This window comes from Artibeus jamaicensis, unplaced genomic scaffold (assembly GCF_021234435.1).
Source record: "Artibeus jamaicensis isolate MK-2021 breed Jamaican fruit bat unplaced genomic scaffold, CSHL_Jam_final contig_923, whole genome shotgun sequence".
Classification (NCBI taxonomy): Eukaryota; Metazoa; Chordata; class Mammalia; order Chiroptera; family Phyllostomidae; genus Artibeus; species Artibeus jamaicensis.
Window position 1 is genome coordinate 11,956,428 of NW_026522014.1, and position 576,716 is coordinate 12,533,143.

Sequence of the window (576,716 nt, forward strand, 5' to 3'; positions counted from 1 at the left end):
AAAGAATTTTGAAAGATACATGTATGAAAGAAGTTTTGATGTAGTGATAAGATTTATTGGGGAGAAGGGAAATAATACACCCTTGGGGATGTGGAGTGTGGGCAGGCTCTAGTAGCAACTGCCCCAAGATTCCTGACAATCCTCCATATATTTTCTTAGTTCTCAGTAACAAGCTAAAATGCAAACTATCCAACCTATTTCCTGACTTTTCCTGAGCTTGAGTTGCCAACCCTTAACCAATTCCTTTCCAGGACCTACTAGGGTTCTGTACTCTGTATCCAATCTGATTCCTATTCCTAGGCTAGATTCCACCCCTTCTTGTTGCCATTTTGGCTTTTACTGCACATGTGTACCTCCCTACTATACCATCTCGGCTTCTACTGGGCATGTGCCAAACCGAGAAATTCCCTCCCTGCATCCCCCTCCCCCGACTCTGACCACCTATAGTCTGGTACTGTGCCAGCAGTCACCCAGGGAAATTTTTTCCTGCTCTGAGGATTAAGGCCCCTCAGCAGAGGATACAGCAGTTCTCTGGAGTGTGTGAATGAGTTTGGAATGTTATTGCTTCCTACTAAATCAAGCTTAATGGACTGCAGTAACTTCCTAAGGAAGTAAACCAAATGCCTGACTCAGCTTCCCAATTTATTAGACCTAATATATGATTCAGCTCCCTAGTTTATTACACTCAGTGCCTGATTTCCCTTGCTCCCTTTCTTTATTAATAACTAGCTAACTACCTATGCTAATGGTATGATGTGATTTTCTGACCATGTTTCCTGCTCACATTTCCAAAAAGATCAATCAAATAATCAATTAATAATAAAAATTAATGGAGTATAAAAAGTTTCTTTTAAATGTCCAAGTTGATGCTATGGAGAATGCAAAGAGAAAATAATGCAATTTATACAAACATCATTTTTCAGTAAATGACTATCTCTAACAGGTGAAAAGTAGGGATCTATTCAGTACATTTTTAAAAGGTTCAAAGGAAGATGGATTTAAGCACAGGAATTGTTCCATCTAATTTTCTGGAAGAGTCACATCATACAACATTTTAATCATCCTTCTGAGAATTCATTATACAGTATTTGGACTTGGAAGTAATTTCAAATGGTTCGAATAGACTTTTGACAATTATTTCCCCTTACATAAGGCTGGATAATGGCTTTGTATGTCAGTAGATATTTTTAGTTATAAGTAACATAAATCAGCTCTGACTGAATTAAGCAGAATTTATCAGAAGATATTAAATAATGCATAGCATCATGAGAAGCACTGAAAACCTAAGATTAGAGATGATATAACAACGAATACTTCTCAAAACAGGAAAACTGTTCTAGTGAGGACATTGCCTCTACCCCAGGCAATACAAGCTGTAGATCCCACAGCTAAAAACAGCTGCTGGTTTACATGGCTGTCAATACAGTCAGCACTCCAGCTCAGGAACTCAGTTCCCATGTACTTACGCCTACCACGCTCTCAGAGAGAGTTCTGTAGCTCCGGCTTCTTTGAATAATTAGCACCAAATTTGTAGTCTGGCAGAGCATAGACAAATAGTGCAATGAAGTGAAAAGCTCAAACTCTCTGATTTTATATTAATTCTATTCTCCATTTCCTTCTATGGCATTCAGGCCAATAGCTCCTGCTATAAATATGCTAATTACTAGATGGATTCTTCTTGAGAGTTGAGCTTTTGGCAGAGATTTGCAGGATTCTCAAGACTGGACTTAGATCAGCAGGGCTCAAAGGACTGGGAACAAAAAGATTTAGAGATTTTGCACTCTCCTTAGATCCCTGTAGGTGACTAGATGTCTGTGCTCATCACACACCTGTTGTCTGTGCCACCCTCCCTGGCCCCTTGCCTTATATTCTTCCTTTTCTTGACCAAAAATAAGCTGGAATTCTGGACTCTCTTAAGATAGATTTGAGGAACCTCTAAGCATCTCCCAACCCCTGCATCTTCTCAAGCTGATGTCTTCTTGATTAATACATTTTTCCGTACTCCGAACTCTGAAGTTGTGAATATTGGCCTGATGCCTTAGGCACATGGACCTTGAAATGGTGGCAGTAGCACTGCAGGTTCTGGTATACATAGAGCAGGACAGTGAATGTGAGCTGCACCAGACTCGGCAAAGGTACAGGTTATTCACCAACACAGGCAGCCTTGTGTTCAGTCAGCTGTAAGTTCAGCTTGACTTTGTCTTTGCACTCAGTATGCCTACTGCAGGAAAGAGGAAATCATGAGCATATGCTGGCAGGTCTCAAGGACCCTAATAAGCAAATGTAACATAAGTAAGGATTCAAGAAAAAAAGGGAGAATTTATAGGCTTTTTATACACTGATGGGTATATCAGTGTTTCCTGTTTTCAAGCTACAAAGCATTGATGAGGTCTTAAGCTTAATATTTTTAGGACACCACTTGGCTAGCCAGTGCATGATGCTCAACATATTAACATTCATGCAGAGCCAAGAAGGGCACTGCAGAGGACTAGATTGAATTCAAGGACTTGTCCACAGGCTTGAGTATCATCCCCACCATGTGGTTCCTGTTTGGTGCTGCACTGGTTAATTACATAAGAGGATGATTCTTTCCCTAGGAGGCAGGCTATTTTTAAGCCTAAGTGTTTTCATAGCAAAAGGCAAGGTAGAAACAGTCCCCAACACACAGGACTGAAAATACTCAAAAGAGTGTCTGTCACTAGATGGAGCCTACCACACCTAAGTTTTGCGGTGTCGGAAAGATATGACTCGAAACAACACAAGAAAAAATGCTTTAAATATGTTCACTATGAAAGAAAGGCACCTAAAAATAAACCTGGTGATTGAAGACAACTTCATGCAAATTTCTAAACCTTGCAAGACGGTAGCTGTCTCTAACACCACTGTCACTGCAGAAGGTCTGATAGACTGTGCTCAAGAGAAGCCACAGGCCCAAAATGGCATCACTGTGTTAAAGCCCATGACGCCAAAACTAGATTTCATACCTGACCAACTTGCTGTTTCAAACGCTCCCAGAAATAGAATCTTCATCATATTCTGGTCAAGCACCAGAAAGATAATTAGTAACCTGGGTCCTCTCCATCCCCATAGAAAGAAGAGGCGATCTGCATGAAAAACCCTGGCCATTCCCACCCCTAACAAGAAAATGCCCTGCTCTAAAAAAAAATAATAATAATCCTTTTGTTTCTTTTGTAAATTGCTTCCTTACCCTACCCTTTTTCCTATAAATATCTTTCCTTTTGCATAGCCATTCAGAGTGCCCTTCTGGTTGCTAAAGGAGATGACTGCCTGGTTCAGGAATCACCAAGTAAAGTCAATTTGATCTTCAAGTTCTGTTTGAATTTCAGTTGAATCTTGTTTTTTTAACAACTGTATGCAACAACAACAATGGAAATAATTTGGTCTGGGCAAGAGAAAAAGAGATGATTTTTAAACTGTCTAATTAATCAATATACTGTTTCAACCTCCTTTAGAGACTTCTGATAGAGCCATTCAATGGGTAAAATCCATTTGCTGGTCAGTGGTGCCAGGAGGATGGTCAGAGGAACAGCAGTTGGTTCTGGAGAAGGTTCCTGTCGCTGGTCACAGAGAGATCACCTGCCGATGGCCACAGAGAGAGCCAATGTCCTCTACTAAGGCAGGTAAAGTCCCTGATTGACCCTAGGTGAAGGACTGGCAATTTTTTTCTGTAAAAAGCCAGGCAGTAAATATTTTTGGCCTTCTGGTCAGATTTTTTTTGTCACAACTAAGCAATTCTTCAACATGAAATGCCAAAGCAGTCATAAACAAGATGTAAACAAGCGAGTGTGTCTGTGGCAAATGAAATGTTATTATGAACACTGACATTCGAAGCCCATATAATTTTCATACATTACAAATTGTTGCCCTTGTTTTGACTTTTTCTGAACCACTTAAAACACTGAAGCCCATGCTTATCTCCTCAGATGCACCAAAACAGGCAGCTGTCTGGAAGGGCCCAGGGGCTGCCATCTTTTGCTGACCCTGTGTTAGGTTAAAAGGTAAGGCCAAAGTGTTAAGTTGGAAGCTCTTTTTGCCCACCAGAGATGTCTCCTTTTTTGAGGAGGTGGAATCTGTCAAAGTTGTATTTCTGGCCTTTTGTTTCATCTGTTATTCATTTTTATGGATGTACATTTACCAGATTGGTGGATCACGCTGTCACTTATATTGCTCAGTTTGACAGAACAAAGCTGTTAAAAGTCCTGAATTGCAGGTAGATTGTGGGTAATTGGTGTGTATTTTTACCACTTCACTTAGCCAGTGGGAATCCATAATCTAGGCAGGTGTGTTCATTTGCATACTTAAACTTTCCCTTGGGAGGTTTATAACAAACTTTGTTTTGCTTCTCCCTGGAAGCCCAAGTATCAGAGTCATCGACTTCATTCCCAGTTCCAGCTGGACCCTGAATAGACCTCACCCATCACTTCAACTCCTCTTACAGTGACCAGTGCATGCAACTTGGCCTGGGGCCAGTGAGCACTTGTAATACTCAATGGAAAACATTCCTGGTTAGCAGTGGGTGCAGTGACTTGACATGATTCAATCTTCTTCCACGGTTGCAGGAGGTATTTTTTTTCCTGTCTTCCACTGAATGCGAATAAGAAAGCATGCTGCCATGTAATAGATGCTGGCACTACTTTGTGAGCAGGAAGGAAGCCAGTCTGAGGACCAACCTGTCATGCCAAGGACACAGAGCCCGTAGTGAAAGGGAAATGCTTCCAGGGTTCTGATTAACACACAGGAAGAATTCACCTCACCTCTCTACCTCTTGTTCTGTGAGAAAAGACATTTCTGTTTAGTGTACGATTTCTGACACTTCTAGCTAAAATGAGCTACTGAAAAGGGAAGAGAAGAGTGATTTTACATTTGTTAATGTTTTCATTGTAAAAGTAATATATGATAAATATAGAAAAGTACAGATAAATGAAAAGAAAAAAACACTCACCATCAGAGAACTACCAAGATTAACATATTACAATGTCATCGTAGGTGTCTCACTAGGTATATGCACACACACGTAATTTCCACTAATAGACATATGACACATAATGTTTATTTTTGTTTTTTAACATTTTAAAAGTTTTAAACAGTTTCAGGTTTACAGAAAAGCTGTGCAGAGTTTTCCCAAGTACCCCATAGCTGGTTTATTAAATTGGTATTGTATATTTATCACAATTAATAAACCAATATTGGTACATTGTAATTCATTAAACTTCACATGGAATTTCTATTTCCTTACTGATTTTACTTATGTCCTTCTCTTCCAGATCTCATCTGGAATACCCTTCTTGGCAGCTGGCAAATCTCCTCAGGTTCTTCTTGGCTGTGATAATTTCTGGGACTTGCCTTCTTTTTGAAGACCTTGATGGTTTTGAAGAGCACTGGTCAGGTAAATATCTTGTAGAATGTCACTGCGTTTTATTCGACTGATCTTGTTTCTCATGGTGAGACTGGGGTCATGGGTTTTGGCAGGAAGATCACTGAGGTAAAGTGCCATCTTCTACATGTCACATTAAAGGTGAGCACAATCAGCATGACTTATCACTGATGATGTTGACCTTGTTTACCTGCTGAAGTAATGTTTGTCAGTGCAGAGTATAATGTCCCCCCTTTTCATGCTGTACCTTTGGAAGAGAGTTTCTATGCACTGCCTATATCTAAGTTATAGGGAGTTAAGTTCCACTCCTTGAGAGGAGAGGATCTACATAAATTATTTGTAATTCTTCGGCACTAGAGATTTATTTAATATTTTCCCTTTAGGGATGTGGAATGTATTTAACCACCTTTTTCTTTCAATAAGCAATTTATTATTTTTTGTATCAATAATGAAAAGATTTGTATCTTTAATTAGCTGCTTATATGTATGTATCATAAGTTGTTTTTAGCTAATTTCTTATTGATTATCATTTAAATGTTCTTTCTTTTAACTATAAATACTGAAATACATTAAGGAAAATGAGACATTCATGGGAACTGTCATCTCACAGTTCTGAGCTGAGTTTAAAGAATGTCCACAATTGTGATAGAAGGGACTCTTTCAGAGATGGAGACAAACCCTGCTGTCTAAGTAACCATCTCTATGGCAAAGCACTCGAGGCCACATTTGGAACAAATGTTGAGAGTCTGGGATAGTCTCAAATGCGCAGCTATGTATGTGTCAACAAGGCAGTGACCAGCGCATGTTTTTGGGGGGTTCCCGCACAGACCGATACCAGAGAGTTCCACTCATCACAGCAAGGCCTGGGAAACACAGAAACTCCAGATTAAATTCGACTGAAGCCAAAAAATTTCTAAAATAAATTATAGTCTTCATTGTAACCCGTAGTATATCTCAGCCTTAGGAATGAAGAAGAAAGAAGTGTTCATTGGCTACACTTCAGGCACAAAATTCCCAAGTTTTTTCCAAAGGCATCTCTCAGCTCAGGTACTTCTAGTCCCACAAAGAGTGCCAGAAGTGCCAGAGATGAAATAGTCATTTTTAGGTCTCAAAAAAGCAAGGTAGATTCATCAATTATACCAAACTTGACTGAAATAGCGAGATTTAAAGAAAATCTAATATTTGACTTAGTTGGAATGAAGTGCAACATCTGTTGACAGGTTGCAACCCCAAGACTTTCAGTGGTGGTTGAACACACCACCGATCCTCAGTGCTGGTACTGAAGGGGCAGCCTTTGAGGGCCCAGCAAGCTCAGCATTTCTCTGCCTCCACAGACTGGGGGGAAGCATGATGCTTACCCAGAATGGGGAGGGAGGAACAGACTTGTGAGGTCCTGGGGAAGAGGACGGTGCTCTCTAGCCTTCCCACCTTTGCTCTCAGACACAAACACCACTGAGTATAGTTTTATATCTGAAACATCTTCCTGTCACAACTGATAGACACAAATAACTTAGCTAAGCTGTATTAGCTAAGAGGCCAATCTCAAAGATAAGGGTTGCTAACATAATTATATTCTATTACCTCTGTTTAAACCATAAACCTTTTATAACTTCTTTTTTTATATGTATTTTTAACTGAATTTTATTTTCTTTTTAGTTTTATTGAATAAAGACTCTTGTACCACTCCAGGAAGGCAAAATGCATGTAAAAAAGTGCATTCAAAGATTAACTCTGTATATATATTTTTAAACAACAACAACAACAAAAAAAGCATGGCATATTCATTTTATAGGAAGAGAGAAACATGCCATTTATTTTTATAGAATAAATATTTCATTTCTTGGCCTTTTATATTGTTTTTTTACTTTTAAAATATTTAAAATCATGTTGATCTTTTCCACTAATATAAGCCTGGTCTATCCCCTATAACAGGGTTGAAATTCAGCTGTGTCTCTGACCAGTCTCCCTGAGTTTCAAAATAAAACAATTAATAGAGTGGGCAGAGACATGTGACTATAACATCCTACAATATATAACTGAAATACAAAATACATCAATGGAAAACTACTATGTTGTGGTACTTATGATTACAGACCCATGACCATGAAAAACTAGTATGGCTATATGATAAGCAATATAAAGAGAGTTGGGAGTTTAAGTTCATAAAATTCTTCATTTTGCCTGGCAAAGAGCCAATATCCATAAACTTGACAGTGTAGCTTAAGGAAGAATATTTTTATGGGTATTTTTCATAATATCTTCATATTTGCTCTTCCATTTTTAGTGGGCTCTTTCATTAGGAGTTAATATCTTTTGGAGTAAAGAAACATTTACTCAAAGCTGACTAATTTCTTTGGCTTTATTTCAATTTCTCTTAATTTTGTAAATTTCACATTACACACATTTTAAATTTCAAAATAACATGAAGAGTATGACCCCATTTTATCTTTCTTACTTTTACTGTGTTTATTAAGTGAGAGAAGAAAAAAATAACCTAAAATATTGAGGACAAGTGTTTCTCTCTAGTAGCCTTTGGGGTGTTCTTACTTCCTTTTTAAAAATTTTGATCTCTTAAGGTATTTCTTAAATTTCTGCAATTAATATTTCCTCCCCAAAACATAGATGCCCATGTGTATGAATAAACAGACAGGATACATGGGCACACCTTCTGTAACGTTTTGTATTTACACATCCATTGAGTGGTGTCAGGGAAGGTAAAAAGGAAATGTCACTTTTTACTCTCTGTATACTATTTGCACCTGTACAACAATCATACGTTGCTTTTGCAATTTTAAATGTGTAATTTTTAATCAAGGAAAGAGAGAAGTCAAATTTTAAGAAAAGTACTTTTTTTTACTGTATACTTGATTTTTCTATATTGGTAAGAACTCAAAATAAACTGATGGGATATTTGGTGAGGGGTGCAGCCCAGGTCCCTGCGGAGAAAATGTGCGTGTATGGACTATTCTATGAAACAAGGATCCTCCCTCAGAGCTGTGTGTTCTGCGCCTTCGTGGCTGAGAGCATCTGAGAGTTCCTGGAGACACAAAACACCAATGTAGGCAGAACACCTCCAGCTGTGCCTCATTTCAAGAGAGATTTGGGAAGTAGTTACATAATAAGAAGATATGCTTTCCTGGGCAGGCACATTTTGCCCAAGTGGCAAATAGATTCAGCAAAGCCTAGTTAAACCGTTCCCAAAATATTGTTAAAAGAATATTCACAGGTAGAATCAATTAAAGTATTTCAGAAAACTCTCTTTTCTTTGTGTTATCAATTCATAAAAATAGAAAGAAAAATCTTCAAAGAGCGTGATAGAAGACATTTGAACTTAAGTTAAATTTTACTCTTTTCTTTCTCTATTTAATGTTCAATTGTTAGTTTGAATCATGAGCACATGACCTAGAGTACAGGAGTTTTAGAGGATATATGGTTATATTTGCAATAATAACTATCAGCTTTCAAAGGTCTATGATATTGAAAAGCCATATAAATATGTTTTCAGGCCATTAAAGAATGATATCATTAAAATGGTTAATCCATGGCACGCTATTATTTTTTAATTTGTTAGGGTTTTTAATTTAATTAATCAGTTTTTATTTGATTTCATAAAACAAACATACACATATTCTCCTGTTTTCCAATAGATGTCAGTATTAAAAAAGAAAAGAGCTAGTTGTTTAATATCTCTGTCTCACCACACAAGAAAAATGATCTTTCCCCTTATTTCTGGCTTCAGGTGTTCAGGATTGCTAAGGCGGGTCTATGTGGTTCAACAAGGTACAGAAGTTTTGAAACACACAGAGTTTTTTTATTTGGGGCCAATAATTCATATTGTTAGTATACATTTGACTATTTTATAGATAATCCCTATTTATTTTATTTCTTTGTGGCTCTTTATTTTCTGTCTTTTCTATATAAGATTGAATCCCTCCTTAGTTTCCATTTGTCAATGTTAATTCACAGTGATTTTATATTCAGAAAAGGAGTTTACATATTTTCACAGGACATTTTAATCTTTGACACATAATTTAAAAAAATTAAAAAAAACTAGTCCTTCTCATCTCTTCCATTTTCACTATCATAGAACTTTAATTTACCTTGAACGAAGCATTATATTTAGGATAAGTATTGTTACCAGAGTCTTCAAGTTAATTCATCAACAACATACAGAAATTGAGGCTGGAGACAATTGAGAATTTAGTTAAAAATTGGAAGAATATTTGTTCTGAAATTTGTACTGAATCATATGTTGTCAGTATGTGATGAGTCCTAGTAGATTTTAATGTAGTATGTGCGTCACAGAGCAGATCTCTGACTGATTCGTGGATCTCCGGAGCTAAGATCACGAGGAAGCAACAATGTCCTCGTTCATGAAGAGCAGCCGTAGATGGCGTTGGGAGGAACGGATCACCAAGTGCATGCCCCATGCCATTTTCTCTCTTTGCACCACACTAATCTCAATTGACCTTCTTTTATTTTTATACTGCAGTATTCATACCTGCTTAATTTATTGAGAGAATGAAAACAATCACAGACACTTTCTTACTTACATTTCCTTTGCCTGTGGTTGAAGCATCAAAAAGAAGTTCATTATCTTGTTTCTTTCAGCTTTGCTCTTCTTCCTTTCTCTGCATGGTGATGACTAAAATGCAGATGAACTAAGACAGACCACGTGCAAGTTTCTGATCAGCACCAGACTCAGTTTTGCCCTTCAGCATGTAACCCAATCCAACTTTTCAGGATTAACACTGAATATTCGAAACCGACTGTTTTTTGATAGTGATCAGAAAAGGACTCTTTGCAGTATATGGGAGTGTGTACAACCTGTGTTGCTATTCACAATCTCCTGTAACAAGAGAGAACAGGATATGAGACCAGTTTTAGTGTTACTGAAATTCTAGGCTCTGATAGAATCTGCAGGATGCTATGCATTCATAAACAAAAATGTAGGCATATTTTGTTTGGCTTTTTGAATACGGGTCAAGAGAATATGGTCTTATCACATGTCACTCACTAACATCGTGACCAAGACATTATTTATCCTTTTGCAACTGGGTATCTCATACTTGCCTAGCAGGTTAGCTGTATTGCTAGGAGCACTTCATTTACACTAAGAGATCATGGAAAGCTAATGTTAAACTCATAGGAAAAAATCAATGATGTAAAACCATTTCTGTTGGCTCTAGATTACTTTCCTCAAGAAATCTATCTGCTCTCTCAAAAATCTTAGAGAATAAAGGGTATAAAGTCATTGCTTTTAATGAGGTGAGGTCTATGCATCTGAAACATGCCAAAGATAAACAAATTTTAAAAGTTAATATCTCTGCTAATGGAAGAAAGAAAAAGATGTTCCATGTATTTTGTTTGAACAAACCTCTTTACTCTGGCTTTATTTTCTTTTAAATTAAGTGCATTTATTTTTAAGGAAAACATTCAATTTTTTTTAATCAAAGGGCATGGAAGGGTTAAATAATAATAAAATACTAATACTAAATAATAAAAATAAACTGTGTCCTTCCAGCCCACCAATAGTTCCATTCCTTAGGAAGGACATCCTCTTCCTATTTTTTTGGTTTTGAGTCCACTGGTGTTTACCTCAATCTCTAAATTTTCTTTTATAATACTTTTGTCTTGATTTACAAAATGTAGACATTGTCTACTGATCTCTTCTTATGAAAGGAAAGTAATGAGCTTACCACTGTTGTCTGCTACACCTCTCCCTGCTCTACTTTAGATATTCTTAAAGCCCCATTTTTTATCCACTTTCCATAAGCAGAATCTCTTAACCCCTCTGAGTAAAACAGAAGATATTAGCACCTCCACCAATCTCTCATTTTTCTTTATCCTCTTCTACCTTCCTAATTGTCTTCCGCACCTCTCATTTTGTAACTCTAAGGTTAATGATAGATATATACATTCGATTCAGTAACCATAGTTCTATTGTTTGCCATTCCTAAGAAGCCATCTAAGAGTAGAATGGCTGTTTCCAGGGACTGAGGGTGGTGGAATAGAGAATTAGTGTATCATGGATACCTAGTTTCAGTTTTGGAAAATGTAAATTTCTAGGGGTGGGTGGTGGTGATGATTGCAATGTGAATTGCAAACTGTGAATTCTCTTAAAAATGAATAAAAATGGTAAACTTTAGATGTATTTCAGGACAATGAAATTCATAAAACATACTAGAAAATGTCTTTAGTTCAAATAATCTTTTAAAAAAATTATGATGGGATATATTAGCAATTGAGGAGAGTTTGGCCTTTATCTGTGTACCCTCTCCCCTTCACATTGTCTCCTTCCTGACCTTAGAGAACATAACATTTCTCATATCTAAAACCCACAGGACTGAACGAAGATCCAGGTAAGTGAATCTCAGGGTGGCCGTTCACTCTTCAGGGTGTAAGAGAACAACAGACCAGGTGTTTGAAGTTTGCAAGTATTCAACGTTTTATTACATATTTTATCACGATATTTTAATGCCTCAAACTCTAATATGTAAAATGTTAATTTCATGCATAGATGAGTCAGTTTCCTTGAGGATGAGGCTGCATTATCAATACCATTCTCACTTAAATACTTATTTGTCTAGGTTTCTGTTCTCAGCTTTCAGCTCAGTGAGAGATGAGGTAACACATTAGATACTAGATTCAAACACTGCTGGTTCTGCCAGATTCTGGCATTTAACCAGCACATGACTTTTAGCCAGTTGCTTACCTTCTCAGATGCTCAGTCTCCTCAGCTCTAAAATGGAGATAATAACTACTTAATAGTGTCCCTGTGAAGGTTCAGTCAGTTAATGCACACGGCAAGAAATTGATAATCTGTAACATTTATGAGATATTTGAGGGCCAAATTGCAGTTAGATCAGAGTGAATTAGGCCTTTTGGCATTATTTAATTGTATTAAATGAAAAACCACACAAAAAATCTCTTTAATACCATGAGGGGCTAAACAAAAATAATACAGGGATTTTAATAATTTTGTTTTTTAAACCCACAAAATTAGATAACTACCCCTTTTGCAATTATAATTTCCTATAATGCAATTGTTATTGTTAAGCACATTTTAATTAGGCTGAAAACAGCATGCTTTAATAAATTGCCTAAAAACATTGTTAAAAATAATATTTTTGATGGAAACAGTCTTTAATTTAATCACCCCACTTTTACTAATCTGAATATTTAGATAATTATCCTGTACTTAAACTGTATCTCAAATACCAGGATGTTCATTTAAATTCAAATTTCTAAAAATCTTTAAAATAAATAAAATGCCATCTCTCTTTGGAGAAAAACAAAGAGGAGAGAGAGAAAGAGTAAGAGCGAGAGAAACAGAGAGAGAGAAATAAAAAAGAGAGAAATAGGAGAAAGATTATTCAAGGGAATCATGAGAGCTACAAATGAATTGTTTTATTGTGTTAGTGCATTTTCTGTTATGTAATATTGGCACTACTTAGAAAATAAAACTCTATTCTTTTAAACTTCCTCCAGAATATAAAGGAAAAAATATTTCTATAAGACTAAAATTTATTAAAAAGTCTTACTTTTATGTTCATATTATAATATGACCTACCTCATCATCTTGTAAAATGCTTTCAAAGGTCATCAACTTATTTACTGTTATTGTTCAATGAACCATTTTGGCTGAATAATGCTTTTTTAGATAAATTTATCAGGCTCTCTCTCAGAAAAATCAATGCAAAATAAAAGTCATGAAATATTTCAGTTAGAATATCTATGCTCTTCAGTTTGCCTGCCTGTTTGTTTTGGCAGTAACCCTGTTGGGTCTCAACTTCCTCCTGGCTTTATGGTATTTCGTAGTTTTACTAAGCAGTTCTTTCATGCAAGACAGCAGGGCTTCTGCCTTGTGACTGTCAGTCTGCACCCCCAGGTGGCTGCCCTGCTTGCGTATGCCAGGTGTTGAACAGTGAGGGGTGAAAGCCAGTGACTCCTCTGAAACTTAATCTGAGCCAAGGCTATAACTTTTTTTTTTTAAGATTAGAACCCAAAAGGCTTGCTTACTAGGGTTCTGAACCAAATGTGAATAGCAAAAAACAGTCTATGAAGAATACATATCTTGTTTTTCTATGAGAATAAGGTTAATAGAATTTTAGTAATCCTGCACTTAAGAGATTTATTAAGATGGCCCAGAATTAAAATTCATTAAGCTGTTTTCAACAGTGTGTTGTATTCAGTCTTCCTATCCAATCTTTTAAGTATAGCTCTGTCCAATATGGTTTTCAAACCTCTGTATGATGGATTTTAATTGTCCTCATACATAAGCTATTTTGTGGGCAAGATGTCCACTCACACGTGCTGTATACCAAAACGAACCAACCCATTCCACTCATCTGTGAGCATTTATAAGTATATTGATATTCTTGTCACTCTCAATACCTTGGCCATAGTTGGAGAGTCTTCCTTTTTTTTGGAAAAGTCAACTCTGAGGCTGGTATTGTTTTACTAATATTCTGTTGGTAATGTGCCACTTGGTAAAATTTGCTCCATGAGTTCCAGCAAGCATTTGGCTCCCAACAACACAAAGGCCTATTGCAAGCAGTTTTGGTCAGCTTTGATTGAATGCAGATTGCAGGATTGTTTTGCTAGACCACATTATTCTTTCAAATGTTTCTTCAGTAGTCACATATTACTTTCTAATGATGATCATTTGCATTTCAGAGCCTTTTTGCCCCTGATGTTTTACAACGAATTCACTCAGAATTCATCTCTGTCTTCAATGTGCTTCTCTTTGGTTTGAGATGAGGCCTGTGGCTTCAGGGCCCTTGTACCCAGCCTCCTTAATAAACTGCAAAACATGAGTAGGAAGAACCTCCCCAAAACCATCCAGCTTAAGCTCAATAGAGGGTGGTGTGCAAAGCAGAAGGCTAGCATTTCCACGCTTGCAGAAAAACAATTTTTGAAGAGTATGCTACAAGTTCCATTTTGTCACTATTAAAAAAAATCATTTTCCCTAGGCACAGTTATGGGCTCTTGGACTTCTTATACAACATAAAAGGTAACCTGAAGGTTAGGCAACTTAGCTGGATGTTTGGGACGAGCCAGCATCCAGCTTTGCTTTTATTGTCTGCCACCTCCACCCCCACATACTTTTTTCTTACTCCACTTCTGGTGGTCCACCAAGTTTGCTGCAGATGTTTCTCCCACACAATGGAAACATTTCCTAATGTGTCTGTATGCTTCCAGGCCCTGCTCATATGGGAAAAGGAAACATTGGAGAGAAATAATGAATTTCTGGATTGGTCTTATTTCCTTTTGTGCCTTTCAAAAATACTGAAACAAAAAAGAAAATAATTTTAGACCTATTCACCTTTCCCACAACACTAGCTATAGAAAATGGCTTCTAAAGTTATTTTTTTACATTTAAAAAAATCAGTAAATAAGTCATCTTTTGCCATATTCCAGAACTCTCAATATCGCTATTCTATATTAGAAAACTATACAATTTTGCTTAAGTTATATTTTTTCAAAATAAAAGTTAGACATGGTTGCATACTTAGAAGATTAGAGTATCTGTGGATCACTCTATATAAAGGATATAAATTGCATCCAGTAATTTAAAAATAATTTTCATAGAGATACTCCTCCCTGTTTGCACAGTAGAATATGGGACCAGTATGCTGAAAATGCAGGACTCAAAGATATCAAAAGACAACCTGGTTGCATTTCATCCACTCTCCCTCCATTCTCTCTGCAATGCCAACTATTTTCTTTTGCCCTTTGATGACATCTGGGGAAGCATCCACAATTTACCTGAGTACTATTCAACAATATAATTCCTTTAGTCACCTTAGTCATGAAAAATAATATCTCCAGTTCAAAAATTAATATGCCAGTGTCTGTTACTAAAACAATTCTGAACATCAGTAAAGTTAGCATTTCTCCCTGTCCAGTGCCTCTCTCCCTCTCAATCAGGCCTGCTGCAAGTGAGAAGTGTGCAGTGTATGTGTGAGTATGTGTATGTGTTGTAGAAAAGAGCTATTGGGTGCTTTACTGTTGATTTCTCTTTATGTTGTTGCATCTTCTCTCAATCCTGAAGCCCGGAGCTTAGTTATCATTGAAGCAGAGAAAAGAGTTAGGAAAGAGCTTTCCTGTCCACCATTGATGTCATGCTGTTTTCCCTATGTCCTGGAGATGTTTAAAGCTAATTACCCACTAGGGCCTCTCAGGTAGTCGCCTGACAAGAATGGTGACTTTACAGCTACTGCTTCTGGCTCTACCTTCACACCAGTGTCTCTCAACTGACATTTGTCTCCCCTGGGGTCTTAGGTTGGTTCTCATACCCATTACATCCCTCCAGTCCTTGGGAAAATATGCCAGTGAGACCCATGGCTATGAATGTGGTTTCTTCCAAAGTGTAGCCACTTGGCCACACATGTGTGGGTTAGACAGAAGTCCACTGGAGCATGCCACAACTTTAGGGAATGACTACTAAGATCTCTATTGGTCTCTTGGAAGCTCTGCTTATCAAGTTGGAGGGAAAGTTAAAGAGGTGCATTGATTTTCCTCTTGTGGAAGAAAGGACAGTTGGGATCTTCACATGACCAAGTTCTTTCCAGAAACTCTCTTTCCCATCCTCATCTTCTAAACTCAAGAGTCTTCTTCTTCTTTTGTGTGAGGAACACAAGTCTTAGCAATAAGTTTGGACAATGCAGGTCCTTCATTATTTTCTATAATCTCACTTTCAAATTTAGGATTAGTTGGTAAATATTGTTTTGGGATTCAGCCAAAACTAACACCAAAAGAATGTTATTTTTTCCTTGGGTTACATAGATGGTTTTCAAAATCTAGGAAGTTCATTAATTCTTTTACATAACAATATTTTTGTGTACTTTCTGTATGTTGGTCATCATTTAAGAAAAGGGGAAAATAGCATTTTAAAACAACAACCAATCCTAGCTCTCATGGGCAGTAGTAGAAAAAAATAAAACAAAAAAGAAAAATAATTAAAAATAGCGTTGTTTTTACATTCACATGGTATTTTCTGTCTGTGTGTGTTTGTCCAAATTTTCACATTTTATAAGGACACTAGTCATGTTAGACTAGGGGCTCATGGTACTCCAATATAATATCGCCCTAACTAATCACATCTGTAGCAACCCTATTTCCAAATAAGGTTATATTTTTAGGCATGGTGTGTGTGTGTAGGACTTGAACATATACAATTTGGGAAGACACAATTCAACCAGCAATCAAACATCTGGAGGAAGGCATTCCAGTCAGAGGAAAGAGTGAGTACAGATTCCCCGAGGAAATTTCAAGGAAACCTGAAAGGGGAGGGATCCAAAGTGGCCAGAGAGAAATGGGTGAGGGGTGAGGGCTAAAGGAGATGAATTCAGCAAAGCAAAATGAAAAACAGGATTATGTAGGATCTCAGATGGCTTAGTGAGGGGATTGTTTTTTACTGAGTTAAATGAGTAGCCACTGGAAGATTTTATGAAGAGGAATGATATAATTTGACATATGTTAACAGATTTATTTTGATTACATACTGAAAATAAACTGAAGAGATGCAAGTTAGAGACAGTGGTACAAATTACAAAAGTATAATAGTATGAAGAAACTACAATGGCTTGAACCTAAGTGGTACAGGAAGAAGGGATGTGATAAGCAATTAAGTTATGAACATATTTTGAGGGACATTTAATGTCTATTGCTGGCGGTTCGTAGGTTGGAGTAGAATAGACAAAGAGGATCCCATGACAGTTTTTAATGTTTTAGTCTGAGCAGCTAGAAAGGCACTCAACCCAGATGTAAATGACTGGGAAAGAAGTAAATTTGAAGCAGTTTCCAACACCAAAGTATGCCTTTTTAAGAATTTTTTTAAAAATTTAAAAGATTTTATTTATTTTTAGAGAGGGAGGGAGAAAGAGAAGAAGAGAAACATCAGATTATCACACGTCCCAACTGGGGGCCTAGCCCACTACCTGGGCATGTGTCCTGACTGGGAATTGAACCTGTGACCTTTTGGTTCCCTAGCTGGCACTCAGTCCATTGAGGCAAACCGTCCAAGGCCAAAGGCTGCCTTTTAATTGTCTAATTTGAAAGATAGTGTAGCATAGTTACAGGGGAGAACAATATACATCTGGAAACAGAATGCTCAAGTTCAAATCCTGGCAGTGCCATTACTGGTTGTATGACATTGTATGAAATGCTCAATGTTTCTCGCATCCCATTTTTCCAGGTGAATCATGGGAATTCTACTAACTACTTCATACAGTCATGGTGAGGATTAAATGAGTGAGTATATGGAAAATACAAACAATACGTTCTGGCACATAGTAAGTACAATGTAAGACTTCTTTTCTATGGCTCTAATTGATGAGGCAAGGTCAATTAGAAGGATAGAAGTCTATAATTAAGGGGAAAATTATGGGTCAAAGAACACATTCGGGGATTTCGGTCTACAGGTGGTGTTAGTACTATGGGATTAAATGATGACCTCTAGAGGGCAAGTGTAGAGGATTAAGAATGTTCAAGGATTGAATTCTGACCTCCAGCACTGACTGGATTCAGGAATGGAGAGATGAAAATAAAACAATGATAGGGGCCCATGTGTTCAGAGAAAAACTAGGTGAGTGAGTTGTCTGAAAAAAGAATTTTAAAGACAGTGTGATAACAATGTCAAATGACTCTGAGAAGACAAAGTGAACATGGCCACTAGACTTGACAACATTGTGCTGACTTTGGTAAGTGCAATTTCCACAGAGCAGGGAGGGGTGGGAGAAAGCCCAACTAGGGTGTGTCCAAGGGTGAAGGAAGAAGAGAGATTAGACACAAAGCTTAGATGTGACTCTTTGAAGGAAATTTAAGGTTAAGTAATAGAGACAAATAGCAGGAAGCAAAAGAGGAATGAAGCAAAAGCTTTTTTAAAGATGAGGAAAACAACTGCAATTTTGTATGTTGGCAGGAACAATCCAAAAGTCAGAGGGAAATTGAGAATTTCTGAGGCTATTTCTGAGTAGGGTGGGGTGGATGAGAACTGGGACACAGCACAGAGGTGAGCCCTATTTAAGAGAAGGAACAGTTTATTCATAGAAACAGGTTTGGATGGTAGTGTTAGGTGAAGTTCTCTTTGATGGTTTTATTTTTTTTTTCTTTTCAATGAAAGAAGGAACTAGATTATCAGTGAAGACTATCGACATGTTGAAAGTTTGAGGAGTATGAAACAGGTATTGAGGAGTGTGGAAGAGTGAATAAAAATGGAAAGTAATATATAATTGCTGGACAGAATTAAGAGCTCCCTTGAGGTATGGAGTCATGAGTATGTGAGAGCAGTTATTTAGCCGTCTGTTTTTCTCTATACACATGCAGTCATAGAAGTGCCCACGTAGAGGAAACCTACAGTTGGATTTCATTCTTTTTGTGACCCAAGAAGACCCAACAAGCTATTATAATGATTGACCACGAAATTCAAACATCTAAAACAGTAAGTAAATACATGAGGAAGAGAAAGACAATGGAAAGGTGGTACAAATGTCTCAGAGGGGCAAATGGTGGACTCCCTAAGGTCACGGGCTGGAAACAGAGGGTGACATGGTAAGGCACTAGGATGTTTCAAGTTGGGACCACAGCAGAACTGCAGTCATTAGTAATGACAGCACCACTCATGTAGAGTGTATAACACACTCACTGGGGCAAGGCAAACAAGGAACTGAGTGCCAGGACACTAGATGATCACTTCGGTGAATACTGAATTACTAAGAATTTTGGCAAAAGGAGTATTGGAGAAAACAACAGTGAACTACCAGTGAGTCTCCAAGGAATTCCAGGAGCAGTAAGAACTGCCATGAGGAAATTGACCTTTATTATTAAAGGGATTTACAAATAATGGTTTACAAGACCTCCTGAAAGAAAAAAGATGTCAACTAATTTTGACATTTCTTTGGGATTCATATTCTGACTTGCAATGATGTATGAAAATAAGTTCTCATTTTGTAAAATTTTCAAAGCCTCTATTCTATAAGATAGCTAAAAGGAAGCCCAGCTTTGTGCTGCAGTCAGGGCTGGTTGACTTTGTCAGACAAGGAAATGTTAAGGGGCAACCTCTCTACTACCAGCAGTATCTGCTACGCTTTCCCACCTTCCACACCACTCTGGGGTCTCATGGGGATCCAGAGGATACAGCGTTGCGGTCATGTATTTCAATGATCAAAGTACTCAAATAAAGCTAACTTTTATATTTGATCTTTGCCTCTCATATATTTCAGTACAGGGAAGTAAGGATAGCAAAATCTATTTCTTAGTGCATTTTCTAAGCTGATAGGTTGCATTTCTGGGGAGAAAAAAAGCAACCACCCTATAATAGTTCCTTAAACAAATGTTGTTTACCATTCACATTTAATAATACATTTAAAACCTGAATGTTTTCCTGATACAATAAGCAATTTCCTTTTGTGTTCTGGGACTTTCCCTGCTGCTCTACACAGCTGACCACACTCACATGTATCCGATGACCTGAATTTCCTGAGTTATTTCTGTAGTCCCCATGCTCAAGGTTTCCAAAGGCTATAAATGCAGTGAACAGCTGTTTGCTTGTTTTTCATTTCAGAGGAAATATTCATTAAGGAACTACCTGAGATTTTTCACTCCAAAAGAGTGAAAAGAAGGCTGAAGACATAATATATCAACTAGTAAATCAAAATGTGGTGGACATTATAAGCACACAGAAGGTAAGGTGGATAATGCTCAATATAAAATTGATTTAACTTAACTGTAGTATAAAAAATAAGGGATGACAAAGAGATGGAAGGAATTAAATAAAATATAAAGCCTCAAAGAAAAGATAATAAGCACTAAAAAGGGAGCATGTTTAAAAAATAAAAAATTAGATTTTGTAAATTGTTGTAGGATTCTTAAATGGAGATTTTATTTTTTGCACTCTACCTTCAGAGTTTCCTATCTTCTGTCCAAGGTTGTCCCCATTGACTTGAGTCCAGTGAACCTGTTCTGAAATACAACCTCATTAATTTATTATAGATTCAAGTCCAAATTTGATCATAATTTTAAAACAAATATAGTTATGCTACTTTAAAATGTAGAAATAATTTAGATAGACTGCTCATTGGAAGGTCAGAGTTCCAAGGGACCATGGACACGACTTAGTCCAATGCTCACATTTTTTTTTATGAAGAATTGGAGACAAACCATACCCAGACTGGGTTTTGAGGCTTATGTTCTTATTAAATCAGAATTCTGATGTTTCTACCAGGAATTTCTATTTTTAAATAAAGATTCACAGATAATTCATAAAGACAGGCATGAAGACAAAATTTGCTTTTTTCCTGTTTTATGTAGTGTAAACAGTCAAGTTAGAATTTTGGATGTATTGCAGATAACACAAAAGAAAAACAAATGCAAAAAAATGAATTTAGGGTTTTTGGATAGTGTGGTATCTGGGCTAGTAGGAAATTCTGACTGAAGGGATGCTCAAGTTGTGCAATTTCAAAGAAGACATAACCCACCAGGGAAAACTGGCAATGCTTGCTTATTTGCTAATAACATCTTCTAATTGAGTCTTTGGGGAGGGAGGGATTTGATTTGTTACACTTCTGAGAAGAAAGAGTGGCAGAATGAAGTGAGATTTGAAAAAACAATTTAACAGTAGATAGAATATTTTCTGTTTTTTTTTCTGAGGTTGATTGAAAAGGGAGCCTGGCCTACTTCCATGGCTCTGCCGAGAGTCCTGACATCAGAAAGGTTTTAAGATGCTGAAAGCCAAACTTGCCTCTGTGTTTTCAATGTCTCTTTAGGAATCTGGAAGCTACGAATATGAAAAAATAGAGAAGGGGCATAAAAAAGAGAGCTCATTCTCTCCCTGATAAATCACATGACTGCCAACCATAATCTATATTATAACTGAAAGAATTTCACTCAATGGTTTGATTGCAAATTCCACTGAAAGAATAAATTATATATTACCAGTAAAATGACATTTGAGAACATCTAAAAGCAATAATTCAAGCTGGTAATGCTAAATTTTACAAAGGTTCTCTTATACTTTGGTGATTGATTGAACTTCACTTACACAATCATAGGTCCACAAATTGCTGAGTATCATGGTGAAAAGATGATTGTATTATACTTAACAAAAATAATCAGAACAAGATGAAGGGGAAGTAAACAAAACAATAAATGGAGCCCAAGTAATGGTAAATTCTAACAAATCAACTCAAGTACAGGAACAGGTTCTGTTAGACATGGGACAATTCTGTAAACATACCTAAAGCCTTAGAGAGACAGGGACTTTGGTACTCATTCACATAGTGAATTAATTCATCCTATAACAAAAGTACTTATCTTCTGAACTTTATTTTGTACCTTAAAATATCAAATTGAATAAGAAATACACTTATCTTAAGCTCCTGAACCTACATTTTTAAAGATTTGCCTTGGATATCTACCCTCATGGAATAGAGAAACATTATGGACATTGATGTTGATCATCAGAGGTTTTAAAGATTTTATTTATATACTTTTTTAGAGAGGGGAAAGGAGGGAGAAGGAGAGGGAAACATCAACGTGTTGTTGTCTCTCTCATGCCTGCCTGCTACTGAGGACCTGGCCCGCAACTGAGGCATGTGTCCTGAATGGGAATCGAACTGGTGACCCTTTGATTCATAGGGCTGTGCTCAGTCCGCTGAGCCACACCAGTCATGGCTGAATGTCAGAAGTTTTAAATTTTCTTTTGGCCATCAGTGTTGCATGATTGGCCTAGAAAGTTTTAAAATTTCTCCCAGCCTCAGAGTTCTTTTCTGTAAAATTATATTAACAACACTTAATCCCCTAAATTCTAGAGACTAAATGAAATAACGCTAATTGAGTGCTACTCAATAAACCAATGTGCCTCCTTCTCTCCATCCCTCTTTATGGTAGACTGGCAAAGCTGAGAATATTCATAACTATTTTCAGTCAGTTTGCATAGCTCCATGAGAAGTGGTGAGTAATTCATGAGTCCTAACTTCAATGCTTTTCCTCTCGAGAGAATGAGAGAGTGAAAGTGCTTCCAGTAAAGTGTAAGCATAAATTACATGGCATCATTCAAGATCAATTTGCAACATTAATAATAGTTATATGATCTGTCATCATGTATTAGTGCTTGGCAAGAGAAAACTGGCCTGGAAAATTAGCAAGGTTGAAGGTGAAGAATAAAATGCCCTGGTTAACATACACAGACCTGGGAATACAGCTATATGGGAATCACTTCCACTTTCAAAGGTCTGGAAATCTGTAGCTAGAAAATGTCTGTGTTTCTAAAAGAAAACCATTTCTCACCAGCAATGGTATCTGAGAGGGAAAAGAAAGAGTAAATCTTAGCTTGGAGAAAACTGAACTTCACCCTAAAAGTATCTTTGGCCATTTTTGAATTCTTTACTTCCATTATTAAACTCATTTTGAGACCACTCCTTCACAATCACATATACTCAAGAATATATACATGCCTTAAGGGGGTTAAATGGTGATGAAAATGTGATAAAAATTAAAATATATATGTCTCATGGGGAAACAAACTATTCTGACACACTAAAAAAGCTACTTTAAAAATCTGTGAGACCTCTCTTCTCTTTGCCATTTCTGAAAGAAGTAAGCTACAGACTGAACAGTCCTTATGATGTAGAAGTATATGTGTACTCAGAAATTTTAAGCTAGAGAAAAACAGTATTAAAATAAAAAGAGAACCAATCATACAGGAAAACACATTTGCCAATGATACCGCAGACAAGACTTTAATCTCCAAAATATACAAAGAACTCACATGACTCCACTCTAAGAAGACAAGCAACCCAATTAAAAAGGGGCAAAGGACTTGGACAGACACTTCTCCAAGGAGGACATACAGAGGATCCAGAGACACACGAAAAGGTGCTCAATATCTCTAGCTATCAGAGAGATGCAAATTAAAACCACAATGAGATACCACTTCACACCAGTCAGAATGGCCATCATAAACAAAGCAACAAACAACAGGTATTGGAGAGATTGTGGAGAAAAGGGAACCCTAGTGCACTGTTGGTGGGTTTGCAGACTGGTACAACCACTATGAAAAACAGTATGGAATTTTCTCAGAGAACTAAAAATGGACTTTCCTTTTGACCTGGCAATTCCACTGCTAGGATTATATGCTAAGAATCCTGAAACACCAATCCAAAAGTATCTATGCACCCCAATGTTCATAGCAGCACAATTTACAATAGCCAAGAGCTGGAAGCAACCTAGGTGCCCATCACTAAATGAATGGATAAAAAAAACTAGGGTACATTTACAGGATGAAATACTATGCAGCAGAAAGAAAGAAGGAGCTCCTACCCTTTGCAACAGCATAGATGGAACTGGAAAGCATTATGCTAAGTGAAATAAGCCAGGTGGTAAAAGACAAATATCATATGATCTCACCTTTAACAGGAACCTAAACAACAAAACAAGCAAACAAGCAAAATATAACCAAAAGACACTGAAATAGAGAACAGGCTGACAGTGTCCAGGGGGAGAGGGGAGGGAATTCCAGGGGAAAAGGGGAAGGGTTTACAGGAACAAGTATAAAAGACACATAGATAAACAAGTATAAAAGACACATAGGGGTGGAAATGGGAGAGGGGAGGGCTGTATGGGTGGTCTGGGATGGGAGTAAAAGACAGAAAACTGTATTTGAACAACAATTAAAATTAAAGAATAATAAATCGTTTAAAAAAGGTGTTTTAAGCTAGAAATTAAGCAATTTCCAGCCAGTAGAGTGCTCCCTGCTTTAACACGGTTCTGCACATGCCAAGTCCAGCAAAAAATGCTGGGAATGGTCAACAATAGAGTTTAATATTTGTTATGGGCTTATGTATTTGCTGTACTCTGTGTTAAATTAAGTATAACAGGATGAATGAGGCAAAGTCAAGTCCCTTCTTCTGACACTTGAGATATAATTAATATTTATTATGCAAAATTTAATCTTCCTCTGCTTTTCCAGTTTGGAAAATGAGCATGCTTCAATCCTGCCTCATGAGTCCACATACATGCCTCTAGTGTGGTTCTTTTAATGATTCATTTTGCTCTGCTCAAAGCTTAAATGACATATTTTTTAAATGAGTTTAACAACTTGATCAGTGTCTTTAACCCAATGACGAATATCAGTGAAGCTCAGTGAAGGACAATATTAATTGACTTGGTGCTTATAACTTTGACTACTTAAATTATAACTTTAAATGTAAGAAATATTAGAGAAATGGAAGAACAAAAAATCTGACCATTTTCAGTCTTCTATTCTTTGAACTCACATTGTTATCAGTTCCCTCTTCATGAAACACAGACAGAGTTTTACAATACCAATGAACAATGTACACACAACACCCAGGGCAATTTTATTTAGAGAGTTTTATTAATGTTGTGAAAATTTTATATGACACGGAATTACTGCCTGCTCTTCAATCTACCAAAACAAATTAACTAAACAAATTAGACATATGTATCACAAATTAATCTGTTGAGTAAATTAATTCTGAGAAATTCTATTTATTTTCATTTCATTGATGTCTTTTTTGTAATGTAGATCCTTAGGCTATTTGGTTTTCAAAGGTAAATATAATTCTAGGCAGACAACTCTTCTAAACCTTTTTATGATGACAAATACGCACTTAAGCACGATTTTAGCAGAACGGTTTCCTATAGCAAAGGTGTCAGAGAAGGATGTATTTTACTTCCCTATTTGTTTAATTGGTACACAGATTGTATTATCACACCCAAAAGTGGGCTATACTCAGAGGAATGAGATGTGAAATTTGGTGGAAGAAATATCAATAAACACCATCTTATTGACAGAAAGTTGCAACGACTTGAAATGACCATTGATGCAAGTGAAAAAAGAAAGTACCAAAGCAGGACTCTATTTGAACATTATGAAGACAAAATCCATGACTACAGAAGAAGCATGCAACAATGGAGACAGTGAAATTGTTAAACATTTTTCTTACCTTGGTTCACTCATCAATTCAAATTGAGACTACAGCCAACAAACCAAGAGAGACATACAAGGGCAGCAGTGGAAGAATTGGGAAAGATCATCAAGAGGAAAATGTGTCATTTAGAGATCAAGGCTGAGATTATTCACTCCCTCAAAATCCCAATTACCATGTGTAGATGCAAAAGTTGGATAGTGAAGAAGGCTGATAGAAAAAAATGATTCATTTGGAACTTGGTGTCAGACAAGAACTCTACAGATGCTCTGGACCAACAGAAAGAGGAATCAGTGGGTCCTAGAGCAAATGAAGTCTGGAACACCACTGGAGTCAGAAATGACAAAAGTGAAGTTGTTCTACTTTGGGTACATGATAAAGAGGCAGAATTCTTTGAAAAAGACAGTAGTGCTGGGGAAAACATAAGACAGAGGGAAAAGAGGAAGCCCAAATATTAGATGGGTTGACTGCTTAGAAGATGCCACAGGCCTGAGTCTTCAGGAGCTGAGCAGGGATGTGGAGGACAGGACAGTGTGGGCATCGCTCATTCACAGGGTTGCCAGGAAGTGCAGCCCACTCAACAGCATGCAACACAAACTATGTTAGCAAACGGCAAAGGAAAAGCTGTCAAATCAATGCAAATGACATATTCACCCTTTTTACTATTTTTGTTTCCTCCCTTCCTTTTCTTATTCTCATTGGCTTAGATGCAACAGTGGCTATAATATCACTGTAGTAGAAATCATTTGTTTTCAACCCTATCACAAAGGTAACTGCAACTGACTTTAAGAGAAAACAATAAATGTAGAAAGCAAGCAACAGTTAATAAATGGGCAACCTCTCAGTACATAAATGGTTCATATAATTATTATATAAAATGCTTATCTTTATGGCCAATAATTATATATCATGGGGTAGGCAACTGATTTAAAACAAGAGAACTGTGTACAAACTTAAATTATTTCCAAAGGCCAGAGGCAAGTTGTTTCATGCTTCTTACTCCCCAGAAAGCAATGCAGATGGAAAAAAAAATCTGAAGAGATAAAACACAAAGAAGACAAACAATTAAAATGGAATCAATACTTTCATTCAACTGAGTTAAAAATATGGGTGAGATAAACATAATATTTTAGACAGTTAAATAATTTGAACTGAATGTAGCAGTTGCTCACTGATGGAGTTTAGCCAACCCAGCTAAGAATGCTTTATGTGAAGACAGGAGAGGGAGTAAGTATTAAGTTTTGTCTCTGTGACTTTTTCTTTTTCTTTTTAATACTCAAAAATCTGGGTCTTTGATAGGGATGGGGCTATGCAAATTAGGTATTGAATGAAACCGACTTTCTTTTGGCACTTGGGCATACTGCATATTGTATGTATTGTATTAAATGATCTCATTGTTTGTATAATTTTAAAATTTTTGGAAAAGGAGAAATAAAAACATTATCAAAGACTAATTTCTCTCTGAGTCAATATAATCTAGCATATTATGAACTTCACCCTACATGAAGTAAATTCTAAACATTACTACTGACTTACCTTCTTAATCTTTTGATCGTATCAGGTATAAAAATATAACGGAAAAATTCTTCTTAAAATTAAAACTATAACTAAATTGTAATAAGCAGCCATAAGAGTTTATTGAGTTTACTCTTTACATTCAAGTAATACCACTCATTCCCAATAAATCACCAAAAATTAGTCAAATAAAATTCTTGATTTCTAATGATCCTAATGAAAATGACTATATAGCCATCCTTAGTAAGAATTCATGGTTGTAGAATTTTTCACTATGCATAATCAAAATGCCACAATACATATTTTCTACTTCTCTTTAGGTAAAATCCAGCACTAGTCATATTCTTTACACTGTGAGATCTTTCTATGCTTACTCTTTCTCTTACTATTACCTATGTACTAAAATTGGGCTATAAGATTACTTATATGATCACTATATCAGGTGTTGTTAGTGTGATAATGAAAAAGAACGATGCCCAAATAATGAAGTTAATAGAAGAGCTGTAGAAGGGTTTCTCTCTATTTTTTAATTGTGCAAACTTCCTCTCCAAACTATTAAAATATGACCATTTGTAGGTCATATTTTCCAGGAAGAAGACCACTATTTCTAAAAGATCATATAAGTACACAAAGGAGTACATTTGCTAATAAGATGGAGTCATTGAAAACATTCTGGAGTGTTGGACTGAAGGGAAGCCTAGGCAAGTAACTGAGGCCAGCCACCAATTTACAGAAAATACCCTGAACTGTGGCAATTTTCTATTAAAGACAGACCACGGAAAACAACACTAATAACAATGTAACCCCCATAAACATTGATGTTTAGATTTTATGATAAGTTGTTCAGTTTCGGATAAAGGTTCTAGTTCTTTCTAGAAGACCATTATTCTTTACATTTTCAGATAGGAGAGTTTTCATCAAATCCATGCATTCCTTTCAGCCTATAACATCTACAGTATGAAAAAATACCCAAAATGAAATCAACAATTATACTGAAGCAGAAGTTAAGAATAATATTAACATTTTGGAGTTACCTCAGAAATCAAATACAATATATTTGAAGTCTGGTTTTGATTTTGTTTCTTTTGACTCTAATTCCAGAGAAATGACCTCATGGGGTTTCTCATGATGGTGCCAGGTAAAATAACACCGGGATTTGGGAGTATTTATGGAAGGCCTCAGGTTGTGCAACGCATTGCATTTGTCTACAAAGATGGGTTACTGTTAACAGAGGGATAGCTGAGAAAATAAACTTCAAGGGAGACAGAAATGATAAATCTAAAACATCAGGGTAAATAATTATTTTGGATCCATAATATTCATTGAGCAGCTAATAGACCCTTGTGTTATGCAGGGTCTGGGATTCTGATAGATATTTGGCAATAGAAGTTTATATTGGTTTTGAATCTAGTGTCTAGGGTTGTATGGATTATTTCCATGAGTGAAGGTTGAGAATGATTTCAGTGAAACTTCTAAAACTGTATGTAAAATACAGTGAGTATGTCATAATTCTTCTTTTCCCCACTTATGACCCCGTAGGTAATCTATACTTTCACCTGCGAGTTCCAGAACTATTAAGAACTTCTGATCTAGCAAGGAAGTGAAAAATATTACAATTCTAGTACTTGGCTTTGTTGTTATCCACCGCTTCACAACTAACTCTTTTCCCTTTTGAAAATATAGTCACGTCCTATTTCCTTTAGGACACATTCCTCACTAAAACACAAAGATCATGTCTTTTCCAATTTTCTAAAATGCTTTCAGCTTCTTACCAAAATGAAATGCAATTTTGCACACTACAGTTTCATTTTGTTTCTCTGTGTTTTTCTAGGTCCCCACATGTTATCCCTCCAAAGAGATGGAGTTTGGGGGAAGCTGATGAAGCATAGGGGTCAGATTCAGATTCAAGTTAATGCACAGTGAGACCCTTGCTTGGGCTAGGCATTTTCACAGGTACATTTATAGGATTATGATGTTTAATTCTCATGAGAAACCATGAGGAATTGGTATCCAGTTTGCTGATGAGGCAATGGGAGCTCAGAATTTATGTGGTTTACCAAGAAATCACAAAGTACAAAATATCAGAGTGGGGATGATGTTTTTCATTTATTTAATGTCCCCCAGATAATCCAACTGTACATCCTTGGAAGTCAGTTCAATGAACATGAACATCAATAGTGAATTCATTTCCTCTTTTTTAGTCATCACCTGCATTTGCCGGGTGATTTTTGAGTCAAAAAATGCTGGGTTTCTGAGACCATTTCACAATCAATATTTTAAGCATAAAGGGAGTTTTTATATATAATGAAATCCAGATTGGCATAGGAGCATAGAAATTACATACAGTGAATATGTGATTCTCAATATATGTATAAACCTAAAATATTAACCCTGTTCCATTAGAAAATAAGTAGAAAAATATAGATTTGCTTTTATATATTTAATATATGTCTGTATATATGTGTATATGATCTAAATATATATTTCATACATAATGTACACTATAAAATTATTTAATGAGGGCTCAATATAACCACTTGATTATTGAAATAATTCCATTTAAAATTTTTCCTTATTCAATCTTTCTCTTGATTTGCATTTTAAGCTGTTATTTTAGTTCCCCATAGTTGATGATTCAATGTATCACTTGAGATTCATTCATTAACACATGTCTCAACCAACTACTTGTTAAATGAAAATAGTAGAATTACTACTTAGGCTAGTAAAAGAATATATGGCAAACCAAAGTGTCACTAGTTCGATTTCTAGTCAAGGCACATGCCTGGGTTGCAGGCCAGGTCCCCAGTAGGGGCCACATGAGAGGCAATCACACATTGATGTTTCTCTCCCTCTTTTTCTCCCTACCTTCCTCTCTGTCTAAAATAAATAAATAATATTTTAAAACAATTAAAAAAAGAATAACCATAGTAGCCATAGTAGGCTACTATGTAGGTAACTATAGTAGGTTACCATAGTATGTTTTTTGCAACATTCTTCTCTAATCTACAGATATGATGTTTCTGGATATGTACAAACTCAACAAACACTTATTTTAGCCTAAGTCTGGGCAAGTCCCATGATTTTAACACCTGGATACAAAATATGAAACAGAGGAAGTTCACTCTCGGTGTCAAGCCCTCCTTGCACTAACACATCATTAATGGCCCTCGTCTTCAGGCTATTTCCTTGACTTCCTAGGGCCCTCAACTCTGATGCCTGAACTTTGGCCTGTACAGATGCTCTCCACATTTCCTCCACCCCTTTCCAAAAAGTTCATCAATTGGCAGGTGGCTAATCTGAGCCATGGATCCATACTAAAACACCAGTGGGAACTGATGTGTTATTATTCTCCTGGTCCTTCCCATTATGTCTGTTTTAAGAGGCTTTATTAGAAATGGCCATACTTATGAGCAACTCAGGCACCCAATCTTAAAGGGAAGAGAAAGTGTAAGAAGAGGTATCTCTATGTACACGTGGGTTCTCCTCAAACTGCCACCCCCTTAAATTACAAAGCTAGTGGATTATTCTTACAGCAATGTACATTTCTATCTCTCTTGCTTTAAATCCACCAACAGTACATATTAATAAGTTACCTGATGAACAAAAAAATTAAATATTACCTTGAGAAGTGGGCAATTTTCATTAAAACTAACTAGCAATATTTCACACTTCCAATCATTTAACCATCAGATAAACTTGTGAATAAAATGAAAGTTTTAACATAGCCACAAGAGAAATAAAATCTCTGATACAGTACAAATTTATTTGGATTCCCAAACATGTATTTATTGTTATAAATATTGACATAGAAAAATACTCACTGAGATATAATATCTCTTGTAATTATATACCTATTATAGTAGTAATGTAACTATAACTAACTTGTTTGTTCAACATTTTAAATCACTAAAAATGCTGAATGAACATGTTAGAAAAGCTAAGTCATTTTGTAAATGATGGGTAAATTTATCTTGCTAAATTTTATATTGTCAAGGAAGAAATTTGAAATATTTTAAATATAAAATAGCATTTCTGTGAACATTTGACTTAATAACCTTCAAATAACTTTAAAAATATATTACCATAAACTAAATTGTGTAAATTTGTCTAAAATGAATGTCCCTTTTTGTATCACTAACAAATAATAATCAGTCTATAAATAGAAGAGTATATTTCTCTGATACTGATGAAGTTCATAAAATACTAGTTAACTGCCTATTTAACACAACTATAACAGCAACAATTTGTTTTAATGGAAATACATTAAACATACAGAAGTTTGAATAAAACTCTTTGGAGAAAAATAAAAGCAATTCTTTGTTAAACATACTTTTTAACACATCATGTTGTTTTTTTATAGGTGGCTATTATCCATTGTGAAGATAACAGATTAGCAGAGATCACACCTGGATTGGTAGAAAATATCTCTATTTCCTATTAAGGCAAGAGAACGAATAAACACAAACAGAACTAGAGCAGAAACTGGACTCAATATACTAAAGATGATTTTGATATGAAAATATTAGGAATATATTCAGTGATGATAGACTTTCCTCCCCTTGAACTTAACAAGAACACAATTTGACAAACATCAACTCAAAAGAAATTGGGGATTGTTCTTCCAGTTATTCTACATACAACTAAAATACTAAGATGCACATGCAGACAGACAAACAAAAGGCTTAAGAGAAAGACTTGCAGACCCTGCACCTATCACTGGGAAGTTTTGTGTTCTCTCTTTGTTTGTGTCTACACTCTATTCAAGAGCAAATACAATCACAACTATGTTTAATATATGTTCCTATAAAGATTTATTACTATTTATATTTTCAATCAAACATTATTATTTTATATTAGTTTTTAAATATATGTAAAAGTTCTTCACTAAGGAAATGAAACCTAAAAACAAAGTTTAAAGTTTATATCAATACTTATGGGATATTGCCTTATTTAAAATATTTTTATTTCCTTAATTGTTAAGTATCATTTAATATTAATTATTAAACAAGAAAATATATTAAACATACCACAGTCATGTTCTTTAAGAAAATAAGCCCAAAATACATTTACAACAAACTTTTTAAGTACTTCGGCTAAACTCTGAAACTTGAAAAATCAGATATTTACTATTTAACTACTCAGTGGTGGCAAAGGACCCTTATAATTTTAATGAGAAACATGTACTAAGTTACTTTAGACAACAAATATAGAAACTTCATTGCAACCATTTTTACAGTTCCCTGGAAGTGAATATCTCTTATTATGTACAATAATTTATTCACTTCTGAAAGCCTAAACTGCTCAAGAAAGTGTGTACCCTTTTTGATAATACTCCTACAGAATATCCTGTTGTTCACCCATACCACATTTGCACTATCATGATAACATCTGAAAAAAATATTAGTGAAAAGATTCAAAATCACTTAGAGGTCTCTGAAACCCACCTATATTTTAGAGGATGTACTTGAAGACAGTTGGCATGAAGTAGCTACTGTGTATACAAACCCATCTGGTGGAAATAGTATAAACCATAATTAGCATAAAGTGAAAATAGATGCTACATTTCTCAAAAACATCTGTGGAATTTTCAACTTTGAATTCAAAGTTATGAATAATGTGTCTTTATAGATATGACATTACAATGACATATCATAGATTTGTATAGATTTCCTGAGAAATTGCTAAATATTTTAATCACATGCTTTCAATATCCAGGCTTCTTCTTTCTTTTTCTTTAAAAAAAGATTTTATGTATTTATTTTTAGAGAAAAGTTAAGGGAAGGAGAGAAACATCAATGTGCTAGAGAATTGTGGATCTGTTTCCTCTCGCACACACCCCAACCAGGGAGATGGCTCATAACCCAGGCATGTGTACTGACTAGGGATCCAACTGGCAACCTTTCGGTTTGTAGGATGCTGCCCAACCCACTGACGCCCAACCCAACCCATACCAGTCAGGGAAGGCTCCTTTTATCTTGTTTTTTTCCAGATCACTATTATTAGTGTTATTATTTTAGTTAGAAGTTTGTCAAAAGGACAAGTACAAAGAAAATTCATCTGACCACAACTAAGAGAGAAAACTTAGATATAATCAAAATTGATTAGACACGATTTATATCCATCAGTTGATCAAAATATGTATCTTTTCAAAACTAAAGTTGACTTTATATTTTCCCAATCTTCCAAATTCTTAGTGCCACAGAAGGGTAAGAATGTCTTGAACTATAGGAGAGAAAACAATATGGAGACATAGACAGAAAGTTGCAATACGGTCAAATTAACAAAGGACCAAATACCACTTGTCAGAATGCATGTTATTAGTGACTGCTGACCATTTCATTGTGAAAAAAATTTAAGAAGGGCATATTTTATGGAAAGAATATTTTTATACTCATAATCTCCCTTTTGTAATTAACATGGACTTTTACATTCTTTACTTTTTATGAATATGAGAAGAAAAAATAAAGGCAACAAAAAATGTTAAGGAAAGCCTGTTTTAGTTTTTATAAAGTTGAGAATAAACAGAGTACAAAACATAAGAAGGCATTCAATGAACATTACCTAGTTTGACTCTGAGCTGAGACTCTTTTGTGTATTAAAATTAGTGATGGGCTAAAAAAGTAAAAATAACTTGACCACTCTCCCTAAAAAGTAAGGCTGCACTTTTTTTGAATTATAAGAGATTTCAGTAAATTTTAAAATTTATTAAACTTCTTCTTAAAAGCTTTCATATTAATGCAATTAAGTCTAGCTACCATTAGAAATAAAATTTTATTTAATTTACCTCTGCATGCCTAACCTGACCACAAAATTGTTTGCCTCATATTTAGTATCTTTTGAAATGAAATATTTTTAAATAAAATGTTGTTGGATTAATTATGGTCCTTAAGTGTCCTAGTAGAATTCTTTATAATGGTGAAAAACATGATATGACCTAAAATTAAAAGTACTATACCATTCTAATACCCTTTTACCTTTGATTATTAGAATTTGAAGCATTTACATTATAAAGTGTGTGCTTTGTTTCATCAAGAATTATCAAGAAGACCATTCAGTCCTAAGCTACCAAAATGCCATTTTTATGGTAAATGAGTGGCAGTCCCTGCCAAATAATCCATCACAAGAGCATGCTGAGTTCATTCATTGTATTCATGTAGCAATAGCAGGCTCCTGGCACCTCTCTAATGTACGTCAAGAGCCTAGGTCATTTCTCAAGGATAATAATTTTTAACACTTGATACACAAAGATTTATATCTGGAAAAGCACATCTTTACACACTGAGAATATCATTCAATACTGCTAATCTAGGTCTTTCAGTGTACTGTTAAAAAAATATTAGTATTTGCCTACTTTCCAGGAAACAACACAAGTCTTTAAAAAAATGAGTTCATTTTTATGGGGAAAAATGCCATGTTTACAGAAATAACAGTGATGTCTGGTTTTAAAAACAGGACAGTATATCTTGGCAAGATATGTTTTGAAAAGATCCCCTTGTATTGTTGCTCGTGTCAAAGGCATGGTTAGATGGCCCTGGCTGGTGTAGCTTAGTGGATTGAACTCAGTCCTGTGAACCAAACAACTGTGGTTTGATTTCCAGTCAGGGCACATGCCTGGGCTGCAGGCCAGTTCCCAGCAGGGGACGCACAAGAGGTAACCATACAGTGATGTTTCTCTCCCTCTCTCCTTCCCTTCCCCTCTAAAGATAAATAAATGAAATCTTTAAAAAGTGGTTAGAGTCCCAATCCACTGAGTGGGAACAACCCAGTGTAGCCTAAAGAGAAGGCCAGCAGGCTGCTTATGGCTTGCAGCTTGAGGGCTCTCTCTCAATGTTCTGCCAGAACTGGGACTGACCAAATGGTTTCTCACCTAAGTCCTGAGTCATAAACCTCCTCCTACCAGGCCAGCCATGCCAGAACAGGACCCAGGGGTATACAGTCTTCACTGATGGGAAACAACGACTGCTTCCTAAGGAAGCCACAGCTGCTTTCCTGAGAGACACCCCAGATGCCTGAATTTTCCCTTACTTTCCATTTTTGACTACCTGTTCTGGCAAAAGTTCCAACAAAGGGGGAGGCCAGACATCAGGCACCCAGCTGTTTGCAATAAGCCTTGGCAATGTAGATACTGATTATGTAAACATTACAAATTCTCAAAGAGCATATTTCCTAGCTTTTAAGCTATAAAAAATGTGTGATCTCGTACCAACACCCTCTATCTCCTCTATTCCAAATAATGATAATGACAAAGACTATGATGATGATGATGACAACGACAATAACTAATAATAATGGCTTTAATGTGAATGTAAAGATTATTAAAGGAAATGTGATATAATGCAATTCTTGGAAAGGTAAAATTTCCATATTTCAGAAGCAAGAACATATTATTTTCATTATGAAATTAGATGAAAATGTACACTTAATTTACTTCATGTCTTATTTTTCCCACAACTCAGGCAAAAAATTTTTCTTTTCATTCACATTTATTTAAAAATACTATTTTAAACTCTTATTGAATTGATTGGGTGATATTGGTTAATAAAATAAATAATATTTATTCAAGAAAGATAAAATATTCAAGAAAGTGTATTAATAAAGTATTACGAACTGTTTTATTTTTATGTTAAATATCAAATTCAGAAACAGAGATGTTGATTTACATTCTAATTAAGATTAAATTTCCCTACTTAAAAAAGGTGTGTGTGTGTGTATATATATATATATATACATATACATATATATATATATCCACATTTCACATTGTATATTTGAGAACTGAAAGATTTAAATAACTCACTTATGATAATGGGTCACAAATGCAGGTTTATTATTTTTAAGTGTTTCCTGTATTTGATATATGAGATCAAGAATCTACAAAAATATTGTAAGAACTGAATTGGAGCTTCGGGAATGTTTCTAGGTGGTTATTTAATGTCCTATATAGCAGAGTGAGTTCCTGTCATAAAAACAGAATTGTCTTTAATTTTTTACCTTAAGATTTTCATTTATTTTTACCTCAATGACTTACAAAAATGATCTTTGTTTATGCCAATTCTCTGAAATAGATCTGTTGTTTTTGCCATAATTTTCTTTCTGTTTGACAGTGGTCTGTGTTGTTTGATATCGGTCCTGAACTGAACTCTTTTGAAGAACAAATGATAATGAATTAAAGTAGCAACAAAAACATTTTTCAAATTGTTCTAGAGAAATTATTTTGATAAAGTAATTAATAAGTAAAAAAAAACTATTGATGGGAAATCTAAGTATCATTGGTAAATTAGTGAATAAATGAAGAATGATGAACCACATACATATTGAATTAATTTGGGACATTATGTGACCTAGTCGAACCAGAAGAACTTTGGGAAGGAAATAAGACTAGGTTATCCCAACTCAACTCAAGTTATCTTGCCTCAGGAGTTTACACAGAATTACAGTTTCTGCTTCTATAAAATGGGAATAATAGTTTTCCTATTTTTACAAGATTATGGTAATATTCAATTTTTTAAACTGTAAAGTATTATAAAAATATAAGATATACAGTTAAAGTTTGCTATTTTTCTTGCTAAAAAGATTCAATCACCAAAAAGTGAAAACAGAAAGTGATAGTTGAGGATTCATAAATTATAAATAGAACTTGGAACCTGAGAGATTTTAGCAATGACATTATTTCTCAGTGATGGGCATAAGTTAAAATGATGCCCTTAAAGCTCGGTATATATAGTTGTCAATGGGAACGTATAATTATCCTACAAAGTATAGTAAGATTTTTGCAGCATTATTTACAATAGCCAAGATATGGAAGCAATGCAAATGCCTATCAGTAGATGAATGGACTAAAAAGGAGCGGTACATATATTTAATAGAATATTACTCAGCCGTAAAAAGAATGAAATCTCACCTTTTTTGACAGTATGGGTGGACCTAGTGTGTATTATTTTAAATGAAATAAGCCAGCTAGGAAACAACAAATACCATAAGATTTCTACTTACATGTGGAATCTGAAGCTCAAAATAAATAAACAAAATAGGAACAAGCACACAGATACAGAATAAAAACTGATGGTGGCCAGAGAGTAGAGGAGTTTGGGGCTGGGTTAAAAGGGTGAAGGGATTATGTACAAATCAATAGTGACAGAACAGTCACGGAGATGTAAGTTACAGCATAGGGAGCACAGCCAATAATATTTTAATCCCTATATATGGTATCAGATGGATGTTGAAAATATTGGGGGAAATAGTTTGTAACACATATGCTTGTCTAACTACTATGATGTACACCTGAAACTAATACAAAATAATATTAAATATAAACTGTAATTGAAAGAGACTAGCCAAGGATAGAAGAGGGGGGTTCCCAAATCGTCCACCTTTAGACATCAAGATTCCTAATCTTCTCTTTGGACATAAGCTGGCCTCCTAGCACTCTGCAGCTTGAGATTTTAAAAAAAATTAAGAGATGCTAAGCTTATTGTTGAAACAATAACTCAGCGGGCACCACCAAAAAGGTAGCGAGAGGTAACAGCAGCAGTGATTCTTACAAATTTTTTCAGACACATGTACTGACATAAAACAAGTAATGGGCAACTTTGAGAGTTGATGGTAAATTGTGATGAGATTTAAAGACAACAGGGACTTCAGAGGAAAAATTTTTTTTCTTACTATTTGTGTTTATAGTTCAAGAAATACAACGCTGGAACAATAAAGCTGGTGGAAGAAAAGAAATATAATTTGGCCACTAATGAATGGATTGTCTAGGTTGAGATATACAATAAAACATCCAAAATTGTTTTTTATCTAGTCCATAATTCATTTTTGATATTTCTTTGATCAGAGAGAAAGGAGAGAGGGGGAGGAAGATTATTACTAGGCTCCTTAAAAACAATTATTATATTATAAAAACTCTGGGGGAAACTTGTAACCAATATGTAATGTTGAATGAGAGAAAATAGTACCTTCATACAGTATGAGTTTTCTGAAAGTGTCCTTGTAGCTGAAAATGTGTTTATAATTATGTCAGAAGGTATATTTTATGGATTTGGGGGAAATGTGTTAATAATTCTCACAGTAAGTAAGAGCAAGGGCAGCCTCCTTGGTTAGCTGCTGAAGTTAGCACGCACGACAAAAGTGGTCCAGAATTAAATTACCTTAGAAAAATCCCTTAAATAACCCCTAAAGTGTAATACACATGGTTTTGTGTATACAAAGCCTTTGCGGCAATTCTTTTAAACCTTTGAGTTTGAGAACCATTGTGCTAGACCGAAGAATGTAACCAAAGGACAATTTCTAGGTAGACGTTTGGATGTCAGATGATTAAAACCGATACTATCTTTAGGTTAAGTAGCAAAAATTGAGAAAAAAAAGAATGGATGATGAGCTCTAAATTATTTCTGTTTATCTAGGGTTTACTCTGTTTGTTTTTAATATTGAGCCTTTATTGACCTAGCACGTTAACCACATGTGTTGGCTTTTATGAAAGTCACACAGGATAGTGAGTTACCACTAAATTCCAAACTCTGAGATTAGCTTAAATACACATATGATGTCACTTCACTTTATCTTAATATACCAGAGAATATTTAGTTTGTCTTCTTTAACAGAATCAGTTTGTTTTAAAGTGATGTTTTAGCTGCCCTCAGCCTTTTGTGTCCGCTGCTATTTCCAGCTGTGTCTTTGACTGCGACAATCCTCTCCGGTGCACACAGGCAACAGTTGTATCTCAGACATTCAAATGAACCAACCTGATGTAAATTCAGTTACAGCAAATGGGACGTGTCAAGATTTTCTGTGATAAATTATGAATTTGAATGCTATCGTTTTCCACCTTATTTTATGATCCCTTATGAATATAGGCCAAATTGCATTGTGATTAACTGAATTCTTCTATGCTATTATCAGAATAAGTCACACATTCAGAAATGTTATTTTTTCTTTCTCTTTCTTTTCTTCTTTGCCATGGCATAGTGAGTTACATGTAGCTCCCGTAAGACCTGAAGACTTAGCACAACTTCAGTTGTGGACCGGATTTCTCCCACATGAGTTTGGTGGCCAGGTCAGTCAGAATGGTATTAGAACATTTAATTTTCAAAACATACACAGTGGAACAGATGTGTTTTATAGGGACTGCAAAATGAAGTTCAGAAACAAGAGGGTCTGGGTAATGTTCTGGTGCAACATGGTTAAAGATCCCTGTTTAAAATGAATTCCTGCTGATAATCATAGCTTATTTCTGTGAAAAACTAGTTTATAATACAATATTTGTGTATAGCACTACGGAGAATATCAAAGCTACCAAGATTTGAAACAGTGAAGCAGGAGCTCCAGAATGTTATGTAAATTAACCCCACAACATGGAACACATTAACTTGAGGGTTTCAGGAATTTGGAACTCAGAATGCCTAGGATGTGGGTTTAATTGAAATGCAGTATTATGACAATCAGTTTTTCTCTGGAGACAGAATTCTTTAAGGTGCATGCAAACGTATAATTGAGCATTGACATATTACATCATAGTGATACATTTTAAACAACCCATATCTGCTTCTCAATATTTATTTCAGTGAAGTAGTGCTGGATATTTAGAGATTCCTCCTTTCGAGTCCAGCCATCTGAATAAATGAACAGCACACTGAGGTGAGCCAGTCAACTCTCAGAAGGGGCCAGGATTCAAAGGCTCACACATACACAAAGCACTTCTTCTGGAAAATATGTTTCTGGGTTTTCAACATAAATCAGGGTCAACACATAATACAATCATACTCTAGCACACCGAAAAGCTGGAAAACAGTCTAACTAGGATGGCGATGCTTCCAGTAAAACCTCCAGGCCAAATAGCAATCAGAAAGAGAATTCATGGCTTTGTGATCAAACCCCGTCCCTGTTCAGGTCCATGAAGGGGTTGCCTGCTCTCATGGGGGAATTTAAATGGGAGTTAGAAAACTACACTTTCTCCAAGGCTCTGATTTTACAGGATTACTTTGTCTTTTCTTCTCTTTTTCTTTCTTTTCAGCTATAGCCACAAATGGATAAGCTCATGAATAATACTAAATTGTAGGAGCCTTGATTTTCACACCGTAATGATTAACTTCTGCTTTTATGGTAAAAGGATAAGCCAAACCTTCTGAGTGATGTTCTATGTGGAATCCTTATACATAGTAGTAATAATAAGATTAAATAATAAAATTTTAATGGTAAAAAATGTTTCAATGTAAAAAAAATTCTGTTTGGTCAGATTATATATTGGATTCAGAATATGCCAGGTAAAGTTAAGTATATTATTGTTTAGGTTCATTTTATGTAAAATAGCAAGCATTAAACTAAGAGTTAATTATTGCACAGCTGATTAGAAGTTCCAGGATCAACACATTATACATGCATATTGAGTCTGCATTATATTTGTAGATATGTTGGAACCAAAGTGACAGAGAAATAATAGAAAAGAAACTATAAAATGACACACATAAAGAAAATATAACATGCATTGTCAAAGAGCCAGGACTTCTGTAGAATGACAGATTACACAGAGGCAGAATCCTTTCTACTATGGGTACATGGAATTCTGGGTAAGTGCACCTTTTGCAAACCTAATATACACCTTATTTCAAAGGAAAGGAAGGAAACGCCAAATGCGAAGAGGAAACAAGCAGGGCAGGGATGGAATACAAAGCTAGATCTGGAGTTTTAATGATCCAGTTGAGCCATGAGAGCCAAGAAACGTAGCCTTGAATCTGTGGGAGTTGCAGTAGAAGGAAATGATAATCCTCTAAATGCTGTCCTATCCATGAGAAGGTGCTAGAAAAGCAAACACTGGCCAAAAGGGGTGGCAAGGAAGTTCGCCTTGTGCTATAGATGGAAAAAAAGAGAGTGTTCTGTGAGAAGATGAAAACACAAATTTGTTCTACAGGGAAATATGGTTCAGAGAACCAAAGATGAGAAATAACACAAAACTGAGTCTGTAACACAAAACTGCTGTGCCCCCCCCAAAAAGCAATGTTGAATACCATAGAGATGCTTTCATGTGCCAAAGCTCAGGTGTACAACAATCCCAAGTGAGGAAGAGCTCACAGTGAAAATGTAAATGCATGCACACATACATCCATGTGCACACATGTATTAAAAATGAAGAATAAAAAACATCTTGAGGAAGATTTCAATGTATGCAACACATGGAGAATTTATACCATATATATAAAAAGTAGTGGGGGAGCTAGAAGGATAGTATAAAGTAAGAATAATTTTAAAAAATATTTAGCCATAAAAATAGTAGAAGTAATGACAAGCAAATAAGGGACTAAGAAAAATGGCAGATCAATTTAAACATAAGGCAAATAAAAACACCCCAAAACAGAAATTGGTGTTACAAAGAAGAAAATAAAAGTAGGAAACTATGAGATGGAAATGGTACAGAGAGATTTACAGGAACAAAAACATGAAAGACTTAGAGACAGAAAAATTAGAATGAGCAATCTAACTTGTGTCTAATTGGAGTTCAAGAAAGAGGAAATGAAAAGAATGGTGGAGGGGGACGTTAGAAGTAGTAATGGCTGATAAGATTTCTGAAGTGAAGGGAAAAAAAGAAAACAAGTATTCCTCATTTTAAAAACCAAAATAAAGCCCAAGAAGTTTAAAAAGAAAGAAAACAAACTATGTGTTTTAGTGAAACTACAAAAAAGACTAAGGACAAGGAGATAAAGCTTAACGGAAACCAGAAACAAAAGATATATTTGAAATAAAAAAATATAAACAAAATGCAGCAGACTTTTGGTCAAAGAGTAATAAAATATCTTTAAATCTCAATACATCTTTTTAAATTTCAAGTGTCAACCTATAGCATTCTACCAGCTAACCTATCATTTAAGATTGAAGGTAAAATGAAACGATTTTCAGATAAAAAACAATCAATTGATTAATAATAAACCATTATTTTAAAAATTACAAAAATTACATTATTTAAAAAATTTAAAAATAGCCCTGGCTGGTATAGCTCAGTAGATTGAGCTCAGGCCTGCAAACCAAACAACCGCGGTTTGATTCCCAGTCAGGATACATGCCTGGGTTGCAGGCCAGGTCCCCAGCATGGGGTGTGCTGGAGGCAATCACACATCAATGTTTTACTCCCTCTCTTCTTTCCCCCCTTCCCCGTCTCTCTAAAATAAATAAATAAAATCTTTATAAAAAAATAAGATTACAGAATAATTTTATGCTTTTTGCTTCAGAAATAATAAAATTAAAGCAAGAAATAAATATGGGAGGAGATTGAAAAGAAAAATAGAAAAAAAAGATGAAAAAGGCAAGATTTATATGATCGGAAGACAAACCAGAGTATGAAAAGAAAGATAAAAAAGGTGAGCATAAATGTTGAGAAAGCAAGTAAACATTGATTTATTTACAATAAATTGAATAATGTTAGTTAATAATAGCAAATAGGAAGTTAAAAAGCTAGTTATAATTAAATCCTAGACAATAATAACATTGGAGATGTAGGGTTTAATTTAAAGCATTATTAAATCAACTAAAAACATTAAAATGTATGATTAACTACTATAAGAAATGAAACATAACTTCAAAAATAATAAAACAAAAATTAGTTTTAGAAAGAAGAACAAAGTGAAGGACATCATACTTCTTGATTTCAAACTATATGACAAAATTATATTAATCAAAACAGTAGTAAATAACATCAGACATACAGATCAATGAAAGAGAAGAGCCCAGAAATAAACCTATGTATAGATGGTCAATAAATTTACAGCAAAGGAATTGAGAATATACAATGGGGAAAGGACAGTTTCTTCAATAAATGATGTTGGGAAGGTTAAATTGTAACATGAATGAAAATAAAATAAATGAAACTGGACCTCCATCTTATACTACACACACAAAAACAACTCAAAATAGATTGTAGGCTTGAATATAAGAGCTGAAACCATAACATTTTTAGAAAAAAACATAGGGGGTAAGCTGCTTGACATTGGTCTTGCTCAGCAAGGGTTTTTTTTGTTGTTGTTTTGATTTGATGCTAAAAGTAAAGGTAACAGAAGCAAAAATAAACAAGTGGAACTACATAAACCTAAAAAGCTTCTGCACAGAAAAGGAAATCACCAAAAAAGTGAAAAGACAATCTACAGAATGGGAGAAAATATTTCCAAACCATATATCCAGTTAAGATTAATATGCAAAATATTTAAGGGACTCAGACAACTCAAAAGGGGGGAAAAACTCCACAAATAACCCACTTAAAATGAAGCAGAGAGGTTGAATAAACATTTTTTTCTAAAGAAGATATAAAAATGGTCAGCAGGTACATAAAAAGGTGTGCTACACCACTAATTACCAGGAGAATACAAATGAACTCCACAATGAAATGTCACCTTACATCTATTAGGATATCTGTGATCAAGAAAAACAAGAGATGACAAATGCTGGCAAGGATGTGTGGAAAAGGGAATCCTTGTGTACTCTTGTTAGGAAATAAATTGGTGTAGCCACTACAGAAAATACTATGAAGTATACTTAATTAGAAATGTATTAATTGAAAATAGAACTACCATTGGTTCAGCAGTCTCACTCGTAGATGTACACCCAAGGAAATAAAACCAGTATCCCTGTACTTGCATGTTCATTGCAGCATTATCCACAATAGTCCAGGTGTGGGAAGAACCTGAATATCTGCTGCCAGATGAATGGATAAAGAAAAGGAGATACATGGGATAGGCAAAGGTAGGATTAAAGTTGTTTGCATGGAAAAATATATAATGCAAGAATAAATAATAATACAAGAAAACACTGTGGTTTGCATACTCACAACTGTAAACCTACTTTTATCCACCCCTGTACATGTGTGTATGTGTGTGTGTACATAGATAAAATGGAATGTCACTCATTGTTAAAAAAAGAAGAAACCTGGTCACTTGAAACAACATGGATGAACCTGGAGGGCATTCTGCTAAGTGAACTATAGTAATATATTATGCAGCACTTTATTGCATAATTCAAATATAGTTCTTAACATTGAATTACATAATTAAAATTTGTTGAGGGTAGAACTTAACTGTTCTCACACACCAAAAAAGAAAGACAAATGAGAAGGATGATAGATGTGCTAAGTAACTCAATGAGGGAAATCCTTACATAACACGTATGTATGTGAAATCATCATGTTGTATGCTTCAGATGTTTTACAACAATAAAAATAAAGAGAAAGAACTCATGGACACAAGTCAACAGTGTGGTGATTGCAGGGCCAGGAGGTGGAGGTGGAAGAGGGTATATGGGGAGACAAATGGTAATAAAAATACAATAAAAAGTAATTATTGATAAAAATTAAATATCTTACAGTTTAATTTGTCATTTATATGGGGTTTTTTTGCTTTTTTATATTTTTAAAAAGGTTTCTAGTGCAAAATATTTTTCTAATTAAAAAAAGGCAAGGACTCAACAAAACTGTGACAGTTCATAGTTTTGGTGATCTGTCACAGTTCAGCAGGGTTTCGCTGAACTGTCAACAATTTTGCTGAACTGTCACAGTTCATCAGGGTTTCAGGACAGAAGAGGTACTTACTCTGCTGGCCCAAGTGCCAGATCTGACCAGAACTGGTGAGAGAGAAAGAGAACTAACATGACTAAGTGTGGAGTCCAAGTCAACCCCATGGCAGAGGGAGTTGGCCTGACTGTCTCGGTCCACATGTGACAGTAAAAAGAAAATTGAAAAAGCTCTCTGTGGGGCTATTAAAAACTACTGTAAAGAACGGAGCTCTCATTTGATAATTTTCTAGGAGAATACCATTACAAAGGTTTAAAATGTATGGGATAAATTGAGGAATAGGTCATTCATATCAGGAAAATCTGGCAGTATTATGTTTTGTAAGAGAAAGAATAATATAGATTTGTTAATTTATTGATCAAATTTGTATTAACTGCCTCCATTTGTAAGTTTTCTGCACATTATTCATCAACCTAATGGTAACAACTAAAACATGTATTTAGCAAATATTTATTATGTTTCAGTGATCAACCCTACTCTTGGGCCATCTCTACTCTTACGGGATTTGAATTAGCATAGATCATGTAGATCACTGCACAGAGAATTACAGTACAGGGCGCTGTGAGCAGTAGGGCACACAGTATAATCTGAGAGACCCCTTAAGTATCCGGGAAGAATAAGGTGCCTGGAACACAATACTCTCTCAATTAAGTCCTCATGAATAAATGATTGCATGATTGAATGAATCAATGTTTATCCTAAGTTATTAGGGATAAAGATAAGTTTTGCTAGTTCAAAAAAAAAAAAAGAAGAAGACATTTGGTGAATGGATACAACACAAAATGGATCCAGGGGAGTGGGGCAGGGCTGGTGAGACTACTCCCTTGAAGAATTAAGAAACATTCAGAGAGTTCTAACCTAAATAGCACTAGAAAACAGTAGAGAGAGGAAGCTTGCAAAAGATAGGACAGGCAACTGAATGAAGGGTTTTCATCATGGGATGATATGATTCGATTTGTTCTTAAACACCTGGCTGTACTGTGGAGACGAGCAAAGACCTGCTAGGACACTGTCTCAGTAAGCTGATGATGACAGTGACCAAAACTAGAGTGGTAATAACCATGGGGAAGAGAGCAAAACATGGATTTGAAGGATTCTAGGGGATTAAACCACGAGAGTGAATGAGCTCCCCATGGGATACATACATAAGAAAATATTTTTTGGCTCTCCCGATAATCCCTAACAGAGTTCCAGACAAAACAGACGACTTGTTGCATTTTTTTCTGAATGTGTCCTGGGCCTTTCCTGTTGTACAGATCTCTTCATGCTCACATCCTCTAATCTCTTCTCCTCCAATCTCATTTCTCCAAATCCCATTCATCATTCAAGGTGAGCCCCAACACTGCCGCCTGTGTGCAATATTCCATGATTGCACTCAGTCCTTCTCCAACATATAAAATCTCTATTTCCTCAAAAGCTCCAGATTTCCCCCCTTATTTCTTTTATTGCATTTATTACATATTGTCTCTTATGGTGGCTATTGTGTATGTTTAGCACCTACCCAACTGTGCTTTGAGGCCTGGAGAAATATCAGCTTCACCTTTTCCCACTAAAGTAAGGTATTTGACATGCTGTCTGTCTGCACATATCACAGTTAGTCTCTATATGCAGTATGTTACAGTGTATGTAATGATACTATACTGTATTCATTCAGAAAAATTTCATTAACTATAGGTTTACAGATTATTTTCAATAAAAACATTAACCTCATTTTTAAAGTGTTTAGATTTTAGAACTGATTATAAGACCAAGTCTATTATTGATCGATGTCAATATATAATAATAATTTATTATTACCATGTGTCGTCTTAATATCTATATCTTGAAATAAATAAAAATCATTTAATTTTAAACAAAGTATCCAAAGTGATATGTAGGTTTATAATGATGCTATTTTCTGTGATGATATTCATAAATCTTACAAAATAATGAAAACTACATAAGCATTCAATAGAGTGCAGAGAATAGAAAAATTAAAACTTAGATATTAGACTTTTTAGTAACTTGGTTTCATTTTACATTTCCCCAAGCTTAAAAGGCAAGAGAGGCAAATTGGATAAACTTGATTTTTGGAAATTTTTCTGAATCGATGTGCCTCCTTGGTACTGGGCCAATAGAAAATGTAGAAGAATCATTTGGCCTCTATTTGGCTTCTGGATATTGAGGACATGTGTGTCGGATCAGAGTTACAGGGTGATTTCCATGAATCTATTCCAACCTTTTTGGAAGTGAAACCCATCTGTCAGTTCCTTGAGCCAGAGCTCAGCTCTCATAAGTCATCTATCAAAACTTTGGAATTTGGCTGATCACGCTGACTGCTGCAGAGGTGCCTTTCATGAAATAACAACTTCACCTACATCATAATCACAGGGAGGAAAAAAAGTGACATGATTTTAAAAAATCCTCTTTGTTTTTCTCTTTGAATTCTTTATTTCCCTTGCTGAGACAAAGGGCGATAGTGGCCACCTCCCCTGAAAAAAAATCAAATACACAGTCTTGATTTCATAGCAGTCAACTCTGATATTTTTGCTCCATGCTGATGATCTGCTACCTTGCCTTTCTGCAAGCATACTGAAAGCAAGTTGTGGAATCCCTTTCAAAGAGAGAATGAACATATGGGAGCTCTTTTTCATAAAAAATGATTGTGCAACTGAATGTTAAACATGCCATCCATAAAATTAAATTTAAGCATGTCCTTTCTTCAAGGAACTCGCCCTGCCTCTGGAGAGAAATCCAGCACAAGGAACACAGTTTTACTTCTGCTATGGTACCTGTGAATTAGCATGTGATTACTAGATACATGTGATTACTAGGCAGATTCATCAATTTCCATCAATGTAAAAGTCAAAGATTCTTACTGTTTATGTAGCATTACTCTCTTTGCTCTCAAATTTTCTCAAACTTTACACAAAAGAAATATATAGACAACTTAAATAGTTATCTTATAAATTCATTATTCAGTTTTGAGAAGAAAACCTCTAATGTTTTCTGCAGTTTTCTTCTGAGATCTTTTGGTCCAAAACACTATTATTGGAGAAAAGGCCAAGAAATAAACTTCAAATTGATTCATTTTAATACTTTCATTCACTCTATTAAAACATTTTTGAAAGAAGAGTGTTAATACTGTGAACCCAATATACTTTGGAAGGTTTCTAACGACAGGGTTTTTGGTCTAGATAAACAGAATCCTGAGATGACTCAGTATTTTGTTATCAGTTTAATTAGTTTAGAAATATCTGAAATGTAGCCCCAAATTTTGGTACTAGAAACCAGAATAAACTAAGACTCAGACTGATTAACAGCCAACTTAGGCAAAAGGCCCAAAATATTTTTAAAATAAAACAGAAGGAAAGAAAATGAGAGAGAAAAAAAGAAGGAAGTCTTGAGATTTGGTGATAAAAACTCCCTTGTATACAAGCCCTCTTTCGTAACTTGTTATTTGGCCAATGGTTAGAAATGGTCGATAGTTACTAGCAATCCTACCTGGATACTTCATGTAGAGGATATAGTTGTGTTAACTTAATTATCCTATTAGTTTGTTAAATGGTACGTTTTTCCTATTACCTTATGAAAACCTCCAAATCTACAAAAGCATAAATAATAGTAAGTAGTATAAGTCCTGTACATCTTTACAGCTTTAACATATACTATGCCATATGTGCTTTCCCCCATCTATCCTCCTTTCTCTAAACATTAATGGGCATTTGAGATTGTCCCCATATTAGGGAAAACTTTGTCTCTATATATGTCGGTATTCATATCCTAAGAAGGGCTTTTCTCCTATGTAATTATAAAAATATCATCAGATGCAAAAAACTGCACATTGATAAAATAACTATATAGTATATATTCACATTTCCCCAAACATTTCAAAAACATGTGTGTGCATGGATGTAACCTGGATATACTCAAGAATCTAGCATTGAATTTGGTTAAATTTTATATATAATACAAACACCACTTTGAAATCTTTGGGCTTACATGCAGCATAATAAATAAAATCCAATAACTTTTCAAATTTTAACTAAATATTCAAAAGGCAATTTAAAGAAAATATTTAAGTCCAGTTTCTGTCAAGAACATGTAGAGTCAATTCAAAATGTCACAATAATTGATATCTCTAATTTAATCAATATTCTCCTTCAATTTAGTATTAATACTAAGGGCTACCAGAAATTCTACTATCTAATATCAAATATAAAATTAGTAGGCAAAATTTTTAATAAAATATAGTTTTAATGATGCTATTATGTAATATTAAAATACTCTGCCATATTTTCAAGTAGAAAAAAATTGCTTTATCCTTGCAAAAAGATTTTTTTAAAAGTGAGTCTCATAAAGGTTAATAATGAACATTTACTAAAGATCATACTTGATGAGGAAACCAGGATTTTTTAACTGTTTCAAAATAGAACATAAAGAAGAGGTACATTTACAAAATATTAAAATGAATGTGCAATAAGAGGCAAAATTGATTCTGTCATATGCGCAAGGGGGACTAATGGGGCAAATTTATACCTTATGTACAGATAAGAATCTTTTTACATTACTATCAGTTATCTACAATTTATAAAGTTGTAAAATAACTTCCCTAGAATAAGAATCTGACACCTGGTCTTTGCTAAAAGTCTGTACAACATGTAGTTTTTAAATGAAGCATACCTTTTAAAAAATATCCTTGATTAATACCTGCCCTCAACCAATCAGAATGTATTTTACAGTTATCTTCCACTTTCCAAAATTTTGAGCTTATGCAACTTCACATTAGTATGATCATTTTTTTCCAAAAAAGCAAATCTTTTCTATTTGGCTAGTGAAAATACAAACTTAATGTAGGCCTTTTGTAAAAGCAAAATGACCTAAGGCAATCTTTCAGGATGCAGCGGACACTGTTTTTTTTTTTGTCATTTTGGCTTACAAAAGGCCTCATAGGAACCGTTTAAACTTCAACGATGACTACATTTAACATCACATGAATGGCAATGTTATGACATTTGAAATATTGATATCTGTACAACTAATAGATGCCTGATAAAGGGTAAAATAAAGTATGAATATGCAAATATGTAAACTGTTTTCAAGAGCAGCTTTATTGGCAAATATGCTAACATGTGCTCTAAACAAATGCCATTACCCTGCCAAACTAGAACTATTACTTGAAGTGTTATTTCGATGAGTCTTTGACATATGACATGTATTCACATTAGTGTATGCCAGGCTTCTTGTGTATGGGGAATGAGAATGAGTAGAGATCGGATTAAACGGGGAAGTAGATACCTGCTTTTTCTACAGAGGTCAGGTGCACCTCCTTATTGACAGGCATCCAAAGATTTCTAGAATAAGAGCAAATTAAAACATGACTTCACAGAATCTCACTCTTCTTCAGAACTAGAGTAGTCCCCAGTTATTGGTGGGAGATATATTCCAAAACCTCCAGGTGATGCCTAAAATCACACATAGCACCAAACCAAATACAGGATGTGGCAGAAGTAGGTTACGGTTGTGAGGAGGCCAAACAGTTTACTCTTGTGTTCTTATTTATTAATCACTGTATTTTTAATATGAACAGCTGCTAACCTACTCCTGTCCCACCCTGTGTATTCTGTTCGTATCTTCTACACACAAATTTTCCATCTTAACTAAGTGTGCGCCACACACCGTGGTCATAACTTTTGATGTTTGAGTTGTGGCAGCAAAACTAGCACACATTTCTTTTTGTTTCTTCACAATTTCATGGGCTGAAGACTCATTCTCACCCTTTACCTCGGTCACTTCAGCATACAATTTATTGTCTTTCCTTATTAACTTGAGAACTTTTACCTCTCCACTTAAAGGAAGCACTTTATGGCTTCTCTTTGGCATACCAAATCACCAGCATCACTACCCTTGTGCTTTGGGGCCGTTATTCAGCAGAATAAGGGTGATTCGAACACAAGCAATGAGCTACCACAACAGTTGATCTGATAAGCAAGGCACCAGCTAGGTGACTAATGTACAGGTAGCATATATATATGCAATAAAGAGAGTGCACATGTGTATATATATATATACACATATATATAATGGATACCTAGGATAAAGATATGATATGATTTATGTATCAGATTGGATAGAACAGGATTTCATCATGCTACTCAGAAAGGTGCACAGTTTAAGACTTGTAACTTGTTTAGGGAATTTTCCATTTAATATTTTTGGACCACGGTTGACTGTGGGTAACTAAAACCATGGAAAGGAAAACTGTAGAGAAGGGGAGAACTACTGTATAGACCTCAGCCAAGTCATTGACCCCTATCTTACATGTATTACTCATCACCCCGCCCCCTGGAACTCTGTGCATTCTCCTCTATACTATGTTGGAGTAGCACTTTCTTATCCTAGCCCTAAGGTATTAGAGAGGATGGTCCATAGGAAATATGATGTCATGGTTTGGGCCACAGATAGAATCAAAGCAGTTAGTAAATTGGTCAGTATTAGTAACAGCATGTACTTATAGCCACAATTTTGTTTGTTTCATATTATACATCTGGAAACACTGTAAGGCTTTTTAACTTTTACCTTTTTTCTTATAGTAAAAATATAAAAATTGGGTGTGGAAATATTAGAAAGTAGGTATACTTTTAAAATAAAAAATGAAGATTCTAATTCAGGATCAGGGGCAAGGTTTGGGGATACACTAACAGTATTTGGTATATTCCTTCCATTTTTTTCTTTGTTTCTCTTTGTTAATTCACTACATGTGAAAATCATGCTAAATACTTTGTTTATACATTTTTATTTACCACCATGTGAACATTTTTGTATACAATTACGTGTTCTTAAAAATAAGATTCTTAAGGATTATATAGTGTTTCACTGTATACATGCTCAATTTATATCCATTTGCCTGAAACCGAGCATTCCATATTCTCCTAATAAGTTGATGCTATAAAGAACAAGGCCGTAGTAATCTCTGTACAACAGTCCTTCAGTTAAACTTTGTACTTTTTTATGACATATGTTTGTGGCTGAAACTACTGTATCAAAGACCATAAACATTTAAAATTTCTCAGTATGTTTTGCCAAAGCCCCTTGTAATCTTGTATAAAAATTTATAATCCTGTCAGTAGTATGAAAAAAGGCGCATCTCATTACACTCACACCAATCTTCGTATTATCTGTTTTTGAAATATATGCTAATCTGAGACATGAATAAAGCACACTGATGGTTTTTGCTGAGACTTTTAAATATAATTGCTTAGGTAATTCAGCTTCTATTAGAATTGTTTTATACTAGCTCTGAATAAAAACAGATTCATCCTTAAGGTCATTTCTTTTTATATGAGTACATAAATATGTCTAGGTTTATAAAATAACCAGGAAGGATAAGCACAGATAATGCTAAGTATTTTAATGTAACATGAATTACTTGGGTACTGATTAAATGGATCAATCCAAATTCTTGTATTCATTCTGTGAAGCTTTGCTTTTCCTTGAAGTTTTTTCCATAGCTTTTCTCTTACCTGGACATCTAGGCACTGAGCTGTTTAACTCATAGCAGTTTCTCAATAAACATTTATTGCATGAATGAAAGAGACAAGTCAGCCTCTATTGTGATGTGTGGTTTCTCATTGAATATTTCACATGTGTAAATGTGGCCAAACTTTGTCCTGGTTTTATTTGCCCCAGTCCTGTTCATCCTTTGCCCTAATAAAAACCAGCCTTTCACACATCAGATTTTATTGGCTAAAATCTTATCAAAACTGGGTCTGGCAGAGATCCCAAAAGCAGAATTTTGAGTTCCATGTTACTTCTTCAGAACATCTGATAATGCACACTCCGCTGTAACTATCACTGGACTAGGTCCATAGTTAAACTCGGACTGACACACCATGGAGATGGTCTGTCCTGAAAAAAGCCAGTTTGCTCTCTGACTGGAGGGACACTGTGGTTTGGCCATGTTGGACAGAGCCTTGGAACAGTCAGGTAAGCCGTGAAACGGCAATTATTTTCTGACATCAGTTCTGAGAAGGATATTCAGAGTTGATTTCTAATAGAAAATGGCAGGTATAAAATTAATAAAACAAAAATTTCTGTAGGCCACACGTTAACAAGTACTTCATGTTCCAATACAATTCTTAGCTTATTGAGCCATGCTATAGTTTTAGAATGGAAATAAGGGACCAGAATTTCTGTTTAGAAAAAAAGATATTTTTTAGAAAAAAATTGGAGAAAAAAATTTTCTCTGCATGGGACCTTGACTGTATTATTAGTGCTGGAGAAAATAGCCCTGGAGAATGTCAACTTGCTCATTGACCCAGAGCAAATCATTTTGTCACCTACCAGCACACTAAATTACTCTCAAACCTCAATTTCCACCTACTTTTAGGAGGAAAATATTGGATCCTGATTGCATCAAGTATAATTCATTATTAAAGTCTCTTTCTGAGGGGTTTCATATCTATGAAAACTAATCCAATATAAAATATCATTAAACAATCAATAAAAAGAAAAACTAAGAAACACATCCCCAGGCTAAGTATTTGCAACAAAGCATCACCTAGCAGAGGTGAGGGAAGGACCCTTAATGACAGATAGGAAACAACATTAAATTATTACCTGAGAAATTAACAGAAGAAGGCAAACAAATGCAAAAAACCCTGCCTTTATCTTTTTTTCCCTAGAACCAGCTTTTACCCATTGTATTGGATAGAACTTGTATTTCTTATGTAGTATTCCTTTCCACAGGAAATTAAAGTCTATGGTTTTCTAACAGGCAGCAGTACAAGTCTCTACTTCGGTGGGCAAGCGATAAAATAGATCTTAAAGTAGCAGGTAGCTTGAGGCACATGTGGCCCAAACCTGAGTTGAAGGCTCTCCAACTGATGACAAAGCCTGCTTCATGCAGGGCTTGGAACATCCTAAAAGATCCAGAGGGCTCAAGGAAAAGTAATTCAAATAAACCCTGCATGCTATAAAAATGGAAAAAAAAGTTTAAAAGTAGTCATAGTATGAAAAGAAAGACACATAAAAGGAGGGAAAAACAAAGACTGAAGCAAAAGGACTGGAGGAGCGTTCTGAAGGGTCAGCCACAACAGCCCAGAGGCACAACTAGGAAATAAAATATAGAACATTAAGAGCTGGGCAGAATCACATATTTGAAATGCATGTAAGACAGAAGAGTGAAAGAGCAAGTCAGCAAGAGAAAAAGAGGAAGGAAAAGAATAACAATGAAAATAAGGGAAAGATACCTAGAGATAAAAAGATCATTGAAAAAAAACTATCTGGCATTTATTCACATTTTGCCATTCCAATTACCTGCCAAAGCTGAAATTACAGAATTCCTCTGCGATTCGCCTTAATAGTCTCAGCCAGGTGCATTATCTGCAGGCATTCTCATTCAGGAGAAAAAATTAGCCAATCATGGGTCTGGATGTGAATTTAAGGGACAAGAATAAGTGAAAGCTCTCCAAATGATATTTATGCAGTGGTCCAATCAAAATTGCATAAATTACTGAATTCAATTGCCAGGAAAAGGGGTTAAATTTAATACAGCTAGACAGCTGAGCAGCTGCTTTCATGATTTAAATAAAAACAAGCTGAAACCCTTGCTGTCAGCTCAGTGATATATGACTTGTAATGGGATGTTTCCAACCTTCGCTCCCATATGGCCGCCTACACTTTAGGTAACGCTCCTTGCCTCCAGTGCAGCTTGCTTTTCAGAAAACATCTGGGTCCCATTCCTGCTCTATTAGCCACAGCGTTGCCTCCTACAAACACAAATGATTCATTGGACAACATCCCTCCGCTTCAGGATCAAATTAGGACGTTTCATTGATAATTTTATCATGTTTACAAGTAGAGATACTATAGGCAAACATGGCACGTATTCAATCTACAAAATTCCTTCACATGGTGGTCATACTAGTATAGATAATAGAGTTAAAATCAAAGGTGAATTTTAGTGGTTGGAAGTAGAAAAACAAATGAAAGGCTATCCAACAAGGTGAAGAATTTGTCTTGCTACTGCCTTACTCCTTTGTACTAGAAACTTCTCTTCATCTACACATCCCCCCATCCTTCCAAAAAACAAAGGGAAGAAAAAAAGACAAACAGTCCTCTGCAAAGTACATGCAGTGCAGAAGGAAAAAAATGAGAATTTTGCCAATTTCACAAAACTTTTACCCATTTCAGTGTCAAATAAAAAAATCACTTATTCTACTGTAGAACTGAAATATCAGAAAGGACAATGCTTATGGAAAAATTAAAAATTTAATATATAAAAATAATCATAACTCAAACCAGGTCCATTTTGGGTGTCTTACCAACCAAACTGTTGCTCATGTCTTCTACCAAGAGAGTCACTAGTGCTGTAGAATCCAAAATAGGCTAGATGCTATCCTGAAAGAGGAATTCGAAATATTTTCTTGATACTTGATACTTTAAGACTCTGCCTCCAATGATCAATTTGCAACTGCTAACAATAGTTAAATACAAACCATATTTTCACTTTGAATTCATGAAACCCAAATTCATGCTAAAACTTATGTAGCTTACATTAATTGCTCATTTTGAAACAGTGTCTACACACAAATATATTGTTTTTTTTTTAAATTTTAGAGAGAGGGAAGCGGGAGGAAAGAGAGGGAGAGAGACATCTGTGTGAGAGACAACCAAACCGATTGGTTTTCTCTCTACGCTTTCCGACTGGGGGGGCCGAACAGGCAACCCAGGTGTCTGCCCTGACCAGGAATCAAGCTCAGTAGCCTTTCAGCAGGGGCAGGCACAAAAAATTTTAACCCACCTTTTCTAAAATGATTGCTTTCCACATTAAACGTGGACAAAAAGAAGGAATAGGAGAAAGAGGAAGTGGAGGAGAAGGAGAAGTAGGAAGAGGAAGAGAAGGAGGAGAGGAGATGAAAAAGCAGCAGGAACCGAGGCAGCTTACTGGTGGCTGCCCACAGAAGCTTTGAGAACTCTGTGTCAGGAAACGAGGAAAAACATTAATATCAAAAGCAGCACCATCCTTTTTCTTGCAAGGAAATGCAAAGGTTCTCACATTTTCCCTCTTACAGTTATGTTTGCTGGTACTCTGAAAAATCGAAGTTCACAGTAAAGATAATTAAGGGGCGCAGCTCCTGCCTAAACACCGATGTGTAATTTTCCAGGCCTGACCACCAGCTGTTACAAAGGCTTTACCTGGCTTCCCGATGGGTGAAAGCTGTCCCCTCTACCCCAGTCTTGGCACACAGCTCACACATTGCCTGTGCATTGCCATCTCTGGAAGGAGCTGCTGTCTAGGACTCAGCATCCACTGTCACCCCAACCTCCCTGGGATATGCTGTCTCACATGTTGACATCTTTGGCTCAGGCAACTTCATTTCTCAGTCTCCTTCCCCGAAGCCTTGGGCAGATGTCCTTAGGTGCCTCTGCTGAGACCTCCTTATGGGGGTAAGGCAGGGAGACTTTGAACACTCCTCTCTGACTCGGTTCTCAGTACGTTTCCACTCCCAGCTCTTTCCCGCTGCTGCCTCCCCAACCCAGAGCCCATAAAACCGCCAGAGCATTTTATTGGTCAGAGAGGAGCAAACAGTTCCTCCGCATCCGTGCTGTTTCACCTGGCCCTCCACCTGTGTGGGGAAAATGGAACAGGGGGAATTGGTACTTTCTCTGGTTTGGGGCTCCTGCCTCTACCATCCTAGTATGAAAGGCTGGTCACCTTCATTTTTGGCTGGCTGTTTTAATCAGTTACTCTGACCCCTGGCGGCTCAGCCCTCTCTCTCCCAGCTCAGCTGATCCGCAATCGGTAATAATAAGCAACATTAACTTCCTTACAATTTAAAGCACCATCAGAAGAGGCTTTTAAGAACGTCACAAAATATAAAGTGTTTCCCTCTAATCACGAGTTCCTTAATGTATTAGTTTGATGTTTGCAGTAGGACAAACAGAGATTCCCGCAGGAAAAAAAATATGGTCACTGGGAAGCTCTATCAACTTCTAATACTGTTTTATCCTTTTTGTTTTACAAGCAAATCTATAAATATGACAGCTTGATGGATGCTGCCTCTATGATTCTCTCTCACTACCCAGCGATGTAAGCCAGAGTGTACTCTCTCGGTCCTCCACATTCCCCAGCTTATCTGAAGGCATAGATCAAATTGTCATTTCTCACATCAAGAATGTTCTTTGAAAGCCCATATGAAGTCAGTTTAAGATAAAAATAATGTGCTAAACGTGATGCCATTTAAGAGAGTATATATCCCTATTTTTCCAATAGCTTTGCATGATGAACAACCCTAATCAATTAATATGCATATTTCACTTTGCAATGCAAAATCTAGTGGAAGCCAGGCAGCCCTGGGTTAGAATCCTAGATTTTCTGGGCAGGACTGCCCTATCTGTGATGGGAATATTACTGGTCTTTCAGGGTTCTGTGAGGGTAAAATGAAATAATGTGATCTTCAACACCTATTTCTTCCCTTTCTTCTACACCTCCTTTCATATGTAACTGTTTGAAAAAGCTTCTTAACTTTGTGGCCCGGAAATAGCATGGTGTCATGGCCAAAGTAACACCAACCTAACAATAAAAAATTATGGAGAGGTCATTTATATATTCATTGCAGATTCTTAAAAAGTGCCAAAGAGGGGTTATGCAAAGAAGAGAAACGCTCTTAAAATCCTTTTCACCATCTTTTCCCCTGAAAGTCATGTTTGTCATAATGTACATCCGCTCTCGATCACTCTCACAAACATCTCCAAAACTATTTATTAAAAATGTCTCGTCCTCTCACCTGCTGAATGTTTTCTTCTCTTTTCCTCGAATAGTAAACCAGCCTCTTCAATGAAGATCATTCTGCTCTCTCCATTACTCATTTGCCCACTCTGAACAATGGTCCAAGAATCCAGCTGGTTATACCGACCTTCTTACCAGACATGGGGGATGGAGATGTTAAGTATCTACATGCGCTCAGGGTTTGTAGAGCTAAGTGACTAGCACAAGGTCACAGATTTCATGTGTGAAAGACTTAACATTCACTTTTTCTCTTCCTTTACTCCATCCCCCCTACTGTCCCTGCCCCTGTGGTCTCTTTTTACAAGCCAATCTGCCTTCATTATGCATCAACATGCCAGAATACATGAGGCATAAAAATTTGAGTTTTGCATCACTGTAAACTTGATGGACAAGAGGATTGGGGAAGAGCTGGGCATGATCGGTTAATGAATGTCAAAGGACTTTATGGAGAAATGACTTTTGCCTGCAGAGCTTGGAATGTCTGTGATGTGATTTGAAGAATGCGTGCCATCCAGCAGTGAAGAAAACATCTGCCAGAGAGTCGAACTGAAGCCAAAGGAAGCTTCAGCTAACAAAAATTGCCTCAGTCATAACCCAACACTTCAGTACTCTATCAAAACACAGTAATTGCACCAATGTTTAACTTTAAATGTGCGAACCACAAAAATATCCCATCTGGTTCAACCTATCACATAAGTAGGTAGTACTAGCAATAGTGACGAGGCAGAAAAGAAGGAGAAGGAAGAGGAGAGAAGAGAAATGCAAAGAGGAAACTAAAAGCATTTTAAAGAGTAAATAGAGACCATAGAATATCAAATTTTGGCATAGATATAATTTTATATCACCATTCCTGTCACAAAGTCCTTGTTCTGAAGAAGTAGCCATTTATTTTTGATTCACATCAACTCTCAAGAAAAAGGAACAAGAAATCAAAGGGAAAACTTGGAGAAAATGATCAAGCAAATCAATAGCTTCTGAATCTATAGATTTTTACATGAACATAAATATGTTACTTTTAAGTTTTAGACAACCACAAAAAATTTTATGAAAAGTATATTTTAAAATGTATGTGTAAAGAAAACTTCATCTAAAGTGCCAGCCACAGCCCAGAATTCTGGAATTGTATACCCTGGCCTGACTGGGCCCAATGAAGCGCCCTCACAGAGTCAACCCACAAGGGTATCAGGCGACAAAACACAGGCACTCCAGGAAGCTCCAGGGAAAATTTGAGTCTGGAGACCCCATTACCAAAGTGACCACAGAAAATAGAGGTTACCAGTGGCTGGGTTTGGGGGTTAGGGAGTTACAGCTTCATGGTGACAGTGTTTCCATTTCATGTGATGGAAGAATTTTGGAAGTAGAGAGTGGCGATGGTTACTTAACTTTGTGAGAGCAGTTGATGCCATAGAATCGTGCACTTGAAATGGTCAAAATGATCAAATTTAGCCTGTAAACATTTTACCACAGTTAAAAATAAAAGAAATAAAGCAGCAGCCAATACAGCAATAAGTGATGCAGAGTATAAATATCAATAGGAGACAGTGCAGCAACTTCCGGGTTGACTATAGCTATAGATTAAGCATAGTAAGAAGGCTCTGTCTCTGGGGTTGGAGGGGGTCAGGGAGGGTGGAGAGGGTTACCAGAGTCTGGGAGCCAAGGTCTGGGCAGGACTGGACATCCAGTGGAAGCTTTCCAACAGGAGGTAGAACCACAAAACGGTTGTAAGAGCTGCCGCGGGTGCTGCCCAGAGTAGTTAGAGGGGAAAACCTCTGGATTCCGCCTTCCTCCTATCACTTTCTCATTGCTGCCCGGCACTGGCCAGAACTATGTACAAGACAGAGGTTGAAGAGCCCAAGAGCATAATTAGGAGTGTTTGGTCCCCACGAATCCGGAGTGGAGCAAGAAAAAGGTAGCACATGGATATGGGAGAAACCAGCAAGTCGCCCACATACAACATTTATTGCCGAGAGTGTAGCTGGGCATGTCTCAAAGGAATCTGATGAGCAGATATTTAAAAATTTTATAATTTGACCAAATTATAAAACATATTAGAAAAGGATAGGTCAAAAAAAAATCTTCCCCTGAAACTCAACCACTAACAATCACCTCTGCAAAGAGATTAAAAGCAGTCTTTCTATTTACGTTCACTAAATAAATTATAGCTAAACTCTTCCAATGTCAGGCTCATTATTTTCTGTCTAAAGGGGGCCATCTCTTAGCACTTTATTCTGTCTGAATGTCTCTCTCTCTCTCCCAAGGTTGGTGTGTCATACTTTATATCTTCTTTGCCTGCTAGCACAGTGAAGGATGAATAAGGTCTTGACTTGAGTATCTGCTGGTGCCTGAGGTGACATGGGTGTCACCTGCAAGTAAACTGTTTTCAAAATATGCCACCCAAGTGAATAGCTTGCACAATAGCTCTCAATGAGACGCTCTCTTCTTTAAAACTCATCATGGCTTCTTTTCCTTTTACAGCACAAATTCTTAAAGTGTTCAGTCTACAGCAAGGGTCAGCAGAATTTTTCTGGAAGGGAACACATAGCAAATGTTTTGGGTTTTGCAGGCCATATGGTCCCTGTCACATCCACTCATCCACTCATCCCTGCCCTTCTAGTGCGACAGCAGCCGCAGACAATGTGTAAGTGGCCATGTTCCAATAAAACTTTATTAATGTTCATTGAAATTTGAATTTCATGTAATTTCATGTGTCACAAAATATTATTCTTCACTTGGTTTTTACCCTACTATTTAAACATATAAACACCAGGCTTAGCTTATGAGCAGTACAAAAATTAAGGTGGGTGGCAGACCCCAGGTTTCCAATGTTTACTTACTAAAATCTGGCCCCTGCCTTCCCCTTCCAGTCTTTGCCTTCACATCTGCCACTCAGCCCTGCCCTTTAGTTATGCTGAGCTACTTACTATTCTTGGAGCATGTGATGCTCTTTGCTACAGTTTTTCTCTTCCTGGAACGACCCTCTTTCTTCTATGAATTCTGCAAATCCATGCTCAAAAAGAGCTTCCTCTGACAGGCTCAGCCAGGACCTTTGAGCTGTGTTAGCCAACAATTCTCTCACAACCTCTCACTGTCTACAATGTATCTAAACATGGCTCTCACTGCATCAAAATTATCTGTACAGTTTCTTTTCCATTGACCTTCTGTGTCATGAAGACAAGACCTTGCTTTATTTTCATCCTCAGAAAGTTTGTCTGAGTATGGCAAATACGTAATGAAAATTCACTAAAATAAAACTTAAGTCATCACGTAAGTGATCACCATACAGGTTGATCTCAGTGGGGCTTCCTCACCTGTCTACTGGTAACCGAGTTCCATCCAGAGTATCATAGATGAACGGTCACTCAAACTTGTCTTTGTGCGTAGACCACTACTGCCATGGTTGGAGACTAGTGGTTCCCGTCAGAAGTAGCTATGGGCAAAAATAAGTTGTTGATTTTGGTTTTATTTTTGTTTTCCTATAGTTTTAAAAAGACCCTAAAGAAGAAAAATAGAGATTGAGATCATTATGGTCACAGGTAGCCACAGACTGTTGGTGACATGGAAATGAAATGCCCAGAAGACCCATTTGGTGACTTAATGTCAGTTTTACGTTTACACTTTTCAGATAGAAGATCAACATAATTCACTTTGGAAAGTAATTTTAAACATTACTTTCTAAAAATAAAGTGGTAAACAAGCAATATTGTGTTCCAGACTGCAAAATTTGCATGTTGCGCTTTTTTTAGGATAAACTGGGAGATAGTAAAGAAATTCTACCCCAAAGTTTGCTACCCTTTGGTGTTCCTTGGGAAAGTAAGTTCTGTGTTCAGTAACCCTACAAATATTGTTCTTGGTGACTGGGGAACATGAAAACAACCTTATCACAGCCCTCAAACATTGTGAAGGATGGTTTTAAAAAGGAAAATTAGGTACTGTTCTCTAGGACCTGAGCAAGAGAAGTAATTATAAAGAATTTAAGTTACACATTGTAAAATACTACCAGTATGTAATGATTTTAAAGGATTGGGAAGGTTTCTTAATTGAAGACAGTTATTCTAAAGATTAAAAAAATCTATAGCATGATGTAGGGGGAAGTATTTCTCAATAAATAATTAAGAAAATTTCATGTATGAAGATATGATTTTATAGAGGTTATTAAAAACGACATTCACAGATGTTTATAAATAAGAAGTTATCATTTTTTTCACAATTTTAGAGTGATCATATGTTTATTGACAAATGAGTCAATGAACAAATGAAATAGCTTCTTATAGGTAAGTATGGCAAAAAAAAAGATAAAAATTCCATCTTGAACTATCTACATCAAATGTTAGATGTGAAAATGCTCTTTTAAGATCCCTCTTTGACTTGGACATAAGAGAAATGTATAGAGGCAACAACCAGTCCCTGGATTGAAGTATGTGACCCAAAAGCTAAGAGCTTTCAGCAGGTGCAATGAAGTGAAAGATGGTCAATTAAAATGTAAATTGGGATATAAAATTTAGATACCAAGAGAGTTGGGGTTGCTGCCCTCTCGTTATCGACTGGAATTTGTCTTAATTAAAAAAAAATGAAGTCTATGTACCAGTTAGTGGCAAAAACTTGAACTAGAGCTTTTCCTATAACTCAGATTTTTATTCCATCAAAATTCTCAAAAAATTCCCAAACACTGTGATTATGTTACAACTAAACTGAAACACAGACGCAAGTGCAAACATCGCCTCAGACCTAAACAACTAAGAAACAGCCATCTGAGAAACAGAAAATATTTAAACTCCAGCATAAAAAGTGAAGAAATCTCTATAATTAAAGTAAAGCCTTTGATCTTTTGTTTTATGACCATTGGTAATCACCCTCAAATTCGCCTTGTAGCTCTTGGAACTTCCTGAAAGATTATTTTGCTATGAAGGTTTGTGTTTGCAAATATTCACACCAGACAATGGAGAGAGAACAAGGGGAAGCAACTTCCAGAAGCAGCAGCTGAGATCCAGAACATGTGGGTGCAGAAACTGTTTACCAATGTTGTACGTTCTTTCTGCCTTGGAGGGTCAGGCTTACGTCACAGTTAACAAACAAACACTGACACTAAGCGCATACAGACTCCCTTTTCCTTTTATTGCCCCTGTGTTCTCTGTTTGTGAATAGAAGAAATATGTCTCCTTGATATTTAAGATCTTTTCCATAGTTCTGTGACAATGTCTCCTTGGCATATTTGGGTTAGGTCTAGAGAAAGATGTTTTTCCTTGCATATAAAATGAGTTACATTTGAAATCTGTCTACACACAACTGCAGAATTTAAATTCTGTTTCAGTAAGTGGAATATAAGAAGGCAGGGAAATGAAAAGATATGCTTCCTTGGAACAAAGATAAAAGTTAAAGTGAACATTTTCCTTGCAAGTGTGAAAGACCACACTTTCCTTTAAAAAGTAATTATATACATATACTCAGTAAAGCAAAAGTAGGTTTTCAAGTTATTCATATGGAAAATAATACAGTAGTTAATAAGTAATGATACAATAATAAACTGTTTCACCTACACACAACTGGAAAGCCTACTTTCGCCCTGCCTTGTATACTGGCCACCAGAGCCATAGGGGCCCCTCAGCTTGATTAAACTTTAGACAAACTCATCCTTACTACATACTTTTGACCTCCCTGCTCTTAGAGCAGTTACTTTAGAAAACTTGCATTTGTCAATTCATTCTCTGCCCCTTTGAAATGTCAATCTCATCTCTTATTAATTTTACAACCTGGAAGTGTCTTTCTCAGGGAACTGGGAACCCTCCCTTCGAAACATAACCACTGAGACAGATGGGACCCTATCTCCCAGCTCCATGGGACTAACTTCACTAGGTGCAAAGGATCAAACACAGATGCCCTAACCACACTGACCAAGTCCCCACAAGTGTCCTCAGGTATGTTCCCATTAGCTCATCCCAGCATTTAAAAACCTTCCCATCTTTTTTTTCCAGTGGAGCTGGGTTCAGTTTCTCTCTGTCACTGTGCTAGTCTTCACCTGTATTGAAATGTTCCTGACATTTCTGTTGCCATTTTCTAACAAGAATCTAGAGTGCCTTCTATTCTATAATGAACAGGCACACACATACACACATACATTTTAATGCAAATTATATCTCCAAATTATTCTCTCAACAATTTTTTATTTTATTAATAAATTAATCTAAGGGTTAAAGATTTGTTTAAGATATAAGGTAAATAAGATTATGTCTCTGAAAAAATGAAGGAAAAGTCAAATGTCTTCATTTCAGAGAATTTGAGAAGTGAAATGACAAAATTTATTGAAGAAAAATAGTCCAATGTTATACTATATTACTATATATGATACCATATTACATAATACTAGGGTCATGAAAAAGTTATAAGCATAATTATTTTAATATAAAATATTTTAAATGCATACGGATCTTTAACATGTAATATTCATAATTATTATATTATTTTAAATAATTTAATGATATATGCTCCTAATTACTACATGCCAGGTACTGTTTAAAGCTGTTTGCATATGTAACTGTGCTAATCCACAGTGACTTTATAAAGTAGGTATTATTATCCTCTGTCGATAAGGATAATTGAAGCACAGACAAGTCGAATAACTTGCCCAAGATTACACAGATAGTAAGTAACCAATCTGAGGTTTAAGCTGAGGAAGCCTGGGCTACAGCTGTGCCTTTAACACCATTCAACACCAACTCCCTAAACATCAGCCGTGCAAGCTGTTTCTGCGACAAGGCTGAGATCTTCCCGAGGAAGATCACCACTGCCAGAACTACAGTGGTGCCTCTGAGGAGGGAGGAAAAGATCAGAATGCACTGAAAACTGAGAGTTTGTTTTAGCACCAGTCTTACAAAGGCGTGGCTTGATTAAGACTGGGTAAAAATCTACGTGGAACAGTCTAGGAGTGGTGGAAACAAGCTGAAGCTATTTGAGGCAAAAGATTTTCCAAATTAATGGTGTGGACTCTCTGTTGAAGGTTTCTGTAGAACATGAATCTGTCTGGACCTATATAAAATATCAAGTAATTTTCTCTGGTCAGACAGGTCTTGGCATTCATTCACAGGTGAGCATACAGCAGTCAAGTTAAGGTTAGGAAAGTCACATGGACAGTATGCAGGCAACACAGATCTCCATGGGAAAAGCGAGACTCCTATCTGTTGGCTTTGCTGTACCCTCCCCCCTAAAAAAAAAAGGGAAGGTAGCTATGATGGATCAAAGAAGGAGGCACTGGCTGGACTCTAAGAATTGTCTTCTCATCTGTCGACTCTCAGTTCTTTCAAAAAGATCACCTGAAAGGGTGTGTTGATCCAGGAAAACTCAGTTTATTAGACATACCTCAGGAGGAAGTACCACCACCAAAGAGAAACCTAAGGATTTTAACACTGTCATAGAAGAGAGAAATCAGAAGAGGATATTTAGAGGGCTTTTCAGTCATAGGATAACAGACAGAAGATGGGTGTACACTTAGAACTTTTCATGTCATTAAATGCTTATACAGTAATTAAATGATTGCTCACAATACTGTTTTGTGACTTAAACTATGGTTCTGTAATTCTTTAAAAACCATTTACTGTTGTTGGACATTAAGTTGTTTTCAACTACTTACTATTAAAAATAAAAGTGGAACAATGTCTCTTGCTATATCATTCAAAAAAAAATTCAACTAGCCAGGACTGAGTGATTTAAAGTAAGTTTGTAAAGGCAGAGAACTACTCGGAATTGAGCTGGGATTGAGAAAAGTGCCTGTGAAATATGTTTGGATGGGTGGTTACAGCTTTGGACTGGGAGTAAGACATGATGAACAAGGGTTAGTCTGGGCAAAACGTTACCTTAGGTGGTTTTATACTCCCATCACCAGACAAGATTTTGCATGGATTTTTTTTTAACGTAGGGAGAACTTGATTCAAATTCTAATTCTTCCTATAGACCAGTATTTTACATTACAAGCTTTTAGATAGTGAATCAGATATTGGAACTAATATATATATTTTAATCACAGTGCTTGCTGCAAATTATCACTTAGTGACTGGTAAACTCAAAAGTTTGAAGACTAACGGCTGGAGGAAAAACACGAAAGCCTGGAAATACTGCATTGCTAGCTGGTTGCCGTAAAGATCCAGTCCCCAGTTTGCACATTTCCAGCCCCAGAGGCCAGGACGGAAAGTTACAGTGGTCACAGAACAGCTTAGTTAGAAACAATACCGCATAAAAAGAACCAAGAGTATCTATGATTAATCAACAAAACTGAGATTGTATTAGAGAAGGAGCTAAATATTTAAGTAATTACAACCTGCCCTATTTATTGTAGGGTACCAAACTTCAGGGAAAAAGGCATGATAAAACAAATATGCACAATAGAAAATAAATATGCACAATAATAAGCAGAAACTGTATCACCTGACAATTGTACTATCTTAGCTATGTTTTAAAAATGAAATGATTCAATTTCTTGAAATACAGAAATAAGGCATATGAAATAAGTGCAGATAATGATAGCTGCTACTACATTTTACCAAATTTATTAATCTGAGCTGGAAGGAAAAAATTAAGTAATAAAACAAGCACAGTTGTTTGGAAGGATAGAAATTTGGGAGAGTATGAGAGGAACTTATATTTCTTATATTACTTTAAAAGTTCACTCTATTATATGTCATTTATAATTTATATAATCTAAAAATAGCGAGTTAGATGTAAAACATCTCTTTAGTTTTAATATGCCGAGAATGGTCACATCTCAGGGGATTGCTTTTACAAGCCTACTCACTAGATCTAAATCATCACGAAAGTAATCTTCGAATTAAATCTAAGCAACACATCTTTTTAGAGTTGGGTTGTAAATATTTATCAGTGTTTCTTTGTTCTCCTAAGCAGCTATGGCACTGTTATTCTTTCTACTACCTTGTGATTGTATATCATCTGGAGACCCAGAGTGCATCTGGTTAGAATTGATGGGCCCTGGTTACACAGAAATCCTGAGTTAGATTCCCCCCAAAAGGTAGAGCAAAAAGTTAAATCAATTCAGACCCATCTGTTTTATTCTCTGCTTGGGACTTGGAAGAATCTCTGTTTTTCTAGTGTTGGCCCAAGACCCATAGCTATGGGGAGTATAAACGGTATTTGACACGAAGTTGCGAGGAGTCTGCAGTGATCATGGCTGGAGAGTCTCACAGGGAGAAGCTACACTGATCAAAACACAGGCCAAGTAAGCTTACAACAGAATTTCAAATATTTTAAGTAGTAATATAAAAACCATTGACTTGTTTAGTCAAATGAGAGTTTAGCAGTCATCAAAACCCAGAGATCCACCAACTCCAGTAACGAGCAATCTGTATATCTGTTCCATAGCATGGAAAGTTGGAAGGTTCCAACAAGTGAAAATACCCACCATTCCCTCTACAGCACCCATCCAGTTTTGTCTCCCACTGACCTCTCCATTTATAGTTGAGTGAACTCTTGGTGTTTTCCAATTGTTCCTTCCCTGAACACTTCCTGCCTCTAGGTTTCTGATATTCTTCCCGTAAGAATGCCCTTTCCCTGCCTCACCATATTTTAGGTCATTACTCAAACAAAAACTCCTCCTTGAAACATACCTCAACTCTTCTTAGCTATAAGTAATTTTCCTCCTTTGTCCCCTCTTAAATATTATGCTCAAAATTTATAGCAAGTCTTGTGTAAGCAGCAAAAAGGTATATACATAATAATTTATGTGCGTAAAGAAGGAGGAAACAAATAATACACATATTTATGCTTGAAAAGGAATAGTGGAAAGGATACATAAGAAGCATAAGAAGTAAGAGGGAATTAACACTTTTAATGTGTATTTTCATCTAGCAACTTGATTTTTGAAAACGGGTGATTACTTGCTTAAATATATATTTAAATAAAAAGAATATTTGCATTAGGATTGTATGTTTATGAACATTCTCTGACTTATTTTGGGGGGTAATTTCTCATAGAACAGAAACTATGTATTGTTCTTCTTTTAAAAATCCCTTATCTGGTCTTGTATATGGTATGCATTAAAAACACTGCATAAACCCCTGCCCCCAGTTCACCCCATTCAGGTATATTCTGAACAAAAGCTGATAAAAAAAAAAACAACACAGAGAGAGCAAATCTTTCCATTATGTAGGTGTAATAGTTTACAACTTAATGCAGTGGTGTCAAACTCATTTTCACTGGGGGCCACAAGTAGCGTTGGGGTTGCTTTCAAAGGACTGAAATAATTTTAGGACTGTACAAATGTAGCTATCCTTAACTGTTAAGGAGTTGAAATTACATTCAGTTGTAATTGAATGTAATTGCCTTTGAAGGCAACTGCGAGGCTGATGTGGCCCCTGATGAAAATGAGTTCGACACTCCTGCATTAATGCATTGATGATGAAACCAAAGCTTTTTCCTTCTCTTAATCAAAGACAGTGAAGTATTCACTGATTCTTAGAGGAAAATATAACTCATTTTAATTAATTTACTATATTGAAAAGAATAATAATGTAGGCCACTGTTAGACTATTAAAAAGGTATTTTAGAGTCTAGAAATTTTTTTAAAAAAAGAGATAGCCTGAGGATTATAAGGACGACAATGTCAACAGCAGATGATCTGCGTATTCCAGATCACACAGAACTTCCCGCGCTCTAGTAGATCGAGTTACTGTGTATGATATGACACTTTACATTACGAATCCCACATTTCCTCTTACTTTATTTCAATAAAAGATGAGCTCCCTCCCGACTAATCTCCCACTCCACCAGAATCCCAAAGTCATCCTCACCTGTCTTTTTTTGTTTTCCTCTGATGTCTGGGACTTTAGACTATATCTCTCCTGTGTTACTTGAGGAAACACTAAATATAGTCTAAATTAGATCCTGGGCTAGACTAATTGACTAAGAGGGAGTCTGAGATTTGCAGCCTTCTAAATAAGCCCTAGATTCCTAATTAGCTCAATAGGGAACAAAATAGCATTCAGCCTTCCTTTCCTCTTCTGATCCTCCCCTGAACTTGGCAAGACAATTCGCAACCCATGAGACTCAGTAAAAATAAATCACCATCGCAGAGGTATAGTGCACCATAAATATTCAGAACCCAGCATCACAAACCTACAAATTGGAATGGTTTCATATATATGTCCTGAGTGCCCAGAGTTATGGACCATTTTCTTCACTAAAAAGGAGAAAAATGCCACAGGGATTACTCATGGCAATTTAACCAACTCTATTTTTAGTTAATTAAGAATATTATTTAACTGTTAAGTACAAGTCTAATTTTCCAATCCAGAAATAACATGAATGCTTGTGTTTTCTCCCTATGATTAGTACAGAAACCAGAGCTCAAAAGAATGATGGAGGAAGAGAAGGGAATCCCCAAAGCATGAAATAATAGGTCTGCATCTCACAGATCATCATCCCCAGACAATCAGACACTACATAAATGTTTCCATTGTTCATTTCCTTCATTGCAGATACAATGAAACTGTCCAGTATGATTAAGAGATGTCTTACCATAGAAAATAGAGGCATTTTCCTAGAATACATCATTGCAAGCATTTTTAAAAGCTGATTAAATGGCTCATCTGTTTCATCACAAACCCTCACTCACTAAAGATAAAGAAATCATGCAATAAATCAAACTGCATTTTTAGGCATTAAGTTTTATGCCAAAATGATTACATACTCCAGCAATAGCTCTCTAAGGATGCCGGTTTTACAAACTAGATTCCAGTGGTTAAAATAGATAAACATTTCAAAATTGAACATGCTGCATTTTGTACTCAGTAGAAATTTGTTTAACTAATGAGTAAATTTGCTTCTGTGGTAGTAAATGCTACCGGACGTTAATTAACATGGCCCCTCCTGCAAATTTGTGTTGTGTATGTATTGACCCGGTTCCTTATATTCTTTTGTAGATTTTTAAAAATTATCAGTTAATAATAGAGGGAGAGAAACATGAATGTGCGGTTGTCCCTCACATGCTCCCTCCTGGGATCCTGGCCTGAAACCCAGGCATGTGTCCTGACTGGGAATCAAACCAGTGACCCTTTAGTTGGCAGTCTGGTACTCAATCCACTGAACCACACCAGCCTGGGCAACTTCCTCAATTCTTTTAGCTGCCTCCCTCCACCAATAACAGACATGTCACATATATGATTTTACATATTATATATCTTATATATTTTCTGTCTTGTCTCTAGTTTTCATGGTAAAGGGATCCCCAGAGGATGGACTCTCCCCTGGGCTCTGAACCCAGTATCCAAATATTTATCACATACCTTTCTGCCTGTCACATGCCTCATTTTTCTCTTTGAACTTCTTGAGCTCATCACTCTCTGCCCCATCTTTAAACAGGCTCAAGATTATCCAAACTTCTCCTTTTTCCCCCTTTCCCCTTTTGTCCTCCCTCTAGTTGGCATTCTTGAAAGCTGAGCTTATAAAAACTATGTGAATACAAACAAGAAAGTACAAACCCCCCAAAATACTAAAAGATTGTGGATCTAAATGTTAACTGCTGTTTAATCTGATTGGTGGAACTACATGCAATTAAATTTTTTTCCAATTAAAAACATCCTAAAATAATCAAGTATTATACTTATTGGATGAGAATAACAATGAAAATATTTCCATAAGTGTTTGTATTTGATTAAACACAATAGTGATGTTAATTTGGAGCTTTGAGTTTATTAACTTGAATGACTTTTAATTGACTCTCCTCAGATAGATATTCTGGTGTTAATAAAATAAATGAAGATTGGTGTTTCATACTGCTCTCTTATTCTTCCTTTGCACATAGAATAGAATTGAAAATAAAAGGTTTGGCATGAAGGCTTGGAAAATTTTACATGCAAGACGATAGTCTTTCAGAGATGGCTGGAGAAAGAAAGCAATTCAACATGGTTGTCAAAGCTATCAGAGAAGACACAAAGTATTATATAGATGAATTACATTTTTATTCTACCAATACCAGTCACTAATATTTACTGAACAATATGTGCGAGTAGGGTGTTAAAGCCTTAACAGGAATCACCTATCTGTCCTTACAACAAAATTGTAAGGTAGATGCCATTATTACTCCTATTTTCAAGATGATGAAAGGGAGCCAAAGAGAGATCAATGAACTTATTCAAGGTCATGTGGATATGTTAGTGGATTTTGAACCAAATCTGCCCCCACAGGCTGTGTGCCTAATTACATTTGTGTTCTGCCCTCAGAGGTATCAATATCACACCTAGAGAGAAACTACTATTACCACAATTCTCATATATGTCCTAATTTTAGAAAACAGAAAAGTATATGGCATGTATAGTATTAGATAGGATACCATCTTTTATAAATTCTTTTATTGAAATGGAAAATATTTTCTTTAATATTCATTAAAATTTCAAATATTAAAGTGATGAAATACCATGAAACAATGATAGTCCCCAAATTATAACTATAGTTAGATTTTTTAACACATATAACTTGGAGTGTTCCCCCTCTCTATGTGTGTGTGTATGTATAGATAGATACAAATATACATATATATATCCCCATATATATATATCCATATATATATGGGGATATATATACACACACATATATATATATCCTCCACGCATGAATAGCCACTGTCATATATTCTAATTACCCCGATATACAGACTCATGGTTCTGTTGCAGTTTGAATATACTGTGTACCCAAATAAAGGAAATGAGTGTACAGTTACGTACCACTTAATACATTCTGAGAAATGCATGGTCAGGTGATTTCATTTTTGTGGGAACATCACAGGGTGAATTTACACACAGTAGGTGATACAGCCTACTGCTGTGGTTGTGTGTGCTATATTTTTATAAGACTGGCAGCACAGTGGGTGTGTTTACACCAGCATCACCACAAACAGGTGAGTTATCTTAGTATTAGCCCTGACAACTGGCTTTTCATTTTGTAACACAGTATTTGACTTAAGCTTTCATTGCCAGGGCTTCCATTTCACAGCGGCAGCAGAAGCAAGGCTGTAAACACATTGCCAACCACAAGACTAGACAAAGGGCCGGTGGCCACCCCTCCCTGAGGCGCCTTTGTTTCAGAGATCCTGGCTGATTTGGATAACTGACCACCTGTTTAGTTTTCTTCCCACACTTTCAATCCTCCCTCTTACGTTTTAAATTTACTGGTAAAGAGTGAATCTGCAAAGCCCTGGGCCCCCACTGTGGACCCCAATTAAAGCAGAAGCCCAGGCCTGCACACCCTTTTTCTTTCCTCTCTCTACCCACCATCTTGCTGTGAGCCCCCTGCTGTGCCTTGCAAGCTCCAGGGCCTATAAATAATAAACTCCATTTTTCTTCAGTTTCCTAATGGTTATTGCTGAAGGGTGTCTTGCAATTGTAATAAGAATCGCAAGGGTTTGTTCAGCTATTGGTTTAGAAAGGGGAGGAGTCCATGGGAAGCGTACTGGGGCCCAGGTAAGTGCCCCAGGGCATCTCTAGCCAAGAGCTTTACAATCCACAGCCCAAGACCAGCACAAAAAAGGAATGCACTGCACCATGACCTCATGAGCACTATCACTCATTGGGTGGTGGGACTTTTTCAGCTCCATGATAATCTTATGGGACCACTGTCATCTATGTAGCTCTTTTTCAGGCAGCACGGGACTATATACCAAGACGTACAAACAAAATATTTTTTCAAATAAAATGTGTTCACTTCATCACTTTATACACTCAGGTAAGACTCAATTACTTGCTATTTCATTCCATAGACATTTCCAAATAAGCCAAACCATGCTAGACCCTGATGATAAGAGACAAAAAAATCATGCTTAGTGTCAGAGGCAGAGCGATCAATGACAACTCCAAAGGTGCTCTGACAGAGAAGCTCCCATAATGGGCTCAGAATGATTGCCTATCTTAGCAGACAGTGGGGGTGAGGAGAAGGGAGATCCAAGAAAGTCTTGCAGACAAACTGGAGGGCTGCACTCTTAAAAAGAAGGAGGGAATTAGCCAAGCAGAGAAGTGAGTGAATGTTCCAAACAGAAGAAGTCAGATGCATGAATGCAGACCACACGAGTAGACAGGAAAATCATTAGCTGCTGTGGGCAAAAGAAGAGCTTAGCTGTGTCATAAAGAAGTGTCACAAAGTCCATGGTCTTGCACATTTCGTTTTCCCTTTTGCAGTTCAGTTGCTAGTCAGGAAACAATTCGTTTCTCTCTGAGGATTATATTAAAAATATCTTTTGCCATAAAAATTTGGGATAAAATGAGCTCCACACAGAAGACAAAAGGAGGCAGTTAGGGGAGGATTGCAGAGAGTACGGAGGAGAGGCAGACAGCAACCGCGCATATTGTAGAACACGTGCACCAGAACAGGGATGACTGTTTCGACATGAACGTCAACTTCTGCGAAATGGAAATAGCTGTGCCGAGAAAAATGTCCATTTCCATCTGGGCCATTGGTAAGACCACGAGGTGGCCTGCAAGACTTTAGTCCCACCCCCTAACTGTAGCCATTTGGTAGCTGCTACTGATTCAGGAGGAATGAGTACTACAAGCAATTAATGACATTCATCATGGCCACTGAATTTGAGACTGAAGACACACAGTCCATATATATTATCCTGTGGCTATTTCTGGGCCCCAGTATAAGGTGAATTTTGGGAAGTGCCAGTAAATGATGCTGAATAGGTAAGTTATCCACAAGAGTCTTTACTTGAGCATCGTGCAGTCCCATTAAAGAACTGTAACTAAGAGGACAGTATGATAATCCCATTTCTGTAATAATGCCCACCTTACTGTAGTAAAATGTCTAGTTTTACTGCCTGATTTCCTCATTGGACTCTCAGCTCTTTGATCACATGAAAATACATCTTTCTGTATCCTCTATGAAAAGCTTAATTTAGTTAATGAATATTGATAAGTTTTCTTTGTAGTATTTAGTAAAAAATCATTTAAGGACACCGCAAAACTTTCAAGACTACAAAGACTATAAGACTTTGAAGGATTATCCAGAGAAACAGGAGTTTTAAGTGTTACAGAAACCAGGAAAAGAGGAATTTTTTTCAAGGAAGAGTTAGTATTTAACTGTGTGAAAAACTTCAGACCAGTCATGTGCAGAGCTGAATAAGGACCACAGAATTCAGCATTGAAGAATTTTTGCTGACCTTAATAATAGAACATCAGTAAGGATGTATGAGTGGAATTCAAACTGCAGTGGGTTTAGGAGTGAATAAGTAGTGAATGAGGTGAGTGTTTAGCCTATTCTTATGTGAAGGTATTGCACAAAGAATAGTAGTAACTGAGGCAACACATACATTTCCAGGTAAGGTTATATGAATTAGTAAGAATCTCCTTGAGCCCTGGCTGGTGTGGCTCAGGGGATTGGGCATGGGTCTACTAACCAAAGGGCTGCTGGTTCGGTTTCCAATCAGGACATGTGCCTGGGTTGTGGGCCAGGTCCCCAGTGGGGGCACATGGGAGGCAGCCACATGGTGATGTTTCTCTCCTTCTCTTTCTCCCTCCCTTCCCACCTCTCTAAAAATAAATAAATAAAGTAAAATAAAAAGAATCTCCTTGAGATTAGACTATTTATAAAAAGATGTTAAAAAAATACTTAGTTTTTTAGAATGTATACTATTCTAATTTGTCACTATTTACCTGACAGCCTATGTCTATTGCGTTTAGTCAGGAGCACTGACCTCTTTTCCCTTAGATTGTCATACAAAAAAATGGCAACAGCCAACACAACAGTAGCCACCTGGTGTGAATGAATCAAAATTGTATCTGTTTTTTTTGTCAGGTCAGCCAAAAATAGAGTAATTTTTGGTGTGCCGCATAATTCTAGGAGTTAGTTTATACATGCCATGACATGAAAAAAGTTGACACCGTGCTCCAGCAAGACTTCTGTTAATATGAAGGCTGTGGGTATGCAGAAGAAAGAGTTATAAAGGTGTGAAGAGGCGAACAGGAAGGAGAGGGTAAGATGCAAGAGATGAGTTACATCCACTTTGCAAAACTTCTTAGAGCCACGCAAGTGGCTGAGAAAGGGGTAGGAAACTATCCCCAAACCTCCCCTGACATGTTAAATTGGGAAAGAAGTCTGACCTAATATCACAGGCTTAATGGTTTCTAAAATTTAGCTTGAGCACTGTAGACTTATGTAACATTTTCTCCTAGGAAAATATCCAAAGCAAGGTTTTAAATTCTGACTTAGGATGTATCGTGTGATACGCAGCCTTTTCACAAGTTTGCATCTGTCAGCATTTATTCCGGGCTAGGAGACAAGTGGCTGAATTCCACTCATGGACTTGTGCTCCATCATTCAGTAATTGCACTTGAGGCCTTCATCAACAGAATATAATTGTGCTGAGTCACCACATTTGTGAAATCATTATTAAGTAAAATTCAATATTTATATTATTTGGCTGACCTAGGCCCATTTAGATGATCTCTGGGGAACGATGTCTGTGAAGTCCTGTTTTAAACCATCACAATCTATTATTTTTTTTCAATGATCCAGTTGGTTGTCAAAAAGTATTTGTTGGAATGTTTCCAGTACTATAAAAATAATCCTAAGACACTTCAAGGGTTGGCTATGTTTTCTTGTTAAGGAATCAGACTCACACTGGAAAAATTAAGGTATATAATATTAACAAAAATGTATTCTGCATGTGTATAACATTCACTAGATATGAAAATTAATGACCTGTTTATTCTGTAATAGGTAGAACCACTGTCTGGTAGCATTCAAGCATTATTCAGACTGTCTGATGCTCTGATAATATATTCCAGTAAGTGGAAGGCTCAGACGGAAATGAGCTTAAAAGGAAAATGAATTACACACGCACAGGTTTACGTCACAGAATTGATTTGCAGACATAAATCTGAGGTTGAAGGAACTTCTGAGATGACCACTTGAAACCATTTCAAAAGTTTCACCTCTGAATTCTATTATAGGGTCAAAACAGACAAACCATAGTAAAATGAGGAAATGAGGAATTTATGTGTTAATTTCTTAACCAGAAAAATTGTCTCTGAACCAATGAAGTTTGTTCACACATAGATTTATGTGATCTTGATTCAGGATTGTTTTGCTGGAATCTATTAGAATATTTGACGACTTAATTAGAATATTAACTACTCAAGCCCAGCTCACAATACCTGTCTCTTTTTTCTGAAATAGCCCCTCCCTGTTCTCATCAGCCATTTCCATACCAAATGGCCCTGTTTCTTTGTTCATAGATGACAAACTCAGGGACAGACATCTGACCAAATATGAAACAATCAGGTTCTCTATGAAAAGAAGTTGTAATTTTGAACTCAATCAGAGACTGTGGTGGGGAGAGCTGCACCAATCAGGAGCTAACCAGAAAAATAAAAATATCCTGGTTAATGGAAGCAAAGGGGATTTAAGGAAGGACATCGGTTACACCCATGATGAAAGTGCTCTGAATCCAAATAAAGGAGAGGGAATGAACGTAAAAAAAGGAGCCACTACATCCTGATGGGGAAGGAACCAGGGGAGAGAGCGGTATTAACAGAGCTACTGGAGGACAAAACAATAAAAACTTCTTATTCTTGTGGAGTTAAGGTTCCAGAAGGGTAGATAGATAACAATTACAAAGCCTATCAGGGGGGCCTTTTTGGTTTCTACTAGCTGTTCTGGCTCAACAGATTGCCCAATCTACTCCGAAGGCTGTAAGACAGAAATCACAGGTGGACGCCCCCCAGGGGAAACCTTGCAGCAGACACATAGTGAAGGGAGAAGGAGATGCGGTCCCTGTGGGGTGGGTACATGAACTGCTGGCCAGCACCATTCTGCCTTAAAACAAGACTCAAAATATTCAGAGAAGCCAAAGTATTTTGTCCTCACCAGGTGTTTACAGTTAATTTACATTTTCTCCTAGTATAATAGATTATCCCAAGCAAGCCTTATTATAGCAACAATAATGCTTCATAACATAGTTGATACCATTTTTAGCTCTTTTCAGAGAAACAGAGCCAGGAGTTTAACTGAAAATCTGATACCCACAGAGTAGGGAAAGATTTTTGTTGACTTTGACACTCAAAATAATTACAATTTAAAAAATCATACAGTATATTAGACGTTGGTAAGTATTATGGAGAAGAGAAACTTGAAGAGAAAAAGGAAAGTTAGAAGTTCAAGATGGCTACATCATAAACACGGCAGTCAAGTGTGATAAACGTCCTCTAAGATGGACCCCACGATCTCTACCTTCTGGTACTCTCTTCCTTGTGATTGTCCCTCTCTTTGAATGTGGGTGGAGCCTATGAGTTTGTTATAACAGAACATACCAAAAGTGGTAGTCCATCATTTCTGTGATCATATAACATGTGATTGTAATGCCTTTTTATTTGTATCATTGAGGAGGAAAGTGGCCATGTCAAAAAGGCCTGTGTGGAAAGAAGCTGAGGGCAGACTCCAGCCAAGAAACGAAGTTTCTCTCTCCAAAAGCCCATGAAAATTTGAATGCTGCCAACAACACATGAACAAGAATATAGATCCTTCCTCAACCAAGTTCTGGGTATGACTTCCCACTCTGGCAGCCTGATTGTAGCTTTGCAGAGGATGCAGTTCAGACGTGACTAGACTCTCAACTCAAACTTCGAGAAAACAAATGTGTTAGTTTAGTTTGGTAAAGTTATGGTAATATCCTTATGCAGCAATCAATAAATAATGTATTAATGTAGTTTCTGTTAATAAGGTGCTTACATGTCATGTGGTTCTCAGAAGAAAGTACATTTTAGGCAGAGAAAACAGAGGGTGATAACATCTTGAAGTTGCAATGTTTTAGGACTAGCAAGTAGCCAGTGCAGTTGGAATTGAATGAACAAGGGAGAGAATAAAAGGAGGAAAAGAAAGAAAAAGTATGTATACATTTTATAAGCTATAGTAAGGACTTTGAGATTTTGAGTGGAATGGAGATATTAATTAGAGGGTTTGAACACAGTACCATGCTATAAATTAACATGTCAATAGCTTTGTATGGGTTGCTGTGTGGAGAATAAGCTGTAGGAAATCAAAATAGTAAAAGAAATTAGAAAAAGTAACAGGTTTTTTGTTTGGTTTTGTTTTAGTATAAACTTTACTTTTAAAAGAATTCTTTAAACCACAAATGAATGATAATCCATGAACTGAAAAGAAGTGAGGAATGTTTCCAATACATTAGTTACACGAACCATATGGACAAGAAACCGGACTGGTGGTTAAGAGGGTCAGTATATACAACACAAAAGTTCTATCGCAGGAAGATTTTTACGTAATTCAAGTATTAAGGTATGAGACGGGTAACTGTAACGAGCATATAATTGTTCAACGCTGTTCCTATGAAATGAAATTTGGGGTGAACTTATTGAGATACCAATTTCTCTATGCTCTTCTAATAACAACACAAGATTTATCAATGCATTGATATTATGCATAAGATTGATATTATGTTGACATTTGGAGCATACAAAAAATCAAATTAAATGAAGAGCAATTTTTTGGATTGTAGAATACAAAAATATCACTTTCCACTTAAGTCACAGAGGGCTTTAAAAAAACCCTCGCAATAATTATAAATACAGTTTCTTATAGCACAGAACTTCTCAAGGGACTCCAATATAACAAGAATCAGTGATTCAAAGGACATTGCCTTTTATTTATAAACACAATTTACCTGAAACACTATATGTTCAGAGAGGTAGAGTAATATGAAAGGCAATGAAAAGATGGCAGGGAGGTGGGTAGAGGTGGAGAAGGTCATAAAAAAGGGGTTTTGACAGCTACTCCATCTAAAGTGAAGTCATATGCTTTCATCCCACTTCCTAAAACTGCTTCGGACAACTGCTGTGGGCGGTGGAGGGTACTGCGCATTTAACAATGTATGCTGAGACATGAAGCTGCTGTTTAGCACCACACCCAACCCCATATCCCAAACAGATTTATTTTATGGAGTTTTTCTTTGTAGTTAACCAAAACTGCATTTTAAATGTTCTGTTTAGCATAATATGAAAACTCAGAAGAATAAACTAAAAGCACATGATTCTCTAGTCTTCATTAAATTTATAATACTCTTGACCACATTGACATAACAATGTGATTTGTGCTATCCACATAAATTCCTGGTATAAAAGTGCTGTTTTTAGGTTATAATTTAACAAAAGGTAGGATATTATCTTTATCTAATATTGAAGCACACCGCCTGAAATGAATTTTCAAAGCGGGTGTACAGTGAATGTGACCAAAGATAATTTTTCCCATTATAGCCTTTGTATATTATTATTTTATTCTTTTCTTTCCTTATTCTTTTTTTTCTCTTTTAACTTTTTAGATGATCAAATTATCTGTGTGGCACTAGCTGCTGATTCATTATCTGCATTTAAAGTGCTGATTATACAAATGTGGTTTTTTTTTTGGTATGTTAAAAATTCCTATGTCCACATGGTACATCAGTAATCTTCATTTACTTATTTTTTGTAACATTAAAGAGATCATAGCAAATACAAGATGAAAACTTTTGGAAAGTTTTGTAGTTTTCAGTAATAAGTATAACACCAAGAAATCACAGAGACTGTTTGTGAATAAAATAATGAAATGACAAATTGTCATACAGGTTGCTTCTACACACAAAAGAATGAGGTATGAAATGGGAAATTAAAGGTTAAAAAATAAATTAAAATGAAGGTTTGACATATCAGAAAAGAGAAGAAAGCCAAAAATATTTGAGGGTTATATTAATTTATTATGAGTGTGCATTCATAATAACAACTAAAAATAGCCTTTTAAAGGATTGATAATTATCCACTTTCAAATGGTACTTTTAGGAAAGTTCAAAAGATGTATTTTAACTCCTTTAATCACACATCATAACTTAGTCAAAAATGGTATAAAAATAATTTATTCATAGTGAAATAATTGGCTTACATTCTATCTTAAATTGTCTGCAATAAAACCAAAGAAATGGATAGACCTAGCCAAAAAAACACTTTAAATTTCTTTTGGAAAAGAAAAATGCATCTTGGCTTAATTCGTCATCAAGGCATTTCTATGGTATTAATTAGTATTGCATTTAATAAGGAAGATGAATAGTTTAACAATAACTAGTTCAACCCCCTTTTAAAAAGTAATTTTAAATTCCTTCAAAGGGTCAATTATTATGGAAGGGTCCTTCCTTGTGATTCTCTCATATGAAATTTCTACTAAATAAAGGCTTTTCCCTTTGAACAGTGATACATTTCTCTACTCATATGGTTTATTGCTATTTCTATTTCTATTTGTCCTCTGCTCAGTATTTGTCATTTTTAAATTCTTTCCTAGGTACTCACAGCTTAATATTTTATTTCATAAAAATATTCTAGAGAAGTCTCAGAGAGAGATGCAAACTTTTCTAATATAGGGATCTTTTTTCATGAAAGCATTTCCTCACAAACATAAATATGACAAATGAAATATTTTTATATTGTTTCATATATTTATGATAAATATGCCATAAACACACATTTATGTTATATTTGTCATAAATATATGAAATAGTCTGATACAGTCTTAAAAAATCAGGACAGTCCTTGTATCTGACTAGTGTAACGATACATATACAGATGGTATTGAAATATCTAGAGAAACAAAGAGTCTACTACAATTCATCTCAAACTAGACTAGCCAATTTTGAGAATTCCAAAAATGATGCAATCTGATGTCTAATACATTGATATAAAATGATCATAACTTTTTTTACTTTGGCTAAAGCTATCACTTAATGGAAGAAAAAAACTTAGAGAAAATGGAAAAGTTTCTTTCTTTGACCTATTGGATCAAACCATCCCATTAAAAGGTGCTTACTTAGTTTCAGAGAATTTTAGTAGGTGGGAGGTTGCTTCTCATTAAAAGAAAATCACTTGAGATTTGTTTAAAAACATATGCAGAAAGTTGGCAAATGTTTCATGTATAGCTAATCCTCATTATTTTCTTACTTGAAAAAATTATTATTTCCAAACTTATTTCTTATTTGTTTCCTGGAAAAAATATACCATACATTACTAAGTATGTATTTAGTATAAATATATAGATTTAGTATACTATACTAAATCATAGTGAGATACATTGAGTTAACCAAAATGTGTTCTGTACGTTAACCTAAAGATAGCTGGATTAATTCGGTGAAAAAAACTTAGAAAATAAGCTCAAAGTATTTTCAAACATATTATTAAAAAAGTGAATTTCTGCTTAAGTGCTAATAATCTTTAAAGGCAAAAAGACATCAGGATTATTACACTGAGATGTTCCAGTGATTATGTCACCTAAACCAACCCATATTTGCTTCCATTAAATATTTTACTAATGATCAGGATCGTTACCCATGGACAAATTGTATTACATAGTCTGTACCACAGTTCACCACTGTTTCCCCCATACCAACTATTGTCAGTGGCTCATATTGGCATATATTCTTAACAAGGAGGACATACTGCTTCTTATTTATATATTTCAATCAGTATCAGAAATTGGAAGCTAAAAATGGGTGTTTACATGCTCAGAAACAGAAAATTAACACATTTAGGAGCAGTGCTTACACAAACTGAAGGCAAAACTTAGAATGTGAAGTCAAAATTTCATCATGCCTGAGGCAACAAGTGCAAATGTAGTATAATTCCAAAATAGTAAAAATATTTCCAATCCTAAGAAATATAATAAATGTTGTGATAATTTTGAGATAATGCAAGAGGATATATACTATATATTATCAATTTGTTAAAAGTTACTGTACATGAAACTTCTGTATTACCTACCACAAAACCACAACAAAACATTTATTATAGTTATTATGGGTGTTAGACATAGATTTCATGACAATAAAGAAGGATTTTTTTCTTAGCAGAGACATTATATTATCATACCTGGAGTAATATTTTTGTCTGGCTCTCTGATTAAAAATACAAGCCCCATTAGGTTTATCTTTTTCTTTCTCTCTTTTTTTTTAAGTTGTCTATTCTGGTTAGTGTAAAGATAAGAAAACAAAATCAGTCTTATCTCATAAAGGGACAGTGTCTTATATCTATGGCTAGGATTTACATCCAGATTCTTTTAATTTTTTAATCACACTTTAAAAAAATTCTTGAATTTATTAGGGTGCTATTGGTTAATAAAATTATATAGGTTTCAAAGTGTATAGTCCTATAATATACCATATTTATTGTATTGTGTGTTCACCACCCAAAGTCAAGTTTCCTTCCACCATCATTTATCACCCTTTTCCCTCTTCTACCTCCCTCCACCCTCCTTTCCCTCTGGTAACCACCATACTGTTGTCTGTCTATGAGTCTTTTTTTAATCCCTTTACCTTTTTCACCCAGCCTCCCAACCACCCTCCCTTCTGACAGCCATCTCTGTTCCATGTATCTATGAACCTGTTTCCATTTTGTTTTTTTAGTTTATTTTCTTCCTTAGATTCCACATATAAGTGAAATCATATGGTATTTTTCTCTCTCTAACTGGCTTATTTCACTTAGCCCACTCTCCAGATCATCCCTGCTGTCACAGAAGGTAAGGTTTCCTTTTTATGGCTGAGCAGTGTTCCCTTGTGTAAATGTACCAGAGCTTTTTTATCCACTCATCAACTGATAGGCACATGGGGTGCTTCCAAATCTTGGCTGTTGCAAATAATGCTGCAAAAAACATAGGGGTGCATATATTTTTTGAATTAGTGTTTTGGGTTTCTTTGGATATATTACCAGAAGTGGAATTGCTGGGTTAAAAGGAAGTTCCATTTTTCATTTTTTGAGTTAAAACCATACTATCCATAGTGGCTGCACCAATCTGCCTTCCCACAAACATTGAAAAAGAGTTCTTTCTCCACATCCTGGCTTTCACTTGTTTGTTGATTTTATTCATGACAGCCATTCTGATAGGCATTAGATGATACCTCATTGTGGTTTTAACTTTCATTTCTCTAATGTTGAGCATCTTTTCGTATGTCTATTTGCCCTCTGCATGTCTTCCTTAGAGAATTGTCTATTCAGGTCCTTTGCCCCTTTTTTAAATTGGGTTTTTATAGGAGACTATTCTGCGTGGTGTAGTAGGCCCAGCTCCCAGTGGAAAGCAAGGTCCAATGCACAGGACCCATGCCCACGGATAGGTTCTTCAGTGGGAAATCAGGCTAGCAATGTACCTAGACTGCTATGAGACTTGCTTTTGCTAAAACGCCATCACCCTGAATTGAGACAGAAAGTGCTTTCTGTAACTTCCTAAAATGCATGCTAAAACTCCCCAGTATGGAGTGTAACCAGGTCAACCATTTTTCCCTTTGCATTTATAAATATCCTTTCTTCTGTGACATGATTAGCAGCATCGTTTCCTTTGTCTTCTGTAGTAGGTAACCACCTAAAGCGAACCTGTGCATAGTAAATAAGGACCATCATGTAATGTGCCCAGAAAAGAGATAAAGACCTGTCATGGCGGGGGGGGGGGGGGGCAAGGTTTTTTTTCCCCTTAAGAGAAAAGCCGTGCTGTCTCTTTTCCTCCACAAGACTCGGTAGTCCATGTGAATTTCTAGTGCCTCATTCACAATGTGGTGGACCCCATGAGCTGGGGTCCACATCAGATTTTCGTGGTTTTTTGGTGTTGAGTTATGTAAGTTCTTTATAAATCCTGGGTATTAACCACTTATCAAATGTATCATTGGCAAATATGTTCTCCCATTCAGTGGGTTGCTTTTCATTTGTTGAAGCTTTCCTTTGCCATGCAGAAACTTTTCAGTTTGATACAGTCCCATTTGTTTATTTCTCTTTTGTTTTTCTTGCCTGAGGAGGTATACCTGATAAAATATTCTTATGAGCAATGTCCTAGGTTTTGCCGCCTATATTTTCTTCTGGGTTTTTATGGGTTTAAGTGTAACATTTAAATCTCTGATCCATTTTGAAATTATTCTTGTGTATGGTGTAAGAAGGTGATCTAGTTTAATTTTTCTGCATGTATCTGTCCAAATTGCATAGTGACTATTAACAATGAAATATATTGTTAATACAATGAAACTAATGGTGTGATATCAATTTAACCTGGCAGCCAAGGAGTGGACTGGAATGCACATGTGTGCACAATGATGACTTCACTGTACTAGTCAGTGGGGGTGATAGATGCTGTTGAATCAGCATGTGTACTGTGTGTGTACAGAGCATTCAAAATGAGTGTGTGAGTAGAGCAATGAATCTGTATCACATTTTATGTTAAGCTCGCACATTTTTCCACAGAAACTATTTGGATGATTCAGAAGTCTGCAGCTATAGACAACTGGTGATTGGCAGATTCATCATGACAATGTGCCTGCTCATGTATCATGCCTTATGGGAAGTTTTTGGTGAAACACCAAATCATCCAGGTGACTTAGCCCCCATAGCCCAGATTTGGTGACCTGTGACTTCTGCCTTTTTCTGATACTAAAGAGACCTTTGAAAGGTAAGAGATTTAAGGTTGCCAATGAGATTCAGGAACATACAATGGGGAAGCTGATGGTGATTGTGAAAACTGTGTGAGGTCCTAAGGTGCCTACTTTGAAGGCAACTGAGGTGTCATTGTCCTGTGCACAATGTTTCTTGTATCCTGTATCTTCTTCAATAAATGTCTCTATTTTTCATATTACATGGGTGGACTACTTCTGGACAGACCTTGTATGTCAATAAAGGAAAATTAAGAAAATAATTCCACTCACCATTGCTTAAAAAAGAATAAAATACCTAGGAATAAATTTAACCAAGGATGTAAAAGACTTGTACTTTGAAAATTATGACATGGAAGAAAAAAATTGAAGAAGATACAAATAAGTGGAAGCACATACTGTTTTCATGGATCAGAGGAATTAACATCATTAAAGTGTCCATACTACCCAAAGAAATCTATAGATTCAATGCAATTCCTATCAAGATTACAATGACATATTTCACAGAACTAAAGCAAATATTTCAGACCTTTTTATGAAACCACAAATGGTCCTTCATAGCAACAATGATCCTGTGAAAGAAGAACAAAGTGGGAGGAATCACATTACCTAATATCAAACTATACTATTACTATACTATACTATACTATACTTTACTATACATACTATACAAAACCATAGTAATTAAAACAGTATGGTACTGGCATTAAAACACAAAAATAGTTCAATGGAACAGAACAGAGTGTCCAGAAATAAACCTACACCTTTATAATCAATTAATATTCAATAGAGGATGCAAGCACATACAATGAATGGGCTTAAGAGAGTTTGTTCAGTAGATACTACTTTAAATGTGAGTTATATCAATTTGATTCTAAATGCAAGGAGTACTTGGCACCAACATATGCATATCTAAGAATATTTATGTGTAGGCAGCAAACTTTTCGAAATATTCCATTGGTGTATCAAGCGTCTACATTGGCATCAGTGCATGTTTTAGGTGTCTTTTAGCACAGTTAAAATAATTTAATGTTTGTTAAATCCAGTTTTTGGAACTCTTTACCAAATGTGTTTTCAATAAAAAGTCATTTTCCCAGAATTCTTGTCTTTTTAAGTATTGGCATTTTTTAGTCCATCAACTGTTGGTACCCATAATGTATATTTTCTAGGTGTGACAGGAATCTTGAGTCTCAATTCAACTAGATAGCTTATTGTCACTTCCCAAAAAAATGATAATAATTTTGAAAATAATTTTATTTAAATTATTATTTTAATATATAGAAATCATGTCTTTAAACATAGTATCAGTCTTTAAATGATAGTCCTTTCTAAAGTTTAAATTATGTTTGCCTGATTAAGAAAACTTGAAATATAAAAATATCAGGTCAAGTTTACACAGTGGGCCAATAATGTGTTTGGGGGCTCATTTCTTCTCATGATGCATTTCTTGCCAATATCTTGTGATATAATGAATCAGTGTTATTTTTGTTTCTCTTAAGTATAAATGAACAAATGAACAGTTCTAATAATTGAACAAATGAACGAATTAATAAAGGCAGAGTTCTTTTTAACTAAATATTAAGTATTTACTCACTAAAGAATTTAGACATAAAAAAGGGAACAGGAATCCTATTTTCATCTTACATATCTAAAATTTTCTTATGTTTCATAAAGATTAGTATGCACAATTTTTTAAATTTGATTTTATTACCATATTGACATGTCTTAAAATAAATTATTAAATGTGCTATGGTAATAGATTTTGGGGATTAAATCATGCTGGAAATGAAAGAAACACTATGTATGAAGAAGAAAGAACATTTCCATCTTTATAAACAGAATTTTTTTTTACTTTTTTTAAAAAAAATTTTTGGAGACTCCATGAGTTTTGGCAAACACCACACTGGTTTTATCCAACTTCTGAAGCTGGGACTTGATCCAAAACTCTGGTAGTCAGAGATCTGCTTAGTGTGTTGTTGCTCTATTACCTGACACTTTTGGCTCAATTTGAAACATTTTTTTATTCACTCTTTATATTTTCTTTTTCTATTGTTCAATCTTAAGAGTAGTGAGAGGGCTGCTTCTTTCTTCTAATTTAGAAAGATCTCATTTTTAGCACTTTATCTTCATATACTAAGTAATTTACTTGAATTTATAATTCAAATCATTTAAAAATGTTCTGGTTCTTTGTTTTGTATTATATCAAAACAATTTTGTCATGTTTCAATGAATTGCATAAAGTAGATTGCTCAGAGTGTCAATTATATGCCGTTAAAGAACTAAGTGATAAAATAGGATTTGTGATAAAAATTTTAAATGCATAATTATCTCTATGGCTCATATTCTGAATTTCATATTTTAATAATAGTAGAAACATTTTTAAGAACAATAGTTAATCAGATATATTTATGGACAAAAGTCCAAAAATATTACTGGTAAGTACACAGTTTTACTCCAATAACTTTGGTTTAGTCATTACTTCAGTAATATATGCTTTGTGGCTTACAAAGAGTACGTAATCTCTGAAAAAGAAATTTATGAAAGCATGTGATATATAGACTTCATAGAATCTATTATATTTCTTCAAGGATATATATTGTTTCATGAGTGTACCTATGAAAAATTTGTTACTAGGTTCTGTGAACCTCCTTGAGAAATAAAGTGTGTCTAAGAAATAATTCGAAGAAAGAAAAGTTTTAAGTCCTGGATCCTGGTATTTTAACTAAAATTTTTACTCTCTCAATTTAATGCTCAGTTAAAACAGAGAAAATTATCTATGCTAAGATTTACCATAATAAAAGGTGGGTAAATAGAGATCACTTTGTTAGAAATATACAAGACTACTTTTCTTTGCCTGAATTTTTCACTTTTAAGTGGAAGTTTTTTTTTTACTTTATTTTTCAATTACAGTTGACATTCAATATTATATTTGTTTCATGTATACAGCATATTATTCAAACATTTATATAACTTACATTAAATAGCTATTATGATAACATACACCAGAGTATTATTTATTCCAGCATTTTTATAAAGTTGTTTCTCAAAGCATTGTTTTTGTGGGATATTAATAATTGTTGAGGGTGAGGTAGCACAGAAAAAGTTCCTAAAATGTATTAATTTAGGAAAGTGTTGGCTTAAACAAAATCCATGAAATGTTCTTTTGCAGGGTTGCTTAAAATCTAAGAGGAGACAATCAAATGCACTTGTTACTCTCTTCGGACAAGACTCAGTGCAAAGTCTGTCTTGTGCTTTATTTTTTTTCTGAGTGAGGTCTATCCTAATTATAAGGGGAAGAAATTGGGTTTGTATGTGATAATATGGAGGAAGGAAGCCACTAAGAAGTTTATTCAAATTATGATTTTGTATGTAGATAGGATGAATTCCCTATTGACAGGGTATATTATACATACTCATATTCCATTTTCCCAGATCATTTAAAGAGAACAAAAAATATAATTTTACTTATGTCAATATTTCCCAATTTCCATGATGATAGAAAAGAGTCATGTGATAATGATTTAACTTAATTCACGTAACCCAAAAGTAATAAACTGAAAAAAATAGAATTAGTAGAGGTGGTTAATAAATTGCCAGTAGGAATACAAGTTTGGACTAATATTAATAGTATCAAGTTATAAAATATAACAAAATCTCATTTTCCATAACAAAATATAAACTACATGGGGATAACCCTAATGAAAAAAATGTGTATGCTCTATATACTGATAATCTTAAAATAATACTAAAAAATAGTTTCTTTAAAATGTGAATAATTTAAGACATATTTTTGTGGATGAAAAAACTGATTATTTTTTTTAAAAATTTAAATGTACTTGTTTATCTTTAGAGAAAGGGGGAGGGAGGGAGAGAGGGAAAGAAATATCAGTGTGAGAAAGGAACATCACTGTGAGACAGAAACATGGATTGGTTGCCTCTCATATGTGTCCGGACTGGGGACCAAACCTGCAACACAGGAATATGCCCTGACCCAGCATCGAATCAGCAACCTGTTCCTTGCAGGATGGCACCCAACCAAATGAGCCAGACCAGTCAGAGCAAGGCTGATTATTATAAACGTGTTGAGTATTTTCTTACTTATTCAGAGTCTGGAAACTATTCCATTTAAACATCACTGGGAGTTTGAGCCTTGCTATGTTATTCTTAAGTGTATATAAAGTTTCATCCAAACCAATAAAACAACCTGACAAATAGAAACAATGGTAGAGGCCACATAAGATAAATCAATACATGATAAAGAACATATAAAAATAAAGTCATAATTTTTATCATACACTAGATAATGAGAATGAATATGAAAACAGAATTTTAACTTCCACATCATATGCCTAAGTAATAATTAAATATAATAATAATAACAGTAAATAGTGGAAGAAACCACTATAAGCTAAAATCTAACACAACTGAATAATCGTTTTAAAAGACCTCAAGAATAAAAAAGAAATTGCTGATCTTAAAACTACAGATATAATAGCAATTGCAAAAGAAAAGCTTGAACAGATAATGAAAAAAAATTTAAGTATTTTTCCAGATTTATTGAGATATAATTGATGTCTAATATTGTGTCCATTTAAGGTTATACAATGTTCTATATTTACACACTTATATATTGAAAAATGATGTACACCGTAGGATTAGCTAACACCTCAATCATGCTACATATCTAACTTTTTTTGAGGGGGTGAGAGCATTTAAGATTACTCTTTTAGCAACTTTCAAGTGTATACTGCAGTATTCTTAACTATAAACCCTATGCTATACATTAGATTCCTAGAACTTACTCACCTTAACAATGGTGGTTTGTACTCTGATCCACATTTCTCCATTTTCCCCACCCTCACCCCTGGTAAACCACCCCTTCAGCCCCTGTTTCTTTTAGATTCCTAAAGCATCTACATTGAAATATATATACATGTATATATTTATTTCTTAACTATACATATTTCTAACTGTACATGTCAAACATCAAACCAGAAAAATGTTTTCAGAGCATAACATAGATAAAGGATTTGTAACCACATTGCATACAGTCCCTATTTATGTTAAGAAAACAAATATCACTTAAATGAAAAATGGACTAAAAATGACCAAAATAAAGAAATATACTTATTGATTTAATAATTTGACAAATATTTACTAAGTACATATTATATGGTAAGCAGTGTTCTAAATCTAAAGAAAGAACAGCATCCAAATTAGGAAAAGTGTTCCCCTTATGCAGGAGGGTTGGACATTAAACACAAAATATAAATGTGACGTATTATGTTGGTAGTAGTAGCTGGGGTGAAAATTATGTAAGGAAGAACAATAGGAAGTTTGGGATTGGGGAAGAGACTATAGTTTATAGCTTCTAACTCACAAATAAATAAGTAGAAAAAAAACAAATGAGTAGAGAATGACAATGGGACCTAAAATTTAATCTGAACTTTTAATACAATAATTTTAAATTAAAATAATATACACATGTCATGAAAACACAGAAAGTGAGCATCTGCCATTCATGGAAGTGTTTAAAGTTATAATGTTTTTATGTGGGGGCGACTTCTCTCTCAAGTCCCCCCGGTGCCACAGACACGAGTGAGTGAATAATGACCGAGACATGCTGGATCTGCTTTGGGGTGGAAGGTGGGCTGTGGCCAGTTTCTCAGGGGAGACAAAGGCCAGCAGCGGCCAGTTCCTCCGAGGAGAAAAAGGCCCAAGCGCCCTCTTCCATAGCCTTTTATTGGGTTGTAATACACAGGAATACAGGGAGGCAAGGATCAAACAGTAGATAACATTACAAAGAGATCTGAGTCAGTGACTGCAAGAAGAGAGTTGCAGAAACTTTGGGAGACATACTCATTTCCTCTCAGACCCTAATCATATGAATGAAAGCCCTCTTAGCAGAGCAGATTTCACAGATTTATCAGGAAGTCTTTGTGATGCCAGATTGTTTCCCAGGACTGGCTCTAGCAAGGCAAGGAGCTGCACCCCTCCCCAACAGGTATTCAGGCTTAAGGGGATTAGAGCCAGGAAGCACTTCTCCCAGAGGACATGGGGACTCGGTTTATGTGAAAGTGGTGGTGGGGGAGCTGGGGGGGTGGGGGTGGAGAGTCCATTGTTCTTTGTTGTGCCCCCCCCCCAATCCTTCCATGAAGGCCTCCCAAGTGATCGAGTCTGGCTTAGGTTGCCCCCTGCTGTGAGGGGTCTTATCCGTCATTGACTTCCGACCAAGCTTTGGGGGCAGGGAGAGGAACTGAGGCAGCGTTTGCTACCAGAGACAGGCTTTATCTCCTGTGGCTGGCATTCCAAAGGTCATCTCTCACCCTTAGCCACAAGGGGTAGAGATACAATTCCTAAAATCAGGCAGAGTGGTCCACTACACTTTTAGAAATTAGAATAGCATATTTATCAGAATTTTTAAGAATGTTTAATGACATTTCACTTAGGAATTTCAATTCTGGAAAGTTATTTGGAAGAAATAGTCAAGAATATCTATAGTCAAGAAACAGCTCTTAAAAGCTGCAATGCTCAACACAATTTAATGCAGAGTAGTGAAAAGTTGGAAATGATTTTGGAAATGTGAATGTCCATGAATAGGACATATACATATCATTATGTACACATTTTTGTAACCTTTAAAAATTCCAGTGTCAAGTTCTAGAAACAGATGGATAATATAAATAATACAATGTTAATTGAAGAAAAATCAAAGTCTCATATTGCATATATATTTCAATTATCTTGACATATACAAACATTGATGGAGTAAAAAAGATTGCATGAAATTAAAAATATAGAAATAATCTGAATTATTATGATAGTATTTTTATCCTGAATTATAAAATTTTATAGTGATAAGACCATCAAATTTGCAACTTCAACCTCCCAACTGATAGAGAAACCACTCTGCATTATGCCTAGATAATTTAGATAATGCCTGAGGACTGTTTCCCAAAGATACACTTTTATATAACTTCACCCTCTAAAAGGCCCAGAGCTGATCAGGCTAAACTGAAAGTCCTACATCAGATAAAGTGACTTACTTCATCCTGTCTGACAGAACAGTTTTCCAACTAGAAACTTTTTAGCACCTAACAACTCTTTCCAGGAACACCTTATTCAATAGTAAAATAAACAGCTATAATATTAGGCATAGTAATAACAGCAATAAAAACACATCATGAAAGGAACATAATTGAGAGAATACTAGTGTGGGTATTTTTACAAATATTAATTCTGTAATAGTTCCCCTTCTACCTCAAACCACAGAGTGGGTATTTTTAGTTCTCTTTTCCAAGTTAGGAAATCGGAGTTCAGGAAGACTAACTTGCCACAGCAAAACAATTGAAAAATTAGCTGAGCAAGAATTTGACCCTGGATCTGTAAAAAAAACCCAACTAGTGGTTTATGTTTTCTCTTCCAACTTTCCACATTAACGTTGTCTTCCTAAAATCCCTCGGATGGAATAAACCTTTCCCTTCCTTGTTTCTCAGTTGTGCTTTTGACTTGGGTGCAGACAGAATGCACTACCTTCTATCAGAAGTATCTACTCCTCTCTTCCTCATATTTCCCGGCCATGTCTCTCTGTCTCTCTCTCATGTGCACACACGCACACAATCAGTCCACAGAGGAAGGTACTTGTTTAATAAATACTAGTGAGTATAAATGGATATGAAGACAATCCCAGTATAACCTTATCACCAGTGAGCCTTTATTAACATTTCTAATTCCAGTGTCAAAGATAACATGGGCACAAAATCCCTGGAATATAGCATCCGAGACCAACCGCACTGAAACAGTGCTGTGAAGAATGTAGAGTAGTGAAAACGGAAAATACTTTTAATACTTCTAAAGGATGCGAGTATATAAATCCTAGGTGGTGCTACATTTTACTATTGTAGTTATTGGCATTACGAAATACAGTTTTAAATGGACTTTTTTCAAGTCAAATATCTTAATAGAAATGGAGCTATAATTATACAGTGTGGTAAATTTTCAGCATCTAATGACTCATGAAAGCTTGCCAAAACATGCAGATTTTGAAGGAAAAGGTTCACCTCATTCTTGATTTACTGCAGAGTAAATTACAGACAAGTTAGTGTTGCATTTGGCCCAGAGGTTGAGAATAAGACACACAAAATGAGGAAAAGAAAAATATCTAACTAATGTATTTCTGTCCCTGGGCAACATTGATCACTGTTTTATGAGAATGTGATTTTCAAATAATTATAAAAAATATTTACTCTGTGAATATTTTATTAATCCATTGCCACATATGAGTAAAGAATTACATGCAATTAAAGAGGTAACAGGAAATTAGGCAAACAAGAGTGAATGAGTTTTTTTATAAAGAATAAATGATAGATATTGAATTAACATGAAATCCCAATAGTCAGGAAGCATCTTCTAATTCTTCAAATGTCTATTCTTAGGGGGATTAAAAGTTCAATATTGAAGGAAACATTTTTTTTAATATTTATTTATTTATCTTTAGAGGGGGAGGAGAGAGGGAGAGAAACATCAATGTATGGTTGCCTCTAGTGTGTCCCCTGCTGGGAACTGGCCTGCAGGGAACTGGCCTGGAACCCAGGCATGTGCTCAGACTGGGAATCGAACCACAGTCCTCTGGTTCGCAGGCCCGTGCTCAATCCACTGAGCTACACCAGCCAGGGCTTGAAGGAAACATTTTAGTTCATTTTTTGACATGATGTCCTTCTAAACACAATACTTTAGCTCAAGATAAGTCACTAAATATCCAACCAGATTTGTTATAGACTATTTGAGAAAATCTATAAAGGGGTCCACCAAAATTTATATCCTGTGGACTTTTGAAGAGTACCTATTTAAAGCAAAGAAGCACACAGACTAGCTATGAATAATAAGCCTTATACTGGCAGACAATAAACAAATCCCTTTTCTGTATAATTTTACTAACGCAATATAAAATGTGGAATGTATATTTTATTAGTTATGACACACATTTTTATTTTACCATCTAACCCACTAAAACTGATTCTTCTCCTTCTTAATGATTTGCCTTCATACCCTTCTAATCCTTCAACATTTCTGGTCATTTCTACCTTTTACTTATCTCATATCTTGTCCATATTTTTGTAATCATTGCTACTCAATTCTTTAAAGCTACAGTCTTTTTTCTCTCATTTTTTTGTTTATTTTTATTGTATTTTTCCATGATCATTTTCCCCTTATACTCCAGCCCTCCCACAGCCACCACACTGTTGTCCAAGCCCTTTTGCTTTTCTGCTCAATCCCTCCATCCCCACCCTCCTCAGCCCTAAGAACTGTCAGCCTGCTCTCTGACTTGTTAGTGCACTTTTTTCATTGTATTCCACATATGAGTGAAACATGGTATTTGTCTTTCTCTGACTGGCTTATTTCACTTAGCATAATAGTCTCCAGGTTCATCCGTGCTGCAGCAAAGAGAAAATTTTTTTCTTATTTTTAATGGTTGAGTAGTATTCCTTTAAGTAAATGTCCCATAGTTGTTCTATCTACTTATCTACTGATGGACACTTAGGTTGCTTCCAGGTCTTGGCAATTGTAAATAATGCTGCAGTGAACACAGGGGTGTTCTTTTGAGGTAGTGTTTCAGGTTTCTTTGGATATACTCACAGAAGTGGAATTGCTGGGTCATAAGGTAGTTCCATTTTTCATTTTTTGAGGTAACTTTTATGTTTTCCACAGTGGCTGTACCAATTTGCATTCTGATCAACAGTGCAAAAGTATTCCCTTTTCTCCATATCCTTGCTAGCACTTGTTGTTTGTTGATTTATTGATGACAGCCATTCTGACAGGCATGAGGTGATATCTCACTGTGGTTTTAATCTGCATTTCTCTGGTGATTAGCAATGTTGAGCATTTCATATGTCTATTGTATGTCATCTGTATATCCTCTTTGGAGAAGTGTCTATTCAGGTTTTTTGCCCATTTTTAATTGAATTGTTTGTTTGTTTGTTTTGGTGTTGACCTTTTATAAGGTCTTTATAAATGTTGGATATTAACACTTTATGAGATGTATAGGTGAAGATAGTCAATATAGGAGTGAATATGTTCTTCTATTCTGTGGGTTGCCTTCTTATTTTGTTGATGGTTTCCTTTGCTCTGTAAAAGCTTTCCAGTTTGCTATCATTCCACTTGTTTATTCTTTTATTTTCCTTGCCTGAGGAGATATATCAGAAAATATATTGCTATGTCCAATGTCCGAGATTTTACTGCCTATGTTTTCTCTTCCAGGATTTTTATGGTTTTGAGTCTAACATTAAAGTCTTTAATCCATTTTATTTATTTATTTCTGTATGTGGTACGAAAAGGTAGTCTACTTTAATTCTGCACATATTTGTACAATTCACATTTTATATGTTAATAATCAACTACCAGAGAAGGAAATTAAGAAAATAATCCTACTCACAATAGCTTAAAAAGGAATAAAATACCTAGGAATAAATTTAACCAAGGATGTAAAAGAACTGTACTTAGAAAATTATAAGACACTGAAGAGATTGAAGAAGATACAAATAAGTGGAAGCACACACTGTGTTCTTGAATAGGAAGAATTAACATCATTAAAATGTCCATACTACCCCCCAAAATCTATAGATTCCACACAATTACTATCAAGATACTGATGACATATTCACAGAACTAGAACAAATATTTCAAAAATTTATGTGGAAGCACAAATTGCCCTAAATAGCAACAGTGATCTTAAGAAAAAAGAACAAAGTTAGAGGAATCACACTACCTAATATCAAATTTACGATAAGGCAGTGGTATTCAAAACAGCCTGATGCTGACATAAAAACGGACACACGGATCAATGGAACAGAACAGAGAGCCCAGAAATAAACCCACACCTTTATAGTCAATATTTGACAGAGGAAGCAAGCACATACATTGGGCTAAAAATAGTTTATTCAATAAATGGTGTTAAAGCTATAGCCTCTTAATTATAATACATTCCTCCAATATACTATAGCAACATTAACAATTTTATTCTTTTGCTTAAATCACTTCATCATTATCGGGTTGAAATTCAACTGTCTTAGTACTAATCGTTCTCTACAGTTTTATTCTTGTCCACTCTTTATCACTCTTGTCTCACTCACACTGAACCATTCTCATTTCCCTTACTTCCCCAGGATATCTCACAGCTCATGTCTGCTGTTGTCGTTGTTCTTCAGGCCTTCAGACTTTGCTATTTCTACTCATCCTTCAAGCTTCAATTGCAACCTCTTCTTGGAACTGATCTCTAGTAACTTTCTCATCATCACTCCAAACTGTTAGGTTCTTCTTATGTTTCTTTTAATTTATGGTTGTTAGATCTGAAAATCAAAGCCTGTCCTTGTTACTTACAAGTTACTACATTGAGGAAGTTCACCTCACTGAGCTTCAGTTATCATATCTGCATTTATATATTTATAAAACAAAATATGTTTTATGTTATAAATATATAGCATAATATATAAATACAGAAATATATCATTATACAGTGGTATCCCAATGAAAATAAATTACACTGTCCAGAGTATATCACTTCATTGTTTTCTCTCTGCTCTGTGTTCCCTGTCCTATGATATTAATAAGTATGCTTTGCTATAATTTATTTTTTGCTTGTTATCTTCAAGTAGACTGTGAACTTCTTGAGAGAAGAAATATTGTGTTACTCAACTCTGCATTTCAGCACATATTCTTGGACCAGTAAGGGCTGATACCCATTTCTCATGTAGGCATTTGCTAAGGGCTAATGCTGTGTTCAGAGTTTTATGAATTAGAAGTATATATACAACATACCTTTTACCCTGCCTTAGCTGATAAGAACACACAAAGAACAAACCTAAATGAAGAAAGGTATGAATACCATTAAATCATACTGACAAAGGCACAGGACTTCAGAAGACAAAAGATACCTTCCTCTTGATAGAGAGAAATGGGGAAAAGTAGAGGTGAAGGTAACAAAGTAGGAAACAAGGAAGATTTTAAGGAATTTATACCATTTGAGTTGACACATGGAAAGGACATTAAAATTTAAGCACAGAGAGATCTGAGAGATATAGGTAGAAATCTCAGGGACAGAGAGAAAAATAAAAGCACACCGAGAGGATGCTAGGCATGTTTAGTTGCTAGTATACAGATCCACTAGATTAGAGCTCATAATGATGAAAGTGCCGAGTATCTTCTCCCAGGAAGTTGGGAACCTGGACTGATGTTTCCACAGCTTAAGCAGATTTGGATGTCGAATATATTTAAGCATATTCTCAGGCATAGCAGCTACATGACAGGGTCAATTTATTATAGTGGTATAGGTATTGTTAATGACTTAAAATGTTAGCCGATACAACCATTTTTCATTAATTAAGGTGAAGAAAATTAAGATTCTTCAAGAAAATAACTTGGTACAACCATTCCAAACTCCTTAAAGAGTGAAAGCACAGATATTAATCATCAAAAGAAAGAAGCCATTTTTTTTTGTTGCTGATATCATTTAAATATAAAACTCAAAGTACATTCAAATGTGAATAGCAATAGAGCATTACCTCATCTGATGAATGGAAGAAGCTATTTTTCTACCACAAACTGGCATGAGAAAGAGTAAAACTCCTGGAGGAAATTAGCAAATCTTAAAGGTGTGGATGACATTCTGTAGTATTGCTTGTCCAAAAAAAATGACACAAATTATGGCGCTGAACTCTAAAGCCAAGCAACAGCAGACACTTTCTCATGGCAAAATGCATATTTTTCCAGGGATTAATATCTAAACATGCCAACATTTAATGTAAGTTTGCAGTATATTATAAGTTACACTAAAGAGTCAGTTGAATCTCGCTCTCTCCCTCCTTTGTATTAAATATGCACACGCACACACAGACCCAGGAAATTTCCACTGCAGAACATAGGAAAAGAACTTCTTATGTTCCAAGAAACAACTATAAATTTATAAAATTTTCTCTACATTTATACTGTTTCAGTGATTGCATGTACTCGTAGGTGAAATTAAAAGTATCATTGATATTAATTTGAATGCAGAAATGAATGAATGCACAAAATAAAGGCAAATACTGTTTTTTAAATGCCAGAGCACAATAACCAAAACTATTTAATCAATTCTCTAATATGATGTAAAAGCAATTCAACAAGTGGCAATTTAATCATTAATCTTTATAGATGCATATATAAGCAAAAGTATAGAAATGATAAAGCCTGAATTAATAACTGACTTCTCTCCCCAGCATAATAGTCATAGTGCCAAGGGGCTGCAATAATTTTAGAAGTCCATGAACATATTTTAATTTTTTTCTAAACCGAGAAGAAATGAATACATGTAATAATATTTAATAAATAACATTGAATTCATTCTGAATTGTATCCATTTTTATACCAACACAATTGTAAATCTAATTTTTTAAGATCTTTATTATAGAGATGGGGGTCAAGAATGCAGGAGTAAACAAGGAACATGAAAGTCAGAATTCATTGTACAAGTTATTTCTGGAGCCGAAGGGAGAAAAGTGGTTTTAGAGAACAGTATACATAGAGAGAGTTTGTCAAGTTACTTTGTAATATTTCATTTACTTAAAAATATCAAGTGGATGGGGCACAGTGATATTTGATAAAACTCTCTTGGGTACATATGTTTGCTGTATTTATTTTATAATTCACAATGAAAATATTGATAATAGAACCCTTTGAGAGAAAGAATTAGTTGCTACTTATCATAAAGAGTAACATTTTAGAATTTAGATAAGCTGTTTGTTTGGTCTTCACAAAGATTTTCATCTCTGAAAGGAACACACTTTCCTAGGGAAAATGTTTCATCTCAAGAAAAATGTGATTTTAATTTACAAAATTGTTTTTCTAACCAAAATACTAGACAATGGACTTTTTTTTTAATCATGTTGGTTATGGATATTTTATAGGGTATTAATGTTCCCTAATAAAATTTGTATGGTGACAAAAGTATGGAGTATTTTTGCCAGATTTCTTTATTTTAAAATGTATTATTTTGTTCCAACTCCAGAACTTAATAAAACCAAACTTAGGGATGTAAAAGAGATGGAAAATTTAAAGGTATTTAAAAATTAAAATCAGTGGAAATGAGAGTTAAAAAATACATAAATCAAGCTGACTGGCATGGGCTGTCAGCTTGGTACTGCTTCCAGAGAAGACATTTATTTTCCAATGTATTGGCTGTTTTTAATAAGCAAGTCTCTGTTCACTAGACTGCAAGCTGCATGCAGAGAAGTCTTTTTGTTTTGCTTTGTTCACTGCTGTACCTCTTAGCATCTGAAGGGGTAACTGTCATGTAGCATGTTTTCAATTAATATGTGCCAAATGAGCAATCAACTAGGGCTGAGCTTCATGAAGAGGGCCAGAGTTCAGGCCATGAGATCATTATTGACAGTGACAATCACTTCTGCAGACAGCACTACTATGATGAAAGATAAAAATAGGAGTCTTTTCTGTGCACTGCCAATCAGTACAGACCCCCTACAAACTGGGCTGTATTAGATGAGAATATATGAAGGAACTCAAAGGAAACAAATTATCTGGGGCAATCAATGAAGAAACAGGAAAAACAATCCACATGGAAGAAGTGAAGAAACAGTATGTTCTTAGAACTGGCCCCCAGAAGACAGCCCACCGTGCAGATGGTGACGAGAAGCGTGCAGCCCACAGCAACAAGAAGAAGGCAACATAGACATGCAGAGAGAACATCTTAATAATGACTTGGTAATGTACTGAAAGTTCTAAGGAGCTTTTACGATTATGCACTCAAATTTTAAAAATGAATATCTGTGGCCTAAAGTTTATTCTAAACCACAGTTGATGCTTTTATTTGTTCTTTTTTTTAATTTAAAATAGATTCGACAGAAATAAAAATCAACCTTTTGTCAGCCTAGTGGAAGATAACTAGCAAGATGAATGATGTGTAAGTATGTGTGTTTGGCAGCAAATGAGGAAAAGAATGGGGAAAAAAGGAGGAGTGGTGAGCATCTGGGGTGGTTTCTTTTCTATGAAAAGGAACAAGGTCATATCCCACCCAGTGAGAAGAAGTGACCCCCTAAAAAATGTAAGTGATCTTGCCTGACCCGTGACGTGAGGATGGGGATGACCTCGTCTGTTCAACTGCAATGTGTGTTTCTTGTTAGGAGAAGTGAGAGAGTTGTGCTCTGCCACGAAGGAATGTGCGGGGTACGGAGGTGCTGAAAAGCAGAAGAAAGGAGTGGGGTCTGAGGAACTTGATGCAGGCGATGGAAAGAAATGGAATCTCATGTCGTGGGCCCTGCCTTTAAAAAATGGGTAGGTAGAAAAGGCAGATAAAGAGAAGTAAGTATGTACGTATACATACTTCTGAATAAACAAATAGATACACATGTACACAAACACACGCAGCTTTTTAATTGTTTGATTGTGGGGAGCAAATCTTTTCTCAGGTAATCTCTTCCATTTATCATTAAAATAATATTTATCTAGAAGAGAACAGGCTGGTGAGCACATCTCTCATTGCTCAAAATAGCTAACATCATTTTCTATGAACACTTGGAGTCCCAAGTCTAAAACATCAATTTATGTGAGCTCGACCTCTAGTCCTTTTACAGAAAATAATACCAAGTCAATGCTCTTATCCAATGCTTGACAGTATCCTTAGAATTTAAAAAATTCTATTAAGTAGGCTTTCTGATCGAAGCAGCTGAAACATCCCCACGTTACAATATTAATATTTTTAAAAAGCTGAAATGTTTTGGCTGACATAAACTCCTAACATTTGTATCATCTTTGAAAGTCTCTTTCATCCCTTTCTCTTTCCAGCACTTTCTATTCTCTCATCCTCCTTGAGATCTTCTCACAGAGCCTCCTCATTTAAGTAGAACACACCCAACGAACAGCTGTGGAAGAAAAGAGTTGGATGAGGCACCAAGCCAAACAAGGACAGAAATTTGGGGTATAATCTCACACCTATTAGTATAAGGAAAACTGAATAATTTTGAGTTCTCAATTATGTTATCATTAAATAGGGATGACTTAGTATTTACCACATCAGTTCTATTATGGAAAGATAAGAGAGATTTTACAATGGAAGGATATGAGTTTTTCCTGGCCTTTTCATAACAAAAAATTATTTATTCTGTTATTAGTTATGAGTCAAGGGTTCTGTTTATCTGTTTCAAAAGTCCCTGCATGAATTTTTACTGGGCCATGATTTTTTTACTAGTCCAATGGACCCAAAGAAACAAAAACTTTTATTTTTTTCAGATGCCGCCTGCATGAACTAAGATGAAACTCCTAATCAAGTAGTTTAAACAGACCTAGGAAGTGATACATCTTCTTCCATCCCCACACACACACACAAAAATACTCAGGAAAATATGAGGCACTGCTACTCTTTTACTTGCACAAAGCACCAAGATTTAATAAGAAAGTCAACTCTGGCCAATGATTTAGTTAAACCCTGGAAAGCACATTGAAGAACAATTTCCTGTTGCTTATCCTTTCCTCTGGGATTCCCTCCTGCAATCTTAAAGGAGAATGAGCCAGCTGACACCCAGTAGTTAAAAGTAAACTTAATGTGAAAAATAGGGCATTGTTTTGAAATATACAAATTCTTACCAGACGACCTTAGCTGGTGACCTGCGGTTGCACCTATCTTCGGAACTCACTCCCCCTCTAACCCCAGACTTTCTGCCCTGTGCCTTTTCCCCTTGCTTTTATCCTCTAGCAGTGTCCACAAGAGGGCAGGCAGGGGCAAGGAGAAGGCAATTCTGGTAAAAAATCTGGTAAAAAAAATATTTAATAGGACAGGAAGTCAAGAATAGTATCTACAAAGAGATTTGAAGATTATCTGCAGATTTTTAATATTCTCCCAAATCCCCATCTCTTCTTGATATGAAGCAACAAGGATCGGCACTTATTGTAAGCAATTTGAGTTAAGTATTTCTTGTGTGTTTGGGTTCATTGGTGAAACATGAATGATCAAAGTTCAACATGTTGCATCAATTTCTTTTCACTGGCAATATTGGCCATTGTGCCACTTTTTAAAACTTGTGATTCTATAGTATTTCCTTTGGATTCAGATGGCTATAGCAAGTGATTCTTAATAATAATTTCCAATAATACTATGAGGAAATTCACTACATATATATGTAATCACTTCAACATTTTATATATATATATATATATATATAATTTATGTTCTGGGTATGTATGTGATCTAGAATTTGGAGTTATGATTTGGATTTTACTTCAGATATGTTACTAATTCACTAGGGTGCCACCCTAATATATAACAATTCAGTTTTTCCACCATCTTACTGAAAATGCAGACTACAGTTCTAGAGAAGTTATACAAAAGATTCTATAAATTATGCTTCATGTCCTCTACAAAAATGTACTGAGAATATACAATGTATCATAGGTAAAATGACATTATGGGTTCATGAATGGAATGGAATACATTAATTTTTAAAGATTGTTTTTACCTTAAAACTCTGGGTTAACAAATTTTAAAGCAATTAAGAAAAATCAAGGACACTATTTTAAAGAAAACTTATAAAATAACGTTGAAATTTGTGTAAAAAGATTTTTGTGATAAGTAGAAGGAAAAACACATAATTTTTAATTAAAGAAAATGGAAAATTATTTGAAGGCTACCTAAATACATCCTCTAATGTTCTGTCTGTATTAACCCACCCCTATTATGCTACATTTCCTTTCTCATTGTATTGTAATCATATTAAAACCTTTTGCTGTATGCCGACATTGACTTCATTAAAATACAAAGATTTTGACATTTTTTGGAAGAATTTTCTTATTCCACACTAATAAATGGAAGGGTTTTGAATTTCAATGGCTAAAAGGAAGTCAGATTTTAGTTATATGAATCCAGGGTAACTTCATTCATGGATCAAAAAAGACCTCTTGAGGCTTACAAAGTCTTTATTATTTTCAAGCTACAAGAAATAGTTTGGTAGAGAGCTGGATAATGAAAAACATATTTTTTCTGTGATCAGTCCACATTGGGGTGCTTTCCAGCTGTGAGACAGTCTCTCAAACTTAAAAGTTCTCCAAAGTTCTCCTTGGCCTGGAGCCCAAATTTATTTATAACAGAATATGACGGCAAAAATAGCATTACAAGATATAGCAATTTTGTCACTTTTCTAAAAAGGTAAAATGATTTATGACACTATTAAGAATTGTTAATGCTGCACGTGATTAGATTTCAACTTGTAATGTTTAGAATTAGCACAATTTGAATTTTCACCTACTATTTTAGATTGTATACATCCTTGTGGGCTGACCAGTACGTCCCCAAACTAAGGTTATTATGCTGCGTGTGCCACATTGGAAAGGAGGAGTGGAGAGACATAATTTACATATCAGATGCATAAAATGTTATTAAAATAAGTTAGAGTCATCATAGCAAAGATAAAGTGCATAAAATAGTTCACCATTTCTAAATGCTTAAGTCAAAATCATGGGAAATAAAAGTCATAAAACATCAAATTTGAGAGAATTTCAATTATTAAAAGCCATATAAGTGTCTACGTTTAAAGGTATTCACCCATGAAACAATGATGAAGGTACTCTAAATGGAAACATATAATAATTTGCAATTTATCATCATACAATTCTCCCATCTCTCATGAGACAAATCTACCAATAAGGGTGATGTGACTGAGATACTGCACTATCTGAATGTCTAGCCTGGTTACCGAACATTGTTCTGTGAGAGATAAACACTTCATTTATGTTCCATCATGACAGGTCGGTCTGGGTCCCTACCACGTGGGAATTCTTGTTTGACATGACTTGTCTTTAGACCAAACCCATTTATTGAGGAAGCAAATTTGAATCAATAATTTTATCACATGGTAAAAAGTTAAAACAGGCATACACCTTTGCTTGTAATTCAGAATATTTAATCTAAAAGTGATAGGGGCAGTGGCTGACATAGAACTTGTTGTCTTAGATGGACAAGTCAATTTAAAATCTAGCGATATAACTCTTAATTTGCCTGTTTTAAAGCTAATGTGGATATTTCCAAATAAATCACTAACATATACTAGACTTTTTTCTTTCTTATGAAACCTGTGGGAAGGAGACATAATAATTGCCTAATCAGATAATTGCATCAAAGTGAAGAACAATAAAACATTTTTCCCAGTTGATTGCTTTTATGCAAATGGTTGCAACTACTTCTTCAAACCGATACCCAAATACAGGCCTGACCTGTTTTCTTGAATTTCACTCACTGAGATTCAGGCATTTCATAGGAACCTCAGTATAAAGATATCAACAAATAACACCAATACATCTCCCTTCAAAGCTTTGCATTTTTCCCAGGTCTAGATCTCAATGAGGGCATGAGATTACCAATCTAGAAATTTAGAAGGTTACGTAAGTCTCTCCCTTCATTCAACCCCAACCTCTGACCAATCGGTAAACAAGCCTGGTAGAGTTTCTCTCTTACATTCCTCTCTATGCAAACCCATGTGTTCCCAACTTAAATTTATCTCTACTTTCTAAATACACAGAACATCTCCAGAAGACCCCCTACCTCCACTCCTGCTTGCCTTTTTTCTCATTGCCATAAAATTCTTCCAAAAGAGTGAATCTGCTCATGTCACTTCTCTACCTAAGGAATTTTAGTTCTTTTCAAGAGTACAATGGGGGGTAAACTCTGCTTGCCCTGTCCAGATGTCCCTTATTGGTCCTATCCCTTTCACTTCACCCAAGTACTTCTGCCACTCCAAGCCATTTCTTACTCCCTGAATTAGAAAACTTGCCATAATTCAGCATGTTTTTTTCCTATTTAAAAATACAGCCTTCTCCCTCTCTTCTGCTTAACTCAGTGTTCTTTAAGCCTTTGATCAGGCATACCTTATGTGAAAAGCCCCTTCTGAAAGCCCCTTCAAGATGGACTGTTACTTCTACCACATTCCTACAGGATCCACCTCATGTCTATTCAGGTCACAGAGCTGGTCACTCTGCACAGTAAAGGTTTTCCACTTGCATGTATCAATTTCTTGTAAACTGATTAAGGACAAAGTTTATGCCTTTCAGTTCTTTTGTATCAGTGCTTTCTAAATTATAGGTTGACATGTTCAACAGGTAAAATTCCTTCAATACTTCTCTGTTAAGCAAAGCCCTCTGACACTCCTGTAGCTGTTGATAATCATATTATTATATCACATATAATGAGAATATAACAACTGTTATGCTTTGCAGTTTACAAAAGATTTCAGGTCATTTTGGAAGCGGGCTATGTTCTCTACATTTTGTGAATGAGAAATAAAGTTTTAGAATATTGAAGTAATTTATACAACGTCTTTCAGTCAGATTGTAGTAAAAATGATATTCAATTCACCTAAGTTTGATTTCACTATCATTGGCTTTTATTTGATCAAATGAGCCATTTGGCTTAAATTCACAACTTAAAAGCTCACTAGGTCTTTTTTATTAAAATATAATAGTTATTATACAGTATTATATTAATTTCAGATGTACAACCTAGTAATTTAACATTTATCTGCCTAACAAAGTGACCACCACAATAATTCTAGTAGTCATCTGACACCGTACAAGTTTACTACACTATTGAATGTATTCCCTGTGCTGGGAATACATTACATCCCCATAACTAATTGATTTTATAACTGGAAATTTGTACTTTTCATTCCGCTTCACCAAGCTTACTATGTCTTAACATTAAGCAGCTTTACCACACATTCCCTTATCCCAGGTATTAGGCTGAAATCAGTAGTTGAAACAGCCACATCAAGCAATAGTCCAACAGCAACAGTCCATCCCTTCAAGCAGATATTTACCAAAAGCTCAGTAAGAAAAGAGACAGGGTCTGGTCCTGAAAGACAAGCCCTGCTAAAAATCCTTTGGGGGAACATGTTAATTGCAACCACAGGCAAACATAATGAAGAATCATCGTTATCCTCACTTGAGCTCTTTCACAGACTGGCCAGATGAGTGGAGCCAACATTTTTTCCATAGGAGGACATCTCCAAATTTTTGAATAGGTACCAGTAAAAGATGATCAGCAGAGGGGAAATGCTTTATACTTTCTAAACATCATTCTGTAATAATGATGACCTTCAACTGTACCAAAAGAATTATAAAATAAACTTGATGGATTGGAGGAAACTAAGGCAACTCTGAAGTTCATTGCCCCTAGCCACAGTGAAATGCACCTTTTCCCATTTCTTTCCCTTGACATAAAGGCTCATCTAGCCATTGTGACTTAGGTGTTGTTTTCATTGAATTTTATTTTAAAAGACATATTTAGAATGTTACAAGAATGCCCTTATTTATTACTATATTATATATAAAACGATATGCATGTAATATGCAGTGTTCATGTATATACCCTCTCTAAAATAGAGTATTACAGAGAGAATATTATTATATTCATATCTTATAATTTTAGAAAAATATGAATAAAACAAAAGGACTAATCCCCTTGACTAAGGTCCCTCAATCAGCGATCATTATTCTATTTATTAAACATCATTCCCTACATTTAATAAACATTACTTTCCATTGGGAAGTATCCCGGCTCCACAATCAGCTGAAGGAAGGTCTAATCCTCCCAATTCCACCTCTGCAGGTTTCCTACACTACCTACGTATATATACCTCCAGCTCCATATAAATTTTATGATGAAAAAAATACACAATATGCTGTCTGGAAGGAAATCTTTGCTCATCGTGGTTTGTCATAGGATCCTGTCCCCAAGCTCCTCACGTGTCCCTGGCCAGTCCTCTCAGGATTAGCAGCTGCTATGAGCAAATACGGAGCAGTAAGGCTGAGGAACTTGGCACACTTTAAATAGATCAAGTTTGGTTTTAATTTAAAGAATAATTTGATTCAGTAATGTTATTTAAACAAACGCAAAACCTCTCACAAAAACTCACATGTAGTAAATGATCAAAGCTGTGGTTATTTAGGTTTTTATTTGCTAAAAATGTCAAGATAATATTTTTAGCAAAAATTTCCATTCCATTCTTAGCTATAACAACTTTGGAGGAAGGGAGTCAGTTACAATTTCAGCTTCTATCACTTTGCCAGAAATAAGCATATTTGGTAACCATTTGGAATATTTTTGTCTTTTAGCTTCAAATCAATCAAGATTTAAGGTGGGGAGCATCAGTCACTAATATAAAAACAAACTGGATCAGAAGAAAAGGCCCTTGCTTCCTTTACTATCATGCCATTTCACTTTTATGATGTCCTAAATAATACTGAATGTATAAATTAACCAGAAACATGGGGATAAAACTATTTTATATTTTTAATATTTAACTAAACTTTATAAAACGATGGGGAGCTCCTCCTTTTCATAAGATGGAGTGTTTTTTAATTTTTTTATTTTTCCTACTGTCACTGTCATTAACTACTACACGTCCAATAATTAATATTAACACAAATTAATTATTGTACTGTTTTAGAGGTCAGAGGTCTGAAATGGGTCTTACTGTTCCAAAATAAGGCCTGCTGGCAGAGCTGCCTTTTTCTCTGGAGGCTCTGAGGGAGAATCCATTTTCTTGCTTTTTCCAGCTTCTAGAGACTGCTCGCATTCCTTGGCTCAAGGCCCTCTTCCCTCTTCAAAGCCAGTAATAACCAGTTGAGTGCTTCGCACACCACCTCACTCTGACGCTCCTCTTTCCATCCTTCACTTATTAAAACCCTCGAGATTACTCTGGGCCCGCCCAGAAAATTCAGGATACTGTCCCCATCAGATGATTAGCAATGTCAATTCCAAACGCAATGCTAATTTCTCCTTGCCATGTAGCATAACATAGTCACAGTTTCTGGAAACTAGAACATGGACATATTTAGGTGGTCATAATTGTGCCTACCACAAAGGGTTAAATAATCCTGCTACTAAAGATGGAAACAAAAATGTTAATTTTTTAAATCCTCACCAGAGAAAGGGAGGGAGAGAGAGAGAGAGAGAGAAAGATAGATGAGAGAGAGAAACATTTATCAGTTGTCTCCTGTACCTGCCCCAACTGGGGATTGAGCCTTCAACTTAGGTTAAATACCCTGACCAGAAACTGAACCCTCACCTTTAGGTGTATGGGTCAATACTTCAACCAATTGAGTTACACAGCTAGGGCAAAGAAAAAGACTAAAAATTATATATATAAAATATTTGTTTAAAAGTGCTAAGGAGCCAACAAGAGAATTACAGAAGCAAAAAGCCAAGAAGAAATGGGAACTCAGAGAGTGTAAGAACTAATTTGGGGCTGAGGACATTTGTGCTCTATCAAATGTGACTTAATTTTTGACATTCTCACTCTGAGTGAAGGGTAATACAAATGAAAATTTAGGAATCATGCAAGGTGGAGAATCTAGCATAAACCCCTCCCTGTTGTAATCTGAAAATCTGAATGATTCTACCTATTTAACACCAGACTGCTAGAGAGAAAGTTGCTTAGGGCCTGAGTGGGGAATAAATGTCACCAAGAAGATGAAATCACAAGCCAACACTTGCTCAGGGTTGCCATGGAGTTTGCATCAGTGAGGTGGATCGGTCACTGGTCTGGTAGAACCTCCAGCTGCCTGGCCAAAACAAACACGCATTCTCACTGGTGGACGTCAACTTCATCTTAGCCCTCAATGAATGACTACGTCTAGTTTTTTCAAGGCAGTGACCAACATATAATAAAAGTAACTAGGTTCACAAGAAAATAGATCATCTTGAGTGAGAAGAAAACAGAAATAGTAGAAAGTTGAAATAAATCTGGTAAAAGGATCATATATAAATTCTAAAATAATTCCTTTAGCCATATTTAAAGAAATCAAAATAAATGTGAAAATGTTTGTGGGAAATAAGAAACAATAAAGGAATAGACTTTAAGAAAACAGCTTCTGATAGTGAAAATATAATAAACAAAACTTGTAAACTAAATGGATGGGTTTACCATCATATTAGACACATGAAGAAAGAATTTATGAGCAGTTAAGGAAATTTCATCCAAATGAAGCTCTGAGAAAAAGAAGTAGATAAAAATTTTTAAAAAGAGAGAGAGAACCTAAGCGAAGGGAAGACGGAGTGAGAAGGTCTAACAAATGTTTAATCAGAGTTTCAAGACTGAAGAGCAAGAATTGGGTAGAGGCCGTATTTAAAAAGTGAAAGGCTGAGGATTTTCCGATACTGATACAAAACACAGTTATTTCATAGCTGTAAAGAAGCCAGGTGAGTCCCAAGCATGGTAAATAAAAAGAAAGTCAAGCCTAGATATTTTACATTAAAACTACAAAACATTAAACAAAAAGAAAATGTTTCAAGTTGCCACAGCAGTGATAGAAGAAAGGCAAGTTTCCTTCCAAAGAGTACACTGTCAGCCAACACTCATGAAAGGAAGTTCTACAGAAGGGATTTCATCAGAAGAACAGCAATCTGGGAGAGAAGGTAAGAGATACAGAAATAACACAGAGGAGACAAAACTATGTGGAAATGTCCATATAAACTTTCAGTACTATGTAAAATAGCTCTGATCAGTATCTTCCAGGGCTAAAAAAAAATTGAGCTGCACAGAGAAAACCCTTCATGATTTGCCTTCTTTCATGGAAATAAATACATGTTTGTCACTGATCCTCTATAATAATGGCCTTAACAAAAATAAATGCACCCTCCTCGACTTTCCATGAACTATATTCCAGACATAGTGTTAAACAATTGAGTTACTACCCAGAGCCTGTGAGGTAACTAATATTAAACTTATTTACAGATTGAGAAACAAGACAATTTACATAGTATTCAAATAGCCTAAAACTAGTAAGCATTTGGAACCAGATTTATCTTAGTTTGTCAGAAAAAAACATGTCAAAAACCCCACATACCAACAGGCAGACTGGGTGATTTTTAGTGGCAAGTGTGCCTATGTCTTGGACAGTGAAAAGATTTAGGGTTCTGGCAAACACAAAAGTTGAGGCAATAAAGGAACTGCTTCATGAACTCAAAAACAAAGAAGAGAGAAAAGGAAAACTGAACACTGTTGTGGTAATACAATGATACAATATAAATCACAATCGGACATTTATTTTCCTAAGCAACTTAGAAAAATAAGTATAAATAAACCTGGTAAATATGTATCCTTAAAGCTTGTAAATGCTGATATTATATACCTAATGCTAAAGTGAAACAATGAGAACAACTACATTGTACTTAAGATCATAGCTGATCCTTAAAAAAAATGTAACACCATTTTTACGTAATCAGAGTTGTTTTTTACATTTTTTAAAGTTTATGGGCACATCATCTAATTCATTTTTCTAGGTTTATTCATATAATTGCATTTACAACATATCAAAAAACAGTGTACAAAAATGTATATAGTATGGGAGGTTGGGTAATGACCTCCTACAGTGGCCATGTCCTAACCCTGCCACCTGTGAGTGTATTATCTTACACGGCACAAGGGACCCCGCAGACAGATGTGAAGATCATCCTGAGTTACTGTGGTGGACACAATCTAATCACCATAGCCTTTGAGAGCAGTGAAATTTCTCTAGGTAGAGGCAGGAAAAGTTTAAAAAAGAAAAAAAAAATGGTGATGTGGCGGAACTGGGAAGTCACAGAGAGATTTAAGCATGAGAAGGATTTGTTATGTCATTGCTTGCTTTGACCTGCAGGGGTCTCAATGCAGGGATTGGAAGAGGCCTCTTGGCGATAACAGCAGACCTTCCTCGTCTGCCTGCGAGAAAATAGGAACAACAGTCCTACAACAACAAGGCTCTGGATTTCCTCAATAGCGTGAGGGAGCTTGCAGTAAACTTTTCCTCGAGCCTCCTAAAAAGAACCCAGCAGCCTGCCTCGACTGTGCCCTTGTGAAACCTGGAGCAGAGAAACCGTCTGAGCCAGCCCAGACTTTTGACATAAAGAGCTGTGAAATAATAAATCTGCATTGCTTTAAGCCACTAAATTTGTAGTATTTGTTAGGGCAACAACAAAAACTAATACATGCAACAAGTCTTTTAAAATACAGTTGAAGTAAAAATGCAGAGAAAAGCAAAATGTGGATATCTGCAGTATATTTGACTCCAAGCTATTTAGCAACCAACACGAATAGGAAAATAAGACCTAGTCACAAAATTAACAGGCATCAACATACATAAGAGAGATATAAATAAATCTCTCAAATTGCATGATTATACCTGTTACTAAGATCAGAAAAAAGTCTCCTTCATGAAGAGAGCCACATCCACAGAGTAAATAGAGTAAAAAACATCATCACACCAATTCTCACAAATTTGTAGGTCAGCTTCACAATACCTAAGCAGTTTAGCAAATGTCAAAAACACAAGACCTTTCTAATATCTGACACTTGATTATTTAGAAAAATAATTTCTAAATGATGTTCCAGAAGCATTAATTTTGAGAGGTATTATTAGAAGTGATTGTCGAGGAGAATACTAGTGCCGGGGAGGACCCCCTCTCCACGGAGGAGAGCAAAAGTCATCATACTCCTAGTGGATGGAATAGAGGTCCAGACACTCTGGCCACTGCATCTCAGTATAGGAACCTCCCAGGAAGACACAATGCAAACACCGAATGAAACAATGCTTTCACTCACAAAGAGAAGGCAGAACAAAATCATCTCCAATAGTGCCCATCAGTTGCCCCACAGCTAGTGGATCAGAGCTCTTGATCCCAGCTGCAGGGCAAATGCTTATCATGCTGGAGAAGAAGGACCCCTCCTCTTCCCTGACTCTGAATTACTGGAAGCAGAGGGTACACCTGAAGGACATTGACACAGAGGTCTAAGTAGATATCAGGCCTAACAAAGATATCAGATCTGGGGATGAAACTGCAGGCCTTTCCAACCAATGTGATTAAAAAAAAATTCATTAGTGGGATAATTAGGCCAAGGGGATCTAAATAAAGAAGACATTTGTCATTATTAATATAATTTTTAGCCAAAAAAATTAAGAAAAAACTATTTCAAAGTAGATTTCTATATAACTGAATTAATTATCCCACTTTACAGGTTTATTGATGAATGACACTTAAATTATTATTTAAAGTAATAATAATGATTTAGGTAGGTAGCATAACTCACTGTATGCCAATGGCATGCCAGTTTCCTGGGGGTAAAACCAAACTATCTTCGTATAAATAGAACTTTTAGTTTTTGCTCTTTATAACTGACAGATGGACACAGGAAAAATGAAACGCATCAAGCACATCCACATGTGGCATTGTTATTAAACTGTAAGTACTTCTAAAAAGACTTCCAGTTTATAACTCTGTTTTCCCCTGGCAATCAAGTGAATCTTCCTGGTCAGTTGGATTCTCAAAATAGTAATTTGAGCCCTGGTTGGTGTGGCTCAGTGGATTGGATACTAACCTGTGAACCAAAGGGTTGCCAGTTTGATTCCCAGCCAGAGCATGTGCCTGGGTTGCAGGCCAGGTCCCCAGCAGGGGGTGTGTGAGAAGCAACCACACATTGACGGTTCTCTCCCTGTCTTTCTCCCTCCCCCCCTCTAAAAATAAATATATAAAATTAAAAAATAATAATAATTTGACTTTCATTTTAGTAAATTATCTGTTATTGTTTAACACAAGCAGAAAATAGTCCAATACATTGGGGATCAATATTAATTTGAATCTTTGTTCCTTATATTAAGAATTTTTTATTGAAACAGTTGATATGCACTATATCTAACATATATAAGGTATGAATTTATGATCCTGAAAAGAAGTCAATTTCATAATCCCAAGACACTGTAAAAACTTATTAACCAACCGTAACTTGACCATTGACAGATGTCTAGATGAAACCAGATGCTTATATTTAGTGTTGGAACATAAAAATAAATGCAGACTAGAATAAATCATAATAGAGTAATCCAGTTTTCTGTATTCAGTCAGGAGTGGGGATAGGTAAAAAGGTTCAAATTCTACTCAAATTATTGGGTACAATATCATCTTGTAATAAGAGAACTTTGCTAAATCATTGGTCAGTCTAAAATTTCTTACCATTTTAAACACCTGTTAAGTCCTCTTATAAACTTGATTGGCGTGAACATGAACACAGTAATATTAAAGCTGCTAACAGTAAAATAAAATATCCCAGAAGACTTTCATTCATTCATTAATTTCAAACACAAAGTCAGAAGTGAATTGATACAAGTATCTGGTAAAAGTGAAGCAGTAAAAGTGAATTTGCCACCCAGTAAGACAAAGGTAGTATTTAATGGACAGCACCATTGAATAATTTCCACTAGAAGGGACTCAGAAAGGTTTTTAGTCTTTATTACACATAAATAAAAAAGATTACAAAGTCTTAGAATTTTATCTCAAGTGAAATTTATTCTAATACATGGTAATTAAGTCCAGGTTTCTACTGATAAAAGATAGAGCCTTGGATATAGTGTCTCTCAAAAATGGTGTTATTTGAAAATGTATCAGTTTAAAGATAAAAATATCCTTTGCTTGAAATCCTACTCTACATGTTCGGTCTGATATGATTGTCTGAGCTGAGTTCATAAGCCAGTATCAAAAGATGATCTTTGAGTTCACAGAAATTAAACATTATGAGATTAAGAAAAATATTGATCTAATCTATTATTCTTTCAACTTTAAAATATATTTCTCTCATTTGTATCTTGCTAGGTTAATTTTAGCATTGTTCTGGTAAGCATGTGTGGGGTATGTTCATGAAGAAATTTAATCACAATTTAACCACGGTATAATTAAAATATTTGTAAATATGTGGACTAGAATTATATTCTATTTTGTCTCAAAACACTTTTTTATTTTCTTGCCTTTATTGAACTTCTTAAAGAATTTGACAAATATGCTTTCCACCTAACTAGTACTGTGGAATCTTTAAAATCAGACTTCTTGCAGCTGTCCACATTAAAGTCACTAATGCCTTCCAAATCACCAGGTTTGATGACCATTTTCTCAGCACTCATCCTATGTGGTGATCCTTATAGTGTTAACCATGATCTCTTCGAGAAATTCTCTCTCCCTTTGACTTCCATGATACCTTTCTTCCTAGTTCTAGTATTGATTATCATCAAAATTGTTCAGCGGGTCTTTACCTTCACCCTTCTTCTCCTCTCCTGGCTCTGCCCTGCTCTAACTTCTTACTCATTTCTCTTCTTCACAAAGTCGATTGCTGATGTCTCACCATGGGATTTCCTCTCTGAGGAATGGCAATCTCCGTAACCAATTCCCCACCCCCTACTGAAACTGTTCCATAGAAAGGGAGACAAAGTAATCTAGAACTTTTTTAAAGAAAGTCCTTGAATGTTGGCATGGAATTACCACAGCAAGAAATGGGAGAAGAGGAAATCCAGAGACGTGAGTCCAATATTGAGGACTCCTTTCTTCTAACAGAATTCACCGAAGAGGAAGAGGCTAGGAAAACACCATCAATGTTACTGTCACTTCTAAAAGAGTGACCCTGGGGAATCAACACTGAACTTGGACTGGGGCCCCAGTGAAAGGCATAACAGAGCCGAGTGTGTAAAGCAAGGTAACCATGGTTTGTATGACCCAAAGCTTGGTTTTCAGTCATCTGTGTAGAAAAATCTTAGGTCTCAAGGCTGAACAAAGGTTATCTGGATTGTTAGCGCCTGTGGCAATGGTAATTAAAATCCTCTTTGTTATAAAGTAATGTTTTCCTGGGACTCAAATAATTTCTACAAATTAAAGTTTAAACTTAATACCCATCACACACAGATCACCAAAAACATAAGAAGACTCTATGAGTGAGAAGAAATAGAAATGATAGACAACAAAATAGACTGACAAGCAATCAAAGATATTGGAATGATTTGACATAGATTTAAATGTATATTTTTGTTATCTTTAAGGAGATATAGGCCAAGCTTTAGTTTGGAGGCCAAAAATGTAAAGTTACATAGAAGATGTGGAAAAGCATATCTAGATACCATAGGACTAAAAAGCCCACGAACTAAAATTAAAAACTCAGCAGCTTGCTTTGGAACAAGTTAGATATATATGAAGCAAAATCAGTGAAGTGGAATACAGACCTAAAAACAAAACAGAACAATCCAGAAAGAAACCCAGGTGGTGGGGAACTGAAGTGGAAAACAGAAGGGAGTATAAAAGGATGTAATAATAAATGTTTAAATGTGTTTAATTAGAGTTTCAGAATTAGAAGATTCAGAAGCAGTATTTGACGAGGTTAATGGTAAAAAAAAATTTCCAGATTAATGAAATACACCAAGTCATGATTTCAAGAAACCCCCCAAATCCTAAACAAAATAAATAAAAAAAATATAAAATGAGATGTATCCTAGTGAAAATGCAGAAAACCAAACACATTATCAAAGCAGCCAAAGAGAAGCCAAAACATAGTCACCTCTTTACATGAAAGTTCTCACATCGTGATTCTTTCTTACGGCTTCTCATACTAGTTCCATAATAGAGATTTTGCTTGTAAATGTTATAAATGAATTATGGTTAAGTTTATTAAAAGAAACAAAATACTTTAAATCTCCCAACTCTCCATTTTTCATTAGGAAGTTCGCATTGCATTGTCATGATTGGAAAATAATAAAAATGAGCATTAATATAAATTTACAGAGAATTTATTTCCTAAACAGTTAGATTTTCAAAGTACTTGGCGTTCTTGTTTTTCCTGTCTTTACTGAGAAATGAACTGACAGCCATTATTAAATGAGATGATGGATGTCACGGAGTTCTATATGTCCTGTTAAATGCACGGATATAAGATATAAATGAGCTTGAAAAAGCAGCCTCCACGTAAGAAAAACAAACAAACAAACAAACAAACAAACAAACCAACAAAAAATCTTTCCCTTTCTGATCAGGGAAATAGCATTAAGGATTTCTCTGTATTTTCCCAATTGTGTTTAACACAATTGTCATATATATGTTACATTGTGGTTACATAGTTAGGTTTTTTCCTCTTCACAATTAAAATGTAAATGTTGTATGACTTGTATTTTTAAATGTGAAGTTAAATGTTGTGGCAAATTGTCTTAAATTGCTCTTTAGGAAACTCTCACTCCAAATCCACTCATCCATTTAACACAAGCCCCTGTCCTAGAAAAAGGGAGGGAGAGAGAGACTCAGGCAACTCACAGAATTTTTTTGGTACAATGTTACAATTTTCTGAATTCAAAAGTTTCCAAAACCAAATGTTTGCTTATTTCATTTGGCCATAGAACCTAACTGGAATTGTGAGAAGGCTATTGTCTATTCTTCATTTAGACAATTTTAGGTAAATTTGCTACAATTTTTTTGCTAGCAAATTTGCTACAAAAATATTTATTGTTGGAATAAGGGTGCTGCCACAGACACCATAGGGGTGTTTCATAATACGTGCATCTTTCTCAAACTCTAAAATGTACCAAATTCTAAACACACCTGGCACTAAAGCTTTTTGAGTGGGATACATTCTTGTACTAAGCAATAATGAGGATCTGTTGGTGGCAAGTGTTTATAAATATACCATCACCTGCAAATAAGGACAGATTTCTCTAGAATTAACAAATTATAAAACTGCAGCTCTTGAGAGTTTTCTTTGGGGGTGGGGTTCAGAAGGCAATGGGAAAATATAAAGAAACTTCTGATCTACAATTTACATTTGTGGATAAGACAATTTCCTTAAAGTTTTGCAATTAGCAGTGCAAGATCTATGCATTTTGAAAAGACATTCATATTGTCACATTTAGAAGACAACATCTACCCAATAAAAACCAACTTTAAAATTTTAATAGAAAAAAGAAAGAAAAATGTGTCCTCAGATTTAGTTTCAATAGTTCTTTTTTTTTCTGTAACTTGAACTCAAGGAAATTTCAAAAATATGGGTAAATGGGTTATTATTCTCCATAGGCTACTAAACTGGCTATTTTCCTCTAACCTTTATACCAGACTCACTTCTCAGAGCCCAAAATCTTGGGCTATAACAGTGGAAAATTAGGGGTTTATTAAATATTTAATTCCCTGCTATTTTTCCCTAGAATTAAGAAGTTATTAAAAATGGGAATAAACTTAGCAAAATAGGTTAGACATTTTAACAAAGATTCTAATTACTAAAGGAAGCTAGTTTCTTGTGAAACAGAACTGTATAACTAGTAAGAAAAATGAGATACCAAATTACATGTCATGATCAGCCATCACTTGAAAAATCAAATACACCTCATGCACCTTGATGAAAAACTGGCAGATTGATGCCAAACCAATTGGGTTGAGAAGGGATCAATAAGGGGTGAAGGGAACAAAAGCATAAGTTAGCAAGACTGTTAAGTTCTGACTTAAAAAAATATATGTATATGTGTATAAATGGGGTATAGGTCATATATACATAACTGTGAAGATTATCTTGTATGAATAAAGATCAAATAACAGAAATTGGGCACATCTAATGTTTTAAAAATATGCTTAAAACAGTACAGTCTTTGGAATATAATAATTCTTTTCAATTTCAATTTAAAAAGAAAATAAGCAAATGTCTAAGTACAGAATGATTCTGCCATTCCTAAAAGATTAATTTATTTATTGAATAATCTCTACAAGCAGATACAGGCAATATGCCCTAGAAAAGTTTCACTGCAGGGCAAAGCTAATTCCGACTGTTGAAGTGCCTGTTTATTTACATGTATTGTTCTGTTGTGTTTTTTAATTCTTTGATATGAATGAGTTGGAAACAACATGGCAGTAAGTCCTTACCTTCCTCTCAAGGAGGGTAAGAAAATAACTTATTCTGAGAAGGGAAATACAGTATGTACAATACAGATACTAAATATGGAGGCAGTAGGAGAAACATCAAAGTCATACTGATCTTTGGAGCTTTATAGAATTTATTTGTTGTTCTCCATGGTTTGTTTAAAATCATGCATCTCTGATCGAGTGCTACAGAAAACTCCTGAAATATCCGGGCAGGCTATTAAAACATTCTCCATTTTTTAAATAATATTTGGATACAAAATAATTTGGAGATTCAGGGATCACTCAGGGCTCTTTTTCAAGGTTGGAGGTTTTTGCCAGAGCGAATGGTTACCTGGGAGAAAGGTGTGCCTTCAGACCCCGGGCTTTAGAGGGCCTTTGTAGTGGGTCGTAAGGAAATGGCTCTATGAAATTGAACTAGATACTGTTATGATTTTGTGCTTATTTTAAAGTACAGGTATTATAAAAATAGACATGATGTGTTGCCAAATATGTGCTTTTTTTGGTTTTAGGTTCATTTAACTGCACACAGATGCCAGAAAGTGAATATTTCTTGCTCCTACCTCAGACTAAAGCAACTGTAAAATTCAAGGTTGCTGCAGCTATCATTAGCAATATTTTTCAAAGTGTTGTTCTCATGAAATATCCTTGTGTTAAAATACATACATACAAAATTACTGTGTATATTACTATACATTGCTAAGACAATGGATTATAATATTAATGTAAAATAAGACAATACTTTAAGCCAATGTTTCTGTTAAAGAGAAAACCACAAGTTCAAAGCAGTGTTACCTGTGCTAAAGCCCTTGATACCAAACCTGGATTTAAACCTGACCTAACTGCTGTCGCAACCCCTCCCAGAACATAATCTTAACCAGGCAGACTGGACTTTTCTGGCCAACACCAACGAAGGACTCTCTCACTAGGTCCCCTTCCATCCCCCATAAAGAAGAGGCAATCTGCAGGATGAATACCCTGTCCATTCCCTTCCCCCAAAATAAGGTTCCTGATATAAAAGTAATCCATTTTTTTCCTAACAGCCCCCTTGCCCTGTAAGAATCTTCTATTTTGTTCAACCCCTGAAGCACCTTCCTAGTTGCTGGATGAAATGGTGCTGATTCATAAGTCCTCCCATTAAGCCAATTAGTTCTTCACATTTTCCTGGTTGAATTTCGTTTTTGACATTTCTTTTAAACAATTGGGCTTATCACCCCCCAGCAGTAACCCACCACTACCATTGTGAGCGACCATGCCAAGAGAATAGGAAGATACGACGCAGGCTGGGAGAAAATACTTGCAAAAGACATATCCAGAGGAGAAAAAATGATGGAGACACTAGAAGACCAGTGAGTGCCAGTGAGTTGGGGGAAAGGGGTGAATAAATGGGGCATGAAGGATTTCTAGGTCAGTGAAAACACTCTGTATGATACTATAATGATGGATATGTGTCATTCATCACACATTTGTTCAAACTCATAGAATGCACAACATCAAGAGTGAACTCTAATGTAAACTATGAACTTGCAATGATTTTAACATGTCATCGTGGGGTCATCAATTGTAACAAATGTATGACTGCAGTGTGGAATGTTGATAAAGGGGGAGCCTACATATGTGTGAGGGAAGATGCACATGTGACTCTGTTCTTTTCAGTTTTGCTGTGAACGTAAAACTTCTTCTAAAAGCTAAAGTCTTTAATTTAAAAAAATACTTCTTAAGAAATACATAGCAGATATATATATATATATAAAGTTGGTCTTATGCAATGATGTTGAAATGTTATATCCAAACTAAAATACATTTTAAATTGCACTGCTACTTTTATTGCAAAGGTATTAGAAGTGAATAAATCACATTCATTATGTCTAATATGTATTTCACATGTACACATGATTAAATATAGAAGTTATATATTTAGTAATTTTATAAGTAATTTAATAGGTAATTTTACTTATAATAGTTTAATAAATAAAAATCCAATGGCATTTCAGATTGAAATTACTTTAAGAAGCATATAAATGTTTTAAAAAGTAACTTACCTCAAAAAATTCACATACAAACTAATTTAATAAAGATTAAAACATTTACACACATGCACACAAAGCCACATAGTATTTTAATAACACATCAAGCCTTTCAAACATACATTTAAAAATAACTGTCAAAGTAGAAAAAATATCAATAGAAAATATTGAAAGAACTACCATGTAAAAAGTAAAATGCTTAAATTAAAAATATGTATTGCAACTTACCACCTCATGTCTTACTTTTAGCTAGCCACATTAGCTTTTTAAATCTGATTTTAACTTTTTTGTATTCTATCTGTGTTTCTCTGATTTGTTATTATAATTTCTGTTTGTAAGTTTTATTATTGTATTATAAAACATTTGAATTATAAGACAATTTATGACATCTTAGCTTGGTTGATCTACAATTTGTGTCTGTCTTCTTAAATGACAAATTAAAGAATAAAAACATATAAATTCACTGCAACAATTGCATTAGTCAAATTTTATAAAGCAAGGGAAATAAAATATTCTCACAAGTAGTAGTGCAAACTAAAACGGTGGACACAGTTTTAAACCTTGGATATCACTGTATCTTGGGAAGAATGTGGAACTTAATTCATGATGTTCTGAAGATATAAACACAAACAAATTAGGAGGGAAAAAAGGAGGGAAAATGATAAAAACCCAAAGTTACCTTGGGCCACTAGATGGAGCCCAGGCATCTATATGGCAAAATCCTCACTGTGTTAACAATTAATCATATTTGATTACTTAACACTGACAAATGAGATGTCTGATCTGAAGAGGGTGAGGGTGTGGATAGGTGTTTTTCTGGATTATAGTATCTTGGCAGACGTAAATTAATTGAAAGTAGACATTATCCTCTTCTTTAGGGTCCTCCTTCCTGAACACAGTCTTCAACACACAAAACACAGACCTCTTCAGTTTTGTGCCTGCATCTCAAATTCTATTCTGTAAAGACCTCTCTAGAACTATCAGTAACACTGTTAAGATTATTCTAGCTTTATTTAAAAATTTTTTCTCTAAATCTACTTATCATGTGAAACATTTATTTTTGTTTTTTATCATCTATGAAGCCTGTCTGGAAAAAGCCAAGCCACTGTGAATATAACAAGAACAGTTTGCATGTCACTGATGTAACCTGGCAGCCAAGGAGAGTGGACTGGAATCACATGTGTGAACAATGAGGACTTCAGTGTACTAGTCAGTGGGGATGGCAGACACCGTTAAGTGACCATGTGTACTATGTGGCCATCATATTTAAAATGACTGAGTAGAGCAATGAATCTGCATCAAATTTTGTGTTAAGCTTGAACACTCTTCCATGGAAACTATTTGGGTGACTCAGGAGGCCACACCTTGGGCAACTGGTAACTGGCAGCTTCATCACAACAATGTGCCTGCTCATGTATCACATCTTGTGTAGAATTTTTTGGCAAAATAGCAAATCACCCACGTGACTCAGCCCCTCCATAGCTCAGATTTGGTGTACTGTGACATTCAGCTTTTCTGAAAACTAAATTACCTTTGAAAAGGAAGAGATTTCAGATCATCTTTGAGATTCAGGAAAATATGACGGGGCAGCTGATGGCGATGGGGAAGACTGTGTGAGGTCCCAAGGTGCCTACTGTGAAGGGGACTGAGTTGTCATTGTCCTATGTACAGTGTTTCTTGTATTTTGTAAAATCTTCCATAAATGTCTCTATTTTACATAGTACATGGCTGGATAGCTTCTGGACAGAACTGATATATATCTTACATGTGGTTACAATAATTTCATTGAACAAACTCCATGGATATCAACTTCAAAAATATATGAGACAAATAGATGCCATCAATTTGTTGTCGGGTGTATCTTAAGGCCTCTGGGAAGTAGGGCAGTGATGGAGGAAAGGTTTCTATGTGCAAAAGGCATGGTGAGAAATGAAATCAGACTTTTGGTACATCCTGCCTTCAATAATTAAACTGGTCAGATTGCCAGGTACCTTCTTGGAAAACTATAGTCTGATGACCATGAAGGGAAAGATTTTATGAATGGCAGCAAAGTTCACGACTCTCCAGAGAACAGGATTTTGGTATTTTTAGTGTTAATATAAATCATTTCTGTTGTTTTTGATAAATCCTGGAAGTTCACAATGTAGAGTATTTATAACTTCGCTCAGGCAAAGATTGGAGTCTCATGTTTTGTCATGCAGCTGCTGTCCCTATATGAGACCCTTGGTTTAAGAGCTGGTCTAGTTAAATGCCTACAGGCTGGGTGGTATCTCAGTTTTGTTCTCAACACACTAGTTATTTATGAGCAAATGGTTTTTTTTCTTCACTTCTTTGACAACATTTTTTTAAATCTCATTTTTGCTATTTTCTGTTTTAGATTTGCAATTAGTAGGGAAAACATACCAGCTACCAGACAGAGGATGTGGACCTGGATACCAGAAGGACAAAAAGCAAGTGTGGGATTGACCAGACTGAGCCTGAGGCATCTTCCTGGTGCTTCACAGACTAGCTCACATATGAAGGTCATTTGTTCAACAACTGCAGCGTATCAGCCATTGAGCCAGGGAGGGCCAAATACCAAGGAATGCAAGCTAGGAAAAAACTCAGGAGTTTAATGAGGAAAAAAACCTGATAAACAAACAACTACAGCACAGTGATATGGGAAGTATAAATTACAATGGGAGACTACTGGAAGGTTGTCTGTCTTTGTGGTACATATGGTTTGGAAGTCAAAGAGAGAGAGGAAAGGCTCCTGTGAGAAAATAATACGCTGATTTCTTAAGCCATTACAAATTGAGGCAAATGAAGGACGATTGTGACTGAAGAACGAGAAATGGAGATTCTTCCCACAGGCTCAGGCTGGAGTGCACTATGAGAAACTTACTTCTTCAGATAGGAAAGTATCAGCAGGACTGAAAGACAAGTCTGGTGCAGGAGAAGCTAATCACAAAGGATCTTATTATAGCGTGCCTGATGCGCAGAACAGTCATGGAGGGTTTGGGGCAGGTGAAGGAAACTCATTTTTATTTCAACAGTCAACCAATATTCCTTTTAAAAGTAAAGTTTACATGCATCTTTTAAAGGTTAAGTCAAATCACATTACTCCCCTGCTCAAAATTTCCCATAGTTTCTCATGAATTTTTTAATACTTTTCAGCAAGTTTTTATAGATTCTCTTGTTTGACACATCTCTTCCTCCTCTCTCCTTCCATCAGTCCTTCCCATTGGTGATCTTCGAACTGTTCCTACATCACATCAATTGCACTTCCATGGCTGGGCTTGGAACCATCCTTCCCCTCTACTTGGATTCCTGTTCCCTAAAATCACAGTTGTTTCCCCCCCCATGACCTCCCCCAGGTGTTTGCTGAGAGTTCACAGGGAGCACTGGTGGCATCCATTGCCATCCTTCCTCCCCCACCCCCCAACTCCTCCTCCACTTCCCTTGCCTTACTGAGTTGATCCTTGTATCCAGCTTATCACTATGTAACATGCAGATTTTTTAAAATCAATTTACTTCTATAGTTTGCCTTTCTCTACTGGAATGTAAGCTCCCCTTGAGGGCTTTGCACTGGTTTGGGTGTATCCTTAAAATCTAAGACAATTTCTGGCTCCTACCTATGCCAATTAAATATTTTTTCAAAGAATTAAATCATTACTGGAGAAAATAATGTATTAAAATTTCAGAAGTCTAAGAAGAGACATTATAAGGACCTCTAATTCATACTTAATAGTGCAGAGGGAGAAAGCTGCCACCATTAAATCGGGAGTTCCCGAAAGGCACGACAAGACATTGTCTATTCTCATGCAGCCTCGGGCCAGGGAAATAATGAATGCTAGCTTATGGAAAAGTATTTGTTTAAAAATGACAATGACGGGAAAAGAGTGGAAATAATTCTGTATTTTCAGAGAGGAATAACCTAGTAACTAACAGGTATCATTTTTATATAATTAATCTTCATTAACACTAGACTTTGCTACCTATTGATATCTCTACTTGATACGTTCTGTTCGTTAGCATATTGAATCCTCTCATATAAGGGAGAGTTCTCCTGTTCCTTCTTTTAATAGAGAAGGAAGCAGAGTGATCATAAGATAGGAAATGATGTTTTGGACCGAAACCCACCTCCATGGTGTAGAAGCTATTCACCGGAGGGACATAAGGGAGGTCCATATCTCATAAACATCTTTTCCTTGTTGAGTTTGGTAGAGCTGCTCACTACCACTAATGGAGTTGCCACATCGTGCTTTAAGGTCAGAGGACTAAAAACAAAACAAGATGTATCTTGTCCTCAAGAAGCTTATGGATGATGGAGAAAATGTGACTAACTTATAAAACTATAGGGCATTTTTTGGTATAGTAGATTTAAGTATAAAAGGTTATAGAATAATCTTCTAAATATTTTTGAGGCTACAGTGTTCTAAACACCATTCTCTACTGTAATTACCAATAACATGTGGATTATTTCAATGTATTATCAAATTAATATATCCATCTGCCAATCTACTACTAGTACTAAATAATAGAATCCTAGGCTTAGAGTTTAATTGTGCCTCACTTAAACACTGGTAAAAATTAACTTTATTTTGGGGGGCAACTGTCCTAGTTTCAGAAAGGACATTTTGGAATATGGGGAATTTGAACCCTAACTGGAACTCTCACCTAGCACCTCCCTCTTTGCTAAATTTCAGTATCTAAAAAGAAACTGATGATGGTAATACAATCTGTTGGTCCAAAACATACTTTTGACAGTCATTTATGTTATAATTTCTGAATCTGAGTTAATAAGAAGTTTGAATTTTTCTCATACTAAACATGCCCTTTAGTCAAATTTTGGTGTTTGAACTCTTTGAATTCTATAGTAGTGTTTACTTCTGTTTGTGCTACACATTTTTCTGGGAGAAATACATGCCTACATACTTTATTGTCTTGTAGAGATAATATGTTTTCATCGTTAATGGCATAGTTTTTTAAAAATATTTTATTATTTATTTATCTTTAGAGGGGAAGGGGGCGAAGGAGAGAGGGAGAGAAACATCAATGTGTGGTTGCCTTTCGTGCATCCCCTGCTGGGAACTGGCCTGCAGGGAACCGGCCTGCAACCCAGGCATGTGCCCTGACTGGGAATCGAACTGCGATCGTGTGGTTCACAGGCCCACGCTCAATCCACTGAGCTACACCAGCCAGGGCAATGGCATAGATTTTAAAGTGAAATATTTTTGTGTGCAGGTCTGGGCTTGCAAGTGAAGTGACTTGAGACAATATACTTAACCTTTCTCTAAGCTTTGCCCTCTTTACCTGCCAAATAGAGGCATAGGGAACAGCTTGCAAAATGGACTCAGTGATCTTACCTTCTGACATACACACTGTTCCATAAGAGCCCTCACAGCAGATCAGGAGTGGTTCTGTCTGCTCTGTAGAATATAAGGAAGTGACAGTGGGGGACTTCTAAATTTAGGTTGTAAATGGCATTAGAGTTTTCCCTTAGGCACCTACATTGTTCATCTGGGAAAACCAGAGCCCTGTTTTAAAGACCCGTAAGCAAGCAAGTGAAGAGGCCTACATGAGGAATAACTGAGTCCACCAGGTCAAAAGGGACAGCACCATGTTGCAAGGCTTGGAAGTGGGTCCTGCAATTCCAGTGAAGCTTTTACATGGCTTCAGCTGCCGCTGGCCTATGGATGCAGTTGTGAGAGAGACACCAAGTCGGAAATGCCCAGCTAAGCCTTTCTTGAATTCCCAATTGTTATTGTTTAAGCCACTAATGCTTAGGATAATTTGTTATGTGGCCATAATAATTACAACAGGAGTAACATATCTGATTAAAATGTTTTGGGGATAAAATGAGGAAATGTATCTAAAGAGGTTAATATGGTGAGTAGTGCATGGTATGTACTTAAAAACAGGGTGGTAGGTGCTACTTAAGTAGGGTGGTGCTGGCGTGTGGGTGGCCAGGGACTAAGGTGTCTAAACCCAATGAGAAGAATAGAAAGCCCTATGTCAGGACAAGCTGTGCTGCCATATGGGCTTTCTGCAACTTGTACACAAGACTAAGTGTTCACTGAAACAAGTGATCTCTACTGCTGGGCTAGATCTCATTATCCAGCCTCATTTTAGTTAAGAATGGTGTGTGACTAACCCTGTCCATGGAATAGAGCAGAGCTTATATGTGCTGCTTCCACTGATGCCCGGAGACCTTCAATGGACCATCTTGTATTCTCCTTCTACTCATCCTTCCGGATGCAGAGAAAAGCAAGGCTGTAAGTTGGAAGGAACCCCTGATCCTAAGAGAATGTATAAGGGGCTATGCACCAAACAAGAACACTAACATTGGTCTTTTTGTGAGCAAAAACTTCTCTTTTTGTAAGCCGCTGACTGGTACTTTGGAGTTTATCCATTGCAGTAGGTAGTGTGATGTTAACAAATATAAACCTTGACTGGACACTGATAATCTTCCTTCCTATCAGGACCCCTCTTCCTTATTGGCAGGCTACTCTGTCTGATTCTGGTACATTGTAGGAACTTAACAATACATAAAAAACTGAATTGATCTCAACTGTTAAAATCCCACTGAGACTAAGATCTTTCCCATGAGGAACTTTCACTAAATCAAAATGAAGGTGATCACATCTTGAGGCATTGGATTCAAAGGGATTCACATACAGTTTCCCCTATTCTAATATATTTCCTCATTATATCTTCTTTCTGATATTGTACCTTATTTTCTCTTTTCACTTAAGCAGCCTGGCTACAGCTTCTGGTCCAACCTATTATGGTGCTCTAATTTTCCCATTTAGTAGTTGTATGACCTTGGACAAGTCTAAACATAAAATAAGACATTTTTGTCCAATAATCAATATGAAATGCGATAAACAAATCCAGGAGCCCATGAGAGTACCTGGTAATTAGTAGAGACTTAAAACTTAGCTACTATTATGCAAAATAAAAATTATTTACCAAACTGACATATTTATTAGCAGAGTAAAAATACATTTCATCTTGTGGAATACCTAATGATATTTAAAACTCTATATTTTTTATCCTGATTCTCTGATAGATATTACTGAGTAAAATCAATATCTAAAATTATTGTATAAATTATATAATGCATTCTGGGCACGTAAATGGATCAGTCCCCCTTATTTTCTTTTTTTTTTAAACCTTCAAATATCTCTGGTGTAGAAATTCCTCATAACCCTAGAAGGAAAAGCTTATAGCCCAAACATATAACCAGAAAATTAAATTCAACTCTATTTTACCATAATATTTTCTCCTAATGTGATGATACACCTGACAAAATTTAACAAGCTTGCTGATATTTATTTCAGAGCTCCACTTTGTAGCCTGAAATGGATACTTACCCCAGCAGGTGTCAAGACTCAACAACAATCCACTTTCAAAGTTAAATGCAAATTACACACTGAAATTCCATAGAGAAGACAACTCTACTCCTTCCCACACTCCCCCCACCAAGACTTCTTGTACAATATTTTCTAAATGAAATTGCACTTAACTGATACAGTAAATGAACCTGGGACAAAAAATCCCTTCTGGTTTAAAGAAACATCAAAGTCCATTTCATAAATGAGAAATAAAATGTGACTTCCTTTCAACAAAACAAACACCTTGATGCTGATTCTTTACCACATTAACAAGGAATTTAAAGTTCATATACTTCCTTTGAACTTGGTAGTAAGTTTCAGTGTGCCTAGCATGTTGATGTCAAATGTGGCCCGGACAAGTGCTAATGTATATACACTTTAGGTTATTTGATACTCTCTATAGAGATGCACTACTGAATTAAAATGGAAAAAAAAGGAGTTAATTCCATGGGTTCAAACATTCACTTGTAAAAAATATAACTACCAAAAACCATCAATATTTAAAGTGCTTGGAAAATACTGATGATGCAAATGATTTCACTCTAATCTAGACAGCATGATTAATAGTGAAAAAGATGATTGCAATAAATAGCTAGGAACATGGTTAAAATAATTACAGTTTGGTACTTATTACTCCTTTTTAGTAGCAGAATTTTCAAATAAACAGTATTTATTTCTAAAAGATCTTTCTCTAGTGCTCTTACTATATCAATGTTTACTATCAACTCAGTATGATAAATGTCCCATAAAAGTTGCTACAGACTACAAGTAAGCCCAGGTAAGTATACAGGAAGCCAGGTATCAAGGTATCAAGGACATGAATTCATTTCACCTAGAACAAAGGGGATTCCCTGGGGGCAGTAATCCTGCAAATGAAACAAAGGGAAATTTCACAAGCACCTTCCTTTCTTATTTTTCACATGTATAGAACTATTAATAAATGACTTAAAAAGTGGCCAAGGAAAAGAGGCAAAAAGGGAAGACAGACTCACAAAGCAGATTTGAAACTCTAAACATCATCTTGAAATGATAAATGGGAATGTAAAATTTCAAATCATTCTGAAGTTTCTGACCAAAAAAAACCCCACTTCTCAACAAGTGTTATTTACGTTCTTGTGATTAATTTAAGGAATTTGTATGTGCTAGCTTGTATATTTACAGTTACAATGATTTGTTTTCCAAGATTAATATCTTCAAGGCATTTTAGGAAAAAAAGTGTCACCTCATTCCGTTCTCCTTTTGTGATATCAGAGTGACTGAAAAGTAGGTGATTAGAAAATAACAATCTGCTGTAACTTCAACCTTACTCTCCCCTGGGGCAGTGGATTATTCCTACATCATAATATCTGTTAGTTAATACCAAAGGCTTCACCCAACTTCAAAGCAGAGATATTAAAGGCTCACTTTCCACTACAAGCAGGTGTATTTTTATTAGCTTTCTCCTTCAAAATTGCTATGACTTCACTTGCGGATATCCCGCCAACAGCCATTTATTGAAAGGCTTACTATAATTGCTAAGTTACATGCAACGTCTGAAGCACAAAACCAATGTCACTTACAGCTCTCCAACAATTGACTGAAACCAAGTGTTACATCATTAAAGCTGAATTACAACACACCCATGGCGTGTTTTCCATGTGTGCTATTTTAAACAATAGTAGAGCAAAACCTGGCTATAAATTCACAGATCCCCAATTTGTTCAAATTCATGAACAATAAGAGCTGTCCGAGAGTCTTTTCTGGCTCCATTTTAGTCAGAAATGTCATGCACCAAAATTAAATGTCTGTTTGGATTTTATTGGAGATGGAAATGCTAGCTTTATGTTATAAATTTAAACAACCTGCCACAAAGGGAGACTCACATTTGTATCACTTGGGAAAGCATATTCATCTCTAATTGCTTAGGGTAACACAAATAAACTAATGTAAAGTGTTCAGTTTCTTAACTGGTTTTGTGTAGAATAAATCAGATGAAGTGATGATGGCCTGGGTTTTCAGGGGGTTCAGCCTGGATTTCTTTTCTTTGATAGAGTTGGATATAGAATCTCCACATTCAGTTAATGTTAATGATTGGGAAGTGTTCTGGAAATTCATGAAACTTCAATAGGACATACATTAGTGCTGATAAAAAGAAATATTAGCAGTATGCTCACGTTACATTTTTTTTCTAATTAGGTTCTACCCATTCCATTATTTGGTGATCTAAGTGGAAATAATTCTTCTGTCATAATGGTACGCAAAGCTATCATAATTACTTTTTTAGAAAGGTCGACCACTTTTTTATTCGGCTTCAGTGACTTTTATGGTGCCTAGATTCCACCGGAAAATATTTAGTCACTCGCTTACTTGGATAGAAATCCATCACCTGGAATAGAAATCATGGTTAACGTGCCAGCATCTTTGTGCAGACAGGCCCTGAAAATATATACTAGGCAAGGCCATTGCCAAATGACTTGTGTCTGGCCAGCACTACCTTTCAAATGTTCTCTGCATACCAGTTACTGTTAAGATTTATTGCCGCATGTGTAGATAAATATACTTAAGCTTTCATATCCATAATTTAGATAATACAGTAGCAAGCTACATTCTATATATTACCTGTCTTCAGTTATGGTTTCAGTAGCCATTCATAATGTTCAGATTTCTCACCAACATCTAACAGTAGTCTTTGCTATTTTCAATAGTCACATTAAACGCAATGTAGAAATTATATGTATATATTTACATTATAAAATTATAACTAATTCATAGAGAAATTAGTTTAGCTTTTAAATACATCCAATTACGAGAAGATACATGATAATAAACAGAAGGTCTACTCCAAAATACAGAAGAGAACTGGGGCCCCGTAAAAATATACAATAATCTTAAAGCTAAATGCTAAGCCAGGCTCAATCAACCACTCTTGTACTCTCTATTATTGAAATCCTTGCATTCATGTGAAAAGTAACCTCTATGCACACAAACACACATACACATCAAAACTTTCTGTGGGTCATCGCTTCCCCCACATTCAATTTACAATTATGACAGTGAAAGAAATCCATCTCATTCACCGGGGTGGGGGGGTTGGAAACCATGCTCTCACCACAAATATATGTCTACCCAGTTCTTTCCTTTATTTAGAAAATCTCAGTGCCAACTGAATCAAAGCAACCATACTATTTTAAGGTTTATTTGTTTTCTTTAAATTTGGCGGACACTGCTCTTTCCTATAAAATCGGTTGACTCAATATGGAAAAAAATATCCACCATTAACTTTCAGCATACCCACTTGTTATTCTTCATCTTGAATCCCAAAATTAATCCTACTGATTCATGTTTAAGGATTGCTGTTGAATAAAAAATATTTTGTGGTGTTATGTGTTCTAAGTTAATGATGGAGAAATTTAATTTTCATTTTAATGTGTGCCATTGGCTATATTAATTGCATTCTTCAGATTCTAGGGTCTGGGCTGTTATATTCAAGAATTTGTAATTTGACTACTTTGTGCATTTTGATATGCACCGAGAAAGTCAAAGAGAATCCGAACTGCATGTTATTTCCAATTGAGTCATATCTAATAAGTCCTAGCTTATGGTGCCTTTACACGATTAGAAAGGCATTTATTAACTAATTTCTTATCAGGCCCTACACACATTTCAGCAAAGCAAGATGACCTAGATATTATTTATATTGAGACTGTAATTTCCCCAAACCACATAAACAAAAGCATTTTGACACCTGGTCCTTTGAAGTTCATGAACTTCAACATCTAAAAACATGTGCAGGGCTGTCAGACATTCCAGCGCCTTCCCTGGGGCAGCCAGACAAATGCAACCATGTATATCACAATGTCACATGACATCAAGTTTCCTTGAAAGGAAGTAACTGGGTCCTTTTATCAGGGTGTCACAGCAAGATGTCACTTCTCTGAATCTGTGAGGTAAGGAGCAAGAGCTTTGATGAAGAAGCCTCTGCTATCTTGGGGTTTCTGAAGTTGAGTCCAGCATACCCACACTTTTCAAATTTCCTTTCATTCAAAGCCCATAAATAGCACTAAATAATAATGCTAGAAGTACACAAGAGGAAAGTCCTTAGGCCAAAAATCACATTTCAATTACAGAGCACATTTTGTAATTACATAATCTATATTATCAATCATTGCAGGAGGGAAAAAAAGACAAAATAAGAAGGGGAGAGAGGCAATGACAGGAGTTACTGCCATGAAATAAGTGTGTGCCCTGTGGTTTAGCATCGCTGAAGGGGACATTTGACCACATTCCCCTGGCTTCCCATCTCTGCCTTGTCAGAGACCTTCCAAACTGAGCAAAGGATTTTGGAGAATGGGAATGTGGGAAGGTGGATTAAATCCACCCTTGCCTTCAAGATTTGCCAGCATCTCCCCAGGGAAGAGATCTTTATAATTCTGCCAGGGGAAATGGGAGGGTCAATCACAACACACCTGCTCGTCTAGCACAATCTTAAAACTTGCTAGCAAGACGGTACACAGAATATGGCAGCGGCAGCAGCGGGTGCTCAGGGACAAATCTCTTTAGCAGTCTTTGTCCACCTGTCTCTGAGTGCGGCGACTGGCTGAGTCCTGCCAGCTGTTTCTTACATTTACCAGATTGCTAGCCCTTTTGACCATGGACAGATAAATTAAAGCACCTGGGCTCCACCTTCCCGACTTTCAATAGCAAGAGGAAGCTGCTCTCCAGTGGATTCTTAGCTCCAGCAATTAACTGAAGAAAACGATGAAAGGCTCCAGGGCAGACACAATAGAGGATCTGGGGTTGTAATTAAGCAGTGCCTTGGGCTGGCTGGAGGGAATATGTCATTAAAAAATTATCTCTCTCCTGGAGAGTAGTGGTTGCTCAGTACTTTAGAAATACTTTCATGTATGCGAATGAATAAAGTTTTATTTTTAAACAATCTGTAGACATTTTAATATGTTGATTTAATCTTTTTTCTCTGCATAGCACTATTTTTCATTTTTTTTATTGTGGTGAAATTCACATAACATGAAATTCGTTATTTTAAAGTGCACAGTTTTGTGACTACTGTACACCGTCATTATCACTTCAAAAAAGAAAAGGTGAATTTTCACAGAATCTTACGATAGGCAAATATTTAAAAGTTACAGAAATTTATTTTTAACTGTAGATAAAATGAATATAATTTCATTTTAATCACTTAAGTTATACAAAATACTTTGCCACTGTATCTCTGTCTTCAGATTCGGTAACTGTGAAGCTCTGGCCTTCCTACATCGTCTAACTTGGAAGGTCAGCGACTGATGGAGATGTACTTTCAAAACTCTTCCACATGTGCACACCCTCCGACCTCTGCTTCCCCTGCTGCAGTCCCCACTGAAGGACCACAAGACCTTGTGCTCTGTGCATCCTAAAAATCAAACCCACTTGAAAATAAATTTATCATTGAGTGTGTAAATGAAGGAACAAATAAAGGGATGAAAGACAGTTTCAAAAACAGAGCAGATTTCACGAGCACCTACACTGACTCTTCCTTTTAAAATGTAGTTAGCAGAATGAATCATCTCTACCTGATCACATGGCCCTGAAGTATTGATGTCTGTTAGATCTTTACTTTCATGCACACCAGTGTTTGGTATGGGAGGTCGAATTCCAGCTGTTTGATAGAGGATAAAGAATCAAAGAAGGGTAATGGTACCAAGTTATCTAATGTCATGTCTCATGTATCAGTTGGTTAGAGTGCAGTTTTTGAAAAGTAATGCTACTTGGTAGTTCTCAAACAGAAATGGTTTTAATTAGAAATAATCATTATATCATTAAATAATCCTTAATTAGATTTAGATCAATTCAAATAAAGAATATGAGTGAGTGCTGAATTTGTTTCATGTTTGCATTTTTGTAGTTAGACAAAGAAAAGAAACCTATCCTATCTATTCAAACCCATCAATTCCCGAGGATCTTTCAATGGATGTCTCCCAAATTTGCAGTCCCAGTTTAGGCAGCTCCTGTTATTCCCATGGTTACATTTTCACTTTTAGATATAGACAAGCAGTTAGAGGTATAAGTGGGAAGTTCAGTGGAGAAACCAGGAAAGGCACATGAAGTTTTATCTCAATAGCACATAGAAGGCATTTATACCCATGAGACCGAGTCAGTTGCCTCCCGTTGAGGCTAGATAACATAGAGTGGAAGTAAGAAGACTGAACTCTGCCCAGACCCTGTGAGAATTGAGGTTCAGAAGAAAAGTTGGTTTCAGCAGCTGAAAAGGAGTAGCTAGTAAGGAGGGAATAAAACACATAACAGTGCAATGTTGTGGAAATGAGCAGGAACAATGAAGGAGGGAAAGGTCAAGGTTGCCACTCTGAAATTAAACTGAGGAAAATTCATAAATGTCCTCCAAATCCTTTTCTACCTAAGGAAAGCTCACTCATCTTTAAAATCCAGTGTTAATGACCTCTTTGGTAAACATCCCAATCCCCCATTACCCTCTACCTCTTACCTCTGCTGTTAATCAAACAGCAGCCTTAAGTCACCCTTATATCATTTTCTCCAAGGCTTTAAGCAGTTTCATCAGTAAATTGCTCAGAATGGAAATGTTTTGAGGAGTTCATGAGAACTGGGCTTGCTGTCCAGATCAGGCTTTTTAAAAATCGCTATTTCACTCAGGTGTCTAATTAGAAAGACATCATATGTGTTAATATTCTGAACAACAGTCATTGTTTTTATTCTTTGTGTGACAGTATAGCACAGTAGCAAAAGTACAGACAGAAAGGAAGTTTGATATCTACCCTTATAACTCACAATCATATGACCCTGGAAAAGTTAATTACCTCTCTGGGCCTCTATTTCCTCATCTGAAAAGTATAGATAATAATACGTAATAAAAGGCGCTGTGAGGAGTAAATGAAAATGGGTTGTATTCTAAGAACACCCTTGAAATTGATGAACTTTTTATTATACAATATAACAATATATTTTTCTTATAATACATCCAATAGAAAATTGCCTTTCCGTCAATGAGATTTTGAACCCCCTATTTGTTCATTTATTCTTATTTCATCTTAAATTAAGGTTTAAATACCACATTATAATAACTATGTACTACATTTATCAAATATTTAACTTATTTACTATCCTAACACCAGCATCCCTTTAAGTTTTATGAAATGGAAAGCAGATAGCTGCACATAAAGATTGCTTTAGAATTTTTGAATGAAAGAGGCCAGGAAAAGAATCTCTAGGAGGTCCAGGTTTACTTTTTGGCATTTATGCTATCTTAGACTTTCAGGATATATTACCATCAAGGAAAATATATAATTCAAAAGGCCAAGTTACAAAATGAACACAAAGAGTTCTGAGTCATTACACAGTTCCTTACCAACCTCCTTGCTTCACTTCACTGCTGGTTTTTTAAAATCTATATACAGTTGAAAATGACATGAGCTGCATAGTTTCCACTTTCACTTTGCTGTCATATTATTCACTAAATCTTGGCAAAATTTGTGCTGATGTTAGTGCATACCTTTCAAAAATGACTCTGAGTCATAAAAGGGGAGGAGAGAGATTCATTTATTACTTAGTACTAGAATAGTGAACAAACTTTATCCTTCAGGTAACATGGCTTAAATAGAGTTTAAAAGTTGACATTTGTCCTCACTCATGTACACATAAAAACAAGATTTTGAGAATAATATTTTTTTCTTTAATCACCCATAAAATTCACCAGAAGATATTGGTTATCTGTATCTTCTTACAGACTTAGGAGTTTACGAAAAGAAACAACTTGCCAGTTAACTTGGGTGGTACAAAAAAAGATACAATTCCAAGCTTAGAAATTAATCAAGATTAGGAAATAATATATATTATTGTTCACTAATATATAAGGCACCTATAACAGTACATGACACATAGAAGAAACTAAATATTTATAAAATAAATTAATACATATATAGTAATTATATATATGTGTGTGTACACACACACACACACACACACACACAATTACAATTACTGATGCCTTAATTTCCTTAAAGACTTTGGGCTTTTCTCCACAAAGCTAATGAGACATTTACTAGCAAACTTATGAGCATAATTATTTTGCAACAGGTGCAGTGGTCTCAGGTCTAGAATTAATGTGCTTAGTAAAAATACCATAACTTGACATTGGGAATATGAAATCCTATTTTCTTTGCTTTTGAGAGAAGATTTTGGCATTAGCAATACAGCAGGGCTCCCTGAATGGCATAATAATTTTTCTTTGGTTAAATCTCTAAACTTAAAGCATCTCTCAACATTTTACCCAAATTAAGAACAAAATCCTACTCAGTTATATCTATTAGTTTATCTCTCTGGTAAGATTGTCATTCTCTTGAGATGTGAAAAAAGGATAAACTATCCTAAATCTCTCTGAGTCTTCTGATTTCATGCTTCTATTCTTAGAGCAATTATCTTCATTCAAGATGCTGTCACATCTTACCAGGATTACTAAAATAAATCCCTAATGTGTTTTGTCTTTCTTATGTTCCCCACTGATTTCTTCCTTACAAAACCATTTCAGTGATTTTACTAAACTGAGAATCTAATCAAATAGTTCCTATGCTTGAAACCTCTTCAATGACCACTGTTGGTAATGCCCTGAGGACAAATCCTAAACTTCTTGTGTGTACTCTCTCTATAACTTTTTCTGCCCTTGCTCCTGTTCCTTCGTCTAATACCATTGCTTGTGTTCTTGCACTCTCATATAACCCTACAGCCATAAAGAACTATTGCCAATTTTCTAACATGGCAGGAATTTTCTCACCTGCCCGCATTGGCCCAAGATGTTTGGTCTACTTGAAACGGACTTTCTCACAGTCCTTCAGCTGGTAAACTTCCATTCATGCTTAAGACACACATCACCAACCTGGGAAGTCCTATCACTTACCACAGCTAAATTATTTATGTTTTTTGTCTACTTTCTCTCAGAGTGTGCTTAACTTTAACATAGCAGCTATCAAGCTCTGCTGGAATAATGTGTTTGTTGGCTCACCTGCTCCCAGGTCTTAAAGACTGGGATAATATCTCATTTGCCATTTCCCCCCAGTATCGTTATTTTCAGAATCTAGAAACTAGCAATGGCTAAATATTCATGGTGTAGTAAAAATTACCCTAAGTATTTTACATATAATATTTCATTTAATTCTTGCAACAATTATATTATTATCCCCAGGAAGCTTACACTCTGGCCAGTATTCACAGAGCTGGTAAATATCAAAGTAGGGGTCTGACTGGCAATGTGTATGAGTCCAGAGTCCTTGTTCCTATCCACTATTAATGATGCCACGACAAAGTTGGTACTCTTAAATATTTATTGAGCATGCAAGTGATTGACAGGCCTATTAAATCCAAGTAAGGTGAATGAAACATCAATGTTTTAGTAATAAAATGTTAATTCTTGTTAAAAGTGCTAGTATAATTATTGTTCAATAGAGTTGAACATTTTCTTATAACCAAAGAAATGGTCATTTAAATATATTTTGTTTTAATAGAAAGAAAAATATTGAATCTCAGTAAATGCAGTAAAAAAAAAGGTGTGTTAAATTCAGGTGAATTTCAAAACCCATTGATAGAATTCTTTGTCATACTAAACTATACATTTCAAACTAGAAACAGGCATCTCAAACTGCATATTCTATATATTAGCTTTCAATCAGCAATGTAAACAATGTAATATAAGCATTACATGGACTCTACATTAAGATAAACCAAACCACTTTTGCCAAGACAGATGTAATCACTCAAATTCCATTGGGAAAGAGGTAACAGCATTATTTGGTCTAGGTCTCTGGACTTTAGTTAGTAAATAACTTGGGCTTTGTATATTCATTTCTTCATAACACCTATTTCCAACATTTAAACATTACAAAGTGTTTCAAGGGTTCTGGGCTTAGGATTCAATGGTAAAACATGACATTTGTTAATCTTCCTTCATCAGGCAGTTTTTATTTGACAGTTATAGGGATAATTTACTTTAAGTACTCTTTCTTGCATAGCTCCTAAATAAGAGGAGTACTGCATTGTAACCCTTCCTTTTATTTCAAGCCTCCCCACTTACTTAAAAACAGAAGACATTTAAAAAGTTATACTTGAAAAACATCCAACAATTAGATATTAGACAAGTTGCTAATTTTTAACTTATTTAAGGGTTAAAATCTTAAAAATTACTTGACCATGTGCAACAGAGGGCCTCGGAAAGATAGTTTAGAGTTGACTATAAGCAAAAAAAAAACAAAGTTGTTTGAACTAAACTGCACCTTATTGTTTTTTTAAAAAATTAGACCCACTTGTGTAAGTTCAAGGTGCATTTTCAAGTAACTGTTTTCTGTATCTAAATTTACATGGTTTTACGTGTTATATGTATTTCTTTTACAGTCATGCAGAAAAAAAATATTCTTTAAGTGCCAATATGGGTTCTTTTTAAAAACAGGCAGTAGAGTAGGACATTCGTGTGGATCAATCTTGAAAAGATTCTGTGAAAATTTCCTTCCTCATTTGCCCTCCTGCCATGCAATTTTTCTCTCCAGAGCACTCCACTGTTACTGTGTGTGTCTTTGTGTGTGTATTTCCTGAAAATTTTTATGTGCATACATCCACACAAATTTTATGTGCACACAACCATTTTATGTGCACACAGAGATGCTTTAAGTTTAGAGATTTAACGAAAGAAAAATCATCATGCCATTCAGAGCATGATGTATACAAATACTGAGAGGCCTAGATCCAGGTCCTGGTCCTTCACTAACCATGAAACTCTGGACCAGTCACTCCATCTCTTAGACGTGGGGCATATCTATAAAGTGCCAAAAAGGATGATTAGGTTTCTCCCAATTTTAAAATAGCTCAAATGAAGAAAGCTGAGAGCAGCACTTTACCCTTCTATTTATTTTCTTGAAGTTTAGGCATTCTTCTTTAAGCCATAATAGGAAATCTAGTATTTTATTCTATTAAAATATTTTTTAAATATTTTATTTATTGATTTCTAGAGATAGGGGGAGGGAGGGAGAAAGAGAGGGAGAGAACCATTGATGTGTAAGAGAAACATCATTGGTTGCCTCTTGCACACCCCTAATCAGGGACCTGGCCCTCAAACCAGGTAAGTGCCCTGAATGGAAATCAAACCAGTGACCCTTCTGTTTGCAGGCGGTACTCAACTCACTAAGCCACACCAGCCAGGGCTAGTATTTTATTCCATGGCACAAAGTTATAGGGACTCACATGCCAGCTACCTATTTGCCTCTCCCGTTTGATGCCCATGGCTTGAGAAAATTAAACCCTGCCCAGAGGACCATTCATGGACTCAAACTGCTCCTTGGCTCCAACTCATTGATGTCTTGAAGGAATGTAGGTTTAAGGTGGCCACAGTTTTTAATTATTCAAGAAAAACCATACATCCAGATTTGTAAAGTCTCCTCATTTAAAAATGTGTGTAACTTATCAAATTTTAAATGAAAAACAAATAGTTTAGTGCAAGTCAAACCAAGTACAACCAGAGGTTGGATTCCACTTATGACCCCTGTGTTTGTTCTCAGACCCTGCTCACTGGCTGGCAGGCACCTAAGTAAAACAAAGTCTGTAATCCCCCCACCTGAATACAAAAGGAAGACTGTTACTGGGATATTAGGCCTATTCTTATGTCAAAAGTAACCCCTTATAACCTCTTTTGCATTTACTCTTACAAAATAAATTTCACTCACAGTTCTCACTCTGAAAGACATTTTCCTGAGGTTAACTATTACTTTTTTGTGACATTTTTAGTCCAGAATACCTTTGGCATTCAAAATAATGCTTTATAATAATGTTTTATAATATAATTATTGGGATTATAGCATATATTCTATTATATAATTATATAAACATGTTTTATAAATGTATTTTTGCAGAAGTGGGAGTAAATACAGGGTGGGGCAAAAGTATTTTTACATGGTTCATATGGAAAATAATACAATAATTAATAAGTAATAATACAAGAAGAAACTCTGTGCTCCACATACTCATAACCGTAAACCAATTTTTGCCTCACCTTATAAAATCCCTTGTGATTTGTATATAATCCAAGGAGAATAGCATTTCAAAGTTAAATTTTTCTCCAAAGGCCCAATGACCCAACTCCATCCTGACTAGGATGGATACCTGAACTCATTCATCTACATTCTATCTCTTAGAGAATCTCCCATCAACATATCTATATACTGCTAATGTCAAGTGCATGCTTAGAATGATGCTGGCCAGAAATAAGTAAAAGCACATTGAATGATAAATGAAATTACCATTGTCAAAATAAAACAGTTAAGGATGGCCTGACAGAAGGGTGAATGAAAAGAATAACATGAATTTTAAATTTTTAAGTAAAATTAAATGTCTTGAAACATACTGTATTTTTTAAACTGGTATTTTCTAATATGTATTATTCTACTACAGTTTTAGCTAAATTCCTTTCTGTTTGCTTCTTTGCAACACTAGTGTATTTCTAGAGCCAGAGAACCTACTTTTTTTAGGGCCATTTTTCTGGAGTGAAATTTGAGTAAAATATTTCCCTCCCTTTTACTTGAAGATTTTCTTCTGAAATAATGGAATAAGCCTGAGCGAAAAGTACCACTGCAAGTTGAAATAAGTCCACCATTTTACTTCTGTTAGGGATGAATTTAAAGTAAATGGAAATCTTACATAAAATTATCCATAGCCTTCAGCAATCTCCTGAAGAGTGTTTAGCAAACTGAGAAAAATAATTTTTGTGATTTCCACACATCGTCATTAACAAAAATGTAAGATCAAACCTTAAAATTTCTCTAAATTGTCTGCTTAATACATTTTGATTTAACACTTTCACATGTTTATTGGAGACATCTACTGTGTCTCATGTTGAGACTTCTTTTTGCGAATGATACCCCAGTGACTTAAAATTAACACTTCAGGAGAACTAAGTGGAAGAAATACATACCTCTGGCTGCCTTTACACTGGACACATTGACAATAATTTAATCTTGCTGAATGTTGATAACATTCTCTGGACAGAAAGCTATCATCAGTTTTTGGCACATCAATTCTCAGACAACCTTCTTAAGGACTTGCTGTCACTTACATCAAAGATACTGGCTTTAGAATTCTAATATCTGATATTCTCCCAATCACAAATTTGTTCCAGGCTCCACTCCAATGACCTGACTCCATTTCCACTGGTCTGGAATTGCTCTAAGCTCTATCCTTACCAGTAACAAAACTTGTCTGGAAGATGGATTTATAGCGAGCAAACTGTTGTGTTTTTTTTAAATCTACTTCAATGATTCATTCGTTTGGAGTGACTTGCAGTTTGAAAAGAGCAGGGTGGTGATTATATGGAGATTCAGTCAAATTTTCCCAAAGCACAATTAGTGTCATAATTATCCTAGTTCTGTCTTTTATATTCTCATATACCATGTACTGAAAAATCTCGCAGATTCAACTCTTCAGTACTCAAAGATTCCTCAGAATCTCATTCTTCTTAGCAAATTAATTATATGAACATAAGCCAATAGCAACTATTTAATCTGTTTTTTCTTAAAATCACACAGCCAGTATGAAATCTTAAACAATGAAGTAACTTTAGAAATCCACTTCATTCCCTTGACTTTACAGATGGTGAAACTGAGAACTAAGTGACTTTCCTCACATTGTTAATTCAGAACAGCATATGTCTGGAATATGAGTCCAATTTTTCCTCCATCTCATCACAAGTAATTTAAATACTCGTATAAAACCAGGCCCAGCCAGTGTCTGACCCTGCCATAAACAAACAAAATTTAAGAGCGGTAATACCTCCATGTGCTATACACTAGATCAAAACCCATGGAAATAACCGAATTTTGGTAGGAGTAATGTAAGTGACAGCATAAACTGTGGAAAACCCTATTAGGTTTTAATCTGTATCAGTCAGTTCCCCTGGATCCTTCGTGTAAGCATGCAGAGAAGATGAGGCCACTTAAACGGCAAATTTAGGAGCAGCGAGTGAGGGTGTCAGGCAGTGATTTTCCACCCGCTAGATGTTCTTTCTGAGATTACATGACCAAATGGTTATTAGTGAGCTTGCAGTCTCACCTGAGACCTAAGAGGACACCTAATATTTGAGAGTCAGAGAGGGTAGATCTCTGCTTCTGCCCTGGAGAGAATGTTTCAACTGTCAATCAGTTTAATACTAAACAGCCAGTTTTGCTCTTCCATCTGAACATTTGCTTAGGAAAAGCTGTCACACAGGATGTTTCATCTCAGAGAAGAGGAATGAACAAATTAGCCAGCTTTTCCTTTCTGTAACAATTTGATCACAGTGAAGTGAGTGATTTCCAGCGTGTTGTTAAAGGTTGCCTGTAGCTTGTTTTTTTGTTTGACTCAGTAAAAGGAAGCTTGGTTCACCAGTGATGTGCAGAGCATATGGAGGACCCTGAGAAGGAAAAATGAGGTATGGTTCTTGAAAGATGGTAATTAAAGAAGTTGTTCAGCCTAGTGACTTTTCACTCTTGTTGGTAGTGTGCAGTTTTACCCAGGAAATTATTAGGTAAAATATGCCTTTTTAATCTTTATCACATTGTGACATGCATGAGAATATTAAGCGTTCTAAGTCACTGAATTGTTTAGCCTACTTAAAATTATCCCAAGAATATAATAAATTTGTACTATATTTTAGGTAAATACAGTTATTTACTCATGCAGTTTATTCCCTAATAAACTTCACTCTGGAAACCAGGCTGATTAGTGGGCAAATGTCTGCATGTGTACAAAGAATGCTCATAAAAATGCAAATTTAAACTTCTTCGTCACCTTTCAATATGGAGATACTACCAAACACAAATTACCCCTCTACCATTATAAAAGTAAAAATGGCAATACTTTAAGGGAAAATAATAAGTGTTTAAAAATTCATTTGATTATAGAGGTAAGAGGTAGTTCTGAAAACTAAAATTCTATAATAGTGATTCTCTAGGGAAAAATTGTTTGGTAGCATTTCTCGAAGGCATCAGTGAAAATTTTAGTGATAAAAATATATGCCCGAAGCTGTCTCTGAATTTTAGCCAGCAGGAGAAATGGAAGCCGACTTCCAAGAAGCATCTCATATATTCAAGGAAAGGAAACACCATGTGCTTGAAAGTGCTAAGTGATAATTTGGATACCTGGGTTGTTACTATGCATTTCAGTTTGGCTTTAGGAAAATCATGTCATTTTCATGCTGCAATAGCTAATGTATTTTAATTGAACACATAAACATAAAAAATTTACAGTGTCATATTAAATAAGCATTAATAAAAGGTTACCAAATAGCTATGTTTAAAAGAAAAATTATTGTAAGTTTTTATTTAACATTATATATATATATATATATATATATATATATATAGCTAGAGAGTAGGCCAATAGATTGCACAGTATTCACGTTATTTCCAGAGGACAGGTTCTGATTTCCATTAACCTTGGCTATCTTTACTTGTCAAGCAATTAATATCACAGAAGAAATAACAGATGCTCTTTCAACATTAACCTTCGGAAAGGAGACCCTCTATTTCAAGTGTTTATAACAATTTGACACAATCTATTAAAGCAATGGAAAGATACCCCCAAACAAGAGATCTCTAATTTGCTCTTTGTGAATAAAATAAATACATAATCTAAATGTAACCTCACTTTCAAAGGCATATAAGATAGTCTCTTGAGTTGTCTTGCCTATTTTTAAAATTTTTACGATGGTAAATAAACCCTGGAAAATTCCTTCGTGGATTTTACCACCTGAAACTGCAGCTGTTGGCTGCCGCTATCAAAGCCTCACAACTCCAAACTCACGTGCAAACCTCATCAAGGGCAGACATTTCTAATTGATTCCAGAAGTATTTCTTTTGCTGAGATCAGGGGGCAGAGAAAGAATAATGAGCAGCTTTTTAGAGGGAATTGGGGGTTAGGGTGTTGAGGAAAGGGGGAGGGGGCTTTTAAAATCTCGGGCTTGGCCAGAAATGCATAGCAATTTTACGGTCAATTGGTGGGAGCATCTGGAACCAGGCATTTTGGCCTCGCAGTTGATGGCAGTGAAACCAGCTTACAGGCAACACCAAGCCCATAATGAGTCTCTGTCATGTACTAGTGGAAACCACGTTGAAGTTTTGCCAAATAGCCCTGCACCTTTTTCTCAGGGTCAGGATTCCCCTTAGAGCCTTGGCCTAATCTATGAAATCCTGTCCACCCACGGATCTTAACCTATTTTAGCGATTCTTTAAGGCAATGCAAAAAGAAAAAAGAAAAGTTAGAACCTGTATGTGTTTAATTCCTTGCGTGCTGACAAGGCTTTATATCACAAAGCTGTGTTTGCTTTCCTTCGGGGGATATATTTCAAACGCAGCAGGCCATCTTGTTAGTGCAAGTAGAGTGTCCGATGCTCAGGTCATAAATCACAGCACAGCGCGTGGCACACTCAGGCAAGAGGAGAGGCCCTTTGTTATTTCAAATGTAGGGCAGGTGATTACAAAAATGGGCAGGGTCTCTCTCGCCCTTTTTTTTTAATGCCAAGCAGAAAACCTAGGTGATGTGGAAATAATTTCTTATGAGTAAAGGATGTTTACCTCAAGTGGCTGCTTATATTTCACCAGGCTGCCACTGGTCTATTGTACCCACAAATAAGTCAGGTGAAAGGACAGCAGAGAAAAATGTGGAGGGACATGAGTCCACAGGACAGAAACTGGGTCAGTGCTCAGAAATGGGCCATGCAAAAAACTAGACTTCTAACATTCCTGAGCTTCTATTTTTACCCAAACAATGTAATTAATAGAGATGATATCTATTTTTGAATGCACTCAAAATTCCAAAGTTTGCGATGGTGAACGAAATTCAACATGTTTGCTCTTCTGGTTAATCTACTCTTGGCAAGGACTCACTTCCTGTTTTCCACCAAGAAAAGTCAAACCAGCAAAAAGGCCAGACAAAGTAAATGAAATAAAAACTAAACTGAAAGAAATGCATTGAAAATACCTTTTTTCTGAAAAGCTCAATTATTAATGTAAAATTCTCCTTAAGACACCTATGTTTTGATGATTTCAGTGTAAGTGATCAGAAATATATAAAATGCATGTTCCTCACAACACACATAATATTAAAATGGGGAGGGGACGCACTTGATGGTGGATAACTCTCTGAACCTAAAGTATTTTGCAAAGTAAGTGGACTTGATGGATGTCTGTGTGAGGACTTTTCAAATAAGGGCCTAAGGGAGATGGGATGGGTAGGCAAGAATATAGGATATGTTTATACTTCTTAATGTTAAACCATCTTAATAAAAAAGTGTGCCATATAGAAAACTATCATGAATGAATATTTTCTAGTATGCAGATTCATACTAGAAAAATCACACACAAGGGCCAATTTTCTGAGTTTCAGAAAATTTAGTGCGATAACTTACAATCTACTGTGTAAAAACCAATGTCTTTCTTCTTTCAAAAAATGACAGTAAAAAAGCAACTCTATATTTTAATATAGCTTTACTTTGTTTACTAAGTATTTTGTTGCTGGTAGAAAGTAATTATTTTTAGAAGAATAACAGGAAATGGGCAGTATTTTTTTAAAAGGGGGCCTCATGTAAATCACCCCAAGTAGCTTTTTTCACTCCCTACTTAATCTACTTAATTACACATAGGAAGTCTGTGCACAGGACTTGGAACAGAGTGAAGATTTATTAATTATATGTGATGATAAGCCTTGAAAAAATTATATCTTTAGATTCTAACAATGCAAGGGTGGTAAGAGAGGCTAAAAGAGTAGAAATGTCTTAAAGAAAATTTTCAGTGATACTTACTTGAGTTAGAAATAAAGGAAGAAGTGTAACAAAGCTCTATTATATGAACACATAAAAATTCTCAAAAGGAATTTGCTAAAAACTTCAATTTTGTGTATGTCATGCTATTGCAAGAATTTTTCATTTTTGGCTGAAAATAAAAATCTCATCTGCCCTATAAACTTTCTTTTATAGGCCGCATGTCAGTTACTTTCAAATTTCTTAATTTATAGCATACAAGAAGGTTTACAATCTGGGACTATGATCTTGGGGGGAGTGACTTATATTCATCTATTTGATACATGGCTAATGCACAGATAAATGACTACTATCTGAATTTTCCAATAGCAGATTCATATGTACTCAAAAATATAGCGTCATGGGTATAGAATAATTTCAATACATTTTAGCAGTTTTGATATGCTAATAAAGTAGATGCTGAACTAATTTTAAACTTGAGTACACTCCCTACGAAAGGATAGGGAAACCTGACTTATGAATTTAAAATTCAAATTGTCTATAAACATCGCTAGAAAAGTGTAAGTGACAAAGTATTGATATCATCACATATAGACTTTCTAAATGCAGCAAAATAACCAAATAGAAAAATGGGTAAATGAGATTAAAAAAAGTGATGACCTACTTTAGTAGTAAACAGGAAAATGGTCATTAAAAATAGAATGAGGTATCACTTACTCCCAGACGAACAAAGTTAAGAAACCTGACAGCTCTGACTTTGGTGAGGAAATTTATACTCTGATAGTAGGTTTTACAACTTGTAACACAACCTGGTATTCTTTTAAGGTCAACATTTCCTACAACCCAGCAATTCCACACTGAGCGGCATGACCTAGGAATACTCCATATAGGCACGTGCGCCAGAAGATTTGGGCATGGATTTTCATAGCAGCACTGTGAATGTAAAAGCTAGAAACAAACTCTAAAGGATGGATGTTGTGATATAGTCATACAATGAAATATTTTACTGTCAGGAAAATGAATAGACTACAATTACGTGCAAAAAAGGATATATTTTAGAAACAAAACATTCAATACATTAAAAGAAGTTGCAAGAAACTATAGCATGACACCATTTTACTTGCACTAAAATTAAAAAAAAATGAATCCAACATTGCTTAGTGAAAAATGTATGTACCTATGAAAAAACTTGACTTTGCTTAGAAAAAAGCCTGGATATGATAAGCATACAGTACAAAAGAATGGTTCTATCTATAGAAGTATGGAACGGATGAGAATCACATGGGTAGCAAGCAGATCACACAGTGAAAATAATACTTGACTGGTATTGTAATATTATGGTATTTTTAAAAATATTTTATTTGTTTATTTTTAAAGAGGGAAGGGAGGGAGAATGAGGGAGAGAAACATCCATGCGCGGTTGCCTCTCGTGTGCCCCCTACCAGGGACCTGGCCTGCAACCCAGGCATGTGCCCTAGACTGGGAATCAAACTGGCAGCAATTGAGGCTGGCACTTCATCCATTGAGCCACATCAGCCAGGGCATAATATTATAGTTTTAATATGGTGGTTTTCATTGCATTATGTTTTAAAGATACTTTATGTAATTGCTTATACAACAAGTACTACATAATGAAATATAATTATGAGTTGGTAAGAGGAAAAGCATTACTTAAAACTAATATAACTACTACTTATAAAAAATTGTGCAATTGATAAATATATTTGAAGTATGAATAATATTGAACTAGATTAGTCAAAATTACTGTATACTATAAATATTCAGATGTCAGTATATATGTGTTTTATTTTCCCCCTGAATCCATAAATATGTTTATGGCAGATTAGCATATATTTCCTTAAGAAGTTGGGTCCACTCTCTTCCTTACATTAATTAATTATGTAGCCAGAAGTACAGTTTAAATCAGGGGTGTCAAACTCAGTTTCACTGGGGGCCATATAAGCCTCGTGGTTGCCTTCAAAGAGCCAAATGTAATTTTAGGACTGTATAAATGTAACTACTCCTTAATTGTTTGTGAGTCGAAATTATATTCAGCCCTTTGAAGGGGCAGGGGTCTCGGGCCACTCTAGTTTCTGTCTGCCACCAACCACGAGGCTGGTGAAAATGAGTTTGACATCCCTGGTTTAAATGAATGGTCCAAGATAGCTTCAGACAAATGTGTATACACTGTGTATTATATATGACATCTGTCCAGAAGGTATCCAACCATGTAATATCAAAAATAGAGACATTTATTAAAGAAGATACAAGGTATAACTACCATGTACATAGGACAATGACGACTTGGTCCCCTTTAAAGTAGGCACCTTGGGACCTCACACGGTTCTCCCAATCACCATCAGCTGCATTGTCATATTTTCCTGAATCTCATCAAAGGCCTGAAATCTCTTCCCTTTCAAAGGTGATTTTAGTTTTGGGGAAAGCCAGAAGTCCCAGGGCACCAAATCTGGGCTGTAGAGGGGCTGAGTCACCTGAGTGATTTGATGTTTCACCATCCGGCACAGCTGACCCCTGAGCTGCCTGGAGCTCTGTGAGCAAGCCCAGGTGAGAGCAGCCATAAAATCCTCACGGAATTGTGAAAGACAATGAATAATTATTTTTAGCCATTAAGGTTTGTGTTGGTTTGTTATCTGAACACAGATAACTTAATCCCCAAAGAAGGCTAAATTTTACCAAAAAAGAAAGAAGAAAGAATTTATGAAAATATGAAGCTACATGAAAGACAAATACCATATGATCTCACCTTTAACAGGAACCTAGGCAACAAAACAAACAAGCAAAATGTAACCAAAGACACTGAAACAGAGAACAGGCTGACGGTAACCAGAGAGGAGAGGGGAGGGAATTTAAGGGAATTTCAGGGGAAAAGGGGTAGGGTTCACAGGAACGATTATAGGGGGAGTGAAAATGGGAGGGAGGTGGGGAGGGATGGGAGTGAAAGACAGAAAACTGTACTTGAACACAAATAAAAAATTAAAAAAAACCCACAAGGCTACAAAGAACAGCTAAATCTTCCCTTGCTTTCCAACATGTGTATTTTGGCCAACTATTTAAATAACAAGGGACATGTGAACATGCATGCATTGTTATTTAAAAGTTAATACATATATAGTTTAACATTCTTTGTATGGGGAACAGGTGATGTCAGTGCTCCTTTGATAGAAACTAAACAAAGAAATGTGTCCAAGAGCCTGTGCCATATCCTATTGGCTGGAAACAAATTACAGGTCTCATCCACAGTCTAGGGGTAAGAATTTTCCAGGGCAATTAACAGACCGATAGTTATAAACAGCAGGGGCAGGGGTCTCGGGCCACTCTAGTTTCTGTTTGCCACTGTTGGAGAGGGAACAGACTATAATTCAGTCAAATATTTATATACATATATATGTTTATATCCATGTATATGTTTATTTGGTAACAATAAGTACTATGATAAAAATATCCTAAATGTGAAGGAGGCAAAATTAGAAAATATCAATAACATCAATGAAAGCAGTACCAAGGGAAGGCTGGTGACATTTCAGTTACTACCTGATGTGAGAGCAAAAACCACATGGATTACTGGGAAAAAGCAGTCACAGGCAAAATGAAGTGCAAAGGTACTGACGCGGGTGTACTAAACACGTTCCCAGCAAAGTGCATGTCTGAAATTGACTAGGCAAGAGGAAGATAGTAGAAAATGTGTTCAGAGCAGTAATGGGGGTTAAAACAGGATTATCCTTGATGAGACTGTCTTAATTAGGTAAAAAACCCTTACAAGAGGGACTGAGACCTCCCAGAAGCCCTCCTGGCTGGCTTAATGAACGAAAGGGCCCTGTTGAGGAAGCAGGGTGGGGACCTGCAGGCAGCCTCTAGGGCCCAAAACAAGCTGGGGCCAAAAGTCCTATAGCTGCAGGGAAGTGAATTCTGTCCACAACCTGAGTGAGCTAGGAAGTGGCTTTTTCCAGAGTTGAGCCTCCAGATGAGAACGTAATCTGGCCAATACCTTAAATGCAGCCTTTTGAGAATGAAACAGAGCATCAGCCAAAAACGTGTCTGACCTTGCTCTGTTTTTGCTGGAGCAGGCATTCAGTAAGTGTTGAACAAACATGCCTCCCCCACTCTCCCCCTACCCCCCGCAAAAAGCAAGGCAAGTTGGCTCTAACTTCAGTGAGTCCTTATTTATCTGATCTTAGGACCCACATTTTGGGCTATTGTTATTAGTTCATCTCATCACTTAACCAGTCTGTGGTCCACCCTGCTTCTGGACTTTTCACTGTATTGTCCATTCTGTAAAGTGCTCTCCGCCCTCTGCTCCGCCCGTCCAAGTTTCTCCCACAGAACAACTCTGCCGACCTTCCAGACAGAGAAGAGCCCCAGGGCTGAAGCTGCCATTATATACAACATTGGTTTACAAAAGAAAGGGGACTAATGGTTTCAGTGATGTTGATGCTGATGACAGCTCCAAAGCAAAATGAGGAGAACATCGTGTCCTTGTAGTTTTATGACTCCCAGTCCATCAGTCCTGATTCACATTGAGTGGAGTTAATGAGGTCATTGATTAAGTTCTTATACTCCTTGTGCAGGGCAAAGGACAATTTTATGAAAATTATTATAAGTGGCAGTGATTTACATAAAGTTCCAAGAAATAAAAATGTGAAGGAAATACAAATTTGAAGTTCACAATTAAGAAATAAAAATTGGAAACTGGTTGTAACTTAAAAAATGTTGAACATTAAAAAGAAGTGGAAGAAAAGGCAGCTTCACAGGTTTAAATGCTAACACTTGCTCACTCACTGTTGACCACAGGGTTTTTAACTGCTGGTCAGAGAAGACTTGTTCATTTTTAACCATGGAAATCCAATGGTTAATAATAATTTCAATAGTATTAATAGCAGTTATAATTGTACTATAAATGATGAGAGCAATTAAAATGGATCAAGTATTTCTTATGTTCTACCATGCTTTTTAAATTTTTTCCAAAGACCATGTGAAGTAGATACTATTCTTATACCATTTTAAGGGAAAGTGTTGGTGGTGAATCACAGGCAACGTCTGGTCTTGAATAATTGGCCATGGGCTGGAACATGAACAATAGCATGTTCCAGAAAGGGTCGGTGAGCAGCCTGAAAGGTTTTTGCCCCACTGTCTTTCATTCCTTGAATTGTAAACCAAAGATAATTCAGAGGTAAGCTACTCAAACCACTAGTCTTTTAGGAATATTTTGTGATTAAGTTGATATGAAGTTTTTATTGTAGCTCTTCATATTTTTAAGATGCTTTGCTGCATTGTATTTGTATTTTCCATCTGAAAGTCTTGGGGTAGAGGAGTGTTGCCCTCATAATATGGGACAAATGTTGCTGGATGATTAAGAGCGATGCCATCAGACTGCCTGAGTTTGTGTTCTGACTCATTCACTTATTAGTTATGTTAATCCAAACAAGCTATGGAACCTGGCTGGAACTCAAGTTTCTCATTATAAAAATAATAGTAATAGTAACCACAGCATGAGTTACATTGGTATGAGGATTAAATGGGATGATAAAAGTAAGGCATTGAGAGCATAGTAAAAGCTCAATGTGTATTAGCTCTCATTAAACCTATTTTACAAATAAACGACTAGAGTCCCATGTCATAGAATGAGTGTCCAACGAAGAATTCATAATATTGACTTTTAATTCAACATTTTTTTCTCCTCCATACCCCCCACTCACCATACTTGACTTCTGGACCCCTAAGCAAGTCACAGAATTAGTCCAAGGGATCTTTAAGTAATAATAATGAAAGCTACCAGTTATTGAGTCCTGTGTGCTAAGCACCATGCTAAAACTTTTAAATAGATTATTATGAAAATCTATTAGATAGCCATTATTACCTCATCTGTTTACAGATGAGGAAGGCAAAGCTAAAACTATTTAAGGGATCAGTGAACTGTCCCAGGATACACAGTAGGTTCCTAAGTCAAAAATCAAATTTAGGCATTATGGTTTTAAAGCTCAAGATTTACCTATTCACTTTCACCTATATAATTTACTGACTATAAGTAAGTAGACAGTATTTCCCCACTAGATATTATCATATTCAAAAGTCAGACTCACCAGACTGCCTTCCACTATCCCATCATCAAAGAATTCCAAATATAGTATGTTTCTATAAGCACACATTACTACATTTTTATACTAATAATAACTTAAAGAAACACATTCTCCATCTGCTTTTAGAGCATTTAGGTAAACTCCCACAATAAACCCCAAAATAAATTCATTAAGTGAAATTGTTTTGTGATACATTTAGAACGGCTTCCCTACTTTAGAGTGTGAAAATGCTGTTCTTTTATTTTGATTGTTTTTTTGGGGTCATGTATATATATTTCTGAATTTCTTTAAGTGTATATAACATTAGTGATGAAACTGAAAGTTTTTTTTAAACAGATGTTTAAGATCTCAAACAATAAATATATACCCAAATGTTCAGTGTAGTTCGTAAAATATAATAATCATCATATAAGATCAAATTATAAGATATATAATTTTTCAGCTTTAGAAAAGTCCAAATGACACTGACAATTTTATTTCTATAGAATTACCACTTATATAATTATAATTATAATTACCCAGAATTATGGGTAAATGACAAAATACCTTACAATTTTCACTTTAATCCTTAAAAGAAAAATCCCAAAGGGCAAACTCTCTTCCAAGAACTTCTTGTAAATCATGTCTACTATTTGTTGAGAACCAGCCATGGACCTGATTTTTTTATGAACATCATGCAATGTAACTTGTCCAACAACTGTATGAAGTTCGTCATAACGATTCCATTTGGAAACAGAGGTTCCACACTATTAACTAGCTCGAGTTGACACAATTAAATTTTGGTAAGTAAGTGAACAGGTAAAAGTTTCCCACAAGGACTAGTCACAAAATAGACAAAAACATTGGTGAGTGAATGAATGAAATATGCTATAGATATGTAATCTTGCTGTAGGCACCTAAAGCAAATGTCTTACCTCAAAAACAAATGACAGTGAAGGAATGAGAGGCTTCAGGTGACCAAACCTACACAGCATCAGGAACACCAAGCAACGGGAAGTTTCCATAGCAGCTGCCTTAGGTCTGAAATCAGTGTCAATAACATGCATTAGCTTTACATCTGTTTTTATGTGTTAACGTGTGATCATTAATACAGTAACACACATTTCCTTTAATTTTTCAAGAAATACATAGCTTTTTAATATATTTGAGGAACATGTCCCTCTGAAGCTGTTTGAAAATAGGTATCAGACTAAAAAAACAAACAAACCAACAAAAGAAATAAAATGCATCTTTTAAAGAAAACCTGTTCTTTATAAATGAATTGCTTAGTTAGAGCATGATGAAGTGAGGGTGAAGCATGCTCTCAACTAAAATAAAATAATAGCCTAATTTGGGGATTTAAAGTAAGTGATACTTCCCTCACTCAATGCCTTTACCTTTATACTTCATTCACTTAAAAAAGTGACTTATTAGGAGAACTGGTATAGTCAAGTACTCTAAAATCATGAGCAGTCAAATTCTGAAACACCGAGAATACAAAATCTGTGTAGTTGTGCCTAATTCGATAGGGAACATAAATATAGACCTTTGTTAATTATTTTTCTATGAATATTTTCTCTCTATATATAAGCTCTAAAATATATGAAATGTATGTTTTTTAGAATGTCAAGGGTACCAGGACCAACAACCACTCGCTGCCCAGTACCAAAAAATTATGCTTCCAAAATACCTTGATGTCGATTCCACACATAGAGCAATCCAGCTGCCCGACATGTGCCACTCACAACAGAAGCCCTTTTTTCTTTGAAATGTATCTTTATATATTTGAAACTGAGTTGAATGTCACACACAGTTAAGCATTTATTGATTGCCTTGTAATGATGGTAATAAAGAGCTACTTCATCAGCTTAAAATAACTTCATATGATAGTCATCTAACACTTGGAAAATGAAATCTTTGTAAAACACAAGTGAATTTTATAATAAAAATATCCTTGTATTAATGTCATTATAAGTATTTATTTTAGAAGCTAGACATATAAAAAGAAGTGAAGAAAATCTGAAGTAGTATATTTTTAATGTAAAACTTTCTTCAACTGTTTATGATGACTCATTATTTCTGTAAAATTGGATATAATAACATTTTAGTAAAAAAGTACACATTTTTAAATGCAATAGAAACAGGGTAATAGTTTATAATTTGTTTGCATTCAAGTAACTTGATTAATTTTTATGAAAAAAATTAAGAAAGCTTTCCTCTTGTAAAATAATAGTATATTTTATTATAATAAATTAGTTTTAAAATGATATCTAGGTAATTTTCAATTTAAAAAATGAAATAAGATTACCATTTTAAAAGAGTTTTTGTTAATTTTCTCACATGTTTTACCTTTTAAATCTTCATATTATGAAATGAAACATACATATGGAGAGGTACACAAAACAAAAATATACAACTTGGTGATTTTCAACAAATAAGCAACCATGAAACTACCTCCCAATATCAACACCCAAAAAATACCTCTTACCTCCTCAGTATTCTCACCCCACTGTCTCAGCAAAGATCAGTTCCCCAACCTTAATGGTAATCACACCCTGTCTTGCTCTTTTTTTAAAAAAAAAAATTTAACTACTTTAGCATGAATTTCTAAAAATTAATCTGTAGTTTTATCTTTTTCTTACTTTTTATAAATGGGATGATACCGCATGCGCTATTTTGTACCTAGCATCTGTCCTCCATGTTGTTGGTGAGATGGATCTGTGACGCTGCATGTAGCAGGGGTTCACACTTTCCCTCCGGTGTAGTATTATGCTACGTGGATGCACAGTGTACATGCGTCCCGTCCATTCACCTCGTGAAGAACATTTGGCCTTGGCCATCTTCATTTACTATAAATGATATTGTCTACACATTTCCTTACATGCCTATAGGTGTAGTTTAGTATATAGCTAGGATCAAAATACCGGGTTACTGGGTTAACATATGCCAGATATATGTTAAATTTATGGTAGAAAAATTATCAGGTTTTCAAATTAACTATCACAATATAAATGCCTTTCTTCAGTGTGTGAGCATTCTAACAGTATTATCAATCTTTTCAATTTTAGTCTTTGGGATATAAGTTCTCTGCTACTTCTAACATTTACCAACAGTCTCCTTACTTGGTTTTATTTTTTACTGTCTCAATGAGAGTGAATTTTTGAAAAACCAACTTTCTTAATATTATTACAGTTTAATTTCATTCATTTTATCTTTATAATTAGGAATTGCTGTATACCATTAAAATATTTTTACACACTCCAAGGTTGTCCACATGCAATACTAGGCTATCTGCTGGAACCTATATTGGTTTTCCTCTCACTTTTCAATCTATAAGTCCTTGACCCCAGAACCCATTTTTATGGTGAGAAATATTTGTCAAGTTTATTTTTCTTACTCTTGTGTAGAAATCCAAATTTTCCAAGACCATTTATTGAAAAGCCAGCCTTTTCCCATAGCTCTGCAGAGATGCTTTCATCACAAATGAAGTTGAAATATAAGCATAAACCCTTTTCTAGGTTTTGTCTTCTAATTTTTGCACTGATAAAACATTTATAATTACCGTAGCTTTATAATAAATTTTGGTAGCAAGTGATGAGACTCCTGCCATTTTTTAAAGACTGTGTTGGCTATTGTGGAATTACCTACATATATTTTAGGAAGAGCTTGTCAAATTCTAGGGAGGAAACTTTCAAAATTTGAATTCAGATTGCTTGAACATATAAGTCAATTTGCTAAGTATTATAATCTTTACAATATTAAGCATTCTAATTTATGGATATAGTTATCTCTTCATTTACTTCTTTATATATTTCTCACAATATTTCTAAAGTCTTATGGTGTTTTAAAAGGGATTTTGCACTTACTTTGTTAGGATTGTGTTTCCTTGGTATCAGATATATTTGATGCTATTACTTATACAATGGTGCCACATAACAGCATTTCAGTCAACGTGTAGGATGGTGGTTCCATAAAATTATAATGGAGTTGGAAATCTCTTATTGCATAGTGAGCCCTAGCCCTTGTAAGGTTGCAGTGCAGCGCGGTGCTGTTCTATGCTGGTATCAGTCTATCAATAGAAAGTTGTGGGCTAGAAATGCCTGAGGGTGCCCACTGTCCCTGGGGAGCTTCCGACAGACATCTACCTTTTTGAAATCAATATTGCATCTGAATGAACTCTGGAGATTCTTACTTTGTACAACACCCTTCAGCAATAATCATTAGGAACCCTTGACTTACAAATAGGTACCAGAGTGTACAGGCGCAGGAGGAGGTCTTGCGTGGGCAGCAAGAGAAAGGAATAGATGCAGAGTCACAGAGACACTAAGGGAGGGAAGGGGGAAGAGGGGGGATGGGGAGGAAGGAAAAGGGGGAGATAGAGACAGACAGACATGGGCCTAGGATTCTTTCTACTTTTTATTGGGGTCCAGGGTGGGGGCCCAGGGTTTCATGGGCTCACTTTTTTTGGGTGAATTTAAAGTGTGGTAACAGAAAAAAACAAGTAGCCAAATGGTCGATTATTCAAATCAACCAGCATCTCTGAAACAAAGGAGCCTCCGTGAGGGGTGGCTCCTTGGCTCTATATCTAGCAGGCTACAGGGGTCAAGGTGATTATTCCAGATAGCCTTGAAGTGGATGCCTCAACAATAACAGCTGAACTCGAGCTGAACTTTCTCCAGACAAAAGGAAAAATCAACTATCAAGGCTTACACTATACTTAATTAGTCACGTTTGTGGTCAGCTGGTGTAAACAAACCTACTATGCTTCCAGTCTTATAAAAGTATAACACGTACAACTACAGTAACAGAATAAACCATCTAGGTTGGTGCAAGTCCACTCCATGATGTTCCCACAAAGACAAAATCGCTGATGGTACCTTTCTCAGAATGTATCTCACTACCAGTTCCTGAATGAGGCCCAAGGCAGTTTAGACTTTTAAATAACTATATACAATAAGAATAATTGGACATTATTGTGGTAAAATTGATCACTTTCTTATTTGGTCTTTTATCTGTATTCATAGAGACAAAATAAATCTTCATAAGAAAATGAAACTAGGGAAATGCAAATTGAAACTAATGAGTTACAACCTCATATCTGTTAGAGTAGCTGTCATCAACAAGATAAGTGATAAATATTGGATGGGTTGTGGAGAAAAAGGAACCCTCATTCACTGCTGGTGGGAATGTAGACTGGTACAGCCACTATGGAAAACAGTATGGGTGTCCCTCATAAAATTAAGAATAGAGTGACCATTACCATATGAACCAGAAATCCCTCTCCTTATTGGGTATCTACCCAAAAACCTCAAAAATATTTATTCAAAAGATATGTGCATCCTCATGTTTATTGCAGCAGTATTTATTATGGCCTAGGATGGAAATAACAAACTGCCCTTTGGTGGAGGAATGGATAAAGAAGATGTGGTACCACGGACTACTACTCAGCCATAAGAAAAGGTGAAATCCTGCCATTTGCGCAACACAGATGAACGCTGAGAACATTTTGCTAAGTGAAATGAGTCAGGCAAAAAGACCTAAGAACCATATTATTTTACTAATATGTGCTAATAAAGCTGAAACTCATAGACATGGACAACAGTATGGTAGTTACCAGAGGGAAGAGGGATTGAGGGGATAGTAAAAGAGTAAAAAGGGCCAAATATGTGGTGACCGAAGAAGATTTGACTTTGGGTGATGGGCAGATAATGCAATATACAGATCACGTATCATAGAAATGCACACTTGAAACCTATATGATCTTATTAACCAATGCCACCTCAATAATCAAAATAAAAAATTAAAGATCATTAGTAAACCTGTGTAGTTCTTTCAATAAAACCTATAACTTGAAGAAAAAAATGCAAACTACATAATTGCTATTGGCTGATTGCTAATTCTTTGAAGTATATGCAAAAAATAGAATTGTGATTTTTAATATGTGATTCTGATTCAGCGGATGTGAGTAATTATTTCAGGTTGACTTGAGACTCATTTTTCCATTTTCTCATTTTGAGGCTTAGTATTTATGTACTTTACTTCTAGTGTAGAAAAGTATGGATATAGAGCCAAACAAAATGAATGATAAAATAAACACCATTTTTAAAGCATGGAAGGAAACAGGTTTAAAATTCTATACATTGTTTACACATGACTATGTGAAATGTGTCGGCTGCATCATTCTTTACCAAATGTTTATAGAGAATGCATATTATAAACAGTTTCATTAACTAGAAAGATTCATGTGGACCTGGATCTTGCTGAAACTCCAAAATCTTTTGCTGTTCCAGAACATCCATTAAGCTGACCTTGGAAAAGTGGTATGTATTCAATATAAGTTAAATATATGTTTACTGGACTGTTATATTTGGGTGCGTGTTTTGTTCTATCTTTTACTGTCTGTCTGTCTGACTTTCTTAATCTGTAAATGGGCTTTATAGTAATTATGATCTCAGAACATTGTTGTAAGCATTAATAATACTCCATGGTACATAATAATATATAAATGTTGGTATTAGTATCCATAATGGATAAGTATTGAGCTATAATATTTAAATATATACCTGATGCCAAAAAAGTAATTAAAAATTGTTCAATGTATTTTCTGGCCAGGTTAGTATTTAAAACAGAATTCCTTAAATAAATTCTGTGGGAGGGTAAAGGACATAAACTTTAAATATACACACATTCAGACATATTATTAACTATGCAATGGCAAAAGAAAAATACTCAAAATATGTCTTAAATTTTATTAAGTACTCAGAGTTATGGTCTAGGTTTTGCCAAATTAATCATTATATTTATAGATTTTTAAAGTAAGCTTGAAAATCTTAAGTTTCATTTAAAAGATTTAGATTTGACATTTACCCTCAATATAAAATCAGATATACTGCTACTATGTTTCATTTAAAATAAAGGTGTGAGGTTATCGTTTCAATTTTATTTTTTCAATAACAAATGTTGGGTCAGTAACTTATAAGTAATATAAGTTTTACATATATTTTAAAAACTATATTATAAAATTATATAAAGTGAAAGAATTTCACATCTTGCCTTTGATCGAGAAGCAATCCAATGGAGGTCAAAGTCAGGATAATGAAGCAAACCCTCAGAAGGAGAGTGAACTGTGACAGCGCCTGTCAAATACACAGACCAACAGTTGGTTTAGGAAAGTTACTGAAAGTGCATTCGAAGTAAAGCTGACATGAAGAACAGCCCAAATTACATTTTACATGACACTATGTTGTCACTGACGTTTTTCAAAGAGGTTGATGTTCTCAGAAAGAGGACATTTTGATTTCCCAATGTCATTTATTTATCTTATTGGACACTTGTAGAATGGAGTAGACAATTCACAATGATATTTTACTGACTGTTTTTTTCCTAAAATTTTCCTTGCAAGTCTGACTTTGACAATTCTTTGAAGTCCCTCTGCTCCCATGTACATAGAAGCCACTTAGATCCATGTGAACAAATACCACATTCCACTAGCTATTTTAACGTGGCCAATGCTTTGTGGTTTCAAACACAGAGCTGTCTTTAATACAGAAAATATTTAAAGGCGAACGTACTTATGAGTGCAAACACATATATGAATGAGCTTTCATACATATTCATGTTCGATGAAATCTATGTGCTTATATGCAGTGTCAAAGGCATTATCTTTTGAATTATAGTAACAGTAGTTTTGCCATAATTATAAAAAATTAATTGTGCATCTTGTTTACATGTCAAAAATAATAATAGCATTTCATTGGGTTTATTTACATGTCATACCATCCACTGCTGGTGTGTATTTCAGGAAAACATTGCTGACATAAGTGCTAAAATGAAATTATTCTTTAATTTAATTTTTGGGTATATTATAAGTCTTTATGATTAAGAAAATGAAGGCCATAACCATAAAAAGTTTTATTAAGCAAAGGATTCTTTTTCCTCATCTAAAGTCACCATGACAATTCTGAGGAGTTGGGTAGCTCTAACTTCCATAGGGTTCCCAAGGTAAGAGTCCCTGTCCAGATCTGTACCCTGGAGAACTTGACCTGTATTTTTCTTTAAGAAGATGGGGGGAAAATACTCACGAAGTGATGTTAACCATATAGAAGGTCTAGAATTACATGCTTGACATAGTGTCACTTAAACAAAAGATGAACTTTGCTCACAAATGTAGAGAAGAAAGCCTTTTTCTTCTTGAAAGGGGATATGACCCTCTTACCATTCTGTGGAAAAACTGGTGGTCAATGTGACTACTTTTCATATTTCCCTACCTGCTAAATTTCACAGCAGAACTATCAGCCCCATATTCTATGGCCTAAAATAATCATATGTGTCTATATGAAAGTTATTTTTATAACACTTTGTGAATTGTCAAAGATGATTTGATACTATTTTCCATAATTTTATTCTAAGGATGAAGAAAAAAGGTATAGATTTTGCTATTATAAGAAGGTGGTTGATTTTTAAGAGTTTCTCTAAAAGATGCCTGAGAAGGAGTACTAAAGTCATCATTTGGATTCAAAATGCTCGGATTCCCAAACATCCTTAAAATGAGGTCAGAATGATCTAACACTTAAACCTTTGCAACATCTGAGAAGGGAGCAGGTTGGGTTTGCAGGGACACCTGCTGTGTTGCCTCATCCCCCCCTGCCCAAGCCTGGGGGGGCATCGCCTTCCAGATGTCTTGAGCTACTGGGTTAGGTATGCTGAAACCTAATATTTGAAGACACTTCCCAGTATCACCACATAGACACAGGAACAGAACCCTAGGTGGTATCATAATGCAATTTGTAATTCTATGCGGCTCTTAAGAATCTATCTTGAAATAAGGTCTTGCTCTTTAAAAATTTTGTCAGTTAGGACTACACTAACTTTTTCTAAATTTTCAAAACACCCTAGGTGGTTATTATTGAAGCATTTGAAAAATATGATTTGAATGAAGTTTTTAGAATTCAAACAAGAAGGAAACAAAATAAATATTTCCAAGGTGAAAATATATCAGCTAAAATGTATAATGAATATATAGTTCAGAAGCATTGAATTGATATAAAATTTGTGCATTTGTACAACATTTTGTAAGAAATAAAAGTGAAAAAAAACTTTAACTGAATACTTAGAGAATACTTATGTTACAATGATATTTTAAGCTATGATTAAACTCTATTAAAAAATGAATGTGCACCCAGCATGATAAGAGAAGCAAGAGCTGCTTTATACTCTCACTTGAAAACAAAAACAAAAACAGAACACAATAATATACCTGAAATAATTTTTTTCAAGACATTGGACACAAGGCAATAGAGGTCAGTGATTCCCAGAAAATGAGATACTAATAACATGACCCCTACTATTGTGCCATCTCAATACCTTGAGAGAGTTCCTAGGCTGCAATTCAGGGGGCACCAGTAGAATTATAAGCCATATATCCTTCTGTTTTTTTCCCAAAATAAACAAAAAGGAGACATTAAAAAACAATATGAGAGAGACAAACTTCCTTTTCATGAATATTGATTTCAATAAGAAAATATGACTTCCAGGAACACTGCTTTTAGATTTGGAGTTTCCAAAGCTGAAATAAGATATCTAATTTTTACATATTTTTGAGAAATCAAAATGAGATAATAATTTAAACTGTAAGCATTTTAGGGTTGATTATATTTGTTTTATGATAACTTTTTATAATTTATTATTCATCGATTAGAGAGAGAGAGAGGAAGGGGGAGAGAGAGAGACATTGATTTGCTGTTCCACTTACATACATATTCATTGGTTGATTCTTGTATGTACCAGGGATCAAACCACAACCTTGGAATATTGGGTGATGCTCTGAGCGACTGAACTCTAACCAAGTGGGCATGCATGATACTGACCATATTTGGGAATAATACTAATAGTATTAGAGATACATTTAATTACACAATTGATATTTCATTATTTGATGTGTATGGAATTTTTAATGTTCACTTTCCTACTTTAATATTTTTCAATATAGTGGAAAAATTAAGTTTTCATTGGAACTCACAATGATCGATTTTCTGTATTCTAGCAGTCTATGCTTATTAGTAAGGTGACTTGTGCTAATATTCTTTATTGTACATTTATTACATTTACTTTGTGGCTTTAAGTTATAATTGATGCTCATTTTGGCTCACATTTCATTTTTTTCACATTACTTCAGTTACCATCTAAAAACTTGAGGAAATTAAATTAAATCCCATAGGCTACACTGGAAGAAAACAGTATACAGAGGATATTGACTTGAGACATTTCACATAGGACCTAAATTAGATTGAATTTGTTCAACTGACACTTCCTGTTATGAAAGTACAACTAAATACATTGATTTTTTTCAAAGGTCTGCTAAAATAAGTCAATATGAAACATTAGTTATAAAATTTCAGCGCCCATAATGTTTTACAGAGTACAACATCCAGGAGAACTTAAAACTATAAAACTCTGTTTCCAAATTTATATTGTATATTCTCAGATGCCTCATTAACTTGAAATATATCATCAAATAATCTGGTTAAAGCATATCTGCAGTACCTTTGTTACACATTCTATTATAAGACTCTGTTAAATATCCAGACGGCTTTGAGTGTGTCTGTCATTTAAAAGGATAGCATTGCCTTTACTATTTCACTTGGGAAACATATTTTCATTTCAAATGTGTATACATGATATCACCCCATGAAGCGGACCCTGGTAGCTAAGAAATTGATTTCCCAAGCATTACTAAACCAAGATCAACATAAAAGTCTGTGGTTCATATCACTAAACCAAACATTGTATATTTAAATGTATTCATTGCATGTTTCAGAAAGAAAAGAATGTGCCTTTTACACCTTTGTGGTGCCCATCAAATTGCTTTTTTGACTCCCAAAGTTATTTATACAAAACTCGAACACATAAAACAAGTGAGTATTCATCTACTCTGGTATATGCATAAACAGAAAGGGCTGTGGGACCACAGCATGTACCCAATTACAAGTCAGCCACAACTTTTCTATGTGATTATTGGCCACAGCAAATATGGAAAAAATATTGCTGTTGGATTTTAATGTCTTCATATGCCTTCAAACATCCCTGAGACTAGAAAGGCACTATAGACTTGTGCAAATAAGCAATCTTTTTTCCTAGTTGCACAGCATGTTTTTAGCAAAGAAAAACACATGTGGGAAACAAGCAAATGCACCTTTTCAAAATGCATTTGTGTCAGGAATGAAGCTGTCTCCAACTCTAATTTCAGTTTGAAAAGGATTTCAACAGTTGGTATTTCTCTTTGTCAATATATCGACATGAGTTTCTCATATGGTTTTGACTACAGATGAAAAATCCTGTGAAAACCATGCTATACATTACATATTTTAATATACATCATGTCTGGCTACATTTTTATCCAGGAAGCACTCACACTGACCTAGACATTTGAATCTCTTGGTGGACTTAATATTAAGGGTCTTTATTTCAAAATCAAAATATGTAAATTTCTATTTTGGTTTCTACAATTTAGTGTAATTTATTTGGGGATTTTATTTAGTACAACTAATATAAATCAACAAATCAAATTGTACTTGACATCGGTTGGTATCTCAAGCACTAGATACAGGGGTGGGCAAAAGCAGGCTAATCATAATAATAAGTAATGCAATAATTAAAATGATAAATAATAATACAAGAATAAACTGTGTCTGATGTACTCTCAACTACGTTTACCCACCTCTGTATTTGGATGCAGATGAGCCTGCTTTCCTTCTGGTTTCATTCAACTATCTAAACTCTGTGATGTGTATATATATTAATCATAATTTAGGTGAACAAATTAAGATAACAAAATAATCAGTGATGGGTTGATTATGTAATACTTAAAGAGATGATTATGAGGCCTTAAGTTAAGCAATGAACAATTCTAAACATTAGGGTAGTTTGATAGCTACATGTGCATTATTAAGAGTAATGTAGTTCATGCTGCTTTTAAGAAAGCTTTGCTCCTGAAATAAACTCTTGGGTTCAAATTTCATCCCTTCTGAAGCTAAAGGCAAAGGAACAGGCTACATTGTGGAATTGCTTTTACTAGTTGTAGCAAATGTATGAAAGAGCCAACAGCAAGTCAGTATATTTCCTACCATTACATTCTCAAGACACTCTGGTATCCTGCAGGACAGCTTATACGTTGGTATTTTGTAAGTTTTAAAGAATGCTTTTTTGAAAACATGTTCGAATCACATATTTATGAATGAGAATGATTTCTGTAGATCTAACATCTATTTTTGCCTAGTCAAATATATTTCCTTTTCTCTATTTATTGTCACCTCAATTTTTCTCCCAAACCACCCTATCTCTCCTCTCAAACAACGAGGACCGTATGGAGCTGGTCCTGCCTTCCCATTCCCAGTCTGAATGGTCTGCGATCCAGATTTGAACACATTGCTTGGTTCAGTGACATCCAGGTACACCAAGCCTTAACATCAGACTCCAGTTGAAAACTTCCACTTCTGGAGTCCTTTGTGAGGTAGTACTTAAAACCAGAGCTCCTGATAGCCAGCCTGCTACCACAAAGGCTCAAAATCGGTAGGAAAATCTGCATTTTGAGAAAAGCATAGCTGTAAGAAAGAAAGAGAAGATTCCTGCTGACACCGTTTCGCTCACTGGATGCTGCGCTGCCTGAAGAAGAGAAACGCCAGACTCTTCAGCTCTGTGAGTTAATAAATTCACTCTGGGTTGCATTTCTGTCACATTAACCAAAAACTCCTGCCTAACACACTCAGTGTCCTACTTAAGGAGACTTATTTCTTAGATAATTTCATAGGGTTATCTTAATATTATTAAAAATAAACATACAGAGCTATTTTCTGTACATATTATTTATAAATTTCTATTACTTATGGGGTTTTCATGGATAGACTGATATCTGTCAATAACAGAGACTTATTCTTTGAAAAAGAAAATTTATCTTGCCTGGGTTTACTACTCACTAATCACATTTATATTCATTTATGTTTTTCTAGGTTCTTATATCTTTTCTTAGAGTTTCTCATTGTATTATTTACATCATATATTTTGATCTCATTGTCTTTTAGCACTGAATAATGGGGACACTTTTTTGCCTCTGTCTCTTAATGCATTAATTCTCTCTTCATTTGTCTTTAAACTGCTGTTTAAGTCATTGACCTCCTCATGTCTGTTGTACTTTTGTATCCTAGAACTTTAATTTGGTTATTTCTAAATGTGCCTCATCATTTTTATGGTCTCTTGTTTCTTGACTTTTTAATAATTTTTAACTTCTTCAAACATTTAATTTATGCTTCAGTTGATTTCATTTCCAAGAACTATTGTATTTTAAGGTTTAATTATGCTGTTCTTTTGTTTCTAGAAATGCACCGTCATGTTGGCTTTTTTGTAGCATGATTCTGTGCTTTGTATCTGAGTTCATAATCACTCAGACCATCTGTGGGAATATGGTGAGACCTGGGTTTAATGGATGGCTCTTAGCATGAATTGAACATGGGTCTTCTAAACACATGAGACCTCCTCTGAGATTCCTTTAAACTGTATTCTTAGTATTAGGCTTATAAATCAATGGTTAAGTAAATCCTTGAGTCATATCTGAATGAGGGCTGGTTTGTAATTAAAAATTCTCAGGAAAGACTTTTAAAAAAATTCTACCTCCTCAAAGCCAAGTCAACTATAAGCAAGTTTCTTTTCCATTATTCTTTTTCTTCCTTACCCCATCCCATCAATTAGGTGTTTCTTTTTGGTTTCAATTGTTTCATTTGAAGTTGTTTATCTGAATTCTCACCTATGTAGGCTCTTGGCTTTGTCTGGTCACTTAAGGTCTCAACCAACGGAGACTGACCAATGTTCTGGGACAGCTGTCAGGATTAGCCCTGTTTCCTAATTGGATTATATTCCCTCAGCATTTTTAGTTTCTAACAAATACCTCAATTTTTTGCCAGCTCATCTATGCAATGCATCTAAACAAGCTTTGTGAAGCATATTTTATCCACAGTAGCAGTTGCTCTGTATACCTTAAAAAGACATACACATTTCTAAACCACCATCTTACAGTTTTGGGTTGGCCCAAAATTTTGCTTGTTTTTTTATTATTATTTTTTAAATTTATTTATCTTTAGAGGGGAAGGGAAGGAGAGAGGGAGAGAAACATCAATGTATGGTTGCCTTTCGTGCATCCCCTGCTGGGAACTAGCCTGCAGGGAACCGGCCTGCAACCCGGGTATGTGCCCTGACTGGGAATCGAACCGTGATTGTCTGGTTCGCAGGCCCGCGCACAATCCACTGAGCTATACCAGCCAGGGCTGCTTGTTTTGTTTTGGTTTTTTTTTTCGTATGATAGCTCTATTAGCATTTAGTTGTCTTTAACTTGATTCAGAATTATTTTATTAGATTGTATTGCGACAGCTGTCATATCAGTATGCACTTTTAAAAAAACGTATTAAAATTGGTGAATCTCTGTATAGCCATTTTAATATTGAAGATGGAAGAAAACATGCAACATTTCCAGCATATTATACTTTATTATTTCAAAAAGGTAAAAATGTGACTGAAATGCAAAAAAGGATCTGTGCAGTGTATAGAGAGGGTGTTGTGAATGCTCAAACATATCAAAATTGGTTTGGGGAGTTTTGTGTTGGAGGCTTCTCCCTGGACAATGTTCCATGGTTGGATAGACCAGTTGAAGTTGATGGAGATTAAATCAAGACATTAATCGAGAACAATCAGCGTTATACCACACAGGAGATAGCCGACATACTCAAAATATCCAAGTCAATAGTTATTGGTGAAATTGAAAAACCTGTCTTCTATTTTATGGAAAAAACATAGACTTTTTGGCCACCCATTAAAGAGAGCCCCCTACATTTCTTTAAAGTATAACTAATTTATTCAAAGAGAGCTACTAAGTGAGCCATCAAAATTCCTGATTTAGTGAGATTATTTTATGAGCTACTTGTTTTCTTAGTAACAAAGTCAAAATCACTGATTTTTTATTCTTATGTGATCCCCCATTCAATTTCACCTACTCCAAACTAGTTACCTCATTATAATTTATGTACCTCTTTGAACTAATATAAATCCTTTTTGGAAGAGAATAATATAAATCTAGAAGACCAAACATGTATTTAAAATATATGTTTTTATCATTTTACAATGTACTATGCATTTTTACATGCATTATGTTATTTTTATTTTCTCAAAAATATAGGCAGTATTCTTATGTGGCTAAATAAGTAAATAAATACCTCCCACATGGTAATGCCTGAATTACGATCCTGACTCTAAATCCTGGACCATAATAACTCTAGCTATTCTGAATATTCTGACTACTTAAACAAAGAAAATGAAGTCTACCCTATGTTGAAACTTTCTAAAGTCAAAGTTATCAGGGTATTTTCTAATTGAAGGTATGCTGATATTAATATAAAGTATTTTTCCCAAACAGTTAATTCTAAATTCTAAAGTACTTTTTTGTGTGTTTGTTAGGAAATTTATTTGTGGCAAATTATTTGCTATTTACCATTTAGATCAATAGTATATTATTTGGCATTCTATATCGAAACACTATGGATATAATCAATTTACATTCAGTAGTCTAGAATTCATCTATCTTTTAAAAAATATTTTATTTATTTATTTTTAGAGAGGGGAAGGGAGGGAGAAAGAGAGGGAGATAAACATCAATGTGTGGTTGGCTCTCGCACCCACTACTGAACACCTGGCCAGCAACCCAGGCATGAGTCCTAGACTGGGAATCGAACTGGCTGCCCCTTGGTTCACAGGCTGGCAGTGAATCTACTGAGTCACACCAGCCAGGGCTCATCTATCTGTTTTAATGCGAAATATTTCATCGAGCAAAATTACAAGTGCTCACACTATTTAAACTGGGCAGCACTTACAGGTTTATCTGCAAAGGTGTCTTCATAAAAAGCTAGCATCAGAGCAAACTGCAGAACGGCGTATATCCTCAGCAAATGAGATGCCGATGATGAGTGGGGAATTTCTTTCCCTGTAACCTAGGAAGACAAGAAAGAAGCCTTTTGTTTATATCACTCCCTGGCTTATTCCTCTCACTGAAATTCAAACTAACTAGCAAGAAAATAATAAAAAATGAAAGGTTTTGCTATTTTTTTCCAAAATGATTCTAACATCCATTATTTGGACAGAAAAAATATAAAAGCTATCAGATTTGTTCTTCATTTCAAAAGCATTATGATTCTGATTGGGTTGGCCATGTATAGAGCAGAGAGAGAATTGATTCAGTAATATGTACTGATAATAACATAACCAAAATGGACATAAAATATGCAATATGAAAATATAAATAGAAAATTATGCCCATGATTATATAGGGTGGGGCAAAAGTATGTTTAGCAGTTGTTTGTATGGAAGATAACACAATAATTAATAAATAAAAATACAAGAATAAACTCTGTGCTTCATGCACTCACAACTCTAACAGTACTTCTGACCCACCCTGTACGTGAAAGGACAGCAACAGGGAAAATGGAAGGTGACTTTGGGCAGTGGAGATACGTATGTCCCTGAGGGAAATGCGTTAGAAACAACTTTCTCAAACTACAGACTGTCCCAGACACACTGGGACACACACAGATTGTTCTACTTTTAGTGCATGTTTAAGCAACAATATAACTTTAAAATATTCACTTTAGGTTATTACTTGAAAAAAATATTAAATAGACCATAGTTAACTAAAATGTTTGGAACTGAAATAAGCAAAATATTTTCACCTATATCAAGTTCGGTCTTATCACATAACTGACTTTGAACATACTAAAAGTATTTGGGAGAGTTAAACATAGAAGTTTTCTTAACTGGATGAGAAAACATCCCTATTAGGTCAGGATTTTTTGGAAAATAAAAATAAACCCATATAAAACATATTCTTTTATTTTCTTGAAATATTGGTTAAATTTTATGTTCATAGTTATCTTTAAAATCAACGTCAGAGCCACCTGTAAGTCTCCCTCCATCTCTAGTGTTTTAGCATTCTGGGACTAGGCCGCATGAGTTTCTGCACTCCATAAATTCCCCCGACTGTGGGCTTGGGTGGATCTCAAACCCAGCCTCTGCAGCTCTGTCCCCTAAACCATGATCCCTGGTAAGAGGTAGTGTGTCTCTGGGTGAAGGCACCCCTCTGATTTGGCCCCTAGGTGGTGTCTACTCATTAAGTATGTCCCACAAGGCTATGTCTGCCCAAGGGAACATCTTTTTTCAGATTTGTATTAAGTCAGCGCTATAAACACGCTGGCTGTAGACCTGAAGATATGAGACTAATCTTCACCATTATCAGACCCATGAACTCTACTTACCTCTGGGATTTCTTCACTCAGCCCAAGTCGTGGTTTACCAGGACCCCATCCTGGTCCTTTAAATATGACAGAAAACTTATTGAAGAACCCAGGTGTGGCCCAGAATGTACTCCATATGTAAACTAAATGGTGGAACTAGAAGAATAAAAATACAGTTTAAAATAAAAACCTCTTAACAGAAAATTAAGTACAATAAGTCATGTATTTCATTGTACTGTTTAATGCAATTTACATATTTTAAAAAATATATAGGTCATGTACACTTTCATTAATGCTAATTTATATGTAACTGCATTACAAATTACAATTCATTCTATGAATTTATATACCTTCAAATTTAAATTGTATTCTTGTTAATATTTCTGGAGCTCCACAAAACTATAATTCTGAAATTAAAAAACAGGTAAATTGTTTAGAAACTCCACAATGTAGAAAAGTGGGTTAAGAGGCTTTGCTTCCAATGGAATTAACTAGGAGACTGTGTACTTAATATTCGTGTCTAATGGCATATATTTTATGTTTTCTTATTTATTTCTCATCCTCACCTGAGGATATATATTTTTTGATTTTAGATGGAATATAAAGGGAGGAAGGGGATGATGGAGGAAAGGGAGGGAGAGGGAGAGAAACATTGATATAAGAGAGAGACATCGATAGGTTGTCTCCTGTACATGTCCCAGTTGGGGAATGAACCCATAACTCAGGTATGTGCCCTGACGGGGAATTGAACCTGCAATCTTTTGTCATACAGGATGGCACCCTAACCAACTGAACCACTTTGCCAGGTGGCTAATGTCATGTTTTCTAAAGTCTTACTATGTGGATATTAAGTTGGTCACAGAAACATAAAATATTGCATATGTATCATATATTTGAAAAATAATCCTGTACTATATTGAGTTATAGGCAAACATGTTGTAATAAGGAAACATACTGAAAGCTATTTCTGAAAGTAGAGTTCTGAGTATTTAATAGACTATATTCTGCATAAGAAAATATAAAAGTTTGCTGACTGAGTCAAAAGTTTGCTGTGAAGCTTATAACAGTAATTCACAATCTTTAAATAACACACATTTGACAGGTACTGAAGTCACAAGTACATCCATACCTGACAAGGACCCAATAACCATACATGATAAGTACCCAACAAATATAGCTACTAAGATAATTAGCTATAAATGCCACACTTGTCATCATAATGCATCACAGGATTAAAAATAATCCTAGAGGTTGAACATCAGCTGCAGAATCTAGAGATGAGGTCTATTATAAGTGTAGTAATATACTGATATGGAAAGAAGTTTTAGCTTGATCAGAATTTGTGGAGTTGCTGGCATTTTAACAGTCTCTGAAAGAATTCAAACTGCTAGAGTTAAAAACATGGCTTTCTAAATTGCTCAAAATATTACAATAAGGAATCTTAAGCAATTAAGGAAGCTTTTAGGATTTAGTGAACCAAATTTGATGAAAAAGGAACTGTTAGATGGGAATTTACTCTGGAGTTTTGCAATAATAATAATAATAATAATAATAATAATAAGAAGAAGAAGAAGAAGAAGAATACAGCAAGTTGAGGTGTTTAGAATTCATAGCACAATATATACCTATCTGTAGCGTTATTTTGAAAACTGACTGAAATTTTATTGTTATCATACTAGATACAATCCATGAGAAATACATGGCAACATTTTAAAATCAGGAGTACTTTCTCACTTATTTGCTATCCAATGCTCTGAAATTCTCGGACCTCAAAAGAGAGCAAAGTGAATTGTTTATGCCAAATACTAAGGGGGAAAATTTCCTAAGTTGCTCTTTTATGTTTTTGAGAGAAAGGTAAGAGATTTAGCTGAATATATAGGAATATAAGTGAAAGTAAATATATGTGTTTGTAGGTTCTGGAACTCAGTTATCACAACTTGCTGATTTGACATTTCTGATGATGTGAGTGAGCATGTATTAATAGAAGACTAAACCTTAGACACAGTTGTGACAATCACTATGCAAAAAAATAAATAAAATTTATGTGAGGAGTAGATGCCTGGAGATTTGAACCTGACTCAAACTCACAAGCAGCTCATAAATATATGTGACGTCTAAATACTATCTCCAAACCCTACACATCTATTTCTGCAGGTCATGGACACTTGTCATTCTCTTATTCTGTCACAACACAAGCTGCTTTTAATATTCTCAATGTATTATTTCTAAATTGGTTTCAATTCTGTAAAGTTTATTATTAAGAAAGAACTCTGAAGTACTTCTTTAGTATTCTTCTGAGAGACAGGTTTTTAATAAACCTTGAGAGAAAGAGAGAGTGGGGGTGGTGGTGGGGAGAGAGACCAAGAGACACAGAGTCAATTGCTCTGTGGTTGAGAAAAAGAGAGAAATCATCAACTATTTCTTTTGAAGTGCGAGATAAAAATGCCCTTCACTTGAAAAAGGAAGGCAGTTGGCCATGGCCTTTTCGGTAAAGAGGCAGGAGGGAGTAAGTTTTGGGCTTCTCCTGGAACCCATCTTGGCTGAGTTTGCTCTTGACAAGCTGTGCATCATTGGGTGAATTATTTAAATCCTGGGAACCTCAGTTTCACCCACTGAAAAATAAAAAGAACCACTACCTCAAAAGGTTTTCGTAATGGTTCCGTCAAATATTTGCACTGAGCTGTTAGCAATGCTCTACACAGAGTAAAATAAATATCAATTTATTTTATTTTAACTTTCTTAAAAATTTGAAGACGTAGGTTTGAAAGCAGACCAGACAGGAACCTGTAATTTTCTCCTTCCCAAAATGCTGTAAACCCAGTCTCTGGGACAGAGCTGGCGTTGACCGGCCCCTTTCGTGTTCCAAGCATTCTTATCTTTTTCTCATTTACGAGTCCCTAACCCCAGGAGTGTTTGAGGTGGGGTGCTGCTGACAGATCGGAGCTTCACAGACATTCCTAATTTCTCTAGTGCCAACCATGGAAACCGGTGGACAACCAATACCACATGTCTCACAGCAAAGCGGTCCAGTGAACCAGCCTTTGCAGGTGAAATAGTGTGCAGACCCAACCAGCTCATAATCGCTCCTGACACGGAGGCCCAAGAAGACTGGGGCAAAGGCCTCATGCTGAATTTCTAACCAGAGTCGTGCAGACACGAAGCAAATATTTTTCTTACTGTGGGATCAGCCTTAATTATACATGTTGCTGCTGCTCTTTCTGAATGCATGAATACATTTCAGATCTATGCTGAGAAAGATTGTTTGCTAAAGAGCCGTGCTTTTTTTTCATTCTAGGCTGTAGAAATATTGAAACATTTTAATGAATTGTTTTCTAATGTATTTTGCCCAAATTGATTCAAGTCTTCCTGTAAGTGGCAGATTTATTTTCAAATTCTTTTACAGTTAAAATTCATTGCAGGGTATTGCCATTCACTACCACCTTTTAAAACTGTTTTTTCTTTTCAATGTGAGCTTTCTATAGAATATGGTCAATTCATAAAAAATAAAACTAAGTACATTACCTGCACCTTGAATGCATCAAATGTATTAATGGGATGTGTCAAACCATATACAACTTTTTTATTTTCTGCCTTGAATGTTCCTGGAAGATAAACATTCAGGATATGAACTTTTGACTTTTTCAGAATTAGGAGCTTATTAATTTTTTTTTAATTCTGGTGATTTTTACTTACCAAAAATTCTATCCCATATAATAAGTGTGCCAGCATAATTTTTATCTATGCAATAACGGTTTCTGCCTATGCAAAAGAGATTTAAAATGTTTTTTAAAAAGTTATACTTCTTGGAACAACTCTTCTTGTATTTTATTCTATCATTCATTTTTTTTTATTTAATCTGTATTGTATTTTTTTCACTCCCATTTAGTTCCCTTATAGCTCCTCCCCCAGCAATCACCACACTGTTGTCCGTGTCCATGGACAGGGACGTGGACATGTCCTTTTCCCCTTTGCTCTATCGCCTTGTATTTTAGAATACATTAAGAAAAATAAGAGTTATGTGGCAATGATTTTCCTAGGAATGTTTTTTCACTGATAGTACTAGCTATTGTTTGCTAGTAAAGTGAGTTTTTATTTTATTTTTCAATTAATTTTACTAAAAAGAGCAAAGATTTACTTAAAACTATTAAGAATTATCCCAGAGTTTTAAAATGTACCAGTAATTTTCCAGTTTTTAAAAATCTTGATAATTCTCAATTCTATTTTTAGGACTATCAACATAATTATTAAAAATTAAATGGCTCAGAAAAAATTGGCACTAATAAATAAGATCGATAATACATGTAATTCGTGTTTGTTTATATGTTTATTTTGAAATTTTAAGTGCATCTTTTCCAGGAAGAAAATTTTCTACTTAGAATGAAACATTACTACCTTTTAAAATAATAAAATCCATAAATGAAATTCAAAGTAACCTCCATTTTTTAATTTACTCATAACACACATGATATTTTTTCTGTTACAAAGTATTCAAATTATAACTTAAATAGCTGGGCATAATTTCTTTCATAATAATAAAAGTGAAATGTATTCAATGATTGTAAATAAGATAAAGAATATCAAACCACCAACCAGTACTCCAACAAACTCACTGCCTTTGTACTTCCTCATTTATTTACACACCTTCCCTATGTGGAGATGGGCATTTAAAAGTGAAGATACCAGGGAAAATCTCCCCCAGTGCAAAAGTAGAGTGGAGCTGGCTACACTGATGCACACCCCCTGGTCGTACGCAGTGTACACAGTGGCTCTCAGCTGGATGGGGTGGCACTTTGATTCTCCGGGGATATGTGGGGATCGCTGAGGGCACTGTTGGAAGTCACACTGCAAGGGGATATACTGGTATCTGGCATGTAGAGGCCAACATGCTATAATACACAGGACCATTCCCTTGTCCCCAAAGAACTGTCTGGTCTTCTTAAAATTAATATTAAAATGTTAATAGTGCTGAGGCTGATATAAAGCGATAGGTGTGGGAAGGTGCTCTGAAGCCAAACAGGAAACTCGCAACATTCCTCCTTCACTGTGGACTTGCTCTGCTCCACTCCTTGTGTTTCCTTTTATGTGGAGGGAACCCCAAGAGTATAGCATCCTTGGCTTCTCCACCCCCCTCATTAATGACTCCCCGTGGTAGGGGAATGACTGTTGAATTTGGAAGGGGAAACTGAACATGTGCAGCCCGACCTCGCCCTCTCCTCTTCCCCAGGGAGCGGGAGCTTCTGCTCTGCTTGCTGCCATGAGAAAGGGACCTGCGCCGGAGGGGAGGAAGACCTGCAGTGCTGTCTGATTTCTGAAAATGTATAGAAACAGAACAACAATATTCTCTTATCACCAGCTTCCTTTTCTTAACAGTATGTTTGTGAGATTCACTCGTGCCATTGCATGTCACAATAGTGTAGGTGTTGTCAATGGGATGTAGTTCTCCATTACATGACTAGTCTACAGTTTGTCTACTCTACTGCTTATAAACATGCAAATTAGGTCTCTTTTTCCACATGTTACCAGTGATGCTGATATGCATATTCTCATCTAGGTCTTTTGGTGCACAAATGTGAAAATTTCTATTATTTCCTACGCCAGTATCTTTAAACTTTATGCACCAGCCACTTGGAATTTTCTCTTTGTCAGGCAAATGCAGTACATGTGGAGTTTGTTCACAAAGTTTAAGCAAGGAAGTAAAGTGTTGCTTTTTACGCTTTCCTCAAATGCCCACAGTTTTCAAGACCAGGCATTCTCTGGCTCAAAACAGGAATGACCTCAGTATAAGGTCAAGGAGTGGCCTTCAAGATAGAAAGGCCACTCAGCTCTCTACCTCATTTTTTTCACTACAACTGAGGATATTTAGGCAAAAAGAAAAATCCAAAAGCCAGATATAAAAAAGTTGTTGTTGGTGGGGTTTTTTGTTTGTTTGTTTCCAGTCCTTGTTTTGGAGATGAGGCTTGTCCAGATTTAAATGAAGAAGTGATACCTATTTGCACAGTGTGTGCTGACTCTGTTGGGTAATTTTGATGAAATGATGCAAAACAAATAAATTCAGTTTTTAAATAAATGAAAGAGGAAAGAAAGAAGATTAAATTTCCTTACCATGATGAACCCTATGATGGCTGGGAGTATTAAGAATAAGTTCCAAAGGACCAAGGTTATCAATGACCTGTTAGAAAGAAAAGGAAGATTTATTTATCCACATAGTTATTATTAAATGTACATGTCATACTTAAGTATTCACATTAAAATGCCACATAGGTTAAGACATATTGCAAGTTTCAAGGTTGGCATCAGAATAAAAAAGAAAAATTTCCTATCAGCTGATATTCACAGAAAGACAAAAATAAGCTCATAACTCTACTCAGAGAGTCTGCTGTGAGGTTAAGAGCTAGAATGCCTCAGTTTAGTTCCTGGATCCTTCATTTATTACCCTGATCTTTAAAAAATAACAAACTTTTTATAACTCCATTTTGTCACCTTTAAAATGGAAGTAACAGCAGTATCTACATAATAATGTTCCAATAATTTAAAATGGTACTATTGCCAAGGCATAGTTCTCTCATTTTATTTTTCACCTTTCAATGATGTCTTTGATGATTTTTGTTAGCACAGCACGAAGAGGGAAGAGAAAATTATACTGGGTTTGGTTTCACCCAGTAGTCATCTATACAACAGCATTCACTATTGTGGCTATCATCTGTTGCATTAGGGTCCTCGTGCTAATTCAAATAAAATCCTAACTGGTCTCCTACCTATAGATACAACACCTACCAGTGTATCCTAGAGGCACACGTCAGTCAAAAGGGCCCCCCTTTTTTTACAAGCAAATACTTTTCAAAATCTGGTACATAACACTATAATGTTCTCTTGCAACATTTCTCAGCATGAACCCTCTGTTTCAGAGTCTACAAATTCTGAGGAGTAGAGGACTCAGGTAGGCGTCATAAACGAGAATAGCAGGCCATGGGTAAGAGACCTGGTTTGTTATGTAATTGATATCAGGCAATGTGAAAACCCTTTTAATCTCAATTGCATTGTTCTTTCTTACATCCACCATAACAGGTAACAGTATATTTTACTTTTCTTTACCAGCAAAATGGATTTAGTAGAGCCTACCAGTGACAAAATTAATATATTGTTATGATATTTTAAGAGGAGAAATAAGGGAAGGGTCATCAAGGACCATGTATAATGGATCCATGGGCAAAGCCAAAGCAGGGAAGTATTGAGGGTGGGAGGGGCAGGAAAGTGGTGGCGGGAAAGTGGAGACAACTGTACTTGAACAATAAAAAATAAGAAAGAAATTACTCACCTCCAGTGTTAATTTCATTTAGAGGACATATGAGTAATAAAGGGGTAATTTAAATGATCCTTAAAGGACGAAACCAGGCCACTGCCAATCATGACACTGATGTGAATTTAGCGGCAGGTCAGTGACACGGCGGGGGGGGGGGGGGCGGAAGTCAGAGGGAGAGGTATTTCAGACACTTAACAACCAATGTCGTGTGGGAGTCTTTTCTGAATTCCGATGTGAATGAGCTAAACGTAGGAGACATTTTATAGACAATGTGGGAGACTGATTATAAACAGAGTATTACATGATAAAAGCACTGTTTTATTGGGAGTTATAAGGCATGGTCATTGTATAGATAATGTAACTGTTTTATAGAGCTGTATAACTGAAGTATAGATGACATGAGATCTAGGTTTTGACTCAAAACATTTGGCAATAAAAATTAAAATAAAAAAAAGAATAGCTGATACAAATTAATCAAAACCAGAATGATTTTTGATGGAAGTGATGGAGATACATAAATTTATCCCATTATGAATTCTACTTTTCTACATGATTTGAAGATTTTGAAGATGCAATAGAAAGATATTGTTACTGTAGTAATACTAGAATAATGTAAGTGCTCAGTTCAAAATGTTAATGAATCCCTAAAGTCCCAAACCTACTTCTAGATTCCAAGTCTTTACATAGCATGGTTTAATCATTGTTTGACAGTCTCTGACATCAGAACACCCAATTTACAAGTGCTTGAAAAATATGAAGAGCCACAGCAGCTGCACCACCCTCGGCTCATGGGGCCTGTATCCTACTGAAGGGAAGTCATGGCCAAGTGGCCACAGAACAGTGCTGCATCCGACCATGGGGTGAGTGCCAGCCTCTCCTCATTAGACTCTCTGTTAACATGTCTATGGGATTCTCAGCTCCCATTATAGAACAGACAGAAACGTCTGCATGCAAAGGATGTGTAAGAGCATGTGCTTTATGTTAATTTAGGCCTTGCTTTCTTCTAAAATGAAATTCTAGTACCACTGTTTAAAGTTATTTCTATGAGAAATGCATTATGAAATGCCAACAATAGACTTTTTGATTAATTCATTGAACAGAACTCATAGACCAAGGACTAGCTATATTTTTTTAATTTCAGGAGTTCAAAATACCATGACTAGATAGTTCTTAAAGCAGATAGCATTCCTATGAAATAAGGTATTATGTCGCGAATACAGTATTAATGAGCCAGAATTGAAAAAGGAGTAGGGAAAAATAACCTTGTATTATATTGTACCACATTGCTTCTGTACTTGGTTAGAAGTAGAGAAATTGTTTTGTTAGAACAATATTGGTTGAGAAGAAGAGTGGTAATGGATGGAGAACAAGCAAGTGGGGTTTCTCAGCAGTCAGAACATTGAAATCTGATGCTTTGGCTAGGCTTTGTCTCTGGCAGAGAATTAGATGGGAAAGAAGAAAACCATTTTATCCTTGTTTGTCTCTTTGGTGCCTAACATGTGTTACAAAAACAGACAATAAAAGGGGATGGAGGAGACTACATGGCCAGCTTCTGCGGCACAGATGCATTTCTGAACTTTGGTCCTAGTCTGTGTGGGCAGCCAGATTTAAAGCCATGAAAATGGTGAGTGCATTCAGATGACTGGGACCTTGGTGGAGTACATTATTATTTTTTTTAATGTCAAGCTCTTTTCACCAAAGAAAATCTTTTACTCCTGTAAGCTAAAGCATGGTGATATCAATATTGAAAGTTCCTTTTTTGTTAAAAGTTAAAAGCCAAGTACAACACAAGCAACCACAGTTATATTTCTTGGTAGTGCCTCTGAGTACCTTGGAGTTGGGAAAGACCACCTCAGTATTGGGGGATGATTCGTCATTCAGTCAGCCCAGTCAGTTCTTTTGTGGAAAACCCTTCCGATTCAAAGTCAAAGAGAACTTATTAATAATAAGGGTGGGCATAACAACTCAATTATTGCCCACTTTTGCAAATTCAGTCATTTAGCAATTCAACCATAGGTAGCTCTGAGTCACTTCAGGAAAATACTGTGAAAATAATTGCAACTATTTTCATTTTTTGAAGTAATTAGCTTTATTTTTATATTTAAATTAATTAATTTAAATTATACAATTTTAGAACATACAGAGGACTTAAAATAATATAGTCTGATACTCTGTTATTAAAAAATTAAAATGAAGCTCAGATGCTAATTTCTACTAGTGCAAGTTCAAACAGCTTGGGAGGAACCCCTAGAGTCTTTTCAATTTTAGCTTAAAAATCTATTTTTCTATCATCTTGTGTTTAAGAGATACAGCAATTTTTCTATCAAATAAAAATAATTTAATCTCTTAAAACTGTAATGAAAATGGAAACCAAGTGTTTTTTTTAATACATTTTCATTAAAATGAACCCATGGATTTATAAAGTGCAGGGATTCCAACTTCTGTACTGCCCCTCATGGAATTGTAGGTGATTTTGGTGTCTCCTAGGTCTTCAAAGCAATGAATTTGGTAGTTTTCTCTACAGTTTTATCACCTCAGGACCATGGATGCCTAGAATGGCCATGGATGGGCTTCATAATGTCAAGAACACTTTGTCAAATCTTATGAATATGTGTCTGTGAGTTTTGTTCTTTTCTGGGAGGTATATTACCCTTGTCCTCATATAATAGTCTAAGGGATACATAGCCCCAAAGGTTGAGAGCAGAGGATTTTAGATTATTTTATTTTCTCTTCTTATATTTCTAATTTCCATATTATTAAAACTTAAGTGCTGATCTCAGATTTCAAAAACCAGTAACATTTTTTCTGCTTACTTTAAACAACTCATTGTTTTCCAAAAGATCACTTCTTAGTCTATATTTACTTGTATAATAATAGTTATAGATAAAAATAGAAGTAATTTTATAACAATAAGCTCCATGCATTTTACTGATCAATTGTATCCAGCAGGAAAGCTCTGAATCATTTGCTGACTGGTCTCAAACTCATTTCTCCCTCCACAATTTATGGTGGGGGAGGGAGGAAGAGCTAAATTTAAAATCAGAAAACAGGGGCTACGAGACTGTGTCATCTTCTCATTGACTCATTTTACTATATCAAAAGAAAACCTCAAACAAAAGTATCCTCATAATGAACTAAAGTTGAGTTCCAGTGTTCTCATTCTTCCACTTCTAATAACTTAACCTTTCCACCTGTCCTGTTGGAATTCTGCTCTTCCTTCCAGACCTACCTAAATTTTTAAAAACTCTTCTTGATTTTTCCAGTGAGAATCTCGCTCCCCTTTCTTTGGCTTCACATTGACACATAATTCATCTTTATATCATTGCCAAATTGTTCTGTGTTCTAGTTATTTGTGTTCACTTCCAGTACTACAGTATTTGCCATGTATAACATGCACCCACATTTTTGGCCCAAACTTTCAGGAAAAAATCTTTCATTTTAATTTTTAACTCAATTTTTATTTATTAATATTTAGAAGCAAAACTAATCATTGTATTCCAGGATATTGTTTTGCATACAGCTATCATTATTGCTTTCTAGAGTTATACTTTTAAGGCATAAGCATAAATTAAAAAATTGAAAGCATTTATATAGGTATGGCATTAGTACTAACCATGTGTAATGTGCACCCTTTTTTTCCCTAAAAAATGTGGGCAAAAAATGTGCATTATACATGACAAAATACAATACATTGCAAGTTCCATGAGGCAGAGATGGTGTTTCACCCTCCCTTAGTTTTCTCATAGCACATAGGGCATTGCCTTGCAAAAAGCGATTATTCAACAAGACTATATTGAGTAGATAAATGCACTTCACTGCCCTTATGCCTTTCTAGTACTGGCTCTCAAAGAGGGGTGGTTGTATTCCCAGGGGGACATTGGGCAATGTCTGGAGGTATTCTTGCTTTTCCCTGCTGGAGGAAGTTCTTCTGGAAACTAAAGAAGAGTGTATTTTAGTAGTGCTAAATATCTTACAATGCACAGGACAGCCTCCCCCTGCCCCCAAATAGAAACTCTCTGGTCCAAAATGTCAACAATGCTGTGGCTGAGAGACTGTTTCATGGGTATAAAATGTCTCACTGTGCTTCAGTCTTTGCAGTTCAGGAGAAGATGGTTGTATAATTTCTGCCTTCTACTTTGGAAATAGGACGAAGGGGTGTATTAGGAAGTAAGCTTGGCTGTCACTCACAAGGCTAAAGGCAAACATGAGTTTGGAGGGCCCTTAGAGTTCAAAGCCAAGAAAGCAAGTCTGAGCATGAACTGTGAGCTAGTGAATTGGAAAATAAGATAAATAGCTAAAATACCAAAAACTGAACATAAAAATCACAGAGACTGGATGAAAGCACGGTTGAATTCTGTTAATCATTGGCGGGTGAATTTCTTGAATTCTTTTTATATTCTTTCAGTACAGGTTTGTGTGGGCTTCCGTTTCAATGACAGGAGCCAGAGATGAAAAAGATAGTTTCCACATTACCAAGTGATTTTGAAATTTCTTCTGAAAGTTCTTTTGACCCTCTCCTCCTTGCCTTCTAGTTGCACTCAGTTGAATGACTCAGAAATGAAAAGTTTCACGAAGCTTCCATTGTATTCAGGTTATCATCCAGTAATAATTTTGCTCTGGAAATTGATAAACTAAGTACATGTGGTAAATGAAACAATTAAATGCCCACTGTGAACTGATTGCAATGAACTCTTTCCATGACACAGTTCTCTGGAGTTTTCTGACTGCCTTGTATTACCTGAAAAATGCATTTCTATAGGTCTTTCCAAATTGAAATAAAAAATCGCTTAGAGTTGAACTCTGTGTGGCATCAAAATAAATATTCTAAATTAATATCATGTAAAATTATTTCTTATAAAATTAACTTATTTCATTCTATGCATTTCTTAGTTATTTTTCTGATTTTTCTGATTAGAAAACTTTGATTAGACTTTGTAGCTCAGTTGAGAGTACAGAAACAATTAACCAATGGTCAAGTTGAAGGACAAAACTTACTTTTAACAAAAATATTTAGTTAATTCAAGACAAAGGGGTTTTCCCTGAGTTGCTTGGGAAATTGCCTCCTCCTACCTCACTATGACTGCTGAGGTTGGAGAAAAGACATTCTAAATATAATTTTTAAAAACTCTTAATTCTATTGTTTAATTTTAGAGTAATATTGGGAATGTTGCACTTATCTGCAAATGGGTACTAAAAATATTGGAATATATTATAGAGAGGAATAAGAATATTTATAACCACTTACTTTTCAGAAAGAAGGCTAGTTTCTAAGTGTAATTACAATGTTCTTTTCAAATAAGAGATGCTTACAAATATTCATGTTTCCTATCTGAAAGGGAAAAATCATAATAGGGAAAACATGTCCCCAGAAGCATGTGCTTTGCAGAATCCTCATGATAAAAATGAACGTGCCAACAATATGACAAATGCTGAGGAGTGACTGGGTTGGGGGTGAACTGAAGTGAAATCTCCGTAGTAGGAAAATGCCTGCATTCAGATGAGCATAGTTTAGAGTAACCACATTGACTGTAAAGGCTTTTCTTTACAGCGTCACACATGATTGATGTTTCAGAGTGACCCATACTACTGTGGGTCTCCATGTTTCACTGAAGTCAGTGTTTGAGAGAAATACTAAACCAGCTCCTAATACATTTTTCATCTGATATAAAAATCATTGTTATGTTATATTTAACTGAGAAATCTATGCTTGAAGTGCGGTCTGAAAACGGCGAAACGTTTCAGGTAAATTAGTGAGAAAATTCAATGATAACCCAAACTAAAATTAAATAGACTAATAGTTATACCATGATTAGCTGGGTTTTTTCCTAGTCAACATTTCTTCCTTTTTTTTTCTTTCCTTCCTCTCTCTCTCCCTTCCTTCCTTCCAATCTTCTTTCCTCTCTTCCTTCTTTTCTTCCTTCCTTCTTTCCTTCTATCCTTCTTCCCCTTTTTCTTTTCCATTCCTCCTTTTTTCCTTTCATCTCTCTAAGTATGTGTACATGCGTATTTATATGTTAAAAAATATTGGAAATTCTTTCACTTGGAAATATCTTTATAATTAACTATAGGTTCACACATATCTTTTTGCAATTACAATGGGTTATAAATATTTCTATGATCTTATAATAATATATTTTAGCATGTTAGTCCCATCTGTGTATAGAAACTTCTTACTGAACATATGGAAGTCAAAATAATTTATGTGGATTTAATCTATTCAATAGGTATTTATTGAGTGCCCATGTTAAAATCTTCTGAAAGATCACAGGGTGGAAAAATGGAAATTATAATTTAGTGACAGATAATTTAACTATTCCTTAGCTTCCAGATTTTATTATTTGAATATATATATACAAATACATTTTTCCCTCTCAAGAAAATCTATAACAATTCATTTAAACTTTTAGAAAAAGGATAAAATTTATGAATACTATGTTAACATATTAAAATTACTTCTTATAATTAAAATTACTAGAGTTAGTTGATCTCGAAACATTCATTATTTTCCTTGTTAAAATCTTAATCAGTGTGAACATTTATGGATGATTTATATTGTAGAGAATCTCATAATAGAATGGAAAAATAAAATCTTAATTACATCCCCCACTACTTCTGCTGTGTTAATTCAAGAAAACACACTCAAGTATTTAGACAGATGGCAGTGGCAGCCATATTTGCCTAAGATTTCTCTACAGGGAAGCAAGACAAAGCAGAGTTCTTAAAAGATGTGCTTCTCTGCCTACTTTCACACTTTGAAATCCTCAATAAATGCTGATTTTTTTCACAGCTAAATGTTTTCCTATCTGATTAGGCAATTTTCTACTTCAGTAAGCATGCGATATGGAAGTAGCTAAATTTCCACACTAAGAAGTGAAAAAACAATATTTTTAGTTTGGAAATAAAACAATCTGGAAGAATCAAACTACTGAGATCATAAAGAGCTTCATAGGGAGTATATTTCTGATGAATCCATACCACAGGGTTAAAGAGTTAAAGGCTTAGTTTTAAGAAGAATGAGACTAGGCTATATTTATACAATAAACAACAGTTTTAAATGACTGTTTATAATAAATTATCTTGAAGGCTGATTCTTGTCACTTAAGATTGTATTATTCCTCAAATAAGAGAATAAGAGCTGGACAAGTTAGCATTCTAAAAAAATTTTCTCAGCTTACATTTTGGGTAACACCTTGGGCTTTTCCTTGGAAAAATGAATGCACATAGCTGCTGAGTGTGTTTCTTCAAAGGGAGGTGGATTCCAAGTGACTGTTTATTTTTTAAAACACCTATTAAATTGACAAAAGGAAAATGGGAAATCTTCACAAGCATAGTCATATAAAAACTTCATTCTTGTGTGACACTACTTTATAGTTAAAAGTTTGGGCACTCAGTAAGAAAATGCACTACATTATCATTAGTGGTAGTAACATTTTGTTAAAAGAAGGTAACTGATAGATTGAGAGGTTAAATAGTTCTTGTTCAAAAATCCAATCAAGGTGGTCATATGATGCATGCTTCAAACATTCAACTCATTCTAAAACTTAGTACATTATGGTTGCCATTATGGTCAAATTCCCAATTTCAGGTGTTGCTTCTACATTCAATAATCAACAAATGTTAATGGATTACCAGTCACATACCTGGCACTGTTAAGCATTAGATACTTTCATGAGTAAAATATATAAATCTGCCTATCAAATCTTACGGTCCCATTATTTCAGATCTGATTGTCACCTATCATAAAGTTTGGTCTGTTAAAAAATATTTGTATACTAATCTTTTAAGGTCAAATATTATGGAATGAATTCTCAATCAGTAGATGAGAAGAAGCTACAAGTATCTGTTTTTCTTGTTTATTTGCCTTATGTCATTTGCATATTTTCCTTCTAAGGACTAGCTGAAGTGTATCTGAACCTTATCCCCTAAGGAATTTTTTAAATCGGTACACACTATTTTAGTCACTTTGGAATGTTATAACTAAATACAAAAAGCTGGATGGCTTAAACAACAAAAATAGAGGCTAGGAAATCCAAGATCAAGGTGCCAGCAGATTCAGTGTTTAGTGAGAACTGCCCTCTTGATGCATCTTCTCTCTCATGCCTCTTTTTATAAGGGCACTAATTTCATCATGAGGCTTCCACTCTCATAACCTGATTACTTCCCATATGCCCCATCTCCAAATATCATTACATGGGGGATAAAGGCTTAAACATGAATTTTTGCGGGACATAATTTAGTCCTCTCTAATCCAAGTCTTTGCCGTGAGTACTTTCTTTTTGTCCTCCTGTTCCCCACCTCCAATTACAATATATATTACAAAGAATATAGTTAACACAATTGATTAATTTATTAATTAAAAATGTATTTGTTGATGGTCATTCAAATTTTAGACAATGGAAAAAAGATGAATAAAATATTGTCTTTGACTTCAAGAAGTTAATGAAATCTCTACTCATGGTGCTCAAACCACAATGCATCAGTGTTAAGTCTAATTCCTTAGGGGAGTTTGTTCAAATGGAGATTCCTACCCTCACTTACCAGAAATTTAGATTCTGTGGTTCTCAGAAGGGGACTATCCTATATTTTGAGCAAGCACCCAGATAATTCTGATGTGTGTGGTGACTCACAAGAATTATACTTGCTTCTATTCCAGCTCTGACTTCATCTGATAATTTTAATTTGTAGTCTTTGGGCTTTTCTACAATAATTGTCATTTTTAAACATATTATTTTCAGGACTATACACTTAATATAAAATGACTTCATTAATCCTCATAACACACCTACAGAGAAGGTATAATGACCTTAACAGATTAGAAAGTAAGGTTAAAGAGTTTAAATAACTCTACTAAATATTCATTCAACAGATGTTTCTTGAGCTTCCATTTGTAGGCACCCTTTTAGGTTCAGGGAACACACTAGTATAAAAATTTCTAATAGAGGATAAACTTGCTTTTGGTTACAAAACATGTACCATTAGCCATTCTGTCTTACTACTCCTTTGTTCCTGAGATGTTCTGCTCTCTAAATCTGATACACAGATGCTTATCTAATTGCTTATGTGTGAAGGCCTCAAATTCTAGCCCTTTCACAACATGTCTTTGAAATGATGAACTATGAATTTTTAAACAATACATTGATGAACTCCAGGAAGCTCAATAAAAATCTTTTTCTGAAGTCCCCCACTCTTTGGAAAAGAGTTGCTAGAATCCAACAGATTTTTGAAGGAAGTTGGGATCCTCAAAATGCTACTAACAAGGGGTGACAATTCAGGTCCAAAGACTGGTCTGGCCTCTTTGTCTGGCACAGAGTAGGTGCTCATGAAATATTTTTTGAAATTGTGAACCTTAAAGACATATATGTATATAATACATGTGGGAAAACACTACAATTTCATACATGAATAAGCACTTTGGGCACATTATTTTAAAAGGTAATTGTAGAATAGAACAGAATATCATTTCTAGAGAGAACATGTATAGGATTTGGGTTAAAGACTGGTTACAAAGAGATCAAAGAGACAAGGTAACACTAAGATTTGATCTTGATGTTGACTTTAAGGGGCAATGGAAGCAAAGAAGAACAGCTGATTTGAGTCATAATGAAATACGTTTTAGACACGTTGACTCAGGGTGATGTCAAATATTCCTGTGAATGTGTTAAGTGAGACACTGGAAACATCGATCATAAATCCTTATGAAAATTTGCATTAGAGCTGTAAACTAAATATGTAATTATTTAGAGACAGTATGAAAATGATGAAGTAAATTAAAAATTTTTAATTATTTTATTGTTGTTCAATTACAGTTGTCTGCATTTACCCCCCACCACTCCCTTTAAGTAAATTACATTTTAAAGGAAGAAGAATACTGAGAGAAGAGGGAATTGGAACAAGAAGTTCAAAGAGGAGTAAAAGGAAGTAAGGAAGCAAGGAGAGCAAAAGTGCTAAGAAATGTCCCAATTTATTTTAAGAACAAATGGTGTATTAGAGTATATACTTTCTGTAATAAGAACTCAGTAGGAAGACACATGAAATTTTATTTTGGTTAAAATAAGTCTTTTTCAAAAGTATATATTTTGAAATATAACTTACTTCTTCCTCAATTTTTTTTTATAATTCCAAAAGATACATATTCATAACTGTCCAAAATTCATACTCCCTACAGGGATATAGGGCACAGATATATTTCATGTAGAAATACAAATATATACACATATAACATATTTATTAATGTCTAACACTAACAATTATCAAGAATAGATAATAATAATTAAACATTGTAATGTGTATTATTTACATTGTATATAATATGTGTACATATACACACAAGCATATATTCATATAGTAGATGAGGGACAATTTTTGCTATTAAAGAACTGTGAATAATGGGAGAACAGAGTTAAGTAACAACTACAATACAGTAATTTAAGAATTAAACTTAGTCACTATTAATTGGATTCTCCCCATATGCAGGAACTAGTGTGTTATCTCATTTATGTCCCTCGAAACAGTTCATGTTCTTAATTATTAGCTGTCAATACAGATATAGAAATAAACACAGGAACAGTGTGAAGAAAAGTGCACTTAGCTCTAACTTGGAGGTAAAAAAGACATTCCAGAGAAAGTGGTAATTGAGTTGCATGATGAAGAATGTTTGGAAAAAGAGCTTCACAGAGGGTATGTGTAAATACTGAGAATGAATAAGTGTAAGCTGTGTTTAGGGAGCAAGAAGCAGTGTGGTTTAACTGGACAAGCTAATGGGGTGAGAGTGGAAAGATAGGCAAAGCTTATATTCTAAGGGCTCTGAAATCTATTCATGGATTTCAGGTGTTCGATTTTATCTTGTAGAGAATAGAGCCATTTAAAATTCTTGTTGAAGTCTGTTCTCATGTTGGGATTGTTCTGATATTTTGATTCTAAAATGATCATCACAGTTGTTATATGTAAATATATGGGAGAAGGAAGGGTTTGTAGGAATAGAAAAGAACAGAATTCCATTGTAATGATCTATGTAATCGATGATATGACTATAAATTAAGGTAAGGCAATAGAAATAGGAAGTTGAAGAGAAATTAAAGACAGTTTAGCAGGAAACTTAAGTGTATAATGAATAATTTAAGAGCGTGGAAGCATGTGCTATTAAGAATTATGGCAGAAAAATAGGAATACATTGGGGCAGTTCTGGTCAAACTAAGACATTTCTAAAAGATATAACATCAAAGATACCACATACAGATGAGAAAAGGAGAGAGAATTGTTGACCAGGTTTGAATTATGGATCTACTGGCTGCCACAATATTAGACAAGTTTCTTAATCTCTTCACAGTTTCAATTTCCTTGCTTTGAATGGGGACCATCGGGTTGTATGATGATCAAATAACTATGTCTTATAAAATCACAGTGTAGTGACTGACACACAATCTGAGCTATAGAGATACTTGCTCTTTAAAGAGTAAACACTTCATGAAGAAGAGGAGATTTGAGTTGGACCTTGAAAAACATATAGAATAGTTATGTATAGAAAATACAAAAAGGAGAGAAACTATGATTACATATCAGGTATATGTGGGAAATGGGAAATGGTTTAGATTGACTGAATTGCATGGAACACACAGTGAAGTTTTGTGTATCAGAAGATCAATTTGGAACACAGTGCACAAAAACACAAAATGCAAAAAATTTAGACTTGTAGTCACTAAGCAATGGAATATCACCAAAGACTTTTCAGGAGGACTAGCCTGTGAGAATACATTAAGTTTGAACAGGAACAAGTACATGTTTGCAAAGGTCACACAGTAATTTGGTACAGGCAAGATGACAACTAAGTTCTGTGTGAACTGACCCCACAGCCTTGATCTTTACACTGTGCCAGATAAGTTCTTAGAAAGCCTGTTGCCATCTGCCTCAGAATACTGAGGCATAACTGAATAAACACACTGTTTGAAGAGGAAGAGTGATGAGTGAGCTTGTCTTGGCCAAAACACAAGCTCTGGAGCCAGCTGTGTTATTTTACATAAACTGTAGAATCTCAATATTATTCACTTTAAAAAGGATGGTATTTGTCACAGAATTGGTGAATATAAAAATTCCAGTTTTCTAAAATTGTCTATTAAATTTCTAGAATGATTTCCTGCTGCATGTATTTCTACATGTACCCTTAAAATAAAGCCCCATTAACTGAAGTTACTTGAATTTACATTCATTCCTTACAACCTGTAAAAGTTTAATTGGCCTTTAGTGATTCAAATTGTTTTATGGAAATTGTATATAGAATTTTTGCTTGGCATACACTGGATGCTAACACACAGTGGCTATTTTATTATAACATTAAGATCAGAAATGACCCATCTACACAAAACTTTATAATATAGTGGATAAGAGCAAGGAATATGGAGCCTGACTACTTGTTACAAAGTCCTGCTTTTATATTTACTAATCATGGGACCCAGGGTAAGTTACTTAGTATATTAAGTTAGGGTAAATAGTATTACCAATTCCATAGAATTATTGTTAAGATTTAATGAGATATTATTATTTGTTAATGCTTACGATACTTTCAGAAAAATAGTACATTCTGAAGAAGTATATACAAAAGGAAATAAATAAATACATAGACAGACGGAAATGTCATCCCAACTTTTCCTCATGACACACCAAACCAATGATAACTGTCAATAACTACGAGTTTCTGGCCTGGGATGACTGTAACTGTTTATTCTCCCAAACTTGTCTTTAGAATATGTATATGTATATGTATATGTATATGTATATGTATATGTATATGTATATGTATATGTATATATTTCAAGCTAAGCTACTCTACCTTCATCCAAAATGTTCCAGTCTTTACTCCTTTTTTGTCCCTGTCATTTATCATTTGCAATACAAGGAATGCAATAGGCATTCAGTGAATGCCTGTGGAATATAATAATTTCAATATTTAAAAAGATGTATTGAATTTGGCAGATTTCACACTTTTGTGTATTGATTACTTTTTGAATTTCAGAAAGAAAGATTATAACAAAAACCCAAACAATGTACTTCATGATCAGAATCCCATGAATCTGGATGTATTTTTTCTAAAGTAAATTTGTGTATTAATTAATCATTTAAATCTGAAATCCAAATGTATTTATTTATATCAATAGTTTATACTAAAAATATGGATTTACATTAAAATTGTTATAGAAGATACCTGAATAATTGTAGCTGATAGCTGGAAATGGTTAGCATGTGAGACAAAATAAAAAGATATCTCAATTATAGAAATAGATAATGACAATAATAGTACTGAAAATGAAACAATGCTATGCCATTGTATTATTCTGATTTTACATCTGAGGAACAGAGGCACAGGGAAGAACAGTGTCTGAGGTCATAGGGAGAATAATGAATGAAGTCAGAGTTTGAATTCAGGCCATGTAGTGACTTATGCCACAAAAGAAAAACACAATTTCTATTATGACAATAGTGTTACTTACTCTTATCATTTTATTTACAAAAAAAGCACTTGAAATGAATGATTGCATTCACAATATCCATACCTAAGTTTTCATAATTATAGCATCTAAAATATTTAAGAAAGTACTTTCAGGTATCATCTTTCTTTATGAAAAATAAATAATAATTTTATAGTGAAAGAGATTTCATGGCTAGATTAATAATGTCGATACCGTTCCCACCTGTACAGAGAACAAAATAACAGCTGTAGAAACTGGAAAAGAACTAAATGTGTTTCTCCATGGCCATTAAAATATTATGCATTTTAGTATTTATCAATGGTTTATTAGAAAGATGGAATAAAATAGATATACATACTTAAAATAAAAATAAGGTTTTTTTTCCAGGAAAGGGTCTCAAGCAGACTCCACAAGAATTTGAAGACAAAAAAACAACTGCCAGATAGCCACAAAAAGCCACAGTGTTAGACACAAAAGGGTGATAAGCAAAACACTTTAATTAGTCATATCCTTTAAAAGTCTGATATCTCTGCTCATTCTGCTATTGTTTTTGCTGCTCTAGGGCTACATTTTCCTATTCCTCTCTATATCACCTAGCTTCTAAAATTTTTTGGCTTCTATTTTCACTGAAGTTATATTACTTCACAGTTCTACTGCATATTTCTTTTGCTTTCTAATTTTGTCCATTGCATTGCTGCAGTTCTAGATTCTGATTTCTGTTGACCTTTATGTAGTACAAAAAAAATACAATTGAGACAGTTGATGGCATATACAGTGTGGCTAATGAGAAGACCTTGTTTTCTTCATAGCTTATCAATTAGGTTACTGATGGCAATGTTTGTGTTTTATGGATATAGTTGGCAAAGTTCTAGTCTTATTAGCTTGGGAATCAGAAATTGAACTTAGATCTAAGGGCTGGTAATTAAAATGGGAAAACCCTCCCCTCTCACCCCCCAATCACAGAAGGAGGAGCCACAATATCAGCATGCAAATCTCCCCCAAACCTGACTCATGAATTAAGAGTCTTGGCTGACTCTTAAATAACCCATGCGTAAAACAAAGCACTAGGGAACCTGGTGAAAAGCAGGAAGGTAAATAGCTAGAAAATTCCTGAGCAGAGATTTCAACTGCTGCCTGTTGTTGCCAAAACAGAAGTTAGAGTTCAAATTCTACCAAGTAAAAATGGCTTTGTAATAAGCCTTATTTTAGGATTAAAGACTGCGAAGGATAAAGAGTATGCCCCAAGACTAAAGACTGTAATAAAAAATCTACATGTCATAACAAAGGGTAAATCAAAGACTCTAAAAATTGGAATGGTTAGCTAATTATTTAACTGCTTCTTACAATAAAATTAAGAAATGGTGAACAGAGTATAACATAATCTAGAGCCTACAATAAACTTACCATAAATATTGGCTAATAATAATAATGTTACTAGACATATAAGGCAGAAAAATGAGATTCAAATCAAGCAAAAAATATAAACGGTCAATTGAAATAGACCTGCACATGACTCAGAGGCTACATTTAGCAGACAAGAATTTTTAATTAATTATTATTAAGGCTTAAAGAAGAATATAGTAATAATAACTGACAAATGGACAATGTCAGCAGACAAATGAAAACTATGTATAAATAAGTAAAAATTCTAGGACTTAAAGGGTAATATGTGATGCAAGAAATCTACTAGGTGGGTTTAATAGCAGCTTGGGGAAAGATTATGAAAGGGTAAATAAACTTGAATACAAATTAATAGATATTACTGATATCTATTAATCAGCCAAGGGGGGGGCAAAAAAAGATTTGGAATGGTGTCCAGAATTCAAAGTGTATAGGAATACTGGAGAGACATATAAGATGTCCTCACTCCTTCCCCCACAGGTGTGAGTTGGAGGAAGGGACACATGGAGCAGGAACATGCAGGGCTGTTTTGTACAGCCACAACCTTGCAGCTAATCCATGGCATGGTCATTTAACATATCTATAGCCTTTGGCGGGTCACTTGGATATGTTAAATGGCTGTGGCCAGGCTTGGAGCAAGGGGGATGAAGTCACTTCCCCCAAGATGTAACTGGGGGCAGGTCCCCCAAGTTACAGCACCTGAGTGGGAGCTTGGAGAAGACTGGCTCTAGGACATGGGATGATTAACTGTCCAGACTAATGATGGCAGCCCAGTAAACTTGTAATAATACAGAAATACTGGCAGGTGTAACTGATTGGGGGAGGAGGCGGAAATAGGGGTACAGAGGAAGATGGGTGCAAGGATTTAAAAGCCGGACACAGCAGCCATTAAGGAGAGAGCCACGCGGTTTCAGCAGAGTGAGAACCCCCTATTGGTGAGGTGAAAGAGGGAGCCACGTGGTTTTGGCAGGGTGCGGGCCCTTCTTTCCCAGGTGAAAGGGAAAACCACGCAGCTTTGCCAGAATGGAGATCCCTGCAGCCAGGTGAAGAAGAAAGACACATGCTTTTGGTGGAGTGTGGACCCCTGCAGCTTTGGTAGAAAAGGCCCATATGGCTTTGGGGTGCCCCCTTTGGCTGCGTGGCCTGGAAAGCAGGAGAGACTTTGACTGGAACTGGGTACAAAGATCTCTTGCCAGCAGACTGTGAGAGGGTACCACAGTACTTTGGATTAACTAGAGAGAGATCCTGCCTGCATGGTGACACAGCTAACGGTGCCAGCGGCCTCAAACACAGACGTGTGCTCTTTTCCTGATTTACGGTACCGGAGTTGGGACAGTGGGAGAAGCGGGAGCTGTGTGGGTGTAGGTGTATACACTAAAGGACTTTGATATTTTAGTGGAGGCATTAGGCCTGAATAGCATTAAATAAACATTTCATTTTCTTTTCACAAATCTCTGGCATTGAGAGATGTCTTTCCAATTGGCGGCGGACAGAAGAGCCCAGTAGATACTAGTCATCTGTCCTTGGGAGGGGCCCCTATTCTGTAGCAATTTTTGGCATCCCTAGGTGGGCCAAATATTGCCCTCCCCTTGGACCTCTTGTTCGGTAACATTACCAACTCTAAAAGTAAATATATAATAAAATTAAATTTAAAAATATTGCAGAGCATTACTAATCTGTAAGGAAATATCAAGTAGTCTAATCAACAAGTATTTGCAGCTTCAAAGGAGGGATAGAGAAAAATATAGAAATGATGTTTAAGGAAATAATGGACAATTATTTTTCCAAATTTCAATTAAAATTAATTTTTGAACTCTATCCAATAAGGAAAGAAAAAAGAAATAAATGATATAAATACAGGAAAGAAAGAAATAGAACTTTATTTATTCAAAGGCCCCAAAATTTTGCACAAAAAAACTTTTAGTGAATTTTAAAACAAATTACTTTACAAATCGTACAAACCAATCTTCCTATAAAACTTTATTGATTACTAAAGTGAGGGATTCATATAAGTGGAGACAAATGACTCAGTGGAACGAAATAGAAGTTTAAAATGAGGTTGAGTATGTTTTCTTCAAAATCACCAAGGGAATCTAATAGATAAAAGAAAGTCTGCACTATAAATGGTGCAGAAATAATTGGGTTTTTGCATAGAAATGATGAATCTTGAGCCCTGCCAAATACCATACACAACATTTATTAAGGTATATCATAGACTCTACATACAATTAAAACTCAAGGTTTCCAAAATAAATCCTTGAATAATTTCTTTGAGACTTTGTGATAGTTTTCTTAGAGAAAACACACACACACATATACACAAACTCTTCCTAAATAAAAATATGATAAATTTAACTTCAATTTTTTTCATCAAAAGTTACCAGAAACAAAATAAAAAGACACCTTACAAAATGGGAGAATGTATTTAAAAATGTACATATCTGATAAATGACTTACACCTAGAATATATAAAGAATCCCAACAAATATATTAGGCAAATAACCCAATAAAAATAGATAAGATCTTGGACAGTTCACTAAAGCAAATATGTGAGTGTCCCAATAAATTCCTAAAATGCTCCTAAACAACATTAGTTATTAGAGAACTATTATCACAAGATACCCCTTCATCTATCAGAATGAGGAAAATTATATTAGTATCTTATTCTAATACTCTCAGTCACCTCCAATATCCTTCCCAAGAAAAAAAATGCTGGGTACCCATGTGTACTTCTAGGGATATTTTATACATATATAAACATTTAGTCCATTTCCCTTTTTAACTTAAATAGTGGCATATATTAAATGCTGTCATGCACTTTTATTTATTGGGTGATCTACCTGGGTTCATACATAAAGAGATTTCTCATTTTGTTTGTAATCTCATAATGTTCCAGTTAGGGGTTTCAGTTCAGCACTATTAAAATCATTTAATTAAATTGCTCAAATATTCAATACTAAAGAATTATTTCTCTGTTGCATTTCTCTGCCCAGATCATCTGATATGTACATGAACAACACGATGGTTAATTTAGGAAAAATGAAAGGTAATACGTAATGTTACTGTAACTACTGTACTGCATAAATCATCTCACACCCAAATATCATATGCTATCTAAAAAATAATAACATTCCACATTAATTAAATTAAAAACATGTATTCAATACAAAGATTTCCTAAATGCCTTTAGTATAATCACAGAGAAGAAGTATGACTATGTGCTACAGATATTTCAAATGGATAAAAAAATAATAATAAATGCACTCATAAAAACTGAGCAACAGAAGATAGTTTCAAGTAGAATCTTTTGTAACTTTCAAAGGAGAGGGAGGGAAGAGATGCTGTTGTTTCTTTATCAAAGTAACTCAAAAGTAATAAAAATTTTATTATAAACCATTTACTCTGTTTTATGAGTTTTTTCTTTCTTTTATATATAATCTTTCGAAACCATGTTGTTAGGTTCCCCCCCTTCCTGCCCAGCCTATTATCATAACCTGGTTGGTCGAAGGGAGTGAACTTTTCTTCACTTCTAGCACATCGGTACCTCCTGAAGGCCAGTTTCCCTTCAGAGTGAGAACTGATTTTGTGGAGGTCAGCAGAAGTGAACCAGCTGTATGAATCAAACCTCCATTCAGGAATGTGCAGAGCCCTTTGGCCAGCACTGTCAAATCTATGGTTCGCATTTTATTCCTGTGAATGAATCCCCAAGTACAATGCCTGAAATTAAGCAGTGCTCAAGTGGCCTAGAGAGTCATAAAGTGGGTATTTTTTAAACTGAAGCTCATTGTTTTCCTTTTTTTTCCCATTTTTAAGTCTAATGTGTATTAACCTTTAATTGAAAAAAATCTCAATTAAACACATAAGAATTTTTTTTAAAAAATAAAGGTATGTTCTCGCTGATCCAGTTCTCTATTTCACTTGCCCCTTAGAAGCAGCCACTGCTACAAATCTCTTCCTAAATGATTCTATTTGTAAACCAATGGTAGCATGCCGTCCATAACAATAAATGTAATCGAATACACAGCAGCAAAAAAATCTTAGAAATACATTCGCACCTAATAATGTAAAGATCAAAACCTTAATTTCAAAAACTGTATTTTCTGCTTCCTGTGCAACTCATCTGTAGTAAGGACACGCTGGAGTGTACACTCAAAAGTATCCTGAACAACACAAGTGAGAGGATCTAATGCGCTGCTTTTGAGTTGGAAGTGAAGCCGCCTGGAGGTTCTGAGCTTAAATGCCTCACTGCTGGCTTTCCTCCACTCTCCCTTTCTTCCTGAGTTGGAACTCAAGCCCTGGCTAGTGATCCTCTTGGAGGTACACAGGAAAAGACAGATGTTACTTGGGAACCATTGTTCTGTATCCAAACTAATACCTGACCCGACACACGACATGACCTGGAGCAGAGCTGCTATAAAAATGTAATTCTCCTTTAACCCCTCCATCTAAATCATCAGAAAGCTTCCTTCCACTGATTTAAACAAATTTGGTCTTTGACCCCTAGAGTTAGAACTGGTCTCAACAACTCTTTCAGACAGCCGTAGTATTGACTGTTTGATGTATGTCAACTAGCATACAACCAATGCTATTTCACAACAGATCTTCAAATAGTGCCACATATGCCCAAAGTCATGGTAACAGTCTCTTTAGTCCAAGTAAGTCAGTAGCATAAAACACTGCAGATTAATGAAATAATGCTCTTTGTCGCACCAAGCTTTGGCATCTAATGTAGCTGTGATTTGCGGTATTGTTCAACCAGTTGCAACACTTGTCAATGTGCTTCCTACAGGACTTCAAAAAGCTTCCAATAAATACCACATGCTTGGAAGGGCTCTCATGTGTGTACGTAAGGGTTTTTAGGGGTCTGTGATTTTTTGTTACTTAACAACCAGATCAGTACGATAGTTCATAAACCAATCAGTTGCTTAATGGTCTTTCTGCAGACATTCAAGTCTGACAATTTGAGATACCACGGAAGACCCAAGAAATTATATTTGTTCATTTTTGTGGGGAAAAAATCCCAACAACATATTGAGCATTTTTTAAATAAAATTCAAACTCTAAAATTAAAGCAAGATTTCTAAGAAAGAATATTTTTTATAATTTTTTAGGTATTCAAGTTTTGTCAAGAAATTTTCAAGGACTTCTCACTTATGTATTCTGTAAATATCACATATACTTATATGTGTAAGCACATATTTACTAATATAAAATAATAATTGCATTACAATTATATTATAAAAATAAATTTTACTATAAATATTTATATGTAAATATATACTTACAAACATACATAAATTATGTATATAAATTTATATATTTATGTTAAAATAAATTTCAACATCTTTTGGCAAGCAATGTTTAATAAACTGTAATACAGGAAGATATTGTATTGAATAAAGTATTAAAAAGTTTTGGTACTTAATAGTTCAAAAAATGGTTTTATTTAATTGGGACCAACTGGCCTCATTGCTTCTTATAAACTCTGCAATATATATTCAGTAAAAAGGAATAAAAATGAACAGATGTTTCTCCTTAAAGAATGCAGACAAAGATTTTCTTACACAATAAATCAGCTGCTAGTGGATTTCCAGGACATTGCTTCAGGCTATTTAGATATAAAATGAAACAAAACAAAACAAAACCCAAAAGGATTTACCTCGGTGTGGATCCAAAACTGGTAGAGGAGATTGAACTGAAGATGAACGGCAAACACTGAAGGCGGTACGAAGAGTGCCAGGGGAAGGTAGAATACCTGAAAGACAGAAATTTTTTAAAAATATATTTTATTAATTATGCCATTACAGTTGTTCTATTTTCCCCCTTCATTTCCTTCCACCCTGCACCCCCCCAACCATTCCCCCCCTTTTGTTTATGTCCATGTGTCACAAGTTCTTTAGATTCCATATTTCCCATACTATTCTTGCCCTCCCCCTATCTAGTTTCTACCTACCGTCTATGCTACTTATTTTCTGTACCTTCTCCCCCCTTCTCCTCCTCCCACTCCCCTGTTGTTAACCCTCCATGTGATCTTCATTTCTATGGTTTTGCTCCTGATTTAGCTGTCCTCTTAGTTTGCTTATATCTACACACGGGATTCCTCCACATAACCCATACCATTACTAATGATTCAACATCTGAGTATACACCTAAGCAAATATATCTCCGTCTTTTGCAAATTTGCCTAATTCTTATATTTTGGAGTCATATTCGACTTTGCAACATCAATTCTCCACCTGGTGATAAAGTCGCAGACATTAGAGCCAAGTCTACTGGACTTCTATTCTGCACCTAATGCTGTCTAGTTAAAATAGCACTGATGGTGTGTTATTTCCTTCATCTTGAAAAGGATGGATGTGTTTCCAAACTTAAAGAGGTTTTCTATATACACACACAAATACTCACTTTTTTTAAGTAAAAGAAGTATAGGATCATGTGTCTTTATACCTTGACAGCTTCCAAACTCTGTATTATAACCTGGCATTCTTAGGAATAAAATGAAATTATAATAAAAGAGAGTGATTTCATATAAGGAGAGGATACAATAAATTTCCTCTTTCAAATTTGTTTTTATGTGGTTGATTGAAGGTACAATATCTCCTAATTTTTTAGTTAGCAAGGAAGGGGCTATGATACAGTGCCATACTCAAAACAAATTTTAAAGTTTAACATTTCCTAACAGATGGAAATGCCTCTGACTTAAAAATTAAAAAAAAAAAACAACAAACTTATGCTTAAACCACAGAACTGGTTGGAATCAACTAATAAGCAAAATCTGCTGTGTTCTCCCAATAATGACTTTGATCCCTGAGAGTGGTTTCATGTTTTAAAAAACAATCATATTAAGTGAAAAACTAAACAACCAAACAGAAATAAAAAATATCTGACTTCCACTTTATATTTTGTGTTTTGTAGAGTTAATGTTCCCAAAATTCTAGATGTTTAAATAATATTTGTTCTGAATATTACAATTTCATTTCTATATTATTTTAAAGTTCTTGTTCTCAATTAGGCCAAATATTATTTCGATAAAATTTAGTAATGATTACACATTAGAAATTGGATAGTTACATAAACTTCTAGGTTTTGTTTCAAACCTTAAGTTACAAAGCTCAGCTGTAATCACAAACCATATCGGTTTCATTATTTATAACTACATTATTAAGCAATGAATTAGATTAGTGAGTCAGAAAAGTATATTGGGCTCTTATTCAAGATATCTACTGTTAAGCCTTGGTTCCACTATAGAATCTCTCCATGATATTCATGAAGTTCTTAACCTTCAGTTTCTTTAAATAAATTGTGAAGGGGAAAAACATTTGAATTTGAAAACATTTGAAAAACATAGCCATCTTTTGGTTCCAAAAGATCTGTGATACTGTAGTATAATTTTTGTAATATATTAAAATAGTTCCCTTACAAAAGGCTAATAAAGATATTTTAAACACACATATATGACCTATAAGTACTTTGAGCTAAGGAGTGTTTTTAAATCTTTGAGATGTGAATAACAACATAAAATGACTTAACTTTGATGCTTAAAAATAGTTATAATTGGAGAGTTCAGAGCAGATGAATATTCATAGTTCATTATAATTCCCCAAAGTGTAGAGAAATAGTCCTTTGACATAGAAATAGCTACGGAAAGTGGGTTCTATGGTCAAATAAGTTGTGAAGCAGTGAGTTAAACAAGAGAAGTTTCTTTACTGCAGAACCTCTGAGAGCCTTTACCTATTGTAAACCACAAGCCTATTGACCCACAAAATATTCTGCCAATGAGCTTCCTATAGGTCAGACTTCAAAAAAATGAATAAAAAACTGTCTCAAATATTACCACTCATTAACATAATGATCTGACAATTAGAAAATGAACTTAGCATGAGTTCCAGAAAATCACACTTCTAGTAAGAAAATAAAGAAATAGAAGTCACATGAATCACATAAGATCTAATTTCTTGTTATTAACATACTGCTGTAAAAGCAATTTTTTGATATGATCAAGGTTCTAATTTCTAAAGTTCAAAGCAGCTTAGTAAATGTCCTCCAGTTCTGAGAATTAGCAATCATCTTCTCTACATCCAATTTTTGCATTCCCAAATCCTCTATAATTTTTAAAACCAATTTAAATGACCTTTCCATCAGAAAATCTCAAATGGTACTAATTTGACAAAAGAAATTTCTCCTTCCTCAACCTTAAAGCCTCAGTACCTGGGCCAAAGGACATTTATTCTATTTACCAAATACACCCATTTCTGCCTTGATTCCAAAACCATGTTATTCTCACTTCAAGGCCCTGTGGCCTTAAATTACACTGTCTACTCTAGGTTTATTTTATTATTTTTTGATAGAAGTCATATATAATGAGGTCATAAAGGAAAGGAATAACCCAGACCTGTGTATAAAGAGGAAATGAGAATAAGCCTAGGGGAGACCTCAGGTTAAAGCAGAGGAAAGATGAGTGAGTTTTCTTCTGTTCCTCAAGTGAAAGAGGCAACCCAGGGGTGTGTGAGGGGGCATCACAAAGCAAGAAACAATGTGTAACTTAGGGGGGAATGATTAAGTATTTCAGCATTGCTGAAGGTGTTGGAGAATGTGGCAAGAGATTGGTGTGGACCATGGCATTCATACATAGATCTCAGGGAGTCCGTGCACACCCTTGATATCACTACAAGTAAGTGTGAGCTTGCATGCATGGGGGAATGTGCAATTTTCTGAAGAAAGTCTGTAGCTTTGGTCAGAGAGCCTGTGGTGAGATAATTTAGACATCAGTCAAACTAGGGAGAAAAGCCTTTTAATGCCATTCTGAGGAGACTGGATTTATCCTAGGCCATGAGGGAGCAGTTAATGTTGTTTTTAAGCTTGTAAGAAACATAAAAATGAGTTTGAAATTTATTTTAATAGCCCAGTGAAAGATCACATACATTTAACCACAGCAGTTGCCACAGGGATGGAGAGTCAGAATACACACAAGAGAGCTAAGGATTTGGTAACTATTTAAATATAGAAGAGTAGAGGACAAAAGCCTATCAGAAGATACCCACATTTTTGGCTTGTCAGGTGATGTTCACCAAGACACTGAACAGGAGGGAGAATAGGTTGTAAAGTTCCACTTAGAAGATGTTTTGTGGAAGTCCTTGAGGAATATCCCAAGGAAACTGTTGAGTAAGCCAGTATATTGTGCAAGTATCGACCAGACTAAAAATGACACTGGATTTGCAGGTGGGGCACTGGATGGATCAGTGGGGCAGTCAGTCTGGTACCCACACCTGAGTAAGTTTAAGAATCACTCAAAGAAAATGATGGGATACAGGTAGAGATTACTTACTTCTTTCTGTCCCTGAGGACAATGAAGGAGACAGCTGGACATATTCCTTAAAATATATATTAACATGAGAGATATGAATTTATTTATGATCATTTAGAAGGAGCCATTGAGAGAAAGAGGAAGAACAAATGTCAAACGTAGCTGATCAGACAAAGTCCAAGAAAAGAACTAAGGTACAAGCAATGTCATTAACCTAAGGATTAGGCCTGCTGTAGGGATGTGAACTTTTTCGGTAAACTTAATGGTAAAGAAGCATTCACAAATCTTAATGAAGATATCCAAATAGAAATTAGAGAGACGTGTTTCTCTGTGAAGTTTAAAATGTGCCATTGGTTGACAGGAAAGGCAGTAGTGGAGGAGACTGGAATTCTGGGAAGGCTTCTCCCAGGTGGGGAGAAGGCTGACATTTCCAGTTTGGTGAGCAGCACAGACAGCTCAGCTGTGTTTGGAAGCCATACACTAGGGGGCACTGTGCTGCCCAGCTGGCGCTGGAGGACACCCATGGTGCTCAGCAGTCAGGGTGTGGGAGGGAAGTAGGTGGTGACCGGATTCACGCAGGGCTTGGGGAGTTCAAAGCAGATGTAACAGAAGGCCAGGGGCTGTGCTTTCCAGAGTCATGGAAATGAAGCCCCTTAGGATGGAAGAACAAGAAAATAAAATGATGAAGCATGAAAAACTGGGAGAAAAAGCAGGGATTGAGAAAGGGAAGCTGTTCATGAGCAAGCTGCTGAGCAAAATGGTTGAAGTTAAGTGATAATTAAGTATTTTGCCATGTATAATGCACACTTTTTTGCCCAAATTTTTTAGAAAAAAATAAGGATGCACATTATACATGGGTATGATTATATAACATAGACATAACAAAGGGTATAATAATCCTGTGTATAATGCACACAAAACAAGCATGCACATTTATATACAGCAAAATACAGTACTTTAAAAGAAATGAAAAAAATCTGAGCTTCAGGATTCATGTCTATTTTATTTTAATACAGTAGTTTAATTTTACTAATATTTGCACTTTCATGATTCTAATTTTTTAAATAATGTTACCTTTGAGACATTTCTTTTTCAGAACTGAGAAACTAAAGATTGAATAATCAAGTTCACTGCCCCACATTCTATAAGTTTGCTGGTGGCACAGAACGTGGTAGATAGAAAATACTGATCTCTAGCTGTAAAACTCAAATTGCACGTGTGGAATATGAGCTTTTGTTTCTACTTAGAAAGGACGTATTTCTAAGTATCTAGGTCCATTTTTTGTTCCCATTTTTATGAGTGTTTCTATTTCCTGTTCCCCACTCTACCTTTTCATACATCCTATATGCTAGCCGTATGCATACTATTATGTATCGAATTGTGTCTCTCCAGAAGACATATGAGGCCATAGACCCCCCCCAGTACCTCACAATGTGAACTTATTTGGAAACAGAATTATGGAGGTAATCAAGTTAAAATGGGGTCATTAGGATGGGCTTTCATCCAATGGCTGGTGTCTTTATAAAAATAGGAAATCTGCACACAAAGGCAGACATGCACACAAGAAAAAGCCATGTGACCATGAAGGCAGAGATCGGGGTGATGAATCTACAAGCCAAGGAACACCAAAAATTGCCAGCAAACCACCAAAAGCTCCAAGAGAGGCATAGATCTAATTCTTCCTAACAGCCCTCAGAAGAAGCCAACCCTACAGACACCTTAATCTCAGAATTCCAGCCTCCAGACTGAGAGGCAATCAATTTCTCTTGTCACCCAGTTTGGCACCTAGTCCTGGCAGCCCCAGAAAACTAATACACATCCAGACACTTTATTTGTCATTATTTAAATCTATCATATTTTTTCACTCTTTTGTGTTTTCACAGACATTCTCCTTCTATGTAATGCTTCATTTACAACCTCATCCATTGAAAAATGTTACTCTTCTTACAAATTGGGGTCAAGCATCATTTCTTCTGTGAGGCTTCGCTTGGTAATCAGAGCAGACACCTCTCTAAAACCTTAATAGCTTGTATTAGAAGGATGTTGACTTGCTCAAGGAAAGAAGTCACCTTTAGAACAGAAGCTCATGTCTTCTCATTATATCCCCAACCTCTGCCACTATGACTGGTTCCACCAGTCAAGATGACTCTGGGAAAAAAATGACTGAGTGTGCTTCTCAAAATAAGAACAAACACATGTAAAATAAGTTGAATATGTTTGCTAGGTGTACATTGTTTAAAAGTGACAATAAGATGTTGCTCTTTTATGTAGGGCTCTTCACTATGACTTCTCTTATTTATCTTTCATAATAAGAACTACCAATGGCTATTGGATTTCTGAAAAAAAAAATTAAAAATCAGAGAATAACTTAATTTTTACCGAATTTCTAAATTTCTTGCTAAGCTACAGAGTAATTTCATCTTTCTGAGTCATGCTAGAATTGGGGCTTTGCAACTGGTCAAGATACAAACAGGCAGAGGATTTCATTCACTTAATATGTGGACATCAGCTTCATCTTATCAGCTGTCTTTGAATGGTGGTTGAGTGAGGCAAAGGCACTCCTGGGAGTTCTGGGAAGTTTTGTTCCTTTACTTCATGGGGGCTCAAGGCATGTACTTCTGTGACATTAGAGTTATGAGACTTTTATCCCCAGTGCATTTGACGGCATTGCATCAAAGCTGTTAGTTTCTTGTGTCTTTATTTGTCCACATTTGTCTTTATATAACTCCAACTCCCGCATATTGAAAAATAACCTTTGCTTATGTAGTTTGGCAGGGAGTATGATGTAATAAAAAGATCTGGAATTTCACTAAGCATTCCTCTGTGGTCTTACGTGTAATATAAAAACAATATCATACATGTGAATCATACTTGGTATGGTTCAAAGAATTTCCATGCTCATTATTTAAGGTGATCTTCAAAATAACACTATGACAAGGCAGAACAAATATTAATTGCCCCATTTCATGTACAAAATCACTAGAATCAAAGCATTAACTATTGATTTAGAGTGGCAAAGCTAGTTAAAAACCAGGCTACAACTGTGATCCAACTCTTTTATTCTTAGTGAATTGCTATCTACTGTTTCTAAATGTAATTAATGTATTTCTAAATTATGCTAAAAATCACTGTGTGTTTACATATGCTCTAATTTATAGTATTAAAAATTTTAATAAAGGTTTTCATTACTTGATGTTATAACTATATTTCTTTCTTCTTATGGTGATTAAAAATTTACCTATTTTTAGATTATTAAGATACTATAAACATAATTTACTATGTTTATTATCATCTCAACCTAGGACACAAAACTATTTTAATGATTGAGAGATACTACAAACCTAAAAAAATTACTCATTTAAAAATTATTCATTTAAATTAATACATTTATATTTTTTCTTTTTTTCTTGCTGTTGAGTTACAGTTGTCCTGTCTCTTTCCACTTTGCTCACCACCCCCACCCCGAGTTCCCCACTCTCACAGTCAATCCCACCCCATGGCGCATGCCCATGAATCCTCTATTAGTATCCCTTTGCTTGTCCCTTCCCCTTTTTTCCCCATTATCTTCCTCCACCCTCCTCTCAGGTCACTGTCCATTTGTTCTTTACTTCCAAGTCTCTGTTCTGTTTTGCTCATTTCTTTGTTTTGTTGATTAGGTTCCACTTATAGGTGAGATTATATAAAATGTGTCTTTTACTGACTGTCTTATATCACCTAGCATAATGCTCTACAGGTCCATCCATGCTGTTGCAAATGGTAGGAGTTCCTTTTTCTTTTTGTTGCGGAGTATTCCATTGTATAAATGTACCACAATTAATGCACTTTTCATGAATTCCCTATGCTTTCAAGAGAAATACTCAGCTCATTGAATGTAGACAACTTACTATTTCACATTCAATAGCTTCATATATGATGAATATGTTAAAATATATTTGTTGTCATAGGAAAATAACTCACCAATGCTCTAATTTTGGAGGACTATTAAGTAAAAAATATTTAATTGAATGGCAGATTTAAATTATTTTATGCATTGTGCCATTATCAGTCTCATATTGGCCTTGTCTAGATAACTAACAAAATATTTCCCTTGACAAATTGATTTTTGACTACGATAAACCCTAATTACATGTATTTGTGTAAGGTATATTTATAAAATACTGACTGTATCAGGTACTTTATATATAGCAAAGCATATAACAGTGAAAAATGGACTTCTTTTAAAGTTTACAGGCTGGTATAAAAGGCATTGTACAAAATAATATGTACTATAATTGAGATACACAAGTGTTTTATGGAACAAACAAACAAACAAAAGCAACCTGGACAAAGTGAAAAAGGCATTTATAGAAAATAGGAATGATTTGAATTTTGAAGCATATATCAATCAGAAAGAAAGAGGAAATAATTTTCCAGGTAGTGATAATAGCAACTACAATGAAGTATCAAGGTACCGTGATATATGGACTAAGAATAGGTACATTACTATTCTAAGGTACATTACTATTAACACGGGTACATTACTATTAACTAAATGCCACTGAAGTCCACATCTTATTTAGATTTCCCTAGTTGGTTTATTTTTTCCTAATGTCCTTTTCCTGTTTTAGGATTTTTTCCAGGGCACCACATTCCAGTTAGTCTTTATATCTTATGGCTTCCTCTGACCTGGACACTTTCCCAGATGACCCCTCGTGTTTTACACGAACTTTACACTTTCCAGGATTACTGATTAGGTATTTTGTAGAATGTCGCTCAGTTTGGGTTTGACAGATGTGTTTTCTTTGGTTAGATTAGGGTTAGGATTTTGGTGACAAAGACCACAGAAGTGAAAGGCCTTTTTCCTTCTATGCCATCAAAGGGTGCATGTGATAGGCTATGGAGGGGACATCCTTAACACATTTTATCAAAGGTTAAATGCTACTGACACAACATTTCTAAGGATATTAACTTTGATTTGACATTGTTTGCCAAGTTTCTCCACTCTGGTCACCCTCCCACTCTACCCTACCGCACCCTCTGTCCCTTTTCCATACTCTTTCTCAGTAAAGGGCTTACTAAGTACAGCTGGCACTCAAAAGCCAGGGGTAGGGAAGCATTTAGCTCCCTTCCCAAAGGAGGGCAGTATGTACATATATTATTTTTAATTCTTTAAGAGAATTTGTGTCCCATTTATTTATTTTTTCAATCATTTATCTATATCAGTATGGACTATTTTAGAAGATATTTATTTTATACTTTGGTTTAAAACACCACCGTATGTTATATATTTTGTTGTTCAAATTGTTCCAGATTTTGGTCACTGGGAACTCTTTCAAGCTGGCTCCTGTATTCCTTTGACACATCCCATTCTTTTATTTTTCAAGCACTTCTGTAGCTGTGTTTTCAATATACAATTGCAGCATTAAGGTATTTCATTATAAAGTTGGCAGAAAACAAAATGTTAATCCCAACACTGTTATGTATTACATAATATCCATGGGTCTAGACATATTTTATTATTTGCAAAGTGGAGAGACTATCATGTTTAAGGCATTATATTAATTAAGATGTATAATAAAAGATTGAAAGACCATGCAAAACCAATAAACGTCTTGCTTAAAATGGCACGCTTAAAATTGCAGCTTTTCTTGGATGAATAATATTAAGTTGAAGCTCAAAACTGGTTTAAAAATGAAAAAAGTACAGCTAGAAGTTCTTAAAATTTGAATTCTTACCTTTCACTACGGTGAGCGGCAGGGTGCCACCCTGATTTTCATTGTGCTATCAAAGAAAAGGCTATTGAGCTTAATTTTGCTTTCGATTTCTCAAATCAATTTTACCTCCAATGACATGTCTCAAATCAATTTTACCTCCAGTGACATGACCCATTTTTTATTTCTTCTAAAATACATTGTTACCTTAGTAACCACCAAACTGTATGCCTTACGGAGCACTGTGGATGAAAAGAACCTTATAAGAGTCAAAGAAAATAAAGAGGACCAATGACTGCCCTGTGACTTGAATCTCTAGAATGACCTATCGCAGGTTATTAACCACCACAGACTCTTAACCCATCTATGCTGTCTTCACACAGATATAAACATGCTAGAAAAGAATCCAGGCAGGTTTACAAACCCGAATTCATTTCTCACATGGCGAGTTCTCTGAATCCAACTCACCTGCACCCCATCCCCGTCCCCGAAAAAATTAGTAGCTCGTGATGCATTCCCAAAGTTCATTTCCTTAATCAGCATATTTTCTCCATCCTTGGTGACATGATATGAGGTTGTAAAGGATACAGGTGTGAGCCTGCATTTCACTTAGATTTCCCCTGTAACTTTGGATGTCTTGACTTAATGGGGGGGGGGAGACACAAGTGAAACCAGGGTAAAGATAAACTAGAGGTAAGATGTCAAACTTGATCCCACCCAGCAAGGTTCAGTACTGTGGGATATAGTGGGTTACTCTAAGATGCTTTTGTAGCTTTTAGAATAGATGGTTTAAATATGTTTTCTCCAAGATTTCCTTTAGTTCTGACATCTATAATGCCCTGATAAAAATTTCCCTCTGATAATCCCCCAGATGATTCACTACCTGCACTGATTTTCCTGAATCGACTTGAAATAGAGTTACCTCCTTTCATGGAGCTTTTTCCCTCCCCATGGCCTGGTGGGACCATACCTCCTAATGCTAGACATGGAGGGGACAACGTGGTTAGCTCTGTTTACTGACTAGACTTTACATGAACATAGAAATACAACTCACAGAGGTTTGGGTTTTTCATCATGCAAAGAGAAAAGAAAGAATAAAGATTTTTGAGATTAATATTTGAATAAATCTGATACTCAGCCTATTTTGTAGAGAATAATATAATTTTGTATTAATGCTACTATTTCTTAAGAAAGAAGGGTGGGCAGCATCTCTTTTTCCATGAGGGGCCTGTACTTTCTTCCGTTCACTGGAACCCTAGACCAGCCTTGAGCTATGCATCAGTGAAATAGGGAGAATTTTCTTCTACTTTTAATTATCTGGAGTTTTCAGCACGAGCAAATGGAGATGGAAAAATATGTATACATAATCCTTCTTTTTCATCCATATCGCTTAGAGCTGTGTTATGGATTAAATTGTGTGCCTCCAAAATCCACATGTTGAAATTGCATCCCTTCATAGCCCCAAATCTTATCCACTAATTCTTCTTATTTGGAAATAGGGTCATTGTGGATCAAATTAGTTATAATGAGGTCTTAATGCAGGCCGGTGGACTCCTAATCCAGTATGACTGGTGTCCATATAAAAACAAGAGAAATCTAGACTCAGACACAGGAAGATGACAATGTGAAGATTGGAGTTATGCTCCCCAAAGCCAAGAAACTATCAGAACTCAGGAGAGAGGACCAGAATAGCTCCTTTCCTGGAAACTGCAGAGGGACAATGGCCCTGCCAATACCTTGATTTTAGACTCATGGACTTTAGAAATGTGAGACAATACATTTCCATTATAAGTAGCCCAGCTGGTGGTACTCTGTTGCAGCTGCCCTAGGAAATTAGTACAAGCTACAACACAGCTGTATGAATTGGGAGCAGGGGTGGATTTCTTTTAATATTTCTTTCAGCAAATGCATTAGTACCATCACGCTTTATAGATTTGTTTTGCTTATTCTGTTTTAGTTAGAACACATGCCAGTAAGTATACTTATATCAGTTATGAGGCATTTGGTGTCACACATGGGGCTCAATCACTTACTAGCTGCAGAATTAATCTCACTGATCTTCAATTCCCTGATATTAGCGCCACTAGATTGAGCATGAGATGGGCCTATTTGTACAGATCAGATGAGGTAACATAAGTGAAAAACAATATAGAAACAACAGAAGGGGATGTAGCATCCAGGTGAAGGTCTGAGAACCTGCAGATGGGCTAAATGTGTTTAAATTCTATTGCTTCCTTTAATAGCTTTGTGATTAACCTATGGACTCATTTCCATCACTTAAAAATGAGAGTTATATGGTATCTGTATCTTAAAACTGTCATGAATATCAAATGAGTTAATACATAAAAAGTTCTCAGAAGATTGTCCAATACATGGAAAGTACACAATAAATGGTATCTAAAAGAAGTGCCTTGCAAACTAGAAAGAGCCATACAAATGTTACATCATTATAATTTATAGTTAGGAAATTACTTATTCATAAACTTATCCATCAATAGCTTGGACTTTCTAGCTCAACATGCATTTTATCAGCAGCATTTTGGATGATTAAAAAGAGTTAAAGAAGAACCATCAGATGAAGGCTGTCAACAAGTGGGTCAGCTTCACCCAGTGAATCAGAACCATAGAACTAGGGACTATTCATGGTATTCATTGGCCTTGTCATTTCCTTGCATAAAAATATTGGAGAGTTAAACTTTTTGTTGAGCATTGTACTAATTGCTCTAATATGCAGACAAAAAAGCAAAGGGTTTAAGTAGATTGGGGGGTAGCATTCAGAAATAAGAACTATTTTTTAAACTGCTTGTTAAAATGTCTAATAAAGGCTTTGTTTGCATATATTTGAATTGAGGTACATTGCCTGTCCATCATGTCTTTTAGTTAATGGTAAATAAAAATAGATAGCCACTTCCATGGTGAAAGACCATCATTGGAAAGCACAACTTGATTCATTTTAGTACCTGTCCTTACAGAGGAGAAAGAAGGATTTTAGCAAAAACACCTCACTAATTTACTCGCAGGAAATAGAAACAACTGAGACTTTAAAAAATGAATTATATAATCATATTTATTCAGTTTCATACAACTTACCCAGGAAGTATATATTTGGAGGACAGATTGTCTCAGTGCGGTGGATAAGTTATAGTCTTCAGAACTGTGGTGTGTTTGGTGTCCAGCCCACATAATATTAACCTCTGCAAAACACATAATTTGAAATGAGCCATGAGAATGAGAACAAAGCAACTTCCATTTTCACTCATGTACACTGCTCTGTTGAGTGAGGAAGAAAATCTGGAACATCTCTGAAAAAACTAGCCAATATAATTCTAATTAAAATAAGCTGCCTTAGATCACTTTTGGAAGCAAGGAGGGTATAAATTATAAACAAATAAAAAGTTGAAGCATAGCCAACAAATATGTATAGTGTATACGATATAATTAAATGCCTCCAGAAAACTGAAATGACTTCCAAAATTTACATTTTGCTAACACATTACAGTATGACAGATCATAAAAGTTAACTGGTAATGTTGTAACAATATAGTCAATGAATGGTGATGATTTTTCAGTACGTGATAACACATTTCTAATTAAAAAAGAATACACTGATGGGACAAATTGCTGCATAAATTTTGGAATAAGATATTACATAATATTCTTCCCTGATACCATCTTAAGAAATCTCAAAGTCTATCTATTAAAATACATAGCAAAGCAGAATAACATTTGCTCCTCAGATTTAAGGTCCCTCATAATACATTATAGTTCACATATATCCCCAAGGATAGATGCTTATGGTTTCTACAATGAACAGGCTGCTGGAATGATACCCTCGGTAGATGGCATAGAAGAGAACAAGCCCACGCTTTTCATTCTGTTAGTGTTTTTCACTTCCTACCAGAATTACAGATCAAAATACCTCATTATATTATATTCAGTTTTCAAAAATTATATTCTTAGCTAAACTAAATTATACTTAGTTCTTTGCTACAAATACAGGAAATAGAATGAACCATGGGATATGATCATTGTATGACTGTCAGCGTAGATTAAAAATTAAATCTTTGAGGCTTGGATTCATGGGAACTGAATAGTGAAACTAAGAGTGAAAATTTGGGTTTATTTTTCCTTGAAGTTGCCATGCACTGACTGTTAAAATTTATGGCACATAGAAGAATAATTTGTTATTAATTTTAATAAATATTATAGGCATACATAAAATATATGCATACACATATATATGTATAATATATGCATATATTTATATGCATTTATATGCTATGTATATACGACATATACTACATAATATGTGTGCATATATTTAATATATGTATATATGTATAATAATTTAATACATATTCATATACATTTTATCTGAGTGGACTTCTAGGCCATTCATGTAGGAGATGAAACCTCTCCAGATAATCCATGTAGGGAGTGACCACACAAAATTTGCAAAAGGGTTTTGGTAAACAAGTGATAGCCCAGAGATAAAAGAAGGACTAATTTCTTGAGAAGAACATTATAAACAAGATTATGAAATAATAGTCCTATCAAAAGTCATTTTTATTTGTCTTTCAATGCCTGGCTTGTTTCACCCAGAGGGGCGAGGGGAGGGAATTTCAGGGGAAAAAGGGGAAGGATATACAGGAACAAGTATAAAGGACACATGGACAATAACTAAGGGGGTGGAAATGAGAGGGAGGTGGGGAGCACTGGGGGGTGGGCTGGGATGGGAGTAAAAGACAGAAAACTGTACTTGAACAACAATTAAATTAAAAACAAAAAACAAAAAAATAAAATAAAAATAAAATATACAATAAAATAAATAAATAAATAATTAAAAATGAAAGATATACCTAAAGAAATAAATTTTACAATAATTGACAGTTATAATAAATGAGCATTAAATATGTAAAAAAATAAATTTTATTAAAGTCACATACTTGCAAATATATTTGTAAACCATCAGTTTATATGTAATTTAGATCCCAATTGGTTAACATTTTGATCACGTATAATAATGACCCACATATAGTATTTTTACCCAAGTAATTAAGGTAATTCTTCTTATACAAATAAGAACTACTTCACCATAATTACCTCTAATTTCCCTGGCATAATCCTTGAAAGAACCTAGAACCCAAATCTCTGGTTTATTGGCTAGTTTATACAGCTACAAATAAGAGATATACAACATTCCTGTGGTGCTTGATAACTTCAGATGTTGTGTGGAAGTTCATTAAGAAGTAATAAATTTGGGGGACTTCCGCCAAGATGGAGAAGTAGGTGGAGGGTCCACCTCGCCTCTGTGCACAACCAAATCTAAGAACAACTATTTTTAACAGCAGTCACAACCAAGCCACACGGAAAATCGACAATACGGAGTCCAAAGGACAACTAGATACTCGGCTGGACCGGTACGAGGAGCCAGGCCAGCAGCGGAGCAGGTTAGCAAGAAAAAATTCCCGGGGCGGTGCGCGGTTCGCGCAGGGAACCGAGGGCGCGATTGCGAGCGAGCTGGCTGCCGGAGCGCACAAAGAAGGGGCGCGGTGGGTCGCTCAGTCGCGCGCATTTACGTGCGGAGAAGCCAGTGAGAAGGGAAGCCGGCGCAATACCGATCGGATAAACCCCATGCAGGCGGAAACGCTGGGCTAGCGGAGAGGAACGCCACTGCTCCCTCTCTGACCCCGCCCCCACACACAGCGTCACAAACCAGCGACCTGGGTCGCCCCGTCCTGGTAAACAACTAAGGCTTCGCTCCGCTCACTTAACAGCGCGAACAGACCAAAAATGGCTCTAGGACAACTTAGAGCCCCAGAACCGATAGATCTAAGCGATGAAGAAATAGCCAGTCTTTCAGATGCACAGTTCAAAGCACTGGTTATAAAGATCCTTACAGAACTGGTTGACTTTAGCCACAAATTAGAGAAACATATGGAAGCTAAATTAATTGAAATGAATGGGGATACAAAAGATTCCAATAGTAATGGAAAGAAAATTGGGACTCAAATCAAGGGAGAGAACCAGAAGGAAGAAAAAAATGGTCAAACAGAAAGGAATGAAGAAATAAGAATTCATAAAAATGAGGAGAAGATTAGGAACCTCCAGGACATCTTTAAACGTTCCAACATCCGAATTATAGGGGTACCAGAAGGGGGGAAAGGCACAACCACCAGTTGAAAAATTATTTGAACAAATAATAAAGGAGAATTTCCCCAAGATGGCAAAGGAAATAGACTTCCGAGAAATCCAGGAAGCTCAGAGAGTCCCAAAGAAGTTGGACTCAAGAAGGAACACACCAAGGCACATCATAATTACATTAGCCAAGATTAAAATGAAGGAGAGAATCTTAGAAGCAGCAAGAGCTAAGGGGACAGTCACCTACAAAGGAGTTCCCATCAGACTGTCAGCTGATTTCTCAAAAGAGACCTTACAGGCAAGAAGGGGCTGGAAAGAGGTATTCCAAGTTATGAAATCCAAAGACCTACATCCAAGATTGCTCTATCCAGCAAAACTTTCATTTAGAATGGAAGGACAGATAAAGTGCTTCTCAGATAAGACCAAATTCAAGGAGTTCATCATCACCAAACCCTTATTATATGAAATGTTAAAGGGACTTACCTAAGAAAAAGAAGATAAAAAAGACGAACAGTGAAAGGACAGCAAACTCACAGTTATTAAGAACCACACCTAAAACAAAAGCAAACTAAGAGGATAGCTAGATCAGGAGCAGAACCAGAGAAATGAAGATCTCAGGGAGGGTTAGCAATAGGGGAGTGGGAGGAGGGGAAGGGGGGAGAAGGTACAGAAAATAAGTAGCATAGATAGTAGATGGAAAATACATAGGGGGAGGGTAAGAATAGTAGGGGAAATACAGAATCTAAAGAATGTGAGACACATGTTCATGAACTAAAGGGGGAAATGGTGGGAGAGGGGTGTGCAGGGTGGAGGGGAAGGGAGGGGGGAATAGAGCAAATGTAATGGCATAATCAATAAAAAAATTATATTAAAAAAAAAAAAAGAAAATAAGTAGCATAGATGGTAGGTAGAAAATAGGGGGAGGGCAAGAATAGTATGGGAAATATAGAATCTAAAGAACTTGAGACACTTGGTCATAAACTAAAGGGGGGATGGTGTGGGAGGGGGTGTGCAGGGTGGAGGGGAATGAAGGGGGAAATAGAACAACTGTAATGGCATAATTAATAAAATAAATTTAAAAAATCCAAAAAAAAAAAAAAAAGAAGTAATAAATTTGATGAATCTCCTAAGTCTCTTAAAAGTTCTTACAGATTGAGCCCCTGAAGCAAACTAAATGCTATTTCCTCTCTAGAACACACCCATTGCTGAACATTTCAGAAACCTTGACTTATAAACTTCATTACAAATAAAATCATTGTCCATTTTGTTGGTTGCTTCAGGATTTGTTTTAAAATTTTATCATAATGCATCCATGTTATGAACTCACATGGGAAAAACCAATCAGATAAGGTTAAATTAGAGGGCGATAAGATATACTGAAACTACTTCCTTATAACCTCCACAGAAGCTCAATGGAGGAACAAAGAATCCATAAAGGTGGAGGTCAAAGACCTGTCTCTTTAGTTGTTTTAAAAGCATTTACTTCCTATCACAAACTGTGTGTAACACAAGCCTTCATTCAATGAAGTGCAGCTGTATAAACAGGGTACAGTAACTGGATCCAATTGCCTTCCCTCTGTCACTTTGCAGAATTGGGGAAAATAAGAATATGGGATTTTTTTTAACAGCCTATATTCAGCTTGCTTTAAGTAAATGAAAGTGATTATAAACTGTAACTTACAGAAAATTATTCTAATGGTTCTTTTGTAAATAAAATGAGAAAAAGTTAACAGTGCTTTTGCAAATATGTCCATCTTCCCAAATTCTTGAATTGATAAATTGTCTGTTCTAAGGAATAAAAACAAATATGAAAGTGAAAAGTAGTATTATCACAATGAACTTCTTTCTAGAGAAGAATATAATTTGCACTCAACAATTTTCTTTTCTTATAAGCAAATTATTGATTATAGAAGCATGAGGTATATTATCGTGACTGTTCAATGATACAATTAGAAAAAATATGTTGCTTGTGTCAAAATGTAGATTTGTAGAAAAATATTTTAATATATTGCCCAATCACTCAATTTGTTTGGCTAAAATTTATTGGGTTTTTTTTGTGTGTTTGTGTATATGTTATATTTTTGAGTTTAACTTTTTTCTATTTAAAAAAATTAAGTTATAACTTACATATAATGGAATCCATCCCTTTTAGTATTCAATTCTATGAGTTTTACCAAACAAGTATAGCTACGTAATCGCTGTCAGAGTTAAGATACAAAACAGATTTGATTACCCCCAAGGGCTCCCCATTCACTTTGAGTTGGTGGTGGGCTGAGTCTAACATGGCTCCCTGATTCTGATGATGAGATTCTGGACTTTGAACTGGCAGTGTACTGGGATGAAACTCTTTTGACCCTAGAAGAGGTGAATATGTTTTGAATGGAGGAAAAAATATACAGTGATCCAGATGGCTGCCTATGAGAGGCAGCCTTCAATTTTTGCCCTCAATAATTCCTGTCTACTGGCATTCATCCTCTTGTTTAATCCTATCCTTTGAGTGGGAGATAGATTTAATGACTCCCACCTGGGGAACATAATTTTGGCAAAGCCAATGGGATGGCATTCTTGGGATGAGGTTATAAAAAGACAGTGGCTTATGTGTTGGGTGCTTTTTCTCATACTTTCACAAATTCTGTCTGAGGGAAGTCAGTGACCCTGTTGTGAGCTGTCCTTTGGAGAAATGCATATGGCAGGGAACTAGGAGTGCCCCAAACGAACCAACTAGCAAGAAACTAAATTCCAAATTCCACAAGGAACTAAATCCTGCCAACAACTGCGTAAGTGACTTTGGAAGCAGATTCCCTCACAGTTGAGCCTTCAGGTAACACTGCAGTCAGCAGACTGCTTGACAGCTTAACTGAAACCTCATGAGAGATCTTGAGCCAGATGCACTCGTGTAAACTGTATGAAGATTTCTGATCCACGGAAACTTTTAGAGAAGCCACTGGTATGTTCTGACACAGTAGATCATTAATCCAGTGGTCAATCCCCCTCAACCTCATTCTCAAGTCGCTAGTGTCCTCTGGTTTGGTTTCTTTCTTTTAGTTTTGCCTTTCTGAGAATGTTATATAATGGAGTTATATAGTATTTAGACTTTGGTATCTGGTTTCTTTCACTTGGCATAATGTATTATGGATTCTTCCTTTTTTTCCCTGAGTAGTATTCCATTGGTATGCATGCACCAAAGTTTCATTTTGTTTGTTTTAATCCATTCAGCAGTTGAAGAATATTTCAGTTGTTCTCCTTTTAGGCATTTACAAATGAAACATCCATAAATGTTCTAATACTATTTTTATGTGAATTTTTTTTATTTCATTTGGGCACAATACCTAGAAGTGAGATTACTGAGCAGTATGGACGTTAACATTTAGCTAATTAAGAATTGTTTTTAAAAATGGCTGTGCTATTTTAGATAATCATCAATAGTGTAAGAGAGATAAATTTGCCTCACATCTCTGGCAGCTTTTGACATTATTTTTATTTATCTGTATGTATTCAATGGCATTCTAACAGGTGTGTAATAGTATCACATTGAAATTTAAATTGCATTGCCACTGCCATAATGAATAATGACAATAATCTCCCCATGTGCTTATTTGCCATCTGTAAATCTTCTTTGAACTGCCTATTTGAAATTTGTGCCCGCATTTTAACTGGATTACTTTTTTATTGTTGAGTTTTGAGAGTTCTTCACATATTGTGCATACAAGTCCTTTATTGGATGTGTGATTTGCACACATTTTCTCCTATGTGACTTCTTACACATTAACTGTATCTTAGGAAGAACAAAAGTTTTAATTTTGATATAGTCTAATTTATATACGTGAGAGTTTGTGAAAAAATATTTTTAGTGTATATATCAAAGAACAGGGACAATTTGGGAGAATTTTTTCAGAATGACAAGAAATTTGTGTCTAGGAACTAAGAGCATCTATATGTATTATACAACTAAAATATATCTATGTAAGTCTCTTATTTTATATCATATTAACTATGGAAGTGAAAGAAATAACTCTTCAGATTAATCTGAGACATAAACAGAAGTCTACAGGGGCTCCTTAGGCTATATGATAGCTATTTAACCTTCAATGCTGGATAAACCGGGAAGTCTTGAGGCATCTTCGGGGTGATGATATCCACTAAGAATTTTGAATATCCTCAAGTTATAAAGGAAAAAATGGTACAGGCATATTTGCATGTTAGTGATGCTTGGCACCAAGAAAGGCATGTTAAAAACACTTTATAAAACATTTAGCATATTGTGTGGTGACTGTGGAACATAAAAACTGCAGGGTCTTTTAGTTTATATTTTTAATTTTATAAATAATAAAAATGAAATTACAAAGGGAAAGGAAACAGTTTCATTAAAGGAGAGAAAGCTTTTTAATTCCCTCTCTTGGCACTAATTAATTTTATGCATTTACTGCCTTCTTGGATATTTTTTATTGCTATGTAATTGATATACAATATCCTACCATTTTAGGTATATATAGTGATTCCATATTTATATGTTACAAAATGATCTCCACAATAATTCTGTTGCCATCTGTCACCATACAAAGTTACTACAGTATTATTGACTATGTTCCCTGTCCTTCAAAATATATCTGTATGACTTATTTATTTATCATAACTGGACACTTTCTCCTTCAGAAATAGAGGTGACTGAGTCCAATTACTCCTAGATGGTACATATATGATAATTTCCAATAAGTAAGAGACATTAAGAAGCTCATCACACCCTATTAATGATGGTGCTAAACCTCTTGAATTGGAAAAACTACACTATTGCCTTTTATAAGAAACTTAACACTATAAAAAACGGGACTATTCCATTTTTTTTATTGAAAATAATTGCACCTTTGAATTTGAAGAGTCAATATGTGAATCCTTTAAAAGTTTGTTACATCTTTTACCGACAGATAAGTACGACTAATAAATGATTTTAAGAAGTTGAGTTTAGCAAAGAAAAATTAGTACCATGATCAAACTATTGAACTAAGGACTAATTGGAAAGTGTGAATATCATTGAATATGCCTTCAATTACTTTCCTATTTTCTATCATTTGAATGAATTAGCAATGTCCTCAATTTTGTCATTACAACTTCACTCACTTCCTGTAGCATCAAACAAGTGTGATGATAAAATTGAGGACATTGCTAATTCATGTAATAAGTAGAGACTGGTAATTTTTGTTGTATTTTTTAAATCTGTTCTTTGCCCACTTAATAACAAAACACGAATGACTAAATATATCTAAAAATGTTGAATCAGTGAGAACAAACTTCATAAGCTGACTGGCTCTCCATATTTTTGTTCTACACATTCTGGAGATATCCAGATGTTCAGCATCAAGGAAGCCAGCCATCTGAAGATTTAACTAAAATTATCATTAAAATATAATTTTTAATTAAAAATATTTTTTCATCTGGCTGGTGTAGCTCAGTGGATTGAGCACAGGCCTGTGAACCAAAAGATTGAGGTTCAATTCCCCATCAGACCACATGCCTGGGTTGCAGGCCAGTTCCCAGCAGGGACCAGTTCCCAGCAGGGGATGCACCAGAAGCAACCATACACTGATATTTCTCTCCTTCTCTCCTTCCCTTCCCATCTAATGATACATAAATAAAAAAAAATTTAAAAAGCTCAAAAATAAAAAGAAAAATTTTTTTCAGTTGCAGTTTACATTCAATAATATTTTGTGTTAGTTTCAGGTATACAGCATAGTGATTAGACAGTCATATACATTACAAAGTGTTCCTCCTGGTATTCTCAGTATCCACATGACACCGTACATGGTTATTATAATACTACTGAGTATATTTCCTTCACTGTACTTTACATCCCCATGACTATTTTGTAACTACCAACCTGTGCTTCTCAATCCCTTTAACTTTTTCACCCTGTCTCCCCCAGCCATCCTTGCCCCAAATTTTGACTTTGTATCTGGATGTTCAGCAACATGTAGATATTAAATCATCTCTCTGGTGGAGGTAACAAACAATAGCTCTAACACTTTCACAAATACTTTATTGTCATTCTAATCTTTCTGCTAATCACAACTTTAATGCATTTGTTTCTTCTTTATTCATATTCAAAAGAAAGCTTTTAAATTCTAGCCTGAAGAATTATAAAAAAAGAATTCTCCATTTATATATTTATATTCTTTCAAAATGTAAATGAAAACAAAATAAAAGAAGGCATAGATTTTTGATATGAAGCAAAAAATTATTAAAATTTATATTATGTTTTCCAATCAGAACATCTGGTTCTATACAATGAAAAACCAAGAAATAATGTAATGCTAATTATTGAGTTATTGGAACAAAACCTAAAATTATATTACCTACCATGATTGCTTGTATTAAAAATTAAAAAGATGATTTAAAAATTTTAGAATTCTGACATACCTATATTTATGTCAGTTTTGTTCTATTACAAATCCCATTTGGGAAAGTCTAAGAACTAAAATTATATTTAATAAGATTTCATTTAAGTTGTATAATCTTAAAAATAAAGATTTATTTAACACTGATTTGTTGAATCTCTGCTATGTACAAATTATTGTGTAGGCATTCTAATAGATAAAAGCACAAAATAGAAAAAAATTCTTAAAGAACCTACAAGCAAATAAAAGCAAAAGAAATATATAGAAAGAGTTGATTGACACAGAGAAGTTTTACATGCTTTAAAATAAAAAGAATTCTATGTGGTTGTACATATCCTGTATTACTTCATAGTCTTGTTTTACAGAATGTTTTTAACGATTATTTTAACCAGGGCTTCCATGGAAAGTGAGAAGACATTAGCTTCACTCTGCCTGAGAGTTTATGTGCCCACTTTCCTACTTGTCTATCTGTGTATTGTCTTTTCTCAAAATGTTCTAGAAATGAGATTTTACCATAGCTCAAAGCAATTCGAATGCAGGTCATTGCATGCTTGCCTTAATGGTTAGAATTGCCATGAGTTCCTCCCTATCTTTACTCAAGATGAAATGGATTAATAATAATAATTATTATTATAACAGCAATGATCATAAACATAAAAATGCTTAGCATGTACTAGAAAAAAAGTTAAACACTTTATATCTATCAACTCATATTACACACGAGTATATTAGAAATTAGATATTAATTTTTATTTTATAGTTGAGGAAATTAAGATACAATGAGATTTAGTAATAAGTTATATGAGGTAAGTAATGATTATTAGTCCTATTAATATTAATAATTGTCATGATTACTTGCACAAACTGTATTTGCTAGACCCACCGCCCCTCAGTGTGTTTATGAGGAAGTGTCATCTCAGGATGAGGTAAGGAATTGTTGTGCCTCCTCCAGACTCTCTCTGTTCCCCTCTAACTGTAAGCAACCTACAGAATATTTAGTGGAGGGATCTGAGACCGTAGGGTGTACAAAGACAGAAGGAAAGATGCAAGGATCTGGGATAGCTAAACGACAGCGTGGAGGATAGTGCTCCCACTGATGAGTATTTAACCAGGTTGAGTGAGAAACAACTCTTTGTTGTGTCAAGTCAGTGGGATTTCTTGTAGCTCAGTGCACTAACTCTACCAGATCCCCACTAGTAATTTTTGCTCTTAGTAGATATACATGTGATGCATTAGCCACCAATATCAAATCTGCCTTATTACAAATCTACTGAGACCAGTAGAAGTAACACCTGCTTGAGTGTGATTGGTAGGGTAATAATATGGGTGTAATAATTTATGTTTTAATTTGAACATTTTACCTAAATATCATATAGTATGCTTGAGTGTGATACTGTCATGTTACAGAATTATATGCTTATGATTTTGCAATAAAAGATTTTGCAGTAAAAAAGGTGCATTATTTGTGCCAGACCCGGTATATTCTCTATCACTCAATGTTCCCTACAGACTGGCTTCAATGGGAAAGCACTTCACAACATACTGAGTTAAAAATGGTACATAAGTTTTGAAAGCATCCTTCAAGTAGAGTAAAAAAAAATCTTATTATTTTCTTCTCGCAGACCTTCCTAAACGACTGCTTTGAAGAAATGACTATACGAAATCCAGAACACAGCCTATACATTTATACTTTCTTTCTTCTGCTACCTTGCATCATCCTTAACTTTATTCTAATGAAAGACTTCCCTTGCCTTCAGACAGGTGTATGTAACAGGGCTGGGAATGTCAAAGCAAGAAAACAGTCTCCTATTTTGTTACTCCAGTCCCATTCCCATGTTCCTCCGAGAGTGCTCACTGTCTTCTCAATCCTGTTCCTGTTTTGATACCCAAGTCCTTTCATCATCTCCCCACTTTGGAAAGTCCATGTCTGACTATTTGTGATTCTCCAAATGCAAATGAATATTAATTTTATTCACCAGAGATCCACCATTTTATTAGTTATGCATGACTGTATAGTTCCCCTTACTATCTAAATATATAAAGAATAGGATGGTTTAGTCAGAAACTTTCCCGGTTGTCTTGACAGATCAAAGAGTGAGAGCTTTTAGAAGACCTGAGCGGAACTGTGGGCTTTCTTGGAGAGAAGGAAAAAAGCCAGAGGACCTGTTCTGCTCTGTGACAGAGGTGGTTAAATTCAAACGTTAGGGAAAAGGTCCCTATGATAAGCAACAGGTATTAGGAATAGAAAGGGAAGCAGACAGACAGTTTTTCAGGAGTGATCATTGTAAAGAGAAAAGACAGGGGCCTATGCTAGAACTGGGGTGAGCCCCCCAACAGTCTCTGACTTCCAATCTCTCTCCACACTGTAAGCTCTTTGTTTAACCCTTTCCAGGTTTGAGCCCTTATCCAAATCCACAAAACACCTAAACAATCATATCTTGAAATAAAATGTGAACTTTCCCTCATCCTGTATCAGGCGGGTGGAATAGAAAGATAGAAGGGGTTACTCATCCCACTGCACAGAGAGATGCTTTTTGGTCTCCCAAATTGAAAGGCTAAATGCAGTTTCCTCCTGAAATATTATTGGACATGTTCAAAATAATATTTCAGCTTTATGATGAGCTACATCTTTATCAGCAGACTTTATACAGGCAAGGACAAATTTTGTTGAGAAAAAGGTGCACCTAATTTCTAAGAAACAGTTTACAACAGTGATTTCAAAATATCCCTAAAAAATATGAGGAAATTAAACATATATATGATTTGGTAATGAAAAGGGAAAGTGAAATTTTGTAATTGAAAGTGAATCTATGAAAATAAAACGAAAACGGGGTAAATTTACAATGTAACTTATATACACCTTCACATAAATGTATTGTACACCTGTGCATATATATGTGTGTATATATTTAAGGTACACAGATATGAAAATAGGTATGCAGATATATAGTATAGTACCAATGGCTTCTGCTATACACAGAAGAGTAACAAATAGTATGCTTATGTACAAAAGCAGAGAAAGATCTGCTTTGTATCTATTTAAAGCAGACTGAGCTTCATTGCATTTAATCCAGACAGTCTCTGTAACACTTCCAACCCAGGAGATAAACTGGCCACCTATTGGCTTAAGAACAAAATTAAAATTTTTGGCTTCACTGCCCACTGTATTACAAAGTTATATACACAGTTGCCTGAAAGTAATGTTTGATTTCACTATATACTGTTCCTTCTCTAAGCTCCATTATTCTCTATTTATATACCTCTACTCCTACTTATTTTGTATATTGATATTGGCCAAGACCAAATAATCTCCTAGATTTGTCTTCTTTTAGTTCAAAACACTTCCCCGGCCCTTGACCATGAGCCAGGTAATCTTGCTAGAGAAGCCTGATGTAAGTCACTGATAATGGATACAAAGAGCTCTTCACTCGATAGAAAAAAAATGTATTTAACTAAAGTATTCTTAAGTGGTTTACATACTGAAGTTTCCAAAATGTCATAGATTGATGATGAGATATTTTTGTTTAAGGAAAGTTCCCCTACTTCTCAACCAGAAATAGCTGTGTCTTTAGGAAAACTAACTCTTCTTTGCAAAATTAGCAGAATTAAGTAAAAAGCCTTGGAAATATGTTATCAGTATTATATTTAAAACGAATCACCAATTTGACAGTTTGGATGTTTCACGAAGATCGCATATCCATTTAATACAACCAAATCCCAGTGCCCTTGCATCTTGGTTGTCAGCAGCAACATTAACACCAAGACTTAGGTTTCGGTGCAGTTAGTGATTTTTACCTTACAGTACATTCAGACTCTAAGGAATGTGCATGCTTTACATAGATTAAAAGCACGAAAACTTCCAGAGTATTTAATGACATATATTTGGCATTCACCATGAATGACAAATTCACTAGCACAATCAGGGGGCAGAAATCATAGGAGAAGAGCTGTCTTTATGTCAATAGAGGCAGCTAGGATTGGCAAGCCCTCCCACGCACTCCTGTGCAGCATGCTTGCCTGCGGTGAAGCGCGATGAACTTCTGCTGTATTATGTTTGGAACAATGAGTTATATAATTTGTCTCCACAAGTCACAGAATCCAAGAACAAATAACCTCCAATGTTTGAAAGGAGAGCAACATAAGGAAGTGAACAGGGAAACAAAACAACCAGGAACTGTCCAGAAAAAAGAAAAACAGGAAAAAAAATTGCACGAAAACCATTAGTAAGAAAGTGGCTGCAATCTGTTTTCATTCTCTCCCTAATTAACCTCATGGATGTAGATTACCCCTGTCAACAACAATAAACACCTACCAGCATCTCTTTGCCAATAATGAGAGCTTTCTATTGCTCTGACCATTTTTCTTTGTGTTTTGAAACTATTACCACTTCATGGCAAATGAGTCTGGTTTTCATGTTAGAAACATTCAATATTACTGAATATCCCAATAGGAATAAGTCAGTCCATCCTTTGTGAATGGTGTCATTTTGGTGTAGAGTAGTATTGTCACTAGTCTTTGAGGAAGCAATCTGTTCTTGATAGATTTCCTTTTGTATATTTGGGGACTACTGTTCCACATTCTGTTATTACCACTTGTTGACACATCTTAGAACTGAATGTCATTTGTTATTTTAATGAGTTACTTTTCCTTTTCCCCATCCCCTTCAAGTACTCCTTAAATCTGAATGAATAAAAAAGAAAAAACCGATGACTATCAAGTCTTAGTACGACTGGAGAAATAATTCTCATGTAATATTCTTTGACCTTTGGGCATTAGGAGATGGAAGTGGTTATGCAGGAATATATTCCCTATTATTCTTATAGGAATAAGTTCATTTCCTGCTTCCTAGGTCCTCCAACCATGACTCCATTGCTACATAACCTTCAAACCCAAATGCTATTTATTTCAGCCTATGCTTCTTGTTTTCTCCCCCTGATCTTGTAATATGACTCTTGCACCTTCCATCACTTCCTTTATCCTCTCTTTAACCTGCATCAAGATGCCACTATGGTCCTGGCTGGTGTGGCTCAGTTGGTTGGAACATCATCCCATATGCTGAGAGTCTGTGTGTTCAATTCCTGGTCAGGACACATATCTAGGCTGTGGGGTTCAATCCCCAGTTGGGGTGCATATAGAAGGCAACCAGTCAGTGGTTCTTTCTCACATGATGTCTCTCTCTCTCTCTCTTTCTTTCTCTCTCTCTCTCTTAAACCCTAAAAAATGTCCTTGAGTGAGGATAATAAATAGATCAATACATACATACATACATACATACATACATACATACATACATACGATGCCACTAGGGGCTTCCATCAATCCACTGCATCACCTACTTCTTCCCCTTCCTGTCCTATACCCACTTTCCTAGACTGAGGCCTCATTGCTTCAGTAGAATCAGCAAATACTCATGGCATGACATCTATGTGTCAGGTGTACTGCTCCATAATGCTCACAATCTAGTGCAGGGGTCAGCAAACGCCTTTCATGGGCCAAATCCAGCCCATAACTTGCTTTTTACAGCCAGCAAGCTAACGGTTTTCATATTTTAAAATGATTAAAGTAAAATCAGAAGAGTAACAGTGTATGACACATGAATGTTACATGAAAAAAATATGTGTCTTCCTCTTTATTTTTCTCATGTACTCTCTGCTTGCTGGGCTTTGTGAGCACCCTCAACACTTTCATGCTACCCTGTCTTTGTGCAATCTGTCAAAATGTTCATTTTCCGAGACCCACTGCTTATGTGGTTTTCTTCAGGAAATCACATTCAGTCCTCCCCTGCCACAATTATCATGCGATGCTTATTACTCCTAGGCCTTTAACATCACAAGCTCTCTGCTACTCTGCATCCCCCCTATTTTATAAGGAGAGAGATTAATTTTTCTATCATTGTGTTTCCTGTAGCACCTACCATTATATCTTTGCATAGTAGACACTAATATAGTTTTTCTTGATTAAACTAATGCTTCTGAAGTAAAACTGGTTCATTTGAATAATTAATAACCAGGCAACCCTACTTTATTTGCAAAATACATATGTTTTCACTAGTAAAATCAATACTTTTAATTTTTTTCTGTACCCTAACAGAATCCTCCTAATTTCAGTCATATCCAAATATTTCACTCTGCAAAACATGATCCTTTGACCTTCCCTTTCCCTAATTCATTTTTATCTTAAATATCTTAAAAGAGCAGATTACTTACTTCCTTACATCCCATTCATTCTTAAATTCACTGTCAATATCACTTAATTCTTTCCAAAACTCTTGGCTTCTTATATTTTCTTTCTTTTTTTATTTGCCAAAACTAAAGCCCTCTTTTTAGTTACCATCCTATTTGAACATTCTGAAACATTTAACCACTACTGTCTGGAAACCTTTCTTTTGGCCTCACCAACATCCTTTGCTCCCAGTTCTCTTTCTTTATTCAAGTCAAACGCATATCTCTGATTTCTTTCCTTGTTCACACCCACCTTAAAGAAACCAACTTTTGTTTTCTTTGTTCCCACTCCCATTGTTCTTCATGGTATGCTAGCAACTAAAAAGACTTCAATAGCCAATTATCTAAAAGCGAATGACTCCCAAATAGTTCAGTTGATGACCCCCAAATACTGCAGTCAACAGGTCTCTGTGAACTTCTGGGTTTGAATGCCTTGTGAGAATTCTGTACTTAGTTTGCTCTGAATCTGTCTCATTGTCTTGCTGTCTGTGCCCCCATTGTCCTTTTTTTCCTGATGCAACAGCATCATCTGGGCCCCTCAGGCAAGGGCGATAACTCTCTGGACCGAACTCAAAGTAGGACTTAATAATTAGTGCTTTTCTGCATTCTTCTGATTCTCAGTAGATATTTATCAAGTACTTAACACATAATCAGGACAAATTCATTATTTCTTAATGAATGAGTTTTTTTAAATGATTTCACATTATCCTGTTTTCTAACACGCTTAAATGTACCAAACTTAAATGTTAACTTCAATAACTTCTTAAAGATTTTAAAATTCCCTAATTTAAAAAAATGGTCAAGTTGCATAGGACTATCCATGAAGTTCCTTTGCAGTGTAAGCCCCATTTGCTTGCAAAATCCACAGGAAGTCAATCAAGGTTTCCCTGTTCCCCTGCCCCTCCTATCTGCCATTCCAAGGAGTGGTTACACTTTGAATTGGACTTAGTCCATCAAATACAAAGAACTATGTATTTCATCAAAGAATACTCTTCCTAAGAGTGTCTTTTACTTAATATAACTTCTAAAATAAGTTTTTGCAAACATATCACAACATCATTATTATCAGGAACTGTTATTTTTAAGTTATTGTGCATGCAATGTTAAGGTAAAGTTCACTAAGCAAAATATGATCAAAATCTAAGGCTCACACTGACCACTTTCCAGCAAATCCAACACCCATGAGTTCACAATAACTCTCTTTAATGTCTGAGTTTTACTGTGCAATGTGAATTTGCACAACCACACATTAATTAGTAGGTAACAAACTAATACAAGTCAAAACAATTATGTTATCACATTTTCCCAATTATTTCTGTCTTTTCTTGTGGTGCACTTATTTGAAATCCTGGTGAATAACAACAAACAAAGAAACAAGCAAAAAAACCCACAAAATTAATTCTTCTGGTCTTGCAGAGTTGCATAACATGATTTCCTATAATGATGTCACGTTTGATGCTGAAGTCCATGTGAAACAGATTAACTGTGACCGAATTAGCATTCTTTTGTGAGACCAGCTAATATGCAGATTTAAAATGTGAAACACACACATGCTTCAAGATGCAAATGATTCTCAAACACCATTATTTCAACTTCATAAATATCTCTCATGAATTAGAAATTGCTTTTTATTTGTTTTCTTAAACAACCAACATGACAACCTCAGTAATTCTGGTGCATTTTCATACTTGAGAAACTTACTAGGGAAATGCTTTAGTTGCTTTGCTTAAGGGACGGGTGTTGGATAATGCTTCGTTTGTTCTTACGTTCTTGTGTTCTGGGCTGTCTTCAGGAAAGATTGATGTTTAGTGTCACTGCTAGGAAGTGCAAACCGTTCAGCCTCACTGCAATCTCTGCCCTCATCCTCTTGCTCCACAGGGTACCACATATTTTGGCAGCCAGCATTCAGATGGGAAGTGTTTTAATGGCAATAAGTGATGCCAATGAAGTCTTTCCCACAATGCTCAAAACAGTGGTTGGAGGCTAAGACACCAAATGGCATTACTAAAGGGAATAAATGAGTATGTTAGCTATTTATCTAACCAACACTAAAAGACATTCAAAATTTCCTCTCTCATTAAACTTTTCACCAAAATACCATCCTTATGATAGCCTGGGAGAATCTGGATCTGTTTAACACTGCCTTGACCCTCTTTTTCCAGACATAAGATCTTAGTGATCAATTGTGTTAATAATAGCAATCGTCAGTGTGCTTTTTAGAAGTAATTTCCACAGTATAACAGGTTCCAGCTATATTCCTCCACCCCTACAGAGTAGAGCAATGGGAGGGAACCCTTTTCAATGTAAGTAAAATGAAAGGAATGTATATAAGATGACATGAAACAGGTGTTTAAGAAGCATTGCACTCCTTAGTGGGAAAAAAGGTGCTATTGTGGAAGCAAGATGTTCAGAAGCTGTGTGGCTATGGTAAAGTCACTTAAAGTTTACAATATTCTCATCTCTATGAGTGAGTTAAGGTATTGCTGAGAACAATGTGCTATAATCACAAAGTCAAATGGGAATAGAATATGGATTTTACCCTCATAAATAAGTTACTCATTTGATTGCCTCAAGTTGCAAATGCAGTCAAAGCCACCAAATCCAGTAAAAACAACTAACCCCATGGTGAGCTGACCTCGGTCTTTTTATCTCCGTGCTTTAAGCAAATGACTTACATCTTTAACAAGGAAATAGACATTCATTAGTTTGCAAGTAAAATCATTAAGCAGAAATACTCAAATTGATGTTAGCAGCCATAGGTGGTTTCTCTAGTAAGCTTTTTAAAAATATATTTTAGTGGTGGTTGTTATTTTTAAAGGTAAGAATGATTCAAATAATCTTTCTGAAATGAGTGATGAGGATATCTAGATGATTATACATTTTGATTAATAGAGAAATACAATTCATATGAATGATCAATTTTCAAAGAATTAGACTAACATAGAATAGGTTAAAATAATCTACCCTGAGATTGCCTCAGGGACCATTTCATACTCTAAGCTATGTTGGATGACACATGTGCACACAATGTGTTTTGTGAGAAGCTCTTGGTTTCAGGGAGCCTCAGGCATTGCCTTTAACTTAATAACACTTATCTGTTGCTTGGCTTTGGGGATTATTGTTCCTCAATGAATGGAACAGAACACTGACACTGTGCTGTAGATTCAGAGCTGCTTCAAAACAAATTGTTGTTAAATACTTTGAAATAGTGTAGAATTTTCCTCCCTCCCTGCCCCACCCTCCCCTTTTCTCTCTCTTTCTCTTTCTTCCTCCCTCTCTCTCTTTCTTTCCCCTCCCTCTCTTTCTTGCACAAAAACCTCCTGGGGACCTCTTCTCCTGAATCACCTCTGACCTATTGGTGCTATGCTCTTAGAACTGATTAAAAATGGCTATTTCCACTTTCAAAAAGAGTTCATGAATACAGTTACATTCTTATCTAGAATGAGAATTTTTCTAGTAATGTGAAATGCACAAAATTTTAAATGCCTCAAATTCTAGTATAAGTTAACCCAAATCATTATATTAATAATATATAAATATGTACATAATACATATAAAATAGATTCATATCAATAATATAAAAGGAATATTATATATTAATATTAATCATACATATTCCTTAGTCTCTTTCAGCTTCAGCTTCTTCATTAGGACAATGACATTTCTGCAAATATTTGTTTAAAAGTATTTTATCAATAGAACTTCACATTCATTTGTACAAACACTCTCAATAAGCTGGATCTTATTTGGTGTGGAACAAACAAACAGTGGCTAGAAATAGCATTAGCCAGTAAAATAGAGGTTTCTTTAATAAATTAAAAATTTGAACAAGGGAAAAAGAGAAAAGGAAGGAAGGAAGGAAGGAAGGAAGGAAGGAAGGAAGGAAGGAAGGAAGGAAAGATAAAAAAGAAAAATGAAGAGAAAGAGGGAGGAAGGAGGGAGGGGTGAAGGAAAGAAAAAATTATAACTTGATGGTAACCAAGTATTATATGTTACAGGGCTATTATAATGTTATTATCTAAAAATTATTATCTTGACTTACAAATTTCACTATCAGTTAAGGATTAATATCCTGATTAATTTTGTATGTGGATCTCATAGCTGTTTTTTCCTTATCAAATACAAAAATTATGTTTGTTTGCATTTGATGTATATAATACAAACTGTATAAAATTTGTTGTATATATAATTGCTCTATTAGAATTGTCTCAGTTTTTCACTCTTTGTACTCTTCCTCCCAGCTCTACTGCTGCTTCTAGTCAATTCCCTTACTGTTGTCTGTGCTCAGGGTTATTTGTGCATGTTCTTTGACAAACCCCTTCCCTTTCTTTCCACCATCCTCCCAACCCCTGGTTCTGTTAGTCTGTTCCATGTTTCAGTGTCTCTGTCTGTTTTGCTCATTAGACTCCTTTTGTAAGTGACATCAAATAATATTTGTCTATCACTGACTAGCTTATTTTACTTAGCATAACAGTCTCCAGTTCCAACCATGCTGTCCCAAAAGGTAGGAGTTTCTTTTTTCTTTCTGCTGCATACTATTCCATTGAATACACATACCCCAGTTTTTTAATCCATTCATCTATTAATGGGCACTTAGGTTGTTTCCAAATCTTGGCTATGTAAATAATTCTGCTAAGAACATAGATAAGTTGCATAAGTTGTTTTGAACTGGTGCTTGGAATTCTTAGGGTAGATTCCCAGAAATGGAATTTCTGGGTCAAAAGGCACTTCCTCTTTTAATTTTATGAGGAAACTCCATACCGTTTTCCACAGTGGCTACAGCAGTCTGCATTCCCACCAGTAATGCACTAAGGTTTCCTTTTCTCCACATTTTTACCAGCACTTCTTCCTGGATGGTTTATTAATGATAACCATTCTGGCAAATGTGAGGTGATATCTCATTGTGGTTTGAATTTGCATCTCTTTGATGGCTAGCAATGGTAAGCATTTTTTCACATGTCTATGGGCCCTCTTGGAGAAATATCTATTCAGGTTCTTTGCCTATTTTTAACTTTTTAAAATTTTTATTTTAAGTATATTTTATTGATTATGCTATTACAGGTATCCCATTTTTCTCTCCCCTTTGGCCCCCTCCACCCTGTACCCCACCCCCACCATCATTCCCCAATCTTACTTCATGTTCATGGGTCATACATATAAGTTCTTTGGCTTCTCCATTTCCTATACTATTCTTAACTTCTCCCTGTCTATTTTGTACCTGCCAATTTTGCTTCTTATGCCCTGTATCTATTCCCCCATCCTCCTCTCTCCTCTTTCCTCTTTCCCCTCCCCACTGATGACCCTTCGCATGATCTCTATTTCTGTGATTCTGTGCCTGTTCTAGTTTTTTGCTTGGTTTGTTTTTGTTTTTGCTTTTTAGGTTCAGTTGTTGATAGCTGTGAGTTTGTTGTCATTTTACTGTTCGTAACTTTAATCTTTTTCTGAGATAAGTTTCTCTAACATTTCAGATAATAAGGGCTTGGTGATGATGAACTCCTTTAGTTTTACCTTATCCGGGAAGCACTTTATCTACCCTTCCATTCTAAATAAAGCTATATGTCTTGGATGTAGGTCTTTGCTTTTCATGACTTTGAATACTTTTTTCCAGCCCCTTCTTGCCTGCAAGGTTTCTTTTGAAAAATCAATGGACAGTCTGATGGGAACTCCTTTGTAGGTAACAGTTTCCTTTTCTCTTGCTGCTTTTAAGATTCTCTCCTTATCTTTAATTTTTGGCAATTTAAGTATGCTGTGTCTTGGTGTGTTCCTCTTTGGGTCCCGCCTGTTTGGGATTCTCTGAGCTTCCTGGACTTGTATGCCTATCTCCTTTGCCAGTTTGGGAAATTTTTCTTTTGTTATGTTTTCAAATAAGTTTTCAATTCCTTGCTCTTCCTCTTCTCCTTCTGGCACCCATATGATTCAGATGTTGGAACATTTAAAATTTCCCCAGACATTCCAAAACTTCTCCACATTTTTTGAATTCTTGTGTCTTCATTCTCTTCTAGTAGACAGTTTATTTCTTCCTTTTGTTCCAAACTGTTGATTTGAGTCCCAATTTCCTTCCCTTCACTGTTGGTTCCCTGTATATTTTTCTTTATTTCACTTTGCATAGCTTTTACTTCTTTGTTTATTTTTCATTGTACTCAATCATTTCTGTGTGCATCCTGATTACCAGTGTTTTGAACTGTGCATCTGATAGGTTGGCTATCTCCTCATCTGCTTAGTCCTTTTTCTGGAGTTTGATCTTTTTTTCATATGGGCCACATTTCTTTGTCTTGGCACACCCGCTATGTTGTAAGGGGTGGAGCCTTAGGTACTCACCAGGGAAGAGCTACTCACTTCACTACATTCTGATGCTACATGTGTGGGAAGTGTCGGAGAGGGAGCAATGCCACTTGCTCGGCTCTCACCCACTTTCAGTCACTTCTCCTGCTTCCCACAAATGCATTGCTCCCTTCCAGGTGCTGATTCCCAAGTGGGTAGGCTTGTGTATGTTCTAGGACCCAATGGGCTCCTCTAACAGATTCTTCTGTGAGACTAGCAGTTTCTCCTGTTGCCACAACCCCCACAGGTTTTTATAGCCAGAGGTTTTGAGATTTTATTTCCCCAGAACCCAGGAGTGCACAGTCTGTCTTGCTTCCCAGTTGTTCCTCTCTGTTTATTCCACATGTGAATGTGGGACCTCCAGGTCTGCCAGCCACTGCCTTGCCTGCCTGGTCTTCCAGCTATTATCTTGCTGTGCATCTGCCCCTCCCCTGCTGCCCATCTCCTCCTGCCAATCTAGATGAATGTTTCTTCTTTAGCTCCTTGGTTGTTGGACTTCCACACAGTTCAGTTTTCTGGCAGTTCTGGTTATTTTTTGTTTTTAAACTAGTTGTTCTTCTTTTGGTTGTGCAAGGAAGCAAACTATAGCTACCTATGCTTCCATCTTGCCTACAAGTCCCCTTTGCCTATTTTTAAATTGCATTGTTTGTCTTCCTGGTGTTAAGTTATATGAGTTCTTCATGTATTTTTGAGAGTTAATCTTTGTTCTATGTATCATTGGCAAATATGTTCTCCTATATAGTTTCCTTTTCATTTTGATAATGGTTTCCTTAGCAACACAAAAGCTTTTTAACTTGATGAAGTCCCATTTGGTTATTTTTTTCTTTCATTTCCCTTGGTCTAGAAGATAAACCAGCAAAATTATTGCTATATGGGATATCTGAAATTTTACTGCCTATGTTTTCTGCTAGGACTTTTATTGTACCATGACTTACATTTAAGTCTTTTATCCATTTTGAGTTTATTCTGGTGTTAAATTCACCTTCTCTTCTCCAGTTATTAAAGATTCTGGTCCTTTGTCATTTTATCTCACCTTAATGGCAGCAGTAGGGTATTCTTATTTCTTGGTGGAACTTCCTATTTGATTTCCTTGGAATATCAGTATGACACATATCATTGTCACATAGGCTTTGAACATATTTCTTTATTCTTTCACTATAATATGTCCAATCCCTGGACATTAACAAGTTTTCACATAGAGAAGGAAATTGAGAGTCTGAGAAAGTATTTTGCCCAAGGGCACAAAGCAGTTTGGTGACAAAACTGAACTAATACCACAAATAATCACCTCTTACATACATGTAACAATTTACAGTGAGCCATATGCTTTACTATACTTTATGTATTACAATCACAGTCTCAACAAATTAACAAATTAATGTGGCATATGGGAAAAACAGAAATGAAATTTTAGAGACTGAGATTATAGTTTGAAGACAGTTTGGTGACTTCCTATAAAACCAAATATATACTTACCACATGACCAAGCAATCTGGTCTTAGAGCATTTACTCAAAGAAGTCAAAAATATATCCACACAAAACCCTGCATGTGGCTATTTCCACAAGCCTTAGTCATAACTGCCAACATATGGAAGCAACCATAATGTCATTCAGTAACATTTTGTGATGTCATAAAATAGATAATGGTGAATGGATAAACTGTGTTATATCTAGACAATGGACTACTACTCAGCACTGAAAAGAAATGAACTATTGGGTTTTGAAAAGATGGGAAGAACCTTAGCTGCATATTAATAGGTGAAATAAGTCAGCCTAAAAGTCTACATAATGTACAATTCCAACTATATGACCTCCTGGAAATAGCAAAACTCTGGAGGGAGTAAAAAGATCAATGGTTGCCAGGGGTTGCAGTAGGGGGAGGGATGAATAGGTGGAGCACAGAGGAATTTTATGGCCATGAATATACTCTGCATGAAATATAATGATGGATACATGTCAAAAACTTGTACAAACCCACAGAATATACAAGATTAAGAATAAATTATAATGTAAATTACGGACTTTGGACAATTATGATATTTCAATATAGGTTCATCATTTGTGACTAATGGACTATTCTGATGGAGGATATTGATAATGGGTAAGGCTAGGCATATGTGGCAGCAAGGGAATGTGGGAAATCTTTGTATATACCTTCCCCTAACTATTTCTGCCAACCTAAGGCTGCTCTATAAATATAATTTTTTAATTTAACAAAAGAATTCTTTATTCATGTCCAGTGTTTTCCCTTTTGTTATTGTATTTTATTCTTTAGAGGATTTTCTCAATTTTATCTTCCAACCCTGGTTTCGAGTACTTAATTTCTGTTCTCCTGTATTTAATTTGTAAGATATCATTTTTGTTCTTGCACATTTCTTTCATATAGCACTGTGTTCTTGTTTCACAAATACAGTACCTTTACTTCCTTCCTGAAAGACATTACATAATAGGATTAAAAAACTATATTTTCTGCTTTTTGGATTTTTTTTGTTTCCCCCAAGTTTCTTTTGTTGTTGTTGTTGTTATTATTATTTTACTTCTGTCTTTCTCAGATGCTTTGAATATCTGTAGGTCAGGAAGAAATCTGCCCATGGTTAGCCTTGGAGGTTATAAGAATTCTGCAGAGATTCTTGAATCCAGTGGGGAAAGGTTTCCTCAGTTTTCCTCTGTTCAGTTCCATCATTTTTTCTCAGCTCCATTTGGAATCCTTAAATTCAAGACCTTCTAGTTCACTATGGTCAGATAATAAGCTTTTCTGTATCTCATTAATTAGGAAATAAAATGTGTCCAGCTGTTGTGGGGATCTGGGGAGCACTAATGCACATACAGAACTTCAACTGATCATCTAGTTTTCAATTCCAACTATGTACCATTTTCAAATGCATGTATGAGCCTCAATTTTTGAGGCTTTTATGGGTTTTCTGGTGTAGATTATGTTTGTTTTTGGCATCAAATTCCATAAGCTTGGGTTTCAGCTATTTAATTTAATTGGTATCCATTAACTTTTAGCTTTCAAAGTCTATTGAAGTGCCCTACATTTATTACTCAGTATTCTTGGTGAATATGGCTTTCTATGTCCATCTTCTAATTGTAATTTTTATGAGGTTAATCTCATTACCATAATTGTCATGAAGCTTTTCTCAAAGAAGCAGAGGTGAACACAAGTGGTCAGTCAGCCAAGTTTAAGTAGAGGCAAATATCCACATTTTTGTATAGTGTACTGATATAGTAACCTATGCAGTTATCATTTAATAATTTAGGTAATATAACATAATATTCAGTCATATTAAAAAAGTACTTCAGTGAAGTTTTGGGAGTTTAATTTCAAGACTATCAATTTTTCAAATAATTTCAAATATAGGATATAGAAAAGTAGGTTTACAGTTCTACATATGGAAAATAATAAATAATTAATAAAGAATAATATAAGAATAAACTCTGTTTTGTATCCTTACAACTGTAAACTTACTTTGCCCCCTATTGATTTGTATTGATTTGTTTTGCATGTTTCAAAATTGATGTTTTCTAAAGTCTAATAGTTATTCAGTAGTCAAATAATTTTCATAAATGTATATCTCCTCCTTAGAGATACATGATACTCATTAAGATAAAAGTTCAGAATAAAGAAAATTTAACTTTGTTTAAATTTGGCTTTTCTAAATATTTAAAAGTGTGATAATTTTCCTGCAAAATTCCTACCACTGCACAGTAGAATATTTATTATGTACAATATATCTATGAAACTCTGCTGTGGGTTTAATATTTACTCCGGTACAGTTTGCAAACATAATGTATAATCAATTTTATTGCAATTTATTATCAATTTTTTAAATGTCTCGGAAGAGAGCTATAGTCAGTTAGCTTGCCATAATAATAATATTACTTGACTTAAATTTGGTTGATAAGTTTGCTAAGGATAAGCCTGTACAATTAGTTCTTTATGATGTAAATGTCTTCTATATGATACACGACTATAGTAGTATCATTATTGTTTGAACTGCAAATATCAAGTATGATCATGATATTTTATGCAAAAACCGCAAATATGAAGAATAAATTATTCCTGTGATCTACACACTTTACCTAGGTCCATGAGACCTAGGTATAGTTCATGAGAAGTCACACCCTTGTCCTATTTCCCTCTTCAGTACAGATACACTTACATTGGAAAACTAACCCACCTGAGATGCTCAAGATTGTTATTCCAATTACATCTCATGAAGTAGAATAAATTTACATAAAACTATTCAGAACTGGGAAGCAAAAATAGAGATATTATTTAGCTCATAAGACTGTTATTCTCTCACTTGACTACAAGAAAGTGTCACTTGAATTACCAAAGTAGCTATTTTTCTGCTCTCAGCTCTTAACCAAATATTGGCACCTAAGAGCACTGTCTCTCCTTCAGTGGATCAAGCCAAATACAACTACAGCCCTGAAAAGACATCCTGTCCCTCCTTGAACAGCCAGAAGTCTCCTTTCATAGTTCCAAAGAAAAACAAGCACAAATATTTGCAAAGATTCGTGCCTTGCACCAAAAATGAGCATTAATAAAATCATTCTTAGAGGAAAGCACTGAGATATAAAAACAATATTGTAATGTCAAAGTGGGAAGCACTAATTCTAATATGCAGGAGTATTTTTAGATGGTACTGACAGTTTGCACGAAGCTTGGGAGTGGCGTGACTTGCCTTCATAGGAAAGGAATGGCCTAGCCTGGGAATTTTATTGGCAGATATCATAGCTTAAAAATTCACTTGGGATGTCTGTCTTATAAAGCAACAAGTATAATATTTTACATTTTTTCATTTTATGATAGGAATCAGTTACTATACAAGAGAAAAGTTTTCTTGCTATTCTCATTATTCATCTTATTTTTTCTAGACAGTATTAAACAGAAGTCTGCATATTATCTTGGATTTTATGGCTCTCTATGGTTTGCAAATTACTTTCACATACATCGCCTCTTTTATTTCTTGCAACAATTATCAAGGGTTTTCACATTATTTCTGTTTTATCTAAGAGAAAACTGATGATCAAAGGGGATTAATGAATGGCTTAAAACTTACACAACCACTAAATGACAGAATTGCGTGTGGCCCTAAACTTCCGCTTCCAAATCCAAAGAGGACACTTCCGCGATCACCCCTGTGACATGGTCTTCCTCCTTTTAATTAGCTTAACATAACCCTGGACTTTACCGAATGTCAGCCTACATTAGGGAGTTATTTTCCATCATGCGTCAGATGGAAGCACGCAAAATTACCTTTTTTTTTTTCAGGTCAGAAGCATGTAAATATCAGCAATATCAAATCACGCGATATAATACATACAGAACCCTTCCAAAGATATTTGATAATTTGCAGTACTACTCATATCTACATATCCTGTTTTAAAACTAGATCATAAAAAACTTTAATGTTTCTTAATATTTTAAAACATCAGTGCTAGACCTTTAAGCTGTGCCTGTATACATACAATGATTCCACCAATTTCATTGAGTTAGTTAAGCCTGTGCAAGTAAAATCATCCGATGGGTTGTTTTTGACAAAACTGTGTATTTGTTTTGGTTTTGTAATGAATAACTCAATAAAGTTGGTTTAGAAGGGTTCATTTGTGTAGAAACGGTGTAAGTGATGCAATGAGAAAAGGTGCTTGTGGGCAGGGGTTCAAGGGAGTTCTCAGATGACAGAGGCCCTTCTGCGAGGCCTCTGGATCCTGAGAGGGAGGGACGTGGTCATGTTCGGAATGCTCTCATTTCCTGCCCTCTCTCCAGGGAGGCGTAGAGATCATAAAAGGTCCTGGAATGAACTTCTCTGAATCTTAAAATAATTCTTTTCCAGCTTTTAAGGATGGGCAAAATTGAGGTTTGATCTTTCCTTAAAACAAACAACCCCCCCCCAAAAAATGTTGGTCATTTAAAGAAGAAAAATTGCATTGCCCAAACCATGAATTTAATGATTTGTGTTCGTAGATTCTACAATGGTTCTGAACAAAGTATGTTTTCAAAAAATGCATAGATTTTACTTGGTTTTTACTGAGAGAGAAAAATATGTATAAGAAGAGAAAGATACCTATATCTCAAGCTTTTTGACAAGGAAAAGTGTAATAATTATTCTTTAAGATATAGGTAGATTCCTTAAGCATACTGGATTCTATCAATAGATAGCATGTTTTATAAGCCAAAGTCAACACTGAATTTTAAGCTATATGGTGATTTGTAATTATTAACATTTTTCATTCATTATTTCATTCACTCATGATTAAATTTTTATATGTTCATAAAACTGAACAATGCTAACTGTAGTTATAGCATAGTTAAGTTCATAAAACTGAACTCTGCTAACTGTAGTTATAGCAAGTTTTCTCAGATACTTTGCAGCCCTGAGGATACAGTGTTGACCAGAAGGAAAACATGAGATTTCAAAGTGGCTATTTATCTAATTTCACACCTTTTGTTTTTATTTTTATTAAATTTTCTTGTCCAACCTTGAACCCCACCCTTTCTATTTTTTAAAAAATACATTTTAAATAAAGGATATAGAGAAGTAGCTTCATTTGTATTGCCTTTTGATCTTACAACTTCATCTTTAGCAACTCTAGATAATAAGCACAATAAGTTATACTTAAGTTCAAGCATAAGGAGCTTCAGGAAAAAACTATATGACATGGTGATCTACTTAGATATCAGAACCACAAAGGACCTGATTTACCAGAGCACTAACTTGTCTATATCTGAGGCATAGGGGTTTTCATTAACATTTATCAAATCCTCCTGCAGAGAGACCTGGGCTGCTGGTCTCTCTAGAATGAGCACGTCTTTTGGCACTTTGTTGACCAGCCCTCTGGGAGATCAGGAGGAAAGCATACTCAGTAAATGATTCAGGGTTTTAGAATTCATTTCCCTTGCCAAGAAAGGAAAACCAGAGTCTTTAGGGGACTGAGAAGCTCACATATTTACACATGTATTTACTTGAAGAAGTGTGGTACAAATTCCCAGGACTCCTAGGAAAATAAGAATACTGTTTTGTGGTTATATTTGGCAGAAGGACTTAGAGATTCAATGTCATGACAGACAAACATTACAAACACTGAAATAAATGAAATAAGGCATTTATCTTATTTATGCACCACAAATGTTTCAAATAATTCATAATAGTTTTGCAAATGACTACAGGTTCACAGACTTAAGATTGAATGTTATTATGTTGGAACCAGAAGAATCCTACTTGTAAAAGTATGTTCTAAAATAACAAGACATGAGATGTGTATGAAACTATAGGTCCATTTCATCATCTTGTATCAATGTACATTTTCTAAGTGATATAAATGCTGTGGTGCATTTTATTGCCTACATCAACCTAGAATTTCTAAGTAAAATAAGTTTTAGAAAATATCAGGAATCTAATATCATAGTGCATATTCCTAATATCCTAAATTATGCCCTATATACCATGCAAGCTCAATAAATATCAATTGACATTGTATTGCAAAATTTGGGGAAAGCGGAATTATTCTATTCTAATTTCACATTCTGAAAAAGACGAAGAATTTCAAGACTGTTAAAAATCAAACGAATGTTTTTATGTAATTGTTCCATCAAAGATACGCCATTGAGATTATTTATTAGTCTGCCTGAAAATCAATTCTACTAATGTTACAGTTTATTTCTATAGTATACAAACATTGAGAAATTCTATAAATTAAAATATCCAATTAAATGCTACAATACACAAAATAATAACAACCCAAGCACCCATCAATAGATAAGTGGATAAAAAACGGTGGTACATATACACAATGGAATACTAGATGGCTATTAAAAAGAAGTAACTTTCACCCTTTGCAATAGCATGTATGGACCTGGAGATTATTATCGAAGCAAAATAAGACAGCCAGCCAAAGACAAATACCACATGACCTCACTTATATGTGGAATTTAATGGGAGAAATAAACTGATGAACAAAATAGAACCAGAGGCATGGACACATGGAACATATTGACAGATCTTAGAAGGGAGGGAGTAGGGTACTGGAAAAGATTAGGCAAAGAACATACATGCATGTATGCATAGCCCATAGACACAGAAAACAATGTGGTGAAGGCCAGTGGAGGTGGAAGATCTGGCTCAAAGGGGATACTGGGGTTGGGAAATAGGTGACATGTGTAATAGGGTCACAATTTAATAAAACATATTTTCTATAGCAAAGTAAAAAGCCTTGACTACAGAACATAGGGAGACAAAGAGTAAAAATAAGTTATTACAAAGTGTAGTCAACCCTGTATCCTCTAAAGACATGCTCTGAAGCTCATTGAGCCAGTTTTCCTAGAGGGAGGGAGGAGTCAGCAGGCGTAAGCTGTGAGAGGACAGGCTAATTCCCTGAGAAGGTACCTTTCCCAGAGTTTTACTGTAGGATGTGAATGAAGTTAACTGGACAGGGACATCTGGGCTGTAGGAGTACTATGAATTTGATAATTAGAATAAGTTATAAAAATAAAGGACATTCCACTCTCCTTCACTGCTGAATCACTGGATAAAATTTGGTGTGTCTATTAGGGGTATAATGATTATCAGTACACAGTCAGTATTTTAAAGTACAAAAGACTATATTTTAAGTAAAGCCAATAGACTGACCTCAGAAAGAAGCATAGTACAACCTGTGAGAACACACTAGAATGTTTCCTCTAGATAGCAAATTACATAATTGCGCTTGATCCTTACTTCTCTTTTTCCCCACTGTAATCTTGTAAACTGAACCGTATTCACTTCACTATAGTTGCTTGAAAGGAAAGTCCAAAGCTTGCTCTACCACCTACCTTCTACCCCTACTCCCACTGGTAACACAAACACGCACACTAATAATAATGATAAATTGGATTGTCCTTAAGATTCTATCATTTTACTTTAGTTCTATTTACTTGCAAGAGAAGAATTAACAAGCATCTCCTAAACACAGAATAGGTTCAACACTGGAGAGCCAAAGAAAAAAATAGATAGGAATTTTTTTCTTCTTCAACAAGTTTGTCAGGGCACATTTTCAATCAACTGCTTAGTCAATACCTCTACCAAGGGCACTGCCCGATCTCATGCAAACCATGTGAGAATGAACTAGAACAGTAGCAATATTTGAGCTGATCCTTTTTATCAAGTGGAGAGGGAGGGAGAGCATGCCAGATGGGGAGAAAAATGGTCAATTAAAAAGCAAGGAAAATATTTAGAAAAATAAAAATAACTATTTTTCTCTGAAGTCTACAGAAATGTTAAAGTAATGAAAAAAATTATCATTTGAATGTTCAAGTATCCTAGGACTTCTGTGACCATTTCAAAAAACTGTGGCTGTAAAAATATGAAAAAAAAAGCCTCAAAGTTGTATTTGATCATTTTTTGGTTCTAGGTCTGGATGAAGCTCTTTGACATAAGATTGAAAATTCATCCTAGGAGTATTTCGGCAGGGCTCACTGAAGCTTAGAGGAGAATTTGATGTAGAATTGAGCCATGAGAAACATATTGATCAGTGTGTTCCAATAATGTCTTCCAATAATAGCCAAAAGGATTCCTTCACCTTCCTACTTGCTTGCTTGGAGAAGTAAGAGGTAATCCTGATCACTTAAAGGCGGTCTTCTTTATAAAATTTTCAAGCAAAAGATACATAAATGTACACACATTAAAGTTCTCGTCTGTGCACTGTTTTGGCAGAATTGGAACAGAACTGGGAAAGAGTTTACCAGAGTCTTTTCGCTCCTCCTTCCATGAAAACCTGTAACCTTACCCTGAGCTACTTGGTCTCTTGCCATAACTAAACTAGGTACTTGGCTGCTGAGGGTCTTTTAAATATTAAAATAATTCTACTGCTTAAAAATCTAGACTTTAGCTAATCCTTTTAAGCAAAATAAATCCCCCGTGTGCTGCATGTGACAAGGTACATTTGGAAATAAAAAATTTCTCATAAAAATTTTTTAAAGAGGAAAGTCATACCAGTGTTCATGAACTACTTAATTCCTCTGGTAGTTTCTTTATTATTACACTTCCCCCACGACTGTGAAAGACACTGGCCAATAAATTCTCAAAAAAGTCTGTTGATTAATCTAAGAGGAATGTCTTCTAATATAAACACATTGAGTGGAGTGGTCCTAGAAAACTCCAGGCTGAGGTTCGTTGTTTCAGGGTGTTTGGTGGTGGTATTGCCTGTAGATGTGCCATTGTACGTATTGTGCATTGGGCTGTGATAACGAGCACAGGTTTTTTTCCTTTCAAAGGAGTCATGGAGTACAAGTACAAAAGAGTAAATGCTGAGGGCAAAGACAGCAAAAGCAGTTATGGAACTCATTGATCCCTAGGACAATAACTCTTGAAGAGAAAATAATAACTCAATATTTGTAAATTAATAACATAAAATGAGGCAACTTTGTCAAGAAGTAGTGCCCTATGTTCACTGCAGTTTGCAAGCACAGACCAGAAGTCAACAACCGCTGGGCACATCACTGAATCCACATTGCTATTTTTTTCTGTCTAATTAAAGTAGCTCATGAAATATTGCCTTTTGTTGGTAAAATTTATTGTAGCAGTAATAGAACACCAGACAAGCTTAAAGTCTTCACTGTGTTTTTCCTTGAATAAATTTGACATATAACACTGTGTAAGTTTAAGGTGTACAGTGTGTTTCTTTGATATATTCATATATTGTAATATGATGGCTAATGTAGTGATACTTATCGCATCACATAATTATAGTACAATATGATTTTCCATATTATTAGACTGCCCATTAGATACCTATGACTTATATGTTACTCACTACAAGTTTGTACCTTTGAAGACCATGATTCCTATCCCCCTGCCCCAAACCCCTGGAAACCTCTATTTTACTTCAGGTTTAACTTTTTTAGATTTCTTCATATATATCATATCATATAGTACTTGTCTTTCTGTGAGACTTACTTTGCTTAGTACAACATGCTCAAGGTCCACCTATGTTGCAAATAGGAGGATATCCTACTTTCTCATGGCTGAATAATATTCTGTTGTGTGCCACACCTTTGCAATCCATTCTTTTCATGTCCCTATTTTGACAGGTCAAATAAAGTCGTTGTGGGTGAAACCTACCAGGCGTGGGCTCACTGGGTCTGGCCTGTGCCACTGCTTTTCCTGAAATGCCCTTTTCTCCTCCTCTCACCACTGCTTTACATAAACAAACAAACAAAAACTCTCGACTCTTAAATCAGAATAAGTATATAAATCTTCCCACATTAGTCAGAGGTCGGTATGCGGGATCTGGTATCACATAAGTAATATATTTTCTTTCATGATATTTTGACTCCATAAGATTAGTACTGATGGCCCCAATTTACAGAAGTATAAACTGAGCTCCAAAGAATAAAATGAACTTGCTAAGATTTCCCAGCTAATAAATGGAGCTGCTAACAACTATCTTCATGACACGTAGTTTCCATTCGATTCAGGCAGGAGGTCTTTGTGAGTTCCCATCATTCAGTGATGAGTTACACAGAATGACACAAAAAACAAGATCTGTTTGTGAAATGTAAACCTCTGATCAAGATGTACATGCTTGCAGAAAAGTCATTCAAAAAAGGGCACAGTGTTTAATCTCAAAAGTTTACTACATGGCTTAGTACTAGAGGAAAGAGCAGTAAGTCACGCTGCTAAGGCATATGTTATTATTGGAAAAAAACACATTTCTATTTGTATCAGTCTCTATTCAAGACAGAACAAAGGTATCTTTCCTCATTAATCCAAAGAAGGAGGCTCAGTAACATCAAACTTTATACGCCCCAAAGCAACCATTTATAGTACAAGAAATACTCAGCCTTATATACTTAGGAGTCAACGTATGCTACCAATATTGTGCTTTGTTTTACTTTGTTCTGTTTTTTAACTGAAGGATATGTTCTAGAGATCAACCTTGACAAGTACAATAAAAAATTAATAGCTTATTATTGGAAAAACTGCTTTGACTATTGTAAAACATTTCCTAAGTAAGTATAAGATATACTTTCAAGAACACAAATGTAACAGACATATTGGCATTCTTTCTCTCATTTATCTAACTACTCTGAGTATTCTTATTGGAACATCTTGTGTGCTTCTAATTCTTGTAAATTGTAGGCACAACAATGAATGGAGAATACCAAAATCTCAGTCCTTGTGGCTCTCACACTCTCTTAGTAAAGAGGCTATTCTGCAGTCACCATGCTCATCGCCACAGGTACAATGACGATAATGATGGCAGTGGCGGTGACAATAGCTAACAGTTATCGAGTGCCTCTCCTTTAATACTCACAGCAGTTCTCTCTTTATCCTGATGTGCTAGTGCAGAAATGGGCCATTGAGAAGTGAAGTATTGAGTAACTTGCCCAAGGACACATAAAGTGAGTAATTAGTAGGATTAGCATTCAAATCCAGACAATCTGAAACTATGCACCTGCCTTACCCTTAAGGAATTTTTCAGTCTAGCGAAGGAAACAAGAGTTAATGTAAGTAGTGTCCCAAAATAAAAATGTAATTTTAAACTATGACAAATAGCATAAAGGAAAAGAGACCTGGATTCATAAATGTGTTCAACAGGGAATACTGGCCAGAATTTCACACCCCGCCCCTTGTCGATTTGGTCAGCAGACTTTATAACAGGAGATATTTTATCTCTGCCTTTTGAGAATCACAAGGCCAAATCGCTACCATTGTCACCTCCATCGTTACACACCCAGGAGCCTGCAGGGGTGGCTGTTTGAGTCCTTACTTGACTGTAAATTATGCATGGACCTTGTCTTACTTCCAAGCTTTGCAAAATACTTCTAACCTTTTACCTTGTGGAGCTGATGTTGTTTATAGAGCAAACACCACCAGTGGGCCTTCTTGGCACCCAGGCCCGCACACCAAAGTGCAGAGGAGTTAGAGCCTAATGGAGCACTTCTGACTAATGGAAACCAAGAAGCAGCGGAATAAATTCTCATTCTTTCCTAACCCTGATGATAACCCTCCTGGTGCTTATCAGGACTCTTGGAAGATGCAGTGGGAGAAGGAACAATCAGCTTGTCCAGAAGCTGGGGCCAGCTGAGTACTGTACTCTATTGCATTTCTATCTGTCTCTTCTAATGCCTGGCTTTCATTTTTCTCATTCCCACTTCCTTCGGATTGCACTACCCAAGAAAATGTCCAGCAAAATAGAAAAAGCAAATGCTTTACTTCAGGCTTTATTTTCTTGGGAACCACCTAGGGTGAGGGTCAGGACAGGCTTCCCTAAGAAAGGGACAGTACTGACATTATCAGTGCAGAGATAGACTGGACATGGCTGTCCGGAGGGCTGGAGCTGGGGAGGAGAGAACTCCAGCTTGCATTCGCAACATGTGCAAAGTTCTGATCAGGGCAGGGCATAGTGCTTTGCAAGAAACAATAAATAAGTAGGGAAAATGATAGGAAAAAGTCATAGTTAACACTACATGCCAAGTACTGCTTTGAGCATTTTACAGCTATTTTCATAAGTCTCTGAACTAGGCACAATTAGTAGTCCCATCGATAAATGAAGAAAGGCAGAGAAAGGTTAATGGAATGGCCCACGGTTGTGTAAATGGAGAAGCGAAATAGAATAAGGTGAGAACGCGGACTTGAATACTATATTGCCTGGGTTTGGGGTCCTGCTCTGTAACTAGGAATCGTGTGGCTTTGAACTCTCTGTGATGCAATTACTTCATCTGTTAAATGGACTAATAATTATCTCTCTCCATATTGCTATAGAATTAAATAAGTTAGTATTTGTAAAGCATTTCAAGCAGTTTTGAGTACTCTAATTTTACATACTGTGTAAGTGTTTAAGAAAGGGTAAAGTCTGTTTCAAGCAAAATTCTAGATTCAGATCCCATACTTTACAAGCACTCTTCTGTCTGTCAATATGTAAACAATGATGATAATTAGTAATAACTTAGCATGGTAGGTACAATTTAAGTGTATAAGACAGTTTTGTAGCTCAGACCTATTGATTCTTAAAGAGCATTGCAACAGTATTCTCAAATATGGAGAGTACAGCTTTACAGTGCTACTAAATTTAAAAGTACATAACAAAAGGTGGAAGAATGTAAATCCTATTCCATATAATATTCTCTCAGGGGATTTCACGTGGAAAGCGCCATCCAGACAACAATGAAATGCTGTATTCTTACTTGCCCTAATAGAAGTGTTGAATTTACTATGGCTCCCCCATTCCATGTGGACATGTGGAACATATTGAGCAGCAAAATGGTACATTTAAGAAACGTAAAAGGCCTAAGAGCAAGGGGATTCTGTTGTTGGAGGAAAACCTGGCCAGACATATCAGGCTTAATTCGTGGGAAAGGGAAGCAGGAAAGGCAGCTACAATATTTGTCCTGACAATACAAATGGTTATAGTATTTTAACTTGTTTGGACCTGGTGTTTCTTAATTAAGCTTGTTTTAATTGTAGCGCTCTTCATTTTTTAAAAAAAGAAGCGAAACCATTTTAAATACATGCAAAAGTAGTAAAACTTCACAATAGTGCATGGAAATTTAATAATAGCAGGATTTCTGCAAATATTTACACCCCAACACTGTCTATAATGGCTCTTCCAGGCAAATAGAAAATCCAGAATTTTACACAGGGTATTTGCACCATATTGAATAACAGGTATCTTTAGTTTTTGGATATTATTTTCTGAGGCAGTATGGGATTTATTAAATAAATCTATATCTGAATTCAATAAATCTTATTCATAATACTATAATTTTAAGAAAAGTAAAGTGAAGATGAAGATATTTAATCTTTTTAGAAGAGTGGTTTTATATGTCCCTATTTTAGAAAAATGCCCATCGTTCACTACAGTATGACCCTGAGATGCTGGGTGGAGGATTTGCCCCATTACTGACCCCTGCAAAGCCCTCACCATGTCCCCCACACACTCACCTTCTCCTTTGACCTCAGTAGACTTAATAGTCTGTTTCTCACTTCTAAGTCCTCCTTTGCCTCTCTTAGCAAGACGTTCTAACAGATCTGCTCCCAGTGATTTCACAGAGCCGGGCTGTTTTCTGGAATACAGTAGTCTGCCATCACCCACCATGGATATAAAACCGTTTTACACCCTTGGAACCTTCCAGGACCCCAGGAGTGACACAGCATTTGTGGGTGGAAGACATGAACAGTATATATGCTACTTAATTAAGCATGTAGCATGCTCTGTGGCTATACCTTTGGCAGTTTGAGGTGTGACAGCAAAACTAGGATGCACCTTTTTTTTCCCCTCACAATTTTACAGATAAAAAAACACATTCTTACCTTAGATTTTAGAAACTTCAGAATACACCCTGGCTGGTGGAGCTCAGTGGATTGAGCGCAGGCCTGCGAACCAGACAATCGTGGTTTGATTCCCAGTCAGGGCACATGCCTGGGTTGCAGACCAGTTCCCTGCAGGCCAGTTCCTAGCAGGGGATGCACAAAAGGCAACCATACATTGATGTTTCTCTCCCTCTCTCCTTCCCTTCCCCTCTAAAGATAAATAAGTAGAATATTAAAAAAAAAAAAAAGAAACCTCAGAATACAATTTTTCTTGAGAACTTTCACTTTTCACTTATGGGACGCACTTTATGGCTTCTCTTTGGCCTATATGAATTGCTAGCATTACTATTCTTGTGTTTTGGGGCCATTAATAACTAAAAGAATTATTTGAATACAAGCTTACTATTACCATGATAGTCGATCTGATAACTAAGAGAGTTACTAAGTGATTAAGGGGTAAGTATTATACACAGTATGAAGATGCTGGACAAAGAGATGACTCACAACCCAGGTGGGAAAGAGTAGGCATCACACTACTCAGAATGGCACACAATTAAAAACTCATGAACTATTCATTACTGGAATTTTCCATTTCATATTTTTAAACCCACAGGTAATTGAAACCTCAGAAATTAAAACCACTCAGGTTGGGGGGGTAACTACTGTATATTCAATATTTATTTTTATATCAACAAAATATCATAGTAACAACTGAGAAAACTAAGGATTCTATTTGCAATGCAGGCTGATTTCTGCCTTCCTTTTCTTCTCTATTTGTGTTAATGTAAACAGGACATATTTAAGGAAAACACATTTCAAGTAGGAATGTCTGGGTTGTTTTCTTTATGTGTTACAAAATGAGGATATAATTGCATGATTGGTTTGATAAATTACCGTAATATAAAGCTGCGGTGACCTAGACAGTCTCATGCATGGTCTGAAGCTTCTCTGTGCTTCTAGAAACTAGTTTTGGCAGTAATAAGACTACAGTTGTTATGCAAGATAATATTTCCTTTTAACTTTCCTTTCTGCCTTATTTTGTAATAAAAAATTTTAAAGTTCAATTTTGATAGCTATTTTAATATCTTATGACCTTTACTGTGTCTATTGAGGATTGGTTTGAAAATCTCAGATGTGAATGCAAAGTTTTTAAAAAGCTAGGAAGATGGCCCTTCTGATTAAATACTATATTGATACACATTATTTTCACAGATGATGGCTGAAGAAAGTCAGTTAAAATTTTATCCATAATGTCTAACACAGATATTAATCATGCAAAAGCATATGTAAAAAAGCATAAGACAGTTAGTTAAAATTTTATCCATAATGTTTAACACAGACATTAACCAGGCAAAAGCATACGTAAAAACAAAGACAGCTAAAACAACTACAAACCCAGTTTTAATAAAATAAAAGAATGGATTCCTATCTGGCTAACAAAAAGCCTGAAGCCAAGGAACTCAGTGGTGTTCATTTGTCCCTGCTGAGACACTTAACTGGCTAGGTGACCTTGGTGGTTCAGCTGAGGTCCATATGCCTTGGGACAAGAGAGAGAGTCCACTTCTTTGGGAATCTCTGAACTTCCTGGATTTCCTGGAAGTCTATTTCCTTTGCCAGATTGGGGAAGTTCTCCTTTATTATTTGTTCAAATAAGTTTGCCACTCATGGCTGTTCCTCTTCCCCTTTTGGTACCCCTCTAATTCGGATGTTGGAGCATTTAAAGATGTCCTGGAGGTTCCTAAGTCTCTCCTCACTATTTTTTTAAGATTTTATTTATTTATATTTAGAGGGGAAGGGAAGGAGAGAGGGAGAGAAACATCAATGTATGGTTGCCTTTCCTGTGTCCCCTGCTGGGAACTGGCCTGCAGGGAACCAGCCTGCAACCCAGGCGTGTGCCCTGACTGGGAATCGAACCGTGATTGTCTGGTTCACAGGCCCGCACTCACTCCACTGAGCTACACCAGTCAGGGCTCTCCTCATTTTTTTGAATTCTCATTTCTTCATATTTTCCTGTTTGGTCATTTTTTCCTTTCTTCTGGTTCAGTCCCTTGATTTGAGTCCCAGTTTCCTTTTCATTACTCTTGGTTTCCTGTGCATTTACCTTCATTTCAATTAGTTTAGCCTTCATATGTTCCTCTAATTTGTGACTAAAATCAACCAGTTCTGTGAGCATCCTGATCACCAGTGTTTTGAACTGTGCATCTGAAAGTTTTGCTATTTCTTTGTCACTTAGATTTATGGGCTCTGGGACTACAAAGGAGTTCCCATCAGACTGGCAGCTGATTTCTCAAAAGAGACCTTGCACGCAAGAAGGGGCTGGAAAGAAGTATTCCAAGTCATGAAATCCAAAGACCTACACCCAAGATTGCTCTATCCAACAAAGCTATCATTTAGAATGGGAGGGCAGATAAAGGGCTTCTCAGATAAGGTTGAGTTCAAGGAGTTCATCATCACCAAGCCCTTACTATATGAAATGTTAGAGGGACTTACCTAAGAAAAAGAAGATAAAAAAGATGAACAGTGAAAGGACAGAAAACTCACAGTTGTTAACAACTACACTTAAAACAAAAGCAAACTAAGAAGACTCCTAAAACAGGAGGGAAACCACAGAAATGGAGATCACACAGAAGGTTAGCAACAGGGCAGTGGGAGGATGAGAGGTGGGGAGAAGGTACAGAGAATAAGTAGCATAGATGGTAGGGAGAAGATAGGGGGAGGGCAAGAGTAGTGTGGGAAATATAGAAGCTAAAGAACTTGTGACACATGGACATGAACTAAAGGGGGGCGAATATGGGGGAGGGGTGTGCAGGGTGAAGGGGAACGAAGGGGGAGAATGAGACAACTGTAATGGCATAATCAATAAAATATATTTAAAAAATAAAAATTTTTTTAAAAGAAAAAAAGAGAGTCAGAAAAGGTGCAGGGTGGAGGGGAATGAAGGGGGGAATAGAACAACTGTAATGGCATAATCAATAAAAAAAATTAAAGAAAAAAGAAAAAGACAGTAGAAACAAAAAGGGAAGGAGAGATGCAATACTACAGTCTTAGTAGTAAATTGACAGGATTTTATGATCAGCTGAATGTGAAAGGGAATTAGAGAGAAGAGTGAATGCTTTTTAGATGCCTGAGATAGCTTTGAGATGGCAATATTGTTAACACAGAGAACACAGGAAGAAATTCAGGATAAAATAGAATTTCATCTTAACACAAGTTAAGGAAGAAATGTTTAGTAGATATAGTTGGAAATAGGAATCTAGATCTCAGGAGAGAGGTCAGGTGAGGATATGAATGACTATCATGTCAGTCATAGTTGGAAAGGCAAGTAGTATGTATCATACTAGGGGAAACCAAATGAATGGGTCATCTTACTTGGGAATAGGTAACTTATAGATAAAAGGACCACATAACAAATATGAAATGGAAACAATTTTAGAGTCTATGGATGAATGACTGAGAAAGGATGGTCAAGGTATAAGAGAGTAAGAAGAGGTTTAATAAAATAGGAGGCAGTCCTTCATGAAAGATAGCATAGTATATAAAGAAATAAAAAAATGTTCTCCAGTTCAAGTGAAATAAGCCAGGTGGTGAAAGACAAATACCATATGATCTCACCATTAAGTGGACCCTAATCAACAAAACAAACAAGCAAGCAAAATATAACCAGAGACATTGAAATTAAGAACAATCTGACAGTAACCAGAGGGGAAGTGGGAGGGGATAATGGGGGAGAGAGGGGAAAAGGGTTTTTAGGAACAACTATAAAAGGCACATGGACAAAACCAAGGGGGTGTGGAATCAGGGAAGGGAGGTGAGGATGGCTGGGGTGGGGGGGGTTGGTGGGGGAAAAATGTGGACAACTGTACTTGAACAACAATAACATTTAAGAAAAGAGATAAAATAATGTGGTCAATAATTTAATAATGAGAAGATGACATTTGATCTTTGTAGGAAGAGTTTTGGTCATGCTGGAAGAAGAAACTAGATGAAACAGCTTTGAGGAATAAAGAGGAAACAGAGTGAAATTGATGGGAACACAATGTCAATAGTCAAAATAGTCATGTTACATTATTGTTACTTTGTTTTTAACTTTATCTTTTTAAAAATTTTATTGCATATTTTCCATTACCATGTAGTCCCCCTTTAGCCCCCTATAATCACCATACTATGGTCCATGTCAGCGAGCAATTTTCCCTTTTGGTTCCATCTCTCCAACTGTAATGTCTCTCCCTCCCCAGTAGCTGTCATCCTGCTCTTTGTCTATGAGTCTGTCTCTATTTTGCTTGTTATCTTTAAAAATTTTTAATTTCCCCTATATCATGGGTTTGTCAATTTTTAAACAGTAAGAAATAATAGAAGCACTGTTTCCAAAATTTGGCAACTTGGGATATCCATCATTAGAACCTTAATAGTTTGAATTTCACAAATTAAATCTCAATTTGAAGTGATATTTAATTGAAGATGGGAAAAGTCCAGAATATTCTCACATGACTAAAGTACCACTTCTTTTTTCAAACTCATATAATATCAAAGTTAAACTTTAAGTGATGTTACATGTTATTTTTTCAAATTATTTTAAAAAATTAAGACCAGCAAACTATAGGAACACGAACATTTACTCTTATATACTTAAAGAACTTAAAAATGAACTTTAAAGAACTTAAAAAATGTGATACAAATTTCATCATCCTTTTTCAGAATACTCATAACTACAAATATTTATTTCAAATGTACCCATTTTGTGAGGAGTAAATAGGTTACACATTTCTTTTTTTCTGTAGTATAGCATGTATATATTTTATGAAAAATCAAGTATATTCATAAACTTATATCTAAAATAACCAGGTACTTCTGGGACAACACGGTGCCTCTGAGTAAAAATTAAGTAACCATGGAGATATATTTGCTCTCTGGATTTAATGATATATAGCCACTCCAACCCATTAAGATGAATACATCTCCCTAAGTGGTTTATGTTTAACTTCAGAATAGTGTGCACATAAATCAGAATTGTGCCTAATTGTCATCATTATTATTTCTCTGTTTCCTCCATAAGTTTTTGTATTGATATTACACACTGGTATGATCTCACAACCTTGCAGCTAGAGATGAGATATCAAGTATCTTGGCCATCAGTGAACAGAGATAAAACACTGAAGTACAAGCTGTAAATTTAATAGTTTCTGGTTTCATTGTATATCTAGTTATAAGCTATGATACAATAGTAAAAAAAAGAAAAGATAATAATTATGGGTCTACATGGAACCTCTTATACTCATATTCCATCCTGGATGACCATAACGATGAAGTCATTGTCCAGGATCCTTCTTTCTGCTTTAATTATCAATGAATAATGTCATTATTGTCATGTCTTGGCCCTGCCTGGCAGAGCATAGAGCAGAATCTGGACACTTAAACATTGTTTAGTAGCTCTAACTATAAATGAGGATTACCACACAATAAAACAGCATTGTTTCAGAGACAACGTTAACTTTGTGATTAATGAGGTCACAGATGAGGAACATATGACTGTTTCCAGGTCCATTCCAGCATTTTTCTTAACTTTAACCTCAGCCAAAACTGTCAGCACTAATGACAAGATGACCAGATAATATTTCACCTGCAAGTGGGGCTCTTGACTGCGATTTAAAATTTCCAAAACTTCCACAAGGCACAGTTCTTATGGAAAACTGAGATTTTTTTTTCCTTCAAAAAGCTTAAAAACAAATGGGACAGCAAATCTCTGAGGAGGAGGAGCTGCAGATCAATTTGCGGTTTGGGAAGCTGTGGAAGTGTAGACTGATTAGCAGGGTGACTTGGCTGCCCAGAGAACAGAGCTAAAAAAAGAAATAATCTTGTACTAAGAGGAATCCTAACAACAAATGTGAGGTAATTCTGAATGATATAGCCATTCACAATGCTGAAGGCTACCATTTTTTATGAAAAGTTTATGAAAGACATATTGAATTTTTAGCAGCTTATGATAAACTTTCAAGTCTTTAAGGTTAAGGACCATGATTACTCAAGTCTCTGAACTTCACAGAGCCTTGTACTCAGTGCTGCGGGCCCCTGTCAGCCTTGCGGGGTGAAGAGAAAACATATTTATGTCAACAGTATAAACAGTGTTACGAAGTCTCCTGCTATAGTTGACTTTCTTATTAATTCTTCATGGAGAGTAATTTATAATATATCCCCCAAAATAGTTTCAAAAAGCTGAATGAAAATGTATTTCTTAATGGGATGAGTCTCCATTTAAACTCAGATGTATGTAACTAGCAAATTATTTTAACTTGTTTTCCCTCTGTGACATAAAAATATGGAACTAGTATTTCTGATCAAGATGGTGGCATAGGTAAACATGGCTCACCTCTTTGCACAATCACATCAAAATTACAACTAAAATATAGAAAAACCATCACTCAGAACCATAAGAAATCAAGTTGAATGAAAGTCTGACAACCACAGTATTAATAAAACCACATCCATACAGACTGGTAAAAGCGGTGAATACGTGGAATGGGCCAGTCTCACATTCACTTGTGGTGGATAATATTTGGCAGCGGTAACTCCAGAGTGAGGAGTCCCAGTCCTACCCCATGTCCCTACCAGCCCAGAATTCCAGTACCAGGAAGGTAAGTCCCCACAGCTTCTGGCTGCAAAACCCAGCAGGGACCAAGGGTGGGGGAAGAATATTCTGAAGCCCCAAGCAGTTCTTCTTAAAGAACCCACATACAGACTCATCTGCTCAGACTCACTCCCTCTGAGCTCTGGCACTGGGGTGGAGGATTAGAAGGCACCCATGGCATGATGGGAGAGACAGAGGTGTCTGGCATCAAGCAAGCAGAGGCTATTGTCCCTTTTCTGGGCCCTCCCCACAGAGAACCATGGAGCCAGAAAGCTCATATCATATTTGAGATTCAATCGACCTGGCTAAAACTATTCGGCCTGCTTTGGAGATCCCCAGAGACTCTACGTCACCCAACTTGTAAGCCCACTCAAACTGCTTTTCCATATGAATGGCTGGTCTTAGCTTTTGCTGCACAACTTTCTAAATCCTCTCAAACAAGCAACAGCTGGCCTCAGTGAGCCCCAGGTCCCACACTAGCAGCAGCCACCCTAGATTCACAGGTTGGCTTTGCCTGGGAATCTGCAAGACCAGCACAAGTAGTAGCCACCTCAGATTGTTTCATGTCTCAGGCAGGGTGACCCCCAGGGGGAAAACACAGGTGGGGACTGACCTTGGCCTACACCACCTGAGAAACCCCAGGGCCAACATACCCAGTGGACAGCTACAGAACATGCTGGAGCACTACCACCCTACCCCTGCATAGCTGATAATCCATGGAGGATGGAGGTTAGTGGTCAGTGGTCATTTCCAGTCCTTGTAGCTGAGTGACCTGAATAAATTCCTCCCATGATCTCTCGACACTAACCAAGGCTCAACTACAAGAGGAGGTGGACCCAGCCCACACAAAGGGTGCACCTCAGTACCCAGCTTGGGTGATGGGGAGGCTTTTCCACTGGACCCTATAGGACACCTATTATATTAGGTCACACTACCAAGACAGGGAGTCCTAGCAGCTCTGCCTAATACATAGAAACAAACATAGACAAGCTGCTAAAACAAGGAGACAAAGAAATATGGCCCAAAGGAAAGAGCAGATCAAGACTCCAAAAAAAGAGTTAAGCAAAATGGATATAAGCAACATATCGGACGCTGAGTTCAAAACACTGAACATAAAGATGGTCAAGGAACTTAGAGATGACCTCAGCAGCATAAAAAAGATCAGAAATGAAGGGTTCACTAATTGAAATAAAGAATACTTTTCAGGAAAACAACAGTAAAGTGGATGAAGCTGAGAATCAAATCAATGAGTTGGAACATAGAGAAGAAAAAAACAACCAGTCAAAATATCAAGAAGAAAAAGAATTTAAAAACAAAATGAGGATAGTATAAGCAGCCTCTTGCAACATGAGACAGAGAAGAGAAAGAGCAAGAAATTGAAAATCTATTTGAAAAAAAATGATGAAAGAAAACTTTCCTAATTTGGTGAAGGAAGTAGACAAGCAAGTCAGGAAGCACAGAAAGTTCCATACAAGATGGATGCAAAGAGGCCCAGTCCAAGACACATCATAATTAAAATGCCAAAAGTTAAGATAAAGAGCGAATTCCAAAATCAGCAAGAGAAAAGAAGTTACCTACAGGGGAGCTCCCACAGATGTCAACTGATTTCTCAAAAGAAACTTTTCAGGGTAAAAGGGATTGGCAAGAAATGTTCAAAGTCATATAAAGCAGGAATCTAAAGCCAAGACTGCTCTATCCAGCAAAGCTGTCATTTAGAATAGAAGTGCAGTTAAAGAGCTTCCCACACAAGAAAAACTAAAGGAGTTCATCATCAGAAAACTATTATTATATGAAATGTTAAAGGGACTTACTTAAGAAAAAGGTCAAAACTATGAACAATAAAATGGCAAAAAAAGAATACATATCTATCAACTGAATCTAAAAAACAAACTAAGCAAACAAGAAGAACAGATAATATCATGGACTCAGAGAGTTTTGATGGTTGCCAAATGGGAGGGGGGTGTGGGGGAATGGGTGAGGAGGTAAGGGGGGTTAAGAAGTACAAATGGGTAGTTACAGAATAGCCATGGGAATGTGAAGTACAGTATAGGAAATAGAGTACCCCCAAAACTTATATGCATGACCCATGGACATGAACAATGGTGGGGGGATTGCCTGAGGGAATGGAGTTGCTGGGTGGAGGGGGGCAAAGGAGGAAAATCAGGAAAACTGTAATAGCATAATAAATAAAATGTAATTTAAAAATACGGAGCTAAAGATGGGCAATCCTTTCTAAAACACTTAAACACTCTATTATAATATTTTAGAAGTGAAAGAAACCTTAGATGTCACCCAATCTAAATTCTAAATTTAACACATAAGCAAAATACAGTGATGACTTGAAAAAGGTCACAGTTTTACTGTAAAATCACTGGGGGAACCCAATGTCACAATTGTCTTAAAAATATTTTTATTCTGAAAAATATAAGTGTTTGACATTTTACTCACATTTATGTGAACCCATTTTTTGACAATATTTAAAGGAATGGTTTGGAGGCAATCTTGACCTCTACATTGTATCTTAGCATATGCCAATAATACAGGTGTTTTTATATTGTAAATAAATATAATCAAATCAAAATACTCATTTTTTCTATGTAAATGAACTCTCTTACAAGTTAATTAGGCCTGTTCATTGTGGTCTAACAGGAGACCTAAAAGTCACTTAACTGTGAGCATCAAGCTGGAAACCGAACAACAGGCATCTGGCATCTTGTTTAATGCTTCACACTGAACTTTTCACATGTCTGTCATGTATTTCATTAACGTGGCCCAACCTAATCTTCCTCAAGGTAAAATATCAAGAATCTGTGAATCTACAATTACACCATACCTGCTCAGAAAGAATTCAAGTTTATTAACTGCAAATCTAACAGTATTTTTCCAGCTTATTTAGAATTGCTAATGTAATGACATGACTGTGTACTATAATGGATAAAGGAAAATGATTTGAGAAGCATGTTTTAAATGAGTTTTAAATACAAATGGTTGATGTTCCACCGGAGATATAAACAAAAAAAAATAATTACTTTTGTGAGACTTAATGTTCTCTGAGGTAGAAATGTTTCCAAAACATCAGCATTAGAAATGAATTCAAGTGTAATAACCAAGGTAAGTGAATTGCTGTGTCTGGTTCAAATTGGACTCTGGTAAAACTTTTGGGCAAGTAAGTTTCAGAGTGTCACAGTAAATGGAAGCTTATTGATATAAATATGTATGAGGTACGGAATCATTTTGAAGTAGAAATCTAATTTCTCTTATGTTTTGCCTTTATCCTCAAAGACTAAAAGATGACATGAATTATCAAGAACATTGCTGTTTAAATGGGCAGAAACTATTAAGAAAGAATTGTGGAAACCTAGGTAACAGTTTTCCAACACAGCGTCTCAGATTTCAAAGATTTCTGTAAGGTGACATCAATCCACATATGGATTATATCATTCTTGACATTTTACTGAAAGGAGTAAGCGACAACCTCCATGAAAAAATTCACTGTCTGAAGATATTCTTGCCATGGATGCTTCTTCATGCCCCGAGGTGTGTTTATTGGACAAGAAGTTCGAAGGAGGGCAGGGCATGGATAAAGGAGGTTGTTGTTATTGTTTGGTCTTCACATTTCTATAGGCATAAACTGAGTTATTATTTCTATAACTTTCTACTTCAAATTAGATTCTTCTCAAAATGCGGGAAATTACAATCCTGGGTTTGTGGGTAGAGTGGTTTTGTCTTTCTTTTCTCTTTCAAGCAGAGGTCTCTCTGTCTGGGGGTCTTCGTGGTCTCAGAGGAAGATGAAGTGTGAAAGAATCAAACCGCCCTTTTTCTTCTATCAGACTTTGCAAGTTGTTGATAAGATCCTGTCTTTTGGACTTTAAAACATTTGAAACACATTTTCCAATATTGTGAAACTCATGTAAAACAAAATAGACGAAGGTTTGCACAACAGCCCTGTCCAAAGTTAAGTTTATCATCTTCCTTGCAATTTTATGGATAAGGAAATGGAAACACAGTTAAAGCAACTTGCTAGCTGAGCCAGGGTTTGAATTCCGATGTTCTCTGAATGTAGAGATGACCTCTCAACCATCGTGATCCACTTCTTACCTGAGGGAATATCTTCCAAAAGCAACTGCCCAATAATCTGAGGGTGCTTTTTATATTTTTTAATATATTTTATTGATTATGCCATTACAATTTTCCTATTTCCCCCCTTCATTCCCCTCCACCCTGCACACCCCTCCCCCACCATTTCCCCCCTTTAGTTCATGACCACGTGTCTCAAGTTCTTTAGATTCTATAATTCCCCTACTATTCTTGCCCTCCCCCTATCTATTTTCTACCTACCATCTATGCTGCTTATTCTCTGTACCTTCTCCCCCCTTATCCTTCTCCCACTCCCCTGTTGCTAACCCTCCATGTGTTCTCCATTTCTATGGTTCTATCTCTGTTTTAGTTGTTTGCTAAGTTTGCCTTTGTTTTAGGTGTAGTTGTTAATCACTGTGAATTTGCTTTTTTTTCTGTTCATGTTTTTTTATCTTCCTTTTCTTAGATAAGTTCCTTTAACATTTCATATAATAAGGGCTTGGTGATGATGAACTCCTTGAATTTGATCTTATCTGAGAAGCACTTTATCTGCCCTTCCATTCTAACTGAAAGTTTTTCTGGATAGAGCAATCTTGGTTGTAGGTCTTTGGATTTCATGACTTGGGATACCTCTTTCCAGCCCCTTCTTGCCTGTAGGGTCTCTTTTGAGAAATCTGCTGACAGTCTGATGGGAACTCCTTTGTAGGTGACTGTCCCCTTATCTCTTGCTGCTTCTAGGATTCTCTCCTTCATTTTAATCTTGGCTAATGTAATTATGGTGTGCCTTGGTGTGTTCCTCCTTGGGTCCAAATTCTTTGGGACTCTCTGAGCTTCCTGGATTTCCTGGAAGTCTATTTCTTTTGCCAGATTGGGGAAATTCTCCTTTATTATTTGTTCAAATAAGTTTTCTACTTGTTGCTCTTCCTCTTCTCCTTCTGGTACCCCTATAATTTGGATGTTGGAACCTTTAAAGATGTCCTGGAGTTTCCTAAACCTCTCCTCATTTTTTTGAATTCTTGTTTCTTTATTCTTTTATGTTTGGTTGTTTCTTTCTTCCTTCTGTTCAACTCCCTTGATGTGAGTCTCAGTTTCCTTCCCATCACTATTGGTTCCCTGTGCATTTTTCTTCATTTCACTTAGTGTAGCCTTCATTTTTTCATCTAATTTGCGACCAAAATCAACCAATTCTTTGAGTATCCTGATCACCAGTGCTTTGAACTGTGCATTTGATAGGTTGGCTATCTCTTGGTTGCTTAAAAATATTGGCTCTGGGGCTTTGATCTGTTCTTCCATTTGAGCCGTTTTTATTTTTTGGTCTGGTGGCACCTGTTACGCAGGAGGGTCAGAGCCTTAAGTGTTCACCAGGACGGGGCAACCCAGTTGCTGGGTTGTGAGGCTTAATGTGGGGGAGGGGTCCGAGAGGGAACAATGTTGCTTGCTCTGCACTCTCCCAGATTTCAGTCTCTGAGGGCGCTTTTTAAAAGTGAAATTACATCAGGTTGTGGTAAGAAAATTAGGCATATACAACAAAATCAATAGTCTCTCATTAAATAGCCATTCTGAAAATGCCTTTGTAAAAAAGACACATTCTCAAAACTGCTCTACATGTTAAGCAAAGTTGACAATGTCAGACGAAAGGAATGGACGAAACTGTGAAATAGAGCAGTGGAGAACAAAAAGGACACTAGCAATGTACACGTGAGCAAGCCTCTCCTCACTGCAGTAGCTGGAGGCTACGGAACCAGTTACTACACGGGATTATAGAATCTTCCCCATAGATAATAGGACATGCTTCCATCAAATAACTATTGCACATACATTCATTGTGTCTTCTTGTACAACCCTACAATGTTTTAAGGTGTAAGTAACTATGTCCAGCAAAGCAGCATATGACCAACGTAAATGATGTAAACTCAGGGTAGGAAAATGTGAAAAAATGTATATTTACCAGAATTTTTTATTAAGGCTTTTAGTTTACAAACTTTGAAAAGAAAAACTGGGCAATTCCTGTGGCCTCCCTGTTATTGTTTTCTAAAATACCAGCAAAGTACAAATAGTCCACTGATACTCAATGAGCCAATAAAATAACTTTTTTCCTCCTTTTTATATCCCAGTTTGTTATCATTAATTATCATAAGACATCATATTGTCTTGATACTCCAGACATTCAAAAGTCGTGCACACTTTCTCTTCTAATTTCATGTCTCTTCAGAATCACTGCTATGAAATTGATTTTCTCATATATGACTATAAATAGGATGATTAAGTCCATTCTTTTAAGTCAAAAGTCTAACAGAATAAACGGGCAAAATATCAAGAGGTTACTAATTTACAACCATCAGTTTCAAGTTGTTTACTCAAATTTCAGTACTTTTGCCTTGGTCATCCCCTTTTAAAAATAACACACACATCGGCTTGGTTACCCTTTCAGTCCCTCTCCTTTGGAAGACAGAATTTTAACTTGAATCCCATGCTTGAAACTTTAGTGAAATGTAGGAATTATGAATAATCCATAAAGACAATTTTTCATAGATAATAGCATAGAGCTTTTTCCCCCCAGAATTTCTGTGTAGTACTTCCAAGTTTGAAATTACCTTCTTTATGCACTTTTAATTTCCTTTCTTTTTTTTAACATATACTTTTAAAATGTTAAAACAGTTCCAAATGATGTATCCTCCAGCTTAGGACAAGAATGCCAGTAGAGAAAACAAAGATATTTTACATTTCCAAGGTATGATTTAATCCTAAAATAGGCTTGCCCATTCCTGGTGGCTGTTTAACTGCATATTATAGAGATAATAATACCTTATGAAAAGACCAGGAAAGCATTATTACCTAAATATATGGACTTGTCAATGTGAAGCAAGCTTTCTGAACTTTATTGAAAGGTGTTATGTGACCTAAACATTTCCAGTTGTAGTGCAGAGAGTTAGAGAGGCTTATGCTATAGCAGAAAACCACAAACAGCTGAGACCTCCTTCCCCAAAGGCTGTAAGTTCTAAACCTGATGCAAGTCAGAATCACCTCAGAACATTCAACCAGCGCAGACTCCTTGATCTCGCCAACAAAAATTTGACTCTGCTGCTCTGCCATGATACTTGAGAATCTCTATGAAATGTAAATAAAACATTACAGATGAATAAATAATTACATGAGCCTTAGTATTACTGATACCTAGCTAACTTTTAGAAAGACATCTATGCTGGACATATGTTGAATTTTGAACTACCTTGCAACCATACACTTTTCTCATTTGTAGAGAATCCCAAAATATGAAAGGATGAAGCCTTTTACCTTTACCTAGTATATGTTAAGAAACACATACCTTCCCAAAAATGCTCCATCTTTGAGCAGTGACCATCCACTCTCAGGTAAGGAAAAATAAATCCGGTTTGTATGTCAGTTTTTAATCAAACTTAAAGAGACAGTATAGCTTTAGTCTTAATTGGAAAATGAACTTAGAAATGGGGGAAACTGTCCCTAATGCATTCCTTGACTTGATAAATGACCTTAAGCATGTCACTTAATTCTATCAGCCTTTAATTCCTTTGTTTAATGAAATGAGAAGGGAAGATCTGGGAATCTTTAGGGTCCTTCTCTAAGAGGAAGTATCTCTTCCTCTCAAATATTTCTCTCAAGTATCACTGAAAACACCAGTAAGTAGAGGGGAAAGGTTTCGCTGTTTTTTCCTTTCCAAACTCACTGTAGATCTGACTGTAAAGTGATCACTGAAGCAAAGCAGCCAATACTCTTTACAAAAACCAGAAGAGTGAGTCCAGCACATGCACACAACATGGCTGTGACTTTTCTGTCTGCTGACAGACATCAGATCTTGTCACTAGGACAGTCAATGGGGTGTAAAATCCTGTGGAATTTGCTGAACTGAACAGGACACCACACATAATGATGGGAACCTCAGACACTGGCCATGTCATGTGTTGTCATCGCTGATCCTATTCCTGTTCTCACTCCAGGGCCAGCCAGAGAGTCTGTTATTTATATTAAAGTAAAGACTGTTCAGATCAGATCAGATCTTAAGCAATTATTTTGACTTAATCAAGACCTTCTCTTTTATTTCCAAGTTAATGATTTGGTTTTTGAGAAACATACATCCCAGGTCACCAGCTTTGTCCTAAAATTTGTGCCCTAGAACACTAATCTGTCATGCTCTTCATCATCTGGGATTGGTACTGGAAACATAATCTCATACAGTAACTTTATATTCTGTTATGTCATACAAATGAGCTAATAAACATTGCGCCTGAGAACGATACAGCTCAGAGCCTGTGGAAGTTAGACACAATTGCTCATGCATAGTTTTCATTAGAAGTAATATAAAAATCTGTACAGACAAAGTAGGGATGCACTGTTTTCATAATTGTTTGTTCTGAAGAAATGATACACATCAAAAACAAACATTTAATTTGGATAAAAAAAGGGGAGCTTTACAAAACAAGAAGCACTTTATAATTTGTGAAAACAGAGTTTAAAATTTAAAAAAAAAACAGTGAAATGAGAAAGGGCCAGAATAGGTAAGAAGCCAGAGTTCAGAAAAATAGAATCAACCTGATATAAACACAGATGATGTGAAAGTGAGTTTAAATCCATAGATTTCTGCAATTGAAGACATACAAAATAAGACCTACAAGAAAATGAGTCACTGAGTGATCAGGTGATCTGCCTAAATCCCCAGGACTAGAACTTGGCTCTCCAAATTCTTGAGACAATCTTCTTTTCAGTATATCCCATAGCTTCAATTTGGGATTACCTTAATATTTTTACTGAATGTAGGTGGTTCAAATTGGAGAGAGATTATCATCTTTCTTCATTGACAACAATGGGATGGAAGTGAGAAAGCCATAGTAGTTTGGGTTAACACTTGCAAACATAATTTAGTAAGAGTCATTAAAATAAAAATGAGCCTTTTTCTCCTGCATTGCATCATGGATTCCTGAATTCCATCTATACTGAGAGCCTGCCCTGTGCCAGGGCAGTCCCTCTCTGATAAAGGAGACAGGCATATCAACAGAAGGGTGCAAAAAGGTATACAATAGGGGTGGTGATGAGATGTTAGTAATAGTACTGGGATTATAAGGAGTCAGATTATGAAAAACATGTTGTTGACAAGGATTTTAAAATATGTTTGGTTAGCTGAGAGTCTATGGATGAATTTAAACAAAGCAACTACATGAAGAGGTTTAGTTAGAAAAATTACACTGGTTTGGTGAGGTAAGTGGACAAGAGAAGGTAAGGTAGCATGGTGACCAAATCAGAAAGAGTCACCATAGCCTGATAAGAGGGCCAACCTGAAATAAAACAGACACAGAAGTGCTGAAGTCAGTAGTTTTTTTCTAAGATGGAAATATTAGTCTTGAGTAGTATTTAAAAAGTCATAGTAAATGGCTCATTCATGTAAGAAAGGATTATTCAGTGTTTTAGATTAAAGTACTGGGGCTGTGCAGTCAGGTGGAAGAAAGTAGAGCTTTTTAAGTATAGAGAAATTCTGTTCAGGACATCTTCAGTTTGCAGGTTTATGAGCAAGGTAATGATGACTTCAGTCCCTGGAATGAATCACCTAACATTTGTACAGGGAGATGAAACAGAAATGAGAAAATGAGTGGCCTTCAGCATGTAGGTGATGCCGTAAGGGTAGAGGAGAGTGCTAGACACCATGAGATGGATAAGGATAGAATCTCCTAACATCATAGAAGAAGGAGTTACAGCTTTTCTACTACTAAGTAGCAACTCCATAACAGGATATCATAATCAGGGTAAGATTAGATTAATTTTGTAAATCACTTTAATGTTGGCTAAAATTCTCCTTCTGGCTTCATACTAATTCAAACACTTCCCAAGTTTAGCTGAAGACTTCGGTATCAAAATATAAAATATTTTGGATGTAATTTTCTTTATCTGTCCTCCTAGGTCATAAGTAAATTTTATAGTTTGAACCTTATAGTTTATATTTTTTGAAGTCTGTATTATTATATAAAGAAAATTATTGGAAAAGTCACCAGTTAGTGACACATGAAAGTGATGATTATCGGTTGAAATTTCAGTCAAGCTTTAGTCAAGGTGAAAGAAAGTCAGTGAGAACTAAGTATGTGTTGGCCATGATGATTGACTAATGAATAAGAAACCCTCACAGCTACAGGTTCACAGGTGTCAGAGAGAAATGGAAGCAGCTACAATATTAATACATATTGCCACATCATTATAAGACTATGGGGTCGAAGAAAAATTATGTTTAGATTGTAACAGACTCTTTCCACTGCTTTAAATAGAAATAGTGGCATAAAGAAGAAAAACAAAATAGGAGGAAAATCTAAGAGGTGATGGTTCTTAATATAAGATATATTATGGTACAGATTCCATCCACAGTCGCTAATGTTGGAAAGGTCTGGAAAAGTGAAATGGAATCCCTGTCAGGAGGAAAGGAGTTTGAGAACACTTCGAGAGTGACGTAAGTGTTGGGAGTTACCACCCAGATCTTGAATCACTGCCAAAGATATCAAAGCTTAACATGAAGAAGAATTAGACATTTTCCTTGACTGAGAAAGGCACAAAGCATCTCTATCAATAAAAATATTTTATAGTGGTAAGATCAATCCATGAAAAAAATTGTAACTATCTTAATTGTATATCTTCATAATTTTCAGGTAAAAGAAAAAAGGGACAACCAGAAGATAAAGACATAAATTTATACTGAGATAAGGAGACTTAACATACTTCTCAATAACAGATAAGACAAATAGAGAAAAACTTACTAAGGATAGACAAATTATGTAAACTTTGTTAATAGTGTTTTTTAGGACCCAGTGATACAGAATTTGATTCTTTTCAAGTAATGTTATTGCAATTTTTGACCATAATCAAGTTTAATAATTTTTTAAAGGTTGAAATAGTTGAGAGTATGTTCTCTGAACATAGTAGGATTAAACTAGAAATTAATAATAAAAACTAAACTGGTATTTTTGTTTAGAAATTTAAAAACTTAATTGGTATGACTGTTTAGAAATTAGGCAATACATTTAAAAGTAACAAAATAGTCCAAGAAGAAGTCACAATGAACTAAATAATAATAAAAAAATAAATCACAATTCTAGGATCATATAAAGCTGTGCTTTGAGGGTCATTTGTGATTTTAGCACACCTATTAACAAAGAAGAAGATTGAAAATCAATAGTATTAATATCCATATTAAAAAGTTCAAAATAAAATTAAACCCAAACAAAGGAGTAAGGAGGAAATAATAGAAGAGCAGAAATAAAAGAAAGAGGAAACAAATGTGTATTAGAAACACTCAATGAAAGCAAAAGATAGTTCTCTAGAATGGAAAAAAAATGATGTACCGTTAACAAGACTGATCAAGAAAAATAAAAGAAAGTAGCCCTGGCTGTTGTGGTTCAGTGGATTCAGTGGATTTGGTTCACCACCCTGTGAACCAAAGGGTTGCCGGTTCAATTCCCAGTCAGGGCACATGCCTGTGTTGTGGGCCAGATTCCCAGTAGGGAATGGGCAACCATACATTGATGTTTCACTCCCTTTCCTCATCCTTCCCTTTCCTTCTCTCTAAAAAATAAAAATATTTAAAAATATGAGAAAGTCATCTATAACTTAATAGGGAATAAAAATGTCACTATAAATCCCATAATCCTAAGAAAAAAATTAACAGGATGATAATATGAAAAATGTTAAACCAATACATTTGGAACTTTAGATAAATCAGACAAGTTTCTACAAGTAAAACATTATGAAAAAGGGAGGAATCATTAGAAAATCTGTATAGTGTTACATGTCACTATAGAAATTTAATTTGGAATTAGAAACTGCCCCAAACTAGATATCCAACCCCAGATATTTTTCTGAGTGAATTTTTCCAACCAGTAAGGAAGAAATAATGACAAATTTAAACACTTCCATATACTAGAAAATGCAGGGACACTTTCTCATCTCTTGTTTTTGTACCACATTATGAAAATAAAATTATAAAAAGCAAAATGATAGGGCGATATCTGTGAAAAATAGTAAAAACAAGAAAAAAAATACCCTAAACAAGAAGTTGTCTCAGAGTTGGAAAAAAATACCATAAAATTGTTATTGAGTACCAATCTATTTAAAAGACTGTATGATTTCTGTTCAGCTAGATTTATACATCAAGTAAATACGTAGAGGGGTGAACAAGAAGTTCTAAACATTGTCAAGTCCAAAGAAATAAATGAAATAGTCACCTAAGATAAATTAATATGAGTAAAGAAAGATACAAAAAAGATGGTGATAAAAGAGATTTTTTAAAGTGTGGGAAAATGAAAGAAGAATAAGAGAGAGAGAGAGAAACAAAAGTGATGGTCAACAATGTAAGCTGAGAAGATAAAAACAAAACCAAGAAACCCAAATTACTTATATTTGCAGTCATGAGCTTTTAGCAGGCTTCATCAATTTTCTCATGTTCAGTTGAGGTCTCTGGGGCAGTTTGTGCTCTGGTGGTCAGGGAACCCTGCTCCGTGTTAACAAATGCACATTGTAACTCACTTCTTAAAGCATAACAGAGATATTTCTCCTACTTTAGTGGGGGGTAAGTGAGAAGCTGGGGCCTGATGGAGATTGATGGCAACCTTGGAAGGAAATGCAGATGACAAATTGTAGGCTTCACACTCCTCACATGGTGCCCCCTTGATCATTACCAGGACCATGTTACTCCTCACTACTATTATAATCCAAAAGGAGTAATTTTTTTTTGTTGACAAATAAGGCTACCTTCTCAATGAGGCATGTTTTATTTTCCTGTATATTAACCTCTCTTTCATAAATAGACATGTGTTGGGGTCCATGGTCTGAAATATGCTAAAACTATTGGGATAGTTACAAAGTTATTTATCAGTAGCCTTATTAAGTAGAAGCTCAACTCTACAGCATTTTTACAATTTCTGTGGAGTGAAAAAATACTTGTCAGTAGCAGTCCTGAATTTTACATTCCGAATATTATAACTGCAATGCAGCTGCTTTTCCACTAGACCACTCATTGGATTCTTGCTACATCAGACAGCACAAACCGCCCTTCACATGTACAGAGGTGTTGCTATTAAATGTTTGCGAGCAGACGTGCAGTTAGCGTGCTTTTCAGTATCTAAGATACCATCGCCAAAGCCCAGTGGTCTCCAGAAGCTTATCAATACAAAATCTCCAGATAGTAGGGGTAAAATTTGGATTTAGGAGGCAGAATATCATTTGCAGAAAGTGATGTGGCCTCTGGGCAATTCAAACCTGTGACCCTGGATTTATACAAAACACCTTCTCAGGAATGGAAATAAAATGCTGGAGAAAATGACAACACCAAGTAAATATGAACGAATGGAGATTTTACTTAACAGAACAAAACATTTCAATGACTCCTGAATTTAACAGAACAAAACATTTCAATGACTCCTGAATTTTTGTGAATGATTCAAAATAAATACATAAGAAAAAAGTGTAAGTTTTGTAAAAAAAGGAAAAGCTAAATATAGATACTGATGACATGGGGTAGTTTTAAAAAGTAATGTAATTAATTTAAAGAAACTAAAGTTAAATTATAAGAACCAACTACATCATGTATTGTAATTGCAATTTCATTATCATGGCAAATAAAATTAGTAATGCTCACTTAGATTTTCCCCCCAAAACACTTTATATTATACCTCAAAAAATAATTATTTTGACTACAATATGTCCTTTATATAAAAAATGCCTTATTTATTGGGAAGAACCGGACAAAATTATTTTGCTTTAACTAATCGTTTACCTCTGCTTTACAAAAAAAAAAAATGCAAGAAAGACAAAAGCAAAGAACCATTGGCAAGTGTGCCTTTCTTTGCTGCACTGATTTCTTGACAACCACCAGGCACTTCCTCCACCCCTTCCATCCTCTGTGAAAGACCAGTCAAATCCCATTTAGCCTGAGTAGGTTAAGAAAAATTAAGAATTAGTGGAAGGACACAGAATTAGTTATTTCAAAATTTCCTTTAATTTATTATATTTAAATAATAGTTTAGAAGATTAGTTTTTACAAAGATTTTAAATAAAAATGTTGTATTTTATTCTCTAAGTTGGTGGAAAATGAGATTCAAAGTAAATTATAAAAAATAATTAAAATGACAAAATATAAATGTGAAACCAAACAGAAGCAGTAGAAAGACAACCCACTGAATGAGAAAATGTATTTGATTAGGGGTTAATATCCAAAATGTATAAAGAACTTACAAAACTCAACACCAAAAGAAAATAATCCAGTTAAAAAATGGGCAAAGGACCTGAATAGACACTTCTCCAAAGAGGACATAAAGATGGCCAATAGACATATGAAAAGATGTTCAGTGTCACTAATCACCATATAATGCAAATTTAAACCATTATGAGATATCACCTCACACCTGTCAGAATGGCTATCATCAATAAATCAACAAACAAGTGTTGGTGAGGATGTGGAGAAAGGAGAACCCTCATGTACTACTGGTGGGAATACAGACTGGTGCAGCCATTGTGGAAAGCAGTATGGAGTAACCAAGTGATTCCACTTCTGGGACTATATCCAAAGAAACCCAAAACACTAATTTGAAAAAACATAAGCACCCCTGTGTTCACTGAAGCTTTATTTACAATAGCCAAAATTTGAAAGCAGCCCAAGTTCCATAAATAAATGAGTGGATTAAAAAGCTGTGGTATATATACACAGAGGAATATTACTCAATCATAAAAAAGAGGGAGGTCTCATCATTTGTGACAGCATGGAAGGCTCCAGAGGGTACTATGCTAAGTGAAAAAGTCAGTCAGAGAAAGACAAATTATACCATGTGATGTCACTTCTATGTAGAATCTAAAGAACAAAATTAATGGACAAAGAAAACAGACTCATACATATAGAAAACAGACTGATCCTTGCCAGTGGGGAAGCAAGCTGAGGGAGTAGGTAAAAAAAGTAAAAGAAGTGAGAGGTACAGATTGGCAGTTACAAAATAGTCATGGAAACGGAAGGTACAGCATAGGAAATAGTCAGTAATACTGTAATAACTATGTATGGTATCAGCTAGGCATTGGAAATATCTGGGAGAACACTTTATAAAGTCTATGATTGTCTAATCACTATTCAGTACATCTGACACTAATATGAAATAATAGTTAATATAAACTGTAATTTAAAAAATAAGGAAAACATTTTTTAAAAGAAAAAGTAAGTAATAGTAGATATTAGAGCCTCAACTAGCCATGGAATGGAACACAGGTAAGCAGGTTAATCACCCCATGTAGTCACATAAGCTTTGTGACTAGGACATTGTATGAGTTCCTTGTGCTAGCAAATTTAATTTGGGTGATAAATAAATATACTAGATAAAATTGAATAATATACTTAAATTGGTAAAGATGAAGATTACAAAATGCTACTTTCATAGCAATTTTGGTACCTGATCAAATGAACAGCAAATCTGTTTATATAGCACATTCATTTTAGGCAATTTACTTAGATACATAATTATTTTTTAAATATATTTAAAAATCACAAACTTCCTAAACATACAAGATCTTAAACATCCATTCTCTCCCTGAACACTATGAAGACCAATAAGAAAATTTACTCTTTTATTTAAGCATGTTTCTTAATTACATCTTTTATTTTACATTTACACAATTTGCTGAATGATGTCAGATGTTTTGAGGAAAACAGTATATATAATGGGAATGGCTTTTCAAGAGAATATTAGAAAATTCAGAGCCCTTACAAGTATTAGAAAATATTTTATAAATTTTTGGAATGTCACTTACAGCTAAAATATATTTTCACCTACAGTGTGATTAGGACAGACATAAGGAATCAGTTTCTGAGATTAATGACCTAACAAATTAAAAATTGTTTTGAAAACAATTTTTGAAAAACCAGTAAGGATTCAGACTTAAATATCTCATAGTTTTTCACTGTAATGATATACATATATTTTTCCCAATATCTATTTAGAATGAAGCTCTCTTTCTTAAAAAGAGAAGGAAATGGTGCATTTAATTGCTGGCCCAAAAGCAGAGAGCAAGGTGTGACCACTAAGTTTATTAAAATGTGGGACTCGTTTTCCCCAGATACGCAAAAGCTATTCAAACAGAGCTTCAGCTTAATGGAAAGTAGATCATTTTTAAATAGTATAAGGCTACTGAATCTGTTTAGCTGTGGTATTAAAGATGTTCTTTGGAATAATATTTTCTGAGGCAAATTATTTCAAATAAGAACAGTTTTGACTCTTCAATCATTCACAATGTGTACTTAGAGCCATAAACCTTATTGCAAAAGGAGATTTGTTTTGTGTTTAGGAGAAACATACTAACGGCAGTTCATTTCTTTCATATACTCTATCTTCATGGTAATACTTGAAAATAACTTTCAGCAATCAGACTCAACAAATTTTAAATAGCCAATTCTTGAAACCATTATGGGTCATATAATACAAAACTTTTTAATCATCTATTCGGCAAAGTATGAGAAATTACTAGGCTTTTATCTAACCTCAGAAAACCATTGAGGATCATATCACACATTTTATTTAAGCCAGAAGCACCTAGTAGCACTGAACAGTTTAGTAGGTCTTTAATAAATATTTGAGAAGTATTGTTACTGGATTCTTACAAATATTTGCAGGCTAATTTAGAACAGCCAGCAAGAAAGATTATCTTTAACATGTTTAGCCCAACAATAGATATTTTAAAATGCATCCTATTATGAACCTTACACTCTTTGTAAATAAGAATAGAAATAGAATTTGCACTAAGTTCTCTTTGTAATTTCAAAGACTTGATAGAAAAAAAATGACCATATCCAATGAACTGTTCATGTATTCAGTTGGTTTATTAAAGCTAAATATTTATATTGAAATATATCAGTTTGGAAAATAAATACAAGGTACCAAAATCAGTTTATCGTTACTTTCATTTGTAATAATTGATGATATAAAGATTCCAACAAATTATACACTATGTCCTCAAACTAGGACCACTGCTATAAAAAGCAAAATATGTGGCTTTTAATGATTGTTTTTGAATTCAGAAAAGGTCCTCAAACAGGTTCAATGTAAAATAACTGAGAAATATTACTTTCATGATAGCCATCAAATAACAATAAAATAACTAATGTTTATTTTAAGACTGTGCAGAATCATGGGAAATTCTTCACTAGGAGAGGAAGAGAAGACCATAAATGACAATAAAAACTGGTATAACTAAGAATTTTCTTTAACTCAGAAGAAAAAGAAGACTCTAAAATTAAAACTGTTCTTAGAAGCAGTTGAAAGCAAGCAGGAACTGACTCTGAGCCTTGCAGTCTTGGCTATTGTTGTATTATTGCAGAGTCCCATAGGCAATCCTCTCATGCACAGTACATCCTGGATCTTTTGATTCTTTTGTCCACCCTCCAACCTGCTCAGCCAGGAACCTTCAGCCAGGAAAGATTTATGGAGCTCCCACTAACAGGGTCAACCCTGTTTTATCACCAGAGGCCTTCTTCGTAAAAATAATAACATCCATCTACAGCTCTGCTGAGGCTGTTCTCTTGGCACCAACATTTCGTGTTTATCTTAACAACCGGTGCGCACTCAAAGCCCCCAGTTGCAATGAGCGCCGTCATCAATTCTTCTGGGCACAGTAGCCCAGGCTCCTGTGGTCTGTCAACCCTGTGTCACCTAAGGTAGTGAGTCGGTCAGAGCGTCTGCACATTTCAAAAGGTCAATGGGATTTGCATTTTGAGAGGAAAATAGTGAGCTTTAAGGAGAAATTGCAACATCAAAAAGGAAACAGATTTCAGCATATGAAATGGGGAGATTATTAAATGACCCCAAAGCACAACGGAGACAGATGAAAATATTACAAATAACTAAATGAAACAAGTTAAAATATTTTTAAATGAATTGTTTTTTAGAATGTATGCTCCTTCAGGCACATGGCACTCTGACTTCAAAAGTGTCTGATTTGAGGAAACATCAGTAAATTATTGCACTCTAACATTTGTTCTGCTCTTAGGAGTCTTCCCTAAGCTATTTTAAAATATTAGATTTCTATAAAAATGGACTCCAGAGTTGTAAATATTACATAATTTTAGGTGGAAAAAAACTCACTCATTTTTAGCAATTTAGTGTTTAGGATAGCTTACGAATCAACTAAAGTATTGTTCCTGAAATGTTCATAATTTATTTAAATCATTAATTTTACTTTCTGGTAGTATAAATTTGTAAGATTTTATAAAATGTTTTGGGATTTCCTCTTGGAAAGGAAAGTGCATAATATCCAGAGCAATGCTCAATATTTTATTGTAATTGGGTAAAGTAGTTCTCTGAGAAAGATCATTCTTAAGAGTCTTAGTCGCATGTACAAAGATGAGAGAGGCTTTTCATGGGTATCTGGCCAAAGGATTTTTTGTAGAGTTAATACTCCCACTCTTCTTCCTTAAGTGTCTTGGGAGTTTTAACATCCGCAACACAGACAGGAACTTGGTTTTATGCCTCAAGAAAAGAATGGATCTTTTTTCATAAAATAATCTGCAGTGCAATTACCAATGAAAAAGTAATATTGTGCACCATAAACAGCAATCTGCAAGGAACGTTTTAGCAATAGACAATGCTAAATGCAGACAGCATAAGGAATTTAAATCAAGTGAAGATGAGAATCAATACAAGAAAATAAAACAATCTATTTCATAGACAAAATAAGGAGGGGGGTGAATAGAATACCTGTTGTCTGCCACAGACCTGGAACTCATCAGACACCCGTGTTTAAAAGAAAGTCTTATAATTTAAAAATCAAATTTTATAAGATGCTTGAAGGCTATATCAATGAAGCTAATTATCAGTACTAGCTTAGCTCAAATATGTTAGTAAGAATGTGACTTAACCAGCAGGATTTTATGCCAAGCAGACACATGAAGGACCATCCTGGTGGGTTAGCATCTATAAATCTAAGAATTCTAATACGCTCAGTGTTACAGTTAAGTGGGGTTACATTTATTTACTGTTGTTTTCATTTCTCAGTCCATTAGTCAATAAAAAAGTATCAAACAACTACTGTATGTCCAGGTCTTAGATAATGAAGAGATTATGGAGAAAATGTGTCTACCCACCAGCACCTCATGGTCTAGTTGGGGAGCAGAAAACAGTTGAGCACATAATAATTGGCCAATGTATGTAGCATGTGCAAAGTGAAAAAATGAAACTACACTGGGTGTTAAGAGATAAGCAGTGCTGGGAGAGTCCTGACCCCACAGTGATCTGAACATTGAGTGCTGAACTGGTCTCGCTCTGCTTTTTATTCTACATGCTCTCCATTAGTTAGGAGACTGTAAATAAATACATTCAACTCAAGTTTCTGCTATTAAACAATTACCACCAAGTAAGCACCTTACTACAATGTTCTAAGGAGTTTAACAATATTAACTCATTTAATTAATTTTATCTTATTAGTGGCCACAGGTAAAGCACCATGCCCTGTGGCTATGATTTAGCAGCACAGCCCAGGTTGAAATCCCAAAGACAAGATATATTATTGTATGACACATTGTAAGGACATGGCATTCATTAGTTCATGCCAAATTCATACTTCTGTATTTGTGAAACCAGAGAACACAAAAATGAAATCCAGAAGACAGAGATAGAAAAGACTTCAATTAGAGTAATGTTTTTATGTTTGTAGGGAATACACAATATGGAAATCTCCACAGGGAAACTAAAAAGCCATTTTCTGACTCCTAAAATCAGAGAGACTAAAGTCTGACTGTTCACCAGGTTTGGGGAAGGACAGAAATCATCCTGGCTTCACACCAGTTCCTCCAGTTAGGCCAAAGCTAGAAATAGTTATTTCCAGCACAGTTCCAGAACAAAGGACCTAGCCCATGACAACTTTGCCCAGTGGCAACCCCGACAATGATGGCAGTGTTAAAACAACATACTGTGGAGAGTTTCCTGTGTTCTGAACTGTTTTCAAGCATAAGATCTTATTGGATACTCCCTCTAGTATTATAAATAGAGCAAGATGTGTTTTTCATTTGGGGAAATTGAATCTCTGTGAAGTGAAATGACTTGCTTAATATGCAGCTAGAATCCAATTGTCAGAGATGTCAGTTCTTTTTCAGTCTACTCCATTCCAGGGTTAATACAGCTTCTCCCTGGAGTTGGGCCACTGAGATGGATAAATGCAGCTTACTGCAAACTCTAGCAGGTCCTTTTGGGGTCCAATACAAATAGTAGTAATGGAAATAACAACAACAATATTAACTAACTAACTAGCAATGGACATGTCCTGATTTTTCACAGGACTACACAAATTCTGTGAAGGCCAGAAGTAAAATCTAGAATTGCAGTTGCCAAATTGTCCTCAAGTACCCCAGGGCCCCTCCAAGCTGTATTCTACATCCGTCTGATACTACACAAATTACTAGTCAACGTGTTCACAGTTCCAACGTTACATTGCACTACATTTCTTTCTATGACATCCCGTCTCCATGCAGTGGGATTTTCATAAAACACAAGTACCATGCCTAATCTAATGCAGGCAAGGAAATGAGAACATCAGTGCACTGTCTGATTCCCAGACTGGAGAAACTGCCGGGCCCCACAGACACACATATCCCATTAGGAGGTAATTGTGGTTGTTTAAGAATAAAAAAGATGTTTTTTCCATTTAGGTGTCTTATTTTTTCCAGTTGTTAGGACATAAATACTTTTAGGTTGCTTCAACCTGTCTTATAAACAGAAAGGTTAGAGTTCTTTTAGCCTGTGGATACTGTGAAAAAGTAACTGAGACACAAAGAGCTTCTTAAGCCAAGAAAGTTTGGAAACTTCTGTGCTGGAATAAATACTTAAATATCTAAAATACCTTTGCAAATGAAGAACATAGGAAATCTTAACTCTATTAAATTATTATCTATTTTGAACAAAGTAGAGAATTTTGAATTTGTAATAAACTATTTCTTTTAACAAAAAAAATGAAATGTGTTTGTATAATAAAAATTAAAATAATTCAGGTGTACTTGCTTTGAGGAATATCCTTTTCCTTTTAGTTCCCATGCTTCCTGAATGGGTTTGAACATGACTATTTCTGAACTTCTTTATGTTCTTTATCACGCAGTTTTTTTTATGTCTTTAAACACTCTTTGTCATCTCCTCCTTTGTGTTGTTATTACTGTTGTTTTCATTAGACCATAACTTCAGTGAAGGCAGGATTTTTCCTGGTTCATCATTATTTACCCAATACTAGTCAAGTGTTTGAGACTTGGTAAGCATGCAATACATACACATTGAATTACTAATTGAAGGAAGGAAAGAAGAAAGTAAGGAAAGGAAGGAAGGAGGGAGGAAGGGAGGGATTGACTCCACATTTCTGCCTTTATCCTGGTCCTTTAATAGCCTTTCCTTTGGTCCCACTTTGGGTGTGTGGTGGTAGGTGTTTGTTTGTTTGTTTGTTTGTTTGTTTGTTTGATTTTGCCAACTCCTTTGCTTCCTCCTACATTTTAAATGCAGTTGGCCATTTCTGATCTCATTACTTGCCTCTCTTTCTATGGGCTATTCAGAATGTTTTACAAGCGGCTGTTATTATAAACAATGCTGCAATAAATAATTTTCCAATTATTTCCCTGGGAGAGATCCCTAAAAGTGAAACTTTTTATATAAACATCTTGATCTAGATTAAGACCTTGGCAATTTCTCTAAATAAAGGTTTCTATCAAAGTTTTATTTTTATTTTTACATAACTTCAAAATACAACTTTAAGGATTGCAGACAGAATACCAGGAACTCAAATATAATTGTTCACTAGACTCACCACTTTTAAAAACGTTTTGCCCCATTTGTTTATTATTTTCTTTTTCTCTTTCTCTCTCTCATTTTCTGACCATTTCTTGATAACTTGGAGGCCTTCTGTCCCTTTATCACTAAATCCTTTCACCTGTATTTCTTAAGACCCATGGTAGTCACATAATTCCAGTCACAACCATCAAGATTAGGACATGGTTTTACAGATATTCCTCTGTAATATGTTTCCTATTTCCTCCTCAACACTTAGTCAAGGCCCCTAAGTGCCCTGAGAGAGTCCCAAGAGCATCACATGCCTCAGGATCCGACATTGTATATCCCACACAGCAAGGACTAAGCACATAAAATACCTCCTGATAACTTTCTTAAGACAGAGAAAGAGGCTTTCAGGAGGCACTCTTCTACCAAGTTCTGATTGGAAAACTAGCTTATCAAAATTAAAACATAAGGGGTTCATAGTATTCAAACAGAGCAGTTCATGGGCTCAAGCATATGCTGAAATGAATTTAGTACCAGATCTAGTGCATCAGGTTTGATTATATTCATGCTACAATTAAAGTAATTACTTTTAAAATTAATGCACTCTAAATATGTTTAATGACTGAAATTAAAATGTGCAATTATAGTATAAATACTTGAAATTATGTTGTAGTGTGTTTATACTAATTACCGTGTGTCAGCTGAAACAGCTGCAGTGAACGCATAAGTGCCTGGTGGAGGTGAAGCTGTTCACGGCCCATCTAGCAGAGGTGCTCCTGGAGTGAGTGTCATGTCTGGGGCGGGGGTGGGGGTGGGGCGGGCTACCCTCTGCTCCAGAATTGCAGCAGAGAACTTGTCTTTTCCTCAACAGTATTGAAAATTATGTGATTAGGAGATCAAAAAATGCCCAATGCATGAACATCCTGTTAACTATTATAAAAAAGATCTTGAGAGCTCCATTTTAAAGGAGCATTAAAATATAGCTACAACCTACCATTCTGACTGTAGTGTTCTGAAGAAATTCTAATACTGATGGGTAGTCACTTCTGCGAGTTTATGGATCAATATTTACAAATTGGATGAACAGGCAGGTGTAAGTAATTATAAATAAACTCTAAGTAATGTTGCCTTGAATGTGAGATGGTATCATGCCAGGATAACCTGAAGTATGACTGTTTTGTTCATTTGCTTTAATAAATAAAACTTGGGCAAATACAACTCTCATAAGCAAAAATACAAACCCTTATCACTGATACCTTTGCTAGCACACAAATGCCTTATAGCATTCTGCCCTGTGCTTCAGATTTTTAAGAGTCTATCACCTTAAATTCTAGGACTCTGATTGCTTTTCTAAAGTTCTAAAAGTGCCCCGCCTCTTCTCAAACCAACTCGGGCTTGGCAGTGACCGAGAGGATTGGGCATCCTGAGAAACACTGCCCCTTCCCCTTCATGTTTATACTCTAATGTATTTCAGAGATAATTCACTCCATATGTTTGTGATTTGTTTACCTTTATGTCATCAGAATATTGTGTGCTTAGAATGACTGGATGCTCAAGCAGTCTTACAAAACCAGTTCGTATACCATATCTCTTTAAAATAGAAGGAGGTATTTTGTAAACTTACATAGGAGGTAAGGAGGAAAAGTGGTTTTAACTTTAAATTCCTATAGTTCACAGTTTCCTATACCTCTATTATCTGGCAATCTTCTGTCTTAGTCTCTTTGAGCTGCTATAACAAAATACTATAGACTGAGTGGCTTAAACAATAAGCATTTATTTCTTATAGTTCTGGAGACTAGGAAGTCAAAGATCAGACTGTTGGCCATTCAGTTTTCGGTGGAGGCCTTCTTCCTGACTTGTAGACAGCTGCCTCTCATGGGCCTTTCCAGAGTGCATGCACATGCAGAGAAAGGGCTCTCTCTCTCCCTTTCTTTTTCTTTTTATAGACTCTAATCTCATAATAAGGTTCTTACCCCCATGACCTAATATAAACCTAATTACCACCCAAAGGCTCCACCTCCAAATACCATCATATTAAGGATCAGAAAATAAAAATAGAAATTTTGGGAGAATACCAATATTCAATCCACAATACCTGAAATGCATTCTTATTGTGTGCTGTCAGAATAAGCAGCACTACAAATATCATTGTATCTACCTTGAAGATGAGTGCAAAGACCTCAACTCCCATGTAACCAGAGTACTGCTTTGACAGGGTGACAACACAGGCAGTGAGAACAACATTTGACAAAGCAGAACTGGGCTGTGCCTGATCAGCATCCAGCCAGTTTTGCCACTAAATAAATGACTGGCTTTGCACATCAGCTTTGTAGAGCATGTTGAGAGGCGATCAAAATTATTTTAAAAAATGACAAATTACTACATTTCAGGTAGAGGTTCTCTTTAGAGTAGACAGAAGGGAGGCTGAGTATCTTTTATAAAAGACTTGAGTTCCCTAAGATCAAAACATCTGCTCTGTAATGTAACCCAATATGTGACGGATGGACAGACAGATATTGTGATAATGCAAATATAACAAAATGTCAAGTGCAGGATATAGGTGGTCCACAGTGAATGAGGAGGTTTACTGGCAATTCTGTGAACTAGTTGATTAAAATTATGCATAATAAAACACTGATTTAATATATACATTCTATAAACTCTTACTTCAAACTTAGTGGTAGCTCAGGCTTTTAATGGAATTAGCGAAGACTATTTGAGTGAAGTCAGGCCTGTGTACTACTCACTCATTCATAGTCTTTCACTTTTTTTAAATTACCCATCATGTTCTCAGTTATCCCAAAGCCTCAGTAGCCTGCTGTCTCTCACAATGCCCTTAGCCTTGAATGTCTGTATCTACTCTCAAACCTTACCCACACTGTACTGCATTCTTGTCCAACCGTCTGTTAGCTGTATCCTTTGAGGGGGACCCAATGGGACGCATCTAAGTTGTGTTTGAAAGGGAAGAGCAAGAAAGTCTAAGAGCACCAGAGCTTCATCTCAGTTGTCCCACAACTAAGTTGTTCAGCACTGCATTGTTTATAAAAGTCATGTTGACAATTTTAATCTATAAAACAACTGTATTGTTTCTGTTTTAGAGATGAGGAAAGGTGAGTCAGAAAACTTAAAAAGTTGGCTAGGGATTCCATGGTATTGCCGAGCTTTGAACAGTGACCTGTCCGACTCCAAAGCCTTGGACTACAACCCATGTTTGAATTGTCTCCCAAGGGTTGTAGCTTCTTTGAGTCTTTGTTTCTATAATAAAATTATTGTGCATGGATTTGTTTTCATCACCAAATAAAAACATCATTTAGAAACTGGGTTATAAATTATAAAGAGTTCCATAAATGCAGGCACGGGTATTATCAAGGAGTAAAGGATCTCTGAGCTAGCTTTGACAAATTAACTAAGGTATCACAGCTCATAAAATAAAAGGCTTAGAAGAATATCTTCTTATTTAGCCATTAGACACCCGTTTCAGATGGTGGTAGTACACACACATGGAGTCATGTTAACTCTAAAACCCAACTGTAATCACAACAATCATATTCTTCTTAACATGTTTTGATAATGAAGAGAAAAAGTGAAGAGACAGGACACAGGTGGAAACAGAGTGAAGCTGTGAAACCACCTTTGCCGCGATGACAGCAGCCATCCTGGGACGCATGAGACGTGTGAATACCAGTGTCTTCCATGTTTCCATGTTCATGGGTCAGCCGCCATGTAGCAGACACGTGTGAAAACTGCAGCTCCGTAACTCAGTGCTTTCCCCAACGTAAAGCCTATCAAAGTCAACATGAAAAGCAAAAACTAAAACTGAAGAGATTCTAAGGCTTTGGGGTCCCTTTTCAGGAGATCATTATAGAGTAGGTTGGTAGGACGTGAGCAATTGAGTTTTTAGAAACCCTACTAAGAGATTTTTGATAAACAGCATATTTAAAGACGAATGCCTTCATCAAACAGAATATGTTTATAATAGTATTTTTTGGATACCACATCATTCCTGATGAGGGAAATACTTGGTGGCAGGAAGGCTCTTCAGGCTACCCTATGAAGCTACGTGGGCTGCCCGCTGCAGCACCTCCCTGCCACAGTCTATGTGGAAAGTTAGCTTGATTCCCCTCGGTGAATTCGATTAGCGTGATTAAAAATTAACATGTCATAATCTCATGAGACTATTAGCTGGGTTATCTAAATGTTAATTGTATCTATTATTACAGAAAGCAAGAAAATGTAAGCTGTCCAAAATGACAGTTTTTAGAAAGAAACAGTTTAGATTACTTATCATTCGAAACACAAGTTGATGAAACTCCTTGAAAAGAAGCTTTTTTTCCCCTATGAAAAAATGTGATGGTGACAATTTACTTTGTCTATTAACAAAAGAGGGTAGCTAATGGCACTATTTAATGGTTTCAACTGTAATTCTATAATTTTTGTATCAGAAGGCCAATGAATGACTATTTTGAAAAAACGTTATTCTGTTTATTTATGTTGTTTAAGTCACTTGTATACAGAGAGGAAGCAAAGAATGACTTTTCCATGCTGATGTTTCTGCAGTTTGTTACAGATGAAAAATAGTTTAATTTTGTGTGCTCAGAATAAAAGGGGTTAGAAGGTTACAAATCATGTTTGCATAAGGTATTACAGCATCTCTCTAGTGATGGAAAATTAAACTTACTGATGCATTGACCAAATCAAAACAATGTGCTTATTTTTCTCTCTAGAAAATCTCCAGCCCAAATAGCAATTTGGCTTCTTATTCTTTCACTTAAAAAATACATTTTGATTTACCACAAGTGTCTAATTTAATCAGAGGTACAAACATATAAATTGTATCTGGTTCTTGTTTCATTGTGTTTTCAGAATATAAATGAGAAACAGTGAGAAATGTACTTTCTGAAGACATCTATTGTATATTTCCCCAGAAGTGTTTATAAATTTCAAACTCTTTTGCAAGAGTGTGTAAAATGTAAAAAAGTTTTGATATCAAAATATGAAAAAAAGGATCTCTGACACATAAAATTCACATCATCTGCAAAGAAGTTATAAAGTTGCATGACTCATGAGTGTTTAAAGTAGAAAATATGAGGGTGTACTGTGTCAAGAATTCTATCCTTATGTTAAAAAATGAAAAATGCTTAAAGTTCATGACTTTTATATCTTTTTAGAGATTATTAAGTGACCACTTAAGGAGTGAATAATAAAACCTTCAATGCAAAACATTTGGATCCTTCTTTTCTGGTGGTGAGTTTGAGAACATTGAGAATGAGACTCATTGCACTAAGCTGGTCTACATGAGTTTATGCCAGGGTCTCCCTTCATCCGTGCTCTCTGCTTGTCTTTGAACTAGCACAGCTTTGATGCCAAGCCTACCTCAGAAAGGGTTTATTGGGAGGTGCAGGGGTATAATATAATTGATCACTTAGTCTATCAATTGCAGACATTCCAAATGTGTTAACTGTGCCATTCAAAATGACTCTGAGTTACTATTTTCACCTATCAGATTGGCCAGTATTTAGAAGTTTCACAATATGCTATTCTTGGAGAGGCTAAAAAAATGGTGCATTCATACAAGGCTGATATGTATACAAAATGGATCAACACCACTGAAAGGGAATTTTGCAATAGCTATAAAAAGTGTATATTCATTTTCCCTTTGCAGTATCCTTTGAAAAAACTCTTAGATATACACTGCCAAAAAACAATAAAGAGTACGTAGACAAGGCTATTTTTCACTGCCAAAGATTGAGATAATCCAAATGTCTAACAAAAGTGAGCTGCTGCCTGAGTAACTATGATGCATCCCACAATGTATTGTGCAAATGTAATTGAACAAGGCAGATCTCTACAAGCTTCTTCAGAATGATCGCCAAGAAATATGACCAAGTGAAAAAATCAATGTACAAAATTATCCTTATCATATGCAATTTTTGTGAAGAAAAGGAATACAGAAGATAATTATATGCATATGAAGACACACACACATTTAGTGTTCTCTTTTCTCCAAAAAGAAGCAATTGCATTTTGAGATAAGAATTAGTAAAATGTTTATGCAGATGGAGAGGGATAGAAGTAGGTGTGTGTGTACAAACATGGTATTTGAAAAGCAAATTCTCTCTGAATATATTTGATCTTATAGTTTTGACTTTGGATGCAAATGTTTCATCAAAAAAAAGAGAAAAACAACTAACTCTTGGTCACAGACAACAGTATGGGAGAGAGTAGGAGTAGGTGGAAGAGGGTCTAGAGGGGACAGACAGTAACGGAAAAAAGTAAACATTAAAAAAATAAAGTTAAAACTTTGAAAAGCAGAATGTAGAAATAGAAAATAAGTAACAAGTGTGCTTAAAACAATTCCCTATTAATGAACTATCAAAAAAGTCTTATTTCTAGTGATTTTGAACAGAAAAGTTTGAGTGTTTATTTCTAGTGGAATATATCCAAAGGACAAAACTGGTTTCAAGATTTCCCTGTTAGGGTAATTAGATTAATTGTGTACTTAGTCAATGTTGCACTTTCATTTTGCTTTTAAAACATTTTATCCAAACTCCTCAGCAAGAATAGAATGTAAAGAACATGGAGAGGCAGGAAGGTGTTTCAAGTCTTATAGTTCACAAATCTAAGCTCGAGTCTCAGATTTTGAATGACCGATTAATCCACTTCTCCTCTCTGGGCATGCATTTTCTCATCTGCCAAATGAGGGTTTTAAATCAAACGATCTCTTAAGTGTTCTAAAATCGACATTCTGTAATTAGATGACCCCAGTTTATTTTTTCTCACTTCTCCCCAATTCCCTGACCCTTTGTACCCTTTCAGACTAAAGGAAACCAACTGTATCCAGCCCTGCCTCTCCTCCATTCTAAACATCCTTTCCCTACCCCCCCCAATCTCTCTCTCTCTCTCTGACACACACACACACACACACACACACACACACACACACATTCTGGCCACATGGGTGAGTGCCAGAGGCAGGACACTGGGAAGCAATTTATAATCATATATACTGCTGCTGTCACCTCTCAGAGAGAGACAATTTATAATAAACAACGGACCTCTTAAAATTATCAAAGCAGTGGTCCTCAGCTCCGAGGGTCAGTTCCCCAGAGAGTCACTGATGGTTTCGAGGGTCTGGCTAACATTTGCATCCTGTGCTCCCTCCTCATAAAGTTCCCTCTTGTTTCTTCTCCTGGATTCTGTAAGGGCCACCCTAGGAAATGCCAGGGCACATTATTCCAGGGAATAAATGATGCACTGCAGAAAGAAAGACTTCAGTTTGGCGACTTGGATGAAAAACAAGGCTTTCGTTAAGGAGATGTTAGGTAGGTAGAAACAAATGTGGAAAGCAAATCAGTCAAGGGTATTTAGAGAAATAGGAAAATTCTTTTTTAAAAAAATTTAGTCATAGTGAAACATGATAGGAAAAACACTGAATTCAATGCATGATCTGCTTTCAAACCGAGACTCCACCATGCATCCTATTTCTGACTCTGTTCTAATGCTACAGGCTTACATTTAGGGACAAAACCGGATCACAGCAGTAACTGCCCTCACATTCTCTCACCTGTCCACACCAGCACCTTAGGCTCACCACCACTGGTGGTGTTTTTGAAACCGAGGAATGGGTTCAGAAAAACAGAACAAATCAGAGCCTAATTAACCTGCTACTTTTAAGCCATTCATTTATGGATGTTCTCTCAATCTATTTTTTCGTTTTGCTTTTTGAGGCCAGTTGGAAGGTCTACCATTAATCTGGGATACAGACCATCATCACCTGAGCTGCTGGTGCTAAACTTCCAGTGAGTCGTTTACTCTCACAACTCTTTTGGTGGGGAGGGTTTATTATTCTGATTTTACAGATGGAGAAAACAGGATAAAAGGAGGGAAATAAATTGTCCTTGAACATACAACTATTAAGTGACCAAGTAGGTATTGGAAGTCAGATTTTATTATTCTCTCTAGCATTTATTGATTTCATAACTAATGCATTTTTCAGAATATTACAGAAATATTACAACTGAATATCATTACAGTAGACTTAAAATTGCAGTAAAAATATTTTTGGTTTGTATAGCATGAACCAGGGCATACAACAAATACAAACACTGACTAATATTCTCTGACAATATCACAAAATTTCTCTAAAATCAATAATAGGAAGAATCACATTTCTTGTCCCCATTTCCAAAAAAAAAATCAGTAAAAACTCCATTACATTCTCTTGCATAATAAGTAAAATAAGCATGCTTTTATTTTTCAGGTTATATACAGAAACTGGCTCTGTGTAATTTAAAAAATCGCATTTTCCTCAATCCTCCTCAAAGCAATGTTAGAGGCATTTCTACTCAGTTTACGTAAAAGTCCTCTAGTCCTCCTAGTAGAAATTTAGGCATCTATCTGTGTACCAGCAGAGGGAGTGAAAAATCTAGGAAGAATATGTTTCTTGGATGAAATATAAGACATTAAAAAAAGGCAATAGTTAATTTTCTGACCCAATGAACCAGCTGCAAAAATCATGCTTTTAATGCATACATTCTAGCATAAACATTATATCTTTTCTTTTCTTCTTCAGTTGAATGCATTGACATTTATAACTAGAGAGTTTATAAAGATAAATACAAGGAGAAAAGAATTAGTACCACTGTTTTCCAAAAAAACATTTGATGTGTTCCTACCCCAGGCTTGTCTGATGGTTTCTACAGAGACACGTGTTAAGAAGGAAAGCTTTAATCTGTAAAGATGAATTTCAACCTCAAAACCCCCACTGGTTTTAATGGGAGTGACACAGCTAACATGTCACAACAGACTTTGGAAAGGTACCCCTGAGTGTCCAATTATTTTAAGTGCTTTTCCTATTCACTGTCGCTCAACTGATCACAGTGGATTTATTTGGCAATAACATTCCTCTGACATGAACTTCCGGAAGAATCGCTCCATAATTCAACTCTAGTTAATGTTGCCTTAAAAATTAAGTGTTTCCGCAAGTTTTAAATAGATAACAGTACTTTCTAACAACTACATTCTTCAATATAAGTATATCATTTAGACAGCGTTAAAAAATTGGCAAGAAAGGTTTCTCCTTTTCTAGTTAAAATGAAAAAAAAATGTTAAGAGAAAACATCCTGTCATAGGTCCCAGAAAAAATTCCCAACCTGTAACTGGAGATGTAATCATTTTTTAAATACTGCCTCAATAAATGCAAAATGTTCAGTTTAATATTTATCTCTAAAAAAAGATTATTGAGTTCTTAGTATGATTAGTAATCACTCCTCATTCTTCTCTGAAGTGTTTTTCTAGGATTATTATGTGTTCCAGGTCCTCAATTTTATAATGTCAATTTTAATTTCATGATTATTATACATGGCACTAATCCAGCTCCCCAAGTATAATCTCCAGTGGGCATAGCCCTTTACCTCTGGGTTTATGCATGCTTCAAAACAAACCCCCTACTGCTAAACTGCTCCATTTTTCCCTGCAATAATGAAGATACCAGTGAATGAAAACCTTTCATTATACTCAAAATAAGAGAGAGTGTGTCCATTTAAAATAACAGGAAAGACTGTTTACTTTTCTTTTTGTTCTTCTCAAGGTCACCAGGATTTATGAGCCGTATAGATGATGGACCATACAATCAAGTGACAGTGAGACACAGACCTGGTATTCATATAAGATAATATAAAGCTAGCATGTGCCTGTCTGCTTGAAATCAGTCAATAATTTAGCAGAATTTATAGATATCTGTGCTTACTCAAGACTGCAACTAAATTATTCTCTGCAACTTCACCGGAGCAGGAAGATGCTATTTCTCTATCATTCAAATGAACACAAGGACTATGTCACTCTTCCTTGCAATTGCTCTGTCTGGGTTACTAAAATAAAGAAAAACAGGCATCAGGCATCTGACTGTGCTATGGAGCAGCAAGAGGCCTTGGATTTCTGTTCCTGGGGACAAGGTGGAGTTCATGAGAACATAACACATATAACTACCCCTGTAAAAATTAACTGATGTCAAATCCCCATGCAGTTGTAACTTTAAAATGTTTGGGATAATTTCCATCCCTTCATGATTTTCGGAAATATTTTCCTTGCTTAAATTATGAATAACAGGGAGAGCCTAAGAAGTCCAAGTAGACTCTTTATTTCTGTTTTCAAAGAGGAAAAGTAAAACAAAAATGACTATCAGATGAGCAGTCTGATGACTTTTTAAAGCTTAATAGCTTCAGCATGATACAAAATTCAGTATTTCAAAATGAAGTGTCCACCTACATACTTGGCAAGATGCCAACGTCTAGACTACCACAATGGCAAATTTACAAAAGGACAGGAAAAACGCAATTTTAATCTTATAAAGATCAAAAATACCTAGAACAAATCTTTATTTTAATTCGAACAGTGATTTATCTCCCTTTTATTAAATTCAAAAGTAAAATCTGATTAACTAAATATACTTAGTGACTTGAATTTACCTCAAAACTTCTAAGGAAGAACTGAGGGAAGTTTTAGGAGTTGAGCATTGATGTGTCAAGAACCGCATATAAGTGATGTAAATGGAGGCAATTGCTACTACTTTCTTTTTATAAAAGAGGAAACTGAGGGATAAAGAGGTTAAGAAACTTGCCCAAAAAGCACTGATTCTAGGTGATAGACAGAACTGGGATTTAAAAGCCAGAGGTCAGATTCCAGAGTCTGCACTGGTAGCCCATTCTGTACAGGCTCTCTGGGACTAAGTGTCCGAGACACCACTGTCCTCCGTGGCCATTGTCTGTGTTCCAGTCATCTGCGTTTACTCCTGGAGCACTGACAGGCAACTGCAGACACGGCTGCAGGGTGTGTTTGTTACTGGGTCAGTCTGTTACTGTTCTGAACCTTGGTGTGCTATTTGCTCCCCTGTCTTTGTGGAACAAAAAGAAAAGCAAACACCCTGGTGACAAAAATCAAGTGCACAGGGGCCATCTGAATTAAAAAAAAAAAAAGTGAAGGCAAGTGCCTCATATATTTGGCCTTCATACTGCACCTGAAATAGCCTCCACCTGCATGTTATACAATATTATAATAGACATATAATATAATAGATATGTTATATTAACATTTCAGAAAAACAGCCAAAGAGAAGTCACGTGCTGTGAAGTTAAGGGAGCTGTCATAGCTACCCTCTGCCTAACGTTAAGAAAAACGAATTTCCCACAGAATGAGTACAAAGGTCCTGGTCTCAGGGATCGTTAAAAAAGAATGGATATCAAATTTCTGTCAGACTGATTAAAACAATGCCTTTTAAAAAAGAAACAAAAAAAGCAATAACATATTTCAGATACTCAAGGAAAGAAAATGTGAGCCAAGGATTTTATATGTAGCTAAACTGACTTCCAAGAATCAAAGCCAAGGACAAACTGTTATCAGCATGCAAAATAGCCAGATATATTGTTCCCAGTCGAATATACTAAAGAACAACCTCAGAAAACCATAATGATTGGAGAGAAAATGGTGAAAGGACTGGCCGCCTGAATACCAGTGCTAACCTCGAAGAAAAATGAAAAAGCACAACACAAAACAGTATGCTCCTCCTGACAATAGACTACAATACCATTTATAAAGTGATCTTGTCCCTCAAGTCAAACTTGAATCTTATCTAGACTGTAGATCCTTCCAATAGTTCACAGAAAGTACAGAGGATGTCAGCCCATGTTAGGCTGTGTCACGGGGCTGTAATCAGCAGAACCCAGAGTGTGTGTGTGTGTGTGTGTGTGTGTGTGTGTGTGTGTGTGTGTTGAGAGGCATGATTCCTTCAACAAATTGTGAGGAAAGAGAAAAGATGATTGAGCTGGCACTTATGGTTAAAAGAGAGTTAATGGATAAAGCAACCATCCCAATATAAGGACTTCATTGCATCCTTACCAAAAAATTAAGCTGCAAAAATGTTATAACATTTATGAGACAATGAGGACTTGAAACATTAAATGGAGAGGCCATGACATAGAGCAATTCTTTTCAGTCATTTTTTATATGTGACATTGGTTAGGTAAATATATGAAAGAAGGGGGAAAGGCTTATTCTTTAGATGGGCTACTAAATTGTTAACGGATCAGATGAATACACTGATATGGCGTCTGAGTCTTGCTTCACGAAAATTTTGTGGGTATGGATGCGGGTGTGAAAAGGGTAGGATCAGTCATGGGTGATGTCTGTTAGGGTAAATGACAGGTCCTAGGTGCCTATTTTTGTCTTTGTTAAAAGCTCACCATAATAGAAATTAAAACTGAAATGAAATAAAGACATTTCCTAATGAACAAAAGTTAGTAGAATTCATTGTGTTAAAAGTAACACAAAAGAGGCTTTTCAAGAAGGGAAATTATCCAGAATGAACACACAATAATGCAGGAAGGAAAGAAGGTCCCTGGAAAAAGCAAGTAAGTAGGTAAATCTGCATGCATGCTATTTAAGATAATAATTGTCTTGTGGGGTTGGACACATAAAGAGTTAAAATACCTGACAAAAAAAATTGAACAAAAGCTAGGAAAAGAATTAATGGAGGTAGTCTCTGATCCTTGAATTGTTGGGGAAGTAGTAAAAGCACCAATTTATATAGAACTGATGAATGAAGGATGTAATTCACCGCCTGTAAAGTAACCTCTTTTCTTAGGAAGATTAGAGACAACAATGATTGAAGTGTTTGTTTGTATTTAGAAACAGTGACACTATTGAAAGGCATTCCTTTGGGGCAACCGCTCCTGGCAATAAACAGCCCCTTTTGTCTTGCTAACATGTTCCATTAGGAATGGATGATAAACATACACAGGGAACTAAAAATGGTTGAAGAGATAAAGACTGTGGTAAAAAGATTGAACTTCTTGAAGGAGGACATACAGAGGATCCAGAGACACATGAAAAGATGCTCAATATTGCTAGCTATCAGAGAGATGCAAATTAAAACCACAGTGAGATACCACTTTACACTGGTCAGAATGGCCATCATAAACAAAGCAACAAACAACAAATGTTGGAGAGGTTGTGGGGAAAAGGGGACCCTAGCTCACTGTTGGTGGGGTTGTAGACTGGTACAACCATTATGGAAAACAGTATGGAATTTTTTAAGAAAACTAAAAATGAATATGCCTTTTGACCCAGCAATTCCACTGCTAGGAGTATATCCTAAGAACCCTGAATCACCAATGCAAAAGAACCTATGCACCCCAATGTTCATAGCAGCACAATGCCAAGAACTGGAAGCAACCTAGGTACCCATCAGTAAATGAATGGATCCAAAAACTATGGTACATTTACACAATGGAATTCTATGCAGCAGAAAGAAAGAAGGAGCTACTACCCTTTGCAACAGCATGGATGGAACTGGAAAGCATTATGCTGGGTGAAATAAGCCAGGCGGTGAAAGACAAATACCATATGATCTCATCTTTAACAGGAACCTAAACAACAAAACAAACAAGCAAGCAAAATATAACCCAAAACACTGAAATACAGAACAGGCTGACAGGGACCAGAGGGAAGAGGGGAGGAAATTTCAGGGGAAAAGGGGAAGGATTCACAGGAACAAGTATAAAGGACACAGGGACAAAAACTAAGGGGGGGGTGGAAATGGGAGGGAGGTGGGGAGCACTGAGGGGGTGGGCTGGGATGGGAGTAAAAGACAGAAAACTGTACTTGAACAATAATTAATTTTTTAAAACGAGAAAAAAAAAAGGTTGAACTCAACATTGTCCACACCGGAATATATACAAATGCCAAGGAAAGCCCACCATGAACGACCACACCAGACTGAAGGGAGCCTGTGCACATCCCAACCAAGAGCAGATTCTTTTCACTTTCACCCCTCACCCATTCCAGGCTAGGCTTAGTACAGAAATGTTTGTTTAAAATTGAAAATATTGGGGGGCATATTTCCATTTCTTTGTCTCATGAAAACAGTAATATACAGAAATTTAACATACACATATGGCTCAATACATTTTATTCAGGTCAATGAAATTATATCTAGAAGAAACCACAGGTAATTTAGATTCTTTGTGAACCTGAATGAATAATGAAAAGACGTGAATGTTCAAAAATTGGCATAAGAACCCTGCTTATGTGGGAGTTTTAGAATCCCTGCATGTAACCACTGCTTATAATTGCACAGACCTTGATAGTCTGACAGAAATGACTTCATTTGATCTTCATTATAGTTTAATAAGGTAAAGGGACACGGTGTTATTATTTCTACTTTTAGATAGGAAAAAGGATGCTTTGAAAGAGTAAGTAACTTAATTAAGGGCAAATAGATACTACTGATTAAGATAAGGAAGTGAACATACAGATATTTAAGTAAGCTAAGTTGAATTTATTTTGTTTCAGCATCCTTCATCCAAATGCCTCATACTCAGAATGACACAGAATTTCACGCTCTTTGGATTTACCATTCCCTTATATTGTCTTCTAAATAAAAATAGCAAATAACATTGATGTTTCTCATTACCAATCACTTATGATGAAGTCTGATATTTTTTAAAGTCAGAAATATGTAAACTAAAGGTCTGCCCACACATTTAATGAGATTGACTATTAATAGGTCAATGTCCTCAGGTAACATTTTTCTAGGTTTTTTTTCTATTCCAATCATTTAAATTTACTTAGAAATGTTTTTAGTATGTTAGGAGGAGCAGCAGAGACTGGGAAATCTTAGAGAAATAGTACTCTTCAACATACAGGAAACTTTATTATATTCTATTTTTTTTATCCTTTCTTTCAAATTTTCCATCCTTTTCCCCCCTTGGCTACATTCTGTCTACCTTCTTTTAATCCACTACTGAGTAATTTTCTCTTTTGCTTTATACAATCTGCCATGAAGTCTAGCAACTCAATTTTTATATTTTTTATTCCTAGAAATTCTATTTCTTTTGCAAATTGTCAATGTCACTTAAAATTCTTCCCTTGGTATGTTAATTTATTTACAAGATTTTCTTTTATTTCTTCAAATGTGTTAAGAAAAGATATTAAAATCTATGTTAATACTTTTGGTATTTGACATCTCTGCAATGAGATTAATTTGCCCATTGTTTTTGCTGATTTTTCAAATAAAATGGCTTGTTTCCTTGGGTATCTGATTTTCTTTGATGTATGATGGTCATTGCTATTGAAAAACATAGTTGAGGCACTGATAATGGTCATTATTTTTCCATTAATATTTGCATTAGCTTTTGTCAGGTACCTGGAACATGGCTTTAACATACATTTGTGGCTTGAAATGTCTTGGATAAACCTGTACATTTTCCTATAATTATCTGTTTTGGCTGATGTTTCATTTTGTTTTTTATCTCTTTTTAATTTACCCAGCAGCAAACAATTTCCCCTACATTCTAGTGGGAGTGTTGGTGAAGGGGTGAGTTTGTCTGTTTGACCCTTAACTGTTGAGCGCTCAGACTGATAGGGTCCCCACCTTTGGCAGACCCTAGGCTCTAACCTCTACCCCCTGTGTCTGAGCACAGCCCAACACACCACTCACCCCACAGCTGTCTCTCTCTGCAGGACTGCCAGGAGCCACAGATTGAAAGCTGATTGGAGCATTACTTTAATTTTCCATCTCCTTACTGTCTTCAAGATTTAGCCTGGTGATTCCTCATTATTCTGGCATCTTTCTGAAGCTAGTAAGACAGATTCTATATTTCATTCAGCAGTTTTAGTTTTCCTTAGAGAGGAAGTTAGTCCAGTAACCTCGCCTATTACTCCTAAAGCAGGAATCTCAGCAGAATTTGACATAGTGGATCACAACCTTCTTGAAACACTTTCTTCATTCTCTTTAGAGACCCTGCACCACACCCTCCTGTGATTTCTTCTGCTGCTTTCCACATCTAATTTGCTGCTTCTTCCTGATACGCCCAAACACAAATAATTAAAACTGCACAGGGCTCAGATTTTACAGTGTCTTCACTCTCTAGATTCATTCCTCTGGGTCTCAATTGCTCCTACAGCTTTAAATATAGTCAATATGCTAAGGATGTGCTCATTTATATTTCCAGCCTGGACCTTTTCCCTGAATGTGTCTTATAGTCAACTTTCTCCTCGACATTTTCAGTTGGAGCTCTAATAAGCTCCAACTTTGACATTCAAACATGGAACTCATGAACACCTGGCTCTCTAAACCGGCTTACCCTGCTTCTCTTGACTACATACATATTCAGAAGTAAAAATCTATTTAATTTTTTTTCATTGTAATGAAAACACCATTCTTTAAATAATTTTTAAAATAAGTGTGTAATATTTGATTTTAATCTCTTAAGCTAAACAATTCAAGACTAAAAGATACAAGGAAAGATACCATTTTGAATTTTAAAGAAGGATAAAACACAGATATGAAGCAGTATTATTAATATTGCTCATTTAGATTATTCATTCAGAAAAGACTTAAAAAACACATAGAATATACCGATTAGTACTGTTAGGTTTTCAAAGATGAGTAGGTGATATCACTGCTTCTGTTCTCCTCACATTCCTATGAAGTGAGAGCATATAAGTTTCATCCTGGAAGTAGTTGTTTAGAACATTCTGTTAAAAAAAGACTATGGTATCAGTGAGACAAATCACCTTAATCATCTATCTCTTTCTCTTTAATCCTCACCTGAGGACATGCTTATTGATTTTAGAGAGAGGAGGAGGGAGGGAGAAGAGAGGGAGAGAAACATCAGTGTGAGAGAGGAACATGACTGGTTGCCCATCTCACACATCTCGACTTAGGGACCTAACACACAGCCTAGGTATGTGCCCTGACCAGGGATCGAACCTGTTAACTTTTCAGCTTATGAAACAGCACTCCAACCAACTGAGCCACACAGGCTGGGGCAGCACTATCCCTTATACACTACAATTCTGGAATTGCTAAACAGTCACCACATCCTTGCCATATATATGAACAATAATAATTAAAGCAACTCTCATGGATATGGGATTTAATAGGTATGAGAAATTGAATACATAATTATTTAATTCAACCTCACAACATTTTACAAGGTATATGATAATACATATTTTACTGATAAACAAATGGAGAGTCAGAAAAACAATTATAATAGGGTCACAGTAATTAATAAATGACAGAGTGAGAATTTGAAATCAGGAGCATCTGTCTTTAAAACCTCTCCATTTATCCTCTATGTGAAACAGCCTTTCTGAAAATCAAGGGCATCTAAAAACTAGGAAAGGGAGTAAATGAATGTCTTAGAAGAGTATACAAGTATCTAAAAATGCTCTTATATCTTGATAAAAATTGTCATGTGCATAGCTACTTAATGTCAGTGAGAGAAGAAAAGAAACAGTTGTAGTGGTATGGTATATTTTGCAAGAATAACTAAATTAACCCTTCTATCAAAGTCTCTCCCTAATGGCCTTTAGAGGCATTGGTTCAAATATAGATATGTTTCCAGAGAGGGGTCAACTTTTGTCCGCTTGCTCACTCACCCTTCCCAACCGACTACCAACTCCCGTCTCTGAACTGAAGCACAAATAAGGGAATGAGGGAAGCAACACCGGTGTTAGGATGGGGAGGTTGCTCTGGTGGAGGGGAGGCACTGCTGGCCTGAACACTTTGTCCAGCTTTGGACGCTGCTCTCTGCTGTTTCCCCACTCACAGCTTCCTTCCACCGCTTCTCGACAGCAGGGAAATGCAAACCCTAGAGAAGTAGCTCCTCCCTTGGGTGCAATTACAGAAGAAGAAAAAAGTAAGTGTTGTGACTTGTAAAATTTCTCTTCCAATATGAAGAATTACTTTCTGTCTGCTTATGCTCCCGAGACTACTGCAAGGTTTTGCCCTGGCCCAACTCTTACGAATTTCTACTGACAACTTTCTCTTTATTAAAGTCTGACTACTTAATTTATTTTGAATTAACTTCTTATTATTTGAGCAAGTTATCACACTTTCAGTTTAGACATCACTTTTCTCTCTAGAACTACATAAATTTTAGAGAAATGCAGAATCCAAATGGCTTCTTTCTTCTCCTTAGTTCAGTTGTACGCTGGAATTCAGCCAAAAACATGTCAACTTCAAATCCCAGAGCCCTTTAAAATTCCCAAAATAGGATGTGTTTTGTTGTCATTCCCATGGATGTATATTTTAGCTTCTAAGAAGCATGCAAGACATGGTGACCATGTAGAACATAAAAGAATATTTTGTTGTATATGAATGAATATTTGAATGAGGGCAATATCTCTCCTAATTGGAACATTCTAATATAGTACTTGTATGGCTTTCTCATGTAAAAAAGACTCCAATTATTTGTTTTGTATTTAAACATATTATTCATAGTAATTAATAAGAGAATTAAGAAATATACTGCAAAAGGATGACATCGTTATTTAGGATTTAGAAGCAATTTCAGGAGTAACTTTGCTATTTTTTATCATATTATGGTTGCAACTCAGAATATTTGCAAGGTATTTTTGAGGCTGATAAGTACTGTGGAAGAAGTCATAGCAGAGAATCCTAGGTATAGATAAGTAAGATAAAAAACCAGTCTATTTCCATTTTATAGTTAAATTAATTGAAAATGTTCAAGCACATACTAAGGATGATAAAGCAAGAATTATCATATTCCAAGCCACCATTTGATTTAATTCAACTTATGATCTCTTATGAACTGGTGGTACATATATGAGGATTTTTAAAGCATTGCTAAATAGTTTAAAGAGATGGAAAAGTGTTTTTTACTTTGAAAATCTTTAAAGGTCAGACTGTGGTTAATAATTATGTGTTTACTATTTACAAGTTCCTCTTCAAAAAGACACAGGTATTGCTTTCCTTGCCTTTTAGAGTGTAACATTATACATCTGTTGGGCTCACATCTGGACACGTAGCCCAGCACAGCACTTCCTTCTGTATGCCCCCAAACCGTCAGTTATTTCAGCTGAGATTCGGCCCTGGGGAGAACTGAAAAAGTTACATCCTTCTTTTGTCCAGGTTTTATAAACTCTTCTTTACCTTTTTCCCCAGGATATCAGTAAGAATAAAAATAAGCAGTCTGAATTCAATCTGGCTCTGGAGAAAGGAGCCCAGGAGGACAAGAGGTATGTGCTTCATTAATATTCGCTTCTATGGAGTAAAGAACAAAGCCTTCATATGAAAGAACAGACATTGTCCACACAGTTATAAAATAAGCATCATTTTTTTTGGCAAAGTAGATACAATTTGAGTATAGGAAGGAGGAAGGCTGAGCACCAATGAGGACTCTCTGTACTTTCAAAAGATAAAGATATCATACTCCATAATGATAAAAGTTTTAACTCCTCAAGGAAAATGATTTTGAAGGTGTTTATAGCATCGATTCACAATAATTAAAATCAAACTTTACAGAATCACAAGAATTTAAAATGTTATAATCATAGCACAAGAGTTTAACACTATCTGATTAATAACATAAAAAGATAATAAAATAGGACATGAGAATTTTTGTGCTTAATACATTTAACCTAATAGTATGTATGTGTATTAATATGTGTTATATTTAAGTATAAGTACAGTTATGTATGTATGCACCTGATTACTGCATATTTCAATGTATTTATAAATGTTCTGTATATGTTGCATGTCTATGTGCATGTGTGCATGTGTAAGTGAGTATACTTGTATGTTTATTGAAACACAGAAAAAATAGAGAAGTTACAAAAATGGTTAACTAGATGGTGTGGCTGCAGTAAGATAGAAGAAAGAGGGATGGGGACGCTTACTCTGAGGAAACATTTTTATACTTTAGAATTATTTTATGTATCTCATTATAAAAATAAAACTAAAGTGAATGACATGAAACAAATTAATTTAAATATATATCAAATACCATACCTACACAGATAAAAGAATTATTTCAAGTAATTTTTGAAACAATTCTCTGATTACATGCAGGGTAGAATATGCTTTCAAGAAAAACACTACAAAAATCTGAACCTTTTATCAGTAATTTTTTGTTCAATATTTATTTTATTTTATTCTTTATTTTTAAAAATTCTTACCTGAGGACCTGCTAATTGATTTTATTTTTGAGAGAGAGCGAGAGAGGGGAAGGGAGGGGGAGAGAGAATGGGAGAAACATGGATGCAAGAGAGAAGCATGCCTTGACCAGGGACCTGGCATAAAGCCAGGCATGTGCCCTGACTGGGAATTGAGTCTGTAACCTTTTGGTTGATGGGATTACACCCCAACCGACCAAACCACACCAGCCAGGGCTTTTTGTTCAATATTTTGACTACAAAATTTATTGTGTATAATAAGACATAGCAAATAATTAAATGCATAAATATTATTACAAGTCAAGATTTTTAGAGTAAGATTATAGAAATACAGATATAAATAGCTAAAAGCAAAATGCTAAAAATATTAAACATAAATTTGAGATACCAATATGAAATTATATATACACATGTATGTAGTCTAGGTCTGTCAACTATGAGACAGAAAAATACCAGCTCATAAATAATTTTTAAAAATTCATCATTCTGTAACCCCCATGATAATTGACTCAGACGATTCTCAAAAATGGAGGCTAAAACCATTATATGGAAGGTTTGATGGGAAGAGGACATATTAATGTGTCATAGTATAGGTTAACTGCCAATTTTAGATAATTGAATGCTTAATGATCTACAGAAAAATTCACATTTTCCTCAGGTTATTGAAGCAATTTGGATATGCTATTTTTTCTAGAAATGTATCATATGTTTATTTCACACCCACAGGTATACACACATATAATATGTATACAATTACATATTCATATTTATGTATTGATTTCTTACTAATTACAAAGAAGAAATGTACCTTGATGGGTTTTGGCTAAAGCAATCCTAATCTTTCATTATCTAATACAATGGTGTGGCAACTTGTGGGCATGCTGGTCAGAAGCACCTAATGTTATTTATGAACTGTTCTTGCCAAAAATATTTACCCTGAGTCTAATCAGTCTGGAGCCTAGACCTAACTTTCAGTTTGCAGATAATTCAGAGGATGGAGGTAAAGTTAAGTACCACTGGGAGACAATGGTCAGATATACCTAGAATGTGGACCATTTTATAAGACAACTGGCCTGGACTAGACATTTTAAATGTATATATATGACATTTTAAAAATTCAGTGAAAGTTTTAATTAAAAGGCACAGAAAAGACAAAAAAAACTATTCAGTAAATACTGATTTGATCTAACAAAAATATTTGTAGAAGACTTTCTTGGTATCATTGGAGAAATTAAAAAATGAGTTGGCTGAGTATTATATGATGTAATGGATTTATTGTTTAATTTCACAGGGAAAATAATAGCATTTTTATTGTTCTTATAATGGATGATGCATAATGAAGAACTGGGAGTACAGCTATGTTTCAACATACACAGAAATTATTTACTTACACACAAACACACAAATTAGCTTAGCAATAATATTTGATTATATATTATTATCAATTCATCTTTAAAAGAACTAGCATGTTGCCTGTTCCATGTCAATACCCTAAGTAATTAGTGTTACTCAACTTGTGTTACATGTTAAAATAACTGGATAGCTTAAAAAATATCAACAACAAATCAACTAAGTTGAGGTTCCATTTATATTCTAGGCATCTGTATTTTTTTTAAAGCTTCGAAGATGATTCTGAAGTGTAGCCATAAACAGATCACACAGCAGCGGTCAATCAGCTGACAAACATTGTGCTCCAGAGGATGACAATATGAGTAGAATATTGCCTGGAGAGAGAGGGATACCCACTCTATCCTTGTGTAGCTTAACACTCACAGTCAAAAACCGTGGAGAACAGATGGCAGCTAGTGGAAGTGGGGAGGTTAGTGGGAGGAAGGACTGAGCAAAAAGGAAAAAGGACTCGTGGACATGGACAGTAGGGTGGTGACTGCTGGGAGGAGGGGGACATTAGGGGATTAAATGGTAATAGAAAAATATAATAAAGATTATTTAAAAAATAACAATCTTTTGACACTTTAAACACCAAATCACTAAATTAAAATTATTTCTAATAAAATATTTGGGGGTTTATACATGTCACACAGTCTTAGATATATAAATTCCATAGAGTTATTAGTATATGCTCTATTTAATGAAAAACTTTAGTTTTACAAAGAGGCTAAAAATTGGCAAAGCCCATAGACTCAAAGATCGATGCTCTGGCGTCGAAATATCCAGGCTCTGGCTCATGAATCTAAGAGTTGGGCAAGTTACTTAAACTTTCTTTGTTATAGATTCCTCCTTTGTAAAACTTCTGTGACAGAAATCATCACCTGGTTGTTTTAACTAAATATGGAAATGTATGAGAGGTATACAGAATTACTGAGAAAAAATTCAGTAAATGTTCCTCATTATTAATATTATTTCAGCAAGTGACAGGTTTTCAACACTTCACAGGACCAGAAGTTGTGGTATTTATTGGGCCTTAAAAGATTCACAGATATTTTGCCTTACTATACCTAGTTTCGATGAAGTAGATACAAAATCGGGAGTTCTACAGGATCTAAAAATGGCAAGAAGACTTCTTGTTGCCTATAAAAGGCCCTCTTTAAACTTTCATGAAATTCAGTGTTCACCTCGGAAACTAGACAAAATCCCTGAGATTGGTATCCTTTAGTTCTTCCTCTGAAAGCTTTTGATCTGTGTATACACTGAAATACGCATTTAGATTTAGAGTCATTAAAAAGGCGGTGGGTACTTAAAGATCCTAGTAATATACATTGCCATTCAAATGATTCCTGTTTTGTTGTGGTCATGTATTTCTTTATACTGAAATATTTATTCTATTCTCATGAACTTAATTCATCTTTTTTTTACGATAATTGTATCTATCCTTTTTCATATTCCAGTTTTCCACTGAAATGTATTAAGTCAAAATAATTAAGCTATGATGGTGACTTAATGTGCTTGTTTAAACACCTGGTTTTATTCTTAAATTATATGATCGCTTTCACTATTCCTTTGTAGTAAAATTTTAAAATTTGTTTCACAGGTCCTTGCTATACACGAGATTTATACATTACTGTCTCTGCTCAAATGTCCTCTTCTCAAACTCATTTACATTCTTTACTTTCTACTTTCTACTTGTTTGGTTTTACACTTTACATGCAGCTCACAATGCCTTTAACTTATATTGAGGTTTTTTCCCCCCTAAACAGTACTATCACCATGGTGGAATCCATCAAATTCTGCACAATGATGTATTTTTCCTGCTATATTCCTGAATAACCAAAGAAAAAGAGATCACTGCTAATGAAATCTAACACCGATACAATAATATTTCTTGTTGTTCTAACTACCACCTGCACATCTTGTGTATTTTTCTGCAGCTCATGAGTACTGTTTGCTTAATGGATGGTATAAGCACTTCGCTCAGAGGACATGTCCTTTGCAATGCTTCAAAGAGTTCCAAAGCACAGAGTTGGCACTGAGCACTTGTTTTTCTAAAATGATGCAGCACAAGCTGTATATTGTAAAAGTATACAGTTGTGAGTTTTTAATTATCAAGACTTGTGAATTCTGAGAGGAAAAAAAAGAGTCTAGAAATGACTGTGACACAAAATTACATTTTAGAAATCATTCTTCAAAGTACAAGCCTCCACTCTGTAAGAAAATGATCAGTTAAATTATGTATTAGATTAAGAGAAGAAAAATGTTTCAGTTATTAAAAAAAACATTTTATAGGTTCTGGACAAGAGACTTCTTTTCTTTTAAAGATTTTATTTATTTATTTTTAGAGAGGGGAAGGGAGGGAGAAAGAGAAGAAGAGAAACATCAGCATGTGGTTGCCTCTCATATGCCCCTACTGGGGAACTGACCCACAACCCAGGAAATTGCCCTGACGAGGAATCAAACCAGCGACCTCTTGGTTCTCAGACCAGAGCCCTATCCACTGAGCCACACCAGCCAGGGCATCGACAAAGAGATTTTAATTTATAAACTGGAAAACATTTAGACAAATTACATTTTATTAAGATAAGAAGGCAACAAAGAAACTTTAAAATATAGGTAAAATGGCCCTGGCCAGGTAGCTCAGTTGGTTGGAGCATCATCCCATTCACTAAAGCTTGAAGGTTTGGTCCCCAGTCGGGGTACACATGGGAGGCTCTCCTCTCCTATCAGTGTTCCTCTCTCTCTCCCTGCTCCACTTCCTCTCTCTCCCTGCTCCACTTCCTCTCTCTCCCTGCTCCACTTCCTCTCTCTTCCTGCTCCACTTCCTCTCTCTCCCTACTCCATTTCATCTCTCTCTAAAATCAATAAAAACATATACTTTGCTGAAGATTATATATATATATATATATATACACACACACACACACACATATATATACACAAACATATATATACAAAATGTACAAATGCAATAGGATTTCTTTCTTTCAAAAACTTCACTAATTATAAAAAGAGTAACAAAAACACTGACATTTGAAGGAAAAAGAAGTATGGGTAAACCTGACATATCAAAAAATAAATTCAAATGATTAAATATTCATTTGAGGGGAAAAAACAATTTTAAAAGAAAATCACGTTGCAGCTTTACTTATTATTATCTCCAACTACATATCTAGGAAAAGATTGTTACTATCGTGTCTATGTGAGTACAAGCCTAAAAACATCTTTCAGTGTCCTCATTGTTTGTGTATCTGTCTATATATGTGGAAACCTGAAATGTTCATTTTTTAAAAGATTTTATTTATTTTAGAGAGAGGGGAAGGGAGGGAGAAAGAGGGGGAGTGAAATCTCTATGTGTGGTTGCCTTTTACACACCCCCTAGTGGGGACCTGGCCTACAACCCAGGCATGTGCCCTGACTGGGAATCAAACCAGCAATGCCTTGGTTCACAGGCCTGGGCTCAATCCACTGAGCTTCACCCACCAGGGCCCATTTTTCTATGTATTCATCTTATTCAATACAAAGACAACTTAATCATTTAATCATAAATTTTGGCAAAGGTAATTATTTTAACAACAAATGTATATTAACTATCATTTAAGGAATATTTAATAATTTTCATATTATTATATACTGTTACATGATATACAAATTATATAAACAGAGAGACCAAACAACATAAGTTATATTTATATTTTAAATTATTATGTGTCAAGCTCTGCCCTGTTTTCTCACTATAATTTATTTAAACCTCACAATGATCCTATGTGGATTATACTACTGTTAGTTGCATCATCCAAGTAAACAAAAATAAAGAGGAGGCCTAATTTTTCCAATATTACACAGAAAGTGATAGAGGTAGGGCCTGAACCAGGCAGCTTGGTGCCAGGGTCCAGCGCTCACACCGCATTTACAGATGGGTTTAAATGCACATTTCATTTTCTGTCTTTGCTCCTCTGTGGGACTTTTCCTGCAATGATATTTTTGGACAAATGCTTTGAAATAAGGGAAATAAGTTACTTCTCTTTCTAAAATTAAAAGTGAGGCATACTATATGGCAAAGAGTTTTAAAAATAAATATATTCTGGTATTTAAAAAATACACATGTAACTGAATGTAAGTAACCTATTTTCACTATACAAAACACATTCCTGGCATTATCATAAAATGAAATAATTTCTAATCAATACATCTGCCTAAGTTTTTGTTTAGACAATGAGAGAAAGGAGGATGATCTCCTTCAGGAGTCAGAAAAATACAAAAATTAAGTTTAAGAGTCGTATACAAGGCTCACTTAATCACAATAAATTGTGGGTATATGTGTTTGTAACTAATGACATAAAAACTGATATCACCCACCTTGGTTACATAGAGAAAGAGAGGAATAGAAAATAAACAGTTCATTTGTGGACTGAAAAAAATTAGATTTTTGAGGTGATTTTATAGATTATATATTATCATGATTTTAAAGAAGAAAACCTTCATTTCAGAAGTGAACTAAACTGTATTGTAGCCTGAATGTATAATCAATGCCTCGTAATGTAATAATTAAAATGTAGTTAGGTGAACTCTAATTTACAGCACTATATAATGTGTGAGGAGGCTGACTACATTGGTTAGGGACCAATCAGGAGACAGACCCACACCAGGAATTTAAAAAGAACAAGTAATAATAAGTGTTAAAGAGCTTGTAAAGAAAAAGGAAACTTTATTCATTACTCATGGGAATCTAAACTAGTACAGCCACTAGGGAAGAAAATATGGAAGTTCCTCAAAAAAATTAAGAATAGAATTACCACAGGACCAACTGAGCAACCACTCTTCTGGAAATCTGAAAACATTTACTCATAAAGATATATGTACCCCTATGTTTACTGCAGCATTGTTTATAGAGGACAAGATATGGAAACATGAGTGACCTCTGATAGAAGATTGGACACAGAAGATGTGGTGCATATACACAGTAGACTATTACTCACTCATAAGAGAAGATGAAGTACTGCTGTTTGTGGTGACATGGGCGGACCTTGAGGATATCATGCTAAGTGAAATGAACCAGACAGAAAAAAGTCAAGAACCATATGATTTCACTCATGTGTGAGATATGAATGAACAGACAAACAAACCAACTCACAGACACAGACAATAGTATGGTGGTTACCAGGGAGAAGTGGGTGGAAAGTCAAATGCTATATGATGACAGAAGGCAATTTGACCTTGGGTGATAAACACACAGTGTAATAATATGCAGATGATGTATTATAAAACTGTATATTTGAAGTCTATATAATTTCACTAGTGAATTTCACCCCAATAAATTTAATTAAAAGAATTATTAACCAGTAAAAATACTTATTAACTATTAAAATAGGTAAACAAGGAGTAGTTCAGTGTACAGAAGTAGCTGTTGCCTACAGAGCTGAGGGCAAGGGAATGAGGCAGAGCCTCCCACTGCTAGTCTCAGAGTCAGGCATCTCCGGAGAGGTTGTGACTACCACAGGAACTCAGCTGGTGACCGGGTGTGTAGGCCCAGAGGCTGAGGGAGTCCCCTGATCTTGTCCATAGAGGACACAGGATCTTATCAGAAGGTTTAGGGTAGAGCTCAACCATGACGTAAATGCAACCAGAGTCCCCAAATACTAGTCTGTTAAGTGACACATGGGAAACAGCACTCTAGAAAATGGAAGCCAATCCTCCCATTCTGCTGTTTTGGCTTACAGTATCCCTACAATTGGCAAAGCCCCTTAAACTGGCAAAGCCTAATGTCAATCAGCTGGCACAGGAGAAACAGCTATAGGGTACACCTTAGGCAACACAAGCAAGAGCAAAGAAGCATTTGGAGAAAAAAGACAATAAAATGAATAACTGGCCTGCTGTTACTTCATCCTTGGTTATGGAAACTAATAATGATAAATCTGTGTAAGGTCACATGTTTATGCTTACAGTCACGAATAATAATTTCTTGGTCCTTTTTCTAAATGTGGTTCCCTATTATATCATTCTGACTTCAAATTATTTACCATTATTTATTTTTTTTAATCCTTTTTTATTTTTTTTAAAGATTTTATTTATTTATCTTTAGAAGGGAAGGGAAGGAGAGAGGGAGAGAAACATCAATGTATGGTTGCCTTTCGTGCGTCCCCTGCTGGGAACTGGCCTGCAGGGAACTGGTCTGCCACCCAGGCATGTGCCCTGACTGGGAATCGAACCGCGATTGTCTGGTTCGCAGGCTCGTGCTCAATCCACTGAGCTACACCAGCCAGGGCTATTTACCATTATTTAACAAATTACTGTTTTATTGAGACATAGATAAATAATATCAACTTTAAGTGTAAAACTTAATAAATTTTTACAAATATACACACACTCATGTACCTACCACCTAAGACAAGATAAAACCTGTATCAGCAGGTCTTGGAAGACTCACTCTTGCTTTTGCAAAGTGATAATAATTTGTATTTTAAATAGTCCCTTAAAAATCTTTACTCATTGTCTTAAATGTTTAATATAACTAATAGAAAGTTTAAAGAACAATAGTGCATTTTGAAGTGTGCAAGAAGCTACTTTTAATTAGAGACTTATTTAATTTAATCATTCTACGTTTCTTTCTAAAGTTGTCAAAGTAATCTATAGAAATTGTTATTCTACTCTTTTTTGTGTGTAGGTTGGTAATAATCAGCAATTTCTTTCTCATTATTTCAAGGAAAAGGGAATAAAGTATAAGTAACATATAGCCTTGAATATCCTTCTGCTCTTTTGCATAGAAAGAGATGAAATTCAAATTTTTGAGAATAACTCTTCTCCACTAATACCAAACTGTTCTCTTAAAATGAAAAAAATTCTCCATGTACATGAATCAAATAAGTAACAATAACAAATATCCAGCAATAATATGGGTTACTAAAGAAGTGATTTAAATACATGTAGAAAACATCATTTTGAGTATATATTATTTCTTCAAAACTCATGGCATTTAAAAAATATTTTATTTATTTATTTTTAGAGAGAGGGGAAGGGAAGGAGAAAGTGGGAAACATCAATGTGTGGTTGCCTCTCGTGTGCCCCCTACTGGGAACCTGGTCTGTAACCCAGGCATGTGCCCTGACTAAGAATCAAACCAGCAACCCTTTGCTTTACAGGCCCATGCTCAATCCACTGAGCTACACCAACCAGAGCCAAAACTCATAGCATTTAACATGAAAATGTACAACATATTATTATGTAATTTTACTACAAATAGGAAAATAAAAGTAACATGTTCAATAGGAGAAACAGGTTTTTTTAAATATAATATTTGAAGACATTTGGGTTTTAGAGCTGTTCAAACTTTTCAGTTGAATATATTTAACCGGTACACCAATATGAATTTAGTAATCCAAGAGGCTCAAGAAATTTGATTTTGTAAGTTTTTCTTATCCCTTTGTATTATAAGATTTGTAAAAAGCTACTTTAATATTTTATATTATCATATAGAATTTTTAAATTGTCATTTTGAAGTTGGACACAATCAACTACATATTTTATTTTCCTACTAGATTTCCATCACAAGTCAAAAGTCTTTGAACTTGTGTTTAGGCTTCATAGCCTGAAGTTGGTGAATGTTTTTCCAGGAGAGTTTTCTTCAATGCCTGCCTCCACTGGACTCATTTCAATTTTTTTCTAAGTATGGGAGGCATACTTTAAACAGCCTTAATTTCGTGTTTTTCATATATTTATTTTATTGCTCTTCCCTGAGAGCACTTATAATCAACATATTTTTTAAGTTTTATATTTGGTAATATTTTGTTGGCTCTTTGTTTCCTGTTATAACGGGCTTTCACAAATTAAGTGAATTTGCAGGTTTCCCAAACAAACACATGCATATGGACAGTGTGATATTAGAAGGTTCCTGGAATGTGGTAGTACAATGTAAATGCTTTCTGCATTACCCATTTGCTGAATAGAAAGTGAGGAAGATTGCCAATGGGTTCATTTTAGAAAGACAATTACTACTTTAAAATAAGATACAAAATCTACTACATAAACCATATTTTAGTCTTAATGACATTCAATTTGGGAGTATCCTTTTGCATGTAAACATAAGGAAATGATGTCAGGAGATGACCTATTTTCAAAGACAAAAGTTATCACACACGAAATAAATTACCTTTCCTAGTTTATATGTTCATCTCGAAGTATTTTAGTGAATTAACACTCTTTAGATCCTCATGAAATACACACTTAAAGGTTTTAGCAAAAGTAAAGCTTTTATTTTTCTAACTTTATTTTTATTTTTAACACTATTACAGATGTTCTCATTTCCCCCATTTCTTTGCTCTCCCTGACCCAGCCCTCACCCCTCCTCTTCTCAGGCCAGCACCTCACTGCTGTGTGTGTCTATGGATTATGCATGTATGTTCTTTGGCTAATCCCTTCACCTTTAATGGCCCTAAGCGAACGTCCATGGATGCTACTCCCATTTCCTTCATCTTTTCTTAGGAAGGATATTTGGTCACACATACTCCTACGCACACCGCTCAGTTATTCACCCTGAACTCAGGTCTCTTCTTTCCATCTCCCATCTATTTTTTATTATTATTCCAGGTTTCTTCCTCTTCCTTCCTTCCTCCCCACCCACTCAAGCCAACCACCCACTGAAATCCTGAGTTCTGCTCTTCAGTCGTTTTTCAAAATGAGCACTTTTCCCCATTTCCCTTCGGACATGCTTTTACATGCCTCATCCTTCCTTGGAGACCACGAGCTCACCTCAGCTCTGCAATCGCTCTCCGACCTCTGCTTATCCCCACTGAGGTTCAGACCATTTCCTGCTCTTCCATTTCCCTTTCCGTAATGAAATATTTCTTTGGAGGGGGCAGCCAAAAATCCCAAAAAGTCAATTCCAAGAACCAGGGCAGTAACAGCTTTGAATTAGATGAGTAATTTTGCAAAGCTATGGTAATGCTAAAGTGCACTATGGTTAATGCCTCGATGATTGCATTTTCATTTGTGAGGAGGAGGTGCTGCCAAGTGCTTCGACCACGCTTATGTGTAACAGCACTCGTTACCTAGGATTCTGTGCTATTTCAGAGCTCTTCTGAATAACCTTGGATCTTTGGGATGTGAAGTGTGATATTGAGTGCAAGTGTCTGCAGACTCCAGCAAGCACGTCATAATAAAAACAATGTAAGGCAATATATAAAAAGTAGTGTTATAGTCATCAATTTCTAGACAGTGTTTTTTTCCTAATAAATTAGAGAAAAGAGACATGAAAAACACACCTCTAATAATTTCACGTTTTCAAAAGTGGCTTCACACTGTTTACATTTAATTTGCAAAGTAAAATTTCATCATTAATCTTTATGTGCTGTGTAATAACCTGTTATCCATTTACTCATTAACTCAATAAATATTTACTGAACACCAACCATCTGCCAAACACAGTTCAACAAAAATGAACAAGAAAGCCATGATCTGCAACTTACCGTGGGCCATGCGATGAAACCAATAGTAGCCAAAGTCAACTCCTACGAAGGTTAAATACCAAGTCCATGGAGAATCCCAAGGCAAACTGATGAGCCTGTAGTTCTCCCAGATATAAATGTAACTGGTCAATTCAATGCTCTTGGAAAACAAACTGGAAAAATAAAATTCACAAGCAATGATGATACTACATTTTCGATGTAAAATTGTGCTAAAAACAGTTTATGTAATATTTTAAAATTAATATATTTATGTGTAAAAATAACATCCTTTCTCCTTCTTTGTTATTTCCTGTTACTCACTCCATCACGCCTTTTAAGAGGCTCAGTTTTTTTAGTATCAACACCACTCACCTGATGTTTCTTTCTGTTGCATAGTTACCACAGATGGCACCAATTTGCATTCTCTGCTCCATTCTTACGTCTCCAAAAATACTTTTCATGGAACCCATAAACATAAACATGACAAAACTTTGACTTACTTCCTATACTTGCCAGTTCTCAATCTTAATGAATACAATAAGGTTGCTTTTTAAAGAAAGTATAGAAGATAAAAATTACAATAGCAATTTAAAAAGAGGACTGCAAATTGCCTAATGCCTTCAAATATGTTAATCCCATAACATTTGCCTTTAGGTTAAAGCTGCTGCTGACTATTTTCTCTCTCTCTCTGCTCTCTCCTCCCTCTCGTTCTCTCTCTTACACACACACACTTTTAATGATTTTTAGATACTATTCTTAATATTACAGATTGGATATTCATAGCATTTCAATATTTCTTACAACTTTCAAGGTGTGAGGTAATGATATTCCATTAGAAATAAAGTATATGAACCTAGTTAAAATAAGCAATTGTTTTTAAAATCCAGAGAGCAGAATATGTCTTGCAACCTGTTATATCAAGCTGTAACTTGTAAATTCCTACTTTAAGAACTTTCAAAAAGTATACAGAATGTACTTCAATTTTATATAGTATGGTGATTTTCTCTTTAACTTTCCTGGGATTAAATTTAAGATCAGACTCAAGATAATTATTGTTTTTATCATTTTTATAAATTTGATTGAATTAAATTTTTGTTTGATATTTATCATTAATATCATAAATTGACAGTTCTACCTAATGAAGATTTATTTATAAATCACAAAATAAACAAGGCAATTCTTAGATATTCTAATTTTAAATAAAAGTTGAAGAACCAGCTTCAATTAGTATATTGTTAAAATTCAGCATTTTAATAGTATTTCCCTTTACATGGTCAACTTCTGTGGAGCTCAGGCCTTTAATTTTAATGTACTTTTGATTTAATTATGATATGACTTTAATAGATTTAGTAACTTAAAAATCGTCTCATATTTTGAATGCTTCTATTATTTAATCTATAAAATAAAACGGTAGGTTACTTTACAACAGCATGAAAATAAATAACTAATAGAAATGCCAAGTAACTACACTTTTGAAAAGGATTGTGTATCATTAGATCTATCAACCCATTTTTCAACTTGAGATTGTTTTTGCTGTGTAAAAGGGCACTTATACCCAGAGGGCAAGAAGAGACCTGAGAAAGAGTCAGACCACTTCAGATTGGTGGGTGGCAAGTGTAATACACAAGAAAACTTACGTACAAAGCTTATCTGAGACAATCTCAAGAAAAGAAAATGTCTGTGCTAGCCTGCCAGAATCTTAAAAGTGTAGGCAGGCAGAGCTTAGAGATATTGAGGGCTTGGTCCCAGACCACGGCAATAAAACAAGTCATAACCTTTTTGTTGATGGAAGGTCTTACCTTCAATTTGTAAAACTACGCAACACCTGTGAAGCACAGTAAAGTGAATTGCAAAAAAATGAGGTATGTCTGTGCAGAGGCCTTAACTAGGCTCAGTCACGTGTGGAATCATCATGGTCTGTCTCAGCAACACCTTACTCCTTCAGTGCTCCATCGTGAAACAGCTGCTGGTATGGGAAGAGGAGGCAGAATGTATAGTCCAAGGACAGGAGATGGGTGAGAAGCCTCCAATTGCCCAGGTCCGGCTCATGGGCCAACCAGCATTCCTCTCAATGACCTTCAACAATTATATGGCTGGAAGGAGCATTTTCATCCCTGAGTGTGAGTCCTCCACCCAAAGGAACTGCCTGCCCAGAACTCCTGTCACAACTCAAGCCATATTCTGGATACTCCACAATCCCCTGTCAAAGTGGCCCAAGCCTGCTCACGGGACCTTTGTGGGCCTTGTCCCTGGTCTTCCAATTTGTCGTATAGGTTGCTTTATCCAAGTAGGGGGGTAGAACAAATTGTATTTTAAAGCATGTTAGCTTGGTTGGTAACTTATTTATGTATACAAGGGCTTCTCAAGTGTCAGTATTGACACTTGAACAAGATAATTCTTTTTTGTCGGGGTCTGTTCTATGGAAACAGATTCTGAAATCTTAAAGTTGTTTCCTATCACCCATTAGTAGAGCATTAACCATACTTTTAGGTAAAAGTGATAAATAATATCAATTTTATATGGCTAAGCCCAATAATTTCTCTACAGCAAGGATTCTTGGCATGATTGCCATTTGGGCCCAATAATTCTTTGTCCTGAAGGCTTGTCCTGGGAGTTGTAGAATATGTGGCACCATCTCTGACCTCTGTTTGCCAGATACCAGTGGCACAACCCGCTAACCAAGTCGTAACAACAAAATAACCAGCATCTGCTGGGGACCAAAATGGCCCCAGTTGGTAACCCTAAAAAATGACGGATCCAGAAAGAAAAATTCAAACTGAGAATATGCAACAGAAAATTGAAATAATCCACAGTGTTTTACATAAGCTTTAGTACACCTTGCCAAAACTTACCCATTCATGTATTCATTCAATTATTCAATGAATGTATAGTAGGAGACTACTGGACAATACAGGGAAGGCACACAGGTGAACGGTAAACATAATTACCAGCCACATTAAGGTTTTATCAATTCAGAGTTTTTTTTTAAAGTTGCTACCTCTTTTGTCTGTGCAGGTGACAATCAAAATAGATTTTAGGACACCAAGACTTCAATAAGAGGGTCCCTGGAAAACTCCGATTTTTGTAAAACAAAGAGAACCTGCCTGCACTTGATATACTTTTTTATTTCCTATACAGGTGCCAGATCTTGAGCAGACACCCAATTTATTACTTTGTCAACCTACTTATTAGGGCTGACACAAATCGAGCTGAAATATGCCTGACAGGCTACAGTCAAGGTTTGTCTGTTTTTTTTTTTTTCACACTTTAGCAGGAAGCCAAACTTTCCTCCAGGCGAAGAGAAGAGGGGAGAAGCTGTGGGAGTTAAATTCCCTGCGTTCTATCAGCAAGATGAATATGCTCTTCTTCCATCCTAAATGGGGAAAACCAGCCACGGACTGCCCACAGCTAAAAACAATTCGGCAAAGGGATACAGCTGGGAAATGATTATCGAGCTCTGGAAAGCCCTTGATTGCAGGAAATAGCACCTACATTTTCAAAAATGTTCCCACCAGACCTTGAATCATAAACCAAAGTGCCTTCCTCTTTCTTTCCAAATTCCTTCGCCTTCTCCCGGCCCCGGCCCCAAGTCCATGAGTCTGCACTCTGGAATTCAAACCTCAACTCTGTAAACCCCGTCCTGAGGGAGGTGACGTATTTAATGCGTATGTACATGGTGAGCTTACTGTATCACGTGGAGATGGAACGTCGGGTAGTAAGGGGCTTGAATAACTAAATACTAGATCCCCTTTACTCACTGAGTTTGAAATGCAAGACCAGAAAGTGACCTAAATACAAGGAGACATTAGAAGCCTCAAATAAACAACCTGTACATGCGGACGCTCCCCTCTCACCGTCTGTTTTGCTTTGTAAATTCCCTCCAAATAGCTTCTTTCTCTTGGGTCTGAAGTCTGTTTTTTGGGAGACAAAAAGGAGCTAATTCTTTATGAGCTTACATAACATTTTCTCTCAACACTAGAAATTTGTCTTGTTGATATGTAGTTGCTATAAAAAAGTCTGGTGAGGCACTAAATTCCTATTGTGGTTATGATCCTGGGTTTTTAAAAAAGATAACATTAATTTATGATGTTCAGATTTTAAAATAATTAATAAATTGAGTAAAGATTATTTGGGGATCGAGATGACTAATTAGAGCTAATTAGTTAAAACAGTTATCTCAGTTTGAATGTAATATATGAAGGTAATGTCAGGCATGACATTCGCCCTTGCAGATATGAGAGCATTAGGCTGAATGGACCACAAAATTATTTAGATCTCAGACACTTTCATGTTTTAACCTTTAATCAGACAAATGAATTTGGTGTAATGCTCTCATTGCAAACTGCTAAAATTTCAGAACAACTTCCAGCAGTAGGAATTACATGTCCAGGACTCACGACATCTGCCACTTTATACCACTTCACAACTAGCATTAGAGCTGGGTGTGACATCTGATTTGGCCAGAAAATGCAAAATAGAAGAAAGTAAATTAGACATTTTTATTTCTAGTAATCTTGTTCCCTAAATCAGGAAATAAATCAATATTTGGATGAGATCATTCTAAATATCCTTACAAGCTTCAGAAATTTATAAACAAATAAATATATTTGTATTATATAGGTATTGGCTTTTCCAAGACATTTTGTTATTTATTCATTTCAAAATTTCTTAAGCCTGGCCCAAGAACCTGCTCTGTTTATCTGTGAAGCTTCTGCCACTTTTGCTCCATCTAGTGGAATATTAATTCTTGCTCAGTAGTAACAAAATACATAATACAACTTCTACCTTCTGCAGACAGATGAAATTTGTACTACTATTACTTTGAAATAACATGTGTTTATGAAACAATTATTTAATTTAATTTAATTTTACTGAAACCACCAAATCATAGATTTTATAAGCACAATGTGGTAGATTTAGAAGTAAATTTGCTGTATTTTTCACTGTGCAATAAGTAAATTACTTCAAGTAATCCAATTACTTTATTGAACAGGCATATAAATCCAGACTAATAAACACAAGGAAGTTTGCATTCATTAAGGAAGTTTATTCTAACAGCAGTCTCTGAAGCTACCCAATTACTAACAAAGTCTATTAACAAGGTTTCTAAGGTTACATTTTAAAGGAAATGGGGTGTTCTCCCTACCAAATATAATGAACAAACCAGCCAGTTTTTACATTTTACTTTCTTCACAGGGGATGTTCTATTCATTATATTCTGGGTTAATAAATACATTACTAGTATTATTAAATATTTTATCAACATTACCCAAATGCATTTATCTCTTAGTTTAGACAAAGAATAACTGTTTATGAAAGTAATCACCCAAAATAACAGGCATTCATCTGTGAGAAGTCTGATGTTGCCAAAGGCAGTATTGTCTCCAATTCTAAAGTCTAGTATAAAAGTCCAATGTACAATTTTTCCTCATCCAGCCCCACCCCAAGGAGCCCGATGTATTTTAAAGAAGTTTAATTTCCTCCTCTTTAAATTTCTTTTCTGAAATATTCTTCTCAGGAATGGAAAATTCCAGGGCAGTCATGGCTGGTAAAACTGTGCATACGTACGATTGAACACTGCGGAGTTAACTTCATGGTGAAATTTGGCAGTGACCCATTTGTATTAAAAGTGAAGTGTCCCCAACTTATTTGAAAATTTACCTACTTAAATTGTCCCTCCAATTTTTTGCATTTTGATTTATAATCTGCTGTTTCAACAGAATAAATGAACCCATTAAAAACAAACATACTGTAGATATTTATATCGGGAATAAAATTTCTCTGGGGAGGATGCAATTTATGGAAGCAGAAACATTGGAAGGAAGTAACAAATTGAGGTCCCGGGTTTCTAATGAAGGATTGGAAATTGAGTTGTACTTAAACAAGCAGGGAAAAAATGTGATTATTTTTCACTCGTTAGCATTTAAGTCAGTAGCAGGCTATTTCACAAGTTTTAGATAGGTTTAAAAAAATAGATTTTGTAAAGTTTTTGCTAAGTTTCATTTTTTTTATCCCCACCTATGCAAGTGATTAATAGAAAGTCAGGTTATCTGTATGCGATACACAGTGTTTAACTATTGTAAGCAAAACTATCCGTCTAAAACTTCAAGACTAGATTCCGACTAGGAGGGCTGCCTACTGGGTTCCAGAAGAGCAAAACAGATGCAGGCCTGTCCAGAATCTGGTACTTAGGACAGATGGACTTTTATTATACGGGATGGTCTGTTCAACAGGCTTGTAAACAAGATATAATCTTGTCTATGATTAATATTTTTCCCTTACATAAAGATTTGAAAGCTACAGCATGTAGTTTTCTCTGTCAATGTGCTACGTATGCTACTAATCTTCAGGATATTTCAAATTTTATATAACAATAAAATTGAGATCCTCAAATAAACATTGTTTTTCCTCAAAGTCTGCCTACAGCATTTCCATTACATGAAGGGCAAAGTGGAAAAATATGTTCCTGGTTTCGCTTTGATTCCCACAGCTTCTTCGGTCAGAGGCCACATGCCTATTTGCAATGATTATCCAAAGTGTAACTCCTCTCAAACGAATTAACAAATGGTGTGCCGCCATTTCTCCTGCCACCGTGTAGTTTAAGGACGCAGCAAGCCACTGCTGCTCGTGTGGAAAATGAAATTAGTCCCTCGGAGAGGATGCGATCAGTGCCGTGTTAATCTAACCTTCAGCTGTTAATGATTTGCACAGGGGTTCCCCTTGATGCTGTGGCTTCAACTGAAATATTGTTTTAAGAGTTTTTGTTAAATCCCCCTTCTCGTCTTTTGCAGAGGGATGTAGTGGAGTGGATCCTGAGGGTTAGCTTTCCTTCTCTGCTTACATCTGTTTTTTTTTAATAGCAACAAAATAAAACAAAAAGTATTTAAAGCATTTATTTTCAGATAATTTGCTTTGCTGAGATTTTTTTGAGAAATGGCTATAAAGGTGAAATCAATTGCAAAACTTAATTTATCCACATTTCACAATGTAGAAGTGTTGTTCACACCTCCCGGAACAACAACAACAAAAAAAGAAGCCATTTGCTGTTCACATTCAAAATACGACCACAGAAAAATATGCTCCAAATTCAAGTTCACAACCTTTTACCTTTCCTTCAAAGGGCACCAGAGTTAACAGTTTGTGTTAGCTTAAGGAGTGTTATGAATAGTGGAATGTGAAAGGAAAGAATTGCATCTTTCTCTCCCTCCTTCTTCCTAGCTGCCTGATGCTGTGGGGGTTTGTTTTTTTTAGCAAAACTACATTTATGATTCTCTCATATCCTGTTATAACCCTGTACCATTTTAAAGTTACACTGCTGAGCAGAATTATTGGACTGAAGATGCAGTCTTCCAGTTGCTCCAGTGTTATAATAAGAGAACAATCAAATTTCACTTTGACCAAAGTCAAACTTGAAAGAGTAAGAGAAATCCTGAAGCATTCATTCACCTTGATGAGTCCTGTAGTATGTAATAAATTTCATTTCAATTCAATAGAAGATGGGATCCATAGATGCACCTGCAGGGCACTTCTCGGTTACCAAGTATTTTTATAGTTCATCAGTTGTCTGATTTCCATAAACCTATATACTTAACATTCTCAGAATGAACTACAGTAACCAAGTGGGTAATTTGCAATAACCAAACCTAGATATCCTTTCTGTATGTTAGACATTTTTCTTGTTCAGTTCTGTTCAAGGGAGACATGAAACAGAGGATATTATGTATACTTGTAAATTCTTATTTAGTATGTTCTGGAAATTAACTGCAAATAACTTGAGGTATCACCTCTGATTCTTACAGCAATGTGCAACCATACAAGTAGTTTTTCAAAGAGTGATTATAATTATTATGTTGTTATTATTATTTTATACCTATTAACCTATCTTTTTTATAGTGCCATTTATGAAAGAAATTTTACTTTTAGGTTTACTTCTCAACTAAACAACTATGAAATTGTATGAAATTATTTTACCATTTCTCGGATATCCTTAAGTTTTCATTTTATTTTCTTTTTTAAAAAATCCACCTTGGTTTCCCACTGGGCGGTTCATAGAAACATTCCTAAGTAATGAGCACTGGTCAGAAGTAAGCTCTTAAAACAGTAAAAGAAGCAATGGGTGGGAAGCAGGAATGAGAACATTCATCAACAACACAAAGCAAAGCAAGTGCTTCTAAGGGAATCTTCCCTCACCCTCTGCCTCTTTGGTAAATGCTCATGGGTTTCTCCTTTGTACATATTGTGATTACTCTACTCTAAAAAGTAGTAGGTGTGGGGGTCCAGAACAAGTCACCCCAAGTGTGCCTCTACAGTATGCAGATTGTTTTGAGCCAAATGCAACCTGAGCTGCAAGCTCAAGGAACCCTTCTCCCTTTCCCCTTAACTACCTAGAAGAATTTGAATTAGCTTGCCCATAACAGATGATCAGAGATAACTTTTTTGACTTATCTGTGGGGCAGGGTAAACTCCTGTTTACTAGGCTCTTCTTATTAACCTCCAATGGCCTTTTGAAGTCCCCAAGGCACCTCACTTGTCTAACTCAGAATGTCTTATATGCCCACATTCCCTTTCTATCTCTGAACCTCTCCTGCATGTGGGTTCCTGACTCTCTCATGTATGCAGTGTTACCATACATATGTATGTTTCAAATTTGCTTTTTTCTCTTGCTACTTTGTCTCTTTTCCACCTGATTACTAGACCAATTAGAAGAAATTTGAGGATAAAGGAAAGTATGTTTCTCCCCACATAGATCATTTACTGTTTACTATCATTTGGTCTCCTCATTATCCAGTTTTGTCATTAACATAACACTATGAGAATATTAAATGAGAAAGAAAAAAACCACCATGTACTAAACACTATTCCACACAGGGGAGTTAATACTGTGAAGAAGAAGAACACCTCTTTCTCTCAAGTTACATGCAAGCTAGCAGGAAGGGCTGCAAGGAAACCAGGTAAGTTGATACCATGAGACAATTCTATATCCTGGGCAAGCACCAGATTCCATGGACCATGTGAACTGGTGTCTAACATAGGGTTGGAAATCAAGTATGATTTGCTGAAGAGTATAATTCTTCAAGAGAAGTCTATGCCTAGACTTAAGAAATGAATAGGTTTGCCACATGGGTAGCTTTCCAAACAGAGGGAAACATGTTTGCCTTCTGGGCAACGGAAAGAAATAGAGTATGGAAGGAACAAATGTTGTAAAGTGGGGAACAGCAGTAAATACCCCAGAAGCAAAGATAGATAGAGCAAAGCTTCCATAGTTCAGGAAAGGAATTCACGCATTATCATCAGTCAGTGTGGAACTGTAAAGAGTTCCCACCATTTGCATGTTACGGAAATGTTAGGCTGGAAATGAGGTGGGTCTCTGGACAGGGATGCACTCAGGAGGCCACTATAGTAGTCTGGCTTTGCAGGACATTCGACTAGGGAACGTCTGCACACCAGATAGCTATTGTATGTGAATTTTCCTGCAGCAAAACTAATGTTCCAATAGATAACTAGACCATAACTCAGAGCTGGGACTATGGTCAGGCAAATGAAGCTCACTCTTCAGACACAAAATTTAAGGGGGCCCTGATTAGCTCAGTAAACAAGATCAATAACATGCAGAGCAGCATTTTTTAATGAATAAAAGAAAAATCCATAATGAACAAAATATCAAAATTTTAAATAATGACAGTAATTGAATTCTTTGGAGATGTATGTGAAAATCAATTCCTTTTCCATCATGTTTGAGAATTCCAGGCGATTCTCTCAGTGTGGCTAACCAACCAACTCACCTTGGAAGCCGAGACAGAACACCAGCTGATACTGATGTTAACGCATCATCCAAACGGCCTGGTGGCTTTCCTTTGCGAATCCAGCTGACAACCAGTTCAAGCAGCATCAGTGAAATGAAAAATGGAGTCGCCTGGAAAGGAAATTGCAGAAAAGAGCTGCTATCGTGCTCGGTATGAAATTCTCCCACATTTTCTAATTAATCATTCTAGAAGTGGGAGGTCCAGAGTGACATTTCATAGAAAGAGAAGGTAGATAACTTTCTTAGAGGATCATTTTCTCCTAACAAATAAATTTGATTGCTTCAGACATATATTAAACAGGTTCCCCAATTCTATCTTCCAATTTGGAAATAAAATACAAACAGATATGATGATAATTGCACCAAGAAAAGATGAGGAAGGACATGTTACCAGTTAGATCTAAAAAGTATATTTTTACATATGTGTAATAACCACAAGTCTATTACCTACATATGAGTGAGCTAGATTCACTTTGAAAGGGATTCCTTAAGGAGGTACATAATTCTAGTCTTTCCTATTGGCATTACTGAAATGACAAAATTGAAACTGTAGGAACCGAGAATATTTTTCTGATTATTTCAAAAAATAAGGTCATTTTAAGTGCTTGAAACATCATTCAAGTTTTATTCATTCAGCTATAATTTTGTTTTATATAATACGGTTTTTAGGCTGCACCATCGATGACCAAATACTGGAGTAGGTTTGTCACTACAATATAAAAAATAATGATTTATAAAAATGTAAATAAATACCACATTTTTTCTTAAAACATCAGAACATAGGAGTAATATGAAATCCTGAAAAAAAAAGTTATGGGTTTCACTCATTTGGAAGCTGATTGTGAGTTTTAAAGTTTTCAAAACTGAACTCCCAAGAACATATTCTCTGATGTCATTTTTTTTCTATTTCTTGTCTGAACTAGTGAGTGTTATAGGAACAACTTTGACAGGGTGGGGAACATCAGTATTCAAGTTCTAATTCTGGATATTTCCATTTCCAATCATAGCCAGGAACCAAAAGTGAAAAGTGCCTCTAAACACTTCAGAATCAAATAAAACTTGGTTCAAGTTTAAAGTTAGGAAGTCAGAATTGGACTCAGTGATCTGTGTATCCATTTTGCAGAACTACGCTACCAAATTAAAGAGGAAATAGTTTTCTGGGAGGTAGTAGACAAGTTTACCTTTTAAAAACAAGATTATTACAAAGTTTACTGATGTCAGCTAAATTCGTAATGTCCCTGTGTCCAGAAAAGCTTTTAAAGGTTTTGTCATACTCTGGAGTGACATATCAGGGAAGGGAGTTTGACAGAAGATAGTTATGAATATCACATGGAAATTCAATTCAAGTAGAAATTCTACTTTTGCTACATGTCTTTATGAAATTGAATTCTTTTCATTAGACGTTCATGATCTGAAGAATGAAAGTAAACAAACCCCCACGATGTTTAACTTCTTATTAAGGAAAAGTAAGAGCAGCCTCTTCCCAGGTAGTCTCACCTTTTTTACATAATCAGGCACCTCTTGGAGAGTTTGGAATGACGTTTCATTGGGCTTCATCATGTAAAACATCATGCGAATTCCCTGGGAAACTGAAACATCCTGCTGGCCTTCTGGGTTCTTCATCTCGGCCCTGGTCTGATTCCCAGCTGGAGAATATTTGTGATTCATGGTTGAAGCCAGAGGCTGGACAAAGAGGACGAGATGTGCTTCACAGAACAAGCCCTTTGTCAGAGAACAGCTAGACAAAGCTCCAAAGACAGCACAGCCAACAGCAGATTCTGTGCAGAGACAGGAAAATACTGGGATCAAGAATGAGTTCAAAGTGCATTTCAGTGGGAGCTGTTCCAGAAACCAGGCATGTTGGGGGGGGGGGGCAATGCTGCCCAAATCAAAGATAAATAGTGGCGTTTGGCTTAATAAGTCATGTGGAGTGACTTATTTTTTAAAAATACACGATACTTCCTTGGGAAAAAGAAGAAAAAAAGTGTTAACAGGTGAATTTTTAGTCTGCAAAAGTGGGCAGGATTTTAAGACTCAAATCACCTGAAAAAAATTTATTTTTCTCCTTTCTAGTGAAATTCACATGGTATTCAAATGTGTCATCTCCCCTCAGAGTCATCATTTCCTGAAAGGATGGGGTACTCTAATCTCATTTAACAAGACTAAGCTTGAAAGCTTACAATCACTGAATATATGACCCTGGTATACTTCTGAATCTGCATTGTGTTAGCTTTGGAGGATTTGCAAACCAATTTGGGGGCATTTGGGTAATTACATGGTTTGCATTGTTTAATGGAACCTTGACTAGTCACATCTGATTGTTAAAATTTATAGGAAATATCTGATTGAAAAAGCCCCCGCGTTGTGGCTGCAAGACCTTACCTCTGTTCTCTGTGAGAAACTTCAATTTTTTGCTTTTTGGAGGTGGACTGGGGGGCACTTGACTGCAGCGCTGGTGAGTCAGCAGAGTTTTCTCTAATAGGACACTTCCCCAAGCATTCACCTATAAGAGTCATAATCATCCTCTGGCTACCCTCTTATCTTTTATTTTTTAAATGTTTATGTATATTTAATTAAATTATTAATATATTCTTGTTTTAGAAAAAAAATTGAAAACCATAGGTAAGCAACAATTACTACACAGAATAATAATCAGTTCTGCTATCATGTGACTTATGTGTTGCTAAAGATTACTATATTTTGCAAATTGTTCAATAAAAACCACTGGGTTTATTAAAAATGGGATTAGCATATAATACTCAGAAAGTTTATAATGACCTATGAGGGGAAAAAAATCAGAACCTAGTAAAAGTAGTAGCACATTTTTGACACATGTATTTTTACATGAAGAAATGTATACATACTGCAATAAATATGCTGTTTTGTCATAAAATAGAGCTGACAAGGGCATTGGAAGTGCTACAGATTGTGAGCTCTTGTGGAGTAGTGGAAGGAGGCTTATCTGAAGTTGGATAACTTGTAAAACCAGATATGGAGGCCATGGCTTCTAGGTTGTGCGTGTACTGAGGACACTGGCTGATTGATGTTTAAGGCATGTGCATGTGTGTGCATGTGTGTGTTCCTAAACCTTTCAGCTCATTGGCTGCAACCTTTAACATTCACCTGCTGTGTCTCATTAACAAAATCACAAAGAAGTATAGATGGCAGGTTTCAGTTTTCCCCTAATTTATTAATTCTGTTTGAAATAAATATGCGCCTTCAAAATATTGTAGAATTAACTGTATTTTCAGATAGTTCCTATGGCAAATAAATATATATGAACGTACATATGTAATAAAAGTGATCAGATTGCTCACAGTGTTTTATTACCTGCTTTAAAAATTTCTTTGAAATTACAAATGTATTGCATTCAGGGAGAAAAATGTGAACAACAAAGCTGGGTGCAAAGTAAAGAGTAGCTGTACCCCTCCCCCTCAACACACACATCCCTCTCATCAACTTCCTAAAACAGCTTTTCCTAGTGGGTATCTTGCCATAACTGTTTTTCTTACAAAGATTGTTATTATCATTACTATGGTGTGAATACCTTTTAACATACATTGTTTAATTTGTTAACAGACCATTTAAATATAAGATACAGCAACTCTCCTTCTTGCAGTCAACAATTTATCGGGAACATTCTTCCACTCAGTTTATGATTATATAGCATTTTTTAATGGCCGCAAAGGTGTGTTTGCATGTTCCAGAAGGGAAAAAAATCATTTTAAGTAGCGGAACTTGAATACAAAGGATTAATTACAGAGATGGTGGAAGAGGTAGAAAGCCAAGCGGGAACAAAGAGGCAATCTAGAGATTAATATCAATAGGAAGCCACTGCATCCTTAAGCTATAGGGACAAAAGGAGAAGGGTGTGTGGGTAGAGCCCTGGGGCTGGGTCACCAAGAGAAAGTGAGAACCACAAGGGGCCTCTCAGGCAGGAGCAGGGAGGGGGTGGAAAAATGGTTTCTGCCGTCTCCCTGCCAGCCAATCTCCCAGCAGTTCTTCTCATTGGCCTACGTGACTCAAAGCCAGGTGAGAGAGGAGCCAAGGAAAAGACGTCTGAGGAGCCATTCCTTGGAGAGACACAGCAAGGGAGGACAAACCAGAGAGTGTATCTGAGGGAAAAGTCAACGGGGGACCATTGCACCATCATAATTTACTTAACTGTTTCTCCATTGTTGTGCAATTAAGTGTACCCTTGCAGTTTTAGTTAGTAAACAGAATGGATCAAAGAACACTATGGCATAAATGTCTTGTATGTTTGTGTACATTTTTGCATTAAATAGATTCCTAGTAGTGGAATTGTGTTCTCAAAGGGCATGCAAAATCTATGCTTTAATATTCTTTAATATGCTTTAATTTTAAAGGTGGAACCAAACCCACCTTCAAAATTGTCTTTAGCTCTTGCTAACACTGGCTACTATCAATTTTTTTACAGTTTTTAGCCAATTGATTGGTTCCAAATGTCATCCTGTTTTCATTTGCATTTCCCTAGTGACTTTGATAATCATTTCATTGCCTTTACTAGCTATTTTTCTCTTTGTGTGTGTGATTTTTTAAAATATACCTTGCACGTGATTTCATTATCTTCTCTTTCTGTATTGATTTGTAAGCTAATGGAATTCTATATCTTACGTATTTCTCTCATGCATGTGGCAAGTGTTCTCTCAGTCTGTATTTTCTCTTAATTGTGGTATATGCATGTTGTCATACAAAAATTATAACTTCATGTGTACTGTTATCTTTTAATTATTACTTCTGCTTTTGGGTCTTACTTATAAATGTTATACTTATTACAATTCCATAAACATAATCTTATATATTTTCTTCTACATCATTCACAGGACTTCTTGGTTGTTGTTCCTTCAGCCATCTGTTGTTTAGTCATGTATATGGTGTGAAGTCACTATTTCATGTTATGCCTTTCCTATTGGAAAGTCTGGAAGCCACATGATAAATGAAGAGCTTCCAAGTGGAGCTGTGTTGGTCTCTGAATAATTACTTGAGGAGAGCTACTCATTTATCAGGACATTAAGTAAAATTTAAGCTTCTAAGGAGTTCTGTGTTTCAGTTGTTATTTGAAGCCAATTGTGCCCTAACTAATGCAGACCAAAAAGCACTGGAGGGTTTTGAACAGAAGAGTCACCTAATCTGACACAGGTATTAAAACCATCAGTCTGGTTTCTGTGTGTGTAAAGAACAGACTTTGGGGGGGGGGGTGAAAGCAGAAACTATTCAGAAATGACTGATAGAGTCCAGGCCTCACATGTCGGTGACTTTCACAAGTGGAAAGATTCTGGATACATTTGGATGGTAAAAATGACAAGGTTTACTAACAGAATGGCTAAGAGAACAGGCACAGTTTAAAGGTTTGGTTTAGGCAGATGAAAGAATGGAGTTATTTACTATAACGAACAAACTGGGGTACTTGGCTTTAAACATTGCATGAGATGCCTGTAGACATCTAAGTGGCGAGGGTTCCAGCAGTTGGATCTATAAATCTGAAGTTCAAAGCTCAAAACTGGAGAATTAGCTATGGAAAGATGGCAAACTCACTGACCAGAACAGCTACAAGCCAAACATGAGTCTGAGTTCCATGTACAGACTCTTTAACCCTCCTCACAAGCTTAAACAACACTCATTTTAAATTTAAAATCATATTTGTTACATTTATTTTTTTCTGTATGGGCCATTTTTTGTAATCAAATTATATAAACAATATATTACAATTTGAACATTGCTATGACTACACTTATTATAGAAGAAATGAAAGTATATGTCCTGTTTTTATTTTAATGTATAGTCCAGTAAGCATATGTTTTAATATTAAGAAACTGCCCAACTGTTCTCTGGTGTATGTACCATTTAGCCTTCCCACCAGCAGGGGAGTTACAGGTGCTCTGTGTGAATTCCAGCACTTGGTGGATCCAGACTTGTTTTTATTTTCATTATATATTTTCAGATATAAATAACTGCATCATTTGTGAAAGATACGTTTGTCACACTATGAAGTTCATTATTTTCTTTCCTATCTACTTTGAGGGCAATTTTTAAAAGAATACAGCTCTATGTTGCCAAAAAATTTAATATTGTCTCTGACTCTTTGAATCCTTGGTATTAATACTTTTCATTAGGAAATGGTACCAAGTGAAACTTAAATCAATCTCTCTATTTTCTTAGATTGGATTTTATTACTCTTGGCCAAAATCCTTTCCCTGTGTTTTCAGAAGGCAAAGATCAGGTAGAACATGATCTTTAAAGAAATTTATGGCATACATTGGAGTTCAGAGAATAAAAAACAAATACTATTTCAGAAATTATTTCTTTAAAATACTATCAAGCTAATACATCTCATTGTTATTTCAGGAGCAGCTGGTGCCAAAGGAGCAACTCGAGGTGCTGCACACATATCCACGTCAGAATACATGTAACTTGCTCTTTATAGGATTGATTTTGAGTCGAAGTTGGAATGAATCCAAATGCACAGTGCAGAGCAAAAGAATTCGGAAGATCTCAAGAGTATATTTTTGAAATAACTCATGAGGTACTCAGCAAAGAGAAGGATTTCTTCTGAATAATATATCTGGAAAACACAAAAACTAACATATACAGCTCTTACAGAGTCATCTATGGTATAATAAATATTTTAAAGGTTCTGACAAGCCCAGCAGTGAGTAAATTTAATTTGCTCAACTTGCAGTTTATCAATTGTAATTTAATAAAGAATTACTATTAATCTAACACTTGTGAACACCTCTGAGAGTGGGTATTACATGGGGATTGCTGTCTAAATTAGGGTCTCCATAGGGCCGTTTCTCTGTTTGGGAAAGAAAGGACACCTACCTTCTGTAATGGTAATTAATGACCATGATCTGAGGGAAAATCAGCATAAAAAAACTTGCATATGCTAGAAAATATGTAAAAGGCAAGACTAGTGTTCTACTCTGCATACGAAAGTGTGTTTCTAATAATACCAGCAGATCAGACAAAGTCCTTTACCTAAATATTCATCACAGAACCTGCTGCCTGCTGTTGAAAGGACCTGTGAACCTTCTTTTATGAAACAGAGTTGAAGCAATTCATCGTAGACATAAATCCAGTTCTTATCATTCTCTCAGACATGTGGTTAGGAATTTCTCTCTAGTTTCAGTACCAAGAATAATGCATTTCTCCTGAATAGCATTGGTGTTATTTAATTTTATGGATGCTATGAATCACCTACCTAATCATCTTTCCCACTTCAGATGGTTTAATATGTAGCTTAGTGCCAAATTTATGGCATAAATCTGGCAAGTGTATAGGATTCAAGGGGTGACATATTAAACTCACCCTTGGATTCCCATTGATTCCTGCTGATATATCCCTTGCTTAATTTTATCACCTATTTCACTCTGTTTTGTTATAAAGCTTTATTGAGTGCATTGATATAAGATGTGTTAATTTCTTCCTACCATGAAGCAAATAATTTTTTAAGTGAATATATTATTTAATTAGTAAAAAGAGCAATCCTCTACTCAGTGTCTCATTTTGATGGGCATTTCTCAATAGTCACCTACCATAGCATTAGAAACAAACAATCAACCAGTTGCCTCACCAGAGAGATAGATGGGTTGGCAATGAACAGGGACTCATTCTGATCCCAAAACACCTGATTGAGAAAAGATCCAACTCCATCCACCACAGTATCTATCCATTGTGCATGGGATACCTCACTCCAGTGGATTCGGAAATACATTATTGAGCCAAATATAAAAAAGAATGTTTAAAACTAATTCAGAAATGCATTATCTGTGCCAAAAATAACTCTAAAATAGGACCTCATGGAAAAGTCAGAGGGGCCCTGAGCCAGAGATGAGGCCCTGGAGAAGTTTGGCAAAATGACTTCACTATGATGCCCCAAATGATGGAAAATTATTAATATAAACATGTCAATATTGATCTCACCATTGCTGATTCCTGTCTGCCCCCTCACATTACCACCATCAAAGCTGTGTACCTTCTGTACACCCTTGCCTCTGTGAATGTTGCTGCTTTTTAGAGTATAGTCACGCACCACTTAATGAGAGATACCGTCTGAGAAATGAGTCCTTAGGTGAATTGTCATTTTGTGAATGCCATTGAGTGTGCTTACATAAATCAAGCATAACCACATTGAAACTCATTTCTTTAACAGAACCTTTCCTCCTTTCTTTCCTTTTGCTTCAAACTGGTCTCATCTAGCACTTCGACTCATCTGCCTCCTCTTCCTTGCAGTTCACTCTCATAATCATTAAGTCCTCAAAACAATGAGATTCTAATCAGCATCGGATAATCTCAGACACAAAGCCTTAGGTCTACTGACCCCAGAAACAGAGTTTCTGTCAAACTAGAGATAACATCTTGGCCTCAGTCATGTTTCAGCTCCAGACCCAGAAAAGCACTGAAACCAGTCAAGCGATATCATGGCTAACCTGAGGACCAGGGGCACTGATCAGCTACCCCCCACTCCTAGTGCCAACCAATCAGTAAAGACCGTGATCCTGACCACATCCCTAATTCCCTTAGTCACCATAATTAATGGTTTTTCCTCTATTTACCCATCCCCTGGAAGCTGAGTCTTTGAGCATTAGCTCATCTGTCTCTGGGCCACTTCCTGAAAGTAAATGCTCACTTTCTTTGCTACCAACTCTCGTCCATGTCTCATTGGGCTTTGACGCACACAGACAAATGGCCCCCTTTACTCCATTACACTTAGATCGTAGAGCTTGCTACTCTCCTAGGCTATGTGGTATAGCCTATTGCCCCTAGGCTGCAAACCTATACAGCATATTATAGTAGGCAAATGTAACCCAATGGTATTTGTGCATGGAAACATAGAAAAAGTATAATAAAAATATAATATAAAACAGTAAAAATGGTACACCTGTATAATATATTTAAAATAAATGAGGCTTGCAAGACTGGAATGTGCTCTAGATGAGTCAGTGAGTGAGTGGTGAATGAAGGCAAAGGCCTTCAGCATTATCTTTTCCCACTGTAGACTTTATGACTTTATAGACACCATACTCCAGCATCGCCACAAACACATGAGTAATATATTGCATTTGGTCTTTACCTACAGCTACAATGCCATTGAGTGATGGGAGATTTTCAGCTCCATTATAATCTCTGGAACCAGCACTGGAGCAAAATGCAATTATGCAGCACACTACCGTGCAGATGTTTCTGTTCTAGAATTTGGATATGTCCTGAGTCCTCTCACTCTCACATCCCTCCAGTCTCCAAGTCTTGTCCATTCCACCACTGGTATTGGCCAGGAAGATGTCTGTTTCCAACCAGGGCTTTGTATGTCAGAACCAGGGTGAGGAACAGGTTTGAAGCACAAAAATTTTCAGGATTTTTCAACTTTATAGATCCTGTCATACCGTGATACCATTTGCAACATCCATGCTTATCTCAAGGATGGTACAATGCCCTACTGCGAGTATTCATGGCTTGAGTAGCAAACTAGGAGCCTTGGTCATGCCTTCATTAGGGCAGAAGCCTCTCAACCCAGAGAGAAGCCGAAGCCAAGAGAGCACAGCTGGCAAGTGCACCTTCTTATCGGTTCCCACCTGGAGCTCAGTTTCCTCCAACTGCACAGCAATGCTGTTGTTTTTTTTTTCTAAATTCATTAATACATGATCTGCACTAGACTTTTCTAGTCTCTTACCTTTTTTGATATTCTTTTAAGATAAAAATGTTTGGTAGCTTTGTATAAACTTTTAACCAATTTAAATAATTTTTGTTAAATTTATTTGTAATAATCTTCAAAAAAATTATAAATAGTTCTTAGAAGTTCTCTTTCTCAGAAAGCATACTTGGCATTTCATGGACTTTACACTTCACCTCTGAAACACTGAGTATTTCTGCATCTTCAAATACATGAATGTGTGGTCTTTTTGATAATTCAACATATCTGGAGGTAAATGAGTAAGCAATTGCACTCCTTCTTCATGAAGACTGGGTTGCCTACCTCTGTTAAAATTTTAAATGACATTCTGAGTCATAATACAATACTCATTCCTGCTGAATATGCATATCATTTGGAATTTCTATGCTAATTGCTATCAAAAGAAAAACACAGATTTTTTTAGGAAAAAGAATCTCTTCATATTAAAGAAAGCAATACTGTGTCCAATGGCAAGTTCATGGCCAACTGAATTTTAGTATTTTCCTTCACTCATTCAGGAACTTTTTTAGCTATGTATTTTATAAACTGTTTAAACTATTATTTATATTTAAATTATTCAGTACATATTTAATATTCAATATTTTATTTTGTTATTTTTATTAATATCTATATATAGAAAATAATACTGGATACTTATTAATATTTATGATATAAAGCTTCTTTAAACAATTTTAGTAATTTTTATAATGAATTAAAAATATATTCAGTAAATAATTGGTCTGACAAAATTTTCAAAATTATCACATGACTAAAGTTGGACTCATAATTTATCTCATTTAATCTTTATCTTATGAGGTATGTAGTGTTTCATTTTACAAATGTGAGACTAGGAGTCAAAAAAGTATTTACGCTATTCAAGGTCAATATATTTATAACTTTCATAACTTTTTCTCTAAGTGAGAACTTTAATGAACTGAACACTATTATTAGCATGAAAATGTAACGTACATAAAATGGTCATTTTATGTCAAAAGAAGATGTCTCACGTTGGCATGAGCACAGGCCTTACTGCTTTCAATTGGCTGTCTTGTCTCAGCCACCCCTCTCAGGGGCCCATTGGCACTTTGGTGAAGACTCTGGATGCTCAGTACAAAGTCTCCTTTCCTTGAGTGACCAATATGAAGATAAATAGGCCCAAGGCAAATACAACATTTTCTGACCATTGCTATACACTAAAGGTGACAAAGATGCAAAGTAACTTCGAGGGCCCTGCCGTTCGATTAATGACAATTATGGGAGCCCATCCTTGGGACAGAAGGTGCTCAGGACCTCAGCAGAAATGACTTCAAAAGGGGCACCAACCAGGTGGCAGAATGTAGTCCTACTGACCTTCCTGGGAGGTGAAAATTGAAATACCAATGGCTGATTCAAACAATAGGAACATTTAAGTATATTTCCTGTAAATTAAGAATTTTTAAACTGGATTTTCCCACTTACTAACTTTAGAATGTTTTACACGAAATAAATTTTTACATTCTATTTCATGGGAATTAGTGAAATATCTAAAAGACAATGATGTGTATCAAACTTGAGTGGGAGCAGAAATTCATCCCACTTTGAAAGCAGACAACCCTCTCACCTCTCCAAAGCTGTTTCTGACCCATCCACACTTGGAAACAGAGAGTCCCCGGTTGCTTCCTGTTTGAGTTTCTGAACCCTGGGCCTAAACTCAACACAGTTCTTATCGTGCAAGTTGCAAAGAGGTGGGACAGAAAGAGCAACGAGAAATAATAAGTAGCCACTTATGGGATTTCAAGTGGGATTGAGAACTGAGCCGAAGCAGTTTGCTTCCATCTTTTAACATTATCTCAAAAGAGTAAAACAAGGCAACAAAAAAGAGGACATCCTTGAAAAACTGACTTTATTGTTGTTTGTCCAATTGTGTGCAGACTGTATCAAAATTGGCAGTGGTCTATTTTTAGGGATTTATGTGACATTGATTACTAATCTGGTTACCAAGTATAGCATAGTCTCTTGGTACAGAGACTACCAAACCAAAAGCTGCATTTTGGCTAGCACCTAGAGGTCAACTGTGGCTTCTCTCTTGCTACCATGTCAGCATGTATTTATTACACTTCAAATAAAAAAGAAACACATGGTACTGTCATATCTGAAAGAAAATGGAATATATTTGGATTAGGCTATCATGATTGAGTCAGGTTGTTCGGTAAACCTTCAAAGTCAATGCTGAGTCAAGGCCTAGTTTCTTCTCCTTAACATGCTGGATGATAAAATTCAGACAGATTCTTGTCGGTTATAGAATGTTAACATAATAGCTACTATTGCTTGTACCTCAATCTCTTCCAAGTTTCTTTATGAGGAAGCTGGGCACTCAAATCAATAGCATAGAGCCATGCATAGAGCTGTAGCGCAGTCTAGGAAACTCACTGCAAAAAAACCAGCCTGTGGGGCAGGGAAGGAGCCAACGGTGTCATCATTACTCTGCAAGATCACTGGAGGGATAGACAGAAAGTTCTCTGCTTCAAACCAAATAAAACAAGGCGAACAGGAAACGCCTGCAGCCCTGAACCTGAGAGTGAGCAGGCTGAGCCCCAGTGCCAAACTGGGACACAGGATGGGTCCCCAGGCCCTGGCTTGGACAGGCGTGCATGTCAATGTTGCTTAACATGTTTGATGCTTTGTTTCTTAACTAAAATAATTTTATCTTTTGATGATATTTATTTTTTTCAATGCCTGTTTAGTGAGACTCTCACTTGCTGGGCACCTTAGAAGCAGGTGAGGCAAGGTGACTGTGGTGGTCTCTCTATAACTTTATAATAAATTATATTTATAGATTGTGTAGCATATACTACATAAACATACTTAAAGTATAAATAGTTTATATAATTAATATATAATATGTAAAATAATACATGTTATTTAATATTTCTTATATGTTCTATATTATTATTTATATAATTATTTAGCCAATGACTGCTTTTATTGGAAAAAAAATCACCACAGAAAATGTAATGTGGCAAAGCACCATTCTTGCTCTTTACTTCAGTTCTACTTCCTAGACACAAAATTCTACTATTTATATTTTGAATTCTGTTACAAACTATTTTGATGACTATTCCACTCTCATCTCAGTTCACCGATTAACGCAGCTAATTACTGATCACCTTGCCCTGGAAACTGAAGATGTAGCTCACGCCTGCCATCACCCTCCTCTGCAACTTCTCCTTTAAAAGTTGGTATTGGTGTTATTACATATATTGTAATAATTGTAACTGATTACAATGGTAACTTTGAATAATTTGTAAAACCTATGTTCCTTGTTCAGTGACTTTCAGTGGTATCTCTTGCCTCCTATGTTTAGCAGTCTTGTTCTTTCCCTGCACCTTCTTCCTGCCGGTTTTCACTGCCATGTCCCATCTTTGGTGAGCTCCTCTTTCACATGGTCCATGCCAATACACGAATCTGTTTTGCAGTCCCCACCAAGTCATGCATGACTTGTCCACTCCAAAGGCTGGAAATAAATAAACTCTATCTGAGTTACATGACTGCATAAATATTGTGCACGCCTGTCCAAACAATATGTAAGGATTATAGTTCTTTTTTGTATGTTCCAATGTCAAGGACCCTGGACTATCCAAGGGAAATGTTACTGGTATTCTTGCTTAAGACACTCACTCAACTGTTTAAAATCATGCTTCATTTTAGTTTACATCATATTTGGAACACAATTTACTTGTTTAGTTTATTTCACAGGTTATTTTTAATTGCTTTTTCTGTTTTGTCTCTTGTACTATTTTGCCTTTACAGTACCTCAAAAAAAATTTGTCTTTTAAACACATTATTTCCAGTGACTTTCAAAGTATAGTCTGCAAAACTCTGTGGTTCCCCAAGACCTTTTTGGGGACTAAATGGTCCAAACTATTTTCATAACGGTGCTGAGACACGACGTGTCTTTTTCACTGTGTGTAAAAGCAGTGGTGGGTAAAACAGCTGGCAGCGAGCTGCAGTGGGAACCGGTGTGCCCTTCACCACTGCTCACAGGTGGCGTGCAACAGAAAGGAAGACAAGAGTCGCTTTTTAAAATGTCCTTGCTGAAACAGTTAAAAATGTTCATTTTATCACCCCTCCTTCTTTGGGCGCACATCTCTGTAGTCAAAGACAAAATGGAAAGAGCTTCTATAGCAGACTCCTAGCGCATATTCAGTTATTATGGAAGTCTCAGGTAAAGACACTTTTATGACCGAGTTGTGAGATTACCTATCCACTTAATTTCCCTACAGAAACCATTTTGACGTCACAGAACAATAGACAAACTATGGCTCTTCATACTTTAGTATTTAGAGATATACTTCAGACATTGAACTAAGTCAAACTTCCAATTCGACAAGATGAAAAATACCACCCCAGATCATTTTCGAGGCCATAATCCAGGGACAGATACTTTCTAAATCCCAATGCGTGTTGATACAAAAGTTGTCCATGGATAACAATTTTTTTCAAAATGCAACACAGACCAAAGTATTTTTACATGACTTTACTGAGGTATAATCAACATACAATGGGCTGTGTATTTTTTAAGTACATTGTTCATTTATCTACGCACGCACCCATGAACCCATCGCCACCATCAAGTTGAGGAACACATCTGCCATGCCCCAGATTTCCTCATGGTCTTTGCGATTTACACTTCTCCTCCTGCCCCCACGTGCAACCCTCCCCAGGCCACCACCGCTCTTGTCTGTCACTGCAGATTAGTCCACGTCTCCCAGAGGGTTCTCTGAGGGGAACGATGGAGCATGAACTACACTCTTTTCCCTCTGGCTTCTTTCACTTCGCATTTGTGAGTCATCCAACTTGCTGTGCGTATCAAGTTTATTCATTTTTACTGTTGAATAATATCCATCACATGGAAATACTACCATTTGTTTATTTATTCATCTGTTGATGAACTGTGAGTTGTTTCCAGTTTTTTACTCTAACTAATAAAGCTGCCGTGAACATTTGTGTGTACATCTTTGCATGACATGTGCTTTCATGTCTCTTGGGGAAATACCTTGGAGTGAAATGGCTGGATTATGTGGTAAGTGTATGTTTAACTTTTTAAAAAACTGCTAAACTGTTTTCCATTTCAGTCCTGCTACTTTACAGTTCTACCAGCAGTGTGTGAGAGTTCCAGTGCCTGTCCTTTGAAATGCTTGGTGTAGTCAGTCTTTTTAACTTCAGCCTCTAATTTACATATGAAGTGATCTCACATGGTGGTCTTATTTCACATTTTCCTAGTGAATATTGAATACCTTTTCATGTGCTTATTTGTCTTCTCTATAGTATCTTCTGCCCATCTTTCTATTACTTTTTTAGTTGTTGCTTTTTTATTGAGCTTTAACAGTTTTTCACTTTTTTTGGTTTGAATCCTATATATGTGTGTGTGTGTGTGTGTGTGTGTATAATATTTATTTTCTTCCAGTCTTTGTCTTATCTTTACATTCTCTTAACAGGGGCTTTGGAAGCATAAAAGTGTTTTATTTTGATGAATTCCAACTTATCAACTTTTTATTTTTATTTTTTAATGTTATATCAAAAATGTCTTTATCTAACACAGGGAGACAAATATTTTCTTTTATATTTTACAAGTGCAAGGTGTGGATCAATGTTTATAATTTTTTTGTATTTGGATAGCCAATTGTTCCATTACTATAATATGAAAAAGGCTGTATTTTCTCCATTGACATTTTGCTTCTCTGTTAGAAACCAGCTGTACATATATATGTATATATATTTCATACCCCATAATCTGTTCCATTAATGTATTTTTCTATTTTTACATGGGTACATTTTCTTCATTACTGTAGCTTTAGAGTAAGTACTAAAATTAGATAATATTAGTTGTCAACCTAATATTAGTTTGTTATTCTATTCAAACTTATTTTTCATATTTCAGATCATTTTAAATTTAATGTGAATTTAATAACCTGTATGTCATTTTTACCAGAAAAAAACCTGATAGGATTTTAATTGACATTACATGGAATCCAAAGATCAATATAGATAGGATTAACATTTTAACAATCTTGAGCTTTCTTTGTATGATCATTGCATAAATTTTGTAATATTTATCCCTAGTTTATAATTTTAATACTGCTGTAAGTGATATTTATTTTTTATTTTCCATTTTTTTGTTACTTGCTAATATATAGGAATAAAATTAATGTTATATTTTACATCCCACTACCTTGCTAACCTCACTAGTGAGATCTAGTAAGTATTTTGTACATCTGGGTATTACACACATATGCAAATGTCATCTAAGAATAGAGATAAATTTTTATATGTTATATTTTTGTTTCTATTTAGTTTGCAGTATTTTCTAATTTGCTTTATGGTTTGTTCTTTGATATATGGTTATTTGATATATGGTTTCTTTGATATATGGTTATTCGTGTTCCAAATATACGAGTGTTTTCTAGAGACCTTTTTGTTATTGATTTTTACATTAGTTGCATAGTACTTAAAGAATATATTTTGTAAGGCAAAAATTTTGACTTTATTTAAGCCCATTCTATGTCCCAAGAGGTAGTCTAACATCTTGCTATATGTTTTCTGCATGTTCTGTCAATTCTTTGAGGTGGTTTTCTTCTTATTTTTCTCCCTAAATTTTTATTGCTAAAGAATTTTTACCATAAATCAAGCATTAAAAAATAAAAGTTATTTTTACATAATTGAAATTATAGTGATTATTAGCAAAGGTTGATATGGCCATTTTTGTGAAAACATTTAATCATCCCATGTAGTTATTAAGGGTGCCAATTAATTCATTCTAAAATTTTTGCAATCCTTATTCAATTACCAGGGTGCAGATATTGATGTAAAAATAAATCGAAATGGACTTGTTTCCAATTTTCCACAAAAACTTAAAGGAAATGCTTTTTATAACTCCTGCTGCTAAAAAGTATTACATAAGAGATTGCTTATTGATTCAAATATAAAAATTCCAAGGAACTTTGGATGAACTGAAATACAATAGGGTATGACTTTTACAGAACTCATTAATTTTTTAGAGTCACCACAAAGTGCAAACATATTTCAAAGCAAGTTAGAGGAAGCTGGAAGAAATATTGACATGAACTCTGAAAATGGAGATATTTGGATGACTTCTGTCCTCATGGCTTATGATTTCTTAAAATAGGGAAGGCCTGTTCTCTAGATTTCACTGAGGAAACTTTGGCATAGATCTGCCCTCCCTGGAAGAACTCCACTGTGTTGATGTACAAAGCAGAGTTAAAAGCCTGTCTTCTTGGCATGATACAGCCACACAGAAAAGGATGCCTATGGCTCTTCCTCAATGAGTGATGTTGCTGACTGAGGTACCAAGATTGCCCCCCTAACCTTGCAAATATGTGCACAGCATAGCATGATAATGTTTTTAAAAGGCATTAATACTGTACGCCTACAATAATAATTAATAAATACTCTAATGTATTTTCTTTATGGCTAGTATCCTGGAATCTGGTCCAAGTTCTTATAAAGAGCAAAATAGCAGTAAATATTTTTGAATGAATAAATAAATGTCAAAACATGCTACCTCTCCTTCAAAAGAGAAAGCCCTTCTGCAGTATTTTTTCTATGGACTTTTTCTGACTGCAAAGTTGTCATTCACTGCAGAAAACAGTAAACCCCAGCATGCAAATTATGGCCATTATCTGGGTGGGTAACAGGAAACTGTCCTTATCAGAACTTGCAATAGTGTAGAAACAGGGCATAAAAAGATAAGTCAGTAAAATGTAATAGTGGAATCAATAAAAACTGCAGAAATTGATAAAAGTGAGCAGAGATGATGTAGGATATGAATAAGATGTTGACATTTGGATGAGAGTGAAAATAAAATATGTTAATTGGAAATGTATGTCTTAAAGCCCTGGAGGCAAGTTCTGTGAACAAATCATTTATTTTTTGCTTGTTTTCCTCAGCTGGTGCATTTCTGTAGTGAGGGAGAAATCTAAGAGTCAAATATGAAAGACAATTAATAGCAATCTATGACAATTAAACCCTGTGTTTTTTAAGCAAAGTTTATTTGTAAAAATGGTATTAACAGAAAATCAAGCCACATAATTTGATTGAAAAAAGACCAACCTATCATATTTTTCTCTCATGCAGTGTGCTTTTGTTTTTACATCTAAAAAGTCATTGCTCCTATTCCAATTAGAAACACTTATTACAAAGCTACAGTAATCAAAACATATCATACTGGCATAGGTTAGAGATATAGACTTACAGACTAGAATTTAAACTCCAGAAATAAATCCATACATCTATATCTAATCAATTGTATATGAGTGCCAAGATGATTCAATGGGGAAAGAATAGTTTTTTTAAAAAAATATGGTAAGACAACTGGATGCTCACGTATAAGAAAATGAAATTAAATGATTTCCCTTATACCATATAAAAGGTTAATTCAAAATAGATCAACAAACTAAACAAAGGAACTAAAATCATAAAAGTTTTAGAGGAAACCATAGGGTTGAATTTTTACAACCTTGAATTGGGCAGTGGATTCTTAGACATGGTACCAATACCATGGGTAAAAATAACAATGACAAAAATAGATAATTGGACTCAGTCAAAATAAAAAACTTTCAAGATCAAAGTACACTGCCAAGAAATAAAAAGATGACACACAAAGTGTGAGAAAATATTTCCAAATTATAATATTTGTAAAGGGTATAGTATCCAGAATATATCGAGAACTCTTAAACTCAACAAAAGAAGCCAAACTTCCCAATATAAAAGTGAGCCAAAGACTTGCATAACCATTTTTCTAAATAAGAAATACAAATGGCCAACAAGCCATTTGTTGAGGGCACATGAAGAGGTGCCCAACATTATTTATTAGAGAAATGCAAGTCAAAATCACAGTGAGATATCACTTTCCATCCCTTAGAATGGCTACTATTTAAAGCAAAAACAGAAAATGTCAACTGTTGGCAAGGATGTGGAGAAATTAGAATCCTCATGCATTGCTGGTAAGGATGTAAAATGGTCCAGCTTCCATGGAAGCAGCTGGATGATTCCTTGATGAGTGAAACATAGAATAACCGTATGACCCAGCAATTCTACTTCCAAACATATACCCAAAAGAATTAAAAATAAGTGCTTAAATACTTGGATACATATGTTTATAGCAGCACTATCTGAAATAACCAAAAGGTAGAAACAGCTCATGCCCTTCCATAATGCATGGATAAACAAAATGTGTTCTATATACTTACAGTGGAATATTATTTAGCCATAAAAATGAATGAAGTACTGCTAACCCAGTACAGCAGAAATAAATCTTCAAATCATTATGCTAAGTAGAACAAGGCAAACACAAAATGTCATATTATATGATTTCATTTTTTATGAAATATCCAGATAGGTAAATTCACTGAGACAGAAAACTAAAGGCTTCTAACAGCTGGAAGGTGAGGCGGGTAATGGGAAGTAATTGCTCAACAGTTATGGAATTTTCTCTTAGGGTAATACATGTGTTTGAACTGGACAGAAGTAGTGCTTTCACAGCATTGTGAGTGTACTAAATTTCATTGAATTATTTACTTTAAAACGGCCTCAACCAGAGGCACGGACACATGGAACTGACTGACAGATCTCAGAGGGGAGGGTGGTGGGGAGGACTGGAAGAGATGAGACAGAGAATGTATATAGCCTGCACCATCAATGTGGTGAAGGCCAGTGTAGGGGCTGGGAGGAGGGCAATGGGGGACATCTGTAATAGTGTCAACAATTTTTGAAAGGGGTTGATTTTAAACTTACCTGCACTTTACCCCCTCCCCCCATTTTAAAAAAATCACCTCTACTTGAAGACATTAGACAATAATTAAGGCAGGACTTAGTAACCCTGGTCTTGAGGTGAAGAAATATAAACATAACTAATTCAGGCATTGAGTAGTTCTTCTATATAAAACCACTTGCTGATTCTAAGCATGAGCTCAGAAACTAAAGGCCTGAGATGAATGAAGTAACTGAAAGGATCAGAAGCTATCCAGCATTTTCTATAATCTGATGGGCAGGCATGTGTGGGGGGTATGGGAAAAAACTTAGTGGTCTGTTTTCAATAATGAAAGAGAGGCTCGAAGAGTTACAGTCTGAAATAAGGATGGATTAGACATAAATCTGTATCAAATAGACAAACTCCACTACAAATTACCTCATTCCTAATTGGATTAAGGTTATGTGCTTTTATGCCAAAAGAATGCCAGAAGAAAACTTGAATCCTTTCTGGAAGATAAAATCATCCAGGTCTCTAATAATAACAAATGTGTTTGTCAAGGTAATAAGATCAAAGATGGAATGGAAGGAACAGATTTAAAGTGGAAATAATGGAACCAATCTTGTATCATCATTTATGTAAAGGCAGAGAAGGAGTCAAAAAGAAGAGGCAATTTTGACCCAGAAATACACGTTGGGCATCTAGGAGGCAGCGGTATAAATTGAGTAGGACATAACACAGGAGGAGTAGGTTTAGGAAATGAAAGAGCTAATACGTTTGGATGGGAATTTATTATACTTTGAAGTATCTGTGGATTTGTTCCAGGTGGAGATGTGTCCTCTTACAGGAAAAGTGTCTAGGAAAACAATATTTTTATATGTCTGGACCTGACTCTTTGCATCTGCCATCGCTGGGCAGCCTGGATACCCGTGATGGGAATGCCACCTGTTACAAGTCATCCGAAATAGCCCTGTGGTGAATGAAAGTCTAGCATTCACTAATAGCCATGTTGGTAATGAACTCTTCTAAGTGCATAAAGGATAAGTGAATTTGTGAAAGTGAAATAGAAGTATTACTTTACATATTTGAAGTAGAATTCATAAAACTCATAGTCACTTTTTTAAAAAAATTGTTTCTCAGTATAGTTTTCCCATTCAACTGGAAACTTGATGATACTCGAATACCAGTATATGCTGGAAATATATTCTCCTCTTCCGTCTACAATTTGACAGGAGATACTCTGTCTCAACCCCAGGTTATATGTGAAGTTTTAATAATATTTGAAAACTGTATATAACTAAAAGATGTACATTTTCAGTTGTTCACTAGCCTTTATCTAATTTATATTGTATTATTAGAAACTGGAACACACTAAATTATGTCATTTTCTTTCTCTCTCAGCATATTTACATAAAAATTCATTGCCAAAAATATAGAGAAAAAGAGGTTTATAAATCAGGCCTGGACCATATAAGAAAGCAAACAATTGATGAAAAATGACTAACCATTTACAAACAGGTTATTTAAAGTAAAATATGAATGATGATATTCAATATAAACATTTATAAAACTTTCTTTCGTTCATTATAGTAAAAAAAGAATGGCAGAGATCTAAAGATTGTGACTCTATTGAATAGATAGAGTATATAGAATGAATGAGAAGGGAGGTCACAAAGCATTTCATGAGGAAAAATGTTTGTATCTTAGTTATGGTAGAAAAGCCCAATGTTTGATTTGGGCAATATTTTTTTAATTGAACTATGTCCATTTTCTGAAAAGTGGTGAATGTTTGATTATCTTGGTGTTACTAGCTAATCAATAACAACTGTCCAGAATCTTGATTCAGCTACAATACATAGATTTCAGCCAATGATCGCATCCTCCTCTCAGAAACCTTAGCACAGAGAAAAACCATGTAATACTCAGCAGAGCCTCGGAGGAAAAAATCTAAGAGGACCAGATGCAGGCTTGGAAAACACTGCCAGAGAAGGGGGTTCAAGGAAAAGGAGAAATGAACTCTGCCAGGGGAATGGTCCTGAAATGTAAGAACAACCAAACAAAAACTGGCCTTGGAGCACAAACTAAAATAATAACTGAAGGTTATATAGAGAGGGATGTACCATATGTGAAAAAGTAGAGTATGGCCCAGGTGTCTGGTGCTGCTTCAGGTGGCTGGAGGCAAATCCCAGCAATACCTTATCATCTTCTCTAAGGCAGTTTAGTAAGCAAGGAGGTGAAATTCCTTTCCTACCAAAATTCACAAAGATGGATAAGACCTATAACCATAACCATCCACAGTGCCATGTCTTAGATTAGTAAAATTGGATTATTTGGAAATCAACAAATCCTTAATAGAATCACACCATTTGTGTTTATCAAGTACATGTGTTTTGCAAAATGTCATTTTAACTGTGAAAGAGACATCATTTTAGTTGGGAGTTTCTGCAAAACATTTCCACATAAAGCTAAAAATTATTAACATCATAACCTATTTTCAGGACTTGGATTTACAGACATTTTAGGAAAAGATCTATGGCCAACAGCAAAAGGCAGTTCTTGGCTAATGAAGAAGTAATAATTTAAATATAGACTCCAGGTGAAAGCAAAAATAGAAAGCAAACATTTTTCCCAAACAAGAAAAACCTAGCATTGAAACCAGTTCAAGACAAATGAATTTCTAGTGGAAAGTCAGGAGTATGATATTGCAAAGTAGGAAATTATATTTGTAATAAAAATATATGCAGACAACTGTACTTGAACAACAATAAAATAATTTTTTAAAAGGAAAAATAAATTTTCAGAACAAAAAATATAAATGAACAATGCGTCAGACAAAATTATAATTTTATAACATACACTTTTATTGGTCTTATATAGTCAGTAATGCAAAGTTATAAAGTACAACTATTATGTCTTTAGTCTCTTCATCTTTCCTCTTTGTTTAAATCCTTCTCTTTCTCTCATGTTTCTCCTACTTATGAAAACAAATAATTTGTATTTTATTTCTAATTTCCTGTGTGGGATGATCGGCTATCACTCTGAGTGGACCTCTAATATGCTTGTCTCCCAAAAGTATACTGTTTTCAAAAGTTAGACCTCAAAGCAATAGTTTTCAAATAGAGTAATATTAAATAAATAGGGAGATTAGAAGGCCAATCCCCCTATGTTCCTCCAATTTCAGTCTTCATTCCAGTATCAGGGATATGCTAACAACTGACTCGCAATTGTCAACAGATTCTGGTTTCTTCAGCCTCATTGGATTTCCAGGGCCAGAGGATATGTACACCAATATCAAAATGCGGAAACCCATCTCATACGCATCTTTTCACCTAGCTAGATTTCTGAGAACGTGGTATAGTCAAGTCTAGATGTAGCCACAATATCAAGCTCAGAGAACAGTTTCAGAACGATAAGTCACGATGACGATGTATAAAATGCTGTAATTCAGTTTTGAACCAGAAGATGAGAAGTGTTAATGAATGTTAACACATTTCCAAGTCTTATTTGTTCATTCTAATCTATTATGGGATAAGAAACAAGATAACAGCTAGTTGGTGTTGATAGAAAAATAACCCTGTTGCTTTAAGTTTCTTGGGGTTAATAGGCCCACTAGATTCATGATGAAGGAAGGACCTTTTTTTTTTAAAGATTTTATTTATTTTTAGAGGGGAAGGGAAGGAGAGAAGGAGAGAGATAACAATGTATGGTTGCCTCTCATGAGTCCCCTGCTGGGAACTGACCTGCAACCCAGGCACGTGCCCTGACTGGGAATCAAACGGGCGACCGGCGACCGTGTGGTTTGCAGGCCTGCGCTCAATCCACTGAGCTACAGGAGCCAGGGCTGGAAGGACCTTTCAAATGTCCTGTTTGTAGCCCTGTTTGTCTTGGCTACAGTGGTTGAAATTTTAGCTGAGACCAAGTGGTATGTAAATTGCAATAATTAGCTCTGCTAATGACATTTCCTTCGACATTCAATGGATTAATAAAGGAAATTCTTCTACTGAAAATACTTGTTTAGGGAAGAAAGTATTTTTGGAGTTATCAAAACACAGGATTTGGGGTTCAATAAACTTAACCACAAGCCCCAGCTTCATCATTTAGTGGCATTTGAATTTAGGCAAAGTGCTTCAATTTGCTAAGCCTTAATTATCTCACTTGTAGTAGCGTAGGCCAGTATGGCACTTTCACAGAGCTGCCATAAGTATTAAATGACGTGATGTACTAACCATACTGAAAATAGCAAGTAGTTGATGTATAAAGTAAGCAATAACAAAACTACATTCCTACAATGATAATGAGGACTTTTTTATTGTAGTAAGCATATCTGTACTCATACTTTAAAATTGGTCTGAGGGGTCTCTCTGTCTCTATGAGTTAGTACAGCATTAAATGAGTGTGTCATCATTAATCTGTAGGAAAAGTGTGAAAACCTGTAACGCTTCTATTTAATAATATATTTAAAGAAAATATATTAATTAATTGCAGCATTATTCATGGTGGCCATGGTATGGAGACAACCAAAGTATCCATCAGTAGAGGACTGGACAGAGATGTGGCACATATATACAAGGGGATACTACTCAGCCAAAGTGAAGATGAAATACTGTCACTTGTGACAACATGGATGGGCCGTGAGAATATTTTAGTAGGAGAAATAAGTCAGTCAGAAAAAGCTAAGAACCATATGATGTCATTCAAATGTAAGATATAAAACTGAAATTCATGGACACTACCATGAAGTGGGGGGCGGTGAAGGTGGAAGGGGGCCTAATAAAGGGTGACAGAAGATGTTTGACTTTGGGTGACAGGTATACAATGCAATACAAAGATATCATAAAAATGTACGCTTGAAGCCTATAGGATCCTATTAACCAATGTCACCCCCATAAATAAATACATAAAATAAAGTGGTTCTTTTGCCCTGCAAAGAACTCCATTGAGGACTGTTTACTCTGGTAATAACAAGTTCTATTTAATAACTATGGAAAATTGGTTTTGACTAGTTTTGCAAAATTAGTTTCTGTATTTTGGAATTGGTAGTCATACTTTTTAGCTCACTGGTCCTCCATCAAGTTTTAAAAAATGTATAATTGAGAAGATATTTGAATGAGGATATGTGTAACTTTGATGTGCCCTATACCCTTGAATTAAAGTAAAACTTATTCTCCCGTTGATGTGGAAGTCCTTTTAAGGTTTTATAGCTTCGCTGTGGAATCTGACCTCTGCAACACCCCCAACCAGAATGCTTACATGCCACATTTAAATTCCGTTTTACAATATGCTACACCATTCTTTTCCAACACGACGTCGTGATTTCAGACCATTGTAAGTAGGACACCTGATTTCACTTGAACAACACCTGCCCAGAACATAATTAGTAGTCCATTTAAAAAAAAAAAAGGACTTCCATACTGCACAGATGGCATTCCTCATACCAGACAAGCAACGATGTATGTTTGGACACAAGCCAAACTGTCTGCAAAATTGTGAGAATTTCAAGACAGGCATCTGAGCAGAAGGAAAATTTTCCCCTTCCTTTCAAACCATAAATGAACATCTGTTTAAGCCTATTCTCCTTAACTTTCCTTTCTACTTATTCTCATTCAACTTGGTATATATATTAGTGCAATTTCAAAGACTATAATCAAATTTTTGTTTTGGCTATTATACCCTATATTTCCCATTAAAAAAGGCTCCAGAGCTATATATTTACAGGTAATTTAGTACTACAGGTATTTCTTTGAATGAACCTTGTGTCGTTTTATTCAGGCATTAATTCAACAAATATTTATTGATTGTTACAACCCGTCAAGCTCAGAGTCAGTGTTCAGAGTTGTGCAAGTTATACATCTACCCCCAGAAGGTGTCATTCACCTCCTGACTAGCAGCTAGTGGTACAACAACCACTCTGGTCACCAGGTGTTGGCATTCTAATATTCTGAGGCATGAGTACCATTTATTTATAATTCACACAAATCCAGGATATGGGCTGATGGTGAGGCCTCCAGAGACTGTTCAAGGTGCCAGAGATACAGCAGTGAGCACAGTAAACAGGGTTGCTGCTCTTATGAAACCTGTAACTGGTAGTGGAAGAAATCAGCAGATACTTCCAGAACAGCTAGGAAGAAAGTCAGTACCACTTAAAGAGGTAGAGCGTGACAGTGGGTGCTGTTTTACTTAAGAAGCTCATGGATTGCCTGTGTGCAGAAGTGGAGACCTAAAGGAGAGGAGTAATAAGTAGAAGATGTATCAGTGGGAGAGGATTCCAGGTGGAGGGATGGGGGGATGTAAGGCCTGAATGAAAGGGGAGTGAACTCAGATATGATGAGTTCTTATAAAAAAATTAAGTTGATGTCGCTTTTATAAAATGTGTAATGTCATGAGCCAATCTGCCCCTTTCTAGAGAATAGGTAAATATATTTTATTTTTATATTTGCTTTTTATTTTATATTTATTTTTATTTTTATTGACACTTAATATTATTTTATATTAGTTTCAAGTGTACGGCATCATGGTCAGACAATTATGTAATTTATGAACTGATCACCTTGATAATTCTATTTACCTACCTGGCATCACACATTATCATCACAATATTATTGACTATATGGTAGACTTTACCACCATATGGTGGACTCTATGATGGACTTCTCATCCCTGTGACTATTTTGTAACTACTAATTTGCACTACTTAATTTCTTCACCTTTTTAACCCAGTCTCCCAATCCCCCTCCCACCTGGCAACCCTTAGTTGGTTCTCAATATCTATGAGTCTGTTCTGTTCATTTATTTTATTCTTTAGATTCCACATATAAGTGAAATCATGTATTTATCTTTCTCTATCTGTCTTATACAAAAGGTTGCAAAAGGTAAAACTTCATTCTTTTTATGGCTGAATAATATTGCATTGTATAAATGTACTGCATGTTCTTTATCCAGGCAGCTATTGGTGGGCAATTGGGTTAAGAAAGATTTCTTTTAATTTTATAATTTGAAACAACATTTACTCTGTTCAGTTTTCCATATTTTTTAAAATACCAAAACATTCTCTTACATCATATAGATGTGAGATCATTGAAGTGTTACTGCATTCCAATGTTGGCAAATCCAAAGAAAATTGAGCTCTGATCTAAAAAAGTAAAAGCAAAACAAATAATTTACCTAGGATTAGTAGTTCACCCTTAAATATATAGTATGGGTTTAACATTTCATCAAACTGGGCAGATAATGATATATTTTCAAATGGTATATTTGTATCAAACATAAAAGATTGCACAATATTTAATATTTTCAACCATCAGTATAATTTACACATATGGCAAATGATAATGTATGTTTAAATGATTCTAGGATAATAGAATTGTTCCTAAACTTTGTGATTTCTCTTTCACTTAAAGCAAGTACATGTTTACATCAGTGAATTTCATATACAAAGGACAGAACTATCAAGTACGACCTAAACTTGGCATTGCTATACACTCAAATCACTGCATCGCCCCTTCCATGAAGCGGATGTGACAATGATTTATGTTTGCAAACTCATTCTCTTTTGGAAATTGTTTCTGAAAAACCATGCTTAACAAAAGTAAACTATATTTTAATAGAGGCTTACTGAGCTGGATGAATAAGTTGTGATGCAATCAAAATTTTTCTATACTTTTCTGTGATTGTGGTTTGAAGCTGATTTTGAATAAAAGTTAGCAATTATGAAGAAAAATAAGATATAGAAGAAAACGTTTACTCTCTTAAATGTACTCTCAAGATATTTAACCATTTTAAATGTCAAAATCAGAGTACTATAAAAATATATGATAATAGAGATTTACTTAAATCAAGAAAGCCATATTTCAATGCCAAAGTGCATATTATTTAGGTTTCAGAGTTTGGTGTGGCAATCTTTTATTCTGGGGCCATTTGTGTTCTTGTGTCCACTACTCGTAGCATTACTTTACAAGAACTGAATGTAGAAATGCTGAGGCAGCCATAAGAGGGCCTCTTCTTCAATATTCTCCTCAGCTTTAAGCAAACATACCAAACACATGCTTTCTAACAGTATTTGTAGCGCAATCCTACAGATTACCAATGCTCATAAGAATTAGAATGTTTAGAATATCAAACTAAATGCTAAATTCTCACTAGCTCTGAATTTATTTTTATTTATAGATCACTTATTACTGGAAGAATAAAACAGCTGATAAAAACATACTTACTTCTCAAATGGTTAAAAAAAACTATGCCTGCTGAGTATTTGTATGTGATACTTTAAACATCTCATCCTAAATAAATACCACTTATCTCAACTATTCATTATTTTAACACCATTTTATTAGAAAATAGGTCATAGTATAAGTGACTTACTCTTTGAATCCAAGTACTAATTACACTCACCAGTCCAAGTATATTTAGAAATTCAGGATAAAACATTTTTGAGTAAGGCTTTCTCATCATCACTAACTCAGGATTCTCTGCCATCTCGGAACTGATTTTATTTTAGCTTCTGTAGGTTTCCTCTAAACTTCCCTGAGGAGAAATTAGCATTTGCCAATATAGGAACGCCAGTAATTTTTAAAAACGTTCTTGAAAACCAGTAGCATTAAAAACATAAAATATGTATTTTTATAATTTACTTTGTTTTTCTATCTGCACTTTAACCCCTCTATTCTCCAAAGGAAAGCCCTTATTAAATTTCACAAGTCATTCCCACATTTATTTTATATAATGTCATTTGCAAGTGTGTTAAAAGGGCGGTGGGGATTATTTTAGGTGCATTTAGTCTGTTTTAAAAAAACAAAATGGCAAACTCAGGCTTTAGGTCTCTGAAGGAAAAATCAGGCTGACAACCCTAGGTAAATATGGGAAGTACGAGGTAATTGGGGTCATGTTAATAATGAGTTAAAAATATGTGGACCAGCTTTTGGAAAAACTTTGTGGTGTCCATCCCTCTAAACCCTGCTGGAAAAATGACTCTAACCAAGATTCCATACTATTTTCAGAGAAAGGTACTGTTATGCTATATAAATTTCCACAGAGCTACAAGGTCTGAGACAGAATGATTGATATATGAAAAGGGTAATATATAAAAAGATACCATAACAAGCCAGGATGCCTGTGTAGAATAAAAACAGTTCTTTAGATTCTGTCATTTCTAGAGTAAATTAAACCTGAGAGTATATAAGTATATCTTCAATTTCTTTGTAGGACTGTAATTCCAGAAGGATGTTGAGGTATTATCTAACAAACCTATGCACCACTTTTAAGATAGAGAACAAACACTAATATACTCCAACATGATAGCAAGTTGTTCTAATTGAAATTAATCTAACATGCCCTGGCTGGTGTAGCTCAGTGGATTGAGCGTGGGCCTGCAAACCAGAGGAGCATGTTTCAATTCCCAGTCAGGGCACATACCTGGGTTGCAGGCCAGTTCCCAGCAGGGGGCGCAGGAGAGGCAACCATATATTTATATTTCTCTCCCTCTCTCCTTCCCTTCCCCTCTAAAGATAAATAAAATCTTTTAAAAATTTAACCTAACCTGCTTGGTTACTTGTAAATTTGTTATCATTGCGCTAATGTGCCCCAGCATCTTACGGGGTTGATAATTTTAATCTATTATGAATAAAACGATGCCCCCTTTTGGTCAGCAAGTGACCTGTCCTACCTGGTGATTCTTCATGTTCTCTGGAATTAGATTTCATTACCTCATTTTAAAAGAGCTCACAATTCTCTGATAAAGGCACGGTCCAGAATACAAATGCCTCCCATTTCTTCAATGTCCAATCTATTCAGAACCACTTTTTCCTACTTCATTTATCACACTAAATTGTAATTCTTATATATCTTTCTATTTGGCCACAATCCTTGGCTCTCTCTTTAGTTTCTCCTAAGAGGTCCTTTCCTCTTATTTCTGGAAATTATTTTCCTGCCAAAATGAATTACCCTCCACTTTGTCCTTATTGAACTCAGTTCAATTTATATTTTCCCAATTCTCCAATTTGTCAAGATGTTTTGAATTTAAATCCTACACTAAGAAAGTCAGTCCACCCAAGTAGATGTCATCAGTACAAATATACTTTTTATTCATTCAAGTGATCGATAGAAGAATGTCTGCTTTATGCCTGGAAGATGTTAATCTGAAGAGTCTTTCCTCCAAAGTTAATTTAGAAATATTGCTAATTGCTATGAAAAAATTTACTACACAAAAGGAAAATGTGATGCAACTATCTGTTTTCTTGGATACAGTCTATATATCATGATAGACTAAGTAAATCAAAATCATCTGAATCTATTTTCATCAGTATCATATTCTAAAGCAGATGAAATAGAATAATGGAGTTTTTGGAAATGTTTACCAACTATTTTTCTCTATTTCTATTTCTAATTATTTAGGGGGAAGAGAAAGCTGCTGTATATTGTAATACATTTCTGGTTAAAATAGGGAACAAGTGAAAAACAATGTTGTAAAGTTGTAAGTAGCACTAAGGTATCCAGTGTGTGTGCAAACATGCGCGATACATAACATGTTAACATCAGCTTGGACTGTTTTTATTGGCAATGTCCATCAGTACTAAGAATGGTAGTTCTTAGTTTAGTTAGTTTATTTAGCTTATCGTTAGTTTTAGCTTATCGTTATCGTTATCGTTATAGCTTATCGTTATCGTTATCGTTTTAGCTTATCGTTAGTTTATTTAGCTTGTTTTCACATCGACAAACTTGGATATTTTGACTTAGTTATTCAATTAATTCACATATATTAAACATACATTTTTAAATGTGTGACTTTTATTCATCTCATTTTAGTGAATAATATGTTTTCTTCTACTTTTATCTTTGATATAATAAAACACAAAGAAATCCACTTGGCATATGCTTCAAACTGGGGAAATGGCTCAATACATACTTATATGATCTTTGATTATCCCAGGACTAATTTTTATAACCAAAAATTTTAGAACTAAAAATGTACATGATTCATCAACTTATGATCATTTGGTGCAGATAAACTTGGCACTTTCTTAAGTATGTTTATTGAAACCTGTAAAACTTTAAGAAATCACAGTAGGGAGACTAAAGTTATTTACAAAGGATCATTTATTAAACATTTTTTTTACAAAACACAAAGATTGTTGTTCTGCATGATTACATCATATATGAAAAAATAATGTGTTTTTACTGAATTTTATTTGAAGACATTCAGAATTTCATTGTTTACCAACTTGAGGAATCAGTATGTTTTGCAACTTGTCTAACATCATCACCAATGAGGGGAAAACGTTTTTCTTGTAAATTAAATGATATTCACAACAGCTAACATTTTATAGTAATAACATCAGACAATGTCTGTCATATAAAGCTCTTTCTGCAAGGTAACTGATTTGCCTATGATCCTAATTTTTTTCAAGCTATAAGATAGGAAGAATTGAGGAGCTAGGTAACTCTTATAATAATGTATTAGCAGCAGTTGATAGGAAATGCAACATAAGATTTGTTTTGTCTGTGGTACAAGAATATGTCCTATCAGACTCTAATGTATTTTCTCTACTTGAACACAAGTAAGCATGTGCTGATTGTTTCTGGGATGACAAAATGTATAAAAAGACAAGAAGCTGTTTCTGCTTGTCATCATGAGTGCCTATTTCATCAGCTAATATGAATGTATTGCTAAACTTAGTGAAGACAGGAAAATGACTCAAGGGTAATATATACAGAGTTAAAATACATTTTTCCCACTTAAGAGTGATTTCAGGCACTGTGGTTGTTCAGGATAAAATGTTTCATGATTTATTCTTGATAGCAATTTAATTGTCAGTGCAAGCAAAAGCAAATACCTGCCCACTGCCATACACATCAGCTTGTACATCTGTAATGTTCAAAGCAAGTTCATCTTCTGCATCTTCATTCTGGAGGCACGTTGAATAAAAATGTCTCACAGTTTGCTCTTGATAGCAATTGAATTTTCAGTGCAAGCAAAAGCAAACACATCTGGAATATTCAAAGCAAGTTCACCTTCTCCATTTTCACGGTGGAAGCATCTTTAATAAGTGGCACTTAGCGTAACACTCTCAATAAATCATGAGAAACAGACTCAAGACGCCTGAATTTAATAATATTAAAAATCGCTGTCATAGTCAGCTCTCTGTGTAAACGATGTTTGAGTAAGGCTTTCCATCACAACATTTCTTTCCTGAGAATGGAGCCGGTCCTCTGTGTGTATCATAAGTGTGCATGCTCTGAGCTGTGGTCACTGTCATGGCTGTCTTCATTCGCTAGAGAGTCCCCTGTTTGCTGGAGGGTGGCTGCGCCGATTCCCGAGAGCTCAGAAGGGAGAAGTGTTCCTTTTTTCACATTCACCAGTTCCTTTTCTCGAGCTGCAGCTCCTTGCTGGCCCCCTTTTACTCTCTTCCACTTCATTCGCCTGTTCTGGAACCAGACTTTCACCTTTAATAAAGAAAAGGAACAGACAAGCAAAAGAAAGAAAATTAAGCAGGCATTTTTCCTCCTTTTCTGTTGTCCATGAAAAAATAGCTCCTCAAAGGCTTATACAAAGACACTAGGAAAGAATGAATATAAAAAACAAACCAACATTGAATTTAATCAGTTCCCATGTGCATGAGAATAATTTTGAAACTTTCAGAAGGTGCGTATGAAATATTACATTTCAACTACATGACACACCACATAAAAATAGATGAGAAAGAACTAACATTTTAGATTGCTCACAAGTACTTGGCTTTACAAAGAGTTTCTATGAATTAGAGCTGACATTTTTTTAAATTTATTTTTCAATTACACTTACATTAGTTTCAGGTGTACAACATAGTGATTACATGTGTATGCCTTATGAAGTGATCACAATTCCAGTACCCACCTGGTACCATCATCCGTAGTTATAGCATTTTAGGAACTAGCTTGGTGAAACATCTTCCCCCTCCCCCAAGTTATTTGGCATAACAATGGCATCTAGGTCCATTACGGAACCAATTTAAAACATGCTCAGATCGCTTCTGCTGCAGCTGTGTCTAAAAGGTTGTTCTGTTCACAGCAGTCTGCTGCTGCATTCCCAAAACTTTATTTGAGCATGCCACTTCGAAGTCGGTCCATCTTCTCCTTCTCCTTCTTCTTCTTTTTTTAAGATTTACTTATTTTTAGACAGAGGGGAAGGGACAGAGAAAGAAAGAGGGAGAGAAACATCTATGTGTGATTGCCTCTCACGCGCCCCCTACTGGGGACCTGGCCTAAAAACCCAGGCCTGTGCCCTGATCTGGGAATCCAATCCACGACCCTTTGGCTCTGGGCCAGAGCTCAATCCACTGAGACCCACCAGCCAGGGAAGTCCATCTTCTTCTAAACTATTCTTTTCTTCTGCTTTCCATGCTTTTATTTTACTTTGTATATATGTGATTCCAATTATTTCCTAAAAATAAGGTAAAAATTAAAAATTTCCACTCATATTTGTTAAATGCTAATACTGAGATTATATATTATATAATTGATATCAACTTTGTAGAGGTAAGTTTTCCTTCTAAAATATTAATTGAATTTGCCTAAATTCAATGTTTTAGGCAAATTCAATTAATAGTTTATATATACCTATGATTTTAAACATGTATTAGATGCACATTCATGATCAGAACCAGAAAAATAAGAAATATTGGCATCATTTCACCATCATTTTTTAAAATCCTTATTTGAAGATAAGTTTATTGATTTGAGAGAGAGAGAGAGAGAGAGAAACATTGGTCAGTTGCCTCCTGCATACACCCTGACCATGGACTGAACCTGCAATCTAGGTATGTACCCAGACTTGGAATTGACCCTGCAACATTTTGGTGTATGGGACAATGACACTCCAACCAACTGAACCCCCTGGCCAGGGCTCACTGTCTTCTTTAGGAGGAACTTTTTTATTTTCACATTGCATTTCTTATCACTATACATTTTTTTTAGGCTCAGTGTCCTTTCATATTGCATTTCTCTGTCTACCCAACTCAAAGTTACCACAAGCCTGAATTTTGTGTTTGTCATCCCCAAGTCTTTATTTAAAGCAAACAAACAGCTTTCAGAACATATGACTCTAAAAACAGTACTGTTTAATTTTTATTGTTTTTTAGTCTTGTCAAAATGGAATGTTCTGAACTAAGGCTTCTTGCCCTATCCCTATTGATTCGAGGGACTGCATTAATTTATTTTTTAATGATTTATACTACTCCATTATGTAAATATACAACAGTTTTATTCTCCTCTCCATGGACACTTGAATTATTTTTAAAAAAATAAATGATGCTGAGATATTCTTGCATATGTGTTCTGATAAACATGTGATAGAACTTCTGTAAGTGTGCACCCAGGAGTTCCATTAGTAGATCACGGTAGTATGAATGTTCAATTTAACATGATAAGACAGTAAATTTTTTCCAAGGTTGCAGCAATTTAACCCCCATAGACCAATGTATAAGAGTTTTTTATTGGTCCATGCATTTGCCAACATTTGGAGTTATCGGTTATTTTTTTTAATACAATGACTATATATGTTACATAAACATGTTCTTATTTTGCATTTCCCAATTACTAATGAAGAAAACTATCTTTAAATATTTATGGCCCATTTACATTTCCTCTTTTCTAAAATACCTCCACATATTTGGTTTATGTTAATTTTTATATTTTATTTTATTCTTTATAGAATATGTTCTGGATTCTAATTTAATGCTTTGTGGTTAAATGGCTGCTACTACTGGCTGCTAATGGCTGCTTCTCAACTTATTGTGTGTCTTTTTCATTTCTTAAAGTGTCCTGTGATGATCAGAAACTCTAAAATTTCACATACTCAAATTTTCTATTTTTTGTGTTATGCCTATCAGTTTAATGTCTTCATGAAAAACCTTCTTTCTGCTGAGGACATTAAGAAATTTTTCTATGTCTTCTTCTAAGAGTTTTAAGGTTTGCATTTCAAATTGAAGCATGTAATCTATGAAATACTGATTTTCATATATATTGTGAAGAAGATTTAAATTTACTTTATTCCATATAGATAACAAGTTGTTCTAGGACCATTTATTAAATAATCTACCCTTTTTCCAGTGATCACTGTTTTTAACTCTGTCACAAGTGAAGTTTCCATATAAGTACAGCTTTATTAATGCATTCAATTTTCCTATCCTTGTGACAAAACCACAGTTCTAATTATTATAATCTCATAGTAAGTCTTTACATCTGGAACAGATAGTTCTGTTTTATTCTACTCCAGGAATATTTTGAATATTCTCCATTTTCATTTTAGAAACAATCTCCATTTCTGTAAATGCACAGTGTTAAAGGGGAAATAAATACAAATATACATTTCCAAAGATGCTTTTATTTTACTGTTCTTCAAATCATAATTCTCCATCAAAACTAGTACAGTTTCCTCAGTTGCCTGAACCAAAAAATATTTAAATGGAGACATTTCTCACTCTGAATTTTTAGTGGTCCATTAGACCATAACTGAAATCTTATATCATATATTACCCATTCATATATTATTAACCTATTTGACAATCAAATAATAAGACAATGTGGGAAAGAAACGGATGAAAAACTCAAAATATATTAAAAGAAGATTGATTAAAAATAGCTGATGGATATGCTTGTCTTATTATTAATTAATTGCCAAATGTACCTACTTAGGGCTATGCAACTATACTAATTGATGTTATTCATTCATTATTTATAGTGCAGTTTTTAAAGATATTTTAAACATTATTTCTATTTTATAGATGAAGAAGTTGAGACTTAAAGGTGAAGTGACTTGCCTAAGATTACACAGATGGGTAAATGTGGAGCCCAAACTTAAACTTGAGGTTTGTTTGGCTCTAGTTTGTTCTTTTATTGTATTTTTAATTTTAATTATTTTGTTTCTGTTATACTTCAAACTCCTACTTTTTAAACATTCCAGAGAAAAAATAAAGCATATAAAATATGTGAACATATCCATATGATTACTATCATTCAGGTAATTCTCCTACTTCATATAATTAGGTTTGTAAATATGACACTATTTTCCTGTACTGTAATTTATGTAATTATACTACTCACTTTAATTACCTTTGCAAGCTTGACATTGCCTGTTGCATTAGATCTTTTCCACATGAGTTGGGTTCCACTTCTGGCTTGACTTCTGAGTTTTGTGTGAATTTGAGAAAATTATACTGTTCTCTGCCTCAATTTTCATATTTGTAATATTGGAATAATGAGCCTTTCAAGATTCTCCCTAGGGACATTTTCCCCATGGATAAGTCCAGATGGAAGAATCACATTATCATTATTGTCACCAAGAGCTGAGATACTCAGTCAAAATCATCTTGGCAGAAAATGGGAGGAAAAGATTTCTCAAAATCTACTCTTATTTCCTTTTTCTAGGAAAAGGGGTTCAGTAATTCTATAGTATGAGTATAAAAATTGTTCTGTGCAATTTTATATGAAAAAGGGCAAGAATATGGTATTGATTTTAGAAATAGTATAGGCTATTTTGTGTTGTTTTCTATGTTATCATGTGGAATTTTGCCATTTCAATTTTTAAAACAGACTGATGAAAGACTTCATACCTTTCAATAGTAGCTATATATAGGTACATCTACATGGATAAATGCATACTAAAGATGTATAAATAAATGCACATTTCATATATATATACGTATATATATGAAAACATTTGATGATTATACAGTAGTCCTAATACCTTTATGTACTATTTTCTTTAGGAGTTAGATTACATATTTGATACTGGAACTCCATGAAATTAGCAATGGAACAGCAAGAAAGCAACAAATACATATTGAACAATCTTATAAAATATGAAGGAAAAATGCAGAAATTCAAAAGCCAGTGTATCTACATTTATTTTCAAATATAAAATATTGGGCTAAAGTGAAATAAAGAGAGGAAGATTTTGAGAAAAAGTATGTGTTTTTCTACTAGCATCTGTATTATAAATATATCTACAAAAGCAATTACAGATTGTACACCAATATTGCTATAGTAATAACACAGTTTTATAAATAAAAAAATAATTTAATTCTGTATCACTTTATAATCCAGTTTAATTGATTAGATTGAAAAATAGTTTTTGTTTTGTTTTTAAGATAGCAAAAGCATGGTTATTAAAATGCCTAATACCTCATTTCAAAATACATTATTTACTTTTATAAAAATTTAGAAGCACATTTCATATAATAATGTGCATTTATAAAATAAGTAAAATTAATTTCACGTGTCCTTGGTCACTTGAAGTCCCCATATGTTCATTCATTCATATACTTAATATTTTAATGTTACTGAAGGTCTAGTAACAGGTACTTTGATAGACAAAAGACAGGTGAGAATGTACAAATAAATAAAACAGTCCCTGCTCTGAAGGCATTCACAGTCAAGAAGAGAGAGCTATGTAAACACCAGTGTACTGGCTGAATATGAAGCATTTGACATAAGGATTAACCTCACCTTTCACAGAATACCCTTGAACTGTTTGCTGTTTAGTTGGTGTCATTACTAAGCTCTTACTAAGAGATTCCCCCAATGGTCCATTAGACAGCATACAACTCTAATGCTCAGCTCAGTGCCCTGCACTGCTTTGCTGTCACACAGACAACATATCAAAATAATTTCTTTCTTCTGAGAATCTCATGATCTTGTCGTTACTAGGTTCTAGGATATTTGATCATCACATATTAATTGCATACAATCAAAACAATTGTGTCCATCTTGAAGCATGATAAATTTGTGAACTTTTATTATTTTATTTGAGCTTAAAGCTAATTTTATCTTCTAGTCTTCAATTTCTCTGAAAAATGTTGGATAACTTTATTTACTTATTTATTTTTCAACTTTAGGCCCATATAAAGTATGTTTTGTTATGAAGTAAAATTAACGACTCAGATAAAAATAAATCCCTTATCCCCAGAACCTGAGTAGTGAAAAAAATACTATTATTTACAAAGTCAAAGCAATATAAACAAAACCTTATAGGTTCTTTAGATCTCTACATTCATATAGTACTTTCTTAACAAAATCTTATTAAAAAGTAGCACAAGTATATAATAGCCTGCTGTCTTAGCAGTGAATATTTTTAGTGTTCAGTTATAGACCTTACTTTTCAGAACGTCTGCTTATTATAAAGAAGTCTCACTTTTAATCCCTTTATTGACAAAGTATTTAGTATTTACATTGTCTGGATGATCAAACTATTCTTTAACTAAATAGAAAAAACATTTATTCACATCTTGACTCTATTTACTGAAGAAAGTAGCCAAGAAAATTTTGCTGTGATTAATTTGTTTGAATGATGTATTTCAAAATCTAGAATGCATATTTTTGCCTTTAGTAAAAATGCTGTACATCAGAATCCTTGTTGCCACTTGCTAAACATTTTATCTCCATATATATGTGTATATAATTTATTTATTCATTCATATTATAACATTTTGTGAATAAGTTCACAGTACCTTTTAAGGGCTCACAATATATCACAGGAAAACACAATTAAATATGTATCTATTGTCACATAATTTTTTAAGATGTCCAGAAGCAAATTAGTTAATAAAAGTTGAATCTGTATAATTTTATAACCCATATTTATGTAATATCATAAATGCCTGTCTTTTGAAGAAATAATCATAACACCAAACATATGAATGGATACTAAATATTTCAGTGATAAATCTAGATGTCTCTAACATCTGGAATGTATAGATTTAATATTCCAACTGTTTCCATTTGTATCTGGGAACTTGAAATACTGTACATCCTGATATTTATTGAGATCTTTAACATGTGAAAACATGCAAAGAGTAACTGTATACATTCCATTTTCAGATTTAATCATATCTCATGTGATTAAATTGGGCCATGGCAGCTGATCTGGTAAACCCGATGTAAACAGGCCCTAGCAAGACTTACCTAAGTAATACAATGACAAAGTAAGTAGTTGAACTGCAGAACTGGAACGAAGAATGTTCTATAACTGTGATTCTCAACTGGTGTGCCACAAAAAAATTTAAAACATGTAATACCTGACTATTTGGTCAGGGGCACTGGCCTCTTTTACCTTAGATTGTCAAAATAAAAAGTGACATCAGCCAACATAACAATAGCCATCTGGTATGAATGAATCAAAATTCATTCAGATTGGCAAAAAACATAATTTTGGTGTGCTGTAAAATTTTAGCAATTAATATATATGTGTCATGAAATGAAAAAGGTTGAAAACTGTTGCTCTGTAAAGTAGCAATAAAAATGGGAGAAAAAAAATCTTCTTTATTCTTCCTTCCTAGATAGATTCGTATCTCATTAAGAGAAGGAAGTTCATAGGAAGGAGCTGCCAGAGTCCTTCAGCGGCTCTGAGGTTTCTGCCATGGGGCTGGGAGGTGGCCGTGTGTGCATTGGAGGGTGAATAAGTTTAGGGCATATTTCATGACTAAAGATTGAATTTCTGTTTAGAGGACTGCCTTTCACTGTTTTCCTCTATTTTAGCACAATGTTTATGACCAGGGAATCATTTTCCTCCTTCTAGAATTTTCAGTTTTGAAGACTTTCTTTTTTATTTAGAAAGCTCACTATTATAGTCATAAAACATCTATTATTTTACATGCTTTTAAACAAACTTGATATACATTAGCTATTGGCAGCCATGGAAAATTAGTAAGTGGAGGCTAACCTTGGCCTGTACTACCTGGGAAGCTCCAGAACCAGTGCAACCAGTGGACAGGTATAGAGCACACTGGAGTACCACCATCCTGCCCCTGCATAGCTGATACTCCATGGAGGATGGAAGTTGGTGGGCAGTGGCCAATGCAAGTCCCTGCGGCTGACTGGCCTGGGTAAATCCCTCCCATTGATCTACCAACAGCAACCAAGTCTCAACTACAAGATGAGAGTATACTCAGCCCACACAGAAGGCACACCATGAGTACCTAGTTTGTGTAATGGGGAGGCTGTGCCACCAAACCCTACAGAACACCTACTACATTAGGTCACATTAACAAGACACAAGTTAAGCAGCTCTATCTAATACATAGAAACAAACACAGGGAGGCTGCCAAAATGAGCAAACAAAGAAACATGGCCCAAATGAAAGAACAGATCAAAACTCCAGAAAAAGAGCTAAACAAAATGGAGATAAGCAATATGTCAGATGCTGAGTTCAAAACACTGGTTATAAGGATGCTCAAGGAACTTAATGAGGACCTCACAGCATAAAAAAGATCAGTTCAGAAACTGAGGATACAGTAATTGGAATAAAGAATAATTTTCAGGGAAACAACAGTAGAATGGATGAAGCTAAGAATCGAATTAATGATTTGGAACATAAGGAAGTGAAAAAACAATTAGAACAACAAAAAGAAAAAAGAATTTTAAAAAGTGAGGAGAGTGTAAGCAGCCTCTGGAACAACTTCAAGAGGTCCAACATTCACATCAAAAGGGTACCAGAAGCAGAAGAGAAAGATCAAGAAATTGGAAATATAATTGAAAAAATAATGAAAGAACACTTCCCTAATTTGGTGAAGGAAATATATATGCAAGTGTAGGAAGCAGAGTTCCATACAAAGATGGATGGAAAGAGGCTCTCTCCAAGATACATCATAATTAGAAGGTCAAAGGTTAAAGATAAACATGGAATCTTAAAAGCAGCAAGAGAAAAGCAGTTAGTTACCTACCCAGGAACTCCCCTAAGATGGTCAGCTGATTTCTCAAAAGAAAGTTTGCAGGCTAGAAGGGATTGGCAAGAAATACTCAGTCAGATAAAGCAGGGATTTACAGCCAAGATTGTTCTATCCAGCAAACCTATAGTTTAGAATGAAAGGGCAGAAAAAGAGCTTCCCACACAAGAAAAAAACTAAAGGAGTTCATCATCACCAAACCATTATTATATGAAATGTTAAAGGGACTTACTTAAGAAAAAGATTAAAACTGTGAACACTAAAATGGCAACCAAAAAAACATATCTATCAATAATTGAATCTAAAAAACAAACTAAGCAAATAAGAAGAACAGACAGAATCATAGATATGGAGAGCTTTTTGATAGTTGCCAGATGAAAGTGCGGTGTGGGGAAAATGGGTGAAGAGGTGGAGAAATTAAGAAGTACAAACAGAATTTCCATGGGGGTGTAAAATAGAAAATGGAGTAGCCAAAGAACTTACATGCACAACCCATGGACATGAACTATTGTTGTGGGGATTGCTTGAGGGAGTGGGGGATACTGGGTAGAGGGGACAAAAATCAGGAAAACTATAATAGCATAATAAAAAAAAGAACTCATTCAAGGATAAACAGACAATATGAACAGCTCTAAAAAAATAACTGACCAAGTAGAGCAATGAATCTGCATCAGATTTTCCATTAAGCTTGAACATTCCTCTGTGGAAACTATTCAGATGATTCAGAAGTTTTTCAGGGACAATGCAGTGAATGCAGAACAAATATGTGTGGCACAAATGCTTCAAAAATGATCAAGAATCTGTTGAAAGTAATCCACTTTCTTGAAGGCCTGCTACATGCAGAACACCTGAGAATGTTGAATGTGTACGGGCCACAATCAACAAAGATCAGCAATTGACAGTATGAAAACTAGAAGCTGATCTGGGGATTCAAAAAACTATTGTGTCTGAGATCTTGACCTAGGATCTTGGCATGAAACATTTTGTCGCAAAATTTGTTCCATGGCTTCTGCTATCAGAGCAAAGGAACATTGTGCTGCAGTTGCTAATGACTTGATTCAAATCACTACCAATGAACTAGATTTCCTCAAGAAGGTCATAACCAGCTACTTGTATGATCTGGAAAAAAGGCCTGGTCATCCTAGTGGAAGTCTCCTGGTTCTCCACATCCAAAGAAGGCTCATCAAAGTCATGGCAAAATCAAGACCATGTTACCTGTTTTTTTTAATATTATTATTGGAAAGGTGTTGTCCATCACAAGTATGGCCCTCCAGGCCAAACAATTGATAAGGAGTACTACCTCAATGTTCTTCATTGGGTGAGAGGTGCAATTCAGTGAAAATGGTCACAGCTATGGACAACAGGTGATTGGCAGCTTCATCAGGACAACATGCCTGCTCATGCATCACATCTCATACACAGTTTCTGGTGAAACATCATCACATCATTCAGGTTACTCAGCACCCCCTAAATTCCAAATATGGTGCCCTGAGATATGTAGCTTTCCTCAAAAGTAAAATCACCTTTAAAAGGCAAGAGATATCAGACCATTGATGAAATTTAGGAAAATATGACAGGGCAGCTGATGACAATTCCAACAAAGAATTTTGCAGAACATTGGAAGAGATTCTGGGAGAACTATTGGGGTCTCAAGGTGCCTACTTTGAAGGGGACTGAGGTGTTATTGTTTTATGTACAATATTTCTTGTATCTTGTGTCTTCTTCAATAAATGTCTCTTTTTCACATTACAAGGCTGGCCACTTTCTGGACTTGTATATGTGAACCTTCACTACACAGTTATTAGATTTAGGGACTATTTCCTTAGGTCCAAGATTACTGTGAGAACTTACTATTACTATGATATTTAATATACTCTGACCATAAAATATGCAATAATTTCAATAACTGAAAAAATTAAAAATACTACTTAGCATGGAAGTTACAATTAATAGATATGAAGAAATGATATATTTATACATAGAAAGTTATATGTGAATAAGTAAATAAATATAAAGATAAAATAAATATTTAACAAAGAAGAATGTTTGTCAAAGAATAATTTGAAATCTTTTCTAAATTGCATACATTTCTGAGGTTTTCCATGAGGTGTCACAGGAATAGGGAGATGAATTGTTAGAAAGTATCGTATAGCCAGATTCTCTAAAAACTATCTGTTTTCTTAGAACTGGGTTTATTATTTTTTAGATATCGTAAAACACATGCATATCTGTTCTATCAACAGTTTAGAAATTAGAACATCTTTTTAAAATTGAAGATGCCAAACCACAACTTGCACCATCTCAAAATTTTCAGAGGCTCTTTATTTTTAGAATGTTTGTAATGATATGAATTTTAAAAATCAAGGCATGCAGTAACAGTGTGGAAATGGAGTAATCTTTCATAGCAGAAAATTTTTAATGTTATATTTTAAATGATGATCCTGTGATTCAATGTATAGTATATTTCAGAATGTTATTGTTGATTTGATTAAATATAAATATGACATATATTTATTTCTTTATTGAGGAAAATGGTAAAAATGTGGCAAACTATGAGATTAAATGGAAGAATTATTCTTATATTTTTACTATATCATTTTGATTAATTTTTACAGGAAGGATCTTTACAGCAAATTTCAATAAAGTTTCTAAAATAAGAATTCTTTTCTGTATATATATATATATATACACACACAAATGTGTATATATATATATGTATGTATGTATGTGTATATATATAAAAATTTATCTGTATATCTCTATTCATCTAACATAAAAAAATAGAATATATATTGTGAAGGCTGGCTCAGTAAAGGTCAGAACTTATTTTCCCAAATGTTTTTCTATATTATTTCACACATGGATATTCACATGTTTAACTGGTTAAAGATGAATTGCTTATTTCTCAGTCTTCTACTTTATATAGCTACTATTTCCAAAAATTAAGAAGACGATTCATACATCAATCTGCTCTTAATAGATCCTGTTTTATTACTGCTCTTCTAAAACTACTTTTCTTACAACATAGCCCTTGTTTTGTGAACCCTAAGGCAATGCTGAATCTGGCTTTAGGGCTCAGAACAGTTGCCAACACTCACTTCTTTGTAACAAACAGAGCTACTCAGGAAATCTGTCTTTTCATTTCAAACAAAGATTCTGTCCCTTATCCCACTATCAATTCCTTTACACTGTGCTACTTATGCTTCCCAGCTGGAGTAAAATCACATTTAATCTTTTAAAATAGTAGGGACACCATGACTGAAGTAAAATAAATATTTTATTGTTACTCTAGGTGACTGTTTGGTACTCATTTTTAAAAAGTGAGAAACTATTCTAAAATCACTACTACGCAGGTCGTCTTGAATTACCTTGAATAGAAAATATGCCTGGTCATGAGGACATAATTTATTAGCTAAATAACTAAAAGTATTCATCATACAAATTACAGAAATAAACCCACAAAAGAGAGGGATTGTGTAAAATGCTGAGCAAAAGACAAAACCCTTGTTTATTTGGCACACAAAAATTCTCCTTCATAGTCATCCAAAAAGTAGATGCCTAATTTGAAAATGTTTGGCATTGAGCCACATAATGATTTATGAGTAACAAACAAAACATAATCCCTCTCATTTCCACTAATGGAATATGATCCAACTAGGTGGGATTTTCCATTTACCTTGGCAGAGGTGTCATGAATTCAGTCTGTCTATTCTGGTAATCTCAGTTTACAAATTGGCAACATTGCACCTTTGATTAGCTCTGTGAAATGATTTTGTGAAATAGAAGGATCTCCCATTCTCTCTATATTTGGCAGCCTCGGTCCTATAAAAATGTCAGTTTTGTCACTTCTTTTATAGTTTCATACAGCTGACTTCTCTCTTCTCCCCACTGTGAGATATTAAAAATTTAGCAGGAGCTTTCTCCAAGTGCATCTGGATGGACGAAAAAAGCCAGAATAAGCTTGTCAACCAAAAATACCTTGGGAGAGGAGATCTTTACAATGACTGGCTCTTCAAAATATTCCAAGTGGCTCTGCCAATGGAAGATTATTAGCTGTTGACTGAGAAGTGTATACGAGACTATGTATTAAACTGAAAGCTGTAAAGTAGAAGCTGGAAGATTACTGGAGTGGTAACTATTCTGAAAAACAGCATTATATAATGAAAACATTTGATGCTCAACTTTGCTCTAGTGTCTCCATTTTTATTTTAACATAAAATACAGTGATTTTATTAAATTCCTATGTGCTAACATGAAATTACTTTGTGGAATGAGCCTCTTTTTCTTTTCCTTTTCTTGTTTTCCTTCTTCTCTGTCCAGACTGAGTTCCAAGGGAATCATAGACTTCCCTGACGCACAGAGGCACTGCGTTACAGAAGACGCAGACAACAGCATCTGACTTCTCTGTGGGATCGCAGCACTATTCTTCAGGTACAGATTTGAGAAGTCAAGTCAGGAGTGACATTTAACGGCCTATCATCTTTTTCTCTAAATGGAAATGTAATGATCACTGTAAATAGTTATAATCGCATGTACATGGTACAGGCGAGGCAGGTATATTGACTGCTAACACACCAGTAAGGTAAAGGTACCTGCGAACAACATTTTGGCTATATATATACATATTGTACAGGCAAATAGGTAAGATTTCTAGAAAAAAGTATGTCTAAAGACTACTTCTTATTATGAAGTGAGTTACCATTTGGGAGAAGCTTATTTCTACAACACAATTTTGCTATGGATTGAAATTATTTCTATTTTGGGGCTTATTTATGTTGTATACATATGAATTCTATCTCAATATTTAGATCTTGGGAGGCCTTTAAAAATCAAGAAAAATATTTTAGGAAAAAGAAAACTCTGTTAAGGAAAACATTGCAGTTGTGGAGTTAGATATAATCTTTGAAATACATGTGTAAGTTACTTTATTAAATTTCATGCTATTTTAAAATATGGAAAAGATAAGGCTTGCAGTATGGAAATAGAAAAAGTGCATACCTATAATTAGCATATTTTATGTGTAGAGACCCTATAAAAAGGGTGCTATTTTAGGGTTTATAAGGTAAAGATATATGGGTGGGTGGGCTGGGGTGGGGAAAAAGGCAGAAAACTGTACTTGAACAATTAAAATAAAAAATATGGGTTACACAGAAAAGTTTGTATGGCATTATTGCAAAATCAAAGTAATGGAATAGATCATATTTAAAAACAAGGAAAATGGTTCATTTTATAACTCTATGTTTATAGCTTTAAAAGCCCAACTTCAAGAAACAAAACTGCAAATATCTTACTGGAATGAGAGCCCTGGCAGCTAGGAGAAATCTGCTTTCAGACCCTTAAAGGATTCTAAAAGTTAGCAAAATTAATGACTGACATCATGCAATAGTTCTCTGATAAATTTAACATAGTAAAATTCTGCTCAGAAAACATAAATAAAGCCTTCAAATTCTTACTTTAACCTACTGCATGTGCACAGAAGAGTAAAAATAAAGTGAGCACTAGGCATGACCAGGAACCCTCCCATACGAGCCCATCATTCCTCTCTTGTGACCTTTAACACTGAACACGGTTGTTAAGACTTGCTCAATTTTTGCTCCTTTTGTGAGTTCTAGTAGAGACTTGTCTAGTTTATGTTACCAACATTCTCTTTCTAGAACCTAGCTCAAGAAGTATTTGTGTTACAAAAGGGTTAATTCACTGTGTCTTGCACAGCCAAGACCTTTCCCCTCTGATGATAGCTGTTTCATAGTTTAGGCTAAAAATTCTTTCATATCCACTGTGACATATAAACTTCAGTAGAAGAAAGAGGAAGTAGTTTTAATGTCCATTTTGTGCTTTGGGGAGATTGTTTCTTGCCTAAGAACACACAACTCCAACTGGTAAATGCAGGAGATTGTTTCTTGCCTAAGAACACACAACTCCAACTGGTAAATGCAGGATTTTTGTTCAGGTTTTTCTCATAGCAGTTCAATTTTCTATGTAACAAATAGCAGCTCTCTAAGGACTTAGGTTGGGTATTTAGATTCTACATGCATACATCTCCTTTTTATGTTAACTTGCAATACTCCAAGTAGATTTGTAAGATAAAAAAACTTTTGCACAATACCAAATTTTCAGTTCTTTGAACACATCGTTATCTCTCATTCGTCATTGTTATGGTTGTTATTTCCCAGTCCCCCATAAGGCCATAGTTAGATTGTTTAGTAACCGCCTCCAACAAAGTTTGCTGTAAAGAATCCCAGAAGATTAGAAGATAAAACTACACACAGCAGAGACACCTATCCCAGCTGAGGCTGCCTAAACCAACCTAACCAGCTGAATATACCTCCATGAGGGGCCTAGGCAGGGCTAATAATAAACTGTCCAGTTGAACCCAGTCAAATACTAGACTCGCAAAATTGTAAGCAAATTAAGTGTCAATTATTGTTTGAAGCCATTACGATTCTTAGGTTGTTTGTTACACAGCAAAATTTAACTGATACAAAATTGAAAAGGGAGCTTTTAAAAAAAACAAAGATTAAAATTGTGTGTGTGTATATATGTGTATATATGTATATGTATATACACACATATACATTCATTTGCATATAATGCTTTCCCAAGAGTGGCAAGTCAGTTAAAAAGAAAGAAGAAATATCCAAAATACCTTCAAAATTCCAACACCAAATTCAAAATATTGTTTCTACAAATTATTCTTAGCCTAAGTGAAACCTCTGCTCCATGACCAGATGATGACAGGCAATCCAAGGCCATCTCTAGAAGAGCAAGCACAGAAGAATCTGGACTTTTCTCTTGAGTAAGAGCACAGTACTGATTCCCCTCATTTTTGTAGATTGAGAGTAAACCCTGGTTTCTTATTTCCTTGATGTATCATATAAAACATGGTTGCATTTCCTAGAATTCACTGTATCTAAAAGAACATTAACATGTACTTCCCCCCTCCCTTTTTTCCTTGCTATACAAACCAATAACAACAAAAACCACAGATGTCTGATGATGTAGATTTTGGATCCTGCTTTCCAGCACACCAACTGTTGTACACTTATGGAGGGAATTTTTTATGTGAAGTTCGAGGGAAGGAAAATGTTGTACTCCATAATTTAGGTACTAGTCATAATATTTAATAAAAAGTTTTCTGCCAATAAATAAAACCACATAAAGCTTCCTCTGTATATTGCCACTACCTAGAACTATCCTACTAAAAACTACAATGTAGAAAATAACAGAAGGAAAACAGATGATGTGAGAAATTGGGTAAAGTCACTTGGATTTCTAAGATAATATTCATTTCTACACACCCTGTTGACATTTCCTTGGTTCCAATGGTATCCCTGGAGGAGCTACATACAGTGAAAGAGGAAATGAGATGTTAGCCCTGTGAGTGCCAATGATAACTGCACTGTCCATAAAGATGTTTGCATGTGCCTTTCAGGAATGTTTTCTTAGAGATTAGCAACTGCTAACCACCAGTAGGCTAGATTCTCCTTGGACAAATCACAATCCTTACTAGAGAGCGCTGGGAGCACTAATGGAGAGAATCTCTTGCCATTCAAGTAATTCCAAGGCAGAACACCAAAAGTAACTAATTTAAAAATATTGTTTAGGTCTTATTAACTAGAATCCATAGATCAATAGTAATTTTAAACTGTCTCTAAATGAGTGGTACTAAAATTTTGAATTTCTGAGACCAATACAGGTCAAAATTATTTGGAGTAATAAGGTAGAAATATTCACCAATGATTTGTGTGCCCTTGCTCCCATCATTTCCCAGTCTCCTTGAACTAAAGTGGCACAACTGACTATTTCTGGGCATTAGAGTGTAAATGGAAATGACATGGGTCATTTCCAGGTGAAAACATTTAAAGGTCAGTGCATGAACTTCCAACTTTTTCTCTATACATTGAGATGCCAGAGAGTCAGACTGGGTCAAGTGAGTGATTATTTGGAAAACTGCACTTGTAAATATGTAGAGTAAGCAAATTATGAAGTCTTTTTGTTTTGTTATTGAGTTTGGGGGGTTGATGTGTTACTGCAACATAGCAAACCCTATCCTGAGCAATAGAGGAAACTCATATGAGGTTGCCTACTTTCTATTATACCAAATAGGGAGATTTTGAAATACGAGCAAACAAAATGCCCCACCATATGTCATCATTATATAAAATAAATAGTAGTTTAAAACCAGAATCGTCATAATCACAGAATAAAGAATGATTCCTTAAACTGAATCAATGTAGTTTTCTTCAAAATATTGCTATCTTATCCTTAACTTTGTTGGGCAAAAATTTCAACAGGAACTAGAACATCTATCTTCCAAATAGTGTACCATAGATCTAGATATTGCAAAAATCACTGGAGAAGATTTTTGACCCAAAGCAATTTAAAATATCACATCACAACCATGTCTGACTTTACCTGTCTTTCAGTGAGATCCAGATTCACAGCTATCTCATATCTCCTCAGTCTGGTCAGATAATTATGATGGGCAAATTCTGCTTCAAGTTCTCTGATTTGCTCTTTGGTAAAAGCTGTCCTTTCCTTCCTGGGTTTGCTATTGACTTCTGACTTGTAATTGCCTTCCTGGGAATCTGAGGGGAGGAAAAAAAAGCAAGAAAGAATTAGATTTAACTCATTCATCCAAACACATTCAATTATGTCATTCATACCAGAAATATCTATTGAGTAACTACTTTTTCAGGTATGTTGTTAGACAGGGGGAAAATAGAGACCAAAATCAATAAGACTGATCTCACCCAATTGGGTTTAGTTTTCATGGTTTTTATTTTTTCAATATCCTCAAGTGACTCACAAACTAATTGGGAAATGTCTAGTTTTTGCTTTTGAAATGGTAACAAAAATTAATATGTTATTATAATGATAAAGAAACCAATGCTTACCTAGAAAACAATTTTAGATATAAAATTTTGCCTAATAATTTGTTTAGCATATATAGTTGAGCTCTCAGTCTGGTTAAACAGAGTTATTCTAAAAAATAGTGGTGACTCAGTATATGAACATTAGAGCAATTCAAACAGTTAGCAAGTGAATCATAAAAGTCAGTTCAAGATCAGACTAAGCATATGTAAGAGTAAGTGTTTTTATTGGCCTTTTAATTTCAAGTTAAGTTCAGTCTTCATCAGGACAATAGCAATGCTCCTTTTTATTTCATGTAATACTTAGTGTTCAACATAGGATATATAATTAAATTGTGTTCATATATTTAAATATGAGCAAAGAGTTAAAAATTTTTATCATGCATGAGACAAACATAAGATGCACAACACCAAAAAAAGTTATCTAAACACATTATAAAATGCCATGTACAAGTAATAATTTAGAGCATATCATTCCATCTGTATTCCTATAGGTTCAAGACATCATTACATACAGTGTTTAATTTATCCACATAATATCCCTGAGATGTGGGTTAGAAGACCTTCTCAATATACAGAAGAACAAAATGTGTGTCTATAATGGAAAACATTTCCATGTAAAACAAGTAATAGCTAATCATGTCAGCTCTAGTAATTCATGTCAAATTTATCCTCAGTGAAATATCAACACAATCAAAATGAAGGCATGTTTGGGCTTTCTTGAAAGTTCCTTCAGTTGTCTGGCTATGTGGGAGCATGTACATACAAATAGTGATATTTTTATTGGGTAGGAGTACTCTTCTATGAGTCCAAATGAGAGAAGTGATATAGGAAAAACGAAGGTTAATCAAAGGTTCCAGAGTATGACATTTTAATTTCTTTTTAATTGACAAATACAATAAATGGTGTGGCTTTCTGAAGAATCTTGTCAGGCAACATTTGTTTTTTCATCCAATGATGCTCAAATACACTGATGCAAAAAAAAAGATATTTTTAGTGGTTTTTTTCCTTGCTGTCTGGCCTGGGGGAAGTCTAACTGAAGTCAAGAGAACCCCACATAATGAATATGCACTAGACAAGGCCCTCTAGTGTAAATAATTTTGTTTTGACTCTTACCAGAAGCTAACTGGCCAGATGTGAAGTTTTCTAGGTCTAGAAGCAGCAGCAGCAATAGGTTTGCATCAAAACTTTGGCACACTGGCCGTTACTTTTCCTTTGAGGGATCACGGAGTACGTTTCACTGACTGGTGTGTTGGCACCATCAGAAATTTTTCAGAATTCATGGACCACAATGTGGGGCTTGTCACTGGCTCCCCACCTTAGCTGGGCAGGCAAGGCTTTATGCACAGGAAAGAGTGGTTTGTGACATGTCACACACAGGCCCCACTGCATCTTGTGGTAAGTCACTGGGACCGGGTGAGTTACGTAATAAATGATGTGTGAGCGCTCACATAGGCCGTGTTTACTTACCAACGTACTCAATGTCGACTTACAGGGCCTCAAGTGCAACCTGCAGTCTAACACCCATTTCTTTTAGCTACAGATCTGCCAGCCTCCATGTCTTTCAGATGGTTTAGCTATTCTGGAATTGTGCAAGCAAAACTTCCCAATGATTACATTTTTTTTAAAAAATTAACTTTTCCACACTGGCTATTCTGGCAGATTGCAAACTCAGTCAGAGCCTAGAATACTCAGATAAGTCCCTCTCACAAGGAGCCATGTTCTCACGTGAACAGTTCTCACAAAAAAAAAAAGTATTTTTGCCAATTTGGAGCCATGCTCAGTCTGAAATCTGTGGCTGATTATTCTTTAGGTGGGGACAATGCTCTTTTCCCTTCAGTAATGTAACTCTGGAAACGAACAGTAAAGCCAGAGCATTTTTTCTCATGAGCAATTCAATGTGAATGATTCATAGTTAACATATTCCCTTACATAAGCATGAATGAACAAATTCACATTGAGAAAACCTTATTAACTTGTATTTATTTTTGAAACCGATTCCCTTTAACTTTTACGGCACTCGAAAGTACTTCGAAAATACCACAAACACATAAAACACACACCCGTACACAAACAAACACAAATACACAAAACTTGGACCGATGCTTGGAAGAATGGTCTCCTGTAATGGATTTCTGCACATTCCCATTGTAACTCGTAATATGCAACGGGAGGTTTATACATCCAGTGACTGAATTTAAACAAAAGTCTGGCTATAATTCAACTTTTAAATCCAAAAGCAACTTACTGACTGCTTGAATTCCAAACCAGTGTAACTTGTGAGGTTAAATCCACTGGCTAGCATGCTGTAAATTGTGCACGCTGGCATTTACATAAGGACAAATGGAACACTTACCCAGTAATGAACATGACAAACAGTGGGGTGTGCTTCTCAACTTCATTACTTGAGAAAAAGTCCCTGTAGCTGAGGTTGCATCAGTATTAATTAATTCCATGGATACTTTTATCTTTGCAATTGTGATTCTGTTGTGGTTTTCAACCATGACACTTCTGCTTTTTCTTTCCCATGAAAAGCATCTCCCTTGGGATTGTACTTCTGGACTTATATTTCCTATAATCTTAAATTTTAAAAATTCTCTGACTTTTTTCTACATTTTTCAAAACCCATCATTTGCTGACCCCGAGGCCTCTATTGCTATCACCAACTAGCTTTTCTAGGGTGGAAAATGGGTGGAATCCTTGGAAGAGGATTTGGGCAAATTGCACATCAGCTTGCATCTGTTTCCCAGCTGTTTCAACTGAGGCAAAACTCCCTCCGTTTTCTTCAACCTCCCATATCCTCTGCTGAATGGTAGGTGTTGAGGGTGGGGGGGGGGGAGTCTGGAAACTGCCTTCCTTTCTTCCTTACGACCACAAACAAAATGTTGCCGTCTGAACAGTATATCCCACTGTAAAGTATTACAATCGTTGTTCCTCACCTCAGATACTTTAATGCACATGTGGGTGCAATGGCTGCTCAGAGGAAATGTTGACTTATGTATTCAGGTATAGTTGGCAGTCACAGTTCCCTAACCTTTTGCTCCCTGAGACTATGCTAATGGAAGGAGTCTGCAATACTTCCGTAGAGGATAAAAATTGCCCTCCAAGGATCAGTTCTGTCTAGCATTTAGAACTTCTCCACATGTGACTTTTCATTTCCCCTAGTGCAAAAGGATGCCAAAAGATAATAATGTTTTATTGAAGACAACTAATGTGAGGGCTTGGACTATTCACTAGTGGCACAGAATGCTTTTTCACAAAAGAGGAATATTAAAGCATAATTGAGTATATTTTTGGCCACCCTGGGTAAACTTATTAACTTGTTTAAATGAAGAACATAATTTACTTCTGTCTGTAACATATCAAATGTAAAAAAAAATGTCTCTATCGCTTAGACTAAAAATGAATACTTTTTCGTATTCCCAAAGAAAGAATGAAAACTAAGCCACAGTCTATTTTAGTCTTTTACAACTTCTTGTATCAACATTTTGTAAGCTATCCAAATCGACAGATATTCTGTTATTAACAAAGCTGAACAAATAGTAGATGTAGAAGCTAATGGTGGTGACTGCCACAGGAAGGCAGGAGAGGGTTAAGGGGCATAAATGGCGACAGAGGGAGATGTGACTTGGGGTGGTGAATACACAGTACATTAGACAGATGATGTACTGTGGAATTGTATACTTGAAACATATTTATTAACCAATGCCACCCCAATAAATTCAATAAAAAATAAGCTAATGATTATTTTTACATAGATATAGGGATTGTGGGTAGAGGAAGGAAAATTTATAGAATAATTTACTGATGCTAGTAATTTTCACATTTAAAAGGGGAAATTGCCTTCCTTTTGGGAAATGTATCCAACTTGCTACCCCAGCCTCTTAATGAGTGGGCAGTTCAGCCCCTCCAGATTATTTTTCAGAGTAAACAATTTTCCCAAGGAGTTCTTAAATCCTCTCAGACCGATCCACTCTCCAGATTTCAGAACCACTGCCACAGTCAGCTACTATTACTAATGAATGAGTCTACTATACACTGAGGTGTGTAAGAAAAAAGAAATAGGATTGGAAACCACTATGCTAATTCTAGAAGAGAAATGAGCACTGAAAACATCCACTAGTTCCTGTACTTTTGATATGAAAAAAGTGTAGTTATGAGAATAGTTTCTCTACTAAAGCAACCCAAATTTCAAAGACATAAAAAGAAATGTCCACCTTTTGTATTCAGCATGCAAAAATCATTCAAGGACTGGGCCAGTGACTGTCAGTTGGTGGATACAGTCTTTCACCATCCAGCTTCCCTATTCACTGCCTTCTTGATGACCATGGGTTATCTACCATGTCCCCAGGGGTGAAATAATCCAGATCAACCCCAAATTAGTACAGTAAGCTATATATTCATTTTTGTTATATTTGTGTAGCCAATTGCATGTTTTGAGCAAATAATCTATAGAGGATTTTCTATTTCTGTTAAAACCATTGAGCCCTAGCTTGTTTAGCTCAGTGGATTGAGCACGGGCCTGTGAACCAAATGATCGCAGTTTGATTCTCAGTCAGGGCACATGCTTGGGCTGCAGGCCAGGTCCCAGCAGGAGACCCACAAGAGGCAACCACACATTGATATTTCTCTCCTCTCTCTTTCTTCCCTTCTAAAGATAAATAAATTAAAAAAATGAAGTTACTACTTGGTGGTCTGTATTAAAATGTGAATTGTGTATAGCTAAAAAACGTATATCACAGAATAGTTAATATTATATAATAGTAAATTTTAGTTTATAGATTTAATTTTTTCCTAGAACATTTCAGTTATTTTTATACAATTCTTAAAGCGAGATTAATCAAATTTAGTGCACAAGACTGCATCAGTATTTAGCAATAGCTAGCTATGTAAGCAAATATTACAATTGCTGACTTATTACACAACCATGCTATACAAAGGAATGATATAAAAGGAAAGAGTATGGAGTCTTGAGATACTTTATAAATTCTATCTGTCTTTAGGTTGGAGAGAGGAAGAGAACTGATAATAGCACAGGATTGGCCTTAAATTGGTGCCAATTTAATAACAGTGTTAATATGGATATGAATAATTTCAAAACACATACCTCAGAATGTATGTAAAAAGAAAACATTTAGCCTCTAAAGTTGTGCACACCTTACATGTAGGTATTTACCCAGAATAAGGAAGGACCCTGTCCTGGCCTTGCACTGCACTCCTGGGACCAGCTGGCAAATACGCTGAAGTTTCTCTCTCTTTCTCTCTTCTGTAATTCTGAGATGATTGTAATTGTAAAATTTTGGTCAATTTAAAATAAGCATCTATTGAGAGCTAATTTTAATTCCCTACATTTTAGTGTTCATCAATATAAAAATGTAATTTTACCTTACAGCCTCTTTTTATTGGAGGCCCTTTGTTTTGAAATAATGAGACTTTAAAAGTTGATTTTGCTTTAATTTCATTACCTTGCCTTTTTTTATTATGTATTTACTATGTAGTTCTTTCATATCTTAAGAAGATGCTAACTTACTGGTTCTTCCTTTATGACATAGATACAAAGTGAAATATACAAAGAACAAATTATAATGAAATTACTATCATGATTAATGTTGTAAAACACCAAATACATCTAATAAAAATAGTATTTCTGTTAAAAACATAGAATCCAAAGACACATGAAATGGAAGTACAATGCCACTTAATTGAATACAATTTAGCATAGACTTACTTATAACTATCAAATTCAAGTATTTACTGCAAAAACAAAAACATACAGTATATGTCTTATGTGTAGATATAAACTTCTTCAATCTTGTAACACACTGTAGGCTTAGAAATTGGTTACAAATGCTCAGAAGTGACTTCACACTTCTTACTATATCCCGGAGAGAAAATGTAAGCTACAAAAATATCATGGCCATCTGCACATCAAAACAAAGCACACATAGATGCTTGGTGGTGCCTGAAGCAAAGGACTTCATGAAGATCACCATTCGCAACTCCGCTGGCGCTAGGAACCCGAGAGAAGAGTTTTGACATACAGCATTCCATTACATATTCCTGATCACATTAGCCTAACCATGCACCCCTCCTCAGAGATCCCATCCAATGGTCTTTGTCCCTTTTTTACAATGCTTACCATATTCTGCCACTATATGGAGCCTTTATTTCCTCCACTAAAATATATATTTGATACCAACTACAGTTCTCATTTATTCAGTAACTGAAGGTGAATAAAGATAATATTAGCATGCACATTTACATTTTAATCCATGCAGAAGCAACAGACGAGGGCACAGTGTAAACCTCCACACGCACCCCTCTACTCACCTCCTGTTCATTTCTTATGTCAGCAAATGGTTTGGCATTCTATGGTATTAGTGTATCCTTGAGAGGATGAGGAGGAAAAACTTTTTTTTCAGAAATTAGAAGCCATAGGAAACTAACTTGGCTATGGCTAGAAGAATTGTGACGTTTCTAATTTACAGCTGTCGACAGGACAGAAAGGACCGAGACCTCTGACATCAGACAACAGCACACAGCTTTTGCAGTGAGTGAAGTGCCAGAAAATTCAGGGCCATTTCTGCCAACGGCTTGGTAAATCCCTTGGACATGTAACAGGACAGCTTCCACAAAGTTTTCCTTTATATTCTGGAGGACAAGTACACGTCTCCTAAGAGTGTGAGAGCTTGCATTTATGCCATGGTTCGGAGCCTTTTTTGGCAAGTCACCATAGTGACTTTAGTATATTTTTATAGCAGTAGAACTCATAAATTATTACGCTTGTTATTTATCTTCATTTCTGCTTTACTTCTCTGGATTCTAGACTCTAAGTAGTTTAACATTAAGAAATTTGCCTTATTCATTTTCATATCCTCAATGCTAAGCACTTAATTCTGAATTTCTGCTAGATCCTTGGCGTTCATTCTCTGCTATTTGATTATGATTGCAGTGACAACCCTATGGGGCTTTGTTCTACAAATTTAAACAAACTTCAACTTAAAAAAAGGAAACATAAGAAAGTATTGCTTTATATTAACTTTTGAAAGTACTCTTATACATCTTTCATGTAAGTAGTGGCAAGTGCAAACAGGTAATATTATCTCCATTGTATATCTGTAATAATACCTTTAAACATTCAGATAGAAAAGTACTAAATAAGTGTCACCATTATTAGAAAATTTAATCCAAGGATTCAAAGTTATGCCAAGTGAAGGAACAGATTGCACATAGATCATAATTCCCACCCTCAGCAACACTGACGCTTTGGACTGGATAAGTTCTGATGCATTGGTGTTCAGTGAAATATGAACATATTGGAGATAAATGGGTGGTGACAGCTGTCTTGGGCACTGTAGGATGTTAAACAGCATCCCTAGCTTCTAGTCTCTAGATGCCTGCAGCGGCCCCCATCATACTTCAGTGCTGCTAGATACCATACCAGACTTCAAGTTCAATTTAAGATCCAGATAAACAATGAATAATATTTTAGTATAAGTATATCCCAAATTCTGCATGGGAAATACCTATATTAAAAATGTTGATCTTTGATCAGAAATTCACATTTAACTATCATCTATATTTATATTGGTTAATCTGGCAAACCTGCTCGAGTTGTGACACTTAAAAAAGTCTCCAGACATTGCCAATATCCCTGAAGGGGCAAAATTACTCCCTGCTGAGAGCCAGTGAACACATAGAACATTTGAGACAAGACATCAGTAACTCCAAGTTATACAACGCTCTGTAGGAATGACCACGGAAGTTAGTGTGAATTTATCATATGTAAGTAACTCCACCTTTGTGCCACAGCTGTACCTTATCTCCTCCAAGCCAATGACTAGATTGTCTGCATATTAAAATTGCTCAAGAAGTGTTTTTGTCAATGCTAACTATATTTCTACAGTATATCAAAGCACGTAAAAGCTGGGAAGAATTATTTTATTAAATAAAGATTGCAGAGGCACAGGTTGTATAACTTGAACAGTTTCTTACAAGGTATTTCTACCAGCTCTGTTTAAGTATGAGAAAAGTGATACCCGGTGAAGTGCTCTCCATAGGTCACGGCCTGTCATGCAGCATTTCTAGGCCTCAGGCGTCATTCGGTGATAGAAGTAGGCACACATACACTTTCTGATGCCTGTGTAACTCCCCAAATACCCTCACCCATTGCATGGCTTCTGCACAAAAACAAGAGTTTGAGAAACAGCCCCATTTAATTATGATACTAAGGACCGCTATGAAAGCTAAACTACACAGAGTCTCTGTGCACCTGAGGTGCACAGATGTTCAGAGCATGGTCTCTGCCACTTACCTATTTATTCAACCATGAATCTATTTTTTCCCCATCTTTAATACAGACTTAAATGGAGAGCATTAAGCTAAGGAAATCCTTTAGTACATATAGTACCTGCATTTTGTGAGCAGTCAATAACCAGTCATAAGTTCTAGCCATTATTTGGGAAGGATGATGGTAAGGGATTTAGTAATTGAGAATGACAGATATGATAAGCAGGAACCCATCCATAGACACAGAAACGGTATGGAGGCTACCAGAGGGAAGCAGGGTGGGAAGTAGCAAAGGGTACAAGGGGTCAAATATATGGTCAGGGAAGGAGAGCTGACTTTGGGTGGTGGGCACACAACGTAATATGTAGACTATGTATCAGAGAATTGAACACCAGAAACCTATATAATCTTATTAACCAATGTCGCACAAATAAATTTCATTAAAAATGCTTCTTTACTGTAAATATGTACAACTGGGGGCACAAAGAGTTTTTATCTGAAGGTTTTTTTTTAATTTTAAAGATTTTTATTTATATACTTTTAGAGAGGGAAAGGGAGGGAGAAAGAGAGAGAGAGAAACATCAATGTGTGGTTGCCTCTCATGTGGCCCCACTGGGGACCTGGCCCACAACCCAGGCATGTGCTCTGACGGGGAATCGAACCTGTGACCCCTTGGTTCACAGCCTTCACTCAATCCACTGAGCTATGCCAGCCAGGGTGAAGGTTTTAAGTGGTTTGATAATTTCTTGTGATATATTTTAAAAGTAATGGACATGTAAATATGATAAAATATGCTGAAACTACAAAAAATAAATTTCACAGTTCAGGAGTTAGAAAGTTTTTTTTCAAGTGTAGGAAAATTATATTCTGAAAACAGAACTTAACCTAAAACCTAGGAAGTTTGAAACGTACACAATAACTAGCAGACTTCTATTTTATATTCAAAATGGATGGATTTTTTGGCTAGTCTATAAATGAAGCTGAAAGTTTAATTATGATTTTCCAATGAAACTGTGGAGGTGACACTTTACAAGGCCCGGTGGGATCGAGATATGAATTTTTGTTTCCTCTGAAAGTTTTACTGGGAAACTTGATGAAACTTAACCAAACCCAGCACACCAATAAGCTGGACTCAGATAGTGTGCTTTCATGTGGGTTTCTTTTCTTTTAAAGAATTTTCGGGGTCAGATCTATAAATCTAGATAGAATAGGAGTCACATTCTCTTTGCGTGTTAGAATGTACAAAATAGTTTTACTAACGCTGTTACGTGGGTTAAAAACTCAGATCAGAAGTACTTACTAAACAATAATTATAAACCCACTGTCTTAAAAACTGTTCTTACATGTTTGCTTAGAAATATCGTCTAACTTCTAACTTGCTTCACATAAAGGGTTTCAGAGGAAAGTCACGTAGGTATTTTTTAACCTTAGAAAATAGTCATCTTGGAAGATTAATGACAAATTATTTATGAATTGATTTCCTTTTCATTTCACAGTGTGAAAGACAAATTATGAAATAATAAATAGAAGTAACAAAAAGAATTGAAAAACCCCACCCAGGTCAGGGTTCTGGCCCATGCATCAAGTGGCAATTAATTAATTACTTTCCCTTTTGAATGCTGCTGGTGGCAGTAAATGCGCTGCTGTGTTCCATTCCTCGCTGCTGCAGCTGCCCTGGCAACAGGGAACACAGTCCTTTTGCCCTGGCAACAAGGTAACTTAATGTGCATTAAAGTCAATTTGTTATTGTTTTTGTAAAGGGACTGTCCTGGTTATAAGTCTAGGAATTTACAACTTGTACTTATGGAACACTATGTAATACTCTCCACAAACAGGTTTCTTCATTCACATGGACTAAACAATATTTGGCTTTAAATTAAATAAATAAATAAATAAATAAATAAATAAATAAATAAATAAATAAATAAAATCAGTGCTCTGTGATTAAATCACACTTGTTTTGTGATTCAGAAAGTTCCCTAGGTAATAAAGAATAAGTCTGATATAAAGACGTTGAACACAATAACATGAAAATGACAGAGAAGTCGCTGATGGCTCTCAAATTTATGTTATATTATCCTCCTTCTCCTTATCACTGTAATTACCAATTTTGAGTTGTGAAAATCTGCAATAAAACTTACTTGGGAAAACGTCTGAAATATAAGATCTGATATGTCCCCCTGTAGGGGACAAAATGATAATTAAAAAGAATTTTTGGTAGTGCAATGCCAAGAACTGCTGGCCCATGCAGTAAAGAACACGCAAGTCTAGGTGGTTGGTGACAAAGCCCAGTAAAGCCAAAATGGTTGCAGTGGTCTAGAAGACTGGGAACAAGAGAGGAAAAGTGAGGCCTCCATTTAGTTTATACATATCATGCTGAGAGATGAAGCAAGAGGTTGAGCTCAAAGAGACAGATTCTGAAGTTCCACTTGAACAAAGGGAAGGATGAATGATCACAGAACTTGAGATCTGCCTGTTTGTGGAGAAAGGCGTATTGGGAACTGAGAATCTGGTTGAACTGTTAGGCTTAACAGTAAAGTGTCATTTGCACAGCAATTTATGCTATAATCCATCTTTGAATATAGAGTGTAGTATCTATACCCTACACTCTATATTGAGAGCATGGTGAGTTACATACACACATGAGTAGTTTATTGTGTAATGGGCTTTGAAATGGGGTAGTACAAGACAATATCTATCCTAAAGTAGTTTACAATTAAGTTGGAGATAGAAGTTGCTTAAGATAAATTCACAATTAATTATAAGTTGTCATTTTGGATATAACATCATGGCGGTTGTTTATTAAAATTTGATGTTTGGGGATGTATAGTCTGTGTCTTTGTTTGAATATTTTATGAGAAATTCCTGAATTATATTGCTATTACTTCATTTGATGAAAGGAGGCAAATATAGAAAGATGGTAATGTATATTTGCATATATAACAGACCCTAACCATCTAGCCATGAACCCTTCCTTTAATCCCACTTGCAGTATAAAACATTCTGTATAAAGCCATAAGAACTACTAACTATATAGGGAGGGTTATATATAGAAAGTTAGTTAGTTATATATACTAACTAACTACTAAAACACTATTTTGAAAATCTGAAATGCAATTATGCATTTGACAGAGAAACACAGAACTTAAATGCATTATTATCTATGCATTTGTAATGTTTTAGGGTTAATTTGAATGTGACACTAAAAGAATTACAGTAAGAAAATAATTTTCATTGAACAAAAATATAATTGAAAGTAAAAATACCATTAACTTTACATTAGTTTACATTATATTACATTAGAAATATGTACATTAAGTTGAAAATATCTTCATCTATTTTTTATTTAATCTTTACTGTATTTTTTCCATTACGATTTAGTCCCCTTATATCCCCTCCCTTCGGTAATCATCACACTGTTGCCCATGTGCATGAGTCCTTTTTCCTTTTTGCTTGGTCCTCTACCCTCTAACTTCCCCACCCTTATTAGCTATCATCTGCTCTCCATCTATAAGTCTGTCTCTGTTTTGCTTGTTATTTGTTAGATTCCATCCATGTCTGAGTGAAATTCATATACTATTTGTCTTCCTCTGACTGGCTTATTTCACTTAGCATAATGTTACACCTATTTCTAATCTCTACCAAGATAGCATATGAATGGTGTAGAGTTGAGCTGATAAGAAAGTAAAGCTTTCTAGGTCTTGCAGAAATTCATGGGTTATAATTTTATATCACATTGAGGCATTTCATCAAAACTCACAATTTAATAATTTTTTCAGCTGTCATAGATCCCAGCTTATAGCTTTTAAAATGTTTCAAAAGATTGTGAGGCATAGAGAATAAATAGCATTAAGTGTTCTATCACAATGTGGAGGAAAAGGGACTTAAGTATCAAAAATTCTGCTGTACCTCACATCTGTGGGTCAGCACCTGTGTTGCACAAAAGACTCACACAATTTACTCCTCAAATATAATGTTCTGAGCAAAACTTTGTGAGTACAAATCTTTATGTTGCAATAATTTTTAATCAGTGGGGAAAAATATTTTGATCAACAGAATTGCATTTATTTTAAAGCTGTATATTTTTACAGCTTTACATACTGTTTATGTCTTTTACATATTTTGACAAAAAGAACTTGCGGAAATTCAAATCAGGAGATTTGAAGCCAGCCAACCTAAGTTGGAAGTGCACTGTGGCTACTTACTGTGTGGTCTTTGGAAATTCAGATTCCCCATTTACAGAATCCACACATGATTGTTATAAAGAGGAAAATTCGGGAATTTCAAGGTGTATATCTGAAATGTAGTACCAAGTCAGTAGTATATACCTATTTTTAATCATGCTCATTATTAAAATGTATTATCAGTAAGATTTATTTGACTAAAACTTTTACTAAATCACATTTGCTTGCGTTTTAATTTTATTTGAATAACTAACTGTCATTTCACATGTAGCATTTAGTGAAATACATCTTGATATATTTTTTAAATAAAATTTATTTTAAAAAGGAGGTGATTATATTTCCTAGCTCTTTTTACCAATACACATTTTAAAAGACCCAGCTGTGCTCATAATTTCTTTGGCTAATCAACAAGGTTTAATTATGTTCCCTTTAAAAAAATTATATGGGTTTTTCAAGTCTGTATGATTTTATTTCTTTCATATTTCCTTTTATAACTTTGCTACTAAAAAGTAGAATCAAAATTAAAGCATACATTTCTTTTTCTGGTTGCAATTAAACAGAATGACTAAATAAAAAGTGTATGTATGTGAGTGTGTGAGTACCTAATTGTTTATACTCTAAACATTTAATATATCTTATTTAATCATCATTGTTCATATGTGTGTTTAGTCAAAATAATGCAAAAATTTAGTACACATATAAAGCATTCCTAGATTTCAAAATTTTCCATCAATTATGCAATATTTTAATTCTTTATATGAGTGGTTTTGAGTAAATTATACCCAGTTATGAACTCGTAGAAGGGGAGAAATGTTATGGTTTGTAAAATTTGCCACTTTCTATGATGTAAATATTCTTACCATAGTGAGTTTTAAGTCACTAGGTTAAGGTAATATCAACTGGCTCTCAATCAACTGACTGAAAATTTAAAAATTGGCTCCCTAGATCCCCTCCTAAGTGGCTCCGGCACACCACTGTACACCCTGCTATTTTGCAAAGTAAATTCTGGTATTCAGAAACTATCATAAATCATGGATAACAATCTCTACAGTGAAAACCTGCTGAAAAAGAAAGATTAGGCTAAAAGAGTATGACAAGTTACTTTGTGAATGACCTTAATGATTAGATAACAGTTTGTAAAGCAGTATTCTAAAGTTTATCTATAGAACTAACAACATTTTTCTATAACTCATTGGTAGTCCTTCTTGCTGTGTTGCTCTAACAATCAGTTCTCTAAGACGAAGAGTTGTTATAAATAAGTTTAAAGGCTTTTTAAATGTATGGGATACCTAATAAGTTACCATTGCTAATCATAGAGTATTAGGGTATCCACCCATGATTTGTCTCATCTCAATTTTTTGTTTAAATAAGAGCTGCATCAAACCTACAATATAGAATAAAATATGTCAAGGAGAAGAACCACCCTTCAGTATGCAAATATTAAAAACTAAAAGTATAAAATGGTCTCATCTCAGTGCAAAAAAAGTTCAAATTTCCCACAACTATAGTAATATATTTTTAAGATAGAGATTGGAATTATTTTTTTCTGAAAACATTTCTACATTGGAATTACTTGAGGAACTTAAAAGAAAAAGGTAATAAAGTACCTGAATTATTAGCATTGTCAGCAAAGAAAAGAAACGCTTCTCACACAGTCTCTTGACTATAATAGATAGTGCTAGATAGCACTAAATAATATAAGTAAAATAAAGTACCTGGTCCCTCAAAACAGTTGGCTTACGAATAGTAAACAGAAGGAAAATTACCATAGAAACATACACAAACCTTGTATTCTGAGGAGTGTATGTGAATATTTTTGTGTCTCATGAATTTTGTGCCACATATAAGTAGATGTACTTGTGGAAATACTAAGGCAAGTTTTCCTGTTTTTAAGCTTAATTACAACATCAAAAGGACTCTTCCTTAATGGGCACTTACTATGAAATATTAGAAATTAAAAAGCGTGTGTTTATAATTAAGCTCCACACAAAATAGTAGCTACACGATATACGTTCATTTATTTATACTAGAACACTAAGTTTCTTGGCAGTAGCTATGGAAATTAAAAAAGCAAAAGACTGGGCGCCCCGTCCATCCCTCCCTATCTCTCTCATAGTTGTGATCCCTTTGTCCTCAGCCTCATCGGTTCCTTCAATGGATTAGTGAGATACTACAGATGAAAATACTTTATAAACTTCACTATAAATCAGTAGAAAGATTTACGTGAGACAAAGTTCCTATAGCACTTTGGACTATATAGTCACAACAGAATTATTTTCCTCCCCAAACCTCAAGATAAGGAGATGTTGACTTTCTAATAGCATTTCTCTATCATACCTATACACTTAATTCTTTCCACTCGGGAATATACTATTTCTCAACTGGAGAAGAGAATAGCCTTATGAGATAGAAATGTTTTGAACTTGAGTTTGATAAAGCATGTCAAACTCAGTAAAATACATTATATAAAAGATCTGGGCTTCTGAAAATACTGTTTTTGTGATTGTATTTTAAATGTTCATTATAAACAGAGCTTTACCTGTACAGTAATGTCTTATTAAAGTTTTTTTTAGAATAGAGGAAGCTCTATAATTCATAATTATAATTAAAAAAAGAGTAAAGCTCTAGAATTTTTCACTTAAATTACACTGACATAAAATTAATATCCAGAGTATTAAAGAATGATGATTTAAAGTTAACTCTTCCTAAGATAATAATTGATTTTAATGTGCTTTCTCTTTATTGATAGTTCACTATATTCAAAGTACTGTACTGAATGTTTTTTGCATATGTCAAAGTAAGTACATTTGCCATACTAAATGCAATTTGTATATATTATCCACTAGTTCTCTGTGTTTATATAGATGGGCATACACAGCAGGAAACAAATACATTTATTATGTAAAACAAACTATAGCTGAATCTTATATCTTAGCCTAATGTTCATAAATGAGACTCAAATATTAAAAAATCCTTTGAGTTAGGTATTTTAATTTTTCCTTAGGAAGAAATTTTTATTAGCTTAAAATAAAAATTTTATTTTTATTTTAAATAAAATAAAGACAATAAAATTTAGAACATGATAGTGATTATGTTCTAAAACCACTAACTAAGGTTTCTGTTGGAAAAAAAGTTATGCAATTCCCACAAACCTATGTTACTTAAAAATATAAAGGACACAAAGACAAGAATTAAGGGGGGTGGAAATGGGAGGGAGGCAGGGAGCACAGGGCAGGTTGGGCTGGGATGGGAGAAATAGACAGAAAACTGTACTTGAAAAATAACTAAATAAAATTTAAAAAAAAAGAACTTCATCATTGCCTGTTTTTACCAATGCTCCAGGTTTGCTTCATGCACCCCCATAGTATCAGTGCAGTCTCTGTGCTCTCCATGTTACAATGATAATACTTTTTCAGACGTGTAGCTCAAAGATATGTTTTAGTAAATTCTATAGCTAAGTTCAATAAACACTGAGATTCTGCTTATTATGCAAAAGTCTACTTTGATGGCTCAATTTCTTTGATGGCTATTTCCTTTACTTAGTAATTTGAATGCATTAGCATAGCAAAATCTCAAGGATCATCATCTAGGTTCTAAAATGTAACAACAGGAAGCTCAGTTTTATAGAACGTAAAACTAAAGCTGCTGTGAACAGTTATTATCTACTAGTGGCATCTCTACAACACTAAACATTTATAATTGTTTATAATAGCCAACGACAAATCACAAAATGTTTATTGCTGCAATGCTCCTAAAATCATTAGAACATAAGTCCTCATTTAAAGAGTTAATCATTTAGTAAAGCAATACAACTTTTTAAGTTTAATTAACTTAGAAACACAACCACTTATTCTAGGATTATCATGTAGGCATTGGTGTGTCTTCTTTCTTTTTTTTTTTTTTTAAAGACATGACTTCAGAATTCTCCTTTATTGTTAAAACCCTTGATTTACAAACCATGTTTTGGAGAGTTCCTAAGACCAACTCAAATCATGGAAACAATCATCTCAGAAGAATCTCCTTATCAATTTACTGAAATGGGGAAAATCTGGCCTCAAAATGCTAACTATTACCTGGTGAACCTATCATGCTAGAGATAGTCCCAGAGTATTCAAATTCATCTTTATGACATGTGTTTTTTAATTAAATTAATACATATGGAAAAATATCAAGAATAGGCAAGGTTTGTCTCATATAGTTAAAGTCTTTGAAATTTAATGTAGTATTTGCTTCTCTGAATTATCATCAGCAGTATGAATAAAACGTTTACATATAAAGTGCAGCAATTTTAAAAGTAAATACTTTACTGTCCTTTCACTGTTACACCTAAAACAAAAGCAAACTAAAAGGACAGCTAGATCAGGAGTGGAAACATAGAAATGAAGATCTCAAGGAGGGTTAGCAATAGGGGAGTGGGAGGAGGGGAAGGGGGGAGAAGGTACAGAAAATAAGTAGCATAGACAGTAGATAGAAAATAGAGGGGGGGGCAAGAATAGTATGGGAAATATAGAATCTAAAGAACTGGAGACACATGGTCATAAACTAAAGGGGGGATAATGGTGGGGATGGGGGTAGGGTGGAGGGGAATGAAGGGGGGAATAGAACAACTGTAATGGCACAATCAATAAAAAAGTGGAAAAAAAGTAAATACTTTATCAGCATTATCTAATTGAAAACAAGACAATCGTGAACCATATGATCATGATATAGGGGGTGGCTATTATTCCTTTAAAAATGTAACCAACTACACAAAAAAATAAGCTTATGCTATTGTGGATGAAGGAAAAAAACTGGAAAGTGAAGATGACATCACGCAATAAATAAATGACAGATTTCATTAGAAAGGTTTAAGATGGCCCTCTTTCTGGACTCTGTAGAATAACACTGCTGGGATACAGAGGAAAGGATAGCAGGCCAGAGAAGGGGATCTGGGCCCTTTATTGTTACCATTAAAGTCTTCCATAAAACTGTCTCCACATTCCATAAAAATGCCATGGTGCTTCAGGAAAAATAGAGACCTGAGACAATAGTTTATTTTGGCTAGAACTAAAGTTCCAGAACTGAAGGGTTACTGCCAGAAATAGGAACCAGCTTTGAGAAAAATTTAACTGAAGTAGGATGCAGTGCAAGTGCCGCAGCATTAATACCCCGGTGCTTCGGGATCTGAATCAAGGGTCCTTTGTTAGGAACCTTGCAGCATAATTAATCATCCAGAGGAAGTAAAGAGGTCTGAGGTTGGAGTCTAGTTACCCAGGGAATTCCCTTTTCCTCTGGCACCCACTTGCCAGTACAGCTATAAATAGGAGCAGAAATGTCTCACTCTGTAAATGATTAACATTGCTGATTTACATGAAATTGAGTTGTTTACTAGCTAAGCTGAAGTTGACCTGGGTTCTAGAGAGGCCCTCCCAACAATGACCCTTTCCTCTCAGACTGAGGAATTCTCCAGGGGCTGTGCTTAGTCTGCTTATCTTCTACAAGGAATTTCCATACCGTAAAAGTTCACCAGTTTCAAGGTGTCAATTGCCATGTGAATTCCACTCAATAAATGTTTTTTGAAGAGGTACAAACAAATTAACAAATCCGTAAGTAATGTATCATTAACTTCATTAAGTAGATCATAAAAATAGCGTGTGCATGTGTGTGTGTGTGTGTGTGTGGTGAAGATACCAGAAGAGGGATTAAAAAAAATAAAAAAACTCAGAACATAAAAGAATAAGTTTAGTGCCAGTAGAAAGATATAAGCACCTTTGGATAATCAAAAAAGGAAAATCACATGAAGTTTAGTAATCATGAAAAGTGTTGTGAACAGACTGCATTTACACAGGTTCTTAAAGAAAAGGCAGAGCTTCCACAATGGGAGAAAGCAGAAGATGACTTTCTAGATAAGGGGCGAATAACAGCAAAAACTCAACTGACTAGTGGGTGCAGAAAACATTAAGTACCTGGGATATGAAGAAATGATGAAAGAAATGATGAAATCATCCCAGGAAGGTAGGTTGAGAACATGTGGTATCTTGAATGATGGGCTAAAGGAAGTAATATGTTTTTGAGCAAGAAAAAAAAATGTGTCGTCATACTGGTAAGAAGGGACATTGCAAAAGTATAGGTGCCCAGCCTATAGGATCATGAGACAAGGGTAAATCAGAATATTATAGAGATTAAGGGGTGAGATGGACCCCTATAACTTGCAAAATAATTCTTTCTAAACTCTCAAATTTAGTGAACAGAGAGGCCTAAGCTTCAATGGTTCAGATCATTGATTTTAAAGAGAAAAGAAGGGAGGAAGAGAAACATTGATGCGAGAGAGAAGCATCAATTGGTTGCCTCCTGTATGTGCCCAGACCAGGGATCAAACCCACAGCCTAGGCAAGTGTCCTGACTGGGAATCAAACTGCAGCCTTTTGGTTACTGGACGGCACTCTAACCAATTGAGCTATACTTACCATGGTGTTTTGTCACCAAGTAGGAGTAAATGCCAGTAGAGTTCTCACCCATCCCACTCTTCTAACTGCCTACTGGACATTCCCAGTTGGTTGACCCACAGATTTAAGATAAATTCTTCCCCCAAAGTAAACTTGCTTCTTTTTCCAATCTCTCTATCAGAGGCACAACAGCTTTCTTCTCATTTCCAGGCTCAAAATTCTTTCTACTCTTCTCCATCCCCCACAACTGTAAGTCACAATATGCTGTATAATTTTCCTTCAAAATGACAAACAATAACTGAGTCACATTTGGCATCTTGTGCTAAGATTACTGCAATAATCACTAAGCCCACAACACTTTTGGTTTTTACCTGCTTTCTAGAAATTTCTGGATTTGCTTTCTCTCCATCTTTTAAAAGTATGTTCTTATTATATCAAAGTAGATATTATATGTTTAAATGATGCTGGTGGCATTACTGTATCTCAAGAACATATTAAACAATTACACTTCCGGTGAATACAATTATTCAGAAAATGTTTACTGAGTGCTTCCTAGTTTACTGAGTGCCAGCAACAGTGCAGGGCACTGTAGACACAAAGATGAGGAAGAAATTGTTCCTGCCCTTGAGGAGCTCACAGCACTGGAGGGAAGAAAGAAAAGGAGAGGGAGAAGGAGCAGGAGATGAGAAGGACAATGATACATAGATGCTAAGTATTCTCACTCAACCCAATGAGCCACACCAGCCAGGGCTTAAGTATTCTCTTATTTGTACTACTCTGTACTTATAAATTCTGAAATACAAAGTCAATTAGCCTGGAAGGTGCTTGTAGAGCAGAGGAATTTCCATAGTGGTTTCCACTGAGGAGAAAAGAAAGAAGGGGGAGTGGAGGGGAGTGGAATGGAGGGGAAGAGAGGGGCAGGAGAGGAGGGGGAAGATAAAGGAGGAGAAAGGAGGCACTCAGTCTTGATTTTAGTTAAGCAGGAATCTCATGAAAGATGAGTGTGAGCCAGAACCAGGAGAAGAGTTTGCCCAAAGGAGAAACCAGGAATTTCGTTAACATCAGAGTAAACTGAGGATAATTAGAGCACTGTAATGGACTGGGAGCATTAACTACCTCAAAGTGCTGGAAAACAAGCACTTTGTGGGGGAAAAGGAGAGGTGAGGACAGGGTCTGCCTGTGAGAGCCTTTGATTTCCATGCTCAGGGATTTTTTTTCTAATCCTCATGCAAGCACATTTGTTCATTGCTTTTAGAGAGGGGGGAGGAAGAGGGAGGAACATCAATGCAAGGGAGAGAAGCATAGATCAGTTACCTCCCCTACACATGCCCACCAGGGATCATATATACCTGGACCAGTACTGAACCTGCAACCTCCATCCTTGCCATGACCTAGAATTGAATGAACATTTTGGTCACAGGATGATGCTCCAACCAACTGAGCCACACCAGCCAGGGACTGAGTGTTTTATCTTGATAATAGAAAACTGTTGATGGTTTTAAAACAATGGTAGTAAAATATTGGTTGTGACTGTCTAATTTTGGTATCTATAAATAAATTTGCTATGTGCTTCCTCTCTACTGCTATGAAAATATTCATGCTCCTATCCGGAGCAATTGAAGGAAGGAATTATTTAATATATCATCACCAGTAGTGGGGCAATATAACCATTGAGCAAAAACCAATTAATTAGTTCTAGCATAATCCTGAAATGGTCAAAGATGGTAAGCTATTTCCTCTAGGTAAAATTCCAATCCAATACCATTTCTAATCACTAAAAATGTAATTTTTTAAGAATATAATTTCTACAACATTCTTAATGTTGACATAATAATAATAGCTAACCTTTAAGTAGTACTTCTTATGTGCCAGGCTACATTATAAGCATCTACATTTATTGACTCAATCAATCTGTCATTTCTGATATTAAGAAACTGAGGCACAGATAGATTCAGTAACACATGCAAGATCACATGGCCAGTAAGGCACAGAGCTAAGGTTTGTTCCTGAGCAGTCTTCCACCAGAGTCTGTGCTCTTAACTACTGAACAAGACAATCCTGTCCAAGTACTCCATTTGGAATCCATATCGAAAATATCCTACAAAGAGAAATGCAAAATAAGAAGGAAAGAATGCCATGAACAACGTGTTAATGGTTGTACTTTCTCAAGCTAAAAACTCAAAGCCATACACAATTTCAAAATTCTCAAGGTCTTTAATTACATGGGTACCACATCACTAATAGACCAACATGATTACTTGGTAATTTCACTCCCCCATCAAAAGACCATATTAATATGGATATTAATAAGCATACACTGGGAAGAAGAAATGATCTAGGGCCCATTCAATAATTAGCCCATTTTCTCAGCCTGGCTTCTACCAGCAAGGGGTCTAAACAGCTTGCACAATGCCATCTTTAATAGTGTGACGTTAACATTGGCATGGTGACAGGGTATTCGGCTGCAACTGCTTTTAACCTATCGGCTTCTTAACATTGAATTAATTTTCTTTGGAATTTTCTGAAAACATGTTTTCAACTGCAGTTATGCTTTTTTTACTGGTCCAAAGAAACCACCCCCATGTTGTTCAAGGGTTAACTGTATGATAGGCTAACTGAGACTAGGATATTCTTAGGATGCATTTTTAGAACCATGTGACAAAGTGTAAAACTCCTGTGTAATTACTTATATTTCCTAAATACTCTCACCAAGCAGTTTACAATATTTTCAACAAAATATATGTGGCATAAAAGCATGGAACATATGTTGTGACATCTTCTGTAAACACCAGTCATGTAAGCAGATATTCTATTCTCAGCCAAAAAAAAAAGCACTAGTTCCTCTTTGGAAAGCAGCACTAACATCTCATTAGAAGAGAAAATGTCTATTGAGTATAAGTTGTATCGTGGCCCATATAAAAAGTTAAATAAACATTTGTATTGTATATAAAGCTATTCTAAATTACTATAAGCCATCGTATTTTTAATTACATTGACCTTTTTATTTTGATACAATTATTGATTCACATGCAATCAAAACTAGCGTAAGAAAATACTAAAGCAATAAAATAACCCATGAAAATGTATCCTTTACCCAGTTGTATCCAGTGGTGACCTTGCAAAATGATAGCACAATATCACCATTAGAATAGCGACATTGAAAGAGTCAAAGTAGAGAACACTCATCACCCTAAAGGTCCCTCACACAGCTCTTTTACAGCCACACCCAGTTCCCTCTGGTCCCCACCCCTTCCTTAACTCTTATAATTTTTGTCCTTTTAAGAATGTTACATAAATAGAATAATACACTACATAACCCTTGGAATTGGCTGTTTTCACTCTCTATAATTCTCTGGAGATTCATTCTACGTATTGAGATTCATCCCAGTTATTGAGATTCATCAATAATTCCCTTCTCTTTAATTATTAACCCCTTTAATCGGGTCTTTCACAGGGTAAGAGTCAGTTTGCTTGAGTAGAGCAGTTGTTGTCTTCAAGTATTTTAGTTCATGAGGCTGACTACCTCTTTCCTGGACCTTAGCCTAAAGATAGCAGACTTTTGTTGGAGCCTTTGGCATTTATGTTTGTTGTTGTTTTAAGGTTGCTGCCTCCTTCAGCTCCAAGTCTGGGACATAAAAGGCAACAGCAGCAGACCCAGGGAACTTCCCATCATGTCATTTCTTGAGTTTCAAAGTCTCTAGCCAGTCTCCCTTCCTTTCTCTATCTTTCAGAATCTTCTTAAGTTTGCATTATATGTGATATGCACTGTTTTTAGTCATGCATTGTGAAAGGACATGAGAAATGTACATTTATTCTTCCTGGAAACAGAATCCCTGCAAACTTACTTATAATGTTTAAGCCCACTTATAAAATATGCAATATTGTTTTAAAATATGACAGATATAGAAACCATAATGTTGCATCTTTTTTGCAAGCAATTTTCATGTGTTTATTTGCAAGTTCTATAAAGGGATTAGTAGTGGGGGGGAAATGATCTCATACTCTCCTGTGTGTACATGGAATGCAAATTTCATGTCCATGTCTGCTATATGTCAAGGAATACTTAATGTTTAAACCCAGAATTTTAAACACTTGAGGGTAAGGCAGATCACATTTATTTATTTTTAAAAGTCTCAGTGCATTTAGATCATTCTCTTTCTACAATGATTCAGGTACTTATTTTATTATCAGATTTTTTAACACAAACTCTGTGCCAGACATTGTTCTATGCACTTGGAGCTAAAGGCTCAATCTCCACAATCAAGTTTGGTAGGCACAATAAATAATGTTAATGTAAAATGACTCACTCAAAAATGACAGGATAAGTGGCAAGACTTTGTAAAGGAAGGGACTGAATACCTTTTCTTGAATGAGTTACAGGTTGCTTCAAGGAGGAAGCAACATCTAGGGTGGGTCTTGAAGAATGAGTGGAATTTCTGTAGATGCAGGAAAAAAAGGATATTCCAGACAAAAGGAACAGCAAAAACAAAATCTTACAAACACGGAAAGCAATGCTCTCTCTCTCTCTCCTGGGACTGAAGCTCAGGACATAGAGAATGCTGGGGAATTGGAGGAAAAAACATGGGTAAGCAACTGTGGCTGTAAATAACAGGGAGTGTATTAACATCAGGGCTTCAGTCAGGGCGGAATTAGATGTATGTGACTGACAGTGGAAACCTGGCCTTATCCTTCAGTTTCTCTCCATCGCACTCCTCCCCAAGGATTTCTCCGTTCAGGCGCAACTGACATTCTGGACCAGGTCACTCTTTGTTTCAGAGGCTGCCCTCGGCATTGGAAGATGTTCGGCAGCATCCTTATTCCGTAACGGTCTAACCACACTAGATGCCGATAGCATTCTACACACCTTCAAGTTGTGACAATTATTTGCTTCTAGATGCTATAAAAGTCTCCTGGGAAATAAATTCACTTCAGTTCAAGAACTGATTCTTCTCTTAAAAGTCTAACGCTGTGCCTGACACAGTTGGTGCTCACAGACGGATATTTAAAGGGTCACATCTGCATTTTAAAAACTTTGAGGAAAAGAGCACTGGAATAAACTGAAAAAAGACTCATAATGATCCAGTAAAAAAAGTATTTCTAAACTAAGAAATTACGGTAAGAGAAATATTAAACAGTTGTTCAGAATGTAAAAATGATAGATCTTGGTAACTAAATACATGAATAGGTTCTCTATCGGTAAATGGCTATCTTCTTTCCATATCAAACTTGTTATAATTTGTAATCGAGATCTTAGAGCTAAGTTAGCATGGTTTGAGAAATATTCAAAGTATTTCAATTTTCTCCTTAACTGATGAATACATTAACATATTCATTAAATTGACTTGGCCACATAGGCACCTACAATATATACTGGGCCTGAACTTTAGACACTTGTTGCTTTTTAAATCAACCACGTATTTTGCTAGACGTACAGCATTTTGCCAGTGAGAGGCAGTCAATATGCACATTATAAATGACTAAAGAGGTGGGGGAAATGAATCGGTCATCTTAAAAATATGATCAACCATTTTAAAGTGGCATTCTCAAATGGGTTTTCCACTTATGCCTAGGCAAACACACGCAGGTTCCTGTGTAGCCCAGAACGCATTTATTATATGGTTGGCAATGATGAGAGTGGAGTTCTATGGCCACAAAAGTCATTCTCTGAAAGAAACTAACAACACAAAACCTACCACTGTGGTTTTGGCATTATTAGCAATACTTCAGCCCCTCGAGCTAATTGACAGATTTTCCAATACCAGATAATGACTGGCTAGGGTCGCAGATACAGGTGGTACCACCGCCAGAGTTATATTTAAACTCATAATACGAGATAGCATTATGTAATGGAACAAGTTAAACAGGATAAAATAAAATAATTTTATAGTTATGCAGAACTTTGCAAAGTTAACTATTTTATTTTTATTTCAGGCAAGACCATCCCTGCTCCATGGAATTAAAAAAGGACAAGATCACTGCCACCCAACACTACAATTTTTATCTTTTTTGGTGTTAACTAAGAACATCCTGAACAGAAAATCAATGCCACTACTGCTATTTGCCTTCCAGATTATTTCTGAAAGGGGAAAATAAGATCAACCAAACACTATTATTTAGGGAATTCTGTATTTAGTGACTTTGAGGTCTTCGAAGAAGGGAGCCCTGTTAATGTACACATAATACTTTTTCCTTGGAGAAGTGTTTGAGTTTGTGTTTTTCACTTCTCCATTTTCCTGAAACTAAAAACAATTAAGTAGATACAGAAAGAAATGTTGAATCAATTCTACTTATAATCAACTAAAAAAGTGTAGGCATCAATAGCTCTTATAGCATGAGGAGAATATCAGTTGTACAATATTCTAATGAAAGTTTGAACTGCTAGCAGATCAGAACTTTTGAACGATACTAGATTCAAAAAACAAAAGAATAAAGATAGGACTGGGAAAATTAAACATATTTTGTAGTTGCCAGGCAATATAATATTTCAAAGTTGAGTAATGCATTAATCCCCTATAGGAATAAGCAGACTTTTAGTTTCCACCGTGTTAGAAGCCAGATTTTGATATTTTTGGCTGAGAACAATGGAGCAAGCCCCCATTCCCTCAAACTTTTTCCACAGCCCCTTTAATATGCACACAGTGCCGTGACTGAGAACTTGGAGTATTTTAGTGATATATTTGTATTTCATCCTGAGATTTATAAAAAATGAAACTATTCCAAAGATTTATGACTAAATGTAGTGCATATGAAAATTTAAAAACACAACCCCATTAAACCAATCAGTGTTTCCCATAATTAGAAAGTAGTAGCCTAATGGAAAATAAATTCTTCCTGTTCTAGAGGTCAAAGTCCAAAGTATTATCAATATTTTAGGGAACAGAAGCCCTACAATTAAAAGGCTGGTATGCATTTTTATCAAATAATCCAGAGGTGTAAATTACTCCAGTCTCCAATACACTAGCATAGCAGTCATCTTACATCTGTAAATAACCAAATCTGTACGTTTGGATAGAATATCAACTTTCCTATTGTAGCTCCCTGTTGCAAAGGTCGCACACAGCACACTGGTATGACTCTCTTCCACAGCCACAGACTGTATTTTGTTTAAAAGTTTCAGGAATCTCTAAAACCAGTATAACCATAAATTTAATAATGAGAAGTTAATGAGTAGAAAGATCCAATTTTCAAAAAGATGGAATGGAATAAGAACTCTCGTCTTGTGGTCAAATCTACTACTATCAAGCAAGACAAATTCCTACAATAACTTTTAACACATCCAAAAGGCATAGCATCAAATTAATTTTTAAAAGAAAAAATAGAATGTTCAAGCTTACTGAAAGCAGAACCAGTATAAATGACTGAACAGTGCAGATGTCCTTACAATAAGGACAGACCAGTACAAGGCACACAGTGAGAAGCAGACGTTCAACCCGGGCATCATTCCAGTCACTGAGCTACTGACACATGCAAAGAAGCCTGCAGTCTTGATCTCCCCAGTTAGTTACACGCCTGGTCCTTTCAACATCCTTTATTTGAAAAAAACATATACGAAGAGTTAGTAAGTTTATCAAATTATGAGATAATGAAAAATTTTAGTTCAAAAAAATTTAGCTTAGATCAAATGTGTGTGTGTATTTTTTTTGTTGCATTATGATTGTTAAAACAATATCAACCACAGTTGTTGGGGCTCAAAGAATTAGTAACTACAGATAAAGAAGACAAATGAATTCTTTAATCAAAAGTAAAGGGTGAATGCAAAATATAAGGAAAACAGCAATGTATCACATTTTGAAATTTTATTTGGAGATACATTTTCAGTTTTCTTTTTAATGTCTGCTTATTTCCTCTGTATCTTATTTGTTTTTGGTCTTTCTAGGAGTTTGGCATTTGGCTTCTTCATGCTGCACTTTTACATGAATTGGAATTTCCCTTGTGGGTTGCTGGTTAGAATGCATATGCATTTACTTGAAAGGTATTCATTTAATTTGATTAACATAAATAAAAACAAAAGCCTGGAATCAAATGAGCAAGCAAGCAAACAAAAAACTCTCATCAGTTATGCTGGATGTTTACTCCTTAACCAAGACATTCCTTTTAATACAAGCTCTTATATGAGGATCAATAACTATTTGATTTAAAGTAGAATGTGAAGTAATCTGGATACAAAAACATCTACAGAGCTAATTCTGTTGGGGGTCCATGGCCTCCAGATTCCCAGCCTTTCCTCTTCACATTTCCTGTGTTCCTACAATTCAGGCTTTCTACTTAAGAAACGTTCAAGGGCTCTGCAGAGTTTATTCTTGGCTTCGTTTCTGCACTTTTGCTGAACGTCAAGGTTTGAGGTTTGTTTGAATTCCTGCTCTGTGGAGCGCGTCTGTACTTTCTAGCAGGTGTAAAGACCCCGTGGCTCCTTCTGTTGCATCTCATTTCCACTTATTAAATACTTTATCTTGGAGGATGAAGCAAAAGTGACTTTCGTGTTTCCTGGCAGTCTCCTGCTTCAAAGGACTTAATAGTGATTTGTTTATTTCAGAGGAAATGGAAACCAGTCAGTGATGACAGATTTATTAGTTAAGTGGACATCACACACAAAAAAACCTTTTCTTACAGTTCAGGCTTCCTTCTAACCGCACTCTAAATGTTCAAGACAATGTTATATATTTTGGCAAATCAAACCCCCGTGATTTAATAATTGATACAACTTCCTCCACACACATTTCCAGAATAACTTAGAGAAAAGAAAATGAGCAAAGAAAACTAATATTACCCTAAGTTAGAAGGTAAAAAAAAGCATCCTAATAAATTGGTAATGTTGAACATCTTTAGGAAAATAATTGAAGGAATAATAAGACAAACATGGTGAATCAGAAGGATTCAATAAGATGTTCAGAATTTAGAAAGAATATTTGCAATTGAACCTTGAAGTTCCAGATCTTGAGGTAATTTGAGCATAATACTATAGATTTGTCATATTAATTACTGATAGAGTACTTCTTAATGTTTAAATTTTCAAAGTAAATATGAAGAATAGGCATCAAATCCAGAAGGGTCCAAATTCTTCCTCCTTAATGAATGCCTGATTTTAGTAGGAAATAAATGTATCTTAAGACACCAGCATCTTATCAATGGCAATTCTCTGTCTTTCAGATTAAATTTTTAAAAAACCAGCTAACTAACCTTCAAAATTGATTCAAATAAAATGAACGTTGGTGACTAAATTATACTAGTCTAGAAATGTAGATTTATATGTTATCCTTTTGTTTATTGCAGAAAGAAACCAGTTGAGAAATCCTCATAAGGAAAATGTCAACTATTTGATATCTTACTAAATAATCAGAATGAATTTTTCAAACAGCAGAGTATAGAAATAAGAGAAAGATACCGAATTGAAAGTTATTAGTCCCAACTTTGCAAACACTAGTTAAGGGGTTCCACTCTCTGAGCCTCAATTTTCTCATCTTTAAGATTGGGTGTGTGGTTTTGATGAATTCTAGAATTGCTTCCAATTTTAACATTCTGTGAATGTGCAGGAAAGTCTTAACAGTTTTCAAGATGAAGATGGAGGGATATGCCAAGAAGACTAAAGGAAGAAAAGCTAGGAAGAATGGAAAGTCGTTTCACCTGTTTCCTAATATTCATCTAAGTCAGTTCCTGAAATATGAGAGAGTCTGTATACAAAAGTCAAGTCCATGGTTCGTAAATGTTCTCCACATGTCTTCCACGTGCCTAATCCTCACTTACCATAACAAGATAATATCAATTTCATGCCAAAAATAATACAGCATATTTACCAGCTAGCAAGATATCTCACCTTTTACTATGATTTTATCAAATAACATCCTGAGAATATTTTTGAATTAATAGAGTTTAGTTATGTATGATCAACTGCTGCCCACAAACCATGGTGCATAAGACAATGTAATTCTTCAATCATAAAAATTGAGGATCTGAACAAGAATGAACAGGAATAAACTTTGTCCACAATTCCAGGAACCCAAACCCTACCCTGTATTTCATGTCTTTATCAATCAACAAGGATCCTTCTATATTTTTCCAAAGGTCATTTGATCCCGGTCAGTGTAATAGATTTTCATCACTCATGTGTTCTGAAGGTGAAAGGAAGAAGTGAGAGAAATTGAATTAAGACATGTGTCATCTTTTCCTGATTGCTCTGGATTTTTTATCGCATAATGATGATTCATTACTATATCCTCTGCCATATTGGCGCATCCAGTTCTTTCCATCTTAGTCTTTGCTGCTGTGCTGTGGACCTATCTGCAAACCTCAACACGTTCTGTTCATTTTAGTGGACTCAGAGTACACAGTACCCCCAGAACCAAGTCCCTGGCACAGGGTGGGTATTTAGTGAATAATATCTGAGTTTGTGGATTAACACTGAAAACACTTATTGCCTTGGTGTATGTGTGTGTCCTGGGTCCAGGGAAGAATAAGCTACAATTTGAAACTAATTACCATTTATCTAAACAGTTCTTCTCTGAGCTACTTGTTTCTAAGGAATTCAACTTAATCTAAAATACTAATGCTGCATCCTAAGATTAACAGGTAATTCAAAAAATTAAGTGTAATTCTATTAGCAAGTGTAAAATGAGGACATTTAAAAATATTAGAAGCATGGAAAAGTGTGATAGTATTTTTCTATCTTACTATCGTACATAGTATTTTTATCTGACCTGAGAATTGACTACCTCATGGAGAAAACTCCCGAAGAAGATTTCAGCCTGTGACTCTCTGTGAAGCAGCGTCTGGAGTTCAGCACTACTTTAGCACGCAGTTAAATTAAGCATCCAGTTCACTCCGCCCACTTTGAATAACATATTACAATTTTCTATTGACTTAATTTGGTTTTCTCACATCCTGAGTTTTCAAAGTGAAACCATTCACTTTGGAATTCACCTATTTCTACTGTGTACTAACCTGCACTGTGTACTTGGTTGCACTTAACATATTTTAATTAGTGATGCTTTTTAAAAAGAGATGCTTTGCATATGCACACTGTTTCTTCTAAGACATTTATGTAAAAATAAAGAAATAACCTCTAATCTCCACACATGTCCGTAGAAACAGTACACACCTCTTAATTAGGAAAAGCTAAGATGTACTCATCTAAAGCAGGTGTGTCAGACTCATTTTCACTGGGGGCCATATCAGCCTCATGGTTACCTTCAAAGAGCTGAAATAATTCCAGGACTGTATAAATGTAACTACTCCTTAACTGTCTAGGAATTGAAATTACATTTGTCCCTTTGTAGGCAACTATGAAGCTGATGTGGCTCCCGGTTAAAATGAGTGCAACATCCCCTAAAGTAAAAAAAATAATGATAATTACTATTAATAGATTACACATCCACATATTTACATAGTAATGGCTACCAATATCAGACGAGAAAACTTTCAATATAAAAGTAAATCATCTATTTCACTTACTGAAAATTACTAAAATGTTTTACCCACTTTTTGCACTGCTGATAAAACTTTATTACACATTACATTAGGTCTGGCCTGCTTCTCTTTTAAAACCTCTGAAAAACAATGAGAGTTGCCTGGACACTTATGCAGGCTTAGCCCAGTACCATCCTTGTTTGTTTGTTTGGGGTTTGTTTGTTTATTTATTTATTTATTTATTCATGGTCCTAAGATAGCCTGAATTCAATCATTAACGTTTTTCTACATTTTCATACTTGAATATATACCCTCCACTCATAAATTCTGATATGAATGTCCACTGATATCTTTGCTTAATTTAATGTGTAGTGTTAATATTGTCTTTTCTCCCACAAATCGCTAGCAGTTCAATCATCAATTAATTACCAATTAATCTTTCTTAAAAATAAATCCACTGATGAACAGTCCTCCTACTTCCCACATATCCAGAACACTGTGGCTGCGGCAGCGTCACCGTGCAAGGTACGGCACAGCCCCACAGGCCCAGATGTTCCACAGGACAGATTGAGACTCCCTATACGCTGCTCTTCCTTGCATTGGCTGCTTTTCTAATGCCAGAATGAATGAATACTTGACACTCATTTTCTTCCTCAAAAGTTAAAAATCTCCCCTAACAGGCTCTTCTGTTTGTCAACTACCTGACTTTTGTAATTCTGGAATTCACACCAGAGACTGTAAAAGACCAAATATTTTTGAGAGGCTTTAAAAGTTAATAATTTTTATCATTAATTGCCACTGTCTGATTCTATTAAGTTTTCATACTTTCCCCTGGAAAATGTAGCCTAATTCCTGGCATGTTCCCCACCCTTTCCCAGAAAAATGTTCTCCTCCCTATTCCTCAAGAGGCCTAGAAGAATCTCCCTAGTTGACCTTACATTTTTTAATATACTTTCATTGTTTGCCTTGCCAGTTCCAAAATTATATTTTTCAACATTTACATCCATTGTTATATTTTACTTCATTTCAATGTTGTATTTACAAACCAATAATTTAAAATCGCTATTTTGATAACTGCCCATGTCTCGGACTTCTAGAGTACATTTAACTAATAACTCTTTTAGGATACTCTTCAACCTCTTTGAAAGAGGTTGAAGTATATTCGATAATATACTTGAACCATTCAAGTATATTATTAAGTAAACATTTGGTTGAGTAAACCCAGTATTTATCCAAATAGTTTTAGTAAAATTATGTTCCTTACATTTTACTTTCAGATATGTTTCACTGTTATACATTTTTTGTTAATTTTACTTTTTTAATTTTTAAATTACGGTTTACATTTAATATTATTTTGCATTGGTTACAGTAGTAAAGCATAGTGGTTAGCCAATCATAAACTTTGGAAAGTGTTCCTGTAGATATTTCCAGTATTCAGTGGGCATCACACATAGCTATTATATTATTAATGACTGTATTTCCTAGGCTGTACTTTATAGCCCCAAGACTATTTTTATAACTTCCAAACTGTACTTCTCAATCCCTTCACCTTTTTCACCCAGCCCCCAACCCCGTTCCCCTCTGGCCATCAGTCTGGTTTCTGTATCTATGAGTCTGCTTCTGTTTGGGTTGTTCATTTATATTGTTCTTTAGATTCCACATATAAGTAAAATCAGGTGATATTTGTCTTTCTCTGACTGACTTATTTCACTTAACATAATAACCTCTAGGTCCACCCACGCTGTCACACATGGTAAGATTTCATTATTTTTAAAGGCCAAGTAAAATCCCCTTATACAAATGTATATACCACAGCTTTTTTATCCATTTGGCTATCAGTGGGCACTTGGGTTGCTTCCGTAGCTTGCCAATTTTAAACAATGCTGCGAGTGTATTTGTCTTTGTTTGGTATTTGCATTCTCATAATCTCTTTCTCCACCTGAGGAGGTTCTTATCGTTGTCTCATTGGACTTTCTAATACATGGAAATGTCCATGTCCTGTGTCTGCCTTGTTCACTATGTCAGCCAGTAGCCACATATTGCTAATAAGTATTTGTAATGAAGTTAGTGACATCAAGAAACTAATTCTTAAATTTTAGTTCACCTTAATTAGCATAAAATCAATTAATTTTAATAAAAATCAAATTAGTTAATTAAAATATATCTTAGTTAAATTAATATTAATCACATGTAAATAATCTGAATTAACTAACATTTAAATAGCCATGTGTGGCTAGTGACTACTGTACGGCACAGCATGGGAGAGTATTATGATTATTGGCAATAAACACAGATATGCAAAGGCTACTTTCACTAAATCAATATTTGTTTATTGAGCAACTGAGTGTGACACTATTTTCTATATGCAGAACAGGATGAAGGTTCAAATACAGAGTCCCTGCCTCTCAGAATTTCTCTAAAACTGAAAACAAGAATTTTCTAACCTGGTAATTCTCAATCTTGACTATTCATTAGAATCACAGGGGAAGTTTTTAAAAATAACAACATCCAGAATAAATGATAAGTTATTTACTATTTGTTTCGAAATAACTGAGACAAACTGAGCTGAGGGAAGACTGGGATGGTATAACGAGGACAAGAGTGACCATCTGTAGACAAATATTGAACATAGTGTGCACACGAGGGTTCATTATACTATTTCCTCTATTCTTTTAATGCTATAATATTTCATTATACATTTTATTTAAATTGCAGCTTTAATCTAGATTCATTTAACCCTAATCAATGAGGCACCAGTATTTATAAAGAGTCCTCTATCATGCCAATGTAACGTCCATGTTGAGAGTTACTGGTCTCAAAGTAATCTTACACCACCACCTTAATGAGAAAGGCCAGAAACATGGATGGTCTGAAAGTTATTTTTCTGAATGAATAGAAAGAACTGTTGAAATAGAATCAGTATCAGAGGTATGGATAACAGAATTTTTTTAAAAACTGCCAAACATGTAATATAGTGTAAGTTAATTTTAACTTTTATGTACATAAATTCTACCTCACTTATACAAGTTGGCTTGCCGCAAACTTGCTTTTCATCAGACAGTTATGTGATATGTGACTAAACTCAGAACCACAACGGAAATAATTTTTTAAGCTTGTTCACCCCTTATTTTCATTGCTCTTTCTTTACTAGTCAGGGAGCCTCACGTGTGTCAGGGTCTCAGCTCCATATTGCCTGATTACATGCCATTGTTTGGACATGGTTAACCAGTCATACTGAAAGCAGAATAATACAGATACAGGGAACATAGATAATCATGGATTGACTCAGCATCATGGTACCAACACCTTCAAAAAACAGGTTTCACATTTTTAGAATAAATTCAGTCTACTTGAAAATGTTACAAAATAAATAACCTATTTTTCTTTTTCAAATGACCAACTATCTGTTCTTCTACCCAATACTACAGTGAAAATTAATTAATATTCCACATTTTTCCCAATGGATCAGGGTCAGGTTTAATTTAATTTTTTGGTTTTGTCAGACAGACATTTCAAATACTATGATTATTTTACTGTATGTGGTTGTAAAAGCAATGCATGACATACTGCACAGAATATTAACAGAATTTCACATGTCAGCTAAAACAATGGAATGAGGCATCCATACATTAGTTAGATTTAACAATCACTACATTGTTGAAAATACAGACACCTTACCTTTCAAAAATGTAGGTTTTTGCTGATTTCCTGTAAAGTTTTTTAAAAATGCATATTCATTTTTGTCCAGATTTATTCATAAATGGTAAGTACATACCAAACAATCATGCATATTTCACTTTAGGAAAAATCCATAAAAATCAACAGAAACAAACACAGATAATTACTTAAGCTGGATATTTATTAAACTCCCATCTGGACTGTTCAAGAATCTTCTGAACTTGCCCTACTATTGGACACCACTAACCAAGAGTCTTAGAAAACTCCTAACACAGACAATTCATTCATCATCACTGATGCATTTTTTATGCCACAAATAGGATTTAGCCAGCACTTCTGTGTACCTGACCTGATGCTGGGTGTCACACTAGAAGAAAAAGAAGGCACTGACTTTTACTTTGGGAGTGCATGTAATTCAAATCAAAACTAGCAACGTAAGATAGGAACAGTAAAGAGAACCACCAGGAAAAATTTAAGTGCATTATTATGCAGTCTATTGACATTAATTTAGCAAGAGAAATGTAATAATTAGTACAGGGTGGTACTGACCTGAGGAGGTGTTGCAAGCCAGATTTTAATTAAAATAGTGAATATATATTAGAAAAAGATATTACAAGTTATAAGATCAAAATACAACATAAATTGCCAGGCAGCATAGACCTAAAGGCACACGCACACACACAAGTACATGTAAAACTAATGAAATCTAGATAAGGTTAGTATTGTACCAACACCAGTTTCCTGGTTTTGTTATTACATTATAATTATGCAAGATATTACCATTGGGGGAAGCTGGGTAAAGGGTATATGGGATGCCTCTGTACTATTTCTTACAACTGCATGGGAACACTTATCTTAAAATAAAGTTTTTTAAGTGATAGACATAGACAAGTTTATTGAAGAGATACTAGTTAAAATGCAAGCAAAACAAATGTTAGTAAACCTGCCCCAGATGGTCAATAAAGCCTTTAATGATTGAGTTGGGAGATTACAGATGGAAGCCAATTTACTTATAGCCCTAAATTTTTATCCAAGGAAGGAAATTAGATAGTAAATAATATTCTTGAGTAAATGGGAGGTGCAGAAAATCTTGTGAAAAACTCCTTAAATGTAGCTATGACTAAATATATTTAGGGACCCACATGAGAAAGTACAAGAACATTGTTTTAAACTAACATCTGCACTGTTAGTTAGATCTAGACTATAAAGAGAATGCCTTGTCAGGAAAGCACTTCTATCTATCTATCTGATTATAGATAGATAGATAGATAGATAGATATTGAATTATATATAAGATATTAATTATATGTTTATATATGTCTGATATTAAATTTTATTTCCTCACAAGACTCAGTACATGCAAAATCTAGTGGACATAAGTCATAAGCCCAAAATCTGATGGGCATAGTCATAATATTACTTTGCATTCAATATAGGATTTCAATATAGGGGAGGAATGAAAAGAGATCAAGGTATTCAGAAGGCAGCTACATTAGGAGACCTAGAAAGGAAACAAAATTAAGTACAAGAGATATTACAGTAGAAATAGCAAAAACTATGGAAGGCTGTGCACTAGAGTGGGTTGGGACTGAGCTCTGTAGGAGGAAGCAGTGTGGCTAAGTCCTGCCTATGTCTAGTGCAAAAGGAGAAATCATCATTTGAGACCACTAAGGTGAAGGCATTTTGAATGCAAATTATGATTAGTTATGCAGTAAGGAATTATTTTTTATTATCTTGGAAATAAAGTTGCATTTAGACAATCAAGGAAAAAAAACTCTCAGAAAGACCAACTGTATTTTTCATGTTTCATTTTGTTTTGAGGGTTTAGTAAGAACTAGTGATCTGGAATTGGCATGTGAGGTCAGTGTGAAGAGTGTTCCAGAGGTTATAAGGTTCATTGTATTGGGGAGGAGCAGATGGGTCTGGTGTTTACAGACTGTGGGAAAGAGGGCTGTGGGTAGAAGAATAGAAAAAACAAGGAAGGCGCATCTGTTAGCAAAGGCAAAATGCCAACCATTAATATTTTCGAGTATCTTCTGTGTAGGGAGATTACAGGGTGGGGCGAAAGTAGGTTTTACGGTTGTGAGTGGGTGACACAGAGTTTATTCTTGTATTATTATTTATTAATTATTATGTTATTTTCCATGCAAACATATGGAAACAAAAGTAGGTTTATTCCTTATAAATGTACTTTTCCCCCAGTCTGTATATTAAATTAAAAAATAAGAGCAATACTTATCTAAGGATGAAGATAAAGTTAATGGCTTGAGACAAAGGAGAGTTGATAGTTACCTATCTGTTGCTATGTATTACCTTGAACACAAAAAGGCAAATACATTATAGGTAACACAATTTAGCAAAATTGACTTGTATTAAATTAAAAAAAATTAAAACAGATAACAAATCTTCAACTCACAAATGGAAACCCCAAATATGAACTGTTTATATAAATATCTAGTATTTATTAATATAGCAAAGCCCATATGCACATTGCCAGATATTAAACTCTGGTTTAAACTAAAATGCTATGGTTTATTATTGTATGAGGCGTCAAAAATATGCAGGCACATTAGTAATCAAAAACAAGAACTATGTCATTAGAAAATCAGAAAATTGAAGCTAAGAAAGTAAAACAGTGTTCATATTCATAAAACAAGAATGAAAAATGACTGAGGTAATATGACATAAAATCAGATTCAGAAGAAGGTAGTTTACACCCAAGTAAAGCACTTTGTGAAATTGCACTTTATTCACTCAAACGCAGTAGCCAATGTTTTAAATGATGCTGAAATTTATTTTTATTGGGAAGACTAAAACCTTAAGGTTTAAAAATATTTTACGAGATTTTCCTTTTAAGGGCACTAGGCTGAAGTCAGGATATGGAAGTTCAGCTGCCACTACTTGGCTGAACAGACAGACATTACTTAACTTCTTGGGGCGCTTTCTCTCATCTAGGAAATACATTCACTGAATTGGGTGATGCCTTGGGTCTCCTCTAGTGTCTTGATAATTCTGATTCTAATGATCTGTTCAAACATTTTTTATTACAACTTCTTTTAAAAAAACTAACAAATTAAGGCTACCCTGAGAACTAGTTGATGCAGTTGGCACCTTCTTGTCGCTGCTGTTTATTACTGAATATTTAATGTTTCATTCTTCCTGCTCACCTTTCCCTACTTCCTCCCAGACTTCCATTATCTAGCAAAGAAGCAAGCCCCAGTCCTCTGAACTTCTTTTATTTTAGGGATTAAAGTGTCCTGCATCTAGGAGTTTTGAAAGAGTTAACTCAGCATTTAGAATTCTAATACAATATTCGATTCTACCATTTATTTAAAAGCAACTGCCACAGCCTATTACTACAATAATTCAGAACTTCTCTGAAATACATTTCTGAATTGCCCACATTGAACAGTGGGTAAAGGAGAGTTGACTAAGCTAAATAAAGTGAAACTAAGTAATCACTCAAAATTTGCAGCTCGGGTGAGTTTTTCTTTTGTCTCTGGCATCACTTGAGAAATAAGTAAACAAGTAAATTATTATCTTTGAAAAAAAGAAATTATCACCAAACAAATGGTTTTTATGCTTTTATTTGGGATATTATCATTTTTAGTTTTTAGTGATAGTTGCTTATTTGCCATTTATGAGGGTCTCCAAATGGAACCACCAGAAATAACAAAAGAGATACGATACATAAATTCCTTCTGCAATAAACTTTACAGCGCAGTGAAAAAATGTCACACCCAACTTACAAAGTAACAGCTGAAACAGAAACCTGAAATATCACTGTCATATGTAAATCCCTTTGGTTTAAGTTCTATTCCCTGTTGACCAAATGTCCCTCTCTCCATTCCTCCTGAAAACAGGTGTTTGAGAGAGAAGTGGCAGGATGCACTTAAGAAAGAAGGTGAGGAGATGCCCAAGCAAAACAAACTATGGAATGGGAATCCCAAAGATGATGAATTGAAGGCAACTTGAGCCTTTTAAACAACTTGGTCTAGAACTCACCCTACATTTCAGGAAAATAGCATGCTACTTACATTTTGAGGGACAGTTGTAGATTATGTGAAATCTTCAGCGATCTTTTAAGTAAGCAACATGTTCTATAACATTATTCACAGTAAAATACAAATAAACAGGCAACTTAAGTCAGAAATTCTTTGCAGATGGTGCATACCCATGCCGTAATTGCACCTACATTGATACATAAAAAAATAACACCTACTGAGCCAAACATTGTTCTAACTGATTTATGTTTATTAACTCACTATAATTTTTAGGAAGCTAAGGCACAGAGAAGTGAAATCACAGCTAGTAAAAGACAAAGTGAGGTGTTGTGCTCTCCTAGATCTACTCTGGCCACTCTTCTGGGAGTAGATATTCCTTTAGGTTGACTTCTATGGATATCAAGTACTGGGACTCATGAGCTTATCTTCCATGTCTTCTGATTGCATTTGGCCAATGCAACCAACAGAAGGAGATTGGAAGGCATGGAGACAGATTACTGGATTGTTATTTGCTATCAACTGCAATCCTCCACTTGAGGTACTAACTTCCCTAGGAGGCTCCTTTCTTGTGCCTCCCACTGGACTCTGGATTCTTATTAAAAAAAAAAAAAACTCCTTCTACTTGCCCATTCAGGTTTAGAGACATTATTATTTTCCAGCTGTGGGCAGGCCCTGGGTGATTTAGCATTTCCTATTGCTTTCATACATTTTACCCACTACCAAACAGTTATCATTAAACCCTCTTAAATTATAGTTTTGGATGTGCCACCTATTTCCTTGTCTCATAGGATGACTAAGAAACAAGATAAATCCTTTATCGTTTATCAACTAATGCCTAAATATGCAAAAAAAGTGGTGCTGCTTCTTTTCATTTTCCCAAGCTTCTGGATAACCAAGAATAAGTTTGGTAAAGCACTATTTGTAGGAACACAGAATAGTTCTGGAAGAAATGGTACTTGTTATTCCTTGAATTCTGAAAAGATGGTAATCTTAAAAATGTGAATAGGAGCAGGCCCTCAAATTTGCATGTCTAACCTCTGCCTTTCCTGTCATTCCAACCTGTCTCAGTAGTTTACATCTACATGCTGTATAGTTTAACACAGACATGCTTATATTTTAAATAAGAAGAAATGTTCCAAAGTATATGTAGTTTACACCTGTAGCTGCACAGATTTTAATCAAGAAAGGCAGTAAACATGCTGAGAGCCCATTTTACTTTTGGAAAATATTAAATAAGGAGAGATGTCACTTAATTTCAATCTACTCAATTAGTAAGTAAGTAAAGTTCTCTTTAGGTGGCTCTTTAAAAATTTTTTAATTGATTCTCAAGAGAGAGAGAGACATCAATTTGTTGTTCCCCCATCTATGAATCCCTGGTTGAGTCTTGCATGTACCCTGACCAGGGATCCAACAGGCAACCTTGAAGTGTCAGGCCGATGCTCTAACCAACCGACCTACCCAGCCAGGGCTAGATGGTTCTTAAAATAAGCCATTTACCAAATTACTGGTTTCTTACAAAATCAAAGCTACATCTTATTTATCTAGTTCCCACTAAGTTTTTGACAGCACAATTCTATTTTACTAAACCACATGATTTTGCTACCACAATAAAATCAATCATCTGAAAAGCTTACTTGGCATTCATTGTTTATTTGATAAGAGTCCCTACCCATCTTATTTTTTTTGATTAATACAAATACACTTCAGTTTAACTTGCTAGTTTTTCAAGAGGCTAAGAAAAATCACCTAAAAGTTTACTGCGCAGTCCAGACAGTGGAGGAAGTCATCGCTGCAGACACTGAACACAGTTCACTACTACATTTGCAAATAACTATCACTTCACAGAAATAAGTTTTTATTTGGGTGTCACTTCTGGCACAGCTTTAAGGCTATATTTTCAAAGAGCAAAATTCCAGGCCTTTAAAATTCTATTGGCATCCACCAACCTAAGCTGGACCAGCCTCTAGGTTTCCGCAGAGCCTGCGGGATGACTTCATCTTAATCATTTTCTTGCCCACAGCCATGTAAGATAACTGGAGACTTTTTTTTCTTATAGTAGTATGGAAATCTCCTGTGGCATGTGGAAAATAATGAGCTAGAAGGAAAAAAAGAAAACAAAACTGCAGGAGAGTTGGCATATTTAACTTCAATGACTATCATTGATTAGCAGCCTCAGCCTGCTGGACTCTCCACACAGCTGCATATAATCCAAGCCTCATATTTTATTTTGTAGCTGGAATATTTAACATCAGGTCACAGTGTTTAATGTGGGTGCTCTAGTTCAAATGATCTGTTATCAGGTAATTAAATTGGGAATTTTATCTATTAGTGTGTATGTATCTCTGCACTCATTATTTTAAAGTGTGATTTTAAGTATTGAGGCCATGTTCTTGTTAATTCAGCATTCGCTCCTTTTTAACTTTATTTTTATTGTTTTACACTACGACGAATGTCCCATTTTCCCCCATTTGCCCACCTCCACCTTGCCTTCCTTTCTACTAAAACACAGCAGAAACTTAACACTAGAAAAAGAAATACCTTCTACTCATCATTTCAATGAGCAACCCTACCTAAGCTTCGAGAAACATACCTGTAACATATTAAAAAGACAACTTATGAAAACAACAGGATTTTTAAATACATTTGAAATATTTGGATCGAATATATTCTATGAAATTTCATAGAGGAACACTTTTTGAATTTAAACATTTAACCAAAACCCTGGCATGTTTACTATACAAGTATTACCTAGTAAACTTATGTTTGTGGTAAAAGTAAAAACTCCAAGGATGTAAGAATCATCACCAAAATACACAAATATTTAGAATCATTAAACTTTTAAGAAAATGCTAGCTTTAAAAATTAGTGTAGTAATACCATATAAGCTAAAGATCCAATTTATTATTTTTAAATCTATATGGTATAAAGAGAGCAAAGTGATTATTTTTGAAGAACTTTTCCTCCTGCTCATACAAACCCTTTCCAAAAATATGTACTTCTAACACAGATTTTACCTGATTATTCTGGTTCGTATGCACATGTAAGAAACCAAAAAACATACTATAAAATATTTTCAGAATCTTATAAAAACCAATATTCTAATACATAGACTAAATTTATAGACAGTAACATATAAATTCAGAAATATTATAGTGCTATGGAAAATGTAACATTATACAGGAAGGTTTCATTAATAAGTGTATATTTAAAATGCCAAATATAGAGGAAAAAAATAATTGACCCATTCAACCACATATGAACATTTACTCTTACAAGTAACTTTCTATTAATTTAGTAAAGACATATTAAAGGCTTTAAATAGAAATACTTACTCTGAAATATAAAAACAATGTCCAAAACTTATACAGATGACTTAATATATTATTATTTTGTATCAAAAAACACTATCTAATGTAACTTCCCTAAAGTGACAATGAATCTCCTACACTTTCACAATGTAAGTGGAAAACCAGAGAGGAAAGGTCAACAGATTTAAATTCATTTTGCCTCAACAAAGGTAATGCAAATTGAAGACTGAGACCTAACAGACCTTTACTATTATAAGTCTTACTCTATGAGAGAAATAAAATATCCTGCACAGTCTTAACCGGCTGGACTTTGAACTTCACCTATGACTATGATTTAGGAGTAGTGTAGAAGGTAAGGTGCTGCAACTAACTTTTCTTTATTGTTATTCCATGTTTACTGGGGAGTTTCAGCTTAATACAGCTATTCCAAGAAATAGTCATAAGAGCATCACAAAAATAGAAAAAATGTTAGTGCTTCAGTTTTTCTACAACATTACCAAAAGAGTTATTAGTGATGACTAAGCCAATATTAATGACTAAAACACATAATATAGAGAAATAAGTTGTGACAATAAAATGTGTCTTGTTGCTTAAATAGGTTGAACAGGAAATACATCATACTTACCTCCATCTCTAATTTGTGGACTTTGGTCTTGGTTTGTGTTTCGACTTTTTTTTAAATAAACCATTGGAATCAGTCACCGATGACATAACACAGAAAACATAATTTAACTTGTCACTCAAGAATTAATCCTTCTTATCTTGATTATAATCTGGGGTGGGGAAATGCCACTGCTGATAGTCTCGCTTCATGTACTAATATATTTTACACATAAATATTTTATTTTAAATTAAATATTACAAAAATACAGTAAATTTGAGACAGATATCTCATCTACAGTTATCAACAACAAATATTAATTAAGGAATTCCTGTGCATATTTTATGTTATAATATTTTTCTATCTTTAAATGTACCACTCACAGATGTTTGTAATCACTTTAGTAATGCTTGGAAAAGATACACACGCTGCAATTTTATTAAAAAATTACTGAAGCAAATGGAGTCTAAAACTAAAATATTTTGTTATATTATACTGGTTTTTCTCATTTGAAATAAAATCTAAAAAGCCCTCACATTATTGTTTTGTATTTCTTGCTGCCATTTTTAAGATAATAAATGAATAAAATTGGCACCATTACCAGGCTAAGTATATGTAAGAGAATTCAGCTCATAACCAGTCCACAGGTTATATCCCAAATGAAAAAATGTTAATTCCAATAAATATGAAATTAAGTCTCCCAAATTCTCCTGAATCTAAGGGAAGGGGTTGATCTCTTTTGAGATTTCATTTTTATTTAAAATTAATTTCTTAGACTCTAAGTCATGCAACGAATAGTGTAAGTTACTATAAATTCCAACTCTGTGATGAAGAGTATGTGTTTTTAACACAGAAGGAAAACACAGCAATACTTAAAATATATCTAATTTTTTTTTTAGTTAAGATAAGCTTACAGGGTGCCAACATAATGGTTTCCATTGATAATTACCATAAACAAAGACTAAAATTTTCAATATTTACTAATGGGTTTTTAATCCAAATGAATGTTTTAGAAGTGCCATGCTCTATATTTAACATTTTCCCCTTTTCCACCTATAAATAAAAATATTTATAAAGAACTGGAAACTATTCCTATTTCTATTTGCATTTTTCTTCCATTTTTTGCTGACTTTCAACAATCAAACCCTTAATTCTAAAGAAATTGCTGCTTTTTGACTTTTGAGTGCAATTTGAGACCATGCATGTAGGTCAATGGTACTTAGATGATTTTAATGTCAGGTCACAATTTTAAAATGTTCACACCTAAAGTAATACAGCACTTCAAGAAAAAAATTTAAATTGATATTTTTATTCTATGAATTTGAGACATTTAATTTGTTCCACATCATCCTATAATAACCAAGACCTAATAGACTAGTTTTAAACTTCTAAAGCAATTGTTGAAAAACAATAATCCAGCAACACAGAGGTGAATGATAAAGTGACATTTTTTCCTTTTAGAAAACCTGATGATTCAAATATCTAGAAAAAGTTACAACATAATACCAGAGTTAGGGTGGCTAAGACATTACTCTATATTTAACTTCCATCTTTTAATGTTATTCTTGTCATCCTGTAGGGTTAGGCATATAGACGGACATGATTTGCAATAAATATTTTATGATCTTGTAGCTATAAATAAAATATTTGTCATTTTACAAGAATCTAATATGATTCAAAACCTTGTTAAATCCACATCCTCAAATCACCCCCTTTTTAATATAATTTTTATTTTTCATAAAATATGTACTTATAGTTAGTTATTCAGTTAACTTGAATAGAAAATATTTCCACATTTATACAATGTATTACCTGCATAAAATCTAAAGTTAGATGGATTAATCTATTTTGGTTATTTTCACTGAAAGTGGGTATTTTATACCTAGTACTACATTGCTTGGCAAACAATCAAATGTAATTGAAGCCAAGTAATTCACCCCATTTATAGACTTTTTTTCAGGATCACCTGCTTTGTATAGATTGTTTTAAGTACAGTTGTAAAGTTTCAATTTTTAAGAGTTCCTTTGAAGAAGTGGCAGATGTTGGCCTTGCTAATAACAGTGGAAAGTACAGCAGGCTCAAAGTTGCAGAAATGTTTAACACATATAAAAAATAACAGTGTGCTTTTCTATTAAACTTGGTTATTTTCAATTGTCAATAAAATATAATGGACAAATAAAGTCCATAAATATTTGTTTCTAGATCCTTAAGCTTCTTGAGTTTGTATACATTGCAGAAAAGCAACGTGTGTGCTTGGAAGGGAAATACATGTACATGCATGCTGGTAAGTGTTACATATTGTAGTTTTAGTATCATTGCCATGAGTAAAATTTGCTTTGTCAACATTTTCTGGTGCATAAAATTCAATTAAAATTCAACATGGTCAAGGCACACATACATAATATCTGGGTATTAGATGCAATGACACAGAATTTTGCTCTGAATTTACGTATTACATTTACTCTGAACTATAAATGCATAGTAATTATAAACTGCCTAACAAAACATAAATGGTCTCTATTAGACATGATGTGACTTTCATCTAGTATGATTTTAAAATTTCAAGAGTTCAGAAATTAATTTAATTTAATTTTTGGAAATAATAGTGAAATATTAAAAGTGTGCTAGAAGCAATGAGAGATTACATGTCAATAACACATAAGAATTATAGTGATTTTTTACATTCCCTTAATTTTGTGGAATCAAGATACCTTTATACTATTAAAAAAATAGCTGTGAATATAAACTATGGAAGACCAATTGCAGTATCATCACAGGAGAAAGATACCTTGAACTTAAATCTATCTAAAGATCTAACAAATATAAATTAACTCAAATAGTGAAATTTGGAAATTAAATTTTATTTTTATTGAGTACACATACATTTAACTAGAAACTACAGTGATATTTCCTTTCCATTAATCAAAATTTCTTTCAAAATATTCCATCAAGGAAACACTCATTCTAACTCCCCAGTGATTCTACTCTTGGTGATGACTAATTATATTTCCCACTTAAGATGTAATCTATCAATACTTTATGCAGCTGATGGTAACTTTTGTGTTTGTTTATTTTTCCAGTACTTTATTAACTTCAATGTATAAAGACAAACTTATTTTGTTATGTGGTTATTTCCCATCAAAACAGAGTAGAACCATTAACAGAACCAATTTTCTTTGAAAAGTTACTAAAACAATTTAAGGGACCCAGTTCTTAGATCCCACTGTCTGTGTTTACTGCCAGTCCAAATAACATACATCTACATGAAAACTCAGTTTGTCCTAAGAAAGTTGGTTGCAGTGGTTCAGTTCAGGAAGCACAAGGAACAACAATCACACCAATTTCTGGTTGCAGAAAGTGAGGTAAATCATAAGAGCTTCTGGTAATTACAAAAGTGAGCTGACAAATCTGAACTGAGGTCTGTTTCCAAAAAAATTTATATTGCTATCAAATGCTGTGTCTACTAAAGGATGGCTATGTCTAAAATTGACTACTTTTCTAATGGATATGGAAACCTTCTTGCTACGATTAACCTTTTAACTCGCTGTCTTACGAGTTTCACTTATGGTTAATAAAAAACATTAAAAATGAGTGATTCTTTTGGTAATTTTCTTAGATATAAACTAATTTGTGAGCGAGCACTAAAAGTACACCCCTGACCTTGGAAAGTAAAAGTTCGAACCCTAACTCAGGCTGAAGAACAATTGACAGCGTCACTGCAAAAGAACATGGAAAGAACATGAAACAGTACGGCTCGATCATCGTCATGTACTTGACGTCTTACCTAAAGCGTTATAAAAGATAAACATTTTTCCAGTCCCTCACACCAGTATCTGGAATTACCTTCTAGAACTGTTAACCCAATTCCTCAGAGGCAGGAAATGTGTAAATATTATATTAAACAGATGCCACTTTCCAAAAAGATGGAATGCAGGTTGCAGCGCTATAACTGCGGAAGAACACTCGCTGAATTGTAAAGCAGGCTTTAACACTTTCACACTGAGACAGGTGAGGGTTATGCTGAGCTGCCTGAAAAACTTTAGTTTCTCTGGACTGTTACAATGTACGTGTCAGACTGTGCCTTCAAGCGGCCCCTTTCGCGTGGCCACTCCACGTATCCCCAGGAAGATCAGTGCCTCCAGCTTGCATGTGGCACACCAGCCTCAGGGATCTAGAGACCCAGCATTGCTGGGGTTGCTGTTTACTTGTCTCCGATAATTCTCAATGGAAGGAAGATACTGCTTTCCACTTTTGAATCTCAGATTCTCTTTTTTAGATTAGTACCACAACAGTACAACTACTATTAAGACTCGTATTTCTTCAAATCTGAGCACGTATTTGTTAACAATTTTCAAACAGTTCTTAAAATCTTCTGAATTCCTAGATTATGGCTTCTTCCCCAGAAAGGGAAATTTTTTACCATTTGGGAAAGGGTGCTATTTAAAGAACTCTGAAATCAGAATTAAAAAAAAAAAAAACTAAAACTTTTTTCTCATACGCTCTGCCAAGTTCCATGGCAAGTTCCAAATATTGTGCAATAATTTGGAAATTCAGTTAACGATGGAAAAAAATCGAGCCACTCAGAGTCAGGAACTTGCGAGGGAAAATGTCAAGAAGCGGCACCGCACGCACGCCCAGCGGACGCTGCATCCCAGGGCACACTCCCCGCCCCATCATTCAGATGGAAGGTCACGCTTTGCAATCGATTTCACATACTGCCACTTGTCCTTTTTTTCTCAACCTTCTGGTAAACTATTTGAAGCCTGGAGAGCTTAGTGCTGTTGGCTACAGTTCGGCCCTCGGAGAAACACGTGTCCCCAAATAACAGGACTAAGGCAGTGCCGCGGCATTTGGCGGCGGGGAGCCAGACATAGCAAGACTTGTACAATATTCCCTGCTGCCTCACTATAGTGAATCTTCCCGACATCTCCCCGCCCCTTTCGCCCAAGGTGCCTGGCGTGTCCTTACCTGAGCTATCGCTTTTCCTCTTTCCGCCACTTCTCTTCTCCGCCTCCGCGGGTGACAGCGCCTGGCGTCCGTAGTCCCCCGGCGCACACGCAGCCCCAGTCGGGGTGCTGGAGCCCAAGCTGGAAGAGTTGGAACACAAGACCGGCGGGCTGCTGCCCATCTCCGGGGGCCCTCCCGAGTCCGGCTGAAGGCAGAGGCTGTGCCGAGCAGCGCTCGGGGGGGAGGACATCTGCGGGAGGTGCCAGTTGGTTTGCAGAGCTTGGTGCTGCTGCTGCTGGTGGTGGTGGTGGTGATGGTGGTGGTGGTGGTGGTGCCCCCTGTGATGCTGGCTGGCAAACATGCCCTCCTCGTTGGGGTATCCCGCGATTATGCAAGATGAGGAAGAAGTGGAGAGCTCGGGGTAGGACATATGGTCAGATCTTCCATGGAGGGCGAGAGAGGACTGGGAAAACGGGTGCAAGCCTTGCGCGGTAGCGTGAGGGCTGCGCAAGCAGCCAAAGAGCGGGTGTTCCATAGCATGCAAGTCTCGGGTTCCAGGCAGAAGACTTCACGACGGTTGCAAAAGCCGCCACCCTCTGTCACTTTTTCACTGGAAATCGTGTGACTTTTCCCCCTCCCCAAGCAATTGCTGCCCGCGTTTCTGCAGAGCTTGGATAATCCCGGTCCTGAGCCCTAGCGGCCAGTCTCCTTTACATACAAACAATCTGACCTGGAGGAGCTTCCCTCCGAGCTACTCAGATGTCAAGAGTAGGAGAGGTTGAAGCCAAAAGAAGGTGGTCCCAGAGAACTGCTTTCAGGGGTAAACGGCTCTGAGAGGTTATAAATAGAGTGTAATGTGAGCTGGGGGCTGGCTTAGGAACCCAGCGCTGACCACATGCAAACTCCCTCCAAAACTCCCGCTCAGTGTGCACTACGCGCTTCCAGTTCCACTTCCTAAAGCCGGCTGGACGCACACAGCGCGTCCACGCCCGCCCGCCCCTGCCGGCCGCCAACTCTGAGAGCTGAGCGACCAGCGCCTAAACCCCAGTCCCAAGCAGCAGTGGCTCTATCCTGCCGGTGCCCTGTGCCCGCAGCTGAGACTCAGTGATCCTTGTGCCAGACCCAGTCCCGCACCCCGAGTCCCACCTTCTCACTTCGCTCAGGAAAGGTGTCTTGTCAGTGCCATTTGGGCACTGTCACCTGCTGGAAAGCTAGAATTGCACCTAGCTCTTGAGGAACATGGAGGGAACGTTAGGATTAAGGGGGAAAAAGAAAAGAACTAGTTAGGCATGCCTTCGGAGTTTTTCAAACTTTGCATCTCCTCGTGCCTAGGACAAGTGGCACGCCTAGCTTTTTGCAGCTAGTGTCTGTGGGTGCCTTGTAAATGGCCGCGGAGGCCAGGTCTCAGGTTGCAGAAATGCACTCTGCGTTCAGGAAAGGACCATTCTGGTGCCAAGAGAGAGAGAGACCTGTTGGGGTGGGTGGGAGGAAAGCACAGGGCAGCGACAGTTGCAGATGTCCAGCCCTGACATTTTCACCTGAGGTACCTGGTGGGGTTTCTTTCCCCCTGATCACTGCTAATTTCCTCTCCCCTACTTTTCTGGTCCCTTTGAATTTCCACCAAGAACTTTTCCTGGGTCAGGAATATTCTAAAGCAATTTTGTCCTGGTCACATGAGAGGAGTAGATTGCACGCACATTTCCAGTCTTTCCCCTCAGAAGCCAGCCCGTGTCTCCCCACTACCCTGCAGAAATCACTCCTAACCTGCTCAAAAATAAATCAACTAAAAGCACCCCCTCCCCCTCCGCAGCCGTGGTTTATTTACTAGAAATGTTACACTTCAAAATCTTCCAAAGTTCACCAAAGCTTCAGAACTCCCTGGTCAATCATGCATCATAGAAAATGAGTGAGAAATTTTGCCACCAGTGAATTAGTGCGAGCGTCAGCTGCGCTTTGATGGTGCCACTTGCTTGAGACATTGTCGGCTGGGGGCAGAGTCATTTACACAAGGCAAGCAAGGCTCCCATTATGAGCTGCAGGAACAGCCGACTCTTGCCTGGGACATGTCGCATCAGGAGAATTAGAGGCACTCACATATCTAGCCCGGGCCCGCGCATGTGCCACCAGCAACGTCGCCCTGTTATTTTCATTGTCTCAGGTGTCCAGAGGATGGGGACCAAGTCTTTGAAGTTGTTAATGGGATTAATAGGGACAGCAAACTAGACCAACCATCTGGTTTGAATTAGCAAAAAAAAAGTATTGATTAATCTTTGGGAAGTGTCTCCAAAGCAGAACATTTTCCCTGGCCCAGACCCCCGGGCTTCAGCCCATCTCCCTATTCTTTTAAGTCGTACTGCAGAATAGTGGCTTCGCAATAAACCTTTTACATCCGTGTGAAAGTTCGAATTGTTTTCCATTGCTTAGAGGTGGGATGGGGTGGGGGTGATCAGGAATTCTGACATTTGTAAGCGCTGCTTTCTTTAACGGAAATTGAGCCCTATTTTGAGGGAAATTAGTTTTGCAGACTTCGTTTTTTTTAAAAAAAAAAAGCTAAAACTTTTGTTCACCAGCTGCTCAGCTTTTCAGTCTGGGTCAGAGCTGGAACCTGCTGCAAGCGTTTGACGGTAAGACTTTCTTTGCCTATATTTCGGGAATCTAATATTGTTTTAGACTTTGCAAGGGGGTGTTCTTCAGGCTGCACGTTTCTAAGGGTTTTAAGCACTCACAGGATGGCGTCCAGGGCTCAGATCTTAAGAATGTTTCTTCCTGCCCCTCCCCATGCCCTTGGCTCTTAAAGTATGAAAAAGGAGGGGGCATATTCTTCTAATATTGTCGGAATATTTTTTGAATTTTCATTGTGTTTATGGTTTCAATATGTGCCCTAATATTAAAAGTTGAAGTACAAAGGGCATCACTAAACTTCTCAAACTCGGGTGGCTCCTGCATGGATTCTGGGTGAAAGCATTCAAGGCTTTATCCAAAGAGAAATTTAGGCAACAACCTCCAGAAACAGTAACCAGAAATATTTACATAATATGATGCTGTCTACTCGAAGCATTGTGGAAAATGTCAGACAGGACTAAATAAAGACACACTTGCTCTGCACACATCAGTGAACAACATCTATAATAAAATCCTTTCGGTTTGCATTATAGTGGTTGAGAGAAAGCAAGCGATTAAGAAGTGAATGGATATGAATTTAACTAGTGTGTTGCAAATAACTATCAACTAGCAAAAACACAAACTTTTTGTCTCCAGAAGCTGCCACTTTCTTTGAACCTGCCCAGTGACTTTGCTTGCTTTTTTCTCACTCACTGTGTCAGATGTTAACAACATGCCCAGAAGTTTCCGTACAACCTGTTTCAGTCAGTCAGCCTCTGAAACTGTGGGGCTAGAAGTCTGGGAAAGAAAAATTAGAAAAAGTTTGAAAGAGGTTTCTTTCAAAGTCTCTTTGAAAGGCACACAATTAAAATAAATTTAGCAGAAATATTTTTAATTGAAGACCCAAAACATGATTCAGTAAAAATTATGATGTTCAGATTTCTGACAGAAAGCATAAAATAAGGAAAATGTTACTTGGAAGATAAAAAAAGTGTGATTCAAGAAGACAGGGGTGAAAAAAAGAGGTACTGATATATTCCAAAATTAAATATAACTTTTTTCTGAATTTCCAAATATATATTAATTATTCCATATGTTATTTTCAAAATGTTCCTATCTTAGAATAATTAGAATATGATAAAGTATTAGTTTTTATTTTCTAGGCCACAGAGTTTTTTTCTTTTTTAATGTAATAGGAAAAATTGCTAGCATAGCCTATAATAGCTACTTAATGATGAAAGTTAACTTTTTTACCTCTAATGACTAATTATATCATGAAAAATGACTAAAAACACAAAATTATAGAATTTTTATAGCATTTATTTTAAACTATATATAGCATAGCATTTCAGGTATATATGTACTGTATACCTGAATTTTCCTGAAAAATGTTCTACTAATACAATATTTTATATATGATTTGCTTTCAAGCATCACATTATTATATAAGGGTGAATATAAAAAAATATAAACTTATCATCATCTGTAGGAAACATATTCCAAATTATTTTAAACAGGTGCTCTTTAAATTTGATAAATGTGTGTATTATTCCTTCTGCTTAAATGAAGTGATGCTTGCTAGTAAACGCAGAGACTTTTTAAATTAAAAGTATTTTATTTTAAAGGAAGTAGAACTAAAACTAAGAAATCTGAAAAAAATAATGTTTCAGTTTTATTTTAAGACTCATGATGATTATTTTGGGTAGCCATTCTTCTGTACATCTGTGACATGAAGTCTGATGGGAACAAAAATGCGTAATATCAAACATGATCATTAGCTACAGATATTATAAACTTTAATTTGCATTTTACCTGGTAGACAAAGTTACCTTGGCAACATATAGTCATAATATATGAATTCAAATGTGGAAAATTAAGTTGAAATGGGAATTTGTCTCTGAAGGTTTTTTTGAGGATAGAAATATTATTTCTGCTATACTTCTCTAAAAAATAAGTTATGTCCTTCAGTTACATTTTTACAAAATAAAGAATTTTGAAAATATATTAAAATATACTAAATACCCTATTGTAATTTATATGATGTATACAATGTATTTCATTTTAAAAAACTAAAGAACTGCTTTTCTCTAGGTATTATGCTTATAAATTTGAGGAATGATTTTGCTACGGTTAACACGTGCTATTTAGTATTCTACAGACTTTTACTGTTTTATAAAATAAATTATTTTTTTACATAATACTAGTTTGTGCTTTCATGATTAACATTATGTTTTACATATACTAGAAGAAATGATTACTTAAATATTATAAAATAGGTAAAATAATATACAACATACTTTATTTTTCTAATTTCTATCTCTTCCTACATTTAGATTTATGACTTCTCTCATATATTGGTAGTATTCTTCAATTCAAGGAACATATAGTAAATAACTTTCAGAAAATAGGCATGAAATACAGATTATGACTGATTTAAAATTCAAAATATATGCAATCTTCCATAATCCCAGTTGTTTTCCACATACATTTTATGAAATTATAATTATTTTTGTGAGGGTGATGTTAAAATTAGGGAGACATTTCCTACCTCTCAAATTTCAAAGACTTCTAACTGAACCTCCCTTTGTTCACCTGTTTTAAATTCAGAATATTCAACAAAGTTTCCTTATAATGATGCACATGGGGAATAATTACATTCAATTTCTATATTTTCATTTGCATTTACCTTGTATGTTCTTTTTATTGATAACTATTTGCATTTCAATTGTTTACAATTGACCCCTTTGCATATCTAACTATAGGATGCAGCGGCACAATAATGCAAGACAGTTTTATATAAGATGCTCTACATTATGTTATATATTCTATACCATGAAACTCATAAGCACTAAATTTCCATCTATAATTTAAGGGAAATAACCAATTTATTTCTTCAATGTCATAAAAAGATACTATACTTTTAAATGGATTAAATTTAGAACAAGTTCATACAACTCAAAGAACAAAAATTCAATCGAAACTAAAGATGGGACTTAAAGGTAAAATCTTAGTGTTACGTTTGAAGATTTACAACTTCAAGAGTTTAATATGAAAATATGAGTTTAATGAAAGTTAGTCACCATAGAAGATTTTTTTACATATTTTCATTTTTCATACTTCATCAATTTGCAGCATGTTTTATTCCTAAAGTGGTTCTTTAATATTGAGGCTAGGTTTATGATTTAAATCATTGAAAACTTCTGTGTTCTAGCTGAGTTGTTACAGCTCCTTCATAATATTTAATTGTACACTCTAATTTTATACGATTCAGATTCAGCAAAGAAACATCAGCTGCCTTTGATGTCAATATTTTAGTTCACAGGAATAAGGTAAAATTTTGCATATTTGTATACCAAAGTGCAAAATTAAAGCCAAATACATGATCTCTTATAATACTTTTAAGAGTTTCACACTAGTACTTTGATTCTGTTAGGCTGTGTAAAAGACTTTGAGAAGGGATGTGGAATATTTTAATACAAGGCAATGGCTCTATAGACATGGACTAAAACAAGTACGGAAATGATTAAGTGACGACTCTCTGCTTTTGTCTCAGTTGACCTAAGAAATTAAAAGGATGATAAGACAGAATAGGCCAAAGAAAGCCAGAAGGTGTTTAGCAGGATAAAAGACAGAGAAGTAAGATAAGCTTAAATATAAGGAAAATCATTCTATCTTTGATAATACAAATATGCAATTCATAAGCCATATACACTTATGATAATGATGAAAAGATCCCAGGTACATGTTTTAGTTTAATTGAAATTTTAAAACTTCATGAGAAAAAAATTTATTTTTAAAGCTACACAAAGTAGATATACTTTTTAATAAAAGTAATAATAACCAAATACTGCTCTTCTGAGACAGTTTCAAGCAAGCACACATGCATAATGAGCCACTAAGGTAAGGATGTGGTCGATGCCTAGAACATGTGCAAGGCACCAAATGTCTGAAGTCCAATAGCCACTGTCTTCTTGCCTTACAAATGTGTAACCTGAAACTCATTGTAGTCAATTGTTTCATAAATTGTATTTATTTTTAGAGGATGATTTCTGCTAAGTTAGAGAAATAGTATATGGGAAGGGAATAAGCCTATTTTCAACAGTTTTAAGTCACTGAGGGGGGAAAAAGTATTGGGCTAAATGCATCTTAGAGCGCCTCAAAGCACGAGGGAATTCTGGCAGAATCAAACACTAGCCAGGACTCAGAAGAAATACCAGCTCTGAGCTTAAGAGCCCAGGGTAAGACAATTCCTCATTCCATCAGTTCACAGTTGTTTTCACCAATAAGGGGAACTGTGATCAAAGTAAAGCTTTCTCTGTACTATGGAAGAGTGTGTAAATACTATGATAAAACCTCATCAACAGTTAGGGAGGCTGCAAAAGATTCTTTCCCCCTAGTTGGCATACTCATTTTGCACAACCCTTGCCTTATAACCTCAGAGTTGCAGGAACCACCTCAGTCTAGTCCATGTTTCTTACGACTAATTCTTGAGAGCATAAATAACTAATGAGTAAGAAAACAGAGCCATCACTGAACAAGTCAAAATAATTTTGGAATATGTTATGATAAAATATGGTAAAACTCACTACTGATATTGAAAATGCGCTGTATGAGTAATGGCAAACCTTACAGTTTTTTTCCTCCAACCTACAGCATCTATAATGCTCTGTCACAGCATTTCTGCAAGTAACTTGCTAAAGATGATTACATGTGCTGGTTACAGCGAGGTTAATGTTTCTATGAAGACATACCCAAAGCCAATTTAAATAAATTTGACCCATAAACAAATACTATAACACCTCCACTTATTGCAGAGAACTTTTAGAATATTTCACTCACATTGTCAAACAGAGAAATAAAAAGAGCACAATTATTACTTTCCAGGATAATTATAGTATTTTTTTCAGTCACGGTCAACATCTGTGACCAGTAGTAACTATCAAGACCTGATGAGATATTTGGATTCCTCCAAGTTTTGTTTTCAGTCAAACCTTGTATCCTACAATGTGCAGTTAATGTGACTGGTCAGAGGAAAATGCTGAGTGCCTTTTCATTTTTTAAGATCATATTTTCCAAAATACATGCTGTACCATCATCTAATGGTATTTACCCCACCAAGGCAAATGGCTCAGGCCCAGGTGGCATCTCTTGGAATCGTTCTTATCCAATGATAAGCACAACTGTACAACTCTGCAAAAATGCCCAGTGTTGCATGTGCGGTGACAAAGCTGAATGAGTATCTTTTCAAAAAACAATATAAAGAAGCACATAAAAGCTTATAAATCTTATACACTGCAAATCAGAGTTTGCTGAATTAGTTGTTGACATTCCTTTTTCTGTAATAACATTAAAGCTTTGTCAATCTATGTGTACTCGTTATGTAGACATCATGTTTTTGTAAATGGTTAACAGGTGTTAAATCATTATCATCTGGAATTTGTGACCAAATATAAAAGTCATGGCTAAAATAAAAAAGTGGGCTATATTCTTTGCACTGTACTAAATTCTAGTGATCAAAAAATTACTGAACTCTAACCTCATGTTAACAAGCCTCAGCCCATGTCAGTCTCCCTGTGAACAGCATCCCCACCCACTGGCCGAAGTTGCTCAAGTCAGAAGTAGGAACCCATCCTTAACAAGCCCCTTCTTCCTTATCCTTCACCTATGCAATCAGTGATCAAGTAGACTAGTCCCAATTATACCTCCTTAATATTCAGCAACTCCATCCTCCTCTCCATGTCAATGCCATTACTTTCCTTGGAGGCTTGGCCCTTCTTGCTTGCATTACACAAGACTTGCCATGGAACTCCACTTGCCTACAGTACTGCTGCTCCACCGTCGCTTGGTCATTTTCTAATTCTGTGAGTGCATTTGTTAACTCCAAAAACTATATAAATGAATAAATACAACAGTGCTGTGAATGTGCCTAACAAAATGCCTAACAATAGAAGTAAAGTAAACCTGTCACATCTAGAGCTGCACCGTCATACACAGCCTCATGTAGTTAGTTACTGAGCATTGGAAATGGGGCTAGTCCAAGTTAAGATGTGCCTTAAGATTAAAACACACATCAGATTTCAATGCCTTTATGTAGAATTATAGGCTTTTATATACTGGGCATGTCTGGAAAAAGTCCAGCCATTGTTAATATAATGAGAAAGGTTTGCACAGCATTGATGTAACCTGGCAGGCAAGCAGAGTGGATTAGAATGTGCATGAATGAGCAATGGCAACTTCACTCTACTAGTCAGTGGGAGCAGTACATGATTTTGAGTGAAGGTGTGAGCTGTGTGGCTGTCACATTCACAATGACTAAGCAAGTAGATCAAGAAACCTGCATCAGAGCCCTGGCTGGTGTAGCTCAGTGGATTGAGCGTGGGCCTGCGAACCAGACAATCGCGGTTCAACTCCCAGTCAGGGCACATGCCTGGGTTGCAGGCTGGTTCCCTGCAGGCCAGTTCCCAGCAGGGGACACATGAAAGGCAACCATACATTGGTGTTTCTCTCCCTCTCTCCTTCCCTTCCCCTCTAAAGATAAATAAATAAAATCTTATTTAAAAAAAAGAAATCTGCATCAAATTTTGTATTAAGCTTGAGCATTCCTCCAGGAAAACTTGTCGGATTTCAGAACCCACAGCTACTGGCAACTGGTGATTGACAGCTTTATCACGACAATGTGCCTGCTCATTCATCATATCTCATGCAGAGTTTCTGGTAGAACATCAAATCACCCAGTGACTCAGTCCCTCTACAGCCCAGATTTGGCACCCTGCAACTTCTGGCTTTTCTCAAAACTAAAATCACCTCTGAAAGACAAGAGTTTTCAGACAATCAATGAGATTAAAGAAAATACAACAAGGTAGCTGATAGAAATTAGGAGAATTGTGTGAGGTCCCAAGGTACCTACTTTCAAGGAGACTGAGGCATCATTGTCCCATGTACAATGTCTCTTGTATCTTACATGTTCAATAAATCTCTATTTTTTACATTATATGGCTGGAGACCTTCTGAACAGACCTCAAAGATTACATATCAAAATGGTAATTATTGAGTTCATTGGGCTAAACAAAGTATGTTAAAATTAATTTTCTTTACTTTCATTTTTAATGTGGCTACTAGAACATTTAAAATTATGTATTTTGCATTATCTTTGTCTTTTAGAGCACTGATCTAGAGAATGCCATTTAACCTTTTTTTTCTTTTATTCCCCCTCAGAAACAGGCACCAAATTACATATCTATCTGTCAAAATGACATAGGACCTAAAATATCTCTGTAAGTTGATCCTCTTTCCCTCCTGATTAGGAGCGTCACAACGTGGTATTGCACCTGGAAGCCTCCAGAACAAGACCTCAGGGAAACACAGGAAATTCCTGGAGTGACAAAACATCCTATCTGAAGACATTCAGTTACTCCTCTGTGTATGAGGCGCATCATCGATTAACTGTTGATATGCATGAAAGAGTTCGTTTAGCAACAGACTTTGCAAACAAAAAAAGAAGAGTCACGTGGAATAATCATGATGGACTATACCACGCTGTCACCATGAATTAATAACCTCTATATCTTATTGCCTTAGCAAAAGCTTAGTTCTTATTCCTACCAATTCTGATACAAGATGGTTGGCTCTTCAGGCAGCAACTGATCCTGTGAATTAGTCAACTTAGCATGTTTCTCCAAAATACCACAGCAAGGGAAAAAGGAAGTGGAGGGCCACATACCTGCTCTCCATACTTCCTTCCATGGAGAGGTAACACATGCTATTTCTCCTCATAGCTTGTAGGTCAAAACAAAGCCATATCCCTGAAAGGGGACTGGAAAATATTCTGGAGCAGAAGGGTATTTAATGACAATAAATGTTTCTGCAATGTCAAACTTCAAATTTGTTCCCAATACGTCTAATTCACAGTATATTCCTTGAGTCTTCCTGGTGTATGTGTTGGTGTTTGGCATACACTAAGCACTCAATAAACATACTCAACAGAGCACTTAGATCTGAAAGTTTCACTTTATCATTATACTTTAGTTCCCACATAGCTGCTATATCACATCAGGAAAGTGTAACTGAACTTGACTGCAAAAAAAAAAAAGTTAACTGATAAAGTGATCAACCTAGCTTCAGTTTTGTTTTGTTTATTGTTTTTGCTTTGACTTTTGCTTCAGAGCTGAGGTTTACTCCTAATTTTCATTGGAATTAAAACATTTGTGTCCCCATGTAATGACAGTAATTTGTGTTCTTTGAGAAAGTTACCATCAAGTGTCTACTGTTGTGTTATGACACCAATTTCTATGTGTAACTTAGGTTCACACTCTGTCAGATATTTTATTATATTTCAGTCGGTTCTGTCCATTCTGTAAAATGGTTCATAGCATAGACTCTGGAAACGACACCCTGGGTTGTGTCTTTTTTTTTTTTACTAGCATTTTGAGTGTGGTAAGGTTAACTTCTTTGAGTCTAGGTTTCCTGATCTCTAAATAAAAGCACTTATTTATATAGCTTCATGAAAACAAATGATATAGACTAACAACTCACCTAAGTCTAGTGTGTCTATATAATAGATACTATTATCATTACAATATTTTTCATTATCATTAATCCTAAGGATCTTGTACTATCTACAAAGGAGCTCCTATAACAAAATTTGAGAGTATTTACTTATATCTAGCCATTCATTCCTTTTTCTCCCTAATCAACACTCTAATATCTGGTGACATCCTGTCTGAAGATAAAATCCATAAATGTTTGTTGAATGAGCAAAAAAATGCGAATGATAAATGGAGCTTAATTATCTCAACATTTTATATGATAATAATATATGTAGATTGCACGTAACTCTCAACTTCTCTCTTTGCTTCAAAATATGATTTTAAAAAACCTTGCACAATATAAAACTTAGAAATTGGGGTAGGTGCAAAAGTTCTTCATTATGACAAAAAAGACTATTAAGTTCTAAGGAAGAAACTATATGACATTGCTTAACTATAGTACTTTGGAATGAATTTATAGTAGCATTTGGCACATCTTATTATAGATTTTACAACATCTGGCCTTTAGTTCAAAGCTAATAAACTACTCTTTTACAACAGATGTTAGTGGGATAATAATAACTGGATTCAAACTCTTGTTCTAAAATAAGAATACAGGAAATCAATTATGATATAATGTTAAGAAAAAAGCAGGTTACAATCATGTAAATGATGATCCACATACAATCACATCATATATCTTTTCTTATAGATATATTAATATTTATATCTTGTATACTTATGACAAAAGATATACTCAAAACAACACAGGTATAATATCTCTGGATGATGAGATTAATATTTGTATTATTCAAATGTTTCAAACTCATGTTATAATTTTGCATAATGAATGTATACCACTTTAAAATAAATGATTATTTCTAAACATTTGAGAGATGCCCTATCAAACAGAAAAAGCTTTTGTGGTTTGCATAAACTTTCTACATGTTACATTGCTCTTTTACAAAAAACATATTCATCACATAATTCTCAGTTGGGTAGTAGCTTGTGCCAAATGCATCGATTATCTTTGCCATATCTTTGTCTTGTTCCTCTTTTAGAATAACGTCCATTACTCAAAAACTGCACTGTGCTACCTTCAGTTTGGAACTCATCCGAACTAACCCCAATGTAAAAGATTCGACTGTCCACCCACCCACGCAGTGCGGTGAAACATATGGAGTGCATTACACCTAAGACTCAGAGTTTCACACTGGCAGTGTCTGCAGTACAAACCAAGGTGTTGTCTTGGACAAATACAGTCCTTAATGGTTTGAGTTATAGTACATTTGAAACCAATTCGTTTCCCATGTGTGAAAGTAAAATTGGGAGAAGAACTTTTTCCCCCTAATAGCAAGGTACAATCTTTAGTGGGAGTTAGAACAGTAGAAGGTGTTCTCCTACTAAGGTGTGACAAGTAAAAGTTCAGAGTATCACATGACACCTCCCATTGTCTAAAAAGCATGAGCTGCTATAGTATGAAAGCAGAATTTTACAGTTCCAGTATCTGCAGATTTTCACACACACTACAAACTTCTCTCCCAGTGGATGTCATTTTGGGAAATACGTAATATTTAACTAACAATGCAAAAATAGCACATTCAGATGTCTACCACATAACTAAAGAAGTTTTCTTTACCTACTTGATACTGAATATATTGCGCAAGGCAACACAGTTTAACATCTATTCCAGTAAATACCACCTCTCTCTGGCCCTGTCCTGCTTCTCTCCTTCCTTCTCTCCCACCTTCCTCTCTCTGGCCCATCTGACTTAGATGCTGTTATTGGTATCTTTGTCATCAAAATACCCTTGATATCATTAAAGTTTAAACCATGTGGAAATTCATTGAAATATAAAATTAAAAGCATATCTTAGAGCTGAGAGTTTAGAGTTCATCTGGTTTAATTTCCTTCATATAAAAAAGTATACAAAGACTACTGGCAACTTGTAAATGGCCTATAAGGTCATAAGGTAAATTAGTAGGAATTCGTTAGTAGGATGTGACAAAATTTCAACTTCAGCCAACAAACCTGATACTAGACTACATTTTAAAGCAACATCGACATGTGCTGTTACTTTATTATTACCAATTGTAAACTTTTATTAAGGGTCTGAAGAGGTCTCTCATTTTTAGTTACATATTTTATTTAGCTAGGGAGGGAGAATCTATAAATATAAATGATATTCATAAATATAGGAATTCACAGAACCTAGATGACTGTCCCATGAAATTGATAGCACAACTCCATATTTTTCAAAAATTTTTATTGAAGTATGACACAGAAAGAAAAGTGGGCACAGTTCTATTTTGATGAGAAAATTGTTTTAAATTTTTTAAATAATAGCTCCACTGCAGTTCTTTAGCCCAAAATGTGCAGATGAAAAAAAAAACCAAGAAATTTGCAAACTGAATTATTGCTTATTATGACTTTTCATGACTTTTCCTCCAAATCCCACCAGTGCTGCCCCAGCCGGGCCACAATCAGCAGCTAACCCAAGATAATGAGTGCCTCCATGGGGCTTGCCTTTGCAGAGGTCCTCAGTGTCACGTGGCCCCAACAGAACTGTGAATCCCTTTATTCTGCCCAAGTAGCCACGCTCATATACAAGGGTATGTGTACACAACCACAAAAAGATGGATATTTTACTTGTGAATATAAGAAATTTTATCTGAGAACAATGAAAGTGTAATTATCGAAGCACTTGTAATATAAATATCCCAAACTGCTTGTCTTTTACACCATTGTTATTACTGCATGCAATTTTATTTCTACAATGCTATTTCTTGTTTTACTTTTCAAACTACAGTTTATGTTCAGTATTTTGCTATATTAGTTTCAGATGTACAGCAGAGTGGTTAGACAATCCTACATTTTACAAATGGTGTCTCTGATATAAAATGCTAACTTTTAATATGCTTGCTTTCTAGTTGGAAACAAATTTTTAAGCAATTTTTTTTTACATTTTGTTCAATTACAAAGTTAATTTGGCTGTTAATGATTTGACCCAAATTTTCTTTTTTTTAACTTTTTTAATTGTTGTTCAAGTACAGTTTTTTATGACCCAAAATTTATAAGTAGTCTCAGTTAACTTTAATGCATGTTTACATCTTGAAAGAACTAATCTAAAGGTTGAGAAAAGTGGACTTTCTTACTTCATATCAAAAGATATGCATGAAGTACTAATATTTTATTATTCCCTTTATTTTTTAGAAGATTGTTTGTAGTCTGTATAGCCAAGTTTAACTAAAAGTAATTCTCCATAAAAGCATCCAATATGTATTATTGAGGCACTACTAAAATTTATACTTAAAAAGTGAGAAGAAAATACTTCCCATTGGCTCTAAATTATCTCAAAACCCCACCATCTTCTAAGGTCTCAACATTCTTATGGATATATATTTTAATTGTAAAATTAAACCTCTAATGGATATATATTTAATTGCAAAATGATGAAGCCAAAAGGTTTGTGGCAAAATTTGCAGTTATAAACAGAAGTTCAAGATGCTATACATATAAAGATGCCTGTTAGATGGAGAAAAACACATCATATTTTTATCTAAAAATATGTCAGTAGTGTATCTCTCTTTTTATCTCGATTTATTTTGTTCCCATTCAAAAATATCATTATATTAGACCCACGGCAGTTGTGCTAATAGGAGGTTTTAAAAAATGTACACCTGACCCTATGATGGGAATATTTGGATCTAAAGCAGGCCACACATTTCACTTTTAACAGACCAGACATGGCTGGGATCCAAAGGTAAGTGCAGTAAATTTACACTGTAAAATTTGCCATCAGCTCAGCACTTTCAAAAAAGATATAATATGAATATGAACCACTTTTTTTTAATTTACCTTATGTTAGGCTGTTTGAAATGTCTTTGTGGAAAAATTGAACAAGTGGGACATTTAAGAATATTCTCTGCATAAGCTGTACCATCTAAGTCAAGGACTGAGCTTCTGCTCCACTCACTGTTTACCATCAGAGGGACTCGGGAAGGCAGCTTACCTTCTGAACTTTGGTTTCCTTCCTATCAACAGAACAATTGTAGTAAGGACTAAGTGAGACTGGCATGCGAAGGACTTGTACAGTACTTGGACCTAATTAGTCAATCATGAAACTTTAGTTCTTCTGTATTATCTTTAGTTATCCTCTGTATTAACTTACCTTTAGTTATCAAAATAATAGCAATTAAATTGGCGATTCTTGACAGAGTAGAAGGGTAGAGGGCTGGATGAAAATGGTGAAGGGATTGAGAAGTACAAACTGGTAGTTACAGAATAGACACAGAGATGTAAATGATAGTTTAGGGAATATTCTCAATAATATTGTAATAACTATGTGTGGGGCGAGGTGGATACTTGAAGTATCGGGGGACCAATCTGTAAAGTGCACGATTGTCTCGCCACTATTCTGAACATCTGAAACTAATACAGAATAATACTGAATGTAAACTGTAATTACAAAATTTAAAAAATGGTGATTCTTACTTGACATATTACATATGTACTCACATGCATTAACTTGGTATTTTCAGCAATGTATTTAAGCACCTAATTTTAAAATCTCATATTTTAAGACTCTTACTCTTAAAAGTGTGTGTGTGTGTGCATATGTGTGTGAGTACACATGAGATATTTAGTGTTTCTTATTAAGAATAATTTTTCTCTACTTTGGATATATTATGTATGTATATTTATAAACTTAGCCACAAAATTCAGATTAGACTGAAATGATATTAAAATTTTAGGAATATATTTATTAAAAATGTCCAAAACTGTTGTTTTCTTAATACTGTAGTTTGACAATTATATAATCCACAAATAATATTATATAGCAGATAAACTGATACTTTTAATGAAAATATGTCAATATTGATCAGGAATTATTAACTGAAATAAAATGAAAACTATTTTCTGCATCTATTGAAGGCAAATTTACTAGTTTATCTGAAAGGGAATATATACCTAAAGTATGTATTTTCTACTACAGTGTTTAGTGAAAATAAAAACTGCCAAGTTACTTTTAACTATTTAATTCTGTACTAAAAAAATCAGGTAAATAAAATATATTTCTATGCACTTTAAAACAGGTATCCGTGCTTACTTCAGTAAGCACTAAAGGATACACAGATTTTTGTATTTGCCACAATTTAGTTCTATTGGTTCTCCTTTGAAATAAGTGACGATCTAGGGTTTTAAAAATATACGGCTGCAGATGCTTCCTTCGGCTTCACCTTTTCCCATTGGACTGCACCATTTTATCTGAAACACATATGTAAATATTTGTTCTGTACTAAACTATTTCAGGTTTTAATGACTAAACACCTAGCTTTGCTAGAAAACTGCTAATAATCTCATAATTCAAGTAAAGCCAGACCTCTTAAAATTCCAAATAACTCCAAAAACTGCTCAGTCATAAATGTAACATTTTAAAAGTATAGACAGATTTCTGTCCTGAGGAAACTTGCTATATTTCTAGTAAGATGAGGTTTATACACATGAAGCACTTAGAAAATAATACAGGGATATATAAAAACAGATATTCTTCTGTAATTTATGAATGTACCAAAAAAAGGCTTTACATATCAGAATGGCACAGTATAAATTTGAGGGAGCCTGGAATTTCACTTACTGGGAATACTTGTGCATTATTGGAGGCAGCAAGTTAGACAGGAATTGTCAACTGATTATATTTTAGGATCAAAGTAGTAGTTATCGATGGCCATTGTGTCTATGCTTTTGGGACTATGAGAATGTTGTATTCGACATAATCAGACACATCAAAAAGGGATCCAATCTAGAGAGGAACACGGTGAGTTGTAAATAACATACATGAAATTTGAGATAATGGTTGCTTCTTAAAGAAATTTCTTTAGTAGATGAATTGGAGCTGGCATTAAAAGTAAGGATAAAAGTAAGGTGTAATTGCCAAATGATAACTGCAGCTATCAGTATGAATGATTTTTCTTAAATAGTATAAAGAGTAAAAATATAAATATAATATAATAATGTCTATTCCAAATACTACTTTAGTGAAGTTGCAAAGTCTGATTAATAGCTGAAGTAATGGAAATAGACAAAATTAATTTTATTTATCTATTTAGTTTTTTTATCTTTGCCCAGGGACATTTTTTAATTGCTTTTTTAAAAAAAAAAAAGGGAAGGAGAGAGAGAAACATTGATACAAGAGAGAAGCATCAATTGGTTGCTTCTGAGATGCATCAGGACCGAGGACTGAACCTATAACCTAGGTATGTGTCCTGACGGGGAGTCAAACTCACAACCTTTAGATTATAGGACAATGCTCCAACTAACTGAGCCACAGCAGCCACAGCATAATTTAAAATATTTAAAAAATAATTTGGCTTTTATGCATATTCTTTTAGCTGCACCTATTTTACCTCTGCTCTTCAAATTCTATGGACTTTAAAATTGTAGTGTTTTGTGAGAGATACAAGATCCTAGACTGGATTTCAAAAACACCATTAAGTAATATCAATAGATTTCTGTGTAAAAAAATATTGAGGAAAAGTAGTAATGCCACTGTGCTGTTGATGCTAAATGAAAGTCAATATTTAATCATGTGTGATATGTACAATATAAAGGTACAGGAAACAAAGCTATGAAAACTAATATAAGAGAAGAAATATTATACCAATAAAGTATACTATTTGTAACTTGTTCTTTATTAACTGAAAGTTATACAATTCCCATTTAAATGAAAATTACCTGAAGAATGAAAGCTGGGGGATTGATATTACTGAAAAAATATGAACACTATTATTACACTCTTTGAAATTAAATTTAACTATAGTACTTGACATAAGAAGACCATCAAGAGTTCACACTGTTAAAGTAAAATAGGTACAAGTCACTTCACTTTATTAAGCATATCTGCTCAATAGAAAAATTTCAGGGTCTACTTTTCCTGGAATTCCAATGAGATTTTGATAAAATGCATTTTCTTTGTTGCATAATGTCTGAGATATAATTCATAATTATCGAGCCTTTATGCACAGAATATCTAGAAAATTTAATTAACTTTATTCCTGTATCATTTGCTCTGTCCAAGTAAAGTTCATGACAAAAACCAGGGTCAATTAGCCAGTGTTTCACACTCCGCTCAGTCCATTCTCACTTAAACAGAGTCAAATATTTCTAAGACTTAAGTTATTCTAGAATCCTTCATTTCTTTTAGCCATAAAACTTTACCACTTTTCAAACCTCATCTATTTTATCACCTAAATGGGTTCTGGCTTTTCTTCTTTCTCTTTATAATAATCTCTATTGCATATTTTGTAAAATATTTTCTATATTCTTTTAAAAATATTTTTATTTTATTAACTTTTAGAGAGAGGGGAAGTTAGGGAGAAGGAGAGAAACATCAATATGTGAAACGTCTATCCATTCCCTCTGTGTCCCCAGTGGGACCCGGGCCCCCAACGCAGGTACGTGCCCTGCCTGGGAATTGAACCTTTTGCACGACATTCAAACAACTGAACCGGGCCAGGTCAGGGCCTTTTCTACATTCTTTTGCATCAAGTTTAGGCTTGTCAAATCCAACCTGGGTACTGCTGCCAGAAGAATAAAATCCATACCTGTTTATAAGATTTTTAATACATATATGAAGCCCACACATAATGCCTGACATACAGAAGGGTCCCATTTGAAGTTTTAACAATGCCGTTTCCCTCTTGAAAAAAAAGGAAACCTTTCTAAATTACCACAAAGTTCCCTTTTGTCTTGGTGAATTGATTCAATGAACTTGCTTCAAGAGACCAGGGTCAGTGGAGAAAATTTGCTTCTGTTTTCCATGGAGGTTAGTTTGTTTCTCCTCTATTTCATCCTGTTTAGATCCACTTACTCCTAAGCCAAGTTATTAAAGAAGAAATGAAATCACTATGATAGGCTTTTCAATACCTGGAGAAGAGTTATCTGGAGTACAGTGAATATTGAAGTGTCAAGCACACAGTCCCTTCACGTAACATATCTCATTGTTGCATGCTATAGCCCCAGATTTACCTATACATGCATTACGACAAACATTCCCTGGTTCCCTAAATGTGTTATGCTCTTCCCCTCCATTAGCCAATTTCTTCACTTTGCCAAGAATGACCTTACCACACCTTCGTTTGAATAATCATCAGCATTCTGTAAAGGTTAGCTTAAATACCAACTTTTCTGGATACATTCCCCTCACACTACCAGGTTGAATTAAGAACACCATTCTTAATGTTTACCTCAAGCACAGTATTTCTGGACCTCCTGCACATTGGGGTTACTTGGTAGACAATTTCAAATTTCTAATGGCCCGAGAGCACTCTCAAATATGCTGATTCAATTGGTCTGGGATGAAGCGTGGACAAGGGAACTTTCTTTTTAAATCTCAGGTGATTTTCATGTGAAGTCAGGGTTGAGAATCCTGTTGTAGCACACCATTCGCCACATCTGATTAGTACTACACATTAGTCTTCCTTCTCTACTGGGCTGTGTCTGTCCACGGCCTACGTAGCCTAGACAAGTGAAAGGGTGCTTGATACAAAGTCAGTGCTCAACATTCATCCATGAAAAAAAGGGCAGAGTTTTAAAAGATGGTTAATTCAGTTCAATTTAACACCCATTAAGTGCCTACCATGTGCTGCACTTCATAGGAGGTGTTGGTGTACAGAGGTAAATAACACGGGGTCAGCCTGGAGGAGAGCCATTATTCAATGGCTTGCTCAGAAATTAGCATGTTGATAGTAGCCTCAGGCCACTCCATCTTAAATTCCTCTTCCAGAGCTTCCAAATGAATAAAGTCAGTTTTTCCTGAAATAGTCTCTTTAAATTAATTTTCTTTACATATTATAAGTAAAAAATAGGGTCTTACAAGTATATATTTATGAATATTTAAAGTCTAACTATAAATAGATCCCCTTTTTTTCTTTATTCATACACAGGAGTTTCTTTTTTGTTTTTATCTGAGCTCCAAAATAAAAAATACTAAAAAAAAATCCAGTAAGTTTTACTTTAATATCCAAGGAAAGGCAAGTATTCACTAAATAGAAAATTAAAAGCAGTCTAACTTCAGCAAGTCCCTCTGAGCCACAGTTTAAATTTTTTTAATGGTTTTAAAATATTCTCAAGCTGTCAATGGAAAAAAAGTGGCTTGACATTGAACACATACCAAGTCAGTAGCATAACTATTTTATAATGTCTGATTGGCCACTGAAAAAGTTTAAAATTCAATCCATGTGATGGAAATGCCACTTAGAAAAAGACCATTCATAACGCCGGGCTGCAGGAAAACTGTGGTTATAACAGTTCCCGTTTCATTCAGCAGCAACATTCTTAAAGAATTACAAATGGAGTGGGCCCTCGAATATTGCATGTTGAATATTATTAATATAAATTTACCATAAAATGCACCATTAGTGAAAAAATGTTATTTTTTTCATCCTACAGGTTAAAAAATTAGTATGTTAAAAAAGATTCTCAGGTTAATTCCTTCTGGGAATGTCCATTCATAATGTCACCAAGACATTCATTTAACTAAAATGTATTGAGTGCTTGCTGCTATTGTTTGTCATAGTGAAAGGAGTTTGCCTAGTCATCTGTCCAAATTCCACTTATATTACTCTTGGATTTTAGATTCCATTTGTGAAGTCTTTGAGTGAATATTAGTGATTATAGGTTGCAAGATTACAGATTACCTAAACAGAATTGATTGTGTCAAATAACTCCCTGCTCTGCAAAAATTTTTTTAAAAATCAAATGAAATCAAATCAATCAAATGGTGAATTACTAAAATTCAATTACTGTCATGGGAAATTGTTATGAAGAGCTAAATGGACTTCAATCACATGTGGATTATCAGATTTGTCTCATACATACCAGTACTAGTTAGTTTTGAGGCCTGCAAACTTTCAGCTTTTAAACTGGTGCAAATTTCAGCTAAATGTCAGTTGCCAAGTTTTGAGAAATCCAAATTCATTTATTTACTTTTATATTTATTTTTATATGGACTTTGGAGTTTTTTAATTATTGATTATCAGATTCCAAAATAAAAAAGGCAGGGAGAAGGAAAGAAAATGTTATAAATAAAACAGAATTCACCCTATATTGGTTATCAGCTCTGAAAAATGATTTTGGTTAAAGGCTGAAATTAGTAGCTAAAATGAAAGTTCCAGGTAACATGTAGATTTCCAAAATCCCTTTTATCCCTTTTTACCTTACTCTCCCAAATCAAGACCGAGTCCTACCATGTAATTATTTGTTTGAAATTCGTTTAATTATCATATATAGGTGATCTCTTCAGTGTCTCCATAGTTGTGCCTTCTCTAGAGTATCATTTAGTTAGAATTACATGGTATAGAAAATTTTCAGATTGATTTCACTTAGCAAATGCATTTAAGGTTCCTCCATATCTTTTCATGGCATAGTAGCTCATTTCTTTTTCAGTACTGAATAATATTCCACCACCTGGATGTACCACAATTTATCCATTCACCTACTGAAACATACCATATCTTGGTTGCTTCCAACTTTATGCAATTTACCAATAAAACTGCTTAAGACAACTGTGTTCAGGTTTTTGTGTGGACTTATTGCAGTAAATGACAAGTGATATGATTACTGGAACACATGGTAAGGCTATGTTTAGTAAGAAACTGCCAAACTGTCTTCTAAAGTGGCTGTACCATTTGCAGTGAATAAGACACCCTGTTACTTCACATTCTTATTGCCATTAGGTGGTGGCAGTGTTTTGAATTTTTGCCTTTTTAATAGGTATGCTGTGGTAACTCATTTTAATGACCAATTCCCAAATAATGTATGCTGAGCATCTTTTTATAAGCTTAAGAGAAGGGACCCCAAAACCCTGCAATTTATTTATTAAAAATTGTGCATTTATTCTCACATGTTTAAACTTCAGTCACTTTCAAAGTACTCTCCATTTGATGCAATACACCTATCAAGAAGTTTTTTCCACCACTCAAACTAATTTTTGAACTTACTGATTTGGATGCCTCTTAGTGCTTCTGAAATTTTTTGTTTCACCTCTTCCATGTGGGCAAAATGTTTCCCTTTTAGGTTTTTTTTTTTTCATCCAGGGAAACAAACAAATAAACCGTTGTTCCAGGTGAGATCAGATAAATAGGGAGGACAGGTAGGGCATAGGGATCATGCAGTTTTTGGTCAAAAATTGCTGAACACTCAGTGTGGTGTAGGCAGATTCACTTGTAAATTACTCATCATAAAATGGGCAAACACATTGAATGGGTCTTCAAAAAATTCCCCTAAAGCCAAATTCAGCCTCTCACAATGGCGGCAACTGGTACACTGATACCGATGAGTTCCTAGAACACTTCCCTAGTGGGGGAAGCCTGTACTATAAGGAACCTGCCCTCCAGAAGATAATTTCATTTATTGAGGACCCCCCCTCATATTTGTCATCTATATCTTCTTTGGTGAGGTGTCTGTTTATATTATTGGACCATTTTTATTTATTTTTAATTTTATGCGTTTATTTTTAAATACTTTAAATTTTACTGTTATTCAAGTACAGTTTTCTGCCTTTCTCCCCCACCCAGCCATTCCCACCTCCCTCCCATGATTCCACCCCTGGTCTCCACGGGTTTGTTCATCTGACCTTCAAAGTTGTTCCTGTAAACCCTTCGTCCTTTCCCCCCCCCATTATTCCCTCCCACCTCCCCTCTGGTTTCTGTCAGTTTGTTCTTTATTTCAATGTCTTTGGTTATATTTTGCTTGCTTGTTTGTTTTGTTGATTAGGTTCTGGTTGAAAGTGAGATCATATGGTATTTGTTTTTTACTGCCTGGCTTATTTCACTTAGCATAATGCTGTCCAGATCCATCCATGTTGTTGCAAAGGCCAGGAGCTACTTCTTTCTTTCTGCTGTGTAGTATTCCATTGTGTAAACGTACCATATTTCTTTGATCCATTCATTTACTGATGGGCACTTAGGTTGCTTCCAGCACTTGGCTATTGTAAATAGTGCTGCTATGAACATTGGGGTGCATAGGTTCTTTTGGATTGGCATCTCAGGGTTCTTAGGATATAATCCTAGCAGTGAAATTGCCAGGTCAAAAGGCAGTTCCATTTCTAGTTTTCTGAGGATATTCCATACTGTTTTCCACAGTGGCTGCACCAGTCTGCAATCCCACCAACAGTGCACTAGGTCTCCCTTTTCTCCACAACCTGTCCAACACTTATTGTTGGTTGCTTTGTTTATGATGTGTTGGCCCATTTTAAAACTGGCCTGTTTATCTTATTGTTGAATTTTAAGGGTTCACTGTATATTTGGACAATAGTCCTTTATCAGATGTGTCTTTTGCAAATACTTTCTCCCATTCTGTGGCTTGTCTTCTAGTTCCCTTGACATTGTCATTCACAGAGCATAAGTACTTTTTATTTTAATTAAGTCCAGCCTATCACGTCTGTCTTTCATGGATTGTGCTTTTAGTATTGTGTCTAAAAAGTCATACCCAAGGTCATCTAGATATTTTCTTATGGTATCTTCTAGGGTTTAAAAAAAATCATTTTATATTTATGTCTGTGATCCATTGTGAGTTAATTTTTATTAACGGTATAAGGTCTCTGTCCAGATTAATTTTTTTGCATGTGGATGTTCAGTTATATTAAGGTTTTAATGTTTTTGTTTTGACCTGTTCTTTTGTGATATAAAATTTGAAAATTTCATTACATTCACTTTAAAAATACATTGAATGGTTAATCTTAAATGGGCTATTAAGGTCAAATAATCAAGAATTATAACCACAATCTTTATAAAAAAAGAATACCCTTAATAAAGGCATTGGAAGAATATGTAACACAACTTCCATAGAAATTAGCATTCCCTATTACATTTTAAATTATATCTTACTGAATATTATCTTACTGGAGAAATAGTGGATGGTGATTCTACTATTAACTTCAGTAGTATTAGTAATTATGTGTTAGACAATTTCACACCCAAACTTAAAAAAATTCTGTCTGTAAATGGGATAGCATAATTCCCTGTAATAAACCCAAGCTATTGCTTTATGAAATGATGAAAGGAAAAGCAAGGAAAATTAATATCTACCATGTTCATTTAGCCTCTAATTGTAACAGTTTGTACATTAATCACTGTATACCTTCTTCAAGGATTACTACAAAAATATATCTTAAGTCTAGGGGCTTACTTTAGAACTAGTCATCCTTTAAATGTGAAAAATGCACATGTACCATAAAAAATGTCTAGGGTGAAAGGTTTCTAAGAGTCATTGTCTGATACTGTGATACATTAAATGTCTTTTTCTCAAAAGGCAAATAATACCGTTTTCCATATGCATGCTTAAAATAAAAAGTCAGAGGTCATGGTGAGTGTGTGTATATGTGTGTGCCTATACGCATACACATGCTCTTTTATCATATGTGTGATGAGAAGGTACATAATTTTTCCTGGACTTTGAGAACTGTGTATTTATGTCTCTTCCTACCAATCACAAGACAATAGTGTTAAAAATAATGAAATACACTCAGAAATGAGAGGAACACAATTCATTCACAAACAAAATGAATCTACACAGAAAAGAGAGTTAAGTATGTGCAGAGAGAAGTTAAATCAGTTACAGTTTTCCTGGATGTAGCTCCATGCACACATTATTTCAATAGCTTATCCTTTGGGGAGCTTAAAAGAACATATTTTAGTTTTTTTTCTATCCTAGGTAGATTATTTATATTATTAACATAAGCAGATTTCCCCTTTCTCTTTCCTCTCAACCCCTGATCCATTTTCCAATCCCCCACTGATTCCATGTCAGCATGCTCTGTTTTTGACTAGACAAATAGTATACAGATTTATTCCTACAGAAACAATCTCTGGTAAAATCGTAGAGTGTCTGCTTGCATAATACCCAAAAGTTAACTGCATGCTTTCCACTGGCCAGAAATAACTCACAGCAAATGAATCCACAAACTAGTCAATGGAATATTATAACCCTCTTAGGGGAGCCATTGTACTATGAGAGAAATGCGAGGCAGTGAACCAGCCTTTATTTTACACACACACCACACACACAGTGTGCTGTGTATGGTATAAACTATGGTAAGAATAAGTCAGACTATTAAACTATGAAAAGTTTCCACTTGAAGTCACATAATATTATCTTAACAGTCATTTCATTTGCATTGTATCATAATCATTTATAAAAATTATTTCATTTATTGTTGTAAGGCTGACAATGAACTGGATTGCAATAATTCTATAACAAGAATAGACTGATATTACTTCTTGATATAAACCGATGTGGATTATAAAATTGGTAACATGGGATCTGTGTTCCTTAAACCACACACCACAACTTACTTCAGCGGAAAAAAATCTCACACTTCCAGTGCATAGAGGGATTCTGTGTTTCTGAGATCACCTATAAGCATTAATTTGACAGATTTCTTTTACTAAAGTTACTTTGAAATTTGGTGGCAGGGCTAGGGCTGAAAGTATGGAAAAGTGAAGACTAAAATAATTTTTTTAAATAAAACTCAAATTTGTGACATGGGAAAAATTATTAAATTTTCAAGTAAGAATGTCTGACTATTGTTATATCATGGTTCCACCAATATGCAGATTCATAATTTTATACTGATTTTTGGTATTATTTTTGGAAGCTCAAACACTTTTGAAACTTTCTGGGGACATATTGGAAGGGGAAAAATGCACCTAAAAAGAAAGAAAGAAAGGTAAATGTTTAAAGGAAATCAGTGCACAATTAAAAGTGGAAACATTTTCCATTTGCATGAATCTAATTGATATATATCTCTTAGATATAAATGTCACTAAGAATTAACAGTCTTCCTTTCAGCTCAGGGATCTGAAAAGTCTTTTCCCCTTCCATGATAACAATCCAGGGTATTTCCAGACCATTCTTTCCGATTACACTTAATTGCTTTCCATCTCATCACCTAAAATCTGATATTTCCTAGGATATCTATACATCTAAACACAAATACACACACTAACTATAATACCTACATTGTGCTCTTTTTAACCCTAGTCATGTTTCTTAGTTCATCTCAACTCTAGGCTGGTCACATTTCTTGCTTCACCTAATTTCAAGGATAACCACATTTCTTCATCTTATTTTTGGTCAAGGGCAGGATTTACGATGTCAGGAATGATAGTGACAAAGGCCAAGATGAAGGTGAGGAGAGCACACCCTTGTCTCCTATCATGTCTACCTGATGACCCCTGAGAATATGGATCTCATCCTATCATTCTTCCTTCACAGGTGAGGCTCCAAGAACTAGAAGAAAGTGATCAGATTTGCTGCTGTTTAGAGCAATGCTGACTACACAGGTCCTTCCACAGCAACCTCACCATCAGTTTTCCATCACTATTATTCCTGTGTGCTCATGTCTATATTCTTAATGAAGAAGACGAAAAAGAATCAGGAAGAGATAAAAATGGAACCCTGTTTACACAAGCTTTTCATTCCATTTGTTAAGAGGCACAAAGATATTTCAAAACATCAGTGGGCTTTTGTGTTCTCCTTCCAGGACAGGGGAGCAGAAAAAAAATTTTCTGAGTCCACTCTGTTCATAGAAGGAGACAAAATAAAGGAGGCTGGTGAGAACATGCAAAGCCGGCATGGAATTTTGTAGCCAAATTTATAGTCTCAGAGGAGCACAAAAAGCAGGCAGATTCTTGGATAGAGAAATGTGCTCCTCATGGAGCCTTCCTTCCAACCCACATTTCCACTTCTCCACTGGTCCTTCCAGACCCCTAGTCCCAGAATTGGCACAACCAACTATAGCTTAGAGCCATGAAATGCCAAATAATGCAACCAGGTAGGGTCTTCCTATTCCAGTGTCACAGCTGGGGTACAACTGTGGCATCTGAACATAGGACTTTGACTAAGTTTTGCTTATGTTTAAGCATTTTATTTTGGCAATCTAGGGCAATTATTCTTAAGCAAATACAGAGGCTAAATAGAAGACTGTGAGTCAGTTTGGATAAACAGCCACTACTGACGACATTGATTTTATTCATTTGCTCAATTAATATTTATTAAGCACTATATGAATGTGTTTTAACTTTCAAGCAAAGGAGAAAAGAAGAACCATAAGTTTCTTAAAATGGCAATCATCTGAATATGGGTGGAAATTAAAATGTGTATGTTGAAGTTATTTCTTTTCCAACTTAAATGCTTAATGTTCTCCTCCAGAAGATAGCAAAGAATGAATTTCAATTAGTTTAATCACCTAGATTTAATATAACTTCTCCAATTAAAGGTGCTGTGTTTTCTTACTTTCAAAACATAGATGACTTATATCCTAATTATTGAGACAAATGACAAATTCTCTGATGGTCTCTGTTTTTTTTTTAATCTTCAGATAGGTAGGTAGATAGATACGTAGATAGCTATCTGTATTTAAAAGGCATATATTAGATATTGGACAAATATCAGATATTAAACTATATGAAGATATCTATATTTTATATAGCTAAAATGTTTATGGACATATCTCTCTATATCTGTTTATTTAGATTATATATATGTAATATATATACATATAGTTAAAGAAACAACTATTGACCTGCATGGCAGCACTGTGTGATCTTTATAGAGAAAAGAGAAGTCACAAATGTTATCTTGAAGACTATTCCTTATCTGTTTCTAGGATGAAACAATAATCTAAAACTACACATTTTTAGGTGACCTTTAAATTTTTCAGCTATTTCTCTTAGAAAATGGACATCCTTAGATGATGGATGAGGCCTATTAATTTTGTAATCCTTTAAGCCAAGACATTTTGACAATTATTACATATGTACAGTATTTTAAAATTTATATTTTAAGTGTAAAATATAAACCAACAGGGGATAGCTCCTTTGGATAGTTACAGTTTAATTTCTAATAACAGATGCAGAAACAGACTTCTAAGAAGTATTTTATTGTTGTTTTTGTTGTTATGAAATGACCCATGATATGTAGATGTGGAAAACCCCTGTTTTTCCAGTGGTCAGATGTTTTATACTTGTGTTGACTGAACCATAAAAATGGCTGATTCTACCACTAAGGAAATTAAATCTGAAAGATATATTTGTTTTGTTCCTCTTCTTTTATTTCCTGTGCATTAGTTGTTTTTCCCACAAACTTCAAAAGTCCTTCTTATATTTTAACACTATTCATTAACCTCTTGAGCACACGAACAAGATAATCTTGTTCCCCAGTCACATAGCTGAAAGGTGACAGAAAAGAATGCTGAGTCACATAACTTATTATTATTTTTTAGCCCTGCATGATTTTAAAGGTTTAGAAGTTCTGGAACAGAAAAGTTGCACTGAAACTTGGTATAGTCAGTTACAGCCACACACAAGAATGGCTGCTTTCTCCAAAGAGCCTCTACTTCCCACACCTGAATGATCCATCCCTGGCACCTGCATGTGGGGGAAAATACAATAACAAAAGACAACTTTAAGAAGAAAATGGAAAATATGCCTAAGTGTTGGAGAAGTGAAAAGGTATGGCAGACTTAGATATCTTAATGATCTGGAACAACATCTCGCCAAAAGTATGTCTCAAAATACAATGACATTTATGAGAATTACCTGGAAAATCAATGTTTAATGCCTAAGACTATCCTCCCAACAGATTCTGCAAATATGGAACTGGCTTTGAAATTCTGAGAAAGAGTGGAAGAATGTTTTCCTTTTAAGACAATGAATCACACCCTGTCAGCACCATCTACCAATAGCAGGTGAAACTGCAATGGAAAAAGATTTTAGAACAAAGCCTCTGAAAATTTCTTAAACAATGTAATACACAGTTATGTCTAATATAAAACACTTATTTTGAACTGAGAGCATCTTACACTTCTTCAATGGCCTCATAATAATTGATGTACATGTTTTCCAGTTGGCCAAAAGTCACATAGTCTATGAGTTTCTAAATATGATAGATTTCTGTATCACACACAATACAGCCTCCTAAACTAATGACTATTTGAACATTCAATTCGTTAATCAGGACCACCATTTTCTCCAGTACAATATGGTGGCCATAGTTTGCCCATGATATGATTTTCTGAATCAGTAGCCACTTCATGGTATTCAAGGTCAAGAAAAATCCTATTTTTTTATCTCAGTACAGATCTGAGCTTGACATTTAAAGGCCTGGAAGGTTCGTCTCTATTTGTCTCCTGTGGTACTTGATAATGACTGAAATGAAACTTAATACTAAATCATTCAAGCATTATCATGAGATGTTTTTAATACAGTAATTAGGTTTGGTGCCTGTGGAATGGGGAGCATATTATGCTAAATGGTACCTTGAAGCCCTCCTTTAGCTAAAAGACATTAAAATCTCTCAGGAGCACATGGTATAAGCTTTTTTTCCCATAACTAATGATCAATTGGACCTGTTTTCATTTATTTCCCTCATATTCTTTCTCTTCCTCTTTCTCCTTTTTCTCTTCTGACAGAAGGAGAGAAATTATTTGAGCTTTTTTAAATAAATGTCATTTGGGGGGCCCAATGTGTCTCTCTTCTCACTACACAATCAGAAAAGCAGAAGAGGGGATATAAACTAGAAAATGGCTACAAATATGAGGCCGAAGGGTAAGCAAGTTTCCTAAAGATGAAACACAAATGTTTTCATGGGTAATTGAATTGATTTTGGCACTTGAATCTACTCTAAAAATCAGAAAGGTAATTTGCTTCTAAGCATAAACAGTAAAAAGTTGTACATATAAGTTATTTACCTCAAGGTTTTTCTTCTTTCATATAAAATCTCCATTATGTATTACAAGTAAATGAACAAAAGGAATATTGTTCAATCATAAATCTCTATTTAGTTGACTTCTTATTTAAAAACTTTATTAAAAAGTTTAAAGGGGCACAAATAATGTTCCAACTGTTTTCCTTTCAGGAATAAAGAATATTCAGTTTGCATGTGTCCAGACCTCAGCAATATAAAGGCCTTTTCCTCTTCGGAAAGGAAGTTTTTTATACCCTTGGTCGACTTCACAAAAAACAACCTGAGACATAAATGTAGGCAATTTAAACTAGTTGTTTGGGTGAAAATCTCTCTGTCTTCATCTCACTCAAAATATTACCTAAATGTAATCCGAACCACTTAGAGTAGCTCTACTTAAACCGTGTTATGTTTTCAGTAGTAAAGACTGATAACTTGATAGTTCCCAAGGGTTTGATTCTCACAGTTTAAGTACAGAGTTGACATTACATGCTATTTTTCTGAAAACCCCCAGGGCTATATTAGAGATGAGATAAGTAAAGATGTATGGAATTGTTTAGAAATCTGTGGGTATCTTCAAACCCAGCACATTTAGTCAAGATCTGTACAGGCTTATTCATTCTCTCATTAATATATAATCTTGTTCATTGATAATTAGAAGATAAAAACTTGCCCATGAACTTCTAAATATATATGTGTTATTTGTAATGCGAAAATGCCATTAAAAAGCACATGGTTGGTATTATTTTGGGGAGGTTATAAGTTCATTTGATTGTCTCATTCATTCTCTCTCTCTGTCTCAATCACATTCTCTCTTTCTCTCATAGAATTAGAATTTTATTACCAGAAAAACTCTCAGTTCTGGCCATCATAATTTCTGCTGCCGAGTACTGCTTTACTCTCTGTGCCCCTAACCTCAGTCTCACCATTCTTCAATTCATCTTTTCCATACTCATCAGATCCATCTTCCCATCCATCCCACCATTACTGCATGAAAATATGTACTGGTCCTCACCAGTCGCTCACGATGAGGCCTCATCTCCCCATTTCTCTATGTCAAAGCTAAAATTGAATCACAATGAATTGATGACAGGTATTTTAAAGGCCTTTTGCTTTCTCTCTGTCTCAGTTCTTCACTCCTATCCCCCCGTCACATATGTTTAGAAATCCTCATTCATTTTTTTACTACCTACTAAAATGGCACTCCTATGAGAAATCCTTCCTGACCTGTTGAACCCCTCTATCCATCTCCCCAGGTTTCCTGCTCACATTGTACCGTAACCACTTACTTGCAGTTCACTAGTCTGTAAGTTTTAAAGGCAGAAAGCCTAGTTGGCGCATTTAGTAATCCTAGCACTGGACAATGCATGACCACAGAGAGCTGACCAATACAAGTTCACAGCATAAACGAATGGATGACTGAATAAACAAATATAGCAACTCCTTAACTTTAGAAACAAGGGAATTGAGAGGGAGTTGGATTAGGGACTTATCTGAGACCACGCTTTGAATAAAGGTACTATAACCAGATAATAATTATCATTCTGTCCTCTTCTTATATCTTGATAGCAGTCCCTAAAAAAATCCTAATATTAATAGCATTAGTTTATAACTAAATCTTAGCTATATACAATGTCCCAATACGATTAACGTGTTTTGCTTTTTTCCTTTGTATTTAAACAAAGAATGTAATCTAAAGCAGTGCACTTTGAATTTAGTGGCCTCTGCCTCACACCTGAGATGGAAATGCAGCCTTGGGAACTATGATTGAGTGACAGTCCTAGTTGTGAAGCAACTAGGCTGTCCACTTAGCCCTCTTTTCCGTAACTCTTAGATACTTGGGTTTTCCTGACTTCCTCTAGTGTTTTTGTTTTTTTTTTTAAGTTTGGGGAAGTATGGCCAGCTGGCTAGAATCTGCTTTCCATGTGTTCTTAATCACCTTTATTTCCCTACAGGCTAGCCTATGCTTCTCAAACCTGGCTACACATGAGAATCACCAGAGTAACTTTAAAAAAATACCAATGAGTGAACCCCAAACCAAAGATTCTGATTATATTGGTCAGGGGTAGATCTCGGGCAACAGTAAGTTAGAAAACCTCTCATCTGATTCTAATGTGTGACCAGGCCAACTGCACTCTGGACTTTTTCAGGTGGAATACCAGAATGGCCTGACTTTTTATTCCATATGTATATCATTTTTGCAACCAACTTCTGGGGAAGGGGATGCTGCATGCTCCATGAATATTCATTATTCAAATGTGGGGGGAAATGATGTATTTGATAAGATTGTTCCTTCCTTGTGTTTTAGTTTGAGATTGTGGCTGGTCAATATTACCTATGCCATCCTGTAAGTAGAGAAGGAATCGTTAGACTCCTTACTATCAAAGTCTGCCCCTGCCTTGGAAAGAACATACTGGACTTCTATTCAGACTTGGTTCAGGAAGCCCCTCCATCCCATGAAGGCTGAGGCACGCATTGAACATGTCTGAGTATAGAACAGGAAATCATTTGCTTTAATTTATCTTTAATTCCTCGATACTTTCTTACTAAATCCCCACTCCCCTAAACTAGACTCTCCTTTGCATCGAATACGTCACAGGTGGCAAACACAAGGCCCACAGGATGAATCCAACCCTCCACCTTGTTTTATCTGGACGAGCAACTTTGTTTCTACCCGGGTGGCAGTGCCGAGCTCTCACGTAACTGTTAAGGAGTAGTTACATTTATAGAGTCCTAAAATTATATTCTGCCCTTTGAAGGAAACCGTGAGCCGGATGTGGCCCCCGGTGGAAATGAGTTTGACACTGCTGGATCTACATTGATGTCACGAGTTTAAGAGATACTGTTAGTATTATAGTAGAAGACTGATGAAAAATGAATAGTGAACTACCTGCAGCATTACAATAGAGAAGAAATAATAGCACTTTCGTGCCTTATCACTGTCTAATCAGTGATGATTCTCTTGAGATATTAATTGTGGAGTTGGTGTGAGTTTAGGGAAAGGAGATTACAGTTAATGGGTAAATCAATTCACCTGTCTTTTCTATGCCTCCTTTTCAGAGAAGCTGGTCTGGCCCACAGTACCTGTTAACTGCAGGTCTAAAAGACGCTCCACCTCTGGCCACAGCTGATTGGACCAGAACAGATATTTGATTTACAGCTACTCAGTTTATTGAATGACCAATGGTCAATCTAATTTTCTTCCTTCACACTGTTTCAGGGGTATTCTGAGGTTTTGGACACTGAAATCTTCATGCTATATATTCTGGCAACTGGTGGCCAGTTTCAGCAATGTGTAATAAGTTGTTAACTAAAGAGATAAAATAAGATGGCAGTAAAATGTATTCAGTATTTGGCGTAATGCACATACCTTATAAAGAGTGGCAGAGAGGGAACGGAGAGTCAACCAGCAGACGTCCTCACTGCTGCTTCGGTGGTGGAAGCGGAAGCGGAAGCGGCGTGGCGCGCTCTCCCGACGCCGCTGCCCGTGGCTTCAGGGCCTGAGCTTTCCTCCCTGGTGCAAGGCCTGCAGGGAGTAAGCCCCCCGCAAACCCTTCGGCCCCACTCTCCCACTCTCCCGTTCATCTCCATAGTTGGGCCTTGCGCCTCCAGGGACAGGCTTGCTGATGGAGCCAACCCGGTGCCAGGTCCTGCCCACAGCGAGTCACCAGCACTGGAAGCTGTGCTCTCTGCTCTGCAGACGCCCCTTTCCCACTTGGGCAAGGGCATCTAGCCCCCGCCCCCCAATAAGACACTGGTCCCCGCGCCCAGTGGCAACCATAACATAAAGTTACAACACCTGCTGTCTGTGCAACATAAAGTTCAACACCTTCATTGCCCACGAGAAGTACTACTGGCCCCGCACACCACCGAGCATGTGCAGTGATCCAGCAGCCACACAGAGCACTGGGGGCCACCTTAAATGCTTCACTTTGGTCCCTAGAAGTGGAGGCCAGTGTTCCAACTTGCAGAGGGACATCCGCTGGCCCTTGGCTGTTGGGGACTCTTGTTCCTGGGAACATTTTTCTTGAGCTAGTTCTGCTTTATTAAAATGATACTGACCTTAACTGGGAAGAATAATAGAGTTTCAGAATGTAGATATCTAGATAAAGCTGAACTTTAATTTTGTTTTGGTAAAAAGAGATTTAGTCTTGGATTGATAAATTTCCAAGGAAGGTTTTTCATCAAAAACAATCAGATTTTGAAAAAGCGTCACAGGCTTATGTGATAGAGAAAAAGCAAGGAGAACCTGAAAGATGAGGAAAACATTTTGAAAGTTACTGTACTTCTTCTCAGTGAGTTATTTCTCCTTTTACAGTATACATCATATTCTTTACATGAACAAAAACATTTTGTGTACTTTTAAAAGGCTATATACATACAGTTGTAAGCATAAAAAATAAAAGAAAAATGCTGTCATTTTTTACAATGATAGATTATTAATATTTATGTGCCAGCCTGTGTGCCCAAACTATAATGACTAACTTTATATAGAATATAACATTAAGTCATAACAACAGCTTTATGAATTTATGAAATAAAAATTTTTATTAAATATTCTTTTGCTTATTTTATGGATAAGTAAACCTGAGCACAGAGTGACTAAATCACAGGTCTAAAGTCATGTAGTGGCAATGTGGTAGATGCAAATTGCAAAACCAATTGAGTCTTGTTTTAGAGTCATGCTCTTAAACACTCTGCTTTATTATACTTAGAGGAAAACTTTCCTGGATTTCTGGAGTTGAAGAAGTGGAAAATTATCCAGGCTAGTGGCATGCAAACCATCTGAGAAGGGAGATTCAGGGAATGTGGCTGTCTGAGAGACAGCATTTCATCATAGCTGGTGTGTTCTTGGGAAGTAGAGACTTTGTAAAAAAAAAAGATTTAATTTGAAAAAGATTATCTTGACATATCTGTGTTGATCAAAAAGAGCATGTATGTTTTAGTAATTAAAATGAAATAAGGTCATGTGGGCTTTGGGTAAAGGTTGTCACGATTTGTGGAAGTTGGCACAGAGGAAAAGACTTACAGACATTTCTAAGTGTTGAGCCCACTGGACGAAAAATTATGGTGTCATAGGGAGCAATCAGAAAATTGGAAAGTGTCCATTGTCAGATGAAGGAAAGAAAAATAATTCATGTTTTACTGATGGCATAATCAAATTGTGAGCAAAGATGTGACATAGCTCACTTTTTTAATTCAAGTGAATTTTCTTCCAGTTCTGTTTTAGACAGATCTTCTGAGTGTGTAGCTCAGCATCACAACCACAAATGAACACTGGAGCTGGTTTGTGGTCTTTGTCTTGTTTTAGGGACTGTGTCTTCTTATCCCCTTTCCATGCTTCAGTAGTTGGATAGTACACTATTTTCATGCACTAATATATCTTCATGCTTTGGTTGAAAGCTTGAATATGTATGTATGCACATGGGTGTGTGCATATGTGTACACTATCATGGTTAGGCCAGTATAACTGAAGGATAGATACTTGGAGGTCAAATTACTTATTAGGCAAAGAATAGGCAAATTTTAAAGTTATACACATATTCCCAGATAACCCATATCTACTCACACTGAATATTTATGAGGGTGCTTTTTTACCACATACTTGCCAGCACAGAATATTATAAAATTTTAATTAAATATCTAGGTGACAAAATAACATTATTTTAATTATGTTAAATTAGTAAAGCTGAGGATCTTTTTATGCTTGCTGATCACTTGTAATTCTTATATTATTTTGTACCTTCATTTGTTATACTCATTTTCTTATTTTACTAAAATTTTTTACTAAATTATTAAGTGTTGTTTTTCAAACTTTACTAGACATTATATGTAAGAGTTACTCAATTAATGTGCTATGATATCTTTGGTGTAATTTATTAAAATAGATTAAATTTATTCTGTTTGAATATATCTCAAACTTTATTTTATTTTCTGTTTAAAATTTAATTATTGTTTGAGTACAGTTTTCTGTCTTTTACTCCCATCCCAGCCCACCCCCCCCAGTGCTCCCCACCTCCCTCCCATTTCCACCCCTGTTAGTTTTTGTCCATGTGTCCTTTATACTTGTTCCTGTGAACCCTTCCCCCATTCCCCTGAAATTCCCTCCCCTCTTCCCTCTGGTCCCTGTCAGCCTGTTATGTATTTCAGTGTTTTGGGTTATATTTTGCTTGCTTGTTTGTTTTGTTGTTTAGGTTCCTGTTAGAGGTAAGATCATATGGTATTTGTCTTTCACCATCTGGCTTATTTCACTCAGCATAATGCTTTCCAGTTCCATCCATGCTGTTGCAAAGGGTAGAAGCTCCTTCTTTCTTTCTGCTGCATAGAATTCCATTGTGTAAATGTACCGTAGTTTTTTGACCCATTCATTTACTGATGGGCACCTAGGTTGCTTCCAACTCTTGGCTATTGTAAATTGTGTTGCTGTGAACATCGGGATGCATAGGTTCTTTTGGATTGGGGTTTCAGGGTTTTTAGGATGTACTACTAGCAGTGGAATTGCTGGGTCAAAAGGCATATTCATTTTTAGTTGTCTTAGAAAATTCCATACTGTTTTCCATAATGGTTGTACCAGTCTGCAATCCCACCAACAGTGAACTAAGGACCCCTTTTCCCCACAACCTCTCCAACATTTGTTGTTTCTTTCTTTGTTTATGACGGCTATTCTGAGTGGTGTAAAGTGGTATCTCACTGTGGTTTTAATTTGCATCTCTCTGGTAGCTAGCAATACTGAGCATCTTTTCATGTATCTCTGGATCTTCTGTATGTCCTTGGAGAAGTGTCTGTTCAAGTCCTCTTCCCATTTTTTAATTGGGTTGCTTGTCTTCTTAAAGTGGAGTCATGTAAGTTCTTTGTATATTTTGGAGATTAAACCTTTGTCTGAAGTATCATTGGCAAGTACTTTTTCCCATACAGTTGGTTGTCTTTTTATTTTAATACTGTTTTCTTTAGCCATGCAGAAGCTTTTTATTTTGATAAGATCCCATTTGTTTATTCTTTCCTTTATGTTCCTTGCTCTAGAAGACATATCAGTAAAAATGTTGTTGCGTGAAATATCTGAGATTTTCCTGCCAATGTTCTCCTCTAGGATTTTAATGGTGTCACGGCTTATATTTAAGTTTTTTATCCACCTTGAATTTATTTTGTTGTATGGTGTAATTCGGTGCTCAAGTTTCATTTTTTTGCATATAGCTGTCCAGTTCTCCCAACACCATTTGTTGAAGAGGCTATTTTTTCCATTTTATGTTACTGCCCCCTTTGTCAAATATTAATTGCCTGTAGAGACTTGGGTTTATTTCTGGGCTCTCTGTTCTGTTCCATTGGTCTATGTGACTGTTTTTATGCCAGTACCATAAAAACAGGCTGTTTTTATTACAGTGGCCTTGTAGTACAGTTTGGTATCAGGTATTGTGATCCCTCCTAATTTGTTCTTCTTTCTCAAAATTGCAGCTGCTGTTCAGGGTCATTTATGGTTCCATATAAATTTTTGAAGTGTTTTTTCTATGTCTGTGAAATATGCCATTGGTACTTTAATAGGTATTGCATTGAATCTGTATATTGCTTTGGGTAATATGGACATTTTGATGATGTTAATTCTTCCAATCCATGAACACGGTATATGTTTCCATTTGTTTGTGTCTTCCTTGATTTCTTTCTTCAATGTTGTGTAGTTTTCTGTATCCAGGTCTTTTAGCTCCTTTGTTAGGTTTATTTCCTGATATTTTAGTTTTCTTTTTGCTGTAGAGAATGGAATTTTTTTTAATTTCTGCTTCTGCTTTTTCACTATTAGTATACAAAAATGCATTTGATTTCTAGATATTGACTTTGTATCCTCCTGTTTTGCCAAATTCATTAATTATTTTGAGCAGTTTTTTGGTAGAGTCTATAACATTTTCCATGTACACTATCATGTCATCTGCAAACAGTGACAGTTTTGTTTCCTCATTTCCTATTTGGATGATTTTTATTTCCTTTTCTTGCCTGATCACTGTGGCTAAAACTTCCAAAACTATATTGAATGGAAGTGGTGAAAGTGGACAACCTTGTCTTGTTCCTGATCTTAGTGGAAAAGGTTTTAGTTTCTGCCCATTGAGTATGATGTTGGCTGTAGGTCTCTCATATATAGGGTTTATTATATTGAGGAATACTCCCTCTATTCCCAGTTTGCTGAGTGTTTTTATCATAAGTGGGTGTTGTATTTTATCAAAAGCTTTTTCTGAGTCTAATGATATGATCATGTGGTTTTTGTCTTTGCTTTTGTTTATGTGATGAATTACATTTACTGATTTGCAAATATTGAACCATCCTTGCATCCCTGAGATGAATCCCACTTGGTCATGGTGTATGATCTTTTTGATATATTGTTGGATGTGATTTGCCAATATTTTGTTGAGGATTTTAGTGTCTATGTTCATCAGCGATATTGGCCTGAAGTTTTCTTTCTTTGTTGTGTCTCTCTCTGGTTTTGGAACTAGGATGATGCTGGCTTCATAAAAAAATTTGGGAGTCTTTCATCATTTTGGATTTTTTGGAATAGTCTGTGAAGAATAGGGGTTAGCTCTTCCTTAAATGCTTTGTAGAATTCTCCTGTGAAACCATCTGGTCCAGGGCTTTTGTGTGATGGGAGTTTTTTTATTACTGCTTCAATTTCATTTGCAGTTATTGGTCTGTTCAGACTTTTGCTTCTTTTTCATTGAGTTTTGGAAGATTATAGTTTTCTAGAAATTTGTCCATTTTCCCTAGGTTTTCAAATTTCTTGGCATAGAGTTCTTCATAATAATTTCTTACAATCCCTTCTATTTCTGTGCCAGTTGCAATCTCTCCTCTTTAATTTCTGATTGTGTTTATTTGGGTCCTCTCTCTTCTTTTCTTGATGAGTCTACTTAAAGGCCTGTCGATTTTATTTATCTTTTCAAAAGACCAGCTCCTGGATTCATTGATCCTTAGAATTGTGCTTTTAGTCTCTATGTCATTTAATTCTGCTCTGATCTTGATTATTTTCTTCCTTCTACTTGCTCTGGGCTGTCTTTGTTGTTGTCCCTTGAGTTCTTATGGGCATAGGGTCAGGTTGTTTGTTTGAAATGTTTCTATCTTCTTTAGGAAGGCCTGTATTGCTATGAACTTCCCTCTCGGGACTGCCTTCACTGTGTCCCATAGGTTTTGGGTTGTTGTGAGTTCATTTTCATTTGTTTCCAGAAACGTTTTGATTTCTTCCCTAATTTCATTCTTGACCCATTCATTGTTTAATAGCATGCCATTCAGTCTCCATGATTTTGGGTGTTTTGGGTTTTTTTCATTTGGGGTTGGTTTTCAGTTTCAGTCCCTTGTGGTAAGAAAAAATGCTTGGTATGATTTCAATTTTCTTGAATTTGTTGAGGCTTGTTTTGTGTCCTCTCACGTGGTCTATCTTTGAAAATGTCCCCTGGGCATTTGAAAAGAATGTGTATTTAGCTTCTTTGAGATGGAGGGCTCTCTCTATATATATATCAGTTAAGTCTATTTCACCTAGGGCGTTCACAATATCTTTGCTGATATTTTGTTTGGAAGATCTGTCCATTTTTGACAGTGGGGTATTAAAATACTCTACTATAATTGTGTTGCTGTCAATATCTTTCTTGAAGTCCTCTAAGATTTTCTTTATATATTTGGGTGCTCCTATTTTGGGTGTATATATATTTATGATGTTAATGTCTTCTTGATAAATTCTTCCCTTGAGTATTAAGAAGTGACCTTCTGGGTCTCTCTTTACGGCCCTTTTATTGAACTCTATTTTGTCTGATGTGAGTATTGCTACCCTGGCTTTTTTTTTCTTGTTCATTTGCTTGGAAAATTTGTTTCCAGCCCTTCACTTTTAATCTGTGTAGGTCTTTTGTCCTGAGGTGGGTCTCTTGTGGACAGCATATGTGTGGGTCATGCTTTCTTATCCATTCAGCTATTCTATGTCTTTTGATTGGAGTATTTAATCCATTTATGTTTAATGTTATTATTGATAGGTACTAATTCATTGCCATTTTTGTACTTGTGCTCCTCTCTGTCTCTCTCTTTTCCTTCCTTGCCTTAAAGCAGTCCTTTTAGCATCTCTCACAGAGCTGTTTTGGTGGAAGCATATTCTTTTAGACTTCTTTTGTCTTGGAAGCTCTTCATTTGGCCTTCTATCTTGATTGAGAGCCTTGCTGGGTAAAGTAGCCTTTGTTGCAGGCCTCTGGTTCTCATTACTTGGAATATTTCTTGCCATTCTCTTCTTGCTTGAAGCATTTCCATTGAGAAGTCAGTAGCTAACCTTATTGGGGCTCCCTTGTATGTTACTTCCTTTTTCTCCCTTGCTGACTTTAAGATTGTCTCTTTGTCTTGGAATTTTGCCATTTTAATGATGATGTGCCTTGAAGTGGGCCTCTTTGGATTCCTCTTGATTGGAACTCTCTGAGATTCCTGGATTTGTGTGACTTTTTCTCTCATCAAATTAGGGAAGTTTTCCCTCATTACTTTTTCAAACAGGTTTTCTATCCCTTGTTCTTCTTCTTCTCCTTCTGGTATTCCTATTATTCGGATATTATTACGTTTCATATTGTCTTGCATTTCTCTTAATCCCTCTTCATTCTTTCTGAGCCTATTTTCCTTTTCTTGCTCTTTCTGTGAGTTTTTTTCTACTTTGTCCTCCAACTCACTGATCTGATCTTTTGCTTCATAGATCCTGCTTTTGATGCCTTCCACTGTGTTCTTCAGTTCAGAAATTGTATTCTTCATTTCCTCTTGGCCCTTGTTGATAGTTTCTGTTTCCTTTTTCATGTTGATATAGTTTGCAGTTAGTTCATTGTCGCTCCCCTGTAGTTTCTGGTAGCTCATTGTGAGGTCTTTGAAATTCCTGATAACTGGTGCTTTGAATTCAATATCTGATAGTTGACTTGCCTTTATTTCATCTAACATTCTTTCTGAGGCTTTATCCTTTCATTTGGGTATTGTTTACTTGTCTTCCCATTGTTTGTGAGACTCTTCTTGTTAGCCTCAGCTTCTTAAATTGATCTGTTCTGACTCCATGGGTTTATGGTGTGAACTTCTATGGTAGAATACCTGTGAAATTCAGTGGTGCAGTCTCCTTCGGGTATTCCGGTGTTCTCCACTTTCACCTACTCCTTTTTTGTGTGTGAGTTCAGTTGGAGGGGGAAGCAAAATAGTTTATGACAGCAGGAGAGTATTGCATATTTACAGTCACAGCTGGTAGAGAAGAGATAGAAGATGTTTAGGTTAAATATAGTGTTAACTGTAATCTTCAACCCAACTTGCCACTTTTAAGAAAGGATGGACAGCCCTGGCTGGTGTAGCTCAGTGGATTGAGCGCGGGCCTGCAAACCACACGATCGTGGTTCCATTCCCAGTCAGGGCACATGCCTGGGTTGCAGGCCGGTTCCCTGCAGGCCAGTTCCCAGCAGGGGATGCACAAAAGGCAACCATACATTGATGTTTCTCTCCCTCTCTCCTTCCCCCACTTCCCCTCTAAAGATAAATAAATAATAAAATATTTTAAAAAAAAAAGAAAGGATGGACAAAAGATAAGTCTTTTGTTGGGGAGGGAAGTCTTGTGAGTTGGGTCTAGAAAGCAGTGATATTGCAGCAGGTCAGATTAATATAACCAGCCAAGGCAAAGAAGCCAGGCACTGGGTGCTCTGGGCGCCGGCCAAGGCTGCTGCTTCTCCTGTCTTTGCTCCAGTCCCTGAGACTCTACCATCCTGCAGCCATCTCCGTACCATCTGGTTTTTCAGTGTCTGTTACAATATCTGGTCTCTTATTTTCATATATGCTGAGGAAATGTTGGCTGTTTACACTGTTCTTCCATAAATTGGCCAGGATTTTCTTCCATGTGTACAGAGAAATGGAATCTGCTCCATTCTACTCCATCACCATCTTCCCTCTCAAACTTTATTTTAAACAATGGTATTTGGAATAATTAAAATGCATTTAAAAAATCATAACTGAGCCCTGGCCAGGTGGCTCAGTTCATTGGAATGTTGTCCACACACCCAAAGTTTGCAGATTCAACCCCTGGTCAGGCCACATACATAAGTTGTGAGTTCTATCCCACTCTGGGAGTGTATGGGAGGCAACTGATCACTATTTCTCTCTTGCATAGATGTCTCTCTCTCTCTCTCTCTCTCTCTCAGATCAATAAACATAGCCTCAGGTGAGGATTAAAAAAATCACAATTGATTTTATTTTTTGGATTGTACATTAATCAAGGACTACATGGATAAATAGACTTTGCTTATCTAAATGCACATAGAATCACAACAAACCCACAACCCACACATGCTAGACTTTAAAAACATGTAAAATGTATCAGCTTTGTACTGTCTGCTCTTAATCACTGTATTATTTTAAAGACAATTTTAAAAGTGCTTAGCAGACATAATTGATGTATTTACTAAGAATAAAAGTACTGAAATTATGCTCACCAGAAGTACTGTTTTGTACAGTTCTTCATAAGCTACATTTTTAAGGCATAACCAATTTTCAGCATACTTATGAGAGTCATGTGTAAACAAGTGTACTGTGTTATATTCCTACAAAATACTTAATAATTTTAAAAGTTGAAGACTTAGAAAAGAGAAAGAAAAAATGAGAAATTATAGCTGGAGAGAGATATTCAAGGGGCAAATTTCAAATTACTAAGAGATTCAAGATAAATGTATTTAGCCCTGGCTGGTGTAACTCGGTGGATTAAGCACCAGCCTGGGAATCAAAGGATCTCTGGTTCAATTCCCAGTGAGGGCACATGCCTGGATTGCAGGCCAGGTCCCCAGTTGGGAGTGTGTGAGAAGCAGCCACATATTGATGTATTTACAAAGGGACATTTTCTCTCAATTATTTCTCACCTTTCCTTCAGCCCAATCTCTCTTAATTCCTCCAGGAAAATAAATCAGTGGGTAGAGTTGAATATGTCTATACCCATATAGTCATAGAAATCTTTATCATTATTTTATATATTGTTTTCCAAATGAGTAAGTTAGATCAGCTAGAAATGGTCTTCACTACACTGAAGCATCTTAGGTAGGTCATGACAAAGACATGTCTAAGAAAGTTTCAAAGGACATAAGTTCTTGCTGTCAGAATTATAGCCCCACAAATGTCCCCTGTCTTCCAAGTGCATAGTTGGTACACATTCAGGTTAAATGTTATGCATGTTAAAATCAATCAATATGTGTGTATTTGAATGAAAATTGAATATTTATTGTGTAGTTATGATATATCCGAGAATACAATAATGAATCAAACTGGGAAGTTTCGTGAAATGCACATATATTTTAACCAAAATATATTTCAGTTGGCTTTTTAAAAATATATAAAGAATACAGTGGTATAGTGTAGTGGTATAGTATAAATTATGGGCTTTGGGGCCTCAGATGGTTAGATTCTTGTCCCAGCATTGCTACTTACTAGCTATATGACCTTGGGCAATTTATTTGACCTCTGTAAGTGGCCTTAATTATATTGTCAGAGATTATTTCCTCCTGTCATTCTATAAGGTATAATGGGAGGGACACTGAACTAGAAGAATCATAGCTTGTTGGTTTTCACTCCTGGCACCTTTCACCTACTCACTCTGGGCCTCCATTTTCTTATCTATGAAAGAAGAGGATCAAATCAGGCAATTTATTAAGCTTCTTCTATATTGTAGGACACAAAGAATCTTTGTCTTCATACTCAATTTCACATTTATGAGGCAAAATTAACTTTCTGAATCTTCCCAAATTTTTATTTTTATTTTTTAACTTATCTTACAAGGCTAGTTTTGAACCAAGGAGCAAAATATGTTGAAAGCTTTAAAGTTTCAAAATCACTTATTTACCAGAGAAGACCTTTCCCACTGCATTTCAAATAATGATAGGAGGGGTTTTAAGAAACACAGTTTACACTACAACTTATTTCCCAAGGGCTCTGAAAGAAAGACCTTTCCTAAAACTTAAATTTTTAGAAAAGGTGGAGCTGAACTCTCATGTGTAGAAAACATCTGTCAGAATGTATTACTCATTGCCAGAAGCACTCTGTTGGAATCTTTTCTTAATAACAATAATGTATAACAAAAAGATGCTTTGTATTTCAGCAATGCCTTTATTTAGACCACCTTTTGGAATCATTTATAAACATGTCTAAGAAACACAGGGTATGTCTAGACTACCAAACAAAAAAGCTACCAAAACCAAACAGGAAGAGTGTTATAGCATTGCTGAACTATAGCAGTCTGAATATTTACATCAGTTTATTTGACTGATAAGTTTCATGAAGACTGTAGAAATTGTGGAAAGAATACAATTTTATGGCAGCAGATTTAATTTAAATATTTCTTCTAGGTTTGGACATGTTTAAAACATCTTTATTCACTATGACAAAGAAACGTGGGCAGTGCAGGGCTTCCCCATGTAAGAAAAGATAAAAATCAAAATGAGTGTCTGTTAAGATCTTTTACTCATTTTTAAGTTGTATTATCTTTTAATTGTTGAATCAGAGGAATTCTTTCCAAATTTGAGATATAGGTTTGTTGTCAGATGCATGTCTTGCAAATTTTTTTTCCTAGTTCTTTGTTTGCATTTTTTATTTTCATACCAGTGTCTTTTGAAAACCAAATGTTTTGTATTTCCATATAAGTTTTATAAGCAAATTGTTAATTTTAAAGATAAAATCTACTAAAGATTTTTTTGGGATTGCATTGAATCTAAAGATGAATTTGCAGAGAACTGATATCTTCACAACATTGAGCCATTTAACTTATGAATACAAGCTATTTCTCCATCTCTTCAGGTATGTTTTATAATTTCCAGTGTATAGATCTTACAACTCTTATGTCAAATATTTATACCTAAATGTTTTGTGTGTATTATTTTCATAATTTTAATTTTCAATTGTTCATTGATACTATAATAAAAATATAATTTATTTTGTAAATTGATCTTGTATCCTTGTAAACTCATTTACTAGTTCTGATAACTTTCTCTGCAGATTTTGTAGGATTTTCAACATAGATGATTGATTTTTATTTCTTTTTGTACCTAAATGCACAGGCTGGAATTTCCAGTATAATGTTGAATAGAAATAATGAGAATGTACCACCTTGTTTTGTTCTTAATCTTACAGGAAAAGTAGTTAGTCTTTCACTATTAAGTATAAGCTCTTAGTTCTTCCTAGATGCCCTTTATCAGATTGCAAAGATTTCTTTCCATTTTGGATATTTGACAGCATTCCCAGACTCCACTGAGCACACACATGTGAGATTGTTATTTAGAAACAAAGGACAAGGTACAGCAAGAGAGAGAGAATGCAGGCAAGCAACAGGTGTCCAAGAGACATTCCATACAGGAGTTTCCCTGGGCTACTATTCATACACATGTATCACACATCTACCATGCTGCCTCCAGCTTGAACCAGCTGATCTGTGCAAGGAGAGTTTCCTAAAAAGCGTTTTTTTTTTCTTATCATGTAACTGATCAATCAGGATTGTCAAAGTGGTTTGTCCAGTTGCAAGCATCAGTAAAGAAACTAATTGTGTGAGTCATTATGAGAGTTTCAAACCTTAAATGGTAGCCAATATTTGCTGCCCTTATCTGGCCCAAAAGTCACAAACCAGACATCCAAGCCTTCCCAGAGATATGGGGCTTTTTTAGTCAAATAGTAAACCAACTCATTGTCTCCTTATAGTTTGAAGTTCACTTCTATTTTTAGCTTGTAGAGAGTTCGTATCAGGGATAGACAACGCATTATGTTAAACAGATTTTCTGCAAGCTATTCAGATGATCACATGGTTTTACTGTTTGAGTTGTTAATAAGGAGAATTACACAAGTTAATTTCCAAATCTTAAATCATAGCAAGCATTCCTGGGATAAAATCCATTTGGTCATGATGTATTTTTTTACATATTATTGGACTTGATTTGCTAAAATTTTGCTAGGAATTTTTATAACTATGTTCATGAGGGATATACATCTCTTGATTTATTTTCTGGTGTTTTTATTTTTATATGGTTTGGGCATCAAGATCATAATGGCCACACAGAGTTAGAGATTGTTGCTTCCTCAGTTTTTTTTTGAAGAGTATTTTTTTATAAAATTGGTTGTGGTCTCTCCTTAAATGGTCAGAAGAATTTTTCAGTGAAACTGTCTCATCCTGGATTTTTCTTTATAGGAAGGTTATAATTAATAATTCACTTAAAAGTAGACTTAGAGCTATCCAAATGACATATTTCTTTTATTTTTAAGATTTTATTTATCTATATTTAGCGAGGGGAAGGGAGGGAGAAAGACAAGGAAACATCAATTTGTGGTTGCCTCTCCTGCAACCCCTACTGGGGACCTGGCCTGCAACACAGGCATGTGTCCTAGACTGGGAATCAAACTGGCAACCCTTTGGTTCGCAGTCTGCACTCAGTTCATTGAGCCACACCAACCAAGGCAGAAGTATTTCTTTTCTTCACATTTATTTTTAATGATAATTGATATACGATGTTTTATTAGTTTCAAGTGTACAACATAGTGATTCAACATTTATATACCCTACGAAGCAATCACCTCAATGAGTCTAGTAACCATCTGTCACAGTACATGGTTATTATGGTATTGACTATATTTTCTGTGCTGTACATTACATCTGGATGACTTATTTAATAACTGAAAATTTGTAGTTCTTAATCTCCTCCCCCTTTTTCTCCTGTCTTCTCATTCCTCTCTCCTCTGGTAACCAGCAGTTTGTTCTTTTTATCTAGGAGTTTATTTCTGTTTCATTTTGTTTGTTTATTTGTTATTTTAGATTCATATATAAGTGAAATCATACAGTATTTGTCATTCTCAGTCCAACTTATATTATGTAACGTAATACCCTCTAGACTCATCCATGTTGTGGTAACTTAAAGAGAAAGGACATATTTCTTTGTAGTAAACTTTGTTGGTTTGTATTTTGCAAGAAAGTTTTCCATTTTATCTGAATTGTCAAATTTATTGGCATTAAGCTCATTGTATTCCTTTATTATTCTTTGCGTGTGTATAATATTTGTAGTAATATCACCTACCTCATTCCCCATTTATTAATTTGTGTCATTTATTTTATCAGTCTGGTTAAAGGCTTATCAATTTTATTGGTCTTCTCAAAGACACAACTTTCACTTTTATTTTGTTGTTCCCAGTTATTTCTACTTTTGACATTTATTATTGTAATTCCTCTGTTTCCTTTGGGATTAACTCTCTCAGATTTTGCTGGATTCCTAACATAAACACTACTGACTTGACTGATTTTATAATTTTATTCTTTTTGAAATATACTTATTTTTCCTTTACATACAATTTACCTGCACTCAAATTTTTATATATTGCATTTTATTTTTATTTAGTTCAGAATACTTTCTAATTTATTTTTTTGTATTCTTTAATACATGTATTATTTAAACATTTTACTTTGTTTTCTAATCTCTTACTGTTATTGGTTACTAATCTGAATCCATTTTGATCAGAGAACAAACTAGATAACTTAGGGGAAGGGAAGAAGAGGGAGAGAAACATCATGTCCTTTCATTTCCCCTCTCTGCAACCGTATGTGCCCTGACTGGGATAGAACAAACTTTATATTCTTTATTGAGAATATAGAATATATCTTTGCTTGGTAAAATTTTGTGTGTAATTGAAATGAATGTGTATTCTGTTGTTGAATGCAGTAGCTTATAAACATCAATTACTTTATGTTCGTTGGTAGTTTTGTTCTTGTTTTCTATACTCTTTAGGATATCCTATCTGTTTTATCAATCACTGAGTGAAGAATGCAGTCTAGTTCTGCATGTGTGGATCTGTCTACAATTTTTCTTGCAGTATCATCAGCTTGTTCAGGCAAGCTAAAGCTTTTTTATTGGTGTAATCTCATGTGGATTGTTATATTCTCTGGATAAATTGACCACCTTTATTATTATGAAATGACTCCTTTTATGCCTTTTAATATTGTTAGTTCTGAAATTATCGGTGAAATTACTACAGCCATATTAGCATTATTTTCACTAATGTTAGTATGGGATATCTTTTCTTATTCCATTAATTTTCACCAATTACTGTCTTTATATTCAAAGTAGGTTTTATGTAGGCAGTGATTGCTGGATCTTTTATTTTATCCAATCTAGCAATCTCTGTCCTTAGGTTGAAGTGTATAGACCATTTATATTGAATGTGGTTATTGGTACTGATTACACACCTCCTTGTTATTTGTTTTCTAATTGTCCCTGTTTTCCTCTTCTACATTTTTATTGCCTTTTTTCAGGTTGAGTAGTTTTATGACTCCATTTTACATTCTTTGTGGGTGACTAGCTGTACTCTCTAATTGATAGCAAATAAGCATATGAAAAAGATGCTCAATATAATGAATCATTAAGGAAATTCAAGTTAACATTACAATGAAATATCACTATATACTCATTAAAATATTGGTAAGAAAGTGGAATAATTAGAATTCTCATACACTGTAGGTGGATATGTAAAAATTGGGACACTACTTGATAAAACTGGGCATGTTTTAGAAAGTGAAACATATATGTATGTTATGATCCAACCATTTAACAAGTAGGCATTTATCCAAAAGAAATAAAACAGATGTCCATATAAAGATTGTATACAAAGTTTATAGCAGCTTTATTCATAGTAGTAACTTGAAAAAATAGTGAATGAATGCATTGTAGAATATCCATGCAATAGAATTCTACTTTGTAACATGGGTGAATATCAGAATAATTATGTTGAATGTAAGATGCCAGATAAAAAAAGTATTCACATGAATAATTCCTGTGGTCATTTATTTTATGTTTCAGTTTGACTGGACCAAGGGTCAACCAAATAGCTGATTAGACATTATTTCTAAATGTGCTTGTGAGGGTGTTACTAAAAAAGATTAGCATTTAAATTGCTGAACTGAGTAAACCACATGGCCCATCCCATGTGTGTGAGTATCATTTAATCCATCAAGGGCTTGACTAGAATAATATCATTTAATCCATTGAGGGCTTGAATAGAACAAAAAGTGGAGGGAGGTTGGATTCACTCCTAGCTGTTTTAGCTGGGACATTGATCTTCTGCCTTCAGTGCTCCTGATACTAAGATTTAAGACATATCCTAAAGTTAATGGGTATATTTATGAAGGCAGTTTATGTTTAAAAAGCACCCTGATTTTGGATGGTGCTAAACACTATCAGTTTTCTGTAACTTTAGCCTAAAAGAATGTCTTCAGATGGGACAAGCAAAAAAATAGTTGTATTCTATTCCCCCTTTTAAAGCATATTTTGTTGATTATGCTATTACAGTTTTCCCAGTTTCTCCATCTTTATCCCCGCTCTGTCCTGTACCCTTCAACCCTCCAGCATTCCCCCCACCTTAGTTCATGTCCATGGGTTGTACATATAAGTACTCTGAATCCTCTGTTTCCTATACCATTTTTATCTCTCCCCATCTATTTTATGCCTACCAATTATACTTCTTATTCCCTGTACCTTCCCTCCCCCCACTTTTTTCCTCCCCCTCCCCATTGAAATCTCTCCATGTGATCTCCATTTCTCTGAATCTGTTCCTGTTCTAGCTGTTTGCTTAGTTTTGTTTTTATTGTTCATCTTTTCTTTTTATTACATGAAATGTTAAAGAGACTTACCTAAGAAAAAGAAGATCAAAAATATGAACAGTAAAATCACAACAAACTCACAGCTATCAACAAATGAACCACCTTTTCCTATCCAAAACTTTTCCATGGGGCTACTTATTTGCTGGGTTTTGTGGGGGTGGGTTTGGGTGCTATCTAAGGTAGCCCTCATGTCTTTTTCTCATCTTATCTCAGTAATTAAAATGTCCAGATCCATGTAATTATCAAAACTCGGTTTCATTAGAATCAGTGATCCTTTCTCTCCATTCTTCTTTCCTTCTTGCACCTGCCCAGCTACGGAGGCTGTAGTGAAAAGGGCTTGTGCCTTCATCTTCTCTGTTTTACAAACCATTGCTTCTTTTTCTTTACATCACCCCTTCCTCCCAGCTTACTAACCCATATTTTTATCCTCTTCAGGGCAAGAAGAGTTGAAAGAAAAGAGAGGTGGGGGGAAACATTTTCACTTATCTGGAACTATCATCATCTTGCCTTAGCATATGTTTAAATTTGACTCTTTGTCTCATGCAGTGTTCTATCACACTTCCGGTTAGTCAGGTGATAACATTTTTTTTGTCTGTCCCCTGCCCTCCATCTCAAGATTCCTCCCTCAGCCTTGTATTTCTGCAGGTGTACCCATTTGGTTGGGGTCATATCAAACCTGCAGATGGTCCTTTATAAATCCATTCCTGGACAACTCCTTCTCATTTGACACAACTCTAGATTACAGAAAATACTCACATATTATTTCAGCATTTCTCTCTCTCTCTCTCTCTCTCTCTCTCTCTCTCTCTCTCTCTTTCAAATTCCTTAGGTATTTGAAAAATATTTGCATGTCCTTCCCTTAGAACATATATATATCAAGGTCTCCAAATGGTTAGATTAAAGCCCTTAGTAAACTTCAGTTAAGAAGAAGTAAACTTCTGCCTTAGCAATTCAACAGCTTTATTTTAAAATGTTTTCCAATTTGCTTCTTCAACCTCAAAACTTATGCTCTGATGCATATTTAGCTAGGGCTTGGAAAAACAGTTTTCATTTTTATTTTCTAGCAATTTCCTTTGCTCATCTTCTATATGCAGTATATTGCCTCAGTGTAGAATGTGGAAGCACTTGCTCACTGTTATTTTCTTTGGAATTTGAAGTCTCAGCCAAAACTGAAACAGAAAGGTTTTCATTTACCATCCTGTTAGAAGAATGTATACTGTCAAGGATAAGATGTGATTGAATTTGACTCTCACGGTCTGGGTTTTTATGACATACGATAGATGATAAGAGCTAACATTTATGAGCATCTTGAAAGATAAGAATTAAGATATTTATTATTTTGTTTATTTGTATTTATTTCAGACTCCATGTCAATATGGCATTAAAATGTGGATTGGATAACAAACCAAGATTATTATAACTCTAAAAATTTCAAAAAAAATTAGGAAAATTTTTATTAATATAATTTTCCATAAAAGCTATCAAAATAGAAATCGTGCTAAAAAATAATTGTTTTTATAACATCACTGACTTGTGTAAATTGACACTAAAATCATGGCTTTCTTCTTGCAACTAATAATGTATGATTATATTGGGTATATGACTAAATGTCAAATATTTTATTACATCTTAAAGTGACCAGCCAGAGTTTAAGATTGAGAAATTCATAAGTTAAAATGATAAAGTCTTTAAAACTTTTTCATACAGTGGGGGAAAACATGTATAAATTTGCTTGGAGTTGTATCAGAGACAAAAATCCAGACAAGAAAGGAAAATTATGTTACTCGGGTTATTCCAACAGGGAGAGCACCCCAGATAGGAACACCAGAGTTTCTCAGCAGAGTGGTTTAGCTTTGGAGAGATACAAACAGGAATAACCCATTTACATGTGGGGTGATCATATAGTAGGGATTGTTTTTGTGATCAGTGGGAGTCTCAGACCATCAGCTCTGTGTCTAGCTGATACTGGGGAACAAACATTTCTGCTAATCATTTGTGAGACAAGGAATGGGAATTCGGAGGGTATGTATCTCGCCTCGTGATAGGTAAGCAAAGGGGTCATCTGCAAGTATTTGAAGAGTTACAGAGAGAAAGTGGACAGCGAATTTAGTATAAGTGGCATGAGGAAGGGCGGTTCTTGCAGCAAGCCATTTCCTGGAGCACGAAAGGGTGGAGGACCTAGAAATGAAACAGTGGTGGAGATTTCCTAATCAACCCTATTTTCCAGGAGTAAAGTGTTTGGTTAAAGATTGACATTGCCAGGATTACCTCTGGGAAGGTATGAGAAGGTTGAATTAGCAAATCTTCCTTTATGTCATTTTTTTTTAACAATGGCATTGTTATGGCTTTAATTTCTGGCATTGGTGCTTTGTAAACAAACCAGTATTATCATCTCCCAGTCCAACATGTACAGGAAGAGTTTAGAAATCTCCAATCCCATTCTCACAACAACGACAACAACGAACTGAAAATCCACTAATCGCCAGAAAATTGAAGTCACGTGGCAAACCATTACCCTGAAAACAGGAAGGATAGGAGAATACAGAGACTCATAGTTTACCAAGACAGGGAGCAGCTGCAGAGACAGCAGCTGATAGTAACATTTACATGGACAACATCATACCTCTAGTCAACAAAAATATATTTTACACTCAAAAATTTGTGGAGGTTAGATCTCCTATTAAGTGTTCTTCCCACAATAAATTTTTTTTAAGTACAATTGACTAATTTCTAGAGAATGACCTTGGATTAACTTGGAAGATAAAAACTCCTAGACCCAGCCTGAAAGGGGCTGCCATATGTTCTGGATTTTACCTCCAGGAGTTAACCAATTTCTCAAGGTGAAGATCAGAGGAAAATCCTGTCATGCTTGTGGCAGAGAGGTGGGAGGTGGGAGGAGTAACCAGTTGGACATATGCTCACAGTATTCTCTCTTCCTTGGCAAAGGCTTGCCCTCAAAGGAAACAATTTTGCCAGGCCTGGAAGACTTGGGTTTTACCAGAGACTGAAGGACCTTAGGTAAGGGAAGTATCCAACCACCAACAGCTCTAACCTTCCTGTCTCACCTAGAAAGGGAAAAATCCTGAGAAGCACTTTTAAAGTCACAGTCCAAGGGCACGAGCTCACTAAAATATTAACCATAGGGTTATGGAATGCTTCCTGTCCTCCTATACATTACAAAAGTCTGCAGTATTATAATAGGATTACAGCTGGAAAAAGTGCGAAACCCAGAACCTATTTAAGAAGAGGTCTAAAAGGAAATCCAAAGGCAAAAGGGGCACAAAAACAAGCACTCCGGGAATTTTTAGCCTCTGACACCTAGAGCACAACAAATGGTAAACTCAGCCCAACCTGCAGCCAAATAAATCTAAAACCTCACACTAATGGTTTATTTACCTTGTTTCCTCTCAGCTAATGCATCTTATCTGGCTGTCAACAAAATGTTACAAAGTGTGCTAACAAGGCAAAAGACACAATCTGAAGATATGAAGTAGCATCAGAATCAGACTCAGAGATGGTAGAGATTTTAGAATATTCAGACATGAAATATAAAATAACTGTGATTAATATGGTAAGTGAATAGAAAAAGTTAACAACATACAAGAATGGTTGAGTAATATAGGTAGAGAGATTGAAACTCCTAAGAAATAATCAAAAGGAGATGCTAGAAGTCAAAAACACTAATAGAAATGAAGGGGAAGGATTCACAGGAACAAGTATAAAGGACACATGGACAAAAACTAAGGGGGGGGGAAATGGGAGGGAGGTGGGGAGCATGGGGGGTGGGCTGGGATGGGAGTAGAAGACAGAAAACTGTACTCGAACAATAATTAAATTTAAAAATGCTAAAAAAAAAGAGAAAGATTAAAAAAAAAAGAAAGAAAGAATGCTTTTTGTCCTGCTCAGAACACTAGACCTGTCTGAGCAAATAATTGGAAAACCTGAGGTATATTTTAATAGAAACTTCCCAAAGTGGGAAGCCAGGAGAAAAAAGTAAAAAAGAAAAAAATAGAATATCCAAGAACTGTTTGGCAATTACAAAAGTTTATATATACATGTACATACATACATATGTGTGTATATATACACATATTCATTCATACACACACACACACACACACACATATATATGTGGGGCAAAATGTAGGTTTACCGTTGTTCATAAGAAAAAATAATACAATAATTACTAAAGAGTATAAGAATAAACTATGTGCTTTTTGTATGCACAATTGTAAACCTACTTATTGTATTCCTTTTGGAGAATACCATAAAAAAAAGACAGAAAAGAACAGGAGACATATTTGAAGTAATAATGGCTAAGAATTTTCCCAAAATAATTAAAAAAAAACAAAACACAGACCCAGGAAGCTCAAAAACACCAAGTAATATATTTACAAAAATATCCGCCTATACATTTAACATTCAAACTGCAGATAATCAAAGAGAAAATCTTGAAAAGTCCAAGAGGGGGGGAATACCTTACTTATAGATGAACAAAGATAAGAATGATTTCAGACTTCTTTGCAGAAGTCATGTAAGCAATACAAAAGTGGAAATATTTAATGCTGAAAGAAAAAAATAAAACAACCAACCTAGTATTCAATATCCAGAAAAATGATCATCAAATGTGAAGGTTAAAGACTTTCTCAGACAAACCAAAATCAAGGTCATTTGTCACCAGTAGACCTGTTTTACAAGAAATGGTAAACATTCCTCAGAAAAAAAAATAGGTTTAAAAATGTTCTACACTGCCCTGGCTGGTGTAGCTCAGTGGATTGAGCATGGGCCTGCAAACCAGAGTATTGCAGTTCAATTCCCAGTCAGGGCACATGCCTGGGTTGCAGGCCAGTTCCCAGCAGGGGACACATGAGAGGCAACCATACATCGATATTTCTCTCCCTCTCTCCTTCCCTTCCCCTCTAAAGATAAATAAATAAATAAATCTTTAAAAAAATGTTCTATGCTAAGGAAAGAAATAGCATTAAAGAAGGAATTTAAAGAAGATAAAATAAAAATTATTTATTTTATTATTTTTAATTTATCTAATAGATATCAGTTTTGTTTAAAATAATAATAGCAGCAATGTGGTGATTATACTTTAAGTGAAATGAATGACAGTGGTGTTATAAGGGATGGAAGGAGATGAATTGGGAATGTTCTGTTACTAAGATATGTGCCCCACCTGTGAAGCAGTTTAGTGTTAGGTAAAAATGGACTTAGATTACTTATAAATGCATATTAAAAACTCTAGGGCACCTCTAATTTTTTTTAAAGAGCTATAATTGATATGCTAAGAGAGGTGAGAAAATTGAATCATATGGATTCAATGACCAGTTGAATAGGTCATCCAATTGATCAATGGAATAATCAATTAAACTCGAGATGGCAAAATTTTTAAAAAGTGGGGAAAACAAATGGACCAAAAAAAAAACAGACAAAGAACGAGGCCAATAAGAGAAAACAATGACAAATATGGTAGGACTTAAGACTTTAGTAGGTGAAAAAATAAGGGGATATTGAAAGGCAAATTATGCTAACATTAACCAAAAGAAAGCTGGAGTAGTGATATTTATTCCAAACAGAACACAATTCTGAAGAAGGAAAATTATCTGGAATAAAGAGGGCATTGCATAATCATGAAATAATCAATTCTCCAAGAAGCCAAAAAAATCTTTAATGCTTATGCTCCTAACAACAGAATGTCAAAATACTTTACACGAAAACTGGTAGAACTTCAAAGAGAAGTACAGACATCTACTATTATAGTTGGAGACATCAGCACTTCTAAATCAGTCACTGAGGGATGTACCAGGTGGAAAATCAGTAAGCATCTAGTTGAACTGAACAGCACCCTAAATCAATTGGATTGAATTGACATTTATAAAATACTTCAACATCAGAATGAACATTTTTCTCAAACCCCCATGGAACATTCCTCAACATAGACCATATTTAAACTATATAACCCACCTTAATAAGCTTAAAAGAATATAACTTATATTCTCTCAGTCTATAATGGAATTAAACTAAAAATAAATAAATAAATAATAAGATGATAGTTGGAAATTCCCCAAATATTTGAAGACTAGACAGTATACTTTGAGGTAACGCATAACTCAAGACATATCAAGAGAAATTGAAATATATTTTGAACTAGATGAAAATGAAAATACAACGTATCAAAATTTATAAAATCGGCACTTTTAAGAAAATTTAAAGCATTGAATGCATATATTATAAAATAAAGCTCTAACCTAAAAAATACAAGTTACAATTCTAAGAAACTAGAAAATTAAGGGCAAGTTAAATGTAAAGTAAGTAGAAAGTAAGAATAATAAAAATTAGAGCAGAAATCAATGAAATTGAAAATAGAAAATCAATAGATTAAATCAGTGAAACTAAAAACTGGTTCTTTTAAAAGATGAATAAAGTGTATAAACATCTCATTAGGCTAATCAGAAAAATAGAGGAAACACACAAGTTACCAGTAACAGAAATGAAAGAGATGCCCTTAGTACTGATTCCACTTATAGTAAAAAGGTAACAAAAGGTTATGAATAATTCACTGCCCACAAATTTGACAACTTAGATGAAATCAAACAATTCTTTGAAAGATGCTTCTGTTCTAAGAACCACACAGTGAAAAATATTGTTTTAAATGAACTCAGACTACCATGATTTAAAATTGTTGCCATTATTTGATATAACAATATCATCTTCTTTAATACTGAGTTGTCATTTGCCATTTCTCTTCCATCTTAAACACACATGGAAGGCAAACACCTATAATTATGTGTCCAATATCCATCTATTAATTTTATTGTATACTTATGACTTAATGAGCACTGTGAAAAATGCAGAGGATTGTGTTAGATAGGCTCATTTGGTACCAGTGGAAAAAAACAATTCTAAGTAGATAAAGGAGATGGAGGAAGTCACTGGCAGAACTCAATTTTAGTGTCTATACCAACATGTCAAGCCCATATGCTCTCGGAGGAGAACTTGGATATGGTATCTATGTCTTTGGTAAATCTGCACTGAGGACAGTATGGTGGAAAGAATGGCCACATGATTGAACCTACACACATGTACAGCTCCTTAGATCCTTTTATAGTGTAATATGGCTGTAGAGCCAAAAGAAATTATTTTCTTACCTTTATTACTCTTTGCAAGTTCTCCAGGAGTGTTTGCAACCAGCTTCTGATGGCCCATGAAATGTTAGTATAACTGGGTAAAAAAATAATCATTTCTTTCTACTATAACAAAGTTAGCTTATATAATATATATTCTAGCTGATTAATATTAATCCTGTCTAATTTAGTTAGCCATATATATTATGGCAAATATAATAAACTTATTACATGTCTCCAATAAAACTCAGTAATACAATTCCTGAAAAAGCAATATGCAATGTTCCCTGATTAAATACATATTACAGCAGGCATAAGCAGCTATATCCCTGTGATACTCTGAGGTACATGTGATTTTCATAAATACTTTAAAACATTATATTGAATTCAAAATCAGTGACATATGTTTAACATTACCTGTTGAGGAAATTTCAAGTTTATATTCAATAGTTAAAGTAAACGAATGCTTATAAACATAGAAAAATTCTTATAAACTGTCACTACCTACTGTCATGAGTCAATGTCAACATTTTACAGCTAACAGGAACACAGTCACATCCGGCATGATCACAGTGCAAACCATGCCTCGGTAAAGTTTAGGGAAATGAAACAAGAATTTTCATGCAGATGAAAGAAGACAAAAGATGGTCTACTGAATTTGGAGAGATCTCAGCTGGTCTTCATGCTTTGTGCAACAACTAGGTAGGATAGCCCGGGGCCTTCTTGGGTTCTGAGAATGGAGAGGATGGGATAGGTATTCTTCCTTGGGTGGTATCCTAGGGTAATTTAAGAAGGTCTGTGTGTCTGAAATGGCCCATGGGACATACTCAATATCTATGCTGCTAGCATGCCCAAAGTTGTCGTGATGGAGAGCTATCAGTATATCTTGATAGAGAGTATTATACAGTCAGCCTTGGGTACCAATGCATTCAGAAGAGTACAGATGTTAAAGTAGGTGGTTGGTAAGGGTATTGGCTACCCTTTTTATCTGCATCTCTTTGTAGCTTGGAGTGGCCTTGCCCCAGTAGCTGTGATGTTGCCAGAGGCAGACTGCTGCTAAGGTGGGATGTTTTAACAGCTCATCTTGGAATTCAAACTGTTGCTTCAGCAATATTCTTTGGGCAGGGTATATTTAAATGATTTACCTCTCTCTCTTCCAGGTGAGAAGTCAGGAGATGGATCTCTGAAACACAGTTCAAGTTCCAGGTAATCTGGTCAGTAGAAATATCTTTCTTTCCAAACTTACTCCCCTTTATGATTCATCTTAAACTTAGAGATATGTGAATGCTCTATCCTCATTAGTTGACCTTTGTCACCTCTAGAGTATGAGTAATCAAGGTCTCAATTTTATCAGTAACTGGTTGAACAACTCTTAATTCCTGTATGCCTTAGTTAAATCATGGAAAGCAAGGATAGCAATAGGATTTAACAGTACATATTCTACAGCAAGAATGCCAACTCAAGCATTTTCTACCTGAGAGACCATGAAGAAGTTATTTAACCTTCCAGTGCCTCAGTTTTGTCTTCTGTGAAATGGAAATCATAATAGTTCCTACCTCATAGAGTTGATGTGAAAATTAAATGAGTATATTTTCTATGATGGAGCCTGGCACATAACATATACTATATAAGTGGCATTATTACTGTTATTATTATCACCATAACACTTTTATAATAATGGAAAGTTGGTGGGGAATTTTTTCATGTGATTATTGGAATTTGCATTCAATTGGCCAGTGTGATAATGTAAAAATTACAACCAGGTGAAATTTAGGAAATATAGGTAGGTAGTGATATAGATAAATGATATAAATAATAGGTGATGTTTGAGTGGTATTTCAGTGAGCTATTTCTCTTCTAACTTTTCTGTAGTTTTTTGAATTTATAAAGAAAAATGTAATTTTAATAAAAATACATTCTTGAAAAATGCTTATACATGACAAAGAGTAAAGATAAGTATGTGGAGAAGGGAAGTATTATTTAACATGGTGGTTAGACAATTAACAAGCTTCTATCAAAATAAATTTCTAAAGGAGAAAAATGTAAATGTTGATAACTCAAATAATTTTAAAAAAGAAAAATGTAGGGGGACATTTAACAAATCTCTGAAAGAAAAGATGAAGATTTTTTAAGATTGAAATAAGAAAAAAAATCTCACCACAACAATATTTTTTACTTGAGTGAGGACTTCAGGAATTGTGGAGTGAGAGCCATGATAAATCCTCTTCTCCATGAAAGCAACAAAATATCAGTGAAATTACCTTTTTTTTAGGACTCTAGAAATTACCCAAAAGCTTACAGCAATCTCAATAGTGATTACTCAAGAAAAATTGAACTTCAGTGAAAATAGTAGTTGTTGATGTTTAAACTTGGCCTACCCACAACCGCCTGTCTACAGAAATGCAATTTAAAACCACAATAAGATACCATTTTACACCAACAAGAATGTTGATAAGTAAGACAGACAATAATAAATATTGATGGGAATATGGAGAAACATAGCTGGTTGAAATATAAATTGATGCAACCACTTTGGACAATAGTTTGAGTTTCTTCGGTAGCTAAAAATTAATCACCATATAAGCTAGCAATTCCATTACTAAATATCTACACAAGAGAACTGAGAATATATATCTTCTATCTACACAAAGACATGTTCATGGTTACATTATTCATGATATCCAAAAAGTGTCCATCAACTTGATAGACAAAATAAGTGATGATAAAAAAGTGGCATCTCCATACAATGAAATACTATTCTGCAATAAAAACTATTGATATATGGTATGCCAATTTGAATTTCAAAACATTGTACTAATTGTAATAAGCCAGACACAAGAGACTACATATTGTATGATTCTATTTACATGAAATATCCAGAAAAGGCAAATTTTTAGAGACAGAAAATAAATTAATGCTTGCCTGAAGCTGGCTGTGGGAATGAGGATTAACTGTAAATGGCCCAGGGTGATCTAATTGGAGGAATAAAAATGTTCTAAAACTAATTTATATTGATGGTTATACCACTTAATAATGTTAGTAATCATTAAATTTTATACTTCAAAATGGTGAACTTTATGATATGTAAGGTACATACACCTTAATATAAATGTTTTACAAAATATTTTAAGCTAACTCCCCCACCCAGTAATAAGGGAACACATTGCTAGGTACATTCTGGGATCAATGACCTAGAAGCCTAATTGTACAAAGATACGGAGTTTTAATTACCAATAATTTGCTGTGCTCTTTACTAGATCAAGAATAGAGGAGTATCCTTATTTACAAAGCAGTACCTTGGGGAGCCTTTGAGTTAAAAATTCATTGTGAAAACATGGCCTTTCTTTACAAAGGGAGTTCTGGGTGTGGAGTCAAACTGATGGATGATGCAGAGTCAAATATGTGTAAGTAGATTTGAGGCCAAATTTAGAAAACAGAACCTGAACTTCACAAGTGGCCTTGGACAGTTCCATGTGAGAGGGAGCTGTACTAACTGCCACACACATTTCCTCTCCTCCTAGGTTCTGACTCAGGAAGTGAGGATTCATGGGTCCCTGAGCAAGAAAAAAAAAAGTAGGGCTTCATTATTATTGACAAATACTCTTATCATTAAAATTGAATTTGGGGAAAATCCAAATTATAAACATAGTTTTTGTTAATTTTATTCAAGACTGCATATTTCCTCCTCTTCCCTTAATTGAGGATAGTATATTTACTCTGTAGTTCATAACTATTTAGCAAACAATTATTTAACAAGCATTCTGTTTCAGGTCCTCGTCTAAGCACTTGGGGTATAGCAGTAAACAAAAAGATTGTAAAGTCATATGTATATTGGTAAAATTCTAGTTACTTCAAGGTTTTAATGTTTACTTACACCCATACAAATAATGATCCAAATCATGAAAACTTTTGCAAAATTTTCCGAAATAATAATAGCAATCAATTATTGAATAACTTCTATGTGTCAGGTATTATGCAAAACACTTTAAATAATGTATCTGAATCCTTAGAAAAACCTACCAGGAATATTTCAGCACTAATTATCTTCATTAACATATGAGGAATCTAAGGACTGGGGAGTCTAAAGAACCTAAGATTACATAGGTAATAAGTAGCACATCTAAGAACAAGTCCCAGCCAAGGGGTCAGGTGCAAAACTCTAAGAGCTTTATTACAAGCAATTCTGTCTGATGGCAACAAGAGAAATATTCCCGATATGAAGCTGAGTAGCAAAGAGAATAACCACTATCAATGACATGAGTAGCACTCCTGAGTCTCTCCTTAAGCCCCAACTACAGTTCTTCACCTCACATCTTGAAAGGGACATTCAGCCACCATGGGGATTATCCACTCTCTGACTGAAAAGTGAGAGAATCAATAACACGAGAGCTGATAATTTATTAAAAGCAAAGACAATTCAGTTACATAAGCTTTCACAGGAAAATGTGTCACCTTGGAAGTGTGATGTGGGATAGGGTTAATTCTCTGAAGATATATAGGAAACTCTTTCCAGCATTGGAGGAATGGAATGCGCTGTTTAACAAAAGTGAATTGCTGAAAAGTTGTCATTGCAAAGAAATTCTGAAGTGTGCAATTGCTTTAGCTGAAGCACATGGAGTTAATCATGCCATATTAGAGATTTTTTTCACCTCCCTTGAAATAATTAGCCACAGACTATAAGTACATTTTTCATGTCAAATGGACAGTGGCTTCAAAGAAATTGGAGGGCGGAACTGCAAGAGAGTGACAAAAGAAGACTGACTTGATGCACGAAAGACAAAATATCAACATTTCTTGTATAACCACTGAACCCGTGTCAGCAAGCATGAGGTCACTTTTCAACTGAAACAAAAGAACCGAAATTGGTAGTTTATTGTGAAATAGAAGCATTGAACTGGAGCTCATCTTGCCTATCAACTCAAAAACTTGTAGGGTATTGGAAAGCGCACGGTGTTTTTGTTAACTCTAACTTCAAACACTGGGAGGGAAAGCACAGGAAAACTTGGAAAAACTAATGCTAAATATGGCTGGAAAGGAAGAGCAAAAAGCTAATCGTTACCCTGATCTGATTGAACTTGGTATCTTTCAGTTTGTACTTTGCACAATGGTAGTATATGTCAGCAGAACATGTGTGTCATAGAGGACATACAGGGAGCCTTCTTATTCATGGCTGTTAAACGGATACTAGGTTAGTTAACTCTCTTTTAGGTATCAGGTTGGTTGGTCATATTTTCATTTCAAATGTCAGTTATATGACTTCTACCTGTGGTCATCTGCACCTGATTTTTTTAAAAAGAGTAGTCAATAAGTTTTATGAATCTCAGTAAACTGAGTTTCTAGTTACTCAAATGTAAAGAGGATGGGTACACTACTGTTTGGGCCATGCTAGGGCTGCCTACTACTAAAACCTATACAATGCCTCACTATCATCATCATCATCATCATCATCATCACATTCTGGTCATCGTCATAATATCCTTCGACATAGGTACCACTGTTATATATTCATTTTACTAATAAGCAAGTGGAGATGCAAAGAGGTTGTGACTTCACTACATCACACAGCTCCTAAGTGTATGATTGAGCTGAGATTGAAACCCAGTTATCTTTCATTTGGTGTCTGTGCTCTTAACCAAAAAGTACTTTAAACTGAGACAGCTATACTGAAACTGCTTTGCTATACATATGCCATACTCTCCCTTTTGGATCTAACTAGAGGGTTCTTATTTGCTATTGCTGACTTGTCTGTGCAGTATCTCTTTTTGCTTCTTCTCTAAAGTAGCCCAAGTCAACATTTATGAGAATGCCATAACTTATATATAGCTTCAGGAGAGTGGAATCAAGTTGCATTTTTTCAATATCATGGACAAGATTCTGGGAGGACTAAACGTAAAATGAATGGAAATTTACCCAATTCAAATATACAGCATCCTGTATATCATAAAATAGGAATGCTCAGAGGGGCTGTATCTGAACTCTGCTTATATAAACTGGGACTAATGATGAAAAATGTTTTTAAAAAACTAAAACATAGTGTTCTAAGCAGTTTTGGAATGAGTAATTGATGTTTGTGGTATCCGGGGACAAATTACTCATTCCGAAATTTAAGAAAGGACAAAAGTCCCATGGGTGTTGGTTCAAATCTTATATTTCTTCCTTTTTTTCTGTTGTCCCTGTTTATTGTAATGATCTGTCTGGTTTTTGGATACCTCTATCCTTTATCCATATCGGTAAGAATGCATAAGGGACACCTGCATATTTTGGCATTTCCTAAGCATAGAAGCTGTGTTGGTGTTGGTCAGTGACGATAAAAGGAGACATAAACCAGAGGCGTTCACTCAGTCCTGCCTAACCTAGGGCTCCGCTCTCCTTACTGTCTAACAATACCCTGGATACATGACCTTAAGCCTTAATTTTGTTTTTATAAGTTTAGCTACTACTGTAGCCATTATCTGGGGCTGCAATATGTCATCATCCCCTTGCTTGCCCTCCTTTCTAAAACTAAAACCAACTGGAATTCTACCTTTTGAATTTAATTCTTGTAACCTAAGAATTTAAACTCCTGCCTATTCCAAACATTGGCCTGCCCTAGAGAAACTGTCTTTCCAAAATCACTTTTGAATTCATTCTCTACTTTACTTCTGGCCAGAATGTCCTGCTGCAGACTGTTATTTCAACCACTACTTGTTTCTTGTCATCTTTTTTTTTTTTTTTTTAATTCATGACCTTTCTCCAGAGGAGTCCTTCTGATCCATAACTTGGTTACATTCCTCACTCCCTGCTCTGTCCCCAGGCCAAAAGCCCACCCTAAGACAGCTATCTCTTCTGATGGTCTTTATTTTATAATCCTTTACTGTGCTATTAGAAATTCCAACTCGATTTTTTGGACAACACAGCACATTATTTCATGCCTAATTCAGAGACTGCTAACCGTGAAGCTCCAAAGGAACAGGATACTCCTTTCCTTTAAGGAATCTTCACATGGTGGGTAGCGCATTGCCTGGCATGTCATGCACACTCAAAAATGTGTGTTGAAAAAGGGAAAAAAGGAGGTGGGCAGAATATGAAGGTTAACCTTCTTGTATTCCAACTTAAGTTTAACTTCTCGCTAGTTGTGTTAATATGAATAAGTATATTAAGCTCTGTGTGACTCATTTCCTCACCTGTAAAAGACTATAATACTTTTCATGCAGATTAGGAAGAGTTAGTGATTTTTTTCCTCAGCGAGAAAGGTAGAATGTTTGTTTAAGTATTGGAGTAAAAAAGAATAATATTATATAAGAAAATTTAGTGATTTAGGAGAAATGTTAATATTTTAGGTTAATAAAGGGTTATAAAGAGTTTTAATGACATTCTTTTTGAATAATCATCTACGCAAAGAAAAAACATAAAAGTATGTCTTTATAAAAAGAGCTACCAATAATTCCCTTTGTGTTGTGGCTTTACTTGAGTATTTACATGCTTCACTGAGCATTTCTGAGTAGCAATATATAGTAAACTTGCAAGTCAAAAAGATATATCTGTATGTATAAATGTGTGTATATGTACACATATATAGTATCTGAAGTAAGCTCAAATGAAATATACATCAATTTTACACAACTATATAATATATAACTATATATATGATATGTGTAATAACTGGGATATCAGTTAATATATAGGAAAGGGGAGTTTAATGTTAGACATAAGTACATTTGGTTTTCTAAGGACCAGATAACTGACAGATAACAACTTGCCCAAAATAACACATTAGCATCAATAGCCCACTTTTACTATTTGCATATTTCTAATTCTAGATTAAAATTAATCAATGAATTGAAATCTGTCATACATAAATTTTCTTTCCTTTATGAGAAATTATTCTGCATTTTTAAGGAAAAGTAGAAGGAAGAGTGTAAGCAAGCTTGTGAAAGGTTTTGGTTACTTCACACAGCTAATCATTGACTACAATAATGATATGTGAAAGGAAATATGATATAATATAGTTTATACTACCATGATTCAAAGTCTCCCAAAAGTATTGTGTAATCCAGCTCACTAGTTGCACTGGTCTATTTCACTTGTCCTTACGGCAAGCAAGGTAATGAAATAGGAAATTATTGGAGCCAACTAATTCATTGGAAGTAATTCAGTTCAACTGTAGTTTTTTAATCTCCCTAGGACAAGTCAAAATACACCTTAACTTACAAATATCCAAAGTTCTGACCGTTTGATTTTTCATAATTTTTTTACTGACATGAATTATTCTTCCCACCCTTTTCCAGTTAGTAATTTGGATTTTTTCCTGCAGAGGATTTTTCCATGCACACCACATAAAGCCATCCATCAAGTTCTTCCCATGCTTGGGTTTTTAATTCATCTTACCAATACCAATTTTTGTTGGAAACAAGTCAGAAAGTGAGGGAAGCTACAAATGGAAAAGATATGGCATGTCAACCAGTATAACTTCCTACAAACAGGATTACTTCTTATAATTTACTTAGTTTATTTATTATACCTGACATCATCACAATAGCACCATTATCCTTTAATCATAGAATGAGAATGTTATCCTTTCTTAATGCTTAATATAATACTCATTTTATGTTCTCTTCCTTCCCAGAGTTGGAGGAAAAAACGAAGAGAAATATTTTGGCTCCATGATTCTTCTCCCTTCCCTACCCATGCCAAGCCTTTTCCTTTGAGCTCCGAACCATTAACTCTTAGTGCACTCAGAGGCATTCACAGAACTAAAGGGGATTTCCTTACCAGGAAGATGTAGGAACAAAACTAATCATCATTTGCTAGAGAAGAAAGAAAGGAAAATTATCCAAATGTAGTCTTCTTTGATTAAAAACAGCTAGTACTATGGTCCTCCAGATTGCTATCTCTCTCCTCCAAACTTTCTTTTCTATGACTCAACTCTCTTACCCAATTTTCAACAAATATTCAAGAAGTTTATACTATGGCATAAAATGGTATGATTTAAAATGTTTAAGTCTAGATAATAGATGACCATATTCTATAGTAAAATGAAAGGCAAAAGAAACACTTAAGGAGTGGCAAGGTAAGAACTTCTAAAAATTCTTGCTTCCATAAAAATAATGATAAAAATATAGTCACAATCAACTCTGGAAATTGACCCAAGGCTTACAACAATACTAACAGCATTAATTCAAGAAAAATGATGATGTGAGAGTGATATCAGCAAGATGACTGAATAAGATGTTTCTTGTTGTATTCCCTCTTGAACACAATAATTTAGCATCTATCAACAGGTAAAAGTACCTTTGAGAGAGCTGTTGAATCCAGCACCATATGCCAACAGACCTGAGAGCAGTCTCAGCCACCTGTGCATTGGGTAAGAGGTGGACAGACCCAGGGAGTGGTTGTGGACCGTACAGTAACCTATGAGCCAGATCTAACTAATCTCAGTACCCTCTCTCTATGTTTTCTCTTGGAGAACATGATTTTAGACAATCACTTATGGACAAATGGGCCTTTGTGAAAGTTCAGTAGAACAGAGAACTACCAGCATATAATGGAAGCAAGAAAAAGTACAAGTTTAAATGCACTAGAGAGGGTAAGAGGAACAATTTCACTTCACATCGCCCCACAAAGGTAGCGCAGCTCAGTGCAAAGAGAAGCTTTCTTGGCCTGAGATTTCTTCCAAGAGGGAATGTAAAAGTGAGCACCCAGCTTTCCCAGCTAGGTGGACTCTGATACAAAGGCCCATTTCTCTGCTTCTCCATCCAGAGTACTGAGTTGTGAGCTGCACAAGTTGAGGATGCAAAGACTCTGGGAGAGTGGCAATTAAGACTTCCAGAGGGCATTAAATAGGGGTGTAGGTCCTACAAACCACGTGTGGACTCCATCAAAAAGCTACCCATGATTCTTTGGGGATGGCTGCCTCCAGTGCTCTGTACACCTCACCCACACACCTGTGGCTAACTACCTGTGCATGCACCTAATGATGGTAAGAGTGAGTTTTGGCAGAGGACTAGTGAGCATGTGCATAAAGCTGGCCTCAATCTGCAGGCCAGAGAGAGGTCACAAACTTGATCTTATTGGGAAAACTCAGTAAAATTAAGGGCTGAGCCCTGGCCTGTGTGGCTCAGTTGGTTGGAGTGTCACCCTGTAACCAAAGTACGGCAGGCTCAATTCCTAGTCAGGGTACATATGTAGGTGCTGGGTTTGAGTCCCTGTTCAGCCAGACTCATGCAACCCCTGGTCTTGAGATGTAAAATCCCTGGTTTGGGGAGAGTATGGGAAGCAACCATTTGATGCTTCTCTCTTCCATCGATATTTCTCTCTCCCCCTTCCTCTTCTCTAAAAACAGTGAAAAAAAAAGTCCTTGGGTGAGGATTAAAACATAAATATATGAATAAATAAATAAATAATCAAGGGCTAACATTTTATTAGAAACCATGGAAACTGGAAAGCAATGAGATGGCATTTTCCAAGTGCTGAAAAATATTTAACCTGAGAGTTCTGTATCTTACAAAAAGATCTTTCAAGAATGAAGGTGAAGTTAATTTATTTTCAGGCACTAAAATTAAAAGGCTATCATTAGCTGATCTGCTGTACAAGAAATATTAAAGTGAGCGCTTCGGGTTAAAAAGAAAAGACACTAGACAATAACTTGCTATAGCATGAATAAATAAAGCACTTATAAAGGTAACTACATATTTTAATAAAAATAAGAGTATACATAACTTTGTTGTAATTTTTCTTCTAACAGGAAAATCCACAAATAAATAATTATAAAACTTGAGAAGATTATAAATATATAATTTGTAAGACTATAGAAACACAAATGGTATAGGGGGAATGAAGGTATATTGGAACAAAGTTTTTATATAATATTATAAAAATAGATATTTATTTGAACTGTATTAGTTTAGCTAAGATGTTAATTATAATTCTTAGCACAAAATTCAGAGAATAAGTAAAAGACAGTAGAAGAAAAAGCAGAAGTTTGAAAATAGTATATTAAAAAAATTATCTATTTAAGACAGGAGAGCCCTAGCTGGTGTGGCTCAGTAGACCAAGTGCAAATCGAAGGGTCAACAGTTTGATTCCCAGGCACGGCACATGCCTGGGTTGTGGGCCAGGTCCCCAGTTGGGGGCACTCGAGAGGCAACCACACATTGATGTTTCTCTCTTCCCTCTTTCTCCCTCCCTTCTCCTCTCTCTAAAAATGAATAGCATTTAGACCACAGTTCAAATCTGATACTTTGAAAGAAAGGAGAAAGGAAGGATGATTGCTAAGGAAGAGTGTCAAGTTGCAGTACAATTCTAAGTTAGTTTTGGCCAGGCTGATGTAGGGTAATTGTAAATGTCATAAGTCAAATTAGCTAAGTTGCTTTCTATTCCTTGTATACTAGTTTTTTTTTTTAATCATGAAATACATTAAATTTTATCAGGTACATTTTTTATGTCAACAAAAGTAATCATATAGTTTTTTCTTAGCCCTGGCTGGCGTAGCTCAGTGGATTGAGCTCGGGCCTGCAAACCAGAATATCACGGTTCGATTCCCAGTCAGGGCACATGCCTGGGTTGCAGGCCAGTTCCCGGCAGGGGACGCATGAGAGGCAACCACACATTGATGTTTCTCTCCCACTCTTTCTCCTTCCCTTCCCCTCTCTCGAAAAATAAATAAAGAAAATGTTTTTTAAAAAAGTAATCATATAGTTTTTTCTTTACTTTTATAATGCAGTGAATTATATTGGTTTTCATATTAAACTAAACTTACATTTAAATAGATTTATCTAATCACGATCTATATTCTGAATTTCTTGGAATGATGCTTGAGAATAATTCAAAAATTTACGCCAGGTGATTCTTAAGCACATTAAAATTTGAGAACCAATATAATTCATGCATATATGTTTCATATTTCTGTATTTTAGCCATATTATATGTAGATAAAATTGTGAATTCATACCTAAACCTTTCATTTCAATGTGAAAAAACAGGTTGTTCTAGCTTTTTCCCTTTTGATATTTATTTGTAAATACTTTCTCACACTGTGAGAAATATGGCTCTCATTGCCTTTAATATGTGTATTTACTTGATTATTTGCCCCGTATGTAAACAACTTTTCATCTCTGCTGCCATCATGTTATTCTTGAGGACATCTCCTCACTTCATTGGAGCCTTGATTCCCGATGGACCCTATGAAGGGTCCACCACCCTTCATATGGATGTTTTCCTCAACTCTCCTGGGCTTCGACATGCCAGACTGTACAGCCCCTCCATTTGGGCACCCTCCTCAGACGGCTCGGACTCTGACTCTCCACCCATGACGACCTACCTCCTGGCATGTTTAGCACGCTTGGGCTCCAACAGCTCATGCTGAACTGTCCTTCTAGTAAAATTCCTCCTTGCTTTGCTTGGATTCTGACTGCTGACAACAGACCATCTCACTAGCTTTGATATCTTCCTTGCCCATCTTGGCCTCTGATACTCACACCAGGCTGTCCCTCCTCAGGAACACACCCCTCACCCTGCTTTGACTCCCCACATTAGAATGTTGTCCTGCGTGCTTCCCACCCCCCTTTCACTCGAGCGTGACACTCAGTGTGGAACAGCCCTTCTGCAGGGATGCCCTCTCACCTTTCTTATGCTCTGATATCTCAAGCCAGAGTGATTCTCTTAACCCAGTAGAACTTGGACAGTATTTCCAAGTACCCATGCTTTGTGGGCTAACTCCTCCTCACTTTGGTCTCTGACCCCGCTTCCCTCTATAAACCCCATGTCTCCTGTTACAATGCTGACATAGCCACTTACCGTGCTCTGCTTAACCCAATGCTTTCAGAGCTCAATTGTTCAATAAGAAAAATAATGGGAAGAGAAGATAAAGGAAAGAAGACTGAAAGAAATAAAAAACAAGGAAGATGAAACCTTTGCCATAACATTTTAAGACTAGGGGGAGGAATCAAAGGTGCTATTTCCGTTTCAGACAGATTCATGCCTGAATAAACTGAACTGCATCCCACCCCCAAATGCATATGTTAAAGCCTTAGTGCCTAACTTGGAGATAATGAAGTACTTGACCTTAAATGAAGTCATAAGAATGAGGCCCTAATCTAAATGGACGGGTGTCCTTATTAGTGTCATTGGATATACTATCTATAAACCAGATATATCAGCATTAATTAGTGTGGCCTTGGAGGATGCCAATTAAAAAATATAACATAGCCCTGGCTGGTGTAGCTCAGTGGATTGAGCACGGGCCTGCGAACCAAAAGATCGCAGTTCGATTCCCCGTCAGGGCACATGCCTGGGTTGCAGGCCGGTTCCCAGCAGGGACCAGTTCCCAGCAGGGGATGCACCAGAAGCAACCATACACTGATATTTCTCCCCTTCTCTCCTTCCCTTCCCTTCTAAAGATAAATAAATAAAAATTAAAAAATATATATATATAACATAAAGATCACCAAATTAAAATGTAGATTTCAATAATGTTCACTTATATTTACGAACCTGTGAAAACATCACTGCAATCGAACTTTAGAACATTTCATCACCCTCAAAAGAAACTCCATACTGATTAGGCAGCCATTCCCCTTACCCCACTCCTACCTCACAACCCAAGGCACAGGCAGCCACTAATTTACTGTAATTTCCTATAGACTTGTCTTTCCTGGATATTTCATATAAATGGAACAATGCAAAATGTGGTATTTTGTGACTAGTTTCTTTTTGTCTAATGTTTTCAAAGCTCATGTATGTCATAGCATGTATGTATCAGTACTTAATTTTTTTATTGCCAAAAATGTTCAATTGCAGGAGTATACTACATTTTGTTTATGCATTTATTAGTGAATGGACATTTGGTTTTGTACCCACATTTTGACTGTCGTGAATAACACTTGCATGGAACTCATATGAAACTTTTATGTGGACATATCTTTCTCAGACCTCGAGTATTGTATTATTCTGCTCAAGCTGCCATAACAGAATATGACAAATGGGCTCACTTACACAACAGTAGTGCATGTTCTGACAGTTCTGGTGGCTAAAATTATAAGATTAAGGTGCTGCTACGGTCAGTTTCTGGTAAAATCTCTCCTGACTTGCAGTTGCCTACCTTCTCATCCTGTCCTCACTTAGTTTATTTTCGGTGCACCTACACTCCTATTGTCTCTTTTCTTATAAGGACACCAGTCCTTTTAGATTAGGGTCTTAATCCTTACAACCTTATTTAACTTTAAATGCTTCCGGAAAGGTTTTCTCTCTGAGTTGAGAAACATAGTGGGTTAGGGCTTTAACATACACATTTGGAGAAACACAGCTCGGTCCATAAAGTCCACCCTCTGAGGCCCTAAAATCCATGTTCTTCTCATGTGCAAAAGACATTCATCTCATTCTGGCTGCCCCCAAAGTCTCAACCCATTCCAGCATTAACTACAAGTCCAAAGTCTCACCTAAATATCTAAATTAAGTATAAGCGAAGATTGAGGTATGATTTCATACTGAGGAAAAATTTCTCTCCATCTGTGAGTCTGTAAAACCAGACATGTTATGTGCTCCTAAAATGCAATGGTGGGACAGACATAGGAAAAATATTCCCATTCCAAAAGGGAAAAATTACAAAGAAGTTCGAGGTGTCAGGTTCCAAGCAATTCTAAAACCCAGCAAGGCAAATTTCATTAGCTGTTACAGCTTCAGAATAATCATCTTTGATTAGATGTTCCCCCTACTGGGCCACCACAGTGGTGGCCCCACCTTCCAGGCCCAAGGGGAGTGGAGCTTCATGATCAGGGCCAAAGAGCAGCAGCCCCAGCCCCTTGGTTCTGGCTGGTGGCCCTGACCCCCAGCCAAGGGCTGTGGCCTTGCTTCTAAGGGCCTGAGCAGGAACAGCCTAGCCTCCTGAACCAAGGAAGCGGCCCCACTTTCTGTAATCCAGGAGGAGCCGGCCTTGCCCCAGCCTGGCTATTGCACCCTGGGCCTGTGATGACAGGGAACTAATTACAAGTCAGCATAAACAGGGACAGGTCTAGGAGAGGAATTACTGGGGCACACAGTAGCTCCATGTTCAACCTTTTGAGGGACTTCTATAGAGTTTTTTCCAAAATGGCGACACTACTTTATATCCTCAGCAACAAATGCGGCTTCCAATTACTCCACATCTTTAACAATACTTGTTGTTAACCACGGTGATACAGGGTGCAGCCACAGGGGGGCCCCCAAAAAAAAGATTTAGAAAGGTGTCCAGAATTCAAAGTGTATAGAAATATTGGAGAGACATATAAGATGTCCTTACCGCCCCCCCCACCCCCCCAGGGAGAAGGGACGAATGGAGCCAGGCCATTGAGAGCTGTTTTGCATAGCAACAGTTTTGCAGCTAACCTCTGGAATGGTTATTTAACATATCTATAACCTTTAACTGGTTTTATAGATATGTTAAATAGGAGTGGCCAAGTTTGGAGCCTGGGAGAAGGTTGTGGCAGGGACTCAAGATGGGAACTGGGGGCTGCTCTCCCGAGAGGAGCAGAGACTCAGAATGTAACTAAGGGCTGCTCTCCGGACTGAGGATGGAACTAGGGGGACTCAGGAGGATGTAATCAAGGGCTGCACTCCTGAGTGAGAAGGCCTGGGAGAGAGCCACGCGGTTTCAGCAGAGTGAGGACCCCCTCTTGGTGAGGTGAAAGAGGGAGCCACGTGGTTTTGGCACCCTCCGGGAAAGGAAAAACCACGCAGCTTTGCCAGAATGGAGATCCCTGCAGCCAGGTGAAGAAGAAAGCCACATGCTTTTGGTGGAGTGCGAACTCCTGCAGCTTTGGTAGAAGAGGCCCACGTGGCTTTGGGGTGCCCCCCTTTGGCCGCGGGGCCTGAAAAGCGACAGAGACTTTGACTGGAACTGGGTACAAAGGACTCTTGCCAGTGGACCATGAGAGGGTACGACAGTACTTTGGATTAACTCGAGATCCTGCACAGTGACACAGCTGATGGCACCAGCGGCCTGAAAAAGGGACGTGTGCTCTTTTCCTGATTTACGGTACCGGAGTTGGGACAGTGGGAGAAGGCAGCGCTGTGTGGGTGTAGGTGTATACCCTAAAGGACTTTGATATTTTAGTGGTGGCATTAGGCCTGAATAGCATTAAATAAACATTTTGTTTCCTTTTCACAAATCTCTGGCATTAAGAGATGTCTTTCCAATTGGGCGGACAGAAGGGCCCAGTAGATTTTAGTATTTTGTTTTCTGGAGGGGCCCCTGTTGTATAGCAGTTTTGGGCATCCCTAGGTGGGCCAAATATTGTATTGCCCCTCCCTCGGACCACCTCCTCTTGTTCGGTAACCACGGCATTTTAAAAGAACTCTTGAGCAACTCACTGACAGCCAAGTTCTCATAGTCTCCCCTCTGTCCCTTCCTGTCTGCCTTTCCCATCACTCCTTTTCATCAAGCTAGGACCTGCTTACTCTTCTAGGAAGCAAAGCATAAAAAGCAACTTATGCAGCTATTTAGGGCATTTATTTATTCATTTTTATAAGTGTGTTTTTAGTACTATGACATTTGCCATCACTTAGTTAATTTGATTTTGCAAACCTGGTTCATTTTGCTGAACCCACTTTCCCTCTACTCCTTTCCAGACAGTTCCTAGAGTTTATCTAAGTGAGCCTCAGGCAAAACCTGCCTAAAAAGTCAGAGCGCGTACACTTGAGGAAAAAGTACGTATTTTAAAAACCAGTATAGCTAATTAATATAATAGTATAAATTGTGTAATTGCTTAGTAATTTGTGCTGTTTACATAGCAAATTAACTCATGGTTTAAGACCAAATTTATACCCTTACAATAACGTCTTCACAGGCACCAATCTGGGATACATCTAAATACCAAGGGAAAAATAAATGAGGTAGAATAAATATTTTTTATTCAGTTAACTCTGAATTTTCTTAATAGCCCAAGTAAAACTTGCGCTTCTGGTTTCCAGCTGTGTAGTTCCTGTCTGTAATTTTTTTGTTAAATGGTTCTATTTTGGTTCACAGTGGTCACATAAACCCGGGATATCCTCTTTAACTTTCAGTTGAAGATTATCAGCATCAGACTAGAATTACATCATAAACGCTTACTGGCTGATTCTTAGAGCTGCTGTTGTAATGTTTCTTCAACTCATAAAATACATTTACTGTGAAGCCAGTGCTTCAGAGATTTTCTGATATATGCATATACATTTTTCCATGGAAACAAAGATGAGATGATCTTGTCGTTTTGTAATTTACTAGAGTGAAGTAATTCCCAGGAAAAGCACATATTTGAAAAAGCAGATGCTTATGACAGGCAGAGCAAATTCCAGGCCAAAAGTAAAAGACTTTACAAATGCCTACAGTTGGAGTCTTTATCTCTAAGGCAGGTGTTTTAAAACTGGACTGGCCCCAAATATATTTTTTTCCTTTTCAGTTATTGTTTTTCTAGAAGAAGTTGAAAAGGATGTCAAAGATAAGGCGGTGTTAAGATAAGATTCCTCGCCAGGAATGACTCATTAGCAACCAATCAGAGGTTTTGTGTCTGAAAACCTGGGCTTGGGGGAGGGTGGGGTGGGGGCAGTGCCTTGGCTCCTGCTGTGAAAACTCCCTTCAGCTCAGAGAAAACAATATTTTTAAACAAATGTTTGAAATATTCCCACTTTAACTAAAAAAAAAAAAAAAAAAAAACCTTTGCAGCCATTTGTATCAATTAGATAATGATGTCTCAATTTCTGTGCCACTATAAATTTAGCCACTCTCATTTCAGTGTTGCTGACTATGTGAAGGAATATGATATTCTTGATATTTAAAATGTGATAAGATGATAAGTTAATCTCTTAGTACATGTAAATTAAACATGTCAAATGAATTATTTAAAAAAATTCGATAACGCATGAGTGAATCAGCAGCAAGGGGGAACAGACATAGAGTTTAAGATGTTCCATACTGGTGTCTTTCAGAGCTACTATGCCAAGTTATTTTTCCTAGGAAGAAACTGGATTAATAAATAATACAAAGACAGAAGTTTATTGGCCCTTTTGTCATTTACCTCCTCTGGGAATCGTGGCAAGAAGCAGTTGCCCTTGTTAACCTGTGAACATTTTTCACTCCCTTAGGTCACTGACTCTGGCTCAGGAGTCCAATTTTCCTTTCATTCATTAACCACATTGGGAAACAGAGTTCCTAACCCTTTCCAGTCTAAATGTGGAACAATCACATCCCCTCACAATCAACTGCCCGTGCGCTGGGACCTTTACGTTTCACTCTGCTCTCGCAGTGACGCAAGTTTTTAACAATTGAAGGATATTAACTCAAAAACTTGTTTTCTAATTGGAGGAGCTCAAGGGATTTTAAATAAATGAACTTGTATAAACTGGAAGTGTCTACATGTGCCTTTCCAATTATTTTTGTTCAAATTGGGGGAGAGGGCACTGCTAATCTCAGAAACCAGGTTTCAGAAATTATTTTAGATATCCAACTCAGGATAACAAAACTGAGCAGTTGTGAATTGTTTGAATAGCTAACAAGACATAACCTTGTCTTTTATCTTAATAAAGATGTCATATATTCAGAACAATGTCATTTCCTTATTGGAATATGTGCATTTTTGTTAATCCAGTGGATTATTTCCTTTTATTAAACTTAGTAGAAAGAAGAAAAAGGAACAACTTAATGGAATTCTAGACTTTGACTGATCTTTTCCACTTTCTTTTATTTTGCATAACTTAATTGTGAATTTAAAAAACACACAGCATTCATGTATAACAATTATGACTAAAATATGGTCTTTGGAAATAAAAAAGAAAGCATTAACAAGTCTATGTTGTTAACATCACTAGGAGTCATCTTCCCATCATATTAGAATCACAGGCATCCCATTCTGGAGACTGGAAGGAATACGTGAAACAGGGCTTTCTAGGAACTTTTAAAATGTGCACTGCCATGGTGAGTTATGGGAACTCGCTTTGGGAGAATAATAGGGAAGTCCTCTGTGTACTTTATCATTTCCTATTTCTTCACCCAGGTGAGTGGGGAAAAAACTGGGTGGAGGGGGTTCTTTAATGGTTAATTAAGCTTTTAGTCAGGTAATACTAGATAATTTCAAGATTTAGATGCTTAAAATCTATCATTGATCTTCTCAAGGGAACATAATCTTTAAGAAAATAATTTATCATCCAGGGGTAACTTAATGTAAAGTTATATATTAATATGTAAATATATCAGAAAATTCAATGTCAAGAAATTTCCAACACACACACACACACACACACACACACACACACACACGTTCACTCTTCCTCCAAAATGGTGTCTTATACTTAAGCAATATTTGTTTTAGTCAGCCCCTAGAATTAAGGTACATACTAGGCAAATTAGTAAAGTATGCAAAAATTTGCATATAGGATTACAATAATTAACTATTTAGCTTTTAACTATTTAAGTTGCAGAAGTAATTTATGAAGTCATCTTGTAAAAGATTCACACTATACACAACACAACTGAAAAACTAGCTATGTGAGATAGATCCCAATAGTAAAATTTTTAGAAAAAAGGTTAATATATATTTTCATTTCCTTATTTCTGTTACAAATATTTATTTTGTCATGTATGACAAATTACCAAGTTGCAATTGCACCAAGAGTATGTGAGAGTGCCTATTTTCCCAGAGCTACATCAAGATACAATATTATCTGTTGTTTTCAATGTTATGGATAAAAATATTTCATTGCTTTTTTGATTTGTCTTTCTCTTATAAGTGAATTTGAGCTTCTTTCAATACATTTATTGATGACATATTGGTTTTAATTTTCTTTCTGTATACTTTACTTGTATCCTTTAGGTTATTTTTGTTTTTTGGTTTCATTTTTCTCAGAGTTCTGTATAGTATCAACTTGGGATGGTTTCACTGAGTGATTTATTTGCTCAATGTATATTTACTAAGGACATTTATCGTAACTTAAGTTAGTCACTGTTTTATGTCCTAGAAAAACCATAGTAAATAAGACATTCTAGTAAGGGAAGACAGACTAAGGATAAATAAACAAATGAATACATAACATAATTGCTGTGAAGAGAGTAGATTATAAAGGAAAATTAGATAACAGTCTTTCGTTCCTGGTGGGAATACAAAATGGTACAGCTAATTTGGAAGACAGTTTGGCTGTTCTTTACAAAACTAAACATAACCTCACCAAATGATTCAGCAGTTGTACTCCTTGGTATACTCAGAAATGAGTGGAAATGCTTTTCCACGCAAAGCCCACTCGTGCACATTTATAGCAACTCTACAGATAACTGCCAAAATGCAGAAGCAACCAAGATGTCCTTCATTGTGAATGGCTACATGAACTTTGGTGGCTCCAGATAATGGCATATTTGTTATTCAGTTCTAAAAAGGAATGAGCCACAAAGCCATGAAAGTGTAGGGGAACACTTAAATGCACATTATAAATGAAAGAAGCCAGTTTGAAAAGTCCACATACTGCAGAAATACAACTACCCAATGTATCAGAAAGGGCAAAACTGTGGTGACATTAAATAGACCAGTGGTTACCAGGGATGTTAAGGGGAGAAGTGAATAGGCAGAAAACAAAGCATTTTTAGGGCAGTGAAATCATTCTGTATAATACTATAGTGATAGATACATGTAATTATACATTCATTAAAACCCATAGAATTTATAACACCAAGGACTAGCTGTAATGTAAAGTTTGGACTTTTGGTGATAATGGTGTGTCAGCATAGGTTAATTCAATGTAATAAATGCAGCAAAAGCCTGGTGCAGGATTTTGGCAGCAGACGGTGATGTATGAGAGTAGGGAATATATGGGAACTCTGAGTTTCAGCTTGATTTTTCTGTGAACCAAAAACTGCTCTAAAAAAATAAAGTCTGAACAGTATAGTAGTTAGTAGAGAGAAGGGGAGTGGGGGTATTCAAGGGGGTAGTAAAGGGCAATGCATGGTGACAGATGACTTGACTTTGGGTGGTGGGCACATAATGCAATATACAAAGCATGTGTCACAGATATGTACACTTGAAACTTATATAATCGTATGTCACCCCTAAAAAATTAAATTAAAAAATAGGAAAAAACTTGTCTATTTAAAAAGTACATTATTAGGGAGAAGATTCTTCCCTATGGTGCTGAGGAGGATCATGGTCCTGCCTACCCGCCGATGTTCTGCTTTTAGTTTAGAGAACTGTGAGAGAATACATTCTTGTTCTACTACACCATCTAGTTGCTGGTACTTTTTATGACAGTTAAGGCAGTCTGTGAATCCTGATCTTTATAACAGGTTGTTTTAATTTGCTTATGTTAATTTTTATTAGTGGTATGTTCAGACATCTTCCTGGAGTCATATTTTATATTTTTCATTTACCACGCTATTTTTTTAAATTTTAAAAATTTATTTATCTTTAGAGGGGGAGGGAAGGAGAGAGGGAGAGGAATATCAATGTATGGTTGCCTCTCATGTGTCCCCCACTGGCAACTGACCTGCAGCCCAGGCATGTGCCCTGACTGGGAATCGAACCACAATCCTCTGGTTTTCAGGCCCGGCTCAGTCTACTGAGCTACACCAGCCAGGGCCCATTTACCATGCTCTTGATAATCTTTATCTCATTCTGCCTTTAAAAATATTCCCCTAAAAGTATTTTGAACTTAATCATTTACTTCTTGTGTTCTATTGAGAATTGTTCTTATTTTATAAATCTGCACTTAAATCATTCTATCAAAGTCTATAATTAAGCAATATAAATAATCCTATCCCTCAAGCCACCTTATCTCTCTAAAAAATTTACATATTTTTCTTTCCTCATTTCTAAATTTCCCTTTACTCCCAGGTTCAATATATGTGAATTTTGGGTCTATATTTTAAATTAGAAACCTGCTCTGGCTGTTGTGACTCAGTGGATTGAATGCTGGCCTGCGAACCAAAGGGTTGCCATTTTGATTCCTAGCCAGGGTACACACCTAGGTTGTGGGCCAGGTCTTCAGGAAGGGGAGCATTTGAGAGGCAGCCACACATTGATGTTTTCCTCCCTCTTTCTCCTACCCTTCCCCTCTCTAAAAACAAATAAATAGAATAAAGATTAAATTAAAACCCAATTCTTACTTAGACTTAACATTTAGCATTTTTTCTTATCATATGTCTGTTACCACTTTTTGTTGTTTATTGAATTTATTTTGAATTTTACTGGAAATAATATTCTAGTAGTTCTCTTTCAGAAGGTGTGTGATTAGGAAAATTTATGAGTATTTATGTTTTATAATGTCTTTATTTTGCTTTTTCCATCATTGGTGGCTTGGTTGAATATAAGATTAAGACTTAAATTCATGATCTATTCCCTGAACTTGATGAATACTGTTTCCTGTGTTATAGCATCTACTGTTGAGAAAGAACTTAATACATATCTAGTTCTTGTTCTTTTGTAGGTAAGTTGTTTTTCTCTTTTGAGAAGTTTTTTTTAATTTTTAAAAAATTTTATTTAGTTATTTTTCAAGTACAGTTTTCTACCTATTTCTCCCATCCCAGCCCACCCTGCCCCGTGCTCCCAACCTCCCTCCCATTTCCATCCCCCTTAGTTCTTGTCTCTGTGTCCTTCATACTTGCTCCTCTAAATCCCTCCCTTTTTTTTCCCCTTAAATTCCCTTCCCTCTGGTCACTGTCTCCTTGTTCTCTATTTCAGTGTCTTTGTTTTTATTCTGCTTGCTTGTTTGTTTTGTTGTTTAGCTTCCTGTTAAAGGTGAGATCATATGGTATTTGACTTTCAGCACCTGGCCTATTTCACTCAGCATAATGCTTTCCAGTTCCATCCATGTTGTTGCAAAGGGTAGTAGCTCCTTCTTTCTCTCTGCTGCATAGAATTCCATTGTGTATATGTACCACAGTTTTTTGATCCATTCATTTACTGACGGACACCTAGGTTGCTTCCAAATCTTGGCTATTGTAAATTGTGCTGCTATGAACATTGGGGTGCATAGGTTCTTTGAAATTGGTGTTTTAGGATTCTTAGGATATAATCCTAGCAGTGGAATTGCTGGGTTAAAGGGCAGGTCAATTTTTATTTTTCTGTGAAAATTCCATACTGTTTTCCATAATGGTTGTACCAGTCTGCAATCCCACCAACAGTGAACTAAGGACCCCTTTTCCCTACAACCTCTCCAACATTTGTTGTTTGTTGCTTTGTTTATGATAGCCATCCTGACCGGTGTAAAGTGGTATCTCATTGTGGTTTTAATTTGCATCTCTCTGATAGCTAGTGATATTGAGCATCTCTTCGTGTGTCTCTGGATCTTCTGTATGTCCTCCTTGGAGAAGTGTCTGTTCAAGTCCTTTGCCCATTTTTTAATTGGGTTTGTTGTCTTCTTAGAGTGGAGTCGTGTAAGTTCTTTGTATATTTTGGAGATGAAACCTTTGTCTGAGGTATCATTGGCAAATATGTTTTCCCATACAGTTGGTTGTCTTGCTAATTTAATACTGTTTTCTTTAGCCATGCAGAAGCTTTTTATTTTGATGAGATCCTATTTGTTTATTCTTTCCTTTATATTCCTTGCTCTAGGGGACATATCAGTAAAGATGTTGCTGCGTGAAATATCTTTTGAGAAGCTTTTAGTTTTTTTATTCCCCTTGAAAGTTCTACATCTTCCCATACAGTATGTGGTTATTTCTTAACTTACTTGTGTCTGGATTTTGTTGTACATACATTTACTCTGAAGATGGTAATATTTATGGGAGAAGTTTTCTTATCTGTTATTGTGATTATTGGACTTCCTTCATATAGCTGGTGGTTTATTATTGTGTGCTCATTTTAAAAATAAAACCTCTGCAAATTTTTTTAGAATTGTTTCCGATTGTATGAATTTGCATGATTGTGAAAAATGGGCAGAAGCTATATAAGAGGTGTAATTGTAATTTGCTTTCTGGATTTGGGGCTCCATCTCCTGTTAGACAGTTGCTAACTACATGAATTATTCCAAATACCTTTGCTTTTCTTGATCACCCAAAACAAGAGACAGGAGGGTCTAGCCCCAGTGAGATTTATAGTCATCCAGACAGATCCCCTGGGTATTATTCTGGTTCTTACATTCAGTTACTTCAATCTATCTTCCATGATAGCTTATTTATAGGTATTTTGTTCCACATTATGCTGCAGCTTTCCTGTACATCAGATTCTACTGAATTTCTATTTCACAGAAACCCCTATTAGTTTCTAGTCCACCCATGCATGGCTGCTGTGTTATGCACGGTACCCTTTGAGTCATGCCCTGCATAGTCCATTTCCATGAGTGTTGGGTCATGCTTTTCTAAAGCTGCTGAGTTTAATCATTGATTTAAAAATAGTTCATCTACTCTATTAAGGGCTTTGCTCAGGAATCAAGTCAGAAGTATTTTATCAGTCTGGCATTTTCTAACAGATCTCTTTATTGACCTATCACTTGTCTGTTGTTGTCATTGAGCATTATATCTGAAATCCTTTTCTTGTTCGAAATAATACAAAAAGATCTCACCTTGTCAGGGATATAAGACTTTATCATAAAAAATCAGAAAATATGATTTTCTTCTCTTCTCTCTTTTTTCTTTTATGTCATATGTCAGTGAATATTTCTGAGGAAATTTGGAATGTGTTGCTTCCAACCAAATTACTGCCTTCTTTAACTTATAAAATGTAGAATTACAGAAATGTTTGATAGTTATTTAAGAGAAGTAATAAAGGAAACTAACTTACACTTTCTTAGTCTTTTCAGAAGAACTGCAGCTTGTCAGATTTTGATGTCTGAAATGATTTGTTTGACATCAAAGATTTTACCTGGCTCATGCAATGGAGATAGTTTGATCCTGATTACAGTGTTTTAGGAAGCTTAAACATGGCTTTCTGGTAATTAGAAAAGAACTTCAGGAAATATGATGTGTTTCTTTCTATCCTCTACACTTCCTCCGCTACAGAAAAAAAAAGGCTTTAGAAATTTTTCATTTTACTTAGTTGGACTCCATACAATGAGCTACTGAACTGAACTCCCCCTCATATGCAGGCCATTATTCTGCAGTACTTCACCCACTACTAACCAAACCATCTGGAACTTTATTTAGTCACTTGCCAAAAATCTTCCTCCTTCTTAAAGATGTTCTGACCCACCTCTGAGTTTTCATTTCCTCCCACTGTACGCTAGTGATGAGCTCTAACCTCTTTCTTTCAGATGTCAAACACGCCTCCATGCCTGGGGTACAATATCTGCAACGGTCTTGCTCCTCTGCCCACCATTCACCAAGGTGAAAATGAATTTCCATGTCAAGTGTCAAAAGAACACATTCTCAACTGGAAAGAAAATCATGTCCCTCTTTACACATATCATTGCTCTAGCAAATATATCTATTTGGATGCAAGAAAATATTTTAGTCTCAACAATTCTTCCAATTCCTTCAGTGCAAACACACAAGTGTAAACACACTCCATATTTATGATAAAATGTATCCAAATGGCCATTTTTACATATTAATTTATTTAAAAATATACTGTCATGTTTCTGAATCACTTAGAGTCAGGGTTCCTAATTATTTCTCATTCATGTCTTTTATTTTGTCTCCTTTTAATACTTTTTGTAGTTTTGATTGCTTATAAACCAGTCATAGAATTACTTGTATATAATCTCAACAGTAGAAGAGAACACAGAAATTATTTCATATGGCTTCCTTCTCCCAGGATAGAAGCTCAATTTATTTTAGGTGCTTACTGTTTTGTGATGACATTTTTTCACTGTTCACTCATTTAAACATGCTTACTGAGTGTTTTCCTATGTGCCAGGCTTAACCTAACAGCTATAGTGGACATAAACCACACATCTGTACTTCTAAGGAAATTATATGTTAGTGGGAAGAGACAAAGGATAAGTAATAAATGTGATAATTAAGTTAATAATATAATGTTGTGGTGTAATCTGGGATTTTACCTACTTGGAAATTAGTAAGATGGATACAGTGTTAACTGTTTCATGATTACTGGTGGAAGACATGAGACTCTTGGGTCAGAAACAAGGTTCTCTGTCATGTACAGCATAGCAGGCAGTATTAACATTAGCACATTTTGCATGGAAATTATGCAGAAGAAACCAGATGGATGCTGTACACACATTAGAGTTGTATCACAAATGAGGAACATGGAAGGAGGGAAAATCATTACTTTATAACAAGCAATAAGCAAGTCGTTTTGGGTTTTGGGGTGTTTTTTTGGCTCAGAAAGTGACACAAACTTCTCTCTTGAGTTTGCTTGCTACAAAGACAACTCGAAAAAATGTGCCAGTTAAAGTGCTATCAGCACCTTGCATTCTTGGCACACCCAGCAAGATGTGCAGAAGCACAAGTGACCCATGAAGGTGACTTCCCAAAATATATAGAAGGTGGTATCTGCTGTGGAATAAAGAGTGAAGTAGATCAGGGTCACTAAGACAGGGGAGGCAGGAGAAGGAATGAAACTTTGTAATGTAAACAAGATAGGCTAGATTATGCTATAGTAACACAGAATTCCAAATTTTAGTGGTTTATGGTGACAGAGATTTTTGTTTTACTCACTATATATGTTTACCACGGGTGGGCAGGAACTTTGCTCATAGCAGTCATCCTTTCTCTTGTAAACAAACTAATGGAGCAAGAACAGTATTTTTCTTAGTCATAATGCTTGTGATAAACAAATATAGCAAAGCACAACCTACCAAAGCTTCTTTCTCACTTATGTCTTGTGAGCCAATGAAAGTCAAATGGCCAAGCCCAACCTTACATTAAAGAAGGAAGTGGATGCTGATAATAAAATGTATCATAGTAGTCGTCATTGAAAAGGTGGAACTTGAGCAAATACTTGAAAGAAATGAAGTACCTATCCAAATGTTCTAACCAAATAGAATCCCCAAATAAGGAAGGGGATTCTATGCAGAAAGAGAAGCTAAGGAAAAGACTTTACGTTGACAGTGTGCCTAGGATGTTGGGAGCCTATCAGTGAGGCCACAGAGGAGAGAGCAGAGCAGAAGAGGGGAGATCATTCCTCCAGGCAAAACGAGAAGGCCTTAGCCACTGCAAGGACTCTATGTTATACTTGGATTATAAGAGGTAATCACACTAAACTGTAGAAGAAAAAGTTAGAAGCAGGAAATTAGGTGAAAAGGTCCAGCACTCATACAAACCAGGTGAAACGGTGGGTCCGACCCAGGTGGTAATAGGTACTATTTGAGGAAATGGGTGTTGGATATATTTTGAAGGTAACACCAACAGGAGTCTGATAGATTGGATATAGGGGCTGAGACAGGAAGAGAAAGAGAGAGGCTTCTAGAACATTTGAAAAGTATCTATTATGAAAGGTTATATGTGCTGTAATATTCATATTAAATTCACACTGATGTGTATTAATAATTTTATTTTTAAGATATTTTGCCTGCTTTTTAAAAGATCCTTTTCTAAAGTCCAGGTACTCAAAATCTCCCAATATGATTGTGCAGAAGAATTTAGAATTTTCATGTCTTTCTGTTGGATTGATAACTTCATCATTATAAAATATTTCCCTCTGTCTAGTAATACTTCCTGCTTTAAAGTCTCTTTTATCAGATATCAGCATGGCCGTATCAGATTCCTTTTGCTTGAGTATACACATACATTGTATATGTTTAACATTTTTACTTTTAAACATTCAAGGGCTATATATATACAGTTTATGGTTGATTTTTCTTTATCCTTTTACCCATTTAGAGAATTTTGAATTCCAACTGGATCATTTTGTCAATTATCATTAAAAGTTTTACTGATAAATCTGATTTGTATTTGAATTTAACATTTATTATATGGTTTGTATTGTCCTAATAAATTTTATGGTTGTGTTTCTTCCTTTTAATTTTTAATATACATGTTTTATTACTTTATCTCCTTAGCTTTGTACTCCTTAATTATTTTTGTTGTTACCCTGGAGATTACAAGATTTGTCTTTGATTTATTTGACTATATCTCAACTTTGTACATTTACCACTTTCCAGAAATACAAGATTTTGGGTTTGGTTTTTTTTTTTAAATTTTAAGTCCATTTAACTATCTCCCATCTTTATTTTTATTTTTTAAAATATTTTATTTATTTATTTATTTTTTTTTAGAGAGAGGGGAAGGGAAGGAGAAAGAGTGGGAGAGAAACATCAATGTGTGGCTGCCTCTCATGTGTCCCCTACTGGGGACCTGGCCTGCAACCCAGGCATGTGCCCTGACTGGGAATCAAACCAGCAACCCTTTGCTTCACAGGCCCATGCTCAATCCACTGAGCTACACCAGCCAGGTCCCATCTTTATTTTTTTTTGCTAGTGTTTTTTAAATCTGCATATATATTACATCCTATGAGATATTGTTACTATTATTTTCTACAGTCTATATTTACTACATTTACCCTCATACTTAGCCTTTCTGTTGGTTTTTATTCTTCCTTCTATTACAGTATTTTAATCTTGGATCATTTTCCTTCTGCCAGAAGAATTTCCTTTAATGTTTATTTTAATGCTAATTTGTTGCCAATACATTTTTTTTGGTCTGAAAATTGTATATATTTTCCCTTCATTTGTGAAACTTAGTTTTGTTCATTATAGAGTTGTAAGTTGCTACTATTGCTTTCAGATTTTAAAGATGTCATCTACTGTCTTTTGTCTATTGAAAATGTGAATCTCAATCTCCTGTTGCACCTATGAAAGTAATGTATTTTTTTTCCTGGCTGCTTTAAAAATAATCTCTTTAATTATGGTTTTCAACAATTTTTCTAACCCATAATGAGGTATGATTTTTTATTGTATCTATCCTGCTTTGAATCATAACATTGAAATACCTAATTTCAATCATTGCATTTTCCAGTTATAGAATTTCCACTTGATTCTATTTCATAAATTCCACTTCCTTAGTGAAGTTCTCCATTTTGTACTTTTTTTTCTTGAGCATAGAACCATAAAATTCATATCTGGTAAGTTCAATATCAGGGTCACCTAAGTGTCTGTTTTTATTATCTGGGGGCATTTTCTCCCGGTTTTCAACCATTTGGTTCTATCTTCTGGCATGGCTGGTAAATTTTATCGTACCCTGTATATAAAAATCTGTGGAGTCTTTCTTTTGTATCAGAAATTTAATCTTTACCTGGCAATAAATTAAACTATGAGTTGGTTAAGTTGCTTCCATTAAAGATTAAAATAATTATTGTTTAAATATTTTTGAAAGCTGGCTTATTTCTGGTGTGCTTTTAAACCTAGGAAGAATTTTTCATAAGGGCCTCAGTTTATGAGGGCCCTTTCTCCTTGGTGAACACTAAATTTTAATATTTTTCTCTCTGTAACAGAATGAGACTGATAAAATATGTTTCACTCCTTATCAACTATTTTCTTTTTCTTTTCCTCTTAAATTTGGCCCACACAAGAGTGGCTTATAAGTTAGAAAATCCCTTAAGGGGAAAGAGTACAGAGAATGTTGAGGTCATTTATCTGTGATTATCTTTGTTAGCTGGGATCTTGGAATCTCAAATTTTGGCTCTCTTGGTGGTCTTAAGCTCCAATTTTTCATCTCCTGAACTCACTTTGCTTGCTTAAACCTACAGCCTGATATTTTTGACTAGTCTCTATGCTTAGTGCTTTGAAATAAGGAATGTCTCCAGGGGAAAATTGCAGTGGTAAATGTTTGATTTGTTTTGATACATTTCTCTTTTCTCCTTGGTTGTTTTCCAAACTCTCCAATTGGCTGTTTTTATTTTTCTCTTTTGCATATTTTTGTTTTTATTTTTCAGTAGTTAACCTAAGCAGCAGTCTCACACAACCTACTTTGTACAATAATCTATACTATACGATATATACTTCCTTGGGCCCTGTTTGGCATACAGTTTTATAACGTTGTCTCTTTAACTTGTACTTACATTTTCTAACCAAATTTCACATCGGTAATGGAAACCATGACTCTTGTTATTGTTCATACTATTCCTGTGAGCAGAGTGCTGGGTGCATTGTTGCATTCAATAATCACTTGTTGAATTTAATTGGGGCATGAGTTGCAAGAAAGAAATTGGCAAAAGAGAGAATCTCAATTCAGTTTAAAAAGTTGAGAAGACATATAAGGATTCAAGCTTCTTAAAACTGTGCTTTCAAGAATGTTTTATTTTTGTTCTCTTTGATCACCAGAAGATGTAAAATGTTACGTCTAGTAAAATAGATCATTTATTTTCTGTATTCCAAAGGATAGAAAATACTTCCAAATCACATATTTATTCATTTCTGAGACCAATTAAGGCTTGTAACATGAAACATTAGCCTATGCAGACATATGAGAGCCATTGCACTATAAAAATTGCATTAATGCCTTTTGTTACTTAAAAATAATTTATTTTAAAGCTTGGTTTAATGATAAAAATTTCAGGCTCTTTAGTAAGAGAGATAACTCAGAGAAGGCATGGACTGTGAAATCCTCTCTTTAAGGACTCACCTGCCCTGGCCAGTTAGACCACTCTTAGTACAAGTCCTGGTTTGTTAAACTGGGAGATCTACCTATAACAAAACTTTGTCTAGCTTGGGCTCAGTTCTTTGTCTAATCCTAGCTTTAACAAACTTCATATAAGCATTGGAGAATTTTTTCTTTTTTTATACTTTGTGCATTGACTTTATCTAGATTTTCTTTGCTTTCATATTCTCTCCACAGAGGACTCAAATTCAAGTTTTCTGCTAAAGATACCTATATAATTCTAGTAACTGATAATATGAACCTATTACCAAGATGGTGTAATAGCTATTTAGAAATCTCTTTCTCTCTAGTTGATAGGGAATGCCTTGGCCACAGCACAGTATAAAAACTAAATGTTCATGAAGAGAAATGAATCAAGCCTATCCAAGAAAAGGCATATAGGTTGGTATAAATAGTGGTTTAAATACTCTGTATACTGAGTGGTCTTCTAGGAGAAGTTTTAGATTTGGAATGACAATGAGTCAGGATATAAAATAAACTTTAGCCAGCACCAAGTTGGCTTGGCTTTAAAAAAAAAAATAACAATATTATCTGTCAAAGGTGTGGCTCACATTAAAATATTTCAATACCAAGAGAATTTGTAATAAGTTTAAATAAGGCATTTGTAAATTATATTAGTCAAAATATTGACAAAATAAAATACAATTCACTAGCCAACATATTTATGTTACTGTTATTGAAAATTATAAAAGTATTTGTCAGTTTTGACTCTTTTTTCCATTTTCCTCATTTAAAGAAAGTGTCTCTAGGCTTAGATCTAAAGATATGATTATGGATCATTGAATAATGTTAGTTATTTGATGTTAGTTATGTTAGAAATGTTAGTTATGTTAATATGTTAGTTATGTTAATAATGTTAGTTAGTTAGTTAGTTAGTTAGTTAGTTAGTTAGTTAGTTAGAAATTCTTCTGGGAGCCTTCCTAGTATTAGGTCACAACTGTTCTATAAGAAAGAACTTATAGAAAAGCCAATTAGTTTGCCAGGTTCCGTAGCATTTTAAAGCTGGTATTTAAGAGAGGCCCATGCTACTTTGATTTGACCAATTTCACTAGGTGATAATTTTCCAGCCATCAGAATTAATGAAAATTCAGGAAATGTCAAACTTCAGGGAATATAAAACCTCACACAGGAACATTTTAGAAGTAGCTAGTAACCTTCTCAAGTAACAAATCAGGCCTTTCTTTATAGACATTAGAGGGAGAAGAGAAGGGAGAAGGTGAGGTGGGGATGGTTGGCAAAGATGGATCTATAGTGCCGGCAGAATATTTTGCCTCTCCGCTGCCCCTGGGTCAGTCTCATTTAATTAACTAAACCTTCTCACACATTCTGCAAGAATGAAATACATGCCAGGTCTCTTGTAGAACGTAGTCACGGGGAAGGTGGATGGAAGTGCGGACAGAGGAAGTAAGGCTGAAGCTTGCCAACTTCACAGTCTAAGATGATGCAGACATGTCTATTCTGACCCTTCAGAAGCCCTTATTTGAAAATCCCTGAGGACCCCTTTAAAAATTCGCCTCTCACTACATTCTTCTTTAGGACAGCTGTGAAGGTGATTGAAGGTATAAAAGGGAAAAGGGAAAATCACTCAGGATTATATGGATTGAATTTTTTTTCTCTTCCCGAAGAAGTGCATGCCTCACTGAGCTAAAAAGGGAAACATTCTCCTTTGGCGCCATCAGCTCTAAAGTTGTTTTGAACTCTGTTAGGAATAGTATATATATCTTCCAAGGTCCCTTTGCATAGCCCCCACCTTTCCCTGTGCCTTCAACCAGAAAACAACAAATCCTGGATGCAGATGAGCAAAGGGCTTCCAAGCAGTGGCACTTTGTGCAGGTTACCCTGTGGAAGGTGGCGCAGTCATTTGCTCCATGGCGTGTATCCCTCCATCTATTTAAAATTGACCTATGGGTCTCAACAACAAATTGACCCAATAGTGCTTTTCATCCATTTTTCACACTGTCCTCAGGAACTCGGCCGAAAATAAAAGGACTGTGAATCAGAGCCATGGGGGTCTCTTCTGTTCCTAGGGCTGGCCTCCGGAAGCACTTTCTCCCTCCCTGAAGAGCTTATGCTTTTACCAGCTCAACTGAAAATGGGTCTTTCCATGTCCATTTCCTGCATATTTTGTTCTTGGTCCAAAGGATTTTTTTCCTCTGCCTTTTATGTTAGTATAAAAAACTCTCATTGTGCCCTAGTGCATATATTAAAATATAAAACAAAAGGAGATTAAATGTGTGAATGGAAAAGTCAGCAAGGAACCAAGGAGCCTAGCACACATGCACACACAAGCAGGTTAAAAGGTCACAAAGGAAAGGAATATGGGTTTCTGGGAGGCGTTTAAATATAAGCAGCCCCCCTGATCCTGGGTTCAAATACAGAATTAATAGGAAGGTTGGACAATATTAAGGCAGACGATTTAAAAAATTTAAACTCTGGCTAAACTAAAAAACATCCCAGGAAGGCAGTATTCAAATGTCTACCCTCAAGTCCAAGAGGAGGAATCTTTAGGGATTTTCTGAAGAGAAGAAAGTCTATTACAACATTTTCCTGGCCCTAACGTCTACTTAGGAGGAAGTGAACAGGACCCAGCCTCAAGGCCAAATTTCAGGCTCAAGTGGATGGATTGCCAGGACATCCTACACACCGGACAAAGGCAGTGAGGCCAAGACTACCCACATTCACATGCTTTTAAAAACTGGGGAACCTCAAGGGGTGCTTGATTTATGTGGAATAACTGGCCTGCCCTAGTACATTTCAAAAAGAAAACCTTTTCCAACACCCTCACCTGGGATTGAGAACTCTGGAAAATGGGGGTGGAAGGAAGAAATAGATTAAATTACTGTTTGGCTAATGCATTAGGACTCTTGGAAAACAGCACAAGGCTGGGGAAATAATGATAGCCAGCAGTTATTGAGCTCTTTCTGTGTGCTGTGCCATGTAATTTTATGTGTAGAACCCCCTGGCCCCCATCTTCACAGAACTCCTACAAGGCATATGAAATTATTACATCGGTTTTTATAGATAAGGAAATGAGCCTAGATTGGTTAACTAACCAATGAACATGATATGTATGTGAAATGAACAACTAGTAAATGATAGAGCCAGAATTCTACCCCAGGTCTGACTGACTTAGGGCCCACTCTCTTGGCAATCTCCAGGGCTGGATGAATAAGCTACTGCCATAAAGATAATCATGAATTAGGAAGCAAACTTAAGATTTGTAGATTCTTCTCTCAATTCATCAATCTCATGAAAAAAGGATGTCAGAGAAGGCTGTTTAGAGTTCATCTGTAGAACAATAATAGCTAATGTTGCTGGGTACAATTTACATATTTAGTTCGACTTTAAAACATGGAACCTTTATAGACTAGTTCTACTCCTTTCCAATTGTTATCAATCAATTTATTGACATTAAAATTATACAAATTATAATTTAAAATTAAGTGATTATAATTTGCTACTTCCAGTGTTCTGGCTATATGTATTCACAAACATTCTCTGAATCCAGTGCCTAATTCAGTGGTTAGCATAAAATATGCATTTAATAAGCATTTTAAAAAATTAGATAGGTAGTATTTTCTTCATTTTACAGATGTAACAACTGACACTCAGAGAAAACTTATCAAAGACCACAAGACCTCATATAGGATTCAACTTTAGTTTTCCTAACTTGAAAGCCCATACATTTGGTACAGTATCAAAACCCACAAAATTACAAAATTATGTTGTTATAGAAATGAATAAAGTGAGTGGAAAGGAGATTACACTTGTGCAGAGTCTTAAATAATAACTAAAAAATAACTTTCATGGAAAAAAATTGATTGTATATGGGGATGTGGAAGAGTATGGAGAAAAATATTCCTGACCACTGCTTCTAAATGTATTCATATTATAGCACATATAATATTTTTATAGCACACTGTGGGAAATGTGGAAATAATTCTCAGTGGGAGGTGACTTCCTAAGTGCTTCGGCTACCCCTGGATCTGACCAGCTGGCCCATGTAAGGGGACTCGTATCTTCTCACATCGTTAGTCTATTGAGTACATACAAATATTCCAGATTTACCAGTTGAGAAAGCTTAGTTCTGGGCATATAAAGTAGCATGCAAAAATGCAGATAAAAGGAAATGCATGAAACCTTTTTCAAGCCTTGAGAGGTTCAGCTTGGCTTAGGAAATATGGTGGGAGGTAAAAAACAGTTTAAGGGCCAGATTATGAAGCTTCTTATATGCCCTATATTGAGATTGCGAAATTATCATAACTATGCAAAACACCAAAAGACTGCAATAATGGGGAAAACAACTTTTTCCAATTTTTCTTCAAAATCACTTTATGGATTTGAAACTATATATTTATAATTTGGTTTCTTACTGTGATGCAGTAGTTGGTATTAAACAAAACCTTCCACTGAGACTAACTATTAAAGCTGAATAAAGTGAAACAAAAGAAAACAACTGTTTAAAATTATTCTCCAATAATTAAAGCAACAAGAAACTGAGGAACCAAATTCCTGAAGAGAAACGAAGTGCGTTGAAATAAAGCCTACATTTGTCTCCACTTTTCAGCCTCGGCTGCCAAGCCATAACACGGAGACTGACCAAAAAGCAGCAGTCTATGAACTGCAAGAAGACAAAAAAAAAAACAAAACTGAACTTGAAGATAACCAGAAGAGCCATAATTTGAGGGGGTCCAAATCAGGGGACTTCAGACAAATGAGTCTGACAGTCCACACATGATTTCTACTCTAAGCATGCACTGACTGAGACAGGGAGAAACTGAGCTTCTGCTTGGAAACTAAAGAGTTTAGCAGAGCTTGTGAAAATCTCATGATGCTAGTGAGAAAAAAAGCAGTGTTCACATCCTCCAAATAAGAATGATCTCATTTAAACACTTAACCTTTCTTACATTGAAATTCCTGCAAACATTTCATACAAGTAGTAACAACAAACTAAAACAGGCCAGTTTTGCCTGGATGAAATTGACCTGCCTGTAGTTAAATGTGGTTGGAAAGCAAACACACTAAATCCTGTTTGGAGGAAGATATTGAGAGCCTCTACATTTTTTTCTTCACACTGTTCAGCATTTAACAAAAACTTACAAAAGATGTAAAAAAATAACTGAAAACATGTAGGTACAGACAAGCATGTTTATCTATTTAAATTACTTACCCACTGCTTTAGCTGGCATAGCTCAGTGGATTGAGTTCCAGCTGTGAACCAAAGGGTCACCAGTTTGATTCCCAGTCAGGGCACATGCCTGGGTTGTGGGCCAGGTCTCCAGAACGGAGTGTGGGAGAGACAACCGAGGCAGCCACACATTGATATTTCTCTCCTTCTCTTCCCCTCTCTCTAAAAATGAATAAATAAAATCTTTTAAAAATTACTTATCTACTTAAATTTTTCAGCAAATTATTTAAAATTTTAAGATAACTATGAATTTTTAAAATAACTTAGATGTACAAATTCAATAAATAAGACAATTTAAAAAACTTCACCATAGCAAGATTAATTTTGAAAAAGAATCAAACATAAATCTTAGATAATTGAAATTAAGGGTTTAAAATGGGTTTAATGGCATCTTGGCAATTGCCGAAGACAGAGTTAGTGATTAGACTTTAGATCAGTAGAAAACAACTGAGAACAAAGCATAAAAGAAAAAATGCATACATTTAATAAATATAAAAACTATTATATCTCAAAACACTAATTAAAAAGAATATATGAGCCCCTATGTTCCCAAATTGCATTATTTACAATAGCTAACATCTGGAAACAGCCTAAGTGCCCATTAGTAGATGAATGAATAAAAAAGTCACGGTACATTTACAGAATGGAATACTATGCAGCTGTAAAAAAAGAAAGGAAAAGAAACTCTTACCCTTCGCAACAGCATGGATAGACTTGGAGATTGCTAAGCTAAGTAAAATAAGCCAGTCAGAGAAAGACAAATACCATATGATCTCACTCATATGTGGAATCTAATGAACAACACAAACTGATGAATAAAATAAAACTAGAGGCAAGGATTCACAGAACAAAGTGACAGATCTCAGAGGAGAAGGATGTAGGGGGAGACTGGAAGAGATTAGCCAAAGAACATGTAAGCACATAGGCATAGACCATGGACACAAACAAAAGGTGGTGAAGGCCATGGGAGGGGGTTCGGTGGAGGGGGGCACAGGAGGGAAAATGGGGGACATCTGTCATAATATCAACAATTAAAAATTTTAGCTTTGTTGATTATAAATTTTGTATGGAATAATTACACTTATATACTAGCTATAAATATTTAGAAAATAAAAACTGAAAAATAACATAATAGCTTGAAAGTAACAAGTACTTAGTAATAAATCTAATGATAATTGTAATATTCCTACACAGAAATCTATAAAACATTACAAGAGAAATCATGAAGAAACCTACATAAGTTGAGGGAAACACTGCGATCAGATACTGGAGGATTCAATAGTCTTAAAATGCCAATTTTCTCTAAATTTATCTATAGTTTCAATACATTCTTAGGTAAAATCTCATTTTTAAAAAAATATAGTAGCCTAAATTTAAACATATGTGAATGCAAAGGGCCAAGAGTAACCATGACCATTTTTAAGATGAATAAATTTGGAGGATTTATATTACCAGAGATCAAGCTTTTCATAAAACTGCTATAAGAAAAAAAGTGATATTGGTGCATGAATAAAGAATTTGACCAACAGAAAGAAGTTCAGAAGCAGAGCCATTCATTTACACTCACACAACTTACAATTACCACTAAAATTATGTAAGGGAAGAATGATTATTCAGTAATTAGCAGTGGGTCAAATAATTTTTTTGTATGGAGCAAGTAGTAATTTACTCTTACCTCACATCTTATGTACAAAATTCAGTCTCAGTAGATTATAGACCTAAACGCAAAGTAAGTTCCTACAACATCAAAGAACGTTGTGCCTTTTGATAAAAAAGTATTTCTCAAAATCTTCTAAAAGTTATTTTCAATGATATACCACTATTCAGAAATAAGAGGACAAGTAAGTTAAATTTTATTAAAATTTAAAATAATTCTGTTGATGAAAAACACACCATTAAAAGAGTGAAAAGTTATAAGCCATAGAGTTTGAGAAGACATTGGCAATATGGATATTTGGAAAAAGATGTGTATCCAGGATATATAAAAAAAAAAAAATCCTGGAAAATCAATATGAAAATGACAGCTAGTTTGATTTTAATGGCCAAATCCTATACAGGAATTTTGAGATGTTGCAGAGGTCTGATAGCTATATCTAAACGTGCTCAAACTTACTAGTAATCAGAAATATGCAAATTAAAATCACAACGAGACAACACAGTATTGGTGAGCATGTGGAACACTGAACTCCTATACACTACTGGTGGGACTGTAAATTTTTATAACCACTTTGGAAAACTGACAGTAATTATAAAGTTTAATGTATGCATACCTTATGAGCCAGCAATTTCACTCCTAGCTATGTAACTAAGAAAAATACATGCCATAATACAACAAAAGACAAATGTGAGAATATTCACAGTAGTATTATTTACAATAGAAAACTGGACACAAACCTTCATCAGCAATACAGTTGGTACATTTCTATGATGGGATGATATACAGGAATAATAACAAAAACATCTGCTGCTGTTTGCAACAATTAGATGATTCCCACTGGTAGATGAACCAAAGCCATTAGACATGAAAAAACACCTAGATTATGTAACTTTATTTAAAGTTTGAATCTGACAGAATGAATCTAGATGATAGAAGTGAGGATATTGGTTAATATTTGGGGGCGTTTTATTTTAACTGGTAGGCTGTTTGGAGTTAAGACTTTTTGGACGTTCTATATATTTTGTATGTTCTAGTTTTTCAACTGGTTGTTAATTGTATAAGCACATTCCCTTCACAAAAAAATTCATTGAGTTGTGCATTTCAAGTATGTCTACTTTACTGCATGTAAGCTATATTTCAGTATAAAGTAAAAATACCTTTATGTATAATGTACATTATACATAATGTACATAATGTACATAATGTATATAATGTATATAATGTACATAATGTATATAATGTACATAATGTAATATAATTACATTATAATTACATTATAATGTAATTAATGCACATTAATTCACTTTATTATGCAACATTTAGGTTATTTCCATTTTGGCCAATGTGTCACCATCACTTTAAACTAAGCTTGTAAGGTCATCCTGTCTTCAGTCCCAAACACCTATTCATATCTCTCTCTCCCTTTTCTTGATCATCATGGGACATAAAAATCTGAAAAAAAACCAAGTTGATTTTTGTGCTTCTGTACATATTTAAAATATAAAAAATAGGTTATATTACTTCAAAATTTCTTTTCTTTTATTGAACATTTCTTCATAACATTGACTCTAAACTTCCTTACACATAGCTTTGTATTGCTCTCCTGAGCAAATTCTGAAAGAATATCAATGAATAAATTTCTATTTTTCTGCTTTTTTAAAAAAAGATTTTATTTATTTTTAGAGGGAGGGGCAGGGAGGACGGAAGAGGGAGAGAAACATCAATGTGTGGTTGCCTCTCCCATGCCCCCTACTGGGGACCTGGCCCACAGCCAGGCATGTGCCCTGACTGGGAATCGAACCAGCAACTCTTTGGTTCACAGACTGGCACTCAATCCACTAAGCCTCATCAGCCAGAGCTCTGCTTGGTTTTGAAGCCAGAAACTATTCTGCTTATCCATTGTTATTCTTTCAGCTTCCAAGAACATCCATCTCTGCTATCTTATTGGTCCAGAATTCTCAATGCCCCCAAATTCCTACATATTAAATTCTGTTACATCTTTTTTTCTTCCTTTCTCTTTGATTCCAGCTACTTGTTCAAGTCTCCAGTCAAGCTTTCTTTCCCCACCATCAGCTTACTGCTGTAGCCCTCTTAATGTGCCTATTTTCCAACACTTTGCAGATAGTATGGTATAATCTTAAGCTATCACGCCTTGGCCTTACCTGTCTGTGATCATTATGTCCTTTCAAGGAGGTATCAGTTAGGGAGAGGAAATATGGGTTTGCATTCCATACCACTAATTTGGCATGTGCAGTCAATGTAAATAAAGCATTTTCCAATGTTATGGAGAAATAATTAACATGCAACACTGTGTAATTTTAGGCTGTACAGAATAGTGCTTTGACTTAACTTCCATATAGAGGGTGGAGCAAAAGTAGGTTTACAATCATGAGTACATGAAACATAGAGTTTATTCTTGTATTTTGTATTAATTATTATATTATTTTCATATGGACAACTGTAAACTTACTTTTGTTCCACCCTGTATATCACACAGCAGTGTTAACTATAGTCATCATATACATTGCATCCCTAACACTTATTTATTCTATAACTGGAAGCTAATGCCTTCTGACAACTTTTATCCAATTTTCCCTGCCCCCTCTTTTTATGTTTATGATTCATCTGCTATAGTATACTGGAGTCAGAATCTGGAGACCAGGCTTCTAACTTTGTTCTTCATTTCCTAACAAACTGAGCTTAATGTTCTGCACACAGAAAACCTTTAATATATATATTTAATATTTAATAATTTTCTGATTCTTTCAAATAAACAGGCAGGCCATTATAGTATTAGAAACTAACATCACAGGAACTTCCTTTACTCAAATGTGTCACACCTTACATAAAAACCCAACCACTTACCGTGTGCCACAAGCCTTGTGGGATCCAGCCTTTGCCTAAGTCCCTAACATTCCATCCTTACCTCTCTCCCTTTGTTCCTTCTCAGCCTTTAGCCTTACCATTCTCTCCACCTGAAGTGCTGTTCTCCCAGGTCTTCACGGCACCTAAGTGTCCACACATTTTAGATCTTTCTTCAACAGGTACCTACTTAGAAAAGCCATAGTCTATCTTATCACTCCCTGTCCATTCTTCTCTTCTTTTTTATCATAATTTCATCACCCTACCCAAAACACAACTACTCAAAAGTAGAGACTTTGAATTTCTTATTTTTGGAGTATACTTATATGTATAATGTGTTCAATAAATATGAGTTGAATAAATATATAAAGGAATGAACAGATGGAGCAAACATCTACACTAATAACTGAAAATCTAATTCATTCCACCATTCCATCTCCTGGGACTCAGGCCAACAGCAACAGAGAGAGTGGTGAGTGCACATGTCCAATTTCACTTGTCGCAGTGTATTAAAAATATATTCATTAAAAGTCATCTTTTTTTGTGATTTTAGAGCATGTGGATATTTGTTAAGTGTACATATTCAATAGTTTTAAGTACCTTTGTTTTCCTTTTAAATTTACTAACCAGTGTTATATATTGTCTCTTCTTACTTTTCAATTACATTTAACATTCAATGTTATTTTATATTAGTTCACAGTCTAGTGGTTAGACAACCCTGTACTTCACAAAGTGTCCTGCCCCATATTTCAAGTACCCACTTGTCACCACACACAGTTCTTCCAATGTTATTGGTGATGTTCTCCTTGCTGTTATCTATCAGTGTAGTTGTGTGCACATCCTTCTGGGTTGTGTTGATGAACAAATTGATAGTCAAGTCGGGTTTGGGGCCCAGATACTGGATACATATTTCCTATACAATGAACATGCTTTTGTATAACTCATCTTGAATTTGTTCAACTAATTTGTTGAAATAATTAACCAGAAATGCTAGGACTAAGGATATTGAAAATTTATATTTTGAGTCAAAGCTGTAGCTTCCCCCTAATCGTAGCTACTCCTCATCAATGTCTCTCCATGTTTGTTTATGGGATTTCAAACTGTACAATACAGTGTTTTTATTCTTTGACAGCGTGATATTACAGAGAAATTATTCTTTCATCATTGTTCAGGTCAGTCATCATATTCTTAACTGCCATTTGTATTCTTTTATTTCTTTTCCAGTTCTCTTGGATTATTAGTATCTTTGTAATTGGTCTCTTAAGAGCTTCTTTATGAGTAAAATGTTAACCATTTCTTATGCATTGCGGATGAAATACCATGTTTGTGTTATTTTACTGTGCTGTTTTACTTTTTGATTGTAAAGAGTTGTATATTGAAATATAATCATGCACTATTTAAAAAAAAAGAAAGAAAGTCTAATTCAAAGCACAGGTTCAGAGTGAATCAAAGCTGAAGGTCCTGAGGGACAGAGTAAAATGTCAACCATATTGGAAGGAAACACAACCTCAGAATCTGTGTCTATAATTAATAAAAATTATAAATGTGAACTGTGGGCAAATTGTCTCTATAAAATAATAGGATAAGCGATAGTGTTTTAAGTCTTCTGAATTTGATCTAAGTTGAATATTGAGCTATGAAGTAAATAATGAATAAAGTTGATTGTCTATGTCAATTCTTATTATAAAAAGCAGTGCATCTGGGGGCCAGATGACTCCGGAATCACATTATAGACAATAATTCTTTAATTCTTCAATATAAGTGGAGACAAGGATCATTACCCCATTTAGCAGACCTTAAAAATTGAGGCAGTAAAAACAAATGGCTTGTCTAATGTTTCAACATTAATTTTAGAGTGAATGAATTTCAGTTCATTGCCACATGTTTCTGCATTTATTACATAATTTATATTGTGAACATGAATTTCAGCATAGTAAGAGAAGCATCACACTCTGTACTCTATATTAGATTTCCCTTCTGTAATCATCCAATTATGGGTAACCAGAAAGGCAATGAATATAGCTCTTGGTATTAAATGTGGACATATGCCCATTGATTTATTCAGAGAATATTGTCAAGAATTGGTTCATTTTTAAAAGTGGCTGACTTATGGACAGAAATGAATTCAAACACAAATTAGAATCTTAAAAGAAGCCTAGTGTACCAGGAAGGAAAGTGGGTTTGTAGTGGTAAAGTTGTAGCACATTACTAATTTGATGACTCCTGACAAATCACATAGCAGCAGTTCAAAAAAATTAAATCAAGATTTTGAAATAATATTAGTGGTATACAATTATTTTCCCTCTTGTTTGCCACTTCCCATAGATTTATCACTGCACTCTTATTTATCACTGCACTCTTATTTATTTATTCTTATTCATGGATATTCAAAATTCTCCTCTCCCAGGAAAGTTCCAGCCTCAAAGTTTTTAAAGTAAAAACAATTGTTGTTCAAATGGAAAATAGAAGCAATTTTTATCATTGGCCCACCACAGTTTGGCTCAGATCTTCCAGGCTCTGCTCTAGTGAGAACGAAGCCAGACCACACACTGAGGCTGACTTACAGCACTTCGAAAGGAAGAAAAACACTAATGGAAAAAGTCAAATGTATTTCCAAATACGAGGTGGTAGACATTGCAGAAACCTTTTAGCACAGCTCCTACGAGGGCTGAACTTTGAATCCAAGGCCCCAGCACACAATCATGAGCTTGCACTGCCTTTCTTCTGTGGTTGTAGGACAGGAAATGTCCATTCAGTTGTATATTGTACTAGAGTTTATCAGCTTGACTGGAAATGCTGTTTTAGAGCCTTTAACCTAATTCCCGCTTTTTGCAAAGAGATTCCGTGAAAATAAAAATAACAGCTGCATGGAATACTTTTCCATAAAATCATTTTAACAAATGCATGAATATAGGGAATTGATCTTTGAAAGGAAGGTCTTAAGTTCCTTAAGTTGGTAGTGGCATCTTGGTCACAAAGGAAACTTCCTAAGTCCTAGCATCCGAATAAGTGCTGGTAAATCAGTCTGTGGGAAGGGAAGGGATGAAGTTGTATTTCATACAAATCTGGGAAAGAGTACCTGATTTTTCTGGAATGTTCTCCGTCTCTTACCTCTGGCCTAGACACTTAAGATACAGTAATGAGCAGAAGACACTATCTCTTCTTTCAGAGAGACAAATCTAAACTTAAAAACAGCCACACCTATGGAAGATAAGAATTGCTGTGAATACTAGAAAAGAGACATACAGCTTACATGAGGGTGCAGAGAATGTAACAGCAGAGTCAGGGAATCAAAGAAGAAATATTTTGAGTTGACCTATATACTGTGTGCAGAACAATCTCAGAAGCATGGTGGAGTTTATGTCCTGAGTATGAGATGCTGAGAAGGGCTCCCTAATACCATAACTCGGTTAGAACTAGGAAAGTTAGGGTCTTCGATCACATATATATGTTTCCACGGCTCTTTCACAAATAGTATGCAAATTTCTGAAAATCTAGACCCAACTTGGCATTTAAGGAGTCCCATGGGGAAGAGCACAAGTAGGACCTTGGGCATGCTTTCAAGTAATCAAAATAAATAAAAGGGGAAAAACAGAGAAAAGAAGCAATTGGGAAAAAGTGGACATTTTTAAGTGGCAAGTAGAAAGTAGGTGCTATATATGCTATCTGACTTAACCTGCCCCCCCAATACTATGGGCCCTGAGTCTACTTATCACATTTTACAAATGTGGGAACTAAGGTTTGTGAGTGTTAAATACTTTACTGATGATCACAAATCCAGTAGTATGTAAGTTAATGATTTGAACACAGGACTCTGGCATCAGACCAATGCTCTTTTTTCCCCCACACAGACTGCTTCTTCTCTAAGGAAAGCTCTCCAGACCTTAGGAGAATGATACCCTTGTGTCATTCTAAACTCTGCTTCCAATCCAGTTTAAATAAAAGAAAATGCTCCCGAGAACTCAACCCAGTTGACATTATTCCAAGAGAGAAATTCCAGAGATTTGACTTAACCCTGTGAATCTTCAGTAACAATTGTTTCTGTCATCTTCATCATATGCTGAACTTTCTCTTATAAAAATAAGTTGTTCAGTCCCCTAACTAGAGATATAGGCCCATAATTCAGGCTGGAATAATAACACGCTCCTCTTCTCGACACACAGTATTGGACAGTGTGGCAGGCACTGCGGTTTGTTTCACCCATTATTCAAATATAATCCCATTCTCCTCTTGACTCTGTCACAGAGGATGGAAAAGATAAAAGAATTCATTTCCCAGACTCCCATGTAGCTAAGACCGGCAGCGTGACCCACTTGTGGTCGCTGAGGTATACGTCTGCTGAAGAGTGCTTCTAGGAATGATTTCACTTCTCTGATAAGAAAGAACAGTCAGGTGATTTGTCCTTTTGCCCATTTATCCTTTCCAGGCTGAAACTCAAATATCGTGCTTGGAAAGGCAGCGCTCAGTCAATTAACACGACAACATAAGCCAACACCAACGATGTTGGGACAGAAAAACGGAAAGAGCCTGCATTTTTGAACCACTTCACTAGCAATTAACTGTGTTCCCTTGTTTTTGTTTTGTTTTGTTTTGTTTTCTGAGGGGGAGGCAGGAAATAGTCCTCCAATTGTTTAAGCCATTACTATGAAGTTATATTTGTTTAACTACCCAAAGCACTCCTGACAGATCAAGTTGGAATTGTATATATGAAACAAGCCAGGCCAATTGGAATCCTTCCTCGGGATTTTTTTTGTGCTTGAGTTAGAAGGGTGATGTTCCTTTTCAATATTTTGTCTGAAGGAAGTGGTCACAGTCTTTGTAATTGAGGACAGAGAGCCCACAGAAGTAGGATGGATGCCCCAGAACACAGTTTAGTTTCATTTGGATGTCTAGACTGATGAGGCCCCTTACAGACAAAAAGAGTATAAAAAATTAGGGATAAATTAGAAAAAAAAAGATCGGCTAGACCTGTACAAAGACTACAAAACATTGCTGGAGGAAATTAAAGATTTCATTAAATGGAGAAACATACATTGAACTGGGGTGGGAGAACTCAACATTTTAATATATAAATTATCCACAAATTATAGATTCAAAGAAATCATAACCAAAATCTCAGCAAGCTATTTTTGGGGGAAAGTGATAAACTGATCTCAAATTTTATATAGAAATGATCTAGAATAGACAAACACAATTTTTTAAAACAAAGAAGTAGTTGAGAGACTAACATTTGATTTCAAGACTTACTATAAAACTATGATAATTAACATAGTGTGGTACTGGCATTAAACTAGACAAATAGAATAATCAATTACAAGAAAGAATCCAGAAATGGAATCACATATATATGAATAATTATTTTTTGGCAAACATGCAAAAGCAATTCAATTTTTAAAAATGCAAAAGCAGTTCAACCCAAATGGTGCTGAAACAATTGGGTATCATTATGCAAAATGTAACCTTCAATGCATGCCTCATATTTTATGTATAAATTAACTCTATATGGATCATAGGTCTAAATATAAACCTAAAAATATAAAACTTTGAGAAGAAAACATATGAAAAATCTTTATGACATTGTATTAGGCAAAGCTTTCTTAGATATGACACTATTGCAAAAGTAGGTAATACTATTTCATTGTGATTTTAATTTTCATTTTCTTAACAACCTAGGATTTTGGGTAATTTTTCTTGTGTTTATTTGTCATTTTTCTTTAGTGAAATGTCTTGTCAAATCTTCATCCCAATTATTGAATTTTATGTTCTTTGTATATTCTAATACAAGACAATTATTAGATAATTGTTTTGCAAATATTTATCCTCATTTGTGGTTTGCCTTTTTATTTAAAAAATAGTTTCTTTCTAAAAGTAAAAGTTTTGAAGGTGATGTAAATATTTTGTTCTTCTATGCATCAGCTTTATAAATTCTAAGAAATTTTTTCATACCCCAAAGTTATGGGGATTTTCTACAATGCTTTCTTCTGGAATTTGTATAGTTTCAGCAACATTTACATCTCTAGTCTTTTTGGAGTGTGGGTAAAGGTTTCGGGACCATTTTTTTTCTTTCTAGATATTCAGTTGTTCCATTACCTGTTGTCAAAAGTCTGTCCTTTACTCATTGATTTATCTTGACAACTTTGACAACAATCAAATGCATTTCTGGAATCTATCCTGTTCAATGGATCTACTTGTATATCCTTAACATTAATATCACAATGTCTTTATTATTGTATCTTCATTAAATTCTTGAGTCTGGAGGTGTGTTAACGAGATATTTAAAAAATGAAATCTATTTCAAAGTTGATTAGCATATTATATGTTCTTAGAATCTCCACATAAGTTTGAGTCAGTTTGTACATTTCTAAAGAAAAGTCTATGTATTTAGCTTCTTTTTCCTTTTTTCTTTTCCTTTTTTTTTTCCTCCCTGATTCACAAATTCCAGTAACCTTGGCTTCCCAAACTCTGAAGTCAGTCTTTTTAAATCTGAAAGTCTGTATGGCCACCAGACCCCATTTGAGCACATCCTTCCTACCCTGAGGGCTAGAAATTGCTTCCAGGAAGTACACTGGAACATTTACAGGGCTGGCCTTGTTTGTTTCCCTTCTTTCAATGATCCCAGGACTCTCGAGTCTGTTGTTCAATGTCTGGAAACAGTTGTTGCAAATATTTTGTCCAGTATTCTGTTTATATTGAGAGGCAAGGCCTGTAGCTGTTAATCCTTTATGGGCAGAAGCAGACTTCCTGTCATGTTAATGTTAGTCCTTCTAGGGGATGTGTAGTGTCTTTCATTGTGATTTCAGTGACTTTCTACTTTGGGCAAATTGTCATGTGCTTATTGGTCTTTCATGTACCTTTTAAATGAAAAGTTTGTCAAATATTTTGCTCATTTAAATGTTCATAGGCCTTAAGTTGTAGAAATTCTTATATATTCTAGCAAACATTCCTTTGTCAGAAATATGTATTGGGAATATATCTTTCAGATCTTTGCCTTTTTTAATTGTGTCTTTTGAAGGATAGATATTTTTTATTTCAATAAAGTTGAATTATTGATTTTCTTCTTTTATGACTCATATATTTTGGATATCAAGGAACCTTTGCTTATCCCAAAGTCACAAAAAATTTACCTTACTTTTCTGAAAATTTTATAGTTTTAATCTCTATAGTACATCTATGATTCATTTGAAATCAATTTTGTATGTAAAGTGTAACATGCTAAGGGACATGGCATATTTTTCAAATGGATATTTAGTTGTACCAGCACCATTTTTAGAAAAAAAATTTCCCATTTAACTATGTTGGCATGTGTGCTAACATTGATTAACCATATATGTGTCTGCATGTTTATTTGGGGAAACTCTACTTTTCCTTCCTTGATTTATATATTTATTTATACTTGAGGTCAGGTAGTACAAGTTCTCCAACTTTGTTCTTTTTCAAAGTTATTTTGGCTTCAAAAAATATCATAAGTTCATAGGAACAAACCTGAAGTCATGTTCAATGGTCAAGAAGAAAATATTTTTTGGAAAAATATTTTTTGGAAAAAAATTAGAATGTCCAGTCACGATGGCAGCATAGGCAGACATGGCTCACCTCTCTGCACCACCACATCAGAATTACAACTAAAATATAGAACAACCATCACTAGAACCATCAGAAATCAAGTTGCATGAAAGTCTGACAACTATGGGATTAAAGAAACCACATCCATCCAGACTGGTAGGAGGGGCACAGATGTGGAATGGCTGGTCCCAAACCCATGTGTGGGTGGATGAAAACTTGGGAGGGATATCTCAATAGCAAGGAATCTTAGCCCCACACCAGGCACCCCAGACCAGGGTTCTAGTGTCAGGAAGATAAGTCTCCACACCTTCTAGCTGCAAAAACCAGTGGGGATTGAGTTGGTGGAAGACATTGCTACAGCCTCAAACAGTTCCTCATAAAGAATGCACACACACAGTCGCTTCCTCTGAGCTCTGGTGCTGGGGTGGAGCTTGGAAGGCACCAAGTGGCATGCTGGGAGAGACAGAGATGTCTGGCATAAAGGTAAGCAGAAGCCATTGTCCCTTTTCTTGGCCCTCCACCCCATAGAACCATGGAGCTGACAAACTGGTGTCATACCTGAGATTCCATCAACCTGGCTAACATGTTTGACTTGCCTTGTAGATCCCCAGAGACTCCAACCCACCCAACCTAGGGGCCTACCCAAGCTGTATTTCCATATGAATGGCTGGTCTTGGCTCACAACTTTCTAAATCCTCTCAAACAAGCAACAGCTGGCTTCAGGGAGCCCCATGCCCAGCACGGTCAGCAGCAGCCAGCTTAAATTCACAGCTTGGCTCTGCCTGGGAATTTGCAAACTCAGCACTAGTAGCATCCATCTCAGATTGCTTTATAGCTCAAGCAGAGTGGCCCCTGAGGAAACACAGGTGGGGGCTGAACTTGGTCTGCAGCACCTAAGAAACCTCAAGGCCAGCTCATCCAGTGAACAGCTACAGACCATGTTGGAGCACCACCACCCTGCCTCTGCACAGCTGATTCTACATGGAGGGCAAAGGTTGATGGTTGGTTTTAAATGGTCATGGCCAGTCTTTTTAGCTGATTGGCTTGGGTAAATCATTCCCTTTGATCTGCCAATAGTAACCAAGGCTCAACTGTGAGAGGAGGGTGTACTCAGCCCACACAAAGGGCACATCTTGAGTATCCAGCTTGATTAATAGGGAGGCTATGCTACTGGACCCTACAGGACACCTACTATCTTAGGCCATACTACCAAGGCACAGAATCAAAGCAAATCTACCTAATACATAGAAACAAACACAGGGAGGCTGTCAAAATGGGGAGACAAAGAAACATGACCAAAACAAAAGAATAGATCAAAACTCCAGGAAAACAGCTAAATGAAATGGAGATAAGCAATCTGTCAGATGCTAGGTTCAAAACACCGATTATAAGAATGCTCAAGGAACTTAGAGATGATCTCAGCAGCATAACAAAGATCTAGTCAGAAATGAAGGGTTTACTAATTAAAATAAAGAATAATTTTCAGGAAAACAACAGTGGAATAGATGAAGTCAAGAATCAAATCAATGATTTGGAACATAAGGAAGCAAAATACAACCAATAAGAATAAAAGAAGAAAAAGAATCCCCCCAAATGAGGATAGTATAAGCAGCCTCTGGGACAATTCCAAGAGGTTCAACTAGGGTTGCCAGAAGGAGAAGAGAAAGAGCAAGAAATTGGAAATCTATTTGAAAAAATAATGAAAGGAAACTTCCCTAATTTGGTGAAGGAAATAGACATGCAAGTCCAGGAAGCAGAGTCCCAAACAGGATGGATGAAAAGACCCCACTTCAAGACATATCATAATTAAAATGCCAAAGGTTAAAGATAAAGAGAGAATCTGAAAAGCAATAAGAGAAAAGAAGTTACTTACCCACAGGGGAACTCCCATAAGACTGTCAGCTGATTTCTCAATAGAAAGTTTGCAGGGTAGAAGAGATTGGCAATAAATATTCAAAGTCATGAAAAGCAGGGACCTACGGCTAAGACTTTTCTACTCAGGAAAGATCATTTAGCATTGAAGGGCAGATAAAGAGCTTCCCACACAAGAAAAAATTAGAGTTCATCATCACTAACCATTATTATATGAATGTTAAATGAACTTATTTAAGAAAAATAAGATCAAAACTGTACACAATAAAATGGCAAAAAATACATATCTGTAAATAATTGAATCTAAAAACAAACTAAGCAAACAGGAAGAGCAGAGACAGAATCATGGATACGGAGAGGGTTTTGATGGTTGCCAGATGGGAGGGGCCATGGGGCAATAGGTGAAGAGGTGAGGGGATTAAGTACAAATAGGTAGTTACGGAGTAGCCATGGGGATGTAAAATACAGTATAGGAAATGGAGTAGCCAAAGAATTTACACACAGGAGCCGTGGACATGAACAATAGTGAGGGGATTGCCTGAAAGAGTAAGGGGTACTGAGTGGAGGGGGGGGAAGGGGGAAAATCAAACAACTGTAATAGCATAATCAATAAAATACAATTTAAGAAATTTAAATAAAAAAGCAAACTCCTCTTTCATTTTGAGACACTATTCATAAAGAAAGTGATAAGAACAGAAAATAAATAACAGTATTGAATATTAACATGCAAAATAAAATACAGTCCTCCCTTATCAGCACTTTTCATTTGCATGGTTTCATCATGAGCGGTCAACTGCTTTCTGAATATATTAAATGGAAAATTCAAGATATAGAGCATTTATGTTTTAAATTGTGCTCTCTTCTCAGTATCACAATGAAGTCGCTCACTGTCCCTCTCAGCGCCTCCCAGGATTTGAATCATCCCTTCTGCACACAGTATTCCTGATGTGCACCTTCCCTCCTTGTTAGTCAGTAGCCAGCTCAGATCTCAGCTTGACTGTCGTGGTATTGCAGTGCCTGTGTGCAAGTAACCCTTGTTTTACTTAATCAAGCCCCCAAAGTTCAAGAGCAGTCATGCTGGCACTTCGTATATGCCAGAAGTTGTAACATGCTTCCTTTTTATGAAAAGGTGGAAGTTTTTCACTTCATAAGGAAAGGAAAAATATTGTATCCTGAGATTGCTAGGATTTATGCAAAGAACAAATCTTCTGTCCATGAAATTGTGATGAAGGAAAAAGAAATCCGTTCTACTTTTGTTATAGCATTTCAGCTGCAAAAGTTACTGCCACTCTGCATAATAGTTATGATAGAAAAGGCATTAAATTTGTGGGTGAGAATTTTTCAAAAATTTAATTTCTGAGAGACCACTTTCACATAACTTTTATTACAGTATATTGTTGTAATTGGTCCAGTTCAGTATTATTTATTGTTGTTAAGCTCTTAATGTGCTTTCTTGTGGTGTCTAATCTGCTATTAATCTCATTCAGTAATTTTTTTCTTTTTATTTGTAGAAGTTATCTTGGTTGTTTTATAACATATTTTTCATGTCTTTATGGTTCTTTTTAAACACTTGAAATATTTGAAATAATATATTTACAATAATTATCTGTCAATTTTATCTTTTCTGTCATTTTGGGGTTTGTTTATATTACTAGGTTATAGGTAACATTTTCTTGTCTTTTTATATGTCTACTTATTTTTATTAGATGTTGGACATTTGCAAGTTTAAATTGTTGAGTATTAATAATTCTTTAAACATCATTTTAATGGTTGTTGAACTTTGGTCTGGCATATAGTTGTAACTTATTTTGAGACTTGTTGTTAAGTTTTATTAGTGCAAATTTAGGGTAGTATTATTCTAAAGTTTGTGTTTTTTTTCTTTTTAAGTTGTATTACTATGTCTTTCTGCTGTCTCTACTGAATGTCCTAAGTGTTCAGTGTAATCTCTCCATTCTAGCTGGCCAAATTTAAGAGTCTTCCAGCCTGTGCAAACTGCAACTGCATATTTTTTTAATTTACATGTCTGGGGTCTTACTTTTCCTAGATGAAAGAATTTTTTCTATGTGTATGTGGAACTGAGAATTCAGCAACAGATTCAAGGGTGCTCTATGTAGATTTCTGAGGCTCTTTCGTAGTATGGCTCTGCTTTTTCTTATATTCCATTTCTCAGCTTCCTACTGCCTCCACCTACTTGAGATTTGATTTCTGCCTCTTCAGACAGCCCATCACTTTGTTGTTGGAATCCTGTTCCCTGTACTATTGGCTAGAAATTGCCTCTAGAGGCAAAGCCACAAAGATTGTGACTCACCGCATTTGTCTACCTTCTCCTAACATCAAGATAATAGTCTTATAATGGTGATTGCCTATTGTCTGCAAACAGTTGTTTTGTGTACTTTGTCCAGTTTTCCAGGGTTGGCCAAAAAGTTTGTTTAGTTTTTTTTTCTGTAAAGTGGCTCTAATAGCACTTATTTGTTTTTAATTTCATTCAAAACAATTTAGTTTGAGTGCATTAGCATGCATTTAAAAAATACCAAATTGGCGAATTTTTGTGTAACCATTTTAATTGAAGATGGAAGAAAATATACAACATTTTTGGCATATTGTGTTTTATCATTTCAAGAAAGGTAAAAATGCAATTGAACACAAAAAAAAGATTCACAGTGTATGAAAAAGGTGCTGTAACTGATCAAACAAATCAAAAGTGGTTTGTGAAGTTTCAAGTTGGAGATTTCTCTCTGGACAATGCTCCATAGTCAGGTAGACCAGATGAAGTTAATAGCAATCAAAATGAGACATTAACTTAGAACAATCAACCTTATATCACACAGGAGAGAGCTGACATACTCAAAATATACAAATCAATTAAGTTATTGGTGAAAATGAAAAATGTATCTCTTATTTTATGGGAAAAAAACCCAGGCTTTTTGGCCAGCCCAATAGTTCTTTATACCAGGAAGGTAAGTTTTATCCTGATTTTCCCATCTGGACGGGAAGCATAATTACTTTCTTTATTTTTTTGTGATAATTTTTGTTGAAAGATTACCAATTGGCTTACAAAAAAAAGAAATAAAAAGCTGTTTTCTTTCTTTTGTGTTCTTTTATGTATACTAGATTCTCATCAAACTACAAAGATTAATTTGTCAGAAAGAATAGATTGAATTAAAATGGTACCCCTTAAATATTTTTTCTTTAATATCCTACAAAGGAATTTTGTAAAAGTACATGTATCTTTGCACATTTCCAAGTTAACATTTAAATATTTTTATTTAAATACTTTTTGCAAGAGATATACTACCCAGTATACTGCAAAAATTGACATTGAAACAATGTCCTCAATATTTGAAATGTTTGCTTTGATAATATCACAGCAATTTGATGACATGTATAATCCATTTTTTAAATGCATGTACTAGTTCCTTTTTAACCTAGTTTTAATCAAGGTCTACTTTGTCACAATGTAGTATATTTTTAGCCTTGAATTACTTTACTGATTTCTGTATTACACTTCTCTGCCACAGTAACAGACATTGAAATTACAAGTTAAATTTTATCTTATTTTTTGTTACATAATATTTTGAATTTTAAAGTGTTTTTCTCTACATATTATTATAATTATTGCTATTATAAAAATTGAGTCAGCTAATATATTTAACACATTTTGTTAAGTAATTATTAAACTTTTAAAGTGAAAGATTTTAAGAAATGCATTTCTTAATGTAATGGGTAAAGCTTTTTTAAAAGTTCAGTTCTTGTACTCTTGGATAAATATTTTTTATTGTCTAGAATAAGATGGGTTTCAACATCTATTAACTACCATTTTTTACTTTTATAAATCTAAACTCTGAGGAACTGTAAAATTATAAATAAAAAAACATGGAATAGAGGAATTTTATTTTAGTCATGTTATTCAATTTGTTTTAAGTTCACTGAGTTTTATGCCAAAAGTGACATGGTGATTTATCATTGAAAATTGTTTTGGTTAACTATTAGTAGATAACTGGATTACAGCCTACTTCTGTATTCCTCGTTGTAAAGAATTTGATGTTATCTAACACGCCAAAGATGTTTGTTAATAGGTAGTGTTATTCCTTTTCCCTGGTGTCATAATACCAATATTTAGAATATTTTTAATCATTCCTTTCTCATCTTCCTGGAGCTATGTCCACCATAGGTTATAAATGAAAGAAAGATTCGATCTTTTTGTTGTAAAACAGGATAAATAGCCATTAATTCCTTGGCACTTTCTTAGATAGATGAATCTTAGGAAAGAACATAAATGGAATATGAGGATCTGGAAATTCACCCTAATTTTTAAGCTCTCCATGTCTATGTATTACTTACAAAGTCTTTATAAACCTCCTGAGATCACAGATCCCAGGTGGAAGATCATAGGACTAGAAGACTTTGGTTGTGTGCATCTACTATGAACAGTTCTAGACACTGTGCAGTATGGAATATAAGGTGTGAAATCCTGCTTTTTATAAGACTATGCTTTATTTGGAAACACTAGACTACACACTTCAACTGCATGTGAATAGATTATTTTATTTTTACTGATAAAAGCTAATGAAGTTCAGAAAGTTTAGATAGTATGCCCAGACTCATAGGTAGTTAGTGGTAGACCTGGAACTCAAACTGGATTTCTATTATTCCAGAGTTTATGTCTTTTACAAATACTGTGCTCCAAATGGCCAGAAAGATAATAAAATTCAATAAACTTCATAAATAGAAGTTGCTAGGTGAATATGTATTCTCTGGAAGTCTACATAAAGACCGAGAGGAAAAGAAAAGTTGGCCTTGAAGAATGAGAAGGATTTCCATAGGTAAAAACAAAGAACCAGGTAAGCTCCGGAATTACACAAACCATCGGGGAATTTGTAAGGCTCATTGTTTGAAAAGGGAAAACAAAAACAGACAGATGGGGAGTTATTTTTGGAGAGTAAGGAAAGTTGGCACATTGTTGTGGAGTCAGGCGTGGAAAATTCTTAAAACAATGATTCTATCCTTGAGGATCAGGAGTCACTGATGGGTTTAGAAGAAAGGACATAGTTAAAGCTTTGTTTTAGGAAGAATTACCAGGTAGCAAGCAGCAGTTCAGTCTGAGAACAGTCTTTGACAAGACAATCTAAGTAGGCTGTTGTAATAATCCAGATGTGAGGTTAGAGTGGAAAGGACTGGACTATTAGCTGTGGGAATGTAAAGAGAAGACAAATACCAGAGGCAATATGAAGAATAAATTCACAGACTGGGATAGATAATTTATGGAGGCAATAGGGAAATATTAGGCAAGAATGTCTGTCTTGAGTTGCACAGGGTCTTTAACACAAGCTCATGGCTCTGGATATTACAGGTAGTGAGGAGACAAATTTTTTTTCAGAATGAGAGTAAGAGTGTTTAAAAAATATTAACAGTGAAATAAATATTTTATCTCCTTCTATAGCAAGGACATTAGGATATAATTATGAAAACCTAGGAATCTAAAGTCTCAATTTCATAAATTATAAATTCTATTCCTCAAAGGGTAATGTGAACTTATGTATTTGTCATATTAGATCTCAGTCAGATTAGCTTGTTTCTGCTACTTTATGTTTAAAAAATAGTGTAAGTAGATGTTCAGTGATATTTTTGGATTGCTCTGAAATTGGCTTATATCAGCAGAGAAAGAGGATGCAAACAGTTTGGGCTCAGAAACCCTCTTCAGATAGTAAAGCTTGCTTAAGGAAAGGCTGATGCTCTCAACTATCACCACAGGCCAGACCCAAGAGGGCTGTCTGCTGATGATAGTCCTTACCACCAAGAGCAGAAGCAGACAGCAGTATTGGAACAGAAGAATCGGAAGTAGATCTCTCAGGTCAGGGAAAGTGCAGAGGGAGACTTTCAGCAGGGCATGGAAAGAATTTATCTCTAAGTCCCATGAGTGAATCAGAATTGGAAGGAAGGGTGGTCCTGGCAGGAGCATGCTGGATTAGTTGTTTTCTTCAGTATCTAGGTTTCTTCTCTCTCTCTCTCTCTCTCTCTCTCTCTCTCTCTCTCCCCTCTCTCTCCCTCTCCTTCTCTTCCTCTTCCTTCTCCCTCTTTCTCTTTCCCTTTCTCAGTCTCTCTTCTACTTACACTCTCCAGTTCCCTTTCTCCCCAACTACAAAGTCACAGAAGGCAGTTTGGCCAATGCTCTGCAGAGGCAGATACCTAACTGAACAAATAGGATAACTGTCTCCTCACTTTGCCCCCAATCTTTGTAAGTAGCTCTTATGGCACCCCTCACAAGATTGGAAACACAAATTATTCCATTCACCTCCTACACCTTAGGGAAAGGAAGGAAGGAAATGCTAGAATTTCTGAGTGATGTCTCAATAAATCATGATTTCATTGATTCTTTCCATTTCCTCTCTGCTTATAAAGGCTTATAGGGAGGTAGTGATAAAGAATGTTTGGAGGTAGTAGAGCTAGTTTGGTATTTTTCTCAGAAAATTGTAAGTGGATCTGACTCCTAAATTTTTAAAGCTTTCTTTTATTTTTTGGTTATTTTAAATTTAGATATAATTTCAAACTTATAGAAAAGTTAAAGAATATTAGAAGGAAATTCCCAATTCCCATAGTCACATATTGTTTGTGCTTTATTTTATCTTTCTATCTTATGTATGCATCTATCTATCTATCTATCTATCTATCTATCTATCTATCTATCTATCATCTATCACCTGAAAGTTGGAGACAGTGAATTTCTTTATCCTTAAATACTACATCATGTCTTTTTTAAGACATCTGGTTCTTTTTGGAATGGGCCAGGACCAACAATTTGTCCCTATCTCTCAATTCTAGTGATAAAATCCAGAGCAACTAAAAAACTTCCACTCAACATCCTATTATAAAAACATTCTATGAAACACATTTTTCCTAGAAAGTAAATCTATAAATGGTAATATCACACAGATTCATCATCATTATATAACACCAAACTACATATCAGGATTTCAAGATTTATTTGGTAATGTATTAGTCATTTTGCATGTAATTTTTTATTCTCATCATATTTTTCTAATCATGCTATTCTTCACAATAAAGTTATAATGAGGGTATTTTTAACAAAATACCTATAAATTATGAGTTCACTAAACTAGAAAGTATTATTAGTTAGTATTTGAATAATTATTAATTTATTCCCCTTTATATTTGAAAGGGTAAATTTGTATGCTATTGACAGAAAACATTTTTAAGTAATAGGGAATATACAAATTCTAGAAGACTGTACCAGTGAGACCTTAAAGTGCTTACTGAAAGTGTTCACTTTGGTCAGGGAGTGTGCATTGCTTTGATTTTATGTTGCCTTTATTTTGCTCTACGCTTCTCCACTGGGTAACCCTAGAGATCTTTATTCTTGAACCTTATGTTAAACTTCACTTATCTCTTAATGCCCCAATGTCTCTCTCCACTTCCCTCTTCCATTCTTTCCCTTTTCCTAGTTAATCTGTGGGGACCTTTGGATCCAGCTGGCATAGATAGGATAAGAAAGAACAGAGGGTCGAATGTCTATAAAACCAATAGATCTTTACCCAGGGTAAATCACTGATAGAGGAACACCCATGCTAAAATCTTCTAATGTCTTTTCTCATCTTTGAGTGTCATCAACAGTAAAAAATAGGGTTAATTAACATCTTTCATATGTCATACATTGTTCCGTCATTTTAGACATAATGCCATTTAATCTTCTGAGGAAGCAATAAGACAAATAACTGAAAAATGAATGCTGTTGAAAAGAACAGAATGCAAATCAGATATTATTCATTAGAATATAGTATGATAGAATATAAATTTAAGATAATAGAATATAAATAACAGAATAAAATAGAATAGAATATGTCACTAACTGGGGGCCCACCTTATAAAATTCTTATCTTTTTTGATTACTGTTGTATATCACTTTGAGAAAAAGTATCTATAGAATTTGTTTCAGATGCTTTTCATTGCTCGCATACACTCTGTATCTTCTCTTCTTGCTACCTGAAACATATAGGATGGCTGGAACTCCGGCAAACTTCTTGAATCATGAAGTAATCTGAGAATGAAAATTTTGTGCTGAATATGGTAGTGCAAATACCTCCACATCAAACTAAATCTATGGGTATCCAGAATATATATAAATATAAATATAATTTTCTCTTTTATGAGCTATTCTAATATAATTTCTGATTTTTCTATCATACAGATGTATGACATTAATGGCTATTAAGCAGGATAAGATAGGATCAATTTTTTGCTTCAGATTTTGCTAACTACAATATAGGAGATAATTTAATAACTAAAACAACACAATATTGGAGTTAGAAAGCCATAGTTTGAGTCTGGTAACAGTCATCCAAGAAAAAGATGATAAAAGTCTGATTTGGAAAAGTTGTGACTGAGTATAGAAAAAATAGGAGAGATTAAACAGATACTTCATATATAAAACTTTCAGAAATTAAGATTGATTGGTAGTAGGATGTTGGGGAGAATAGACAAGTTCCAGAAACTCCCAGGTTTCTAAAACTGGCTAGTGCAAGTGATACAGTTTTTGAACATTGAAAAGAGAAATGTCAGTGGGAAAGTTCAACTCTGCACATGTTGAATTTGAGTTATCTATGAGAGAGCCAAATGGATATGTGTAGGATGCAGCTGGATGAGAAGACTGTTGCTGTTGCTACCTGAGGAATTCGGGCTGGCACAGTGTGCGTGTGTGTGTGTGTGTGTGTGTGTAGAATAAAACTATCAGAGAGAACAGAGAGAATGGAAAAATTATTGACCAAATACCAAAGTCCTGGGCAACCTCAAAATTTAAGGGTTGTCAGAGGAAAACAGGTGTTCGAAAAGGAAACAGAGAAGAAAGAGTGAACAAGGAACAAAGATATCCAAGAGTCATTTCAATACATTTATCTCAATAAGAAGTGAGTAATAAAATGTGTGTAGTGCAGCAGATCACTGCTGGATTGGGCAACGAGGAAGTCGTTATTGTTCATGAAAACGATTTTGGTTAAGTTGTTGTTGATTTAGAAAGATTCTACGAAAGGTTAGGAGTAAATTGTGAGGACAGTTGATTAATTTTTAGAGAAGTAAAAGGAAACATTCAGATATAAAATCTAGCTTAGAAGGTGATAAAAAAAACAGCTGATCAAAAATAAGAGGATTGAAGTGTCAATATTAAATAATTGACCAAGAATGTTTAGAGTAATACATATATCAAAATGATGCCCACATCATAGGTCCAGAAAAATTCTGTCTTGGCTTTAATTTTTCTAGTGAGAGAGCAGCAACTCAATACAACTTTCAAGTTCTGTGTAGTAATTGTTGAGGTTATTTAGATAAAAAAATAAAAAATAAGTTATTTTGGTTGCATTTTGATATCAATAAAATAATCAAGGAGACACTGAAACAAAAGATTGATGTATTTCCAGATTTCTGCCAGTAGTTAGGAAAAAAATATACCAGTCACCCCTGCACTCTCGCAGTCTGCACACAGACCCAGGAATAGACTCTAATTAGTTACCATGAAGCCAGTAAGCTCATGAAAATGTTGTAACTCACGTTTTTTAATTTCACCATTTCCCAAAGCAAGTTGACCCAATGATCTATATTTGGTGGTGATTTTTATTCCCAGATGTTGAAAACAGCTTCTTTGCTGGCAGTAGGTCCTTGAGGATACATTTTCCCTAAGCTTTAAATAGCATACTTTAGGGAATTTGTATTACCCAAGATATAAAAAGATTAATAAGGATTTACAATTGAATAATTCCAGTAATTCCTTTAAGGGATGTGCATCCAAACTGTTTCCTTGGTTAATATTATAATGGCTTATTTATCACTACATTCCTAAGAGATAAGTCTCAAGTTTGTGACCATCGGGTTTCAGTTGTAATGCAGTACAGGGGCCACATGCCTTATTTCTTGGCACAACACAAGCAACCTTGCATAAGCCCATGTGTGAGACTCTGGAGAGCCTATCCCCTCCAATCCCCTGTGTAAAATTTCTTTTAAAAGACATCTGAATTTTATCTGTGTCCTTCTGGCTTTCATTGAGAATGTTTATTCAATTCAATGTGAGAGAATTGAACTCTCGACAAGGAGCATGATGAATTTTCTAATTCAAACTGGGTACCAAGAGGTGGCCTGTCATCATTTTCCTTTTGTTGCACTGAAAAAAAATAGCAAATGAGTCTCCTTAAGAGCAGTTCCCACTTCTGTTTCAAGTTCCCCCACCAAGTCATTAAACATTCTCTGGGTTTTGTCAACAGCCTGGTAAACATCCAGAGAAGGAATCAAAATAAGATCGTTTATTTAACATTCTTCTTTTCCAACTGCTGATTAGGATAAATAGTTTGGATAAAACTCCTATCTGATCCAACAATCACAAAAAGAAATCATTTAGCTATTGGTAAAGTTTAGATTGAGTTAGAAATACTTTAAACAGCAAAGAATTTTTTGCACACTTCAGTTTTTTTTATCTTCAAATCATCTTGTTAAGGCAATGTAAAAGCTAAACATTAATGTTGTATAAAAACTAAGAAGGCTTCTTAGAATCTAAGTGAAAATGTAGACACCAATTTCCAGAACAAGCTATAGGCTGGCAAGCCTCAAACTTGGTGCTTCATTTTCTTTAAGTAACTAGACATTGAGTCTAGTTATTTCCAAGGACTGCTTTTGCAGACTGTGGGTGAATCATGTGCCAGTTCTGCTTATCTGTGAAGAATTCAAAAACTTAGCCAAAAGAGGAAAAAATGTTTCTAATTATCAAAAAGACTTTTAGGCTTACAGGAGATTAGATGTAATATAAACAATGCCTTATTTTATGTGTCTGTGCAAGCTTTTTTTTAAGGACAATTGCAATCCTAAATAAAGATGTACTGAATATACACTGCTGAGTCTGTACCACCTTCTATGATCTATAACTCAAATTTAATGGACTAGTTGTGATTTGATAAATAAAATAATTAGCAAATCAAAACCGTTAACATAACATTTAAGGTTCTAGAGTAGCTCACAAAATCTCCTCTACCCCCCAGCTTCTGTCGCTTTGCTCTAATTATCTGTCCCATGCTCCAGACAAGAGTAAAATTACAGGGCCCACAGGATGTCACCCACTTTAATGCATTTGCATATTTTCTCAGCCCTACTACTTAGAGTGCTCTTTTCATTTTTAAGGCTGACTATAATCCCATTCTTTGTTCTAGAATGACCTTAAATATTATCATGGAACATTATCTTAACTCAAAATAATGATTGAATTATTAGATGGCAGAGGAGTAAGTGGAAGCTACACTGACCTCCTCCCAGGACCAATCTGGAATAACAACTAAATTGTAGAGAAATCCTCCTGAAAAACCAACTGAACTGTAGCTGGAAGGAAGCCTTATAACAAAGCATAGACAAAAGAAATTGCTTCGGCACAACAAGACTGGTAGGAACTGTAGAGGAGGTATGAGAGGGATGGCTGTGCTCCCATGGGGGGCATACTGAAGTTCTGGAGGGATATTTCAGTGGTCAGGGGTTCCTTGAAAAAGTGTGGGGTCTAAACCCCACATTGGGCTCCGCAGCCTACAGCATTAGAGCTGGAAAGGAACCCAGATCATATCCAGCTATGAAAAGTAGCAGGCTTTCTATCTGCCAGGGAAAGACAAGATGCAGAAAGCCTGTTAAAGGACCAACATAAAAATTGTTTGCAGCTACTTACCCTGAGCTCTGGCAGAGGGCAGACAGAGTGGACTAGACACCTTTAGGAGACTCTGGGGTTGGTAGCTCTGGGGAAAGAACTGAAGGAACAGCAGCCAGGATCCCTATGCTAAGTTATTCCCAATAGTGCAAAAGCCATCTTTCTCAGACAGAGCACTACTTTCCAAGTGTCTTCAGCCTAAAGGTTAGCAATAGTCCTGCCCAAAGGACTTAGTCTGCCCCATCCTGTGGCACTTAAGCCAGTCTGCTAATGATAGCTTAGGGCTATATCACTTATTGGTTAAATAAATAAGGCAAAATGTACAAAGAAGCAGCCAATATGGGAACATAAAGAAACAGACCTCAAATGAAAGAACAAGAGAGTTCTCCAGAAAAATTAGATGAAATGGAGGCAAGCAATTTATCAGATAGAGAGTTTAGAATAATGTCGATAAGGGTGTGCTCAACTGCATGAAAAAAGACATAGAAACCATAAAAAAGGACCAGTCAGAAATAAAGAATGCAATATCTGAGATGAATAATACATTGGAAGGAATAAACAGTAGGTTAGATGAAGCACAGGATCAAATCAGTGATTTGGAAGACAAGGAAGAAATAAAAACACCCAGGCAGAGCAGCAAAAAGAAAAAAAAATTAAATGAGGAGAGCTTAGGAAATGCTTTGGACATGAAGGTAACAACATCCACATCATGGGAATACCAGAAGGGGAAGAGAGCAAGCAAGGTATCAAGAACCTATGTGAAGAAATAATGACTGAAAACTTTCCTAATCTGGTGAAGGAAAAAGACATATAAATCCAGGAAGCTCAGAGAGTCCCAAACAAGTTAGACACAAAGAGGACTACACTGAGACACATCATAATTAAAATGTCAAGGCTTAAAGACAAGGAGAGATTCTAAAAGGCACAAGAGAAAAGCAGGTACTTACATACAAGGATGCAGCAATTAGTCTGTCTTCTGATTTCTCAACAGAAAAATTTCAGGCCAGAAGGGAGTGGTGTTAAATATTCAAAGGGATGAAAAGCAAGGATCTACAAACAAGGCTACTTTACCCAGCAAAACTAGCATTTAAAATCAAAGGAGAAATAAGGAGCTTCCCAGACAAAAAAAGCTAAAGGAGTTTGTTAACACAAAAACAGCACTACAACAAATGTTAAAGGGCTTGCTTTAAAAAGAGAAAGAAAAAAAACAGAGGAAAATAGTCTAACAATAAAATGGTATTAAATATGTATCTATCAACAATCACCTTAAATGTAAGAGAATCTGAATAGACATATTACTCTTAGTGAAATTGAAGCAGTAATCAAAAAAATCCCAAAGAAAAAAGCTCTGAACCAGATGGTTTTACAGGTGAATTTTACCAAACATTGTGATAACTAACACCTCCCCTTCTCAAATTATTTCATAAAATTCAAGAGGAGGGAAGGCTGCTGATTTCATTTTATGAAGCCAGCATTATCCTAATTCCAAAACCAGATAAACACACTACAAAGAAAGAAAATTGTAGACCAGTATTCCTGATAAACACAGATGCTAAAATCCTCAACAAAATATTGGCAAACTGGATACGACAATCAATCAAAACGATCATACACCATGATTAAGTGGACTTATTCTGGGAATATAAGGTTGGTACAACGTTTGTAAATCAATAAAAGTAAATCACCACATGAACAAAATGAGGGATAAAAACCAAATGAATATATCAATAGATGCAGAGAAAGCTTTTAATAAAATCCAGCATTTTTTAGAATAAAAATTCTCGTCAAAGTAGAATTAGAGTGAGCATACATAAACATAATAAAGGCCATATATGACAAACACACTGCCAGGATCATACTCAACAGGCAAAAGCTACAAGCCTTCCTCTTAAGATCAGAAACAAGATGGGGATGTTGGCTCTCAACTCTCTTATTTAACATAGTACTGGAAGTCCTAGCCATAGCAATCGGACAAGAAGAAGAAGTAAAAGGCATCCAAATTGGAAAGGAGAAGTAAAACTGTCATTATTTGCAGATGACATGATACTGTACATAGAGAACACCAAATATTCTACAAAGAAACTTTTAGAACTGATGAATGAATTCATGTACAGTAGCAGGATACAAAATTAATATCCAGAAATCAGTTGCATTTTTATATGCCAATAACAAACTAACAGAAAGGGAAATTAAGAAAACAATCCCATTCACAATTGCTTCAATAGTAATAAAATACCCAGGAATAAACCTAACTAAGGATATAAAAGAACTGTATGCAGAAAATTATGAGACACTGAAGAAGAAATAGAAGATACAGATAATTGGAACCACATACCGTGTCCATGAATAAGAAGAATTAACATCACTAAAATGTTCATAATACCCAAAGAAAACTATAGATTGAAAACAATTCCTATCAAGATTCAAATGACATTTTCCACAGAACTAGAACAAAAATTTCAAAAATTTGTATGGAACCAAACAAAGTACCACATAGTCACAGTGATCCTGAGAAAGAACAAAGTTGGAGGAATCAGGCTATCTAACATGAAACTGTACTATAAAGACATAGTAATCAAAACAGCATGGTACTGGCATCAAAACAGACACATAGATCAACAGAAGAAAATAGAGAGCCCAGAAATAAACCCACACATTTATATTCAGTTAATATTTGACAGAGGAAGGAAGCACATACAATGAGCTAATGAAAGTTTACTCAATACATGGTGTTGGGAAATTGAATAGATACATACAAAAAATGAAATTAGATCATTTTATTATACTACACACAAGGATAAATTCAAAATTGATCAAAGATTTAAATGTTAGACCCCAAACCATAAAAGTCTTAGAAGAAAACATAGGCAGCAAAATCTTGGACATTGCTAGTGGCAATTTTTATCAGATAGACCTCTCCAGGCAAGGGAAACAAAAGAAAAAATAATGGAACTATATCAAAGTAGAAAAGTTTGCACAGCAAAGGAATTTGTTAACAAAATAAAAACACAACCCATAGAATGGGACAATATATTCACCAATACATATGATAATATGGAGTTAATATCCAAAATTCATAAAGAACTTAAAAAATTCAACACCGAAAAGACAAACAACTCAATTAAAAAATGGGCAAAAGAAACTTCCAGCCAGAATGGAGGTGTAGGTAGATACACTGTTTCCTCTCACAACCAAAAAAAGGACAGCGACAAATTTAAAAATAAAAAAACAACCAGAACTGTCAGAAAATCATACTGTAGGGAAGTCTGACAACCAAGAAGTTAAAAAAAGAAACATTCACCCAGACTGGTAGGAGGGGCAGAGAGTACTTACAGAAATACTGTGGCTGGTGGAGTGGACGGTCCCACACCTGCATGCAGATAAACCAGGAGGAACAACTGGGAAGTGAGACAGAACATGCAACCCAGAGTTCCAGCATGGGGAAATAAAGTCTCAAAGCCTCTGACTGAAAAAACCTGTGGGATTTGAGGTGGCAGCAGGAGAAACTCCCAGCCTCACAGGAGGGTTTGTTGGAGAGACCAAGAGAGTCCTAGAATGTACACAAACACATCTACTTGGGAATCAGCACCATAGGGGCCCAATTTACTTGTGGGTAGTGGAAAAAGTGACCAGCAGAGAGTTGAGCAAGTGGCACTGTTCCTTCTTCGACCACTCCTCCACAAGCAGCACCACAACACAGCCATGTGGGGTTCCCCACCCTGGCCAATACCGAAGGCTCTGCTCCTTACTGTGTAACAGGCAAGCCTAGACAAAATAAAAATGGGGCCCAAATGAAAGTACAGATCAAAGCTCCAAAAAAATACAATTAAGCAACTAAGCAATGAAGAGATAACCAACCTATCAGATGCACAGTTCAATAAACTGGTAATCAGGACACTCATTAAAATGGTTGAGTATAGTTGCAAAACAGAGTAAAGGATGAAAGCTATGAAAGTTAAATAAAGGAAAATGTTCAAGGAACCAACAGTGATGGGAAGGAAACTGGGACTCAAATCAATGGTTTGGACCAGAAGTAAGGAAGAAAGAAACATTCAACCAGGAAAAAAAAAAAACAAAGAAAGAAAGAAGAATTCAAAAAAATGAAGAGAGGCTTAGAAACTCCAGGACGACCTCAAATATTCCAACATCTGAATCATAGGGGTTCCAAAAAATAAGAGGAAGAGCAAGGAATTGAATACTTATTTGAAAAAAATAATGAAGGAGAATTTCCCTAATCTGGCAAAGAAAATAGACTTCCAGGAAGTCCAGGAAGCTCAGAGAGTCCCAAGAAGTTAGACCCAAGGAGAGACACACCAAGGTACCTCATAATTACATTACCCAAGATTAAAGATAAGGAGAGATTCTTAAAAGCAGCAAGAAAAAAAGGAGACAGTTATCTACAAAGGAGTTTCCATAAAACTATAAACTGATTTTTCAAAAGCAATCTTACAGGCAAGAAGAGGCTGGAAAGAAGGATTCAAAGTCATGAAAAGCCAAGGACCTACATCCAAGATTACTCTATCCAACATAGCTATCATTTAGAAGGAAGGACAGATATAGTACTTCCCAGATAAGGTCAAGTTAAAGGAGTTCATCAGCACCAAGCCCTTATTATATGAAATGTTAAAGAGACTTAGAAGAAGACCAAAAACTATGAACAGTAAAATGTCAACAAACTCACAACTATCAACAACTAAACTTTAAAAAAAAACTAAGCAAACAACTAGAACAGGGACAGAATCACAGAAGTGGAGATCACATGGAGCTTATCAGCAGGGAGGGGAAGAAGGGGAATGGGCAAAAAGGTACATGAAATAAGTAGCATAAATGTTAGGTACAAAATAGACAAGGGGAGATTAAGAATAGTCTAGGAAATGTAGAAGCCAAATAACTTACTTGTATGACACATGGACATAAACATAAGGGAAGAGGATGCTAGTGGGAGGGGGTGTGGAGGGGAGAGGGGAATAATGGGGGGGAATGGGACAACTGTAACAGCATAATCAACAAAATATATTTTAAAAAATAAATTAAATTAAAATTAAAAATGGTCAAAGGACCTGAATAGACACTTCTCCAGAGGACATACAGATGACCAATAGACATATGGAAAGATGCTCAGTGTCACTAATCATCAGAGAAATATGTATTAAAACCACAATGAGATATCATCTCACACCTGTCAGAAGAGCTATCATCAATAAATCAACAACAACAAAAAATCACTTATGAGGCTGTGGAGATAGGGGAATACCTTTGCACAGTGGTGGGAATGTAAACCAGTGAAGCCACTATGGAAAACAGTATGGAGATACCTCAAAAAATTAAAAATGGATCTACCTTTTGACCTAGTGATCCCACTTCTGGCAACATATCCAAAGGAACCCAAAACAGTAATATGAAAGAACATAAGCACTCCTATATTTATTGTAGCATTATTTATAATCGCCAAGATATGGAAGCAGCCCAACTATCTGTCAGTAGACGAGTGGATAAAACAACTAGGCATTTTCACAATGGAATACTACTTGGCCATAAAAAAGAAGAAAATTTTACTTTTTGCAACAGCATGGATGGACCTGGAGAACATTAAGCTAAAATAAATAAGACAGTCACAGAAAGAAAAACACCATATGATTTCACTCATATGTGGAATCTAATGAACAAACTGAACTATGAAAATGTGGACTGACTCATAGATGGAGAGCAGGATGGCAGCTGGTGGAAGGGATTGAGCAAAAAGGAAAAAGGAGAAAGGACTCATGGATATAAACAACAGTGTGGTGATTGCTGGGGAGAAAGGAGTAAAGGGGGACTAAATAGTAATGGAAAAAATACAATAAAGATTAACTCAAAAAATTTATGTTTGACAAACTATGATTCTTCAGGCTTAGGTATTGGGCAGACATATCCTTGAAAACAAATAAAATGAAATGAATCTGGCACTTTGACAAAAAAACAACTGACAGTAACTGTTATAATATTAGAGATGTCAAAAGAAAATGAATAGTTTGGAAGGTTTTTATCAACCACCATGAATTTTGTAGTTTCCTGAAACTTTAAACAAACACTTTTCTAATGAAATTAGTGAGGACATTAATGATTGTAATTTTTTGATAATGTATAATGAAATATGTCAACCTTTGGAAGAATTACATAAATCAATAATCTGTTTTCCAAAAGACAAATGTATGGTTACAAAACACATGTGAGTAAAGTAGTCATTTGAAAATGACTACTTTAAAATCTATCTACAAAACTAGTAAAATCAATCTACAAAAACTAGTAGATTTTAATATAACATGTTAAGAAAAGTTGATTGATATGATTTCCAATTCTACATTCCAGCTAACTATTAAGAAACTACTCCTTGTCAGATTTTGGTTAAGTATTAAAGAAGAATATTTGCAATTATCTGAAAATACTGCTGGGAATACTCCTCCCTTTTCTAATTACACATCTGTTGGAAAAAAGATTTTCTTTATATACTTTACCAAAAAAATCATACTGTTACAGATTGGCTGCAGAAAAGAAAATGTAATCCAACTGTCTTCAATTAAGGCATCAAAGAGACTTCCAAAAATGTAAAACAATGCCACTCTTGTCAACAAATTATTGAATATATGGTTCTTATTCAAAATAACTGCCACTAAGTATGTTTCAATGCAGCAAGTATTAATTTCTTTATGAAAAATGTAGATATGTAAGAAATGCAACGTCCCACATTTTAGCTTAATTAATTTTCTGAATCCAAGTATTCAACTGATGGTGAAAAAATATCATCAATAGATTTGTATCCCTGATAATCTCATTTAAATTCAAGGATGTCTTAATGCTTATAAGTTAGATACAGATTATTTCTTCACATGTAAATTTGGTAAATGGAGGGAAACCAGGCATAGGATGGTCCAAATGCTACCACTTTTAGTAGAGCAAGGGAGTGTAAACTTTTCAGTCTTAATCCCAGACCTAAGCCACTTCCTCTCACCTATTTTCAATAATCTGTCATCTAGTGTTCTGCATAGCCGGGACCTGAGGTACAGGACAGGTGTTGGGGAACAAGTTGAGTAACAAGATGGGAGAAGAGAAATGAAAAGCACATCCACTAGAATTTTGATAGACTATCATCACTGTACACGCACACATACATCTTCCTGTTTGTCCATTACATGTATTTTATGAAATTAATATGTTGGGGATATTTTTCTTGCCATTAAATTTTCCTCTCAATTATAAATTTTTAAAGTTGAATAATATTTAAGCATATTTCATCCAAAAGATGTAACTTGATTTAAGAAGTCTCTTGTTATAAGCGGCTACACCATAAAAGTCCTAGAAGAAAACATAGGCAGTAAAATTTCAGATATCCCACGCAGCAATATTTTCACCAATACATCATCTAGGGCAAGGGACATAGAGGAAATTATAAACAAATGGGACTACATTAAATTAAAAAGTTTCTGCATGGCTAAAGAAAACATCAGCAATATGAAAAGAGAACCAACCATATGGGAAAACATATTTGCCCTTGAAAAGGGTTTGATCTCCAAAATATACAAAGAACTCATACAACTCCATGCCAGGAAGACAAACAACCAGTTAAAAAATGGGTAAAGATCCTAAACAGACACATCTCCAAGGAGGACATACAAAGGGCCCAGAGACATATGAAAGGATGTTCAATATCACTAACCATCAGAGAGATGCAAATTAAAACCACAATGAGATGCCACCTATCACCAATCAGAATGGCCATCATTAAAAAATCAACAAACAAGTGCTGACAAGAATATGGAGAAAAGGGAACCCTAGCGCACTGTTGTTGGTGGGAATACAGACTGGTGCAGCCACTACGGAAAACAGTATGAAATTTCCTCAGAAAACTAAAAATGGAACTGCCTTTAAACCCAGCAATTTTACTGTTGGGAATATACCTTAAGAATCATGGAACACCAATTCAAAAAAATCTATCTACCCCAATGTTCATAGCAGCACTACTTACAATAGTCAAGTGCTGGAAACAGCCTAACTGCCCATCAGTAGATAAGTGGGTCAAAAAACTAATACATTTACACAATGGAATACTACACAGCAGAAAGAAAGAAGGAATTCCTACCCTTCACGACAGTATGGATGGAAATGGAGAGTGTTATGCTAACTGAAATATGAAATAAGCTAGACAGCAAAAAACAAATACCATATGATCTTGTCTATAATAGGAACCTAAGGAATAAAACATACAAATGAGCAAAACAGAACCAGAGACATGGAAACAAGGAACAAACAGGCAGGGACCAGAGGGGAGGGGGGCCAGGGATAAGGGAGGAAAGATGGGGAAGGACCTAGATGAAGAACAAGTATAAATGACCCATGGACATGGACAACGGAGTGGGGATTAACTGTGGGAGTGGGAGGGGTGGCAGTGGAGAGCAATGGGGGAAGATTGGGACAACTGCAATAATAGAACAACAGTAAAAAATAAAATGCAAAATGTTAACAAAGTCTCTTGTTAAACATTTAGATGTTTCCCATTTATCATTATTATAAACAATGAGCTTAAGTGAACATCTGTTCACCCAAATTTTTTGTATTCATTCATGATTATTTCCTTAAGGCAGATTCCTAGCAAAGGAATTTGCCTTATCTTCAGTCAGAGACTACATATATTATTAAAGTTTTGTGATTTTTCTCCATTATTCTTTAGAATAGCTGTACAAATTTATATTTCGCTGAGAGCTATAGAAACAAATATTACTTCAGATATAAAATGGTCATTTAGATATCTTTTGTGAATATCCTTTCGTGTATGTATTTATTGTCCATTTTATTATCTGCATCTTAGCCTCAGTGTTACCATTTTGATTGTTTGCACTACAATTCTTTCAGTGATTTTAATCATGGCTTCCTGTTCTTTCTTTTTATTGAATTTAGCGGATCATTTTTTTACTTTTAAATTTTTTCTACCATTCTTTTATAAATATCCTCTTGAATTAACAAGTGCCAGATTTCATTTTTTGTTAAATTTCAATTTGAGAAATTTCACCTACTCATACATTTTTACACGTATCTAAGTTCAGCCTTTATTCTTTATCCTGTCATCCTCTTCACTTTCTGTTTTAAAAAAAAATTGATAATCTGTATCTAACTTTCTCCCCTCCTGTCTTTTGCTACTTAAAACATATTCTATATGTACATTCTTTAGAAATATTGATACTTTATTTTTTCAGATTTATTGAATTTTGAGAAAGAAAATTGTGCATTTAAAGTTTACAATATTACTTGACATGTGTATACATAGTGAAAGCATTTTTCCCTTGAGTTCATTAACATATTCATTACTTCAAATATTTACTTTTGTGTGTGTGTGTGTGAGGACATTTATATTCTACTTTCTTAACAGATTTTAATTGTGCAGTACAGCGGTATCTATAAGTCACCATACTACACATTAGATCCTGTGGGAAACAATCCTCAGACTTTATTCATCTTAATAACTAAAATTTGTTACCCATTTACTAACCTCTTCATGTTTCCCTACCCCTCAGCCCCTGGCAACCACTTTTTTACTCTGTTTTCGTAAGTTTGACTTTTTTTTTCAGATTCCACATGTGTGACATCATGCAGTGTTTGTATATCTCTGTCTGACTTATTTCACTTAGGGTTGTGTTAAGTTCATCCATTGTTATATCAGATGACAGAGTTTTCTTCTTTTTAAAGACAAAATAATATTTCATCATGTATATGATGGATATGCATATATATGATGGGATATATATATATATACTTAAATATACAGTAAAGGGGTTAGTGTGTATTAATTTGTGTGTATATATATTGCATTTTTTGACCCATTCACCCATTGACAGACACTTAGGCTGTTTTCATAAATGGGCTATTATGACAATGCCATAATGAACATCAGAGTACAGATATCTTTTTAAGCCAATGATTTTGTTTTCTTTGGATATGTACCCAGAAGCGGGATTGCTGGATCACATGGAGTTACATCTTCAACTTCTTGAGTAACCCTCATGCTCTCTGTATTGTTTCCCACAGTGGCTTTACCAGTTTAGTCTCACCAACAGTGCAGAATGGTTCTTCTTCCTTTTCCTCACCAGCATCTGTTAACTCTTGTCTCTTTTGTAATAGCCACCCTAAAAGGTATCAGATGATATCTAATTGTGGTTTTGATTTGCATTTTCCTGATTATTAATGATGTTGCATTCCTTTTCATGTACCTGTTGGCCATTGAAAAAATGTTTCTTCAGGTAATTTGCACAATTATTAATTGGATTATTTTTTTCTGCTGAGTTTCATAATGTAGAGTTGTACACTGTAGAGTTTCATAATGTAGAGTTGTACTCTGTAGAGTTTCATAATGCTGAGTTGTATATGTAGATATTAACCCTTTATCAGATATGTGGTTCAAAAATATTTTCTCCCATTTCACAGATTGTCTTTTCATTTTGTTGATTTTGGGGGATGGAGGTTGGTTTGATTTAGTCTTACTTGTTTATTTTTGCTTTTGTTGCCTTTGATTTAGGTTCTAAATCCAAAACAAACAACAACAACAACAAAAAACATGTTATGGCCAAAACCAATGTCAAGGAGAGTTCCCCTTATATTTTCTTCTATGAGTTTTATAGTTTCGTTGTCTTAATTTCAAATCTTTAATCTATTTTGTGTTGATTTTTGCATATGATGTAAGATAAGTTTTCAGTTTATTTCATTTGCATGTGGCTGCCCAGTTGTCCCATTTTCCATCACCTTTTAATAAAGAAACTATCCTTTCTCCATTATACTGCCTCCAGCTTTATTTTTCTTTCCCCAATTGCTTTGGCTATTTGGAGCCTTTGGTTCTGTAATATGAGCACTTTAGATCCTACTTCTTATGGAAGCTGTGGTTACTTTCTGTTATTAAAATACATTTTCACCTCAGTAAACGTATCTAATGTCTGTTACTTAACAGTATCGGAACACTTGAATTCTTTCTATGTTGAATAACCAGTCCAGTTATCACATCCTATAAGGAATTAACTTTTGGGGTGAGTTTTGGTGACCATTTTTGGGTTATTTTAGCATGATGATTTAAAACCATACTCAAAATTAAAAGAGCTCAGTGAAGCCCCATGTGTATATCATTCAGATTCAAGTAAGAAACCCACATCATCTATCTTTTTTTACTTAAAAACACTTAAATCAATGTTACCTAATTGTAAACATCAATAATAAAAAAACCTATGTAATATCTTTTATAAAAATAATCATCGTAGCTCAGTTTTATTTTCTTCCTTTTTCCCCTCTTATGTTTCCATCTTTGTTGAGAGACGCATGTTAAAATTAAATTATTCTGTTTATAGTATATGTTTAATAATGTAAGAATCTTTTACACACGTTCATTATTGAATAACTCCTGAAAACTTATTTCAACTTAAATTTGTTTCTTATTGTGGTACACCGCCATTTCTTTTCATACCATTATTTTGTTCATTCTTAAAATTTTTCATTATTTTCCAATCTACTACAGCATGTACTTGAGACCTCTGTGGCAGAAAAGTATGTGAATGGTACACTCCCTAGGCTCTTGTATATCTGGTAATATGCCCCGGCTCATCTTGCACATCCATGAATTTGGCTTGTCATAAGCTTTTGTCATGCATTGAAAACATGACTGTTGTTTTCTGGCAGTTAAATCTCTTTGTGTGTCTGGATGCTTATAGTCATTTTAGACACTTATTCCAAAATTAAAAACTTGTATGAAGTCATGGGTAGATAACAACTTATTTGTCTTATTTTTCCTGAAACTTGACAATCTTTTGTATGCTGAGTGTATTTTTCTACAATTCAAGAACATTTTCTTCAACTGTCTAAGTTTTGCTTCTGATTTGTCAATTCTATTATCTTTTCTTAATTTCTATTACAAATAGTAAAATTCTTTCAGATACATATATATTCATTTTCTACACTTTAATTATTTTCTTCTATGTTGTGAGAGATTTTCTGAAGCTTGGCTCAGTGTCACCTATGCTATTTTCTGCAGTGCCAAATATTTTCTTATATTATCTCTTTTAGTGTGTGGAATCCAGCAACCATGTCCACACATCTCTCTGACATCAGATTTTAACCTTCATGGCTGCCTGCTCTAGTTACACAGTTATGTCTTTCTCAAATTTTCTTGAGAGGATCTCACTCTTCTAAAATAGAGAATAAGATACGGAGGGATTTCATACAGTTTTCCTTCACATGCAGAATATTTTTGTGGGGTTTCAGGAGGGGAAATGAAATAGTGGATTCTGTCATTTTTAAAATCAACTAGCCTTATTTTCAATATTTTTAATAGGAATTCTTCTGTTTCTATTAGCAAGGCTTTATCATTCTTCAGTTTCAAGCATAGGTGGTGTTTCTGTGCGTTTATAATGTGTCCTTTCAATGTCCCACATATGATCTAGCTGTTGCCCTCACCCCTAAGGGAAGCTGGGTTTTGGTGACATCTGTGTGGCTGTTTTTGACATTATACTCCAATTTTTTTCCTGTCCCTTCAGGATATTTCTATCCATTCCCACACAGTGTTTTAGCTTTCCATCATTTGTCACCAGAAATATTTTAGTGAGCTTCATGATCTCTCCCTTTAAACAATTATGCACAGAAATTTCAGACAGGGAGTTGACACTCTCTTACTCCACTGAGACTGGTAAGATTTGCATAATCCTATCCCCACTTTCCCTCCTCCACCAAATTTAGATGGGAGGAAAAGATTAAAATAATTTACTATTAAATGCAAAATCACTTAGAAATCTCTCTAAAATGTGAATTTCATCCCAGAACTTTCCTGGCTCACAAACTGTTCATGGACCCCAAAATGCTTATAGAGTAAAATGGAAACATTGCAATTTGTCATCCAAGCTGGTTATAGTATGATTTTGAAATAGTTTTTTTCCAGTCTCAGTCTGATAGCTTTTCATCTCAGCTTTTTGCTCCACTGGGATTGTTTCCTCCTTTTTTTTCCCCTCAAATAAGCCTTACTCGATTCTACCTGCATACTTTTCATCGCACTGTATGATTGGTCTAGAATGCTCCCTGCGTCGTAGCTAAATTCTCCTCATTATTTTATTCCTACCTGTAACATTTTATTGAGCTACCTAAAACCTTTGTAACTTTTATAAGCATTTTCTTTTCTGTGTTACTCATGTTGGTAGTTTAAAATTAGAGAATGCTGAATATTTTATCCTACACTGAGCCAGAAGGTATCTCTTCTACTTAGATTAAACTTTGAGAAGGGCCACTTAGTATTAATACTTCTCGATCTTTATTTTACCTGCAACATTACTCACATAGTACTCAACACACGCTTGCTGTTTAAATGTATAAATAAACAGAGAACAAAATGAAAAGACCTAGTAATTGGTTTTAATTTTAAGGTACTTTACACAATCTTCAAAAAAAAGTCTAAAATCCTCAATGTGGCAATCAACAGAGTCATATAGATTTCGCCATAAAGTTAAAATAATTACGAAAAGAAAATTGGACCACATCACAGGGTATGCAGAATGACCTTCTATGTGATCATTTCTAGGGAAGGGTGATAATTGCCTCATGTGGACACAGATGGTAAAATGGGCTTTGAAGTGGGGTAACCCTGAATTCAACTCTCTGCTCTGCCACTGCCCAATGGAGTCCTCTTGGGCAGGTGTCTAATTTCACTTTAACCTGTTTCTTCATCCATAAAATGCGAATAATAATGGCCCATAAATGATATACCAGGAGATTAAATGGAGACTAGATATTTAAAATATCTCTAGAAGTGCCATGTCTATTCCATAGGAGATAATACAAATCCTATTTATTAAGCATGTTTCTATCCCCTTAAACTATATTAATTAATCTTGATGAGGTGATTAGTATTACTACATTAATGAAAGATGAGGAAACAGAGGAATAGACAGGATAAGTAATTTTCCAAGATCAGATGAAAAAAGAGAAAGAGAGAAAATGAAGGTGACAGCATTAGATAATTTATATATATATCCCCAAAGGCCTGCACTCTTTACTACTGGGTTATACTGCCACCCTGAAGCACAGGGATTCTTTGTCTCTATTATTATCTATCATAACATACACTGGCAGTCATATCTCACATAAATTACTTACCTACTTTACCCAGTCAGTGTAAGCTTGTTGGAATATTTTAAAAAATATATAATCTTCTATTTCCCATGAGATACAAACATGAAACAGGAGGGATTTAAGAAAACATATCACATTACTACAGAAAGTTATAAAATCACTTTTCTGGAAATTTTGACAATATTGTATGGAATGGTTAAGTTTTCTAAATAAATTTTATAACATTTCAGTCCCCTTTGAGACCTATATTTATATAATTAGATTTTCCATTGATGTATGGTACAGATAATTTTCCCATCATGTGGAAATGAAATTGCTAGTGTCTTTAATTGGGAATTAATGTATATTTATAAATTAGGCTTCTATATTTTTTAGGGAAAATTAAAAAAAATATGTATGAGTACAAATGGACTATACCTCTTTATAGTTAATGGGGAAATTCCAACAAAATCAAATACCTCTGATATTTAAAGCTTTTTTGATGACTTTAACACATTTTGCACATTTTAGTTAAAGCAATTCTATGATCATCTTAGAATAAGCGCAGCATAGAAATATTGAGAGATGTAGAAGCTACAGAGGGAAGGAAAGAAAAAGAAAGTGACAGCATAGCAATGGAAGGACAGTTCACTGGGAATGAGACACTGCTGAATATGTATGTATTTCAGCCCCAGCATCATATCAGAACCTAATGACAATTCTAAAGGCAGCTCCCAGGATCAGACTTTTGCTTGTGGGTGGTATGAGCATGCGGGAGTGTGTGAATGTTTTCTCCTGGCCGGACAGACATTTTTCTCTTTTGCCAAAGCCATGTTGTGTGTATGAAGGATGAACTCCCTTCCCCCAGTGCTTTTACAAGCACCAGGAAATGGCAGTAGGAGTGCACTGGAAGCCAATTCTCTTTTGGAAAATCAGACCAACTCTTTCTTGGAAAGAAGCCTTCAAATACTGTTAATCCTTGTGTAGGGAACCATTCTTCTGAGGTTTGAATATCAATTATTTACATAGAATGAAATAGAAGGTAGGGAGATAGCACAATATGAAATGAGAACCCAAGTGGCTTTAAATGGTCATTCGGATCAAGTCTATGACACTATCATAAACCCAATGACAAGAAAATCATGCAGAATAATGGCCAACTTCCTCAGGGCAAAGAAAAATATCATAATTTTCACTTGTGAGGCCATTTCTACATTTTATCACCTTTCAGTATTGAACTTTCTCTTTACAACTAGTATGCATAGTCACCTATGGTTATGGAATATGAAAGAGCCAAAAAAAGTGAAAAAATATGTTGTTTAAGTAGTTTTGCATTAGGCTTATAGATGTTGGCCATATAACAGTCCCTTCCCCTTTACAAAAACCCTCTCAATAGCCCTTAAATATTGATAGCATGCCCATTTTCTAGGGGAAAAAATCATCTGAAACCTACTTATAAATGATGGAGATGGACTTGGTGTGATTGGTCACAAAGCCAGGTGTAAACTTTCCACAACATGAAGGTCTTCCTCAGATTGTACTGGTTTTCCCAGAACTATGGTGAAGATCTTTATTTTCCTTTGTATTTGACGTACTTTCTTCTCAAAATGTCTGATTTAATGGGCATGCCTTTTCCCATAAGGCATTATAAAGTAGCACTTAAATTTGGTCCTCTAGAATTACTCTAGATTTAAAGACAAGTTCTGCCAACTACCATTGTATAATCTGGAGGTTACTTTAAAGATCTCATGTTCAGAACAGCAAAAGAGCATTAGTAAGAACTGAGGAATAAAGTGTGAACTTCAGTGAAGACTAATGTATTGACATCAGTTCCTGCATTTAACCATACTACTATAAGATGTTAATTATAATGTGAACAGTACCACTGCATGGGTGCGTATGGCGACTGTGTGCTACCTTTCTGCTTTTCATGTGAATTTAAAGCTGGTCTAAAAAAAATTAAGTTGATTTTAAAAGAACTATGCTTCAGTGTCCTCAACCAGTTTTTAATGAAAATTTGATGAATTAATACATATAGAGTAAATATGAATATGCAAATCAGTGCTAGATATTTTACAAAAAGCGTTGGCTGTGTTGGAGGATGTTTAAGAAAGGGAGAGGTTTGGGCAGAGATGAAAACTTTTTTATTGGGAGCCCATTCGAAGAGTGCAATGAACAGATAGAGGTTTCTGCCTTTTTATGCACCAAAAAGTTCGTGTAACACAGGTCCTTCAGGGATGTGCTTTCTAAGATTAGCAAGTATCCCAAGATCCTCTAAGAAGAGTTTACCTGCCTCATTCTCTTCAGTCTGTCTTTCCCCCATTGCAAAGATGGGTCAGGTGAGGTTGAAGAGAAACATAAGAAAAGGAAATAAGCTAAGCACTGAAAAGAAGTAAATTAATCCCACACAGAAATCAAGGATATTTTGCAGAAGATTCTGTGTAACTCTGGTTGTTTGAACTGTGAAACTCAATGTTGAAAACTCAATATTCTGCTGACAAAGTTTCTCAGTCACCAGTTACCAATCACCAAATCCCTGCATTCTTCTATATTGGCTGTATTGCCTTCTGTTGCAATTTTCTTACATAGAATGAAAAATACTGTGGAGTGTCACAGAAAGACAGCATATGTAAAAAGATAGCACATTAGTTACGAAATGAAACTATATGTTAGATGAAAAGAATTAATGACTAAAATGAATATCTATGAATCATCTTAAGAAATTTCTCCACTTTGTTGTCTTCCTATACTTTATAAATTTGTGAGGCAATATTGTCCCGTCCTGTCCCTTACTTAATATTTATTGTCATTTTATTAGTGCTCATTTTATTTTCTAGTGTAAAATTGTATCACAAAAATAGTGGACTCTAACTTCAAAAGCTTTTCCTATAGCTGAAATTATATATCAATTTTCCCAATCTTAAATGTTCATGCCAACCTCCCAAGAAAGGCTTGTTAAAAGATACATTGCAATCCCGTGGTTCTCAAATGGAGTCTAAGATTACTCATGTCTAGTAAGCTTATATACCTTTGAATCATATTTTGTTGAGTAAAGGATTAACCTAAAATACACTATACTCTGCCCACATGTGAAGTTTGAATTCATAAAGTACCAACAGTCCTATCTGTCCCTAGGTAAATGGACTCCTATGTTTTGAAATATTAAGGAGACATGTATGCCTTCACTTTTCTCTTTTTAATAAAAATAATTGCTTTGCTCAATACTTCTCAACTCTGGCCCAGGGGGCTGAGAATTAGTATTTCTTTGAATCTTCCTAGAAGATTCTACCATGTAACCAGGATTAAGAACCACTGTAGAACACAAATTAACGTCATTCCACTTTGGTTATTCAATGATTAGCTTCCTCACATCACCCAAGTGGTACTAAATTCTGAGGTGAAAAAAAAGTAAGTGGCCACTGACCTCCCATGATTCTGCCATCAAATGTGTTTAAGAAGTGCTACATATTTTTGTCCCTTTCCTAGAGATCCATTATGCATATATTAAAACTATATGGATATGCAAATTTATGTTGACTATGAGTGAAATGCTAGAACTACAGGGCTCTGTCAAAAACCTAATGGAAACATGAACTCTGGGCAGACGTCTGTGTAGGCTTTACACAGCTATATGATGTGTTTAAACCTGGCTTGTCAGAAACCAACCAGTCTCTAGAAATGACCTTGAGAATGATGAGGCTGACAGAGAGATTCTCCCTGGCCTAATTAAGAACATGGATATCAAGTTAGTAACAACGTACACAGCACAATAATGAAAAGGTCTTTAAATAGCATGATCACAGCTCTCATTCCTCCTGCCTGGCTCTCAGAAAGAAAGAGAACATTTAAAAGGTGTTACAAACATCAGGGGCAGACCCTGCCTTTCTACGCATCGGTGCAAGGAAGGAAACGTGTCTCCTGTACTCAGCGTAGAACTCTGAAGACAATCAGGAGTGACTGCTGACAGATTTCTCCTTCACTCCACCCTTGGAACCAGGCCAGAAGCTTGGCTTCAAAGTATATCTAAGTGAAAGTTCATTTTGGCTTTATCAACAAACATGAGTGCAGCCAAGTAATTCTGAATTACCCTTATATAAACAATGTTTATCTGTTATTTCCTTTTGAAAATAACTATTGTGTTTTTTGAATAAGCCAATAAAATATTGTTTTTCTTTGTAAGTCCTGACTTTTTTTTAATACAAATTCCACAAGTGAAACTGATTCAAAAAGCACTTAGGGTTTTGCGCATGAATAAGAGTGCAAACACAAAAAGGGGTCTTCTGTACTGCAGAATGTTCAAAATTGTCATGATATTAAACATAACCACAAAGAATTTCCTTCTTCCAATTTTAGTTCTCTTATCAGTCGAAGGTGGTGAATTACAACTACCCTAGAGCATATGAAGATTAAGTTAAAAAAGTGTTCACTGCATTTAACAACTTTTAAAAATATATATTTTATTGATTATGCCATTACAGTTTTTCTATTCCCCCCCTCATTCCCCTCCACCCTTCACTCTACCTCCCCCACCATTCCCCTCTTTAGTTCATGTCCATGTGTCACAAGTTCTTTAGCTTCTATATTTCCCATATTATTCTTGCCCTCCCCCTATCTAGTTTCTACCTACCATCTATGCTACTTATTCTTTGTACCTCTCCCCCCTTCTCCTCCTCCCACTCCCCTGTTGCTAACCCTTTGTGTGATCTCCATTTCTATGGTTCTGCTCCTGATCTAGCTGTCCTCTTAGTTTGCTTTTGTTTTAGGTGTGGTTGGTAATAACTGTGAGTTTGCTGTCCTTTCACTATTCATATTTTTTATCTTCTTTTTCTTAGATAAGTCCCTTTAACATTTCATATAATAACTTTTAAAGCCTTCTTCTGACAGTGATTAGCTATACGGTACACACCACCTTTGAATGAAGTCTGCCATGTCCTACAGCCTGTTTGGAATGACCCAGTGCAGGGAACGCAGTACAAAAAAAAATTAATGTCACATGGGAAGGGTTAACCCAGGGAATTTCTCAAGTGTACGTCAAACTCAAAGGCAGGGATACCCCTTCAGATCCCTCTACTCTCAAATTTATTTCCCCATTGATTTCCTATGTGCTTTTTCAGGTCTTTGTCTCCACAAAAATGTATCTTTCCCCCTATTTCATTGAAATATTTAATCAATAAAAACACCTTTGCCAATTTGTTTAAAGCACATTATATGAAATCTCATTCTATCGATATGTGCTACTCAGGCCATTATTCCAAACGTGCAACAGTTAAAAGTGTGCAGAAATCAAATCAGGAACAGAAACGACCACAGGGATTATGTTTTCAGGGGCTGCACAAGGAGTTCTAATATGTGCTCTGAAGGTTCCTTTCAACTGCAAAGTTGTTAAAGATATTTGCTGATCTCTGCATAGCAGCTTTTGTGTATTTACTGGCAGGATCATTCCAAATATAAAGAGAGAATAACCAGATAAACAAATCAAATTACAGTAACACTTCATTAAATGCAAGGATGTGAAAGTTTATTTAGTAAATATGAATACAACAGACTAATCTATTAAACATATGTCTTATTAAAATATATAAAGTTTTTTCAAAAGAATTCAATTATTCACTAAATTTAATTGAGATCATTGTATATATTTGGACTAACTTTATATCTGGATTAACATACACAGATGAAAAATACTATGTTTTTAGTTTTTACTCTTAAGTAGGTTTTTGGGGAAGTAGAATTTACTGCTCTTTCCTTGAAAGCAATAAAAAGATAATATTTTTCCTTTTCTCTTTTCTTTTTGTTTAAATCAGTTCATCACTCTAGAGAGCATTATAGAGGAGAATGGGTGAATTATAAAAATTTCATGGAGTAAATTATACATCTCACAAGGTTATATCAAATAGACTTTTTTTTTGGGGGGGGGTATCCTAAGGTTACCAAATGGATGACAAAGATTTTGAAGCCCAACAGATTCTTCTTTGCTTAAAGTTTGTTTTAAAATATAAATTGGTAGTATTTGCCTTGAAGTTGTTGTGTGCAAGTCCACCAAAGGACACAAGAGGGGGTGTCCATGTTTTATCTTTTTAGCAGTGGGGATCTGGAGGCAAGCTGGGCATGGACAGGTAAAATGTGGGGGATGTACTTCACTAATTGTTGAGCAGTCAGCCTGTTGGTTAGATTACTCATTGCGATGTCAATTGAAGACATAATGGTCAATAAAAAGTACAGAGTACAATGTGATATAGAATATAGTACTATGTATGTAAACTAAACATGTATGTACCCTAAAAATAATCCATATTTTCCGAGGGTTTATATATAAACAGAAAAAAAGTCCCTTAACTGAAAAGTAAGATAATTTCAATCCATGCAAACACAGGCCACTAAAAAATGTATGATGATAGTTCTCCATCATATTTTGTTTAAGAAGTACAAAGAAATAAAACAGACAACTTAGTGTTTTATTGTTCTTTCTCCCTTTTCATACTCGTGACCATTTACAGGACTCATGACATAAAGGTCAGGATTGGAAGTAACCGTGAAGTTAATTTAATTTAATCATCATTCTGATATTAATATTCTTTCTTTAGTATTCCTTCCAGGTGTTTGCTAAGTCAACACAGGAGCACTTACATTGGCAAGGGATCTTCTTTTGAAGGAACATATGTTTTGGGAGTGTAAGTACAAAGTTATTCCCTTAAGAGAAAAACCAATAGGGACATGAATAAGAATAACACCTTTCTACAAAATATAATTCTTCATAGGTTATAAAACAGTGTTTTCTCAAAGTTGAGGAAATGACCAATGACATTATTACCGAAGGGTAGGGAGAAAGTTGTTTCAAATGCATGTTCCTGGATCCCACCCTAGACCTACTGAATTAGAACCTCTAAGTCTAAAACTTTTGATTTTTAATGAGTCCCCGGCCCCCACATCCATGAAGTGTTCTCATGCTTATGAAAGTTTAAGAACTACTTGTATAAGGAAGTAACATTAAAGTATAATTCACTCGATTCATGTTCCTATTCATAAAAAAACACTTTAAGATGTTCTGGTAGTAAGCTATTTTATATTTTTCCTGTATATGAAGTTCACACTTCATCTTTTTTCTCATTCCTTGCTTTAAGACATTGAATCCACAATGGAATTTAAAATAAAGGAAACATAAACCTATTAGCATATTTTAAATTAATGAGTTTTTGTTGCTGCAGTTGTTGAAGAAGAATACAACCAATTTGAAATAAACTTAAAACTTGATTACAATTATAGTAAGTTCCCACTTAATGTTGTCGGTGGGCTCTTGGAAAGTGTGACTTTAAACAAAATGACGTACAATGAACCCAGGTTTACCACAGGCTAAGGAATATAAACAAGAGTTAAGCATCTAATGCATATTTGTGGTTACAAATATCACCAGACTTCTAAATAAAGATCCAAAACACTTTTAATCTTAAATGTTGAAATAAAGGCAAACTATACATACAGTTAAAAAAGATGAATAAAAACAAGATTATTTTTTTTCCAACCTGCTTATTTCAGTCATAGTCTCTTGTGGCTGGGGCCTATCCTGGTAGTTGGGGCATAAGGGACCTCACACATACCACACTCAGACTGGGACAACGTGGACATGCCAATTCACATCACATAGGCATATTCGGGGTGTGAAAGGGAACCAAAGTCCCCCGAAAAAACCGATGCAGATATGGGGAGAACATGCAAACTCCAAAAATATGGCGGCTCTGGCTGGGAGTGAATATTTTTTCTCATCATTATAACAAAACAACATTGAACTAAATGATGTTATTTGGGTACCTGCTGTATGTCCTTCTACCACATAGCAACCAAGAATTATTCCTCTAGTAAGTATCACTGTAGTTGCCCAATTTAAAAAATCCCTTTTCTTTCAATAGTGTTGAAAAAAAAGCAAATAGCCATTGGTAGAGTTGAAAGAAGTCGTTAGTTATAAAATGTTATGACACTTAACTGGCACTTAAGTTATATTTATCACATACGTATATCTATTTTACTACAAGAAAATACTACTTGAGGATTCTGAACAAGAGTAAGGCTGTTTTGAAATATAAGTTGTGAAGCCAAAAATTCGTTGCTCTCACCTTGTTGTTCTCTCATCTGTAAAATCTGAAAACTGATACTGATGCTGGGGAAAAAAAGCATAAGAAAAATATAGTTTTTCTAACCACACCCAGTAGAAATGGACAGCACATTATCAGGCATAGAATGATCAAGTTACTGTGGTTTGTTAGGCTCTTATCTTTCTCATTGATTCAACTTCATAAATTCTGAACTTCCTGCAGTGACGCCAGGAATTGGGACTTGTAACATTTTACTTTATTTTCTCTCTCCAAAAGCTTAAAGGACTCCTGCTGCAGACACACATACATGGACTACACACACACACACACACATGCATGCATGTGTAATCATGTACATGCCTACCCACACACACAGCCTATCCCTCTGCAAATAGAAATCTGGCTTTTTGGTGCACATTACAGAAAGTACTAAGGGCCAAACCTTTCAGGCTTGGAAAATAGTGAGTACTCTTGCCAGTGAGTTAAAGCCGGAGTATCCCCTTTGTCATAGCCAAATTTACAACATGGATCAAAAACTATAAAAAACTGTGTTGCATCCTGCCATTAAGGAGAATTAATATTTTCAGTGGTATGTTAACCAAGGTTTTTCCAGTGTCTCTCGTTAAAAAGCAGATTGTTGAGTTTTCATCATGGTGTGCCAAACATTTTCATTGAAACCCTAACAAGACTTTCATCTTAGAACCATTATTTCTTAATGGACTTGGATAGGGGCAACGTAAAGGAATGGCTTTGCTTTGCAGCGTTGAGGCATGTGGCTAGGGGCCGTTGTTAGTGCGTTGGGCCTTGCTGAATCATTGCATATGTAGGTATTTAAGGCATTTCTAGTGTGACTTGTTTGTTTTCCTTGAAACACACTTCATGTTTCATCCATTACACTAAAGTAACATAGCTTCTTTTTTCACTTCCATGTATCTTAATTATGATTCTTTCTATGCAACAATACAGTATAAACTACAGGATTTGGCAGAAGAAATGCCTGCTTGAGCATGGTTGGTAGGGTATGTAAATGCCTCACATGAACTGGACAGCAATTTGAAAATTTTACCCAAAATATCATATGGTGGAGTGTGATATTGTTATATTACAGAATCACATGCTTATGATTTAGTAATAAAAGATTTTGTAATAAAAGTGGTGTTATTTGCACCATACCCTATATAATAAAGGAAATCATTCTCACACACACACTCACACACATTTCTTTCTTCTTACTTTTATTGAGGATATCTATCTCTGTAATTTTGTTCTGTGCTTAGGAAATCAATGGATCTTTTAAGAAACCCTAAGTCCTAATAATTTAGTAATAAACTACATGACATCACTTGTTCAGATTCCTCAATTATATATATATCAATGTCTTCATGTGGACTGGAACTAATTGTATTATAGAAATGGAAGTCTGTAAACTAGAAAACAAAAAGTGCCATGAAAATAGAATGTGTCCTTCTAGACTCTTCCTTTTGGCTGAGTTTTGGCACATACAGGGTCTGGCAAAAGTAACACCTGCCTGAGTGTGGCTGGTAGGGTAATAATATGGGTGTAATAATTTATAGTTTTAATTTGAACATTTCACATGTTACATGGTATGCTTGAGTGATATTGTTATGTTATAGAATTCACGCTTACGATTTTGTAACAAAGGAGGGGCATTATTTGTGCCAGACCCTGTATGTGAAAATGATGATACAGCTAGTGATCTAAAGTTGATAAGCTCTAATTTGCCCAATAGGCCTTTTTTTGTTCTCTCAAATACATATTTAAAATCAATTTTGGCTTCTGGCTTGCATTCTCACTAGAATGTGTTGGCTTCTATCTCTATTGAGTGTTTTATGTTGTGGTTGATCAAATTGTAAGGTATGACGATAGACCACACACCACTGACTCTGAATCCAGAAAGCTGAGTCACCTGAAGTTAGCTATCAAAGTCAGATAAACTTCTGAAACACAAGAATACATGGAAGAGGGCTGTTTATCCAAGAAGTAATACTGAATTCTAGACTCTAGCTTTTTATAGAGTTTAATATGCCTCCCAAGAAGTTTTATGGTTTGAAAACCTACATGAATTAAATAAATATTACAAAATTCTTTACTTGGAGGATAAGTATTGTTATTCAATTTTTTATTCCTATGAAACAAAAGTCACCCCACTCCTCCAAATGTATTATTTCAGTTCAGATTTTGCTTTTGACTAAAAGTAACAGATTTCCAAAACAAAAGTAGATAATACAGGAAGAGTTACTAATACATTTTATGCAAAAAATTTGGAGGTTTCCTGTCACAGGTGAATAAACTAAGTAGCTCAAATTTGCAGGGCGGCTGGGCAACACCTCTGATATTAGCTTTTCCTCATAACTGCAAGACTGTTGTACCTCTAAGCATCATTTCCTAACATAACAATATCCAAGGCCAGGCCAAAAATAGTTGAGGCTTTCTACCCACATTTCTCTTTCTTTTTCTCAAAAAAAAAAATCTCAAAAACTCTTCAATGTATTTTTTCTTGTTTTTGCTTGTGTATGTGATTTTTTTAGCTAGAAATGGAACATATGTAAGATTAATAAATTTTTTAAAATGTTTAAAGCACAAACCAAAATTAATTTTGGACTGCAATAAAAATTAAAAAAAAACATTTATTTGAGCAAAAAGGAGCTGCAGCCTAGGAGACAGAACCTTAAACTGTGTTCCACTGAGATCAAAAGGAGGTCACCTTTTACAGCAAAAGTTCCCACCAGGGAACTTTTCCCACCAGGTTCTCAACTAGGATCATTTTATGTAAATGAGGTATTTGAATTGTAGAGTTCTGATTGGGTGGGGTAAGTCTCGGTTCCTAGGTAGAAAGAGGAAACCAAGTTTTCCTCGAGGTGGTTGACTCAGACAGTTTAAACAAACAAGGCATAGTGTAGGGATCCTAGAGTGAGGTTCCTCTAGGCATACAGAGCATGTGGGGAGTGCCTATCAGCAAATGGCCACTAGGCTCTTATTATTCACTAAATATAGTCCCGCAGTTGATCATGGAGAGTACATCTCAGCAGATTTCTTCTTGGGGTTTACATCAAATGAATCTTTGTTCTCAGGATCCACAGAAGAAATACCAAATGATTTCACTTTCTATTGTGAATAACGGGGATGCTAATAAAAACATTTAATGAATGGTACAGTTTTGGGACAAATGAGAACAGATGAGGTGACCAATCAGAATGGATGCCAGGTGTATTGACTGGGAGACTGTTCAACTGAGAAGTGGTTGAATTGACTTGTCTTCATTTAACCTTTCTAAGTGGTTAGTAAAAGGGCTTTAGATAGGAGGTGATGGAAATCCAAACTGTAATGTTCTCCATTGTCAGTTGCTTGTGGGCAAACAGTGTTCTTTACTGATGACTATATCCTTAACATGGTGCTTAAAACATAGAAGGCATTCAGTACTTGCCAAATTTTAATTAATAGATAAATGTAGTCGATCACAGAATGTCTATTTCTTAATATGAAATCAGAAGTTCTTTTTAACTTTTTCACTAATTACACTCTTAAATTACATTTTCTATAGTTTCCTTTTTAAACTTGTATTTGTCTCTTTATGGAGTATGACTACAATCAATTAGAATATTTTAATCTCAATATAATGAAATACCTAACCATTTTATCATTGGTTTAAGTGGTCTGTAACTTTTGAGAGGGAGCACAATTTGCCACCCTAAAATGTATTTCTTTGGTATAAGGATTATCTTAGGCTGATTGTTTTTAAGAAATAGCAGATACAGGAAAAGCTCTGAAAACTGAGAAGACCTTTCCCTTCCGTAAGAGACATTTATATTTGTGAGGGAATCTCCATTTGTAAAGGCATCTCCCTCTCTGTAACAGGGAGAAAAGGATGGCTCTAAATCTCTTCAAACTCTTTTCAAGAGAAGCCACTGATCTAAATCTGCATAACAATTATACTCTTGTTGATTGTGCTTCTCTTTTTTTTAAAGATTTTTATTTGTTTATCTTTAGAGGGGAAGGGAAGGATAGAAGGAGAGAAACATCAATGTATGGTTGCATCTCCTGCATCCTTTGCCTGGAACTGGCCTGCCACTCAGGCATGTGCCCTGACTGGGAATCCAAACAGCAACCTTTTGGTTCACAGGCCCGCAGTCAATCCACTGAGCCACACCAGCCAGGGCTAATTGTGCTTTTTCTATTCTTTTTTAAATTTTATTTAATTATTTTTCAAGTACAGTTTTCTGTCTATTTCTCCTATCCCAGCCCACCCTGCCCCATGCTCCCCACCTCCCTCCCATTTTCTTGATAACCTCCCCTAAATGGCTTCCCCACTCCCCTGATATCTTCTTTTGTCTTTAGCTGGAGATCTCGTTTAAGGCTGTGGCTTGGGCCAACTCAGGCAGTTACTCAGTATTCCTAGGTCTCGCATGTATACAGAAGGTATATATGTCATTAAACTTTTGTTTTTCTCCTATTAATCTCTTTCATTATGAGGATGATGGTGAGGGGGGTATCTAAGCCAAGAACATAGAAGGATAAAGATAAAATAATTTTTTTCTTCCTAAATTTTATTTTTGAATCAAATGTAATATAAATGATTCAAAATAAGTATATTCTTCCTGTAGCATATTTTGTTCTTACTGTCATAGCAGTTATGAGGTTTGAAATAACACTGCATTTTATATTTTATCATAAACTCTTGGGTTTATGTTTGGGCAGAAACATATATCAGCTGAATCTCTATAAGTTCAAAATAAAAGTTATCTTCAAGAAACGTCTTGTTTTAGTATACAATTGTAGTACGCTGTAAACTAGGCAAAAATAGAACTATGATAATGAGATTGCCTTCAAATTATAAATGAAAAACTGTGATTATGAAAATCTCTTTATTAAAGAGGTCCAAAACCAAGGCAAGACACGTTTAAAATTTATGCTTAAGAAAAAAAGGAAGAAATTGCTCTAAAGGAAAAACTATTGGAAACACGAAACATTCAAAATGTGATTTAAAAAAAAAATGGAGCCAGAGAACACTATTAATATAATATTTGATGTGCTAAAATACTTTTAATTATTTCAGAATTCAAACCTGCTTTTGCTTACTTGACATTGTTGCATAACTCAAAAGTGCCATTATAATTCAACCCAAATGGTAAGGCACTGCAATGAGCTGGTGGGATTGATTCAGGACATTAAAGAGATGCCGGCAAAGTTATAAATCGCAATTCTAATCGGGAGTGAAGAGGTTAATTCAAGATGCCATAAAAAACAGACTGGCAGAAATGTTTCCAGGGACATGCATTTTTTCCCCTCTCTCTCTTTTTCTTTTTCTCTCTCCCTCTGTCTCTCTCTCCCTCTTACCGCCCCCCCCCCAACTCAGTAGGGGTTGGAAGAAGAGGTTTGGAAGGGAAGGAGAGGGCTGGTTCCCGGCCCCCTGCATTCCCCAGAGCACCATTAACGGAAGGGGGAGGGCTTCCTGCCCAGGCAGCCATCTGTAACATTCTGTGAACAGCAGGAACCCGTGCTGCTCCAGTCAGTAAGACTGGGGTGAGGATTCTGTCTGCGTTCAAAGAAAAAACTCGAGCAGTTTCCCCTTGTTTCTCTATCTTTGTCTTTCCTTTTATCTGTTTGGGGTGAGCGATGGATTTGGTGTTCTCAGGAGTTATTGCATAAATAAAGCAGCATCTCAGCGATGTCAGAACAATACTATTGAGGAGCCTGTCTTGACTGGTACCAAAATACCCAGCCTGCCTTCTGGAATGTACTGGCAGCAAGCTGGGAATGTCATCATCCCTGCTAATGTCACACTGTGGAACCGTTGCTGGGATCAGTGGACGTGTGTCTGATGTTCCCTAAAGTCACTGCTTTCTAGGCTTGAGTCAATTGGAGCTGGCTTTTTGGAAAGTGCTGTCATTTAAAACCTATTTTATGAAAGTTATTTTTGTGCCTGTAATTTGGGGCTCACACATCTGTTATTTCCTCCAATCCTTGGCGTGCACAATATACCGCCTATGGAAAGCAGTAAAGAGTGACAATGGAAAAAATAACAAGGGCTTTCTTTTTTTTTTTTTTTTTTTGCTTTCAACATCTGGAGAAAACACATTTAAGGCAATGTTAACAAATAGGTACAAGAATTGATAAAGTTATAGATAAGTATATATGTATATGTTTCCTCATAGAAGCAAAAACAATCAAGATGGATAAATATTTAAGATCAGTTTTACACAAAGAGTACCATAAAATTTAACAATGAAAGTGACCTTATTTAAGAAGATTCAGAGTTCATATCCTTTCCTAGGGTCAACCGAATGACAAATGTCAAATCCCTAAAGCACACAGGTACAAAAACATCTTCTCAAAAAAGAAGAAAAGCATAGGATTCCAGTTTTCAAATGTTCCTATTTTCCACTTTCCAATAAAGCTTTACTGTTATATTAAACTCCCTGGCAGCAGACTAGAGAAACAAGCAAATTCTACTGTAGAATAAGAAACTTAAAAATATAAAAGAAAACTTCAAGAAGCATTCCAGTACAGAAATAAATATAAGGATGAACAATGCAGCCATAGTTTTTAGTAAGGAAAAAAATGTACAAATGTGAAAGTACTCTATCTGTATACACCAAAATAACATAAAGACAAAATATGCTTCGAGGGAAAATAAATCACAATGAATATCTACTACTCTATTGCCAAAAAACGTGGTGCATACCTTTCAAAAGAGTGTTCCTACTGTAATTTTTTAAAATTTATATATGTTCTAGTAAGCATTAGTAAATATTTGCATCTGATCTAGGTTTTTATTTTTGACCCTGAATCAGAGTTTTATGATATCAGTATAGGCTAATTTAGGCTAATATATAAAAGCAGTGCATCAAAATTTGAAAATGTAATGATTCAAACATAACAGTTTTAGTTTTCTAGAATTACCCAATGTTCAGATGAGAAAAAAATTAAAATTATTATTTAGAAAGGATAATATCTTAATAAGATATTTAAACAAAAATTATTGAAAATTGCAAAACTAGGTTTGCAGACATTTTTAAAGCTTTAGAAAAGTCTGTTGCTTCCAGGTACATGGGGTTGGTTCTCATTGGGTTAGAATAGGTTTGATTAGGGGAGGGAGAGGGAACCACTTCCTGAGGTACATTAATTCCCTTCTTGTATTAAATCATCACAATTACAATGCTCAGGATTAAACTTTGAGTTTTAACACCTCTAAAATTAATGTCATTTTAATAGTACAAAGCAAAGGGCTAATACTATCACCAGGATCATGAGAGTGCCATGTAAAATCAGAAAAACAAACAATTAATAGTTTTACACTGACATAATTATTATAAAATGGAGACTGCCCCAGTTCACACAACCAGTTTTTCTTACCTCCCGCAAGACACCTAGGAATCCAACCAGTTAATGAATTTGCACTGAAAACTTGCTGTCCAGAATAAGAAAGACCCAACTCCTAATGACCTTTTCTCCATTAGAGCAGATTTTCTTTCTTTAAACAAATTAATACATTAAGTAATGTTATATTCCAGATAGGAAGTCCTGGGATCCATTTTGTTTCTTTAAGGAAAATGCAAATATGTGAGATGATGAACAATTATAAAGTAAAAATTTCAGGAGGGAGGCAAACATTTTGTCTCCCTCCTAGCTACATTTTTTTCCAGGCACTTTTTGTTTTTTGTAACTTCTAAGTCCTGATAACAGAGTTCACTTCCATTTATTGACTTTTTTTCAATGACTATTCAAGAGAAATGGTTATTGTGAAAGTCTCTAAATTAATGGAAACTTCTTATTTTTCTGGGTAAGAACAAGATATTAATTAACTCTTAGCTATATATGTGCCAATAAAAAACTGTTACAGTCATTATGGGAGTGCCTATCCCCAGTTTACCACTTTACACTACCCATGTGGTCAATTCACAAAACTCTTGAGTAAGAATAACTACCCATATTTTACAGATGAGTAAACACAGCTTAAGCAGCATTTTCTAGTCACTCCTTTGGTAAAAGACAAAGAAAAAATATTTGAACTAAATTGCTGTGATTTTTTCAGTAGAACCACATGGCACTTCTCTATTTGGACCTATACTTGGCCAAAGAAAGATAATGCCCCCTAAACTAGAGATAGGTTATTAGAGGGCAGGAACTATGGGGTTTATTTACTCATTTCCAAAACTAGCACAGTGAAATGAGACACTCAATTAGTATTTGATGAATGAATGAATGAATGCTTTAATGCTATTTCAGGAATCTGTAGACCTACTGCAGAATAAACTAAATTTCATTAGGCTATTTTCCTCAAATTTATACTAATGCTTGAAAAATACATTTATGGTGGTAAAATTATGCTCACAGTTTTGGAATTTTTTTTTATTTAGCTCTTTCTCTTCAAATTGTCAAGCAGCAGGAAAAAAAGGCATACATATATAATTTAAAAATACAATTAGAGCTTAACATAATTAGTTGTTATGGAAACGCAAATCAAAACTACAATGACATACCACTTCATCTGTATTAGTATGGCTACTAGCGTATACAGACAAAGACAGAAAATTACAAGTGTTGGCAAAGATGTAGAAAACTCAGAACTCTTGAACATCGTTGGGGGGAATGTAAAATGGTATAGCTGCTGCAGAAGACAGTATGATGGCTTCTCAAAAAAGCAAAGATAATATTACCATACGATGAGCAATTTCATTTCTGGTTTACACTTAGAATTGAAAGCAGTGTCTGAATGGATAAGCAAGTGTGGTGTACACATACATGGACTGCTATTCAGCATTAAACAGGAAGGAAATTCTGACATACGCCACGACGTAGATCTTTAAGGACATTATGTTAAGCGAAAGAAGCCAGTCACCAAAAGACAAATCCTGCATGTTTCCAGTCATAGAAGGCACTTAGAATAGTCAACATCATAGAAAGGCAAAGTAGAATGAGTGGTAGTTGCCACAAGCTGGGAGGAGGAGTGAATGAGAAGTTAGTGGGTAAAAAGTTTAGTGGGTAAAAAGGTTCAGTTTTGCAAGTCGAAAATAATTTTGAAGATGGTGGTGATGATGGTTGTATAACAATAGGAATGTACTTAGAATCCCTGAAGTGTACATTTCAAAATTGTTAAAATAGTAAATGTTATGTATGCTCACCATAGTCAGAATATTAGAAAAAATATAATCAGAAAAGGAGACACTGGTCTGTCCACACAAGTCCCTTCTTTGGATTCTACTGAGCATTATACCTCCCTCATTATTTATTTGGTTTGTTACTTTAATATAACTAGGTTTTAATTACCCAATTGTATTTTTTTTATTATGAGAGAGGAGGTAAATGTCTGTGGACCTGGTTAATTATTTAAGTGAATCTGGTAGTTTCAAGTTAAAGTAATCTTTTTGTTTCCAGGAATATATCACCAGGAAATATTAAGAAAACCAAGAGTTACAAGACAATTTAAGTCTTTAAAAAACAATACCATCATAGTATGAATTTTTTATTAGCAATAAAATTTAAATTATTGATTATGGTCTAGGCATAAAGAGACAGTAGTAACTAATGAGCTTGGTCTTTTGCTTCATATTGTATGGATTCTATGAGTTAATTTTGGGAATTGTAGCCCCTGAGCAATAAAGTTTCCGTGAACCATATGACAGTTTATTTAGTCAGCAGCCAATTAAAATGTGTATTTAATATTCACTTATAAAATATAATTGATCACAGACTCTATACTTGCTCTATATTACTTACTTAGGGCTAGTATAGAATAAGCAAGAGGAATACCAGGATGACAAATGTGGACATTTGACATATGTATTTTATAGAATAACAGTTTCTACATTTAAATAGCAATTGTATATTAAACATGGTTTTCCTTGTAAAATTGTACATAGTCCAAATTTTCAAAATTGAACTATAATGGCTAAAATATAGCACTATAATTGATGGGCGAAATTTTAAGTGCTGCATCCTTCTAGTAGATTTTACGAGCAGTAGTGGTCAAGTTCACACATTTGCAATTAAAAAAGATCTTTCATGATTTTTGTTTTAAACTGTTTAGTGAGTTCAAGTGAAATTCTCTGACTTTGCATTTTATCTTCTGTGACTGATTATATAAACTCACATATTTAAGGGACCATTAAGTAGGCCCATCTTAACGTAGAAAAAACTCTCAATACTGACTCAGGTTATCAGTGTGCTTTCAGCCACAGAACAGGTTGTTACTCATTATTAAAGAAGTTAGTCCGAAGTGGGCTGTGCGGCCCAATGCATTGCTTTTTCAGGAGAGCCCTGGTGTCAGTCCCAGCAGCCTTCCTTAAGTGGCTTGAGGGCACTTGACTTTCAACGTGTGAACTGAGATGAAAGAACCTGGACAGTTATAATTTTGCACACAAATCAAGTAGCCCCCAGAAACTCCAAGGTAAATCCCAATAACCAGGTAAAGATTTTTCTTAAAGGATGAAGTAAGTTCGCGTAGTCATGTATGCGGAGGCAACGCTTCCTAATTTGGACTCAAGTTTTAGAGCAAACACATTGATCCCCTCCATGCACACTCAGACTCACCAGGCCGGGGTCATTCATAGAAGACATACTCTCTCTCTCCATCCATGCCTTTTCCTGGAACTTATCTTCTACTACTTTGGATTATTTCTTCATATTCCTATGTGCTTAGGTTTAGTTTCCCTAGTAGAACTAGACATGTCTCCATGGTATAAGGAAGAGGTTTTTTCTGTACAAAGTTCAGTAGGTGGATCATCAGGAAACTATTCTGACACCAAGGAAACATAGAGCAGAGGAGGCTGAAAACCTAACCAACAGGATAGACCAAGAGTCACAGCACTGGCTTCCGAGGCCGTATGTTTGTTAAAGGCTAGCAGCAAATTGTGGAGAAAAAAACAGGTGGATCTACTTTGGGAGGTGGGGGATGAGTAGTTTCGCAGCCGTGAGTGGTTTCTGAGGAAAGCAGTCATAAAAATCTTTCAAGAGGTAGAGATACCCAATTTTTATTTTCTAATTGCCTGTTCTGGGAAGAGCTTTGTAGAAAAACAAATCCTACATTGGCGGGGAACATAGGGATGGAAGGGAGATATTTGGAGTATGATGATTTCCCTTCGTGTTGGCCCAGATGGATCTTAACACCTCAGAGTGGTTTTATCCTGGCCAGTGGTTCTATCCCAGCACCATCAAGAAGCAGTAGTGTAGAGGTGGGTGTGAGCAAGTGTGATTTTCCCCCACAATGTACACATTCTCAAGTTGTTCCAAAGTCAGAAATAGAGGTGTTGAAATCGATAGACTATAATCTGATATGGCAGTAATAGATTTCTCTAAAAAAAATAGAACTCATATTTTATCTTTATTCTGATTTACACTTAACATTTGTGATGTTTAGACTACCCAAACCAAGTATACATATATTTCACAATTTATGTAGCTAATTTCATGTACAAATTGAGTTTCATGTATTATAATAATATTTGATCATGCAGTTGCTTCCCTACGCAGGTGTAATCTGTTATAATATTATTACCTGCAGGTGAGGGTAGGGACATATGCCCTGGTTGGTAGTGGTAAATTTATAATTATGTTCATACTATAACATGGGTAAAGGAACATTATAAACTACTGTGACAAGGTAATTTTCCTATTTGCCTGGTGACTGCCAAGGGAATTATGAAATTTGTGAGAAGTAAAGACAGTAACATAGAGTGCTATTTTTGGTGCGGACTTAACATTGACCCCTCCATGCCCTCCCCCACTGTTTCTTTATACACTCACATTTTTCTCTCTCATTTGATTCTCACAACCATTCTATGCAAACCCCATTGCACAGATGAAGAAACTGAGGTTTCACCCAGTAGTACTAGACAGAAATGAAGCTGAAATAGGGCTCTAAGTCCAGGAGTCTGTTCACATTGCACCAAGCAGGCTCTCAATAAACACATTTGCCCACAGAGACTGGGGGTAACTTCCTGAATGTCCTTGTTTGCCTGAAAGACCTTTCAGCAATAACTGTGTTAAAAAAAATAAATCGGGGCGTAGTAATTCAATGCTTTTGCATCTTCGTCTACTCATTGTCTCTCCTTTAAACGAGAACACATTGTACATCCACTTCTCAGCAGCATCACAGAATATCACTGTCTAATTTAGGTTTCATTCAGGAAATAAATAGCAGGTTCTAATATGGGCTTGGAAGGCGCAAATACATGTGTATACAGCATGAATGTACATAAGTCCCGTTGCTCTGCTCAGTCACAACAATTACTACGAAAGCTTCAATAACTTCATTTTGGCAAACAGCATGATAGGTCTGTGAACCAAATGTTGGCCTTTAAAGTGTTTTTCTGTTAGATCATTAGGTTTCTTTTTTTCTATACTTAACAGATGTGTGGAAATTAAACGGGCCTGGAGTCACTAATATTTCATGAATATGAAAAGCACTGTCCTTCCTGTGAATAAAACCAACAATTATCCAGTTAATTGATCTAAATAAAATATTTTCCAGCATTAAAAAAAAATGGTTTTTGATGCTCTTAATTCTTAGCCTCTGGAAGCCTAAACAGAAAAGCCTATCAGGCTGCACATGGGAGAAAACCCTCACTTTTGCGTTCTCCACTGGCCTGTTAAACCCAACTCCTGTTCTCGTGGCAGAGGCGTGAGCGGCAACTCTGCTGCCCCCAACCCTGTAAATGACACTGGAACGTGTGCTATTGTCATCACACACTAATCACTGCGTGGAATAACAGGAAGGGACTTGGAGATTACCTGGTTTAATTCCTTCACTCTAAGGGGAGGAAACCAGCGTCTAGAGAGGGAAGTCCCCTGCACAAGGTCGCCGTGATAATTAGGGGCAGACCATGTTTATTTATATGAATACAATTCAACCTTCACTGTTCTACAAACTGCTGGTGGCTCTGTGGCAGGGGAAAAAAAGGACAACATTGTTCCTACGTGAACGAACTTCATTTGTTCATTCAATTTATTCATTTAACATTTAACAATATTTATTGATCCTCCCAGCATGCTAAATGTTGGGGATCAAGGGCCCAATATATCAAATGAGGTCTCCGAAGGCAAGAGATGCTCTCTGCTTCCATAAGCAACAATCAGAATGAGCTGGTCCTTAACAAGCAAAGGCCACTGAGCACTCTTCATAGTAAGTGGCTCCTGCCATGTGCAGTAAAAAAATTCAAGGGTCATACATGAACATTTTCAAAATCAGGCACAGCTGCCACTTTCTGTTAGTGACACAATCATGAAAGACAACACGCGAGCAGCAACAATGATCTGTGGTAGAACACTACTTCACATACTTCACTGGTTCTTGAATTGCAGTTTTCCTTAGACTCTCGCTAAAAACATTATTTAGGAAAAAAAGTTTTCTTCTAAGTTCTGCAATACAGGTCAAGAGGTTGCTGGGTTCTTCTCTTAGGTAGATATTCACAAAGAGTTCCAAGAAAAACAACAAAACACTTATCTGGACTCTTTTAAGAATGCCAAGCTAGAGAAAAGCCAATGTCTCTTTCAGCTAAAAAATTCTAATTCATATTTTTAAAGAAAATATATTTTTATCATTGAGACATTTTTAAGGAAATATAAACATGTGTAATATGAATGGTTATTTTTCTGTGACAGTTACACGAAATGGAAGAATCTGATAAAAATTCCTAGAGGTCAAGGGCAGCGCCTAGGCACACAGGTCAGAAAGGAGCACTGAAAAATAGGGAGCAATCAGGGACTTCTGACAGATCTCACAAAGGAAGGATTCAAAATCCTAGAAATAAAAACTAATAGAAAATATGTTTAATTTCAAATAGAACTTGTCTTAAAATGGAGAGGCTCTAGTTTCTAATTACAAATGGTCCAGTTGTTGGTTGACCCTGGGAAGATGGACCTGGTCTGAAGTACTGGTTCCGCCCTGATAGTTTCCATAAGATTCACTAACACTGGCAAGCATGAAGATGAGGCAGTAGGAGTTTGTTTTATATCCCTAAAGTCAAATGTACTCAAAACCACAGATTGTTTTTTATTCAATATTTTAAGCAACACTTCAGAAATGCTACAGGTCACTTCCTATATCTTCTTTTGATCAGTAAAATGTATTATTTACCAAACATTGCAAATCCTTTTCTAGTTTACAGCCAGCTGTTATTTCTGTCTCTTAAGGATGTGGACAGTTAACAACAAGCAGATTAGAAACTGAAGTTAAAGAAGTGACTGAGAACCAAAAAGGATTTACTTAATTGCTTATTTTATGTAAAAATAGGTCTTGGGTTTTAAAGAGGAAAGTGATTTTGTTTCTCAACAGATAATTACTGGGAGGATAGTTCCAATGGTTGTTCCACTGCCAGAAGAGTCAGCAAACCGGGAGCCTGGTCTGTCCATTCCTCTCTCCCGGTATTTAAACAAGATAAGGTGGTGTGAGATCAATTACCCCCACTTCCTCCCCCCTGGGCTTTCCATCTCTCTAGCGATCAAGGACAGCTCCTTTCCTGGCTTCCATACCAATCACCTCCCCGCGCCCCTCCCCACTTTAGAAATCAGTGGAATCTGCCTTGGGTTAGGAAAGTTCCAAAATACTTCCTAGGCCGAATCATGGAAATTAAAGATGTGGAGGACCTCATTGGATCATCTAGTTCATCTATTTCCCATTAAGGAGTTTTCCAGATGGAAGATTTTCATGTGCTGGATGCCTCCTCTTGTTTCTGCAGGGCCTAAAGTCAGATTTTGAGCATCCAAGCCGAATGTGGAGAGGTGAATAAGGCCTGCATTCAATAATTTCATAGACAGAAAAGTGCCTTATCCCAAAGGTGTTATCATATTACAACAGCTTTTGGATGGAAATAGGTGACACCTCATCAGAACAGTTACGTGAGAGGGCGGTACAGCCCTCCAAAGCACGGGGGCCTGACATTTCCTTTGCAGAGAGCCGTGTTTGGTTGCTCTGTCCTGAGCACAATGGAATCCATTGGGAACTCAGCTTTTTTTCTCTCTCTCTCTTTTCTCTTCTCCCCCTTACTCTCTTTGGTTCTTGTTGCTTCAATTTTCTGCAGATAGAAACTGGTAACTGCTGTTTCGGGAATTTTTCCAGAAGTCTCCCAGAAAAAAGGATCATGTGATGTCTAACGATGCACAGATAAATCTGCAGAACAGCATCGGTCACTAACAGACACCTTTTTCACTAGCGATTTATTTATAACTCTCCCCTTCATATATTTCCATCAGCCTCATACAATGCTGCCAAAAATTGGTGTGAATTTCTTAGCAATGTATTAAAGAGCCACCTTAACTAAGTGCCATAGTTATGGTCACACTAGGGTCTAGAGCAACCTTCTGAACTTTTTCATAATACAAAAACCTAACTTTAAAATCAAGTGAGGGCATGACTAGTGTGGCTCAGTGCTGGCTTGCGAGCCAAAGGATTGCTGGTTAAATCACCGGTTGGGGCACATGCCTGGGTTGCCAGCCAGGTCCCCAGTGGGGGGTGGGGGCATGTGAGAGGCAACCACACATTGGTATTTCTCTCCTTTTTCTTCCTCCCTTCCCCTCTCTCTAAAAATAAATCGTTTTAAAAAAACTGGGTGAGGTAGAATTCTGGCTTTTATTCTTTCTTAGCTGTATAAACTTGCATAAGTTATTTAGCCCGAGTCTCAATCTATTCATTTGTGCAATAATTTTTTATAAGGCAAAATAAATACTAAAATATCTGGCCCATGTTCAATGCAAAATAAATAGTAGTTTCTTTTCTTCCTTTTTTTAAAGTGGTAATTAATCTAAGAGCCTTGGAAGAACCCCCAAAATGAGAAACAAATGTAAAAATGTTTTTCCCCTGCCTCACTTTAAGAAAATAGCCCAAATTAATTCTTCATTTTTCTGATAATAGTGGTTTGCTTTTGGGTACACAAATCCTTGTTCCTTTTTCTTAGAAAGAAAATATAAAAAGAAAAGAAAATTCTGCATCCTGTGTAGAGTTGACAAAATCCAAAAAACTACAGATACTAAACTTATTCAATGTTTCAGCACCAGGTGATTCCTTTGCCCTGACACATTAAAATACACCTTAAAAAACTTTACAGCATTGGTAACCATGGTTAGCAACAGGGGAGTGGGAGGAGGAGAAGGGGGGAGAAGATAAAGAAAATCAGTAGCATAGACGGTAGGTAGAAAATAGATAGGGGGGAGGGCAAGAATAGTAGGGGAAATATAGAATCTAAAGAACTTGAGATACATGGTCATAAACTAAAGGGGGGAGTGGTGGGGGAGGGGTGTGCAGGGTGGAGGGGAATGAAGGGGGGTAAATAGAACAACTGTAATGGCATAATCAATAAAATTAAAAAAAACTTTACAGCATTGGGATCATCAGACATGCCATACTCATGAATCAAAATGGTTTTCTCTAGGTGTTCGGTAGCAGGAAAACCACTTGAATGAATGAGAACAAAGGGCAATTTATAGGAGAGTACCTTGTCTCGTTCAAAATGTTCTTCCCTCAGATACTTCATGGTTTTCCTTTTCTTCCCCCAATTTTTATTTGGATGTCACTTCCTCAGTGAGGCTTTTCATGATCTCCCTTAATCCAATTAGAATTTCTCACACATTTTCAATACCCTTCCTGAACCTACTATACTATATTTACATATATTTTTTGTTATGTATATTCATAAATAAAATATATTATAAGTTTATATTCATATACTTAAATGTTTATTATATATATTTAATGTATAAGACTCATTCAAGTATAGTAACACTATTGCTTTAAAGCAGTATTGCTTTATATGACAGTTTAGTCCCACTGAATTAAATATATATATATATATCTTTGGAGGGGGTCTACTCTCACTAACCACAAGGCAGGGGGGTTTACACCATTTTATTGATTGCTTTTGCCTTAACTAAAACAATGCCTGGCGTATAGTAAGAACTCAGTAAATATTCATTGAGTAAATGAATGAATCTCATGGAATCTGAGGAAGAACAAAAAAATTTGGCTTCAGAAAGATCCAGGGTCATGTTGCATAGGAGCAGGAGTATTTCTATTTCCCCATTGATCTCTCCAGTTAACATGGAGTTCTGTTTTTATGGGTAGAACGTGTCTTCTGAAGTCTCCTTCAATGTTCATTCTCTGTTAGCATATCCAAAGAATTCTTTTGAAGGAGAGTGTAACCGACTTCCCTGCCATTAACATTTCTGCTTAGATTCTGGGGCAGTGGCCAACACACAGACCCTTCCCAAGTAACATACAGGTGTAAAGTAGACTGATTTAATTCACTGGGGAATAGTATACATTATTGTACATCAGACGATAGTATGTTGAATCAGAGAACAAGTTGCCCTCTTAAATGGTGAAGCCCTCATTCAGTCCAGAAGAGTGTCCTTATTGGGCCAAAGCCCACTTCTTCTAGAGCTTCTGATTTTCAAAAGCAGCTGCAAATTATGGGTCTTTCTATAAAATCTCCCAGTTTCGAAATTGCAACAGCTACTTAAAATATATTAAAATATACCATGGTCATGCAAAACATGTCTAGAGGACAGATGTGGCCAACAGGTTGTGAAACTTCTGGTCTAGAGTATCTCCCAGTTCTAATAATCTGCCTTCTAGTCATCTAAGCCCTCTTCACGTTACTCGTAACATTTATAATTTTATTAACAAAATTTGCTGCTTTCCTAACTAGATTTTAATATGTATACTTAATTTTCCTTCTAAAAAATATCTTGATTCTCTTTATTATTTTATTGATGGCCTTTCAGGGATTTTTTTAGTGCTTTATATCTATATCTTCCTTGAACATTAAGTGGGATAAGTAAAGGTGGGATAAGTGGGAAACTAAATTTGCATACAGAAATCTAGGTTCTATCCCTGGATTTGCCTACCTCTTACTAGTCGGGCATGCTTGAACAAAGTTATTTAAATTTTTTAGGCCTATGCCCTCTACCCTTAAAATGAGAATGATAGCCCCTATTCCCTTTACCTGTGCATGAAATAAACTGCAATGACAGTGCTTAAAATGTAAGATTCACTGGAGTATAGTAACACCAATGCTTTACATGACAGTGTAGTCCCACCAAATGCTTTATTTCTAATGAATTCTTTATTGCCAGCAAAATTCTCTATTTCTAATAAAGTTACAATGCATAATCGCAAGGTTTTGTCACTGCTGCTGCCATTGCCGCAGCACTCTGAGATGTTCTTCAGACTCTGTGATCTTTTTTTAGATTATAATTTACCATTCACAGTGTAGTAGGTTATAAGTTCATTTTGCCCTCAAACTTACTCATCATCCTTTTTCTCACTTCACTCGACTTTGCGAATATTTTCTTTTTGTTCTCAATTATTTTCTGTCAGTCGCCCCCAATTGTATTTACAAAGTCATATTTGATCCTTCTTTCTCATTTAGTTTTCATTTTAAATCATCCCCTTGTTCAACTTTACCTTTAAAAATCATCTCTAGACATCATTAGCTGATTATATAACCTGTTTTTCTTGAAACTCCCCATTCTTTCAACTAAAAAGTACTTCTTACTCTTCTAAATATTTATATAACTTTATTCACATAAAGCTTAATGCATTTCACTTTAATATTTGCATTTATACATTAAAGTACAATAACTCAGTCATGTTCACTTTTGTAGCCCCTGCAACTCTTAAAATAGGACTTTGTCAACAATAGGCACTCAAAATAAATTGGGTGAATGAATTTTGCTTTAATTCTCTTACCTTTATTTTCTTAAGTCAAAGTCAAATGTTGTTATTCTGTATTTTCATTGCTTGTATTACGTTCTTGCATGTTATACCTGTCAACTCAGTATTTCACTACACAGACTTTGACAAATAGATAAGAGAACTTAAAGGATTCTCTCTATTTTCCTAAACAATATATTTAACATGTTGGTTGGGATTGTGTTCCAGCCTCAGCCCCTAGGGAACCCTGACACTAACACTTTTCTAAGTAGAGAAATGATCACTTATTCCTACACATTGCTTCCTGCCATTAAGCCATTTCCGTACTTAAGGCAAAATATTTTCCATAATAACAAGGAAACCATTTTTTTAATCGCTATTTAACCTCCTATAGGTTAACACTTTCAAAGTCTTTATGGAAGTAGAAATAAAATTACCTTCTCTTGTGTCGATATCACCTCTGAGAAATCTAAAAGATTCACTTATTCAATTAATCTTTGTTGAGAACCTGCTAAGTAAAAAGCACTGTAAGAGGCAAAGAAGGAAAGTTTATTTAGCCCCGAAGCAAGCCCCCTTTGCTATTGGCTAAAGGCTCTAATGAGAGTACAGAAGGATAAACTTCTAACTCTACATTGGAGGGAGGTCTATGAAGGTTTAATGGAAAGGAACATTTAAGCAGAGTCTCCAAAGACAATTTATCTAGTTGTCAAGGGACACAAAGTAAAAAAAATAATAAAAAAGGAATGGCACACGCTAACACGTGGACGCGTGCGCCCGGCATGGCGAACTGCAGGTAGGCTGTCAGGCCTTTCTGGAGACGAGCTGCCGAGCAATAGGAGACTAGATGAAGCCCTACTGCAGAAGGTCTTCTGAACTATGGTGGGATGGTCCTATTTTATTCTGTGGTTCCTGTATAAGCAGGACAGGGACCAATAAGATACATCTTAGAGACATTGCACTATAGAAGGTGAGGCTGTTTGGAGATTATCCTAAAAAACTAGCCCAATGCTTCCAGCTGGGAGAGCAGCAGCAAAAAAGGAGAGCAGGGGATAAGATGTATTATTTTGGAAGTGTAATCAATAGGAAATACGGTTGTAAGTGAGAATTAGTGAAATATTCTTTTCTCCTTGCAGAAGCCATTTTATATACCTCCCCCAAAGCTATATTTTTCTAGGAATCTGTGCTACTATCATTCTTTCCAGGTGCTGCCATCCTGACAAGTGTGGGGATACGAATCACCCCTCCGAAGTTCCCAGGTTTGCTTCCAATTTCCTCCCAATGGACGCCGTGTCCTGGAAACCATTAGTCTCTGCTACCACATGTCAGCTTAGCATGACAGTTTGCACATTCTAGCCAAAAGTTTCAGCAGGGTCCCTGATGACTTATTTATATCTGGTCTGTCAATTAAATATAGAACATATCCTTTATTTGCCTAGAATAACTTTATAGATATCAACCTGCCATAGTTTGTGCTCTCCCTTGTTGTTCTTTGAACATATCTTATCCCTCATTTTGACAAGCTCTGCTCATCCCTCACTTACCTCTCTGGCTTGCCAATGAGAGCTCTAATTGAGCTACTTATTTTCTATGTGGTACAGATTTTTCCTTAGGTTTCTGATAAGGTCGTTATAGGTGACTTCAGGCCTCCTGTGTTCTAGTTCCTCTCTAAATGATTCCTACTTCCTTTACCAGTTTAGTATTAATAAGTGTGGATAGAGAATATGGGACAGAATGGAATTCTGATACATTATATAGCTTATATCATGCAATGAAAACTAGTGAGTCTAGCCTTAATTCCTCAATTTTGTTTACTTCTTAAGATCACAGAAATATGATTAAAATACATAACAATTGTTTAAGTAATTATATATGTTTATCCTAGTATCATTTTGAAGTACAGAAGAAAAAGTGTAAACAACCAAAATGCACTAAGATGGTATATTTAGTGACTTATAGTGTACTCAGATAATGTACTAAGCAGCCATTAAAAATTATTTTAGTCTGCACATTTTGACAGGAAAAGCTATTTGTTATATATAATAAAGGAAAAACACATGTAGTTACATGTAGAGTTTGATCTTATTATGTGATAGATTTCTTTGGATGTGATAAAATTTCAGGTGATTTTCATTTAATTTTTACTATTTTATATTTTCTGGTGAAGGAAGACATTGAAAATTCAGAATACTTGCTCTCTTTATTTGGGAAGACTTGTCCTAGATTTGAGTTTGCTAAAGTTATCGGAATAAGATAGTAGTAGTACAAATGACCAGTGCCACATTTTAAGAATTTTTTCATGAGGTGTTGCAGAACAAAACAACATTTGTTTCCACCATTTTCTCTGAGTTAGCAGCCCTCATCTGAGCACAGAGAAACAGCTGGACCTCACGTATACCTAAGTCTAGTCCAGGTTCATTTCACAAATGGCAACACCACCATGACCAAATCAAATTGACAACTCCAGATTCACTATTTCTGGGTTGATACTTAAATTTTATGTCAATTTTTAAAAATAGCTAATTGGACTTTATTTTCTTTCTTTCTCTATACTCTGTTGAAAGAATCCCTACTCCCCCACCCTTCAGTCCAGGGTACAAGGTCATTATTTAGCATTATTGTTCCATACTAAGAAAAAGAAAGGATAATTACTGGGGCGGGTGGTGGTGACAAGTAGATCTGTCCTTATTTTCTTGTTGATATATTTTGTACAGTTTTCTTTCCTTTTATTTTGCTCTCCTTTAATTTGGCAGGTCTCATCGGAAGCAGGGATGACGCCTTCCAATATCCCGTTTTGTTTTGTTTTTTCTTCACAATCTGGAAAATTTCATTATGAAATCTGAAACTCAATATTCTGCCACCAACACATTTTGTGTGTTAATTCACCAAGAAGATAAATCACATTTTTGCATGTTTCCAGAATCTCTAGGATTATAGGGCATCCCACACTTTGTGCCCTGGATGTTCTACAGTGGAGCCCCATCTGGTTTTCCTTTCTAAACATGTTCCCCTGAGATCTTCTTTAATTTGAATTGTATTAAATTCATCAAACTTCTTAATGAGCCTGGGGCATTGTTCAACTTGTGTGGTGGTCGTTCCTGGATAGTAGCAGAGGGGAATCTTAACTGCCTATATGTATTTCTGGGCGTTCCCACCAGGCCCAAGTGCTGTTTCACATTATGCGAAAGTCATAAATAACTTGGTTGAAAGGGTCAATGTTTTCTTATCTTGAAGAGAGTCAAAGGGCAGTTCGCATTTATCTAGGAAATGCACCTCACAGATGCTAGTCTTAAAAGCTCCTCAGGGGATGGGTGGGGAAATACTATTATCCTGACATAGTTCTAAAAACGTGGGGAGTAGTGAACCAACTGCCCAAATTCTTCCCTTTCCTTTTCATCAAGGCCACAGCAATGGGAAAAAAACCCACAAGTAATTTCATTCAAGAGTATATACTTTATGTCTTTATTTCCTATAGTATATCTTTTACTTGTATACAGAGTGGGTTCTAAGAGTGGAAGCCAAGGATTTTTTTGGTTTGTTTCATTTTGCTGTGGTGAGCCGAGATCTGACTTAAGAAATTTAACTCAAATCAGATTTTTTTTTAAATTGATTTTTGTAACTGCATTTTAAAGGCCCCCTACACAGTCTACAGCTGTCTGGATCTGTTCCTGGATGAAAGTCATAGATGAAGTCTATGATATCTCCCTATTGAATCTTAAGTCCACCGCCCAGTTTTAGTTCATGCTATCTGCTCCAAGCCAAATTCCACTTCCTTTTGACTATAACCCATATCCATTTGTTTATGTTTGAAGTCTGGGAAAATCAGCTTCTACATATCGAAGAAGCTGAATTTTACCAATTCACTTTAAATAATTGGTAAATGCTTGCAAAATTCTTCTTAAAACATTTTAGATCAATCCTGCTTTATTGTTTTCTTCCATAACTGGGTTAGGGGTTTATTTTTTAATAACTTTGTTGGAATATATTTTACACACAATAATGTGCACTAATTTTAACTGTACAGTTCAATGAATTTTTATAAATACATATACCCATGTAGCAACTAATTTCATAAAGATATAGAATAGTTCTATTACCCTAAAAGTTCCTTTCTGCCTCTCCCAGAGTTCCCAGTTACTGCAAAATTTCTGAGGTGCTACTGAGCTTGGTATGTATGGAGAACTGCAAGAAAGCCGGGATGCCTGGCTTGGTGAAGATGGACATGAGAAGAGGTCAGAGAAGCAGGTGGGGCCTGCTCTTAAGTGAAATAAAGGTTGACTCTATTTTATTTCCCATGTAAAGAAGCCATTGGAATCTTGTATGTAGAGGAATAAGATGGTCTAATTTACATCTCATTTTCCTCCCATATCTGTATGTCTGATCCTGCACTTTCTACCTGGCTTAGATCCCCTACTTTATACTTTCCTTTTTTGAACTCAACCATAAAATCATTGGAAAAATTTTACTCCTTGAACTTTCATGCATTATGTCTTCTATTACTTACACTATTGCTTCCATTCTACCTTTTACCAGGAGTGTCCAACCTTTAGGTGCCTCTCGGCCACACTGGAGGAAGAAGAGTTGTCTTGGGTCATGCATTAAATACATTGCAACACATTATCACAAAAAAAATCTCATAATGTTTTAAGTGAATTTACAATTTTGTGTTGGACCGCATTTACAGCCACCCTGGGCTGCAGGTTGGACACCCCTGTTAGACTGTAAAAGGGTTAAAAGTTAAATGTGTAAAAAAAAAACACTAAAGCTTTCTGTAGAGTGGAATCTCATTTAAAATTGTTTAACTAGCATGTCCCTGAGTCATTGAATCATGCCTAATACTGAGTGGATAATTGAAGCAATTAAAGAAAAAATACTTTATTCCTTTGGTGGAGTATTCAAATACTTAAAAAACTCTACTGCACATTCAAAAATTATTTTATACTGTAATTACATTCTAAGAAAATGATAGACATCAGTTCCTGGTTAATTTTATTTTGACCTTTCACCCCAGACTATCCTAAATACACAGCCAACCCCTCATCACACATGGATACAGTCAGAGTAACCATACCTGTCCTCTTTCATTCTCAAAAGTGTTTACATTTGGATGGTAAATTACACAGGGTGGGGCAAAATTAAGTTTGCATTTGTTCATGTGGAAAATAGTACAATAATAAATAATAATACAAGATAAACTGTACTGTATACTCGTAACTGTAAACCTACTTTTGCCCCACCCTGTTTATGCCCCTAATTAGACTGAAATTATAACTTTAACATATATTTTCATACTGGCAATGACACTAAATTTTATAATTATTCCATAACATAGGGCTTTCCTAACTGGCAATATATTGCTATGTAAGTAGTTATAAGAAAAGTGGGGCAGAGTAGAAAAACAACCATTTATTAAATGCATACTATCCATTGTTACGCCAGGCACTATAGCAAGAATTTTACGGTGTGTAGTATTTAACAACTACCAAGCTCAGCAGATGAGGAAACAGTTTCAGAGAATTAACTTACCCAGTATTACTGAAGTAGTAAGAATGCCTAGGTCTTTATGGTGCCAGAACCAAATTTATTCTCCTGATACATGATCTCTCCTTAAAGTAGGATTCCTTTTCTAGGAGAAATGATAGAAGCACTTTAATTGATTTTAGATTAGTTGTTATTCTCCTTCTGTCTGTGCAAGGAAGCAAAATGTTTCTGCCTACACCTCCATCTTGACCGGAACCTCTCAAGTTCAAGGAGTTCATCATCACCAAGCTCTTATTATATGAAATGTTAAGAGGACTTATTTAAGAAATTGAAGAAGATCAAAAACTATGAACGGTAAAATGACAACAAACTCACAACTATCAACAAATGACCCTAAAAAAAAAGAAAAACAATGAAAACAAAAACAAAGCAAACTACAACAGGAGCAGAATCAAAGAATGGACATCACACGGAGGGTTTTCAGTGGGGAGGGGGAGGGGAGGAATGGGGGGAGGTACAGGGAATAAGAAGCATAATTGGTAGGTAGAAAATAAATGGGGAGAGATAAAAATGGTATAGGAAACAGAATTCAAAGAACTTATGTGTACAACCCATGGACATGAACTAAGAGGGGGAATGCTGGAGGATTCAGGGGATAAAGGGAAAAATTGGGAAAACTGTAATAGCATAATTAATAAAATATATATTTTAAAAAGAAGCACTTTAATAATGTGAACAGAAAGAGGGAAGGAACTCGGTGTTTATTAAATCATTAATTTGTACTGCTCACTAAACAAGGTATTTCAAATATTATCTGTCACTTATTTCAACAATTCCAAAGGAAACAAATTATTTTTCACATTTTATTGAAAACAAGGTTCAGAGAAGTTAAGAAGCCTCCTCAAAGTCCCATAACTCACTGAGGCAGAGCCACGATTTGATTCAGCTCTGCTAGTTCTTATGCATTGGTCCTTTACACCTCATCATGCCACTTTTAGAAAGGAAAGTTGGCATCACTTCCCTAAAGCTAGACTTAAAATGTGCGAAATGTATTTATCCCATAGAAACTTTCATCCAGAGATAAAATAGAACAGTCTTGCAACAGCAGGAAGAGGGGAAGTAACCTCCCTCTACTTCTTCTCTACCTTTGAAAGAGGACATGGTTGTCAAGTACCGTAGAATTAATGACACCTTTTAATAGAAGCATAAGAAGGTCTGTACGTCAGGACCCCCAGCCACAAAACAGGAAATGGAGCTGCTTCCAAGAGAAATGAGGTTGTCTTCTCTGGGGGGATGGGGTGGAAAGGATCATATGAACAGGCAATTGATCAGTAAGAAGGTTCCAAGGTGATAAAAGAACTGAAAGTCACAAAAGCCCTTGGCATACTAGTTTTAATAAAAAGTATTGTCTCCAGCTATGCTTTATGCAATGAATTCCTTGACATTTGTTTTTAAGTTTTATCCTGACCATGCAGGTGTTTTCTTCTGGAGCTAGCCCTTCTTTTAACAGAGGATAAAAGGATCCTGTTGGACTATTTACTTGATTGACCAATCAGAATGCGTATTTATTTAATTACTTGTTTTAACCAAACTGTTCCTGCTGTCTATTATGCCAGACAGGGGGTGCTACCATTTTGGACGTATGAATTTTTACCGATTATACCCAGAATTAATTTTTAAATCCTTAAGCAGTAGGCACTCACTAAAAAATTCTTTATTTTAATTAGATTATATGTAACAATCATCCAGGTAATTCTGAATGAAATATTAAACACTCTAAATTGTTTTAACATATGAAAACATATCTTAAAACATTATAGGAAGTTAATATTTAACAAGATAGCCCATATTATATGCTGACATATAAATTTATTTGTGTTAATTAGATGAGAATCTCACAAACAAAAACTAGATTATTATAAAAGTAGTATAAAAATCACAAAAGTATCCTGACTTGTGTGGCTCAGTTGGTTGTGAGTATTGTCCAACAAAGCAAAAGGTCACCAGTTCAATTCCTGGTCGGAGCACATGCCTGGGTTCCAGGCCTGTCCTGCAAGGGTGTGTGCAGGAGGCAACCGATCAACATTTCCCTCACACACTAGTATTTCTTTCCCTCTGTTTCTCCCTCCCTTCCCCCTCTCTAAATAAACAAAATATTTTTGGAAAACCACAAATGCATTACATGATCCATAATCTATTCGCAACTGTGGACATGTCACTTAACGGCACAGAATCACACTAGCTAGTAAAGTGATTTGCAGCTGAAAACAGAATTCCCTCAGTTGCTACTGAGGTTTTCAGATTGAAAAGCTATTCAGATTGAGTAGCTCTGACTGTAAATTAAACATCTTGGTAAAAGGTAAGAATCTCTTTGCCTAGGTAGAAACAGCTTGCATCAGGGCCACACAATCATGGTGAAGATTTTTCTTTTTCTTTTTTTATTCAGTTCTTAATAAGTTCAGAATTAGCACTCACCTGGCATTCCCTAGGTAGTTTAGGGTTTCAGTACTACTGCAAAGCAGCCACTTCTCAAAATTGGTATGAATAAAAGACCCTAAATCATATGCCCCAGGTATTTTCTTTTCTGGAATCTATTTGAAGACTTTTTTTTAGAAGATCTCAGAGAAATTCAGCAACATACCATGACCCTTTGTTCTTTGTGATTAACTATGAAATTCACTGTAATAGCATAGATATCATCTCCAGTGGTTTCAGTGGGGGGCTCATAGAGAAAGAGGGGTGGGTTGGGCGGGCAGCAGAGTCTCTGACTTTGTGGCTTAAGAGAGAGTGACCACAACTTTTGTACATCTAATCACAACTAGTGCACAAAAAGTTTGTGCACAACTTTTTGCTTCTAATCACAATTCTTTGGAAATACTGTCTAGAGTACAGGAAAAGAATAATAGAAAATAATGAAACTATCTTATGGAATAGTCTATCTATCCATCCATCTATCTTTGTGATTATTATTTATATTTACAATATCAGAATCATCTGAAATTTTCCCCAATATACCAAGTAACCTTTTTGGTATAAAACAAAGCACTAGGATGTTAAAGGTTGCTTTCCTACAAACATAAAGCAGCACATCAAGGCATTGTCCTGTGCTTGGCCTGAGTTAAACCAATTCTTTATGGGTCTTTT

General features: G+C 35.5%; 2 protein-coding genes and 1 non-coding gene across 6 annotated transcripts; all 3 read right to left on the reverse strand.

The window, feature by feature from the left end:
• Positions 1-24,704: 24,704 nt before the first annotated feature.
• AGMO (alkylglycerol monooxygenase) lies at positions 24,705-315,290 on the reverse strand. 4 transcript variants are annotated; one of them, XR_008389639.1, is made up of 14 exons: positions 314,997-315,290; positions 313,480-313,610; positions 303,719-303,870; positions 207,122-207,225; positions 194,697-194,792; positions 172,979-173,045; positions 170,570-170,635; positions 170,399-170,478; positions 166,898-167,032; positions 165,464-165,580; positions 156,609-156,691; positions 150,491-150,596; positions 60,488-60,606; positions 58,382-59,703 (listed from the first exon to the last, which is right to left on the reverse strand). XR_008389639.1 is itself a non-coding variant. In XM_037163903.2 (13 exons), exons 1-13 carry the CDS (start codon positions 315,165-315,167, stop codon positions 26,309-26,311), a joined length of 1,383 nt encoding a protein of 460 aa, XP_037019798.2. In that variant the 5' UTR covers positions 315,168-315,290; the 3' UTR covers positions 24,707-26,308. The 4 variants fall into 4 exon arrangements, 3 of the variants coding, with proteins under 3 accessions (XP_037019800.2, XP_037019798.2, XP_053511022.1); XM_037163903.2 differs by lacking the exons at positions 58,382-59,703; positions 60,488-60,606 and adding an exon at positions 24,707-26,383; XM_053655047.1 differs by lacking the exon at positions 58,382-59,703 and having other exon boundaries at positions 60,251-60,606.
• On the reverse strand, positions 151,184-151,316 carry LOC119062869 (U11 spliceosomal RNA). The gene has a single exon (XR_005085065.2). It is a non-coding gene; the product is annotated as a U11 spliceosomal RNA (small nuclear RNA).
• Positions 315,291-344,072: 28,782 nt separating the features above from the next.
• Positions 344,073-410,128, reverse strand: MEOX2 (mesenchyme homeobox 2). Its single transcript, XM_037163897.2, has 3 exons — positions 409,359-410,128; positions 362,044-362,216; positions 344,073-345,373 (listed from the first exon to the last, which is right to left on the reverse strand). The coding sequence occupies exons 1-3, from the start codon at positions 409,870-409,872 to the stop codon at positions 345,149-345,151; spliced, it is 912 nt and encodes a 303-aa protein (XP_037019792.1). The 5' UTR covers positions 409,873-410,128; the 3' UTR covers positions 344,073-345,148.
• Between the last annotated feature and the right edge of the window lie 166,588 nt (positions 410,129-576,716).

Coding starts and splice junctions, on each gene's coding strand:
- AGMO (XM_037163903.2), bottom strand. CDS start 315,167: ATGAATCACAAATATTCTCCAGCTGGGAATCAGACCAGGGCCGAGATG. Junction 165,581..166,897: donor TGAGTGAAGAAATCCCAGAG/GTAAGTAGAGTT, acceptor TTGTCTTCCTAG/GTTACAGGGAAAGAAATTCC. Junction 150,597..156,608: donor GGATTGCTTCTCGATCAAAG/GCAAGATGTGAA, acceptor CACTGATTTCAG/ACCTAAGGCAGCTGCTATGG.
- MEOX2 (XM_037163897.2), bottom strand. CDS start 409,872: ATGGAACACCCGCTCTTTGGCTGCTTGCGCAGCCCTCACGCTACCGCG. Junction 362,217..409,358: donor GAGGAAAAGCGATAGCTCAG/GTAAGGACACGC, acceptor TCCTCCCCTCAG/ATTCCCAGGAAGGCAATTAC. Junction 345,374..362,043: donor TGGATCTCACTGAAAGACAG/GTAAAGTCAGAC, acceptor TCTTTATTAAAG/GTGAAAGTCTGGTTCCAGAA.